We start from the raw sequence: 576,716 nt of genomic DNA on the forward strand, positions 1-576,716 counted from the left end.
AGAGCACCATGAGCTTTAGTGCAACTACCATCAAACCATCTATATAGCTTATTTGGTCTTTCTTTCTTTTTAAACTTCAGGGCATTTGAGATCTGGGTACAAATGGAGACATAAGCTCCAATAATTTCCCTGGTAGGGGCAGAACTATCTAGACATATGGCCAGATTTGCGTCAGCCTTATTGAAAAAATCCTCCATAAAGGCTTCTAGGACCACCCTAGCCCAATTAAGCCTCCTACCTTGATCTTTTGGAGTTAGTTGGTTAATCTCAGTAGTTACTCTGTTCCTAATATCAGTAACCTCCCCCAGATCCAACTCCAAAGGTACTGGGTTATGATCACTATAAACAGACGGAACTACTTTATAAAGAGTGGCCCTAGCTAACACATCAGACGATAAAAAAATATAATCAATGACAGTATCAGATTCTTTATCCTTAAATGTGGGGACCCTCTCCTCCCCCAAAACGGAAGCTACCTCAAAAAGGTTCATATTAGCTAGAAGGTCCTCCAGGGCCACTCCCTGCCTATTATGTTCAAAATGCGGGACCACAGAGCCTGGTGGCCCTTGATGGCTATGTAAAGAACAATCCCAACTACAGGGATGAATATTAAAATCGCCCAAAACAATAATATAGAATAAAGTGTCATGTGCTAATTTATAATCAGACAAAATACCAGCCAGGGAGCCTAAATGATAATTAGTCGAATCCTTTTCACTGGCATTATAAAAATTAATTGATAAAATATTAGGGAGATCTGAAACAGCCCACTCAAGAATTAATATGTTATTAGAGCCAGACTCCAACATTTTCAGGGGACCACTCCGTTTTTAACGAGATAAGCAGGATTAAGCCTCCTTTTGGTCTACCCCCTAACCCAGGAATTGCTGGGACAACAAAGCTTGAATACCCATCCAGGCAAAAGGTTTTCGATGTATCCCATGTTTCCTGGAGGGCAATAACATCATATTGTTTTACAAAATCAACCCAGATGTCATCATTTCTTTTTTGTCTAGTTCCAGCCACGTTCCAACTAAGTATTTTACATGTAGGTACGTGGCTTCACACCCTGGGATGTTCCAATAGATGTAGGGTTGGGTCATGTAGTCATTCATTATCCTCCATATTAGATAGTGGGGAAAAGTGATTTACAAGAGCTATGTCCGTATCCCATTGGATTAATGGAATACCGGATAGAGGAGGAAAAGTTGGTTCTAATCTCTCCTCTCTCTGGGGGGACCCTCTTACTGGATTACTTTGAGGGGCATCATAAGGCTGATTCAGCCCAAAAGATATATTCTTCTGGGAAGACAATGAGGGTTGTGTGGCATGAGTCTTTATATGTGCGGCTACCGGTGGATAAAAATAGCCCAGTGGTAGTGGCCTGATACCAGAATAACCAATGTCTGAGGCATCCCAAAACAATCTGTCCGCAACATTACGCCTGTTGAAATTGACCACCAGACAGTCCCCCATGATACTCTTATTACGCCTCCCAACCCATCCAACCCGTCTAGCCATGATGATATGAGATGAGATATCTAAGCCACCACTATTAAGCTGGGTCCACCAGATTTTAGACTTCCCAAGAAGATCTTGGGTAGACTCTACCATATCACTATTTAGGGGGGAACCCAGGTTATAACAGCCACCAGAGGAGCAGCATCTGGTGGAAGATCTAGGGTAAAGCCACTAGGGGTAATAGGCATGTTACTGCTAAGGGGTGTCCTATGAGGTTTCACGCCACCAACATCCGTAATTCTTGCCCCTTGGATAATATTTAGGTGCAGGCTTCCCTTTATTTGCTGAGGAGTATTGCTAGTAGCCTCTGATCTCTCCAGTTTAGGTGCACTAATAAGGCACACTTGGGGTAAAGTAATTTTAGTGGAGGCCTGATGCCTCTTCTCAGCCCTGGTGTGATTATGATCTTCCTGTGGTTGTTTGGCCAGACGATGCCGATCCCTGTACTCTTTTATAAATTCATCAATATATTCACATTTCTTTAATAAGCCAGCAACACAAGTGTTAAGAGTGTCCACAATATCCTTGGCTATGCCTGCAAGAACAGGCTCCAGCCGTGAATCAAACATTTCTTCCGCTAGTAGCGCCAATTGTTCAGGAAAACTTGGGTCCGTGCTTTGTGGAACTACTCCCGGTTTTGTCCCTTTGATGGTCTTCTTTGGCCGCCTTTGTTTCCCCTTATTACACGGTACAACTTGGCCTGAGGGATTCCCCTCTTTGTCACTAGTCAAACCCTCACTTGCAGCTATGCCCCTATTGGTCACATGTGCTGACAAGGGATTCTTAATCACAACTACTGGATCCAAAGAGATAATAGATACCCGCACCGGCGCAGGCATACTAGATGAGTCATGACGTACTGTGATGGGGATGTCCAGGCCCAGTTCCTTCTCAGCATTGGCGATTTCAACACTTAAGACCCCCACCGCTGACGTTAAATATGAAATGATGGACTCAGAATTCCTTGGGACCTTAGCGTTCTTACCCTCCCTTTCCCCATTACTATCCTGCTTTCGCTTACCTATCGATGGAACCTAGAGGGGTGACCCGGCCTGTCCTCCTTCGGCCTCCGACGGCCACAGATGGCCCGCCCTATGCCCGGGCTTAGCCCGGCACACGTCCGCGCGCGTCTCGCGGGACGGAAGTGATGATGTCCTTTTACCCTGGTGTAGGTGGAAAGGGAGGGCTCACGCACTAACGTGCTGCCCCCAATGCCTCCTGGAGCCTGTGGTTCGTCTGCTTACTCGCCCTGCACCCGGCACTGCGTCTCCCACGGAGCGAGAGGCGCAAAGTCTTCTTAAGCTGGTTGCGGGTGGTGTGGGCGGTAAAGGAGGGCTACGGCGCTCACGCGCTGCCCCCAATGCCTCCTGGAGCCTGTGGTTCATCTGCTTACTCGCCCCTGCACCCGGCGCTGAATCTCCCGCGGAGCGGGAGGCGCGAGGTCTTCTTAAGCCGGTGCGGGCAGAGTGGGCTGAAAGGGAGGGCTCCGGCGCTCACGCGCTGCTCCCAATGCCTCCTGGAGCCTGTGGTTCGTCTGCTTACTCGCCCCTGCACCCGGCGCTGCGTCTCCTGTGAATACGTGAAGTCCTGGTTGTGGAGTGGAGGAACACAGTCCAGTCAACAGCAGCAACAAACCCACAACCCAAATGAGCAGTGAGGCCCCCCGAATCAGGTGTTCGGTATTGTGTGTTCCATCGAGGCCCACTGGAAAGGGTTGAATGTCAGGTTCAGAACACCCGGGTGCTTTCCAGAGTGGAGCTGAAGGAGAAAAGGAAACAGCGAAAATTGGTGAGTGGAAGGCTTTGTGCGCGCGCAGGAAGAGACAAATGCAGGCGCCGCCCTTAGCCAGTATCCACATGAGGTATAATGCACACTGGTGTACTGCGCATGTGAGCATAAAAGCATACGCGATTTTGAAGTCAGGCAGAGGAAAAAAGAAGGCGAGAGGAGAAAAAGCGGCATAATGTGCATGCACGCGTAAAAGTAAACGTCATTTTGAAGTATGGCAAAGTGAATAGGAAGACAGAGTCGCGCATAAGAAGGAAGCGCCATTCTAAAAAGAAAGAAAACGAGTAAAAGGTTGAGAAGGAAAGAAAGACAGGAAAACTGTATAAAAAAAGTGAAAAACAAAGTAAATAAATAGAAATAAAAGAGAAACTTAAGGAAGATAATCGTAAAAAAAAAAAGAAGAAAAAAAAACATTGGAAAATAGTTCTCTGAGGGACATATTTCGAATAAAACATAGCAGAAAATATAGGAATAAAAAAACAAAACATACATAGATAAAATAGTCATGCCTACAAAAAGCCCAAGAAATGAAACTACAGCTCATTTTAATAACCCAAGGGAAGTCACAAAAAATAATGCCTCTTGGCACACCTTCTCTCCAATTTCTCAACAATCTATCGACAACACTCTTCAAGCAATCAACCCCTCCAATCATTTCTCGGACCGCTTGCCTCCTGCCCTGTTCAAGATCTTAAAAACATCTATACTACCTTTATGGTCAAAAATTGTAAACGCCTCCCTGAGTCAAGGTGTCATCCCGGACTGTCTTAAAATAGGTCAGGTCACTCCTATATTAAAGAAAGCTGACGCCCCCCATCTGATCCTAACAACTACCGTCCTATAACCAACATCCCCACCTTGGCTAAATTATTGGAGAAATGTGTTCAAATTCAATTATGCAATCACATAGAGAACTTCAACCTCTTAGATTGTCACCAATCTGGATTCCGAAGAGGGCACAGCACAGAATCTGCACTCACTCACATTCTGGATGATATACTAACTATGCTTGACCATAACGAATCATGCCTTTTGATTCTTCTTGACCTGTCCTCCGCCTTCGATACGGTCAAGCACGACAACATCTTGTCTCTACTGACAAGAAGGCTGGGCCTCTCAGGCACTGTGCTACAATGGTTCTCTTCCTTCCTGAACAATAGATCTCAAAGATTCAAGATGAAAAACTCACTCTCGCAACCTTCCATCGTCACTCTTGGTGTGCCTTAGGGATCGTCCCTCTCACCCATTCTTTCAATCTCCTAATGGAGCCTCTGGCGAATGCATTGAAATCAGCAAACAATCTATATCACCTGTACGCGGATGACACCCAGTTATACCTGAAAATCACTTCACCTGATGACATCATTGCTCTTAACACTACGCTTCTGAACACGCAAAGCTGGCTCACTAACAACCACCTGATGCTGAACACCAAAACAACTGAATTCATTCTCATCTCACCTCCAAATCACGCTCCTAAGATAGACCTCTGGTTAAAACATCTAACCTTCTTTGACTGTGTCCCCCTCATCATAGACTCAGCAAAATCCCTAGGTGTCTCCATTGACAAACATTTGAATATGCAGTCGCACATTTCTATTGCCACCAAAGGAGCTAATCACAAGATGAGTATATTAAGGAAACTCAAACCTTCCTCCCTCAGGCTGATCTAAAAATTGCAGTTCAAGCTCTAGTCCTACCAAGACTAGACTACGGACGCTCCACCCTCACTGGTCTCCCTAAATACAGACTTGCTCCGCTGAGAGCAGCCCTGAATGCTGCGGCTAGACTGGTTTCAGGAACTAAAAGAAACAGTCACATTTCACCAACCTTGAAAGCACTGAATTGGTTGCCTTATGAGGCAAGAAATCACCTTAAAGTGGCTTGGATGACGCATAAAGCAATTCACAACAGTACACCTAGTTACCTGGCGCTAAAGTTGGAAAAATCTGGAGGCTGTAGATAACTACGAAGTGCGAGCACTTTCCTTCTGAAACCCCAATCCTTCCAGAAGAAGAGAACAGGCTGTAGAGCTTTCTCAGGGATTGCACCAAAGATTTGGAACTCTCTACCACCACTTGTGCGTGGAATCACCTCCTTTACTATTTTCAGAAAGGAAGTAAAAAGACTACTAATGAACAAATTCATGTCCTAAGTTTAAGTTTAAGTACAGGATGTATTTGAGCTTAAGATTTTCATTGCAACCCTTGTTGCCTTATAATTGTATGCAGTTCAATACTAGTTGGATGTTGATACGCTTGATCATCCATGTGTGTGTTTGTGTGTATGTACATGTGTATACGTATATATATGTATGTGTATGTATATATATACGTGTATATGTGTACGTATATATGTGTATGTATATATATATATATATATATTTTTTTTTTTTCTTCTTTCTTTTTTTTTCTTTTTATATTTGTATTTTCTATTATTCGCTCAAAATCTTAATGTATGTCTGGTAGCACAATTTCCTAATGTTCACCAACATTCCAATGTACAACGCACTGCAGAATCCTATTTTGATCCTCTATGTTTGCTATGTATTTATTATTATTTTTTTCTTCTCTCTCTATTTCTTTACAAACTGGGAAATTTGTTTTTGTTGACTGTAGTCTACGTCATCCTTTAATATTCTTCTACTGTAAAGCGCTCTGATAGCCTCGTGGGTCACGTTTGCGCTATATAAAACTCTATAAATAAATAAATAAATACAGTAAATATGAGTTCAGAAATATTTAATGAAGAAGATAATGCGGGAAGTATTTCAAGCACAATTTATAGAGGGCCATTACCATTCAATTTAAGTGAACAGGAAAATGTTGCACAGAGATGGAAAAAGAGGACTAGGAGATTTGCACATTTTTCAAAGGCAACATGCAAAAAGTATACAGATGAGCAGGTGAAGAATGTATTACTCAATCTTGTCGGAGACGATGTTGAAGCCTTAATAGTTACATTTCCGGAGCATGAAAGAAATACATATGAGGGGCTCATGAAATGTTTAAATGCAAAATGTAATCCTCAAAGAAATTTGGATTTCGAGAGATATAATTTTAATATGGCATGTCAACAAGAAATGAGACAATGTACGATTTTGTAACTAGATAAAAAAAATTCATAGCATTTTGTGAATTTGATACATTCAGTAACGAAGAAGCAATAGGACTAAGAGTGATGCAAGGATGTTATTCAATAAAATTCCGATTTCAGTTCCCACATTAGAGAACATGTCCGGCAATGGGACAACAGTGTAAAGAATGTGGTAGATGTAATCACTTTGCAAGTGTATGTAGGTTTAAAAAAGAGAAAAAGAGTTAGGGATAAAAGGATAAAACTGGGAGCAAACCAATCTAAATACAAAAAGAAATGGAAACATGAGATATGCTTATATATATATATTCTTTATTAGAGCCAGATATAGACCTTCATGTAACAGCTCCTAGTCTCTGCACTAACTGACTCAGTATCCCTTAAAACCCTTAACCTTCTCTTCTAGAATCCATGCTCATTCTAGATGACATCACAGTGTCATCACATCATTGCATTTGTCTACCACATCTTCCAGCAAGTCTACCAAAAGATCACAAGGAAATAAAAGAAAAGGATAAGGAGGCATAAGAGATGATGAAATACTATGCCGAAAATAGAAGACAGTGTCAAAGTCAGCACTATCAAATTGGTGATCTTGTGCTAGTCCGGCAACAGCAATCAAAGAAGTCACAAAGTAGATTTCATCCTGCGCCGTTAGAAGTAACAAGAGTTCAAAGAACGGCAGTAACTGCGGTAAGTGATGACAAAATAATAACAAGAAATAAAACATTTTTCAGAAAAATTGAACCAAACGTTGAACATGAAAATATAGAATTAAATGGTCAACAAAGTGAATGGTTACACAGAAGATCTGAAAGAATTTCAAAGAGACCGAAGAGACTAATTGAACACTTCATTTTTTTGCTGGGGGAGGGGTGAGAATGTAATGATGTGATGAAACTGTGATGTCATCTAGAATGAACATGGATTCTAGAAGAGAAGGTTAAGGGTTTTCAAGGGATACTGAGCCAGTTAGTGCAGGGACTGAGAGCTGTTACATGAAGGTCTATATCTGGCTCTAATAAAGAATATATATATATAAGCATATCTCGGTGAGATTATTCTTTACAGACACGCGATGCGTGACGCAGCCACATGGGGCACCCAATAAGTAGTCCAAATTAACTATGCAGATGATGAGCCGTGCACAAGTCCTGCTCCTTTGCCTGTAGCTCGTCTGTGTGGTCTCCTTCGGCAGGGGGGTATCTCCAGCGCTCAGGCAGGCCCCGCAGGCAGGCATCGCATTCTGGGTTCCCCTGTGTGCTGACTCTTTGACAAGGGCACCTCTAGTGAACCTCACTTAGCGTCTGCAATCCCCTCATCTAAGGCAGATCCTCAGAAACAAGTTGCAGACTTCTGAGGTGAAGCCCCCTGCACCCCAGGAAGCAGGCAGTCAGAGACTCCAACCCCCAGATCACAGTCTCCAGGGTTTATGACCTGCACTCATCAGTGAGAAGTCCTGGAACAGGAAGTGCTAGGGCCTGCCACTTCTTAGACAGTCTTTCCAGATGCAGCCAGTTTATTCTTGACTTCAGCTGTCCTGGAAGTAGTTATAGGCAGTTCCACAATTTGGTCTATTAGTTTCTGGACAAGACAGACACAATCTTTGTTTCACAGGTATGAGCAGGATTAGGAAGAGGAGGTGGGGGCGAGGGCAGGACAGGGAGGCCCTCTTCCAGCGAAACCCAAAACACTGACACAAAAGATGGAGCAGCCTTCACATGTATACCCTTCCACTTCCTGGTGAAAGCGCCTCTGGGGCAAGAAAAGGCAGACCTTTGCTTAAGATATCAGGCCTTCATCACAAAGAGACCACAGCCTCCAAACCTAACACCTCCCAAGAGAGCTTGCCAGGACCAAAAGGTCACTACTCAGATGCCAGTGGCCACTCTATTCCCACACCTCGGAGTTCTGTGCTTTACAAAAGCATCAGGGGTGCCGCAATTCATGATACTAGTCTGGCATGTTCTCCAACCTCTATTTTGCGCCAATGCCCACACACAGGTTTCAAGATGTACTCCGCCGTGTCAATAGAACAACATGGCACACAAACTCCTTGCACACTTCAGCTACACACGGAAGCATAAACACTTGCACACTTACCTACAACGGTGAAACCTAAGAGACAGCTTAAAGGGAAGTAACTTCCCACCAGACCCACTGGACCACCAGGGAGCAGCTACCCCAAATTTGAGCGAGACGCTACAGAGAGACATTGAGAGAAAAAGCTGCTTAAATAACTGGTCAGTCAGAACTGCAGCCAGAAGGTGGCAGTGTGGCAGTCAAGGGAACTACTACCAGCTGCACTGGAGGAGCTGTGCAGCAGAGCAGGAGGCAGCCGGCACTGGAAGGAGGCTGCAAGCCTGCAGCCTTACAGGTGAAAGGGAAGTAATGGCAGAAATAGGGGTGTGTCATGTGCCAGGAACCCTCAGATGCAGGGTTAATGGGTATTCACTAAGTCCACTTTCAAATGTTTCTCTTTAATGTAACAAAATTGCGTTTTTAAAAGAGTCACATTTTAGTTGCAAAAAAACAGAGCACAAAGGAGAAACCGCTTTTAACAAAATACAGCCCTTTCTCTCTTCAAGCAGATATTGATTTACATTTGTCTGCTTGCAAATTGAAGGCAGTCTCAAACATGAATTTGAGTCCAGGGTAAGGCGAATTGAAGGGCGGGGGAGTAATCTATATAGTAGGTCCCTTGTCAGAATATTTTGGGCATCTACTTTTCTGGAACCTACCTGCTTGCTCGCAATCAGTCCCCGGAACTGCAACCTCGTTCTTGCCGCTCTAGCTGCCACGCCCTTACCCGCTGTCAGGAAGCGGGTGCTGGGAACCACAAATCCCAGCATCCTCCACCGGCGCCTGTCAACAGCGTCATCAGCAAGCGCCAGGAGGCGCTTAAAAACACTCCAGGGCTCCCGCAGCGTGGGTCCCTTGCCAGGATCTTTTGGGCATCTACTTTTCTGGTACCAACCTGCTTGCTCGCAATCAGCCTCCGGGACAGCAAAGTCGTCCTTGCTGTTTTAGCTGCCACGCCCTTCCCGCTGTCAGGACGCGGGTGCTGGGAACTACAAATCACAGCATCCTCCACCGGCGCCTGTCAACAGCGTCATCACTAAGCGCCAGGAGGCGCTTAAAAACACTCCAGGGCTCCCGCAGCGCAGGCCCCTTGCCAGAATCTTTTGGGCATCTACTTTTCTGGAACCTACCTGCTTGCTTGCAATCAGTCCTCAGGATTGCAACGTCGTCCTTGCCGCTTTAGCTGCCACGACCATCCCACTGTCAGGACGCGGGTGCTGGGGACCACAAATCCCAGAATTCTCCACCGGCGTCTGTCAACAGCGTCATCACCAAGCATCAGGAGGCGCTTGAAAACACTTCAGGGCTCCCGCAGCGCGGATCGATTGCCAGATTCTTTTGGGCATCTACTTTTCTGGAACCTACCTGCTTGCTCGCAATCAGTCTCCGGGACTGCAACGTCGTCCTTGCCGCTTTAATTACCACGCCCTTCCCGCTGTCAGGATGCGGGTGCTGGGGACCACAAATCCCAGCATCCTCCGCCGGCGCCTGTCAACAGCGTCATCACCAAGCACCAGGAGGCACTTAAAAAACACTCCAGGGCTCCTGCAGTGCGGGTCCCTTGCCAGAATCTTTTGGGCATCTACTTTTCTGGAACCTACCTGCTTGCTCGCAATCAGTCCCCGGGACTGCAACGTCGTCCTTGCCGCTCTAGCTGCCACGCCCTTCCTGCTGTCAAGATGCGGGTGCTGGGGACCACAAATCCCAGCATCCTCCACCGGCGCCTGTCAACAGCGTCATCACCAAGCGCCAGGAGGCGCTTAAAAACACTCCAGGGCTCCCGCAGGGCTGGTCCCTTGCCAGAATCTTTTGGGCATCTACTTTTCTGGAACCTACCTGCTTGTTCGCCATTAGTCCCAGAAACCGCAATATCGTCCTTGCCGCTCTAGGTGTCACGCCCTTCCCACAGGGCTCCCGTAGCACGGGACGCACGTGGACGAAGCCCGGGCTAAGGTTGGGCCCGTCCGCCCCCGTCAGAGACTGGCTGAAACTGGACTGAGCTACCCCCCTAACGTTTGAACATTGACATCTGTGGGGTAAGCCCAATTTTTGTGTTAAACCCAGTTTAGAGGGCGTGGGTCAGGTAGCAGTTAAATAGACTTTTTTCTTGCTTATACTTCTTCCTGGTCCTTAATTACTGTGTTTCTTTGTTCTTGCAAGTTGAGAGGTATGGATAAAATTATGAGTAATCGCAAGGGCCCTGCTGCCACATTAGACGCCTTTATCATAAGAGCAGAATCATTATTGAACCACGAAATCCAACTAGTAGAAAGGCGGCTATCTCTTGGCCCTATTAATTCCTCTACAAATAGGTTACGGCTCTCCCCTAAACCTAGAGACAATCCCGCTGAGTCCTACAATAATGGTCTAAAATGACTCGCAGCTATCAAATACTCCCACAATTTCCCCGCAAAAATCGTTAGAGACAAAGAGAAGCTCATCTAGTCCTGGTATAACATCCAGGCTACGGAAGCAAAGTTTGCTTGTGGGGAAAAAGGGGCAAGAGCAGCGGGTACGCAAGAAAGATAATGCTGCTGTGAGGAACTCAAAGGTGAAGAAAGGTGGGGGGCCAACTAAAGCGACAAAATTAGACTGTTATGTAGAAGCACGAATGTTATCAAAAAATTCAGTTGGCACACAGACAGAACCAGATCATGCTCCATATACCTTGCAGACAGAGGAAATAGTGGGAAGGTTAGAGTACGCAATAAAAATGTCCCTAGAATGTGAGCTCAAGGTAACGTTAAGTCAATTGGAGGATTGCATGAGTGCGAATTTTAGCTTGTTAGATAATAAAATGGAGCAGCTGAATACTATATTAGGACACTCGAGGTTGAGTGACGGCCATACTTGCATAAATACAAAGGAGGGAGGTCCCCAAGCACAGACACAATTGCAAATACAATCACAAATGTAGGGTTGGGTCACCAATGGTAGGGATGGAACACGCAGGAGGGGTAAAGTGCCCAGAGATGTACCTCTACTTTACCGCAATGAGGGGCATATTGAGGGCAGGCTACGGGCTATAGCTGGAACAGAAATGAGCCTGACAAATAGACCGCAAGTTCAAATAGCCCCTGATAGACCAGGTAGTCACTCTGGTAAGACTGTAAAATGCAGCCCCAAAGGTACAGATTTAATACCCAATGAGGATGTTATACAGTTACCCTCAGCATCATGTCTATATGTATTGGTGTTAGCTGGAGTGCCTACCTTACGAAGAGTTTTGTAACCCAAAGGAGTTAGGTCCTTTTTGGACAAGGCTGGACCATTTATAATTGCAAAAAACACACAAATGCCTAGACCACCCTTTTTTTTAAAAAAAACAAAAACAATTACTGAAGGTCAAGAATACTCTTTATTGAATTCTGACCTGGTAGTTATATTTTATACCTTTGACTTCTTTTTTTACTTTCAAAGTGTTTTTACATATATATTCATTAGTAAAGATAGGACAAACTGTACATATATTTACAATACTATACAAACCAATTCATAAACAAAACATGTCACAATATATCTACACAAACTCAAAAAAACATAATCACAACAAAAAACACATTAAATTGATGTGTACTTGATCTCAATAAATGAGAGCCAAAATCAAAAGGAGGAAAAGAAAGGCAGGAAGGAAGGAGAGCGTAAGGAGTGGAGTCAAATTAATGATACTCTTTCATGGTGTTAAAGCTAACAAATAGTTCTTGTAAGTGAATTATTCCTTCAAATGTGCCTCCAAGTATGCCTGTGCCTCCAAATATGCCAAGACGCGTTTCGATTACAGGAAACCAGTTCCTGGAATCTCATCAGGGCCTTTTTTCTTTTGTCTGTATGATGTAGACAACAAAACAATAAAGTTTTGTGTTTAAAAATCTCATTGTTCATCTCCATTCCAGTTACACAAATAGCCAATGCAATATCTCTGACTTAAGACTACCTACCAGGTTTTGGCGGTGGACTGTGAAAGATTGTCTTGTAGAACTCGGAAATTTTTCTTTCTTTGAACCCCAACGTTTTAGAAGTGTAAGGAGCGGGGGGGCTGTTAAGAAAATGCGCAGTGTAAATTATTCAAACCTAGAGCCTGTCTAGTCTCGTGTAAAAGCCGAAATGTGGCCTACCTTTGTATTCGTTGTTGGCAGATTCCCTTCTGATTCTTCGCGTTAAATGTGGAGTTTACTCAACACATGTAAACTTTCAAACACTCCATGTCGTAAAACTAAAGAGCTGCAAAACATTTGAAAACGTTTCAATGCTGCTGTCCTGTCTCTCAAACAATTCTAGCTTGTTAGAGGGCTCCATGGGAGCAATCTGGCCCTTACCTGATCATCTAGAGTGATTTAAACGGCGTTTTTCTGCCACACAAGATCGAGTACTGTAAGAAACAAAAGGGGAACATTGTAACCCCTTTGGGTAGCGCGCTAGTCAAGCTGTTTCTGCCAAAATTCTAGCAAGGCGCTTACCTGTTTCTCGAGTAACTCTGGATGTAACACACGTCCCGGTCGATCTCAACAAAGATGGCAGCTCGTTTTGTGGGTGTGCTTTATGTCATGATCAGACCCGAGGATTGTGGTACTTGTAGTGAAATCTATCTTTTTCAATGAAAATCACCGATAATAGTGTGGAAAATGGATTAAAGGTGTGTGTGGTTGGAGAAATGTGGCAGGTTAGTCGTGTAGTTATTCATAAAGCCCAAGGACATGTTGTGTTTGCGCCTGCCGTGTAGGCCTACCACTTAAATTGCAGTGTGTAAAATGGAGGGAGTCCTGTGTGTGGTGGCTATTGCCTTAATCCTCGCAGCCCCATGGTCACCGTTATTCATTAAGGAAGAGGCCTCAAACCCACAAATTAAGATAAGCTGAAGGTCAGTGGTCACTAACTACCAACTCGGTCCAAATGAAGACGAAATTTCATAGTCTTGCAACTTCAGATAGGTTATTCAACCCTGTCTGAGTGCTATTGAATTTAAGAATAAGGTACGCTTCCCTTTGTAAAAGGACTCTTTCCACATCGAGACAGTGATTGGTTTGCTTGGCCCTAAACAGAATAGACCATTTGAAGTCATGTTCATCGTGGCCTTTCTTGACAAAGTGCTCTACCATGGGTGCGGTCATGACTTTCTTCTTGATGCGTGAGCGATGTTGGCTGATTCGCATATTTATCTGTTGGCTTGTTTTGCCAATGTAAATCATCATGCAAGGGCACTGTGTCACATAGATTACATGTTTCCCTTCCATGGTATTGGGACATGCCTCACAATTACCACATTTATGATGGCCCTCGATAGGTTCCATGTTCCACTGAGTTAGCAAGCCATTTTTGGGTTTTGTCACTGTGATATCAGCCCTGATTAGTTGTTGCCCTATGCTCTGATTTTTCTTGTAAGCAAATATTGGTTTCGGAAAGGGACAATCTAGACCTTCCAACAAGTGCCAATTCTTCAATACAGCCTGTCTCATTTTGTGTGTATCTGGACAAAAAGTTGTTACACACACTAATTTGTCAAGTGCTGCTCGCTTTTTTACTTGGAGGAGGCATTCACGGGGCGTAAAGCGTGCTCTTTTAAAAGAATGTTTAAGCAATTTTTTGGGGTAACCGCGCTGTTGCATGTCCATACAAAAACTTTGGGCATGGACATCAAACTGGAACAAATCTGAGCAATTCCTCCTTATTCGCAACAGTTGGCCATAAGGCAAATTTGCCTTGAGATTTCTAGGGTGTGCACTTCTATGGTGCAAGATGGTGTTCCTATCTGTTGACTTTTTATATAAAGATGTCTGTAATTGTTCCTGGAAACATGTCAGTTCCACATCCAGAAATGTAATTTTAGTAGTGCTGAAATCTATGGAAAATTGCATGTCTCTATGGCGAGCATTTAACCACTCATGGAATGCCACTAGATCTGCCTGGCTCCCCTGCCACAGGAGCCAGACATCATCTATTTAGCGGTACCACTGTACGATGTTTTGTTTGTACGGATTGTTAGTTTCTACAAATTTGTCTTCATACTGTGCCATGAAGAGGACTGCCATCTCAGGGGCATAAGGAAAACCCATGGCAGTCCCCTTCACTTGCATGAAAAACTCACCATTGAAGGTGAAATAATTCGTTCTCAGTGCGATTTCAGCAAGCTTCAAAATAAAACAAGTGGGCACCCTGTGGGGTCTTTCTCTTTAGTCCAAATAGAGTTCCATTACCTCCAACGCTTCTTCCTGCGGGATTTGCGTATAGAGGGATGTAACATCCATCGTTGCCATAATCTGTAGCTCGGGTTCAAAGTGAGTACCTTCCACTTTCAACAGGAAGTCAGTAGTGTCTCTAAGGTATGATTTTACCTCACTAAGAAATGGCCTTAGAAAAAAATCAACATATTTCGCAATAGGTTCGAGACAAGAGTCACATCCCGAAACTATCGGGCGGCCTGGGGGATCTTTAAGATTTTTATGTATCTTCGGCAGAAGATATAGGACGGGAGTCCTAGGGAATTTTTTAACAAGGAAATCATATTCCTTGTTTCCCAAAAATCCTTTCTCTTTGCCAAGTTCTAATATTTGGACAATCTGTCCTTTAATTTGTTTAACCGGATCTTCAGATAGTTTGCGGTACCAAGTAGTATTAGACACTTGTTTTAAACCTTCTGAAAGATACTTCTCGCGAGGACAGATGACTACGGCCCCGCCCTTGTCTGCCTGCTTTATGACAATCGATGGATCCTCTTTCAAAGATTTTATACAAGCTCATTGTTTTTGGCTCATGTTCTGATAGGTGTAACTTTTACCTCTCTCTAGTTTGTTAATGGATGATAACAATACCTGCTCAAAAGCCAATACTTGTTTGGGAATATTGTTGAAGGGAACAAAGGTAGATTTATTTCTGAGGCCTGTTGTTTCTGTATTCTCAATTGCTGGTACATGAGCAAAAAATGCTTTCAATCTCACTTTTCTACAAAATTAGATAGCTTCGAGTTTAGGCTTTGTGAAGTCCGTTTTTTTACTGCGCACAAATTTAAGACCCAGATTCAAAACTGACTCTTCTTTGGCAGATAAAACTCTTGTTGACAAATTAACAACAGTACTTGGACCACCTACGATTTGTAGAACCGGTTCCTCGTCCTCATTTCCCATGGTACCTTGTACCGCGGCTTGGGTTGTTGGCCTTGGTCTAAAAAAGTAACCCCTTTCTTTTTATTATTTCTATTGTCCGATCCAGATGAATCTGATGAGGACGTATCAGAGAAGGTTGTAAATCTATTTCTAGACCGACCTTGGTAGTTCGTGAGTGCCCTGCGTGAATCAGGCTGAGTATAATAATCGTCTTTCAAGAAAGGGTAGACCTGTTCAATTTTAAAAGCTTTGATGTCTTTTTCATATTTTGCACACTTGTCGTTGATTGTGCTGTCTCTAAAGACCTGGATGTCTTTTTCAATCTTCTCAAGGAGCGACTTGGCATCAGTGACCACCTGGCTATTCTGTATAGCTTGTGTGAGTTCAACTATCTCTTCTTCTTTTTTCCGACACAGTCTTTGAGCAGTTTCAATCGTATGGACCATAAGGTCACGACTGCATTTGGTGTTGATATAACTAAAGCCTTTTCTGTAGTCACTATTTTCAGTGAAAATCACAGGAACATTCTTCACCTGAAGACCCCAAGGGATTGTGCCTCCCTTTAGATGCTTCAGGAGAAAATGTCCATGTAGCTCAGTTCTGAAGTGTTTTTTGTGTAGTCTGATCAATTTTTCAGATTTGTTCTGCTGTTTGGCATTGGTACTCAGGGCAACTGTTGCGAAAGGAGATGAAGCAATCAAATTTTGAATACGACTTTCGCTGAAGGACAGTGTGTCCTTTTCTGCCATATTTCGGAGAGACAATTGTCCCTCGAGCTCACATCACATATAGATATGTAAAAAATTGAATCAATCTGATGCCCGGTAATCTCTCGCGAGTGAAAACTCGCCCTGAACTTTGTAACCCAAAGGAGTTAGGTCCTTTTTGGACGTGGACAAGGCTGGACCATTTATAATTGCAAAAAACACACAAATGCCTAGACCACTCTTTTTTTTAAAAGGAACAAAACAATTACTGAAGGTCAAGAATACTCTTTATTGAATTCTGACCTGGTAGTTATATTTTATACCTTTGACTTCTTTTTTTACTTTCAAAGTTTTTTTACATATATATTCATTAGCAAAGATAGGACAAACTGTACATATATTTACAATACTATACAAACCAATTTATAAACAAAACATGTCCCAATATATCTACACAAACTCTACGAATAGAGCAGAAGGAAACTTGGGCTAACCTACGGAATAAAGTAGTGGACTGATTATCAAAATTTAAGCGTTTCCACCCACTAAACAGTGAAGATATTCCTATGATTCGTAGAGTTGGGTGGCTGGGGGAATCGCCAAAGAACATAAGAGGAGATTGCGTGGTGATTAACTTTAGACGCCCCAACTGGCTAGGAATATGTTAAATGTCCAAGAAGAGACCTCGCTCAAAAACACTTGTATTTGTACTCTCCATTAGGTTATTTTTATAGACCACTGATGGGGAGCAGTACTAACAATGTGGGCACTCCTCTACTTTCAAATAGATTTGAACGACTGTCGTCTTTAGATGATCAAGACTGACTACATAAAGCCAATACCTATGCAGTACCCTGGTTGAATTCCTCTGGGGTACCTGGACAGTGCATAGATGTACAGAGTGCTCCAATGGTTAAGACAAATGAGCCATTAAGGCAGAGGGAAACGGAGGATGAATTGATGCTACAGGTTTCAAATTTAAAGCCATACCTGGACTATCCTATGGCGAATAAGAATTTAATACAATCAAATGAAAATATAGGAGTTAGGCAACATTCAACCATAGAACTAAGCAATAATTTGGAAGTGCAGCTCATGTCATGGAACATAGCAGGGCTAAATAGAAATCTAACTGATATGATATGGAATCAATACATAGAACAGAGTGATATTATTCTCCTGCAGGAGTCTTGGTTACTGAAAACCCCCCATAGAATAGGCTTTAAGACGTGCAGTGTGGACGCTAGCCCATCACTAATGGGCAGACCATCAGGGGGACTGGTAATATGGATAAGAATCACACTCGAAATTGATATTGTTCCATTGTATATACCATCATGTGATCTGTTGGGTCTAAAAACGGTTACCAGGGATGGGGAAGACTTATATTTATTTAACATCTATAATAGGCCAAGCCGTACCAACAAAGAATCACTAGTAATAGAGCAGTTGGACTCCTTTTTAGATGGCTTAGGGCCTAAATCGAGGATGATCATAGTTGGCGACTTTAATTGTAATTTCGAACTTGTAATAGGTTTTAACAAGCTCTTTGATGAACAAGATACGACAAATAATATCCCGGCTCTAGAAAGTAATAGGGAGGTAAAGTGTACGGTGGCAGTGACCCAAATATTGAAGTTTACGATGGGTTATGATCTGAGAGCGTGAAATGGGCGCTCACCTTCGGATAGGCCAAATGCACATACATTCTGTAGAGGCAGCTCGCGGAGCAATATTGATTATATATTGGTTTCTGTAGAGTTCCGGTCATATGTTGTAAACTTTAAAATTGACCCCAGATCTGAGAGTGATCATCGACCCCTAAAGCTTAGGATAACCTCACAACATTTTGTATCTATCCCAGTGGGTGAAAGAGAAAATAGTATCACTGAGGATGTGCTTATAATAAGCAACAATAGGCGAGCTGTTAAGTGGCCGAACATTTTAGGTAATATTCGATCTATGACTACAATTTATAGTACCTTTGCTGAGATAATTACACCCTTCCTAGAGTTACCAGTTGAGGAAATCCCAGTGTTGGATTTACATAATAATTTGATAAAAGTCCTAGCTCTGATATTAAGTAACATACCAAAAGAAAGGAACGGAGATGGTAATGGGCGCAACGAGATGGGAACTCCCTGGTACAACTAAGACTGTTGGGCAGCTAAGACAGAATTCATCCAAGCAATTAAAAGTAATAACATTTTAATAGTAAGGGAAAAGAGATACAATTGTAAAAGATCACTCGCAAAAGCGAAAAAAGAATGGGACGAAGATAATTGGGCAGATTTAATAAATTCAGCCACGTCCAAAGATCAAGCTGGCTTTTGGAGAATATTAGCGACAGGGAATAAAATGGTTAGGTCTAATAAAGACCTATTCCTAGATGAGAAAACATGGGTTGAATATTTTTCGAGGCTGTACTCGGATTCAAAGTGGGATCAGTTTGTCCTAACTAATGACCTAGAGCTAGCCGCAAAGGCTGCCAATATGCAGTTTAGCCTGGATGAAACAAATAAGGCAATCGAGGCCATCAAACGTGGGAAAGCCCCGGTGCCTGATACCAGGAGATCTATTGAAACACGACTCTGAGGTTTGGGGACCATACATACATTTTCTATGTAATTCAATAGTTACAGGCACACCAATACCTGAAATGTGGAAAGGGGCAGTGATTGTGACGATTTTTAAAAAGGGAAACCGGTATGATCCTGCAAATTATCACACTATCAATTTAATCGATATTTTACAAAACGTTTTTGCCAGGCATATTTTAAATAGATTAACTGTGTGGATAGAGGAGACTTAAGTTATGTCAAAATATCAGGCAGGGTTCAAAATAAAAACCAGCACGGTTGATCAAGTCTTTAGGTTTATATGTATACGCTGGAAATATATTAATGTAAAGAAAGGCAGTTTATATATCACCTTCGTAGATTTGAAAGCAACGTTCGATCTGGTACCCAGGCACTTATTGTGGAATACGTTAAAATCTTTAGGGGTGCCGGCTGAACTACTTGTAAAATGAATTAGGCTCCATGAAGGGAATTTTGCCAAAGTAAGATGGGGACCAAGGGGAGAACTAACTAAGGCAATACCAGTGAGTAAAGGAGTACACCTGGGGTGCGTACTGGCACCCACACTCTTCTCACTCTGCGTAAACGATATCCCAAAATACCTGGGAACTTGCAAAAATGACTCCCCCAAGATGGAGGGAGGAGCAATTCCAGCATTATTGCTTGCTGATGATACCATCTTAATCTCGCAAACCCCAAAGGGACTGCAATGTATTGTGGATTCTTTTTATGTATATTGTACCATGAAAGGCTTCAAAATCAATTCCGTTCAAAAGCAACAGGGTGTTTTTCTTGTAGAATTTACGTCCTTGTACAGAATGTGATTATATGTGAATTTTTGTAATTCATTGATAAGGTGTTATTGGCTATGAGGAGACAATGCATGTATGATATATTCAGTGTGAACTATAAAACACAGGGAAGGTAAATTAAAAATACCTTCACCAAATTTAGTGTATTATTCATTCCTTCATACCGATTGTCGAAATCAACTCCAGCAAAACAAAATACATGTCTATAAACCCTCATAAATCTTTTAAAAAGAATCTAGTATTAAAAGATCAAAAACTAGAATACTTGCAAAGTTTTAATTATCTAGGGATAACATTGGATACCAAATTATCTTGGAAGCTGCAAATGGAAAAGAATAAAATAATCCTGCTCCAAAACTCATCGCCGATTTAAAAAAAAAAAATACATTGGGCTAGCACATTAAAAGAGGTTTCCCCTGCACTGGAGGTTTTTAAATACAAAGCTCAATCAGCCTCCCTCTATGGAGCGGAAATATGGGGGCTTTATTGCAAAAACACTTTTGAATTGGGAGAAAATAACTTCATTCGGAAATTATTAAGCATCCTACAAGAACACCTCTAATTCCAGTGGTCATGGACCTTAATTTTAAACGGACTGACCACCATGCAATATTAAGACTCCTTTTATTCTGGGTGAGGATTTGGTCAACATCAGAGCTCCTTCATTACAGAGAGGGCCTAGAAGAGATCATGAAGTTCGATCAATGTAAGGAGATCCCCTGGTTCAAACATGTAGCAGTATGGCTGACGAAGCTGGGTGTTTCCCATTACGGCTAGGAAAAAATGGATAAGACCACTCTGCAAAAATCTGAATATTAGGCATTGCAATGTGGCAGAACGTATATTGAAGACAGACACCTCACAAATAGTCGTCTTCAGTGTAAGCAGATTCCTATTTAATGTATATCTTGTAAGGAACAAAGTGGGACTGAATCTTTAGCCACTAGGGGGCTATTGATCTAAAATCGCTAAAAATCCTGCACTTGTACTTTGGAAAAATGGTTGCCTCATTGATGAATTGTGTTCTCCTTTGTTATCAATAATACTGTTCTGCTATTTAGGGAGAGGAGTTGGCCTAACGGCTAGGGCGCTCGACCTCTGACCTGGGGATCTGGGTTCGAGTCTCGGTAACGACGCCAAAACCTCCTGTGATTCTGGGCAAATCACTTAATCTCCCCGTGCCTAAAATGAATGTGTGTCCGTCCTCATGTAACGTAACTGGTGCTATGTAAAGCGCTCTGATACCTGATTCGGTTCAGGTCTAGTTCGCGCTCTACAACTCTGCAAAAAAAACCTATCAAATACTCAGTATATCAATTGTATGTTGGAATAAGTCATGATTTTATATGTCTTTATTTTGTTACTTTTGTAAAAAAAAGACTGTTTTTTTAACTTGAATTTTTAAATATTTATTGATGTTGATCAATCAATCAATCATGCCATTTGTATAGCGCACTACTCACCCGGGAGGGTCTCAAGGCGCTTGGGGGGAGGGGTATGCTACTGCTCGAACAGCCAGGTCTTGAGTTGTTTCCTGAAGGCGCGATGGTCCTGGGTCAGCCGAAGGTGGATGGGGAGGGAGTTGCAAGTCTTGGCAGCCAGGTAAGAGAAGGATCTTCCTCCGGCGGTGGCTCTTCGGATGCGTGGTACGGCTGCGAGGGCGAGGCTGGTGGACCGTAGCTGGCGGGTGGGCGTGTGGAAGGTCAGGCGGTCGTTGAGGTACTTGGGGCCCAGGTCGTGGAGAGACTTGTGTGCGTGGGTGAGGAGCCGGAACGTGATCCTCTTGTCAACGGGGAGCCAGTTCAGGTTCCTCAGGTGGCTGGAAATGTGGCTGCGTCGGGGGACATCCAGGATGAGTCGGGTGGAGGCGTTCTGGATGCGCTGGAGTCTTTTCTGTAGCTTGGCTGTGGTTCCGGCATAGAGGGCGTTTCCGTAGTTCAGTCGGCTGGTGACGAGTGCCTGGGTGACAGTCTTCCTGGTCTCGGTTGGGATCCAGCGGAAGATCTTGCGAAGCATACGCAGGGTGTTGAAGCACGATGAGGAGACGGCGTTGACTTGTCTGGTCATCGAGAGGGAGGGGTCCAGGATGAAGCCCAGGTTGCGTGCGTGGTCGGTTGGCTTGGGTGCGGTGCCCAGGGCTGGGGGCCACCAGGAGTCGTCCCAGGCGGAGGGCGAAGATCCCAGGATGAGGACTTCCGTCTTGTCCGAGTTCAGTTTCAGGCGGCTGTCCTTCATCCACTCGGCGACGTCTTTCATCCCTTCGTGTAGGCAGGTTCTGGCGGTGTCGGGGTCTCTGGTGAGGGAGAGGATCAGCTGGGTGTCGTCGGCGTAAGAGATGATGTTGAGGTTGTGCTGGCGTGCGATGGCTGCGAGAGGCTTCATGTAGATGTTGAAGAGGGTGGGGCTGAGTGAAGATCCTTGCGGGACGCCGCAGATGACTTCGGTGGCCTCGGAGCGAAACGGGGGGAGGCGGACTCTTTGTGTTCTTCCGGCGAGGAACGAGATGATCCACTCCAGTGCCTTCTCTTGGATATCGATGTTGCTGAGGCGCTGGACTAGGGTGCGGTGGCAGACCGTGTCGGACGCAGCGGAGAGTTCCAGGAGGATGAGGGCCACTGTTTCCCCCTTGTCGAGCAGGGTCCGGATGTCATCGGTGGCTGCGATGAGGGCGGTCTCGGTGCTGTGGTTGGCTCTGAAGCGGTACAAAAGGGGGTGGTGATGGACGCTTTGTTCGCCCTAAGTGTGGCAGGGTATGCTCAGACGTGAGTCCCTTGTTCACTTGGCCACTGGATCCAAGATAGCCTGGCTGATGAGGATTATGAATCCGAAACCGGTCCCAGGATGCTTGTTTCCGGTCCAGGGAAGACATGGCTTGGCAGTTCGGGCTGGACTGTTCCCATGAGGCAACAGGGTCAGACTGATTTGCATATAGGCATGTCTGAACTGGGGTGGCTGAGTGAACTAAAGAATGGTGATGGATTAAACCCAGATCAGTTGACTGGGGGTGAGTGTTTGATTTGTTCAAACGCTCCGTCCATCATCACCTTTTGTATCGCCGTGGTTGGCTCTGAAGTCGGACTGCGAGGGGTCGAGGGATCCGTTCGTCTCGAGGAAGGCGGTCAGCTGTCTGTTGACGATCTTCTCGATGACTTTAGCAGGAAAAGGGAGGAGCGAGATGGGGCGGAAGTTTTTGAGATCGGTGGGGTCCGCTTAAGGTTTCTTCAGGAGGCCGCTGATCTCGGCATGCTTCCAGCTCTCCGGGAAGGTGGCGGTGTTGAAGGAGGCGTTGATGATGTTCCGGAGTTGGGGTGCGATGGTGGAGTCGGCCTTGTTGAAGACGTGGTGTGGGCAGGGGTCGGTCGGTGATCCGGAGTGGATGGTGTTCATCGTGCGGGCTGTGTCTTCGGTGGTCACCGTGGTCCAGGTGCGAAGGGTGGCGGTGGGGGGCATTGGTTCGACGGTAGGGTGCGTGAGTGGGGCGCCGAAGCTGTTGTGGATGTCGGCGATCTTGCGGTGGAAGAACGAGGCGAGGGAGTCGCAGAGGTCTTGTGACGGAGTGATGTCGTTGGTGCCAGTGCTGGGGTTGGAGAACTCATTGACGATAGTGAAGAGCTCTTTGCTGTCGTGGGCATTGTTGTCCAGTCGTTCCTTCAGGGATTTCTTCTTGGTGGTGCGGATGAGCTGGTGGTGCTTGCGGGTAGCATGTTTGAGGGCGGTCATGTTGTCGGTGGTCCGGTCGAGGAGCCAGGCTTTCTCGAGGGTGCGGCAGGTCTTCTTGGAGTCCTTGAGGTCGTCGGTGAACCAGGATGCCTTCTTGCTTCTGGGTCTGCTGGGAGGGTTCTTTACTGGCGCGAGGTCGTCGGCGCAGGCGGTCAGCCACCGTGTGAAGTTGCGGGCTGCTTTGTTGGGGTCCGTTGTGTTGGCGGGTGGGCTCTGGCTGAGGGAGGTGGTGAGCTGGTCTGCGGTGATCTTGCTCCAATTCCTGTGAGGTACCGGTTGCGGGTGGTGGTGGGTCGTGGATCTTTTGAAGCTGAAGTGGACGCAGCTGTGGTCGGTCCAGTGGAGTCCGGTGGCGTGGCTGAAGGTGATGTACTTGCTGGAAGAGAAGACGGGATCAAGCGTGTGGCCGGCGTAGTGGGTGGGGGTGTTGACCAGTTGCTTGAGTCTGAGGTTGGCGAGGTTTTACAGCAGGGCGGTGGTGTTGCGGTCCTTGTTGTTCTCCAGGTGGAAGTTGAGGTCCCCGAGGAGGATGTAGTCAGTGGAGGGGAGGGCGTGCGGGCTGATGAAGTCTGTGATGTCTTCGCTAAATTGTGTGCGTGGTCCCGGGGGTCTGTAGACGAGGGTGCCTCTGAGGGTCGTCTTAGGGTCGGTGTGAATCTGGAAGTGAAGATGTTCGGCTGCGGCAAAGGAGTCGTTGGCGTCGGTCGTGATGCGGATGGTGTTCCTGTGGACGATGGCGATGCCACCTCCGGTCTGGTTGATGCGGTCCCTCCTGATGATCTTGTACCCGTCCGGGATGGCGATGGCGATGACGGGTGCAGAGGAGGCGTTCATCCAGGTTTCCGTGAGGAAGGCGACGTCCGGTGATGTAGCGTCGAGGAGGTTCCAGAGTTCCACGGCGTGTCTGTGGATGGAGCGGGTGTTGATCAGGATGCACTTGAGGTGGTTGCTGCTGGTGTTTGTCTTGGCGGGTGCGGGGCAGGTTCGGAGGCAGGTGAACTTGCAGGTGCAGCAGGTGAAGGGTCCGTGGGTGCGTCTCGGGGTGGCTTGGCAGCAGGCGTGGGTCCGGCCGGCATTGAGTGCGTTGAGAGTGGCGGCGTCGTAGGTCAGTCGGGTCGTCTTGCCTCGGCGGGGAGGACCAGTGGTCCTGGCGCTGGGCACGGGCCAGGCGCGGACCGGAGCATACGGGCTTACCTTTGGCGCACCTTCGGCGCTCAATCGGCGCTCCCGCTGCACGCGTCCGCTGCGCGGTCGCTCTGGGGGCGTCATAAGTAAGGAGCCGGGAGGGAGGAGCAGCTGGGTGGCGGGGCGGCGAATGGAATCACAGGGGGGCGGGGCCGCAGGGAGGCAGTGGCGGGAAATTCCAAGAAGCAGCGGGCAGCGGGAAATTCCCAGGAGCACCGGGAAATTCCCAAGAGCAGCGGGAAATTCCCAGGAGCAGCGGGCAGCGAGCGAAGGAATCTGCAGGCAGGAGGCGGCAAGGCAGGCAGGAGCGGCAGCAGTGAGTGGGGCGACCAAGCCCTGTGGAGGGCTGAGCGGTCACACTCTGTGGTCCCCTACGGTCCCCTTAAGTAAGGAGCCGGGAGGGAGGAGCAGCTGGGTGGCGGGAGCGGGGCGACGAATGGAATCACAGGGGGGCGTGGCCGCAGGGAGGCAGCGGCGGGAAATTCCAAGAAGCAGCGGGCAGCAGGAAATTCCCAGGAGCAGCGGGAAATTCCCAGGAGCAGCGGGAAATTCCCAGGAGCAGCGGGAAATTCCCAGGAGTAGCGGGCAGCGGGCAGCGAGCGAAGGAATCTGCAGGCAGGAGGCGGCAAGGCAGGCAGGAGCGGCAGCAGTGAGTGGGGCGACCAAGCCCTGTGGAGGGCTGAGCGGTCACCTGGTGTATTTGAATTGGATCATGTAATTACTATGGATTAATTTGCCCACTAGGTTGCTCTGAAACTATTGGATTTATTATGAATGTATTTTTATTGCCAATTTTACTTGTATCTTTTATGGTTGGAATTAACTGAAATAAAGATTTGAAATGAAATATAGTAGGTTTGCCAACCTTCTTCCCTAAAAGAACCAACTACATTTTACTAATTTCCTTTTGACAATTCATATAGGTTTTTTTAAATTACCTTTGTTTGAAGCACTCGTTCAGCATAGTACCTATGAAAGCTAGAATGCAATGAGGGAAAAGCCTAATAGCAATTTGATCTTTTTTGGAACCCTCTGAAACTAGATTCAGACTGAGACTCAAAACCCATCTCTTTCCACACTAATAAAGTTCCTCTTGCTCCTCCGACTTTCGGCCACTCGCTTTTGGACTTCTTTCTCGCTGGGAGCAGCAGCAATTTTAGTGCGGGGACACACTGTCTTGAGTGTAACCAGGCGCTCTAAAAATGGCTTTATTATTATTATTTTATTATTGGAATCGCCCATTTATTGTCAAATTTTGTTGTACATACTTCATACAAACACTAGGAAAACCAATTAGTCATGCATTAGTGGCCAACCTTTTGACTTTGTCAATACTTGCTCTATGTTATCATGATTTTTTGTTGAACTTTAATGTTGTGGAAGCTGTTGGGCACTCATTAGTCTAAACAAATGGTCTAAACAGCGAAAATATGTTTTTTGGTCTAAAAAAACACACATTGCTGTAGTGGTCTCTTTGGCACTTTGTGTGTAAATGTGCTCCTTGTGAAAGGTCGGAATGCCATCACTCACAGTGAAGCTATCTGATGGCTGAAGAGGGCTGAATCATTGCCCCATGCTGTATGATGAAGACGCAGAAGAAAAATCTGAATGACACAATAACGGACCGATGGGTAAAAAGGGCAGCCTGAAAGCCAGTATATCATATGTATTTCAAATACTTTTATTTGATTTTACGGATAAAATCATAAAAAAGCACGAGACAATAAATACAATACATTGCATCTTGAATCAATATAACTATTTAAAAGACAGTTTAGATAATGAATTCTCTTACTACTGTTATTAGTTCCATAGATATAAACATTCTATAAAATGCTTATAATAAAATTTCAATTGAGTGCAAATCAAACCATGGATTCAACAGCTAAGAGTACATTTCCTGCTTCTAACTGAAAGTTTAAAAATAGCCACACACTATGACAAACAAGCGGGCTGCCTAGCAGCTGCAAATATAAGTCTGCTTCTGTACATTCCTGGAAGACAAGAGGTTTTAGAATATGTTTAAGGCAGCTTAGGAAGATAAGTCTGTACAATTTAAAGAAGTACATAAAATGCACAGAGGATTGCTCAGGCAACACATTGCAAGGGCAGGTTAGTAGTTGGCTCCCCCAAGGCTTCAAGTCATCAGGTTAAACACAAAAGGCGGCAAACTGTGCCGGCTCTAAATCTATAAAGAAGTGACCTTTCCAACCGCAAGAGTTACAAATGCAAATACGAAGCCATCTCCCCTGAAGCTAAAAGTATATAATAGTCTCGTATGTGGCACATATTAAAGACACCCTTCATTCTTTGTGAGCAACAGAACTCTACATTATGGGACTTGACTAGCTGCTTATTATATTTTTTTAAGCTAGTTGGGGGAGTAAACATTTTGTGGAACCCAATAACCAGTAGCAGCTAGCTCGGAATGGGGGTGGTGGGGCAGGGTTTTGGGGGGAATAAAAAAACTTACCATCCCCGCCGCACGCCTCTCCCACCACTGTATGCTCTCCTCCTCTGTTGGAAGCACCAGAAGCACTCAGGCTCTCCCAGCCAATGAAAACGCTGCAGGAGCAGCTCAGGCAGTGCTTTGGGAGGTCGGGTATTTTCTCCACCTGGCTGTGCAACACACATGGAGAACATGCCAAGTGCGCATGACTGTTTTGCCAGCCAAACCTCCATGTGCACTTAGAGGCGTGAAAACCACTCCTCCCCTGCTCTGGCATCAGGGAGTCAGCCCCGCCCGACTCCCGAAAGAAAAAGAAAATGTTAATAGGGTCTTGTTATTATCATTGACTTTTTCTTTTTTTCACTGCTGCGATAGCAGTGAGGCAACGCTCCTCCGCCCCACTGCCAAAATCAGTGAAAATCTTATTAACATATTTCAGCCAGGGTATAGATACACCCTTGTCTTGACTGAGGCAATACAAAACGACCTCCCTATTGAAGCTTTTTCCCAGCTGGACCATATCTTAACCCACAACAGAAGCGGCGCCAATTTAACTACATCACAAACATATTGTTGGTTAAGCTCTGATAGCAGAATAAAGTTGGAGCTAGTTGATAGGAGATTGAGGAGTCTGCTACATATCCGGTTTTCCTCCTCCTCTGATGACCTGGGGTAATGGACATTCACTAAGACCACTTTCAAACGTCTATTTCAATGCAGCATTTGTGTTTTTAAAACAGTCACGTTTTACTTGCAATAAAACACACACCGCAAAGGAGCAAACGCTTCTTACAAATTACAGCCTTTTCTATTTTCAAGCAGATATTTATTTACGTTTGTCTGCTTGCAATTCGAAGACAATTTATAATATGAAATTGAGTCCAGGGCAAGGCGAATAGGTTTACTAATCTTCTATTCCCAAATAATCAACTGCATTTTACTAGTTTCCTTTTAACAGTTCATAAATATTTTTTTAAATGCACCTTTATTTGAAGCACAAATGCAGCATAGTACCTATAAATGCTTGAATGCAATGAGGGAAAAGGCTAAATATGTATTTTTCTTTTTCGTAATCATACATTTTTTGTCAAATTGACAATTGTATATCAAACTAGCACTAGCAAAGACAATAGGTCAGGCATTTACGACCAACCTTTTGGCTTTGTCAATACTTGTTCTATTTTATCATGTTTTTTGCAGAACTTTAATGTTGTGGAAGCTGTTGGCCAGTCATTAGTCTGAATAAACATGCTTATAAATAAATATGCTTTTTGGTCTCAAAAAGCACACATTGCTGTAATGGTCTCTTTGGCACTTAAGGGGACTACTTTGTATGTAAATGTGCTCCTTGTGAACGGGCAGAATACCATCACTCTCAGTGAAGCTAGCTGATGGCTGAAGAGGGCTGAATTCATGCCCCATGCTGTATGATGAAGACGGCAGAAGAAAAATATGAATGACACAATTACAGACCAATGGGTAAATAGGGAAACCTGAAAGCCAGGACATCATATGTATGATTTTAGTCAAATCAAAAGAAGTCTGCTAATGCCAGACCTAAAACTGAGCACGAGCTTTGGATCACGGGAAAATTAAGTTGTAATTAGAGCCCAACAGTAATTATTTTTTAACCTACACACTGAGTGTCTTTGAATGTGTTGAGCTTGGAACAGCCACATTCTTCTCAGTGTGAATTGTGCTGCACTATGGTGTGCACTGTTGTGTCATATCATACTGTGTGTTATAGTGGCAGACTCTCAGCTCTTTTACTGATCTTTTCCTGAATTTCAGTCATCAGGATTCGGTAGCAGACACATTATCCCCTCATCTCCCATAACATTATTTAGTCCTCAGCTGCTTGTTATGAATCCACTCCTGGCTTAAACACTCTCAGTAACTGAGTAACTAACTACATTTATTTTGTGCACACTATCAAAAGGCATTGACTGCTTTTTCTAGATTTGATTAGTTGGTGTTAGTATGATTCGCAAAAGCAGGCATGACCTGTGCCATGCAGAAGACTCACACATGTTCAGACCTTACTCCAATTTAGATAAGTCACAGAAAATGGCAACTTCCATCATCGTAACTTCCGGAGAAAAGCCTTAAGTTTAAGTTTAAAATATTTATCGAGCGCAACGTACACCTGGGCGGTTTCTTGGCGCTAAAGTAGCAGGCAGCCAACTGGGCAAGAGCAGTCGCTAAGACGTCGACTGGAAAGGCAGGCAGGGCTTACGAAAGAAGAGCCTGAGAAAATAAAAAGGTCTTCAGAGCTTTGCGGAAACTGGAATACTGGGTGAGGGACCTAAGATGGAAGGGGAGAGAATTCCAGAAAATTGGGGCGAGAGTGGAAAATTTTGAGCCACCCTGTTTTTTTTTCCGGTAGCGGGGTACTGCTAAAAGAAGTTGTGCCGAGGAGCGGAGGTCTCTGCCCGGGACATAGGCCTTGATGTCAGAGGATATGAAAAGGGGGGCCAGGCCAGTCCTGGCCTGGAACGCCATGCAGCCTAATTTGAACAAGGCGCGTTCCCGCACAGGGAGCCAGTGGAGGGTTTTCAGGAGGGGGGAGGTATGATGGAATTTGGGAAGGACGAAGGCCAGGCGGGCAGCCTGGTTCTGCACTAGTTGCAGTTTACGCAGGCTGTACTGAGGGATGCCATTGAACAAGATGTTCCCGTAGTCCAGGCGGGACAGGACCAGTGCAGACATAATTAGTTTGAGTGCAGAGAAGGAAAAGAAGCGAGAGATGGAGCGGATAGTACGGAGAGTAAGAAAGCAGGAAGAAACCACCGAACCAATCTGGGAGTGCAAAGTGAGTTTATCATTTAGCTTGATGCCAAGAGTCTTAACAGAGGAAGCAGGGGTGGGAGGAGAACCAAAGGAGTGGGGCCAAAAGAAAGAATTCCAGGGACTGGAGCAACCACCCGTCACCACAAGTTCCGTTTTATCGGGATTGAGTTTCAGGTGGTTGAAATTCATCCAGTCCCTGATGAAAGATAGGATAGATTGGAAATTAGAGATAGAATCAGGGGTAGAAGACAGATTGAAGATGAGCTGGAGGTCATCGGCATAGTTATAAACCGTGACCTCCAGCTGCTGTAGGGCAAAGATAAGAGGAGCGATATAAAGATTAAACAGTAAAGGAGAGAGAGAAGAGCCCTGAGGAACACCGCACTGGACCTGGCAGGGGGTAGCTGAAAACTCCCCGAGGTGGACCGCCTGGGTCCGGTCCCTCAGAAAGGATGAAAGCCAGATAAGGGCTGAGCCTCCTATGCCCGCCGCCTTGACACGGGAAAGCAAGATGGAATGATCCACCGTGTCAAAAGCGGCGGACAAGTCAAGGAGGACCAGCGCCTGAGATCTGCCCATGTCCATACCCTCTCTGAGGGTGTCTAATACTGACACCACCACTGACTCTGTCGAGTGCTTGGGCCGAAACCCAGCCTGACACGGAGCCAGCCTCCCATTCTCCTCGGCAAAGGAGCTGAGCACAGATGTAACATGTCGCTCAAGCACCTTCGCCAAAAAGGGGAGAAGGGAGATGGGGCGATAGTTGGCCATCACCGAGGGGTCGGCTCCTGGCTTTTTCAAAATAGGGACGATGGAAGCGGCTTTTAGCGATGGAGTGACAACCCCTCGAGCCAGTGAGTCGTTAAGAAAGCCCAGAGGAGGCAGGGAACAGACAGTATAAACCTGCCGTAAGATGTGTGCCGGGCATATGTCAGAAGGGGAACCGGATTTAATTTTGGGAAGGAGGGACAGAAGAAGTTCTTCAGAAAGAGGAGGAAAGGAATTGATCAAGGCTTGGGCGGGGGGAGGCGGGGGGTCAACAAAAAAAGAAGAAGGGGGGGGATGTTGGATTTGATTGTCGAAATTTTTTTGACAAAGTAAAGATTCAGTGAATCACAGAGTTTCTGGGAAGGAGGGGGTTTAAGTGAGGTCCTATCGGAGAAGGCCAGATTGTGGGTAATGGCAAAGATCTCCTTTGGTTGGTTCTCGGCCGCCAAAATTTTGGGCGAGAAATAGGCTTTCTTGGCCGCAGTGATGTTTTGCTTATAGGTCCCTAGAAGATGGACGTAACGGGTCCTGGAGTCGGGGGAGTAGTCCCGTCTCCATTTGCGTTCTGCCCTTCGAACCGTGAGCTTCAGTTCTTTCAGCTCGTTGTTAAACCACCGATTGGCGTCTTTAGGGCGTCTAATCGAGGTGCGCCGGAGAGGAGCCAAGCAGTCACTTCCTTCCATGAGCCATGAATCAATGGCTTTGGCTTGGGCTGCGGAATCCAGTCCCGATAGAGGGGGAGAGGAGGCCAGGAGTGAGGTTGAGAGATCAGACAGATTGACCTTACCCCAATTACGGGCCCATGAATTTTTAGTGAGGATAGGGGTCTTGGTCAGACAGCGACTAAGGGAAAACGAAATTAAAAAGTGATCAGACCATGTGCAAGGGACAACAGACAGTGCAGACAGGGAGCAGTTAAGGGACCAAACCTGGTCTAGAATATGGCCGTGAATGTGCGTAGGGGTGTGAACAAAGGAGGTGAAATTAAGAGAAAGGAGGGTTTCTGAGAATTCCTTTGATGAAGCGCATTCCTTGGGGTCTGAGGGCCAGTAGTTAAAGTTCCCGAGGACTAGAGCCGAGGCATAGTTGACCGCCAGGGTGCCAAATAGATCTTGAAAGGCCGGAAGGAAAGATGGGGTTGGTTGGGGAGGGCGGTAGACAAGCACAATGGCTAAGTGGGGGGAAAGAGAAGTAGAACGGGCCACCAAGTAGTCAATTCCTCCCAGGGAGGGTGAGGGGAGGACTTGGAACTGGAGATCAGAACGGGCAATGAGAGCAACGCCTCCACCCGCTTTCTCGCCAGGACGGTCGGCACGGATAGCGTAGTAAGTCGAGGGGAGGGCAGCCAATAAGGATGGAAGGGAGGCTTCCGAAAACCAAGTTTCCGTCAGCAGCAGGAGATCGGGTTTGTCAGTGTCTAATAAGATGAAAAGTTCCTGGTGGTGCTTGATGGCGGACCTAGTATTAAGTAAAATGATAGATAAGGGGGAAGAATAAGAATCAAAGATGGTAGATGAGACGGGAGCCGACGGAGACACGAGAGTAGAAGGGCAACCGAATGGGCAGGCATGACAGGGAGAATTACAGCCCAAAAGGGTAGTCCGGTGAATAGTACGAGGATCGAGGGGCCAATGGCCTTGAAGTAGTGTCAAGTCAGCGGAAGAATATTGGATAAGGGGACCAGGGGTGATGGCCCCTAGCCCCGGTCTGCCGCGGACGGGCGCAGACGGGCTTAACTCTGGCGCAACTCCGGCGCGTCTACGTCGCGCCCGCTGCGCTCGTCCGCTGCGCTGACGCATGAAGGACGTCTATGTAGGCTGTGACGCGGTGGGGGAGGAGTCAGGAAGGCGGGAGGGGGAGAGTGAATTAAAAAACAAGATTACCGTCCGCCGCTCGTACTCAGCGGGACGGTGATGGCAACAGGCTGCTAGCAATCAGCAGAGCAGGGTGAGTAGGTTTTAAAAAGAGAAAGTCGATTTCCAGCGCTCAGCACGCAAGCCCTCTGCCCTCTGCCACAGGGCTTCAGACTACGCGCGAGGGGAAGTGGGCGGAGCCTATGTAGGCTGTGACGCGGTGGGGGAGGAGTCAGGAAGGCGGGAGGGGGAGAGTGAATTAAAAAACAAGATTACGGTCCGCCGCTCGTACTCAGCGGGACGGTGATGGCAACAGGCTGCTAGCAATCAGCAGAGCAGGGTGAGTAGGTTTTAAAAAGAGAAAGTCGATTTCCAGCGCTCAGCGCGCAAGCCCTCTGCCCTCTGCCACAGGGCTTCAGACTACGCGTGAGGGGAAATGGGCGGAGCCTATGTAGGCTGTGACGCGGTGGGGGAGGAGTCAGGAAGGCGGGAGGGGGAGAGTGAATAAAAAAACAAGATTACCGTCCGCCGCTCGTACTCAGCGGGACGGTGATGGCAACAGGCTGCTAGCAATCAGCAGAGCAGGGTGAGTAGGTTTTAAAAAGAGAAAGTCGATTTCCAGCGCTCAGCGCGCAAGCCCTCTGCCCTCTGCCACAGGGCTTCAGACTACGCGCGAGGGGAAGTGGGCGGAGCCTATGTAGGCTGTGACGCGGTGGGGGAGGAGTCAGGAAGGCGGGAGGGGGAGAGTTAATTAAAAAACAAGATTACCGTCCGCCGCTCGTACTCAGCGGGACGGTGATGGCAACAGGCTGCTAGCAATCAGCAGAGCAGGGTGAGTAGGTTTTAAAAAGAGAAAGTCGATTTCCAGCGCTCAGCGCGCAAGCCCTCTGCCCTCTGCCACAGGGCTTCAGACTACGCGCGAGGGGAAATGGGCGGAGCCTATGTAGGCTGTGACTCGGTGGGGGAGGAGTCAGGAAGGCGGGAGGGGGAGAGTGAATTAAAAAACAAGATTACCGTCCGCCGCTCGTACTCAGCGGGACGGTGATGGCAACAGGCTGCTAGCAATCAGCAGAGCAGGGTGAGTAGGTTTTAAAAAGAGAAAGTCGATTTCCAGCGCTCAGCGCGCAAGCCCTCTGCCCTCTGCCACAGGGCTTCAGACTACGCGCGAGGGGAAGTGGGCGGAGCCTATGTAGGCTGTGACGCGGTGGGGGAGGAGTCAGGAAGGCGGGAGGGGGAGAGTGAATTAAAAAACAAGATTACCGTCCGCCGCTCGTACTCAGCGGGACGGTGATGGCAACAGGCTGCTAGCAATCAGCAGAGCAGGGTGAGTAGGTTTTAAAAAGAGAAAGTCGATTTCCAGCGCTCAGCGCGCAAGCCCTCTGCCCTCTGCCACAGGGCTTCAGACTACGCGCGAGGGGAAGTGGGCGGAGCCTATGTAGGCTGTGATGCGGTGGGGGAGGAGTCAGGAAGGCGGGAGGGGGAGAGTGAATTAAAAAACAAGATTACCGTCCGCCGCTCGTACTCAGCGGGACGGTGATGGCAACAGGCTGCTAGCAATCAGCAGAGCAGGGTGAGTAGGTTTTAAAAAGAGAAAGTCGATTTCCAGCGCTCAGCGCGCAAGCCCTCTGCCACAGGGCTTCAGACTACGCGCGAGGGGAAATGGGCGGAGCCTATGTAGGCTGTGACGCGGTGGGGGAGGAGTCAGGAAGGCGGGAGGGGGAGAGTGAATTAAAAAACTGAATGAGGTTCACTGATAACCACCTTATCTTCAAAAGACTACTAAAGAGTTGGCTCTTCCCCACGTACTTACCATACGCAAAAAGAAATATACTGTATATACAGCATATCCCTCTGTATATAAGCATTTATTTGTACTATAGATATGTCCCTACATATGATTATTGCTTTGTATAAATGTGTATAATAACTATGTTTTTAGAAATATAGATATTCGTTAGTTCTGCTTAACAAATGTAAATATTACTAATAGTTGCGTTATTTTATGTTTTTAATGTGTATATAAGTGACTGCATAAATAGGTAAATCTCTTATCATAACAATTTATCTAGAATTGCTTCACTATTGCATTACAAACGTAAACAAATAAATAATAATAATTTAAAGTACAACAACACTTGAAAGCTGGAGTTTATTTAATGCATCTTTAATCTACATACACTACCTTACTTTAGGCATCTATATACCTTCCATGTACTTATAGATCTACATATTTTTTACTTTTCTTCTAATTCAGCATATCCAATGCACTACCTTATTTCTCACCCTATACCTCTATCAATATATCTTCTACCTCCATCTCTCATTCATCCCATAGCGCGCTACTCGCCGAAAAACTGCTTTGACGCCTCATCATGGGTAGGAAGCACTCTCTAAATGCAATTACAATAAAATACAATGTGCACAGGAGAGCTGTCAACGTAACTTCTGGCTATCAGAGAAAAGGCCTTAATTGAATGATGTGCACAGGAGAGCAATCAACGTAACTTCCGGCTATCGGAGTAAAAAACCTTAATTGAATGATGTGCACAGGTAGATGATGATGCTCACCTGGTAACCTATAAGGGTTTGACAATTACTTCACTTTATGTCAATGGCCTTTGATTTTCTTTATCTTTGAATTGCAAAGAACATTTCCCTAACAAATCTCTCCTTCATATATATTATATACTCGCAGTATTAGGGGATCAGCACGTGAATCCAGTGCTGTGGATATTACCTATGAATGATTACACACTTGGTATAGCGTATGGCTACCCGAAGGCATCCCAGCGCTTTAAGACCCAAACAAGACACCACAACTCAGCAAAACAGGAGAGTCTTCAGTCGTTTCCTAAAGACGAGATGGTTGGGTTCGAGCCGAATGTTCTCAGGAAGTAGATTCCAGCATTTAGCTGCGTGGAGAGAGAACAGACGGCCCCTCATTTGTGATCTCTTAACCCTCGGGACAGTCAGGAGATTAAGAGGATTAGACCTAAGGACTCTGGAATATTGATGATGGCAAAACAGAGGGCGCAGGATAGCCGGGCCATTATTAGTTGTTGACTTGTGAGTCATACACATAGCCTTAAATCGGATCCTCTCCTGCACCGGCAGCCAATGTAGGGAGCGCACTGCGGCCTTCGCAGAGCAGTGTCTCGGTACCTCAAGTAGCAGACGAACTGCGCAGTTCTGATCCGACTGAAGTATTTTGATAGTGCCCACGGGGGCTCCGAGATAGACCACATTGGCATAGTCCAGTCGGGAGAGAATAAGGGACTGGACCAGAAGCCGTCTGGCCTCAAATGGAAGAAGGGTCAGAACCTTCCTTAGCAGCCTGAGCAGGCCAAAGCAGGTCGAGGCAACCTTTCGGGCCTGCACCTGAAAGCCCAAAGAGGGATCAAGCCAGACTCCCAAACTCTTGATTTGGACCTTAGGAACAGGGGGAGGACCCAGACACTTCGGCCACCAAGGATCAAGATTAATGGGGGCCTTATATCCCAGGAGCATAATCTCTGTTTTTGACCCGTTAAGTTTTAAAAAAGAGGAGTCCATCCATTCAAGGACTCTTGTAAGACAGGGGGACAGATTGTTTGTTCCGAAGACCACATCTTCCGACCTGGCAAGGGAAACAACCAGCTGCGTATCATCGGCGTAGGTGACCAACTTGAATCCCCAGGGAAGAACCACCTCAGCCAAAGGCCTCGTGTAGATGTTGAAAATTGTTGGGCTCAATGATGATCCCTGGGGAACGCCGTAATGCAGTGGAAGTTCTTTAGATGCTGATTCCTCTTCAAAAACTGAAAAGGTTCTGTCTACAAGAAAGGATTGCAGCCATTTTAGGGCCACCCCTGAGATACCAGCTTCCTGCAGGCGCCGGCTCAACAGTGTGTGATTCACTGCATCGAAGGCTGCGCTGAGGTCCAACAAGACCACCGCAGCGCAGCCTCCTGCATCCACAATCTCTCTTGTTTCTTCCACCACCGCGACCAGAGCGGTCTCTGTACCCTGCTTAGTTCTAAACCCCATTTGGGTGGGGTGAAGGGCTCCCTCATTCTCTTTTTTTTTTTTTAAGTTCAAGGAAGATTTTATTTGATATAAAAAGAAAAACAAGGTGTCAATACAAAATACAGTAAAAGTATAAAATACTGAAAACTGTGGCCAACAGTGCAAGCAATAAAGTTATAAATAGTAACAAGAGAAAAATCCGGGCAATAGAGTTAAAAGAAGAAAAGGAAGGAAAAACGTTCATTATAAAAACATGGAAATACCTAGGAGGAGTATAAAAATAGTACAATAAAGAAAAAAAAATGGAATGTAATGAGCATTTAAGGGGGTTTAAGGACTTCTTGCTGCGAAGGCAATGGGCAAAACAGACGAAACAGGCTCCCTCATTCTCAATGAAGGCGGATAGAGCCAGGTTGACATGCTTCTCTGCAATTTTCTAAGCCCCGGGAGCAAGGAAATGGGGCGATAATTGGCCCAGTCCTCTGGGTCAAGGCTAGTTTTTTTAAAAAGGGCCTTAACTCTGGCCTGCTTCCATAAAGGTGGAGCCACACCTGCGGCCAGAGAGGTGTTGATGACGTCCCTGATGACTGGGGCAACGATCTCCGAGACCTGTTTGAGTACAGATGGTGGAGCGATATCTGAGGGAGATCCAAATTTAAGATTATCGAGGATTTTTCCTACCGTGGGAAGATCGATCAGCCGGAGAGCATCAAGAGTTGTGGGCGGTACAGGCACAGTAAGAGGGGAGGCGGTGTCGGAGTACTATCATTAATACAGAAGGCAGAATAAATATTGGACACCTTAGAGGCAAAGAAGTTGGCTAGCTCCACGCAGCGTTTCTGAGGGTCCGAAGCTTCATTCGGGGGACAAGGGGAAGTGACCAAGGATTTAAAAATGTTATAAATTTCCCTAGGGGAATTAGCAGCCTCTGATATCTTCACCTGATAGTAGGATGATTGTGCCGATTTTAATTGATTCTTGTATGCCCTAAGAGCCGACCTGTATTCCTTTTTGTGCTCAGGGGAGAAATTCTTCCTCCATTTTCTCTCAGCCCTCTTACAGCTACGCTTGAAATTTTTCAATTCAGCTGACTACCAGGGCATTTTATTAGTACCGGGGTGATGAAGTACTTCTGTTTTAGGGAGGATAAGGTCTAAGGAAGTCTCTAGCCACTTAATAAAGGGCGCATTCGCTCTAACCGGGTTATCACTGAGTGGGGGGAGACTTCTTCAGGGAAGCTGCCAATTCTTCCACGGGAAATTTCAACCATGTCCTACCCATCTTCTTAGAGATTTTAACCAGATGGGTGGGGTCAGCTGGGCCCACGTGAATGCGAGCAGCGCATGATCTGACCATGGAACGAAAAGTGACTCAACCCAGCGCATGTCATTGAGATTAGTGAAAAAATGGTCAATCAAGTGACCCGCTGAATGAGTGGGTCCGTCTACAATTTGTTTTAAGTTGTAGAATCCCCAATCCCTCCAAAAGATCTTGTGCCACAGGAGCCTCTGGCTAGTCCAGGTGTATGTTGAGATCACCTAAAATGGAGAAATTAGAAGTACTACTTATGATATGAGTAATTTTATCGTGAAGACCACTACAAAACTATTGTGGGCTCCCGGTGGTCTGTACAGCAAAATCCCCGAAAGGGTACATGCAGGGGAGAAGGAAATAGCGTTCTCCAAACTCTCACACTCAGAGAGCGGGTTGTCAGAGGTTCGGCACTTGAAGGAATTTTTATGAATAATTGCAATCCCTCCTCCCCGTCCGGTTTGACGGTCATACCTGCTTATCACATAGCAGGAAGGCAAGGTGCAAACTATATCAGGGCCCGAAGCCTCAGATAGCCATGTTTCCGTGAGGAAAAGGAAATCCGGGTCACGCTCCTCCAGCAGCAAACGAATTTCATGAGCATGTTTAGGCAGAGAGCGACAGTTCATAAGCAATAAGGAGTAGGTTTTTGATTTTACAGTAGTTGGCGAACCTGGAATCTGGGGACCAATGTTAGGTTTACAGTGAGAACAAGGAATCATCACAATCCTAGGTAATATGAGGTGGGGGCAAGGCACAGCATGAACCCCCCTCAAGTTCCGAAGCTGCTCCCCACTGTAGATCAAATTACCTGCTACACTGAGCCCCATTCTCCCGGCCCCTGGTCCCGTCCTGTCACGGACGGGCACAGACGGGCTTTCCTTAGGCGCTCCTTTGGTGCGGGAAAGTCGCGCCCACTGATTGCGTCCACTGCGCGGAGGAGTGGCCAACTTAATTTATGCGCTTCAGCGCGAGGGCCTACCTTCTTCCCCACACCTAGAGTGCTAACCTGCCTCCACCCCAAGATGGCCGCTGAGATTTTCCGGCCGTCTCCGAACCCAAGACCCACTCAGCACCTAATTGGCTGAGAAGGGGCAATCCAGTACCAGTAAGCGGCGCAGATAGAATTAAATGCGTGCTTTAAAAACTCCAGGGGAATCTTACAGTTTTATTAAAATCAAAACGTGCAAAAAATAAAATTTAAAGGAAAGGAACTAACTCCCGGCTTCCGCCTCAGGAGTGAATGCGATGCACCTATCCATATAAGATGAAGAGAGTGCAATTAAGTTCAACTGGAAATGCACGTATTATTCCTGACAGCAGAAAACAAAATGTGGCTTGATCTGTGAGAGCTGGTGGACTCGAGAAAGGAGAGGATGTGGCATAAGAACCAGAGCTGCCGACTTTGGAACTGGGGAACACGCTTTGAGCCTCGGCGTCGGCTTAACATCTAGTGGCTTTGAACAAATCACTCAATCTCATTGTGCATATAAAAACATTGAGGCGGATATACTCAACAAATGGGGAAAACTATCGCTGACCTCAGTTAGCGTGCGTTTTCTTATCACCATGTACCGCAATATACTATTGGCTTGTTACCGGCGTATTCGTAACACGCCACTAACAGGCGATAGTTTCCCCTATCGGGTGAAATGTCCGGCGATAAGATTAGCGGCACGGCGATAAAAATTGTCACGCTGACGTGAAAAAAGTGGCAATGGGCCAATTAGCAACCAGCAACGGCACGATAATTAGCGGCAGCGTACCTTTTTTTACGTTAGGCAGGGGAAACTACTATAAAATGCCCACTAAGCAGCCCAAGCACAATTTTTTTTTAAATAAAGAAACAATTGAGAAGAACTATGGGGGAAGTTGGACCCAGTACAGAAGCCAATCACAATTCCCCAAACACCCCGCAGGACCAGTCAGAGACCCAGGGGAAGGGTAAGGAGAAGAGGAAGAGGAAGACCCGGTTCAGTCCGCAGGAAAACCAGGTCTTGATTGCGGAGGTGACAGAAAACCAACAACAACTTTTTGTCAACTCCACAGTGTCATTGGGCACAAAAAATGCAATATGGCAGTCCATCACATCCAAGGTGAATGCTGTCGGAGACCAAGCAGAAACTTGCAGCCAATCTGAAAGCAGCAATGCAGACTGGAGGTGGGAGTCCAGGAGGAGCTGGATGCGTTGGAGGAACAGGTGTCCCAAGTCATCAGCGAGGATACGGTGGTTGGAGTTCGGGGACAGGATACTGCTCAACTTGACCAGACACAACACCAACAGGGTGATTAACAACCAGGGACTGGGAGGACGAGGGAGATGGGCCTAATGGCACCCATGCATATTTAAATATATCGCATTGCATACCCACAATGACTGTGGATCATGTCCCAGATACCCTTGGCCCTGGTGGCATAGACACAAATCACTCTACTCAACCAATACATTGCAAGACACATATTGGTGGGCTCACAGACCTGGAAATGTGCACAGAAATGTAATCCAAACGGATAACAAAATAAGGGCTACATGAAAGAGCAAAAGGCCACATAGATTGGAGATCCAGCCGAGTGTCTAAATGGCCCCTTTGCCTCAACACCACACATATGCATGTTCCCATATGTCTGAGTTGTGTGCAAGATTGTGCATGTGCATCAAGGGTGATACTACTGCACATACACAACCTTGCACACAACCCAGACATATGGGCACAATGGTGCATGTGTGCTGACATTGCTGGCCGCATGCCCACTCATGCGCATGATTAGTCATATACACACTGCATCCTCATTTTTGCGTCCGAGAGATGCGGGCTAGTGCAGACCAGTCGTATATGCATGGTGTTGAGGCAAGGGGACCATGTAGACATCCTGCTGCATCTCCAGTTAATGTTCCCACTTGCTCATACTGGAGATGCAATCCTGTGTACACCAAGTGAGAAAGCATCTAGTGATTCTGTATACCATAAAACATGCATTGTCACAACAAAGTGATCATGTAGCCTACTGCCTTAAAGGTGCATATCCCACAACGAACACAATTAGCAGACTCAAGTCAAAATGTGACGTAATACAATGTGCAGGGGGATATGCCTACAACACCACAGTGCATAGACATTGCATTTCAGTAACGTGTCACCCAAATATGTACCACATTACTTGCCCGTGTGCCATATTCACAGAACTACAATGTCCCTGTATAGATGTATGACAACATACGTATGACAACAAGCAAGGATGGCAGAGTAGCACCAAATAATGACAAGTAGCTAAATGGCACCATCACCCCTTAGGTCAAATAGCACTCCTCCACTATCAAGTGTATACATCTGCCATACAGAAACCTGCATTCCACATCAGTCCTGGGGTGATTTGCCCATAATTACACCATTATGTGCATGTGAACATACATGAGTTTGGTAAGTCAACAGTGTCAGTGAAAAAATGTGCAGTCATGGTCCTTATCATTCACACAAAGCCTGGCATCCAATATTCTGAACCATTACAACATGTATCATCCATGTGACCATCTGCGTGGCAATAACACAAACACACATCACCCTGCCATTGGCATCTGTTGGGAAGGGGGTGCAGACAGGGCCTGAGCACTTCTAATATGCCTTAGTCAATCCAGGCCCACTCATACACTACACGTGGGGTCAACGTTGAGTGTAATGGGTGTTGACACTGTCCGTACAGCCAGCATCAACAATGGAAACTCAACCTGCACCATACTCACAACTGGTAGGCCTACAGGAGGGCAGTAAGCAATGCATGCAAGAAAAAACGTGACTGACGACATGCACACAAGAGAAAACACAATTGCCTAAGCTAGCTGGATGCACATGTGTACCACATTGTGCAGCACACATAGAAACAGTAAGTAGTCCTTCATTGCAAAGGTGCTTAAAGGGGACCCTCCACACACATGACTATTCTCGCACCAAACCCATGTACTTGTGCAGCGCCCAGTAAAGCTGGCTGTCTGTGATCCACATTGACAAAGCAAGTGATAGTGCATGATGAATAGCATGCCTGCCACCCCAACAGAAGTGCCTGAGTGAGTATTTTATCCTTAAAGGAGCAGGTCATACTCTGACACTTCCTTGTGTACATACAACCCCTGATGTAAACAAGACATCAGCTGACAAACAAGGCACAAGTGTCCCAACTCTGACCAAGACCCATATTTACCCCAGCTTGCAACATCTCACCATTGTGAAGGGACTTGAGTGAAAGGCCCACTGCCTGAAAGGGATATGGGGCAGCAATCCCAAAGCTGATGGGGTGACTCTTACTACAATGCAGTGTGCACACACATCAATCTGAGCTACTCAACATTGACTACAATGTGGGACAAACTGCATCACTTTCACAACTTAGAGGACACAACTGGTGCCACTTGTGTGTGGAAATTAGCCATTCGCATGTGTCATAGCTGTAAACTGTGAGATGACAATGTACAACTACAACATTACATCTGTGATGTTGCACTAAGAAGCACTATCCTGCAAAAAATATTAATCTCCACCCAAACTGTCACGATGGACATTGTCATGCAGTCTGCTTGTAAACTCATCCAATGCATGTTCATACATGAAACACACAGTTAAAATGCATTCCCCCTTTACATTGCAGAGGGAGAAAAATCACCTCCTGAACAGCAGCCTGTCCCACTCTTCACTGATGAAGAAGAGGAATTTACCACCATCAACACTGATACCCTCCAACAGCTGCTAGACTCACTCAGTACCCCATCTCTAGGAGCAGGGCAATCCAGCAGTGTTGTGCAAACTCCACCCCCTACGCAAACCACACAGCAGCAAGCACCTACCACCACAGCTGTGTCGCAGGACCTTGAGGACCCACTACTGGCTTTGCAAAGCTGTACGGTAGAGGTCTAGATCCAGTGCGGGTGGGGTTTGATAGCCTGGTGGGCAAACTTGATGCCATACGTGGGTTTTTGAGTCCCATGGACCACCTACTGAACATCACAGACACCCACAGTCCGCTCCATGCCCTCTGACATTCCATGGCTGACATTGCTGGAGTCATGACTCAGAGACCAGAACAACAGTCAAGTCAAAGTGGCTCCAGCAATGGCAGCCTGGAGTTGGGTCTCATGCGTCGAATAATAGAGAACATGGAGCAAATGCAAATGGAACAAATGGCTGCCACGGCTGCACTTCAACGCAATATAGCTGGAATCTTCCATGCCCTGCACCTGATCATTACTGCGTTGCTGCAGCAAGGTTTGGCACAGATGAATGCTGCTGCAGCTTCTACATCCACAGCTCCGCTCCCTGATGTGTCAATGCCTCACAGTGCTGCATCCAATCTACCACCAAGCCCATGTGAGGCACATGACACATCAGAGGACAAAGATGTGGATGAATCTGTAGTTTTTCAAAGAAGAAATCAGCCGCATTCATCTATGGCAATTGGCCTGTTTCTCCTTGGATCTGGGCTCAGCCTCATGGCCTGTAACATCATCTTCCTCTGTCCCCGATACACTCTCTGACACTCACCTTGGACCTCAACATGGACTGCCATATCATATCTAGTTCCCAATGACACTGCAATCAGCCTGCAGACTGAACTCTGCCTCTTCTTCAGGACATTTCTCCCCAAAGGGACTCTGACTGGCCCTCCACTGGGCATCAGTGGAATGTGGGGATTGTTTGGGCAAGTTCTTGTCCAGTCTTCATCAATGACTTATAAATACAAATTTGAACTCACACAGATGTGTGTTGTCCATGATCAATCAAGCATAGGGGTCTCTAAAAATGTAGGCACCATGAATCCACCAAAATGTTCACCAAGGGAAATAAGGGAAATGTACATTTTTAACTGTGACCCAGATAGGCAGTAAGATGACCGGGTATGTGTGAACTATCTGTGGCCTCATTGCTCCAATACAACAATCTAGCAACATCCCAATCCCATGTCCATTAAGGAAATATATGGTGCAGTGAGCTAAAAAACGGTGACGGATCAAGCCCTGATCTTTTGACTGGGTATGAGTGTTCTGCTTAATTCAGATGCTCTGTCCATCACCACCCCCTTTTCTGAATCATTAAGGAAATAGGCATGTTTGCAAAAATGCACAAGTCTGTTGCAGGCCACAAGTAGTGTCCCCATTAACAATTGCTAAAAACTATCTCTTGCCAGATCTACTCGCACTCTATGGGGTGGACAAAGCCTGTCGTGATGGTGCGCATTGCATGTCACATCCCAAGATGGTGCACACCATATTCACATTGAGGAAGATTCGTAAGGGCATATGTCTACCAGCCACAAATTGAACCACACTGTCTGCCTCAGTGAAGTTGAGTTGGCAATAGAGATGCACCCTGAAGTGCAAAGCGTGGGTCAGCCCTTTCCTGTGGACAAACAATGCTTACAAAATTAGGAACCCTCTCATGCTGTGACCACTGTGACCGGATAGGGCAATGTGACTAGAGATGTGTGGTGCACAGCAATTAGCATATAATCAGAAGCAGTGTCACCATTTCAAGGGTAAAAAGAACAATTGATGGACAGAATGCAGAACAATGTTGTACATTCACCCCAGTACAGAGATCTGGGCCTAAATCCATTGTTTTTTTGCTCACAATGCCATTCCAGTTTCGACCCAGGCATATGCAAATCAGTCTTGACCCTGCGCCCAATGGGAACAGTCCAGCCCGAACTGCGAGGCCAGGTCCTCCCTGGACTGAAAGCAAGCATCCTAGGACCGGTTTCGGGCTTTCAGCCCACATCAGTTAGGATAGCTTGACTCCAGTGGCATGGAGAGCACGGAACCCACGTCTGGGCATACCCGTCCCGCTCGGGGTGACAAATGATGTGGGTCCTGGGCTCACTGTGCCACTGGAATCAAGCTATCCTGGCTTAAGAGGGATGAACCCCTCCCCCCCCCAAAAAATCAAAAAACATTTTGTCCGTTTATTGTCTGTCTTTTACCATTTCAAGGGCGGCATCACTATGAGACAATGTCAAAACTACAGCTGGGAGAAGTGGCCATGACACTGGCACTGCAGGGAGTAATGCAACATTCCTCCTCTTATGTGCAGCAGAACAGTGTGCCCGCCCATATGAGACAAAATCAAAATTTTCCAACTTTACTGATTCACAAAAGGCATTTAGGAGAAGTGAAGTCAATATACCTTACTGGACTACTGCTAAACGCCATTTGTGAATACCGTAAATCGTAAAGTCATGACTTACTCTCAGAAGACTTTTGTGAATCAGGCCCACTGTTCTACCATATGCCGCTCACAATGGCCCCACAAAAATACTACTTTCTGCATGGCCCGGAGGTTGAGCCTCCATGCACAGTAACATATATTTAGAATGAAGATGCCACACGGATTATGTGATATGCAGGGGTTTAACGTAATCTGTGGCACCCGGCGCATACATCCAGCTCCATGATGGATAACTGTAGCAACTACAGAATCCTCTCAAGGCCATGTCCCTACATTGTTTTGTAAATGGGCAACAATGTGCTGGGCAACTCCGTGAGTCACACTTCAGATGTTGAACTTTAAAAACTACTGTCCCTAGACTATATTGTAAACTCTAACTGCCACCCTGTTATCCATGCAATTTTACTGTGCACACATCTAAGGTATCCTGACACAATCCATCTTGCTAAGTAACATGTCATGACCACACTTACACATTCAACGGATTGTCTAGTGATGGTATGAGTTGCTACAAGGTAAAAAGCCATACTCCACCACATCACCCCTGACATAAGTGCAAGCAGAAATGTAAACTAGTAACCATTTATTATAAAAGTACAAAAATGAACTAACCTAAACTAACACTACTCATTATTTCTACTAATCTAAGATAAACTAACTAGAAAAAAAGTGATTAAATACCTCAACTATCTACCATAACTAATCCTAAACACACAACAACATATCTAAGACATCAACCCCCCTCCCACCTTTAAGGCACATCATGAGACAGGACTAAGACATTTAAGCTATACATACACTAATTACACAGTTAACCTACACAAAGATATATGTTTTGTATTATTTAAAAAATATTTATACAACAAAGACATCAACCCCCCATCCAAAAGAAACAGAAACTTATTCCCCAAATATTATATAATAATAAATATCTAAAACTACCTTAAAATCTAACACTAACCATACCTACACTACAACTACACTACCTAACACTTAAAATACTTACCTAACACTAACTAAAATATAGAAAAAACAGTGAAGAAGGGAGAAGAGGGGGAAGGGGCTCTACGTGGCCAGTCTTTATGGGACCCCAAGGTGTTTTCTCATGTCCTCCATGTGCCTGGACTGCTCAGCCATTTGCCTCCTTATCTCTGCCAGCATAAAATTGTTGTCCAGCAATGTCCTCCTGTCCCACACAGTGAATGGCATCACCTGCTCTGCTGTAAGTATGGGCGAAATTTGCGGTACGCAAATTTGTGCGAAAGCGAATTTGTGTTCCGCATAATCCGTGAATTTGTGTGAATTATTTTTTTTGGCATGTTCGCGGGGCGCTTTGCGTGTTCGCGGGCCTCTTGCAGCGCACCGACCGCGAAGTTACCCATGCGGTCGTACATGGGCGCGGCCATCTTGTTTGCGTTGCATATTTCCGTTTCCGGGCGCTAGTTGCATTCTCGCGTTGTGCGTGGGGCACGATTACGTGGTCGCGTCTGTTTTTGCGTGCTCGCAGGGGAAATATCACGCGAACTTACCCACGCGGTCCTCAATGGGCGTGGCCATCTTGTTTTTCATTCATTGCTATGGTTCTGGGCATGCTTTTTCAATCATCCCCTAATCTTTGCAATCCTTTGTTTCTTTGAACTTTTTTTTGATCTTTTTCACTCATTATCTATCCCTCTCTTTTTCTACATCTATATTTTATTGCAAAGCAGAGGAAATCCAAATACTAGAAGTTGTGATTGTCCAGAAATTCTCCCTTGACTAACAGTACAGTAGTTTACTTTGCAAGCACAGCATATATTGTGTATGTATTGTATAGTTGACATTATATCAAGTCAAGTTCCTTCCTCCGGCAATTATGGGTACCACACTCACTCCATATGTTAATAATTTTCTTTCAGCTGTGTCAATCATGGGTGGACTATCGCTGTTGTTCACTCAATCTATCACAACAAAGCACCTAAAGTCATCCATCATATAAGCAAAGATCATGTGATCGGCTGGATACATGATCAGAAATGAATAATCTCCATTTTCCTTTTGTAGTACTGAAGGCCCGGGGAGGGGCGGGGGGCAGTGCGAATTATAAATTACATTGAACAGTAGCCCTTGATGTAACCGAGTATGGCCAGTGCCACCCCTATAGAAAATTAAGAGCTTTCCTATCCCCACCTGCATGTACTGCTTAAAGTAATGCGAGTCTGCGTAATCATCATGGCTTGTGTCTGTTTTTCTTGGGTGCAAGCTGACTGAGCTGGCATTATGCCGACTACCACAAGTTCACGTACAAGTAATTTCTTTCGCAAACCTAGAGAAAAAAAGAAGAAGACTGGTGTACTCCCTGACTCTCTGACTATGTAGTGAGTCCATAGTGCTGCTAGTAGAATTCCTGAAACACCCACTAATGTTACAGGCCTACAAAGACGGCGGAAAGATACATGCCAAAATGTTATACTGTGCTTGCAAGTTGCTAGTGTTACTTGAGACAACTTTCTGTTGAATTATTTGTGTTATTGTTAAAGAGTGTTGGTTACAGTATTTTTCTTGTATATAGATGCTCCACAAAAGCTCACCCGAAAGGAGATGGCCGTCCGGGCCAGGGCCCGCAAGCTGGAGGCGATTTGTGCCGAATATCGCCGGCTGTGGGCTCGGGAACAGGAGGAGGAGGCGGCAACAACTGCATCCTCCTCCAGTGCCCCCGGGTCCACCAGCCAGCAGCCTCCAGCACGGCGCCGTGGTCCGACAGCCTCCCGCCACTGCCGCTCAGCTGCAAGAACACCAGCAGCTGCCCCCCTCAGAACCTGGAAGGTACGCCTGCGCCGGCTATACCGGAGAGTGACTACCTGGAACGCACGGTGGAGAAGCAGCAGCACCAGCTCCGGGACCTCCGCAGAGAGCTGTGGGACCACCTGTCCACAGGACACCGCCGGAAGTGACTGTGTCTCTTGCCCCTTTTTTAAAGACTGTTGGGGGGGTGGGAATTGGGAGTTGGGGATTCTATTTCTGAGGGGTTTTTTGCGGGACATTTGAAATGGACAATTGTTGAGGTTAGGTAGGGGGGTGGTTTGGGTCTATAGACAACTTTATTTTTGTTAGGGTAAATATATATTTATTTATTTTACATACTTCAACATAGTGTACGCGTTCATATTATTTTGTGGGGTGGTGGGCGGGGGTTACTGCACGTTTGGTTTCCTCAAACTTACCAGCATGAATTATCTAAAACATCCAAAAATGTACAAAAGTGCCACTAACAGAGTTAGTGAATTCAATTGGCCTACTAGTACTTTACTAGTACTACTGTCAGTCTCTCCTCTCCTCCGAGTCCTAGCCCATTATTCTACCTCCCCAAAATGCTTATCTTACCTGTGATTCGTGTTTGAGAATAGAGCTAGGCACAGCGCTGGCTGCATGCCACTTGGCGATTACGGTTGCCGATGAAATCCATCCAGGACAGAAATTGCATTGTTGTGGCGGTAGTAGGAGTGGTACCGGTGGTAGTAGTAGTGGTACCACACTAGCAGTAGCAGCATATGAAAAACAAAGGGAAAAAATGAGACATTGAGTGGCCTGAGAGGAGTATTAGAAGGAACAGTTTATTTGTAGCCTGAGCCATGCTGAAGATAAGTATGGGAAAAAATTTTGCATGGATGATTATTGCTACAACAAGAACAGTGACACAGCAGCGTAACAAGTCTTGACATGTAGGAGAATGATGTTGACGATGGAGCCAATCGATGGTGGGCATGAAAATCAGAATTGATTTTAAAATAGTTACTCATTGGTGTTTTTTAAGCAGAATTACAATATCCTAGGATTCATCTAGCTGCCTTAAGATTGTTTTGAGGAGGTTGCTTGAACCTTATCCTACCCAGCAAGTGTGTGGAATTATTGCTGTCATTTAGTCACACCTCAATGAAAACCACACAGCCTGGAGGAAGAGGGTTAGGATTTGGGAATGGGGTTTTTTGGGAAAGTTTTGTGGAGAGAGGAAAAAAAAACACAGCAGGGACAAACAACAAATGAAGAAAAACAAATCTGTGGATACGAAGATATCCATAAATCTTTTAAGGGACATAAAGGAAGTGCATGCATGAAGTTGTTTCCTAAATGGATGGTTCGGTTACTGAAAAGTAGCACTAACTACAACTTACTAAGTAGGACTAAACTATTAGACAGTACAGGGCTGCTGTAATTACGCAATTTCACTCAGAGAGAGAATGACTTAGTAGTACATCACATTAGTTTTAAAAATAGCAAAGAAAGTTATGAAATAGCTGTAGGGATGAATTTGAAGCAGAGAGTCGCACTCATAGAAGTAAACAACAATACGTTATTTAGGATACTGTAACTGTATGTTGTTGTTGTCCTGTTCAATTTGGGAAGCGGCATGCATCCAGCCATTCCTCTTATTCGCGGTAGTCCTCCATTCCATCTAGCGCTCCATCGATCAATCTTGGTGACCAGACACACTGTCCACTGCCTGCCTGGCGGATGCTGAAATGCGGATTGATGTTGTTCCCAAGGCACAAGGTAAAAGCCGGCCTGCAATTGTTGATGGAAAAACAGGAAAGGATATTAAAACAGCACTGAGAAAAAATATAATGTACGGTGTGTAGTGCAAAAATAACACTTTCAGAGGCGACAGTATTACATACAGGCATCATTTCTAAAGTGCGTACTCTGAGTCTCCTTTTCAAGGATAGTAATTGCACACAGCAGGCCAGGGCCATGCAGACGGTCAAGGCAGGCACCACTGAGTGAACCACCCTGATGATGTAGCATACCTCTTTGACACAGACAGACAAAGCATATCTAATTTTATGCAGCAAGCCACATAGCCACAATTTTACATGAACTGCTGTCTGGTCTCTGGCATACACTACACTGGCTCGACCACTCCCATACCACGACTAGACAGACATGTGGGTCTGCTGTGGTTGTTGTTGACTTGTTTACCTGCTGTTTGCAACTCAGGAAACTGCCATATTTGTTCCGTAAACTGACAATGATGATGATCCATCCATCCCAGTGAGTGACTGTGTAAAGAATAAAGATAATAGGTTACTTTAATCATCAAGACTCATCATCATCATGGTATGTTATTGGCAAACTCAATGTTGTCTACACACTGAGTCCAAGGACATTTTCCATACTGAAAAATGCAACGTAGTGGCTGGCCCCTGCAGTAGAAGTACAATTTGTATTAAACAAGGTAACAGAGTACACTTGAGCTACATTTAGTTGTAAAAGATTAAATAATAATAACAGAACACATAGATAGGATTCACTTCACGCACAACAAACAAACAACAATTGCTTTCATCAGAACCAGACAGCCAGTGTTGTCTACCACTGCATGCCATCTCATCATTCATTACCTGTTCCACTTGTCATCATCTTATTTAAGTGAAGGGCCACAGGGCAGCCTCTCGTGTCAATTTCAGAAGGTGCAGTCAGCATAGTGAGTCATTCCAGTCCCACTTCTTTTGAGGGGTCTCGTGTACGGACTGAAGCAACAGTTTCTAGATTCTGTGTAATCTGGCCATCTGCCTTGAGGGAAATGGATAGGGGGAGTCTGGAGGAGGAGGATAGAGGAGCATGACTGAGTTGTGAACTTCAGGAATGCAGACAGCGGCACCTTCAATATGGAAAATAAGACAAAGACAGTGCTGCTGATGGATTTGTTGTGATTAAAGTTTTGTTGTGCTAAAAGTTGCAAATCAAAGAAAGACACAGTCAAAAAGGACGGAAGAAAACAAAAAGTAAGGTTTTCAAGCCTCGTTGTCAGGGAAGTAGAGCTCGTCCTCAAACTCTGTGAATTGAACATGGAGTAGGTCAGCTAACAGAGAAGAGCTTCCGTCACCTAAGTCGGTGTCCTCTTCATCCTGCGTGGATTCACGTATTTTGTAATCTGGTGGTATGAAGTGCTGATTCATCTTGATCATTGTTAACCTCTCCACATTTTTGGGTGAGAGGCGGGGCCTTTTTGAAGTGACAACGGCACCAGCAGCACTGAAAACTCGTTCCAAAGACACACTTGCGAGTGGGCAAGACAAATAATTTATAGCCAGCCTGCTGAGCAGTGGCCAGTGAGGCCTTTTCCCATACCAATACACCAATGGGTCACGATCAATGTAGACCTCTGTTGGGTCATCCAGATAGGCCTGCACCATCCACTCAAGGGCCTCCCTGGGTGGTGCTCCACTTTGCGTACCATGTGTTTCCTTTGCATCAACACTGGAGCGAGCAAACCCTTGCAGAGTTATCCAATCCGCTTCCGACAATATTATGGCTGGGCCTGGTGCAGGTGATGATGACGAGGATACTGTTGCTGCTGTCGGTAACGGCTGTGAGGGAAAGTGACTGCTTTCGGCCACAGAAGTGGACCTTGACGCCGGATGGCCTGCTGCTTCAGTAGTACTTGTGGTGTTTCCTTCAATTTCCTGCCGCTCTTTTTCGAACCGAGTGGCTGACACAGCTAGCCAATGTTTGTACTTTGAAACATCTTCTTCATCAAAAGGAATGAATACTTTGCTGGTCAGTGCCTTTTTGTACCGTGGATACAGAATAGTGGTACAAATATAATGTTGTTCTGAATGTATTTTTTTAAGCCTTTCATTGACAAGTAGGCGGCTTAATAAGCTCTCCGCCAACCGATATGCGTCTTGTTTGTGAACATCAGCTTGGAACGTTGAAGACACCGCCTTCAGTTGTTGCTCTAGCATGAACCACAATGGGATAACTTTGCCCAAACTACAATCCTCCCTGCTGACTTCACGGGTGAAGACCTCAAAAGGACGAAGCATGTCTGTCAGGCTTTGAACTAGGTCCCATTCCTCCAGCTCTAGCCTCATGTCTTTCATAGGAGCAGACCGTATGTTAATGCTATTGACAAACTCATTGATTACCTTGTACTGCTCAAACAGACGTTCAAGCATGTAGAAGGTTGAGTTCCAATGTGTTGCCACCTCCTGGATGATTCCTTTGACTGACACTCCACGGCTACATTGAATGAGCCTCATCTCCTTCCGGGTCTTAAAAGAATGGCTGAAATGTGTGCAGATTCTTTGGCAGGTGGTCAGTAACTTGCTGACTGTGTTTTCTCTTTTCAAGAAGTCTTGCACAACAATGTTAATGCAGTGCCCCAAACATGGCACTCTGAAGTAGCCACCATCATGCATGCCTTAACTATATTACTGCAATTATCCATGGAAACTTAACCAACTATGCGACTACTTGGCACCAGCCATTTAGAGACCTTACTCTTAAACTCATTCAAAATGTTTAATGCAGTATGAGATTTCTCCATGGCAAACATGGCTACTGTTGCATGTTTCCGACTCGCTTGAAAAATTATGGCAGGGTCAACACCTGTAGAAATCTTTTCTCTAACCCCTGCAAAAGAGACCCAGTGTGCAGTGATGCACATGTAATCCACAGCTTGGCACTGGTCCACATGTCTGTTGTCAGGTGGATAGTGTGAACAGCACTCTTCTGCAAAGCTGACCCAATCACTTCCAGCACTTCTTCATGTAGTGCTGGAACCGCATCTCTGGTAAAATAGGACCGGCTAGGAACCTTCCAATGGCGCCTCCGACCAAAACATGCTTTTAATGGTGTTCTGGACCGTTTTACACGATGATGATGATCCAGACTGCTTCAACCCAGTTAGGCTCATTGATGTACTTTTTTGCATTGGTGTCTCTCCCAGACTCTTACTGTGCCTCATAGATGTTGCTGGGGTAGAGGGTGTGGGCGCTATCACTGCAGTGCTGCTGCCAGGGGTACTGTGTGTACCAGAAAAAATGTCTGTCGCTTCTTCACCTCCCCCCTGCACGATCAGCCCCTCGTCATCATCAGATGCAATTTCAATAGGTACATTTGGATTTCTTGTACTTTTGGCTTCCCGGATCATACTGAGGTGCGCCTCCCAAGGGATAGTGTGGTGTTTTTGGAGATGACCTCTCTGGCCTCCAGTACCATAGTTGGTACCAAGCTTACCCCGACTAACTACAGCTTTACAAATCGAACAAATGACTAGGTTTTCCGCCTTTTTGCTAACACTAAAAAAGTCCCAAACTGGGGATTAGAGATGTCTGCTGGTGGTGGAGGTGCTACTTTCAATGCCAGATGAAGTGGAGGATGGGCGCGGCTGAATTTGACTCTGTTGTGCACTTACAGCACCACTACTTGAGGTAATGGAGGTTGAGCTGGATGGAGGTCCCTGCCGGCCCTTCTGACAAGAAAATATGAAAGCTGTAGGTCATGTTGGTGTAGTAATTAACTGCATTGGTGGTGGTCCAGTGCCACGTCGCCCACATCATGCTAACCAGCAATTCGGGATAGGGTAAAATGTCTGTATGCTGCATGCCCGCTGGGCCTGGAGTGCGACTGTGATGACTGGGTCATCGTCAGACTGTTCATCAGCAGCAGAATACACCACTTCTTGTTCGTCATCATCATCCATAAGTGGAAGCCTTGTGGGAACCTTCCTTTAAAGCTTAGCTACCTTTGACGGCTCATGGCGTGCCTCACTCTCAGACTGCATTGGTGGGTTCCAATCAACATCAAGCTCATCAGAAGGAAGGGGGCTTGAAGAAGAACTTGTAGTAGCCCTCCTTGACCTTTTTCTTGCTGGGGATCTGGAAGACAATGGATCATCATCAGGAGGAGTGGCTTCCTCGGATGATACCTCCGCTTCAATCTCGATTTCCTGATGTGCCCCTACTTCTGGAGGAACAAGCATTGTGGGCAGTTGTGCCGCTTAATGCGCCTCTAGTTGCGCCTCTCCATGCGCCTCTCCTTGCGCCTCACCTTGCGCCTCTCCTTACGCCTCTCCTTGCGCCCCTCCTTGCGCCTCTCCTTACGCCTCTCCTTGTGCCTCTCCTTGCACCTCTCCTTGCACCTCTCCTTGTGCCTCTCCTTGCGCCTCCACTTGCGCCTCCACTTGCGCCTCTCCTTGCACATGTACTTGCGCTTGTACTAGTTGCACATGTGGTTGTCGTTGCGGCTGTGGTTGTTGAACACTCGTCAGATGAGTTACACCCTGCATTGATTGGATGCTTCTTTCTTGCGATGAGCCAACATCACTGGTCGATCACATGGCCAGGCCCCAACAACCCACCAAAAAGTCAAAAAACACACAAAAATCACCCCAATCCAATGCCATCCATGCCCTCAATGATGTTTAAATTCAAGACACCCCACAGAAAGACTTGGGCCCTGCACCACTGAGTACCCCTGGGCATAATGGATGAAAGCAAGGCAAACTGGATGCAGGCCTGAGCACACTGCCTGGCTTCAAAATGGCCCCTTGACCCCCACACATTGCCAGGCCCTGCCTGTACCAGGCCTCAAAATGGCCCCCACCCACATGGCCAGGCCCCAACAACCCACCAAAGAGGCGAAAAACACACAAAATCACGCCAATCCAATTCCATCCATGCCCTCAATGATGTTTAAATTCAAGACACCCCACAGAAAGACTTGGCTCATGCACCACTGAGTACCCCTGGGCATAATGGATGAAAGCAAAGCAAACTGGGTGCAGGCCTGAGCACACTGCCTGGCTTCAAAATGGCCCCTTGACCCCCACCACATGGCCAGGCCCTGCCTGTACCAGGCCTCAAAATGGCCCCCAGCCACATGGCCAGACCCCAACAACCCACCAAAAATTCGAAAAACACACAAAAATCACCCCAGTCCAATGCCATCCATGCCCTCAATGATGTTGAAATTCAAGACACCCCACAGAAAGACTTTGGCCATGCACCACTGAGTACCCCTGGGAATAATGGATGAAAGTAAGGCAAATTGGGTGCAGGCCTGAGCACACTGTCTGGCTTCAAAATGGCCCCTTGAGTTGACCCCCACCACATGGCCAGGCCCTGCCTGTACCAGGCCTCAAAATTGCCCCTACCCACATGGCCAGGCACCAACAACACCCCAAAAAGTCAAAAAACACACAAAAATCACCCCAATCCAATGCCATCCATGCCCTCAATGATGTTTAAATTCATGACACCCCACAGAAAGACTTGGTCCGTGCACCACTTAGTACCCCTGGGCCTACTGGCTAGTGTGGCTTTACAGGAACCCCAAAAGTAAAAAAAAATCCACATATAACAGTGAGCTTAAATTCCATGACATAAATGAGATTTAAGTTCAACCAAACTCACAGAAACAGTTGTATCATGCACCCATGACTAACCCTGGGCCTACTGGATACTGTGGCTACCCACAATATATATATTTTTTAAGTTGTGAAAAAGTTTTAAAATTGTAGTTGCAGCAACTGCAATGCCCCAAAGAAACAACACCAACTTACCTGTAAAATCTCAAATCCAAAAGTGATCCAAACTCCAAAGTCCCAAAAGTCCTCAAATACAAATATCCAGCAGCAGCAGCAAAAAGTAATCCTTCCAGCTCCAGATCCAAATGAAAAGTGACCAGGACATAGACAAAGCACTGGGAGGAGCCTGCTGGACAGGAACAGGAATTTGGAGACTCTGGGGCACTTCTTTCCTCCCACCCCACCCCAAAAATGGACTCTTTGCACAAAAAAGTGCAGCCAAATGTCAATCTGAGGAGTTATTCTGATCAAAATCATCATTTTCAGAAGGTTTTTGCTGCCTGCGGTGGATTTCTTGTGCAGAATTGCAATTTTTGAAAGTTCGGGAAATCGAGCTGTTCAAATCTCCCGCCGGAAGTCAGCTGCGCACCGCATCTACGTGTTCGCAATTGTTTACTCCCGCGATGCGTGATCACTGGCCCTTATGAAGTATTCGCGTTGTCAAACTCTCGCTGTGCAGGATGGCGGGCCGCGATGACGTACAAGCGGTCGAAAAACTCTCGCGCGATCACACAGCAAGATCCAAAATAGCGCAGCACACTCAAACCGGGAGAAAAACAACTCAGAGAACTCAGAATCACGGTAAGTCAACGCAGCGCGCACAATATTGTATTTTTCAAGCGCGACCAAGGAAAAAAATCCGCCAGCTTGCGAATTGCGGATTTTTGGGCAAATTTGCGCGATTAGCGGACTACGAAATTGCCAAAAATCCGTAAATTTCGTGAGCAGAACCGATTTTACGCCCATAGTTACTCTGCTGTTGCAGGTGGCATTGTCCCTTGTGTGTGGGATGTTGTAGTTGGATGGGACACTGCCTGTCCACGCTGGGACCCACCACTGACGCCAGAGTGGCCTAGGATGGCCTGTGTGCCTCTCTGTCTGCCACGTGTAGCAAGGAGTAGTTTCTTACCTGTAACTCCAGTTCTGAAGTAGCGGTATCTCTGTGATAGACATAATCTGTGAGTATTCCCACCCATGTGTGGGGACCCCGGAACAATCAAAATAGTCTCTTAAGTTGTCTTCTTCTGCAGTCCTGCATAGACACTTAACAGAAAATGAAAGAAATAATGCAGCCTGACATTAACAAGGCTTCATTGGCCAGCACTTCATCCTGAAGTGAAAAAGGATAGCCAAATAATATATAAAAATTTACACATTTTATCGAGTTTCGCACATAGAGAAACTCCCTTTCACAAAAATCCTTTGTCATGATAGAGAGGAAGGGTTGGACAGACAAGCCCCATAGGCTGCCATTATGTGTCTGGAAAAGGGATACCATGCCTTTAAGGAACCCTCCAGAGACCCTCGGTATCCCATGATGCACAGCCAATGGCAAGTTACTTTCAGTTCTTTTCGAAGGTCTCTTAAAGCCAGGCCTGTAGCATCCAGGAAAATGTTTCTTCCACCGGGGAGGAAGGTGGGTCGCTTATGACTATCACAGAGATACCCCTACTACAGAACTGGAGTTACAGGTAAGAAACTACTCCTTTTGTAGTAGGGGATCTCTGTGTATAGTCATAATCTGTGAATAGAATGGCAAGCCCATCCCTAACAACCAATCCCTCCAGTGGAAGGAACTTAGAAGAAAAATCCTTACTGAGCAAATAAATTCCTCAGCGAAGCCTGACCAACTTGTGCATCTATCCTGGCGTCAGAATCGAGGCAGTAATGTTTAGCAAAGGTGTGGACAGATTTCCACGTAACGCCCTACAGATGTCTGCAATGGGAACGTTACGTAGCAAAGCCGCTGTAGCCACTTTGCCCCTAGTTGAATGAGACTTAGGCTTACTCCCTAGAGTCTTGTTAGCCTTCTGGTAACATAGTTATATACAGGACACAATCCACCTAGATATGGACTGTTTAGATGTGGCAAGACTAGTCCTGACAGGACCATAATTAACAAACAACTGATCTGACCTACGAATGTCTTTGGTCTTATCTAAGTAGAATTTCAACACCCATCTCACAGCAAGTGAATGAAGGGACCTCTCCGCTGGAGAGGAAGGATGTTGAAAAAACGTAGGTAAAGTGATCGTCTGGTTGACATGGAAATCCAATATCACTTTAGGGAGAAACTTAGGGTGAGTCCTCATGACAACCTGGGAAGAATGAAATACAGTACAGGGCTCCTGACAACACGGAGCCTAAATCTCACTCACCCTGCGAGCCGATGTTAAAGCAACAAGGAAAGCCGCCTTCCAGGATAAATGCTGTAAAGAAGCCTTAAGAATTGGCTCAAAAGGCTCCTTCATCAACCTTGACAGCACCACGAAGACGAAGGACGCCTAACGGAGGAAAATACCTTCTTCAAACCCTCCAAAAAATCTTTAATTACAGGTATTTGGAAAAAGGATGTCTGTGAAGGGCATTTTCTATACGCAGTTAATGCTGTGAGGTGAACCCTAATAGAATGGAAATTAAGGCCAGATTTAGCTAAATGCAGTAGGTATGGAAGGATGACATTTTCCTTGTAGGAGGTAGGGTCAGCATTCTTGGACATGCACCAAATGCAGAACCTCTTCCACTTGTAGGCGTAGGAGGTCCTGATGGACGGTCTCTTAGCCTCCTTGAGTATTCCCATGCCGTTGTCAGGCAGGTTTAAGTGTCCATACTGCACTATCTCAGGGGCCATGCTGCCAAACTCAACGATGAGTGGTTGGGGTGCACCATCTGTCCCCGAACTTCGTGAGAAGGTACGGCCAACATGGAAGCCACAGATGGGGCTGCACAGACCGGTGTAGCAGGTCGGTGAACCACCACTGCCGAGGCCACTCCGCAGCAATGAGGATCATCCGGGCCCGGGATTGGGACAACTTGATCAGCACTGCTGGAATCAGGGAAATGGGCGGAAAAGCGTACAGAAAGCTGTTTGACCAGCTGATCCACAGTGCATTACCCAGAGTCCCCGGTTGGTAAAACCAGAGGGCAAAGTCACTGCATTTGCTGTTGTCAGCGGTGGCGAACAGATCTATGTCTGGAGTGCCTCATCTTGTGAAGATGTTTTCTAATACCTCGTCGTTTAAGACCCACTTGTGGTTTTCCTGTAAGAGCCTGATGAGTGTGTTTGCCTGAGCATTCTGCACACCTGGTAGATGGGTGGCCGTTATCATCAGTTCCCTGGCTAGCAGCCAGTGCCAGATCGCTTGCGCTTCCTGAGACAGTGTGCGCGATCTCGAGCCCCCCTGCTTGTTGAGGTAATACATAGTTGTCGTATTGTCCGTCTGTACTAGTAGGGAGCTGGTCCGGAAGGACGGATGAAAGGCTTTCAGCGCCAATTGAACAGCTCTGAGTTCCAGAAAATTGATGTGATACGTGGATTCTGCCTGGGACCACGTTCCTTGGATATGGAGATGGTCCGAATGCGCTCCCCAGCCCTGGAGAGAAGCATCCGTCACAATGTTCTATATGGGAATGTCCTTTTGGAATGGAACCCCCTTGAGGAGATTCTCTGCTGAACACCACCACTTCAGGGACTGCTGAGCATGTTGAGACAGTCGGATCATGTCCTCCCATCTCCCTTGTTTCTGGTCCCATTGATCCTACAGACATTCCTGCAGCATTCTCATGTGGAGGCGTGCAAGTGGTGTGAGAAAGTTGCAAGAAGCTATCGACCCCAGGAGAGAAGACACCGTCCTCACTGTCATTGATGGAACGGACATGAGAGTCTGAGCCTTCCGAAGGATCGATAAGCTTCGCTCCTCCGAAGAACACACGCTTGCTTTGAGAGTATCAATGGAGGCTCCCAAGTACTTCAGACACTGAACAGGAGTCGGGACAGACTTGGACATGTTGATGTGCAGACCCAGTTGGTTCAACAGAACAGCTGTCCTGTTGAAATGCAATTGTGTTTCCTGAAAGATGGATGCTATGATCAACCAGTCGTCCAGGTACGGGTAGACAAATACCTTGTTCTTTCCCAGGTGCGCTACCACCACTGCCATGCATTTCGAAAACGTCCTGGGTGCAGACTTCAGACCAAATGAAAGTACGGTGTACTGATAGTGATTGGTCCCGACTAAGAAGCGCAGGAACTTCCGATGTTTCTGTGCAATGGGCACGTGGAAGTACGCGTCCTGCAGATCTATTGCGCAAAGCCAGTCTCCTCGATGCAGCTGAGGATAAATCTTGTGCAAGGACCGCATGCAAACATTTTCTCTGCAAATCCATTTGTTTGCTTGTTGCAAATCCAGAATGGGCCTGAACTTGTTTTTGTCCTTTTTGCGCACAAGAAAGAACCTTGAGTAGAGACCCTTTGAGACAGAGGGACGTCTTCTGTCGCCTTTTTTCTTAACAGGCTATCGGCCTCCGCTTGGAGTGCGCATGGAGTTCGCGCAGCAGGTGTTGTGAGCGAACCAGTGAAATAGCTGGAGGGGGGCTCAGAAAACGTAGACTGTATCCATTGCAAACAATATTCAGCACCCACTTGTCCTGAGTAATTTTAATCCACTCTATCAGGTAATTCTGAATGCTTCCCCCCACTGGAGTGGGTAACAGAAGAGGGGGAAGTAATCCCTCAGGGCTTAGACCCAGCCAGGCCCTTATTCCCCGATGTGGACTGCTGGTTACCTCTGCCCCTCTGACGCTTCTGGAAGAGCTGCCTCTGATATTGCTGTTGCTGCTTTTGCTGTTGCCCAGCTTGGCGACCCTGCCCGCGCTGGAACCGCTAGGAGGAGTAGCGCCGTTTGTAGGGACGGAAAGTCTTCCGCTGTTCCTTTGGTTCTCCAAGCCTTGACTGTCTCAACTTCCGCCTTCATGCAGGCCATTTCCTTGTCCGCATGGGTCCCGAAGTGTGTGGAAGCCAAAAAGGGCAAGTTGGCAATCCACTGTTGTGCCTCAGGTTTCAGGGAGGTAAGTCGCAACCAGGAATGGCGTCTCAAATTCACCCAGTGACAGCACCCATGAGCCGCCAGGAGAGAGGTGTCCGCAGCCACACTGATGATTTGATTGGAAACCATCATGCCTTCATTTAAGATCTCTTGGAAATCTTCCCGTCTGTCCCTTGGGAGGAGTTCAATGAACTGCTGGAGAGACTCTCATAACGAACGGCTAGAAGCGCAGTTGAACTTGCTGTTTTCATGGAAGTGGCTGCTGTACTGCAGGCCTTCTGTCCCGCCGAATCCATCTTGCGGCTCTCCTTGTCCGGAGGGACCATGGATGATGGGGCCGTAGAATGTTGCTTCTTGGCCGCTACCACAATGACCGAATCAGGGGTAGGATCCGTTCTCAGGAATGCAGGGTCCGAATCTGGGGCCTGTATTTCTTAGTCCGACAATGTAGGTGAGTACCTCCTGCCACTAGAAGAGTCTGTGTCCCTTGTGTACCTGGACCGCGACCTCTCTCTGCGGCGACGATGTTGTGATCTAGTAGAAGATATGCACCCACTGTGAGAGAGGTGTCTCGCCCCGGGATCGGGACCTTGGTCTTCTGGGCCCAGCCGGAACCACCAGCACAGGCGGTTGGGGAAGAGGCGGCGGCTGAGCCGGAACCAGAGGCCTTGGCGGAGATGGAGGTGGAGGCAGAGGAGGTGGAGGCAGAGGAGGAGGCAGAGGAGGTGGTGGAGGAGGTGGAGAAGGAGGAGGAGGCGTAGATGTTCTAGGCCGTGAAGGTGAATAGGTCCTGGAGTATTCTGAATCCGGAGACCAAATTACTCTCCTCTTCTTACGAGCAGCCTTGAGGAGGGTGCTTTGGAGTTCAAATCCCCTGATGAAGAGCGCTGGCGCCGCCGCGGCCAACGACTCTCCGATGAAGAGACACTAATCACAGAGGATGAACGTCCACTTGACGCTGTCCTGGACGTCGAATTTCTGCTCAATGTCGACTTTCGCCGCGACGCGACTCCTTCCTTGACATCAACCTTTTCCTTGACCTCAACTTTCTCCTCGACATCGACCTTCTCCTCTACGACGCGGACCTTCGTGTCACCTCGGTGATGAGCGCCGATACTCAGTTTAACGACAATGGTGTGTTTACGTTGTCTGTGAAGTCCTCATTGTCGACCTCGTCCGAGGTCTCAACGTCCTTCCCCTCGATGCCGAACGTTGACGTCGCTTCGACCCAGAGCCCTGGGTCGACAGGGAGCAAATCGTCGTCATACCTCTCAACGCCGATGTCGTAACAATCGACGTCGACCAGGACCGTTGCCGTTTCTGGGCCTTCTCTTGACTGGGGAGCCCCCCCAGAGGCCGATGCACGGACAGAGGATGAAGAAAGAGTCCCTCCATGCCCAGAGGTCCCACCTGCATCCTGATGTCTTCTCTGCTCCAGGCTTTGAAGACGGATCTTCTCCCTGTCACGCAGGCTCCTCCTTGAGAAAGAATGGTAAATATTACAGGAGTCAGGCACATGTGTAGATGGAAGACAGAGTATGCATACTCTGTGAGGGTCTGACTTGGCCTTCTTCCTACCACACTCAGGGCACTTGTCAAATAAAGCTGGCATTTTGAAAGACAGCAAATGGAAGAAAAAGGCCCCATACGTCGAGTGAAACACTAAATATGACAAAAAAGTACCAAAAATGGAAGTTATACCAATAAAGGTAGAGCTCAATGCTCCACAGTCCTGCTAGCAGGAGCCAGAAAAAAGAACTGAAAGTAACTTGCCTTTAACCCTCCCGAGGGTCTCTGGAGGGTTCCTTAAAGGTACAGTATCCCTTTTCCAGACACATAATGGCAGTCTATGGAGCTTGTCTGTCCAACCCTTCCTCTCTATCATGACAAAGGATTTTTGTGAAGGGGAGTTTCTCTATGTGTGAAACTCTGTAAAATGTGTAAATTGATATATATTATTTGGCTATCCTTTTTCACTTCAGGATGAAGTGCTGGCCAATGTAGCCTTGTTAATGTCAGGCTGCATTATTTGTCATTCATTTTCTCTTAAGTGTCTACGCAGAACTGCAGAAGAAGACAACTTAAGAGACTATTTTGATTGCTCCGGGGTCCCTGCACATGGGCGGGACTATTCACAGATTATGACTATACACAGAGATCCCCTACTACAGAACCTCGGGTACTGACTTCCAACTCCCTCTTGCCCGGTCTTCATGGTTCCTCCGTGCCATGTTGCGGTACCCTTTCTGTAACTACTCAATGTGGAGATAACAGTCCTTCCTCACCTGGAAGGCATGGGACTCCTCCCAGTCCTTCATAGTATGTCAATGTTCTTCATTCAAATCTGGAACACAAGATCACTTAAATATGGGAGCCTATACTCTAGCGTAACTATGTGTAGTCAGAGAGTGACATGGACAGTGAAATCCAGAATCCTGGATCAGTGACTACATGCTGGCGAGACTGATAGGACAGTGCATGGCATGGGACATGTACAGTCACAACCAAATTAGACTGTCAGTGTCAAATGATGGTGCTATGACATACCCTGACTTTGGGTGACATGTATGAGGAATCGGAGGAGGGAGGCATTAGCCCTCTGTGTGTAGCGCCACCCTCATCCGCACCTGTATCAGTACTGCATCATATGTACAGGGGTCATGTGCAGCCCTCCGTGTCCCCCAGCGAATGTGTGCAGTTCATCAAGTCAGCGCAAACACAGGCACTCTTGCACAAGAGTGCAAGGGTGTCTGTGTGCAGGTGTGCTTGTTAATGTTTATGAAGGTTATCCTACCTGCACAGGAGCAATCCTGGGACAGCCCTACTGACACTTTCATCTGTGCTGCATCATGCAGCACACATGGAAACATGTCAGGTGGCTAAACACTGACTTGTACATGAGGCGCTGGCCCTCTCTCTACCACTACTTCACAACGGGTGACACATTTCTGCTGAGTGGGGGAAATATTGTTTCCTCTAATTTGTCAATCATGCATGTCTTGGATCTGCCAATATCACTCTGTAGTACATTCAACTATGCAGGCCTTTACAACGTAAACTGTTCAAATGCATTCCCCATTGTAACCGCACCCTGGAGTCAAATTCGTTATTGTGTTCTTCTGGGTGATGCTTCCTCACAAATTGCATTGTACAGCCCTGCATTGTAAAATAAATGGCACAGCAATAAATGCAGACTTAAAGCTTGCTGGGTAAATGAATGCGGAGCAATGTCATCAATTCGGACAGAGGGGCTTATACACCTGAGCCAGAGTCGACCAGGTAATCACCCCCAAGGAGACAGCTTGACAACACCATTGTAGTGGCCAAACATGCCAATGAAATTCATAGGACCATCTTTGCTAGGTGTTTGGGGAACGTGCCATTAATATGCTTGGCTTAAAGCTATGCACTGCTACTTATGTGAAGCTGGTATGCAGCATACCTACAAATTAACAGTGCCAACTGGCGTCCGAGCCGGCACGGCCGGGCCGGAAAACCACTGCCTCCTTGTGTATGATCGGACCCACTTGCACAGTCACATCAGTCAAGGATGGACATGCATTCCATGTCTGCTGATACTCATCACCAACACCACTTACATTTCTCCTCTCCTATCAGTGCGCTCTGTAATCCACATGCATGTGCTGTAGTGACAGAACAAATAGACCTAATTTCCATGTATACCACTGACTGGGGATGTGCAAAGTTACAACTTATATACAAATGCATATTTTCACCTTCAATTACAGATTTGTACACACTTCTGACTTCCACAATACTTCATCACACTGTAGGCAAGGTACATGTGATACACACCCATACTGCATGCTACAACGTTGATTATTTGACCCAGACATTAATGACACTGCACTATGTCAATATATGATGTCCGAACTCACCAGTGGCGTGTGGGTCCTGCAAGGTGTCAATGTCCCCCTGTGTGATGAGAGGTCATCCTGCTGTGAGACATAAAAGAGAAATATGTGTTGGTATCAGACATAAAATCACACGTGTCATATTCATCATACAAATCATCACCATAACTGAAAATGCTCTGTAACTGTATTGTTGTGTTTCATGTTGGCTACATGAATGGGTCGACTTTGCCAGCTATTCACACCAGTGAATGCTGAGTCAGGCAAAACAAGACAATAATGCTGCCAAACTTACACATACTAGTTGTGTGACACATTCACAAGGCCCCATTTCTACATGCAACCTAATGTTAGTCTCCTGGAAGCGCCTCCTCCAGCAAAGGAGCAGAACGCTAATATTGATGCCCTTTGTGGACACCTATCAGCATAGACTGGGGAGAGCCATTGATTTGGTGGCACCCCTTTGTAGGGTGAAGAAGGTGGAGAGAGGAGCCAGGGCTCCCTGGTATAATGACTCCTTACGGGAGATGAAACGTGGGGTGAGGAGGAAAGAACGAGCATGGCGGAAAGAGTATGACGCCACTGCCAAGAAAGAATATATTTCATCCTTAGCGATTTACAAACTAGCCATCCAAACTAGGAAGGCCGCTTTCTTTGAGGAAAGAATAGTTGCAGCTAGAAATCCTCAGAAGGAAATCTTTCGGGTCCTGGCTGAGCTCAGGATAAACAAAGAGCAAAGCACTGAGTTCGCGCAGGAGGATTGCCAGAGGTTCCAGGACTTCTTTGTGAACAAGATCTCCGATATTCTGGGAGAAATTGCTGCAACTACACCCCTCGACTGTCCCCGCCCACCGGACCACACTGCCCCGTCGGATATTATACCGTTAGCTGAGTTTACCCCAATTGCAAAACAGGAACTACTCATGATTACGGACCGAGTCAAATCCGGCTCTCAGGCTGATTTATGCCCTCCGGATGTGTTCAAATTGGCACTGCCAGGCATTGAGAAAGAAGTTTTGCATCTGTTGAACTCCTCCCTTCACGCAGGACAGGTCCCTCTAGCTTTCAAAGAGGCTCGCCTGATTCCTCTATTCAAAAAAACCTGGATCGGACAGGAAGTGTTTGAAGAACTTCCGACCCATTTCCCAGCTGCCTTTTCTGGCCAAAGTGATCGAGCAGCATGTGCTGGCATTGCTCTCAGGACATCTAGAGAGCAACAACCTGCTGGAGCCCAATCAGGCAGGGTTCCGTGCCAACCATAGCACGGAATTGGTCATGCTATCAATCCTGGATGAACTGAGGGGTCGAGCTGATATAAAACCACCGAGCGCCCTGGTACTACTGGATCTCTCCGCGGCTTTTGATACCGTGTGTCATGAACAACTATTGTCGCGGTTGAGGTCTTTTGGTATCAGGGGTACAGCACATGCATGGCTTACATCATTCCTGCAGGGCAGGACACAAAGAGTACAGTTGGGGGATCTTCTTTCCACTTCTGCTCCCATCACTTGTGGGGTCCCACAGGGTTCTGCCCTGTCACCCCTACTCTTTAATATTTACTTGCAGCCTCTAATTGCACTTCTGAATAGGATGGACTGCCTAGTATACAATTACGCCGATGACACCCAGATAATCATCCGGCTGGATGATGGCCCGGGAGCGTCTACCAGGTTGCAGGACATACTTAAAACCACGGTTAATTGGATGTCCGAGAATTCTTTAAAAATCAACCCGGACAAGACGGAAGTGTTGCCTATTTCCATCTCGGGCAACCCCTGGAGCGAGAAATTCTGGCCTGTGGAGCTGGGTGTGCCACCGGAACCGGCGTCTGCAGTCAAAAGTTTAGGCCTGTACGTGGATGACAAACTCTCCATGAAAAAACAAGTCACCACGGTAGTGGGCACCTGCATAGGCCTGATGCGACAATTGAGGAAGATCGCTGCACTACTCTCATTTTCCACCTTGAGACACGTGGTCTCAGCCACAATCCTGGCTAGGCTGGACTATGGAAATTCCCTGTATATTGGCTTACCCCAGCGGCTGCTGGATATGCTACAGGGGGTTATTAATGATGCAGCAAGGCTGATTTACAAGCAACCTAGGACTGCCCACTCTTCCCCTCTGATGCAGGAGCTACATTAACTCCCGATTCGGCAGAGGATCGTATTTAAAGGATTGTGTATCGTTCATAAGACGCTGTACGGTAATGCACCAAGATACTTGAAATCTCGCCTGTCCCCATATACTCCGAGCAGGACTTTGCGCTCGTCGGACGCTACCCTCTTGTCCCAATCCCGTTTTAAACTGGCCACGGTGGGGGGACGTGCTTTTTCCAACACACTCCCAGCTTTATGGAACAAACTGGCCCCAGAACTACGGAAGGAATGCAATTTGTTATCCTTCAGGAAAAAGTTAAAAACCGCACTGTTCAAGCAAGCATGGAGTAGCCTCTAGGCGCTGTGTTAAGATCAAGTAAATACTGAACCTCACTACGCAATCTGGACAAACAGCGCTTAGAGACCCCGGTGGTTATAACGCGCTATACAAATTAAATAAATAAATAAAATAAATAAATAAATAAAAATGTTATACATGCTTTGTGTACGATTGCTATGATGCAAATAGCACAAGGCTGTTTCACAGATGTTGGTGGTGTATGACACTCTGGAGATGTCCTATTTCCTTTGAGCAATTGTTCATATCTCACACATTGTCACACGGAGCCCATGTACAAGGGCAGCTTAGCTAACTTACCACAATTTATTAGGACAGCATTTTGACACACTCCTATGGGCAGCACACAGGTCCCAGTAACAATGCCTTGGATTGTTCATGAACAGTCACCCTTCCTGTACACAAACAATCTTTATCATGCATGCAGTATTCCACAAGGATGCCAGCCTTGGCACTACAGTGCAAAGTATTGCACCAGCTCAGTGGGTAACACAAACATGCATCCAATGCTTGTCAATATGATGCAGCATTGTGTTTCTGATATGCCAACGTTAGGCATGAACGCATTATGTCTCACACCTCAGTCTGCCACATTTTAGCACTTGGACACCAGTGTGTCCCAAACGGCATTTTGGGGGTTTTGTCACAGTGTTTATAATTAGATTGTGAGTTTGAACTTACCACACTCTATGCCAGAGATGACTCCCAAGTGGTGCAACAGGTCACCCTCATGGCCCAGTAAATCCTGCCAGCGGTGCTTCCATTGGCGCACAGTCCGGTGCACTCCAAAGACTTGCTGCATCTGCTGTGCCCACACATGCTCCCACCTCACCTTCTGCATACTGACCGCAGATCCGGAGAGGATACGGCCTCCCCTCTCCACCATCAAGTGCAGGTAAAACTTCACAAGCCATATGAAGTCCCCCGATGCCCCACCGGACATCCTCCTCTCCCTGCCCACACCCACCCTCTCCCTGCACACACCTAAACCCACTGCCTAAAATAAAGAAACCTAACATAACAGCCCCAACAACTACTAAGAAAATTAACTACCCCAAAACAATCACCTGACAAGATTGAGGACAGGAGACAATAAAACAGGTAACAACAAGTACACCACACTTCACAGAGACACTATCGACAGGACACAACAACACTTTCAAAATCTCCAATCTGTACCACACAACACCAAACACCTCCAGCACTCTCTACAATCCCGCTGTCTTATTCGGCGATGCCTCGATGGTGGTCCTGGGGGAGGTGATAGTGGCTGTTGTTGTTGTGGCCTTCTTGGTGCCTCGAGCTGCATGAGTAGTACCTCCTTGGCTTCAGTAGGCCTTCAGATGAGGCTCTGGGATAGTTTCCCTTATGTACTAGTCTTTATCACCATTTTTAAGACCTTCTTTTTTCTGGTGTTAAGTCCCAGCCACTAACGGGCCTTAGTGGCAGTTTTTTGATTGCATCGCAGGTCCGAGCAAGTGTTGTGAATATAGCAAAATAGGGTTAGCATGCGTTTTTGCACGGGAACGCCTACATTGCATGTCATTAGCGATAGTAATTGTTAACATCGTTGGCGATGCTGGATACGGCGGCTATCACCAAAAAGCTGTCGCTAACAGCTGTTAGCGACAGCTTGGTAATACTGCGATAAATATATTGCCATAATAGTGGCAGAAAAGTGCTGCTAAAGCACCGATAACTCCTTGTGAATATGCCCCTGAATCTGTCCATGTGTAGTTTAACTGGTGCTCATGCAAAGCGGCCCAATACCTTCGGGTCGAGTTCGCGCTATATAAAAGGTCAGAAAAAAGTGAAAATTACGCCCTTCTCACTTTCCAGAGACTCAAAAGTGGCAGCAGACACTTTAAGATTTAGGAAAGACTGCGCAAGACATGCGAATGCTTACTACCTTTAACCTTTTTTTTTACGGTTTGATTATGAAAGTTAGTTTGAAATATGTTGCAGACGCTGAAAAGGAAAGATCCACAAGGATGAATAGCAACAAAGTGGTCAAAATCAGGAATCACGGGCATTGTGTTACATTTCACGTGACAAATGAGTAAAATATTTTTTAACACAACAGATTCGGCGTGAGGTTAATATGCACTTTTCCACATCACTCAGATGTCTTAAGAATGTGCTGAACGTTGTGACGAACGCTTTTACTTTCGTTTGTGCATACTAAATTAGCGAAATCCTAATTATCGAGAGCAAAGCTAAAATTGTCAATAATTAGGATAATCCCTTTTGAACCTATGGGAAGCGACTGACCTGATGGCTAAGCAAAGGATCTGGGTTTCCCTTGGGAATGTTGTTGCGAAACGTAACATAGCCAGAACTTGGAAGGGCAATAAGATTCCCAAACTCCACGATTGGGAAACGGATATGGACTGGTGTATGCAGACGGAGTGGGTGGTTTATGAAGGGAGGGGTTGCCCACAAAAGTAGACCAAGATCTGGGGTAGCTAGAATAAATTGAGGGGAATGCTGTGTGAGCCGTTCCTCGATCCCCCAATGCAAGAAAACATGACTCTGTAATCGCACTGGTCAGGGTGTTACAATTGATGTTCCTTGTTGTGATAGAGATGTCTGACTACAATGATAATTCAATGCTGTGATAGTACCTATGCACTATTTTACTTTATTTTATGCTGTTACATGTTTGTTTCTTTTTGTCAACAAAAAGATTTATAAAAAAATAATAATAAGGATAATCAAGGCGAAAATTATAGTCTACTTTTTCAGCCGAAAAAGAACAAGGTGGCTTTAGCACATATTTACCCTAAGCACACAAGCTGGGCAGAGCCTTACCAGTGGTCCAAGTGTGCAAACACACGATGAACAGGAAGGATGTAAAACACTAATTTCTGATTATGTCAACTTTCGACATTATTGTAAAAATCAGATTTTCAGGATAATTGCGTAGGATGAAATAGCAAGAAATTAATTTAATTTGAAACCATTAAACGGTCAGCGATGGCGAGGAAAGTCTGTCCCGAACTCTCTCCTCCTAGACCTATGTTGAACACCCTTGCTCTACTTACCTTCGGGTAACTGGGATAGCTTGTTGAGATTTGCATTGTAAATTGTGCGGAAGAGTGTCTATTTCATCAGGACTCAATCACAAGGGCTTTATTTTTCTATAGAATATGTGAGGTCACCTTCTTTTGGCCCACATTTCCGTAGGCATAATCTGGACGCAAAATGGCGATGAGCAATTTCCAGGGCACTTATTCTCGGGGGCATTATTCCATTTCACAACAGTATAAGACTATTCTAGGTCTGGGGAGCGCAGCGTGTTTCATGGCTGTTTTCTGCTGCCATTCATTCCTCGTTGTGCTTTTTCAATCATCTCACGGCGTTGATGTTAGCCTGTTTTTAAAGGGCATGTGTCCAGGGGCACTCAATATTGTCTCAGCTGGACGACATTTTGTCGGTTGCACGAGGCTCTGAGTCAGCTGTAAACTGGCCTGCCCTGTTTGTCAACATCACGAAGACTGCAATGCAGAATTTACTGTAAACGTCATAACTCTATCCTGTCACAGGTACAGCACGTGTATCTATATATTTGGCAAAACGTTGTTCATAATGCACACCTAAATGCTATTTTGGAAAAATGTTTTGGGTAGCTGGACACAGGTTGAAGGAGTTTGCCTCCTGCAGTACATTCTACATTTTTGTGGCACCAGAACTTCCTAACAAGCATTTGCAATGCAATAGGTCTCGCATTTACGGTGGTTTAAGCTATTGGCATTGTACATGACAATGCCTTTTATTTATGTTTTAAAAACAAAAACAAAATACAAGTTATTGTTATTTGCAATGTCAATAGCTCAAACTCGCGCTCTGGACCATACCAAAAAAAGAGATCTGATTGACAGCAGCTCACCAGCACACAGGCCATGCCTGAGGCCCTTAAAACAGATCAACAAGTAATTGGTGACTGGCACATGAGGAGGTAGGTGTGGAGGGGGGGTTCTCTATCTCACACTTCAGGGCAGGGGCGGCTGGTGACATTTGAAAGTGGTGTGGCGTAAAAGTTCGGGATGAGTGCCCTATGGCGAGGGAGCGTAGCGAACGAGACTGACAGTTGTAAGAGGCACATGGAGCTTCCGCCTCAGGTAGCTCCTTCTCTGCCCCTCAAAGCTCCTGGTGATGGAAGACTATGCTAAAGATAGTGGAGATGGATAACTAACAGTAAGGTAAAGGTAAATCATGCTAACAGCAGCTGTAACAGAAAAGGCACAGTATGGTGGTAGAAGTCCATGCAAAAATGTAGTGTCATGTGATAAGGCACAGTATAGTGATGAAGACCATGCTTAAGGCAGCTGTGAGGGCTACAGCACAGTATAGGCTCCCTCCCTCTCCTGTCCCTTCTCTGTCTGCAGCCCGCGGGTGCCGCAGGTCAACCATCGCCCGCTGTGCCTCTGAATGTACTAATGCTTGCCAACCATAGATTACAGTCAGGGATGCAGCAATTCCAGAAAAAAACATAAATGGCCACATCTTCATGGTAAAGAATGGAAACAAAGTCAATAGGTCTGGCTTCTGTATACTTGAATGAGCTTTACCTAGATTCAGTAACAGGGAGCACAGCAGCAGACAAAGCTCTGCCAACAGCAAGGAACAGTGCAAGCAGACGCCATTGTGCAAGCTTCTCTCACTCTCTCTCACACAAACACATTCACCCATAAACATACAACAGGTATAGCATATTCTTCCCTGACACATAGATCAGGGTTACACACACTACAAGTGACCTAAATTCCTAACAGCGGAAGTGCCTGCAATAGCAGTAAGGGCACACCATAGGCCTCTGCCAATATAACATCTTGTCTTGTGGTACTCTAAGTAATATCATGATTGGGGCACTATACAGCCAACCAATACACCTGGCATCTTAAAATGCAAAACCCTTAGGGCCCTATTTATGAAAGCCTTGCGCCACCGGTGCGTCACTTTTTCCCATGTTAAAAGCGACGCACCGGCGGCGCAAGGCCTTCATAAATAAGGCCCTTAGTTTTACTATGTTTTTTTTTGTTTTAAATAAGAAAGACCTGTTGAATTTCCACAACAACTATTCAGCTAAGGCTCGCACAATTTTGTTTCAGCTACAGATTAGCCAACAAAAATACAAACATATCTAGTAGTTCGACTCTCTAACTGAAGTAAAAAAAAGATATCTTGAGACAGATAAACTCACACTACCTGTGCTTAAAAACTGCTGTGTCCATTCAGCGCGCACAGATCAGCACTTTGAGGCCTTCATATGGAAATGTGTGAGAAAGCCAGGTCTCGGAGCGCTGGAAGATGAAACATTCTGTCCAAGCGAATTTCCAACCAGAATTGCTCTAGTATTTCCTTCACAAGTCTGAAAAGTTGACCGGCGGCTTCCAAACGCAGGACAGGCCATTTATTTTCATTTCGGAAAGGCAGAGTTAGAAAATAAAAGTATAAACCCGAGACCATAAAACTGGTGCTAATACAGTCCTTCTGCTCGGTTTGAAAGAATCCAGTCAGAGTCAAGGGGCATTCGGATTTAGCACTCGCAGTTCTCAGAGGAATGTACTTGAGGCCCTTCTTTTGTCTTAAAGATATATTGGCAGAAATATGGTTTAGCAGCAGCAGTCACGGGCGCCATGGCTCACGCTACAATACTCGCGGGGGAGGGGGGTAAGGGGGGTGTCGGGGATCGCGCGGGGAGATTAAAAAAACACCATCATAAACAAAAATAAACTTACCGGATCCGCACTGCCTCTGCTACTCCTCCTGGTCCTGGTCCGAGGTCCTACTCCCGCATTGGCGCCTTGGAAAATATATCACCTGCTCTAGTCTCTGCCAATCCAGACGCTGCCCCAGCAGCAGCGGCAGGATTGGGTTGAGCAGTAATGCGCATGTTGTGTTTAGGGTTTAACATTTTTTGCGACGAGCCCGAGCATGCGCACTAGGCTGCTCATTAGAAGAGTGGCATGAAACAACCCTCGCTCTTCTAATGAGCAGCCTAGTGTGCGCATGCTTAGGGCTGGTGCAAAATGTTTAAGCCCTAAGCAGACCATGCGCACTCCTGCTGTACGCTCTCCGACCACCTGTTATGTGTTGTTATGGTGGATGTCACGTCAATCAAACACTTGCAGCTGAACTGCTGTAGAGCTGCTCCGCCCCGTTTCTCAGACGACTGCCTCCATCGGCCTGGGACTGGATACAGGGATTGCAGCCGCGGGCCGTGGAGGGAGTTACGGTGGGGCAGGGAGGCGGGGAGGGGGCGGGGCAGGGTGGAGAGGGCTAAAAACCGGCACCTGGATAATTACAGGTAAGTAAACAATTTGATTAATAAAACGAATTTCGTAGCGCGCACTGCATCGCAAAATGCGATGCAGTGCCCCCTTCGAAATTCGTTTTATTAATCAAATTGTTTACTTACCTGTAATTATCCAGGTGCCGGTTTTTAGCCCTCTCCACCCTGCCCCGCCCCCTCCCCGCCTCCCTGCCCCACCGTAACTCCCTCCACGGCCCGCGGCTGAGGGATTGTATTGTGGTGAGTCAGAGTTAGACGTGTGACGGGAACGCTCGGTGGGGCAACGCCCATTCGCCCTAATGGACGCACCGCACCTGCTTCAGGGGACTCTTATTTAATACCAGGCCCACAAATACTAGTGAGTTACGGGGGTCTAAGAGCCCCTCCTCACTTGTACATCAAGCCCCATCATTTTGCCTTAAGCCGCTGACCCAGGTCCAGCTCAGGAGCTGAGAGGGGGCCGGACAGTCCGGGTTCTCCCTGTGTGACGAAGTGCTCTCCAGGCGTTTCTGCCCAGATCACCAGGGTGTGAGATCACCGGAGTGCACTCCAGAGGCCTCTGCCCAGGTCACCGAGGAGTGAGATCACTGGAGTACACTCCAGAGTCCTCTGCCCAGGTCACTGGGTGTGAGATCACCAAAGTGCACTCCAGAGGCTTCTGCCCAGGTCACCGGGTGTGAGATCACCGAAGTGCACTCCCTAGGCTTCTGCCCAGGTCACTGGGTGTGAGATCACTGGAGTGCACTCCAGAGGTCTCTGCCCAGACCACTGAGTGTGAGATCACCGATATGCACTCACGACTCCGACAGTCTGCTGTCCCACTCTCGGCATTGGGAGGAGACCGGTTTAACGATAGCTCGGATCGAGTATTGCACACTTCAAAGCAATGGAGTAACAAGGGGTGGGGGCGTCTCAAACACCGCACCCCACGCGCGTGCCAATACTGTGCTCCCTGGTCACAGGCGAGGGCTGGAAGTAGCCCTTCCCTCCAGTACTCCTCAGTCATGGGCCCTGGGATACCGGGTGCAGGGCAGGCACCGCTCAGGTGAACCCACACCAAACCATGCGACCAGGGGCGTAGGAGACTCTAAAATTCTGGGGGGACAGGGACAACCTTGTGGACTTTCCATTGACCCTATACAAATCACCGCCCGTTAAACAAATACAGTCGCATAGTTTTGAAGTGAAATATTGAGAAAGGCAGGCAGTAGTCACAGTTTGCATGTATGCTTTATTGTTATTTACATTCACATAGTAATGAGATCAAATGTTAAAAAAACATGTATATGAATCTTGCATCTTCATGCACCAAGCAAAAAAGGTCGCTGACTTCAGGTGAGGGCGTCATGTTTGTAAGTGCATTATGGTTTGAAAAGTACCTGCTGCTGCATTCTGGTCTCCAGCAATTTTCAGGCAACAATAAAAATGTGAAGATAACTTCTGTGATTAACGATCTTTATTGAAAGAGATCAGAGGTCTGACTTCTGGAAGTTTTGACTCATGGTAAGGTAGCCACAATGTGTTAATATGCCTGCTGCAAAGAACGTGTACCACGCAGATCACAAAATGCATATAATGTAAATAGGTCAGTGAGTTACTGCTTTTGTCTGAGATTCTTTTGCTATTTGCAGTTTATAAGTTATAATCCTAACATTGAACAGTGAGCTATTAACCGTCATCAAAGAGCTGCCTGAAAACTGCAAGGTATAGATTAGAACGTTATGATTTTTACCCAGTCTTTCATTATCCTAAGTTTGGAAAATGGGTTCATTAGGATGGAAATCAATTCTGATTATTAAAGAGAACCCCCAACCATGGTGTTATGTTTTAAATTCTGGGTTTGTGCTTCTCTAGTGTTGCAAAGCCATCTGTGCCCTGGGCACTCCCCAACTTTTTGCTCACCGGTACTGGTGGTACCTGACTTTGACTGATCCTGGCCTCTGACTAACCAGGCTCAGGGCCAGTGCTAAGTTGAAAGAGACACTTACAAATACAGTAACAACACCTACATACACTAGGGTGCACTATGGGTTAGGTTACCACCATGATTGACATGACCTCTCCTATACGGTCCTAGTACATAATAGGGCATGGGATTGAAACTACCTTTAAGTCCCTAGTATATATTAGGGCATAGTGGTTTAGAGGCCAGCAGCCCTTCCTGCACTTGCATGTGTCCACTGCTGTAGCCTGAGGTCAGTTTCAAAGCTGGCCCGTGTTGGAGGACTGCTTTTAAAATGCAAATTGTGCCCAATCTTGACTTTTGGGTTTGGGGCACTTACAAATTGATAAACTACAATGTTGGAGCATTTTAGGTATCCCCAGGGGTTCCCCAAAGTGTCCCAGGGGTTAGAGGTCAGGTATCTACAAGGGGGACCCTTATAAAATGAGTGTTATATGCCCTGGGATTAGTGAAATTGCACATTTCATCGCCTACATTGTAGTATAGTGCTTCCCAAAAATGGCTTTTGTGCTAGGAGCACTGTGAAGTGAGGATCTGCAATATTTTGATATAATCGGAACCCCTAAAGTCTTTCCTATGTATTCTAGGGGTGGGGGTCATGTAGGTATAAGGAGGATCCTTATATAGGCTCTGGTATTGGAGAAATTGGCCAGTTAATTTTTCCATTGCAGATCCCCAGCCCATAGGTTAACATTGCAAGAGGTTATTAATTAATAACTGGAGAAAGGACGCCATACAACTAGGATTAAAGGACTCAGAAGAATGTTAATGATAAATGCAACCATGTGGTATTGTTGAATTTATTCTAAAATGTACAGAGAAGAAGTTATAAGACTTTCTTGTCTGCAAGCCACAATTCAGCCCTCTAGTGCCCTGCCTTGATTTGTCAGAGGAAAGTGGATTGGACTGGGTGATAAATGACCCTTGGAGTGAGGAGGCCTGTCTGGGAGTAGAGGTTGCTGGACATAGGAATGCCAGAGCCAGGGGAAGGGGTAGTAAACAATGCTCTTCAAGAGAAGGAGACAAGCTGGTAAAATCAATTTCATTTATACCTCTCCCACAGCCGGATGGGGGCGATTAAGGAGGCATTCCCAGATGTAAGGGGGGTGGACCTAGGTAGATGACGCCAACCTGTAGGCTGGTTTAGTTAGTTCTGCTCCCTCTGCCAGAAAATCAGCCATGATGAATTTTGAAGAAATGGTGCTCTCTTTGGATAAATAATGCCACACTTTAGAGGATGTGGTCATACCCTGGAGCACAGGTTTCCAAACTTTTCATGGTGGTGACACACTTTTTAGACATTCCTGATTTAGTGACACGGTAATGCGCGTGAGCGTAGCGGGCATGCCCGAACTATCTAAGGGGCTCATTGTTCAGTGGGAAATGCCTGTGGTTTTAGTTCAGCTCTTTGTATACAGCAGGGTGCAGGGGTGAGAGTATTGCCTCGAGCAGCTTACAGCAGTGACTGCTAAAGAGCAGTGAACATGTTGCATTAGCCGTGCATTAGGGATTGTTTAATGACGTCTTAATTAACCAAAATGGTTGGGTGTGTGCAAATGAGAGAGGGACATGGAATAAGGTAGAAGAGGGCTGGTAAAAATGCCCCTTGGCCTGCGACCTCTTATTTAAGTATCCATGATCATGGACCCCTCGTCAACCCCCGGTAATACCACTCCCGCAGCACTGAAAGTAGGCCTTTTTAAAACCGCCCGGTTCGCCCCCTCCACCCACCCCCTTCCCTTAACAGCAGCAGCAGCTTGACCTGCAGCAGCTTGACCTCCCGCATAGTCGATCATCTTGGACAACTCGGCCGTGGTTTATCCTCGGCGTTCACCGTGCAGCCCATCCTGCGCCTCGGCCCCCATAGCTTCCTCCTGGACAGGGGACCAGAGCTCGGGACCAGCAGCAAAGATACCGGCAGAGGGGAGATCCGGCTAGACCTTTATAAAGTATGCAGCGCAGATGACATGACGCACAAAAATTTACGTACGTCTTATCAAGCATGTATGTCTGTCTTAAAGATTTAAGACAGACGTACATGCTTGATTAGAGACTACCAACGGCGACACACCCACGCATGTCAGGCGACACAGTACTGTGTCGCAACACAAACTTTGGAAAGCTCTGCCCTGGAGCATTGCCCTGCACCTTATTGGACAGGAGTGTCCTCCTTCTTGACCCAGAGAACTTGGAATGAGTATCTGAAAGGGACAAAGCCTCTCAGATGATGCTGCTTCAAACTTGGGAGAAGAAGGGTCCCTGCTGAGGAGTTTGATTTGAACCAACCAGGCCCTGGACTGAAGATTTTGCCTGTTGCACAATCTGGAATTACAGTCCTATGGACTACCTTACTTCAAAAGGACTAAAGAGTGAACTCCCTGCAAGCTGAAGGTTAACAGAGCACACCTGGACCACCAAGAATCCCCAGCCTGGAGATCTACCAGTGAATTTGAAAGGGTTTTGTCCAAGTGGATTGTGGTAACTGAAGTCCATTTCAAGGACCATCTTGGAGACTCCAGACCATTGGAGCAAGTTTTGGACACTTTGAGACCCTTTGGAAAACTCCAGGAAGAAGTTCCCGAGGTTTGGAGAAGTTTGGAGCAACTTTGGTAAAAAGCTCCATAAGGCGACCGACTCACTCTGGCCAGCCAAGCCAACAACCATCAACCCATGAGTTGGCCTGCTGTCCAGGTTCCTCCAGCTGAAAAGCTCCAGGGGTCCGACTTCCAGAGTTTGATCTGGTGTAGGCGGAAACCCAAGCTGGCGAACCCTCACCAAATCCGGCCTAGTGTAAAGCATTGAGGGACCCTGCAAGAAAAAGCTCTGCAAACATTTCTAATTCCGAACTTAGAAAAGGTGACCGGGGCCAACCATGAGAGCCAAGCCACCCACCATATACTGTGTGCCAGCTGCATCCCTAGCTTGTACCGCTGGAAAGCTCCGGAGGTTGGACTTCCATAAGTTTGACCGGGAGTTCGTTACCGGCGAACTCTCACCGAATCAGGGCTGGGTGAGAGCTTCAACGGACCCCGTGAAGAAAAGCTCCAGAAAAGTTTCTAAGTCAGATGATAAAAACTTTGACCAAGACCTACCGCAAGGAGTAGCCCCGCTTCATCGTGGTCGGCCTGAAACTTTGAATTTGAGCAGGTCCAGCGTGACCAGATGTACCAAAAGGGGATATACGTTTCTATGTGCTATATGGTGCTAAATATTTTTAAAGTTATATTCCCGGTTCCCAACATTGGATTGTTTTCATTTTAAAGAAAAAAATATTTTGTATTTTTATAAATTGGTGTTGGATTTTATTGTGTGTTGTATCTTAATTATTTACTGAATTGGTGTTTTTAAATGCTTTACATACCTGCTCACAGCCAAGCTAGCAAGGGTTGAGCATGAGAATAATTTTCGAAGACTGGTACGGAGCTATATATTGGGGTAGTGTCCTTATTGCCGGGGACAGATATACATTTGCCCCTACTATTAACCCACTTTCGAACATCCAGACCAAGCACTCTTAAACAATACTGTCTACAAGTATAGATGACATGTAACTCATACACCCTGTAGTTGTATTTAACATTTCCTATACACAGATTTACACACCTATGATTGGCTGCCTCTGTGTAGTGTGAATGATGTGAAGTGTTGACACCCTGCACTGGTATGAGTGGCTCTATATAACTAATTAAATGCATCTGAGAGAGTGGTTATGGAGACTCGGGCAGCACTATTAAAGGGTGGTAGTGAGGGAATCCGTGGCAGAGCTGGGTTGTTGAATACCAAGGCTGTCTATCTGATTTCATCTCCTGCCTCCTTTATCCACCAACATACTCTCCTTCCACATTATCTCACTCTTCAAGGTTCTTTCTTATCTTTGCTTTCTCCTTTTTCTCTGTTTTCCATATTTCCCTTCCTCCTTCTGCCAACAACTCTTGATGCCTTTCTCTTGTTCAGTTTTACAGTCTGATGGTTTAAATAATGTACCGGTCTCTAACAAAGAATACAGTTACGCCTCACCTGCAGACACCAACTTAAATTAAGCATCATTAGCTTGCAGCCCACAAAGGAAATGCGAGAGTGGCTATTCTGGCCCTTTCTGCATTGTATATCCTTCCTGAAGAGCATATACACCCTTTTCTCTTCTTTCTGCAGGACATAAGGATCCCAGCCTTCTCCCTTCCCTATGGAAGGGAGAAGTGTGCGTGGCAATCGGTCTCTCCGACTGCCAGGGAACTGCCCGCCATTGTAATATGGCGGGCAGTATTGTAGTCATCAATGACGGTGGGACTGTCAATGACGTGGTGATGTGGAAGTCCCACCACCATTATAATCACCCCCTAACTTTAATGTGCATGCACATCCAACATTACCAACCCCTGGTAAGTTGCACTGCTAGTGCTGAAAAAGGCCAATGGAGGTACCAATGGACGAGGTGGACTGGCCTCAAGGGTCTTGTGATCTCAGTGACAGACTCACTTTCGCTCTAGTGTGTGCTTCTTTGTATGCCTGCTCGCAAGACTGGAGGTGAGCTGCATGGATTGTGGTGGACAGGCCTTCAAGGTTAACCCACACTTGCCACCGTTAGGGTCCACCTACTGGTGCTAAGACACCAGGGCTTCTAAGGTCTAACGGGCCTTTTAAGGTGTAGCATCAAAATGAGCTCTGTCAGGAGTGTGGTCTGGTGGACTGGACATGAAGGCTGAAAATGGTGCTCCAGTTCCAAATTTGGCAGCTCTGGCCAGAGTGCAACATCCTCTCCCCCACTGAGCACCATACTGCCCCACTGGGAGAAACTTGCATTGCCTTCAGCTACAATCCAATTCAAATTATGCATTGGACAAGAGTAAAATGCTGCCTGAAAAAAAGTAACAGCACCCTGTAAAAAGCAAACACTGAATGCAAGGATGAGCAAAGCATGTGAAATGTAAGCAGGAACAACAATGGTTACCTTAACGGTTTTAAACTCATTATTCAGAAATCAGTAAGTGATTTTGCCTGAAAATTTCAGGACATGACTACAGGACCAGGGGGACCATTTCAATGTCCATTGCTTATATCCTTACAAAATGTAAGCAGTTTGGTTTAAAAAAGACCAAGGGGCATATAAGCAAAGAGTAGCGAATTAAATTCAGCGAAAACGTCAGAATTATTTTCTAAACCCTATAGTACACAATCCTCCTTTTGTCATGCGACGCGTTTCGGCGGATCATATGGTCAGACCACCTTCATCAGGTTTATACATAGTTTCTTCCCCGTTTTCGCTGAATTTAATTTTCTGTCTACACTTCCTTTTTTATTAATAGGAATTTATGTTTCCTTCTTTTAATGCTCTTCCCCGTTATTTTAATTATTGTTGAAATATTATGTTTTAATATTGCACTGTGTAATAAATTGTTCAGGACTTTTCATAATTTCGTTTGTGTTTTGCCTCAGAAGTACAGTATTGTGTTTAATTTATCTATTTTCGTACTTACTGTTTGTTGAACGTTGTGTCACTACAAAAAGGTGTTCCAAAGGGATTTCTTGCTTGACTATTTGGCACCCCATCCCTTTGGTTGTGGGGTCCCTCTCTCTTTTATTAGAGCTGGAATTAAAGCCAGTCCTCATGTGATCAAGTGGAAAAAGAAACCTCTTCAGAACAGATAGGATAAAAAACAACAAAGTAGTCCCTAAATTAAAAGATATAGCCCTGTAGCGTAACTTAACTGTAGTTGGTCAGTGGTGCTTCCTCCAAAAACGGAAGTGACATTTCGGAGCACCAGCCAACAATAAGCGAGATAAGAAGAGCAATGCCAGAGTTAACCAATGGCAAGCGGCAGGACAAATTACCCTCAATATAGTATTTACTAAAGGTCTTGCGACAGGGCATGCACTGTCTAGGCTCGACCTAAAAATGAAAAAGGGCCTACAATGAACGCATGTCTCTGGCCAGCACCCCCACTGAAAACTGTGCAAACACCACTGAGAAAGGGCTCTGCCTTCCTGAATCAGTAGTGCACTGCCCAGCTGAAGAGCAGTGAGGGCACAGCAACCCCCACACCTCCCTACCAAAATCAGCAGTCTGCTGCCGAACAGTGAGCGGACAGCAACCCTTACACCCACCTTCCAGAATTAGCAGGTGTTGCTGGGAGGAGAGCAGTGAGGGCACAACAACCCTCACACCTGCCTGCCAGAATCAGCAGTCTGCTGCAGAGCAGTGAGGGGACATCAACCCTCACACCTGCCTTCCAGAATCAGCAGGTGTTGCCGGGAGGAGAGCATAGAGAGCACAACAACCCTCACACCTGCCTGCCAGAATTAACAGTCTGCTGCTAGACTGGAAAGCAGTGAGGGTACAGCAAGTCAGCAACCCTCATACCCTCCTGCCAGAGTCAGCTGTCTACTGCTGGGCTGGAGAGAAGTGAGTGAACAGCAGCCCTCACACCTGCCTGCCAGAATCAGCAGTCTGCTGCTGTGCTGGAGAGCAGTGAGGGGGCAGCAGGTAGAGGGTATGCACTCATCAGATGTAATGTGTGATCATGTGCAGCAGGACTCTTGTGGTTCTCGACAGACTCCTTACAAAGTTAAGTAATCAGTTAGGAGGTATTTGGGTGTGTCTCTGTGTGGTCAAAAAAGTCTATCACGTATTGAGTTCAGTTAATGGAGGAATATAGATGTGTGCAACTGAGCTCTGTGTGTGGTGTGACTATTTGGGTGATTCAGAGCTGGGGTAGATGTGACAACTGTTGACAAGGATGGGATACTTGCCCCAAAGAAATGAGACTGCTCTCCATGAGAATGTGCCAATTTCCAGCAATGTACTTGTGCGTGCCAGATGCGATCTCCTTTTGACGTATGTGGATTCAAAGCACTGCTCCATCTCTTACAAGTCTCTCAAAGAAGATGCAGGCCCTGCAGAGAAGCGCAATTAGAAATCCTGCCAGAAGCCTTCTGATAAGAATGAAAGAAGAGATACTGCACCACAGTGTAACACAGCGCCATTGTACCTATAAAACAGAAATGCTAAAGGCAGCAACAGCCAGGTATGAAGAAGCGCTGAAGACAGCGACAACCAGGTGCGAGAAAGTACAAATGTACATACCAGCATGAGCGAGGGAAGTGCCACATGACCTCGAATTGAATGTGATGACCAAGCCTAGTTGAGCTGCCAATGTGTGCAATAGGACAAGTAGCAGCCAAAACACCGAAAGACCTTTGGAATTCTGAAATTTTTCAATGACGGCCAAAAGAGGCTCAAGGTATGGTGCCGCGGTGTTCCAGAAACTGCCACTGCCATTCAATACCACCAAAAAGCAGAACATTGGCGGCCGATTCACTGCTGGGGTCGAAACATTCGATGTTGAATGAATGAGAGGTTCTTCTAGAGCACAGCTACTCAAACAGTGCCCCAGTGCTTTAAGTAACTAGTGACAGAAGAGAAACAAGGAACAGCAGGAGTCCAACCATCACTAAAGTTTGAATAAAATGTTTTCAGTACTTTCTTGAATTTTGTTTCCTCTGTAATGGATCTCAGATGCAGAGGCATCTGATGCTACATACTGGCCACCTTGACTGTAAAAGTGGAGCCTCTTCTATGCTGTTTTTGAAAACGGGGGACTGAGAGTAAACCAGCACTACTGGAGCGCATGGACTTCCCTGGTCTATATTCCTTGATCCTCTATTTAGGTACATAGGCCCTTTTCTGTGAAGAGTTTGATGTGTCAGTGTCAGTGTCAGAGCCTTGTACATGATATGTTGCCGGACCGGCAGCCAGTACAGTTTCTCCCTTAATTTAGATACCATGGCATACTTAGGAATTTAGGAAGTAGGCAGATAACCATGTTGTGAATTACTTGTAAATGCTGGACCAGATATTGAGGAGGACCTAAGTACAGAAGATCGGCTTAGTCCAGCCTAGATAAATTCAATGACCTGAGCACAGTGACTTGTACATCATGCGGGAGAAAGTTAAGAAACTTCCTCAGCATGCGACAAAGTCAAAAGTATGATTTCGCAACTGCTGACACCTGAGCGCTGAAAGATAGTTAGGAGTCAAACCGTATGCCCAGATTTCTGGCCACCGCCGTTGGATGGGGTGGAGGGGGGAATGCTGTTAGGCCATGCTCCTGAACATACGTGGAGGGGGTTCCACACAAACAATAAAATCTCCATTCTTTCTGGGTTGCACTGAAATTTACTGGCTCTAAACTATTCAAGTAGGGTCTTCATGCAACATGTAACTGAATCTTTTGAACTTGCAGAATCACCATCATACTTGAGCAGTAGCTGTGTATCATCCACCTATGATACGACAGTCAAAGGATTCAACCAAATATGCCAAGGAAGACATAAAAATGTTGAAAAGAGTAGGACTCTGGAAAGAGCCCTGCGGAGCCCCCCACCTCAACATTTTTGCCCTAGGGGCATAAGGTTTCATCCAAACTACCTTCTCTTATCTCTCAAGGAAAGAACCTAGCCAGCCTAAGGCTGAGCCCGTCACCCCCAGATGTTCTAATATGTGCAGCAAGCTGGTATGGTCCACCGTATCAAATGCAGCTGACAGGTCCAACAGCACCAGAGCAACATTAATTCCAGAATCCAAACTGATTTTTATGGATTCTGAGACCTCCAATAACGTTGTCTCAGTGCTGTGGTGGGCTCTAAAGCCCGAATGGGTCGAGTGTAACAAATTGTTCTCAGTCTGAAAGGTGGTAAGCTGTTGGTTCATCAACTTTTCCAAGATTGTTGGGGCTGCTGGGGCAAAGAGATTGATCTAAAGTTTGCCAATGTTTTCAGGGTCAGCATTAGCCTTTTTGATCAAAGGAATAACATTTGCTCTCTTGCAATCATTTGACATAACCCCCTGAGTGGAGGGAGATAGCAAATAGTAGCTGAAAGGTAGGTGCAATAATAGTCAAGGTGGTCTTCAGGATATGAGGTGGCATAGGGTCACTTGGGGACCCCAACCTACAATTCGCAAATTGAACCGTCAATTCCTCCGAAGTCCGACAGTTTGGATTCTGTTGTCAGACCTGCTAAGTCTCCAAACTCTGACCCCAAGGTAAGATGATTCACACCTTCTAGGTTGGAATGAATTTTGAGAATCCTATCCTCAAATAAAATCACTGAGTCATAAGTATAGCGTCTGAGGGATAAAAAATAGATTTCCCATACATAAGGAGCATCAGACCTATATTATGTTAGCATGATGCATCTATACGTACCTTTTTTTGCTAAAACTATATGTATATATTCTATATGTGCTTGTAAAGGGGAAAAAGTTTATTCGCTCCTTGCGTATCTATTGCTAACAGAGTAGGCCGAGAACCATACAGACGCCATTTTCAAACCTATACTCGAACACGGGCTGTAATCACGTGTTAGTCTCCGGCAGTTGTCAAGCTCCAGTTCATCTGAGTTACTGGGAGCAGCTGAACGTAGGCTGTCTACTCAACTGTCCTGAGACTCAAGGTCGCATCTGGCTTTGGGTGTGATAAGCGCATTCCTTGAACTGAAAGGTATATAACCTCATGTTTGAATACGAGCCAACAGTCTTCTCCGCGCACCTGATGGGTGAGGGTGGGAGAGGCTCCTCTATAGAGTATTTGTGATTAATAAATGATTGAACTTTCTTCACTGCCAACTGACTGATTATTGGGTAATGGGATTGAGGCTATTGGTAAGTATAGCCCTTTATGTTATTTTTATGATACTTCAGTTGGCGACTCTGGTGGGACTCCGTGATAGGGTTGGCCTCCCCATAACCAGGTAGAAAGGACAAAGAAGGGGAGCTCTGGTCGAGCGGGTGGATGGACCGAAGACATTTATTTTTTACTTACTCCGCTCTCGCGATCAGAGTGCTCCAGCTGCTAGTGACCCTTTGCCGGAGTCCTACAGGCGTAACCCAGGAACTGACTGTGTTGATCTTCAGGAGTTGGCAGTGGAGAATACGCAATTGTACCTGCGTGCACCAGGTGAGTGGATTGTTTTTGATGTCTTTTGGAACGCGCTGTTGAGCAGTGCTTTTGAAGCAGTTAACTGTGTTGGATTTGGTGGTCGGTGTACCACAGGGAATCTTGGGGGTCTGACGGGGCAGCATTGTGGCTGCACGGAAAGATGCTCCACGGACTTGTTTTGTGAACAATAGTGACGCATATCGGACGCCCTGGTGTGGCTCTTGTGGTGTGCACCCGGCCTGACTGGTCTTAGAAAGGCTTGTGGTTGTACCCGGGTAGCCTTGGGGACATATCTGAAGCGATGGTAAGGAAGCGGGCTTAGTCAGAATAGTCCCAAGGGTGAACCAGTAAGACTGCAGGATGGTCTGTAGGACAGTCTGTGATTATACCTGTCCGACAGTCTCTTGGAACTCTTGGACTGCTTGATTTTGGTATCTGTTGATCTGGAATCTGAATTGATTGATTCTCCATGAACCGGAGTCGACGGGCTCTGTTCTTTGTTTGGAAAGACAGAAAAGAGACATGTCATTTTGAATATCTTTGTATGTACATATATTATTGTTTTGTGTATGTTTGAATAAGAGTGAGATTGAATATGTTGAGAATGTTTGAACATGGCCACGTTTGGTAGTATGTTTTCTATGATTGAATGAGAAATACGTGACAACAATCACTATGCCGTGTGCTAGCAAATTGAGTTGTTTTGGATGTTGTTGCCGCCCTAATGATACGCGCTTGGCTGAGAGTCAACCTGCCCCGCCTGAGGGCAGCCCGAGTTATGATATGTATGTAAAGCATGGTATTACACCTCTCCCGTTTAATACACAATTACATAAATATATTTAGGTTAATGTAGAGTTGCAATGGCCTTTAACCTGGTCTTTTGATGAGAAAAAGATATATTTTCTGCAGGATCGATTGTTTTCTAAACGTAGTTGACAGTCGATGTTTGATTCCCTAAACCTATGGCAGAAGGAAGCAAAGCGTAGACGTATACGGGAGGAGAAAGTATGCAGAATGAAGGGGGTCAGACGATTACGCAAAAAAACCATTGCTTATGATAAAGCGCAAACCAAACAGGGGATTGATTGTGCAGATAGGCAATTTAGATTGCAAGTGGATAAGACCTATGTGGCTAGGACTGAAGTGGAGGATGAGAAGGAGGATGTATTGGATACTAGTCCACCTACACCTTATGCCCCACAACATATATATTCTGTTGTTCCCCCGACTCCAGTACAGGTCCCTTCAGCCTCTGCCCCTGTTGTTTCCTCTTCCCCTGTCTCTCCAGCAACGTCCTCTGTTTTATCTCCCTCTGTGTCTGAGATGGCTACCTTATGGTCTGTTACATTGCCATCTTTGGTTATGTCCACAGCTGTTTTGTCTCCCCTTACCCTTGCGTGGGCTTCTCATTCCGCGAGCATGACCCCATCCTTAGCTGTTTCAACTCCAGCTCGTGCTCCGGGGGATTTCGACACACGAAAGTTGTTTACTCGTTCGACTGTAGGATTAAAAGAGAAACAGATGATTGAAAATCAGTCATCCCAGTGGATGCGACAGCCTATTTATACTATAACTGATATATGGAGCACGCTTTGAGACTTTGAGCCTGTTATGCAGCAACATGCCCTGAAACGTATGGCCACATGTCTTCTTACTTTATGGGAACAGTGTTTTGCAGGAGGGATGGCCCCCCCAAGTGATGTATGATATTCGGGACAGGGATCATAAGTCTGAACTTAGACCAGAGGAAGTGTATAAAAATGTTGAAGTTTTATTAAGTTATCGAGGACGGATGCACCAAAAATGTTCCTCATGGGACTCTCAGTACCCTATGCGAGAAGTCCATCCTATCTTTCATCCTGAAATACCGGCATTGAAAAATTATCAGGATGAGGAGACTAGACCTCGTGTAGAGGCACGAGTGCAGGAACAATGGGTTTATACCCCCTGGAAGAGGAGTGAAGTCTTCTAGCTAAAATCACAACTACCTGACCCCCGTAAGAATCCCACGGCTTATTATAAAGAACTCACTGAAGCGACTCCCTCAGCCGTTATGACCCTAGCTGACATGGAGCTATTTTTTGCGTTGTTAGTCCCTGTTGATCTATGGCGTCAGGTGCATGATTAGGACCATGTTCAGGAGTTGGGCGGGACATGGGAACAGATAAAAGATTGGGATAAGGAACGTAAGCCTGGTGATAAACCAAAACCCCAACTATTGACGTTACCTGGACGCATTATTACTTACATGCATTCCTTAATTCCGCCTTGAAAGGTGGGTTGGGATAAATTGACAGCATGTAAGCAGAAGAAAGACAAAAGTGTTTCCGATTTCTTCACTAGATTTGAAGGCGTGTTCGTTGATTTTAGTGGACAGGATTTATCATTGGAAGGCGGTATACGATTATTTGTTAATCGTTTTGTGACCAATTTGTTACCGGACGTTTCTGTGCGGCTACAAGCCACTGAAAGTACCTGGACCACGTCTACGCCCTCGGTAATCTTGAATATGGCCCAATATTATGAACATACAGAAAATGAGAGTAAGGATAAGACGGGAAAGAAAACGAAAGATCTTAAAACACGGTGTTGTTACAACAAGTTGTTTGAGGACGATGCAGAGAGAGAGGTGGTAGAGGGTTTGTCCCGAGGGGGGCGGGAACCGAATGAGGGCCTGCTGTTGTTTTGGGAATAAATCAGTGCGCCTATTGTAAGGAGGAAGGGCATTGGCGATTTCAGTGTCCATTGTTGCTGGCTCAGAATGGGGCTATGAGAGGAGGAGGAAGAGGTCGAGGTGGTGTGGATCGTAGTGCTATGCGACGAGAGGAGGCGATGCACACCGGATCAGAAAATAATTATTTCGATAATCCAAGAGGTAGGCAGTATTATAATGAGGACTGTGCGATGGATGCAACCAAAGGGTATGCCTATACATAGGACAGCCAAGGACAGAGTGGGGGCCAGGTGTCAGTACCCATTGATCAGCAAGGTCCTTATGTAAAGACGCATTTGATGGGACCAACTGAAAAGTTTTTAGTTGATAACGGGTGCGATGAATAGTTCTATTTCTCTTTCTCTGGTCCCAGAGGCTGCTCTGTCCGGGCAAAATAATGTTTCGGTGGGATTCTCGGGAATTCCGGTGGTGAGCCCCATTTCCAAACACATTCCGTTTACAATTGCTCCAGTAACGGTAGATTCCCCATTTCTTTTGACTTCCCATTGTGGGGAAAATCTATTGGGCTTGGATTTGTTGAAGAAATTACATGCAAAAATTCATTGTTCACCTGATGGTGTTTATTTGACTATCAATCCCCTTGGCAAGCATACTTTGCAGTGTTTCACCAAAAATGAACTCATCCTTCCCGAGTTTGCTGCTATCCCAGCGATGCTGTGGGCCACTGGAGACACAGATGTAGGATTATTAAGGATTCCACCCGTTTCTATTACTTTGAGGCAAAATGCTTGGCTTCCACATATACCTCAGTACAAAATTTCTCCGGCGGGTGAGAAAGCTTTGCTCTCCATCATACAAGATTTGATCAAAAAGGGTGTGGTGGAAGAGACAGCTGCTAATAAATGCAACAGCCCCATTTTACTGATCTTAAAAAAGTCCCATGTTAGAAATGATCCTGACTATGTTGATACTTATCGTTTTGTGATTGATCTGCGTGAAATTAATAAATAGTGGTGCCCCAGTACCCTGTGGTTTCTGATATTACTACTATTCTCACTATGATTCCTCCCACTGCAAAATATTTCTCGGTGATTGATTTAAATAATGCTTTCTTTAGCATTCAAATACATCCTGATAGCCGCCATATTTTCGGCTTCTCATTATCTGGTCACAGCTTCCGGTTTTGTCGCGCTCCCCAGGGGTACACGGAGAGTCCTAGTATTTATAGTCACGCTTTGAAGACATTGTTGGATGATTTGGTCCTACCCCTGGTAATGTGCTTTTGCAATATGTTGATGATCTGTTAGTGGCCTCTGATACTGAGGAGGGTTGTAAGGATGCCCCTGTAAAATTATTGTCTCATTTAGCGGCTAACAGCAATAAAGTATCTCTTTCTAAATTCCAATATTGTCGACAGGAGGTGGCCTACCTAGGTCATCTGCTGTCGAAAGAGGGGAGGAGACTAACCCCTGAGCGTGTGACTACCATTTTTAATATGTCTGTACCTCGTACTCAGCGTGATGTTCGTGCATTTCTCGGCATAACTTCTTACTGTCGCCAATGGATCCCTAATTTTTCCCTTCTCACTAAACCTCTCCTGTATTTAACCACTAAAGATGTGTATGAACCTTTACCCTGGACTGATGCTTGCCAAAATGCTTTTGACTCTTTGAAAGCTGCGCTTTGCTCTACACCCGTTCTTGGTACCCCTGACTACCGAAAACCTTTTGTGCTTTATGTACACGAGGTGGACAGTTGCTCTCTTTCTGTGTTAACACAAGGATTTGGTGATAAGCAGAGACCTTGTGCCTATTTCTCGGCGGTGTTGGATAACGTCGCCAGAGCAGTTCCTAGCTGTTTAAGGGCTACTGCTGCGGTCGCAGTGGCTATTCAAGAGTCGGAAGGGTTCGTTTTGAACACTGATCTCACAGTGATGGTACCACACGCTGTGGATACATTATTGAACAAAACGAAGACCCAGAACCTTATGAGTGTGCGTCTTACAGGTTATGAATTGACTTTGTTTGCTCCCCACATTACGATTAAACGATGTGCCACTCTGAGCCCTGCCACGTTACTACCATTCCCTTCGAACGAAAGGAACAAGGATGTTCATGATTGTATATTTCGGATGGAGGAAGAGACAAAGAGACGAGTAGACCTGACAGACAATCCTCTATCTGACCCTCAAGGGGAGTTGTATGTCGATGGCTCTTGTTTCAAATTACCAGATGGCACGACAACTGCTGCATATGCGATAACTACTCTTCACACTGTAGTTGGAGCTTCTCGAGTACCCTATCAATCAGCATAGGCAGCTAAGTTAGTGGCATTGCTTCGGGCCTGTGAGCTAAGTGAAGGATTGAGAGTAAATATTTACACCGATAGCCAGTAGTCCTTCGGTGTGGCTCATAGTTTTGGCCGCCTTTGGGCCGAAAGAGATTTTCTCACTTCCCACGGTCAGCGAATACAGGCATGGCCCCTTGATTTTGCAATTTCTGACAGCATTGACGCTACCAGAGATGGTGGCTGTAGTTAAATGCAGTGCACACAAGGCAGTCGTTGATGCAGTGGGTGAAGGTAATACCTTTGCTGATCAAGTAGATAAGGAAACTGCAAATTCCAAATTGACCTCAATGTTTGTGACTAGCTCTGCTAGGTGGATGGCTGAAACAGAGATGTTTAATAACACCATGGAGAGTGTCCGAGAAATACAGAAAGAAGCTACCCCTATTGAGCTGGATCACTACAAAGAGAAAGTGGGGAAATTAGACGGAGAGGATTGTTGGATCGATTAGACAGAAAAACAGCGATGGTTGTTGCCTAATGCATTATTGAATGCGGTGGTGACAATGGCACATGGTTCAGCTCATATTGGGGCAAAGGGTATTTGTGCATTATTAGATCCTGTATAGTACAATCCCAATATTCCAAGGACCACTGCTCATTTGGTGGAACATTGCATGGTTTGCTTACGACATAATCCTGGGGGCAGGGAGCCTATTCTGAGTGGAAACTTTGCACCACCATCTTTGCCTTTTGAGGTGCTCCAAATGGATTATATCCAGCTGGAGCACGTAAATAATTTGAAGTATATCCTGGTGGTGGTGTGCGCTTCCAGTAAATGGGTGGAAGTGATTGCCCTAGATTCTGTTGCCCCTACAGTCAAACGAGAGGCTCGCAGTATCCCTGTTTCACTGGATTCATCATCCTCTGTTTTGTTTTCTGATCAAGAAGTGCCTGGCCATGCTCGATACAACCTGCGGCCCATAAAAACAACGCGCTACCCCAGGTGAATATGGTAGGAGGTTGGGAGAGACTTGAGTGATAGGGTACAGAACTGTTCCACGAAAGTCTGTTAGGTGCGCTTCTGGGGTTCTGAGCGAGACACTGGACTGAACACACTGAAAGCCTTGAACCTTTGCTTGCTCTGTTCAGAAAGAAAGACTGAATTTCTTGTTTAAAGAGGCCCGGGTTGTGTTATCTTCAAGGGTTGTGTGAGAACATAACTCCAACGTGAGCAGCTTGCTTTGATATTATTTGTGATGAACGATAGGAGCCTGCTTGTGAGGCTCTAAACGGACACAGGAAAGAAGCACCCTCTGGCAGGTTGGACTGCATCGCCCAAGTTTATTTTTTGACTTTTAGTTAGTATGTATTCCTTTGCTCATTTTGTTCCTGAAGAGGAATGTCCTTTTGTACCATGTTATTTCCATGCACATAAGCCTGTCTTTTCTAGTTGGACCCAACGAGTTAAAATTGCAATTATAGTTATTACAGCAATATTACTAATCACATTGATGGGAGTATTCATCTATTTAGAATTTCGCCACCCTATGCACACTATTTTAGGAACAACTGTCCCACCTCCGGAACATGTGTTTCATACTTTAGCCCCACATAAGGAAAGGCATCGTCAGACTTATGTGAAAAATGTATTTGTTGAAATGCTTCATCAAACGCACAGTGCCACCAATACTACAAATTGTTGGGTTTGTGGTCTTTTACCATCTATTAAGCACAAGCACGACGTATTCATATCCCTACCCTTGTCTCATCTGGGGAGTTGTGAGGCTTGGTTTAAATTACTTTCAATGATGTGTATGCATTATACAGTGGACACTCAAAGGTTTTTGGAAAAGGATTATGAAATGATTTTAGCATATATTGAGGTTCATCAGGGATTCGACCCCGAGGGGAATAATGGTGAGGGAACCTTAGATCCGAATGCCTGTATGGATATGTATACAACACATGAAAATACCACTTGGTTGAAAAATTAGATTTTGGATTTTGTTGAGTTTAATTTCACTCAGTATTTTCGACATTTTCAAGACCGTAATGTTACTGAAGATAGGGTTATTCCAGTGCCTATACTAAATAGTACCTCTGCGTTCTGTGTACAGGGAGTGGAGTGGTGTGGCTCACTGGTTAGAGGCGGCAGACCCGGGAGCAGAAGTCGGCCCGGGACCAGGGTTCAATTCCTGAAGCGGCAGGGTCCTGGACCAGGGTCAGCGGACTTGACAATTCTCGCCTCGGTGCCTACTCTAACCTGGGGTCCCACTCGGCAACTCTGGGCATTAGCTTGCCTAATCTCCACAACGGCCCCATCAACGCCGGGGATGCCTGGCTCCACCTTGGGGATTCCCAGTAGGGACCATCCCACAGGGAAAGCCAGGACGGGTTCCCCAGCGGTATACAGCGCCGGGACGCCCCTTTGCTGGGGCAGCTGTGCGCTTTACAAGTATACGACATTTAACATTTATATCAGTAGGAGACAGCCGATGTAATTACACTTATCAGTTGCATACTTTTAGCAGCCCTCCATTGTTAACCCCTCCTAATGTATATTTTGTTTGTGGAGAAAATGTCTATACTTGGCTTCCACGAGGTTGGGCTGGACGTTGCTACCTGTCGTTCCTGTACCCACCAGTCTATATTGCCCCTTCTAATTATCACAAGGATCACTGCTTACATAAACGAAGTGTGCTTATAAGGAGGAATAAAAGAGAGATAGATACTACTGATATAGATCAGACAGATACCCCACTGCAGCATTTTACCGACATTGTAAAAGGAGTGTTTCCCATTTGGGGGCCTATAATGACCAGCAAAGAAGTACGGCGTTTTTCCACCAGAGTAATTGACTAATATAACCGTAGAGCTACAAGCGACCAGGCTCGTTTTGCTTCAAAATCGTATGTTTTTAGACATTATCCTGGCAGATCGAGGAGGAGCATGCCGTGTGATCGGCAGTTTCTGCTGTGTTTATATTCCTGACTCCGTCCCCTCCGTTCATTTGGCTATCCAGAAGCTACATCGTTTTGTTCCGATATACATGTAGAGACTGGTACATGGTCCCTCTCTGGTTGGTTCTGGGGTATGTTGTCTTCTTAGGGATGTAAAATTCTGATAGTGCTGGTATGTATAGCCAGTATCATATTCACGTGCTGCCTTTGTGTACAATGTGGACCTGCATGTTGCTCTTATTGCGCAACTAAACTCACCTCCTCCTTGGCCAGTCCATCCCCAGTAGCATTAAAGGCTCAGTTAGTTCAGCAGGAGCTCAAAGATTTAATGATGATTGATGAAGGAATATTTGAAGATTGAGCTGTTTTAGTTAGCTACATCATGCTAAAAGGGCCGTTCTGAGGGATAAAAATAGATTTACCATACATAAGGAGCATCAGACCTATATTATGTTAGCATGTTGCATCTATACATACCTTTTTTTGCTAAAACTATATGTATATATTCTATAGGTGCTCGCAAAGGGGAAAAAGTTTATTCGCTCCTTGCCTATCTATTGCTAACAGAGTAGGCCGAGAACCATACAGACGCCATTTTAGAACCTATGCTCGAACATGGGCTGTGATCACGTGTTAGTCTCCGGCAGTTGTCAAGCCCCAGTTCATTTGAGTTACTGGGAGCAGCAGAACGTAGGCTGTCTACTCGACTGTCCTGAGACTCAAGGTCGCATCTGGCTTTGTGTGCGATAAGTGCATTCCTGGAGGCGCCGTGCCTACACTCCCGGGCACCAAGATGAAGGGAGTCACCCCTCCTGACCTTCCCAGTAATAAATAGTTAAGCTTTGAACTAATCATGTGAGCCATATATGGTCCTTTCCTGGAGCTCGAGGGCCAACTGGTGTTTTTCCTTTTACAGTGATTATATGTGTTGGACTGAAAAGTATATAACCTCATGTTTGAATACGAGCCAACAGTCTTCTCCGCGCACCTGATGGGTGAGGGTTGGAGAGGCTCCTCTATAGAGTATTTTTGATTAATAAATGATTGAACTTTTTTCACTGCCAATTGACTGATTATTGGGTAATGGGATTGAGGCTATTGGTAGGTATAGCCTTTTATGTTATTTTGTATGGTACTTTATGTCTGACAAGACTCTAGAATGGGGGATATAGTTTTAGGGTCTGTAAAGCTAGCAAACAGTTATAAATGCCTTTCCAATAATTGTTATCCTCTTTAATACATTGAGAGTAAAAGGCACAATGAGCCCCTTTAAGGTTCTGTTGATAAACTGTAAGGGCCAATTTGTAGTGACCTTGATCTGTCCCCAGATAGTGACGACACCAAGGTCTTTCAAATTTTTTGCATGCAGCTCTTTCCTGGACTCATTCCTGAGAAAACCATTGTGCTGAGTGGGCTGTAATTGCTTTCCTAGCAGCATTAATAGGGGCCACAGAATCGGACACCTTCATGATTCAAGACCTAATAGCGATATCACCCTCAATGACAGAACCTGGCATGTCTGGTTTAGATTCAATCAGGGTCCTCCTAAGGTCTTCAGTAGACACCTTGCTCCAACAGCTATTCCCATTCTTCAGAAGGGTGGTCTGGTTTCCTTCAGACAGTCAAAATGCCAGGAGAATGGGACTAAGAAGTGACATGAATTCTCCTAATGTATCAATGCAAAGAATGCAATTTCGTCACTGGCATGTCCAGTTCTATGTGTCGGACTTGTAGCTGCTCAAATACAATTGAAGGAGCCCAGAGTTTCCATAAAGCAGTTGGACAGCAGGTCATCTGCACTATCCAAATGAATATTAAAATCACCAAGAATGTTGAAGTTAGCATACGCAATACATTAAGTGGGTAATGCTTGATCTAGGGATGCTATAAACTCACTTGCATATTCTGGGGGCTAGTCTACCAGCACCCTTTAGAGTGAGTGCTGCCCTCCAGAAGAGGTGCTGAAACCAAGGGCTTCCACTTCCATCTAGGGTGACCAACCGTCCGTAAATTTCACGGACAGTCCGTAATTTCGGCCGTCTGTCCGTTGTCCGTGAAGGATTCTTTAACGGATGCCATTTGTCCATCATTTTAACAGGGCACCGGTGTCCTCACACTAAAGCCGGCACAGCTATCACCCACCTCCCTTCTTCACTCCAATGCTGCACCAAACCTCCTCAGATACTCAGCAGCATTGGAGAGAAACAGCGGGATGGCAACCCTCACACCTCCAGCCCTTGATGACCTGTTAAGAGGTGCTCGAAGGTGACTGAGAGGGAGGGGCTGCAACTTCACTAGCAGGGGCATCTATTCGGATGCAAACAGCCCTGAATGCATCATGTCTCTGCTATTTAGAGGGGGGCTGACACATTCCATTTCTACCCAGGGCCCCAAACATCCTAAACTCGGCCAGATTACACCCCTGATTACACCGAGGCACCATGTGCTTCTCTTCACCGAGCTTAATTACTGTCACTAAATTGTAAGCAAACCTCGGTTCTTCAAACATGCAGTCTATAATGTAATACAATAAAGAAATGGCACAATCGCACCCACACTGATTAACAAAGTATGGAGGACAATCAGTTCAATCAGTTCTCTTAGAGTATCTCCTGTAAGTACTGTACATCACAGTGGGGGATGGCATTTTGGACAGAGAGCCTGTCTTCTCCTTGTCTTGTGCAGGAGGGGGCGAGGAGCCCAAGATGATACTAGAATACTGCATGCCCACCCCTGTGCCCACCCTGGTTGATCCTGTTCCCTCTCCTGTGATGACTCCTGCCCTCCCCTCAGTGATGGCTCCTGTCCCCCCCATGTGGTGGCTCCAGTCCACCCCCGCCTGTGATGGCTCTTGTCCCCCCCCTGTGGTGGATCCTGTCTCCGCCCTGGGTGGCTTCTGTCCCAGTCCTGGAACGGCCCCTGCAGCGAGGGTGAAGTTTTTGATGGGCCTCTTCTCAAAAGGGCTCAGCTCAAAATTAATATGGAAAGGTGGGCGAGTAAGTAAGTGAAGGGATGGGTGAATGGCTGGATGAATTAGTGAAAGGGTGAATGGATGAATGAAAGATTGCATGCATGGATAATGAGAGAGGATGGATGGATTGATGAGTGAGGGGAAGGATGGAGCGAAAATGTAAATAGCTGGATGTATGGGTGGAAGGATAGCAGGATGATGGATGAGGGGAAGGATGATGGATGAGGAGAAGGATGGATGGATGGATGGAGGGGAAGGATGGATGGATGGATGAGGGGATGGATGGAGGGGAAGGATGGATGGGTGGGTGAAAGGATGGATGGATGGATGATGAGGGGAAGGACGGATGATGAGGGGAAGGATGGATGAATGGATGATGAGGGGAAGGATGGATGGATGGATGATGAGGGGATCGGGTGAAAGGATGGATGATGAGGGGAAGGGTGGATGGATGGATGATGAGGGAAAGGGTGGATGGATGGATGATGAGGGGGTGGGTGAAAGGATGGATAGATGGATGATGAGGGAATGGATGGATGATGAGGGGGTGGGTGAAAGGATGGATGGATGATGAGGGGAAGGATGGATGGATGATGAGTGGGTGGGTAGAAGGATGGATGGACGGATGGATGATGAGGGAAAAGGATGGATGGATGATGAGGGAAAAGGATGGATGGATGATGAGGGGAAGGATGGAGGGATGATGAGGGGAAGGACGGATGGATGGATGGATGGATGATGGGTGGGTGAAAGGATGGATGGAGAGTGGGTGGGTAAAAGGATGGATGATGAGTGGGTGGGTGAAAGGATGGATGGATGATGAGTGGGTGGGTGAAAGGATGGATGGATGGATGAGTGGGTGGGTGGGTGAAAGGATGGATCAGTGGATTGGATGGTGGGTGGGTGAAAGGATGGATGAGAGGGTGGGTGGATGGTGGGTGGGTGGATGGTTGGGTGGATGATGGGTGGGTAGGTGGATGAGTGAAATGATGGATGGATTGATGGATTGATAAGTGCAAGGGTGAATGAATGGATGTATGAGTGAAAGGGTGGATGTAAGGATGGATGAGTGAGTGAAAGGGAGGGTAGATGGACAAAATGATTAATAGATGTGTGAAGGAGTGAAATGATGGATGAGTGATAGGGTCAATGGCTGGATTTATGAGTAGATGGATGGATGGGTGGGTGGATGGATGGATGGAAGGAAGAATGGCTAAGTGAAAGGGTCGATGGAGAGAGAAAGGGAGGATGGATGGATGACTAAAAGAGTGGATGGGTGGAAGGATTAGTAAGTGAAAGAATGGCTGGATTGGTGAAAGGGTAAATGGCTGAATGGATGAGTGAATGGATGGATGGGATGAAGAGTGGATGGATAAGTGTACAGATGGATAGGGTGAAAGGGTGGATGGATGGATGGATAATGGAGGATGAGTGAAAGGATGGATGAGGGGATGGATGAAGGGATGGATGAGTGAAATGATAGATGGAAGGATGCATGATGGATAGGTTTGCAAATGGTTGAATATGTTTGGAAATGGCTGGGCTTACTTATATACTATTGCGCGACCTCTGATGTGTCTGTAAAACGTGCCTATTGTCCTGAAGTTTTGTCCTGAATTTTGACCTCCTGTCCTGAATTTGTGTCCTGAATTTTGACCCTTTGTCCTGAATTTTGACATTCACCGTCCTGAATTTTCACCAATGCCAGTTGGTCACCCTACTTCCATCATCTCATCTAATTTAAATGTGTTGCAGTTGTAGACCTTACATATAATAGCAACTCCTCCCCCTCTTTTCCCCACCCTGTCTATGCGAGCACATAGAGTTCTCAGGGGTGGCGAATTGCAAATCTGGACAGGAGTCCTCATTCATCCAGGTTTTGTCATGAAAAGTGCATCCAGACTATCCTCCTCTCAACAAGTTAAATATGTCCAAAGCATGTTTATTCAGGGATTGGATGTTAATTAGGGTAGCCTTGAATACATTCTGCTTTTTACATGGGCCTGACATACTATTGGGCTTCTGCTTTAGAGGATATAGACTTTGTTTACATTTTATGCAAAAAATAGGGCCCACACAGTCTAACATTAAAGGACAACACAAATGTGGTGCCCCTCCCTCATACCTTTCAATACAGAAGCAGTATAAGTCAAGGCAAGTCAATTTACTTTATTTGATCCACTTAAAATATAGTTCATAAAAGTACAACACAGGTTAAAACAACAATTTAAGAAGATCACATTACCAATTACTAAAATAGGATAATACAAATTATTAAACCTATTGGAGCATCTAAGGGTCTCCTATAACCCAAACTCTTCTGTCCCATACTGACCCACATAAAAAACCTTGCAGTAGGCAAGTTTAAATAATACAGTTATAAGTGCTTCATAATAAGCCTTCTGTTGCAAACCCAGCTTAGTGGTTGGCTGTGCCCTCCGCCGAGACATGGATGGGCGCAGACAAGTTTGCCTAGGCGTGCCAGTGGTGCCATTAATATATAGGAGGGAAGACTCCTCCTGACAATTATTTCAAAGTACTAGAGTGCTCCTAGCTCACAATGGTGCTGCTCCTTCTCGTGACCCTCACCCTAGAAGCCCAGCCCTGTATGAGAAGTGCTCCCAGCCCTCTACCCGTCGGATTTCCCGCTGCGTCCTTTCTAGCAATATGGTACTGTTAGCAGGATGGGACTCTTATTAAACAGGTCAGTGCACACTTTAAAAGTAGTGGACAATTAAAAAAAATACTTTTGTGACAAATATAAAAGCACATTTGTGAAAGCTAGCATCAGTGCAAATAGGCAGTATTCAATTCATTTCAGTTATTTCATTTTAGTTAGCATCGTAATCTTGGTGCAAAAAGTCAGGAATACGACAGTCAATTTCAATACATTCAATGCCCAAACAGAATTAGCGAGTCAGAAACAGACCAAACCAACCTCATTTCCCTCTCCAATACCTATGATTTCATAGGTGCTCTAGAAGAAGCAGATGACAAAAAGATCATCAAATACTTAAAGAACCTTGTAGGTGAAAGAGTGAAAGACGTGATAAAGAAAATACCACAAGCTGAGGAATTATTGTACCGTCAAATAAAAGAAACATTGAAAGCCAAGTTCAATCCAATGTCAAACATCGACTATGAAAGGTACATCTTCAACCAGGCAAGACAACAAGCTGGTGAAGCGATGGATACATTTGTTCAAAGACTTGATGCCCTTATCAAGCACTGCAAGTTCAGTGAATCCTTGCATGCGCAGTTTTCGCAAGGATCACCCATGGACGGTGAGGAAGAGGAGGAGGGTAGCCCGGGGACGCTGCAGTAGAGGTAAATGTTTTTTGTTTTCATTTTCATTAATGTCTAATTAATTGTTAATAGGGGGGTGATGGTGGGTGGCGGAGCAGAGCGGAGTCCCACCTCCACGTAGTCCTGCTACGCCAGCTATGCCCAGGGTTAGATATGTGCCAGGCTAACAAAGCAAATGAGAGAGGCAGAAATCCAGGACCACACATATCGGACATGATTACACATCTCAATGGTGCAAAAGCCTTCTCCCATCTTGATTTCAACAAAGGATACCATCAGCTGGAGCGGCAAGAGAACTGTAGGTCAAGTTGGTTTCTTCAAATACAAAAGACTCAGTTTTGGTGTTGCATCAACTGCAGAAATCTTTTAGGATGTCATTTGCCAAGTAATTCTACCTTTTGCACATGCTTTTAACTACAGTGATGATATACTAGTGTTTGAGGCCACATGAAAGGAGCATGACAAAGCTCTTACACAAGTATGCTGTCTCATCTTAAATGCAAAAAAGTGTGTTTCACAAGACCAAACTCTAAATCTTTGGGCATATTTTCTCTGAAGGGTTAATGACTCCTGAACCCAAAAAGGTACAAGCATCGTCTCTGGTCCAGGCCAGCACTCTGCCCGGCAGCTCCGCCTTTACACCACTCCACTTCGACTCTGAGCCCTTCACGAGCAGGGTTCGCTCCGGCACCCAGATCTAGCGCCTCAGGTTTCTCCTCATTTGCCTGCCGTTCGTTCTATTTCCTCATTGTTGCTTTTGTCCGATTGTGCCTGTGTATTACTCTGTGTTCTCCCCTTACTGTTTGTGCCTTTCGTATTAGTCTTGTAGTCTTGTACTCCCCTTACTGATTGTTCCTCGTATTATTCTGTTGGTTCCCCGCTGTATTTTGGTCCCTTCTTCCCCCGCTGCTGCCCCTGCAACCCCGCCCCCCGACACAGCCCCGCTCCTGCCTCCATACCCTGGTCCCGCCCCCCTTCCCTACTTAATGGCGACTGCTATGCGGTCGCGTAACAGATACGCTGCTGGCCGCCTAAGGCAAGCCCATCTTCACCCGTCAGCATCCCGACCCGGCCAGCACCAGGAACCCTGGTCCTCCCAGGCCCCACCGCTACGATCCCGCCACCCTCCAAGCACTCGATACCGGAAGACACGCCAACTGCAAAAAATCCTCATCGAATGCCAACCACGGACAGTTCTCGTGCAGACACGGCCGCAGATCCTTCACCATCGACAAAGCCCCCACTACCACTTATGGCGCGCCAGATGCACACACTGCCAAAACCCTGACTTGCATCCTCCTCAATGTGCGCTCTCTGCACTGACATGCCATAGAGATCTGGGACCTGATCGACACCCTCTCGCCAGCCCTCGCATTCTTCACTGAAACCTGGACAAACGCTACCTCCAGTCCTGACATCGCCACTGCCATCCCCGACGGCTACAAGATCCAGAGGAAGGACCGCCCCCTCTGCCCAGGAGGAGGACTCACCATTGCACACAAGACCCCCCTCTGACTCTCCACATCTAGCACGAGTGACCCCCACTCCAACATAAAACACCTCCACTTCCAGATCCAGCCCATCCTCAGGACCATGCTTCGCGACACCCTTATCTACAGACCGCCGGGACCTCGCAATCAGTACGCAACTACCATCGCCGAGCTGACCGCACCCCACGCCATCACCTCCAGAGAATACATTTTACTCGGGGACCTCAACTTCCACCTCAACAACTGCAACGTCCCTGACTCCATCATGCTCCTTGACAACCTCGACAACCTCGAACTGAAGCAGCTGGTAAACACTCCCACTCACAGAGCTGGACACACCCTCGACCCCATCTTCGCAGGAGGGACTAACATCTGGTTCAGCCACACCACCCTTCCAATCTGGACTGACCACCACTGTGTCCATTTCACCTTCAGAGAGCAAGATTTCCCTGCACCGTGATATTTATATAAAAACACAACATACGACAATATTATATAACAACGTAAATCAATGTATAAATTGAAAATTTATTAAAAATACATCCTAAACATAAAATCATTAAAATTATGTGCAATTCTTGGTCCCCACAATACAACAGCATAGGTGAAATCACATTAAACACAATAATACAATTATGACCAGCATAATTTATACAAGACAGAACAGGTTGTATGACTTAAATTTGTCATTACTCTTTGTACATCTCATATATTCTTTTGCCACATACTGTCATCCACTTTCAAATACTTAATGATTGACAGAAGTGTGCAAGTGTGCTTAATGGGATGGTACAGATGAATGCGTCGACGCGTTTCGATGGCTTGAAAGTTTTACACCATCTTTTTCAAGACAAATTCGTTTTGTCTGTCTCTGTCAGGGTTATTTGACAGAGACACATGGGGGACAGTAATAGAACAGTCCGAGGGGACTCACCAATCACGATAGCATCTGAAGCAAAAAGCACAGCAAGCTAATAAAGGGAAAAGACCAATAACCCTGACAGAGACAGACAAAATGAATTTGTCTTGGAAAAGGTGGTGTAAAACTTTCAAGCCATCGAAACGCGTCGACGCATTCATCTGTACCATCCTATAAAGCACACTTCTGTCAATCATTAAGTATTTGAAAGTGGATGACACTATGCGACAAAAGAATATATGAGATGTACAAAGAGTAATGACAAATTTAAGTCATAAAACCTGTTCTGTCTTGTGTATATTATGCTGGTCATAATTGTATTATTGTGTTTAATGTGATTTTACCTATGCTCTTGTATTGTGGGGACATATTGCACATTATTTTAATGATTTTATGTTTAAGATGTATTTTTAATAAATTTTCAATTTATACATAGATTTACGTTGTTATATTATATTGTCGTATGTTGTGTTTTTATATAAATATCACGGTCCAGGGAAATTTTGCTCTCCATTGGTTTAATTACCCTATTTCCCTTGACGCTTACAAGGGGTACCTCTCTCATTCTGAGTCCATTTCACCTTCAACACCACCGCCGCACCCAAGCCCGCCCGAGCCCGCCACGAAGGAACTGGAGCGAGGTCTCAGAGGAACTCCTCAACACCACCCTCCTCCAAGACCCCCCCAGCGCCACGACCGACACCAACTCCAAGGAATTTCACTGCTGGATATCCTGCTGCGCCGACAAGCTCGCACCCCTCCGCCACCCCACCAAACAATGCCCTCTGAAGTCCGCCAGGTTCACCACAGAACTACAAGAAGCCAGGCGCTCCTGCAGATGCCTGGAGAAACCAGAAAACCTCAGAAGCACGGATCAACTACAGGAGCACCCTGAAGGAATACCACCTGCACATTAGAGTCACGAAACGGACCTTCATAGGAGACAAAGTCCAGACCAACGCAACCAACGTCAAGGAACTGTTCACCGTCGTTCGCCAAACCCCCCAGCAAGACCACGGAAATCATACCTTCCCAGGAACTCTGCGACAAGCTCAGCTCCTACTTCCATAATGAGATCAAGGCCTCTATGACAACTTCAGCAAACAGACACCGGATGCCACCGCCCTCGACACCGCTGCCGACAAGCCAACCATCATGACCTGGAATCCTGCCACTGTCGAACACATCTCCTCTACCATGAGGAAAATCCAATCCGGAGCCCCAACGGACCCCTGCCCAACGCACATATTCCACAGGGCCACCGCCGCCATCGCACCCGAACTAGGACTGACCATCAATGCCTCCTTCAGGTCCGGCATCTTTCCAGATGACTGGAAGCGGGCGGAGGTCAAACCCCTCCCCAAGAAACCTACAGCCGACCTGAAGAACTATCGGCCCAACTCTCTCCTCCCTTTTGCAGCCAAAGTCACCGAGAGACTCGTAAACGCCCAGCTGACCACCTTCATCGAAGAGAACTTCATGCTAGCTACATCCCAGTCTGGATTCCGTAGCAACCACAGCACCAAGACTGCCCTCCTCGCCACCACCGATGACATCCGCATGCTACTCGACCAGGGTCACACTGCGGCCCTCATCCTTCTAAACCTCTCTGCAGTCTTCGACACCGTTTCCCACCGTTTGCTCACAGCCAGTCTTCACGACCCAGGGATAGAAGGGGCCGCCCTCGACTGGATCCAATCCTTTCTCTCCAGCAAAACCCAGAGGATCAGATTCCCTCCCTCCCTTCCTCTCCGAACCCACCGATATCAACTGCGGTGTACCTCAAGGATCATCGCTCAGCCCCACACTCTTCAACATCTAAGTAACCCCCTTTGCCGGCATTGTCAGACAGCATGGGCTCAGCATAGTATCCTATGCCAACGACACAGAGCTCATTCTCTCACTCACAAAGAATCCCGAAGACACCAGACTCTGCTTCCATGAAGGAATAAAGAGTGTCGCAGCCTGGATGAAAGACAGCTGTTTGAAGCTCAACTCAGAGAACTGCACCTCTGCCTGTGACAGCACCTGGTGGCCCTCCACCCTCAGGAACCCACCTACCCCTACGGACCACGCTCGAAACCTCGGCATCATCCTCGACTCCTCCCTCTCCATGAACCACTAGATCAACGCCGTCACTTCCATCAGCTTCAACTGCATGCGCATCCTCCGCAAGACCTACAAATGGATCCCCCCCGACTGCAGAAGGACCGTCACCCACACACTCATAACATTCAGACTGGACTACGGCAACGCCCTATCAACAGAACCCTTCTACACAAGCTCCAAACCATCCAGAATGCCGCAGCTGGACTCGTACTCAGGACACCGCACCACGAATACATAACCCAACACCTACAAGACCTCCACTGGCTCCTCGTTGAGAAGCGGGTCACCTTCAAACTCCTCACCCATGCCTACAAACACCTCAATGACATCGGACCCAAAAACCTCAACGAGAGTGTCTCCTTCCACGTACCCAAGACGAACCTCCATTCCGCCAACCTTGCCCTGGCAGAGGTCCCCAGCATCCGCAGAAACAGAGCAGGTGGGAGAGCTTTCTCCTACATCACAGCCAAGACTTGGACCGAGCTCCCAGTGAACATCAGATGCTCCCCGACCGTGCACACATTCAAGAAGCACCTCAATATCTGGCTCTTCAACTGATCCGGAGCTGCTCCCCTTTATCCCCCCCCCCCCCCCGATTGCCTTGAGACCCAAACAGGTGAGTAGCGCGCTTTACAAACCCCTGATTGATTGATTGATCCACTTGTCCCCCTCAGGATGTAGCCATGCTTAGATCCTTCTTAGTCATGGCCAGCTATGGCTCTAGATATATTTGTGACTTTGTCAGGGCGAGTGCCTCTTTAACAGAGAGCTGACAAAGAAGAATATCCCTTTCAAGTGGTCCTCTGAAGGTGACAAGAGAAAATCAAACACGCAATTGAAAATGCAACTGTAAAGGCCTATTTTCATCCAAAGATACATACTGAGTTTATAGTAGATGCAAGCCCAGTAGAGTTTGGCAAGATTCTTGCTCAACATAATGGTCAGCCATTTGCTCAGAGGCACATTGTAGCATATACTAGCAGAAGTTTTTCTCAGACTGAATGTGCCTATTCTCAACCAGAAAAAGAGTACATCAGCTGTTGTGTGGGTTTGTGAATATTGTCATATGTTTCTATACGGAAAACATTTCACCCATGTCAATGACCACCAGGCGTTGGTCATCAATTTCGGAAATGCAAAAGCTAATATGCCCTCTTGTATCGAGAGGTGGGGGGCGAGATTGCTAAATTATGACTACACCATGTGCGAAGGATCAAAACCCAGCAGATTACTTTCCGTGAGTGCAGTTACACCATCACAGTGCAATGTCTAAAGCAGCTGAAGCATATGTCAATTTCATAGTAAGGTCTAGCAATCTTGCAGCTGTATCAATTGAGCAAATAATTGCTGCTACTAACATAGACAGAAACCTACTTACACTCAAGGATATCATTGCAATGCAATCAGGCAGGAAACATATTTGACCTCTTACAGATGACATTAAATATAAAAAATGTAGAACTGTGCAGAAAGAACTTTCCATCACACAAGAGGTTGGAGTAGTGTGGCTCACTGGTTAGAGGCAGCAGGCCTGAGAGCAGAAGTCAGCCTGGGACCAGGGTTCAATTCCCGACGCGGCAGGGTCATGGACCTTGGTCAGCGGACTCGATAATTCTCGCTTCGGTGCTTACTCTAATCAGGGGTTCCACTCGGCAACTCTGGGCATTAGCTTGCCTAATCTCCACAACGGCCCCACCAATTCCGGGGATGCTTGGCTCCACCTTGGGGACTCCCAGCAAGGGACCATCCCACAGGGAAAGCCAGGACGGGTTCCCCAGAGTTATACAGCGCCGGGACGCCCCGTTGCTGGGGCAGCTGTGCGCTTTACAAGTATACTACATTTACATTTACATTTACATTTACATTAAATTGAGAGGTTAGAGAATTGTCATACCTGAGAGTTTGAGGCAAAAATCATTAAACTGGCGCTCGAAGGACCTCGTGGCATTGTAGGCACCAAGAGAGCCCTCAGGGCCCGAGTGTGGTTTGCTCACCTTGGTGAACTAGTCAAAAAGGAACTGAAAGCATGCCACCTATGTAAAACAACACAGCATCCGCTAAATATGTCTGATCTTTCTAAACAAGTGTGGGAGAAAATTGCAGTTGCTTTCTTTGGACCCTTAAACAATGGCCATCATCTCATGATAGTTATTGATGAGCACTTCCATTTCCCTTAGTGGAAGATGACTCATTGACCACCCATGACAAAGTCATTGAGAGGGTGGATGATATTTTTGCAGTATAGGGTGTTCCCTCCATTCTCAAGTCTGATAACGGTCCACCCTTTATCTGTAGAGAGTTTAAAGACTTACATAGTCACTTGAACATCCAGAATCAGAAAAGCACACCTCTCTGGCCACAGGCCAATGACGTTGTTGAATGATTTATGGGCAGCCTGAAAAAAGTGGTTCAGCACACTACACTTGAAGGAATCAATCTCAAGTCAGCCTTATGTCCAGCCCTTCTTGCCTTTCGGTCAACTCCCTATTCTACAACAGGTGAAAGCCCTGCCACCTTGCTGTTTGGGAGAGCCATTGGAACAAAGTTACCACAGTGAACCACGGGCAGAGCAATGGACACTGATGAGATTTGTGTCACGGACACTTCTCATAATAGAAAGATGAAGGTCCATGCAGATAAGCACAGATACACTTGGGACGCGGTTTTCGAAGAAGGAGAACAGGTCCTAGTCAAACAAAAACAGAAAACGCAATACTGACGCTCCTTTTGATGAAGATCTATTGAGAGTTGTGACAAGCAAAGGGCATATGGTGACTGTTCAAGGTCCTGGAAAGTCCATTACGAGAGACTCCTCACATTTCAAGCATCTGCCTCAATGTTTGTCCAGACTTTACGAGTGAGACAAATCCCCCTGAGTGCCTAAGTCAAGCATCTGGACTACATCTAGGATGCCAGATGACAGTGCAACTCCTTCACCTCGTACGACTCGATTTGGAGGATTGGTGCCAGCACCTCAATGACTCATTGAGGAACTCTTATGTATATATGTTGTCCGTATGTTTCATTTAACAAAGGTGGACATGTGGTGTTGTGTGCTCATTTGCAGCAGGACTCTTGTGCAGTGGTGGTGCACCCATTAGGACATTGGGGCGTTGCCCCACTTATATTTTGGCCCCCTGGCACACATGTGAATACCTAGCTTAAATTAAGTGTTTCCATAATCTGCCTCCGGCAGTCAGCCTTCACCGCGGGCCGGTTACATCATCAAGGCTGAGCCTGGAAGGCGTGTACTCCTAAGCAAGTACACTGGTCAGCAGGCTTGAGGGAGGTGGGGCTTGCTTGACATGACAGTGAGTGAAAGACACTAGGCATTAGCCAGCGCACCTGGGACCAGTCAAGTGCACCTGTAACGGCTGCCATTCCCGGTCAGCCCAACATGTGCACTAGAAGCTTCCCAGTCGTCTCCCCACCTGTGCTTCATTGAGCCGGGGGTGACTCAAAGCCGCAGCCTCCAGCCTCAATATGATCATTGAGGCTCTCAGCCCTAGCCAATCCATGTGCTGCTGTAACAGTAGAAGTAGCGTCTGGATTGGCTGGTGCAAACTGTGTCTGCCTGTGACATTATTGAGGCAACGCGGGGTGAAAGGAGGCTGCCTCTCTCCCCTTCATACGACATGATTTACGAACAGAGACAGTCATTGTTGGGTGCCTGTTTTAAGTTACTATGGACCTCCTTGGAATCCTTTGATCAATGCTCACGACTACAGGGTCTCAGGTAAGTCATCCGCTTTGCTTGAAAAATACAACTTCCCCCATTATGCATGGTTATTCGCCAGCTCTCGTCATGTCCCGTGAATCTTGGAGGGTCACAGGTATTTGGCTGGCATGCCCATGTATCCATAGAGGGTGCAGGTGTAGAACACTCCATGCCCCGCCCCGGTGATAGGGATTGCGCGAGGCAGGGCTATACGAGAGGTCTGTTGCATGTGTACTGCGAGGGAGAGAGTGGGAAAGGGAGGACATTTTCCTCTCTACTTGATAAATGCCCTCTTTGTTTTATTAAGATCCAAAATATCTTAAAACAGCGTCACAACGTAGGGTAACAAGGCAGTGAGGCTAGACTACCCTCATTACAGTGGCCCGGTCAATTATTACATCTTGGAAGTAATGACTAGTAGCACCTCGTAACAAGGGCTTAAGCGAAGTGTCCAGAATCACAGGCTATTGAACAGAAGCTGGTATTCGAACTTAGGAGCAAATTAGCAAGAACCTTGTTAAAATTATCGCTGTTTTAGCGGCAGGAAACTGCAGCTAAAACAGCGATCATTTTAACAAGGTTCTTGCTAATATGCCCCTTACTTCGCCAGTTTCCAAGTGTAGCCGCTATAGCCACTAAGCAATGTATCTTCCTGAAAGAGTTATCTGCAGAAGAAAGATGCACCGGTATAGATGTGGGAATTATATTCTAGAGTGGTCACCCCTCATCCCATTGTATCGTAATTATGTGGCTCTGTGTTTTTTTCCATTCTGGCATTTACTCTCACAAATCACTATTTAAAGCCGGTTTGTTTATCCAATTGGATTAGCAGAGGTACTAGTATTTAAAATCCAAAGAACACATTTGTTGCTAAATGAAATCACAATGCTGGTAAAACGTGGGACCATATTATCAATGTTAGAATTGGGGGTCTCTGGTTGGCACAGGTATGCACTTGTGACAAACAGGGACCCTCTCCTCTAGTCAAGGTAAGGGACTCACTCCTCAGAATAACCCCGCTCACCCTTTAGGTTGCGTGGCGCGAGCAGACAAGGCTAATCTTCAGGGTGCTAAGTCAGTTAAGCATTTATGGCCACATACAGTAAACAATAATGACTCACCACAAATGGACACCAGGCTATGGATTATGAAAATAAGTAGACTTTATGTACATATAAATCTCTAGATAGGCTTAATACAAGACCATAATAACGTTTTTAGAAAATGAGACCACAATACTGGGGAGCAAAGAGAGTTCTTGGATGTTCTTTCAAAATGCTGGATTGATGGTCCTGTGTGCTTCGCACGAGTGTGACGACCCCTTTCTTGATGAGTTCGTACCTCTTTAATGATGGGATGCCAACGTTGCGGACCCTGTGGTCCGAGTCACACTGTTCCTGAAAGGCGGGAATCCCTGGTGCACAGAAGCTGCCCCAAGTGAAGGCGGGCCTGGGACGAGGTTTGCGGTGCTCTCGAGTAGTCCGGCTCGGTCAGAGGGCCTCGAAGTACGAGGCAACGGAGCGGGACTGTGAAGCAGGGCAGACGATCCGGAGTGCAGGCTTCAGGGGGCGAGGAGTCTTTGCGATGCGTACTGCTGTAGTACGCGCTGGGGGGAGATCGCACCAGGAGCGATCTGATGTGCGTTTCAGGTACGCACCGTACCGGGCTGGGCCACGCCACATGCGGGTCCGGTGCAAAGTACAGGGATAGAGGCAGCACCTAGTGGCGGGTACGGGTGGTACCGGCGGCTCGTTCTTGGTGCAGTGCGCACGCCTCTGAGGTACGAACCGTACCTTCCGTGGAAGTTGAAGCAGACAATGCGGGTGATCTCATACAAGGCCGGAGCGGGGCGGGAGGCGGCCAGTGCGCTTTCAGCGTGCGGGCGTTTCGAGTGTACCAAAAGGCTCGGGGCTATTTCCAGTGGCTGGAGCGACCAAGGTATGCGGCTCAGAGAAGGAGGGGGAGCAGGGTGTGGGCGGCCCAGCGGAGCGGGGCACAGCTCAGGGGAGAGCGATGCGGCTCGAGGCAGGAGGGCGGCCAGGCACGGGCTGCAAGAGGGGGGCGAACGAGGCACACTTCAGGCAGGGCTCCAGCGGCACAAGGAGATCAGGCAAGTCCCAGCAACTTGGCAGGGAAGGCAGATAGAGTCCACTGGGACTCTGTTCAGGGGGCAAGCTCGATATCAAGCCCTTGGAGATAGTTTCAGGCACAAAAGTTACAAAGTCCATTCTGGTCTTTTCCTCTCCTTTCTCAGCAAGGCACCCACTGCAGGCCAGTCTCCTGGGTCAGAGACAGTCTTTCCTCCTTCAGCTTCTTCTTGGTCCTTCTAGTCGGGCAGAGGTTCTTCGTGGTCAAAACAGGATCTGATTTGTTAGGAGCAGAGCTCCTCTTTTTATACACAGTTTCTTTTGTCTTTTCAGGCCAGGGGGGCCTTTGCATAGTCCAATTCAGCTCTGGAGCACTTTGTTTTGCAGACTCTGGCTTCTTCTTTCAGAGAGCAGAGTAGGGACATCTGACGCTCTCCAGGGGGTGGAGCCAGCATTGTGGTGGCAGAGCACAGCCCTATTCAGAGTCAAGGGACACTCCTCCCACCTATCCTGGGGGTAATCCCTCTATTCACCACTTGGCAGCCCAGACTGTCCCCTGGAATCCCCCAGCCCTGTCACTCACAGAAACCAGCCAGCACATACACATCCTAGCAGAGGCGGGCTGAAATGGTTAGGCAAGCAAATACAAACTTTCTAAAAGTAGTATTTGCAAACACAGGATATTAAAATAAACTTTACTAAAAGATATATTTTATTATCCTGAGTTCAGGCATACTAAACTCGACTTTCCACCATGTTCCCTGAGCCTACTGGGATTATAGAGTGTAATAATTCCAGCAGCCCATTCTGGCCTATGAGAACAGGTAGCCTTACAATAGTGAAAAACGAAAATGGCTGTAATTCACTATTAGGACATGCCACACACATCAGGGCTTGTCCTACCTTATGCTTACAATGCACCCTGCCCTTGGGCCTACCATAGGGGTGACTCACATGAAGTAAAGGGAAGGTTTAGGGGCTGGCAAGTGGGTGCACTTGCCCAGCCAGCATGACAGTACAAGACTGCACGCAGGTTCTGCAATGGCAGACCTTAGACACACTTTACTAGTCCACTTCTGTGGGTGGCACAACCAGTGCTGCAGGCCCACCAGCAGCATTTGTATTTACAAGCCCTGGCACTCCTGGTGCACTTTACTGGGGACTGATAGTAAAATAAGCCAATCATGGAAACCAATTACATATATACTTTTCACAGGGAGAGCATATGCACTTTAGCACTGGTCAGCAGTGGTAAAGTGCCCAGGGTCATTAAACCAACAAAAACAGGTCAGAGAGAATATTGGAGGAAGGCAAAAAGTTCAGGGATGACCCTGCAGAAAGGGCCAAGTCCAACAATCAAGAACAGGCGATAAAATGATCGCCACTTTATCCGCAGGAAACTGCCACTAAAGCGGCAATAATGGGTTTGATAATATGTCCTTGTGAATTCCCATAGCAGCCCATGTTCTGGTGTTAACCTGGGCTGCTATGGGAATTTACAAGGGCATATTATCAAGCCCATTATCACCACTTTAGCTGCAGTTTCCTGCTGATAAATCGGCAATAATTTTATCGCCTGTTCTTGATAATATGGCCCGTGGTGTCTTGATCACAGGGAGTGAGAAGAGTTAACACTAATAGCACTCAGGGGCATATCGCTTTTTTGGCTTTAAAAGCCAGAAAAGCAGAGATAAAACCATCGCCCTATCAGCAAGAGGGTGCTAACATGCATATTCGCATGTTTTTATTTTTTTTTGCAGAGTTTTATATAGCGCGAACTAGACCCGAACCGAATCAGGTATCAGAGCGCTTTACATAGCACCAGTTACGTTACATGAGGACGGACACACATTCATTTTAGGCACGGGGAGATTAAGTGATTTGCCCAGAATCACAGGAGGTTTTGGCGTCGTTACCGAGACTCGAACCCAGATCCCCAGGTCCGAGGTCGAGCGCCCTAGCCGTTAGTCAGTTGACCCAGTGTATCTGCTTGATTATGATCTAATGTGTCTATTGTAATATAAAGGCTATTTTTATATATAACCTTGTGTGGAGTTCCTTCTTGTAGTGTACTTAGTGTGTTGCTGCTGTGTGTGTGTGTTGTTCAAACGCTTTACACATTGCCTCGGGGATAAGCCGGACTGCTCGTGCCAAGCTACCAAGGGGGTGAGCAGGGGTTATCTTGGTGTGTAACTCCCTTGCCCTGACTAGAGTGGTGGTTTCTGCCTGGCTTTGGCGCAAGCCTTAGCCAACCAGAAATACCATTTGTAACAATAGGTATGCTTCTTTCAGGAGCTTGTTTCTTGATTTTTCAGGAAGCCAAGCGGCGTCATTACAGAAAATCTGAACTTTTGAATTCAGCTCACTGAGGAGCAGCAGAAAATTGGCATTTTGCAGCTTTATATCCAAGCCAGTTGAGTAGTGACCACGTATCATTATTATTATTAGGAAGGCGTGTCTGTCTGACCAGTGTTAAAATAACTGCTGCATTTAGCCCATGTCAATTTAACTAACATAACCCTCAACTACAACCAACTACTACTATTTTATATTCTTATTAGCAGTCCTGGAATTGACTTATAGGAAGTCAATCTAAACGGGTTATCGAATACCACAGATACATTAGAGCCTTGTTTTAGGCACTGGCATGCACACAGCATAACCATGGCAAGGCGATGGTCGTGAAAACTTATGAGTGGACCTAAAGGCGGCTGTGGTTTGCAAAGACAAAGCATACTGTCTGTACTCTGAAAAGTCACAGTTTATGAAAAGAAATGTTTGAAATATTTTTCTTCCTGTGCAGTGGTTATAACCTGCAGGATGCTTACTTAGGGGGTGTCTGTGAGCATCTTAAAAAATTAAATAATATTAAGATTAATAAAGTGTATACAAATAAAGAAGCAATATTGAAAATGTGAAAACCTTTGCTATATTTGTTTCTGAATTAAACAAAATATTTAAATATTTGAGCATTTTTTTGGTACATGCTTTTTCTGTATTTTTGAGTATTGTTTTGAGAATCAGTTATAGAAATGTCATTCATAACTCAGTGGGGGTCCGAGATTCCAGTAATCAGTCAAAGGGGGTCCACAGAACTCAAAAGGTTAAGAACTGCTGTTCTAGTGCACTCCCCATCAATCCAAATTTCATTAAACCCCAACAAAAGATTTAAATGCTTCAGAACTTTCAGTATTGAGAACACTAAAAAAAATCCTGAAAACGTGTTCGATGGCAATGTATGAAACAAGAAGACAGCTTACTAGCCTGATCTCAAAGTTACCCAGGGTTTTGAGAGTACCACCCCAGTCTGTCACTTTACTATTCAGTAGGTGAATCTCTCTTACAAAAAAAAAACACTATTCAGTGCAACAAAACCAGCATTGGCCAGAACAATAAGGCTGGCTTTCATGTGGTAAAACAACAAATGGTGTTGTTAATAATGGAGGTGATCAACCCACTGCATCAGTTAACTGTGGAGGTTTCTTTCTGATCCATTCACAATCCGTAGAGTAACTTGCCAGGGTTGCCCCATGTCGCCTCTTTTGTTCTTATTGGCTATTTAACCTTTGGCAACTGCAATAGACCAATCACCCACGATTGTTGGTATTCCTCTTCCACTGGGAGAATCAAAACTTTATCTTTATGCAGATGACATTCTACTCACCATTACTGATTTATCAAGATCATTACCATCACTACTTCAAATCATAGAGAATTTTAGCACCCTTTTGCACTACGCCTACCTTTGCATCTCTAATGAGATGCAAAGTGGGCGTTCCTGACATACACTACATGTCAGGACATCAATAGCGCGGCTTCGCGCTATCAGCAAGGATGCCCTACCATTTTAGCAGACGTTAGTTTTTGGAGAAACCTGCTGTTTTCTCCAAAAACTAACGTCTGCAAAATTCTTGATTTAGCCACCCTAACAAAGGGGGTGGATTCTGCTGATACGACCACAGGGTCTTATCAGCAAGGTTATCGCCCTTTTGCAGGGAACATCTCTGGAAAACCAGCGATGTTTCCTGCAAAACGGCGATTTCCCTCACTATCTCTGGAATTTTTATCGCCCTGGAGCAACGCATTGTTGATAACGCGCTAGCAGGGTGATAAATTCCAGAGATAGATGGCGATGAAGAACAAAGCGCTAAGCGCGCTTTGTTATTCATCGCCGTTCCTTGCTGATATGCTTCTAAGTGAGGAAGCAACATATTTGTAGGCCACAACTTTAATCCTTGGGGCGACAAACGTCATATTTTCATCCTTCCTAGTGTGATTATATAGATGCCAACACTCCTGACTTTTTGAAGCAAAAAGGGATGTTAGTTCCACTATTCCCCACTTAAAATGTGTCCCCTACTGTTTCAGGGTAATGAGGATAGTAAAAGCTGACTGTTTTCCTCCAAATGAGTCTCCTAGACAATCAAGCGTTGGAATGCATGAAAATAATATGTGATTGTTTTAAACCACTTGCTGCCACATTCTTTGTGCTGTTAATGTCAGGTGCTGCTATTGGAAATAATTGGTAATCATTTTTTATTTTCATTTTAGCTGCATTTACATGGCACTTAAACCACCATTGACAGCTAAAGATAGACTTTTTATATCATGTTCACTGCAACCTGGAAATTCAGGACTGTAAGACAGGGCAACATCTTGCTTGCATCTCATTGTTAAGTCATGTTGCCTGTCACCTAGTTTGGTGTTTCAATCCTTGTGCAACTATAGCTGTCTGTCCAGCAGCAGCACAGTGGTTACTTGAGCACACGAGGTCAAGTGAAGCTTCTTCAATAAATGTGGCCCACGTTGTTTCATTAAAGAAATGATGCTGGAAAATGCACCATTTCACACTAAAGTTTAAAAACATTCTAAGCATGAGAAGCCCTTTTAAACCCTGGGTTAAAAAGCCCAGCTCGATCGCTGCACTTGCTCACCAAATTTCATTAATTGGTCCTACGCCTCACCACTTTCAAACTCCACCATCTGCCACTGCTCTTGTGGTCCTCGATGGACTACTGGCAAAGTTACCTAATCAGTGGGGAAGTATTTGGGTGTGTCTGGGTGTGGTCAATAAAGTTTGTGACTACTGAGTTCAGTTAAGGTTGCATTGCGAGGAATATAGAGGTGTGCTACAGAGCTCTGTGTGTGGTGTGATCATTGTGTGTGGTCCAGGGCTCGGATGGACACACCAACGGTGAGTCTTTTTAAGTGTCTTGTGCTGCCACAACTCTGTATCACTGTAGGATTGTGGAGGTTTCAGGAGAAGAACAGAGTAGAGCCTGCTATTGCATGGTATAGTATAGTTTTGCCTATATCTGTGTTTTTTTGTGGGGACAGTTTAACACTTGCCGTCCAGACGTATTCACAAACATTGCGCAGTTTTACTTTCTTTTTTTTAAAAAGTTTTCTTTGTGCGTGTCATTTTTGTGGTATGCTCGGCAGCACACACACTGCCCTTCTCATTAGGATGGGGAAAACAGAACAGGGTGGTTGGACAGGATTATTCGCACAACAATTCCCCAGACACACAGTCTGTACCATGTGACCCCTGGATTAGTATTCCAAACAAATTTATTTTTCTTTTTTATACATTTGTCAACGAATTTTTGAAAAACAGACACAAACAGAACCACTGTCAGATCAAAAGGTTCATATATACAGTATCTACAAATGTACACATTTACAAATTTGCAATAATGAATTAAACAAAAGTGGTTTGACACACCAAAGAAAACAATAACATATACAATAGTCCAAATGAATTGCAATTATATACAGTGCAAAAATTAGTCCATAAACAGAAGACGGGCACCAGTCCTAGGAATTGAAGAACCAGGTGACAGGCGGGATTGAGATTGAAAACAAGCCTGCCTGTCTACAAAAGCCTGTGGTATAATGTTTTTCAGGGTTACGAAGCTAGGGTACAAAGTGGAAGTATGATTTACATCCTAGCGGCACCCTTAGTTGTAGCCACAGGGCCTGTCACCTGGTTCTTCAATTCCTAGGACTGGTGCCCGTCTTCTGTTTATGGACTAATTTTTGCACTGTATATAATTGCAATTCATTTGGACTATTGTATATGTTATTGTTTTCTTTGGTGTGTCAAACCACTTTTGTTTAATTCATTATTGCAAATTTGTAAATGTGTACATTTGTAGATACTGTATATATGAACCTTTTGATCTGACAGTGGTTCTGTTTGTGTCTGTTTTTCAAAAATTCGTTGACAAATGTATAAAAAAGAAAAATAAATTCGTTTGGAATACTAATCCAGGGGTCACATGGTACAGATTGACTGTGTGTCTGGGGAATTGTTGTGCGAATAATCCTGTCCAACCACCCTGTTCTGTTTTCCCTATTGTTGAGATCCGGGTTGGGCAGTTGTAGGATCCGATACCTTTACTGTTTCACAACTTCTCATTAGGATGGCAGGCACCTTACGTGCCCGTACACCTTTCAGAGGTGTTGATTTCTTCTCCAAGCGGGACATCTCTTGGGGGAGAAGCGAGTCCTCAAGAGAGAGTGGGTGTTCCCTCCTTGCTGATGTATTGCAAGAGTCGACCTGTGGTAGGCCTTCGACGATAACGACTTAAGTAAAAATGTAGCAATGACTGATCAATGTGAAGCCATGTCTGGTGTATGTTGTAGGTATGGACCTGATGTACAGCGTGCAAACCTTAACAAGGCATTGTTCTTTAATATCCTTTTTAAGTGATATATTTAGTCTGGTAGGTCTCATTCTTGTGATATTTGAACAGAGCTGGCCAGCTGCGGGAAACATGATTATTCAGTGTAAGGTTTCCTACTATGTCTGTTCTTCAAACATTAAGATGATTGACAGGATAGGTGTAAGAAGGCATTTTCTTGACCCTCCTGATGTTTAACATTCATAAGCAGCTAGGTTTAGACAACTGGCGAGTGTGTTGCAATGTTTCTGCAATGTTTCTAGTGACTGTAGTGTGTGAACTCGCCATTTTATATTGTTGCTGCTACAGCACAGTCCTGTTGTTATCTGACAACCTTGGAGGAACGTGCCTTGCATCAGTGATGGCTGCAAGGGGTGTTAGCTTTGGCTGTGTAGAAGGTTAGATATCATGCAAGGACATCGCTTGAGTTGTGTTGTTTTGTGTAACAGCTGTTACTGGCGGATGTCATGAGAGTGATCTAGTGGTGTTTGCAGGGCTGTGGATATTGCAATAGGGCAGTGCTTAATTTGTAAAAGTAGAAGCGCCAGGGCTCTCATCAGGAGGCCACTGCAGTTTGCACTACACATTGCCCCTGCTTTGCTGCCAATAATAGTAACAACACAACTGCTAACCATCACACTCTTTCAAGCGTGACAATTCAGACTATTTCAGGCCCCCAAACCTATAAGAATGGCTTGGGTGGAAGGAAATAGTATTTGTTAATGTAGATTGAATTATAATTTAACTGTTGACAATTAAGTGCAGGTACAGAGTACCGGAAACCACCGATTCAAATTTAGCACTGCAATATTGAAGTTGCTGTTGCATTGTTTTGTTTGATAGGCACGGAGGAACAGTTCTCATGCCTGTGGTCACTTCGAGTGATAGGCCCATGGCTGGTTGCTGGGTTCGGGTGCTGTGACTGTGAAAGTGTGTGTGTTTGTGTTTAGAGAGAGGGGATGCACCCCATGCTGGTTATTGTATTCTTATCACTCGTTTGCCTTTGTTGGTCTGGAAGTGCATGGTTGAAGAGAGCTGATACATGTGGTAAAGCTCTATAGTTTGGAAGGTGGGAGTTTGTTGTGTTTGAAATAATTTAGAGAGTGAGTTTATGGTGTTAGGGGAGTGGATTGATGGAGAGTGCACATTGGTGGTGAGTGCTTGGGGTGTTCTCATGTCTGTGTGAAGGAAGGTGTGTGCAGTTTATGGTGAGTGCACACAGGTACTCTCCCGCTGAAGGGTCAATGTTTCGAAGGTATGCTGCGATAGTGCACTGAGGTTGGTAGGGTTCCTCTTCAGGCAGCTGAAAGAGTCAGATCGATATGGGTGGTGCATAGACAGCCTTCTAGATCCTCGTGCGGTGCTCACTGGAACCTAATAGAATGACACTTTAAGTTATCTGTAGTTAATAAAGAAGAGCATTTTGTCCCAGTAACCTGTAAACATTTGTACTTCATAAGGCCTCTGCCGTGATTTGTTTCCCAGAGTAACTCTGTCCAGGGTACGCTGAATCTGGGGACCACGGTTCGATCCCCGGCTCCGGCGGCAGGTCAGCCCAGCACCATGTGACTCTGGGCAATAGCTCGCTTAATCTTCCCGACGGCCCCCCAGCGCCTAGAGACCCTTACGGGTGATTGTGCGCTTTACAAATGTGGACTTTACTTTACTCCGGGTACAGATCCAGATGACTCCATGTCAGAAGCACATCTCTCCATTCTACCTTTAAGTCAATCAATCAATCAATCAATCAGGGAATTGTGAAGCACGCTACTCACCCACGAGGGTCTGAAGGCGCTGGGGGGAGGGTAGGAGACTCCAAGTCAGCCGAAGAGCCAGGCCTTGAGGCTCTTACTGCAGGTGTGCAGCATGGGGGAGCATCTGATGTTGACCAGGAGCTCGTTCCAGGCCTTTGCCGTGACGTAGGAGAAGGCTCTTCCACCTGCTCTGGTTCTGCGGACGCGCAGGGTTTCTGCTAGGGTGAGGTCGGCAAAGCAGAGGTTTCTCTTGGGTATGTGGAAGGAGACACTTTTGTTGAGGTATTTGGGTCCGGTGTTGTGGAAGGGTTTGTATGCATGGGTGAGTAGCTTGAAGGTTACTCTCTTCTTGACGGGGAGGCAGTGGAGGTCTCGTAGGGGTGTTGGGTAATGTGTTTGTGTCGTGGGACGCTGAGGACGAGTCTGGCTGTGGTGGTCTGGAAGGTCTGGAGTTTGCGCAGCAGGTTTTTGTTTATTTCAGCGTTGAGGGCGTTTCCGTAGTCCAGTCTGCCTGTTATGAGTGTGTGGGTGATGGTCTTTCTGGATTTGGGTGGTGGGATCCATTTGAAGGTTTGCGGAGGATGCAGAGGATGTTGGAGCAGGTGGAGGTGGCGGCGTTGGTCTGGCAGGTCATGGTTAGGGAAGAGTCGAGTATGATGCCGAGTTTCCGGGCGTGGTCCATTGGGGTGGGGGGTTTCCGAGGTCAGTGGGCCACCAGATGTTGTCCCAAGCTGTGGGGGTGGGTCCGAAGATGAGGACTTCATTCTTCTCCAAGTTCAACTTCAGACAGCTGCTGCTCATCCAGGATGCGACGTCTTTCATCCCTTCTTGGAAGCTGAGTTTGGTGGTGTTGGGTTCCTTCGTGAGGGAGAAGATGAGCTGGGTGTTGTCGGCATAGGATACTATGCTAAGGCCTTGCTGTCTGACGATGGTGGCAAAGGGGGCTATGTAGATGGTGAACAGTGTGGGGCTGAGCGATGATCCGTGGGGAACTCTGCAGTTGATCTCAGTGGGCTCGGAGAGGAAGGATGGGAATCTGATCCTTTGGGTTCTGCCGGCGAGGAAGGAGTGTGTCGGTGTCGAAGGCTGCGGAGAGGTCTAGTAGGTTGAGGGCTGCGGTGTGACCTTGGTCGAGGCGCACATGGATGTCATTTGTGGTGGCGAGGAGGTAGGTTTCAGTGCTGTGGTTGCTGCAGAATCCGGATTGGGTGGGGTCGAGGATGGCGTTATCTTCGATGACGTTAGTCAGCTGGGTGTTGATGATCTTCTCAGTGACTTTGGCCACAAAGGGGAGAAGGGAAATGGGTCAGTTGTTTTTCACGTCCGTCGGGTCTGCTGAGGGTTTCTTGAGGAGGGGCTTGACTTTTGCGCATTTCCAGCCATCGGGGAAAGTGCAGTATCAGAGGGTAGCGTTGATGGTACGCCTTAGCTTGGGTGTAATGACTATGGTGGCTCTGTGGAAGATGTGCAGCAGTCAGGGGTCCTTGCGGGCTCCTGCGTGCATGCTCTTCCTGGTCGTGGCGGTATCTTCGGCGGAGACCGGGGTCTAGCCGGTGATGGTAGGCTAGCTGTTGCCGCTGATGAAAGGAGTGGTTTCAGGAGACTGTTCGCTGAAGTTGTGTTAGAGGGCCTTGATCTTCAGATGGAAGTAGGAGCCTAGCTTGTTGCAGAGGTCCTGGGAGGGAGTGAAGTCCATGGCTTCGCTGGGGGGGTTTGGTGAAATGCTGGATGATGCTGAATAGTTCCTTATAGTTACTGGGGTTGGCGGTGATTTTGTTGCGGATGAAGGTCCTTTTGGTGGATCAGATGAGTTGGTGGCATTCTGTCATGGCGTTCTTGTAGGTAGTCTGGTCTTCAGTGGTATTGCTGTTCCTCCATAATTTTTCGAGATGTCTGCAGTTGTGTATGGATTGCTAGAGGTCGGTGGTGAACCGGGTGGCCTTCGTGGGGTGCTGTCTGTCGGGGTTCCGGAGGGGGGTGAGCTTGTCTGTGCAGTTGGTGATCCACCAGTGTAGTTCTTTGGCTGCAGGGTTGGCGCTGGTTGCGGCGGGAAGGAGATCGTGGTTGAGGCTGGAGTTGAGATATTCCTCTGTGATCTTGCTCCTCCGGTGGGTGAGGAGCGGCTTTGAGTGTGGTGGCCTTGTTGAAGGACAAGTGTACACAGTGTTGGTCTGTTCAGAGGGGCTTTGTGGAGTGGCTGAAGGAGATGTAGTTCCCTCCTGCGAAGATGGGTTGAGGGTGTGTCCCGCCTTGTGTGTGGGGGTGGTGATGAGCTGCTTCAGTCTGATGTTGCTGAGGTTGTGGAGGAGGGTGGTGGGGTTGGGGTCGCTGGAGTTGTTGAGGTAGAAGTTCAGGTCATCGATGAATATGTAGTCCATGGAGGCGATGGCGTGGAGTGCGATGAGGTAGGTGATGGTGGTGGTGAGCAAGGTTCGAGTGCTCGGGTCTGTAGGTGAGGGTGCCATGCAGCATAGTTCTGGGGCTGGTCTTGATCTGGAAGTGGAGGAAGGGGAGTAGCTCTTGCTGGAGGTGGTGAGTCGGAGGAAGCTCCTGTGTGCGATGTCAAGTCCCCCTCCCAGGCAGTAGGTGCGGTCCTTCCTCTGGATCTTGTATCCATCGGGGATGTTGGTTGCGATGTCGGGGGCACAGGAAGCGGTGGTCCAGGTTTCTGTGAAGAAGGCATCGTCTGGTGAGAGGGTGTTGAGAAGGTCCAAGAACTCAACTGTGTGTTTGTGCAGGGAGTGTATGTTGAGGAGTATGCACCTTAGGGTTTCTGTGGTGCTGGCATCCGGTGGGGTGGCGGTGGCTGTGGGGGTCCTAAGGATGGTGAAGGAGTGTATGCAGTGTCGGCAGGAGAATTGCCTGTGGGTAGTGTTCGTTGTTGACAGCTGACAGTTGTTGTTGCTTCCGGGGTCGAGTGCGAGGAGGGCAGCTGAGCCGTAGATGTGGGTGGCCGGATAACCAGGGTCCCTGGCGCTGGTCACGGTCGGACCCCAGACAGGCACAGATGGGCTGCACCAGCGGCGTGGCCGCACAGTGGCCACCATTAAATAGCGGAAGGGGGAGGGAAGAGCAGCTGGGATACGGGAGCAGAAAACTGGCAGGGGGGAGGGGCTACGGAGGCAGCAGCGGCAAGAAAACAACAGGCACTGTGGACACAAACAGGACAGAGGAAGAAAATAAATAAGGGAGCAAAATAAAATTAAAAAACACACATAATAGAACACAAGGGTTCAAAAGACAGACACAAAATACAGAAAAAGACAGAGAACGGGCACTACATGAAGACAGACACCAACGACCAGCAGAAGAGCAAGGCTCTCCTACTGGACCACCAGGGATGAGGCGCAGGCAGGAGCCTGTGTGTGGAGGAGGGCCTCGAACCTCTACCTAGCAGAGAGTTGGAAGGAGCAGCAGCGGGAAACACCTAGCGGAGCTGCAAGGGCCAAGAGCAAGGCCTCTGACCAGCAGGTCAGAGGTCTTGCTCAGACGTCCGAGCAGCGGGCACCATTAAATAGGGGAAGGAGGAGGGAAGTGCAGCTGGGAGGTGGGAGCGGGAAACTGGCAGGGGGAGGGCCCGCGGGGGCAGCAGTGACAAAAAACGGGCACAGAGGGCATAACCAGGACAGAGGCAGAAAATAAATAAGGGGGCAAAATAAAATTAAAAAGCACAGAGAATAGAACACAAGGTTACAAAAGACAGACACAAAATACAGACAAAGGCAAAAAACGGGCACAACACGAAGACAGACAACAGCAGACCAGCAGAAGAGAAGAGCAAGGCTCTCCCACTGGACCACCAGGGATGAGGCACAGGCAGGAACCTGCGGGTGGAGGAGGGCCTCAAACCCCTACCTAGCAGAGAGGTGAAAGGGGCAGAGGTGGGGCACAACCAGCGGAGCTGTGAGGGCGGAGAGCTAGGTCTCAACTGCTTCATCTATGGACTACACGTGTGTCATCCTGTCCCTGCAAAGTGGCACATGTGAGTTGAAGTCGACAAAGCTCACCCTTCCGGGGGCCTTCAGCAGCAAACAAACCTCTCCAGCTATGGCAGTGTCTCTCACTCCATCTCCTGATCAGGTGTATCATGTTCGGACAACCTTCTGGGTGATGCAGGCAGGCATGGTCTCTCTACTAGTCTTCTTGTTGAGTTGTAGTGAACCCGAGGCTTTGTCTCCACTGTGATTTAGTTTAGTTTAATTTTTGTATATGTAAAGCCCAGTGTACACACTACCTAGGCCATCTTTCATGTGTATTTGTAAAGTGCATGTTCACCCGCATTGGGTCTCTTGGTGCTAAAATAACAGTCGTTTATTGTTACTCACCTTAATGATACTCGTCATATGCTGGGTAGACCCACTGGGATTCAAACCTGTGATCTGGGAACGGGCCAGTGGCAATCAAGTTTATGGTTGACGAACTCACCCCTGCGCCCATATATAGCAACAGACTGAAATTTCGTGGGTGGATCTAACTTCAAATTCAGATCTTAATATCCTCGGAACTCCAGATTTGGACTGAATATAAAACTAAACTGGTTCCTTGGGCACAGAAAATAGGCAGGTAGAACATTCACAAATTAAAGATGGTACCAGACAGGTAAAAGATAGTGAAGAATCACCTCATTCATGGCCATAGAATGCACCATGCAGCTTCACACTTCTCTGTCACTCAGATGCATCTCAGCAGATCAACTTCAAGGTCCTCTTGGTTCTTGGTCAGCTCACTTCTATGAGGTATGTTCGCCTTGGGGTTATCTCAGATGGACTATGATTCCTGATATTATGGGTCAGGGCTTGTTCCTCTCCACACTTCCTGACATGTCACAGCAGAGAGGTTTTCTCCAGAGTCCCAGGTCTGGTCTTGAGCAAACCAATAAACAGCAGTCTTGGTAAAGGTAGGCATCTCTCTCAGCTGGTGCACACAACCTCTGTCCAGATGAAGAATAACTACGAATAGGGCAGATCAAGAGTGTATACTTCCTTGGAGAAATGGTGGGGAGCCAGGACCAATCTAAAGGCAAACTACATTGAATTTTAATCACTTACCTGATCAGGGTTCAGTGCTTTTTCTGGTTTTTTTTGAGGCACAATGGAAAGGCAGAGAGGGCAACTACTGTCAACCATGCACGTTTTTGTGCATGGAAAGTGTTCAATAACAGTCTCATTCAGGTTCTTCAGGCTGACATGTATCGCCCAGCACAAGACAGGGAGATTGGTGGAGAGCTAAGGTACTGTGGCAGGCAGAAATAGTCTGCCAGAGGCCAGGTGTATAGTTCTACAGCCCCAATATACTTCCGGAGTTCCAGGGAAAGGGCCCAGTAATCATTTGTATGTGGAATGTTACTGTTGGAAATTAGCCCTTTCTGCGCAGTTTTTTCAAGGATTAGCGATACTGCAAGAAAGAATAGGAGGGCAGCCCAGGGACGCCGGATGCCTGGTAAGTGGTTTAAATTTACTAGTAGGTAATGTAGATTTAATTGTTAATATAGGGGAGGTGGAGGCACGGGCTTGCCAACTCCGCTCCGATGCGGAGTGTGCAGAGATTTGCCTTCTCGGCATTCTCCGCGGAACACGGAGGAGGCAAATCTCCGCACACTCCGCGGGTGGAGAGGAGGTCTCCACCCGGTGTTAGTGTGAACTAGTTCAAGAGCCAAATAATAGGGTGACCTGAATGGGAAGAAATTGCCCATCTGAACCCAGTGGAATATGCAGGGAAGGATGGCACGATCCGCGTTAATATTAAAGTGTCAAGTCCTGCTTGAACGTCACATCTTGCTTAACAGGTCTTTTTCATATGGCACTTGGTACTTACTTGAAAGAGGCTTCCCCTGTCACAGGCAAATGTTAGCTGCCACTTATTGTACTGCTAAATAGTCATGTCCTAATCACAGGTGGACTCTCTTTGACATCACAGTGTCACAGCCTGTTTGACAAGTCTGTTAGGTTTACATATAACATTTGGGACGCACTTCAAAGGAGAGAAACAGAATGCCACACTTTGGCCCAGATTTACCAAGGACTTGCATTGTTCTTGTGTAAAGCAAGTTGTCACAAGGCAACGCAAGTCTTTATCTCGGATTTGTTAAGCCATGCAAATCCAATTTGTGTGGCTTTGCGTGCTTAAGTAAATACAAAGTAATGCAATGCAGCACATAGCGGTCTTGTGGTACTTTAAGTAAGGAAGGCTTTCCATGGGTGGAGCATTGGCATTCCCATGCTTCCACCCATGAGTTTCAGGAGAATACCAGATTTACTAAAGCCAGTAAACCTGGGATTGTGCCAATTTGGTGCTCCACCCATGTGTAATGAGGAGAAATATCTTTATTTCTCCTTGTTACTACCTTTTTCTGTGTATGATGCATGGTGCATTACAAAAGGGAAATGGTTTTAAGGACTGCTTTTGTGTAGGAAGGACACTTTCCTGCACAAAACAATCCTGCTCATAATGAGGGCAGTCTTGCTGCAAGGGTGCCTGCATTGGTGCTAGGCAACTTCAAGTGTGCCAAAGCAAAAAAGGTCTAGAAGTGCACCATATCTTAGTAGATACGTTGCATGTCTGCTCTCTCTGTCTTCTGCAACTCAGCGCAGCAACTTGGCTTGCCGCCCTTTATTGTATATGCCCCTTGTGTGTATCCACTGTCTGGTTGCTGAAAGTTGATATTGATTCTACCAGACTTCTGCTGCTGAGTTTGTTGGAGGTATTCAACCTGCCTAACACAAAAGCTTAGAGTTGAATATGGAGGACATCAGGATTACCATAGTACAATCTCCATGCAGCCTTAGACCAAATTTTCAAATTTTTGTGTGGGTGAACATTTCAACCATCTTGAAATCCTAAAGTGGGTAAGGTTACTAGGAACCTTCATCCCATCGGATAGGGAATCCCCAGGGCATATTCCCACCCACTAACACATGCTAGTTATAAATGGACTTGTGGAAGAACAGAAGAGGACTGGACCTTCTGTCTGTGAGCTAACAAGAGCCATGAAGACTAGACCTGCCCTTCAAACCGGTGCCCAAGACAAAGAATGTTGACTACAAGGATCATAAAGTTGACCTGTTAATGCTACAGGGACACAGCCCATTAAAAGAGACCTTTTTTCTGCAACTGACCAGCTGACTAGTGGCAAGTGGACTTGGACTCAACCCTTATGTGGCCTCTGCTAGACACCCTGTGAGTATCTAAGTGCCTCCCTTAAGATCCTGGGGGTGTTAGAAGCGTACACCCATGGTGGATTGAGGTTTAAAGGACTAAAGTCAGAAGGTACAATCTTGACCAGGACAAACCTGGTTAGTGTATCCAAACCGCACTCCAATACAGTTTGCATCAAATTGGGTCTAGATCCTGTTCTACTGTGACTATTGACAATCATTTGCACTTTGTGCTTCTTGGTGCTAGGTCTATTTTTAATTTTTGTTAAAATTCAGATCTCTAGTTCTCCTGTTTTAGTACTGCATAAATACTTTACACATTACGTCTGAGTTAAGCCTGTCTGCCCTGTGCCATAGCCACCAGAGGGTTGAGTTCAGGTTTATTTAGTGACTTTCATGGTGAACCTTGGCTAGAATTATGGCTAATACCTGAAATGGGTATCTACCCTCTTTAACTAATTACCCAATTTCTTACAGTTACCTCTCCTAAAAGAAAAAAAACAACGTGAAGGGAAAGCACCATTTTGTTCAGGCACTTATTGTCCCACTTGAACTTCTCCATTCACTACTCATACAGTCTCCCGGTCCTTCGCACCAAGTCAAACATGACATACACAACACACAGTTTTAGTCCATTTTAAAGTCTAGCTCTCAAGAGTGACACTGATTGAAAAGAAACAGTATAACACAATCAGAAATTAATATGTTTGTTTGTAAATCAGGCCCCATACATTAGCAAATGCATAATACACATTCTGATAAAGGTTTTATTTACTCCTATTTTGATCAGCAAAAGTTCCTTAATTAAAACACTGATGGTGGGAAACAGCACATTATCAGCGACCAACAGTTTAAATTCAAATTGTAATGTTAATTTTTTACATGAAGTGAGATTTAAAGAACGGCAATAAAATCAATGTGCCCGCACCTGATAATTTTGGCCTTGTTAATTTAAATGGATCAGCAGCCTTATTCGAATTTATGCAGGAACCTTCATTGGTATGCGGAAAAATCTAGGGGCTTCATTTATGAAAAGTGACGCATCGCTGCGTGAAAACAGCGATGCGTCACTTTTCAGTGCGTCCTCCTTGCGACACCAATGATGCGTCATATTAACAGTATGACGCATCATGACGCAAGGAGTTACAGATACGTCAGTATTTCTGACGTATCTGTATGGCGCAAAAGTGACGCATTGCTGGAGTGTGTCACAAAAGTGACGCAACTCCAACAATGTATCCTTTCACATGGGGCAAGCCCCATGTGAAAGGGCCTGCGTTAGTCTTACGCCTGCAGTGAGGCAGGCGTAAGAAATTGATGCATTTGTGTCCTAGAAGTGGCGCAGTGAAATCTTATAGATTTCACTGCCTCTCTTCCATGACCCTTTCTTGCGTTAGAAATGCCCCCCCTGCATAAATTATACCTGGCGTAGGTATAATGTAGCGCAGGGGTTTACAAAGTGACGCATCTACTTAGATGCGTCACTTTGTAAATATTGTGCAACAAGGCACATTTTTTACGCTGCTGGTGCGTCACAAAAAGTGACGCACCGGCGGCGTAAAAGTGACGCATGGCCTCATAAATGAGGCCCCAAATATCTGTGTTTTAGCCATAATTTGACAAAATACAACTTGGAAGAAGTACGATAGTACCATCTTGGAAATTACAACTTTGTTTCAAATGAATTCCTTACTAGTCGGTCTGTTCTCTTTATGCTTCTCTGTTGTCCCACAGGTGCTGTCCTGTTGGGTGATGGACGCAGGTTTATGTACTGGGAGATGTTCTGTGCTCGAGGACGGAGGGTTTTTCTGTCAGTGGCCTTGGAAAGTATTTGATCAATAGTTTAACTTCCTCGCTCTTGCCGAGCCCTCCAGCAACACATAGGAGTCTAATAGGGGTACATGGTTCAAGCAAAGGGTAAACCCACTTATGGTATTGTGTGTAAAGGGTCGTAGACACTTCTGCTACCCAGTGGCAGCAGGCAAGGATCCAAGGAGTGTAAAAAAAACCCTACCTTATCGCTGCATCTTTTCTCCCCTGTCTCTCCCTTTGGGTCGGAAACAGGGAGTTCCCAGGCTCCCCTAACCCAATCACAACACTGCACTGCACCACCACCACCACCTCACCCTCAAAAAGCTGTGTTTTGCCGCCACCACCACTCCCTGACGGGGCACATGCACTTCTCTGGAATGCACAGCAGGTCTTTGCAACCTTTGTGCAACTTACTGCATGGTACTAGGTAAGCTTGCTGCCCATTGGAATAAAAAGGCCTATAGAGTGCAGAACCCCAGGATCTAAGGTGATAAGGAGTCTTTCTGGTGACTGTGACATCCGCCCACATGAATTCTGTAATCATGGCTGATGAATTAGTTTAACAAGGAAGTAGAAGACAGTGAATCATATACAGTGAGGTTGGACACATACAGAAAAGCATATGAAAAAACATGATGTCTGGTTACAGCAGAATTTTCTGCATGGGATGCAGCGCATTACAAGGGTACTAGGTGACCTATTATTAATGTGTGGAGTGCTGCCTGATTTTCAAGGGGAAAAAAATTGGTAAAGACAACAGCAAAAATAAAGCATTGCAGAGCTGGCATTAGAGTGTACAACTATGTTGACAGATTTTGACAATGACAAATGAGCAGACAAATGCCTTTGTAAACTGGCTAGACAGACTAAATCAACTATAACTCAGCTCTATACCATGCACAGTGTTCTCATAAATGATGTAATTCGAGATGGCATGAGTGTTGTTATGAATGCTATGATTTAACATGCTATAAGTGATTATGTAACATGAATGTGTATAAGCAAAACATGGAAAATGCCCGAGTTATAGTTAATTTAGTTTGTCTAGCGAGTGTACAGCACAAAGGTGAATAAGTTACAGGTCGTTTCAGATAGGGCACAAGTTTTAACTCTAAGTTCTAACTATAACTTTAGAATTTCTATGGCTTGTGTAGTTTAAAGTAGGTTTTGTATAGAAAGAATAAATAATGTTTTCCTAACTATAACTAAGCTTTAACCTTTGTTTTTTGTATTGACTTTCAATGGATTTTTATTCGGAAAAAGCAGATTCTAATCATACAGCGTTCTTTATTTTGGTATTACTTCTTTGATACATAATTGTTTTTTTTACATTTGATTATTGCTGCAGGACTTTCCCAATACTTTTGCCTGGAATGCTGTAAAGTGAAGTGGCATGTCCGTAGAGTGGTGTAGGGAGGAGAAGAGTAGAGTGGAGAGGAGAAGAGTAGAGTGGAGTGGAGTAGTGTAGAGTGTAGTGGAGTACAGTTGCTTGGAGTGGCATAGAACAGAGTGACATACAGATAGTACAGTAGAGTAGAGTGGCATAGAGTGAAGTGGGGTAACGTGATGTGTGGTATGTGTGGTAGAGAGTGGCATACAGTAGAGTGATGTACTGTAGAGAGGAGTACAGTGAAGTAGGTTAGTGTGAGGTAGGGTACAGTGAAGTGGGGGGTGAGTAGAGTGGCGTAGAGAAGAGTGGCTTTGAGTAGAATGGTGTAGAGTGAAGTGGAGCAGAGTGAAGTAGACTAGACTGAAGTGGAGTAGAGTAGAGTGGCATAGAGTAGCATGCATTGAGTGAAGTGCGGTACAGCAGAGTGGCATAGAGTAGAGTGCATTGAGTGAAGTGGGGTACAGTAGAGTGGCATACAGTTGAATGGCATAGAGTGAAGTGGGGTACAGTGAAGTAAGGTAGAGTAGAGTAGCTTACAGTAGAGTCGCATATACTACAGTGGCATAGAGTTCAGTTGCGTAGAGTGGTGCAGAGTAAACTACTGTGGCGTAGAGAGCAGTAGCGCAAAGTAGAATGGCGCAGACTAGTGTAAAGTGGGGTAGAGTGAAGTGGAGTAGAGTAGATTGGTGTAGAGTGATGTGTGATAGTGTAGACTGCAGTGGCATAGAGTGCAGTGGTATAGAGCAGAGTAGAGTAGCATGGGGGTGGGTGAATTTCAGGTTCTGTGTATCCTCTGGGTTGGAGTAATAATAGTATCGATTCACCTCTAAATAGCCCCAAGTCTGAATGCTATTACAGCACAGACTATTAAAGTGCTTAAGTGGGGGAAGGAAAGGTAGAGATCAGCAGGGAGGGAGATCTGTAAAAGACAAACCAGATTTACAGGGATGTTAAAAAATAATTTCTTCTCTCATTCTCTCTGTCTCTCCCACTAATATCACCCCTTCTCTACTCATTAGCAATACCTGTAAACAAAAATGATCATAAGTCAAGTTCCGTATTCGTAGGCTCTCTTCTCAATGTTTTGCAAGTCTGACTAGAAGTAGTGAGGCGGTATACACAGCTGGGAGGAGGAAAGAAGATCATAGGTTACAAAGCTTTGCCAACTGCGTACCGCTATTATCCCATCGCTTCATCTACATACCCCTTTATCTGTAATGCGTTGACAGGGGAAATGCGAAATACCCATCCAGGGTTCTTACACGGTCCCCCTGTTGTTAGCATAAACAGATTGTAAGAAAGAAAAAAGGATCAACATGCTATTCCCATCATAGAATCCTTAATACAAAAGTGTTCCACAGATTCTAAATAAGTCTCACAACAAGTGGGAGTCGAAGGACGAAAAGATGGATCACACTTTAGATAATCAGTAGTAATGCAAATACTCTTAGACACAGTAACTTTAGGCCAGCTCTCAGCTGCTGGAGTGGACCCCACTTATTTGGTTCGTTTTTCAAAGGAAAATAAAAAAATGCCAGATAAAGCTTGGATCCCGTCGATATACCTTTCCCTCCGCATGAGCTTCACTGAAACTTGTCAAACAGAGGAGAAAACCCTTTGATTCACACAAGGGAAAACCAACCAGCACTTGTGCTCCACTCAGCCGAGGCTCGCCAACAGAGGAGAACACGCAGTTCTCACGATCAAAAATACTCAGAAACCGAAAAACGAAACCTCTAGCAAGTTACCAAAGGCCACACCAACCTTCACCACCGCTCTGCAAATGCACCACATGGAGCAGTGGTGATTGGGGGATGATGTCCCCTTGGATGATGAGGGTCCTTGGGGTCCAGGAGCCCCTCCTGTTACCTCCAGTAAGTCCCAGACAGTGGGATTTCTGAGAGGACTTGACAGCTACTCCCCTTTTATCCACCACTCTGCAAACGCGCCTCTGGAGGTACTGCTAGTTGGGGAATGAATTGGTTGGGGATAACAGGAGGGGTTGTTTCCCCCCCAAGGATGTCCTTGGAGGCCAACTACCCCTCCTGTTCCTCCAGTAAGTCCCACACTAAAAGGTCTTTGGAGGCCATGCCGCCTTTCTTGAGGGACCCTGGGGGCCAAGAAGCCCTTCTGGTACCTCCTGTAAGTCCTACACAGTGGGGTCCTGAAAGCTGGTCAGAAGCCCAGCCCCCTTTCTCCACCACTCTGCAAATGCGACTATTACTTTAAAAAAAACCATATAAATTCACTGAAAAAACAAAGATTACAGGGATGTTGTGGTTAGAAATTAGCATTTAAAAAAAACTAGAAATTGACTGAAAAAACAGAGGTTACAGGGACATTATAGTTAGACTCAGATTTCACTTGTACAAAACCAGTGAAATTCAAAAGTGATAACATTAGCTGAGCTTACTATAACTCATGCTCCTGCAATGCAATGCTTATGACCTCACATATTACATCACTCATGACATGGTCAGTGACATCATTGATGACATCATCCAGAGAATGACTGATGCACCCACTCGCACTGCAGTGAACCCATCATGTATCCACTCCCCCCGCACAACCATTAACAAACCCATTCACAGACCCATACCAGTACTTACGCACCCAATCACTGATTCATGGATCTACATACACATACACTCACCCACACAGCCACTCATACACCCACTCAGTCACTAATACAGCCACTGACAAGTTAATTTATCTACCCATACAGCCATTCACACACTGAGTCAGTCATCCATACAACTACTCACACACCTAGTCAATTACCCATACAGTCAATCACACAGCCACTTACTCACCCATACAGAAACACACCCACTCACTCACTCACTCATACAGATACTAACACATACTCACTTGCCTATACAGTCACTGACGCAAGCACACACTCACCCATATATCCACTCTCATTCACTCACTCACCCATACAGTCACTCTTATCTTACCTCACAGTCACTCATATACCCCATCACTCACATACCCAGTTTCTCACCCATATACCACTGACACATCCACTTACTCACTCAGCCATACACACACGCACTCACTAACCCATTTAGCCACTGACACATCCACTTACTGACTCACACAGCCATATACACTTGCACTCACTAACCCATACAGCCACTGACTCACCCAGTCACTTATCCATGCAGGCAGTCACACACCCTCTCACCCACCCACACACAAAGACACTCAGACAACCATACAGGTAATCAGACAACCAATCACTCACCAATACAGATACGCACGTACCCACTCACACACCCATGCGGCCACTTAGACACCAACTGACAGATTGATACAGAAATTCAATCAGCCAATCACTTATCCAAACATTTACTGAGACACCTAATCACTCCCTTATACAGTCAGTCCAACACCCACTGAATCATCCATACAGGCTGTCATACATTCAAATATTCATCAATATACCTTGTTATATATATTTAACACTCATAACTTTTAAAAACACTCACGGGTATCAGATTATGTCATCAGTGACGTCATTTGAGATGTCATCAGTGATGACTTTAGTGATGTCACTATGTCATGAGTGATGTAATATGATAGGTCATAAGCAGTGCATTGCAGGGGGATGCGAGTTATAGTTAGCTTGGCTAACTATAACTGCTCAATTTCACTGTTTTTATACAAGTGAAATCTGAGCCTAACTATAACGTCACAGTAATCTTTGTTTTTTTTCAGTCTCTCTCTATATAGACATTATGTAGGTCAGGGGTGATTTATTTACACAGCCACAGAACTTTCCATGAGTGTGCCAATAAGCACCAAAACCATGACTGACACATGTAAGACCTTCACACTACTGATTACTATATAGAACGAATATATATGTAATATTTGAATGTGTTTCATCAGCCCTGTGGCTAGATGGGCAGGTCGTTTTGTATGGCTTCATTCATGTGTCTTGCATGTGGAAGTCCATAACCCCGTACCCATCCCCTGGTCGGATCACCATCTTGTACCCTTTCTGATCTATATTCAGGGAGCGCGGCCGGTGGAGCTGTCTGTTTACAAACACCCTAGGCGGAGATGGGCGGCATTCTCTCAAACCAAATTTAATCAGGCGCTCACCGGGAAGGGCAACCCAGGGGGAGTGGGAGTGGAGGAAATCAACACCAACCTAGCCCAGCGGATCACAGAGGCTCTGGACCTGGTGGCCCCACTCGGCACAGCAAGGGTGGGGGGCCGCGTTCAGAGAACGGCGCCATGGTACAATGAGGAGGTGCGAGCGGCCAAAGTAGCATGCAAACGTGCAGAGAGACAATGGAGGACAGCCCTCACTGCTCATGCCAAAGCAGGGTATATAGCTAACAGGCGTATTTACCACAGATTGATCAGGAAGGCCAAGACTGTGTACTTTGGCATTAGGATTGAAGAAGCCGAAAACTCCACAAAAGAATTATTTTCAATCTACAAATCACTTTCGGCAGGGAAGCCTGCAGTGGTGCCCGAAGAGCTCTGTTCGGCGGAGGGTTGTGACCGCATAGCAGAGTTCTTCGCAAATAAGGTGGCGATGATATACACCGCCTTCCCCCAGCAGGCTGGTAACAGTCCTAAGCTTACTGAAACCACTAAGGTAAGGGGGGAACAGCGGTTAACCATTTTTTCTACCCCGCCAACTGAGGAATTCATCCGCATTTGCGGGTCTATAAAATCTGGTTCCCCGAGGGACCCTACCACGCCTAGTCGGCTGATGGGAAGTTTGCAGGCACTAGAACCTTACATTCGCCACCTACTAGATACCTCTTTTGAGACTCAGACTGTTCCCATTGCTTGGAAACAAGCAATTGTACTCCCTTTGCAGAAAAAAGCTAATGTCAGCTTTGAAAAATTAGAAAATCTCCGCCCCATCTCTCTCTTGCCTTATATGGCGAAGGTTGCGGAAAAAATAGCGAACCTTCAACTGATGAAGTTTGTGGATGAGGCCTCCCTGCTCCACGACTCTCAGTTTGGCTTCCGTCCCCGACACTCGACGGAGTCAGCACTTCTTATGGCGGTAGAGGCCTTGCGACAGGGTGTGGATGAAGGCCAAACTATGGCCTTGATCCTACTGGACCTAAGCGCAGCATTCGACACTGTAGCACATTCCATCTTGCTACAGTGTCTGAATGAAGGAGGGGTATCAGGAGCAGCGCTTGGCTGGATTCGATCCTTCTTATCAGACAGGTGTTTTCGGGTTCGTCTGGGTGACTGTTACTCGAGGGAGATTGGGCTGGGCCAGGGCGTGCCTCAGGGCTCGTCCCTGAGCCCGACCTTATTCAATCTCTATGTTTCCCCTCTAGCGACAATTGTAGGAAGACACGGTCTGCGCTTGGTGTCCTATGCCGACGACACGCAGCTGGTCATCTCCCTCTCGCGTATGCCCGGTCTTGCGGCGCACATCTTCAGGGATTGCATGCAAGAACTGGCAACCTGGATGTCCGCCAACTGTTTGAAGCTTAACGGTAGCAAGACCGAGGTACTCGTAGTGGGGGGAGGGCCGTCTGCTTGGTCGTCGGCATGGTTGCCTCCCTGCCTGGGAGAAATTCCAGTCCCTTGTCAGGAGGCAAGGAATCTTGGAATGTGGCTGGATGCGGACCTGGCCTTTGGCCCCCAGATTGGCCGGGTGGCGGGGGTATGCTTCGGCGTTCTGAGAACTTTAAGGAAGGTATTAGATCTCCTCCCTATTGCGGCTCGCCGAACGCTGGTGCAAGCCCTGGTCACATCGCGCCTAGACTACGGGAATTTGCTGTATCTGGGGGCCACGGGAAAGGTCATAAGCCGCCTCCAGGTGCTGCAAAATGCAGCTGCTCGCTTAGTTTTGAGGCTCCCTAAGAGATCTCCCTCTAAAGCAGCGCTCCAGGCACTGCACTGGCTCCCTGTTGGGAGAAGGGTGGAGTTTAAAGCCCTCTCCACATGTCACCGCATTCTGAGCGGTAAAGCTCCTGCCCCGCTACAGAGTCTGGTGACCTGGTATGAGCCCACGCGTAATCTTCGCTCCTCCCGTACCGGGCTACTGAAGGTTCCGAGAGTAAGGAAGGCTCGTATGGGAGGGAGGTCCTTCAGATACCTGGCTCCCAAGTGTTGGAATGCCTTGCCTCTGGAATCGCGCCTGGAACCGTCTGAGACCATTTTCAGAAAAAAACTTAAAACTTATCTATACAGCAGGTAGGCGTTTCTGAGGGTGGCTTGGACTGCAGCTTCCACTTATCATAGTGCGGGGACACTCCGGTGTGCGTAACCAGGCGCTCTACAAATGTCCAAATAATAATACCACAAACATGGAAGACGCAAAGCCTGTTTCAGGGGGCACCCATTCACCCACTCATACCAATAGCCTTTCTGGTTTCTGATTTCTGAAGACGTATACATTCAGGCACTTTGTGGGATATCGCGCCTCCATACAAGACGAGGGATCATGATATATTCACGCCCCTCTAAAAGTGGCACTATTATCAGAGAGCTTCACCCCTTCTCTCTACGGACACCCTCCAGATCACACTTCACAAACGATCCTTCATTCCACTGGACATAGACTCAGTCCAGAATATCTCTCACCCACAGATCTTCACCTCACTGGATACAGGCATCACCCAGAAAACACCTCACCCAGAGATTCTTCTTTCTGGATACAGATTCCTGATCTAGATCACACCTCACACCCAGAACCTCAGCACACTGGTCTGGATAAATACCCGCCAGAGTACACCTTACACACAACGATCACTGCACACATGCAGTATTCAGAGTACACATCACATCCAGAGCTTCAGCTCACTGTATTCAGGCCTTGTCCAGAGCCTAATGACCTCCCATAGAGCTTTGTGCCATAGAAGACAGACATACCTCCTCCAGAGCAGACCAGATATTTTCCCTCACCCTACACCTCACACTCGAGAAATACCCCTTTGGATACAGACCCCTACAGAGCACTCCCACAACCAGAGACATTGAACACACTGGAGGCGCAGAAAGACTGCCTCCAGAGGGGATTTCCCACGAAGAAAGTTTCACCTCACAGGAGATACATGGCTGCCAGGTACCCCAAGGTCACATGTGATACCTTCAGACAAGCCTGGCATTTTAGCCTTTGCCACTGGATTTTTTTTCCCCATCTTTCAATTTGAAAAACACACCCATATCCCCCAAAATGGAACATGCCGAAGGCTAAAGAGGTAGAATTGGCTGCAGGAACACACAATACACGGAACATTTGGTTTCTATGGAGACAAACCCCCTCCGGAGAACACCTCACCTCAATAGCTTCAGCCTCTGGACACAGGCCTCCTTCTGAATATAGCCCCCTCCCAATAGACAAGCCTTTTGTCAAAGTACAGCTCGCACCCAGTGCTCACTTGATACAGATCCCTTTCAGAGTACACCTCGCCTATAGATCTTCACCACACTGAATACAGACATTCTTAGAGCACACTTCACTCCAAAGCTGCAACCTACTGTATACAGACCTCCTCCAGGGCACGCCTCCATCCCGGAGAGCGTCACTTACCATCAAGGGAGACAGGCAGACCGCTATCAGCATACTCCTCACACCCAGAGCTCACTGGAGACAGACCCCCTCAGAGAGCACCTCACCTCCGAAGCTCGCTACACACAGACACACTTTAGAGTAAATCAAACCTCCAAAGGAAACTGACCCCTTCAGAGCACACCTCACCTCCGAAGCTCACTACACACAGACACTCTTTAATGTGCATCTTACCTCCACATGAAAGGGACCCCTTCAGAGCACACCTCACCTCCGAAGCTCACTACACACAGACACACTATAAAGTAAATCATACATCCAAAGGAAACAGACCCCTTCAGAGCACACCTCACCTCTGAACCTCACTACACACAGACACACACACTTTAGAGTAAGTCATACCTCCAAAGGCAACAGACCCCTTCAGAGCACACCTCACCTGCGAAGATCACTGGACACAGACCACCTCCAGTGCACACCACACATTTAGAGAATTCCCCCCACTGAATACACCCCCTCGCCCTCGCCCTGCAGCTCAAGTTCAGAGAGCTTCACTTCACATGGTATCCAGCTGCTCCAGTCCCCTCGCCTACAACAGGGATCCAAGTCCCTCCTGCTTCTTGAACTCTTAAAATATCTCTCTGATGTTTTCTTGACAGTTGTTAAGACGCTGCCCACCCACATGTCAGACTATCTGTTTTTAATCCGCGTATCTCTCACAGTTTAATTACTGGTTTTCTACTTTCCCATTGTTGTTTTGACGTACATATATTTAGCCGTCTTCACAGAGCGGGTACTGCTATAAACAAATCTATTTTGGAATACTAACTCCCGCCTCTTTCTGGTTGCTTTCTCTGCGGTGACATTAAGGCGCAGCAGCGTTGGAGCCTGGAAGAGTGAGAGGGGTCTGAGAGCAGCAACACGGGAGGGAAACGTTCAGAGTGGGATTCAAGAAGGGAGCGCAGTGAACAGGATATCCGTCGGGTGGTGAGAGGGAGAGAGCGCTCTCTCCAGGTTGACCTGAATCTCCAGAGCTTCATGGTTATGGGTGCCCCCTCGGAGGTGGATGTGGCATTGGAAGAAGTACTTATTTTCCTCAGTGGCATGAATGGCATGGCAAGGCTGTGCGTGCCCACTTTTGGGAGATTGCGTTTTACAACCAAGTTTCAAAATGGTGTTCCGAAGCCCCACCTTTCCCTTCTGAAGTATTTTGAGTCACATCTTGCTTAACTCTCTTGCGTCGGTGTTCCATATAGGCCAACCCGCACATGGGCTGGTCTTCACTCCTGTTGGGGTCAGTTGACCTGTTCTGAAATACACATCTCCAAAACAGGGATGAGGCGCCCGCAGGATTAAACACCCTCCCAACCCCAAATGTAAATGCAATGGAAAAAAAAAAACGGGAGGCAGTGATCATCAAATGCTCAAACTGTTGCACCCTTTCCACAGATTTGCATTGACTATAAACTGAGCTTTATCCCCAGTTTCATCTGACCCCCCCCCATCTCCATTTGATGATTGGTGTAAACGGAGCTCCTCCCCACGCACATGCACCTGCATTGTTAAACAGTTCAGCATTGACAATAAAGTGAGCTTGATCACCCGGATCCTCTTGCACACCCTCTACAGTTTAGGATTCGTCTAAACTGAGATTGAATCTCCGGATGCACCTGTGCGCTTCACTCAGACACCACTAGCTGACCTTGAGCTCCCAAACAATGTGTATCCCTCTGTTCTGACTTGCTTTGACCATTGGCTCATCTTGACCCCTAGATGCATCTGCACCTGTTGTTATGGTCTAGCATCAACCATGTGTATCCGGGGCATATCTTGAGCCCCGGATACCCATGTATCCCTTGGTATGGAGTAGGGATGGGCGGAATATTCTGTTACACCCGCAGAATTGGTGGAATTTTGGGGACTTTGTGCTACTCTTGTAACACAGAGCTCCAGCTAAATTTCACCACTCGCCACGTGCCAGAATGTTTTCTCACATGTGGCTCCAGAAAGGTAAGTTAGCGAGCATGATTCGGCGTCCTCCAGCACGATTTCAGGTCACTAAGAGGACATCCAGTGAGACTTTTCTAATGCGGGTGGTCTAGTCCGTGCGCGATCAGAAGTCTGCCACTTGAGCACGACCACTGACCCACTGTCAGTGAAATTGCTCTCCCAACCTCGCAGCTTCAACATTGAGTGAGGCCTCCCCCGAGCCCCTGCACTCTCGAGTGTTGGTGTTCGAGGCCCTCCTCCACCCGCAGGGTTACCTGCGCCTCATCCCTGGTGGTCCAGTGGACCTCTGTCTCCTTTCTCCTGCTCCGCTTTCCACTCCGTTTCCACTCGTTTTTACCCTCTTTTAACCTCTTTTCTGCACTTTTCTGCTTTGCTGCACTTTTCTGCTTTTTTCCACTTTTATTTCCATTTATTTCCTTTTTTTTTATTCCTGGTTTCCCCTTGCCACTCATTTTCCAGACGCTGCTGCCCCCGCGGCCCCTCCCCTCCAGCACGACCAGCGCAACCGGACCAATCCAGCTCCCCTCCCAGCTGTCCAGCCCTCCCCGACCTCTACTTAATGTCTGGCACTGTGCGGCCGCGCCGCTAGCGCGCCAAAGGCAAGCCCGTCTGCAACCCAACCGCGACCCGTGCCAGGGACCCTGGACCTCCGCACCGCTAACACTATGACCCAGCGGCACTCCACACACTCAACCCAAGCCGCAACAACAACTGCAAGCTGGCATCACCGGCCGACACCCATGGACCCTTCAGCTGTCACCGCTGCCGGCACACCTACAGCACTGCCAAGAACACGGACCCGGAATCGAACCAGCGCCGCGGGCACAGGCGCAACTGAAAAACTACATTTTCCAACAGCCAGTGCTCTGTTGTGACGAAATCGCCATAGTATAGAAATAAATGTGCGCAATGGTCGTGCGCGTCAATTCTAAAAACTACATTACCCGTCAATCCACTCTTCCCCATGACGCCATTACCAGGTGCCGAGTGCCGTCCACTGGTGAAGCAAACAGAACCCAGCGAATTAAACAATGATTATAACTATACCAGGTAAGATCCCCTTTGCTTTGGCCAAACAACACTTTTCCTGAAAACAAGCTTTTCTTTTAATTCCCTCCGTGGTGAAAACGAAGTCCTAATGAGGTCATGTCTCCCCCCCCCCCTCCAGCCTGAATCAAATGCAGCGTTTCAAGTACTCCAGCATTTACTGCAGCGGTCGTGGACCGGAGGTGAGACAAGATATCAACCACCCTTAATGTAACGCTTTAGATTCTCTAAACGCAAAGGTCACTCAAGAGGCTCATTATTTCGATGATACATTTATTTGCAGACCAAATTTTTGTGGAGCTTCTGGCGTTACTTTATTGAAACATCACACGGGGACACTGGTGATATCTTTTTAGGTAAGAGGAAGCCTAGAGAGTAGGCTATATGAGAATTGTACATATATACTAAACATCCTTTGAATACGACTTCTTTTGATTATTTTCTGGTTATGTCTATCCCTCCCTCTCTGTTTTCTTTGTTTCTTTAGATTCTCTGGAAAACTTTTCCTTAGAAACTAAAGCCTGTTTGACATCTGCACCACTGATAGGTTGTGGCTTGAGAACAGCTTTTTGCTCAGCAACTCTTCTAGCAGGATTGAGGCAGACATATATATATATATATATATATATTTTGTTTTTTCACAGATTGGTGTGGTCCTGAGGAGAATCCCTCTAGTGGTGGGATTCGAAACGCGTAGACCATCGGTTCTGCCAAAACATTCTATGTCACATTAAATTTGAATGTTATACTGGTGTTTAAGTTAATTTAGTTGAACTGATTAATACTGGTTTCAGTTGATGATAAAAAATTAATCAACTAATAGGTTTGGCAGACCAGATGCCCCACTTGGGTTTATTGATTTTCCCTTGCGTTGCATGTATTGTTTGGATTGTATGATTGAGGTATGTTGTGCAAAAGCATATATGTGACTGAATGAATGAAGGTATGCTTGAATTGTTTCTTTGTTCCCTTGTCCATTATTTATTCATAATTTTTCCTTATTGTTGACTATGTATTAAATTGTTATGTGACATAAATAGTGCATTTTTGAAATAAATGAGCTACTAATGAGCTTCCAAATGTGTATGGTGTATGCATTTAGGTTAAATAATTGTGAATGACAATCAGTACTGGCATTTCTTCTGTTTTCTAGTTGATTGGGCTCAGCCTTACTGATCAGAGCCGTATCCGTTTTTAGTCTTAGTAAGAACACAGACCCAGCACAACCCGCCCACAAGATCTCAACCATACCGAAGACCCTGCAATACATCCTCCTCAATGTCCGCTCCCTCCACAAACATGCCACCGAAATCTGGGACCTGCTTGACAGCACTACCCCAGACGTACCACTCTTTACCAAAACCTGGATCAACATCACCATCGCCATTCCCCAAGGATACAAGATCTCGAGGAAGGACCGCCACACCCGCCAGGTAGGAGAAAACGCCATTGTCCACAAATTCACCCTCTGTCTGAGCACACTCCCCGACGAGCCCACAGACATGATGGAACACCTTCACTTCAAGATTCTGGCCAGCCCTACCACCAACCTCCGAGAAACCCTCGTCTACCGACCCCCTGGACCCTGCGGACCGTTCGCCAACTCCATCACAGACATCATCTCCCGCATGCCATCGCATCCACCAACTACACCCTGCTGGGAGACCTCAACTTCCACCTCGACAACTAACTGGACACCAACACCACATCCCTCCTGGACAACCTCCACAACACTGGACTCCGCCAGATTGTGACCGAAACTACGCAATCGGCATGCCCCCCTCAACCCCCTCTTCACAACAGGAAACTCCATCACCTTCTGCCACACCACCAAACTCCCATGGACTGACCATCAATGAGTCCACTTCACCTTCAGAACACCCACCATCCACAGACAACAGCACCTGCACCCACAAAGAAACTGGACCAGAATCACCGACGACCAGCTCACCTCCTCCCTCAGCAACTCAACCCAACCATCGCAGACAACGACGACCCCAACACCGTAGCCAAACCCTGCACAGATGGATCTTCAACAGCGCCAACACCATAGCCCCTCAGGAAAAACAACAAAACCCACGCCAAGAAAGCCAGATGGTTTACCACATAACTGCGAGAGTCCAGACACACTTGCCGCCACAACGAAAAGGCCTGGAGGAACACCAAATCCACGGAAGCACACAACAACTTCAGAGCTGCCACCAACGACCACCACCAACTCATCAGAAAAATGAGAAAAAAAGCGATTGAAGACAGAATCTCCACACACGCACACAACAGCAGAGAACTGTTCAACATCATCAAGTAGCTCACCCAACCCACCAACGAGTCTACTGACATCCCTCCCTCGCAAGACCTCTTCAACAAACTCAGCACCTTTTTCCACCACAAAATCAAGAGCATCTACGACAACTTTGACTAAGACAACCAACAAACTGAACCCTCACCAACCACCTCTGACACCCTGAAACCAGCGATTGACAACTGGACAGCCCTCACCACCGAAAACACACTAGAGACAATGAAGTCAATCCACTCCAGGGCTCCCACGGACCCCTGCCCCCACCACATCTTCAACAGAGCTGCCGACACCATCGCACCCATGCTCTGCCACACCATCAACCTCTGCCTGGTGACCGCCTCATCCCCCAAAAAGTGGAAACAGGCAGAGGTCAAACCCCTCCTAAAGAAACCCTTGGTGGACCCCTCTGACCTAAAAAACTACAGAACCATCTCCCTGCTCCCATTCCCAGAGAAAGTCATTGAGAAAGCCATCACCAGCCAACTCGCCACATTCATAGAAGATCACAACATACTCGACCCCTCCCAATCCGGCTTCAGAAAAAACCACAGTACAGAAACCGCCCTCCTCGCCGCAACAGATGACATCCGCACCCTACTGGACAAAGATGAAACAGTAGCCCCCATCCTCCTCGACCTCTCAGCGGCGTTCGACACGGTCTCTCACCGCACTCTAATGCGCAGACTCCACGACGCAAGGATCCAGATCAAGGCCCTCGACTGGATCCCCTCCTTCCTCTCCAGCAGAACGCAGCGGGTCAGACTCCCCCTTTCCTCTCGGACCCTACACCAACCAACTGCAAAGTCCCCCAGGAGTCCTCCCTCAGCCCTACGCTCTTCAACGTCTACATGGCTCCACTCACCCCCATTGTCAGAAGCCACAGACTCAACATTGTGTCATACGCAGACGACACCCAACTCATCCTCTCCCTATCCAACGAACCCAACACCACCAGACACAACTTTCAAGAAGGCATGGAAGCCGTCGCCAAATGGATGAAAAACAGCTGCCTACAACTAAACACCAACAAAACAGAAGTACTCATGGGCCCAAACCCCGACGCCTGGAACGACACCTGGTGCCCCTGCGCCCTCTGAAGCCCGCCAACCCCCATGGACCATGTACGCAACCTGGGAATCATCCTGGACATCGAACTCAAAATGGACCGCAAGATCAACTCAGTCTTGTCCTCCTGCTACCTCACCCTCCACCTCCTACGTAAGACCTTCAAATGGATCCCCCTCGAACAAGAAAGACCGCCACTCACGCCCTGGTCACCAGCAGACTCAACTATGGCAATGCACTCTACGCCGGAATAAACAAAAACCTTACCCGTAAGCTACAGAATATCCAGAAAGCCGCTGCAAGACTGGTCCTCAGCCTGCCAAGACACTGCCACATCTCCCAGCACCTTCGCACACTCCACTGGCTCCCCATCGAGGCTAGAGTCACCTTCTAGATGCTCACCCATGCACACAAGGCCCTCCATGACACCAGACCAGCATACCTGATCAGCCAACTGAAATTCCACGCACCCCAAACGACCCTACGATCAGCCCAGCTCTCCTACACTGTGGTGACCCTCAACAGAAAGACCAGAACGGGAGGCTGTTCCTTCTCCTTCCTCGCGGCTAGAGCCTGGAACGCCCTTCCGCTCCACCTCAGACAGACAACATCGCTCCCCATCTTCGCAAGAAACCTCATAACCTGGCTCTTTGACAGCCCCTCTCCTTGACGGACTGGAGCCTGCACCCCCCCCTCCCCCTGTCCCCCCCCAACTTCCAGCGCCTTGAGACCGTTACGGGTGAGTAGTCGCGCTAAACAAGCACCTGATTGATTGACTTTAGTAGAAAATCTTCTTGAGCAGGAGAAAATCATCATGAGTAGTTGCGCCCTCAGGTGCACCACAAGGTGCCTTTTGTGCTGATTTTCAGTGAGAATGCATTATGGGCACTAACTCACAGCACGAGCAATACGATGTGCCTAATTCCACCCGTTGGCGGAACTCTGCAGAATCTCGCTGAGTTTTGTATGTAACTCCATAAAATTCCAAGTAGTCAAATTCCGCAAGTTCCATCCATCCCTAGTATGGAGTAGCATTGGCCATTACCTGATCTTGAGAAACACATGCATGTGTATCCCTTGGTGTGAACTAACATTGACCATTTTCTGATCCAACCAGTCAACCCTTGGTGTCCCAGTAATCCTGAGGGTGGACTCGCATTGACTATTATCTGTCCCCAGATGCACCTTTATCCCTTGGTATGGCATGTTATAGACCATAAGCTTAGCTTGAGCTCCAGTTGAACATGTACCCCTTAGTAGAGAGTAGCCCCGGCTATTAACTGACCTTAACCCCCGGGTACCTGTGTATCTCTTAGTATGCACTAGCATTAATCATTATCTGACCTTGAGCCCCCAGATACACCTGTATTCCTTGGTATGGACTAGCAATGACCATTAGCTGTTCTTTAGCTCCCAGAAGCAAGTGTATCTCTTAGAAAGGACTAGTTTTGACCTTTAGCTCCTCTTGCTCCCCAGATGCATCTAGATCTCTGGTTAAGGGCCAGCATGTAATACTGTATGATAGTGATCCCTCAGATGTGCATGTTCCCATGGTATCGACTAGCATTGATCACTATCTGATCGTGAGCCCCCTGATGCATATCTACCCCTTGATAATGGACTAGAATGTACCTCTATGTGATTGTGAGTCCCCAGATGCACGTGCCCCTAGGTATGGACTCAAATTTACCATTGTCTGATCTTGAGCCCCCAGAAGCACATGTACCCTTTGGCATGGACTAGCATTACTCACTATGTGATTGTGAGCCCCATATGCACATGTACCCCTTAGTATGGACTAGAATTTACCACGGTCTGATTGTGAGCCTCCAGATACACATGTGACCCATTGCATGGACTAGCATTGAGCGCTATTTGATTATGAGCCCCCATATGCACCTCTATCCCTTGGTATGGACTAGAATTGAGCACTATGTGATTGTGAGCCCCCACATGCATATGTACCCCTTGGTATGGACTAGAATTTACCACTGTCTGAGCATGAGCCCCCAGATGTACATGTATCCCTTGGTATGAAATAGCATTGAGCGAAATTTGATCTTGAGCCCCCAGATGCACATGTACCCCTTGGTATCGACTACAATTTACCACTGTCTGATCGTGAGCCCCGATATGCACATGCGCCCCTTGGTATGGACTAGAATTTACCACGGTCTGATCATGAGCCCCCAGATGCACATGTACCCCTCGGTATGGACTAGAATTGTCCACGGTCTGATCACGAGCCCCCAGATGCACATGTACCCCTTGATATGGACTAGAATTTACCACTGTCCGATCATGAGCCCCAAATACACATATATCCCATGGTATGGACTAGTATTGAGCACTGTTTGATTGTGAGCTCCCAGATGCACATGTATCCCTTGGTATGGACTAGCATTGAGAACTATGTGATCATGAGCCCCACATGCATATGTACCCCTTGGTATGGACTAGAATTTACCACAGTCTGATCATGAGACCCCAGCTGCACATGTACCCCTTGGTATGAATTAGAATTTACCACTGCCTGATCGTGTGCCCCCAGATACACATATACCCCATGGTATGGACTAGCATTGAGCACTGTTTGATTGTGAGCCCCCAGATGCACATGTAACCCTTGGTATGGACTAAAGTTTACCACTGTCTGATCGTGAGCCCCCAAATGCACATGTGCCCTTTGGTATGGACTAGAATTTATCACGGTCTGAAAGTGAGCCCCCAGATGCACATGTACCCCTTAGTATGGACTAGAATTTACCACGGTCTGATTGTGAGCCCCCAGATACACATGTGACCCATTGCATGGACTAGCATTGAGCGCTATTTGATTATGAGCCCCCAGGTGCACATCTATCCCTTGGTATGGACTAGCATTGAGCACTATGTGATTGTGAGGCCCATATGCACATGTACCCCTTAGTATGGACTAGAATTTACCACTGTCTGATCATGAGCCCCCAGATGCACAAGTACCCCTCGGTATGGACTAGAATTTTCCACAGTCTGATCATGAGCCCTCAGATGCACATATACCCCTTGGTATGGACTAAAATTTTCCACTGTCTGATCATGAGCCCCCAGATGCACAAGTACCCCTCGGTATGGACTAGAATTTTCCACGGTCTGATCATGAGTCCCCAGATGCACATGTACCCCTTGATATGGACTAGAATTTACCACAGTCCGATCATGAGCTCCCAAATATTCATATATCCCATGGTATGGACTAGTAGTCAAGTCAAGTCAAGTCAGAGAATTTATATAGCGCACTACATACCCAGAGGGTCCCAAGGCGCTTAGAGAGGGGAGGAAGATTACTTGTCAAATATCCACGTTTTAAGCTGCTTTCTGAATGCTAGGTGGTTCTGGGTAAGGCGAAGGTAAGCGGGGAGTGAGTTCCATGTTTTAGCAGCCAGGTATGAGAAGGATCTGCCGCCCATGGTGGTCTTGTTGATGCGAGGTACAGTGGCGAGGGCTTGGCTGGAAGAACGTAGTTGGCGGGAGGGGGTGTAGAAGGACAGTCGTGAGTTGAGGCATTCTGGTCCGATGTCGTAGAGTGATTTGTGTGCGTGGGTTAGCAGTCGGAAAGTGATCCTCTTATTGACGGGTAGCCAGTGGAGGTCTTTAAGGTGACCGGAGATGTGTTCGTTGCGTGGGATGTCTAATATGATCCTGGCTGAGGCGTTTTGGATTCGTTGGAGTTTCTTCTGGAGTTTAGCGGTAATGCCTGCGTAGAGGGTGTTTCCGTAGTCCAGTCGGCACGTGACCAGAGCATGGGTGACTGTTTTCCTTGTTTCGGTGGGGATCCAGCGAAATGTTTTTCTCAGCATGCGAAGAATGTTGAAGCAGGAAGAGGATACGGCGCTGACTTGTCTATTCATTGAGAGTGAAGAGTCCAGTATGATGCCTAAGTTCCGTGCGTGGTCTGTCGGGATGGGTGCCTTTCCGAGGGCTTCCGGCCACCAGGAGTCGTCCCATGCAGAGGGGGATGTACCTAAGATGAGGACTTCTGTTTTGTCTGAGTTCAGTTTCAGACGGCTTTGTTTCATCCATTCGGCAACTTCTTTCATTCCTTCGTGTAGGTTAGTTTTGGCGGTGCTGGGGTCATTGGTGAGAGAAAGGATTAGTTGAGTGTCATCCGCGTAGGAGATGATGTTGAGGTTGTGTTGGCGGGCGATGGTCGCGAGGGGGCTCATGTATACGTTGAAGAGGGTGGGGCTGAGTGAGGATCCTTGTGGTACGCCACAGATGACTTCAGTGGCCTCGGACTTGAATGGTGGGAGGCGGACTTTCTGAGTTCTTCCGGTGAGGAACGAGGTGATCCATTCAAGTGCTTTTCCTTGGATTCCGATGTTATTGAGGCGTTGTAAAAGGGTGCTGTGGCAGACTGTGTCAAATGCTGCAGAGAGGTCGAGGAGGATGAGGGCGACTGTGTCTCCATTGTCCAGTAGAGTTCGAATGTCGTCTGTTGCTGCGATGAGGGCGGTCTCAGTGCTGTGTTTTGCTCGGAAGCCAGATTGTGAGGAGTCGAGGGATTTGTTGGCTTCGAGGAAGGCGGCGAGTTGGTTGTTGACAGCTTTCTCGATGACTTTGGCCGGGAATGGAAGGAGCGAGATGGGGCGGTAATTTTTGAGTTCGGTGGGGTCCGCTGTGGGTTTCTTCAGAAGGGCGGTGAGTTCAGCGTGTTTCCAGTCTTCCGGGAAGGTGGCGGAGTTGAGGGAGCTGTTGATGACGTCTCGGAGGTGCGGTGCTATGACGGAGTCTGCTTTGTTGAAGATGTGGTGAGGACAAGGGTCTGTGGGGGATCCTGAGTGGATGGAATTCATCAGGCGGATTGTGTCCTCAGTGGAGATTGGGTTCCAGTCGTTAAGGGTGTTCACGGGGGGAGAATGTTCAGCACAAGGTAGGGTGGGTTGGTTTCCGGGTTGGTTGTCGAAGCTGTTGTGGATGTCTGCAATCTTGTTGTGGAAAAATGAGGCTAGGGAGTCGCAGAGGGCTTGAGAGGGGGTGATGTCGTTGGAGTTGGCCGAGGGATTGGAAAATTCCTTGACGATGTTGAAAAGTTCCTTGCTGTTGTGGGCGTTGTTGTCTAGTCGATCCTTGAATGCTGTTTTCTTGGCCTTTCGGATTAGTTGGTGGTGAGTGCGGGTGGCGTTTTTGAAGGCGTCCTTGGTGCTAGTAGTTGGGTCTATTTTCCAGGCCTTTTCGAGGGAGCGGCAGAGTTTCTTGGACTTCTTAAGATCATCGTTAAACCATGAGGCCTTTTTGCTGGCAGGTTTGTTTTGACGTTTCTTCAGTGGTGCCAAGGTGTCGGCGGTGTTGGATAACCATAGGGTGAGGTTGGCGGCGGCTTCGTTGGCGTTAGAAGAGTGGGCTGGGGTGTTTAGAAGGAGCGATGCGGAGATCTGGTCTGTGGTGATTTTGTTCCAGTTTCTTTGCAGAGTTGGTTGGAGGTGGTTGGTGGGTTTTGGTTTGTTGTAGGTGAAGTGAACGCAGCTGTGGTCAGTACAGAGGAGCTCCGTAGTGTGGCTGAAGGAGACATGATTGCTGGAGGTAAAGATGGGGTCGAGTGTGTGACCTGCGATGTGGGTGGGCGATGTTACCAGTTGTTTAAGTCCGAGGTTGGCGAGATTGTCCAGGAGGGTGGTGGTGTTGTGGTCGTTGAACTTTTCAAGGTGAAAATTGAGGTCTCCCAGAAGGATGTAGTCTTTGGAGGGGAGCGCGTGAGGAGTGATGAAGTCCGTGATGTCTTCACTGAATTTTGCGCGGGGTCCTGGTGGTCTGTAGAGGAGGGTGCCTCTGAGTGTGGTCTTGGGGTCGATGAGGATCTGGAAGTGAAGGTGTTCAGAGTTGGTGAGATTGGCGTCAGAGCTGGTTGAGATGCGGATTGACTTCTTATGGACGATGGCGATTCCTCCTCCTGTGTGGTCGGTGCGGTCCTTACGAATGATCTTATAATCTTCAGGGATGGCAATGGTGATGTCTGGGGCGGAGGAGGCGTTCATCCAAGTTTCTGTTAGGAAGGCGACGTCCGGAGAGATGGTGTCTAGTAGATTCCATAGGTCAATGGCGTGTCTGTGGACTGATCGGGTGTTGAGAAGGATGCACTGTAGGTGGTTGGGGTCAGGGGTCTGTGTTGTGGTCGTAGCGGAGATGTTGTCGGTACCGATGAATTTGCAGGAGTAGCAGGAGAAAGGTCCATGGGTGTGTCCAGGAGCGGCTTGGACGCAGGTGGGGGCGCGGCCGGGGTTAAGGGCTCGGAGGGTGGGGGCATCGTAGGTAATGCGGGAGGGCTGGGCAGCGCGAGGGACAGGGGGTCTGGCACTGGGCGCGGTCCAGGCGCGGACGGGCGTAGACGGGCTTACCTTTGGCGCAACTTCGGCGTGTACGTAGCGCGTGGACGCTGCGCGTGGGGACATTGGCCATAAATGGAAGTAGGAGGGGGCGGAGCGTGGGAGGGGCAGCACCTGGGAGGCGGTAGCGGGGAGGAGGGGCGGGCCAGGAAAGTGCAAGCAGCAAAATGGAGGGTGAAAGTGTAGCTGAGGCAGGGGCAGCAGATGGACCAGCAGGTCGGAAAACAACACAGCGTCACCACAGAGTCAGTGATGTAAGTTAATGGGCCACCAAATGCAGCGTAAGCACACAGGCACAGCGCTGTTTAAAATCGGGCGCTTAAGGGCTAAGATTGCAGTAAAGCACACAGGCACAGTTACACAGCGCAAAGCACAAAGCACACAGTGAACACAGCGTCTGCACAAGTACAGCGCTAGTTACCCAATTCGAGCTGCGGCGCTCACAGTGCGTGAGATCAGCGAGGGAGGGAGGGAGCGACCGTTCGGGAGCAAGTCCAGGCGGTCACAGAGGGTCAGGGGACGAGGCGATCCCTGTGTTCGTGGGTGGGAGGGGCAGCACCTGGGAGGCGGTAGCGGGGAGGAGGGGCGGGCCAGGAAAGTGCAAGCAGCAAAATGGAGGGTGAAAGTGTAGCTGAGGCAGGGGCAGCAAATGGACCAGCAGGTCGGAAAACAACACAGCGTCACCACAGAGTCAGTGATGTAAGTTAATGGGCCACCAAATGCAGCGTAAGCACACAGGCACAGCGCTGTTTAAAATCGGGCGCTTAAGGGCTAAGATTGCAGTAAAGCACACAGGCACAGTTACACAGCGCAAAGCACAAAGCACACAGTGAACACAGCGTCTGCACAAGTACAGCGCTAGTTACCCAATTCGAGCTGCGGCGCTCACAGTGCGTGAGATCAGCGAGGGAGGGAGGGAGGGAGGGAGCGACCGTTCGGGAGCAAGTCCAGTATTGAGCGCTATTTGATTATGAGCCCCCAAACGCACATCTATCCCTTGGTATGGACTAGCATTGAGCACTATGTGATTGTGAGGCCCATATGCACATGTACCCCTTAGTATGGACTAGAATTTACCACAGTCTGATTGTGAGCCCCCAGATACACATGTGACCCATTGCATGGACTAGCATTGAGCGCTATTTGATTATGAGTCCCCAGATGCACATCTATCCCTTGGTATGGACTAGCATTGAGCACTATGTGATTGTGAGTCCCCACATGCATATGAACCCCTTGGTATGGACTAGAATTTACCACTGTCTGAGTATGAGCCCCCAGATGTACATGTATCCCTTGGTATGGACTAGCATTGAGCGCAATTTGATCGTGAGCCCTCAGATGCACATGTACCTCTTGGTATGGTATGAAATTTACCACTGTCTGATCATGAGCCCCCAGATGCACAAGTACCCCTCGGTATGGACTAGAATTTTCCACAGTCTGATCATGAGCCCCCAGATGCACATGTACCCCTTGATATGGACTAGAATTTACCACAGTCCGATCATGAGCTCCCAAATATTCATATATCCCATGGTATGGACTAGCATTGAGCGTTATTTGATTATGAGCCCCCAGATGCACATCTATCCCTTGGTATGGACTAGCATTGAGCACTATGTGATTGTGAGGCCCATATGCACATGTACCCCTTAGTATGGACTAGAATTTACCACGATCTGATCATGTGCCCCCAGATACACATATGCCCCATGGTATGGACTAGCATTGAGCACTGTTTGATTGTGAGCCCCCAGACGCACATGTAACCCTTGGTATGGACTAAAGTTTACCACTGTCTGATCATGAGCCCCCATATGCATATGCGCCCCTTGGTATACGCTGATCTTAACCCCAGAAACATCTGAAGCCCCATCAGCAGGGTAGCATTGACATCACCTGTGATTTGGCTTACCCTGCAGCTGCTGACAGAGAAGGCAGGCCCTGGGATGAAGGGACAACTAAGAGAAACTCTTTAGACACTGCAGAAACAGCGAGGAACATCTAGTACACAGTGGGATTGGAAAATTATTTAACTTAAGACCACTAGGGATCCTCAAGTCGAGTTCTCCCATCCCTAGGAGGGATATTGGCTCAGCCAATATATCTAGAGTGTACAATACTGAGCTGACGCTCGGTTAATTCACAATACAAGGAAGAAACACACAAGAGAGAGCCAAGATGTTCCAAACATAACCAAAAAAACAAAGATCTGCAGATCTGGGGGGCTGGGACAAAAACAATGATATTTTTACATGAAATAATGTTTTCCTGGAGGAAAGGGAGGCTCCATTACAATTATGGGGCTAGGCATCGGGCACAGGTAATGGACAGGAATGAGATGATCTTCCGCAGAGTGACGTTCAGTGGATGAGTCTTGACATGTCTTCGCTTTCGACTTGCTCATCTCAGGGTACCACGAGAAGGCAGCACAAAGGAAAGTATGGGCAGAGCAGGCGTGGATTGGCCTATGGGGAGATCTGAAGACCATTTGATTGGCTGGTGTCAAAGGGGGAATGGCAGGGCGTTGCTTGCGTTGGTGTTATCTCTGGTACTCCAGTCTCTGAAAGACACCTTTGCAGCGCGGACTTTAAATGTCCTCGTGGGCCAGCTTCCCCCACCATCCCACAGCCCCACCGCCCTACTCTATCCCTGCAGAAGAGGAAGGCAGTTTGTGTAGATCGCGAAAATAACACAAGACATCATAAAGTCTTTTTAATAATTGCTGCTAAAGAAAGGAAGATGGTGTGGAGGTGCGAAGCTTTATGTAGAAAGAGGTGTGAAGGCATGAGCACCCCCGGGGTGTGCGCAAGCAGCGAGAACCAAATGAGAATAGAATCGCAACACAACAGGGGCAAGGCGAGGGGCGAGTAAAAATAGAACAGATGTGAGCAAGTTATAATTAATGCCGACAAAGAAGTGCAAAACATCTCTCAGATGTCCTGGGGAGCAGGAACGCACAAAGGAACACGAGGGAGGGTGCTGGAGCTTGGGGAGAGAATCATACAAGGGAGGAGGCGAAAGAGGCTGGTGGGAGTGGGAATTAACTCTCCCACATTATTCAAGAGACAGGGCGAGTAGAGATGGGGTGCACCTGACGTGTCCAGGGCATGTGTAAGAGGAAGAAACGTGAGGGGTTTCTAAACGGGCTGGGAGTATAAGATTATGTACATGTGTGTGCAATAAAGGGTCTGTGCAGCATATCCATATAAATAATGCAGCGGCATAGGGGGTTGGGAGGATGGAAGTCGTCAGCAGATTGTAATACTCGTCCATCACTGGGAGTCTATTTTGTCCGTTGACCCTGAAGATTCTTTATATTTTTCCTTTTTGCCTCAGTTTGTAGGGACCCTGGTTCAAGGAATCCCCCACCCCCTGCTCGATTACTCCTAAGGGACATTACTGGTGTACTCTAGTATTAAGGAGATCTTTCTAAGGTGTCTCTTCATAAAGCCGTAATGTGTGAACATCTCCTTGACTATATATATTGGCTGATGAAAGAAATAATATAGTTTGGGGGAGAGTAGTTGCACCCAGATGTAATTACGTCTAGTCAGCTGTTAAAACATGGGCCCTTTAACTATCACTTGGTCTCGCTGCATGCTCCCTCATTCATGAAAAATATTGTATACAACAAGGGGCTTTGAGCCCACCCATTGTTTAACATTCATGGCTTCAGGTTCACTCTTATTTGCTACCTCCTAATTGGCCTGCGTGTGCTGGCTTTACTTCCTCTTCTTTTGGCTGGAGCATAGACCAAGTACTGACTGCCTCAGCTTGATTGCTGTCCTGCCGCTGATAGCACAATGATTGAGGCACTACTTTTATTGTTGTTCTTCCCTGTCATCCTTGTTGAAACTCTTGCCTTTTGTAGCTATGTTCTACTATGCCACGTACACTTCAAAAAAGCCCTTTTCTGCTTTGAATTGAATGTATATTGTGACAACAGATGTTATCTGCTTTATTTTTACAACAGATACTGTCTGCTTCCAAATGTATTTTCAGTAAGAAATGGGCGCAATTGCTTTTTATTTGTGATAGGAGCGTTTGTTCTGCACTAAATTGATTCCAAGGACTTGCCTGACTGCCGTGAGGGGAACGGCCAATAATTCCACATCTCTGCCATCACCGCCTGCCGTGAGGGGAACGGCTCGTCGCTCTCGCGCCCCACCAGTACCATCGCCACCGCTGGGACTCCATTTTCCAGGTGCCCCGGCGGCTGTGGCCCGAGAGTGACGTCACCAGAGCGCCCGGAGGTGCGATAAAGGACAGGAACGCCTCTCGCCCCGCGAGTCGCGCGCGGGAGCGCCCGGACTAAGCCCGGACAAAGGGCGGACAGTCTTAGACAGTCCGAGACAGGACGCGACTGGACTGGGCCAAATCCCCTGCCCGAAAATATCCTGAGTTGCACTACTATGCACCTTGTCACATTTTTGAAAACTGTTGCATCATTGTGGAGTATTTTAGCTTTATGCTCACTTTGGGACTGCTATCTATCCTTGAGCACTATATTACTAAGTTGCAAGCAGTCTTACATATTAGAATAGGCCGTTATGTCTAAGCAAAAGACTCCCACTGTACCTAATAACACCATGGACAATTATCTAGTACAGGTTGTCGCAAAAATCAATAGTGAGAGAAGGTCTTCATTGGGCCTGAGCCTCTCACCTATTACCACCTTGCCTGGACCCGGATACTAGTAATGATGCTTCTGTGTTTGACCAGACCAATAATGACATTCTCATACAGAATGTATTGGCAACTGTTGTGTCCGAAAAGATAGATGAGGATGACCCAGATACAGCAGAGGAAAAATCCCCGCCCCCAGTGTCTCTGCTTGTACCTAGGGCCACCAGAGGGTGCAATAAGGGTCAACCTAAACGTGGTGGGCTACGCTCGAGCAGAAAAAGACCAGTCTCACCGCCAAAAAAATGTGATATGGACGAAGGAAGGGGGGAGAATGGGGAGTGTACATTCTTGGGAGATGACCAGCTTAAGAAATTAGTGAGTATGTTTGATACAAAGATGAAGGGCATCATTAAACCATTGGTAGCAAAAATTGATCAGTTAACAGAAGAAGTTCACAGACTAGGGGGGCTTCTAAAGAAGACCATCGAGGAGGTGGGGGATATACCAAATCAAGTGGCATGTAGAGCTGAGCCAAAAAGAGCACCCATGGGGCCCACGGTGGGGGGTGGAGAGACAACAGTACCTAACCCTCTCCCTATTCATCATCAAGAGGTAGGGGACCATGCACTATCTGAAGATGGTCTCTCAGCAAGGCTAGCGGGACAAACTGCATCGTGTCCAGAGAAAGGTCCAGTAGAGCTCATCGTAGAGGCCTCTCCCCTTGTTTTGGTCTTGGCCAATGTACCACCTTTAAAACCTGGCCAGAGGGAATATACACCCTCTCTGCTAAGTAAAGCATCACATTGGCTATCAAACAACATGGTAATATCCCCGTGGGGTAAGCAGCAGCTAGCGGGGGAATTAGTCATGGCAAGAAGAGTTGATTGGATAGGGAACAGCCCAAAAAAATTTGGGGGTGACTGTGTAGTGTTGAATTTTTCAGGGCCTGATGTACTCCCTAACATCCTGCCAAATTTGTTCCCCCCTCAACGTAGAACTGCAGACATAGTCCCACTTACTCTTGAATTCTTTTATTCTAGAAGAGGAAATGTTCTGAATCCAAGTATATTGAGGACTAAGTGGAATTTGGTGACAAAGGGAAGGGGTAGGGGTGGCCAAAATAGTGACTGGGGCCTGAGCCTTGAAAATAGGTTTTCAGCACTATCCAATCTTAATGAATGCGATTGACTTGGTTGGGGTGAAATTACCGAACGTAATGATCCAATAGTGCGTGACAGCTTCTGTACTACCGCTGATAAGGGCAGTGTGTCTATTGCGCCCCTAGCAAGAAGGAGGGGACTACCTAATTTAAATGAAATAGGGTCACATAGGGAAGTCCCTGTACAGTTGACTGTGTGTAACTTGGAGAGTAATACTGGTTATGGGCGTATAGTCTCTCGTTTTGAATCATTAGACTACCCCCCTGTTAATCTAGACCCCGAAGATGCTTTGGTGTCTCCAAGACAAGACAGGCTGACACCTCCTGGGCATGCATGTCTAATTACAGATAAGACAAGGCTGATTTTCCTTTCTTGGAATCTCGCCGGAATAGCTAACAAACTGACTTCCCCAGAATGGTGTGACTTCATTGACCAACATGATATTATTTTGTTTCAGGAAACATGGTCACTGAGTCCAGTCTATCGGCTAGGGTTTCTCAACTTCTACATCCCAGCTATAAAAAATTCTAAAGGGCGCCCATCTGGAGGTTTGACAATTTGGATACGGCAATCAATAGATTGTAAAATCCAGCAAAGGACCCTTCCATCAAGCGACATATTACCAGTTAACATTATGTGGGCTAACGGCCAAGGGTTGGCTATTTTCAACATTTATGCCAGGGGGGTTGGGGTGGGAATGCATCTGAAGTAATATCTGTACTTGACCAAGAGCTTGAATTGTTGCCAACCCAGCTATCTATTATAGTAGGGGGTGACATTAACACCACTTTTGAACCTCTAGGACAAGAGGACCAGATTTTGGCCTCAGAGGAGGATAGTAAATGGGGAGTTCCCCAGCTCAAATTGGCAGTGGTAAAGAGATGGTCTGCTGTGGCTATCCAAACTAAGAGTCTATGCCTAGCAAGGGGTCTTAGAGCAGCAAACGGGCGTACTCCATCAGATCGTCAAGGGAGTAATACATTTGATAATGGAAGGTCAACTAGCCGAATAGACTACTTCCTGGTGGATATCAGGGATTGGCATAGGCTGCAAGATATGATTGTAAAAACTAGAATTGAAAGTGATCACAATCCTCTTTGCATGGATTTCCAAATTAATTTAGGGTCTAGAGAATCAAGTCTGAGGGGTGACAAGGTGACCTTAGATATAGTTTCCTCAAACAATCAGCGCCATGTAAAATGGGGTAGATTGGTAGAAGATCCAGAGAAGATTGAGGATCTTAAGAGAGTAGTGGCCGAGGAAGTAAACAATCTGAAATTGCACAGTAATAAACCAAATTTCTCTGAAATTATGGCGGAGGCTCACATTAATTTTTTTACTAGGCTTCAAGGGTTCTTCCTGAAAACAATAAAACAAAATAAGGTTACGAGAAAGTTACCTAAGCTAGGGTGGTATGACCAATCCTGTAGAACATCCCGTCAGAACCTTAGTACGGAACTCAGGTCTAGGAATATTATAGGAGTGAGGGAGGCCAGGGATATATATAGAAAAGCCCCAAAAAAAGCTAAGAAACAGTGGGACGAGGATCATTGGCTTGACCTGAAATCTGCTTGTGCCGCTAAAGATCAAAAGCAATTCTGGGCAATTGTTAAGTGGGACAGAGGAGGGACAGCAGAACCCCCACAAAATAATGTTGCTAGAAACCTGTGGATAGATTTCTTTAAGCCTCAGTATGCCTGTAACTTAGCTGCAGATTGCTATACCCTACCCCCCACGGTCTTCTACAGCTGCCAAGTACTTACCATAAAAGATGTCAGTATTGCATTGGACTGTGTGACAGGGGGAAGAGCGCCAGGTATGGATGGCATTCCTGCCGATGTGTTTTTAAGTGATCGGGAATCATGGTGTCAGTATTTTACATGGCTAGCCAATTCCGTGGCCCAGGGTGCACTCATCCCGAATTTCTGGAAGGGTGCAGAAATAATTCCAGTTTTTAAAAAGGGTGACAAATCGCTACCTAGTAACTATAGACCCATCAGTCTTATAGATTCAGCTCAAAAACTGATGGGCCGACTAGTGCAGAATAAGCTCCAATCGTGGATAGCTGAAAAAATATTTTGTCTCCATATCAAGCTGGTTTTCGCCCCCTGACAAGCTCAATTGACCAGGGTTTTTACTTTATAGCCCTCTATTGGAGGAATGTGACTTTGATCAATGGCCCTCTTTATGCCGTATTTGTTGATTTAAAATCAGCTTTTGGTTTAGTTCCACGGCCAAAACTCTGCTTGCTGAAGCTGGTATAAGTCCTGAATTGCTAACACTGCTTGTCCGCTTGCATGAAATAACAATGCTAGAATCAGGTGGGGGGCTCAGGGTGTAGTGACTGATCCCTTCCCTGTAGAACGTGGGGTCAGACAGGGGTGCGTCTTGGCCCCCACATTGTTTTCCATATACATTAATGGTATTGTGGACTACCTAAGAAGGTCACCCACCGATGCACCAGTACTAGCGGGGGCTCGTGTGCCAGTCCTCATGTTTGCGGACGACACGCTGATAGTATCACAAACTCCTAGTGGGCTTCAGAAGGCAGTTAATGCATTTGGTGAGTTTTGTGAGAACCGGGGTTTAGAGTTGAGCACTTCTAAGACCAAGTTTATGTCTATGAACCAACGGAAGACATTCAAAGGCTCAATTACTTTTAATGGTACCCCATTAGAGCAGGTAGAGGCCTTTACATATCTAGGAATATCCCTTCAGGGTAATATGCGATGGAAAAATCATAACGGTATGGCAATTCTAAAATTCTATCAGTTAGCGGGTGTAGTAGCGCTCAAACATAGAGCCTCACTGACTAAACCAATCACCCCTGCTTTAGAAATTTATAACATGAAGGTGATAAGTGCCTCACTGTATGGATCGGAACTATGGGGATTCTCTAATCTGAAGGACCTGTCATTGGCAGAAAATGGGTTCTTGCGGCGCCTAGTGGGGGCACCACAAAGCACTCCCACTGTTCCTCTGTTGCTTGATCTTGGCAGGAAAAGTATTGAGGACTTAGCTCGCCTACGCCCTCTGCTATATTGGAGACGGATAATGACAACGCCGGAACTAGCTCACTATGCTGCCGCCCTAGCGGATAATATTAATGCTGACCGCTTTCATACCATCTTGTGGCTTAAAGAATTACGGAGTCTATTATCTAAGCTGGATCTAGACCATCTATGGGCTAATACCAATGCATCATGTTTTCCATCGAAGATCATCTTGAAGAAAATGTATTGGGCCATGGTTCGGTCATCTGCTTTTTGTACTGGATCCAACTCCAAACTAACCCGACGGTTTCTTGATATCAAAACAGTACCATCTTGTGAACTCTATTGGGACATTATCGAAAAACCGCTCGATAGAAAACTGTATTTTCAATTCAGATTTGGAACTCTTCCCCTAAACGCATTTACACAAAACTGGTCTGAGAACCGGGATGAGAAATGCCATTATTGCAAAGATCTAGCTGAGAATGTTTCTCACTTATTGTTTGTTTGCCCTCTCTATGGCTGCCCACGTCGTAAATGGATAAAACCAATGTGTCATAATTTAGTAGCACGCAGGCATATAGAGGCGCTTAGAATACTGGAAACAGATTGCACTCCCTACTTTGCGATTGCTATTGCAAAATTCCTAGGATGGGCTTGGTCTATTCGCACCTGCACTTTACAACGATCTCATGCAGCTTAATGAATTATTGTCACCATGGTTTTTATATACGATCAATTTTATAAAAAATCTTGATGGAATATTTTATATTGAGAATTGGAAGTGACAGCAAAAAGTGTTTAATGTGTGTTTTAAATATGAATTTTAGGTTTAGTATTTATTGTGTAGCGTTAGGATGTAAATTGCTTTTATGACTTGCTGTCGAATAAAGCTTTGAAATTTGATTTGATAGGATTTTTTGGTGAAATGCTGTATTATTTTTCTTTTTCACTCATGGGGAGATTAACTGATCTATTCAGAATCACAGGGGTGTTGTGCCAAGACCTAACACACATTGACAAAGCCAATACGTCTTGCTTTTGAGAATATTGCCATTGTCTTGTGTCCATGCTGCACAGTATGAGAAATGCTGACTTTGGCAATGATAGGTGTATAGCAGTGTGATTGCTGTGCACCATGATAAAAATTATAATAATAAAGTTTAGGACTATGATACATCCAGTGCTTTTTAAAATCAGTTTTAGGATCACTGCAAAGCATCCGCGCTGTCTAAGACAACAGCACTCCTCAGCTTTGCCAATGCTTGATATTTAAATGTGTGCATTGCTGTATTGTGCTCTCAGTAATGAAGGCATGCAATGGAAGGAATGCCTTAGGGACAAGGTAAACCTGTTGTTAGGGTTACCTTGAGATGATCACCAGGATCCCTTGGTATGAAAGCTGAATGTGAGCCACGGGGTTGCTCTTGGTCACAGCGAAACCGCAGGGCAGCCCAGACTGCCCAACTACATCTTCCTGCTTGTTTCTTCTCTGACCCAAGCCCTCCCCGAAGAGGAGGGTAATACCCCAATGCATCCAGAATATCAAGCATGAAAATATTGTGGTACCAAAATATCAAAGCCAGAATATTGATTACCTATATATTGTGGAGGTAAGCGTCTAAAGATAAGCATAGAATTACTATTCTTAACTCCACATCTTTGTACCTTATAATATTAAAGTACATATTTGTGGCTTTGATTATATTAAATCAATTCTTGCCTACATAATCTTTCTTCACAATATTTTTGTGGTCAATATGCTGACTACCATATTTTGTTAGTACGATATTTCGACTTCAATATTCTAGTAGTGTACGTGTCATAGAAACCGTCTCCCACATCCTGGAAGCAGTGCATCGAATGGAGGGTACCAAAAAGACCCCACAAGAGTGTACCTGCCTGGTGTCATATAGGCACTGAACCTTATGCTTCCTCTCCAGAGCCAGATAAGTGTACTCTGCCGGTCAAACTCTCTGAGAATGGAGTGTTCTGACTTGGCTGGTTTGGTGTGTAAATCAGAAAGATTCATCGGAACTCATTGACAGTGGCTGCTTCCCAACTACCAAAGACTCTCAATATAAGCTGAAGCGCCGCTACAGTACTTTGAAGAGCTACAATGACCCCGAGCTTTGGGACCCTGCGATATTCCTTCCTGAATACGGAACTGAGTGTTACCTTTTTCCATGAGGCTTGGACTCAGCCTCCTACCCCGATGAAGCTTTCCGTTTGTGCTATGCTGCTTATATTGCATATTGCCTGCACTGAAGCCTAGAGCTAGCCTAAGGACATGCTTTAGCCAAGCACAAAGACAAACTTTTCTCCTTACAAAATACCTGATGAGGGTTGCCAAAGATCAACATACAAGTGCGGGGCGGCTGAGTGGTGACGCTGACAGGTAAACATGTGCACTCAGTGGCTGCATTGTCCTGCTGTATTATTTATTTCCAAGTACAAACTAGCCTCGGTTCAGCATAGCATTGAGCACCAGCCTGCCACAACCCTCAGTGGTCTAGGTTCCAGAAGAAGTCTCTGAGCCACACTTGGGGGTTTCACCACCCTGCCTGTCTGTGCAGAGGTCCAGCATCCTTGCTGGTTTGCTAGCTAGCGGGATCCTGTGCCCTAAGGAGATCCTTTGCGATCTGCGTGTCTGCCCTTTTGCCATGGTGGGTCCAGAATCTAAATCATTCCCTGAGAATCATACCCTTGTCTGAACCCTGTCCGTAGCCAGATCTGACCTTCCTGGGTGTATAGCCATTGACCCAATGGCACTAGCAAATTTGGTTCTGAGAATTCCAACTTTTAACATACTGTGACCCTAACACTAGGCCAGAATCCAAAACCAGGTCTCTTAGGGGACATCTCTAAAAAGTACCCTGATATTATTGTGATAGGGTCAGGATGAAGCTGCCGATGAGCTGTCCTCATATAGTGTGTTCCTGATCATAATTTTATAAGGGATCAAGAATGGATGGTAATTCTAAGCAACACAGTCGGAGGCATGTTTTTGCTGCCGGATCAGTTGCTATGTTAATATTCATCTTTCTTACACATAAGCGAATCGTGATCTTGTAATGAAGAACATTATGTTATGAATAGATCACTGTTGTGATCATGACTGTAGCGTCCTCCGTCATCCCGGGTTCATGCAAATGATCACACCACACTCGGAGCTTGATTTTACACGTCTTTATTCCTCAGCATGTAACCGCAAACTGAACGTTCTACATCTGGAATTCCATCACCCACACACGAACATCACTGTTCTGCGGAGTCCGTCAGGAACCAGAAGGGTCCCGTCATCTCTAACTCCCATGACACTACATCTCCCCCTTTGCTAAATAAAAGTACCATTAATACATATATAAATCACAACTTTTCAATAAGTCATTTTGGTGCTCAAATCAATTGCCCGGATCTGGTCATTTGAGGCTGTGGAGATACCGGAGAGGTATCCATGACTGCCCTTGGTGACAGAGACATTAGTAAAGTCATTGGGCTCTCTGGATTCTCAGGTGGACAAGTCTCACTCCTGACATCTGGAGCTGGCGAAGATCGAAGCAGGTGCTTGAAATGTGAATAATCTCAATTAAAAGACTTTCCAGAAGTGAGCAGTCACCATGTGTCTTTTACTAGTCACAGCCCTTAGTTGGTCAGCATCAAAAGGAGGATCAAACTTGCGTTTCTGTTTCTGCCTGACAATAACTTGGTCTCCACTGTTGAACATATTGCCCTGAGCACAGCTGTATCTGTCCGCATCGGTCTTTATTTTGTGTCTGTCAGATGAATCACAGGCTCGAAGTTTATCAATGTCAACTGATCTCTCAGTGGTCCATTGTGACAATTTGATTCATATGACTCTCCTAAAGAGTAAGGTGGCAGGGCTTTCACCTGTGGTCGAATGGGGAGTTGACCTGTGTGCACGAAGTGTAGATTGAAGAATTGATTTGAGTTCAAGCTTTTCCTGCACTGTCTTCTTGTGGATGCTCATAAATCTCTCAACCACACCATTCGCCTGTGGCCAGAGAGGTGTGCTTTCCTGATATTTGACATTTAAATGAGTGAGAAAATCTTTAAATTCTCGACTATTGAAAGGCGGGCCATTGTCAGATATTAAAATCAAAGGAAGCCTCCATGTTGCAAAAATATTTTCTAGTCTCTGAACAACTCTGCCATAAATAGTTGACGACAGATCTTCCACAAGGTGAAAACGGGAATATTCATCAGCAATTGCTAGTAGACGATGACCCTTGTCACGGGGGCCAAAGAGATCAATTTCAATCTTCTCCCATGCATGCTTCGGGAGATCAGACATGTTTAACGGATGTGAGGTTGTTTTGGATGACAAACAGTTGCACAAGTGACATGCCTTTAACTCTGTTTCACCTTTTTCATCAGACAAGTCTACTGGGCAAGGACGGCACCCAACCCCACGGGGCTTGGTTCAATAACAAACTTTGGGGCATATGTAAAAGCCCCTATCGCCACCACAACGTCACTTTTACCGACATTGTTGTGGCGATAGGGGCTGTGCCTTATGTACAAGGCAGTGTTAGGCCCTTAATGTGGCTTAACACTCCTTGTACATAAGGCCCCCTTTCACAATATTGTCAACGTGAAAGGTGTGGGCAGTGGGTGTTGTGGTGGGCATTCAACCGCAACACCTATTCATTTTGACGCTGCCCTCTATGTACAAGTGTGGCGTACATAGGAGGCAGGGCCAAAATTAAGACCAGGTAAATCCTGGTCTTAAGTTGGCGAAATGAGGAGAAATCCATTATTTATCCTATTTTTTTGTGTTTTCCATATGTGCTGCCTTGTGCAGCACACATGGAAAAAGCAAAATACCATGGTTTGTTTATGTATGTACAGGAAGTTGTCCCTTCCTGTACATAAACAAACCCTAAAAAATGCAATTTTGTCACTTTCATGCGTGCTGCATGAAGCAGCACACATGAAAGTGACAGAATGGCATTTTAAGATTGTTTATGTGTAGGAAGGGACACCTTCCTACACATAGACAATCCTCCTCTGCACACAGACACCCTTACACTATGGGGCAAGGGTGACTGCATTGGTGCTAAGTTGCTAAACTTAGTGCCATTGCGGGGGAAACGCAAGGCTGTACCACCTTCTTTTAATTATGGTGCAGCGTTGCGTTTCAGAAGTGGCCGAGCATGGCGTTAAGCCAAGGAGTCTAACACTGTGCTCCGCCACATCCTTGTACATATCCCCATCTGTCTGCAATTTTGGATCAAAGTGTTTCATTTAAGTTGCATTCTCAATTCCATGCTTGCCTTTCTTGAACCTTTGTTCACCATCATTTGACCATTGAAATGAGACATTTTGTTGAATTAAATCTCTTGATGGGGCACTTACAGTGGCAAAATCATGTGTATACCTTGAACAGTAACTGGTCATACCAAGTAAGGATCAGAGCATATTTACACCTCGTGGGGAAGAAAAGATATGAACAGATATGACCAAATAACTTGAGTTTGGTTTGATGAACCTCACACTTTGCAGCATTTAAAGTGAGACCTGCATCTGCAAGTATGCTATACACTTGTGTAAGAGCTTTTATCATATTCCTTTTGTGTGGCCCCAAAAACTATTATGTTATCATTGTAATTGTAAGCATTTGTAAAAGGATATATTATACGGCAAATTACATCCTGAAAAAGTTCAAATCAAGCAGGGAAAAGATTTTTGCTCTATTCAGCTGCGTAATCATATCACCAATATGCAGACCTGAATGTCATTCTCTGTCAATCACCTTGTTCACTAGGCACATATCAACACAGATGAGTACAGCTCCTCCACTATCCTTTTTCAAAACTACCCCTATCGGTAATATCCATGGCGTCGGACCACTGGACCACACAATGATGTTGTGCTTTAATAGTGTCTCAAGTTCTTGCTCACCACCCTTTTGGAAATTAAATGCAATTCGATGATGTCTTTGCCTAACAGGATGATTGTCCTCAATTATGTGAAGTTGCATTTTCATGGTCTTAAGTCTTTCTAGTCCATGAAATAAGGATACAAACTGATTCACAATCTCATCATAGGCACTGACATTGTAGTTTAAAGACATCAGCCCCATGTCAGCATCAGTACTGAAACTGAGTAAACATGAGCTTGGTGAAGTGCCTGGCAAGACATTCATTGGTGCTTGTACTTTTGTCTTTTTATGCTTCACAGTTGCTATGAATGAACCTTTGGTTTTCGATGGCGTTAAATGGGGCACCGGAGAGAGAGTTCATTGTACTTTTCCGATGCGCCACTGTCTATAATAAAAAATATTGGGCATCCATTCACTTCCAGTGTGATCTTGGCCTGGGACAGTGTCCAAAGTAATTTTGCACTTTCACACTTGCAGACCTAGCTTCAACCTATTTTCTTCTTTGTAAGTAGCTAATCCAGCAGTCAACATTGAGAATGCATTCCTATCTTCCTCACTGTCGCTAGACAAGGATGGTGACAAGTATTTAGACCAAGAATTTGACGACATTGGGCATTGTTCAGTTTCTACTTGCCTCAACTTGCTGTTGGCCTTGTGGGCATACAGTGTTGTGCGGAACTTTCTGAAATCATTTTTATTTTCTCAATGTAACGCACTTGATCTTGCCTCAATTTTGTTTTCTCAATGTGACGCACTTGATCTTGCCTCCATTTGTTTTCTCATAGCGATGCACTTGATCTTAGCCTCGCTTTGCAGAATCTTACAAAATTGTTCTCTTTACCGCAGCCTTTTTATACCTGTGCAATGGCAGGACTTCTACCTTCATGTGGAAAGGATAATCCACATTGAAAACACAACTTCTTTTTCTTTTGTGACATTACTTTAGGGCCTCTGCCGTATGTTTTGACTAACTTTTTTAACTCATTTTGAGCAGTTCTGGTCTCTATGATAGCCGCCAGTATGGAGCTCTTTCTACCACTCTGGCAGCCAAGAGTACTCTCTCCAACCTGAGTGTCTCTTTCAGCATTCATTGTTTTAATGCAGAAATCTTGTGGGTAAACAACTGGAAAGTAATATTCAGATCCTAAAGCTCAAATAATGGGTCAGAGGAACCACCCATATCGCTGGGCATACACTTGATCTCCTATTTTCCAATATAGAGTCCATTAATATCTCAGGAATGTAGTCCCTAATCTGAACTGATCAATTTCTAATTGCCTTTTCCTTTAACCTGCTGGGTGATTACACCAGCCCGACAGGGGGAAAAAGTTTGTGGAATCTTATAACTTGAGATTTGTTTGATTCCCACTTTTCTTTAAGAGATCAAATTGCTCTAAGTGCAGTCCCCGAACAGGTAGCAATTTTAAGCTTAGAAAGAACCAGTAGTTTGGTTCAATGTGCCCCTATAAAAGAGAGCAAACCAAATAGGATATTACCATCTGAAAAATGGTTACTCCCCACTACTTAGACTGTTAAAAAGAAATTGCAAGCCACTGGAACATAAATGGAGAAAAATGAAAGAGAATGGTGACAGGCTAATATATAAAGATTAGCTAAAGAAGTATCATAAAGCCCTTAAACATACTAAGAAATCATATTTTGTAAACAGAATTGAAGCAAATAGTAAGTCAACTAAAGAGCTATTTAAAATACTGAAGTAACTTTGCAAGCCGGCTGGCATGTCCCAAGCATTGACTCCTTCGGACGATAACTGTGAGAAAGCTAGTAACTTTTCTTTGATAAAGTTTCCCAAATTTACTCTGCATTTAAAGGTCAACCAACATTGGAGGATATTAATTGGGAAGCTTTGGAACCCCACTCCGAAGAACCCTCTCACTTAGGAAACTTTGTCCCTTTTACAGAAGAGCAAGTAGTGAAGGCAATGACAGAGGTCAAATCGGGATCTTTGCTAGATCCGTGCCCACACTTTATCTTCTCTCGGCTAATACTGGTTATATGCCCCTATGTAACACAAATTTTGAATCATATTTTAGATTCTGCTGTGTTCCCGGATTCATGGAAAGAAGCTATTGTATTCCCACTGGCAAAAAAAGCAAGTATGGATGTCTCTCACCTTGCAAATTATCGACCAATCTCTCAACTTTCTTACCTGTCAAAGGTTTTGGAGAGGTTGATCAACAAGCAATTAGTTGACTATTTGGAGACAAATGATCTCTTAGATCCTTCACAGACAAGCTTCAGGGCAATTAATAGTACGGAGGCTACTTTACTAGCGGTGCTGGATAATATCAGATAACTGGTGTCCCAGGGTAAGCTGCCAACCTGATCCTTTTGGACTTGTCGGCAGCTTTTGATACCATGTCCCATATTCTCTTCATGAACATCTTACATGAAAAAGGACTACACTCTAAAACTCTTCAATGGTTTAGTTAATTTTTACATAATAGAACTCAAAGAGTACAAATGGGTTCCTTTTCTTCCAACCCAAAAACAATCAAGTGTGGTGTCCCGCAGGGAGCCCCATTGAGTCCAACTCTTTTTAATGCTTATGTCTCTCCATTGGCCATGATTGTGAAGAAATGGGGTTTTAATATTTATTCCTATGCGTTTGACACGCAGTTGCTGATAGCTACAGAAGAAAGATATAAGGACACTAGAAGTAATTTGATCAACTGTCTCTCAGAACCTGCAAATTGGATGACAGATCATTGTTTGAAGCTAAATGCTGAGAATTCTGAGATACTGCTTTTTTGGGGAGCACACCTAGTCTGGAACCTAACCTGGTGGCTCCAGTCAGTAGGTATTGCTAAGGAGCCCAAACTGGTTGTAAAAAGTCTTGGAATCCTGGTAGATAATGCACTAACCATGCAAGATCAAGTCAGAGTATTGTGTGGTAAATGCTTTGCTTTGCTAAAACTACTAAGGAGACTTTAGATATGGATTCCATTGAACTGAAGAAAAGCCATTACCCAGGCCTTATTGACTAGCAAACTGGACTATGGGATGCACTATATGTTGGTATGGCTGACTACCTAGTCTCTCGACTACAGGTAACTCAGAATGTTGCAACAAAGTCGGTTTGTAACAAAAAAAGTACAGCTCGGCATCAGAGTGTTTGGAGGAGCTTCATTGGCTGCCTATGCACCAATGGGCCAAGGTCAAATTATTGTGCTATGCACATAGAGCTTTATACAAGCTTGGCCTCAGAACTGAACAGGACAAAGGTGAATTTTATGTTCCCTCGCAATAATTGAGGTCTTGCAATTGCGCTCTGGCTAAAGCTAGAAGCATAAAGAAGGTCAGAGTGGGGAGTCGCTCCTCCTCTTGGCTACCATACATTGGAATGAACTTCCTTTAGACCTCCGCCTCACTGACGACCATATGAGGTTTAGGAAGAAGCTAAAAAGGCAGCTGTTTAGGACTTAACTGCTGATGCCTTTTGAAATTAACTATATTTAAAAATAGGTTTGAGCTACTCTTAGTGCTGTGATATCCCCTGGGATGAATGCTGTGCTCTACAAGTACAATAAATAAATAAATAAGGAATCTAAGAGGCAAACATCTATTACCCTCAGAGGCATGACCTCTTCATAATTGCACTCATTGAACTTTCAATGATTTCTGAGTGACCCAAGTTCATCCACAAACGTTTCCATCGTTTCACCAGCTCTCTGCCTTTACTGAAAATGTACCTTTCATTGTCATCATGCGGTACTGGATTGAACTTGGTGTTTAATGCCTCTTTAATTTGAAGTTACGTCACTATATCACATTGTTGTATTTTCTTTATCACGTCTTTACCTCCTTCACCCTCTAACTTCTTTAGACATTTAATGATCTTTTTGTCATTTGCTTCTTCCAGCGCGTCAATGAAATCATTGAAGGTTTCAGTCCATCTGCAAGACAATATTTTGCTTTCGGGTAGTAATAAAGGGAAGTGGAGGTTTAAGGAATGCAGCAGCATCATAACCTGTGGAATTTCCTGCTACTAGGAGTGGAGCTTGTGCCAGCTGTGTCTGTACCAGCACCTTCGACACGCACTAGCTGCTTGATGACATTTGGTTCATCACACCCGCTCTTCGGTTGTATGGTGCTATCTTCTTTGGAGTTGAGTTTTTCACCCTTCTCACCTCTTTACATTATATCGGGTTTCTACTGACTTCATTGTTTCTACTATCTTTGCATTAGCCTACATCTGCTTAAAGTGTTCTTGTGCACCTGGCTGTCCCGGCCATTGCACTCTCTGTACCTGGTTTTCACTGCCTTTAGCATTGTCGTACTTTATAAATCGGTACAAAAGGGGGTGGTGATGGACGAAGCATCTGAACCAATCAAACACTCACACCCAGTCAACAGATCGGGGTTTAATCCATCACATTCTTTAGCCCACTCTGCCACCCCAGTTCAGACATGGCCATATGCAAATCAGTCTGACCCTGTGCCTCATGAGAACAGTCCAGCCCGAACTGCCAAGCCATGCCTTTCCTGGACCGGAAACAATCTTCCTAGGACCGGTTTCTGGCATTTCAGCCATCTTCAGCCGTGAGTCCCTTGCTCACTTTGCCACTGGATTCAAGCAAGCCTGGCTGAAGACGGCTGAAATGCCAGAAACCGGTCCTAGGAAGCTTGTTTCTGGTCCAGGGAAGGCATGGTGGAAGGGTCCTATTGGAGGCACAGGAGTTGGCAGAGAGATCCTTGTCTCTGGTTTTGCGGGAGCGGGATGAAGGAGGTTTTGCCTAAGAAGGTGACCGGAATTGGTGGACCCGGGTGCCCTGACTGGGTATATTGGCGGTCCGCAAGCCGGGAGACGGTGGCTCCTGGTGTGGAGAGATATCCCGTAGGGAGTGCTGCATGAAGGGAGGCGAGGGGCAGTGTAGTATCGGAGATAGGTACGCCAGACCTCGAGAAACATGGCTGCTGCAAGAGCACGCAAGGAGAAATCCCTGAAGCAGTCTGGGCGGGCAGAGGAGCGGGGCGATAAAGAGGGTGGCCCCATGGAAGGAGACGATGCCCCGGCTACTAAGGCCTTTATGGTGGAGCTCTTCTCAGCAATTAAGGAGGATATACAAGAGTTGCAGGCCCAGCTGGCATCAGACTTAAAAGAGGTGCGCCGCGAGGTGGGCGAAATTGGAGAGGGCCGCGACCTTAGAAGAGCCCGACCTGATGAGAGATGAGGAGATACATCACTTACAGCAAGAGGTCCTGCGTCGCAGCGAGCAGAACCTTGATCTTCAGGCCCACGCTGAGGATCTAGAAAATCACATTCGGAGGAACCATGGTCGCATCAAGGCGGTCCCTTGGAAGGCAGAGGGGGACGACCTGCGGTCGTCTGTTAATGAGCTCTTCCAGCAACTCCTCGGCGAAGAGGAGATCACGAACATTCAGATGGACAGGGTCTACAGGGTGACCTCCCGCGGGGCAATAAGGCGCCACCACCGGACATCCTAGTGCGTGTCCATGATGTTCAGGTGAAGGAACGGATCCTGCGGAAAGCTCACGATGCCCAACCTATCCATTTTCGTGGGTGTCAACCAACTCTGTATCAGGACCTGGCTTCTACTCTCATCAAATGGAGGGTGTTCAGGCCTGTGACCATGCACCTACGAGAGCAAAATGTTCCATATGCCTGGAGCCACCCCTTTCGCTTCATTTTTAAACACCAAGGCAAACTGCTCAGATCGCTTGAAGAGGCAATGAGGGTTTTGGGTCTGGACTGCTCCATGCCGGTAGATGAGGTGGCAACGACCAAGTGGCAGAGGGTGCGTCGTACCTCGGGTTGGCAGCAGGTGGCGAGGGCCCCCATGGCCGCTAAACCTGATCAAGCCATGCAACTCGGTGAAAAAGAGGCAGTCTTCTCCACCCTGGCGCAGGCCATAGACAGTTTTGCCCCCCGTGAAGATGTAATTGGCAGGCACAGGAGTGGGCACATGGAGAGGCATCAGAGGGAAGGAACGTCAAGACTGGTTGAAGGTCTTGTTGATACGTCATGGAAATAATGGCGCAGTGCCAATCCTCCCATGAGAGGGAGGTGGATGGCTGTCACAAACTTCCAAATGTTATTCAATGTGACGGACTTTGGTCATCTTTTGTTCGCCAATGTTTTGTCTATTTGAGTGTTCTGATTTTTATTTTTTGGGGGGCAGAAAGGAGGGGGGCTGTGGGTGGGAACCTCCGCATCAGTTCAGGTACCAGGGGAGGGGGTCAGCTTATGCAGCAGAGTAGTGAGGTTGCCTCTGGGTTGGGACGGAACCCTGCTCTAGTTTTCATGGCGCCTTATCAGGTGGGAGATGGTCAGGGATCTTAAGGTGGTGAGCTTCAATGTCTGTGGGTTAAATAACCTCGTCAAATGCGCAGCGGTGCTCTCCCTTCTTGAGAATGCTGAGGGTGATATCTGTCTGCTCCAGGAGATGCACCTGCTTTCTAAAGATGTGCTGCGCATGCGTGACAGGCGACTTCCACAAAAGGAATGGTCTGCGGGACAGTCTAAGAAAAATGGGGTGGTTATTCTGATAGGAGCTCGATGTCCATGCAAGATCATCTCCACAGTGACAGAGATTAAGGGACAGCTTTTGGCCATTAAGGTGCTATGGGCGGACTCACCTTACCATTGGATCAATCTATGCCCCGAATGAGAAGCAGGAAATCTTCATTTTGTCAGCCCTGGCATCGGTGCTTACCTCTCCGGATGCTACAGTTCTGGTGGGTGGCGACCTGAACCTGGTGATGGACGCGGAATGGGATAGGTCGGGGCAGCAGACGCACCAGACAGGAGCGCTGACGGCGATGGGAAGGGAGTGGCTTGCGGAGAGCGGGCTGTGTGACGTGTGGGGTGCTCATCATCCCAATGCCCAAGACTTTACATACTACTCGGCAGCTCATAAAACGTATGCGCGACTTGATCTCTTTTTAGCTTCCACATCACTCAAGTCCAGCCTCCTTTCCTCTGACATTGCCCCTGCTCCATGTCTGATCACGCACTTGTTTCTGTCCTATTGCCTGCGCAGTGTGCGCAAGCCTTTCCCCCTAGCTGGAGGCTTAGGGAGAGTCTGCTGCATTCCGAGGATGTGGTGAAGCGCATGCGTGACACAATCGTGCACTACCTGCGGGTAAACGATATGGGTGAGATGTCTCTGTCGTCGGTCTGGGAGGCATTGAAACCTGTTGCTAGAGGGGAGTTTATTGCAATCGCAGCAGCCTATAACACTGTTTGTAAAGATAAGCGTGCTGCATTAGAAAAAGTAGTTGGTGAGCTGGAAGCAATTCATAAGCATACTGGTGGATTTGGATAGAGCGGAGTATGCTCTCCTTAGGTTGAAACACAAATGTTACCTTAGTAGTGATCGATGTGGGAAAATGCTGGCTCAAAGACTTCGGGTTAAGACGCAGACCGTGATGATACAGTCGGTCCGTGATGGCACCGGGATAGTACAGACTGCGGATTAGCAGATTGTGGAAGCCTTTCGCTCTTTTTATCACCTTCTCTACTCCAACGGAGATTCGCTTTTGGTAGACCCACAGGGGTACCTCGATATGTGCGATATCTCACCTCTCCCCGCTACGGCTAGAGAGGATCTTGATGGGCCGATACGCATTGAGGAGGTGATCTCCTCGATCTTCAAATTGTCCAGGCCGGACAGATTTATGGCTTCCTTTTATAAGGCATTCTGTGTGGAGCTGGCTCCCTTTTTAACCCTTTCACAACCACTAAGGAGCTAAGAGGGAATACGGAAAGGGTCGCCCTCCACTCACAATCTATACTTCAAATAAAGACCCAGTCCAATAGCGTGCATATGTAGCAGTGACAACCAGGGGGGGGGGGTTTTAAAAAATCCTACTCCCCACTACACTCTTATACACATTATAAGGAGGTAATGCACTGTGCTCCGCTCACAATAAAACACCTGTTCTCTCTGGCAACACCACAGAACACCCACTCAAAGTGAGCCAACCCAGAATTGGTCACACAAGTCCACCACAAACATTACACATACCTCTTCATAGAGGAAAAAATGTGTGAGAAGCAAATGACCCCTCACGGAAACACCACCATCGGGGTAACTGGTATGCAATTTCCAGACAGGGTCCTGTCTCATCATCGGTGGTCACTTGCTTCTCAAAGAAAAGTGAGAGGAAAGAAAAGACGTGTCCAAAATAAACAACATTTAAAGTGACAAATAGTGAAGTGCAGAAAAATCTGCTAGTGACAAACAAACACAAGTATAACTGAGTGCTTAAAAACACACACAGCACACGAGTCCCTTAACCAATTTTATTCATAGGGCGGTGATCGTGTGCTGTTGAATACTAAAAAGGCTGGTAGCTAATCATGCCTACCATTACCTACTGCCAGTGCCGACATGTTTCACTGCTGTGTTTCATTAAGCAGTTTCATCAGGGCTGCACTCAAATGCTGCCACTTCACTTTTTTGGACACTAGTTCTGTAAAATGCAGGAGACAGCCAAGCTACTCATACCGGCCGCTCCGGTATCAACAAGGTCACCAGGTACTTCTAAAATGAGGATATCCCTTGATGCTTGGAAGACTTAATGATCGTCACGGGCTTGGAAGACTCCTTTCCTCAGCCATTTTAACCCGTCTGTTTAATTATTTTCTTGATTCGGGTGTGCTGACGCCGTCTATGGCGTAAGCAGCCATTTCAGTTATTCTAAAGCCTGGGAAAGATGTGCATGCTTGCAGGTCGTAAAGACCTCTTTTGCTTCTTAATGTGGATGTGAAACTCTTTGCACGGATTCTGGCGGTGCGCCTCGACCCTTTGATGGCGGCATCATTGATCCTAATCAGTCGGGCTTTATTCCGCCAGGCAGGGAGGAGATAACACCAAGCGTCTGTTACATCTTATAGATTGCTCGCAGAGGTCGCGGAGGCCGGCCTTACTCCTGTCTATCAATGCTGAAAAAGCGTTCGACCGGGTGTGATGGGACTATTTATTTGCGGTACTCCGTAGGTTGGGGATAGAAGAGAAGTTCATTCAGTGGATCAGGTGCATATACCACTCCCCTAGGGCGTTTGTTCGAGTCAATGGGTGTAGATCTGACTTCTTCTCTATTGAACGTGGGACAAGGCAAGGTTGCCCTCTGTCCCCCCTTTTATTTGCACTCTATATGGAGCCTTTCGCTTAGCGGATACTGGCAAATTAGGAGGTCAGGGGGCTACGGTTTTGGCGGACATCCACAATATTAGTGTGTCTGGGGATAATGTGATTCTCTCGTTCACGCAACCCAGGATGGCCATCCCAGCATTATTAGAAGAAATGGCCGAGTTTGGGGTCGTCTCGGGTTTTAAAGTTAATGTGTAGAAATTGCAGGCCCTGAATCTGACTGTCTCCACAGAGGAAGTGGATGCTCTACAGGAGGATTTCACTTTCCAATGAACGCACACTGATGTCATCTACCTGAGAATTCACCTGACTCCGACTATTGAGAAAACGGTCTAGCTTAATTATGCCTTGCTGCTGGATCACACAACCAAGGCGATGGATACCTGGGCGCGCCTGCACTTGGCATGGTTTGGAAGGGTACCGGCAGTAAAGATGACAATACTCCCTCGCATCTCGTATCTCTTCCAGCTGTTACCGATGACTCTACAACCGGGCATGCTCAAGAAGTTACAAGACTTAATCAATAGGTTTGTGTGGGAAGAGAAGAAGCCGCGGCGCTCGTTTCCCCAAATGATATGCCCAAAGGCGCAGGGGGGTTTGGGCCTCCCGAGCATAGGCGGTTACTACCAGGCAGAGTATCTCCGCTACATTGTGAAGTGGAACAGGCCTACATCCAGCAAACACTGGAACTTTATGGACCAGTCCGTTGCTGGTGTGAATATCTGGAGGGGGCTTTGGCTTCTCTCTAAGCACAGATCATGGGGGCTTTATTCCTCACCTGTCACGTCGCCTACTCTTCGTGTCTGGAACCGAGTGACGCAGAAAAAGGGGTGGGCGTTGTTCCCGTCGCCAATGACGCCCATCGTGGATAACCCTGACTTTCCCCGGGGGCAGTAGTCAGTGGTGTTTTCTAGATGGAGGGAAGAAGGGTGCAAGCGGGTCGAATCCCTCTTTGATTTGGAGGGGCGGATACCATTTGCGCACCTGGGACAGGACTATGACCTTCCGGCTAAGGATGCTTTTACATATTGGCAGGTCTCACATTGGGTAACGTCTCCTGATAATTATCCATGCATGTCCTGGCCCTAAATGGCCTTTTAGAAGTGTCGAGTACGCAAAATGGATGATAAAAGACTGATCTCGGAATTGTACTCCATGCTTATGGCGACCCTATCAGGTCAGCATACCAAGGCGTTGGTGCGTTGGGAAACAGAGGTGGGCAGGCCCCTATCACCCAAAGAATGGGAACATGTCATCTACAGAGCACGTCATACTGCACACAGCACAGCAGGGGAGGAATCTGCTTTTAATGTCATCACATATTGGTTCTATACTCCTGCTAGACTTCATAGTTGGGACAGGAACAGAACGGAGCTTTGCTGGAGGGGATGTGGATCCACTGGAACATTGGCCAATCTATTGTGGCATTGTCCGAAACTGGAGCACTATAGGTCCAACATCCTTGATGACATAGACGCTGCGTTCCAGATAGAGCTTCCCCATGCCCCAGAATACACTCTGCTGGGGCTTTCCCATCCAAAGGTGTTCCCGCTGTGCTCTGTTAGGGCTACGCAAATTGCGCTGGCGGTGTTGGAGGCCTGTCAAGTCCTTCTGGCCCTATGGGTTACGCCCACTGTACCAGATACTCTTGCATGGATACATCGCCTATAGCATCTGCTAGCGATGGAGCGTCTTTCCCTTAGTGTGGAGGGGAAAGGCAAAGACTTCCAGAAGTTGTGGGTACCCTTCTTCCATTTACTGACAAAGGATATGTGGGAAGTGACATGCCCGAAGTACTTACAGATTCTCGGAATCCTTCCGTTAGAACCCCGGGGAGCTACTCAGAACTCTGGAGGTTGAGTGGGTCTCTGCATGCATGTACGCATACTAAGCCTCGTATTCAGGGTCGAAATCGCAAAATGGAACTGATGCTGAGGAGGGTGGGGAGGAAAGGGGACGGGGTTGGAGGGTTTGTTTTCCTGGGCTTTTCTTTGTTTTCTCTTAACAGAAAAGTTTTAAAGTGGAAATCACGGCTTGATATTGTTGCGACTGCAGCTCTGGTGCCCGCTTTCCGGTTGTGCATATGATGACTTTGACTATCGCTCTGCCGGCCTTGGGATGTAGGCAGGAAACTGTGTTTTCTGCTTTTGTATTCCACAAAATAAAAATGATTGATTCTAAAATCATATAATGTTATTTCATATGGAAATAATTGTTTTTTATTTTCTTTGTGTACCACAGTACTTTAGGAAAAGTTCAAAGTTTATTATAAGAAGTGTCGTGGTGTAGAGTGGAGTAGAGCGTTGCACAGTGGAGTGGCATAAAGAGAAGTAGAGCGGAGTAGAGTGGAGTGTTGTTGAGTGGAGTGGCATACACTAAAGTGGAGGAGATTGTCATAGAATGGAGTGTTGTAGAGTGGAGTAGGGTGGAGTGGTATGGAGTGTTGTAGAGTGGGATGGCATAGAGTGGTTTATATGGGAGTAGAGTGCCATAGAGTAGGGTGGTGTAAAGTGGCATAGAGGGGGTTGCATAGAGTGTCGTAGAGTGACATAGAGTGGAGTAGTGTTGTAGAACAGCACAGAGTGTTGTGTTGTGTAGTGGAGTAGCACAGAGTAGAGTAGAGTGTCATAGAGTGGAGTGTTATAGAGTGGAGTGTGTAGAGTGTCAACCACACAACACTTACACTCCACTGTACCACACATATTACCTTTGCAGTAAAACAAGACTAAGACAAACATTTTTAACTCTTTTTTATCCCCTCTTACACACCACATGCACTCTACTCACAAACACATCACCACCCCATTTATCTTACTACTTCCACCCCTAAACAATACTATACAAACAAATGCATCTCATAAAACAAATACACCAGCACCTCCTTTCACTACTCCTCAAAAAAAACATATCATGCACACCAGCACAACAAAATATCTTAAGCGCAACACTTCATAATACTTACCAACACAAATTACAAACATACACCCACTTTTCAAACTACACAAAGAAACAAACTCCCACTATCGCCAAAGCACATTCTCTAAACTGTCTAATAATAAATGCTTGATCGCTCTCTAAAAACAAACATCACATCTATGACCTTCTCACTGATGCAAAACCAGACATCCTACTCATAACTGAATCATGGTTGGGAGATGATATGGCTCCAGTCCCGCATGAAACCATTCCTCTAGGCTTTCAAAATATCACCAATTCTCAATGAATTTTGTAAACCCGATTGCCTAGAAGGGGTTTATCCCATTAATCGAGATTTCACAGGCAAATTGGCAAATCATTACATGGCCAAAGCAGACACGTTGGACTCATGCGTAAAACAATGACAAAGCACCAGCACTGACCCTTTTACAAAACTACAAATCAAGAATAGTCTAACCCAGCCTATTCAGTCCATCGAACACATTTCACAAGATGATTTTATGGACCTGGTCAAAGCAAGCAGGCCTGCCAGAAGCCCTTCTGACCCATGTCCACCACAAATCTTAAAGACAATTCTTCTAACAACGTCTGCTGCCAAGCCAGCAAGAAGAATCCTTAACTACCGGAATATTTCCAGAAGAACTCAAAAAGTCATACATACGCCCATTACTGTAGAAAATAAACTTGGACCCGCTGAACCCTGACAACTACAAACCGATTACAAAAGGACCTTTCCTGGGCAATAGAAAGAGCAGCGTGTGCCTAGTTGTCACAATTTATTGAGGATAATGCCATAATTTCAGACTTCCAAACAGGATTCCAATCAGGAAGAGGCACAGAAACTGCCCTCATTGCCGGTGGGATGACCTGAAGAACATAATTGACCACAGCGGGGTTGCTGCTCTACTTCTCTTGGACCTCTGGGCTGCCTTTGACACGGATGACCATGACACTCTGATACAAAGACTCTACGAAGCCGGCATAGAGGGGACTGCGCTAGACTGGATTGCATCCTACCTTAGCAACAGAACTAATGTCATCCATACCCCACCTTTCCTGTCCAAACTTTACTTCACAGAAGCAGGGGTCCCTGAAGGCTCTATCATCTCACCCATGCTTTTCAACATCTACATGAAGTAATTAGTTTTTTTCTAATTTAGCATATCCATTGCACTACCCTATTTCTCACCCAATTACGCTCTCAATATATCCTCTACCTCAACTGTACGACTCATCTTAAACCTCTTTCTACTACTCTTTCCAATGCCCTATTTTCATATTTCACTATTTTAATTTACAACGAAACCTTTATGGGTTACGAAGTAGCGTTCTACTTGCTGAAAAAGCCGAACAACACCCCATCAGGGGTAGCAAGAGCTGTATAAATGCAAACCTTTTCCCCCTCTTCTATCCCTCCACTATTATTCACAATCCAAATAACTGACTAAGATATCCACCACTCAAATTACTTTCATATTTCACTATACTAATTCACCACTAATCCTTTATGGATTCCGGAGTAGCGTGCTACTTGCTGAAAAAGTGCATTGACGCCTTGTCAGGGGAAGTAAGCACTATATAAATACATTTACAATTACAATACAATATAGGGTTGTAGCATAGATTGTCATGCCATAGAGTGGAGTGGGGTACAGTAAAGTGGCATACAGTGGAGTGGCCTAGAGTGGAGTGGCATGTCATAGAGTGGAGGGGTTTGGCATAGAGTCGAGTGGCATATCATAGAATAGAATGGAGTGGCGTGTCATAGAGTGTCATAGAGTGTTTTAGAGTGGAGAGAGAAGTGGCGTAGGGTAGAGTGCAATGTTGTGGAGTGGAGTGCCATGTTGTAGAGTGGAGTGCCATGTCCTAGAGTGGATGTGGTGTGTCACAAACTGGAGTGGCAAGGAGTGTCATAGAGTGGAGTGGAGTGGCATGTTGTACAGTGGAGTGAGTTGGAGTGTTGTGGAGTGGAGTGGCGTGCCATCCAGGAAAGTGGTGTGTCATAGAGTGGAGTGGCATGTTGTAGAGTGGCATTGTGTGTCGTAGAGTGTGGTACAGTGGAGTAGAGTGGCATGGAGTGGAGGGGCATAGAGTCGAGTATTGTAGAGTGGAGTGACATAGGGCCATGTATCAAGCCATTTTCCAGTTTGCAAACGGGCAGATTCTCAGATTCGGCCCGTTTGCGAATTGGAAAAAGTCTTTTGGGATGTATCATCCCAGAAGGCCATAGCAAAATAGAGAATTGCAAAATTTACGATTCTCGATTTTGTGAATGCAATTAAGGAATTGCAAATTTTGATTCCTTAAATGCAATTCTAGAAGCACCAGAAAGTTGCTATTTGGCCTTAAGGAATTACAAATTACCACCAACTTCAAGTTGGTGGTAATTTGCCATTTTTGTTTTTAAAAAAAGCCCTTTTTTGATTTTTCAAAAGTGCCATATGTTGCACATGCATCCCCTTAGGGAATGTATGTGCGCAAACTGTGCACACATGCATATTTCAGGGGTACAACAGGGTGTCCTATTGGCACCCTTGCAACCCTGAAATTGTATTCTCAATTTGCGATTCCTAATTGGTTATCGCAATTTTAGAATGTCTTCCCATACATTCCTATAGGCCTCCTAGCCCATAGGAATGAATGGGAAGGTATTCCTTAGTTGCGAATCTCAGTTTTTGATACTCAAATAAGGAATATGTAGGATTTGCGAATTTTTTTGCAAATCCTACATACATTGTATTTTGCGATTCTCTAATTGTGATTCGCAAAAAATCGCATTTTGAGAATAGCAAAACTCTTTTTTGATACATATGGCCCATAGAGTGAAGTGGTGTATGGTTCAGTACAGTGAAGTGGCATGTTATAGAGTAGTGTGTCGTGGCATAGAGTGTTGCCGCATAAAGTGTTGTGGCGTACAGTGAAGTGGCGTAGAGTGGACTGGATTAGAGTATAGTTGTATAATGCATAGAGTGAAATAACGTGGAGTGCCGTGTTGTAGAGTGGAGTGGCATGTCATAGAGTGAAGGAGAATGGTGTGTCGTAGAGTGTCGTACAGTAAAGTAGAGTGGTGTAGAGTGTCAGGGCATAGATTGGATTAGAGTGTTGTAGAGAGAAGTGATGAGTTGTAGAGTGGAGGGGTGTTTCATAGAGTGGCGGGTCATACATTGTCTTAGAGTACGGTGGCAAGGCATAGAGTGGGGTGGCATGTCATAGAGTGGAGTGGCATTCCGTAGAGTGGAGTGGTGTGTCATAGAGTAGAGTGTCATGTCATAGAGTGTCATACAGTGAAGCAGAGTTGCATAGAGTGGAGGAGCTTAGAGTAGAGTTGAGTGTTGTAGAGTGGAGTCTCATAGAGTGGAGTGACGTGCCATACAGTACAGTGGAGTGTCAAGTCATAGAGTGGTTTGTTGTAGAGTGTCATGTTGTACAGTGTTGTGGCTTACAGTGTTCTGGCATTGACTGGTGTGGCCTACAGTGAAGTGGCATAGAGTGGTGTGGCACACAGTGGAATGCCTTAGAGTGGAGTGGCATAGAGTAGTATGGCATAGAATAGAGTGGCATGACATTGCATGGCATCATAGAGTAGAGTGGCGTGGAGTGCAGTGGCATATCGTAGAGTACAGTGGAGTGGTATGTCATAGAGTGGCATATACTAGAGTGTCTTTGAGTGGCATAGAGTGGAGTGCAGTGTTGTAGAGTGGAGTGGAATGTCGGAAAGTGGAGTGAGTGGTGTGGAGTATCATAGAGAGGAGTGGCATGTGGTAGAGTGGAGTGATGTGTCATAGAGTGGAGTGGCATGTTGTGGAGCGGTATGTTGTAGAGTGGAGTGTACATCCTTGGGGGCCATCTACCCCTCCTGTTTCCTCCAGTAAGTCTCACATTCCAGGATTGCTGAGAGGTTGTCGAAGGCCCTGTCCCCTTTCTCCACCACTCTCGAAACGCACCTCCTGGCCACTACTAGTTGAGGGATGAAGTCCCCTTGCCTTTTGAGGGTCATTGGCGGACAACTACGCCTCCTGTTACCTCCAGTAAGTCCCACACAGCGGGATTGCTGGGAAGTTTTAGGTGGCCAAAACCCCTTTCTCCACCACTCTGCAAACACGCCTCCTGGCACACTGCTGGTTGGGGGAAAAGGTGAACTTTAGTCCTGAGGCCCTCAGGAGTAAAGTTGAGTTCATGGAAGGATGGATAGATAGACACCCATACAGAAAAGCTGACAAATAGACAGATAGGAAGGCAGATAGATTTTTTAATTTCTTTTTATTAAACATAGTATAGAACAGCACCTCAAAAAAATTTGTTTACAAGCAGTCATGAACAGTTAGAGCATCAATACAGCTGAGTACCACAATTTTCCCTCTCCTAATCATATATCCCAGTGCCAGTGAAACCAACTAGTCTCTCTAGGTAGGCCCCGCCTGGAGTCACACCCCCCAACATTGAGGATGGGGGATGCATATGTTTCACCTGTAAGTGTTCCATTTCCCCCATAATGCGCCCAATTTTTAGGACACCTTTACCGTCGTATATTACTTTTTCAGGGGAAACATCCTTTACAATGAAACTTTTACAACGCAGTGCTTTTACAACGCAGGTTTTAAAACAAAAACCATTACAACGCATTGCGCTGGGGGGCGCTCTAGGATAGGAAATAGATTTAATTTACTATCCAACACCTTCCCTAGTGTCCACGGAGACTGGAGTTGGAATAGTAAATTAAACTATTCACTATCCAGCACCCCAAAGCGCTATGCGTTGTAAAGGTTTGCGTTGTAAAAACCGCGTTGTAACAGCATGCGTGGTAAAAGCATGCGTTGTAACGTCATACATCCCTTTCTCAGCCATCAAGCACCATTCCATATCTTTCTTCCATTCTGCTAATGTTGACACTACTGATGCTCCCCATCTTTGAGCCACGTTTCGTTTTGTGATCATTGCTCCCATGGTGACACAAATTTGATATTTGAGGGTGAGGTCTGTTTTGTCCCATATATTCAGGAGGCACAACTTCGGTGCTGCCTCGCATGGCTAATTTTTGGGCTCAGACCAAGTACCTAACGACCTCGTCTGTAAGTAACACATGAATTATCGTCATTGCTGTTGATCTGTGGTCCTTACATCTTCAAGGTATATTTATTTATTGATTTACATTTATTTGTAAAGGGCATTGGGGCTACAGAGAAATAAAGAGCAGGAGGAGCTAACATTGGAAATTCCTGAATCATATCAAGGTAATAAGAAGACGAATGTTCAAGTGAATATGGTTCCGGAGTTTAGCACCCTGGAGGCAGAAGGCTCATTCTATTTTGCATAGTTTGCATGTGGGTGGGTGACAAAGGTGGCTTCAGTTGCTGAGGAAATGTTACACGAGGGAACATACTTGGTAAATGTTTTCCTTTAAAAGGACGGTTGTTTTCATGTTACATTTTTATACATCATACATGCAGTTCTGAAAAACATTTTCTTCTCGGCTGGGGAAGCTGCTCAGATACTCAGTCAAACATTTTCAGATTGCAAATGGACCTGACTAGTAAATTTTGTAGCTTTGGACGAATCGATATCTGTTTTCAGGGGAGGGGCGACATAGGAAGAATTGTGATAGTCTTTGGTGTGTGTACAAAGGCATAAGCTACTATAATTCTGTGGCTCATAGAAAGGAAACGTAAAAATCCTTCTGAGTGTTCAACTATGAAATGAGCACAAGGTAGTAATTGAAGCATTTTGTTTTTCTAAATGTAAGGCATAATCCAGTATTCGGCCAACATTGCAGACTGCGAAAACTGGAGCTGGACTTTCACCCACTAATGTCGACCCTGAGGAGGCATGCCAATAATTGAGTTTATTACACCTTGGATATAGTTCTGTCTGGGAAGGTTTGCGCTTGAGAACGTTTTTTGTCATCCAAGCAAAGGTGGCAATGAATATTGCCATATGACCCTTTTTGGTGTTAAAGGTATCATCGTTAATATAAATGACAAGCTGTGTATCATCAGCATACAAGTAGGCTGTAGCCTCGAAATGCCTTAGTAGTGTAGCCAATAGGAAGACATAGAGGTTGAAGAGAAGGGGCCAAAGAGCAAAGCTGAGGGAGATGTCCCCCAAGTACAAGGATGGCCTCTGAATGAAATGGACCAAGCTGGACTTGTGTTGTTTCCATTAAAAAAGATTGTGACCACTGGAGAGTAGTTTCTTTGATGGTAAGGTCTGCTAGCTATTGATGCACGATGAAAAGATATATAGGGGCATATTTACATCTTCTGGCGCATCTCTGCAAATAAGCAGGGATGCGCCAGAACAGATGCGTCACGTAATCCCCCCCTTGCGCCACCACAGATGCGTTGCATTTACAATGCCCCTCCTTGCACCATGGTGCAAGGAGGGGCAGATGTGTGATGCAAGAGCGACGCAACTCCTGCAATGCACAGAGGCTGCCCATACTCAACATGGTGCCTCACTCCTTACGCCTGCTGCAGGCGTAAGGATTTGACGCAGCATCATCATAAAACTGACTCAGTGAAATCTTGTAGATTTCACTGCGTCAGTTTTACGGGGCTTTCCTGCGAGGGAACGCCCACCCTGCGACAGAACGCCCACATGAAACCTGATGCAGGTTTCATGTGGCGCAGGGCTTTACAAAGTGACGCATCTGCCTAGATGCGTCACGTTGTAAATAAGTCGCAACGTGGCGCATGGTTTACGCCGCTGCTGCGTCACAAAAGTGATGCAACAGTGGCGTAAAAGTGTCGCAAGGGGCGTGTAAATCTGCCCCATATAGTGTTGAATGCTGCAGACAGGTCCAAGAGAATTATTACTCCTGAATGCTCCTTGTCTGCAATCATTCCAATGTTGTCTAAAGCAGAAGTGCTAACTGGTTTAGATCCTAAACCAGGACTGCCTGGGAATCAGCCAAGCCATTATTTCTAAGAAGGATTGCCACTGTGGCATAACAACCCTCTCAAGAATGTTTGCTAAATACAGGAGGAGGGAGATAGGGCAGTAGTTTGTGAGCATCTTTTGGTAGAGGGTAGTTTTGTTTTCAGGATAGCTTCTCTAGGCTGAGATGAGAGGGAGGAGTTCATGATTTGAGTTGCTGCAGGTGTGATGATGCTTCTCATATCTTTTAGAAATTTGACTGGGCAAGGATCAAGGGGTGAACCAGTCTGTTTACTGCATGTCACTAGCTGAAGATTATCCTCCTCGGAAATAGAATGGAAGGTTCAGAGACTGTTGTGAAATTTTTAAGCAATCCGGCTCATTAATTGTAGATCTGAGAGGTTTTATTCTTCCTCTATCTTTCTCATCTCGTCATGGGAGAAGTCGCCTGCTATTGATTCGGGGTAGTATTGTGGTTTGTGGCACCAGTGCTGACAATTATTCAATTGTTTTAAAGAGGGCTAGAAACAAATGTTTAGTGTTAAAAGCTTTTTAGACTAAAATAGACTTAGATTTACTGGTCCAGTGAATATATTTACGCATCTGTTTAAAACAGTCCAGGTTGTCTCTGGAACAGTGGCCTAGAAATAATAAAGATGTAGTAAGGGCAAGAAAGAAAGTAAGGGGATGAAGTCGAGAGAAGAATAAAAGCAAGAGTTTCAGGGACAGAGGCATGTTCAAAAAGACAGAGAAAGAGCAAAGGATAGAAAAATGATAAATGACTAAAAGAGATAAACTCAGATAAGTGGCGAGACAAAGTGGGACAGAGAGTGCAGCAATAGAATGTGTGGGTGTGATCACATAAAAGATTACAAATATTAATTTCTTTATTATTTCAATAATGAGGTGCAACCTGTTTGCCCCATTTGTTTCGACAACAGAGTATGTTATATTCATGCCATAATCGTCATGAGATCATGGATACGTAAACTCGCACGCCCCAACTGTTTATGTGTGTCACCAGAACACCAAGATACATTATTAGCCAATAATGCATGCTCTGAGCTTTCTTTGTTCCATCGTTCAATTGAAAATCATTTGTTCTTGGATTTCCATCATATTTACTTTCTAGTGCAAACTGAAGAACTTAAGTCTTCAATTTCAGGGGTCTCACTAATACAAAGAACTTGGCACAGAAGCTGAAATATGAAAAGACATCTTTATTAAACTTAATTAAGTGAAACTACGTCACACAGGAGCCTTAGCAAGTGAATGAGGCAGTCTAAAGAGTACAGAACACAGAGGCCTTTATATGCTTAGGGTTACAAACTCAGCACAGTAGTAAGGGGCAGTCCTAGCTTTTGCAATCATGCAAAATACATAATATGGACATACAAGATCTGCAAAATATTAGCCAATAGGAAAACATTCAAAACAAGGCATCATGTAACCAGAACGTCCCCCTTTAGTGTGTTTCTGCCCAACCCATAAGTCAATCAATTACAGCACCTATAGGTCAATCAGTAATGGCAGGACATGTCTGTATGCAGTTAGGCCAGCTGGTGACTGAGATTGGTTTTCAAAACAAGGACAGAGGGGGTTTTCAACACGTTGCAGTCCAAAGGGCAGAGACACTTCATGAATAGAGCAGCCTGTGTAAAGGCAACGCAAAATGACGACAAATGTAAGATGGAGTCAAAATTAAAGAACCTCAGACCCTCCTTTTGCCATTACACAGGCAAATCCTAATTCATTGCTAGGTGAGCATTCTGCTCATTTTATAAAAGCAGGAATATGTAAGCTATCAGCAGGAATACAAAGAGAACAAAGCATTTAACATTTAGATAACAGAAGAAAGTAATGACCACTATTACAAACAGGATTATCATTTTTTTTCACAACCCTAGGCAAAAGCAAATCCTAAAATTATTTAGCAAACTTTTTCAGCGCTCCTAGTTATTTCAGCGACTATTGACAATGCCAGTAAAACAATAAGAATCAGTCTCCAAACACCCATTCTATGCAATTGCACGGGAAATACCCAGAGTCCGTCCAAGCCTCTCTGGCAGGCTTCTATTGTCCATCAAATCTGCTTCTGTTGTTTTCTTCCACATGGGCCTCTTCATTCAGGCCTTTCATGAAAATGGTGCTTCTCAGTATCCGTTGGAGTGCCCTCCTGGCAAACACTCCTAGCTCACTTGAAAGTCTCAATGTCTCAATGCAGTGCACCAATATATTTCCTGTGCAGCAGGCACTACAGATATTGTGCTCTTCGTTAGTCATGGGCACAGATCATCTCATGCAGACCCAAGTACTATTAATCGGGAAAGAGCAACAGACTTTCACACTCAGCAACACTTTCAGGCTCCAACACTCTCTATTCAGTGTCAGAGGATGCTCGGGCTGCTCTTTCATTTAATCATTGGTACCACAATGTAGTGCCTTTTGCCAATCTTGGACTGCCCTTCCGTTGGAGCAAAGAAAAGGGGGTGTGTGGCCAAAACTCAGGCCAAGGGGCTCGAGGGACTGCACACTGTCAGAGGTTACCAGCACATGACAGGTGGAAAACTGAAGCCTCAAAACAACAGGGATCCTTCTCTTTTGCTCTTTTGCACTGAAACTCTGGTTCTGTGACGTCCAATGCCGTCTGATAGAGCAAGTACGATGCTTTGGAGATACCATTGATAGTGCGCTGGCGATCGCTGTCCAGCCTTGCTACTTTTCTGGGTGCTGGGACTTTTCATCTATAGCTGTCACTGATGGGATTGTGGGTGAGTTCCGCAGGTTATTATGACTTAATCCCGCAGAACCTAGTGACATAGGGAATGTGACACAGTTGTTAGTTTCCTTCAATTTAGTTCAAAAACTGTTTATTGTTTTTAACAAGGGGATTGCAAGCAGGTGGCCTGCAATCTGCGAGGGAGTGGCCATATGCCATGGGACAATTCTGGTCTAGAACACACTGTCATTCTTAAAGGCAATACTTCTAATCTCTTCAATTGGGTATCCTTCATTATCCTCTGCCATCTAAGGGTAGATAGTTACATGGGAATTCTATCTGAATGGATGTCCTCACACATAGTGGCATCGTCTAATGGGGTAAACACATTTTTTTTCTCTAAATGATTACATATAGGTGTTCCTAAATTCCTTATCTCGGCCACCTCAAAAGAGAAATCACATAATACAAATTATCAGGGACAAGTAGATACCTCCCTCTAATAATTGTGCATCAGGTAGACTATACAATACAAAAGCTAATGATCAAAATGTGGAAACAAAAAACAAGAACTAGAGAGTCCTAGTATTTCCATGATTAGAACATATCTGATCCACCAAAAATTAAAGCAGCAGAAAAAAGGAACTAAAAACAAAATTAGAATAGGCATTGAATTTATCATATTCAAAAAAACATAAGGTATCTCCTATTGAGGTGGAAAACTTGTCTTACTATAGTATTGAGTCAGTTAATCAGTCTATCACTACCCTGACAGTCAGACTGGAAAACATCGAAGTAGGCCTAAAGAAAATTCTTGAAAACCAGTCTGGTCATACAAAAGGAATAAATGAGCTGACTGGTGAAAAGAATACGGAAAAGGGAAATGTGAGTAGGACACAGCTAAAATCCCCAATAACTAGGCACAATGCAACATCAGTCAGGGGAGAAGCGGCAAAAGAAAAATCTATAGGAAGAACAAAAAAAATTACTCGGGTGATAGTCAAGTTTGTGACATAATACCAAGAGTATGGGTGATGCACAAAAGTCAAAATAGTACACAAATTTTAACTCTACCACTGGCCCCTACACCATATTCGGTAATCTCAGCTAATGTTCCAGTTCCTTTTTCAGGGAAAAAATGAAAAGTTTAGGTCACCTTTAGCAAGAGCCACAAATCTATAATTTCTTCCTTAGGTCCAATCAAGGAAACATAAATCTAGGGCTGCCTGTTACTTAAGGGAAGAGGACAGTATTGTGACTAATTGCAGGTGACAACACTTTGATCCTGTATATCTCTTTTATTTTACTTCAATACTATATAGCCAAATTTGACATACACTGGCGAAGTGTTGTCTGTCTTGTTCACAGCATGAAAAATCATATCTGTGAAATTTAGTATCAGCGCAAATTCACCCAACAGTTGTGCAGCGATATACATCGTCATGTAGAACCCTTCACAACACAGGTGAACTTGTAATAGTATCTAAAGCAGCAACATAAAACAAAAACATGCATAAAATAAAAAAAATAAAAACACACACATGCCAAGCCATCAGATATACGCACTGTATATAAAGCACAAAAAGCATAGACAAAGTACAATAGCATATGTAAATAAGCGGTGACACACAACACCATTACATGCACTTTATGCACTGTGAACCTGCAGCCCAAACCCCAATATTCGGCCTGCTTAATTTGTCAGGCTTAAAATCGAAAGTACACCAAAATTACTTTCTTTTACTTTCCTCACTTTTGACAGCAGATCACCAGTCAGTGGAGATCAGTTGTCAAATACAACTTACTGTATCGCTGCTGACACACAGGATCAGCAGGAACAATTCATAAAATGATAAAATGCAAAATCATGAAAAAATGCACGAACATTTCTTTTCAAAGAAATCATAATAAAAAACATATTTTTTTCAACATACTGCTGACACTGCAAATAACACACAAAATATCAACTGTAACCAACCATCTTTTGTAAACATGTTAAATCACCTTAATTTTGACTGTCCAAAAATAAAACTCTTTCACAGACACTGCGTGTCCCGTGCGCCAACACCCTTTGAGGCCCTGCTTTTCCAAGCAATGGTTTCTCCATCTGTTTACAGTTACTCCTAACTCCCACCTCACTGACCTTAAGGTCAAAATCTGCCTTGCGGGCTCCTCAGCCCTCTCCCTCTTCCTCACTCTGAGGCTGACAAAGACAAAAAGCCTTTCCAACTCTTTCTAGCCTGCAATAACCAACCCTATTTAAAAACAGATGATATATATATTACTCCTGTTAGGGGCTACAATTTATTTCTATACTTAGATTATTAAAACAGTTACTGTGAATAATTCGCAGAACATAATAACACACATACCAGTTTTTAGAACAAATGCTTGTTTGCAATGGTACTCATTTAATCAACCTTAAATGGATGAAGGTCTCAGTAGGTCCAGCTAAAGTTAAAACCTTCCACCCTGATATTAAACTCAAACCTCTGCACCGGGCACATTGGCTCACAGAGCCCTTTAAAAGCAAACCCAAATGGGAACAACCTGCAAATTTGTATTATACCTAAATGTATGCATTTACTGAAGCCTAAAGCACTTTAAAGCTATTGTAAATGGTAAGAATGCCCAAATGTTACCCAAATTCGACTTTGATATTTGGGGCACTTAAAAATAAATATCCTATAATTGTGATACATATTAATCATCCTCAGAATGTTCTTTACAAATTGCAGAGATTGGACATTAGACATATCTCATGCAAATCCTGAGAAAAATGAGTTTTTCACGCCTGCGCCAAGTGAAATTCTATATGCTAATGTCCTCATTATGCAGTATAACATAACTTAAATTAAATTATAATGCTAGGAGGTCACAGTATAAGTATTAAGCTTCATGAATAATGAAAAACGAATTTTGAAGCACTTATTTTTAATATTTATTTTGCTTACTTAATAAATATTTTTAATAAACCCAATCATTTTTGATAATTCCACATATTAAGGTTCTGTAAATCCTCGAATCTGACTTCATTTTCTTTTTTTTTGCTCTGTGCCACGTAGGCCTGTAAAGGTAGCCTGGTGAACAAGGTGGCCTGGCCTCCCTAGTTCATGTACACATTAACTAGGTTTACTCTGAAATGAACTGTAAGAGACTGACCTCTTCACCTGAAACTGACCTCGCAAAGCCAATTTCCCTGATTGATCTCTATCTGGGATTGCCAATCAATGTTCAGGACATCGTTAACTTTTTAGTTTCCTTGCACATGCCTTATCTTGTTCAGCCTCTGTTACTGTTTCTTTTTTTTTTACATGTTACTTCATTACATAGATTAATTATTATTTAGCAACAGAACCAAGAATATGCTTACAGAAATGCTTAAAGAGAGGAAAACCCTTAATTGAAATGTCTTCCTATAATACAAAATAATGAACCTTATGTTTGTAACCTTTTTAAAACAACATTCTGAAATGCAAATCTTCACCCGTGTTTAACTGAGGGCGAAGTCCTGGCTTAAGTAAATATTCCTGTTTATTCTGTGACTTCTTGTGTTGCTTGCTTAGCGGCAGCAACAGCTATTTCTTAGTGTTGAAAACGTGAGCACAGTGGCTGTCTATTTAAAACTAAAACTAAGACATTTCAAGTTTCAAAATGCGTGTGCAATACAGCAAAATCCAATGTATTCAGATGATGTGTTTGCCTGTTAATATCTAATACAATGTATCTAAGGAAAATGCTGTAAGTTTATTTATTTTTTGCAAAACACCCAATTTCGTTTTTGGGGGCTTTTTTATTCCTAGTGAATGTGAATTTTAATTTCATCTTTTACACATTGTACATGTGCATAATTGCTTACTTCTATAAATTAAATAGCAACATATAGCTATTTTAGCATATCACATGGTTCATTTCTAGATTTTTATTTCATTTCTAACTAATATTAATTAACTAACATTTTGCATGACAGACTGAAGACAACAAGAAAGACCACAAACACATATTGAGCTGATTTCAGACATACACAGAAAGGTGTCAAACACTCAGGACACACAATACAGCGCGCTTTAGCCATTTATTTCGTGAATAGCGCCATCGCTATTCACTTACAGAAATTGCACTAATGGGAAAACCACATAGACATTTAAACACATATTTAACCCACATATCAATACTCAGGACAGAAACAAAGGACAGCCCACAGACTGTACTTAAGCCAAACCATTTGTAAATACTAGTTGTAAGTCATATTTACAAGAAGCGCTTCTCAATTGTGTCCCAAAAGACTGCAAAAACAGCCCAACAGACGGATGTATGTCCAAGAAGCGAAAATACACTCAATTCACTAGCTTTGGCTAGCAGAACACCAAAAATTGCTCTGCATATCTTCATTCATAAAATTGCACAGAACAAAGGATCCTTGTATGTATTATGTCCATATTTTAATTCCCTGGGGATACAGAATCACCAAGGAATAAATATATTTGTAAACCTAAACCTATTTAGGTATTCCTTCTAGGAGAGCCGGCTAATTAATTTCACATCACACTATGGTACCGCCAAGAAAAAGCAACACATTCTTCGATGTGAGCTTTGAAAAAAGGCATGCCAAAAATACTGCAGAATATGCAAGTATTATAATCAAAGTAGTGCTTAATGTACTTTTCGTACGTGCACAGTTCAACAAAACCAGATAGAGAAAAATCTCCTCATTACCTGTCTACACAAATTGCAATTTGCATATCAAATCCATATCCAAAGTTGGCCAACACAAATTCCAAAACTCCTAAGCTACAGTAAGCGTTACTAAACTACCTTACTTTTACCAATCAAAAGGTTGTCCAATTTCTAACTGGCAAGTTCTGAATGACCTAACGGTCCTTTTTTTTTTTTTTTTTAGAATACTCACGCCAAAAAGGTGCTCAGTCAGGAGTGACATCATGTGGAGGATCAAAATCAGGAAGATCAGAAATATACTGGGCTGCAGAGACAAAGAATCCCAAGAATCTCCGTGCACAGAGTACTTTCATAGTAGAATCCTGTCATGTCCTCCTCAGTAGATTTCAGTCTCCTGACAAGATCACTCCTTCGGAAAGTCACTTCTCTGATGAAGCCCACGTTGGCCGCGCCATTTGAAGAACTCAAGTCTTCAATCTCAGGGGTCTCACTAATACAAAGAACTTGGCACAGAAGCTGAAATATGAAAAGACATCTTTATTAAACTTAATTAAGTGACACTACGTCACACAGGAGCCTTAGCAACTGAATGAGGCAGTCTAAAGAGTACAGAACACAGAGGCCTTTATATGCTTAGGGTTACAAACTCAGCACAAAAGTAAGAGGCAGTCCTAGCTTTTGCAAGCATGCAAAATACCTAATATGGACATACAAGATCTGCAAAATATTAGCCAATAGGAAAACATTCAAAACAAGGCATCATGTAACCAGACCGTCCCCCTTAAGTGTGTTTCTGCCCAACCCATAAGTCAATCAATTACAGCACCTATAGGTCAATCAGTAATGGCAGGACATGTCTGTATGCAGTTAGGCCAGCTGGTGTCTGAGATTGGTTTTCAAAACAAGGACAGAGGGGGTTTTCAACACGTTGCAGTCCAAAGGGCAGAGACACTTCATGAATAGAGCAGCCTGTGTAAAGGCAACGCAAAATGACGACAAATGTAAGATGGAGTCAAAATTAAAGAACCTCACAACAAGTACTTTGCACTGGAAAGGTCACCTTTACAGTGAAATAGCTCTTATAGGTACTTTGAGCCACTTTATGTCAAAGGGGCATTACTCGAGTGTTACTTGGGCAAGTGTCTGCAAGTGCTCATAATTTTTGATGCAAAGTCTTTTCTACAAAGATAGCCAGAAGGGTGTTTGCCTGAGAAACTAGCAGCTCCTTGAAAAATGTGCTAGAAAGAAGAAATGTTTTCACGTTGTCATGTTTTCACCACCAATCTATTCAAGTCTTTTCATGTGTTCTCCACTTTACAGCATAATGGCGGCTGGTGACATTTGAAAGTGGTGTGGCATGAACAATAGGCATGTCCAGGGCCGGACTGGCTACCGGGCAGTTGTGTGTGCTGCCGAGCAGGGGGATGATTTCTCCGTGGTATGGGCGTATTTCGTTGATGGGACCTGCGTGCGCTTTGAAAAAAAAAAAGCAAAACGAATCTCGTTTTGCACACACAGGTCCCTAACAACGAAAGCATCCCCCTGCTCGGCAGCACACACAACTGCCCGGTAGCCAGTCCGGCCCTGGGCATGACTTTTGTATACCGAATGATGTCGAGAATTTCAATGGACAAACCTGGGGTCCAGGGTGAGTTCCTTCCCCGAGAAAGAAATGAAAAAAAGATTGGCAAATGGTGCATTTTAATGCTAATGAATGGAGCGATAAAGCAAGGCTTATAAAACTGTGGTAACATATAGCCTTGAAATATTAAACACATTAACAACTGCCCCATATCTTCCTGCATTAATATGTTCAACAGTTACTGCAATGTGTAAATTGTACAACAGGACATCTTTAGCCCTTTAAAGTGTATGCATGCCCAGTGTCTTGAACTGCAAGCAGCATTAACTCTGGAAAAATATGCTCTATCCAGACTTTGAGAAGCACCAACAGCTGCTGGCTGCATTCATATAGAAATAGGCACAGACATGTCTTTAAGTGAGATGAAAAAAGTGGAGGCTCTCTACAAAGGAACATGACAAATACCTTTCTGTGATTCCCATAGTGTGCCACCTGACTGGTATTTTGGGTTCTCCCTGAGGTGTAATTGTATCCAGATAAATGACACAACAACTGACATACATCTAAAGCCTGTCAGTATGATTGGCTTTGTCAACTGATGTTCGTTGTTTAAGATAAATGAGTAACAGCAATGATTTGTTATACATAATTAACATTGGTAATGTTTCAATTCTGAAAATGTGTGTCTGTGAATTAAATAGCATTGAGGCCTGTGGAAGGAGTTTTGGCCTTCAGTTAGGTGTGATTAATGTTAGATATGTATCCTCTTTTTCTCTGCATATCTTGTCCATATACACATCTTCAACCCCCCCTCTTTCATCTTCAGCAGCCTCATTTCACTCTTCCCCGAATGCACTTCTTCGCATCTCTGTCATTTCACTGCCCCTAAACATGCACTGCACTCCCTCAAATTGAAGCACTTTAATTTCTCTAACTTTTGCCTTGCAAATATTTTGACATCTGTGTACCCCTTTCACACACATATCCACAGAATTAATTTCAGTTGCAAATTGAATACATAAACATTGTTCTGTGTGATCTGTAGAGAGGCCAAACCATTGACAGGATCTTTGGTTGGTTTCAGCCTTAGCGCCTACGCTCTCAATCAAAGCCCATCATAAACACCTGGCATGTCTCAAGCCTCAAATTACATACAAACTTGTCAACAACTACATAGGTGTATTTTATTCCAATTTTATTATTCACATATATATATATATATTTTTTTAGACACTGTGAAAAAAGGACTAAACTCAGTCATACCCTGGGACCAGGCCATTATTTAATATTTGAATCTGAGAAAATGCTAGTCTTTAGGCAATATTACTTGAAGGAGATAGGAGAATATATCTGTAGAAAACGTATATGAGCATATGATGTATGTCCACTAAACGTATGCTATTTTTATGAATATCTATGTGAATGAATATTATATGATCATTGAATGAACAGATACATGCCTTTCAAGACACGTCATAACCATCATGTACAATGGGATATGCTGTAGATATTATGATGGGGGCACATGTGCACCACCTTTTTTGCTGTGAATGTTATCATTGTACCTACAATATGGTGTTTGTATTGTAGATACTTTGACAGGTTATTTGGTTATCTGGCATGGGAATTAGAACTGTAGAAACGTGGATGTGTTTCCTTGCTTCGTTCTCAGCCTGTATCTTATAAGAGTATCCTCTATTTTGCTGCTATGTTATACATCTGTCACTCAGATAAAGGTGATTAGATATTAATATTCGTATCTATATGAACTATTTCTCTTACTGTTCAAACCCCCCTCATAATCAGTGAAAATCAATACAAAGTGACACTCATGGTTAGTGAATAGTTTTATCTTTATTCCTTATGTGCACATAAATATCTGGGCCTTAATACCTGAACGCTATATTCCCATCCTTTTCAATGGACGCTAGTTTTTATATCTCCAATGTTTAAGTCCGCTCTCTATATCCATGAGTATACTACTCTGGCCTTAGTCAATTCTTCATTACGTAGCCTTACCACGGGATGAAGGCCGTTTTAGCGTGAGTCCGTTTTCTATCGCGACGACTTAATTCACAGGATGAAGGCCGTCTTAGCGTGAGTCCGTTTTCTATCGCGACGACTTAATCCATCAGGAAGTCCACGTAATCAGTATGCCCCATTAAAAAGGATGACGGGACCCATCTTCCGGTTTACTTTCACCGACATGTTATGTCGGGTATGCGGAGCACCAGACGACAAGAGGGCTTTATCCAGCTTTACATCTTTTAACCTTAGGTAAGTCGGGGATCTCAGTTAACAATGCTTTAAGCTTATTAGAGTCTCTCACCCAGTGGCATTCTTGGCCATATAGATACTTTTGCTAGCTGTACGGGATATAACATGCATTAAAGATAGTCAGTTAGGCTGTTACTATACATGATATAAACATAAAATTGGATATCTATAAGTGATATCTGAGGACAGACCGGGAATAATTCATGTTTCATCTATGACTATACTGAGTCAGATGGAAGGTCTTAGCCACCGTTGGGCAGTCCGTCTTGTATCTTTCTCTGAGTTATCTGCCTCTATACAGGGCAGCTGATAGTTGATATTGCGTGTATGCCCCTAATACCATCGGTTTGAATACTTTCAGATTTCTCGTCAAAGTACATGTGAACAATTCTATGGCCCTCGGTCATGATAAAGCGACCCCATCATAAGGTAATTATTCTATTCTAGAATAAATATATTTCCATTCCTGTTGTAGACAGTAGCAGTACAATACTATGGTGTATGTTTGTTACATCATAGATCGGCGGTCCGCATCCTATACCATCTTTATGAACATTCTCATATATCAAGCATCCCTCAACATTATAGAAGTGATTCTTTATCTATCCTCACCTACATTTGAAGGTACAGGAGAATCTTGTAATGTAGAGTATTAATTCGCGTGAGATATCTAGATGCCCTTAAATTATCGTATGACCGAAAAATACATGGTTTTATTGTTTTCTCCTTATTAGGACTTTCATCGCCTTTACAATTCATGTATCATGTTGTGACTATCATCTATTTTTGGTAAGTATATCCATGGCATGATAATATTCACTCTCACTCTCTAGAGTTTAAGAATTCATCCCGATATGTATGGCGCCAGTATCATTATGTTCTGTCTACATTTATCTATTAGTTTCTAGTCATGATCATTTTTTGCCTTTGCTTACTATGCTGACGTATCAATTAGATACCATATAGTCAAGTTTGTCCTTATCTAGTGGAGTTAATTTCTGATAAGTCTACCCCCCTCTTATTAAATACTGGAATACAAGGCTCTGACGATCTACATGTTTTTAATTCAGCACTTCTTCACATCTAAAGCTATTCACTCATGTAAGTACCATGGGGTCCTCAAATTTTTACTGTCTCTAAAAATCCGATACATTAAATAGGAAATTAGGTGGTGTCCATGTGCACTCAACCATGTAGGACTGTATTATTCAGGTTGCTGCAACTTACGTGTATTGTTTATTTACATATACTGAGTACTACCAAAATGATTATCTTGATTATATCTAAAGAGGTTCATTCTGGCGGGTGCTTATACCTAACTGAATAAATGCAATGTAATGTTGTCTATAGATACATATATGAAAGCTTCTGTATTTCTCCACCCTCCTCCTTTTTCCCTCTCTGTAGCAATTCTGCAGATAGGACATAGTAACAGAAAGATGTCTTGATAAAGTTGAAAATCTTTGAACCAATGTACATTTCATTTTTTGAATGATGCTGCTACGAATATGTTTATCCGATATGGCCTAGGTATTATTACACTCTTTGGACATGTATATGATGTAGCATTATGTTTTTAATTGTATATAAGGAATGCACAATTGTTAGAATCGTTAAGAAATGGAATCAATAGATATACATATGCCCACTACAGCTATGCCCAGTTCCTTGTCTGTTTGATTGTCACCATGTTTTTAAATTGTAGTGCCAAAGACGGGTCACCTAATGAAGTCTCCCAAGCCGAAACGCGCGTAGTGTGTCACCCACCGCTTTGCCTGTGTGTTACCTACCACGTTGCCTCCATCACTCCTTGGCGTATGCTCATTTATGTGTTTGTTATGCACTTTTTTAGACTTGTTTGTGAAAATTCATTGAAATATCCATGTATTATGAAATATATTGGAATGTATCCACGAAATGTATATTTATTTTCCTAAAAATTAAGTTATAAAAACATATAAAAAAATAAATATATATATTTGTTCGCCACTGGTTGGAGGTTCAAGATCGTGTGTTTGGATATATATATATATATGGCGGCAGCGCTGCCTTCTACGAATTAAACACTGTTCACCAGCACTTCTTGGGTCGGCTCTTTGTTGCAGTTATTCGAACTTCGTTGTTTGGTGTGACAAGATTCGCCATATATATATATATATATATATATATATATATATATATATAGCGCAATTTAGGGTCAGTGTAAATATATTAACTATTAGTGTATGTATATTTTTCTCATGTACTCTGATTTTAATATCGTGATTTGTACAAATTGATTATTGTTATTTATTGATTACTTTAATTGTTTGGATGATATTATTAGCACCTTGTATTTTGCACATTGCTCTTTGCATATTACCCTTAAATACTAAGGGGATTACCCCGAGATACGAGGCATCAATGCTCAAATCTGTTGTCTATTTCTATCGTTAGATGCAACCACATGTGATTATATTCAACCAATGACGTTACAAACTGAGTGGCACTAGCACTTTAAATTTTGCCTCTTCCCTGCATGCGTCATGTGACCAAGGCCTCTGTGAAGGCCGAAACGTTATGCTGAGGTGCGCCTTCATCACGATTGAATAAATCACTGCTCACCTGCACTTGGGTCTCCTCTCTTTTTCTGCGCCGTCGGTATCCGTGATTTGGGCTCCAGGCGAGAGAAAGTTGAGATTGTTTCATATATATATATATATATATATGACAAACGAAGAAGCACCAGACTTGGAGAGCCCTACGCCAAGTGTTAATGTTCATTTCATGCCAGGCAGTCCCGCTGTCACTCACTTCAAGTTCAGAGATTAATTAGCCAGCATTTCCTAACGCGTTTCAAGCGTCCATGCGCCCTTGTTCACAGGTGTTGGCCGATGGGTGTGAGCAGCAATACGCCTTCAAACATCCCTAAATAGTCCCGCCCAGCTGGGCGTGTCAGCATAGTGCATGCTGGGATATGAAGTCTATTGACAAGGTATGTACCTGTGGCCGCCGTCACTCCATCAAATTCAATACCACAGTGGGTTTCTGTACCTGTTACGAGTGGCTGCAGGGCTGTGATTATCCCTTCGGCAGGAAAACACAAGGCTCCATCTGCGTCTGTAATCACCACGCTGGACCCGCTAGTCAGCGGTGGGGCACCTCCGCGACCCCGGCAGGCCGCAATTATATGACAAACGAAGAAGCACCAGACTTGGAGAGCCCTACGCCAAGTGTTAATGTTCATTTCATGCCAGGCAGTCCCGCTGTCACTCACTTCAAGTTCAGAGATTAATTAGCCAGCATTTCCTAACGCGTTTCAAGCGTCCATGCGCCCTTGTTCACAGGTGTTGGCCGATGGGTGTGAGCAGCAATACGCCTTCAAACATCCCTAAATAGTCCCGCCCAGCTGGGCGTGTCAGCATAGTGCATGCTGGGATATGAAGTCTATTGACAAGGTATGTACCTGTGGCCGCCGTCACTCCATCAAATTCAATACCACAGTGGGTTTCTGTACCTGTTACGAGTGGCTGCAGGGCTGTGATTATCCCTTCGGCAGGAAAACACAAGGCTCCATCTGCGTCTGTAATCACCACGCTGGACCCGCTAGTCAGCGGTGGGGCACCTCCGCGACCCCGGCAGGCCGCAATTATATGACAAACGAAGAAGCACCAGACTTGGAGAGCCCTACGCCAAGTGTTAATGTTCATTTCATGCCAGGCAGTCCCGCTGTCACTCGTAACAGGTACAGAAACCCACTGTGGTATTGAATTTGATGGAGTGACGGCGGCCACAGGTACATACCTTGTCAATAGACTTCATATCCCAGCATGCACTATGCTGACACGCCCAGCTGGGCGGGACTATTTAGGGATGTTTGAAGGCGTATTGCTGCTCACACCCATCGGCCAACACCTGTGAACAAGGGCGCATGGACGCTTGAAACGCGTTAGGAAATGCTGGCTAATTAATCTCTGAACTTGAAGTGAGTGACAGCGGGACTGCCTGGCATGAAATGAACATTAACACTTGGCGTAGGGCTCTCCAAGTCTGGTGCTTCTTCGTTTGTCATATAATTGCGGCCTGCCGGGGTCGCGGAGGTGCCCCACCGCTGACTAGCGGGTCCAGCGTGGTGATTACAGACGCAGATGGAGCCTTGTGTTTTCCTGCCGAAGGGATAGTCACAGCCCTGCAGCCACTCGTAACAGGTACAGAAACCCACTGTGGTATTGAATTTGATGGAGTGACGGCGGCCACAGGTACATACCTTGTCAATAGACTTCATATCCCAGCATGCACTATGCTGACACGCCCAGCTGGGCGGGACTATTTAGGGATGTTTGAAGGCGTATTGCTGCTCACACCCATCGGCCAACACCTGTGAACAAGGGCGCATGGACGCTTGAAAGGCGTTAGGAAATGCTGTCTAATTAATCTCTGAACTTGAAGTGAGTGACAGCGGGACTGCCTGGCATGAAATGAACATTAACACTTGGCGTAGGGCTCTCCAAGTCTGGTGCTTCTTCGTTTGTCATATAATTGCGGCCTGCCGGGGTCGCGGAGGTGCCCCACCGCTGACTAGCGGGTCCAGCGTGGTGATTACAGACGCAGATGGAGCCTTGTGTTTTCCTGCCGAAGGGATAATCACAGCCCTGCAGCCACTCGTAACAGGTACAGAAACCCACTGTGGTATTGAATTTGATGGAGTGACGGCGGCCACAGGTACATACCTTGTCAATAGACTTCATATCCCAGCATGCACTATGCTGACACGCCCAGCTGGGCGGGACTATTTAGGGATGTTTGAAGGCGTATTGCTGCTCACACCCATCGGCCAACACCTGTGAACAAGGGCGCATGGACGCTTGAAACGCGTTAGGAAATGCTGGCTAATTAATCTCTGAACTTGAAGTGAGTGACAGCGGGACTGCCTGGCATGAAATGAACATTAACACTTGGCGTAGGGCTCTCCAAGTCTGGTGCTTCTTCGTTTGTCATATAATTGCGGCCTGCCGGGGTCGCGGAGGTGCCCCACCGCTGACTAGCGGGTCCAGCGTGGTGATTACAGACGCAGATGGAGCCTTGTGTTTTCCTGCCGAAGGGATAATCACAGCCCTGCAGCCACTCGTAACAGGTACAGAAACCCACTGTGGTATTGAATTTGATGGAGTGACGGCGGCCACAGGTACATACCTTGTCAATAGACTTCATATCCCAGCATGCACTATGCTGACACGCCCAGCTGGGCGGGACTATTTAGGGATGTTTGAAGGCGTATTGCTGCTCACACCCATCGGCCAACACCTGTGAACAAGGGCGCATGGACGCTTGAAACGCGTTAGGAAATGCTGGCTAATTAATCTCTGAACTTGAAGTGAGTGACAGCGGGACTGCCTGGCATGAAATGAACATTAACACTTGGCGTAGGGCTCTCCAAGTCTGGTGCTTCTTCGTTTGTCATATAATTGCGGCCTGCCGGGGTCGCGGAGGTGCCCCACCGCTGACTAGCGGGTCCAGCGTGGTGATTACAGACGCAGATGGAGCCTTGTGTTTTCCTGCCGAAGGGATAATCACAGCCCTGCAGCCACTCGTAACAGGTACAGAAACCCACTGTGGTATTGAATTTGATGGAGTGACGGCGGCCACAGGTACATACCTTGTCAATAGACTTCATATCCCAGCATGCACTATGCTGACACACCCAGCTGGGCGGGACTATTTAGGGATGTTTGAAGGCGTATTGCTGCTCACACCCATCGGCCAACACCTGTGAACAAGGGCGCATGGACGCTTGAAACGCGTTAGGAAATGCTGGCTAATTAATCTCTGAACTTGAAGTGAGTGACAGCGGGACTGCCTGGCATGAAATGAACATTAACACTTGGCGTAGGGCTCTCCAAGTCTGGTGCTTCTTCGTTTGTCATATAATTGCGGCCTGCCGGGGTCGCGGAGGTGCCCCACCGCTGACTAGCGGGTCCAGCGTGGTGATTACAGACGCAGATGGAGCCTTGTGTTTTCCTGCCGAAGGGATAATCACAGCCCTGCAGCCACTCGTAACAGGTACAGAAACCCACTGTGGTATTGAATTTGATGGAGTGACGGCGGCCACAGGTACATACCTTGTCAATAGACTTCATATCCCAGCATGCACTATGCTGACACGCCCAGCTGGGCGGGACTATTTAGGGATGTTTGAAGGCGTATTGCTGCTCACACCCATCGGCCAACACCTGTGAACAAGGGCGCATGGACGCTTGAAACGCGTTAGGAAATGCTGGCTAATTAATCTCTGAACTTGAAGTGAGTGACAGCGGGACTGCCTGGCATGAAATGAACATTAACACTTGGCGTAGGGCTCTCCAAGTCTGGTGCTTCTTCATTTGTCATATAATTGCGGCCTGCCGGGGTCGCGGAGGTGCCCCACCGCTGACTAGCGGGTCCAGCGTGGTGATTACAGACGCAGATGGAGCCTTGTGTTTTCCTGCCGAAGGGATAATCACAGCCCTGCAGCCACTCGTAACAGGTACAGAAACCCACTGTGGTATTGAATTTGATGGAGTGACGGCGGCCACAGGTACATACCTTGTCAATAGACTTCATATCCCAGCATGCACTATGCTGACACGCCCAGCTGGGCGGGACTATTTAGGGATGTTTGAAGGCGTATTGCTGCTCACACCCATCGGCCAACACCTGTGAACAAGGGCGCATGGACGCTTGAAACGCGTTAGGAAATGCTGGCTAATTAATCTCTGAACTTGAAGTGAGTGACAGCGGGACTGCCTGGCATGAAATGAACATTAACACTTGGCGTAGGGCTCTCCAAGTCTGGTGCTTCTTCGTTTGTCATATAATTGCGGCCTGCCGGGGTCGCGGAGGTGCCCCACCGCTGACTAGCGGGTCCAGCGTGGTGATTACAGACGCAGATGGAGCCTTGTGTTTTCCTGCCGAAGGGATAATCACAGCCCTGCAGCCACTCGTAACAGGTACAGAAACCCACTGTGGTATTGAATTTGATGGAGTGACGGCGGCCACAGGTACATACCTTGTCAATAGACTTCATATCCCAGCATGCACTATGCTGACACGCCCAGCTGGGCGGGACTATTTAGGGATGTTTGAAGGCGTATTGCTGCTCACACCCATCGGCCAACACCTGTGAACAAGGGCGCATGGACGCTTGAAACGCGTTAGGAAATGCTGGCTAATTAATCTCTGAACTTGAAGTGAGTGACAGCGGGACTGCCTGGCATGAAATGAACATTAACACTTGGCGTAGGGCTCTCCAAGTCTGGTGCTTCTTCGTTTGTCATATAATTGCGGCCTGCCGGGGTCGCGGAGGTGCCCCACCGCTGACTAGCGGGTCCAGCGTGGTGATTACAGACGCAGATGGAGCCTTGTGTTTTCCTGCCGAAGGGATAATCACAGCCCTGCAGCCACTCGTAACAGGTACAGAAACCCACTGTGGTATTGAATTTGATGGAGTGACGGCGGCCACAGGTACATACCTTGTCAATAGACTTCATATCCCAGCATGCACTATGCTGACACGCCCAGCTGGGCGGGACTATTTAGGGATGTTTGAAGGCGTATTGCTGCTCACACCCATCGGCCAACACCTGTGAACAAGGGCGCATGGACGCTTGAAACGCGTTAGGAAATGCTGGCTAATTAATCTCTGAACTTGAAGTGAGTGACAGCGGGACTGCCTGGCATGAAATGAACATTAACACTTGGCGTAGGGCTCTCCAAGTCTGGTGCTTCTTCGTTTGTCATATATATATATATATATATATATATATATATATATATATATATATATATATATATATATATATATGTGTGTGTGTGTGTGAATAATAAAATTGGAATAAAATACACCTATGTAGTTGTTGACAAGTTTGTATGTAGTGGGCACATGACATAGATGCATGTATCTAATTAGGTTTTTTCACTAGCTATAGACCTTTTCAAAATAGACTTTTTTCCCTATGTATAGCCAGTGTATCTTTATATAGGGGTCCCCTACTTCCTAAACAAGCCTCAAATTATGCACAGAAAAAAATAGATATAAACAACATTATAAAATACCTAGCTCTTGGGAAATGCAAGACTGAGTAAAGCATGTGAAATTAGAGAGGCACTAAATAGCTGAAATGCACTCCCTTAACATTTTTAACTTAGGGACATGAAGACAGGGCCAGTTTTAATGTCATACATCAGAGAATTGTCCACTGTAAGCACATATTAATCACCTTGCTTGACTCGGATATTTGGATCAACGTCATATAGATCAACTTTGCAAGGGTACAAAAGCCCTCCTCGTTATTTGGATTCATTTCATGGGGGAACAGATTTGAATTTAAAAGAATTTATAAAGCGCACGTATACCATGCGGTTTCTTGGCACAGCCACTCCACTTCTAACAGAACTAGCAATCTGCAGTGTTGGCCTGGGGTGTTACATGGGGGAGGTTAGCTTGATCCTGCTTCAAAGGGAGGCAGGCAGCCTGAAACAGACAGCTCATACTTAAATACATTGATTTATTTAGAAATACGATTTTATCTCTAAATATATTTAATATGTTTAATGTAAATATGTAGGAATTTCAGAGGAGTGCAGCCCCTGAGCCCTGATGGAGGAACCACCCCTGCTACAGTACACATACAATATGTGTAATGTTTCACAATTTAGTCATAGGATGTTGTAATGTAAGAGCATGCTTCCAGTCCAAATCCTATGCTAGATAGCATGCACACATCTCCTAACCATGGTTCAAAGATAGTGCATGATACGCAGCAGGCACACGATTGTGCTTCATCACAGGGGATGACAGCAGCACCAGCAATTTATAATGAATATGGCTCTGCACTGCTTCCTTATTCCCCTTGTGCTACTGTAGTATTGCATTAAAAGTAATACATCTGCTCCTCAATATTTAGCCTCCTTGACATTTTTGGGTAACTCTGGCTGAGAAGTTTACGTCCAACTCTGGCAAATGGTATAAAGTATAGGACTAGAAAAAGTATATCACAATTGATGAATTGAGATATTATTTTAAAACTGGTAACTCTTTAAAAACACATTATAACAAAAATAGAGGGAAAGTGTATAAGACTGAAAATCTAAAGTCTCTATTGAACGAAACCACTATAGGGCGTGGGGTCTAGTTTGAAGATGCCTCAGTTTTCTGGGCTCTCTAGAGGTACCTGCTGCCTCTGGCCATGAGTTCTGGGAGACCACATAAGTGACAACAAAGAGACCTTCCTGGCCACAGTGTAATAGTTCTGAATCTTGGTCCCCGGCAGTACATACTCACTAATGTTTTTCTTTACTTTGCATCAGAGGTATCAGAGGAGCATCACATGGGCATGGGCTTGGTTCTAGGGGCAGAGAATAAAAACAGGGGGGCAGATTTAAAAGCCCCTTGCACCACTTTTGCGTCATTTTTCCAATGTTAAAAGTGACACAAAAGTGGCGCAAGGGGCTTGTAAATAAGCAAATATAACAACAAATTTCAAGCAGGAGGGTCCCAGGGAAGTTTAAAGACCTGCACAGGATTCAATTCCCAACTATTATCAGACAAAAACACGTGCAAAATCCTTGGGTCGATTAAGTGCAGAATGTTGATAGATGCAAGATACTTAAGCCATAGACTAACCCACACAGCCTTAACTGTGGGGAATTCCCTTTTTAGGACGAAATCCCTCACTCACCAAAGGTGACATGCTTCATCATATGGGATTCTCCTCTCAAAGGAAAACCCTAGTTCCTTTGAGGGCTACAACCCCCTCTCTGCGAGGGAGGAGCTCAGGGATGTTTTGGATATCTAATTTTAGGATATTCTAAATCCACATGTAGTGAGCAGAATATTGTGAGCGAGGGCGCAGCGCAAATAAAATACAAAAATGTGAAGGAAGTGGGATTAAAACTAGCTAGGGGGCGTCAAATGTAGGTTTTATTCGGAAGCACCCTCTGCCAGGATTAAAAACAGTGCACCAGCAACAAGGATTTAAGTTGCAGTGGTATGGTGAAGGATAATGGTCGACATGTTTCAGCCTAGAGCGCCCCTAAATCTGGCAAGGCTTTCTTCAGGACCTATACAGATGCAGCTGCAATGGGGCTCAAGTGAGAGTACAAACAAAGGATACAAGAACCAAAATGTGTTCAAAACTCCTACTGCTCCGGTAGGTGGAGTTACCTATTGGAGACAGAAGCACTTTTTCAAATTCAAACAAACTACATAAATGGAATATAACTCTTGGCTTAAATCTACTGTAAGTGAAATTATGAAGAAAACAGCATTCTTACCCGCTACTGCTGGGTAAAGAACTACACCTCAACCTGGTGACAAGGTTAGTCTATGGCTTAAGTATCTTGCATCTATCAACATTCTGCACTTAATAGACCCTAGGATTTTGCACGTGTTTTTGGCTTGTAAATACCCCAGGATTTGGGACACATGGGGCCCGATTCACAGAACTAACTTAAGACAAATTCCTAAACTTACTACTTTTGGTATTCACAGAAGTTAGGATTTTGTCTTAAGACAGACTTAAGACAGACTTAAGACAGACTTAAGACAGAATACTAACTTAAGTCTGTCTTAAGTCTGTCTTAAGTCTGTTTTAAGACAAAATCCTAACTTCTGTGAATACCAAAAGTAGTAAGTTTAGGATTTTGTCTTAAGTTAGTTCTGTGAATCGGGCCCATGGACGCCAGAATACTTCACTCAGTCGCCCCCTAAGAAAGACGTGCGTTATTTAATAAATGTACCTCACTACATGCTAAGAAGTAAAAGGATTCTGTAACCGAGTGATTGATTGCATGGAATTTTACATGAGTGGGTAGACCCGAAACCAGGTGCAGTACAAAGTCTGCACAACCACCATCTAGACAGCCACTCATTAGTCAAGGGAGGATTCTCACTTCTAATCTCGGCACTGTCCAGAATCCTTCAAAGTTATTCTTCTAGAGCTGACATTTTGGTGGAGCCTTGAGTAAGAGGCCACCAGGTGAAAATGAACAGAAAGAACGTGCTGGGAAAATAAGTAAATAAAGTAGGATGGAACAACTGCGTTAAACAGCTCTGGACACTCATACTCACTCCATTAAGTATGAGTCTGGTCTCACTGGAGCTTTTGCAACACCAGTTGCTGAGCAGCGGTTAAACACCGGAGAGGGGGAGATATAACTCATACAAGAGGCATCGCATGCTGATACAGTTTATCTAGAAGAACATCTGTTTGCTTTTCTGCCAAGGTTTTCTCAAGAACCCCTTTTAACTACCTCACTAGATGCTATCGCATCCACGGAATCTAAATTAATATAACTAAATATCGTCATGCACTTGGTTTCACTCCACACTTATGACTGAAAAAGAAATCGAGTCATCTGAAGTTAAAATGACAAAAGACTGTACAGGGAGGGGCACATTTACTATTATTTAACTTGATGCACTTGATACAATGCAGCATGTTTCCTTGCTGTGCTACATTGCCTGAAAGGGAGAGAACCGAAATACTCCATATTTACAAAGATATGGAGCATTTCTGCTCTCTCATGCTGGCGCACGTTGTGCTGTCTAGCGCCAATGCAGACACTCCTGCACCATAGTGCAAGGTTGCCTGCATTACGAGCAGAATTGTTTTTGTGCAGAAAGGTTTACCTACCATCACATAAACAATCCAAAGAAGAAATAATGAGAAGAAGAAAAAATCTTCCAGGGAGGTGTCCAGAGTTGATGCTATCCCAGGTCTACAAAAATATGTAAATCTGGAACTGAGCCCCTTCACTCCACACCTTTCGACTCCACACCACTTTACTCTATGCCAATGCACCGTACCCCACAATACGCTATTATGCACTACTGCACTCTACGCAACTTCACTCTACACCACCCCACTCTGCAGCACTCCACTCTATACCAAGCTAAACTGCATCCCGGCACTCTATGCCACTGCACTCTACGCAACTGCACTTTTCAGCTGCAGGAGATCAATATCACTGCTAAAGCCCTCGCCTGGTTAACATTTCAAGTCATCGTTCCGCCTTTCCACTCTCTCACACATTCCCTATGCTGTGGCTTACCCCTGGGTTCAGCATTGTGCCCTACCTCGTTCAATGTGTACATCCGGCCGCTGGCTCTGCCGGCCAGAGCCCGTAACATTTCCCTGGTGTCATATGTGGGTGACATGCAGTTGGTGGTTTCTTTCACAAATGACCCTAGTCAAGATGCCAATAAATTTCAGGAGGGCTTGACCGCAATCTCTGCTTGGAAGAAGGACAATTGTCTTCAAATGAACTCTACCAAATCTGAGATCCTCCTTCTTGCCAGATACTCCCATCTCTGGGGCAGTAATTTGGGCCCCCAGAGCTTGGCGCTCCCCCTCTGCCAAAACTGTTGTAAAGGAATCTAGGTGTCTGGGTTGATAGCGCCCTTTCATTCGAAGATCATGCCAAATCTGTTACAGGAACTTGTTTCGGCTTGCTCCGGGTTCAAAAACCCATACTAGGCTTCTTTGATCCCCACACTCACCAGCTGATTGTTCAAGTATAGTCTGAGCCAGGCTGGACTACAGTTATGCGCAGCTCCTTGTTTCCAACAAGTTTGTGACCAAAAAGTTACAGGGCACCCAGAACACAGCAGCCAGCACACTGTTTGACCTCCCAGGTACTGCCCGGTCTCTGGCCTTCTACGCCAACTTCACTGGTTGCCTAGGGAGCAGAGAACCCAATTTAAAGAGCTTTACTTCACTCACAAGAATCTCTCTGGCTCGGGCCCAGTGATTATGAGCAATCTATACCGTCCCTATATCCCGATGAGTGCTCTACGCTCGGTTGATCTCCACCTGGCGAGAGTTCTGCGATTTTGCAGATCCAGAGACGGAGGTGGTTCAGTTAAAGTGCTCGCACCGGTCCTCTTTAATTCCTTGCCTCTTTCCAACAGAAGCATCCGAACCACCAGTCCTTGTAAAGGGTGGTGAAAATCTGGCTCTTTCACTGACCGTGGGTTTCCTCTCTCACCCTCCTTTCTTTGATGCCAGCACTGGGACGTTCCACTGACGGGACAGCCATGTGATTTACAAAATGTATAACATAACATTGTACTCTACGCCACTGTATTCTACTCTGAAGTACTGTGCACTACACCACAGCTCTCTATGCCACTCTACTCTGCACAACTGCACTCCACACCAATGCACTCTACACCAATGTAATGCACACCACTGCTATTTATGAAAGTCTACTCTGCCACCCTACACACACTCTCTGCCACTGAACTTTGTCACTCTACTCTATGCCACTCTACTCTGTGCCACTTTAATCTATACCATTGCACTTTACTGTGCACCACTCAATTCAATGCCATACTGCTACAATCTTCACCAATGCACTCTACACCACTACACTGCATCACTCCACGACATTTTGACCTATTCTGCACCACTGCACTCCATGCTGCTGCCCTCTACACCACTCTACTCTATGCAACTGCACTGTATGCCACTCTACTCTACACCTGTGCACTCTGTGCCACTTTACTCTACACCACTGCACTCTACCCTGCACCACTCCACTCTACCCTGAACCACTCAACTTTACGCTACTTCACTCTTCTCTGAAATAATCTAATCTATGCCACCAACTCTATGCCACTGCCCTCTTCGCCACGTCACTGCACTCTATGCAAATGCACTCTGCACCAATTTGCTCAAAACCAGTACATTCTACACTATTGCACTCTATGCCAAACTACTCTGCACCACTGTTCTTTATGCCACATCACAATAGGCTACTCTACTCCACTCTACGACACAACACTCTATGATACTCCACTTTATGATAATCTATTCCTTTAAACTGTACTCCACTCTACTCCAGTCTATGCCACTCCACTCTACAACACTCTACTCCACTCTACAACACTCTACTCCATTCTACAACACTACTCCACTCTACACAACTCCATCTATGCCACTTCTTGCCACTTTACTCCACTCTATTTTATGACACTCTGCTCCACTCCATGCCACTCCACTCCCCTCCACTGTATGCTACTCCACACTATCCTACTCCACTCTGACACTCTGTACCACTCCACTCTCCTACACTACTCAATTCAGTGCCCCACCACTCTATGACAATCTACTCTACTCTATGCCACTCTCCTCTACAACACTCTACTCCAATCAACGCAACTCCTTCCAGGCCACTCCACTCTGCTTTACACCTTCCACTGCAAAAGAAAAAATGATGTATGGAATGCTGAACAATGCAAACATTCACCGCCAGTCACAAAGATCTGGGTTTAATCCATCATTAATTTGCTCACCACGCCACCTCAGTCTGGCCCCCGCCATATGCAAATCAGTCTCGACCCTGTTCCTCAAGGGAACAGTCCAGCCCGAACTGCAAAGCCTGGTCCTCCCTGGAGCAGAAACAAGCATCCTGGGACCGGTTTCAAGGCATCACCCCTCATCAGCCAAGCTAGCTTGAATCCAGTGGCGAACTGAGCACGGGACCAGTGTCTGGGCATACCCTTTCCACTTAGGGCGAAAAATGCAAAAGAAACAAACGATGTGCAGAATGCTGAACAATGCAAACATTCCCCCCCCAGTCCCAAAGATCTGGGTTTAGTCCACCGTTCTTTTGCTCATCACACCACCCCAGCTTGGACCCCGCCTTATGAAAATCAGTCTTGCCCCTAGCGAAAAAGCCAGATTTTCACCACTCTTTACAAGGACAGGTGGTTTGGGACGCTTCTGATGGAAAGAGGGAAGAAATCCCAGATGACCGGTGCAATCACTTTAATCCCTTCGCTGCTAGGCCTTCCCCCTCCCTGTACTAAGCCTTTTTTGGGCTATTTGGGGTATCTCGCCCTTAGGCTCCTGTAACTTTTTGACCACATAATGTATCCACGCCAAATTTGCGTCCTTGTTTTCCAACATCATGGGGATTCTAAAGGTGCCCAAGGTTTGTGGATTCCCCTGGAGGGGACTCAGACATTAGCCAAAATACAGCTACATTTTGTCTTTTTTTGGGAAAAATGCAAAAAAAGGGCTACAGATGAAAGCGTCTGGTTTTTCCCTGTAAATGGTATCAAAAAAGAGGTTGTGGTGCTGAAATCACCATCTTCCCAGCTTTCAGGGACAAGCAGACCTTTGTCAGAAAACCAACCTCCTTTCAGTTAATGGTAGAAATGGGTATGACAGCAATAATGGATCCAGGAAATCTATACATTTTGGGAAAGTAGACAAAATTCTAAATTCAGCAAGGGGTCATTTGTGTAGATTCTTCAAGGTTTCTTTATAGAAACTAACAGTTAAATATAGTAAAAATTGAAAATTAGTTGAAAAACACAGCCTTTTGTGTCAACGTTTTCACATGTAACTTCTTCTCATTATGACACCTCTTTGTAAGCAATATACCATTAACCCCTTCGCTGCTAGGCCTTTTCCCCTCCTGTGCTAAGCCTTTTTTTGGCGTTTTGGACTAGTACGCGCTTAGGCCCCTGTAACTTTTTGACCACATAAGATATCCACGCCAAATTTGCGTCCTTTTCTTCCAACATCATGTGTATTCTAAAGGTGCCCAGGGTTTGTGGATTCCCTTGGAGGGGTCCCAGAAATTAACCAAAATATAGTGACATTTTTGTTTTTTTCAAAAAAATGGGAAAAACGGGCTGCAAATGAAAGCCTTTGGGTTTTTCCCTGAAAATGTTATCAAAAAAGGGTTTGTGGGGCTGAAATCTCAATTTTCTCAGATTTTAGGGATTTACAGTCTTTTGTCAGAGAACCGACATTTGTCACACAGTTTTGGCGTTTTTCTGGGACATAGCCTATTTTTGCTATTTTTAGAGCTTTCCACCTCCTTCCAGTTAATGCTAGAAATGAGTTTGAAAGCAATAATGGATCCTGTACATTTTCGAAAAGTAGACAGAATTATGAATTCAGAAAGGGGTCATTTGTCTAAATCCAGAAGGTTTCTTTATAGAAACTAACAGTTAAATATTGGAATAATTATACATTTGTTGAAAAAAAAAGCCTTTTGTCTCAACGTTTTCACCTATAACTTTTTTTAATTTTGACAACTCTTGGAAAGCAATATACCGTTACATCCGTTAGACCTTCCTGGTTGTGGGGATATATAGGACTTGTAGTTTCACCAAGAACCCGATGAACCCAGATCCAAAAACTGAGCAGCAACTTGCAATGGTATTTTTTCATTTACTGGGTATAGAGCACTTTGTCTTGGAAAATGTATACATGGAAAAATCTGTATGAAAGACACCTATGTATTTCTGAATTGGGTACAAATGATAGAGTTCAGAAACAGTATATAATTGCACATTTTCATAATTGGGAATACTCATACTAGCATGAGAATTATTGGTCATTTTTCAAGTGACCCAAAAATGTATGGAAAAGTGGGTTTTTAACCTAAATGTAAGGTTTGCAGAGAATTCTGGGTAGGAAAACATTGGGGGACCCACGCATGCCATACCTCCCTGGACTCCCCCGGGTGTCTAGTTTTCAGAACTGTTTGGGTTTGGTAGTTTCCAAAGATGCCTGCCAAGCCCTGGGCCAAAAGCTCAGGTGACCCCCTCAAAAAATAAGATAGTTTTGCTAAAGGTAATTTTTAGGTCTCCACAGTACGAATTGGGCCTTTTCCTGTTGCAGCCACTATGCCTACCCACGCAAGTGAGGTACCATTTTTATCGGGAGACCTGGGGAAACGCTGGGTGGGAGGTTATTTGTGTGAGCCCAGTGATGCCACGCTTTCCCACACAAAAAAAGTATGAACAATTTTTTTCTTCAGCTAAAATTGAGGTTTGCAAGGGATTCTGGGTAAAGGAACGTTGGAGGATCCACGCAAGCCATACCTCCTTGTGAGCCCTCGGGTGTCTACTTTTCAGAAATGTGTGGGTTTGGTAGGTTTCCATAGATGGCCGTCTAGCACGGGGCCAAAAACCCAGGTAACCCCTCTTGCAAAAGCTGGTGGATTTGACAATGGTAACAATGTCAAAACCACCAGTTTTTACCAGAGGGGTTACCAGGGTTTTTGGCCCCGTGCTAGACCGCCATCTAGGGAAACCTACCAAACCCACACATTTCTGAAAAGTAGACACCCGGGGGCTTCCAAGGAAGTATGGCTTCCGTGGATCCTCCAACGTTCCTTTACCCAGAATCCCTTGCAAATCTCGAATATAGCTGAAAAAAAACAGATTTTTCACACATTTTTGTGTGGGAAAGCGTCGCATCACTGGGCTCACACAAATTTCCTCCCACCCACCGTTCCCCCAGGTCTCCCGATAAAAATGGTACCTCACTTGCGTGGGTAGGCATAGTGGCTGCAACAGGAAAAGGTCCAAAACGTACGGTGGAGATTTTACAATACCCTATAGCAAAAGTACCTTGATTTTTGGGGTGGGCACCTGATTTTTTGGCCCTGGGCTCGGCAGCCATCTTTGGAAACTACCAAACCCAAACAGTTCTGAAAACTAGACACCCGGGGGAGTCCAGGGAGGTATGGCATGCGTGGGTCCCCCAATGTTTTCCTACCCAGAATTCATTGGAAACCTAAAAATTAGGTAAAAAAAACAATTTTCCAAACTTTTTTGCGTGGGATCTCCGTGCCGGCAAAAATGTCCTACCACCCAGCGTTCCCCTTGTTCTCCCGAGTAAAATGATACCTCATTTGTGTGAGTGCCCCAAAGCAGAACAGGCTAAAAATGAATTTTTAAAAAATCTAGTATTTAGGGTTCACAAATTAAGCACCCCAGCATAGTCACAGGGCTTTGGCCCACCCACACAAGCGAGGTATCATTTTACTCAGGAGATCAAGGGGAACGCAGGGTGGTAGGACATTTGTGCCGGCAGGGAGATCCCACCCAAAAAAGTATGGAAACGTGGTTTTTTAACCTAAATTTAAGGTTTGCAGAGAATTCTGGGTAGGAAAACATTGGGGGACCCACGCATGCCATACCTCCCTGGACTCCCCCGGGTGTCTAGATTTCAGAACTGTTTGGGTTTGGTAGTTTCCAAAGATGCCTGCCAAGCCCTGGGCCAAAAGCTCAGGTGACCCCCTCAAAAAAAAAGGTAGTTTTGCTAAAGATAATTTTTAGGTCTCCACAGTACGAATTGGGCCTTTTCCTGTTGCAGCGACTATGCCTACCCACGCAAGTGAGGTACCATTTTTATCGGGAGACCTGGGGGAACGCTGGGTGGGAGGTAATTTGTGTGAGCCCAGTGATGCCACGCTTTCCCACACAAAAAAGTGTGAAAAAAATTATTTCTTCAGCTAAACTTGAGGTTTGCAAGGGATTCTGGGTAAAGGAACGTTGGAGGATCCACGCAAGCCATACCTCCTTGTAAGCCCTCGGGTGTCTACTTTTCAGAAATGTGTGGGTTTGGTAGGTTTCCATAGATGGCCGTCTAGCACGGGCCAAAAACCCAGGTAACCCCTCTTGCAAAAGCTGGTGGATTTGACAATGGTAACAATGTCAAAACCACCAGTTTTTACCAGAGGGGTTACCAGGGTTTTTGGCCCCGTGCTAGACGGCCATCTAGGGAAACCTACCAAACCCACACATTTCTGAAAAGTAGACACCCGGGGGCTTCCAAGGAAGTATGGCTTCCGTGGATCCTCCAACGTTCCTTTACCCAGAATCCCTTGCAAATCTCGAATATAGCTGAAAAAAAACAGATTTTTCACACATTTTTGTGTGGGAAAGCGTGGCATCACTGGGCTCACACAAATTTCCTCCCACCCAACGTTCCCCCAGGTCTCCCGATAAAAATGGTACCTCACTTGCGTGGGTAGGCATAGTGGCTGCAACAGGAAAAGGTCCAAAACGTACGGTGGAGATTTTACAATACCCTATAGCAAAAGTACCTTGATTTTTGGGGTGGGCACCTGATTTTTTGGCCCTGGGCTCGGCAGCCATCTTTGGAAACTACCAAACCCAAACAGTTCTGAAAACTAGACACCCGGGGGAGTCCAGGGAGGTATGGCATGCGTGGGTCCCCCAATGTTTTCCTACCCAGAATTCATTGGAAACCTAAAAATTAGGTAAAAAAACACTTTTCCAAACTTTTTTGCGTGGGATCTCCGTGCCGGCAAAAATGTCCTACCACCCAGCGTTCCCCTTGTTCTCCCGAGTAAAATGATACCTCATTTGTGTGAGTGCCCCAAAGCAGAACAGGCTAAAAATGAATTTTTAAAAAATCTAGTATTTAGGGTTCACAAATTAAGCACCCCAGCATAGTCACAGGGCTTTGGCCCACCCACACAAGCGAGGTATCATTTTACTCAGGAGATCAAGGGGAACGCTGGGTAGTAGGACATTTGTGCCGGCAGGGAGATCCCACCCAAAAAAGTATGGAAAAGTGGATTTTTAACCTAAATTTAAGGTTTGCAGAGAATTCTGGGTAGGAAAACATTGGGGGACCCACGCATGCCATACCTCCCTGGACTCCCCCGGGTGTCTAGATTTCAGAACTGTTTGGGTTTGGTAGTTTCCAAAGATGCCTGCCAAGCCCTGGGCCAAAAGCTCAGGTCACCCCCTCAAAAAATAAGATAGTTTTGCTAAAGATAATTTTTAGGTCTCCACAGTACGAATTGGGCCTTTTCCTGTTGCAGCCACTATGCCTACCCACGCAAGTGAGGTACCATTTTTATCGGGAGACCTGGGGGAACGCTGGGTGGGAGGTAATTTGTGTGAGCCCAGTGATGCCACGCTTTCCCACACAAAAAAGTGTGAAAAAATTATTTCTTCAGCTAAAATTGAGGTTTGGCAAGGGATTCTGGGTAAAGGAACGTTGAAGGATCCACGCAAGCCATACCTCCTTGGAAGCCCCCGGGTGTCTACTTTTCAGAAATGTGTGGGTTTGGTAGGTTTCCAAAGATGGCCGTCTAGCACGGGGCCAAAAACCCAGGTAACCCCTCTTGCAAAAGCTGGTGGATTTGACAATGGTAACAATGTCAAAACCACCAGTTTTTACCAGAGGGGTTACCAGGGTTTTTGGCCCCGTGCTAGACGGCCATCTAGGGAAACCTACCAAACCCACACATTTCTGAAAAGTAGACACCCGGGGGCTTCCAAGGAAGTATGGCTTCCGTGGATCCTCCAACGTTCCTTTACCCAGAATCCCTTGCAAATCTCGAATATAGCTGAAAAAAAACAGATTTTTCACACATTTTTGTGTGGGAAAGCGTGGCATCACTGGGCTCACACAAATTTCCTCCCACCCAACGTTCCCCCAGGTCTCCCGATAAAAATGGTACCTCACTTGCGTGGGTAGGCATAGTGGCTGCAACAGGAAAAGGTCCAAAACGTACGGTGGAGATTTTACAATACCCTATAGCAAAAGTACCTTGATTTTTGGGGTGGGCACCTGCTTTTTTGGCCCTGAGCTCGGCAGCCATCTTTGGAAACTACCAAACCCAAACAGTTCTGAAAACTAGACACCCGGGGGAGTCCAGGGAGGTATGGCATGCGTGGGTCCCCCAATGTTTTCCTACCCAGAATTCATTGGAAACCTAAAAATTAGGTAAAAAAAACACTTTTCCAAACTTTTTTGCGTGGGATCTCCGTGCCGGCAAAAATGTCCTACCACCCAGCGTTCCCCTTGTTCTCCCGAGTAAAATGATACCTCATTTGTGTGAGTGCCCCAAAGCAGAACAGGCTAAAAATGAATTTTTAAAAAATCTAGTATTTAGGGTTCACAAATTAAGCACCCCAGCATAGTCACAGGGCTTTGGCCCACCCACACAAGCGAAGTATCATTTTACTCAGGAGATCAAGGGGAACGCTGGGTAGTAGGACATTTGTGCCGGCAGGGAGATCCCACCCAAAAAAGTATGGAAAAGTGGATTTTTAACCTAAATTTAAGGTTTGCAGAGAATTCTGGGTAGGAAAACATTGGGGGACCCACGCATGCCATACCTCCCTGGACTCCCCCGGGTGTCTAGATTTCAGAACTGTTTGGGTTTGGTAGTTTCCAAAGATGCCTGCCAAGCCCTGGGCCAAAAGCTCAGGTCACCCCCTCAAAAAATAAGATAGTTTTGCTAAAGATAATTTTTAGGTCTCCACAGTACGAATTGGGCCTTTTCCTGTTGCAGCCACTATGCCTACCCACGCAAGTGAGGTACCATTTTTATCGGGAGACCTGGGGGAACGCTGGGTGGGAGGTAATTTGTGTGAGCCCAGTGATGCCACGCTTTCCCACACAAAAAAGTGTGAAAAAATTATTTCTTCAGCTAAAATTGAGGTTTGGCAAGGGATTCTGGGTAAAGGAACGTTGAAGGATCCACGCAAGCCATACCTCCTTGGAAGCCCCCGGGTGTCTACTTTTCAGAAATGTGTGGGTTTGGTAGGTTTCCAAAGATGGCCGTCTAGCACGGGGCCAAAAACCCAGGTAACCCCTCTTGCAAAAGCTGGTGGATTTGACAATGGTAACAATGTCAAAACCACCAGTTTTTACCAGAGGGGTTACCAGGGTTTTTGGCCCCGTGCTAGACGGCCATCTAGGGAAACCTACCAAACCCACACATTTCTGAAAAGTAGACACCCGGGGGCTTCCAAGGAAGTATGGCTTCCGTGGATCCTCCAACGTTCCTTTACCCAGAATCCCTTGCAAATCTCGAATATAGCTGAAAAAAAACAGATTTTTCACACATTTTTGTGTGGGAAAGCGTGGCATCACTGGGCTCACACAAATTTCCTCCCACCCAACGTTCCCCCAGGTCTCCCGATAAAAATGGTACCTCACTTGCGTGGGTAGGCATAGTGGCTGCAACAGGAAAAGGTCCAAAACGTACGGTGGAGATTTTACAATACCCTATAGCAAAAGTACCTTGATTTTTGGGGTGGGCACCTGATTTTTTGGCCCTGGGCTCGGCAGCCATCTTTGGAAACTACCAAACCCAAACAGTTCTGAAAACTAGACACCCGGGGGAGTCCAGGGAGGTATGGCATGCGTGGGTCCCCCAATGTTTTCCTACCCAGAATTCATTGGAAACCTAAAAATTAGGTAAAAAAAACACTTTTCCAAACTTTTTTGCGTGGGATCTCCGTGCCGGCAAAAATGTCCTACCACCCAGCGTTCCCCTTGTTCTCCCGAGTAAAATGATACCTCATTTGTGTGAGTGCCCCAAAGCAGAACAGGCTAAAAATGAATTTTTAAAAAATCTAGTATTTAGGGTTCACAAATTAAGCACCCCAGCATAGTCACAGGGCTTTGGCCCACCCACACAAGCGAAGTATCATTTTACTCAGGAGATCAAGGGGAACGCTGGGTAGTAGGACATTTGTGCCGGCAGGGAGATCCCACCCAAAAAAGTATGGAAAAGTGGATTTTTAACCTAAATTTAAGGTTTGCAGAGAATTCTGGGTAGGAAAACATTGGGGGACCCACGCATGCCATACCTCCCTGGACTCCCCCGGGTGTCTAGATTTCAGAACTGTTTGGGTTTGGTAGTTTCCAAAGATGCCTGCCAAGCCCTGGGCCAAAAGCTCAGGTCACCCCCTCAAAAAATAAGATAGTTTTGCTAAAGATAATTTTTAGGTCTCCACAGTACGAATTGGGCCTTTTCCTGTTGCAGCCACTATGCCTACCCACGCAAGTGAGGTACCATTTTTATCGGGAGACCTGGGGGAACGCTGGGTGGGAGGTAATTTGTGTGAGCCCAGTGATGCCACGCTTTCCCACACAAAAAAGTGTGAAAAAATTATTTCTTCAGCTAAAATTGAGGTTTGGCAAGGGATTCTGGGTAAAGGAACGTTGAAGGATCCACGCAAGCCATACCTCCTTGGAAGCCCCCGGGTGTCTACTTTTCAGAAATGTGTGGGTTTGGTAGGTTTCCAAAGATGGCCGTCTAGCACGGGGCCAAAAACCCAGGTAACCCCTCTTGCAAAAGCTGGTGGATTAGACAATGGTAACAATGTCAAAACCACCAGTTTTTACCAGAGGGGTTACCAGGGTTTTTGGCCCCGTGCTAGAAGGCCATCTAGGGAAACCTACCAAACCCACACATTTCTGAAAAGTAGACACCCGGGGGCTTCCAAGGAAGTATGGCTTCCGTGGATCCTCCAACGTTCCTTTACCCAGAATCCCTTGCAAATCTCGAATATAGCTGAAAAAAAAACAGATTTTTCACACATTTTTGTGTGGGAAAGCGTGGCATCACTGGGCTCACACAAATTTCCTCCCACCCAGCGTTCCCCCAGGTCTCCCGATAAAAATGGTACCTCACTTGCGTGGGTAGGCATAGTGGCTGCAACAGGAAAAGGTCCAAATCGTACGGTGGAGATTTTACAATACCCTATAGCAAAAGTACCTTGATTTTTGGGGGGGGCACCTGATTGTTTGGCCCTGGGCTCGGCAGCCATCTTTGGGAACTACCAAACCCAAACAGTTCTGAAAACTAGACAACCGGGGGAGTCCAGGGAGGTATGGAATGCGTGGGTCCCCCAATGTTTTCCTACCCAGAATTCATTGGAAACCTAAAAATTAGGTAAAAAAAACACTTTTCCAAACTTTTTTGCGTGGGATCTCCGTGCCGGCAAAAATGTCCTACCACCCAGCATTCCCCTTGTTCTCCCGAGTAAAATGATACCTCATTTGTGTGAGTGCCCCAAAGCAGAACAGGCTAAAAATGAAGTTTAAAAAAATCTAGTATTTAGGTTTCACAAATTAAGCACCCCAGCTTAGTCACAAGGCTTTGGCCCACCCACACAAGCGAGGTATCATTTTACTCAGGAGATCAAGGGGAACGCTGGGTGGTAGGACATTTGTGCCGGCAGGGAGATCCCACCCAAAAAAGTATGGAAAAGTGGTTTTTTAACCTAAATTTAAGGTTTGCAGAGAATTCTGGGTAGGAAAACATTGGGGGACCCACGCATGCCATACCTCCCTGGACTCCCCCGGGTGTCTATTTTTCAGAACTGTTTGGGTTTGGTAGTTTCCAAAGATGCCTGCCAAGCCCTGGGCCAAAAGCTCAGGTGATCCCCTCAAAAAATAAGATAGTTTTGCTAAAGGTAATTTTTAGGTCTCCACAGTACGAATTGGGCCTTTTCCTGTTGCAGCCACTATGCCTACCCACGCAAGTGAGGTACCATTTTTATTGGGAGACCTGGGGGAACGCTGGGTGGGAGGTAATTTGTGTGAGCCCAGTGATGCCACGCTTTCCCACACAAAAAAGTGTGAAAACATTATTTCTTCAGCTAAAATTGAGGTTTGGCAAGGGATTCTGGGTAAAGGAACGTTGGAGGATCCACGCAAGCCATACCTCCTTGGAAGCCCCCGGGTATCTACTTTTCAGAATTGTGTGGGTTTGGTAGGTTTCCATAGATGGCCGTCTAGCACGGGGCCAAAAACCCAGGTAACCCCTCTTGCAAAAGCTGGTGGATTTGACAATGGTAACAATGTCAAAACCACCAGTTTTTACCAGAGGGGTTACCAGGGTTTTTGGCCCCGTGCTAGACGGCCATCTAGGGAAACCTACCAAACCCACACATTTCTGAAAAGTAGACACCCGGGGGCTTCCAAGGAATCCGTGGATCCTCCAACGTTCCTTTACCCAGAATCACTTGCAAATCTCGAATATAGCTGAAAAAAAAACAGATTTTTCACACATTTTTGTGTGGGAGAGCGTGGCATCACTGGGCTCACACAAATTTCCTCCCACCCAGCGTTCCCCCAGGTCTCCCGATAAAAATGGTACCTCACTTGCGTGGGTAGGCATAGTGGCTGCATCAGGAAAAGGTCCAAATCGTACGGTGGAGATTTTACAATACCCTATAGCAAAAGTACCTTGATTTTTTTGGGGGGCACCTGATTGTTTGGCCCTGGGCTCGGCAGCCATCTTTGGGAACTACCAAACCCAAACAGTTCTGAAAACTAGACACCCGGGGGAGTCCAGGGAGGTATGGCATGCGTGGGTCCCCCAATTTTTTCCTACCCAGAATTCATTGGAAACCTAAAAATTAGGTAAAAAAAACACTTTTCCAAACTTTTTTGCGTGGGATCTCCGTGCCGGCAAAAATTTCCTACCACCCAGCGTTCCCCTTGTTCTCCCGAGTAAAATGATACCTCATTTGTGTGAGTGCCCCAAAGCAGAACAGGCTAAAAATGAATTTTTAAAAAATCTAGTATTTAGGTTTCACAAATTAAGCACCCCAGCATAGTCACAGGGCTTTGGCCCACCCACACAAGCGAGGTATCATTTTACTCAGGAGATCAAGGGGAACGCTGGGTGATAGGACATTTGTGCCGGCAGGGAGATCCCACCCAAAAAAGTATGGAAAAGTGGGTTTTTAACCTAAATTTAAGGTTTGCAGAGAATTCTGGGTAGGAAAACATTGGGGGACCCACGCATGCCATACCTCCCTGGACTCCCCCGGGTGTCTAGTTTTCAGAACTGTTTGGGTTTGGTAGTTTCCAAAGATGCCTGCCAAGCCCTGGGCCAAAAGCTCAGGTGACCCCCTCAAAAAATAAGATAGTTTTGCTAAAGGTAATTTTTAGGTCTCCACAGTACGAATTGGGCCTTTTCCTGTTGCAGCCACTATGCCTACCCACGCAAGTGAGGTACCATTTTTATCGGGAGACCTGGGGGAACGCTGGCTGGGAGGTAATTTGTTTGAGCCCAGTGATGCCACGCTTTCCCACACAAAAAAGTGTGAAACAATTATTTCTTCAGCTAAAATTGAGGTTTGCAAGGGATTCTGGGCAAAGGAACGTTGGAGGATCCACGCAAGCCATACCTCCTTGGAAGCCCCCGGGTGTCTACTTTTCAGAAATGTGTGGGTTTGGTAGGTTTCCATAGATGGCCGTCTAGCACGGGGCCAAAAACCCAGGTAACCCCTCTTGCAAAAGCTGGTGGATTTGACAATGGTAACAATGTCAAAACCACCAGTTTTTACCAGAGGGGTTACCAGGGTTTTTGGCCCCGTGCTAGACGGCCATCTAGGGAAACCTACCAAACCCACACATTTCTGAAAAGTAGACACCCGGGGGCTTCCAAGGAAGTATGGCTTCCGTGGATCCTCCAACGTTCCTTTACCCAGAATCCCTTGCAAATCTCGAATATAGCTGAAAAAAACAGATTTTTCACACATTTTTGTGTGGGAAAGCGTGGCATCACTGGGCTCACACAACTTTCCTCCCACCCAGCGTTCCCCCAGGTCTCCAGATAAAAATGGTACCTCACTTGCGTGGGTAGGCATAGTGGCTGCAACAGGAAAAGGTCCAAATCGTACCGTGGAGATTTTACAATACCCTATAGCAAAAGTACCTTGATTTTTGGGGGGGGGCACCTGATTGTTTGGCCCTGGGCTCGGCAGCCATCTTTGGGAACTACCAAACCCAAACGGTTCTGAAAACTAGACACCCAGGGGAGTCCAGGGAGGTATGGCATGCGTGGGTCCCCCAATGTTTTCCTACCCAGAATTCATTGGAAACCTAAAAATTAGGTAAAAAAAACACTTTTCCAAACTTTTTTGCGTGGGATCTCCGTGCCGGCAAAAATGTCCTACCAACCAGCATTCCCCTTGTTCTCCAGAGTAAAATGATACCTCACTTGTGTGGGTGCCCCAAAGCAGAACAGGCTAAAAATGAATTTTTAAAAAATCTAGTATTTAGGTTTCACAAATTAGGCACCCCAGCATAGTCACAGGGTTTTGGCCCACCCACACAAGCGAGGTATTATTTTACTCGGCAGATCAAGGGGAACGCTGGGTGGTAGGACATTTGTGCCGGCAGGGAGATCCCACCCAAAAATGTATGGAAAAGTGGTTTTTTAACCTAAATTTAAGGTTTGCAGGGAATTCTGGGTAGGAAAACATTGGGGGACCCACGCATGCCATACCTCCCTGGACTCCCCTGGGTGTCTAGTTTTCAGAACTGTTTGGGTTTGGTAGTTTCCAAAAATTCCCGCCAAGCCCTGGGCCAAAAACTCATGGGAACCCCCTTGCAAAACCAAAATTGTTTTGAATGAATTAAGTTTCAATTTGAGAGCGTGCAATTCTTGGGACAATATTGCATGGCAATTGTGACAGACATTTTCAACTTTGCAGGAGATTGTGGATTAAAAAAACCCCAATAGAATACACCAGAAAGACATGACCATATACTCCCATGGTTTATCAATAATATCTAAATTGGGAGGAGCTTCGCGCGCAACCAGAATGGTTGCGTGAGCACGGGGCTCCTGGACCTTCGCCGCCTCCGCCGTTTATCCTGCATCTTATCCTGTCCACGACGACGAGTCGTTACTGGCACAACCTGGCTGACCTACTAGCTGTTTTTGGATTTCGATTTGGAGCTTGGGAGCCGAAGGTACGGGCTCCTGAACTTTTCTGGCCTGCTCCTTGGTGCTGACCCGGGCTCGATTTCTCTGCCAGCCGGGCAGTAATCGAACAACAACGGCTTGCCCGAGTCTTCTTGCCCTGCAATTCACTTTCGGTTTCGGTTTTGGCTTTGAGACCTCCCCGACTTTGGTTTGCCTTGACCCGCACTGGTCGCATCCTGCTCTCCGGCTTCAACTCTAGTTCCGCGCTGGCCTACTGTGGTTTATCGTGTGGTGTGAAGTGCCCACTCTATCCTGAGGACCTGTTTTGGTCGCATCGAGTGTAGCCATTTTCACCAGGTCCAAGGCTCCCCTCCGGGGCGCTGAACTCAAGATGGCCACCAAGCCCGAGGGTGAGAAGCTCAAGACCAAGCCGGCTCTCCGTGGGAGCTCCGTACAGTCAAACGTTATGGACAGATACACTCTTTCCAAGAGCTCTCCGGGGGGACCGACTAAACCCCCGAGCAACGTTGGAGAAGATTCCCTGACGGGTGAGGACATGACGCTGAACGATGTCATGGGCGCCATTGCTGGCATGAAGGCCTCGCTGGGTCAACAGTACGAAGCCCTGGCTCACAAACTGGACACAGTTGCTATTGATGTCACTCTGATCAGGGCAGATCTTGCTAAGACTAATGAAAAGGTCAAATCTCTCGATTTAAAGACCTCCAGTCTTACCACCGATGTCTCTGATCTACAGGCAGAGGTCAGTAACCTGAGATCCTCGCACGATTTTTTCTCCCGACGCGTGGAAAATTTTGAAAGCCGTGCAAGACGGAACAACATTCGTGTGATCGGTGTCCCGGAAAAGGCGGATGCTTCTTCGGTCGACCTGCTTGTGGAGGACCTTGTTGTGAACCACCTTGCCCCCAAGGGTCTCAGTAAGTTCTTCGCTGTGGAACAGGCTCATAGGATACCGGGAGGAATGCCCAAGCAGTGGGCCACCCGCGACCCATTATTGCTAGGATTTTCAATTTTCGGGACAGAGACGCGATCCTGCAAGCGTCGCGCCAGAGTGGTCCCACAGCCTTTGAGAACACTGCAGTGAGTTTTCACCCGGACTTCACCCAGCAGGTACAGAAACAGCGACCGGGGTTCCATGGGGTGAAGAAGAGGTTAGGAGACAGGGACATGAAGTATGCTATGCTCTTCCCGGCCCGGCTACGTGTGGTGAACGAAGATCAGACTTTCTTCTTTAACCATCCTGAGGCTGCAGGAGACTGGCTTGACACACTGCCCATGCGGCAAGAACGCTCTGAGTATTCAGGAGGAGCCGAGGCCCGATGGAGGAGGAAAAGGGGGTGAGATCGGCTCCCGGATCAACATATTGACTTTTGGCAGCAGTTTGATGCTATGCAAATTTGTTTGCTAATGTACTGTCCTTCGGGGGCATGGGCGGGGGTTGGGTGGGTCTTTCCTCCTATAGGGTTCTTTTTGTAGATTAGTTGTGTGTTAGGGCGACAGGCACACTGCAAGTTGGGGTGGCTTTTTAGTCTCACTCAGGGGTGCAGGGTGGGGGGTGTGATGTTTGGGATCTGTTGGGGGTAGACGGGGCGAAGTTACTGTTCTTTTGTTTCTCTCAAGGCAATGTGCTGATGATCTACTGTAGCTCTGTGTTGCATCTGTTGTGGGATGGGGGTGGGATTGGTTTCTGGGATGGGGGTAGGGGATTGAGGCTATTGTGTTGGAACGTCAATGGGTTGGGAGATAGGATAAAACGAGGGGTGGTATTACAACTGTTACGTCGTTTATCCCCTGATGTGGTGTTGCTACAGGAGACGCACTTAATAGGCAACACATGCCATGCTATGAACAGGCGTGGTTATCGTCTCTTAGCGCACTCCGGATTCACCTCTGGCTCCCGGGGGGTTTGTATTCTAGTCAGGAACTCCCTCCCTCTTCAGGTTGATGATATTATCCTCGACGATAGAGGGCGGTACGGCGCCATTGTCGGGCGCTGGGAGGGGAGGGTTATCACCCTCCTCTCTGTCTATGTTCCACCTGGGTTGCAGACTACTACCTTCGCTGATTTGGGGGAAGTGATCCTGGGAGTTCGGAGGGTCAGTTGGTGGTGGGTGGAGATTTTAATTCAGTGATTTCCGGGATGTGTGATCGCTACCCTCTCAGGGAAATTGCGAAGTCTCAATCTTGGTTGGTTGGCTTCTTGGACTTTCTGGGACTTGTCGATTGTTGGAGACTGCTCCACCCGGGGCAGTTGCAATACACGTGCCATTCCGGTGCCCACGGTACTCTCTCAAGACTAGACTATGTACTGGTGCCCTCTTTGCAAGCCTCCTCTATTAGGGAGATTAAACATCTGGCCAGGGGCATATCGGATCACTCCCCCTTATGGTTGGTCATGGACACGAAGCTGGGAACGGAGGGTCGGGTGGCTCCGATTAACCCCTGGTACCTCCGGGACCCTAGGGTGCGAGCGGAACTGATTAAAGCGCTAGATCATTACTTTGCAGGGAATGTGGGCTCTGTGTCCTACTCTGTCTCACTGTGGGAAGCGTACAAGACTGTCATTCGGGGCCAGGCCCTTTCCTTAGTTAGCAATGCTAAGAAACGTAAACAGGAGGCGGTTGTTCGAATTGAAAATGAAATAACTGCTTTGGAAGGGGAGTTCGATTCGGGGGTTACCCAAGATAAGCTGCACTTCCTTAGTCTTAAGCAACTTGATTATAGAGCACTGGTTACTGATGCTGCGAAAGTAATGAGTAGAGAGCAGCAGGGACGTCTGTATGATGTGGGTGATAAAGCCGGGAAATTGCTTGCGTGGTTGGATAAGAAGGAGTGTGCTAGTCGTGTGGTTCTGGTGCTTGAGAGTGCGAATGGAGCGAGCATAACTGCCCCTGTTGAGATTGTGGAGTGTTTTGCGGAGTATTTCCGGGATGTCTATTCCCCAGTGTCGGATAGACCTGAGCAGGATTCTCGGCTACTTTTGCGGGATATCGCGTTGCCTTGTTTGTCGGACCCTGAAAGGGAACTCCTCGATGCCACGCCTACTGTCGAGGAGGTGGCGAATGCCATCCGTGCTGTTCGATCGGTGAAGGCCACGGGCCCGAATGGACTCCCCATTGAGCTATACAAGCTTCGCCCCGATGTGATAGCCCCTTATCTTAGGTCGATGTTTTTGGAGTCGTTGGAAACGGGTTCCCTCCCTCCTGATCAACGACTGGCTTCTATTGTTGTAATACACAAGGAGGGGAGGCCGCGCGACCGTTGCGCCTCATATAGACCCATATCTCTCTTAAATGCCGAGCCTAAGATCCTGGCCAAATTGCTTGCTACTCGCTTAATAACCGCCATCGGCGACTTGGTTCACCCCGACCAATCCGGTTTTATACCACATCGCAACACGGCACTGAACCTCCGGCGCCTGTACGGCGCCCTTGGTAGGGCAGCGACGTTACGTGAGCCAGCCATTTTGGCTTCTTTGGACGCCACAATGGCGTTTGATACGCTGGAATGGCCATATCTTTGGGCGGCCCTCGCGAAGTTCGGTTTCGGTCCGATATTTATTAGCTGGGTGAAGTTGCTTTACACTGATCCTCTAGCTCAAGTAGTGGTAAATGGTCGAGTTTCTGCTCCATTTACCCTTGGCAGAGGGACGCGCCAGGGTTGCCCCCTGTCCCCGCTTCTTTTTGCTCTCGCCTTGGAACCCTTGGCAGCCTGGCTGAGGTGGGAGCCGTCCTTGAGGGGCATTCGATGGACTTCGGATTTTGAAGACCGTGTGTCATTGTACGCGGACGATATCCTGTTGTATCTCATGTCCCCTCGGAAGTCGTTGGTGGTCTTGTTTGACGTCCTGAACTCTTTCCGTAAAAATTCTGGTCTTGGTATTAACTGGTCCAAATCTTGTATCTCTGTTCTCTCGGGCGATGCTCCCCTCTTGCCTCGTGGGTGTCCTATACAGGTGGTGCGGGAGGGATTTAAGTATTTGGGGATCTTTGTCACATTGGACCCCGCACTCCGTTATGAGCGTAATTTGTTGCTCCCGCTTCAGCGCCTCAGGTCTGACGTAGCCGCCTGGCGTAGGCTCCCCCTCTCCCCTTTAGGACGGGCGGCATTGTTTAAGATGATGTTGCTGCCCCAGTTCTTATATGCATTGCAGAACACTTTCGACACTGTGCCTGCTAGCTAGTTTCGGGAGGTCGAGAGTCTACAGAGGCAATTGCTATGGGGGGGTCGTCCCCGTATTGCTCTCGCGAAGATGACGCTCCTGTGGTATGATGGTGGAATCGCGCTCCCAGACATTCATCGTTATTATTGGGCCTCTCAGATGGGGGCGATTAACCACTGTACTTATGGTCCCGCGCCAAATCCGGCGTTTGAGATGGATAAGTGGTTGTTGCCAGGCGGGGACTACAACAGGGTTCTGTACGCACGATCCGCGGGGAGGGCACTCAAGGGCCCCACAAGGATAGCAGTACAGGTATGGTATCGTGCCACGGCTGCCCTGGGTTGGACGGATAAATTGACTCGAGCGACCCCGTTGTTGCGGCTGAGAGACTGGGGTCTCTATGGAAAACGAAGGGATTCGATAAGTGGGACGTAATCGGTATCTGCAGGGTAGCTGATGTGTGGACCAAAGGTAGGGTCAAGACGTTCGAGGAACTGAAGGTAGAGTATGATTTGAATGCTAGGGAATTTTTTCGTTACGCGCAAATCCGTCACGTGTTACTATCTGTTTTTCCTGTGGGTGCGGATATTCCGGAGGCATCCCTGCTCGAGGACCTATACTGGACGGGTATGTCCCAGACAGCACGATTTCGTTAATATATAAAAATTTGATAAACAACAGGGTTGACCTCCTATGTCGCCTCCGAGAGGCTTGGACTAGTGATGGCTTGGAGCTGGATGATGAGGATTGGCAGGCGGCGGTGTCTTCTCCTAAGGAGGTGGCAATTCCGGCACGCCTTCGGTTTGTTCAACTCAAAATTCTTCACAGAGTCTATGTTACAGGGCCGCGTATTGTGCACATGGGATTTTCCCTGGATGGGCTGTGTAGGCGTGGTTGTGGCTTCTTGGGTACCCTTTTCCACATAATCTGGGAATGTCCTACGGTGGCGCGCTATTGGACTAGTGTGCATGAAGTTATGAGTGAGGTCACGGGTGTGAAGTCGATGCCTGAGGCTAGGCGGTGCTTGTTGAACGTGTGGGAGCCGAATGATTACAATGTGGCGCAGCTTCAATGGGTAACCCTGGGCAATATGATTGCCAAGAGAGACATAGCCCAATTATGGGGTGCCCAGAGGCCGCCCACGGTTCTGGCATGGGAACAAAACATGGATTGGTGCATGTTCAGAGAGAAGACGGTGTACGTTGCCTGTGGCAGACCTCGAAAATGGGGGAAGGTCTGGAATCAATGGAATTTGTATCGTGGTGAGATATGTACTCCCCCCCCAAGCGGACTTAGACACTGAACTGCTACCCTCCCAACCTGATGTTCCCTCCGCAACCCTTTAAGCATTTCTCCTGTTTCAGTTTCCTCTCCCTTGCCTCTCCCGTGATTATGTCGATTGAATTGCATCTGTATGTCCCTATCCTCGCATTGATGTGACACATTTATGTACGTACGCCTTGCAATGTTTTTCTTACATGTTCATTTGTTTTTTACTTCAATAAAAAAATATTTAAAAAAATCTAAATTTAGTAAGTTATTTATAGCTATAATGTGCACCTTAACAGAGTTACTCAAAAGTCAAACATTCAAGCATGGCTATCTATTCCTCAAAGACACACACATACAGTTTGGATTTGGCACGAGGGCGAGTGATGGTTCAGTACATAAAATTTTATTAACAAGATATTTCAGAAAAATGAAATGCTCTGTCAATAAATAAATGCATAAAAACCGAACCAGTGACTCGCAACTCGTGAGCTGTAAAGCCACGACAAGGCACCAACCGTTTTACAGGCCATTCACGCACCTTTCATACCTGATACACACCAGACCATTGACACCATCCGGAAGGAAAAGCAACACATTACAACATTCACAAAAAGGGACAATGTACACCCTACTTCTGAAAGAGGAAAAAAAACCAAATATTACTGGACAGCCATCTAAACCGCAAGCACACACACATACTGGTTGGATTTGGCACGAGTGTGAGTGATGACTCAGTACATACAATTTTATTCGCAAGTAATTTCACAAAAATGAAATGCACTGCGTATAATTGAAAGTATGATAAACTGAACCACTGACTCACAGCTCGTGAGCTGTAAAGCCACGTCAAGGCACCAACCTCTTTACAGGCCATTCATACACCTTTCATACGTGTGACACATACAAAACATTCACACCGCCAGCCGCGGACCCATCACATTACAACACTCACACCAGCAGACAGCGCCATTCAAGGGCCCATCACTTTCACACGCCCACATATCTGCCACAGCAACTACACAAAATGATGGACTGCGTAGAGTGTCACTCAACTAGCAGTGTGTGTAGTGACCAACAGAAAGTAACTACTCACACACCGCCAGCCGAGCGCCAGTCCACCCACACCACCATCCAAGCACCAGACCATGCACACCACCAGCCAAACACCACTCAGCGCACACCGACAGCCAAGTACCACTCAACACACACCACCAGCCAAGCATCACTCCACGCACACCACCAGCCAAGCGCCACTCCACAAACACAACACCAGCCAAGCACCACTCCGTGCACAGACAGCCAAGTACCACTCCACACACCGCCAGCCAAGCGCCACTCCACGCACACCACCATCCAAGCACCAGACCATGCACACCGCCAGCCAAACACCACTCAGCGCACACCGACAGCCAAGTATCACTCCACACACACCACCAGCCAAGCATCACTCCACGCACACCGCAAGCCAAGTGCCACTCCACACACACCGCCAGCCAAACACCACTCCGTGCACAGACAGCCAAGTACCACTCCACGCACACCACCAGCCAAGCGCCACTCCACACACACCACCAGCCAAGCGCCACTCCACAAACACAACACCAGCCAAGCACCACTCCGTGCACAGACAGCCAAGTACCACTCCAGGCACACCATCCAGCAAAGCGCCACTCCACACACACCGCCAGCCTAGCACCACTCCGTGCACAGACAGCCAAGTACCACTCCACGCACACCACCAGCCAAGCGCCACTCCACACACACCACCATCCAAGCACCAGACCATGCACACCGCCAGCCAAACACCACTCAGCGCACACCGACAGCCAAGTACCACTCCACGCACACCGCAAGCCAAGCGCCACTCCACACACACCGCCAGCCAAGCACCACTCCGTGCACAGACAGCCAAGTACCACTCCACGCACACCACCAGCCAAGCACCACTCCACACACACCACCAGCCAAGCGCAGTTCAACACACACCACCAGCCAAGTGCAACTCCACACACACCGCCAGCCAAGCACCACTCCACGCACACCACCAGCCAAAGACAAATCCAAACACAACACCAGGCAAGCACAAGAGCACGCACACCGCCAACCAAACACCAGACCACGCACACCGCCAACCAAGCACCAGTCCACAGACACCGCCAGACAAGCACCAGTCCACAGACACCGGCAGCCAAGCGCCAAACCATGCACACCGTCAGACAATGGACACTACACGCAAACCAACATCATACTTTAGTTTTTGTTTTTAAATAAAAGAAAAACAAAAACAAATTGCAAATTGATACAAATCTACTAACTCAACAACTAAATCTAAAAAGACTACACAAATGCAAACTTTGAAACTGAACAATAAGTTTTAAAGAATAAAGACCAACCAGTTCACTTTACCACTCATTGATACTCCCAAAAATTCTTTTGCGTGTGGTACAATCTAAAACAAGCAGGTACACACAGCCCGGGGTTTGAAGGGCAGTCGGGGCAGTACATACGAACCTCCTTCCGCAAACCTCTTCGCCAACAGACTCTACATCTCCGACTGGGAAAGTCTTTTGAGGTTGTAGGAGGAATTGTATCAGGAAAGTGGCGATCTTTCAATCTGGCAACATCCTCCACCACTCCAACTCTAGGAACACTTGCCTGTTCCACTAAAACAAGGCTGCCTACTACAGATTCCTGAAACTTCACAAAAGTCATCTTTGACTGGGGACAAGATTTCTGGAACACAACAAAAGGATTAAAGATTGCCAAGTGGAAAAGATGGATAGCCAACTTCTTGTACCAAATGTAAGCCTTACGAAGAGCAGCATACGGTTCCAACCTCTGATCTACTCTGTCAACACCACCCATGTACTTATTGTAGTGCATTATGCACACAGGTTTGCGCACTTCTGCAACCTGACCCCAAACAGGCACCGGTTCAGTGCTTTCATCATGTATTGTAGTCAACATGTAGACATCTCTCCTGTCTGAAAACTTCACAGCTAGAAGCTCCTCACAATGCAATGCACTGCACTGTCCCCGAGCAAGCTTTCGACAAACAAATTCTTTTGGGAAACCTTTAAGGTTTGAGCGGATTGTGCCACAAGCAACAGTGTCCACTTTGGCCAATTCCCTGAACAACCGCACACCAGTGTAGAAGTTATGGACATACAAATGATGGCCTTTGTTAAAAAATTCACGACCAAGTTCCCACACAATTTTCTCAGTCACTCCAAAAGTCGACGGACAACCAGGGGGGTTAATCCTGGATTCCTTACCAGTGTACACCCTGAAATTAGAGACATATCCAGTCTCCCTGTCACACAGCATATACAGTTTGATTCCATAGCGTGCCCTCTTACTAGGAATGTATTGCCGAAATACCAAGCTGCCCTTGAACAACAGCAAAGACTCATCCACTGCAATTTCTTTCCCAGGATAAAAGATCTCAGGAAATCGATCAACAAAATGATCAATGACAGGCCGAATCTTGAAAAGACGGTCACATTCAGGGTGATCTCGTGGCAAAGCAAGACTATTGTCAACAAAATGCATCATCCGAAGCAGAAGCAAATACCTATCACGACTCATGACTGCCGAAAATATAGCTGTTGCCATCAAGGGACTAGTAGACCAATATGAAGCCATGGATGGTTTCCTAAGCAAGCCCATCAAAAAAGATAAACCCAAAAACTTTTTCATCTCCTCCAAATTTGTGGGAGTCCACCGGGTAGCTCTAGCGTGGGGCTTAAGGCTGGCACTGTTCACCCTCAAAAAAAATTCAGCATACAAATTAGTCTGCTCTACAATCTCTGCCAAAAACACATCATCCATAAACAACTTGAAAAAATCAATAGGCAAAAGGTTTTCAGTGTTCACCCTATACCCTGGAACACCAGTAAATTCAGGCAATGTCGGCTGTACCATTCCTGGTGCAACCCAGATGTCAGAACTTTCAACATCAAGTCTTCCAGCCGCAGGCTGCCGCACAGCTGCCTCTTGTCTCACTACACCAACTGGAAATCTAGCAGCCCCAGGCTGCAGCCCAGATGTCTCTTGCCGCACTATTGGCACAGCAATGTCCTCTGCAACCACAGGCACAGCAATGTCCTCCGCAACCACAGGCACATCATCCACACCAAAAGTAGCTTCATCAGCACTCAGAGTGTCTTCATCATCAGATGAAGCCATGTGTAGAGAAAACTCACTACCTGAATCTTCACCTCCCACCTCTGGCTCAGAATCAGAGTCAGTCTCTGGACCATGGTCAGAGGAAGAATCAAAAAGCATTCCAACAACTTGCTGAGCAGTAATCCGGTGGCTAGCCATTATCCTTACAAATAAAGGAGTCTGCACAAACAACTCAACAACCCCAACACTGCGCAAAGTAAGATAACAAATGTAAGCCTTTTTCACAAAAAACTATATTTAGAAAAAATATACAATTGACTTACAAGACACAACTACACTGACCAGCACCTACTCTGCCAAGACACAGCAAATAGGCAACGATATCCCACTAGAAAGAAGAAAAAAAAAACTTACATCTACAGAAGGACACATCAAAAACAAATGCAAAACATGTTTTACAATCACAACAAACAGAAACCAAACATACTTGTATTACTACACACTTTGCAAAATAAACAATTACATTACAATTGAACAAAAAAGAGGTCTCTTACCAAACACATGCAACTACAGAAACAGCAGAACAACAGAACCACCAGTAACAGAACCGCACACTGCAACCAGCTAAAGAGAAAAAAAAACAATACACATTAGAAGAAACAAAAACAACACACATTACAACAGGCTATGTCACAAGGTATGTCACAAATGGGGTGTCTGTCCCAAAGGGGGGAAGATTATAAATAATTAAAAACGTGGGCCCCCTGGAAGCAACCCTACGGAGGGCAGAGAGGCCAAATAAAGACACGGCAGAACATACTTTAGAAAACAAATGGGTCCAAGGAAGCAACCCTTGGCCAAGGGGTCGCTCCCTATAAAAAAAGTGGGCTTTTCTATCCCTCCTGGGTCCAGAAACTGTAAAAAGAACAGCTGATCTGCCCCCAGGGGGGGGTAGAACAGTCTACAATATTTATAATGCCCCCTGGAAGCGACCCTTGCCCAAGGGGTCGCTTCCTTTATAAATATAATAAAATCCCTGGTGTCTATTGGGCTTTTCTACCCCCCTTGGGTCCAGATGCGGTCCAAAAAACGACTGATCTGCCCCCGGGGGGGCAGACAAGTCTAAAAAAAAAATAAGGGCCTTCCCCAAGGGGTCGCTTTCTTTTCAATTGTAAACAAATCCCTGGTGACTAGTGGGCTTTTCTGCCCCCCTCTGGGTGCAGATTGGCCAAAGAAACGGCCGATCTGCCCCAGGGGGGGCAGAAAAGTCTGAAAAATATTTTATCCCTCTAAGGAAGCGACCCTTGCCCAAGGGGTCGCTTCCTTTATAAATATAATTCAATCCCTGGTGTCTAGTGGGCTTTTCTGCCCCCCCCCTGGGTCCAGATGCGGCCCAAAAAACGGCCGATCTGCCCCCAGGGGGGGGCAGAAAAGTCTAAAAAAAATTAGGGCCACTAGGAAGCGACCCTTTCCCAAGGGTCGCTTCCTTTTTCAAATATAAGCAAATCCCTGGTGACTAGTGGGCTTTTCTGCCCTCCCTGGGTGCAGATCGGCCAAAAAAACGGCCGAGCTGCCCCAGGGGGGGCAGAAAAGTCTGAGATATATTATGGCGATAAAAGGAAGCGACCCTTGCCCAAGGGGTCGCTTCCTGCACAAATAAATATGGGCAAAAACAATCCCTGGTGTCTAGTGGGGCATTCCTGGTGCACGATCGCGACGCTGTGCGCGATCGTGCACCAGGAATGCAGTGAATTGGGACATCAGGGGAGAGGAAACACAGTTTCCTCCCCCCCGATGCCTCAAGGCACCGAAAAACGCCCCCCCCACCCCACCGGAGCAGCACAACACCCACCTCTCTGCTGGACGCGCTGGAAACAAATGGCTTCCAGCGCGTCCAGCGCTTCCTGATGACGCTGTGCACGCTGACGTCACCAGGAAGCGTGGGGGGGCCAGGGGGTGGCAGCGGAAAGTCTTCCGCTGCCACCCGAGGTACAAACAGCGAAATCGATGCCCCAGGGGGGGAGCGCCAGCGCTCCCCCCCCAGGGCTGTACTGATGACGGAGGGGTTCCGTCATCAGCACAGACCAACCGATGCTGATGACGGAACCGCTCCGTCATCAGCATTGAAGGGGTTAAATCTGCTGGACGTTCTTGGTTGTGGGGATGTATAGGACTTGTAGGTTCACCAGGAACCCGCCGAACTCAGAGCCAAAAACTGAGCAGCGACTTGCAATGATTTTTTATTATGTACTGGGTATATAGCAATTATTCTGGAAAAATTGGTATATAGAAACAGTAGATATGTGCACATTTCCAAAATGGGGAATACTCATACAAGCATGAGAATTATCGATCATTTTTCAAAATTACTTATTTTTTACACATTGTCTTTCATTTGGAAGGCTGAAATGCATTGAAAGTCAATAGGTAATAACAGTTGCTTTACAGATCGGAATTACCCTAAGTATCCTGATAAAAATGGTACCTCACTTGTGTGGGTAGGCTTTGTGCCCATGACAGGAAATGGCTCAAAACACAATGTAAACACACCACATTTTCACAATAAAAATTACCCTTTTTTTGCAAAGTGCCTAGCTGTAGTTTTTTAACCCTAGCTCTGCCGGCACCTAGGGAAGCCTAGCAAACCTTTACATTTTTGAAAACTAGACACCCTTGGGAATCCAGGATGGGGTGACTTGACTGGCTCATACCAGGTTCTGTTACCCAGAATCCCTTGCAAACCTAAAAAATTGTCCATAAAAACACATTTTCCTGACATTTCTGTGGTGGAAAGCTCTGGAAACTGCGTAGATCCACAAATTTCCACCCACCCTGCGTTTCACAAAATCTTCAGAGAAAAATGGTATCTCACTTGTGTGGGTAGGCCTAGTGCCCGCGACATAAAAAGGCGCAAATCGCACGTGGACACACCACAATTTCACAGTGAAAAATGACCCTTTTTTGGCAAAGTACCTAACTGTAGTTTTTGAACCCTAGCTCTGCCAGCACCTAGGGAAACCTAGCAAACCTATACATTTTTCAAAACTACACACCCCGGGGAATCTAGGATGGGGTGACTTGACTGCCTCTCACCAGGTTATGTTACCCAGAATCCCTTGCAAACCTAAAACAATGTCTAAAAAAACACATTTTCCTCACATTCCCAGAATAATGGTACCTCACTTGCATGGGTGAGTCAAGGACCCGTGACTGGCAAGGGCCCAAAACCTATTGATGCGACATCAAAATTACCTATCACAAACCACCCTGGTTTTGCAAGGGGGGTCCCATGAGTTTTTGGCCCTGGGCTCGGCGACCATCTAGGGAAACCTACCAAATCCACACATTTCTGGAAACTAGGAACCCGGGGGAGTCCAGCGAGGTATTGCCTGCCTGAGTCCCCTAATGTTTTCCTACCCACAATCCCCTCCAAACCTCAAATTTAGCTTAAAAAAATCACTTTTTTCAGAAATTTCTGTGTGGGAAAGATCTTTAATCTACGTGGATCCACACATTTCCTCCCACCCAGCGTTCCCCAAGGTCTCCCATTAAAAATGATACCTCACTCGCGTAGGTGGCTCAAGTACCCACAACACGCAAGGGCCCAAAACCTATTGAGGCGACATCAAAATTACCTATCACAAAACAACCTGGTTTTGCAAGGGGGTCCCATGAGTTTTTGGCCCCGGGCTTGGCGGCCATCTAGGGAAACCTACTAAACCCACACATTTCAGAAAACTAGACACCAGGGGGAGTCCAGCGAGCTATGGCTTGCATGGGTCCCCTAACGTTTTCCTACCCAGAATCCCCTGCAGACTTCAAATTTAGCAGAAAAAAATCACTTTTTTCTCAAATTTCTGTGTGGGAAAGTTCTGGAATCTACGTGGATCCACAAATTTCCTCCCACCCAGCGTTTCCCTAGGTCTCCATATCCAAATGATACCTCACTTGCGTGGGTGGGTCAAGTACTTGCGACAGACAAGGGCCCAAAACCTATTGAGGCAACATCAAAATGACCTATCACAAAACAACCTGGTTTTGCAAAGGGGTGTCCCATGAATTTTTGGCCCCGGGCTCGGCGGCCATCTAGGGAAACCTACCAAACCCACACATTTCTCCCCTTTCCAACAATACCTCTCCCGTCTTTCTATGTGGTCAGGGGGCTGAAATAGCCTCCTGAGCACGTAGAAAGGGAAACTGAAATGAGTCAGGCTCATTTCAGTTTCCGTTTCACTGAAATGACGTCAGCCCGACGTGTGCGCCGATCGTCATTTCAGGGAAACCATGGGGGGGGCTCGGGAGCTGGAGAAGCTCTTTTGGTGTAAAGGGAATCCCTCTGGTTCCCGCACCAGCTGGATTTCCAGGGCAATGTGTCATGACGGCCTGGAGCTGTCATGAGCACACGCCCACTGTGCATCATGTCAGCTCCAGGCCGTCATGAGCACGGAAAGAGTTAACTGAACCACCTCCGGCTCTGGATCTGCAAAATCCCTAAACTCTCGCCAGGTGGAGATCAACCGAGCATAGAGCACTCATCAGGATATTGGGAAGCATAGAACGCTCAGAATCACTGGGTCCGAGCCAGAGAGAGTCTTGTGAGTGAAGCAAAGTGCTTTAAATTGGGTTCTCTGCTCTCTAGGCAACCAGTGAAGTTGGCATAGAAGGCCAGAGACCGGGCAGTACCCGGAGCGGGCAAACAGTGTGCAGGCTGCTGCGTTCTGAGTGCCCTGTCACTTTTTGGTCACAAACTTGTTGGAACCAAAGAGCTGCGCATAACAGTAGTCCAGCCTGACTAACACAATAGCTTGACCAATCAGCTGGCGAGTGTGGCGATCAAAGAAGCCTAGTATGGGTTTTAGGACCTGGAGCAAGCCGAAACAAGTTTTTGTAATAGATTTGGCATGATCGTCAAAGGTAAGGGCGCGATTGACCCAGATGCCTACATTTCTTTACAACAGTTTTTGGCAGTGGGGAAGCGCCAAGCTCCGGGGGCCACACACAGTGAGCACGGGACCCATGTCTGGGCATACCCTTCCCACTTAGGGCAACAAATGCAACAGAAACAAATGATGTACAGAATGCTGAACAATGCAAACATTCACCCCCACTCACAAAGATCTGGTTTTAGTCCATTGTTCTTTTGCTCACCACACCACCCCAGTTTGGACCTCGCCATTTGCAAATCAGTCTTGACCCTATTCCTCATGAGAACGGTCCAGCCCGAACTGCCGAGCAAGGTCCTCCGGGAGCAGAAACAAGCATCCTGAGAACGGTTTTGAGACATCACACCATATCAGCCAGACTAGCTTGAAACCAGTGGTGCAGTGAGCGTGGGACCGACATCTGGGCATATCCTTCCCACTTAGGGGGACAAATGCAAAAGAACAAAATGATGGACGGAACGCCAAACAATGCAAACATTCACCCCTAGTCACAAAATCTGGGTTTTTATCCATCGTGCTTTTGCTCACCACGCCACCCCAGTTTGGACCCCGCCATATGCAAATCAGTCTTGTTCAGCATTCTGTCCATTAATTATTCTTTTTGCATTTGTCACCCTGAGTGGGGCGGGTATGCCCAGACGTGGGTCCCGTGCTCTTCATCCCACTGGAGTCAGGCTAGCCTGGCTGATGAGTGGTGAAACTCCGAAGTCTGTCCTAGGGTTTTTGTTTCCAGACCAAGGAGGAGCTGGTTTGGCAGTTCGGGCTGGACTGTACCCATGGGGTAAAGGGTCAAGACTGATTTGCATGTGGCTCAGTCTAAACTGGAATGGCATGGGGAGCAAAAAAATATGTATTTAGGCCCAGATCTCTGTACTGGCATGAATGTTTGACATTGTTCAGCATTCTGATCAGCAATTGTTCATTTTGCATTTGCCACCCCAAGTGAAATGGGTATGCCCATGTGTCCCATGCTCTTCATTCCACTAGAGTCAAGCTAGCCTGGTTGATGAGGGCTAAAACCAGTCCTAGGATGTTTGTTTCCAGTCCAGGGATGACCTGGCTTGGCAGTTCGGGCCAGATTGTTCCATGGGGAATAGGGTCAAGATTGATTTGCACAGCGCTGGGTCTAAACTGGAATGGCATGGGGAGTAAAAAAGCAACGGAATTTGACCCAGATATCTGTACTGGGGTGAATGTATGACTTTATTCACCATTCTGTCCATTAATTGGTCTTTTTGTTTTCTACACAATTCTACAACACTTTATGCCACTCCACTTTATAACACTCTATGCCACTCACCTCTACTCCACTTTACGCCCTTCTACTTTATGACACTCTGCTACCTCCATGACATTCCCAATACTCCATGCCACTCCATGATACTCCACTTCACATCACTCAATTGTACCAGTGGTGGCTGGTGACATTTGAAAATGGTGAGGAGTAAAAAGTTGGCATTGAGTGCCACTTGGCAAGTGAGTGAGCCCGACTGTCATGCAATGGAGTTTTTTTTTGAGGGGGTGGGGGAGAACTGTTTTTTTTTGAGGGGGAGATTCGTCAGCTGGGATTTTTTTTTAAATGGTGCATTTTCAAGCAAATTTGAGAAACCAAGAAAAAAGGTTTATAAAGCAATTATGAAAATGAAACTTAAAATATAGAAACTGATATACTCCATATATTATTGAATTAAAATTGTTCAACGGTTAGTGTACTTTAAAATTTTAAATTGTACAATGCGACAAGCAAGGTTTGTAATTATCTTACCTGGACACGGGGTTGTCTCTGCACTGCATTTGGTTGGTAATTAAAGCTGAAAATCTTCTTACCATAAGGATTTGTTAATAACAAGCAAACACGTGGGTATTGCAAAATTGAAATGTACATTATGTTTTGAACAAAATGTTAACATGTTGTAACGACATATGTATTAAACTGAGTAGTAGGAGCCTTCCTTCTCTTTATAACAACCTGTAGTTATGTTGACACCAATAAAGAGATTCATTTCATGTGATAATGGATTTCCTTTCTCTATGTTTACACAGAGCAGACTACAGCCCGAGGCCATATGTCCTGCCATCTGTTACCAGGCCGTGTGTTTATGTGCTGATAAATGGTTTGTATTTATTGCTTACATTTGGAAAGGAGTGCCTGCTTTTGGTAAATTTATTCAAATTTAATCAATTTGTCAAGACTTAAACACAGACCTTTAAACTGCTTTGGTGAAGGAATTAGCCCAGGCGCCTTTCCTTTGATGCTACATCACACAGACAATCTACATACATTGCCACAATATCAACAACAACATTGCTGTTTTTTTAACACGTGCGCAGGCGGCGCTCCATGAGCTGTTCTTCGTGTTGCCTTTATTGCTTGCCTTGCCTGCTGTGCTGATGGCTTTTCATTCAGGAGCAGGCCTGAGCTGAGGGTCACATAATTCAACGTCAGTACACACAGGTAGCACACCACATGCTAGTTGTTTAACACTATTTCACTGCATTTATACACACCGATCTGAATCCCGATACTTAGGGGCCGATTCACAGAACTAACTTAAGACAAAATCATAAACTTACTACTTTTGGTATTCACAGACACAGACAAATGTAGGACAGACTTAAGACAGACTTAAGACAAACTTAAGACAGACTTAAGACAGACTTAAGACAAAATCCTAACTTTACTACAATTAAATGCCTTCTGTGCCACGCTGGTGTACAACATGGGTAAAGCAATAGCTCTTGCCTAGGCAAGCCCTATTGGCTATGCCAATGCTTGTGTCTTCCCTATGTTAATTTTATTTATCTTTTCTTTTTTTCTTCCTTCCTTCTTTAATCTCTTTTCTTGCTTTTGAACTTTACCCTTTCTTCATTTTTTCTCTCTTTATTTTTTTATTGCCTATTTGCTTTCTCTATTTCGTCTTTGTGCTCTTCGTCCTTTCTTTCTAGCTTACTTTCTTTCTTTCTTTTGCTATTCTTTCTTTAGTATTTCTATCTGCCTTTCTTTTGCTGTTTCTTCATTCCCTTTTTTCTTCATTTCTTTCTTTATTTCTTTCTCATTCCCGTTTCCTTCTTACTCGCTGTCTTTCATTCTCTCTCACTTATTTTCTTTTCAATCTTTCTCTTTTTTCTTTGCATTCCCTTTCTCCCTCACTTACTATCTTCCGACCCTTCCCATCTCTGTTATCACTGTGCCTTTCATCCTCACTTGCTATCTTTCTTAATTTTTTTTTCATTAGTTTTCATGCCATTTTTCATTCTCCCTAACCTCCTATCTATTTCACTCTTTCATCTCCACTCTCTTCCTTTCATCCTCACTTGCTACCCTTTTAATTTGTTTTCAGTACTTTTGTCTCTTCACTTTCTCCTTCTTTCTCCCTTATTCCTTTCTTTCTTTCTTCCCCACTCTCTTACTTATTTCCTTGCCCTCTTTCACCTTCACTGTGTAGCTTACCTTCTTTTTTTCTTGTTCTTTGTCCTCCCCTTTGTTCTTCCTCAGTTTCCTCCATCCTGCCTCTTCTCTATTCCCTCACATGCCACGGTGGCCTGCTAGACCCAGCTCTGGTCCTCTGGCGGTTGCTTGTCCATGTCTTGCCTAAGCGAGATTAATGAAGACGCTCTCCAAGTGCTGTCCTTACATTTAGAGAGTGACAGCTCCATTCATTGTCTCTGCATACTTAATTTCAGTTTAATTATAACTAAATTGGACTCCTGGAAAGAGGCTAGTAATGGCATCGACCAATGTTTCTGTTTCTGCTGAATACCTGTCTGTACCCTGCCTCGGCTATTTATCTCCTGTCTGTCGTGCACGCTGTACCACGTCACCAGACCAACACCACTCCACAACCCCCTCACACCTACCATATATCCAGTCATGGCCCGTGCAGGTAAGAGAGGTGGGCCCGGGTGGGGGGAGGGGGAGTGATTTCGACAGAGGGTGACGATGGTAAATTAAATAATTAATTTTCCCTTGTCATTGTCCGTTGAAATCCCCCCACCCGGCCACATTGCTGTTACCTGCACGGGCCGTAGCTGCCTACATCTAACCTGGATAACCCCTGCACTTCAACAAGCCTGTGCAACTATCTCTTCTCTTTCAGTCTATTCATCTATTCTACATCCACGCCACACCTACACCACACCTACTTCTCTCTGCCTTCAGTACTTACACCCCATCTCATTTAAGGGTCACGGGTGGGGCCTGCTGGCACTCAGCTTTGGAGACTGGCACTTATTTTTTCTCATCAGAATTTGAGCCAGAACAAAAACACACAAGGACGAAAGAAGAAGGAAGAAAAAGCAGAACAAAAATGTGGTAAAGGGAGACAGCAAGGAGGAAAAAGAGCCTGCAAAAGTGAGAAAAATGGGTAGAGAGTGTGTGATGGGGAATCAGGACTACGCAACCGGAACACCAATATTCAATAGAGGCAGCCATGAGCTTCTGAGGAAAACTTTGGGCCCAATGACATATTCTATTACAAATTAAGCACTGCTCCTACTTGGTACAGGGTCAGGCATTGCCCAGTTAGAGCCTCAGAAAAAATAAAGGGGCATATTTATAACAGAATGGAGAAGTGTGGTGTTAAGCAAACATTACTAATTCCACCCTCCCCCAGGGCTGGACTGGCCGTAGCTGGCACCGGGCGTTTCCCCGGTTTTTTTCACCTGGGAGGCCGCTTTTGTTATAGGGGGCCTGCAATATCGGCCCCCTGTAACAAAATCGGGCAAAACCGCCCCTTGCAAACAGCGAGGTCGCACCCCCCCTCTCCCTAGGGGACAGCCGAGCAGTTTGCCAGGGTCGGTTCACAGAAAGTAGGCTGGCCAAGTTGGCAAGACACTGGCAATGGATTGGGTTTTTAGAGGTTTATGAAATGGTACATTCACTATCTCATCTCTTGAAGCTCTGTGGTACACTATAGCCATTTCACAAACTTCATTGCTGATGTATAAGGATCATCCGTAGAGACTCCTTCAACTCCACAAGTGTAAGAACCTGTGACATAGAAGTTTGCACATAGATGGACCTCTGCGGAGGTGATTAAATCACTGGGCTGACTTGGAATAAATCTCAAACACATGCCATCAAGCTGGCACATTTCTCTGGAACAGGCATCGTAAGTCCTTGGTCTACCCTATTAGGATCAGGACTTGTGGCCTGCAGGTTACACATAGGTTTCTTCAGCAGCTTTTTATTACTGAGGCATCTAGTGAGCTTATGTGCATTTTCACATGAAGAGGGGGCACTACATCACGTTACCAAGATAACCTGTATCACTAAATCCTCTTGTGGGTTGGAAGTGTAGCCACCTGTAGGGCCCTATTGCACTGTGAAGCACAGGAAACATTGCACTACTGCTGGGATTGCCTTGTGTGTGCCCTGATGCAGTAACCATGCACTGCTGGTGCTTCTGCAGTTCTGAGTATAACAATAACAAGTTATTTGGAGGGCACTTCCCTCTGCACTTTTGTCACTTCTGAGTGTTCTAAATAACATATTTTACTATTACCCATTTTATGATGCTCATTTTATCAACCTCAAAAGGACGAGGGTCCATTCTGACTTGCCAATGTTTGAACCAGTGATCTTCAAATGAACTCAGATGACAGCAGGGAGCATTCAGCCCACTCGACCATTGTAAGGGCTCGAGATGCGTGCACCGCTTTTAGAATGTTCACCCTCTACTTTTTTTGTGTGTACAAGAAAAGATTTGGCTTCTGTCTATGAATGTTGTAGTGTTTGCAGGCAGTGAAGGTTGCCTCAAACAAAGAGTAGTGGGGCTGCAGAGCAGCACGAGGATTGGCCTGAGCTGGCTGGAAAGACTCTCTGCTTAGACTAGGGAGTCTGTGGGGTTTCTCCAGCCCAGCTGTACAATGCAGTCGTCCTGGAGAAACCTAACTGTGCATGTGGGTGGTCAGCCTGAGACAGCCGGCCAACACACACATGCGCATTTAGGGAGTGCACACAGCACTCCTCCTCTTCTCTCCCAAGCCTTGGCCCACCCCTCCCTACAGCCCTGGCTCAGAGCCGGCAAATGAAAAATAAAACAATACTAGAACATTGTTTTATTTTTCATTTGCTGGCTCTGAGCCAGGCAGTGGGGCGAAGTTCCTCCGCCATTGCAAAGGAGCCTCCGCTGTTTGCATGAGGGGAATGGTACTGCTGTTTTACTATCAATATCATGTGCCTGAGAAGATATTAAATGCAAATCATTAGCCTACCAAACAACCGTATTAATGTGCATCCTCATTCTTGTTTTTCTGCATTTACAATGAGGAGAAACTAAACAATAGGTGCGAGAAAAAGAAACTAAAGGGCATATCTACTCGGGTATTGCGCCACCAGAAAGTCACTTTTACTGATGACCCTGTGGCCCAATGCCCTGCACCCTATTTACAAAGCAGCAGTAAGCCACTATGCACGATTTAAAGCCGCTTTGTGAATATGGTACCCTTTCATGCGGGTATCTGCCTAAAAGGGGTGTGCAATTGGTGTTGCTGCGGATGTTCCAATTCAACACCCATTGCTTTTTGATGCTGCCCCAGATTTACAAGCATCTGCAAGCATTAGAATGGTGCAACAATGAGAAATACTTTTATTTCTCCTTGTTTTTGCTTCTTCCATATGCGCTGTATTCCGCAGCACACATAGAAAGAGGACAATGCCATTAATGATTGTTTATGTGCAGTAAGGTGTCCCTTCTACCACATAAACAATCATTAAATAATAATAAGTTGCTACTTCTATGTGTGCTGCATTCTGCAGCACATATGGAAGTTAACAAATTGCCATTATTGATTGTTTATGTGCAGTAAGGGACACCTTAAACAATCATTCCCTGCAACGCAGGCACCCTTGCACTATGGCGTAAGGGTGTCTGTGTTGGCGATAGGCATTTCATTTTATCACCAGTGCTAGGGAAAACAGAGGGGTGCTGTTGTGTTGCTTACTTCTGTACTGCTCCTTTAACCACACACATTCTTTCCTATGTCATACTGAATGTAGAACCTTGCATATGTCATCTTGATGTGCATCCTTTGTAAGAGAGTTATCCATTGATGCTGATCTATGCTGGACTAATTGTACTATGCTCTTCGATTAAACAAGCTTCTACCTTAACCATCCTTGAATTCATCATCATTTCACTGGCGACGGGATTCGAAGAGCAGAACCCACGTGGATACCTAATATAATTCAAAAAATTAACTTGGCTTACCTCATCTTACTCAGAAGGACGTTAAACAACTCTTGGACTTGGTAAATATACAAAAAATTATTATTATCTACCTTTGGATCAACCTTAAGGTGCTTGAGCATCGTGCATTTTTTAATAAATATGAGCTGTTATGGGCGGAAGCAAAAACAAGAAGATTGACATTAACCTTCCATCGTAAATTAAACTATGCACTTTACTGAAGTAAAATATGCGTTTTACTGAAATGAGTGATCGAAATTAAAGAATTGAGCTCTTTACCGTTTTTTTGTAAAGAGGTTTGCTCGCTTTAAGCGTTTTGCCGTTATTTTCGCTTTACAAACCGCTTCTCAGCTCGCTCCAAAGCTCGCACCATTTCCAAAAATAAACAATTCGTTTGGTCGGTGACGAAGTCGACGCAGTGCTGTTCCACTCCTACAAAGTTCCACTTTGAATTCTGGGAATTGCGTGTGACGTAATACGTCACATCGTCACAGCGGCCATCTTGGAAAAACCCGAAGTCACGGACACATTCGTTTTAAGATCGAGTGAAATCTTTAGCGCTTGTAGAAATAAAAAGACAAATTGAATTATTTTAACAGCGGATTACCATTAACGGTGATTCGCACACCTTGTCTTACCTTATCAGCGCGTTACCATCGACGGTAACTCGCACACCTTTGGATTTGGAGAGAAGATTAAACAATTCAACAGCGAGTTACCATTAACGGTGATTCGCACACCTTCTCCTGTCTTATCAGCGCGTTGCCATCGACGGTGAAAAAAAAAAAAAAAAGAGAAGAAGAGGATTAAAACATTCAACAGCGAGTTACTATTAACGGTGATTCGCACACCTGGTTATTTTCTTATTTTTATTAATTGATTTACAGTACATACTATTATCTTATCTACAAAAACTTCATTTTAATTGTATTCCAGCACATTAAGTGATAAGATTCTTAACATTTAATCCAGCATTTTTCTCATTTAAAGTTTTTGTTAAAGAAGTAGTAGGTTTTATTCAGGATGACTCAGCCTAACTACAATATTAGCCCTCCTCAGGCATTTTGGGTTTCTGGTAATGAACCACCACTCAAGTGGTTGGAATGGAAGCCTTATTTTTGTAATTACATTGATGCATTAGATGAGGATGGAAAAATGTCTCATGCTCAGAAAAAGAGACTTCTTCTCCATTCTTTAGGTCCTGTTGGACTAAAAGTTTATGAAACTATGACTAAACCCTCCTTTCCTGGTGATTTAAATGTTTATATGTTAGCGCTTTTACATTTAGACACTTATTTTGCTCCTAAGGTGTGTATTGGCGTAACGAGGTATACATTTTTCTCAAGGAAACAGTCTAAAGAAGAAAATATTGATCATTTTTTAGCTGATTTGAAGAAGTTGTCCTTGGATTGTAAATTTGGTGTTCTACAAGAAGAATTAATTAGAGACCAAATCGTTATGCACTCTTATAATACCTCCATACAGGATAGGTTATGGATAAATGGAGACTCTCCTCTTGATGATATTCTTGCCATTGCACGCAAGGCAGAAATGTCTGGCAGATGCGCTAATGTGATAAAGAATGATAATAGTGCAATGTCTAATGATGCAGTTTGCAAAATTAATGCTATGGACAAAAAAAAGTATAACTATAGTTCTAGGCAGTCTTTTAGTTCTAACAACAAATTTTCTTCCGCTAAACATCCTCAGTCCTCCTCAAATGTCAAACTTAAATGTTACAGATGCAACAGTTTAGACCATTTGGCTGACTTCAAAGGTTGTCCTGGGTTGAAAACCAAATGTTCTAGTTGTGGTTTGAAAGGTCATTTAACGAAAGCATGTAATAGGAAAAAGAGAAGTAAAGTTAATTTTGTGAATGACATTGATGAGGAAGAGAATTTTGAAAATGAAGTTGAAGATAATCTAGTGATGAATGTTCATGATAAGTTAGTTCTAAGAATAAGAGACGAGGACATGGTTAACAAACCTATTTGTACAATGAGTATAGGTGGTGTGATTGTAAAAATTTATGCCGATTCGGGCTCACCTTATACCATTGTTAATGAAGATATGTGGAAATCCTCATTTATTCAACAGGTGGGGGAGAAATTATTGCCATCAGATATCCACCCTGAAGGTTATTTAGGAGACCCTATTTCCATCTTGGGTTTTCGTTGGTTTGTTTTCAGGTTCAAAGACAGGGAATGTAGAGGGAAATTGTACATTTCAAAGAAAGGACCACCTGTTTTAGGGTGGTTCGACCAAAAACAACTCCACATTATCTTGGATCCTAATAGCAAAGAACAAGTCTTAGTAGTTGATGACTGTTCTATAGTTACAGATAGCATTTTAAAGAAATTTCCAAAGGTTTTTAACAAAACCTTGGGGAATTTAGTTGGTTTTGAACATAAAATCATACTAAAGGATGATGCTTGTCCAAAAGTGCACAAGTGTAGGAATGTGCCTATCTTAGTGAGAGATGAAGTCAGTAAAGAACTAGACAAACTTGTGTCTACTGACATCATAGAACCTATTGAGGCGAGTGAATGGGTTTCGCCAATTGTCGTCGCAAAACGGAGCAACGGCAAAATCAGGTTGTGTGTAGACCTAAGGTATTTAAACAACAACATTGTGATTGACAAATTCCCACTTCCCAAAATCAATGAGATGGTCTCAAGTGTTGGTAATGCCCAGTGGTTCTCTACCATAGACCTGTCATCTGCATACCACCAGATTTCTCTGTGCCCTGATTCAATGAAGTTTACGTCTTTTGTGACGCCTTTTGGGTGCTTTCGTTATAAACGCATGCCGTTTGGCTTAGCCTCAGCGGCTGCTGTTTTTCAACGGCTTATGTACCAATTATTCAAGGGAGAAAAAGGTGTCAGATATTTTCAAGACGATATTCTGGTCTTTGGAGATGATGAGAATGAGCATCTATCGAGGCTACATAAAGTTTTGAATATTCTTGAAAGCAAGGGTCTTACAGTTGAACATTCCAAATGTAAATTTGCTCAGAAAAGTGTAACTTATTTAGGACATATCATTGACGCTGAAGGGGTTAAACCCAAACCCTCTTTGGTTTCAGCAATCTCCGAGGCTCCTATTCCTGCAAGTAAAGATGACATCAAGTCATTCTTAGGAATGGCTGAGTTTTGCTCCAAATATGTTCCTAATTTTGCGAGTGTCTCATACAATATTCGGCAACTTTTAAAAAAAGGTGTGAAGTTCGAATGGTCAAAGTCTTGTGATGAAGATTTCTTGAATATTAAGAATGCTATTGCCCAGACCACTGCCTTGCACAGTTTTGATCCATCTTTTGAGAATGTAATTACCACAGATGCAAGTAACAAGGGTTTGGGAGCAGTTTTGGTGCAGATTGATGAGAAAGGAAAGGAAAATATAATAGCCTATGCCTCTAGATCCCTTTCTCCTTGTGAAGAGAAGTACCCTATAATAGAAAGGGAAGCCTTAGCTTGTGCCTGGGCACTTGATCATTTCAAGTCTTTCGTATGGGGCAAAATGTGTTTGTTACGAAGTGACCACAAACCATTAGTAAAGATTTTGACTACCGAAGGAGTTATCAACGCTTCTGCTCGCCTAGCTAGGATTTCTATGAGGTTACAGAATTTCATATACAAAATTATTTATGTACCAGGTAAAAGCAACGTTCTTGCTGATTTTCTGTCAAGAATGCCCGTAATGTTAGAAGAAGTTGATAATAATGATTGGAATGAATTACAAATAGCATATATACATGATGAAGGACTTTCAGCCTTTAACAAGGAAGAGTGGAACAAGGATTATCTCGCTGATGAATGCTTACAGAAAGTTATCTCTTTCACCATTGAGGGTTGGCCAGATAAAAAAGATGTTCTTGATGATAATTTAAAGCCTTTTTGGGAGATTAGGTCCGAACTCTCTGTTTCTCATGACACCTTATTAAGAGGTGAAAGAATTATTCCTCCTGGTGGGTTGCGGGAAGGAATCATTGAACTTTGCCATGAAGGTCACCCTGGAATTGTTAGATCTAAATCCTTAGTAAAGAATTTATTCTGGTGGCCGGGTTGTGATTCTCATATAGAAAAAGTTGTTAGAGACTGTACCATTTGTGCTTCTGCTGACAAAACTTTGCGTACCTGCCGTCCTCCTATGTTAGAATGTTCTCCTCCAGAATCTACTTGGGAATCGGTTTCCGTAGACATTATGGGTCCTGTTCAGGATCAGGATGGTTCTCAGAAATATTTAATTGTGATCATTGATTTATTTTCTAAATGGCCTGTGGTCAAAATTGTAGAAAGAGCAGATACTGATTCCGTTTTAAGTTTTCTGGATGAAATTTTTGTCACTGAAGGCATTCCTTCTTGCATTCTCACCGATAATGGTGTTCAATTTTTATCAGTTAAGGCAAAAAGGTATTTTAGCAAACTTGGTATTAGACATAGAACTACTTCCCTTTACAATCCTGGTGGCAATGGTGTTGTGGAGCGTTTTAACAGGGTTTTGAAAAACACTATTCAACTCTCTATTAGTAACAATTTGGATTGGCAAACTCAGATTGGAAAAGTTGTTTGGAACTATCGCATTACTGTGAATGATTCTACAGGATATTCTCCTTTTGTTTTGATGAAGGGTAGGAAACCACGTTCTAAAACCATTCCCACTTGGTTATTTTCAGGTGAAATTGATCCCTACTCAAAAGATGTAATTAAAGCACGGTTAGTTCAAGTCCACGATAAAAGTAAAAGATATCATGATTTGAGGCATGGATCAAAGGAGGTGACAATAAATGTTGGTGACTGGGTTAGAATTAAAAAACCCTTTAAGGTACAGAAGGGTGAGTCTACCTTTTCTGAACCCTTCCAAGTTTTGGAAGTTTTAAAAAATTTCTGTTAAACTTAGTAATGGGAAAGTTTGGAACTTAAGTAGAGTTGCCAGATGCAATCCTAGTTCTTCTTTTAAGGCTGATGTGCCCAATCGAGTGTGGAAACCTGAAGATTTGGAGGTTGAAGACTCTAATGGTGATTTGAATTCTTCCCATGATTCTGGAGTTGTTAGTTGCCCAAGTTCGTGTGAAGTTTCAGATCATAGTTTAGTTGTCACAGGAAGCAATAACTCAAATTCTCCTAGCGATAATTCTGAAGAGTCAGTTGTCACTCCTAGGGAGGATTGTTTAGTTTCTGGTGAGGATCCTTCTCTCCGCCATTCTTCAAGGAAGAAGGTGGTTCCTTCGTGGCTTAAAGATTATATCACTAACAACAGTTAAAAGATTATATCACTAGTAACAGTTTAAGTCTTATCACAATTTTTATTAGTGTTTGCTGAAGTTGTTTTTATTCATTATATGTTTCTTTCTTTTCTTTTCTTTTTTCTTTTTATTATATAGATAAGGGGATGTGTTGTGTTGCTTACTTCTGTACTGCTCCTTTAACCACACACATTCTTTCCTATGTCATACTGAATGTAGAACCTTGCATATGTCATCTTGATGTGCATCCTTTGTAAGAGAGTTATCCATTGATGCTGATCTATGCTGGACTAATTGTACTATGCTCTTCGATTAAACAAGCTTCTACCTTAACCATCCTTGAATTCATCATCATTTCAGGTGCACCCTATTGTTGTAAATATGGCTCATCCCTGTGTTTTGGAAATGGGGGTGCGCACCACTGTGAAATTTGTCATAGCGCTCCGCCATTTCCTTTTAAATATGCCACAAAGTGCCTGTCTGCGGATGGAGAGTTAAGTGCTCTCCTAGGGCTTTAAGAATGCCGGGTCTCACCGGTGCTGGGCACCGGTAGTTTTTTAAAGGAGGCGTCAAAACAGGTCACTATTGGGCTCTGGTTTGTGGCCTGGCACAGGCGGTCCGTTTTTTCCAGACTGCAGTGACAGCAGGCACACATCAATGTGCGCTGCTCACAATGATCACTTCACACAATTGGAGAAATTACCGCATGATGTCATGCCAGGTGAGCATTGTAGGGAAAGGCAAATCCTTTCTAGATTTCCCTTCTCCTTTTGAAACTCAGGACCAGCAACATTGTCGTGGTGTCACCAGGGCTTTACTGGAAGCTTTTTCAATATTATATACAAGCCATAGTTGCTGCATATTTTTCTTATGCAACTAACAACCACTCAGAAAGCCAATAGTCCTGAATAATTGTTGTAGGTATGATGTTACTTATTGTATCATATATCTGAATGCTATGACAGAAACAGCAAAATACAAGTCGGGCAGCACTGCCAGCAAACTATGCTGAGCACAGATTTTTAGCTTACGGGTTTTTAAACCACACGCGTAATTACATTGGGCACACCCCTTTGAGAGACCCCCCCAGTTTTTTCATCCCACTTAAAGCCCTGTTCTCTACAGACATCCCCTGCCACCATGGAGGTCTGATGGTCACTTCAGCCTCTCCTTCTCTGCCTCGCTGCTACTGGTGGTGATCTTCTAGGATGACACTTTTGTGTGCACAACTCAGTCCCTGGCTGAATCACTCAGAGTAGTGACTAGCCTGTGAGCACACATACCTGCACTCCTCCCTTACTTCACCTGATTCTCTTCATTTAGCTCTTTCACACCATGACCATAAGAAAGGTGATGGTGCCAAGGGAAGGGTATTTTAGGAAAGAGGGAGGAAGGGGAAGATGAGGCAATTGGGATTTTATGAGCACGGCAGCAGCAGCTAATGTACAAAACTAAAATTAAAAGGAGTTTTCACTGGAGCCAGAACACATGGAAACTGTGGCATGATCTGTGCGCCCCACTGACTTTGGGTGCCCCCGGCAGGGCCACTTCTTCCAGGCTAAAGACCAGCCTGAACCAGGCAAAGCCTGCAGCTGCACTAAACCACTGTTTCATCTATCAGTTTCCTCTCACCAACTCCACACTTGAAAGCACACTTAGCTTCCAGCCCTAGAATGCCACCACTGCACCTCTTTCCCATTTCACCTGCACCTTACTGCTGTGATCCCGACCCCTCTAGTGCACTACTCTATTTCTATTTCCGCCAGCCAAGCCGATAAGATGGCTTTGTAAGATGTAGTCTTACCTCTGAGGTGTGGAGGACTGTAAGTTAGGAGTTCAAACAATGGCTAGACAGGCTCAATCCTTCCTCTTTCCCTGGCTGGTGAAGTGGGTAATAATAGCACCAGGGAATAACAGTATTAAGAAATGGCAAGAAGTGCAGTGTGAGAAAAAATAGGTACTATTCCAGCTCATTCCCCTACCAAACCTTCCCCATTCCTAAGTATCCACCATTCGAAAACTTTACCCTTACCTTTGTCATCTACATCTTTCCAAACCTAGGGCCCGATTCACCAAAGTAATCTGAGACAAAATCCTAAGTTTACGACTTTTACTGATTCGCTATTAAGAAATCGGTATTTCCTATGTAGGTAAAAGTTTGGTAAAAAAATACTGAATCCTTAATATTCCTTATTACCGAATCGGTAATTGAGATTCGGTAATAAGGAATACCTACCCATCCATTTCTATGGGCTTGGAAGCCAATAGGAATGAATGTGAAGACATTCACTATTAGCGATTCGGTATTACCGAATCACTTATAGCGGGGGCACTTTCAAGGGTGCCAGGGTGTCAAACGGACACCCTGTTGCACCCCTGAAATGTGCATGTGTGCACATGTGGCGCACATACATGCCCTAGGGGCATGAATGTGTGCCACATGGAACTTAACAAAAAACAAAAAAACGATTTTTTAAAGGAAATCAGTAATTACCACCTACTTGAAGTGGGTGGTAATTACCGATTTCTTAAGGCTCAAAAGCACTCTTTAATGAATCGGTATTACCGACTCCTTATTTACAGATTCCTTATTTACGGATTCCTTACCTACATTAGGAATGGCTAAATACCGGTCGGTAACGCTGAAATTTACAGAATTTCGGCATTACCGACCGGTATTTAGCCACCTACATCTGGCCCTGAACCTCTTCTACACCTACGTTCACAAAAGATTGCACCTTTCACATTCACCCGAACTTTTCGTTATCAATCACCCAATACAATACTATCTCACACCATTGAGGAAAAATGCCCATGACACACCAGGAGAATAACCAATCTGGAGATCTCTTAGTGAAAGTGCATTCGTGATGGGCTCAGCCTGCGTAGAACACCCTAACCTGAAACTAGACCAAGATTCAATGACAGATCTAATGTAGCAAGCAGGATCCCTACTTAACAATAGGGCCAGACATAAAACTCTGCTCCTCTAGCAGAGTTTGCAGAATATAGGCGCTCATTGAGGAGAGGGGAGTTACTGAATTCCGGATTTTAGGTGTAAGCTGAGGTTTTTTTCAATTTGCATGCTCAAGATTTGTTTTGGTGCTCACCCGCGAGTGCCACGATACTCTTGGGTCGCTAGCGAGTACGTGTGAGACTTGGCACTCGCTCGCACTGCTAGCGAACTCCACCGAGATTGCGCACTTACTGGCATGGCTTCCGGCATTGACGGCACCAATGTTGTGCCAACTGCGGTCAGGAATACATACATCTCGGGTAGCTTTTATGATCGAGAAGCAATTAAAGAAGCTTTTCAAGTGGATTTTCTTCTTCAGCAGACCGGAGTTGAATTTTTGTGCGAGGAGCATTTTTTAAAAGAAGTGCCCAGAGACACCAAATTCCTGTTTATGTCCAACAGGCTCCTCCAAGTGCTTTGTCCATCTCCTGGTCACTTTTCATTTGGATTTGGAGCTGAAAGGATCACTCTCTTTTTCTTCTGCATATGTATAATTGGATTTAATGACTTTGTTTCTGAGATTTTACAAGTAAGTTCAAAAACTCCTGTATAAGGGTGTTGTTTGTTTGATAGAGGACATGCACCAGTATTTATTTGTACTTGTATTTGTTTTAAAACATGTATTGTGGTGTGGGTGGTCTGAAGTTTCAGTAGGGGCCTAGTTATATTTTGGGATTTAATTATTCTTCTGTTGTAAAGGAACGATGCTGCACAGCTCAGGACATTTTCTACATATTTGTTAAATTTGCAATATTTATTCATTTTACTTTGTTTCCTGGTCTGACAATGGGCCGTTGAGTAGGCCCAAGCCAGTGCTTGTCATGGGTGCATGAAACAACTGTTTCTGTGGTATATGATGTTTTAAAACATAATTTAGGGCTGCAATAGCATTGGTTTAAATACGAAATATGATTTTGTTTCCATATTTTGCATTTTTGTGCACAGAAATTGGATATGTGGGGTAATATTTGATGCCTTGGGGGATGTGTGTTATTATAAAATATTTATGGCTAAGTTAATTTTAATTTTTGGCTTCACTGAAGTAATGGTAGTGTTTTCTTCAGTGTTGCCATGCTTCCTTTGTCCAGTGTGTGTGTGTGTGTTTGCCATAGGCCACCCACCATTAAATTGCCTTTGTTCTCCATGTCATGTGGCCAGGGGCCCTTTTGTAGAGTCTGTGTCCAAAAGCCTGAATGTGTTCTATTTGTTTCCCATGCCTACGTGCTTGCTGTTGTTGCATGGCCATGTGGCTGCCAGCCATTTTTTGCAACCAGTCATTGCTCATTTGCCATAGGCTTGCATGTGTTCTATGTGCCCCCTGCCTCCTTGCTCAGTGTTGTTGTTTAACCATGTGGCACTGGGTGGCAGCCATTTTGTGCATCCAGCCAGGTGCTTTTGCCATAGGCTTGCATGACTCTTTGTTCCCTAGGCCGCCTTGCTCAGTGTTGTTGTTTGACCATGTGGCACTGGCTGGCAGCTATTTCAGGAATCCAGTCAGTGTGCTTTAGCAATAGGCTTACATGCGTTCTTTGTTCCCCATGCTTGCTGTTGTTGTATGACCATGTGGCACTGGCTGGCAGTAATTTTGTGCATTCAGCCAATGTGTTTTTGCTATAAGCTTATATGCATTCTTTGTTCCCTATGCCTCTTTGCTTGCTATTGTTGTTTGACCATGTGGCACTAGCTAACAGCCATTTTGGACATCCAACGAGTATCTTTTGCCATAGGCTTGCATGCGTTCTTTGTTCCCCACGCCTCATTGCTTGCTGATTTATGATTTATGTGGTGGTAGACAGTGAGGGAGGGTGTTCACTTGGAATTTGGTAACTCACTTGAGATGATTTGCAATGTTTGGGGCCTGAATGACTTAGCCAGATTTACTTGCAGGGTCCACTCCTTTTTTCTGGTTCTTCTGAAACCAGAACAGTCACTTTAGCTAACAAACAAAAACCTACACCAAATACTGCAATACTGTTTCTATATTTATTCTTTAACAGCAGTGCCCTACACATCTATCTTGCTCAGAATGTGACTGCGACAGAATTACTCGCAGTCTGGAGAAAGATGGATCATCTCATCACACCTCATCAACCTCTGGAAGCAAGAAGTTATGGACAGGGAAACTGTGGGTCTGAGGCCTAGTACTCAGCTATGTGAACTAGAAAGAGTTACGTCCTCTTGTTTTTTTTTACTCTGCCTCTAATTAATCATGGCACACTCCTCAGAAAGCTTACCTTCCTTCTGTCCTTCTCCTTAACTCTGAAATAAAGATGTATTTTACAATCTGCAGGTCTTCTCATCACCTGCATGAACAAAAGGTGAAAGCTGAGCTCAACACTCCTTGTTACCTACAGGACTAGCCCAGACAGGCACCGAAGAGTGATGGACATTCCCGCGAAGAATACAGACGCACCACCTAATTTTACAATACAATATAATTTTTCTTTTTACAATCATATTTGCAGAACTGGGTGGGTGGGTTCACGCCTCCATAATTTTATTTTTTTCAAGCTAGAAGACAGAACATTTAGACATCTGATAACTTGGGTCTCCAGGGCAGAAGAACTGTTTGCAAAGCATTTAACTTTACTGTGTCATTCGCATTCCTTTGTTTCCTTCCACAACAGATTGTCCAGATGAGTGCTGTCCTTCTGTAGTGGTCTGGTCTCAATTATTTGTAACCCGTTGATATCATTTACAACCCACTAACTCGGTGTTTTTATTGCCCTTTAGTTGCCAGCAATGGATAATCCTTCCAATTATTCCTACAGTTGGAACTCACTTGAGTGGGAGTGGGACCTCGCTTGTGAAGTTGTGATGCCATCCCTGTTATTACTTCATCTATATTTAGTTAAGACAACTATTGAGTGAAGTGAACTAGTTAAGTTAGTAACTAGTAGTTAGTTACTAACTGCTACTGCAAGTAATTGTTTATCTAAGTTGCTATAGACAATATTAGGGTTATGGATTGGCAGCATCTGTCCTAATGGTCAAATTGTTACAGAGGTACAACTATTTATAACTAAGCTTTATACACTCCTACAAGTAGATAAACAATCTGCATGAAAACTAAAGATAGCAGTGCAAATTAAAGTAAAGGCTCTGCTCCATCCTGACGAACCAACTCTCCATAGCGTCCAGCCTCTGCAGGATGCACCTCAGATTTAACCCTGGGCGGGCAACTTCGCTACGCCCACGAAGTGGGCGTAGTGTTGCATACTTCGCCCATTGCAAAGTAGGCGAAGCAGTCATCGCGCCGCCGTCTTAGATACTAATGCGCATGCGCGGCCGCCCGTGCATTTCTCGCGAGAAATGCGCATGCGCAGGCGGTCGCGCATGCGCATTAGTATCCAAGACGCGCGAGCCGGCGGCGCGATAACGAGAGGGAGCCCCGGGGACGCGCCGGACAAGGTAAGTGGTTTTATAATTCTTTTATAATATCATTTAAGCATTTAGGGAGGGCGGGAGGGAGGCGGGTGGCGCGTAGTGGGGCTACGCGAAGTGCGTGGGTGGGCGTAGTTTTTTGCCCACTTCGCGTAGCTTTGCGAAGCCCCACTATGCCCAGGGTTACTCAGATTGGGAGGGGTGGTAGAAGTTGTTGTCAGGGCCCCTGTCAATGCCGCCAGCAATGGGATGGCGGAAGGCTGGAGGCTGAGGGTGACTGGTTGCACTGGGGCCCAGCTGAGAGGGAGCTGTTTCCGAATCTACGTCTTTCAGGGCCACCAGCAGCAGGTACTCTTGCTGGATATGGTCCAGCCTCTGCTGCAGCAGATGAGCTGCTATCTCCTGTCTGTTCAGTGCTACTTGAAGACCAGCAGGATTAGCTATATTGAGAAAAAGAAAAAGAAAAAATGCACATTGTAAATAATGCTCTGTGCAAATGATTGTTTGAAATTAGTGGGTGGCTCATTAGCAGTAAAGTACTGGTCCCCTAGGGCCATTGGAATTTGATGTGATTATGATTAGGAGAGTCACAAGGCCAATGTTATGTTTTATCCACACATACATTGTATAAAGCACTGACTGTGTGTCAGAAAAGTATTAAGGCTGAATAACACCAGATTAAACAACAGTGATTTGATTTTTGTTTTAATCTAAATGCTTTTCAACGAACTAAACGGACACCATAGTGGAAAAAGAAATGACCTCTCAATAACCCCTGGGTGCTCATGACGAGGTCAGCTCGTCATGAGCCACGGCACTCCAGTGCTCATGACCGCGCCCGTTCCATGGAACGCTCGCATGCTGGGCTGATTCCCCTGCGGCGCTGAGCGTTCCATGGGAACGGGTGTGGCCATGACGAGCTCAGCTAGTCATGAGCACCGGAGCGCCGTGGCTCATGACGAGCTGACCTCGTCATGAGCACTGGGGCGCTGTACTCACCACCCCGCCCCCCAGCACAGCGGAGGAATATGTGCCCCGCATGGAAGGGGTTAATCAGTAAGGCATTATGTACTATGGAGTGCAAGTTGTGTGTTGGGCTAAATTCATGGAGGCATGCTCATTGATAGCCAACGTGTTGAGCATTTTGCTACTGTCTGCAGCAGGGCAGCTTTAGTTTACAGTTGTATTTTTTAAATTCCAATTCCCCTGCTCTTTTCCAAATGCCTTTCTTTTTCTACCCTGACTCCAAATAGGTAGATGAATAATAAATAAGATTCTCTGACTCACACCTCACAGATAACATGCGGATATCATCCTGTCTGCCGTAAGTATATATTGGATGAAGTGATGCACTGGCCTGCAGGGAAAGGAATGGGCTATCTAGATTGTACATGGCATGTTGTCAAAGCATATCCCATTCACCAAACAACTTGAAATCAAATCATGCATTTGGTCCCACTTTACTCACTGTACTTGCCCTACCACCACATATTATTTTCAAAAGATTAATTCACCAGGCAGTATAGAAAGGAAACTTGACTTACTCTACTGCAGGGTAGGGTAGAGTGATTTGGCGGGTAGGGTAGAGCTTTTGATATGGAAAAGAGGGGTCACTGTCTCTACACTGATAATCGATTTGTATTCTGACTATTAAGCTTTAGCATATTCAGTCACTGTAGTTGACGGACGTTGAAAGGAAAAAATATGAACAGGCATAAAATAAGTCTTTTATGGGAAACAATGAAATACATTTTGGAATCACTTTGCATGGCTATAAACTATGACAGATGCCAAGAATGAACTTTTCAATTTTTTGGTAGACTGGGATGGAAGAACTTAGGAAAGAATAAAGGAGTGAAGTACTAAGAGGTTACTGAGTGGGTGAAGGGAAACACACCTTGTCTGTTCGGTTTACAAATTGGAATGCATTGAAAAGTTTACTTTGTAAGTGCTGCATTAACTGAAACAGACGCACATTGCACAACCAACACAGTCACAAACTGAACCATACTACACTTCGGTCATTGGTGGCAAAATGCCATGAGCAGGGAGGGGAGTGATGAATGATAATCTGTGGGATACATCTGCCTCGCTTAACAAATGAAGTGAGTCAAGGGAGTAGAACAAAATTAAAAATACCCCCCAGTTTGAACCATAGCTTTAATAACCATAAAACAAAGTAAGTGAAGTAGGTGAGCAGCATGCCCCTCTCCATGAGAAAAGCTCCTTGCTTATTCATCCAAGCAATCCAAATATTCATTCATCCTAATTCACCCATAGCCGGATGTATGACGTTATAACGCATACTATTACTCCGCAGACCATTACAACGCGACTTTTACTCCGCATACCGTTACAACGCATAGCGCCTTGGGGCGCTGGATAGTGGTAAGTATAATTTACTATTCTAACTCCAGTACCCGTAGACCCTAGGGAAGGTGTTGGATAGTAAATTATACTTATTCCCTATCCTAGAGCGCCCCCCAGCGCAATGCGTTGTAATGGTATGCGGAGTAATGGTCGCGTTGTAATGGTAGTGCGGAGTAAAAGATCCGTTGTAACGGGTGTATACCCCCATAGCCACCATGATTTAAGATTTACTTTCTCTCATTCAATTTTCCCCAAAATTCCCAATCCATTTTCCATCCATTCAATCTCCACCGTTTTTTCCAACCATACTTTTACCCATCCATCCCTTTACCCACCCCCTCGCTCTTTCAGCCACCCACCCACCCATTCACTCATACACCGTTTTACCCATCCTTTCTTTTAACCTTCCGTTCTTTCCGTTTCCCTCCTCATTATGTGAGCTTTTGCTGAGTTGCAGATAGAAAAGGCCATAACTCAACCACAGCTGCAGCTGGTAAAGCAGGGGGATTCACTATTGTGAGTCAACAACTCTCTGGTAACTTGTAAGTACAATAGTAATTGTCAATAAGCGAACAATTATGTGACTTACCAGTGCCCATCCCTACCTCCACTTCTCCCCCGCCAACAGACTATCTTCTTGCAGCAGCACTTGAGCCAGAGTCACTGGTGGTCTCTGTGGCTAGAATAAAAGATCATACATTTTAAAGATGCTAGATACGCTTTCCCTTAATTTTTTCAATCGAAAAATACAACCACAAAACATAAATCTCTTCAGTTTGGTTAGTACTGCTGTATCTTTTAACAAAAATTTCACTATGGGCATTTTGTTGGCCGACAGTGTTAGACAAGCCACGTAGTGAAGCCAACCAAAAATGTTTCTTAATAAAGGGGCAGAGCTGTAACCTATTATGATCATGATGACTCAGAGTCAATGAAGCATAATGCTGGGTGGAATAATGGTCAATAAAAGGCATAAGGGTATATTATCAAGGGCTTTATCTCTGCTTTTTTGGCTTTAAAAGCAAAAGAAGCAGGGATCAAAATATCGCCCTATCAACAACAGGGTGCTAACATGCAAAATCGCATGTTAGCACCCTTTTCCACTACACTTCCCTTTGTATCTCTAATGAGATGCAAAGTGGGCGCTCCAAAGCAAAATAATAGGAGAAATGTCACTCAGCGACATTTCTCCTATATCAAGTTTCACGCTAACCCTGTTAGAGACAAAAAAAAGCAGCGCTACCCGCGGTTAACACTGCTTTTTTACGTCTGCTAATTTTCAGACATAGCCATGTAATCCAAAAGGAGGTGGACTACATGGTTGCATTGTGATTATCGCTGGATTTCCAGCGATAATCACACTGTTTTCCAGCTCAGGCATTGGATTCCTATCGCTTGGGAGATAAGCGTTGCTGATAGCATGCTATCAAGCAATCAATCAGTCATTGGATTTGTAAAGCACACTACCTACCCGTGAGGGTCTCAAGGCGCTGAGGGGAGGGGATGCTGCTACTGCTCAAAGATCCAGGTCTTGAGGAGCTTCCTGAAGGTGAGCAGGTCCTGGGTCCGCCGCAGATGGGTGGGAAGGGTGTTCCAGGTCTTGGCGGCAAGGAAGGAGAAGGATCTGCTGCCGGAGGTTGTTAGTTGGATGCACGGAATGGCGGCGAGGGTGAGGCTGGCGGAGCGGAGTTGGAGTGCTGGGGTTTGGAAGTTGAGTCTGTTGTTCAGGTAGGCTGGTCTGGTGTTGTGGAGTGCTTTGTGTGCGTGGTGAGGAGCTTGAAGGTGATCCTCTTGTTGACGGGGAGCCAGTGCAGGTTTCTTAGGTGGGAGGTGATGCAGCTGCGTCGAGGGATGTTGAGGATCAGGCGAGCGGATGCGTTCTGGATGCGTTGTAGCCATTGTAGGTGTTTGGTCGGGATTCCTGCATAGAGTGCGTTGCCGTAGTCCAGCCTGCTGCTGATGAGGGCTTGGATCACCGTTCTTCTGGTTTTGGTCGGGATCCACTTGTAGATCCTGCGAAGCATGCGGAGGGTGTTGTAGCAGGAGGAGGAGACGGCGTTGACCTGCTTCGACATGGAGAGGGAGGAGTCGAGGATGAATCCTAGGTTGCGTGCGTGGTCTGTGGGTGTCGGCACTGTTCCCAGTGCGGTCGACCACCAGGAGTTGTCCCAGGCAGAGGGGGTGGGGCCGAGGATGAGGACTTCAGTCTTGTCCTATTTCAGTTTCAGGCGGCTGCTCCTCATCCACTTGGCGACGGCCTTCATTACCTCGTGGAGATTGGTTTTGGCAGTGTGCAGGGCCTTGGTGAGGGAGAGGATGAGCTGGGTATCGTCGGCAAAGGAGATGATGTTCAGGTTGTGCTGGCTGGCCACTTGTGGGAGGTGGGCCATGTAGACGTTGAACAGGGTTGGGCTGAGGGATGAGCCCTGGGGTACACCGCAGATGATGTCAGTGGCTTCGGATCGGAAAGGTGGGAGGCGGACTCTCTGGGTTCTGCCGGAGAGGAAGGACGTGGTCCAGTCTAGGGCCTTCTTCTGGATTCCGGCTTCTTGGAGGCGTGATCTTAGTGTGCGGTGGCAGACCATCTCGAAGGCGGCTGACAGGTCTTGGAGGATGAGGGCTGAAGTTTCGCCGTTGTCTAGTTGGCACCAGATGTCGTCTGTGGCAGCGATGAGGGCTGTCTCAGTGCTGTGGTTTCGTCTGAATCCGGACTGGGATGGGTCTAGGATGTTGTTGTCCTCGAGGTGACGGGTTAGCTGTATGTTGGCGATTTTCTCGATGACCTTCGCCAGGAAAGGGAGCAGGGAGATGGGCCGGAAGTTCTTGAGGTCCTTGGGGTCTGCCTTGGGCTTCTTGAGGAGGGCGTTGATTTCGGCGTACTTCCAGCTTTCCGGGAATGTCGCTGTGTCGAAGGAGATGTTGATGACCGTCCGTAGTTGGGGTGCAATGGTTGCGTCTGCTTTGTTGAAAACATGGTGTGGGCAGTGGTCAGACGGAGATCCTGAGTGGATGGAGTTCATAACCTTGCGTGTCTCAACGTCGTTGCCGTGGGACCAGGAGGTCAGCTGATTGGTGCAGGTGGCGTTCGGGGTGGGGTCTGTCGTGGTCGGAGCGTACAGGGTGTTGAAGCTGTCGTGGATGTCGGCGATCTTGCGATGGAAGAAGGTGGCCAGTGAGTCGCACAGATCTTGCGAGGGCAGGATGTCATTGGTGTTGGCGCTGGGGTTGGAGAGTGCCTTCACTATGTTGAAAAGCTCTTTGTTGTTGTGTGCGTTGTTGTCCGGGGGTCTTTGAAGGAAGATCTCTTGGCTGTTCTGATGAGGTGGTGATGTCTGCGGATGGTGTCCTTGTGGTCTGCGTGGCTGTCTGGTGTGCGGTCGTGGAGCCACTTCTCTGCAATGGAATCCAGCGTTAGCCTGCGGTAATTATCCTCACGCTAAAAGCGCTGAGCGATAATTATCTCAGGACCTTGCTAATATGCCCCTTATGGTGTTGGTTGGCAAATACAATGAGACCTCATACTTTCCAGCCATAATGCACTGTCATGGAAGCTGCTGGTATACTGTAAAATTGATTTAGACAACAACATTGGGGGTGGTTCAAGACCATGGCCACTCATTTGTTAACTGTTTGAGCATGAGCAAGAAAAAGAAAGCCTTATCAACAAACATACAATGAATAAGATTTATAATACTAGCTTACTTGGGACTGCTAACTTCACGGTAGACAGTAGAGTGCCAAAAATGTGTTCTTAGTCATACAGTACCACAAAATATAGAGGGTAGAGGGAAAGATTACCAACAAAGCAGACGATAAGTGAACTAGAGTTCGGTAAAAAATAAGCTACCAAATTAAAATAAAAAACATAAAATAAGGAAACAAAAAATGCAGGGATAGCAGGACTAAAATGAAAATTGGATTGAGGAGTTGGAAAAAAAAGAGACTATCCTGTCCTCGAGCAAGTTCATTTTTTGCCATTAACACCAACCTCCGGGCAGCAACTCCTGTCCTGGAAGTCAGCACCAACATTCCAATGCCCCAATATACTACCCTAAGCCCACAACAATCTTAAAACCCAACATTAGGGAAATTATAATAATAAATATTAGGATTTACAGGGGTTAGCAGAGCCCTTGGCAGAGGTACTGGTGGTCAGGGCCTACTGATCAGCTAATCCCGAACCCGCATCGCAACATCCCTCTTCTTGTCCTTGGACGCTCATGTAAGAAATGAAGAAGATAAAAAAAAAATAGATTAGTGATTCAGTTAACCTCCACAAAATTTGCCTATAGTACTAGTTTTGAGTCTATCAACTTCTGTTAAGTTGCCCATACTAATCCTAACGTCCTTATTCCAAATTTCCTTAACAAAAGCTACATTTAGAACTAATGCATTGCAATGAATGGTCTTTGATTCTATTCTCATTTCTTGACCCCCCCTTGATAGACAAACTAAATCTCCCATTTTTGTATTGCATAGATGCATTCTACACATCACTGTGAAATAGCTTGGAACTGTACGAGCTACATAAAGAAAGACACAGAGAACGCTATCTCACTTGATATTACTGATTCACTAAGATGACAAGAGGACAGAAGAGTCTGCAATGGTTTCTTAATTAATCAGCCAAGGGGGTGCTAGAGTGCCAGCTGCAAGATGGCCGCCACATTCTGAGGCTCTGCAGGCTGGACTGACGTAGCGGCATTAATCCAGCAGCCCGGGCAAACATCGTAGGCCCTACATGCTGGGTAATGCCTCCCGACACCTGTGGCAGTAAGTAACTGAGCCCTGGACTGCCCAGATTGCACGTTTTGAGCAGCAGAGGAGAGAGAGCAAAGCCACGAGTGCTGTCCGAGGAAGCAACATGACAGCCCCGTGATAATCAAAATGAACATGGCTGATCTATAGGCCCTGCACTCCGGCGAGTGGGCTGCTGCTTCCTCGGCCCACAGCTGCATGGCCAGATATGAAGGGAGGTGAGCAGTGTGGTTTGACGCCATCAACATCACTTGCAGATGTCCTGTCGAGAATAGCCCGAGGCCAGCTCTGACCTGGACCCGCGCTGAACCGGGAGGTGAAAGAGCCCGAGGAGACCTGGCACACCCTGTAGCGTTAGGAACCACTTAAGGAGGGGTCGGGCTGACTGTGCTGCTTCTCCCCGAGGACCCTGGTGGTGAGTTGGACGGATGAGACTGCGGAGAGAGACCGGCTGGAAGATCCCCCAGCTCATTGCGTCACTGAGCAGAGAAGCGGCCCCAAGAGGGTGTGGAAACTGGCTGGGGGCCTGACTAGGGTGGCTAGAGGCTAGACTCGGGGGGGGATGTGGCGGGGCCTGAGAGGAATGTGACACTTCTCCACTCGGCCCTGCTGAACCCCCTGGGCCGGAGGGCCTGACCTGCTGGCAGCTGATACGGAGGGAAAAAGTGAGGCCCCATATTCCCGGGAGGCAAGGTAGGAGCAGCAGCGGGGGAGAGACATAGCAGTGGGTGCATGCCTACCCCTTTGCAGGGAACACCGGCACCAGGCTGTGGGAATGGAGTGGGAGCCCCGAGACAGGAGTGGCCTTCGCTCGCACTTAAGGTGCACTTTGCACAGGGGAGACAGCTAGCTCGTTACTGTACGGCACTGTGATTCGGCCCTGCCGGGCATTGCTGTTCTGCGACAGGTCCCGTTCGCTGGGTGTTTGTGCCAGTGCAGAGGCAGAATTCTGGCCCCCCAAACAGAACCCAACAAGAGGAGAGGCCTGGTGGGTTTGGGCGCTCCCCCCCTGTTGTGCTAATTGCTGAGCGAGGTGCCTTGATAACTTACGGCCCTTGTGGGGGGGGGGGTTGTGCCATTAGTGGGCTGCTAATACTGTGAGCTCCGTGAGATGTTGCCACTTGGTATGGGAAACCTCATTGCCTCACTTCCCACCTTTTGGGAGGCAAGCCCACGTTAGACATTGTACCAGGCCAGCAGAACACAATGCCATTGCCTTGAGGAGGATGTTGCTCGTGAGCGGCAAAGCTCCTAGGTGACCTGTGCCCCACATGACAGAGACACTGCAACGGATACAGTTACCCTAGTGAAGCACACTCCCTGAGGTGCTGGAGCGATCGAGCTTCATAGGCAAAGCAGATACGAAACAAGAATGAAGACCTACAAGCTAGGTCAAGATGTAATAATCTGGGAATTCTGGGAATCCCAGAGAGCACATCAATGACCCAGGTCGAGGATTATGTTAAAGAGATGCTTTGGTCCCTATTTTGAGACTCCCTGTCAGCGGTCTACATAGTCGAGTGAGCCCACAGATCCCTTGGTCTGAGACCCCCTCCGGGAGCCCCGGCCAGACCAATGATTGCACAACTATTAAATTACAGTGACTGTGATGTTGTATTACGCAAGGCCAGGGACCAGCAGGAAATGAGATACCAGGGCATTGATGTGTCCTTCTTCCACGATTTTACTTTATCTGTTCAGGCTGCCAGGAGAGAGTTTGTGCCGCTTAAAGAGGCTGCTGCAGCAACAGGACATCAAGTGCTCTCTGCTTTACCCTGCAAAGCTCCAAATCTTCCACTCCGGCAAAACCACATTCTTTATGGATCCCAAACTCGCATCTAAATGTGACATGATCTCAAGCATTTCAAACCGCCCACACGTGCAGAGAGAAGCCCAGCGGAAGATGACCGTCTTAATTAAAATGACGGGGCGATGAAAGATGCTTGCTGTACTGCGTTATTCATGGCTCAGTAGGGATAGGCTTCCCGCTGCATTTCTCCAGAATGACTTTCCCCCTTGCAATACCTATTTAGTAACTTAACATGTTTCCCGGAATGCTTGAGAGGATTTACTCTCAGGCGCACCTCATCCAGCCACCCAGAATCCAACCGCAGGGATGTGCCGAGCCCCTAGTGCTCCTAATTGTCCACTTGCGGCCTGTTCGGAGTAGGGGTATCACTTCTCAGCCATGTTGGGTGGTGCTAGTGGAAGGGGGGTGGGATTTCCGGCTATTTTGCAGACTAGAACGGCTGCAATGTTCTCCTTTCCCTTCTATGTCCCCCCACCCCTTCCCCTCTCTGGCCTCCCTTCAACAGGAGCTCGGCTCCGTCATGAATCCGGCGCACAAGGAATCATGTGATTGCATGGGTGGGCGTGACTGCTAATAGTGTGGCCACAGTGAAAGCAGTAAGTGAAATGTATGTGGCCTGAACGACTGTAGAAAGGTTTGACTGGTAGCGGTGTATCTTAGCCGCAATGGTGCAGACATCTGCTTTTGCAGGAGTTGCATCTGACGGGAGCAAGCTGCGTGCATCTGCAAGCGAGTTGGATGGGAGAGAAATTTATAGCCAGCTACTCAAATTATGCGAGAGGCACAGCTATCATTCTTAGGAAGGGCTCCCATGGCGCACGCCCACCACGCTCAGCGACCCCCAAGGGAGATATGTAATGGTTACAGGGGTGCTTGGGGGACAACCGGTCAGGCTGATATCAGTCTGAGGTCCTAACGTGGACGATCCACACTTCTTCCGTGAGGTTTGGCGGTTAGTGGAGACACTGGGTCCCAGCACCATTTTGTGGGAAGGAGGCTTCAATGTTATATTAGATCCAGCCAAGGACAGATTGGGAGATTCCCGCCGGCCCCACCGGCAGGCAGTGGAGCAGCTGCAGGTCCTTGTGGAGGACCAAGAGCTGGTAGACATTTGGCGCCGTCGACACCCACCCAGCAGGGAGGGCACTTGTGTATCCACAGCGGGCCCCACTTGGTCCAGAATTGTTTACTGGCTTACGTCACAGGAGGTAGACACATGGGTGCATACCACCACCCACCTTGCTCGCACCCTCTCCAATCACACTCCGGTGCTACTGGAGTTCTCGCTGACTGGCAACCCAAACAGGGCCTTCAGCTGGAGACTTCCCTCCGGCGCACTTCGAGATCCGGTCTTTCGGGAAGCGACCCGATCTGCCATAGTAGAGTATTTCGAGATAAACGTTGGTACAGTAGATTCCCCTCCATACTGTGGGAGGCATTCAAATATGTTATAAGAGGCAAATGCATTGTCAAGCAGGCAGGTGTCTTGCGCTCGATTAAAGGGGACCTCAAGCGCCTTTAGGGGGAAATACGGGTGATCGCGTCGGAGTACTTCATCTCTAACCAGTTAACAACCCTTGGACGCATCAAAGAAAAGGTGGTGGAGTATGAGGAGGCAGCTCACAGAGAGACACGCTATCTGGGTAAAGAAACACGTATTTGCCAATACAGTGAAGGAGACCGAGCTGGAAAAACACTGTTGGGCCTTTTTAAAAAGCTGTGGGCAAGTAAATACATTAGGGATTTACATACTGCTGATGATGGAATAGTTGCTGGACAGGAGGCTGTGCAAGCAGAAATGCTCGCCTTTTATTCTTCACTTTATGCCGCATGCCAATCAGAAGCACACCTAGATCTGAGGTTCCGTGAATTCTGAACCCGTTTCATAAAGGTCATGGTTTTGTTACGAATTTGATATTAGCGAACCGTAACTAGTTAGTGCAGCAAGTATGAGTGTTTTCGTCATGTTAGACCGATGGATTCACTACGTATTTAGGGATTTCGTTCTGAACCCTTGGGTTCCATTTTGTGTATGGCAGCCATTTTGTGGCCGATGACTGTGGCTGAACTAGTCTTTTTAAGGACACGTACACCTTAGCTCCAGTTCGTGCTGACTTCTGTTTGACCTGAGTGAACTGACCCTGTTGCCTGAAGCTGACCTTGTTAAACCAGTTCCTGCCCTTTAGCTGATCAAGATTAAGGATCAGAGCAGAGGACATCGTAAAAGTTTCACTGCACACAAATATGCCTTATCCTACTCTCATCTGTTTCTGCTCCTTTCTTTATGGTCTATTTATGATTGGGTTGTGGCCTTTTTCATTATGGGTTCGTTCGACCTGTCTAAAGAAGAATGTTGGGTTTGACTGATGATTGATCATGGGCTGGGCAACTGAAAAATGGGTTTGTCGTCATGCAAAACTTTTGTTGTAGAAACATGTGATTGGTTAAACTGTAAACAAGGAATGTTTGCCTGTAGCATAATGTTTGGCATAAAAAGGGATGACTTGCTTTGTAAAATTGAGCAGTCTCCTGAGAACTCATACCATGATGATTTCTAGGACTTCTGTTACTGGCTGCAGCCAATAAATTTGATCTTTGACGCCACCAAGAAGTTTCCGTGTCTCTGTATTCTAAGACAGGTGGAACCCGAAGACTTTGGGTGTGCCCCTGGCGCCGCTGGGTATTAAAAAGCCCGGTTCTTCAGTTGGCGCCCAGCGTGGGGCGACTTCAGCGGTACCGGTCCAAGCCTGAAGATCGTGAGGAGCTTCGTGAGGAAATTCTGGAGGACGGCCACCACTTCATCGACCCCGGCATGTCGAACGTGGACTGAAGGTCTTTGCTGCGAGGCTTCCTGCTTTCCTGACGGCTACGAAGGACTGCTGCCCTGACTGTCGCCCTATCTTGGACCCATTTGTGATGCTTTGTACGGCGAGACGATAGACGGGTCTTCTGGTGGCGTGACTGATACCTCAGTTAAGTATAAGTGGGTCGCTGCCAGTCCTTAGTTTTTGGTCCTTTGGTTCTTAGTTTGTTTGGTCTTTAGTTTTGATTTGAAAATTGCAATTTCCAAAGCCGAGGGTCTCATATGTTTACGAGTGTATCGGTAGAGATAATCCCTTGAAGTTTGAAGCTCGATTAGTGAGCGAAGATGCCTAATCGTAGCAAATTTGGTACTTGGTTTGGTTGTGGTTGTAACAGGGCTCCTCCCTGAGCCCCACACTTTTTAACGTTTACATGCAACCTCTAGCAGGGATAGTCCAACCCTTTGGTGTGCGTATTGTCACCTACGCGGACACACCCAACTGGTGGTCTCTCTTGACCACACGGAAGGATCGTCCAACACCATAGGTCCCTGTCTTGAGGCTGTTGCTAAGTGGATGCAACTCTCCTGTCTCAAACTTAACGGAGGGAAGACGGAGATTATGCTTCTGAACAACTCCCCGCCTACCCCTTTAGCCTCCATTTGGCCCACCTGCCTCGGTGTCCCCCCTCCCTCTAAACCTCAGATAAAGAGCCTGGGCATCTGGCTCGATAAAGCGCTCGACTTCTCGGTTCAAGCCACCAAAACAGCTGCTACCTGTGTAGGGCTTATGAAGATGCTCCGCAAAGTGCTCCCTCTGCTTCCTCTCCAGGCGAGGAGGGTCATGGTTCAGGCCTTGATCCTCTGTCGCCTGGATTATGGAAATGCTTTATATCTAGGAGCCCCGGCAGCAGTGACCAACAGGCTTCAGGTTACACAAAACTGTGCCGCTCGACTACTGTACAACATTCCTCGTTGGCAGTCAGTCAAGTATGCCTTAAAAGATCTGCACTGACTTCCAGTTGCTGCAAGAGTACAGTTTAAGGCCATGTGCATTGTGCACAAATCTTTCCATCGAACTGGCCCTGCCATCCTGTTCCCCTTAGTTGTGCCTTATGTCCCCTCCAGAGCCCTTCGCTCCGGATCATTGCATCTAGCGACCACAACAAAAATTAACAAAGCACGGTGGGGTGGTCGCTCTTTCTCCCATACGGCTGCAAGGCTCTGGAACTCCCTTCCCCTCGCCCTGAGAGGGAACCCAAATAGGATGGCCTTCAGGAAAGCGCTGAAAACACACTTGTACGCAAAAACATGTTAATTTCTTCTGGTAGCCCACCTTAGCAATCAGTGTAAGCGCTGCGAGGCCTCCGGGTAGTCTGGCGCTATATAAATGTAATTTTTCATTTCATTTAATTTCATTCCCAATTGGAGGATTCGTGTCCGATACCTCCGGTTGGAACTCCGACTTATGAGCTCTATTCTAAACACGGCGTGGGCCCCATTACGTTCAATGAAGAATGGGTCCACTACACTAGAAAAGATGGTGTCTTACAATGGCCCCAACATGGTAGCTTTAATACAGAGATTTTAGACAATTTAGAAACTAAGGGCTAGATGTAGGTAAATCTTATTTACCGATTCATAAATACCGAATTTTACCGATTCGGTATTTATGAATCGGTAAATAAGATGTAGGTAAAAATTCTATAATTTTTACCGAATCGGTAGGATTCGTTATTTACCGATTCGGTAATTACCGAATCGGTATTTGCCATTGATTCCTATGGGCCTTGAAGCCCATAGGAATCAATAGCAAATACCGATTCGGTAATTACCGAATCGGTAAATATACCGAATTGCCAAGGGGCCAGGGTGTCACTTTGACACCCTGTTACAACCCTGTTTCTGGCTTGTGTGCCAAGTGACACACATACATGCCCTTAGATGTGCATGTACACAGGAATTCGTTATTTACCACCCAATGGTATTAGGTGGTAAATAACGAATTCTAAAGGCCCTGTAGCACTGTTTAAAGTGCTACCTACATAAGAAATTACAGATTCGGTAATTTTACCGATCGGTAATTTTACCGAATCTGTAAAATTACCGATTCGGTAAATTTACAGAATCTGTATGTTTTTGCTACCCCTACATACCAATGTCCAAATACCGGTCGGAAACGGCCGAAAATCTGTATTTTCGGCCGTTTCCGACCGGTATTTGGACACCTACATCTGACCCTAAATTATTTAGGAAGAAAGCCCGGCCGGCAATGTTTGACTCCTTTCGCCTTTGGCGTAAAGAAGCCAGACAACGAGAAATTAAACAAGCTAAAAGAGATAAAAGAGAAAAGGGGTTGTCGATAATGCAAGCTGCCAAGCAGTTTAAAGAGGATGAAGAAGATAAAGCAATTGAGGTGTCAGATAGGCAAAATAATATGGCTATTGATAAATGTTATCCGGCCTTGCCGTCTACTCCTCCGAAAGCGATTGAAGATCTTGAGAAAGATCCTTTGATGTCTCATTTACTGAGATTACCACCTCCTTATGTGCAGGGTGCTAGTGCGCCTCCATTACCACCGGTTGTTCAACCCTTTGTTGTTCAACCTCCTGCTGTTGTTCAGCCACCTGGTACTCCACAGATGGTTTTACCTTCTCCTGCGCAACCCGCTCTAGGGTTGCCAGCTTTGCTATCAGCTTTGCCTCAAACTCCTTTGCCTTCCGTTTCTGCATCTGAGACTCCTACTGCTCTTATTCCTACACCTTCTTTGCCTCAAAATACTTATTCTCCTGTTCTTATGTCTGCTTCTTCTCCTTCTGTTCGAAAACGAATGACAGAGACTTTTTCTAGTTTATTGTCTCCATTGTTTGGGTCATTGAATATGACCCCTGTTTCAGAACATAAGCAGAGTCGTAGTCAGCTTCCTGGTTCCGAGGAACGGGCTGTGTTGGATTTGTTAGCTCGTAAATGGATTATGAATGCCTCAAGGTATAGTTTGCCAGCGGTTATGGATGTTTTCTTTCAGTGGGAACCGCCCAAGCAGAGGTATGTTTTTAATGTAATGTGTATGTTTCTGCGTCAGGAATGGGAAGATCATGATTTGGGTTTGATCCCGCAGGAACTACTTGATGTTCAGTCGGATTTTGCTAAAGGGATGATAGTGGAATCTCATATTACAGATGCCGTTGAGACGATACTGGCTTTTAGATCTAGCCTTCCGCCTCAGACATTGTACGAACCTGATTCCTCGGTTAGAAGAAAAGCGTGACAGTATCCCATGAGAGAAGTTCGTCCTGTATGGAAGGAAGCAGTTCAGGCTAATGTAAATCAGGGTATTGTTGCCGCACCGGCTCATTTTCAGTGAGTGTGGGTACATGTCCCTTGGAAGAGAGCAGAGGTCTTGGCTCTTAAGCAGACCTTACCTGATGATCCCCATAAGAATCCTGCTGGCTATTACAAAGAATTGTCCCAGACAGTTGACGCATGCATCATGAATTTTGCAGACATAGATATGCTGTTGGGTAATGTAGTACCTCAACCTCTATAGGCAAAGATTCGTCATGAGAATCATGCGCAAGAGTTAGGAGATACCTGGGTGAATATTATTGCTGCGGATGGTAGACAACAGGGAGGTGCTAAACCTGAACCTTTGGTTACGGAATTGCCAGGCAGAATTATAAATCTTATGAAAACAATGATGCCAGCATTACGAGTAAATTGGGACAAGTTAGCAGCATGTAAGCAGAAGAAAGATGAGAGTGTGTCTGACATCTTCACTAGGTTTGAAGAGACGTTTATCGATCACAGTGGTCAGGATATGAGTACGGAAGGTGGTCAAAGGTTGTTCGTGGATAAATTTGTCTTTAATTTGCTTCCCGAACTTTCTAATAAGTTGAAGGACTCTGAGAGTTCATGTGCCGTTTCTTCGTCGGCCCAGATATTGGCTACTGATCAATATTACGAGAATAGGGATAAAGATGAGAAGGATAAAGTAGAGAAGAAAACGAAGGATTTAAAGACGAAAGTTCTTTTGCAGCAAGCTTATCCGCCTCGTCAGAATCAGCCTCAGTTTCAGCAACCTCCACAATTTCAGAGATTGTTACAGAAGCCTGAGCCTTATGTTCAGCGATTCTTTCCTGGCCCTAATCAGTGTGCTTACTGTAGAGAGGAAGGTATTTCAAGAATAGTTGTCCAACTTTGTTACAGCATGCGAATGGTGCACCAGGTCAGAGAGGACGTGGTGGTTTTCAGCAAGCATATAGTAAAACAATAAGAGAGTAAGGGATAAATTCACAAAGGTGAACGGAGAGTACTCCTAGTCCCCTGGGTTCAAATATCACAAAAACATAAGAGGAGTACCATCAGAAACTGCTTAAAGAAAACAGTCTGAGTGGGATGACTACAAAAAGAGTTTTCAGCAAGCGCCTAGAGGAAGAGGTCGTGGTGTGATCCCCAGAATGAGCGTTCCTCTTCCCTACAGAATTCTGCGAATTATTTTGATAGACAGAGTGTTCCGAGTGGTCAGTCTCCTCAGTACTATATTGAGGACTACTATGTTGAAGGTGAGAGTGTTGGTTATAATGATTGCTAGGACAGCCATGGACAAAGAGAGGGAGTAGTGTCGGTTCCAGTAGATCAGAGTGGGCCTTATGTTGCAGTAGCCACATCGAGTGTGGTAGAGCCTTTTCTTTTGGATACTGGTGCGACAAAGAGTTCTATCATGCACTCTAAACTCCCTGGTGCACCTTTGTCTGGCTTAACTAATGTTTCAGTAGGATTCTCTGGCGCCCCAGTTCGTAACCCAGTTTCTAGTCCCTTGTCTCTTTCTATAGGGCCTTGTGAGTTGGAAGCACCTCTCATTTTAACGACAGGTTGTGGTGAGAATTTGTTGGGTTTGAATTTGTTGAAAAGGTTACATGCAACATTACGTTGTTCTCCTGCGGGAGATCAGCTTACATTGGGTAAGAAAGTGATCTCTCCGATGTATTTGTCTAAAGATCGGCTTCCACCGGAATTGCGCTCTCTCCCTGATACTCTTTGGGCTACTGGTCCTAATGATGTGGGTCTTTTGGAGATTCCACCTTATGTTGTAACGCTTAAAGCGAATGTTAAAATGCCGCGTATTCCCCAATACCGGATTTCTAGCGATGGTGAAAGAGCGCTTTTAGCGATCATCTATGATTTGTTTGAGAAAGGTGTGATTGAAGAAACGAGAGGTAATGTGTGTAACAGTCCTGTTTGCCTGTCGTGAAACACACTGCCTCTTCTCAGCCACCTGTTTACAGGTTTGTGATCGATCTTAGAGAGGTTAACAAGATTGTTGTGCCACAGTTTCCAGTTGTTCCGGATATTACTGCTTTGTTGACTTTGATTCCTGCTTCAGCTGCCTGGTTTTTGGTTATAGATCTGAAGAATGCTTTCTTCAGCATTCCAATTGCCGTGGAAAGTAGAGATATTTTTGGCTTCTCTTTAGGAGGCCAAAGCTTCCGGTTTAAGAGAGCTCCCCAAGGCTATTGCGAAAATCCTTCTATTTATAGCCAGGCTTTGAAGACTCAGCTTGATACTCTTGCGTTGCCTGCTGGTACTGCTCTTATTCAGTATGTTGACGATTTATTAGTGGCTGCTGATGATGAGAAAACTTGTAAAGAAGCTACTATTTCTTTGTTGCGACATCTGTCGGACTTGCATCATAAAGTGTCACCTTCTAAGTTGCAGTATTGTCGCCAAGAAGTGACCTACTTAGGTCCTCTCTTGTCAAAGGAGGGAAGAAGGTTGACCCCAGAACGAATTCAAGCGATTGCTCGAATGACTGTACCAAGCACACAGAGAGAAGTGCGTGCTTTCTTGGGTATCACGTCGTATTGTAGACAGTGGATTCTGAACTTTTCCTTATTGGCAAAACCTCTATTGGCATTGACTTGTAAGGATATTCCTAACCCTCTTCCTTGGTCCGACGATTGTCAGAAACGTTTTTCTGAATTGCGTGATGCGTTGTGTTCTGCTCCTGTGTTGGGTACTCCTGACTACAGTAAGCCTTTTACACTGTACGTCCACGAGAGAGAGGGTTGTGCATTGTCAGTTTTGACTCAACAATTTGGTGATAAGCAGCGTCAATGTGCGTATTTCTCGTCAACTTTAGATCCGGTAGCTAGAGCGTTGCCGAGTTGCTTGAGAGCTACAGCGGCAGCAGCTGTTTCTATCCGACAGTCTGCTGGACTGGTGATGGATAATACGTTGATTGTGATGGTTCCACTTGCAGTGGATACTTTATTAAATCGGACAAAAACGCAACACCTTAATAGTGCAAGGTTGTCGGGTTATGAGTTGACACTTTTGGCTAGTCATGTGCATATTAAGCAATACAATGTATTGAATCCAGCAACATTGTTGCCGACGTCTGTGGATACAGATGGTAGGAACAGCACGATTGTTTTCTGAGGACGGAAGAGGAGACGTAGGGTAGGATCGATTTAAAAGATTCTCCTCTTCCGGTTCCTGATGGTACGTTATGGGTTGATGGTTCATGCTACAAGCTTCCGAATGGTGACACGACTGCAGTATATGCCGTGATGACATTAAGTACAGTTGTTGAAACTGCACGAGTGAGCTATAATTCAGCACAAGCAGCGGAATTCAGTGCATTAACGAGAGCGTGTGTTTTGTCTGAAGGAAAGAGAGTGAATGTGTATACCGACAGTCAGTAGTTTTGGACGTTTGTGGAAAGAAAGGGGATTCCTCACATCCCATGGGACTAAGATTCAGCATGGACAGTTGGTAAATGAGCTTCTCGAGTCACTTACTTTGCCGAAGCAAGTTGCGATTGTGAAGTGTAGTGCTCATCGGAAGGTTACGGATGATGTTGACCGTGGTAATGCATTTGCGGATGAAGTTGCGATAGACACAGCAAGAAATCTGATGAGTCGAATGTATGTGGCAGGCCCTGCGAGATGGATTGGTGATGTTGGAATGTGCGAAGATACGATTGAGAGTGTGAAATCGATACAGGCTGAAGCTACTGAAAGTGAGAAGAATGTTTGGAGAGAAACTACGGGTAGATTGGATTCGACTGGTTGTTGGGTTGAATTGTCAGAACACCAAAGATTGATGTTGCCAGATGGGTACGTGCTTGCAGTGGTTACTATGGCACATGGTTTGTCTCACATCAGTGTGAAAGGGATTTGTAAGTTGTTGGCTCCAGTATGGCAGAATGCTGGAATTCCCAAATGTGCGGAGAATGTGGTCAAGAATTGCATGGTGTGTTTAATGTATAATCCTGGCAAGGGAACCCCAACTCCAGCTGGTCACTTTGCTCCTCCGACGTATCCGTTCGAGGTTTTGCAATTGGATTTCATCCACATGGAAAGGTGCAATAATTTAAAGTATGTCCTTGTAGTTGTTTGCGCCTTTTCTAGATGGGTAGAAGCATACCCCCTAAAAGATAATACTCCCTCGTCCACTGCTAAAGTCCTGGTCAAAGAATATTTCCCTAGGTTTGGGTTGCCAAGGATGGTATGGAGTGATAACGTAAGTGAATTCGTGGGGAAGGTGATGAAGAGAGTGTGTGAAGGGTTGGGAATTCACCAGAAATTCCACGCTGCGAATCATCCCCAATCAGCTGGTTTAGTTGAGTGCTATAATGGCACGTTAAAGTTAAAGCTGGCTAAGATTCAAGCGAGCACTGGTCTTCAATGGCCTGATGCTTTACCGTTGGCACTTTTGTCGACTAGAACTACAGTACATTCCCAGATAGGCCTTAGTCCGTATGAGATTGTCTTTGGCCGTCCGGCAAACGTTTGGGGAGTGCCAGGCCAACGAAGTTTAGTGACATCAAATACCCTATGCTAGTGGACTACTTGTATGACTTGACGACTAAATTGCGTGTCTTACATCAACAGGTTCATGATAAATTGCCGCCAGCTTCTGCGGACCCAGGTCACATCCTCAATCCCGGTGACTGGGTCCTGGTGAAAAATTTTCAGCGGACTAAGAATGATCAGCCCCGCTGGAATGGACCGTACCAAGTCCTGCTATCTACGAGGACTTCAGTAAAGGTTTTCGGGAAGAAAAACTGGATCCACGGCGTACATTGTAAGAGAGCACCGTTGCCTCTGCCGTACGACCAGTGGGTCTGTGAAAGTATTGCAGATTCCAAGACTGAAAGGGTGCCGAAGTTTGCACCGTTTAGCGATGCTGAGTTGGTATGGAGAGGTTCCGAGAAAGAAGATGACGATGTTATGCAAGAAGCTGTGCCTTTGTCTCTAAGATTGGACACTACTGAACCTGAACTATTATTCCAAAGTCAAACAAAGCCTGGAAAAGACCGTTATAATCTACGACCTAGGGACAATGAACTAATAAAGTGAATAATTCCTTTTTGATTTTTTTGGAACTGAACTCTCTCAGCCAAGAAACTTTTTTGGTATATTTTTGTGAACCACCATCCGGGTTCAGCTGTAGGGTCTCGGTGTAAAGACTAGGGAGTGCAGCCGAAGACGCAAGGTCGACGGTTCTGGTTGGTCTAAGGGAGTTCCCTGGGCTGACAGAAGCATTCTTTAGCAGAAGAAAACCAACCGCCGTGAACAGCATCGGTTAGAGGATGGAGTTTTTTGAGATAGAGAGAACTGTTGAGAAAATGAACTTTAAGAAGAAACTGTGTAGAATTATGCCTAGCAAATGTTTTCTGATCACATTTATTTTGATGTTTTTTAGCATGACGTTAGCTTTGGTGGGTTGGATTGTATTTTCTCTTCAACTGATTTCTGCACCCATTTCCCAACCTACGACTTTACCGGCGACTACTCCTTTGCATTCCTTTCATGTCTTACCTGAACACGAACAGATTAGAAGGTCAGAATTTGTAAACAGCTCACTCATACAGTTACTGCATCAACATCAGTTGGTGGTGAACATCACTAATTGCTGGGTGTGTGGTCTTATGCCGCATACTACGGATAGAGGTGTTCCCTATTTGATTTTACCGTTTAGTCAGAATGGTTCTTTGTGGGCTTTTCAGTCTATGTTCCTTTATGCCCTTGAGGTTTATCCTCCGCGTTCTGTAAGAGAAAACACGAGTAATCAAGCTTTGGTGAAAGGAGTTCTGAATATGAGTAGAGAGATCGACACTTATAGAACTATTCCCAGAGATGAGCTAATGGCATATGTCGGTTGGAATGCAACTGGATACAGTATTAGTCTGAGTGAAAAGCAGAAACGAAAGAAGTCATCTCGGATTTGGATCGTACCCCACAGAGGTCATTTTTGTCTGCAAGGTAATGGCAGGAATCCGAAAGCTCAGTTGGGGAAGAGCGTTTGTACTCAGACGTACGTTTTTACGTCTCAATCTTCCCTGCCGTTTTTGGCAGCTAAGGGCAAGTATTTTGTTTGTTACGACAGAGCATATACATGGTTGCCCCCTGATTTTTTTGGCACATGTTATGTTGGTTACTTGTTGCCTCCTACGTATACTGCAGCAGCAGATTACCACAGAACTAGAGTAGTTAGAGGTGTCTTCAGTAAGGAAGATACTTCAGGACAAGAATTGGGAGATTTTCTTAAGGGTTTCCTGCCGTTTTGGGGACCTATGGTTAATAGTAGGAATATACGGCAATTGACGAGAGTGGTTGAGTCCACCATAGTTGAGACTGCCGGTGCCCTTAGTAATTTGACTGCTGAGCTCCAATCGGATCGTCTTATGACGTTGCAGAATCGAGTTGCGTTAGACGTCATACTTGCAGACAGAGGAGGGGTATGTAAATTGATTCAATCGAGTTGCTGCATTTTTATTCCAGACAATGCTCCTACAGTGTACCAGGCCATTTCCAAGCTACATAAGATCTCCAAGTCTGTACACATGGACGAAGGAGATTGGTCGTTGATGGGATGGTTTTGGGGATTGTTATCCACTTGGGGATGGAAGATTCTGATGATCATTGGGATGGCTTTAGCGATTCTTTTCCTGTTCTGTCTTTGTGTGCAGTGCGCTCCTGCTATATGTGGCCTCTACGTGTGCAAGGAGACCTGTCCCGAGAGAGGTACTAAGTAATAGGATTATGCTCCAGAAACATCTTGATGATCTGATGAATATAGACCTGGACTCAGATTGAAGTGAGTTTAGGTTATTGCCTATGTAAGGGCAAAAGGAGGGGCTGAGGTTCCGTGAATTCTGAACCGGTTTCATAAAGGTCATGGTTTTGTTACGAATTTGATATTAGCGAACTGTAACTAGTTAGTGCGGCAAGTATGAGTGTTTTCGTCATGTTAGACCGATGGATTCACTACGTATTTAGGGATTTCGTTCTGAACCCTTGGGTTCCAATTTTGTGTATGGCAGCCATTTTGTGGTTGCCCTCACATAGGCCGATGACTTTGGCTGAACTAGTCCTTTTAAGGACACGTACACCTTACCTCCAGTTCGTGCTGACTTCTGTTTGACCTGAGTGAACTGACCCTGTTGCCTGAAGCTGACCTTGTTAAACCAGTTCCTGCCCTTTAGCTGATCAAGATTAAGGATCAGAGCACAGGACATCGTAAAAGTTTTACTGCACACAAATATGCCTTATCCTACTCTGACTGTTTCTGCTCCTTTCTTTATGGTCTATTTATGATTGGGTTGTGGCCTTTTTTATTATGGGTTCGTTCGACCTGTCTAAAGAAGAATGTTGGGTTTGACCGATGATTGATCATGGGCTGGGCAACTGAAAAATGGGTTTGTCGTCATGCAATACTTTTGTTGTAGAAACATGTGATTGGTTAAACTGTAAACAAGGAATGTTTGCCTGAAGCATAATGTTTGGCATAAAAAGGGATGACTTGCTTTGTTAAATTGAGCAGTCTCCTGAGAACTCATACCGTGATGATTTCTAGGACTTCTGTTACTGGCTGCAGCCAATAAATTTGATCTTTGACGCCACCAAGAAGTTTCCGTGTCTCTGTATTCTAAGACAGGTGGAACCCGAAGACTTTGGGCGTGCCCCTGGCGCCGCTGGGTATTAAAAAGCCCGGCTCTTCAGATCTGATTTCCTTACTTGACTCAATTGAGCTGATATGGCTAAGTGATGGCTAGCGCAGATACCTAGAAGAGCTGTTTTCAGAGGAGGAGGTGATAGGTGTGATCCGGACCATGCCTTTGACAAAGCCCCCGGGCTAGACGGACTCACATCTGTATTTAACAAGGAATTTTCACTACTCCTTGTGCCCCACCTCCTCAACATGTACGAGGAATCACTGGAGCGGGGTACTCTCCCCCCATTCATGCAAGAGGCACTAATTATAACTATTGTCAAAGCCAGAAAAGGACCCACAGCTATGTGACTCTTTTAGATTACAATCAATGATCAACTTTGATCATAAAATTCTTGCACAATTGTTAGCCACCCGATTGCTCCCTCTGCTGCCCAAGGTGCTGAGGCATGACCAGCGTAGCTTCGTCCCTGGCAAGGGCACATCCCATAATCTACACAACTTTTTTGCGACCATGCAAGAAATAGACCCTCCCTCCCGGCACCTGGTAATTTTCTGGATGTTACCAAGGCCTTCAACACCTTGGAATGGCTGTGCCTCTTCACACTCCTCTCCCGCCTTGGCTCCTTTTTTTTTAATCGCTTTGCTATATTCTGCCCCTAAGGCAAGATTGCGGATCTATGGCACAGTCTCTCCCCCAATTTCAGTGGCCCGCTGCATGAGACAGGGGTGTCCGCTCTCCCCCCTACTTTTTGCCATTGCCATGGATCCACTGGCAGCCAGAATAAGGCACCACCATGCACAAAGCTGGCTCGCTTTCACTCCTTGGGTGATCCTAGTGTCCATGTACGCTGATGACGTGACCCTGTACATCAAACACCCAACGGTGAACCTGGACCCCCTAATTCGTGAAATTATCCGGTTCAGAGGCCTATCGGGCGTCACCATGAATTGGTGAAAGTCAACAATGTTCCCACTTGCTGCTGCCACCGATAAATTCCAGTCAGACTCCCGGTGAAATACTTGGGAATCTGGCTTGGCTGGGACTATGAGTCGTTGGATGATGCTTCCATTGTCTCTTGCGGGTCGACTTGCCATTGCAAAAATGGTGGTGCTCCCAACTTTTTGTACATCTTTGTCAACCTCCCGCTCCCTCTCTCCGCTGAATTCAAGTGCAGATTACATTCAAACCTGATATCTCTTGTATGGGCAAGAAAGCAGCCTCGAGTTACGTGGGAGACCCTAATACTTCAGTTCGAACAGGGAGGCACAACATGGAATTATATTACAATTGTGCACACGCATAGACGTAGGTCACTCCTGGAGGCACTATTTGCCCCCTTGATACCACTCCCTAGACACCCGACGTTATCCTTCACTGCAGGGACGGGGGGTGTCAGAGATTGCGGAAGGTTCGCCTCCACAAAACGGGGTGGACGTTTCCAGATGGCGCGTTTATCTCCATAGACAGTGCCCTCGGATACTAGAAAACAGGACTGCTTGACGGATTGACATATTCCAGCTTAGAGCAGCATTATGCACACTCTTCAATTCCTTCCCAATAGCACCACCAACATTCCAGGTACTGGAAGAGTTCCTGGTGAAACCCTCACCACACACCTCATCACTCGACTATATTCTGCTTATGCAGCGCATGTCACCGGTGTGTGTCCTCGGCACAACGTGAATGGGAGAAGATCCTGGGAGCCCCCTTTGAGGAGGGCACAAAGTGATACTGCTGTGCGCAGGCAAGTGACATGTCACCTAACTATAGATTGAGGCTAATCCATTTTAAGTTTATTCACAGATTGTATATGACCCCTGAGTGGTTGCATAGAGCTGGCTTAAGTGAGGATGCGCGCTGCATGCGATGCCGGACACCAGGGGCGTCCTTTCTGCACTTGACCTGGGCCTGACCAGATGTTGCGAGATACTGGGGGCGCATTTTTGATGTGATGGAGGCGATGATAGGATGCAGGTTTGAACACTCCCCTTTGACTGCTTTACTCTGATACGTGCGCAGGGTGCCTGTGGAGAATAGGAAACTGGCGGCTTTGCTCTTATTGTTGGCAAAGCAGCGGCTTGCGATTTGCTGGGGCCTAAGGCGAAGCCCACATGGAATTGAGTGGCTCAAGAACGCAGCATTCTGCCACAGCTGTCTGAATTTTGGGAACTAATGCCCGCACATGTGCGCCCTCAGAATACATGGGAACTGCTGCAGAGTTACCTTCGATCTCACCCCTTTGATCAAGTTGAGGCCCCCGTTACGGATGAGTAGGTACTGTATGGAGATTGTGTGAACCATCTGTGAGGGCGCTCGACTTGCTGGCACGACACGTAAAAATCTTTTCCTGGTGGCCCGAGAGAACCCCCCCTTCCCTCCCCTCTCCTCCCTTACCTTCTTTCCCCCTATTGATCTGCACCCGCAGACTCGTTCGAGGTGGCCATATGCTAAATTTATCTCGGGACATTGAATGTCAAACTGGACTCTCAACAACATTATAATGTAAGCTATAGGTGAATATAGCCTGATACTTTAATCCTAACTATGTCCCGATGGTTCTGGATGCTAGCATTGTTCATTGTTGTTGTTTGTTCTTAACGAAAATCTAATAAACAACATTTTGTTTTTTAATCAATTAACTAGCCAAAGAGAGCGCCGATAACGGGTACGAATAGGTAGCGCTAAGCACCTTCCTAGCTGAAACTGGATCACATAATAATAAAATTCTTCAAGTAAACTTAACTTAACTTACCTATGAGTGTGAGCAACATGCTATTGAGGATTATTTTTTATATTTTAACATAAACACAACAAATAATTAATAATAATCACTGAGGCCCGGGATCTTGACATCAAGCAGGTCAAGTAAGTCCCGCTCCTTGTCAAGAATATCTGCCCAATGGTGTGTCAGCTCCTAGAGGTTGCACTGTACCTGGCTGGTGTGCCACAAGCACTGGTGCACCCTCCCTCATTCCCACAGGGGGTATGAACTGCCGAGCCTGCAGCCTGTTGTCAGCATGTAGGGGAGGTGACTGCATAAAAGAACTAGTGATGCCACCTCCTCCTCAGTGAAGATAGTTTGGGCTGCACATCTAGGTAGCGGCGGCACACACAAGGTAGCCGGCTGCAGCTGGCTGGTCGGGGGACCTGACGCCACCTCTTCCCTGTTCGACCTGCTCTGCCAAGACGCTGGGTGAGGTAAAGAAAATTGAAATAGGAAAAGGAAGGAAAGAAAGAAGATATAAGGAAGTTAAGGAAAAAAGAATCAAACAAACAAAAAGGCACAAAAAAACATAAAAACTAAAAAGATTTAAATACATAGACACCAAAAACACACCCTAATACAACAAATAAAAATGAGGGTAGATTAATTAGGAGGGCGGAGGATTACAAATATTAAAGTGGGATTAAAAAACAGGCCCAGCACCATACAAACAGAACAGAAAACATGGTGCCATTCATGCATGATTTTGAAAGCAGGGACATACTCCACATTGTGTTTCATGGGAAAACATAATGGGCGAATTTTGCGGATCTGCGGTCCACGAATTTGTGCGAACTCACAAAAAAGTCAGCGAATTTGCGGATTTTCCCACGAAATTGCTGATTTTTTTACAATTTCCATCTACTCAACTGGAGTACTTTCTACTGGCTAATCAGTAAGTGCTACCTCGTTGGGTAAATGTATAGTGCTTTTCCTACACTGCAGCTGCGTAAAGGGCCGGAAGATTTCTCTCCACTGACCATGTGTGCCTGTAACATTGCCACCACGCCAAAAGGCGCCGAGGTCCCTTGAGTGAGCTGTCCATCATAGTTGGGAAAGGGCGGGAAGACGTTTGATACCGCTAGTGTGTGCTGCGGGGCTTCTATGCGTGTCAACATGCCTCTTGTGTATAAAGGGTCAGTGAGCGAGCAGGGCAGCAGGTGAGGAGAAAGCAGCCTCCTGGTCACAGGAACTGGGATTGCGCTCGAGAAACTCATGCATTCAAAGACCTCCCTCGAGTATTACAGCTATTTTTCGACTGCAGATATGCGGTTAAAACACATTTGCCCAGCCTCGACCATGCTCACTAATGTTTTGGGCTGATTAATACGTTACTGAATTTGAGCTTCAACTCGGGCACCTGCTTTATTTATATCTGTAAGTGCTTCCTGTTGAGGTTTAATTTTTGTGACAGGAGCCTCGTGCCAGAATGAATCCTGCCCTGCATAGTTATCCACAAAGATGCCACCGTTTTGTGCAATACCTCTACTCAACTGGAGTACTACTGGCTAATCCAGTAAGTACTACCTAGTTGGGTAAATGATAGTGCTTTTCCTACACTGCAGCTGCGTAGGGCTAGAAGATTTGTCTCCACTGACCATGTGTGCCTGTAACTTTGCCACAGCGCCAAAAGGCGCTGAGGTCCCTTGAGTGAGCTGTCCATCATAGTTGGGAAAGGGCGAGAAGACGTTTGATACCGCTAGTGTGTGGTGCGGGGCTTCTATGCGTGTTCACATGCCTCTTGTGTATAACGGGTCAGAGAGCGAGCAGGGCAGCAGGTGAAGAGAAAGCAGCCTCCTGGTCACAGGGACGGGGATTGCGCTCGAGTAAACTGGAAAATGTAAATTTGTTAATCAAGAGGGCACAGGCAGACGCTGAGCTGAAAACACAGGCATTCCAATGCAACCCCATCCTGAACAATTTCACGGAGCTACCTAGAATCCTTTCTACAATTATAGCGAAACAAAAACAGGAATATGATCGGTTAAAACATAGCAGGAAGTCATCCCATGGGCCTTAAGGAAACAAACCATATGAAGAAACACATATCAAGGAAAGCCCAAACCAAGAATCACTTTTATCAATGGAAAGCCCAAATCCACTCGACAACATGGAAGCAGGGCCATTTGTACCAGTCCTATCAAGAAAGAACAAAATAAACTTCAAAAAAATGGGCAATTAGGAAGTTATGAGACAGTTTAAAAAACGGTGCTTCAAGGGAGCAATAACCACAATGCAAACCAGCTAGAGAAGGCACAGCAAAATACAAGCCGTCATCGACCGTACACCCCTGATGGTGACCTCAGTCGCAGCAGTTTCAGATGAAAAATTTGACAGGCAAGCCCGCAATAACCATGAAAATGCACAAGTTGATACACCAGCATGAAAGAGCTTTCCGGCATATGATCAGGCATCACCGACAACTGGAGATGGAGGGCCACCTCCAACATCGAGAGCACCGGAAGACGACAACTGGCCTGAAAATCCCAAAACCACCATTGCAGTGTCAAAACCCTGGTGCCCATTTACAAGATTGCCAGGCGAACCTACAGTTCCAACTACCTTGGCAGCGTAAGTAGTAATGACACCGAGGTACCACAGTTAAATAGCCCGGAGCGGATCAAAACCAACAACTTAATGGGGAGGAATGGAGGAATTTTATAGGAGCTCCGATCACGTCCATTTTGCACGCATCAAGCATCCAGCAGAAATCAAACCACCAGCTAGCAGCAACAAAGGACATGATAGCACAAAGTCTCATCTTCCACCCAAGACACAACTCGCAGGGCCCTTGGGATGTCCACAACAGGGGCAACATAGTAAAGATATGCAACTTAGTCCAGGGTTTAGAACATATATAGAGCAAGGATCTGCAAAATGTGGCTTTCTTAGCACCCAAAAACAGCAAACCAAATAAAAGCACTTAGGTACGTTTCTTCAGCCAAGAAATCTTGCAGTCACTAGTGACTAAGTCAAACACGCTTGAAGACTAGGGGATAGAGCTGATGAAAATTGAGATTGAAAAATATCTGGCTTTTCTACACCTGTTAAGGAGAAAGGAAAAGGTTAGAAGGGGCTCTCCAACTGACAATTGGCCTCATAATAAGGGTTCAGTGCCACACAATTCTAAGGCGCAACAATGGACTCCTCCAGGGCCTCACGTGAGTTGACGATTACTAACAACAATCCTAACATTTCGGGAAGAACAGGGGCTGAACTTCAAACACCAAAAATTCTAAAAACTCAAAGCTCCATTGACCTTATGTTTTTAACCACTAAGTTAATATTGTGGAATAGAGCAGGAGCCAGCACACTTGCTCAGAGCTGTCCTTGTGCAATTTCGATATCATCTGCCTCTAAGAAATCTGGGGTGAAGCCGACAATCCACTGCCAGGATATGTGGAATTTGCAAATCTAGCAAAAAAAGGCAAAAAACAAAGGACACCTGAAAGGTGACTTTTCAACCTAAATAACAATTAGCAATCTCTTTAACACAAGCCAATTAGATCCAAAGACCTACCACATGCTGGTAACAATTACTGCAGACTGGAACTCAGGATCACAAGCAACCTCACTCATAAAAGTTAATATTTCATAAATCCTAACACTGCACAGACACAAAAGCTAATTAAACCTACAGGAAACAAACTATTAGAATTATGAGATATCCGTGAGGAAATACCATGGGTCATTACAGAGGACTTTGCCATGGTAACGAAAAATGTAAAAGGAAAATCTATCCCTATTTACCTGGTCTGTAGACCTCACCAAAGCATTCAATTTAGTTAGCAGAAGTCGCCTTTGGAGAAAACTAGTTGAATGGAACTTCACTCCAAATCTGCTAGAAGGAATACAGCTTCTATTCTCAAACAACTGGGAGAGGGTCATACTCGGGTGTAATAAGGGTCTAACATCCAGAATTCCGATAGACAGAGGTATAAAACAAGAGTGTCTGCTGGCCCAACTTTATTCAATTTATATGTGGCAGATTAGAGTTCCCAACTAGATTCCACCCACCCCAAACTTCCAAAGTTGGGTCAACAACTAATTCCAGCATTATTATATGCAGACAACATTTTTTTGGGGGGCGGGGAATTTTATATAGCACAAACTTAACTCAAAGTTATCAGAGCACTTTAATTGAGCACCATATGTGTGACAGACGGGCACTTTCATTTTGTTAGTCATGGGGAGATTAAATGCTTTGCTCAGAATCACAGGATCTTGAGCGTCCCTTCTGAGGATGGAACCCAGTTCCCCAGCTTTGAGGTCAGCTGCTCTAGCCGTTAGGTCACATCCTCTCACACTGACTTTTTTGGGTATAGGCTTGCAAAATGTGTTAACCTCTTTACATTAATACTGCTTGATCAATGAGTTGCCTCATGTGTGGGGTTGATGCACAGCTTATTAATTCTCAAACTTCATTGCTCTTGTAGTTGATTTGGTCAATTTTAAGGTGCGCTGATGGGTGACGCTTTCCGTCTGTAGCGTCCTATATCAATACAAAGTGTGTTTCCAATGGATCATTGGTTACATCCCCTTCAGGCACTCATGTGATGGTTCACATCCAATAAGGACTCCAAGTGTGGCTCAATGGTTAGAGCGGCAGACCCTGATGCAGAGGTCTAGCCCGGGACCAGGGTTCAATTCCCCGCCTCGGCAGGTCTTGGGCTCAAAAATTCCACGGACCAGATAATTCTCGCCTCGGTGCCTATTCCAATCATGGAGTCCCACTCTGCAACTCTGGGCAATAGCTTGCTTAATCTCCACAACGGCCCCCACAACGCTAAGGATGCCTGGCCTCCACCTTGGGGGTGCCCAGGAGTGGACACCTCACAGGAAAAGCCAGGATGGGTTCCACAGCGGTATTCGTACAAGCGCCTTGAGACCCTTGCGGGTGAGTAGTGCGCTATACAAGTATCAATTTACATTTACATTTACATTCATTTATTCTCTGGTGTTATCCATTTTTCATTGTTCATTGTTTGCGCTTTTTACAATTCTTTCATTGTTAATTTCTTCTTATGTTTATGTCGAAATGGACATAATCTTTTTATGCTTATAAGTCTCTCATGAGCTCCAATGCATTTCGGACATTGCTAGCCCTTCCTCAGGGAGCGTGCAGCTGTTGAAAACACAAATATAACTACATTCACAAAGAATTCACATGTAGGAGTTCGCATATACATAATTACAACATAATTCCATCTGTTCAGGAACCCAAAAACATGCGGGAGTTTCTCAAAACGTGCTTGTGCTTGTGCATTTAAATGGTGAAAATGTGTGGTAATGTGCCCGTGAATGCTGCCGCGATGCGCCGTAATGTAAATAACAACCGTCATGTCAAACTCACATTTGCGTCGTGGCGTGCTCAAACCTTCAAATGCTATATAAAATAAAACAAGATCATGAGCCAATCGTTCTACCCTGAAGTTGCTCAAAAGTTAAAATATCGAGTCTTAGTACCAACCGTTTTTTCGATGAAAATGTCCTATCGTTTATCTAAAGACCGGTACCGCCCGTCTTCTTGTTCGTGAGCAAATGCTGTCAGTGCGTATAACATTACTTCTGTGTCACGTGAACGTCAGGTGGAAAAGTGAAAGCATACTGCCTGCGCGACCAAAACTAAGTGGAAAACAGACTCAAAGCGTCAACAATCACCAAATATCGGCGAAAGTATAAACCATACGTTCAGAAGTCTAGGAAGTTTAAAAAAAATGAATATAAATATAAAGATATAAAATAAAAATGAAGTAATAATAATGACGAGGTTATGCAAAAAAATATATGTAATCATGACAAGATTATGTGAAAACCATAATATGTATGTGTGTCAATGCGTGTTGTCTTGAGTGTGAGTTGCAAACAACTGATACAATCATACACCAGTTATAAACCAAGGCAATGGGTGTGTTTACACCCTACTTGAAATGCATTCAAGCAATTATAAATGAAATTTACAGGTAACAAGAAAGTTCAATACGTTCATTGAGTCCATTGGGTTTAAGAGACCCCAACATTTGTATCCAGTGGTTTTCCCTCTGCAGTAAAAACTGATTGTTGTCTCTTCCTTCTCTTTTTTCTATATTTTCAAGTACCAGAAACTTTAACTGCGAGATGTTGTGATGTGCTTCCATGAAATGACATGAAACTGTGGATTTGCTGTTTTTTGTGCGAATGTTGGATTTGTGCTCCACGATGCGTGTTTTTATTTTTCTTTCTGTTTTGCCGATATATACCTTGCCACACAGGCATTTCAACAGATAGATGACATTAGGGGTGTTACAGGTGGCTGTGAACCTCAGCTTGATGTTGTGTCCCTTCATGGGGTGTGTTATCACATTACCACTGATAATGTTGTTGCAATTGCTGCAATTGAAACACGGCTGTGTTCCTTTACGTTGTGTCGGGCCCGATGTGCTTTGTTTAAGTATTTCACCTAAATTCTTGCCCCTCGTGTGAGCAAAGAGTGGTGTTGATGCGAAAATTTTATTGAAGTCGGGTTGCAGGTTCAGCATTGGCCAATGCTTGAGGATAACATTTTTAAATCTCGTGCTGGAGGTGGAAAATTTGGATACTGCAACAATCGTCAAATTGTCTGCTTTAACAGTTGGAGTAAGCAAATCCCTTCTTGATTTGGTTTATATTCTTTCTTCCGATTTCTTAATTAGAGACTCTGGATATCCTCTATTTTTGAAACGTTCACCCATTTCTCTTATTCTTTCTATGGCTTTCTGTGGATCTGAGGTAATTCTTTTTACCCTTGCCATCTGAGAAAATGGAAGGTGTTCTTTTAGTGATGCTTAATGAAAACTTGAATGATGTAGCATGTTGTTTCTGTCTGTCGGTTTTCGGTATATATATGTTTCAAAACCATTTGGTGTTCATTTTACTTCTACGTCTAAAAATGTTACTCTTTCTTTTGAGATTTCCCATGTCAGTTGAATGTGTTCATCCTGTGTGTTTAAGCTGGATAATGCACTTTCCAATTGTCGTTCTGTGCCTTTCCATACAATGAAGAGGTCATCTATGAATCGTACTAATATTTTGATGTTGTCCTGCCTTACTTTGTTGGAAAATATGTGTTGATCCTCGTATTGTCCCATAAAGATATTGGCATATGCCGGAGCGGCACAATTGCCCATTGAAGTGCCCACCAGCTGTTGGTACCACTTGTCACCATATTGAAAATAGCTTCTATACAGAGTGAATAGGGTGAGCTCCATAAGGAAGGTTTGTAGAGTTAATTCCAAGTTTGAATTGACCAATGCTTGTTCAATCGCCTCTATTCCTGAGGCGTGGGGGATGGATGTATATAAAGCTTTTACGTCAGCTGTACATAAAACTAATTCCTCATCCTCTTCCATGTTGATGTTTTGAAGTTTGGTTAACCCCTTCAATGCTCATGACGGAACGGTTCCGTCATGAGCATCGGTCGAGCTGTGCTTATGACGGAACCGTTCCGTCATGACCACGCCCGTTTTAATTAGGGCTCTGCACCGGGGGGGGAATCGGCGCCGCACGGATGCGGTTAAAAAGTCTGATGTGTCCTTGATATATGTATTCATTGCTTTAACCACAGGTTGCAAGTGTTTATCAAGAAAATGGCCTATAGGCTCATGTAAACTGCCACACGTTGATACAATCGGTCTCATTGGTGGATCCATTACATTTTTATGTATTTTTGGAATCATATGCAAGGACGGCTTTTTGGATTCCGCTTAATCAAAATATTCTTGGTTCTGTCATTGATTGTGCCATTTTCTACTGCCCTTTCTATGATGAGTTTTAATTCCTTTGTGTATTCATTGGTGGGGTTGCCCTCCAATTCCATATAGGTGTTCTTGTCAGAAAGGTATTTTGTTACTTTGTTTTCGTACATGCTAGTGTTCATAATGACGAGTGCTCCGCCTTTGTCTGCTTTGACACATGTGATTTTGTCATTATTGGCCAATCTTTTTAATATACCCATGTCCTTTTGTGTTATATTTCTTTTACTTTTTGTGTTGTGTTTTATCTTGTTAAGATCCTGTTTCACCATTTTTTCAAATAAGTCTAGGGTCTTGTGACTAATTGGTGCTTGAAATGTGTGGTCTTAATCCCTTCAATTGGTCTTGTTGTTCCTCTGTTTTGTCAGGTAGAATGTTATCAAAGAAATGTCTAAGCCTCATCTTCCTCATTAATTTAAAGAAGCTCACTTCAAGTTCCAATGGATTAGTATCTGTGGTTGGAACAAATGACGGTCCCTTCTGTAGTAGATTTTTCTCCTCCATGCCTTGGTTTATAACTGGTGCATGATTGTATCAGTTGTTTGCAACTCACACTCAAGACAACACGCATTGACACACATACATATTATGGTTTTCACATAATCTTGTCACGATTATATATTTTTTTTGCATAACCTCCTCATTATTATTACTTCATTTTTATTTTATATCTTTATATTTATATTCATTTTTTTTAAACTTCCTAGACTTCCGAAAGTATGGTTTATACTTTCGCCGATATTTGGTGATTGTTGACGCTTTGAGTCTGTTTTCCACTTAGGTTTGGTCGCGCAGGAAGTATGCTTTCACTTTTCCACCTGACGTTCACGTGACACGGAAGTAATGTTATACACACTGACAGCATTTGCTCACGAACAAGAAGACGGGAGGTACCGGTCTTTAGATAAACGATAGCACATTTTCATTGAATAAACGGTTGGTACTAAGACTCAATATTTTAACTTTTGAGCAGCTTCAGGGTAGAACGATTGGCTCATGATCTTGTTTTATTTTATATAGCATTAGAAGGTTTGAGCACGCCACGACGCAAATGTGAGTTTGACATGACGGTTGTTATTTACATTACTGCGCATCGCGGCAGCATTCACGGGCACATTACCACACGTTTTTCACCATTTAAATGCACAAGCACGAGCACGTTTTGAGAAACTCCCGCATGTTTTTGGGTTCCTGAACAGATGGAATTATGTTGTAATTATGTATATGCGAACTCCTACATGTGAATTCTTTGTGAATGTAGTTATATTTGTGTTTTCAACAGCTTCACGCTCCCTGAGGAAGGGCTAGCAATGCCCGAATTGCATTGGAGCTCATGAGAGACTTATATGCATAAAAAGATTATGTCCATTTCGACATAAACATAAGAAGAAAATTAACAATGAAAGAATTGTAAGAAGCGCAAACAATGAACAATAAAAAACTGATAAAACCAGAGAATAAATGAATGGAGTCCTTATTGGATGGGAACCATCACATGAGTGCCTAAAGGTAATGTAACCAATGATCCATTGGAAACACACTTTGTATTGATATAGGACGCTACAGATGGAAAGCGTCACCCATCAGCGCTCCTTAAAATTGACCAAATCAACTACAAGAGCAATAAAGTTTGAGAATTACTAAGCTGTGCATCAACCCAACACATGAGGCATTTATCCAATTGATCCGCCACAAGGAGCTGATAGCACGCCACTTAAGTAAGTCAACATGTCATATGAGGATATAGCAAGAAGCACAGATGCAAAAGCGGACACCTTTGCCTTCAAGGAGGACGAAGCAGCTAAAATCTATGCACTGATTCAGGAAGAATTCACACAATCACCCACCCAAAAAACCAAGGAACAACAAATTAAACAGCTGATTTACCTATCAAAAAGGGAAGTTAATCAAAAACTGCATGCCAGCACGTTAATACGGTACCACCGATCACAAAGAATCCCTCGCGGTCTCTGCATAGTTTTAAAACCGTCACTATGCAAAAACTCAAAAAAATGTCAAGATAAATGGTACGCCATTTTGAACAAGTGTTCTCTGGACCTTATCTTATTGATTATTGAGGAGCTTTCCTCCATTCTGGAAGAACTAACTAAAGAAATTGCTGAGGTAACAACCGAATTAACCAATATGATGACATCTGAGGATTGGTCTAAGACCTTGGAAGAAATCAATGATCAGATCGCAAAACACTTCAGAGAAATAAATGACAGAAAAATTAGAAAATTTAAAAGGGACACCTTGGACTACAAACTTGGAGAGGTGTACACCTGGGCGGAGGTATACGCTCAAAGGAGGAGAAACCGTCCTTACACACAGTATACAGACACATCATCATCTGGAAGTGACAGCTCCAATAGACCCCAAGGAGGAAGAGCTCAGCAAGCAGGCACATCACAATCAACATCTAGGACCGAAGAGAGACAAACAACCGCAGCAACATCGAGTACTTTTTTAGAGGAAGGCCTTCCCCCAATCGAAGACCCAGGAGGGGAAAAATCAAAAGAAAAAGAACATCCCAACACCAGGAGTACAACAGTACCCAAGACGGACAGAGAGAAGAAAAAGACACAGATCAAGGACAACTAGTGATCAACATATCAAATCAGAGCATAACCATGGAGGAGAAAAATCTACGACAGAAGGGAACGTCATTTGTTCCATCCAAAGATACTAATGCATTGGAACTAGAAGTGAGCTTCTTTAAATTAATGAGGAAGATGAGGCTTAGATATTACTTTGATAACATTCTACCTGACAAAACAGAGGAACAACAAGACCAATTGAAGGGATTAAGACCACACAGCACATTTCAAGCACCAATTAGTCACAAGACCCTAGACTTATTTGAAAAAATGGTGAAACAGGATCTTAACAAGATAAAACACAACACAAAAAGTAAAAGAAATATAACACAAAAGGACATGGGTATATTAAAAAGATTGGCCAATAATGATAAAATCACATGTGTCAAAGCAGACAAAGGCGGAGCACTCGTCATTATGAACGCTAGCATGTACGAAAACAAAGTAACAGAACACCTTTCTGACAAGAACACCTATATGGAATTGGAGGGCAACCCCACCAATGAATACACAAAGGAATTAAAACTCATCATAGAAAGGGCAGTAGAAAATGGCACAATCAATGACAGAACCATTAATTTTTTGATTAAGCGGAATCCAAAAGGCCCGTCCTTGCATATGATTCCAAAAATACATAAAACTCTAATGGATCCACCAATGAGACCGATTGTATCAACGTGTGGCAGTTTACATGAGCCAATAGGCCAATTTCTTGATAAACACTTGCAACCTGTGGTTAAAGCAATGCATACATATATCGAGGACACATCAGACTTTTTAACCAAACTTCAAAACATCAACATGTAAGAGGATGAGGAATTGGTTTTATGTATAGCTGACGTAAAAGCTTTATATACATCCATCCCCCACGCCTCAGGAATAGAGGCGATTGAACAAGCATTGGTCAATTCAAACTTGGAATTACCTCTACAAACCTTCCTTATGGAGCTCACCCTATTCACTCTGTATAGAAGCTATTTTCAATATGGTGACAAGTGGTACCAACAGCTGGTGGGCACTTCAATGGGCAATTGTGCTGCGCCGGCATATGCCAATATCTTTATGGGACAATACGAGGATCAACACATATTTTCCAACAAAGTATGGCAGGACAACATCAAAATATTAGTACGATTCATAGATGACATCTTCATTGTATAGAAAGGCACAGAACGACAATTGGAAAGTGCATTATCCAGCTTAAACACACAGGATGAACACATCCAACTGACATGGGAAATCTCAAAAGAAAGAGTAACATTTTTAGACGTAGAAGTAAAATTAACACCAAATGGTTTTGAAACAGATATATACCGAAAACCGACAGACAGAAACAACATGCTACATCATTCAAGTTTTCACCAAGCATCACTAAAAGAACACCTTCCATTTTCTCAGATGGCAAGGGTAAAAAGAATTACCTCAGATCCAGAGAAAGCCATAGTAAGAATAAGAGAAATGGGTGAACGTTTCAAAAATAGAGGATATCCAGAGTCTCTAATTAAGAAAGCGGAAGAAAGAATATAAACCAAATCAAGAAGGGATTTGCTTACTCCAACTGTTAAAGCAGACAATTTGAGGATTGTTGCAGTATCCAAATTTTCCACCTCCAGCACGAGATTTAAAAATGCTATCCTCAAGCATTGGCCAATGCTGAACCTGGAACCCGACTTCAATAACATTTTCGCATCAACACCATTATTTGCTCACACGAGGGGCAAGAATTTAGGTGAAATACTTAAACAAAGCACATCGGGCCCACACAACATAAAGGAACACGGCCGTGTTTCAATTGCAGCAATTGCAATAACATTATCAGTGGTAATGTGATAACACACCCCATGAAGGGACACAACATCAAGCTGAGGGTCACAGCCACCTGTGACACCCCTAATGTCATCTATCTGTTGAAATGCCCGTGTGGCAAGGTATATATCGGCAAAACAGAAAGAAAAAGAAAAACACGCATCGTGGAGCACAAATCAAACATTCGCACAAAAAACAGCAAATCCACAGTTTCATGTCATTTCATGGAAGCACATCACAACATCTCGCAGTTAAAGTTTCTGGTACTTGAAACTATAGAAAAAAGAGAAGGAAGAGACAACAATCAGTTTTTACTGCAGAGGGAAAACCACTGGATACAGATGTTGGGGTCTCTTAAACCCAATGGACTCAATAAACGTATTGAACTTTCTTGTTACCTGTAAATTTCATTTATAATTGCTTGAATGCATTTCAAGTAGGGTGTAAACACACCCATTGCCTTGGTTTATAACTGGTGTATGATTGTATCAGTTGTTTGCAACTCACACTCAAGACAACACGCATTGACACACATACATATTATAGTTTTCACATAATCTTGTCACGATTATATATATTTTTTGCATAACCTCCTCATTATTATTACTTCATTTTTATTTTATATATTTATATTTATATTCATTTTTTTTTAAACTTCCTAGACTTCCGAACGTATGGTTTATACTTTCGCCGATATTTGGTTATTGTTGATGCTTTGAGTCTGTTTTCCATTTAGTTTTGGTCGCGCAGGCAGTATGCTTTCACTTTTCCACCTGACGTTCACATGACAAGGAAGTAATGTTATACGCACTGACAGCATTTGCTCACGGACAAGAAGACGGGTGGTACCGGTCTTTAGATAAACGATAGCACATTTTCATCGAAAAAACGGTTGGTACTAAGACTCGATATTTTAACTTTTGAGCAGCTTCAGGGTAGAACGATTGGCTCATGATCTTGCTTTATTTTATATAGCATTTGAAGGTTTGAGCACGCCACGACGCAAATGTGAGTTTGACATGACGGTTGTTATTTACATTACGGCGCATCGCGGCAGCATTCACGGGCACATTACCACACGTTTTTCACCATTTAAATGCACGAGCACGTTTTGAGAAACTCCCGCATGTTTTTGGGTTCCTGAACAGATGGAATTATGTTGTAATTATGTATATGCGAACTCCTACATGTGAATTCTTTGTGAATGTAGTTATATTTGTGTTTTCAACAGCTTCCCGCTCCCTGAAGAAGGGCTAGCAATGCCCGAAATGCATTGGAGCTCATGAGAGACTTATATGCATAAAAAGATTATGTCCATTTCGACATAAACATAAGAAGAAAATTAACAATGAAAGAATTGTAAAAAGCGCAAACAATGAACAATAAAAATGGATAAAACCAGTGAATACATTAATGGAGTCCTTATTGGATGGGAACCATCACATGAGTGCCTGAAGGGGATGTAACCAATGATCCATTGGAAACACACTTTGTATTGATCAATGAGTTGACCATAAACTGCAAGAAAATTAAGGTAGTCATCTTTGGCAAAAGGATAACTAACCAAAAGACATGGGGGCAGATTTACAAGCCCCTTGTGACACTTTTACAGTGCCGTGGCTTCACGTTTGTGACGCAGCGGCCGCGTAAACCATGCGCCACGCTGCGCCTTATTTATAACGTGATGCATCTAGGGAGATGCGTCACATTGTAAAGCCCTGCGCAAAATGAAACCTGCGTCAGGTTTCATGTGGGCGTTCCGGCGCAGGGTGGGCGTTACGTCCCCGGAACGCCACGTAAAAGTGACACAGTTAAAACTACAAGATTTTACTGAGTCAATTTTACTGCCATGTTGCATCAAAACGCTGAGCCTGCTTGAATCAGGCGTAAGGCTTGACGCACCATGTTGGACATAGGCAGGGTTGTAACAGTGCTGGAGTAGCGTCGCGCAATGCAACTCCAGCACTGCGCCAATCTTACGCCGGCAGATGCAACATGCATCTGTTTATCCTTGCACCCTGATGCGCCGTATTGTAAGTTCGGCGCATCTGTGGTGGCGCAAGGGTAAACTTGCGTGACGCATCTTTCCTGGCGCATCCCAGCTGATTTGCAGGGATGCACCAGGAAACGTAAATCTACCCCCAGGTATTATGGGGAAAGCCCAATGGGCAGAAGTGGAAGTTATAAGTAACTAGGTGTATGGCTGCAAGACTGCTGGTCACATTGACTACAGCTAAGTACACTGAAAACGAGGGTGGCATCACAAATTGCAGTACTCCAGTTCCTGACAACTAAATTGCAAAGTCTAACTTTCCAGCTAGCATTGAACAAACAAGTCAAGCAGCTCTCTCAGGAGTAGACAACGCCAAATTCAGGTAGCACAGTCATGTATGGATAACCAACAACACATACTCAGCACATACAAGGCACGGATACCACAAACGTACATGAATAAACCTTAACAAAGTATATAAACACTATTAACATAAAAGTGTTCCAAGCCAGATTCAGGTTCTTATTATCACTCGATACTCTGCCAAAATGGCACCAGCCAGAGGAGAACAAAGAGCACATTCTCGGGAAGACTTCATACATATGTTATGCATCTGCTCAATTTTAGTGCATCGGCATAAAATCTATCTTCAAAAGATCTTTATTTCAAATGGCATTTGATCCTGTCACCGAACAATCGTGTTCCTCATGAAAGGTCTGACACCACACACCATGGCGTGTTTCGTAAAATTCTCTTTAAATGTGGAGTCGCTCAATAAACAGGCCACAATTAAATCTCCAGGAAACACGACGGAGTCCGCACATCAGCTACCCCCGTCATTGGTCACCCGCCTCCATCAATTACTTGAGCCAAAATTTGACAAATGCCAAACGCACTGCACTTTATCATTTCTTTGTGCAATTAATGAATGTCGAAGATATGCACTTTAGCTTTTGTGCCATTCTGCAGGGAGGATTTCAGAACAGATGTTGAGAATTTGCATCGGCAAGGAGTCTCACACCCCTTTGTTCCACACCGCCTTAGGCGGAAGCACGTTGGATTTGGACTAGGATAATTACTGTCGAAATGTATGTTTAGCCTTTTACATTTTCCGCAATTTAAGCAGGGCGCATGGCATTACGCTTCTTTTTTCAGCTTATCATGATGGTTTTAGATTATTTAATTTTCTGTTTCCTTATTTCTCAATATATATAACATATCGGGTATGTTTCTTTTTACCCTGCTGCAATGGTTTTTATTAATCGTGCAAATAAAGTATTCATTCATTCACTATCTAACACTTCTCCCACATGCAGCACCAGCCCAAAAACCTCGTGTTCAAAAGATCCTGACGACTCGTCAGCAGTACACCTCTCTCTCAACGCCTATCTGCAGACCTCTACATTCCCTAAAGCATGGGCCAGCCCTACATCTCACCACTGCCAGCACCCCTTCACCATTACTCATCTGCACCCCCTCCGCCTACATACACCCCAGCACTAGACACACTTCTTCCAGGGTGACCTGTCCAGCTTCTTTAAGATAGCAAAGAAGATAGGGGTGTAAGTGCTTCAATCAATATGCCCCCCCGTTTCTGGGAGCAAATCATTCCATTGTTTCGGCCCATAGAGCTGTAAAAACTGCCCCACCCTTCCAGCCTCTCAGGGAAGTGCCCAATGCCCACTACGGCCAGTCCGGCCCTGCCACTCACGCTAGATGCAAAAGCTTTTGTGAAAATTCACCTCGTCTAACAAACTCTCCTGTAGGTGACCAAGAAAGGACAACCATTTATAGATCACTGGCCATATAGATAGGTTTCGCCTGTAAATACAGAAAAGAGTATGACGTCCTTATCTTTTTGGTATTCCAAGCATGTTTAATAGAAGTTTTTACGACAATAGTTCACATGCGTAGTAACATCACAATACAATTTTGAGAGCTTCTTGAAATACTAGCCAATAATTCACATTTTGTATAATGCTGTGCTCCAGTTTTTGAGAGCTTAGATGAGTATACCAGCCAACACGCGTTTTGATCCTGATCACTGAGCCCCCTCTCTACCATTCCTCTCACATTGGCATCTCCCCCACGGTCTTGAACTGGCTTACATCATTTGTGCACAAAGACTCCTCCAGTTTACCCTCACTCCAGATGTCTCTTTGTTTTCTAAAGATTTGTAATCTTTCTATGGAATCCCGGAAGTCCAACTTACTAATAAAGATATCTCAAGACTCCAACATTCTGACATCATGCAACCACACTTGACAGTGGCACCTGTCAATGACATCCAGCTACCTAGGTCTTGTCTCAAAACAAAACAAACACAGATGACAGCCAGGGCCTGACTGGGAATCCAAAGCAGTCCTGGCAATTTTGGCGGACCAGCACCCGAGGGGCGGGGGTGTGTGTAAGGGTGAAGCACTGCTGCTTTTGTTACTCGGGGCCGATATTGTAGCTACACTGAAAAACCGGTCCCCAGTAACAAAACTGGCTCCCACTGCGGCAAAACCAGCCCCCCTCTTCCAGCCTCCCAGGGAAACGCCCTATGCCCACTATGGCCAGTCCGGCCCTGATGATAGCTGTCTAAGGGAATGTAAGGCGTACCAAAGGCAAGAGTTTCCTACACAATGACAGAACATCTGGCCTCAGAGACAGACTGGCTTGACTCAGTGACATGGCCCTGGATAGGATGCTAAATTAGCCTGTGAGGTATCTCTCCCCTTCTCACTAACTACTCAAAATGACTTGGTTTCTATACCAGTTCCAATCTTCCCTTCACAGAAGACATAACCAAAAAATCTGAAACTGATTCATATCCACTAAGATTTCTCTGAAAGATGAATGGATACCTTTCCAACGCTTGCTCCATTTCCAACTTTTGTCACCCTCTCAAATCAATGGCAGGAACTGTCTATTCAATGGACAGACTGGATCTACCATTACCTCACAAGAGGTCATCAAGTGAAATACAACCATGCCACCTTCACCCTCATGAAACTTGACTGATTCCGATTTCCACGTACTGTCAAATTGAGGACATTGTAACATCTCCAAGGTAATCCACACCAAGAAGTCAGACTATTTTGCAGAAAAAAATCTACTTTCAAGAGCCACTCTGCAAAGACTCAAAATCTAAAAATCTACCAAAGACGGGGCATAGAAGCAAATCTTTTCTATCTATGAACCCGGCCAGGCATTAGACAAGCACCGGCCGCCAGGCGAGAAGGAGAGTCAAGCCTCCCCTGCTGCTCGTGAGTACCGTGCACGCAATCCAGTGCTACAGCGCACACACTCACCACAAATCACCCGGCACCCAACTCCTGCAGACTCCCTCCACCACCAGGTGCAAGCACTGCTCTGAAAGGGCCCCGAACCAGAGGGCTCTCTGGGTTCCTCATTGGACTCTTGACTTTGGTGACTTTTGTGCATCCAGCCATTTTTGGAGATGGTCTACTTCCCGCCACGGATTCTCATGGACTTCTTTAATTTTGCTTTTGCCCTGTCTGCCATTTTGCTGCTGCTCTCGGTCGCTTTTCTTTGGACCCCGACTCACCATCTTGTCCATTCCCTCGTCATTTACCCTTTTCCCTCGTTTCCCGTTTGACGATCCTCAAATGTTTCTTCCCTTTTCTGTTTTGCCTTTTCTCCATACCCTGGTATCCCTCCCACCCTCCCTTGGTGCTGTGACTGCATCCCCCCTCGGACCCCACTTAATGGAACTCTGCTTTTCTGTTTTTTTAGGGGGGTTTTCCCTGAGAAAATCTACTATGTGTATACATATGTATATAGAGATAACTCTAATCACTAGTATATGCAGTAGACCTTTGTACTCTCTACCACTCCTATGTGACTCTTAGAGTATATCCATTTGTATCCCTTCCTTATGTATATATAGAGATAACTCTAATCACTAGTATATACAGTAGACCTTTGTACTCTCTACCATTCCAATGTGACTCTTAGAGTATATCCATTTGTATCCCTTCCTTATGTATATAGAGATAACTCTAATCACTAGTATATGCAGTAGACCTTTGTACTATCTACCATTCCTATGTGACTCTTAGAGTATATCCATTCGTATCTCTTCCTTGAGTGACTTTACTACTTGTACATTTGCAATTTTCCTTTCTGTTTGTATCTCCTCCTTGTGTGACTTTACATCTTGTACATTTGCAATTTTTTTCTGTTTGTATCTTTTATGTAACGCATGTAATTCTAAGTCCTTATGTTTTGCAACTGGTTCTTATGTAAAGCGCTCTGACACCTTCGGGTAAAGTTCGTGCTATAGAAAATCGCATTCAATAAATAAAATAAATAAATAAAATTAGAGACTGCCAGCTTCTCACCAACGAGTCAGGAAGGTTCTCAGTCAACACTTCGTAAAATAAATCTCCCCTTAAACAGCCTTTCCTCTGTGGCAACTCCCTCATGAGCCAGGAACAAACAACTGTGTATCCGAATGTACTTTTCCCGAGGCATGAAGCTGATATCTGCACACCATCGCGTGAGCCCCACTTGCACCCCCACCACGCTATAGTCCTGATTATAGGTGCATCAGAGGGAAGGTGCAATTTCTGGCACATAAAAAATGCTTGCTCTCCGAGATCGAAATTTAACATGTGCAATAAATTGCACCTTTTCTGAGTTTTTGGGGAATAACCTGAATTGTGGTGTTTATTGCTCCGAAAATCCAAATGTCACAGTAAATACCAACCTATTTTCTCCTTTTAAATTCCAGCAGGCTGGAATTACCTAAATGTAATTTTACTCTACCCAGTAATTATCGGGTGCAGTAAACTCTGCACTAATCGGAATTCCTACCCATGTGCAAATCAGGATTTGAGCTGTTGGAAAATTCCTCTCCACTAATAACCAGGGCATTAAATGATGAAATCTATGCCTTCTGGCTCTTCCCCAGAAGAGTACATGTTTGAGCAATCGCACAAAGACATTATCTCCAAATTATTCGAAATATCTGGTTTGCAGTACCTTTAACTGTGTAAAGTACCTTAAATTAATTACTTTGAGCGATTCTCTTGCTTCTCTGGGAGTTGGTTGTATATATCCCTTCGCTATGTTCTGTATTGCCGTTCAGTGCTAATTCAGAACCGATTAAAATATAAATAAATATTACCTGGGTTGTCAAGAACCCCAACGTCTAACTTATAAGCAGGGCCGCACTGGGATCCACAACCGGCCCTGGCAAAGTGCTCGCCCCCCCCATACTCGGGGGGATTGGAGGTGCCGCCGAGCTCTTAGCCGGTGCCGGTTTTTGGCCAATTTTGGTAGAGGGCCAATTTTGCAGCTGTTGAACCAAGGAAAGCCCACCCCAAGGAGGAGTGGGGACTTGGCGGCGCTTGAATCAACCAAGTCTATTTATTTATTTTATTTTGAAAGTTTTATATAGCGCGAACAAGATCTACTCTTACCCTCCTTATATAATAAAGTGGACCCGGAAACCTTTGTCTGCAGAGAAAACCACCTTTATTACAATAGCCCGGGCTATGGAACAGAGTCCCCAGCTAGTCAGAGACAAAACCCAGGTGGTTGCTGCTTTACTCCACAGCAAACAAGCCTTATATACATTTTTATTCCACTCTTTTGGCATTCAGTCCATTGTTCAATCAGGGCGATGTTTGTAGTTGATGACCTGATCAAGGCCGTGTTTGTAGTTGATGACCTGATCAAGACTCTGCATTCAGACCATTGTTCAATCAGCTTGATCAAGGCGCGGTCAGTCGGACCATTGTTCAATCAGCTTGATCAAGGCTCGGTCAGTCAGACCATTGTCCAGATGACCTGATCACTGCGTCAAGGATGTTAACCAAGCAGGTAGCAGAAGATGAAAAACAAGCTTGTTTACACAGGGCATAGGTGTCTCATGGCTTTCTGTTGATGAATTCGTTAACTGTAAAGAAGGGGGGGCTTGGGTATGTGATAGTTTTTTTTAGGGTCAGCAGAAATGGAGGCTGTAGGCAGGGTTTTGTCACGAGATGGCAAGAAATGGAGGAATGTAAGGAAATTAATAGGACCTGGTAAATACTTATTTTCTTCACAGCTACGCTTCAAAAATGGCCCTGTAACAAAAAACAAAAATGTCTCCAAGGGGCCCAAAACCAGCCCCCACCTGTGCGGCGCACAAGGGGATTGCCTGGTGCCCACTATGGCCAGTCCGGCCCTGCTTATAAGGCTTGAAGAAGCACTCCTTTTGCTTCAACTGAATCACAAGTGCAAACTCACAAGAGCCCTAATATTGTTGTGGCTATACTTCCGTAATACAGTAATATAGGATTTAACCCAGATCTGTGACCGGGGGTGAATGCTTAACAATGTTCAGCATTCCATCCATCAGCTTCCGGTGTTGCTATAAGTCTCCCTTAGTGGGCAGGGTATGCCCAGACGTGGGTCCTGGGCTCACTGTGCCACTGAATTCAAGCTAACCTGGCTAATGAGGGTTGATGCCCTGAAACTGGTCTCAGGAATCTTATTTCCAGTCCAGGAAGGACCTGGCCTGGCAGCTCGGGCTGGACTGATCCCATGAGAAACACGGTCAAGACTGATTTGCATATGAGTGGCTCCAAACTGGGGTGGCATGGTGAGCAAAAGAACAATAGATTTAACCAGATCTGTGACTAGGGATGAATGCTTGACAATGTTCAGCATTCAGTCCATCAATGTTTTGTGTTGCTATACCATAATGTAGTCTACATTTACACTCCAATAAAGGAGATTTGGAAACTCCAGTGAATAAAGATACAAACAAAGAGATTCTTCAAAATCCTAAGGAAATAGAAGTACTGCACTGGCTACCATTAGAACAAAGTATTTAATTCAAAGTGAAGAGTTCTGTGTTCAAATACTTTGAAGGAAATCGGCCTGATGATTTTACTATGTGTTCTTTCATGCGCTGCAAAGTGGACTTGGTCACATCAACGCACGTGTGCATTTCAAATCAACTAAACAAGCAGATGTCATAGTAATCTGTTTGGGAGTTAATTAAGGACCTTTGACCAAACAATATTTGTGAGGTTTTTACTTAGAGACTAGACAATATTAGATTATGGTACTGCAAAGGTTAGGGTGGAAACAGCAGGGTCCGCTCCTGCTTGAGGCGACGGTAAGGCACTGAATAGGCCAGGATGAAGAGGTCTGAGGCGGATCCTGCACAAGGCTGCCTAAGGCACCCTACAGGGCTAAATGAACCTGGTCCAGCTCTTAAATGATTAACATAAAGACTACAAAGAGACTGGCTCTTCCTGCATGAGGCTGCTGGAAAATATGGTATACACATGAGGTCTGGCTCGAATCCTGCATGACAGCCCTGTAATGCATTGTACATGAGTGGATTAACAGACTATATTGGACCGAGCATTAGGATCCTGTTGCCTTAATATCCTTGATTTATTGGGACTACACTTGCAGTGCTTAATTGGCCTCTCAGGCACCTTGGCACCCAGGCACTGCCAGATGAGCCAGATTATAAAGATCAGTGTGTATGTTTTTTGTTTGGTACTGCGGGCCATGACGGGCTTAAAAAATGGCTGGCACACTGGCCCTTTCAAGCGAGCCTATTTGGTAGTGACAGAGTGCCCGGCATGCAATCCAACACTGAACACAAGTAGATGCCCTGAGCCCCAGAACCTAATTACAGACTTCTTAGAGAAAAGGAGATCAGGCGGGCTCTCTCTGCCGGCACTGGGTTCAACTCGAGTGGAAAGGAGTGTTTGGAGCCAGACAAACCTGTCAAGAGAATCCCTCATTCATAGCTGGTATGCGTAGACCGCCACCCCATACTTCTGAAATCAATGCACAGACCAAACAGTTGGTATGTTACTATATGATTATTTAATATGCACTATCTGTCTATAAATCACAGCATTAGGATGAATGTAAATGTTACAAAGAGCTCAGAAAGAAATAAGCATATTAGGACAAAGATCAAATATGACCCAATCACATTTCATCACACGTTCCATCCCTACTAGATTTACCTAAATTGGTTGAACCCGTCTTCTAATAGCATAGTTGAATACATTTTAGCTATGTTTTAATGTGTTAATAGTCTAATTCATGCAATGACTGACTCCCCACATACCTGATGGCACCTTCAACCCAAAGTTGTAACTCCGTGGTGCAGCACCTCTTCCAGCAACAAGTCCACGTGTCTATACGCATCTCTATACCAGAACCCCATTAATAGGTCCGAGGCTTATTATTATTAAAATGGCATAATCTTGCCCATTCTCTAGCATTACACTTATCATCCAAAATCCACAAAATTATACTATGTCATGTAATTTCATGTCCATATGGGTAAAAATCGTATTACAGGAGCACGGGTACAACTTGAGCGAACATAGGGGCATATTATCAAGGGGGTTTATCTCCGCTTTTTTAGCTTTAAAAGCCAAGAAAGCGGAGATAAAATTATCTCCCTATTACCTAGGTGTCGCTAACACCAGTTAGCGACAGCTAGTAGGAGATAGCGACCATCTTGGGCCCAACTTTCCATGTCAGTGATATTTATCACTAATGACATGCAAAGTGGGCGTGCCAAGATGTTAGCGACTGGAAACAGTCGCTAACATCGCTATCTCCTATTACCAACTTTTGGAGATATTCGCGCTAAGCGCGAATATCTCCAAAAGCTAACACCTGCCCCTGAGCAGTTCTTAGCCATGTTATCCAATAGGAGGTGGATAACATGGCTAAGAGCATTAGCTCGGTAATGCATGAATATCGCTGACTTTTCAGCGATATTCATGCATTGCGGCCGTTTTTTATCGCATTTGCAATAGACCTTGGTAATACCAAGGTTTATCTGCGATAAAAATCACCGCAGCTCTGCGGTAAATTTTTGTCTCTAACCAAGCAATAGCGATAATTATCGCTATTGCTTGGTAATATGCCCCAAAATGTGAGTGGCTTATTTGTGGCACTTATGTTTTTGCGCTATTTTTAGCGTGAAAGGCGTTCTTGCTTCTGCACATTCAAGATGGACACAAGAAGGCATTTCATGCTAAAATGTAGAGATAAATGTTTGATTTGCATTTATAATAACTCAAAAAGGAATAGTGCAAATTTCTCACACCTCTACTTATATATTTTTTGTCAGCATGGTATTCAATGTAGCAAGGGGTACCGGCTAATGCTCGGCTCCTGTATCAGCTAATGCCCGGCTCCTGTATCATTATCTGGGATATTCGAACTATCTATTTTGTTCAAAAGTGTCTGCAGAAGCTTACTGCTATTTTTCTTCCTTCTTCCTACACAACAGAACACACAAGGTCATCTCCCTCATAGCTATCTCTTCATCTTCCGCATTCACAAACAGTGCATGCATCAGAGAAAGGACATTTTAATTCTTATCTCGATAACATGAATTAGAAAAACGTGGCATTCCTAGCAGAAGTCTATTAATGCAAAAAACATAAACCCGAGTTGGCCTGGTCTTTGCTCCTAAGCCAATCACTGGCACCTCGCATGCACAGCATTCAAATGCAAAAGGCAATGTTCAGTCAGCACACATTCCATGCAACCAGGACTACATTGCATGCAACGCTAGCAACGCAGAAAAAGCCCTAGCACCAAGAGACTCTGTTCATGAGGGAAAGTATGGTACACAAGAGCTTAAATCATATATATATGTGGATCCGTGGATGTGTGGAGCTGTAATTTTGTAACGGGCACACCCCCGTTGTGTGTGCACCCGCTCACGAGTGCTACTGGCTGGTGTTTTGGAGCATTGGATATATATATATATATATATATATATATATATATATATATATATATATATATATATATATATATATATTACTGTGACACGCTACATAGGGCCAGATGAAGAGGACTAGGTTTGAGCCTGTGCAAGATTGGTCTCATACAGGTAATATAGGCCTGATGAGCTGTCTTGAATCTGATATATCAGGCGTTTTGAGTCCAGGTCTGCATGTGAATGATAGTAAGTCGCGATATAGGGCTGACTTTTGGGGGCAGATTTATGTTGGGAATGCGCCACGTTTGCGTCACGCAACTGCGGCGTAAACATGGCGCATCCCTACGACCCATTTACAACGTGACGCATCTAGGCAGATGCGTCACGTTGTAAAGCCCTGCGCCACTTGTGGGCGTTACGGCGCAGGGTGGGCGTTCCGGGGCAGGTGCGCCTCGCAAAAGTGGCTGAGTGAAATCTATAAGATTTCACTCAGTCACTTTCAGGCCAATGCTGCGTCAAAACCCCGCGCCTGCTTGAAGCAGGCGTAGGTCTTGACGCAGCATTGTAAAGATGGGGCACCCCCGAGCCTTGCTGGAGCTGCATCGCGCTTGCGACGCAACTCCAGCAATGCGTCACCTTTACGGCACAGATGCGTCACGCATCTGTGGCGTTTTTGCCCCATGGTGCGCCGTATTGTAAATGCGGCGCACTATGGGTGGCGGAGCAGCGGCGCAAAATAACTGCACGCATCCCTGGGGATGCGCCAGTTATCATAAATCTGCCCCATGGTTCCTGAGTCCGATCGTAAACACGGCTGACTGTGTATATGTTAAAGGGCCAGAAGAAGACTGCTGGTGAGCTTACACAAGACTGACAGAAGTTTCTGTATTTGGCTGGACGAAGAGTGCTGGGTCTGACCTTAAACAAAGCTGATGTAAATACTTTATAGGGCTGAATACCAAGGCCTATGTTCGATCACAGCAAGGAATAACAAGAGAATGTTGGGGCTGAAGAGGAGACCTGGGTTCGATCCTTTTATTTATTTTTATTTATAACATTTTATATAGAGTGAACATGACCCTTGCGTATATCAGACTTTAATGAGATGTGGAATATAAATAACAACATTATTATCAAGGGGGTAACAAGATATGATGGAAGCCTCTAAAAGAGACCACCACACGGCCCAATGCAGTCAAAAAAACAGAACCCCCCCAAAAGTCCAAGGGATATGCATGAATGCGAGAATAAGTGGATACATAGGGGCTTATTTACCAGCTCCTTGCACCACCGGTGTGTCACTTTTAGTATTGGAAAAAACGATGTACATGCGGTGCAAGGAGCTTGTAAATCAGCCCCAAAGTGTTTATGAGTGGAGATCGTGGATTCTATGCAGGGTTGGATTGAGATTGAAAATCGGCCCGGGCACGCAAAAAAAAAAGAAATTCGGCCTATATTTGCACAATCAGTCCTCAGTCAAATCACTGCTTTGGCGTAATCTTATAAAACAACTTTGGGAGGGGAGGGGGTTAAAAATTGCACGCATTAGTTTAGAATGGTAAAACAAGTGAGGCCACTTCTACTCAGGCCCCCTGCCCCCAATCAGTATGTGCACACATTAATGGGCCTGCCAGTTAGACAAACCGAGTGATACCTCCGCCCGTTGCTAAATGGAGGTAATGAGCGCCCATCTGCCCCTAGAAAGGCCACTCAGACACCCACTTGGCCGCTGGCTGTGTTTGAACAATAGAGACAGCGCCCAAATGGTCCCCCAGACTGCTAAAAAAAAAAAAGCAGCCCACAGCAGAACTCGGACATCGGCCCCTCGGGCATTGCCCGAATGCCCGCGTTACCAATCCGATGCTGATTCTATGACAGAAATATGTTTATCAGTATCACTTTAACTTCTTTCTTGAATGAAACGGTTTGAGGGGGTTTCTTATGATTTCAGGGGGATAGGGCATTCTTGATTCTTGGTGCATTACCTGAAAATGCTCTGTTATATGCTTTCTTTTTATAGAACTTTGAGAAGGTCTATATCACTGCTAGGGGCAGGGTTAGAGGACAGTGGTATAGCAGTGAAGTGTCATGATAAGGGGCCGAGGTAGGTGTAAAGTCCATTCCATTGTAGTCATGTGAGGTGAAATAATCAGGGCATGAGTCGGGGGTACACGTGACTGGATGGCGTCCACCCACTATTTTCACAGGGTGAACAACGTCCACCCTCCCAAGAATTTGGGCCCAACTGAATAATGTGCTGAACTTGTCCCGATCTAATTTCCATACACCGGCACACTTTCAGAAGCGCCTGCAGGTTGTCTACTTTCCATCTGCACAATGTGCAGGCAGGGCAGGGAACGAGGCTTTCAAATTTAAGTCTCCTGCTGGACCCATAACAAAGGTCACATTTGAGGGGCCAACAGGCCTCCTTTTGTTCCAGTCTCTTGGCTGGGAGCAATCAGGAGCCTCACACCTGATTCAAATGAAGGGGAGGGGAAACAGGCTAACACCTTATTAGCACTTCACTCATACTTAAGAGATGCAGTTTTTCACTTTGTTCAGTCCCTGTTTCGGAAATATGCATGCACTATAAGAATGTCAGATGTGTTAGTCTTTCCCAGTATTTACACAAAGCAAATTGCATTTTTATAGAGCTTACTTCCTCTGAGGAGACTCTGAAATATTTTAAGTACCACTATTTTTTCTTATATAGCTCTGCTCATCCTAATGCAGGGTGTCAGAGCGCTTTAAATCAACACGTGCATATTACATGTACAATCAATTATATACGTTTGTAAATTAATGTACAGGATGTGTTAAATAAATCTGGGGGTTTGCAAGGTGTAGAAGTCACATATCATCTTCCATAGCTCACTGTTTTGTTATCCTCGCAATGCGCTTAAACGTACACATGATAGACCTGCTAAACATATATGTGAGGGCTTCAGATCTGATGTCACTTCTTGGGATGCCACTTCCTGTAAAGTAGTGTCTTGCGATGCCACCTTCTATGATGTCAATTCCTGTGATGCCATGTGTGATGTTATGCGCCATGAAGTCGTGCACCATGATGTCACGCGCCGTGATGTTATGGGCCGTGATGTCACTTGCATACTGCCTAACTAGGTTAGTCCCCCACTTCTTTTTCTAGGACTTGTTGCACTGGAAATAATATACCTAGGCCCCTGGCGTAGAACAGCCTGTCCTTTAGGCGCGTGCTCCTGGCCTCCTCCCTACCTCATTCTGAATTCTGCGCTCCCAGTAACAGGGGGACATCAGAATTCAGCGCACGTTCACCGAGAACTCCTCAATGACTAAAAGACATCATTTAAGTGTTGGGCAAAATTGCCAGGAGTTTAACAGTTTTTCACTGCAGTGCCCATTTCAATTTTTCATTAGAATTTCTTGCCGTTTTTTCCCGACGTTAAGAAAAGGCCTGTTTCCCCACTTCCCGCGCCGTCTAATCGCCACCCGTCTCATGGGGGGGATTAATGGCGGGCCTTATAAGGCTCAGGGAGTTTTCTTAGAAATATCACCTCCGGAGCGTGAAGGGAGCCGGCTCAATTACTGCAGCACTCTGAGCCGGAGGAGAAGAGGATGGGTGCAGGGGCACGCGGCCGACGGAAGCCTGACACGCTGTGAACCGACTGGGCGCACCCCATCGATCAAGCATTTGTATCCGACCGGGTTCAGACCGTCCGTAAGTGGCTCAGGGCCCCGGGGTAACTGGGACGCTAAATCTGAGGAAAAATACAATGCAAACAAATTAAAATTAAAATGAAAAAAATGGGGGATGTTTTCAGGTGGGGTGATTTGACTGGGTTCCCAGGTGGTGGCAGCAAGTGTAGGGGCTGAGGAGGGGCATAGGGGGAGCATTTCACCTAGAGGGGCCAATAGAAAGCAGGAGCCCGATCAATAGGCTGAAACAAGGCCGGAAAAAATGCGCAATCTGGCAATTGAAATGCCTTTCAGAGCTTACCTATCTTTGGAGATAAAAAGTGTCCCTTTATGACTCAGTCTTGGAAACATCCCCTCACGCGGTTTCCCGCATGGAGTTTGTCACTCTGGGATTTTACAAGTCCACAGATATATTCATCATCTCACTCTCGCTTTCTTTCACCCTGTCCCTCTGAGTGATTCTCTCTCTTTTGCTCTCTCGCCTTTCCACTCTTTTGTCCTCTCTCTCTCTCTCTCTCTCTCTCTCTCTCTCTCTCTCTCTCTCTCGCTCTCTCTCTCTCTTTCTCTCTCTCACTTGCTTCCCTTCTCCCAGTCCCTGCCTAGTGTAATTTGCTTCAAAAAGAGTCTTATTTGGGTACCATTACAAACTGATGCGCTTTTTTAGACGCTTTCAAAGAAGACGCTTTCACTTTCAGTGTCATAGAATAGAATCACTGTACATTGAAGACTATTGTGTGCATTGTCTGTCCCATGGGGTGATAGCCCATAAAAGGCTGGCTCGTGCATGTTTTCTCTCATCATGTGGTGCCCTTTGAAAGGCTGTTGGGTACCTTGCTTCGTTTGTTGACTTACAGGCATCAAAAGGCTGTCTCGTGCCTCGTCTCTCATTGAAAAAATGACTTTAAAAAGCTGCCTCGTGCCTTGTCGCTCCCCATTGATCATGGTATTTAGTAATTTAGTAATTTGTATTTGTATTTATATAGCGCCTACTACCCCTGACGAGATGATGAAGTGCTTTACTGCAAGTAGCACGCTGGGTCGGTACCTCATGTTAGTGGTTAATGTTGGTTATTGCAATTAATCATGTGCTCTCAAGAAAAATTGCATGCATTTACCCCATTTACTTTGTGATGTATTAATACCAGGTAGGTTTGTTCATTAGCGGGGCTATGTGGTTTCAGGTGAATAGTTGGTGATATTGATAGGCAGGTGGTTAGTAGGTTAATCTGTGACTTGTCTATCTGATGAAGTAAATCATTTAAAATGCCTCGTGTCCATCACGTATCTACTAGGATCGCCATCATTTGTGGGTGTCTCCTCTCTTTTTTATGTCATGAGTCAATCTCCTTGGAAGGTTGGCTCGTGGTTTGTCTGTTTCAAGCAGTCACATCAAAGTATCGTTGTTCTCAAGTGATCTCTGACGATGGACGATTTGCCTAAAACAGCAGCCATTCGGACTTGTTGGAACATCGCTGACAACAGCAAAACACTGTCTGATTAGACCTTCGATGAAGCCACTCGGGACCCATGTATTCATCTGCCCTCTGAAAAGAAACAAGCTTTACTCATGTGTATCCTGGACACCCAGTCAATTTCACTAAATGAAATCAATTCTTAATTAAGGAAAGGAGGCCATTCTCACCGCAATACAGAATCACCCAATGAAAGAAGACCTTGTTCACTGAAAACCAGGTTCGCCCAGTGGAAGGAAACCCTAAAACTTGAATTCCAGCCTCACACTAAAGGCGGTCTCTCACACATAAATACAGTCTCATTCAACTTACGAAGGCCATAGTCACTGAAATACAGGCTCATTAGAAGGGAATAATTACTTGCTGAAATCCAGGACAGCCAAATATTTTGACTAAATCATTTAAGTATTGCCTCAATTAATGGAAGGACACAGTTGTGGAATTGTGTGCAGTCTCACCCAATGTAAATAGGGCTCACTTACTGAAACAAAGGATTACTTAACAGGTGTAAGACTCACTCACTGAAAATCAGCGTAACCTGTGGTGAGAGGTCTCCCACTCTGAAACAAGGTATCACTCAACACAAAATAGGCCTCACATAGTGAAATTTAATGTCATCCAATGGAGTAAGACCTTGATCACTAAAATCCAGGTTCACCCAGTTGAAGGAGGCCTTATTCCTAAAAATATAATCACATCAAATGCAAGGAGGCAAAACATACTGAAAGCTAACATTTCTTCAAGTAGCAGGAGGCCTCACTCATTGCAAAACAGCTTCAACCAACGGTGGGAAACCGCATTCCCTCAAATCCAGTAATGTGCAGTATGGCTTGCTCATTCTAACCCAATGGAAGAAGGCCTCAATCACAGAAATCCAGGTATCACTCGCTTAAATGTAAGCTCATACGAGGAGACCTTACCTAGAGAAATACAGGCTCTCTCAATAGAATAGGACCTTGTCTACTGAAATCAAGTCTCCCCAGAAATGAAATGGCCTGCTCCGTCACAAACCCAAGGCTTACTTCACAGACTAAGGCATCACTCATTTATATCATGGCGTACAGTACAAGCCTAATTTGCTCAGGAGTAGAAGACATCACTGTCTTGAGCCATTGAGTGAAGTGAAAGAAAACTTGCCTTGATAAAAGGTGAAGTTCAAGGCACGTATTCTTCTACTGGAATTGTGGGAAGTGACGCTGACATGGGATGTAACATAGCCAACCTGCTGGCACTGTCTTGGAACGGATGCATAAATGGTTCTACAAAGACATGGCCAAGGCAAGTCCTAGCGTGACAGAAAAGGCTAAGGGTTGCAAATGGGAGTTCCTCATTTTTCCTGTGGACGTATTCCTCGTCTGATCTGTGTAAGGCACAGGGTTTTTTTAAGATGGAATCTACTTTTTAGACATACACTACTAATCAGTTCTCTTGATACTTGCAGCCTGATTCATGAAGCTAAATTGCACTCGCAAAGGGCAAGATTCTCAGAATCTTGCCTTTTGCGAGTGCAATTTTTGCATTTGGGATTCATCATCCCAAATGCAAAATTCGCTTTTAAAGAATTCGCACATTTGCGAAGAATTGCATTTAAGGAATCTCTATTTGAGATTCCTTAAATGCAATTCATGAATCATTTTAAAATTGCGAAATCGTTATTTTGGGCCGCTATTTACTGCGAGGTCAGACCTCGTGGTAAATAGCAAAAACTTAGAAAAATGCATTTAAATGCATTTTTCTAAGTTGCATGTTACACACACACATGTCCTTTGGACATGTGTGTGCGCAACACCAATGTAGATTACATTTCAGGGGTGCTACAGGGTGTCCTTTGACACCCCTGCACCCTTGAAATCGCATCCTTATTTGCGAGTAGCTAATTGCTAATCGCAAATAAGGAATGACTCCCCATGCATTCCTATGGGCCTCTAGGCCCATAGGAATGCATGGGGAGTCATTCCTTATTTGCGATTAGCAATTTGCTACTCGCAAATAAGGAACATGTAGGAATCGCAATATTTTTTGCAATTCCTACATGAATCCCGTTTTGCAAGTCCTTAATAGCGATTCCTTATGAATCGCTATTAGGGGCTCGCAAAACGGGAGATTGATGAATCAGGCTGTAAGTGCACTAACTGTAAGGTAACATTTATGAATGTAGAAAGCTTCATATTAAAGAAGAAAGGGAGCATGGGAAATCATACTAGATTTTTAGAAATCACTCACTCACCAACCTAGTTGGTGACATGCTTCATCATCGGGCCCCACCGGGAGAAGCCGAGTGCCTCCCTGGTGTGCTGCGACGCCAGAATTACTGCGGAGCTGGATTTTTGGTGGTGATAGGTGAAGGTGTAGTAGAGTGGTTTAACAATGTCTAGATTGTGTCCAAAATTACTTTATTAAGTGGCCAATCAGACACATTAAAAACAGGGTGTAGGAAAAAAGGCTGAATTAATTGTTCAGCTATTTCCATTCAGTGGGGTCAACATGTTTCTGCCATCATGATGTAAATTACCTGGCAATTCATCAGGACCTACGAACTAAACCTGGTGGTATGGGCGCGCTAAGGCCCACCCTGATCTGAGGGCGTGAGAGTGAAAAATACGTGTTAAGAAGTGCAATCAATAAAACATGGATGGTTGCCCTGCACTTTAGTGAAACCAGATTGCACGTTAGGTGTGAGAATTCTTCCAACCATGGGTCTCAGGAGGGGGTGGTGACGAGAATGGCACACCGCCCATGTCGTCAGGCACCCGCTTGGTACCTGTGTCTGACCCTCTGCAACCAGACCCCAAAGGTCTGGTTTCTCTGAATTTATTCAGCCTTTTTACCTATACCTTGCTTTTAATGTGTCTGATTTGCCACTTAATAAAGTTATTTTGGACACAATCTAGACATTTTTAAACCACTCTACTACACCTTCACCTATCACCACCAAAAAACCAGCTCCGCAGTAATTCTGGCGTCGTAGCACCCCGGGGAGGCACTCAGCCTCTCCCGGTGGGACCCGATGATGAAGCATGTCACCAACTAGGTTGGTGAGTGAGGGCTTTCTAAAAATCAAGTAAGATTTCCCATGCTCCCTTTCTTCTTTGTATGAAGTAGTGACACTCTTTTGTTGTTTACACTACCTTACCTGGGGCACCTAGAGTGTTTCCACTACACTTTCCCTCACTCTCTTGTTAATAACCAGAAAGCTTCATAGCAGCAGAGCCACCTTAGAGGAGAATTGCATACTCCTAAAGAGCACATACTAACCACTGTAAGAATATACATGACATCATCATTGAAGCAAAAGTTGACATTTGGCTGATTACTGGATCATGACCAAGTTGAATTATTATTGAATCGTGTAATTTTCTCTTTTTTCAACATGTCGAAATTTGTGCTGGTGCACAGTTGTTCTCACTGTATAATGTCTAATAATGGCTGAATGTGCTACAAATACCTAAAGATGAGTCCATCCAAATAAAAAATTATGGTGGTGGTTGCGTGGAATCTTGACCGTTGGCCAAATCCACTGGGAGGTTTGTCCTTCTCCTGTGTCACAGGCTGAAGCCCTCGGATGCTTCTGGAGTCAACCTTGACTCTCGAACTGCAGAGCAGTTTTCAGGATCTTGCAGGGAAGCTTATCTGTATGAGCTTTCCACATAAAATCCATGTCACAATGGTCTCAGTCAAGTCAAGTCAAAGTTATGTTTATTTAGATCGTAATCTTTAAACAAGTGCAGAGAAATGATTGATAATGGTCTCAATGTTATCTGAGTGTCATAAAGGGTTATGTCATGTACCTCTGGTAGTAAGTAGGTTACTCCAGGGGTTGCAGTTCACTCACAGGATGTGGCTATGAGCCCGCCACTCACTGAGCTTCCAGTTTCTCCACCGTCTCGGTTTGTGGTGTCTGCACATTAACTCACTCTCCAATCTTGGCCAGTCCAGTAAAGCACACCCCCCTCTCGCCCTGGCTGGTGCCATATGTTCAGGGGACGGTTTTTATGGGCTTCCAGGTGAGTCTCCTTGTATGACTTCTGGATTCCCAGGGTTTGACCCATGCCAAGATATTTTCGTCTAAGAGCCTTGTGCCTGCCCTGCTTCGAATTACTCCATCCTCCTAGATTGGGGTATCCGTACAGCAGCCCGCATTCCACTTACGGCTGGGCTGGCACAGTACACTCACCTCACAGTCTGGCCATCCCTAAATGCTCAGCAGCTCTTTTTCCAGAGGGTTTACCGGTCCCTCTTGGCATGACCTTTGGGTTGCCTGTGTTTCACTGACAGGACATTTTCGGCACTTGTTGAAGGGTTCTTCTATGGCCACAGGCAGGCCTGCTCATAAGATTGCCACATACAAATTGACACAGTAGCAGGTTCGGACTGACCAATGGGGCAATCAGGCAGTGCCCGAGGGGCTGATCTGACAGGTCAGTGTGTGTGACTATTTTTAGGAGGTTGGTGAAACGTTTTTCTGTTAATTTCACTGATATTATAACTAACATTGCCTGTAGCAAGCACAAATGCATGTAGTCTCCCATACCTTTGGAAAACACCTATACAATGTGTCATTACAAATTTAAAATTACCTGATTTGCAAATATTGGCCACTTATTCTAACTTTCTGATTCACCTATGAGGGCCACTTTCATTTTGGTGCCCGGTCGTATATTCTGTACCAGCCCCATCCTGTACAGTAGTGATATATAGAGTTTGATGGTTTTTAAAGGTCCATCGGCTTCATCAGAGCAGTTATGTTAATATTGGATGGAAAAGTCCACCTACATTTTGTGGTATGCATCTTAATATGACAATATGTCCTGCTTTAATAGGATAGTACCACCAGGGTTCAAAATATGTGGTGCTGGATAAATATGGGATCCATAGTATTGTTAATGTTACCTGTGTAAACCCAAAGGGAATACCTTTATGGAGAAGGTACAAAGTGAAAGATTAAAAAAATGTAGAAAGGAGAGTGAGAAATTGTTAGGATGGAAATGACCCTCTCATGGTGATAGACTGTCACCCCTGCCCTGAGTACCCCAGCTGCAATGGTATTTGTATCCCTGGCGCTGATTTTTGCTGTTGTAGGTGAACACAGTTCATGCTTGTGCGCTGTGACATAGACTTGTCTCACAGACTGCGGTCCTGTTGGACCGGGAGGGGCGCCCAAAGTGCTACACTCATAGAGGTGAAAGGCTACTGCCTTTACTAGGAGTTAAGCAGCGTGAGCTCGGTGGTGGCAGCATACCATATATTAAACAGTAGAAGTGAACAGGCCGTTTTACCTGGCTCACTCATTTCCACTGCTGTATACTTACCTCACCATTGACCTAAATCAGGTAGTATGTAGCACTGTGCAGCGCTTGTGTGGTTGCATGCATGTTCTGCATGTATGTGTGCCTATAAATGGTGTATTGCATGGCAGACTGTGAGCCCCTCTCACCACATTATAAATATATATGTTCATGACTTACAAATGGTATCTGACCACCCAATGAACTGTATCTGCTGCGCCCTGACGAAGGAACTGTTGGCAAAAGTTCCACTCTGAAATGCGCATCAGCACTGTTTTCTGTTTCGAAATGATGTGTGAATTGTATGTTTTGTAATTTTTTATGCATTATAGTTGTGTGTAGTTTTGTCTGCTTCATTTGAGTTACATATAGGTATGATTGGTGTGTCTGTGGTCTGTGGGATTACATTGTTTTTGGTATCCTTTGCATCACTTTGGGGCTGTTCTACTTGAATTTTGTACAGTAAAGATTTTTACACAAATGAATTTATATATACATTTATTAAAAAAGAGCTTTTTTGATCAAATAAAATATGAAAAAATAATGACTGGTGGGACAATGATGTTGTTTCTAATTTAGGAGGTACCACCAATGTATTAATGCATAGGGAGAGGTTTGTTGTTATTGTTCTACAACCGGTGCAGCTTCATATCCATTATCCACCCTGGGGACCATAGAAGTCAAAGGAAGCAGCAAGCCTCTCCTTAACTCCAAAAGGCTAGTATCTGCATGTCCAAGAAGACAGGCTTCAACAGGTAGACTACACCAGCAGTGAATACTAGGATCTTCCAGAGTTCCTACTGTCATATTGGAACCTATGCAGCATTTATGCATTGGATGGTCACCCACAGGGTTTCTGAAAACTCACATTCAGCAGATACAACATGCTGTGGAGCATAGACTGCAGCCCCTGGAACATCAGGATTGTGTAACTAAAACAACTGATGCATTAGTCGCTATGTGTTGACACACTTGCCAGGGGCATAGCAAAGGTAATATGTGCTTTAAAGAAAGCAAACATAATGGCCCCTCTCCGAAATCGGCTGGTTTGATAATAAGAAAACCAACTATAATTGTGGAGCAGTGGGCCCCCTAGTCAAGAAGGTCACTGCACCTGGTGCACTGTTAACACCCACGCCCATGACACCTGCCTTTGTTATACTCTGTCATGCAGATATGTAGAGTGCACTATCACACAGGAAGGTATCCTGGTGCTGAGCAGGTTTGAGTTTACCCAAACATATGGCCTCCTGGGTCAACTCAAAAAGCCTGGTCTTCAGCTTCTTGTGGAATTCAAGAAGTGAGGAGGATGCTTTTATGTGTAGCAGTGAGTCGTGCCACGCTTTAGGAGCATTATACCTCTTCCTGGTGCAAGAAGCTTATCTGCTACCTCGCTGTCTGTAGCTTTGTCTTCAACATCAGCCACTTATCTCGGTTCCTAAATAGAAAACGCAAGCCCAAACTCTCCACATCACACCGAAAAAGGAAAATGCCTTTAAGGATTTTTTTGTGTTGGAAGGTGTTGCTTTCTGCAAAAAAACAATCCTGCCTGTAACAAAAGCACCCTTGCACCATGGTGCAAGGGTGCCTGCATTGGTGATAGGCAGCAGAAATGCGCCATATCTTTGTAAATATGGTGCAATTCTGATGTCTTCCTTACAAGCAGCGCAGCAAGCTGCCTTGCTAGCCTGAGTTTCGTGAAATGTTGGTAAATCAGGCCACTAGTTTCATCCTATGGAAAGAAGCCACACACAGTAAAATTCAAGCCTGCCTAATCTGTTTTAAAATCCAATTAATGCAAAGGCGTCTTGTTCACTGCAGCATACACTCGCTCAATGAAAAGATGCCTAAAACCTTAAATGTGATGTTCAATCATTGAAAAGAGTTTCTTCACTTGTGTTTTGATTCACTCAATAAAAATAATTCCTACACACTGAAAGCCAGCCCGTGAAAGTAATTAAAAAGGATCTCAAAATAGTCACATGTGGGCCCACTCTGATTTGTGATAGAGGAGGTAAGTGCTTGTTTTCTACCACGGGGTATGTGAGGTTGGTTGTGGTAAGACAGTGAGACCTGGTAAATGTTGATTTAGAATTTGCTCAATTTTATGTAGACTTAAAATAACAATAAGAAAAAAGAGTTTGCTCTTCCTTCCAAATCCCTTAATGCCCCAGGTGCATTAGTTTTAGAAAAGATATATATATATATATATATTTTTTTATTTCAAGGAATTTTATTAAAAGGTTATATTATATACAGTACAGTACCGATACATTGAGGGCAATACAGGTACGTTTCTGACGCCGTTGGGGTTATATTGGGTGCGACTGCAAACATGTCAGGTCGGATGAGCAGCTGATCTGTGGGCGGTAGCTTGGCGTGTCCTGTTTCGGGTTGACAATGTATTACCCTCGAGAGGAGAATAGTGAAGCCAGAAGAAGAAAGACGGAGAGAGGAAGGAGAGAGAGAGGAGAAGAGAGGAGGGGGGACTGAGCATGTGGGGCGTCGTTATCCGCCGAGCCTCCAGAGCCTGCGGTCACTACTGGCGGGCTGTCTAGGGGGGTTTGTGAGACCCCAGGTGCTTGTCAAGGGATGCCCACATCTCGCCTCTTGCTGTATGGTTGGGTGAGCACTTTGCTGTGATGTTATCCGCACCCCTGAGGAAGGTGACCCAGTCAGCCCAGCTTTTGAAGGACGCCTTCCCTGTGTCCTTCCAGTTCGATAGGATTGTTTCGATCAATCAGGTCACCATCCTCTTTGGACTCGAGTTCAGGGGCCATGAATGCGGTGGCTAACCCTACGAAATCTGGCTGTATGTTGTGTCCCACTATCTTGTAGATGAGGTCCCTCACTTTGCTCCAGAATGACTTGACCTTGGGGCAATAAAAGATTAGATGCGCAAGATCACCTTTTTCTTTTGTGGCAGTTCCAGCATACGTCACTCTCCCGGATTCCGACCGCCGCTAGGCGGGCCGGGGTCCAGTATGCTTTGTGGAGTAGCCAGTATTTTGCTTGTGCTAGTGGTGGGGAGACTTTATTCTTGGATGCTGAGGCCCACAGGTGTTTTTTTTCTTTCTCGCTGAAGCTTCTATTATGTAGTGTTTCCCAGAACCCTACAGTTTTGGCATTTAGTTTCTATGTTTCTATGCTCAGAAGTTTGTATAGGTGGGAAGTCTGGTGGCCAACCTTGTTCAAGTTCCCCATGTATTGCATAATGGAAGGGACCCCTTTGCCTAGGTTTGCTCTAGTGAGGGCCGCCTTGATTTTGAGGAATCCGTAGAATTCAATGTCTGGTAGGTTGTGTAATTGTTTTAAGGTGTCGAATGTTAGTGGTGTGTCACTCTTTTCTAGGTGTATAGGGGTACAGATCCCCCTCTCATACCAGGCCATGTTGTCTAATGTCTTCTCTCTGTATTTTATCTTAAAGTTGAACCAAATGGATTCCCATCTTGTGTTTTTGATGCTTTGTTCCATCTTTTTGTCGACCTTGAGGAGGGCGGTCCTAGTATTTTTGAGAATTACGTTGCTGGCCTCTGGGTATTTGTTTGCCGTGAGCATGGCTATGGGGTCTAGCCCATCTAAGAAAGCCCTCTCTAGTGACAGCCATACTGGCGTGTAATCCTAGTCCGGTGTGAGTCAGTAACCCCCCTGTTTGGCCAGGCATGCTGTTTGGAATGTTTTAAAGTTTGTGATGTTTAGCCCCCCTAAGTTTTTGTGCAGCCGTAGTTTCTGTAGGCTTATCCTGGGTCTCTTATCTCTCCAGATGAATTTGTTAGTCATGTTATCTAGCTGTTTGTGGAAGTCTTCTGTCACTAATAGTGGTAGCATTCCGAGCATGTAGTTAACCATGGGCGTTACCATCATTTTGATTGTTTCCACCCTACCCCACCAGCTGATGAACTTCGGTGACCAGGAGTTCAGTTTCTCCTTCAGTTTCTTTAGTATAACTCCTTCATTATGGTCTAGCGTAGACTTGAGGTCCCTACCAAAGTAGAGGCCGAGGTATTTCAGGAATTTCGTTTGCCATGTCAGCCCGGAGTTACCTAGGACTGCGCTGGATGTGTGGACATTCACGGGTTTGCATTCCGACTTGTCCCAGTTTAGCTTGTATCCTGAGAGTAGCGCATATTCCTCGATGGTGCTCATTAGTGCCGCTATCGAAGTGCCCGGGTTCTTGGTTATTATTAGTATATCATCCGCGTACGCTGCTAGTTTCACCGTGTTGTCTTTTATTTGGATACCTTTTATCTCCGGATTGTTCCTGATCGTGGCGAGCAGTGGCTCTAGTGCAAGTAGAAATAGGGCTGGGGACAGTGGGCAGCCTTGTCTTGTTCCTCTCCCTAGGGTTAGCGGTTCGGATGTGCCACCGTTCACCACCACACGTGCTCTTGGTTCTTTGTAGAGTGCCATTACCATCCTTCTATAGTGCTCCCCCAGCCCGAACTTCTGCATGCATAGGTCCAGGAAGGGCCAAGAGACCCTGTCGAAGGCCTTTTCTGCGTCAAGTGCGATCCTGACTGCCGGGTCATTGCTGTTGGAGGTGTGGTTGATTAGGTGGCATAGTAGTCTCGTATTGTCCTGGGACATCCTGTTTCTAAGGAAACCCACTTGTGATTTATGTATTAGGTTAGGGAGCTGCGTGTTGAGCCTTGGCACCAGGACTTTGGCGTAGATCTTGCAGTCAACGTTAATTAGGGAGATTGGGCGGTAGTTTTGGGGATACTAGGGGTCTTTACCTTCCTTTGATATGACTATTATGTTGGCCTCAGTCTTTGAGTTTGTCATACGTCCCTTTCGGACACAGTGCGTGAAAACATCGACCATGGTGGGTTTTAGTAGATGGAGGAAGTGTTTGTAAAACCCTGCCGTGTAGCCATCCGGCCCTGGCGCTTTGTTATCCTTGAGTGTTGCTATCACTTTCTCAATTTCTGCTCCTGTTATGTCATGTTTGAGTGTCTCTCTCTGGTCCTCTGACATCTTGGGCAGTGCAAGTGTATCCAGTAGGCTTGCCCCCCCATCTGCCTTAAGGCCTTTGTCTTCACTGTATAGCCTCTCGTAGAAGTCCTTGAAGACCTTCAGGATTTCTTTGTTTGCCGTCTGTGACCTGTTCTCACTATCGGTTACTGCGGCGATTGCGTGCTGTCTCTGTTTCCCTTTTAGGTATGACGCTAGCGCTTTCCCCGCTTTGCTAGCTGTGCATAGATTAATTGCTTTGTATTTCCATTTGACCCCACTACATCCATTCTGGCTAGCATGGACACCTTGGATGTCCTACAGACAGCACTTGAACAAGCAGACTGGCCCCACAGAACTCCAAAAAGCTTTATTCTACAATGTGCAGATCTGGCCTTAAAAGACAACTTTTTCGAATATGAAGGTACCCTATACTTACAACAGTATGGTACATCTATGGGCAGCACTTTCGTGCCAAACGTGGCGGGATTGTATGTGTCAAATTTTGAGTCCCAGCACATCCTCAACATGACATCCCCATTCCATGAAGAACAGTTTTTTTTACAAAAGGTACATTGACGATGTTCTGTTTATCTGGCAAATAGAGGGTATCCTAAGAGAATCATCCAGAAGGCACAGAAGCGAGCGAGAAATCAAAACGAGATGCTTTACTGGAACCGACAGCCAAACAAGACACTGCCATCCCACTAACCTGTGTAACAACGTACAATTCCATCTCGACAAAAGTTGCCAAAATCATCCAGACCAACTGGAGGATACTGACATCAGGAAAGCTACAGTGGGAAAAACCCTTATTTTCTTACAAGAGATCACAAAATCTATGTGACAGTCTGGTAGCTACGCGCCCCAGACAAACATCACCAGAGACAACACAGTTCTAAATTCATGGGGTCTGCCAAACATCACTGGCCACTTTGCCTGTGGAAATTGCAGCGTGTGTCATTTGACAAAGACAACGAAGAGCTTGAGTCTTGAACCGGGAAAGACCTGGCATATCCGGAAACACACAAACTGCAATTCAACCAATGATGTTTACATGATCACATGTGCATGTGGTTTAAGATACATTGGCATGACCACCAGGAAGGTGAAGACTAGGATCTTCAAACATAGGAGTAACATCCGATGCAAGCGCAATACTACAAAACTAACTGATCATTTCCTTACAACAGGTCACACTCCTAACGATATGACATGGGTCGTCATAGAGCAGTTAGAGAGCAATAGATATAACTTATCTAATGCTCTCTTTGAAAAAGAACAACGTTGGGTGTATAGACTCCAGACCCACGTTACCGGCCTCAATGACAATGTCCCGTGGAGCTCCTTACAAAGACCCTAACTTGGCTCCTTTGGCATTCACCAGCCAATACCACATAACTGCCCCTGTGTATGTTTTAACTGTATTCCATATACACAAGACATCCCCACATGACAATCCACTAAATTTTTGCATTTTTTGTTGAGATAACCATCTTAGTAACATCCCCATGATTCACCCAAATCTAGTGTTCTTGCCATTTGTTACATGAACCCTTTCGACATTTGTCTTACTAACTTATATATGGACATTTAATTCTAAAAGCAATTTTTTAATCCTGCATAAACATGTAGACTCCCAGTCAACCATATTATTACTTGCAATACCGTCTTCTACACGCTCATTTGGGCGTGACTGCCTATATGGCCACAGTTATGTAAAGTTTTTCAACAATCAATATACATCTAGTAGTCCCATCTTAGTGTTTAACTAGCACTCGTGTTCGCCCTATGCGTGTCGCCGAGTGTCCTCAATTAAGCTTCACCGCGCTCTAGGCATGCGCAGTTCATCCTACTCGCTTTGAGTCACCACGTCTTGGATTTAGCGGTCTAGTCGAAATAGACACGTGTTACACGCATACGCGATGACGCGTCAATGCCTCGCAGCGATTTCATTATTAACAATCTCCTGTGACTCACCGGTGTCCAGATCCCGAGCCATGAACCAGGTTATTTTGCCTTGCTAGAGGCGACAAACGTGAGTAATCCTTCGTATTTCACGGGCGGTCAAAACTCCGGCAACCTAACCCGCTCGAGTTGCTGTACCGCATAAACGAAAAAGTACTCTAGCCATTCCATCTCTGATTTATCTATTTACAGGGTCCCCTAGCATTTTCAGGTGACAGGATCCATGTAATGAGACACTCGTAACCAAACAGTGAGCGTCTCCCTTCTTTGTTGAGTGTTGTCTGTCCCGTTTGTCTTTGCACATGAGTTATGGATTCTCGTACATATTTCACGCACTATTTTGCAGATAGTACTTTTAACATTTTAACGAATTGTCATTACCTCACAAGATGTGCCATAGCTATAGTTTTAGGCACTATAAGAGCAAATAATGTTTACCATCGCTTTATAAAACTACACCATGGCACATTGTAGCCACGCAAGGTTATTTTCAGCTTTGCCATGCATGACCCACCCGCCTTAGACATGCATGATGTATGATTGAAGCAGGTATCACCATCTGGACTCTGTTCGCTTATCACATGCACTATATAAGCGTTTCTGTTTATAATGATATGATATGCTTGGCATTATATTGTTTCCTTTTCAGATGCTTTACGTGCAGGATCTGTGAGTATGCTGATCCACCACATACACAGCGTGCGTTAGGGTGCGTGCTGATATAACTACACATCACAGTGGCCAGCCAAAGATTTTTTGGCCACACGCACCTATGGTCCTGAAGAAAGCCTCAGAGTTATCGTAGAAGGCTGAAACTAGTAGACCACCACTCACTTTTTAGAGAGATATAGAGGTACATTGTTACTGTCGTGTATTTCTATAGGTTCTGAATCGATCCCCCTATTCCTGACCCTATTCTGGTTAAACTACCTAGCTAGTTAACTAACAGTCAGCCCATGAGGCAAGAAATTCCCCATGATGCAGATACCGTTATCTGACGCAGTCACACTACGGCACAGGAACGTGTTATCTGATTAGGTCATAACGCTTGAGATCTAATTAGACAAGCGATATTCCTCCAGCCCCTGATAAGGCATACGACGTTCTCATAACAAATCAAACCTATGACAACCTGGATAATCCGTGCGGCCATTGTTTTGATTTCACAGAGAACTTTAGTAAAGAATGTGCTAACGAGCAAGTCGTATGACATCTTTATTGACGTACCTATGTCCATCCTTACGTCAATCCCGGCACCTTTAAGGTATAAATATTGCCGATCTTGCCCTATGCAAAACACACGCGTGGTGACAAGACGGAGCAGCCATACTTGCCGAAGCCGAGAGCAGAAGCAGACCACGCAGGCAGCAGCCCCGCCTTCCTGACGCGCTGAGAGACGCGCTGCTATCTCAAGCCGAGAGACCCAGCACCGGCGCTTCCGGGTAGCCCTCGCAGGCAGCCTGGAATATCGAGAGCAGAGAAAGAGATACCATTCCTCATTCATCCTAAATTCCAGGTACAGAACTGAATAACCCCTCCTAGAGAATTCTTTAGTTATTCACTTGGCAAAAACAAACTTAACTTAAACTGTAACTTTCTATTCCCGCCCACGCATTAGACTTAGGTCAGGTACACGGGGTAGGCGTATTTAGAAACACCAGTTGAGTACGTTTAGTCAAATGTATATGTGTATGTAAATATATTTTAATCATTTTAAACATCCTATGGCTCAGAAACCATATCAATGTTTTTACAGTATTATTTTATACTATTGCTTCTAATGTATGCACTTTACTTAACCATAAGTATCGCAATAATATCGATCCATTTCTCTTGTACGAGAAAAGAGACTGATCAATAAATAACATCTTTTATTGAACACGCCCGTCTCTTCCTTTTCTCTACATTCTGATGAGACTAAGAATGCACGTACTGACTGAGTAAAATAATTGCCTTGTGCTCACACGACTCTCGAGATTGACTCTTGATTAGGGGAGAGCAAAGTTGTCATGTTCTATGGTTGTCAGAAACTAAATCCCTTCTTGTCTAATCAGGGGAGTTAATCCTTCCTTGAACATTCGAGAAAGTTTCTAGCGAACTCTGAGCTTAGCTGGCAAACCCAAAAATTAAGTCTAGTATCGACAGTAGTAGACCTAGTTAACGTCTGGCCTAGGCCTTTACTGCTGTAGGTACTATTCCAATGCGCAGAGCCTATTGGGAAAATAGGAACTACACTACATGGCGCCCAACGCGTTTGGAAAGGGCGATAAAACTAACGTAAGACATTTAGAGTAACTCAGTCGTGCTTTCTCACTCAGACCCCTTTTCCCAAATACTCCAAAGACGTCTGGAGTGGGTGAAAGGTTATAAAATCCTCCAAAACCTCGCAGGAGGGAACTCCTATGTATGGTTCTTGGTATAGTCAACGTTGAAGGATAAAACAGTTCCAAAATATTGTGCACCTAATCTCTGTTTCCATAAAGAAACCTGATCTGCAAATAAACATAATACCATCCTGTCTGTAAAATGGGAGACAGTGATGGAGAAAGAGAAGCAGTTAGATTAGCGGCTGAAATAGCAGCAGCTGATAATGCTGCACTAGATGCGGACGCGGATATAATACTCATTCCGGTCGCCAAAAGGAGATCTATAACCTTAAAACTTATAGAAAATGGACTGACACCTAGAGGTGGCACAGTCATATTCGTAATCGAGGCACACGAATGTCGGCAGACAGAGGTATACTATACATGGATACATTTTCCAGCAGCAAATGCTGTAACAAAGTACTTCCACTATTACAAAGTAGAGGAACCTCCTAATGAGTACACTCCTTTCGAGGAGGTGGAAGTACCACTCAAATTCCAAGAGCATTTGCTCTTATTTGATGGCGCCCTAAAACATAATAATCACATTACAAGGCTCGGTCCTTTAGGAAGACCAGGAGCAACGTGGCCGGTCCTAGCCGGATACACACCACATCCAGACATCGACGAGATGCCTGCACCAGAGCTATTAATACAGCTAAAACAACTACTAAAAATTCACAGACAATTAGTTCAGTATGTAATGCGGACTTCTACAATTCAGCCAGCGATTAAACTACCACAGCTGACCTCTCACCAGGGGAACACAAATAAAATTACACCACAGAACATCCAATCCTGCCTAGGTAAGGTTCCAGCTAAACGGGAACAGATACCATTCTGGTTGGCACAGAAAATCACCCAAATAGAGGCGGTGTTTCCTGACACCACCCCGCTAGAAAAACACAGGATTCTGACTATATGTCTCCCAATGGGAATCGCACCACACATTGAGGACTGTGACACTTGGGGTACAGTCTTTGCTTCCATCTACACAAAAACGCACGGTGTCCCATCCATTTCGGTGATACCAGATGTGCTAAAACAAATTCAGGATGAATACGGTCCAGAACCTGCTTTAACTCTCGGTATGAAATTACTGAAAGACTTCAAGCAGGTCTCGGCTATATTACTAGCCAACATAAAAGGTGAAGCAGCAAACGTGGCGATCCGCCAGAGGTTAAAAGAGACAGATATAGCAGACCAACCAGCGGAAATTGCCAGAATCATAGAAAAATCCTATGAAGAACTAGGCAGAGATAGTCTAGGTGGAATACCAGTAAAACCGCAACTGACTACAAGTCCAGAAAAAATATTTTTTAATAATAATAATTCACCAAAAAAGAACTGGGATGGAAACAAACAATCCAATCCCAAAGAAAAGAAATTCCAGTCCAGAGGAAGGTCTCCTAGGCGAAGAGAGAAATCTCCAAACCCGAGACAAAGGTCACCTCAGAGTGAACCCTCTGGGAATAGATATAACCTTAGAAATAGGGATAATATTAAAAAACCTGATAGATATCAAGACATTGATACACGTCCCTCTCAATCTTTTCAGAATTCCTCGCAGAAATCGGAAAGAAGAGGACGATCAGAAGAGCAAGCCAAGTCCAAAGACAAGGAACCTGCTCAACTGAAAAAGAAATCACAATTTCCAAAAAAGAAGGTAGCCAGTATCAAGGTAGTTAACAATGCCGAGAATACTGAGGACACAATTGAAAAACGGAGAGTGGGCTCAGACAATGCTAGACAGCGCAGCAGAGGTGAGCATAGCTCGAAAGTCCTTATGAATCATCTGGAGACAGTGGACACGAATGAATACCTTCAAGTGGAAACTGCAGATACCAGAGTTAGCAAGCCCCACAAAATATACGAGATAACATTACGTATAGAGGGAGATAAGACTAGGAAAATAAGGGGACTATTTTGGGATAACCTATCCAAAGGCTATGACATCCTTCTAGCTGAAAAAGACTGGCCACCGGAGTTTGTCAGGGAGTGCCCTCATGGCGAAGAAGTAATTATGCCTGCCTTCTCGAACCAAATCCCGATTCATAAAAAATACACACTTGCTAGAAAGTGGGCAGTGGCCTTAGCACCTGCTTTATATAAAAATCATGTAGGATGGGATGAGGATTCTCCTCCTCACAAAGTCCAGTTAAAATCACAACCAACTGCACAAAGGCAGTACCCAATTAAGCAAGAAGCTAAAAAACAAGTAAATGAAATACTAGATCAGCTAGAATACCAGGGGGTGATTGAAACTTGCACCTCACAAATGAACAATCCTTTGTTTCCGGTCTCCAAACCAGACAATTCGTACCGTCTAGTTTTGGATTACCGACACCTTAACACATGTTGCAAAACTTTTGCAGTACAAAACTCACACAGTGCTGCACTAATGAATAACATAGTGCGCAAAAAATACAAAACAACCTTGGACATCTCCAACGGATTCTTTTGTCAAAACATAGCACCAGAGAGCAGATATTTAACTGCATTCTCAGTAAATGGCACTCAAAAACAATTCTGTCGGTTAGCCCAGGGGTACAAGAATAGCCCGGGGGTATTCTCAGCGAGAGTAACAGAATTACTACAACAATATGATGATGAAGCATTATCTTATGTCGATGACATTTACTTAACAGATGATGACTTGGAAACTCACTTGAAAAGAGTGAACACCATAATACTTGGTTTCGCTGCAGAGGGTTACAAATTCAACTTCAAAAAGTCCAGAATTGCCCATCTGACGGTCCTATTCTTAGGATATGAGTTATCAAGTGAAGGCAAAAGCCTGGCAGACAATTTCCTAGAGAAATGTGCCGTAATCCAAGCTCCTAAAACACTAAAAAACCTACAGTCAATTCTAGGCTTCCTAAATTTCGGAAGAACTTACATTGCTAATTACGCAGAAAGGGTCAAGCCCCTTTACGATCTAATTAAACCAGACTTTAAAAGATCCAGTTGGACTCAAACACACACAGAAATTTTGAGATCCTTACAAACAGACATGCTAATTAAAACAAAATTAGAAACCCGTGATAATACACGCAACCTTGTGATCCGAGTCATCCCAGGGAAATGCGGATACACATACCTGACCTCTAATGAGGGAGAAAAGGTACCAATTGCATTCAAATCACACTTGTACACTAAGGCTGAAATGAAATTTAGCCCAACGGAAAAAATTCTTACAGCAACACAGACAGCTATAGCAAAAGAACGAGCCCTGGCACAAGGTAAACGAATAATAATCGTGACACCAATACCAGCCTTAGAGGCGGTAACAAAGGCAAGCATTCCAAATGCTAAAGCACTCCATCCGAGATGGATACAATGGGCTAATTCTCTTGCTGCAACAGACGTGGTGTACAAATTTGATCCTTACTTAAAAACACAAGAATTTCTACAATATGAATTTGAATGTCCTCTGCCAACCGAAATTCTGCCTCTAGTGCAATACGGCTGTATAATATATACAGACGGATCAGCACAGCCCGCAGTAGGGGGTAAACAAGCTTACAGTGCTGCGTGCGCGATTGTTAAAGGTCGTTGGCACGAAGGGAAATTTAAACCAACCCTCACTAAAACACAATCTCTAGGAGATTGCACAGCTCAGCGAGCTGAACTACTAGCATCCAAGATGGCGCTTGAAAATACCGATCGAGAATTCCCCACACTTATAGTGTGCGATTCGTATTATTGCGTTCAGTCTTATAATGAATACTTGCAGATCTGGCTTCAGAACGGTTTCAAGGATGCGAAAGGTGGCACAATCAAGCATAAAATGCTCTGGGAACAAGTAGCTCTTTTACAAAAAGAACTACCAAAGACTCACGTGATACATACACTGAGTCATCAACGTGATGGCGTTCACGTTGCAGGGGATTCATTGGCTGATGAGGCCGCGAAAGCAGCTGTGCAAACGGCTTCCGTAGCAGCCGTCACCCGGTCAAAAACAAAAATAGACAGCGAAATATTACAAGCTGTCAGCGCTTCAGAAAAGGATTCGATAGAACCACTCCCTAAAGGCTTTCCAGTAAAATACTCATACATAACTGATGAAAACAATGTTCCTTTTGCTCGTATCCCTGGAGTGGGGGATAGGGCAATTCCAAACATGGAACACAGATTAGGACTAATAATAGCGGCACACGAAGGGCTTGCTTCTATCCATGCTGGCGTCTCAGCCACAGTATCATTATTAAAACAGAGATACTGGTGGCCACAAATGAGAAGACAAACAAGGAACTATGTTCTAGCATGTGAAATATGTCAAAAAATGAAAGTATCAACTGTGAGACGTCCAGCACAGACGCCCCTTCTAATCTCGGATAAACCATTAGCATGTGTTTATCTAGACCACTGCGGTCCCTTACAAAGGGATGGTAACTATAAATATATCTTGGTCGCAGTGGACTCATGCACGAGATTCATATGGATGTGGCCCCAGCGAACGGCTGACGCCAGAACTGTTATAAAAGATTTGCGGGTCTTTATCGGCACATACGCAATTGGCATTCTGCATTCGGACAATGGTCCTGCTTTTAGCTCTCGGGCTTATAAGGAGGCCATGGTCAGCATGGGCGTGCAATTGCGGTACTCTTGTCCATTTCACCCTGAGGGGAACGGAATTGTTGAAAGAAAAAACCGTGACATAAAGCAATCTATAACGGCAAAGGTATTAGGTTCGGGAGCTGGGTGGGTCAAACATCTAATAAGTGTCCAACGTAGTCTAAATAACTTGCCAAGAAATTCTCTGAAGGGATTCAGTCCGTACGAATTATTATTCGGAACTAGGATGTTGATCTCTGACCTTGATAGTCAGACTTCAGTGGTAATAGAAAAAACCTTTGATGTCAAAGACCGTTTGGCTATTTTGCAGGACTTAAACAAAACAAGAAAAGACCTGAGCAACATACAGTTGAAACAACAGCCAACGACCACTGAAGATTCACCACCTGTCCCAGCAAGACCTGTCTGGATTCCAAAAGTCGGGGATCTAGTCAGGGAGAAAATCGCGGTAAAGAAGGAATTTGGGCCTTCTTACAGAAAAGCAGTTCCTGTCTTGTCTGTCAACGGGACAAGATCAGTTGTACTACCGCCACTTGCTGGAAAAAAGGAGAACCGAGTTGTATCCATCGACCTGGTAAAACCACAACATGTGGCCGATAACAAACAGTAGGCCAAGTGGACTCCCAATAAGTAGCAGAACACCAAGGTTTGCTACCAGTACAGAGGTCCTAACAAAGAGGCTCATCACATTCGAAACGCCTACAGGAGAACAACAAGGACTATGCAACAATGCAATAGAACTAAGACCTCTGAAAACCCAAATAAAGACATTTAGCAGAGAGACACCAATCTATATTGAAGTACCAAGTGAAAATGCAAAAAACAAAAATCCTGAACCAATTGGAACAATTGATAGAACTGCATCTGGTTACTTCATCAACTTCGATGATTCCTCTGAAGGCTTCAGCGAACAAAAGACACAGCCATCATCAAAATCCTTTAAAGACAAAGCAAAGGAACTTTTGAAACAACTAAAAGAAACATATCTGATTTCTCCATGGATTGAATTTTGGGTGGGTTTTGGTGCATTTATCCTCATACTTTGGCTCATCATGGTATTTACTTTGGGACGCTTCATTGAGGGAAAATATGCTAAAATGGACACAGCAAGTCAGAACATCAACTTGGTCCTCAAACCACAGACATCTTCACACATCGAGAAAAGAGAACTTTCTTCAGAACTTTCTTCAGCCAACTTCACAGCAATTCCGATACCTGGTGGGGTAGCCTGGGACAAGACTGACTATGAAATTTATGGTCCGGTCGAGATCCTGAAATATCCACACCAAATCAAGATCTCCTTGAGTGATTTTGCAAAACCAAACTCATTTGCTGATGATTGGGACTTTGAAAGTATTAACAATATGATGTCTGACTTAGTAATGTCTGCTAAATTTACAAAACATGATTATTTGCAGGGTTCTACAAATTATGACAGCATGTACTGCTATAACCATTATGGTAACCATTTCTTGCATAAATCTGCACAACCTAGAAATGTTTTAAATTATAATCAATGGGAACATTGTGCTACACCTCCAAAAGGGAGCTCTAGAACCGTATATGACAAATATTCATATTTTTCAGGTTTTAACATAACTAATGCTGAAACATTTTATTACAAATTGTCAAACAAGACAGGGATGAAAACCATGATAACCAACACAAAATTGATATATTCAGATTCTTTCTTTGAAAAAATGAATACTTTTGGATTTGATTATTGGGACAAAAATGTTGATTTGAAAAGTGTTTGGGGTACAAAAGAATGGCAAGTACAGGGTTTAGAAGCTTTGTTTAGAGCCTGCATGATCCCAGAACAAATGATATTTTTAAATGACACTGTTCAACAAACCACCTGTCTTGGCTTAGCCAAAATCAAAGATTTAAATAACCTGTCTATTCCGAAGCCAACAATGTTTAGCAATAGCTCTGAAACAGATGAAGAAATAGACATAAACCATATACTTAACCAAAACAGAACACATCCTGATTGGAAACAATGGTTGATCTGGCCCACAGATACAAATAACTGTCAAGATAGATTCCTGAATAAAACACAGGGTTTCAAAATGACCAGGCCAGACCCTAGATATCCTCAAAGACATCACCCAGGGATAATAACAACCTACAGTGTGGGCAAATTATGCCTTCAATGGCTACAAACTTCCACACTGCCTGAAATTAAGCAACACCTAACTTTACTTACTGATGGTGCTGACTTGCGTGATTTCATAATGGGACCACGCAAACAGCGTCAAAAGCGTTTCATAGCAGCCTCTGTATATGCAGCATACAATGAGGCCTGGAAGGTTACTCAAATTGAAACAGCAGAGAGAATACGGGAAATTGACCGTATTAATTTGGAAAAATCACTTTCTGTAGTGGACAATGGGTTAATGACTCTGTCCTCCAGAATTTTTTCATTGGACAGCATTGTGTCTTCAGCAATCGATATATTATCGCAAGACTTACTGTTATTACAACATGGTCAGTCACAATTGCGTTCTATTGTACAGCTTGGTTGGACGTTACAAAATCTGCGTTCAGGCTATGTGCCTTGGCGTTTAATCAACACAACATCACTATTCCAAATCTTTAACCTTACTGATAGACAAATCGGTATGGCGCAGAAGGGTGCTGATTATACAATCTTGAGCATTGAAAAACTAGAAAGATTACCAATGACAATGTCAGAACGACCTGTCAGTGAATGGATAATACACGGAATCATAAATATTCCAATCTCAACCTTCAGGTTTCAATACTGCCAAAAATATATACAGGCTGGCATGTACGAGAAATTGGGAAAAGGGTACCTTAAAACAACTTGGAACCTGCCCTATTCACATGCATGTGTCAGTAACAAAGGACAGAAAGTGTTTCTTAGTGGCAACAATTGTGCTATGTCACTGAGCGGCACGCTTCTGTGTAACGGTATTAGTTTGCACGGAGCCTGTGAAGGGAATTCATACAACCTTTCATGTCACCAGCAAGGCGCACCTGCAACTGAAATAGAACCATTCTTTCAAAGACTCTATAATGGGAGTTACATTCTTATTGTAGACCGCAGATGCTGTAGTCTTATGCCCGGGACTCCTTATCTCGTCACTACGACGGCGAAGGTCAAGTGCTGTGGACGTTCTTTGTTCCCCAGCTCCTTTCCAGACAGGGAGGCAAGGGCATGGCCCGGTCTGAAAATTACTTCTATTCGAATAGACACTTTAAGCAGAATGAAAACAGTGCTTCTTCAGACGCCTACAAGGCTCACGTCATCTAAAGAAACGTATGATCTACAAGTCGCAAGGACGACTGCAGAGATACATACATTATTATCAACCAATTCCCCCGTACATTTCGCGGAAATCCTGAGCGAAATCTTAAATATTTCTGATACCACTGGGGTCTCAAAGGTATTTAAGACAGTATTTTCGATGGCATTAACACCATTCAAAGCGATACTGGGTATTTTTCCAGATTTCGTCCATTCGATTTTTGGCGGACTTCCCCTGATCCTGGGACTAATTGCAGGAATCCTATTCTTAGTCCTTATTTTTCGTTATGGCAACCCATGTCACAGATCAAACTCTCGCGACAATGGAAGAGACGATCCTAGCCATTGGATACCGGGACCGGATATCAAAAATCCTGGGACTCTCCCGGCTTAGAGACCTAAACATGACTTGGTTTCTATCATTTCGACCAATGTGGCAAAGGTGTGTTTTACCTGTACTAAGGTGTCTGCTATGCGGAGAAGAATGCGTGTTAGACACCTGTCTGACGCTACAATCGGATGCGCCGGTGGATGCAGATACACTGTTGGTTCCTACCAAGGTTCACGCACTGTGCTGCCCTCAAAGGCTGCCAATTCTGATGACGGCATTCCTGGAATCTTCACCACTGCGATTGAAGAGTAGTGAAGTTCAAGATGAAAGCAGCATCGAACAGGTACGACCTTCTGTCAGCAATGCAAATCAGAATGTCAATGGAGACAATCATGCGCACGAATGCATGGTTACCCCTATTTCCGACTTAGTGGAACTTTCCCATGAAGCTGTTGACAGTTTTTTCGAAAGCCTGAATGATATGATGTTCTCTCCGGAACAGAAATAGAGACTTTTGAGTAAACTCGCACACGGCGTTCCCTGAATTCGGCCTTCAACTTTAAAAATAAAGTCACATGAACAATTACAATCCAGTTCACGGACAGCAATTTTCAGCAACCCCCTAAAATATTTTCCCATATTTTTTCCGGGACACTGATCTTCTGCTTAAAGTAAGAAACTATTCCTAGAGAACTAAGATTTCTATTTTTAGATACTTTTTAGGCTTTAGCTGCCCGCTGGTATGTTCACAATATATTTTATGTGATGAAATGGTTTCGACTTTTTTTCTGTATAGCCATATTAAGAGCCATTTCATGTGTATTTCTCATATACCAACAAGCAATAATGCATAACAATGCGTGTTTACTTTTGCATTTGATTCATAGCTTAAGTGCATACGATATATATGACTGCAATTTTTCAGTATATTTGAAAATTTCAAAATGCATTTATGTATTTTGGGGTGGTAAGGTATACACTATACTCTATAGTATGTTGTACTATGTTATACTATGCATAGATTAGTAGATATGACCATAGTTAGCGTGGAGTGGGTGTCGTGTATTTCTATAGGTTCTGAATCGATCCCCCTATTCCTGACCCTATTCTGGTTAAACTACCTAGCTAGTTAACTAACAGTCAGCCCATGAGGCAAGAAATTCCCCATGATGCAGATACCGTTATCTGACGCAGTCACACTACGGCACAGGAACGTGTTATCTGATTAGGTCATAACGCTTGAGATCTAATTAGACAAGCGATATTCCTCCAGCCCCTGATAAGGCATACGACGTTCTCATAACAAATCAAACCTATGACAACCTGGATAATCCGTGCGGCCATTGTTTTGATTTCACAGAGAACTTTAGTAAAGAATGTGCTAACGAGCAAGTCGTATGACATCTTTATTGACGTACCTATGTCCATCCTTACGTCAATCCCGGCACCTTTAAGGTATAAATATTGCCGATCTTGCCCTATGCAAAACACACGCGTGGTGACAAGACGGAGCAGCCATACTTGCCGAAGCCGAGAGCAGAAGCAGACCCCGCAGGCAGCAGCCCCGCCTTCCTGACGCGCTGAGAGACGCGCTGCTATCTCAAGCCGAGAGACCCAGCACCGGCGCTTCCGGGTAGCCCTCGCAGGCAGCCTGGAATATCGAGAGCAGAGAAAGAGATACCATTCCTCATTCATCCTAAATTCCAGGTACAGAACTGAATAACCCCTCCTAGAGAATTCTTTAGTTATTCACTTGGCAAAAACAAACTTAACTTAAACTGTAACTTTCTATTCCCGCCCACGCATTAGACTTAGGTCAGGTACACGGGGTAGGCGTATTTAGAAACACCAGTTGAGTACGTTTAGTCAAATGTATATGTGTATGTAAATATATTTTAATCATTTTAAACATCCTATGGCTCAGAAACCATATCAATGTTTTTACAGTATTATTTTATACTATTGCTTCTAATGTATGCACTTTACTTAACCATAAGTATCGCAATAATATCGATCCATTTCTCTTGTACGAGAAAAGAGACTGATCAATAAATAACATCTTTTATTGAACACGCCCGTCTCTTCCTTTTCTCTACATTCTGATGAGACTAAGAATGCACGTACTGACTGAGTAAAATAATTGCCTTGTGCTCACACGACTCTCGAGATTGACTCTTGATTAGGGGAGAGCAAAGTTGTCATGTTCTATGGTTGTCAGAAACTAAATCCCTTCTTGTCTAATCAGGGGAGTTAATCCTTCCTTGAACATTCGAGAAAGTTTCTAGCGAACTCTGAGCTTAGCTGGCAAACCCAAAAATTAAGTCTAGTATCGACAGTAGTAGACCTAGTTAACGTCTGGCCTAGGCCTTTACTGCTGTAGGTACTATTCCAATGCGCAGAGCCTATTGGGAAAATAGGAACTACACTACATTACCTCCACTATATCTTATTGTTGTTTTTACCCGTACCATAGGACCCTTCTATTAAAACTTTTCAAAAAGGGTATTTCCTATAGGTATTTTTTACACATATTTCACTACACATAACACTGTCACTTTTCACAAGAAATCCCGCTCCGCTGTAGACAGGCGTTGCAGCATAGCTGGATCGCACTCGGTGATCCAGCTGGGCCCCGATGATGAAGCATGCCACCTACCAGGTAGGTGGGTGAGGGGTTTCTTAACAACAACACCCTGTTGTTAGCATCCAACGACCAGGTGACAGGGGACCATCTCTGACCTGTACCTGCTCAAGGTCTTGTCCTTGTTGTTCTATTATATATATCCGGGGAAAAGGACAAGTACTATGGTCTAATCCTCGCTCTCTTGTTGTTACTTTGTTTGTTGTATTTATTTAACCATGTACCCACTCTCTCGCTCAGTATTTTGTTAAGTTCGTATTTCTTCTTTGTCAGGTCAGTGAGGGTATTCCCGTCCGCTAGGTTGGCACAGTGGCCCCTTTCTAGGTCCCTGATCTTGTTCTCTAGCTCTGTTATCTTTTTATTCCTTTCTCTGCTCATCCTCGCCTTGATGCTTAGGCATTTCCCTCTTATCGTGGCCTTCATGGCATCCCAAAGGATGCCCTTGTCTACGTCGTCGCTATCATTGAAAGCGAGGTATTCTTTGATGGCTTCCTCAATTTCAGCTATGTTGGTGGGGTGTTTCAGGATGTCGCTGTTTAGTCTCCATCTGCGGCTAGGGAGCTCGTTGTGTCTCCCACTAAGTGATAGACTGATGTGTGCGTGGTCTGATATTGTTATCGGAGCAATCTCGGTTTGGTCTATGCAATGGGTGTGCGAGGCAGACATGAGGATGTAATCGATCCTGCTGTATGAGTTGTGTGGATGTGAGTAGAATGTGTATACCCTTGCGTCTGGGTGTTGTAGTCTCCAGGGGTCTCTAAGCTTGAGCTTGGTGCAGAGGTTCCTCAAGGTGTTCTGCTCCTGGGACCCATGGCTCGCCCTGATTGGGTGTCTGTCTATGGCCTGGTCTAGCACCTGATTCAGGTCCCCGGACACCAGCAGTAAGTCGTCCTGAGGAAGATTGCCTAGCCTGGATTCCACCCCTTCCCAAAACACTTTGTCCTCTGAGTTGGGCCCATATATATTGGCTATGTGTATCGTCTCATCGCCTCTCTTGAGACTAGTTATCAGTATTCTCCCTTCCTCGTCAGCGTAATTCTTGTGTAGAGTGAGCTTGACTTTCCTATTAGTGTGATGACCCCTCTTTTTTTGTGTACGGCTGGTGAGCAGAAGGAGTCTCCTATCCAGTTTGCCCTCAGACGCTGCGCGTCCTCTTCTGACAGTTTTGTCTCTTGGAGTACACACACATCGCTCTTAAGTTTAGCTAGGTAATCCAATATCTTTCTCCTTTTGACCGGGTGGTTGAGCCCTTTGACGTTGAAGGATACCACCTTATATCTGAGAGTAGCTGACTGTGTGTTGGGTGTGTCATCTCATTTTATAAACTTTGCCCGACAGTGTGGTGTACTCAGTAGATTGCCAATGTCCTGCGTGGACCCATGGCACCTCTCATGCTGTTTCCCCACTTGCCATCTGGCCTGGAAGCTCTGGCTGGAGTGAAGCTTGTTTAACCCTGTCCCCAGGGTAGTAGAAACATGTGGAGTGGGACGTAGAAAGAAGAAATACACAGAGATAGAGAAACACAATCGACTGTACTTGGAGAGCCCCCCTCCAGCCCCCCTTGCCCCCATGCTTTGTGCAGTAGGCGTGCAACAGCAAGGACCGCTCCCTCCCCTCCCTCCCGAGTATTGTCCTGAGCTTAGTCCCATAATGTCTTACCGGTGGTCTACGACCCACCTTCACGGGACATATATGAACTTGAGGGGGTACTTAAAGTATATGAGAGCTTCCTTTTTTGGATCTTTGGTTTGTTCCTGGGGCCAATGGCTCGCCTGGAGAGTCCCTGAGGTCGTTCTGTTTCTGGCCTTGCATCTCCCTATCTGTGCTGGTCCTGAGAGGTACAGGCCATTGAGGTAGATCGGTTGGTTGTGCAATGTAGCGTTCTCGTGGGTGGAAGTTGGACTATTTTGCTTCCGTTATAGAGTTTACACAGTGGCGCTGGCTTCCGCGTTGTCTGGCGGAGCTCTTCTTTTCCCCGTGCCCGGGCTTTGGGCCTCCATGTCCTCTGGGGTTGGGCCTTGTAGGTACCTTCTTAGCTCATTAAGGTCATCAAAGACCGCTGTCCCCCATTTGTCGGTGATCCTCATTCTTGCTGGGCCCGCAAAGCTGAAGGCGATGTTGTCTCTCCGGAGTCTATCTCTTAGGGCCAGGAATCCCTTTCTGGTTTCTACCGTTTGCCTTGAGAAGTCCTGCGTGATTATTATCTTGTTGCCGTTCCATCTCAGGTTCTGGTTTTTCCTAGCCACTGCGAAGATTGCTTCTGTTTGGTTTGCTCTTAGGGGTTTGCATATGATCGGGCGCGGCCCGCGACCCTGTTGTGGTTTGATCGCAGGCACTCTGTACGCCTTGTCCACCTCAAAATGTCTATCGAACTTGATCCCCGTTAGTTCTGGCAATAGTTCCTCTATTAGGGCTGTGCAAGACCCGGGGTTGTCTTCTTCACCTTCTGGGACACCCAGCAGTCTTATGTTTCCCCTTCTATTACGGTCGTCCTTTTCTGCCAGCATCTTCTGGAGGCTGGTGGAGGTCTTGGCAACATAGCCCGGGTCTTTGTTTGCTTGGGCGTTGGCGTCTTCTAAGTCGCTCATCCTTTTCTCTGTTGCATCCAACCTGGTGTTCGTCTTGCTTTGGTCCGCTCTTATGGCTGCCAGTTTTAATTGCATGTTGTCTATAGTCTTTTTGGTTGCCTTGGCCAGCTCGTTCCCTTCATTTATCTTTTTTAGAATCGTTTCTAGTGTTGTTTCGTTCTTGGGGGTCATTTTTTAGCTTTGACGGGGAGTCCAGCGGGTCTTTTTTGACTTTCTTGACGTCATTTGTGAGTTTTCCGCCGTGGCCTGCCATCGTTTCGAACCCTCTTCTGGCCAGGTAGGTATGGAGTCTACCGTCCTTTTGGTGCCTAGTTGTGTCCCCTCTGGTGCCCAGGGGACCCTTATTTGCGCTTGGGCTTACCCACCGGAATCTGCTAGGCTCGCGAATAGCCCTTGTCCTGGTCTTTGCACCCGCCAGCTCCCTCTCCTAAGGATGTGCCCCTCGTGCTTGTGTTGGCCAGAGTCCCTTTGCTGCTCAGCCTGAGGATTAGGTTTAGCTGCCGTTCGCCCTACAGTCTTCTTTTTGTGACCCATAGTTGGGCTTGGGAGTTGCGGGCCCCTCGCTGTTGATGGCGCCGGGTGATGTGGGTCCAGAATCGATCTTGTTGCGCCGATGTGCCTGCTGATCTGCTCCACTTATTCTGTGCTAATATGTCTCCGCTGTTTGTAGGCGGCTCCCCGGTCAAGATGGCTGCCCCCTGTGAATCACCTTCGGTTTTGATTTGTTTTGTTTTGTTTTGGTTGCTTGGTAGCCCCCGTATGATCTAAGGCTCCCACCTCCTACCTCCCCCGCTCCTGCTATGCCCTGGCAGGCTGCGGCGGGTGGCGCTGGGTGACTGGGAACACCGGGCGCTTCTCTCCGTTTCGTTTCGGGGGACGTCCCCTGTGTTGTGCCTACCGTCTCGTGTCTTACTTCCCGGCTGCTCACCCCCGTTTATACTGACCAGCTGTGGGAGGGCAGACTGCGGCAGATGGAGCGGGAGTGTTGTGGCGCTCCGGTGCTCTTCTCTGAGTTCCGGGGCACGCCGCTGTCGCAGGGCGTTCCCCTGTCAAGATGGCTGCCCCCGGTTTTGTGCCTTCTGTTTCCTTCTTCCTGTTTGGCTGCTTTTTGCTGCCTGCCCACGTTGCCCTTGGTCTCTTTCCCTCCTGCTGCCAGAGGCCGGCTGCGGCGGGTGGGTGGTGTAGCTGGGCTCCGGTGCACTTCTCTTCGTTTTGGGGACTCACCGCTTTAACCGGGCTTCCCCTGGCCAAGATGGCTGCTCCCTGGATCAGTTTTGTTTCTCTTCGTTGTGGAAGACGCTCAGCAGAGCCTATCTGTGTTCCTTCCTGTTTCCCCCTACTCCCGCTTGCACCATGGGGAGCGTGTGGAGCATGGGGTGCGGTTGGCCTTCAGTTCCTCTTTATTCAGCTCATTTGTTTAGCGGCTTAGCTGCCTTGAACCCTCGTCTTTGCTCTGTGTTGCTTTGTGCGAGTGGCTGCGCCAAGATGGCTGCCCCCTGTGCTTGTGCCTTCGGTTTCGTTTTGGTTGGGTGTCTTTATCTCGACCGTTCGTCGCCTCCTCTCTGTGTAACTTTAGCGCTATGGACCAGGCTTGAGCGGGTGGCGGAATACTTGGGGCAGCTCCGGTTCGCACACTCCCCTTACCTCTGAACACCGCTTGCCTTGCGTTCTCTCGCTCCGCTAGTGTTGGTAATAGCGCGTCGCCATCTTGTTGTTGCCGTCTTGCTTCTTCCCTCTCTCGCCTTAAGCGCTACTTCTCGTATTCCTCTACTCAAGTGTTAGTTTCCGTGATGTCCTCCTGTGCCTTGTTAGTTCGGACACCGCATCTTTCGTTTGTTGTCAGGACTAAGCCTGTCTCGCCGTTGTTCTCGTCGTTATTTGCCTCGGTATGGCGGAGGTAATGGACTCAGGCACCTGTCCACATTGCCGTCCAAGCCACGCCCCCGCTAGAAAATATATTTCTATTAACCTGTATCAGACATGACTTCAGTGAGAATAGGATGGGGTCTTGTGAAAGATGAATGGTGAAAGTGAATTTAGCACCTGCTATGGGCTTCCGCTAAGTGGGTAGATTATGGGTGAACAAGACCACCTTCCAGAGTGTAAAAAGAAGAGTCTGCTAGAAAGCGTATCCCACTTTAGGTCTTTAAAGTTTAATAAGAATGTGGTCATACCGCTTAGGGGCTCACCCCGCTTTGCTTTTATTGTATTGCCTAGAATTCTGCAATAGGATTGTGCCAATGTAAAAATATCCCAAAAATTGGTTCAGGTCATATGAACACAAGATAGATCCTAAGGGCCTCATTTATGAGAAATTACGCCTCGCTGCATAAAAGCAGTGATGCGTCACTTCTCACTATGCACTCCTTGCGACATACCTGATGCGTAATATTTAATGTATGGCGCATCATGTCGCAAGGAGTTACAGATACGTCAGTATTTCTGATGTATCTGTAAGCGCAAAAATGTTGCATTGCTGGGGTGTGTCACAAAAGTCACGCAACTCCAGCAATGCGTCCTTTAACATGGGTCAAGCCCCATGTGAAAGGGCCATCATCAGTCTTACGCCTGCTGTGAGGCAGACACAAGATTTTGACGCAAAGGCGTCCTAGAAGTGACCTGTGAAATCTCATAGATTTCACTGCGTCACTTCTACGAGGCTTTTTACAGGGGAACTCCCCCTCTGCTTAGATGAGTCACTTTGTAAATAGTGCGCAACAGGATGCATGTTTTACGCCGCCGATGCGTCACAAAAAGGCACGCAGCGGAAGCGCAAAACTGATGCAAGGCCTCATAAATGAGGTCCTACATTTTTATAGATACTGCAATGATACGGCAATGATACCAACTACTCCTCTTGGCTGTGGAGGTCCAAAAATAGATTGGTGGGTAATGAGAATTGACCAGAGAGGCTCGTCTGATGGCAGACATACAGAATACTATGTGATGATGGGGTGCAGACAGATGAAATATGCTGCCTTTGGGCTCTGAACACACCAGTGGTGTAAACATCTTAAAAAGCTTGCCCCTGCCCCTGTACCTGTAGCCATACAACTCACTGCAACTGGATGGAAAGTTCAAAAGAGGACCAAGGTGGTGGAGGTTGGGAAGGGATTGGATGGTTATATGATAGAACGAGGAGATCAGCCACAAAAAGGCTACTGGTATTTTAGCACGCATAAGTCTTCTAGAAGTGCGTAAGAGGTGTCAGGCAAGGATTCATGTTCAAGGGCTCACCAAACTTAGTGGTGGATTTTATCTATTTCTTCATTGTCAGACGGCCAGTGGTGGGAATATCAGTTCTACTGAGCCAAAATCAATCACTTTAATGCAACTGATGAAATCCAAATAAAAACACCCAATGATATACATGTGAAATGTAATTGAATTAGCTATAATTTAGACTCATTTAATTTAACCAAGTCAAATGCATGTCTTTTTATGTTGAAACAGTGGGATAAACAGGAGGCACCCGATGGCAAAGGTGGATCCTAGTTGACTTATGGTTTGTAACAGCCTTTTCAAGGTTGGACAACAGCTTCTGGGAGATAGGATGGGGGACTTGACGTTCAAAGGGCTGTAGAATGGAAAATGTGCCTGACGTCCACTGGTCTAGCTGTGTGTGGTTCTGGCAGGTGCTGGGGAGTATTGGGTCACTTGTGAGTAGGTTTAGATAGATGTGGGTTGGAACTGGCAAAAGCACCTTCTCCTAAATCTGCAGATGTTCCAGAGGTCAGCACTCTTGTTTCCATGAGGGGCAGGGGTAGTCCTGTTTTGAATACGGTGGACTGCGCCTAGAGTGCCACAGTAGTAAAAAAGATGGGTTGGAACGCTACCCAGAGCGATTGCCAGTGTTACAGACTATTTGCAAGAATTCCTCCTATCAACTTTTGTGTGCTTGATGCAGCGCTCATACTCCCTAAGCAGCTTATGCCAGATTTGGGTGGAGACACTTCGTGACTTACCACTTTCTTGTTACCCACTTCCATCTAGGGCTCTGAGCTTCAAAAATGTGGATCCAGGATTGAAATCTGCTGAGGGTCACCTATTGGTCATTCTAAAGATCAATATTTCTGGCTAAAATGAGAAATCATTTTGAGTTTGAGGGATGTCGACAAGCAAAGCTATCTAATTTCAGGTGTCTGATTCCAGCACAATCGGGTATTTGCCCATTATGCTAGGAAAGGTGAAATCGAGTTTGTTATCAAGAAGATGAATCCTATATAATTGGTTTGGGAGGAAGAAAGACAAATGGTATAAAATGGTTTGCAGAAACTGTAATACTTTATGTGGTGTTGGGTATGTGGCTGTAGTAGGTACACATAAGGGTTTTTCTGGGTTTGAATGTATTGCTTGCTTTGCATACAGAGTAGCAATGGTGGTGTTGTCAAATTGTAATTATGGGTTCTGGGATGTGTTTAAATGTCACACTGCTTCACAGTCACTCCTAAAAGGGCTTCATCAAGCATCAGCCTTGCTTTTTACAGTAAGAAAAGTATTTGCCACATCTTTTAAAAGCCACATTCCTTTAGAGCAGTATTTAAAATTTCTTTCCACAGGTTTAGGTCCACGGATTGCATGCGGTCGCCAAGTCACCACTTGCTATATTTCTTAAATTCCTGCATGAAAAAAATACCTTGCATAATTATTATGTACCTCCTTTATTCATTTCAATGCACCTCTGCTTCCTTTCTATTTGCGTCTCCTTTATATTAACTACTCCAAATCTCAAACATGCCTTGCCTTAAAGCTTTTTATTTTTTTTATTTGCTTTTCAATATCCACCCTCTTACTATCACACGGAAGTCACTAATAAACCACAAGCAAACTGTAATGCATGTGCCTGCTTTCTTTAGCATGCAAGATTAACCACAATAACCAACAGACTAACCACTAACTCTGGGTTCCCGGGTAGCATGCTACTCGCCTTAAAGCGCTTCAAAAACCTCAGGGGTACTAAGCTCTATATAAATGCAAGCTCAGTTCTGTACGCCTCCCAGGTTGTCAAAGCATTCCACTGCGGTGCATTCTAAGGTCTATTTGTAACAATAGAGAGGGAAAGGCCTGGTGAGTCAATTGGGAACTATGAACTAAGGGGCATATTACCAAGGGCCTTATCGCCGCTTTAGCTGGAATTTTTCCTGCTAAAGCGGCAAACATTTTATCGCCCTATTACCTAGCTATCGCTAACACCAGTTAGCGACAGCTAGTAGGAGATAGCGATTATCTTGGGGCCCACTTTGCATGTCAGCGATATTTATCGCTAATGACATGCAAAGTGGGCGTGCCAAGATGTTAGCGACTGTAAACAGTCGCTAACATCGCTAACTCCTATTACCTACAAAGGCGTACTTTTGGAAATATTTGCGCTAAGCGCGAATATCTCCAAAAAGCTAACGCCTGCCCAGAGCCGTTCTTAGCCATGTTATCCAATGGTAGGTGGATAACATGGCTAAGAGCATTAGCTCGGTAATGCATAAATACCGCTGACTTTTCAGCGATATTCATGCATTACGGCCGATTTTTATCGCTTTTGAGATAAACCTCGATAATAGCAAGGTTTATCTGCGATAAAAATCGGCGGAGCTCGGCGATAATAATATTGCCGCTAACCGTGTTAAGCGATAAATATCGCTTAATCTTGGTAATATGCCCCTAAGAACATGAATCATTATGTACTCACGTTTGTAATGTGTTTACCATCTCAAAGTATGGCTAGGTAAAGTAAACAAATGTATTGAGCTGTGGGGGCATTAGAGAGAGACCACTCTTGACCAAAAAGGATTTCTAGCACATTGTTATTTAACCTAAAGACAGTGATAAACCCACACTTTTTCATCTCTTTTGGTTTACCAAAATTGAGGGCCCAGGGACATTTCTTCCAGACTGGCGAATGGTGACCATGGAAAGGGCCTCGGTCATATCGTCCTGGTGAAGACCCCTTCCAAAACCAGACATTAGGGCCCAACCCGGCCCAAACTGCTGATGCTTTCTGTTTTAGACAGATTATACGATTGAATTCTTTGAAGAATGTATTCCCATAGTCTACATAATTGTGGGCACTGTGATTTTTTATTTGCTATCTATGGGGCTTTTTTTGCATAACCATTGTTTACTGCACATTTTAACCCCCGCTGCCTGCCCGCTCCAGTCGCAGCGCCTTTTCTACACTTTGCACTTTTGATTTATATTTTTTTGTCATCGTTCTTCTCTACCTCGATTTTTTGTTATATGAAAATGATGATTAATAAATTGCCTTTTCCTAGACTGTTACATTGCACAAACCCCATCCCTCTTCTCTCTTTTCACTTCATTTTGATGGCAAACAAATTGCTAACATGAGTAAATGATTTCTTTGGGATCAGTGTTTTTGGACTTCTGTTTGTGACAAGAATGCAAAACTATCTGTTTCCCGATGATTTATGAGTCCAGTGTAGGCCTGCGATACCTCTTCTACCAGATAAACCTTTTTTCGCTGCGGAGACATGCCTGGCGCTGGCAGCCAGCACATTCCAGGGGCCCTTGAAAATTCTATCCTTGGTCAAAAACGTCGGGAGTGTGGTCCCTTAGTACAGGGTACAGTGAACAAAAGAATCCGACCTCTGCTGGTGCCTCTGTTTGTAACTGCTGCTAACTTCAGGCTGAGAAAATGCCACGTGTTATTTGTGTTGCCATCAAGGGCTTTGGCACTGCTTGTTTTGCATGTGCTGCGTCTCCACACCTTAATAACCTTGTGGAGAATTATTTTTTCTACAGTCATTTATTTACTTCCTTGGCTTTTTCGGTAAGTTTTATATAGCGCGAATTAGACCCGAAGGTATCAGAGCGCTTTACATGAGCACCAGTTGAGGTATTACAGACAGAAACATTCACTTTTCGTTAGGCACGGGGAGATTAAGTGATTTGCCCAGAATAAAACGATGTCCAGAGTCCCTGCTGAGATTCGAACCCGGGGGCATATTACCAACAACTAGCGATAATTATCACTATGTTGGCTTAGCGGCAATATTATTATCGCCGACCTCCGCCGATTATTATCGCAGATAAACCTTGCTATTATCAAGGTTTATCTCAAAAGCGATAAAAATCGGCCGAAATGCATGAATATAGCTGAAAAGTCAGCGATATTCATGCATTACAGAGCTAATGCTCTTAGCCATGTTATCCACCTACCAATGGATAACATGGCTAAGAACTGCTCTGGGCAGGCGTTAGCTTTTGGAGATATTTGCGCTTAGCGCAAATATTTCCAAAAGTAGGTAATAGGAGATAGCGATGTTAGCGACTGTTTCCAGTCGCTAACATCTTGGCACGCCCACTTTGCATGTCATTAGCGATAAATATCGCTGACATGCAAAGCGGGACCCAAGATGATCGCTATCTCCTACTAGCTGTCGCTAACTGGTGTTAGCGACAGCTAGATAATAGGGCGATAAAATTATCGCCGCTAAAGCAGCGATATGGCCCTTGGTAATATGCCCCCCGGTTCCACAGCATCGAGGTCGACCATCCTAGCTGATAGGCCACATCTCCTAAGAGTCTAATGCCAATATGTATTCCGTATGAGCTCGGCACCTGCCTCTTATGAAAAGAGAACCTAAAATGTACCTAGGCAGATCACTGTGAATGTATAACCTTCACAAAACAAGAAAAAAAGCTTAGTACAATAAGGAGGGCGTGGAGTACTTTTAATTATGGCTGCTGGACTGAATATGTACTTTTAGGATCTCTGCAAACATACTTTTAGGTTTGGCAGGAGACAGAACTAGCAGTCATGTTTTCCAAAACAGCAATAAATAAAAATCAATTTTCATAAATGTATATGCATTCGCCCTCTTCCACCGCTGGTCTGTTCGAGCATCACTCAAATCTTGATTAAACAATCCATACCATGTACCAAGAGACGTATGTCAGCCCAATCCAATGCTGTGGCTCTCTTCACATGACAGAATTGTGCTTGTGCACACGCGCGTATGTCTAACAAGTAGCCCATTACAGTGGAAAGGCTGATGTGCTAATTTCATTTCATGGTATTTTAATTTACTTTTTTGCGATGGGTCATTATTTACTGATTTTTTTCCCCTCAAATATAATTCGGCCATATTGTCACTTTTAACTACTTCTTCGCTTTGAATATCTATTGCATTTTTCTGAAACCAAATCACAGGCTTGCGAAAGTCCAGCCTACTGCTTTAGTGGTTTCTCGTTTATCTTTTGATAACAGGTTTAATTGGGCTTCATCATGATAACTGCTTGTAAAGACATGGCTATGATCCACTTGGTCCTATGGCAAGGACAAACACATTTCAATCGGCGCTGAATATCCTAATGCAAAAACAACAGTTGATGGACGGAATGTTGCACAATGGCAAAACATTCACCCCAGTCACAGATCTGGTTTTAATCCATCGTTATTTTGCTCACCATACCACCCCAGTTCAGACATGGTCATGTTCAAATCAGTCTGACCCTGTGCCTCATGGGAACAGTCCAGCCCGAACTGCCAAGCCATGTCTTTCCTGGACTGGAATCAAGCATCCTAGGACCAGTTTCTGGCTATCAGCCGTCATCAGCCTTGATAGCTTGATTCCAGTGGCATGGAGAGCACGGGACCCACGTCTGAGCATACCCGTCACACTCGGGGTGACAAATGCATAAACAACAATTGATGGACGGAATGTTGCACAATGGCAAAACATTCACCCCGAGTCACAGATCTGGGTTTAATCCATCGTTATTTTGCTCACCATACCACCACAGTTCAGACATGGCCATGTGCAAATCAGTCTGACCCTGTGCCTCATGGGAACAGTCCAACCCCAACTGCCAAGCCATGTCTTTCCTGGACTGGAATCAAGCATCCTAGGACCGGTTTCTGGCTATCAGCAGTCATCAGCCAGGATAGCTTGATTCCAGTGACATGGAGAGCAAGGGACTCACGTCTGAGCATACCCATCCCACTCGGGGTGACAAATGCAAAAACAATTGATGGACGGAATGTTGCACAATGGCAAAACATTCACCCCCAGTCAAGAGAAAAACAATGGATTTAGGCCCAGATCTCTGTACTGTGGTGAAGGTATGACATTGTTCTTCATTCTGTCCATCAACTGTTCTTTTTCCATTTGTCACCCCGAGTGGGACGGGTATGCTCAGATGTGAGTCCCGTGCTCTCCACGCCACTGGAGTCAAGCTATCCTGGCTGATGACGGCTGATAGCCAGAAACCAGTCCTAGGATGCTTGATTCCGGTCCAGGGAAGACTTGGCTTGGCAGTTCGGGCAAGACTGTTCCCATGAGGCACGGGTCAAGGCTGATTTGCATATGGCCATGTTTGAACTGGGGTGGTGTGGTGAGCAAAAAAATGATGGATTTAGGCCCAGATCTCTGTACTGGGGTGAATGTATGACATTGTTCTGCATTCTGTCCATCAACTGTTGTTTTTGAATATCCTAATGGCTTTGGATTTGAGAGTCGAGTCAAACAAAATATGAGAATTTCTAGAAAGTCCACGTTATTTCAGTTTCCACTTAAATTACAAATTAATATTCCCATAGGGAAAGGAGAGATTGAGTTTTAGGGAAAGAAGGTGATCCACAATATGAAACTTCAGACACATTTTATTAAAAAAAGTCCCTACATATGACTTGCTTCCGAAGGGATCTTATAATGCAGCAGAAAATCTTATAGACTTAGGGCCTTGCTAACACAATTCTGAGACGGTCGCTGCAGACTTTGACAAACCTGGCTGTAGAATGTGCCTCGGGTCTGTGGCAGCCACCTCAGAGCAGGGTCAGATTGGGACAGAAAATGGGCCCAGGCATCAACATAAAAGTGGCCCTCATTAGTGAATTAAATAGCTAAACAAGCATTTGCTAAGTCAATAGGTCTCATCACAGGCTGAAAGTATAAATATACAGTGGTATGACAGAGACAACTCTGGCCACGTCTTAGCGCATTACGCAACTGTACAACGCGGCTAAAAAAACATTGAAAAGCCAAATAGTGAAGTTATTTACTTTGTCATTATTTTCTTTCCCATGTTGGACAGCTGCTTGGTTGATGTGCAGCATGGTTAAAAGTTTAGAACGTGCTATAAATAGTCCAGTGTTGCCCTCATAATAGCAATTTTTTTGACTGGTAGACATGCCAAAGAAGGTCTGGAGAGGCCGCTGCGCTGCCCCGAGTAGGGGCCTTGAAGCCGAGCCTCTGGATTCTGTCCCGAGAAATGCTCTGGGGAGGCATGCTAATGATGTGAGCACGAAGGCAGACTGTCACAGTTATTGGAAGCAAGAGGTGAGTGAGTGAACAACAGAGCCCTCCCCATCTTTTACATGCCATCTATGCCGTTGCGGGAGTGTCGAACAGGAGCCCTGAAGCCAAATGGAGATGGACTGGGTCTGAGGAGGAAGAAGGATGTGGTGCTACAGCCAGAGCTGCTGACTTCATAATTACGGAACTAGGTTTGAGTTTTGGCTTTGGCTCAACATCCTGTGATCCAGGGCAAATCAGTTAATCTCCTATGCCATAAAAAATAATAATTGTGGGGGCGTGGCCAAACAAGATGACCAAGTGGACGTGATCCACTAGGGCTCTGCACTACAGGCAATAAAAGTAAGGGAAAACATAGCATCTTGACGACGTAGAGGAGACACAATCGGCGATAATGGTACAGTAACCCCCAAGCAATATGGATCTGGCACCAGCACGCGTCGGATACCGATAACTCTGATGAGGCAGTCAGCTTAGCCAGAATGGAGAGAAGGTCCCAGCCACCTTGGTCTCACCCGGCGGAAGGAGAATCACGGCTGTGTAGAATGGAGAAGCCGCATGGATCAAGCAGGGGAGACCCTCCTGGGAAGTGGCCATCCGGAGAGGCCGGGGCTGACAACTGTGATATTCGTACGGGCGCGAAGAAAGGAACCGCTGCCTGGTCAGGATGGAAGGAGAGAGTGCCAGGTGTGGAAACTTCTGAAGGCGGGGGGGTGCGGAAGGTTCGGCGGGTGGCCGGTGGAGTACCAGGTTAAGGAACTACCTGGCAGTGACCTGAGACAGTGAAAACAAATGACTGGCTGTAAGATGGTGACGAGACGCGCAGTTAAATTTAATGTACACTCAACTTAAACTCAGCTAAACTTGCCCCATAAGCACTGCCTTTGCCGGCCGCACTCAACACCGCTCTGGGGCAGGGACCAGTCTGTACCTCCACAGATTGACACTGCAGCTAAACTCGCTCCATAAGCACTGCCTCTGCCGGCCGCACGCAACCCCGATCTCAGGCACGGACCTGTCTGTACCTCCGCAGCATGACACTGCAGGGAGACGCGGGTCGGCCCCCGACTCACGCTGCATAAGCAGATATCGAAGACCAGAAGAACAGGGCATTGCTGAGTGAAGTGGCTGCAGATAGCAGTAACAAGAAGTGAGACCACCAGAAACAGAGGCCAGAGTATTGGCAAGTCATGCAAACAACTTGTCAGAGGCCTCAAAACATGACAGCGAATTTCTGACACTAAGATGGTGACAAACCAGGCCAGGCAAAGCACCTCTGTTTTATGAAGGTGGCCAGCCCTAGGTACAGGCAAGGGCTGACCACTGGCGCAGACTGTAGCCCGCCACAAGTCCCGAGACGTGAATACGCAAACAGAAACAGATAATCCAATGCGACCCTTAAATAGTTTAGAGGCCCATAGGGGACACGCTTAACAAGCACCATAAAGTCTCCCCAGCTCAAAAGAAGAAGTCAAGTACATTTTACAAGGAGCAAGCTGAAAAGCAGCACACATATCCCTCTGCAAGCTCTGAGACTTAAACAACAGTACAGCCTCAGAGCAGACGCCCCTATGCCACTGAAGAAAACCCAGCAGGGTAGAGTGTCCAGTTACTTCACCTCTGCAGTAGCACAGAGCGGCTCTCCAGCCCATGGCACAGTCGCCACAATGGCGCTGACTACAGAAGACTTTCTGGCATCCCTACAAGACTGTAAGAGAGAATTACAAGAAGAACTGAAGGCAGACCTGACTGTCTCCCTGGAATCGCTTAAAATTGAAATCAACACATGTCTGGTAACAACCTAGAGAGATGTAGACTCGTTTGGCATCAGGATATTAGATTTGTAGACTAAAGTGCAAGAGCTGGAACAACAGGCGAACAAAATGGAGGGCACAGCGCAACTACTGGAAACGCAGCCCCATGCTACAGTATTGAAATGTGAATACCTGGAAAACAGGTCCCAGAGGGAAAATATTCAAATCCGCAAACTCGCGGAGGGGACGGAGGGCCTGGACCTAGAGGCATTTGTAGAGGGCTTATTCTCAGAACTGCTCAACACTTCAAATCAGAAGGTGAAGATTGAACGAGTGCATAGGGTGGGATCCCCACAGGAAGGAACAGAGAGGCGACCAAGGGATGTACTGGTCAAGCGCCACTCATTCAAGGTAAAGGAAGCAATACTCCAGGTGGCACAAAAAACAGGGGAAGTATCCTTCCAGGGGGCGGAGTGCATGCTGTTCCAAGACATTGCACCTGCTACGCTGACACAGCACCTACAATTCAAGCCAGTCACAGACAAGCTTCGTCAAGACCAGATCAGATACCGTTGGACCTACCCATTTGGCCTAGCACTCGAGCTCAACAATAGATCACATCACGTCATGACGGTACACAAAGCAGCGAAAATACTGGGATTGTCCCCGAACCCGGAGCGAGCAGCCGAGGACGGAACTAGGGAATCCTCCGGCTCCTCAAAACCGGCAAAAGACAAACAAAAATGGTGAACCCAGAAGGGTACAAAACTACAGAGGAAACGCTGAGGTCTACAAAAACATTAGCCATTTTCAGTTTTACAGGGGCTTGGAGACCCCTCTAGGTACATGAGGGATTCGTAATTTCCTCCCTATGACGCAGTGAGCAGGTTGAACTGTAACAACAGTGGACTCAACAACCTGGGCTCCATCTACGAACAGATATGCTCAAAAAGTAGACAAAGCCTCAGATCTGTCTCTCCACCAAATAATGGTCCCATGACTCATAAGCTACTATTGCTTTGCCTTAGCAGGGTTTGACCACGAAAACCCAAATAGAAGTTGCACCAGAATAGAGATTCTTCACTTTGCATAATGATGTTATCTTGTTCATTATTGTAAAGGGTTTTGATATGGAGGTCTTTAGTGCTACATGGCACTTTATCAATAAGGCTGGAAGTGAAGGACACGAGAGGGAAACAAGAGATGATTTTTCCCATTGATGGGATGCTTGGGGTGTTGTAGAAGGCAGAGGGAGATCTGAGGTTCAATAGTCACTGGCAAAACAGGGCTGAAAAATGGTGATCACCACACCAATGTGGAACATGAAAGGCCTGAACTCACCAGTGAAACGCCATAGCCTATGGAAGAATGTAACAGATAGGAGACATGATGTAGTGGCTCTCCAGAAGACCCACTTGAAGCCGTCAGAAAATCATAGATCACGACATTGAGCTTATCCCCTGATGTACAAGTCGTCCACAGCTTCGAAACACAATGGGGTGGCATTGTTTTTCCACACATCGCTGCAATTTCATCTTTTGGGCTCTAAAAAGCATACAGAGGGCAGGATCATTATGGTGAAGGGCCATCTCAGGGGTCGTCTGGGCACCTTTGCCACGCTTTACATCCCCAACACAGGTGACCCTTGACCCCACCAGGTAGGTCGCTTCCCCTCTGCACAGCACCGCCTGTGTCTCCCTGCCCTAGCTGTTGCTGCTGAGGAAGTTCGAGGCCCTCCACCACCCGCAGGCTACCACCAGCGCCTCATCCCTGGTGGCCAGTGGTAGGCCGTAGGTAGGTTAGTTCATCCTCCGCTTTATTGCTTTTATTGTTTTTCCTGTATTTTCATTGTTGTGTCTGTGACTGCTGTTGTCTGTCTTCCTCCGCTGCCTGTACGTGGTCCGTGCCCCTTTTTCTTCCCTCTGTTCCCCTCGCTGTCCCCGTGCTCTCTCTGCCCGGTCTTTCCTTCTGTACCCCTCGCTGCCCCTGTGTCTCTGCCCGGTGTTCCCTTCTGTTCCCTTTGCTGCCCCCGTGCCTCTCTGCCCGTCAGTTCTAAGCTGCCCCTGTATTTCTGGGTTCTGTATTTTGCCTCTGTGCCACTCGTTTTTCTGGTATTTCTGTGCCCTTTTGCCTTCTGTGCCACTCGTTTTTCCCTCGTTTTTGTGTCCCTTTGTTCTGTATTTTGCCTCTGTGCCACTCGTTTTTCCAGTATTTTTGTGCCCTTTTGCCTTCTGTTCCACTCGTTTTTGTGCCGTTCTGCCCTCTGTTCCATTTGTTTTTTGTGCCCCTTTTGCCTTCTGTTCCACTTGTTTTTTTGTGCCCTACTGCCTTCTGTCATTTTTATTTAACAAGGGAACCCAATAAGTACCTTTGGACCATGGGTAATCAATTTTACAAAGACAACAAGGGTCCTCAGGGAATAATAATAAACAGAAAGAATAATTTTTACAGACCACAATCGGTACTATAACCAAATTTCCAAACCCAGCCGGGTGAGGAATTTTTTAATTTAAAGATAAAAAGGAAGTGTGGTTGACCTGAAGGTGGTCAGTTATGAACAATTCAGATGGGGCACAGTCCTGTACCTATCCATCAGAGAAAGGAATGTAGCAAAGGTACTACAAAAGTAAAAGGAAGGGTTTACAGGCAAGAGGTTTGGAGCCAAAATGTCGCTTGTAAATTAATGAACAATGCAAATACAAGTTTCGACATGCAGCATTTACAGAATGGCATACAATTGAATTTTCTGTAATACTGTTTAAACCGTCAACGTTTCGATCCCCAGGCTCCTAATGAACCGGGATCATCATCAGGACTGTTAAAACATTTGCCTGTTTCTAGGAATGCCTGCCGGGCAATTAGAGATAACCTGGTCAGGCACTAGGGTTATCAGAATACCGAAGGTTTTGTCGGTACCTGGTTGGGAGGCTGGGAGATAAGCCTCAGAGTAGAGCGAGCTTTTGAATATCAAGCGAGGCGGTAACTTGCGTCCTAATTAGGGCGAGTTTTGTTTCAGCCACCGGTGGGCTGTTATTGCCTCGTGAGTTGGGTCGGGATGACGGCGAGACTCGGTGGTCTCTCTCCGTGTTCTGGCAGCATCAGTGTACTGCCTTCTGTGCCACTTGTTTTTCACTTGTTTTTGTGCCCCTTTTGCCTTCTGTTCCACTCGTTTTTTGAGCCCTTCTGCCGTCTGTGCCACTCGTTTTTTCCCTCATTTCTGTGCCCTTTTTGCCTTCTGTCCTACTCGTTTTTGTGCCCTTTTGCCTTCTGTGCCACTAGTTTTTCCCTCAAGTTTGTGCCCCTTGTCCCTTCTGTTACCTTCGTTGTCCCTCACTGCCCTCGCTGCTGCGTCCCCTGCGGCCCACCCCCCTGATGGCCTACTGCCCATTCACTGCCCCCGCCTCCCAGCTGCTCCTCCCTCCTAAGTCCCCATATATGCAGGCCGCTGTGCAGCCGCGCCGCTGGCGTGCCAAAGGCACACCTAAGGCAAGCCCCTCTGCGCACGTCTGTGCCTGGACCACGCCCAGTGCCAGAACCCCTGGCCCCCGCACCCACCACCACGACCGCCGCCACTATGATGCCAGCACGGTGCACACTCTCAACTCCGGACAGAGCAACACCTGCTTCAAGGCCCCCCAAGAACGCACACACAGCCCCTTCACCTGCCCGAACTGCAGCTACACCAGCCTCAGAGCCGACAAACCACCCACCAAGAATGACCCCAACCACCTCCGATGCATAGTACTGAACACCCGCTCTGCACGCAAGCATGCCGTCGAGCTCTGGGACCTGGTCGATACAACATTCCCTGACGTCGCCTTCCTGACGGAGACCTGCTTTAACGACTCCTCCGCACCCGCCATCGCCATAGCCATCCCAGATGGCTACAAAATCACCTGCAGAGACCGCATCCACGAAGTCGGAGGAGGAATTGCCATCGTCCACAAGAACAGCATCCGGGTCTCGACTAGCACCGACGATGCGCTCAGCACCGCCGAACACATACATTTCCAGATCCACACAGACCCTAACTCCACCCTCAGAGGCACCCTCGTTTTCCGACCCCTGGGACCCCACCCCAGTTCAGCGACTCCATCGCCGAATTGATCAGCACGCACGCCCTGACCTCCACCAACTACATCCTCCTCGGAGACCTGAACTTTCACCATGAGAACAACAACGACAACAACTGATCGATAACCTCACCAACCTCGGACTGAAGCAACTCGTCACAACGCCCACCCACTCCGTCGGCCACACGCTCGACCCCGTCTTCTCAAGTCCGCTCGTCTCCGTCAGCCACACCACCAAACTCCTCTGGACCCACCACCGCTGCATCCCCTTTGCCTTCCAGAAACCCACCACACACCACCGCACCCAACAGATCCCCCGCCACTGCTGGAGTAAAATGACCGAAGACCAACTACATGCAAACCTCACTCTCAGACCCCCCACCGAACCCTACAACACCGACGACGCTGCCCACAGCCTCAGACGCCGGATCGAGGACTGCTCCAACACCCTTGCCCCGCTGAAGAAACCCCTCCACAGAGACACCAGCAAGAGGGCCAGCTGGTTCACCCTAGAACTCCTAGCCTCCAAGCAAGCTTGCCGGAAACTAGAGAAGAAAGGCCACAGTGAACAAACTCCAGACAGCCACGCAGCACACAAGGACGCCATCCGCAACCACCACCACCTCATCAGGGTAGCCAAGATGACCTCCTTCAAAGACAACGCACACAATAGCAAGGAGCTCTTCAACATCGTGAAGGAACTCTCCAACCCCGTCGCAAGCCCTGTGCGACTCCCTCGCCACCTTCTTCCACCGCAAGATAACAGACATCCACAACAGCTTCAATACCCAGACAGCCCCAACAGACAGCAAAAAAAATCACACAATTGACCATTACCCCCTGCTAGCCTGAGCCAGCGTGAGCATCGATGACACCATCAGGACCATGGGCACAATCCACTTCGGCTCTCTGTCAGGCCCATTCCCACACTGCGTCTTCAACAGAGCAAGCAGCTCCATCGCACCCCACATGCGCAACGTCATAAATCTCTTCCTCAAGACCGCGACCTTCCCTGAGATCTGGAAACACGCCGAGATCAACGCCCTACTCAAAAAACCTTAGGCAGACCCACGAGACCTCAAGAACATCCGGCCCATCTCTCTGCTCCTCTTCCTGGCCAAAGTCATTGAGAAAACCGTCAACAGACAGTTAACCCGATACCTCGAAGAAAACAGAATCCTGGGCCCTTCCCAGTCAGGGTTCCGCAGCAACCCCAGCACTGAGACTGCCCTCATCGCCACCACCAATGACACCAGAACCCTGCTGGACAACGGCGAGACTGCAGCACTCATCCTCCTAGACCTCTCTGCCGCCTTTGACACCGTCTGCCACCGCACATTACGCGCACACCTCCACGCTGCAGGGATCCGAGACAAGGGTCTGAATTGGATCACCTCCTTCCTCTCCGGCAGAACCCAGAGCGTCCGCCTCCCCGCATTCTGTTCCAAAGCCTCCGAGATCGTCTGTGGCGTACCCCAGGGATCCTCCCTCAGCCTATGCTGTTCAACATTTACATGGCCCCGCTCGCACACGTAGCCTGACAGCATGACTTTAACATAATCTCCTACGCTGACGACACTCAGCTGATCCTCTCCCTCACCAAGGATCCCATCACCGCCAAAGCCAACCTCCACGAAGGAATGAAGGACGCCGCCGACTGGATGAAGACTAGCCGTCTGAAGCTGAACTCCGACAAGACGGAGGTCCTCATCCTCGGCTCCAACCCCTCAGCCTTAGACGACTCCTGGTGGCCGACGGCATTGGGCCACCCCCAACAACCACCGACCATGCACGCAACCTGGGAATCATCCTTGACTCAATGCTCTCAATGACCAAGCAAGTCAACGCCGTCTCCTCCTCCTGCTTCAACACCCTCCGCATGCTCCGCAAAATCTACAGATGGATCCCGACAGATAAAAGAAAGACAGTCACCCAGGCCCTCGTCAGCAGCAGACTCGACTACGGAAATGCCCTCTAAGCGGGAGCCCTGACCAAGCTCATCAAATGACAACAACGCATCCAAAACGCCTCAGCGCGACTGATCTTCGACGCACCATGCCACGGCCACATCACCCCCACCTGAGAAACCTGCACTGGCTCCCCGTCAACAAGAGGATATCCTTCAAGCTCCTCACCCACACACACAAGGCAGACTACAAGAACGGCCCAGCCTACCTCAACAGACGGCTCTCCTTCTACATCCCCAACCGCCAGCTAGGCTCCGTCGACCTCTCACTCGCCACTGTCCCGCGCATCCAAAGAACAACCACCTCTCCGCCAAGACATGGAACTCCCTCCCACTGAGCCTACAACAGACCCAAGACCTGTTGACCTTCAGGATGATACTCAAGACCTGGCTGTTCGAACAGTAGCGCCTCCCCCCCAGCGCCTTGAAACCCTTGCGGGTATGTAGTGTACTTTACAAATGATTGATTGATTGATTGATTGATTGAACACTAACCAAACTCCCGTTTTGCAGACATTTATAAACTTGCTGGGGAGATTTGCAGAGAGCAACATTGTGACCCTGGGAGACTTTAATTTGACTTGGGAGCCTGTTGTGGACAGCACACCTCCATCCCAACAGCATATGGGCACTTTCTCTCGAGCACTTCAAAAGAAGTTTGGGGCAAAGGCCCTAGTGGACACCTGGCGAACACGGTAGTGAGACAAAATATCGAAATTAAAATATCGATATACAATAATATCGATGTTTTAATTTCGATGGTATAGAATATCGATGTCCAAAATATCGACAGACAGAATATTGTTTTTTTAAGGTATGTATGTTACAAATATCGAAATTTACTAATATCGAAAATTTTATTATGTTGTTTATATGTTTGTTAAATATGTTTTTAATGTATGTATCAAAAGTAGTATATTTGTTTACATTTTGCGTTTTAGTATCAGAGCGGGTTGTGGGCTTATAGGGGAATAGGGTGGGAAGTAATTTAATAATAATTAATTAATGAATATATTTTTGTAATCTTTTTAAATTATTAATTAATTGGTAATTAATTGGTATTAATTAGTTAATTACATTAATTAGAGTTAATGTTTTAATATATATAATTTTTTTATTGTTAATTAATTAATTGGTAATTAAATAATATTAATTAGTAAATTAACTTAATTAGAGTTAATATGCTAATATATATTTTTTTGTTATTGTTAATTAATAATTAATTGGTAATTAAATAATATTAATTATTTAATTAAATTAATTAGAGTTAATGTGCTAATATATTTAATGTTTTTGTTATTGTTAATTATTAATTAATTGGTAATTAAATAATATTAAATATTTAATTAAATTGAATAGAGTTAATGTGCTAATATATTTAATGTTTTTGTTATTGTTAATTAATAATTGATTGGTAATTAATAATTATTTAGTGATTAAATGATGTGATTTATTTATGTGTAGTGGGTTGTGTGTTTATAGGGGTATAGGGTGTGATATAATTAAATGTAAATAATTAAAGAGATTGTATTTATTTGTTGGTATTTATTGTTAATTAATTAGTAATTAATATGTGTTAATTAGTTCATTTATAACTACATCAATTTAGTAATATTAGTTGTTATTAACTGAATAATAGAAATTTATATTAATTGTGTTTTTTTGTATGTTTAGTTTGTTGTGTGTTAAAGGGGGGTAGTGTGGGAAGTAATTTTTACCCCCATGTTATCCAATGCTTTCCCTAATGTTGCACCCTCTGGAGTGGGAATAGTAATTTAAACCCTACGCTATCCAACGCTTTCCCTACTGTTGCACTCTCTGGAGTGGGAATAGTAAATTTTAACCCTACGCTATCCAACGCTTTCCCTACTGTTGCACCCTCTGGAGTGGGAATAGTAATTTTTACCCCTACGCTATCCAACGCTTTCCCTACTGTTGCACTCTCTGGAGTGGGAATAGTAATTTTTACCCCTATGCTATCCAATGCTTTCCCTACTGTTGCACCCTCTGGAGTAGGAATAGTTATTTAAACCCCTACGCTATCCAACACTTTCCCTACTGTTGCACCCTCTGGAGTGGGAATAGTAATTTTTACCCCTACGCTATCCAACGCTTTCCCTACTGTTGCACCCTCTGGAGTGGGAATAGTCATTTTTACCCCTACGCTATCCAACGCTTTCCCTACTGTTGCACTCTCTGGAGTGGGAATAGTAATTTTTACCCCTATGCTATCCAACGCTTTCCCTACTGTTGCACCCTTTGGAGTGGGAATAGTAATTTTTACCCCTATGCTATCCAACTCTTTCCCTACTGTTGCACCCTCTGAAGTGGGAATAGTAATTTTTACCCCTACGCTATCCACTGCTTTCCCTACTGTTGCACCCTCTGGAGTGGGAATAGTAATTTTTACCCCTACGCTATCCAACGCTTTCCCTACTGTTGCACCCTCTGGAGTAGGAATAGTTATTTAAACCCCTATGCTATCCAACGCTTTCCCTACTGTTGCACCCTCTGGAGTGGGAATAGTAATTTTTACCCCTACGCTATCCAACGCTTTCCCTACTGTTGCACCCTATGGAGTGGGAATAGTAGTTTTTACCCCTACGCTATCCAACGCTTTCCCTACTGTTGCACCCTCTGGAGTGGGAATAGTCATTTAAACCCCTACGCTATCCAACGCTTTCCCTACTGTTGCACCCTCTGGCGTGGGAATAGTAATTTTTACCCCTACGCTATCCAACAATTTTCCTACTGTTGCAATATTTGGAGTACATATATATATATATTAATTTATCCACAAAGAACTAAGCATGGGCGTAAAATCCGTTACGCTCGCGGATTTTTCGTATTTTCGGTAAATCCGCAATCCGCGAACTCTCGCGGATGTGGCGAAAATACGCAAATCCGTGCGAAGTGGATTTTTTGCTTGTGTTCGCACTGCTCGCGGGCCGCGGCACGGGCAGCAACAATCTCGCACTCGCGAAAGTACAAAAATTACAATTGGGGAGGGGTGAAGGAAGTGGCCCAGTCTCCAACTTCCTGTTCCTGTCCAGCAAGCTCCTCCCATAGGGGTGGTGTGAAGGAAGTGCCCCAGTCTCCAACTTCCTGTTCCTGTCCAGCAAGCTCCTCCCATTGCTTAGTCCATTTCCTGGCCACTTTGATTTCGATCTTGACTGGGAAGGATTACTTTTTGTGGATGCTGCTGGATATTTGGATTTGAGGCCTTTTGGATTACTTTTGGATTCGAAATTTTATTTCACAAGGAAGTAAGTTGATGTTGTTTGTTTGTGGTGATTTTTGTGTGTGTTGCTTGTTTTTCGACTTTTTGGGGGGGGAAATCTGCAAGTTCGCGAGCTGAGGATTTTTTTGCTTGTGTTCGCACTGCTCGCGTCCCGCGCAGCAACAATCTCGCACTCGCGAAATTGTAAAAATTACAATTCTGCACATGAATTGAAAACCACCAGGCTTAGTTATGGGTGCATGGCTGCATGCATGTATAACTGTTTTGTTGAATTTTATTTTTAACATGATTCTGGCCAGGGCATGGATGGCATTGGATTGTGGTGATTTTTGTGTGTTTTACGACTTTTTGGGATGGTGTTGGGGGCTTGTTATGTGGGTGGGGCCATTTTATTGCCTGGTCCCGTGTGGGTGGGGGTCTATGGGCCATTTTTAAGCCAGTTTGTGTGCTTTGTGCCATAGGCCTGCACCCAGTGTGCTCTGATTTCATCCATTATGGCCAGGGGGCCCAGAATCGGTCTGTTCGCGGATTTTGCTGGTGTTTCGGCACATTCCGTGAAGCAACAATCTCGCACTCGCAAAATTGTAAAAATTGCAATTTTGCACCAGAAAACCACCAGCAGGCAGCATAAGCCTTCTGAAACTTGATGGATGGCATTGGATTGTGGTGATTTGATTTGTGTTGTGTTTTTTGACTTTTTGGAGTAGGGGTTGGGGGCTGGCTATGTTGGTGGTGGCCATTTTGAGGCATGGTCCTGGCCATGTGGATGGGGGTCAAGCGGCCATTTTGAAGGCAGGCAGTGAGCTTTGTGCCATAGGCCTGCACCCATTTTGCCTTGCTTTCACCCATTGTGCCCAGGGGGAGTCAGTGGTACATGAAACTATAACCCTCTCTGTGTGTGCTCTCTTGGATCAATGTTAAATTCCTGTTTCCCAAAAATTTAGCAATTCTTAATTTTGAAATTTCCATATTGTGTGGTGTGCACGAGTGTATTCATAAATGCCTACTTGCAAACTAATTATTGAAGTGCTACATATGCAACATATATTTACTGATGTTCCTCTGTCTTCGTTTGCTTGTAGGTGCATAAAGTCAATAAATCCGCATCATCGTTGAGCATCAGTGCCAGGAAGAAGTCCTGCTGCGGCCTGTTGTTCCGACATCTGAAGAAGATGGCTCCAAAAAGAGGTGCCCGTAGGTCCTCTAGCAAGAAAGATGTCTCTACTAAGGAGAAGAAGAAGCAAGTGGCACCACTTACCAAGGAGACTGGTGGCACCACCACTAAATTTTTGTGGGGAAAACAAAGGCCCACCATGAGTGCTGCACAGGTAGCCGGTTTAATGGTTAAATCACCAACGACCAGTGATGTTGGCTCATCGCAAGAAAGTAGCAGCACACCATCAACACAGGTTGTAACTCATCTCACAAGTACTATTCAACAACCAAAGCCGCAACAACAACTGTATGGGCTACTAGTACAAGCACAAGTACATGCGCAAGGAGCTGTCCGAGAAGGAGCTGTCCAAGAAGGAGCTGTCCGAGAAGGAGCTGTCCGAGAAGGAGCTGTCCGAGAAGGAGCTGGCCGAGAAGGAGAAGGCCGAGAAGGAGAAGGCCGAGAAGGAGAAGGCCGAGAAGGAGAAGGCCGAGAAGGAGAGGTCCATGGAGAGTTGCAAGTAGCGATCAATGAAGAGGCCCATGTAGCGGCGCATGGAGCGGTGCAAGTGCCCACAATGGTTGTTCTTCCAGAAGTAGGGGCACAGGAGGAAATTGACTTTGGAGCCGGGGTATCATGTCAGGAAGACGAAGGCACTCCTCCTGATGATTCATTTTCTCCCAGCTCCCCACCAAAGAAAAGATCAAGGAGTGTGTGTAGAAGTTCCTCTTCAAGCCCCGCTCCATCAGATGATGATCTGGATCTAGATTGGCAACCATCTGCGACGTCTGAGAGGGAGGCACTCCATGAGCCGCGAAAGGTATCAAATGTTAAAAGGAAGGGCCCCGGAAAGCTCATACTTATGGATCCGAACGTCGGACTTGATGAAGTGGTTCATTCTGATGTTGATGAACAGGATGACAGCAATGACCTAGTCATCACACACGTCATTCCAGCCACACCGGCCATGCAGCAGACAGACATTTATACCCTATCCCGACGTCAGGCTGAGCGTGACCCTGGCGACGTGCCACTGGTAGCACCACCAATGCAGTCAAGTAGTACAACAAGTTCAACAAAACCTACAGCTCCCATATTTTCTCCCCAGAGGGGCACTCCATCCAGCTCGACTCCCTCAAGTAGGGTTGCTGAAATAATTGCACAACCCAGTAGATGTCTGCAAGGCTCATCCACCACTGCTTCATCTGGCATTGGCAGTATCATCTCGTGCGCCAAAACCAGAGTTTTCAAGTCCCCAGTTTGGAACTTTTTTAGTGTCCATGCAAAGTATGATAACGTAGCCGTTTGTTGCATTTGTAAGACAAGCGTTAGCCGTGGTAAGACTGGTACCAACTATGGAACCGGAGGCCAGATAGGTCATCTTGAAAGAAGGCACGCTGTCGAATGGTTTGCGCACCTAGCAAAACATCAAGGGAAAGCAATCCCAAAGGGCAAGTGGCCAAAATATACCCATACTAGGTGTTTCATCTGAAGATGACGGGGAGGTAGAAGAAGCGTCAGACATGTGTCCGGTTGCACCCAGTACCCCTGGCAGCACCACACCCTCCGGAACACATAGGAGGCACACTGAGAGTCTGGGAGACACACCAATGCGGAAAATGTCAACACTGATCAGAAGTGGGTCGAAGAAGGCATCAGCATCATCCCGTAAATTTGTCCAGCACACCATTTCAGCCATGTTCTCCTCAGATGTGCAATTTCAACGCAACCACCCAATTGTACGCCTGTATAACACTAAGCTGGCTAAAATGCTAGCGGTGGACCTCCCTTTTTCGTTTGTCGAAGGTGTGGGTTTCCTTGAACTCGTGGCAACACTGGCCCCTAAATGGAAGGTTCCTAGCCGGTTCTATTTTGCCAGGGTTGCTGTTCCAGCACTATATAAAGAGGTGCTTGAGTTGGTTGGGGCAGCTTTGCAGAAGAGTGCAGTTCACACTATACACCTGACAACAGATATGTGGACCAGTTGCCAAGCCCTTTATTACATGTGCATCACTGCACACTGGGTCTCCTTTTCAGGGGTTGCACAACAGATAAATGCAGGTGGTGACTTGGTCGAGATTTTTAAGGGTGCTCGTAAACATGCAACATTAGCCATGTTTGGCATGGAGAAAAGTCATACTGCAGCCAACATTTTGGATGACTTTAACAAAAAGGTCTCGCAATGGCTGCCCCCAAGAAAATGCAAGGTTGGTTATGTTTCTACTGATAATGGCAGCAATGTAGTTAGGGCCATGGAGGACGGTTTCTATTTCAGAGTGCCGTGTTTGGCGCACTGTATGAACATTGTCGTGCAAAAGTTCTTGAAAAAAGAACTTGCAGTCGACAAAATACTGACCATCTGCAGAAGAATATGCACACATTTTAGCCATTCGTTTAAGGCCCGGAAGGAGCTGAGGCGCAAGCAAAATGAACGTAGTATGCCAGTGAAAGCACTTATCCAGGAGGTGGCAACACGTTGGAACTCAACCTTCTACATGCTTGAGCGTCTGCATGAGCTGTTTCCAGTAGTCAATGAGTATTTCTACAACCTGGGTGGTGATACGACAGAAATGATGCTAGCGGTGGAGCAATGGCAGCTAGTTAAAAGCCTGACAGACATGCTTCGTCCTTTTGAGGTCTTCACGCGTGACGTCAGCAGGGAGAACTGTTCTTTGAGCAAAGCCATCCCATTGTTGCTGAAGCTCGAGCACCAAGTCAAGGTGGTGTCTTCACAATTAAAAGATGCTGGAAAGAATGTAGCATATGAGTTGGTGCAGAGATTATTACAACGCCTAGTTAGCAATAAACGGCTTGTAAATATCAAGAAACAACAGCACTACATTTGTGCTACTATTCTGGATCCACGTTACAAAAAGCCATTGTTTGGCAAAGTAATAATTCCTTTTGAAACATCAGATGTTACAGAGTACAAAGGTTGGCTAGCTCAGTCAGCCATTCGTTTTGAAAGAGAGCGGAAGGAAACTGTACGAGAAGACAGTACTACTAGTGAATCAGCAGACCATCAGGCGTCCCAAAAAAGCACTTCTGCATCTGTGCCTCTGGCAGAAGTGAGTGACTTTTCCACTAAGCCGTTAACCACACCAGCAACCGTATCATCTGCACCAGGCCCAGGCGATATGTCTGAAGCGGATTGGCTAAGTGAGCTAGGGTTTCCTTGTCCCAGAAAGGACACAGAAGTGCAAAGTACAGGAATGCGGGAGGACATTCTTTCAATGGTGCAGGCCTATCTGGATGACTCCACAGCGGTCAATATTACTGAGGACCCATTGGCGTATTGGCATGGGAAAAGAAAAATATGGCGAGAGCTCACCAACCTGGCTATCAATTACTTGTCTTGCCCACTCGCAAGCGTGTCTTCAGAACGTGTTTTTAGTTCTGCTGGTGGCATTGTGACTTGCAAAAGGTCCCGCCTCTTGCCCACAAATGTGGAGCGGCTCACCGTGATAAAGATGAACCAGCACTTCATACCACCAGATTACAAAGTACGAGAATGCACGCAGGAAGAAGAGGACACCGACCTACCTGAGGAAAGTTCTCCTCAGTTACCAGAAGTAGAACCGACTGATGAATTAGCAGAGTATGAGGACGAGTTCTGCTTCCCTGACAGCGAGTTCTGAAAATGAGTCAATGACTCATTAACTGTAAATTTAGTCCTCCTTATTCACTTTTATTCCTGTGTGTCTGTCTTTCTTTGTTTAGCAAGTGCTTCATCACATTCACAACAAAACTGTAATCACCCCATCACAAGCAACAACAAGCCCATCAGCAGAACTGTCTTGATTTTGATGCCGCAGCATTCCTCATGTTCACAACAGTTAGTTGACAAGAACTCAGTCCTGGTCGTCTATCCTCCTCCTCCACTCATCCTATCCATTTCCCGTAATGCTGATGCCTGGATTCTGCACAATGAAGAAACTTACGTTGAGTCCCCTAAAGAGGGACTGGAAGTAGTGAGTCCTCATTTAAATACATTTTGCTAAGTGTGACTTTTTTTCCCCGATTTGCATTTTTGGCTGTTTGGGGGTGTCAACTGTCAAACTTGTTTGCGCTTGGGTTTACGGGTCTTGGCTGGGCCATTGCTGGCAAGGTCTATTAAGGGATGAAATTGGCCAGTTGTGGCCCTGCTGCAGAACGCTTTAGGACTCTGTGAATTCCAGGTGGAGCCAGCCCTCAAACACAAGTTACAGGTAAGATAAGCGTTTGGATGGGAGGTAGTATGATGGAGTGTTCGGAGAGGCGAGAGAGTGACAGTGGTTCTAGTAGTAAAGTCCTAGGGCTCTTGAATTAACAAACTCTGTGACAGGCATTTACTTTGGAAAACATTTGGCCTATTGCACGTGAAGGTTTAGGCGTTATTATTGCTCGCTTGCCTGTCTTAGGGGTGCTGTCTGTGGGGCTTCTAGGTTTTTGTGGTGTGTGAGCACCGCTGCCACATTTCTAATGTTGATTGCTTTTGTTTTGCAGAAAATCCACGCCGGGAAACTCCAGTTGTGGCCCTGCTGCAGAACGCTTTAGGACTCTGTGAATTCCAGGTGGAGCCAGCCCTCAAACACAAGTTACAGGTAAGATAAGCGTTTGGATGGGAGGTAGTATAATGGAGTGTTCGGAGAGGCGAGAGAGTGACAGTGGTACTAGTAGTAAAGTCCTAGGGCTCTTGAATTAACAAACTCTGTGACAGGCATTTACTTTGGAAAACATTTGGCCTATTGCACGTGAACGTTTAGGCGTTATTATTGCTCGCTTGCCTGTCTTAGGGGTGCGGTCTGTGGGGCTTCTAGGTTTTTGTGGTGTGTGAGCACCGCTGCCACATTTCTAATGTTGATTGCTTTTGTTTTGCAGAAAATCCACGCCGGGAAACTCCAGTTGTGGCCCTGCTGCAGAACGCTTTAGGACTCTGTGAATTCCAGGTGGAGCCAGCCCTCAAACACAAGTTACAGGTAAAATAAGCGTTTGGATGGGAGGTAGTATAATGGAGTGTTCGGAGAGGCGAGAGAGTGACAGTGGTACTAGTAGTAAAGTCCTAGGGCTCTTGAATTAACAAACTCTGTGACAGGCATTTACTTTGGAAAACATTTGGCCTATTGCACGTGAACCAACACGATGACAGTGTTCAGTTAAATGAGCTTACTGCAAAACCACCACCCACCAAGCTCAAAAGTAGTAAAAAAACAGGTATGCTCAGATAAAGTTTGAAAAAGTATATTTATATCCCTAACAAAATAATCTCCCGCAAGACCCTCCCTAACCCCAACAAATAAATAGTCCTTCAAAAGTCCCCAAAAAACCCAACTCCCAATTCCCACCCCCCAAAAGTCTCTAAAAAAGGGGCAAGGGACACTCTAGGGATGCAAGCTGTTAAGTTTGGCCTCCAGGGCATCATGCCTTAGGGCCAGGGCATCATACTTCTCCTGGAGGGTGGCGTGATCTAGGCGGAGGCCCTCCACCACATTCTGATACTCGTTCCATTTCTGGACCTCCGCCTCTAGGTCGGACACTCTGCGGAGTGCACGGCGCAAGCGAGCCTTAACAGTACTGTGAGGTGCAGCTTTTGCTGCTCGGCGGTGGCGTCTTCCAGCACGGCTCCGGTTCGCTGGAGCACTGCGCTTACCGGCAGAACATGGGGTCACGGAGGAGGATGTAGATGTTAGATTTGATGCACTGGAGTGCGTGTCGTCCCCCTCCAGTTCCACCAGCCGCCGATATTCGGCAACAGTTGCTTCCAGCCTCCGTTGCCGTGCCAGTACAGCCAGCATACTCCTCGTCGGTTTGGAGGTTTTAGTATTGCCAACTATATGAAGAAAGAAAGACATAATATGTAACCAATGCTCTTTAAGAATATGATTAACACAAAATAATTCAGCAGGAAGTTGTGTCAAAGTACAACTAGCAACTAGCCAGCGCAGTACAAAAATATTCAGGCCAGTATCATGGGCGTCCGCAGGGAGGGGCAAGGGGGGGCGCTTGAATCACCATTTCCCTTCCCACAACTCACTTGTATCCTTGGTTTGATGCTCTTTCATATGAAAGAGATCTGGCAGAAGCCTAGGCGATATGTCTGTTTCCCTCTCTCTCTCTCTCTCTGTCTCCCTCTTTATGTCTCCCTGTGTCTCCCTCTACCTCGCTGTCTCTCTCTCTCTCTGTCTCCCTCCCTCACCCTCCCTCTGGCTCCCTCCCTCTCTCTCTCTCCTTCTGTCTTCCTCTCTCTCTGTCTCTGCCTCTATCTGTCTGTTGGTCCCAGCCTGCTGTAATTACCATATTGTAATTTGTCACTGGGCCACCACTGGATACACATCATATCCTATCTAAGAGTCAGATAGTACCATGATCCAGCTTACCTGTACTCGCCACCGCCACTGTCTCCTTCCTCACAGTCTGTACTTCTTGGTCTGACTCCTCTAGCGCCGCCTCCTCCCCAGAGTGATCCTCGGACTCAGAGTCAATGATCACCACCACATCCGAGCTGGCCCCGCCACCAGATGTTCCACCTACAAAGTAGATTTAAGAATGTTAGATTACGCCACTCACTAGTATTTGGTCTATGAATGAAAAAATGTGAAAACAACAGAAAAATTAATTGACTGTCTACTCTAGTCTAAAGTAAAAATGTCCCTCCTTCCAGGGAAGGCTGTTGTCTTGCTTCATTTTTTTGTCACAATTGTTGAATGCTTGCTTAATTTTAACACACACCATTTTTCTCTGAACAGACAGAAATTGGACTTCTAAGGACAAGAGCAACAGCAACTTCAAACCAGGTGAAAGCTCGGCTTGACCACAAGAAATGTGTTCCATTACTCATCAACTCAGCACCAAGCACTTTTCCATTTCCAACTAACTTTATTTTAATATATGTGTTTACTTAAACTTTTAATAAAGCTTTTAAACTTGAATAGACTCTGTGGTTTTTGGTCCTCCAGACTAGAGTGACTGAGCGAAAAGTTTTGCAATTTTTGCAAGGAGGAGTCCGTGCCGCTGACACTACCAGGTTTATACAGTGTGCCAAACACGCCACTCTGAAATATTATTACTCTGGTCTTTGGTGTCCATAGTTCGGTTTGTGGAGAATTGTCCCTGCAACAGTAGGATTATTGATTTTGCTCCTATCTAAACAATATTTTGAAAAAATTAAATTAGGAACGCTTGGACAACAATAGGTCCTCTATATTTAAATGAAAACTTACTGGGGCCAGCAAAGGGGCACTCGCCGCCCTGGCCTGCATCCTCCTCCTTTGGAGCCACTGCATCCGATTTTTCGGTCCGCTTGCCCCTGGGCGGACCTGACGTACAACATGAAAGAATTAACAGAAAACATTGATGATTGCTGCTTGCCGATGTCCTTGTCAACCAAATCAAACATTTAGAAAGAACAAGAACCAACTATTTCATCCAAAATGAGGGCTACAAAGGAAGGACTGCACCTGAGTCTCTACTCTAGGGGCAGATTTACAAGCCCCTTGCAGCTCTTTTGCTCCATTCTTGCGTCAATTTTGTGACGCAGCGCCACAACAAGAGAGGCGCCATGGTGTGGCGTATATTAACAACGTGACGCATATGGGAGATGCATCCCATTCTAAAGCCCTGCGCCATTAGGGAGCGTTCCAGCGCAAGGGAGGGCGTTCCTGCGCAGGAACGCATGCTAAAAGTGGCTATGGGGAATATATAAAATTTCAATCAGTCATTTAGGACAATGATGCGTCACTGAAACCCTGCGCCTGCATGAAGCAGACTTACGGCTTGACGCAGCATTGCTGGAGCTGCGCCATCGTTGCAACGCAACTCCATCAATGAGCCGCCTTTACGGCACCGATGCGTAACGCTTCGGTGACGTTTTGGGACCATGGTGTGCAGCATTGTAAATACGGCGCACCATGGGTGGTGCTGGCGTGCCGCACACTTTGCAGGGATGCGCAGGTAATTGCTAATCTGACACTTAGGGACATACTTACGAGTTCTGAGCTGGACACCTCCAGATGTGCACCAGAACAAATGCGTAACGCAAAACTAACCTTGCGTCACGGCAGATGCGCCGCTATTACAATGCGGCAAACCCTGGCGCAAGGGTAGGCAGATGCGTGACGCATCTCGTGACGAAAGAGGGGCGCATCTCTAGAGTCGCGTCGCGGGCGCGATGCAACTATAGCAATGCTCAGGGCTGCCCAATACTCAACATACCGCATCAGTCCTTACGCCTGCTTCAAGCAAGCAGGCATAAAGAATTGACATAGCAGCGTCGCGGAAGTGCCTGCGTTAAATCTTGTAGATTTCACGCAGGCACTTTTGCGAGGCGCACAGCTGCCTGACCGCCCCCCCCCCTTGCGTGGGAACGCACCCATTGTGGCGCAGGCCCAGGCCTTCACGTGGCGCATCTCCTTAGATGGATCACGTTGTACATGACTCGCAGGGATGCGCCACGTTTACGTCGCTGTGCGTCAGGTAAGGCAGCGTAAACGTGGAACAAGGGGCTTGTAAATCTGCCCCTTTGTGTCTAGCATTATGCAGTTCTGTAAAATACACTCATAAATTACTCAGCCCAATTAAATGAACACAAAATAGAAAACAAATAAGCAGTGGCACCGCCACAGAGAAGGAGAACAGTGCACCTGAAATGCACAGAAGATTTTGAAATATTAATTTACCTCTCTTATCAATGTAATCAGCAGCATTATTGCTCTTTGTAAAAAAATTAAAGCAAACATTTGCAATATAACCCAGTCACACAGAGCAGGAGAAAAAACAGAGTAGTGAGTGATGAAAAAATTGCTACTACTACTCACCAAGCCCGGGGACCTCCACTCCCAGCACGTCTAGCAGGTCACGCTCTCGGTCAAGGATATCGGTCCAGCGGTGGGTGACTTGATTGTAGGTGCGCTGGACCCCCGTGATCTTAAAAAGGGCCCGGCACACCTGCCCCCACCGCTTCCGTCGCTCCTGGCTGTTGGTGTAACCAGCAGCGATCCTGCCGCCTGCCGCGATGGTCCTGGGGAGACGGCGCTGCACATAAAAAACAAGTGCGCCCACCTCCTCAGGGCTGAAGATCTCCCGGGGCACCACCATTTCCGCCCTCAAGCGACCACACTGGAGCCGGGCACGGGCTGCGGTGCCCGTCTTGGGCAGCTTGACAGCTGTCTTGACCATGTTCTGGGCAGGTGTTAGCAGTAAAGAAGAGACAAAATGAAAAAGAATAAGAGTAGGGAAGAAGGAAATAAAAGTTTAAAAAAGTAGTTGAAAAGTAAACAAAAGTAGCCTAAAACACAAAAATATAGATCTAGAAAAATAGAGGCATAGAAAATAAGTTAAATAGATCAAAAAAATATTAAAACAAGCAAAGGATGGCAGAGATATACAGAGGATAGAAACACCATACCCAGACACAAAGGAATGAATGAAAAACAAGATGGCGGCCCGATCACGTGCGCGTAAGTAAGTTCGCAAACGATTTCTCTCGCGAACTCGTGCGAACTTGCATTCGCAAGGCGCTCATTGCACGAGATTACACATAGCGGGCGGAAACGGAAATACGTCACGCAAACAAAATGGCGGCGCCCATACTCAACCTTGGGGTAACTCGCACGAGTTCGCGGCTTCCACGGTCGAGTTCGCACGACGCCGCGCCTCGCGAATAGGGCGAAATTACCGAAAAACGAGTTTTGCAAAAGCAAAACCAACGAGCAGGTGCAAAAGTTCGAGCTCATCATTTGTAACCATTTACCTGTAGTGCTTCCTGAAGGGGCCCTCCAGAATCCGGTTGCCTACTTGCAACTATTGTGTGACCCTGCTCTGACAGTCACAGAATAGTTACAAGTATGCCATTGCATCCTGTTATTGCAACAAAAAGGAAAGGGAGCAGACAAGCAGGTGCCAGCCTTCATTAATGTCAGTTGGGGCAGGGCAGGTGGTGTTGTTTGCAAAACTTAGTGCAGGTGTGCTTGGCTTTGCCACAATAATGTACACTCACTAGTCAATCAGAGGGTGCTGTGATGATACCGAGGGTGGCATGGGTGTGCCAGCCAGAGGGTGGCATGGGTAAACCAGAGTGCCAGTGTTGACAGAGGATGGCAGTGCTTTGCTTTGCCCCAATAATGTACACTGGTGAACCAGAGGGTGCTGTGATGACACAGAGGGTGACATGGGTGAGCCAGAGGGTGGCATGGGTGACCAAAGAGAGTGCCAGTGGTGACAGAGGGTGGCAGTGATGAAGAAAGCCTTGCAAACAGGCTGGGCACGTAGAAACAACAAGTTCGCAAAACTGGCGACCCGACAAGTAAGTTCGCAATTTGCGAAATTGTACAAAACCCTTGCGAACTTGCAGAAACCCGTGCGAACACACCCCCCCAAAAAAATACGCAAATCTGCGAGAATTCGCGGATTTTGCGTATTTTCGCAATCCGCAAATACGCAAATCCGCAAATACGCGGATTGCGAATCCGCAAAATCCGCCCATGCTTACAAAGAACTCCTTGGAAACGCATTGGAAACGCAGGAGACAGACCACAGGACCAGATATTAGATTTCTCCGTTTATTTGCTCAGTTCAGTGAAAGAGTGCATTACGCGTTTCGGGCTCCCTAATTTATATGTAGAGTTTTTAATTTATTTTAAAAGTATATGTATTAGTTATCATTTTTTTAATATGTTTTAATGTTTTTATTTAATATTTGTAAAATTATATGTATTTTTAAAATATTTTTACATTATTATTAATACATTTAAAAAACGATATTTTTAATTTCGATATTTTTGTACTACGATATTAAATTTTTTATATTTTTGTACTTACCTTTATGAAGATATAACTCCGATATTTTTGACTTCGATATTTTTGTGTCGATAATTTTTTGTATGTAGATATTCTGTCTGTCGATATTATGTCATACATTCGGCGAACACTACACCCAAACGGCAAAAATTACACTTTCTTCTCCCATTCGCACTGTAGCTACTCACGCATTGACTACATCTTTGTGAGCAACACCCTAGTCTAGGCACGTCAAGCCACAACCATATACCCCATCAAACTGTCAGATTATTCCCCCTTGGAAACAATCATAGATTGGGAAGCCCCTCCGTCCAGATACCGTCGTTGGTTCTTCCATAGATCTCTAACTAGAGATCATCTCCTGCTAGATGACTTGCGAAAGATGATTAGGGAATACTTTCAGCTCAATAAACCAGATGACACTTCCCCTGCAAACACTTGGGACACCTTAAAGGGGGTGCTGAGAGGACAATGTATAGCCCTGAACTCAGCCCTGAATAAACAGAGAGCGGCAGAATGGCAGACACTAGAGACGGAACTTAAAGTGGCAGTAGCAGCCCACAAAGGAAATCAAACCTTAGCACAACAACGGAAAGTAACGGCGCTTTGGGGAAAGCTCAATGCTATTTATACTAATAGAGTGGAAATAACTCTTTTACGTCTTCTACGAACGGGATACGACCAGGGTAATAAAGTAGGCTCCCATTTGTCGAGGCAATTGAGGGTCAAAAGGGGGAAGGAATATATTGGAGAAATTAGAAACGAAGAGGGCGAGAGCACCAAAGCTGACGCTGAAAAGGCGCACAAATTTGGACACTTCTATGAAACCATACACAAGGCAGAGAAGAAGAGGGAGCAGACCCACCTAGACTATTTGGAGGAGGTCACTCCCCCCCAGGTAACCAAAGCACAGAATGATTGGCTAGTTAGCCCGATCACGGAGGAGGAAGTTCAAACAGCAATCAGAACACTGAAACATCATAAGGCCCCGGAACCAGATGGTAAACATTTAGCCCTGAGCTCACCCAATACTTAGGTACTCTCTTTACCACATGGCAAATGGAGGGGAAATCATCACAACTATGAGTGAAACAATCATCTCAGTAATACCGAAACAAGGCAAAGACCCCAAAGCCTGTGGTTCGAATAGACCGATAGCCCTCATGAATCTCAATGCGAAATTGTACTCTAAAATTCTGGCCACTAGATTGTATAATTTGAAGTTGAAGTTGAAAGTTCTTAATAAAGCGCACTGTGACCAAGCGGCTTCCTGGCGCTGGAGTTTTAAACAGAGAAACACAGAAATCTGCCAGGAATAGAATCAGCAGGAGTACGCTTGGGAGAACAAGAAAGTCTTGAGCGCCTTGCGAAACTGTGAGTAGACTGGAATGGATCTGATGGACAAGGGAAGACTATTCCAGAAGCGGGGAGCTAGTACAGAGAATCTGGTGCCTCCAGTTTTGGCCCTACGGAAGCGAGGGACATTGAGAAGAGCCTGATTAGAGGAACGGAGGGTACGGCTGGGGGTGTAGGGATTAATAAGAGAATTGATGAAAGCCGGGCAGTGCGGGCAGAGGCCATGAATGCCAGACATCCCATCTTCAAAAGGGATCTCTGGCGGATGGGGAGCCACTGAAGGGATTTTAAAATGGGAGTGATGTGGTGAAGCTTGGGAAGGTGGTGAATGAGGCGGGCGGCCTGATTCTGAATAGCCTGGAGGCGGCGAAGTTCGTAGGCAGGAATGCCCACGTAGAGGCTATTCCCGTAGTCAAGACGGGAGAGAATCATGGCCAAAATGATAAGTTTGAGGGCATCAGGAGAAAAAAAACGGGAGACTTTCCGAATGATCCGGAGGGATAGGAAGCAGGAGGAAACAACTGAACTAATCTGGGCATGCATGGAGAGGTCCCGACAGACTTTAATACCCAAGGTCCTTACTGAGGCTGCCGGTGCTGGTGGGGGGCCGAAGATGGAAGGCCAAAAGGCGGCGGACCAAGGGGTGGTGGTGACGCCTGTCAGGACCAACTCCATCTTGTCCGGATTAAGTTTAAGGTGGTTATGATTCATCCACTCAGAAATGAAAACCGGGGTAGAATGGAATTTCAGGAGGGAGTCAGAAGAAGAGGAAAGATCAAATACAAGTTGGAGGTCATCCGCATAATTATACACGGAGACCCCCATATCAAGAAGAGAAAGAATAAGGGGTGAATATAAAGATTAAAAAGGAGAGGGGACAGGGAAGATCCTTGGTGGACCCCGCAAGGAACCAGGTGGGTAGCGGCAGAAAAACCGGAAAGATGGACCGCCTGAGTCTGCCCTTTGAGAAAGGAGGCGAGACAAGAGAGGGCAGTGCCCCGAACGCCCGCCGCGCTGCCACGGCCGAGAAGGATGGAATGATCGACCGTGTCAAACGCGGCGGACAAATCAAGGAGCACCAAGGCTAGAGGTAGATTGGAATCAGCCTTGCTCTTTAGCTCGTCTAGGACGGACAGGACCACTGACTCAGTCGAGTGGACCGGGCGGAATCCCACCTGGTGGGAGACCAAAATATGGTTATCCTCAATGAAAGTGGAGAGGCTAGTTGTAATGTGGCTCTCCAAGATCTTCCCTAGATATGGAAGGAGAGAAATGGGTCTAAAGTTAGACGGAAGAGAAGGATCTAGCCCAGGCTTTTTTAGAATGGGAAAAACTATGGCCGATTTAAAGGATTTGGGAACTAGACCTTGAGAGATAGAGGCATTGAGCAGGGAGAGGGGGGGGGTCACGGCACTTGATGAAAAGCTCTCTGAGGATGCGGGCCGGAGCACAATCAGCTGGGGAACCAGACTTCACTTTCTGGAGAAAAGCAAGAAAGGAGTCCATAGAGATGGGGGGGAAATGGTCAAGGAGAGCGGAGGGGGGAGAAAGAACAGGGGAAGGGGGAGGCGAAGATACTAGAGGAATATTAGATTTGATCTTCGCAATCTTCTCTATAAAAAAAATCATTAAGGGACGAGCAAAGAGCTTGGGAGGGAACAAGATTGGGGTTGACCCTATCAAAAGCAACTAAGTTGCAGACTATGGTGAGAGCAGCGCGAGTAAGACGCTGGCAGTGTGATTGTGAAACCTGTAATTTTTAACTAACTGTTTTGTGTGATTTTACGCTTTCAGAAGTGTGTCACTAATTTTTAAACTTACCGCTGGTGGGAAGCGTGATTTCTTTAGGGGGATACAGATATTGTTGGGTTGATTGTGCTAACCCCTTGCAGTGTCCCGGTCCGTCCCCGTTCCGCCACGGCTTTTGTGTGCCGTTTGAGCGGAGGGACGCGACTCCTCCCCCAGCTAGCACTCAGAGTTAAAAGCCACACCTGATCCCGCCGCGCTTGGTGAGAGCAGCGCGAGTAAGACGCTGGCAGTGTGATTGTGAAACCTGTAATTTTTAACTAACTGTTTTGTGTGATTTTACGCTTTCAGAAGTGTGTCACTAATTTTTAAACTTACCGCTGGTGGGAAGCGTGATTTCTTTAGGGGGATACAGATATTGTTGGGTTGATTGTGCTAACCCCTTGCAGTGTCCCGGTCCGTCCCCGTTCCGCCACGGCTTTTGTGTGCCGATTGAGCGGAGGGACGCGACTCCTCCCCCAGCTAGTATCACTTCCGGGCCAGTCCCTACTTGAGGCGATGTGCTTCCGGCCGCGCAGCGGACGAGCGCAGCGGGCGCGACGACGGCGCGCCGAAGTCGCGCCTAAGTCCAGCCCGTCTGCGCCCGTCCGCGGCCGATCGCGGGCTAGGGCGAGAATCCCTGGTCGTAAGATCTATTGGGCTAGGGATCAACTTATTGGCCTCCGTCCTCGCACGGCATCTCTGTGCATGCATGGCATGTCGAGTGACGAGAGGGAATGTCCTCATTGTGGTTTCCGTTACACCACCTTGTTGCGGGATACTGAGGAGCAAGTACTTTCCTGTGGTCTCCTTAACGTAAGGTCACTACGTAAACATAGACTTGATGTCTTTGAGCTGATCACAGATAAAAAGTTCGACCTACTGTTTCTTACGGAAACATGGTTAGACCAGTTTTCTGACTCGGACATTATCGAGGCCACGCCGGAGAACTACTCGTGGGTGAGGCAGGATAGGCCAGAAGGGGTGGGAGGGGGGATTGCGGTTATTTTCAGGAAAACACTGGGCTGTTGCTTAGAGCGTATGTTGATTGCGGAGAGTGAGGCGGGAGTTTTCACGATTCAAATCAACGGGGGCACGTCGATCAAAGGATGTCTGGTATATCGACCACCAGGGGCGTGTACAAAGTTCAGGGAGAGCCTGCTAGAAAATCTTATGGAGGTTACCCTACGTAGGGATAAATTCCTCCTATTGGGAGACCTGAACTTGCATCTAAACTGCCCAGAGGCTACAGGGGTCAAGGATTTCTGTTGGGATATGCTAGCTCTTCAATTGGAATTGAAGCCCTCAGGCCCCACGCACCGACAGGGACACCTCTTGGACCCGGTTTATGCGAACTGGGGAGGTGTGGAGGTGTCGGGAATAGAGCCTATCCCCTGGACAGACCACTCTCTGGTAGCTTTTTCCATACATAGCTTAAAAACCACCAAATCCAGTCAGGCACCCCCTAATTATCTTAGGAGGAAGTGGGCTACATTCTCGGTGGAGGATTTTAATCAAGCCTTAAGTAAGGAGGGCCAGCCTGGGGGAGAAGACATAGAAATGGCGGTCTCTAACCTTAATCAGCGCATTACTGAAGCGCTTGACCAGACAGCCCCACTCTGCCGCACCTCCGCATGTGCCCGGAAAGAACGCTCAGCCCCATGGTTTAGTGGCGAGCTGAGGCAAACAAAGGCGGAATGTAGGCGAGCTGAAAGAGTTTGGAGGGTGTCTTATAACAATCAGGCTAGGGAATTGTTCCTGGAAAAGAGGCGCCTTCATCATAGGCTGATTAAAAAGTCTAAAGCAGCCTACTATGCAGGACAAATCTTGGGGGCGGAAAACTCGGCCAAAGAACTCTTCGGTATCTACAAGTCCTTGACTACTGTAAACTCATCTACAGATCCGGAGAGTTGCTCAACGGAGTCGTGTGACCGTATTGCCGAATATTTCTCTACTAAAGTCGAGAAGATTTACTCGACTTTCCCGAATCCGCCGACAGGGGTTGACTTTGAGGCAGCATTGGTGGACATAGAGATGGCAGGGCACCTTACAAACTTTCGCACCCCCTCCTCTGAGGATCTAGTAGTGGTGTGTCGCTCTGTTAAATCAGGGTCCCCATGGGACCCGGTGTCACCCAAACGTTTGGCGGGCAGTCTGGAAGTACTGGAGCCTTATATGAGGCATGTCCTGGACACCTCCTTTGGATCGGGAAAGTTGCCTGAGGGGTGGAAACAGGCGGTGGTGCTCCCGCTCCGGAAGAAACCCCACATAGGTTTCGAGGTATTAGAAAATCTGAGGCCCATCTCACTCCTGCCTTTTCTGTCCAAAGTGGCGGAAAAGGTGGTTAATACCCAAATTATGAAGCATGTGGAAGAGACGGGATTGCTCCACGCGACGCAGTTTGGCTTTAGGCCACGCAACTCTACTGAGTCCGCCCTCCTTATGGCTACGGAACATCTGAGAGAGGGTGTGGATGCCGGCCAAACTATGGCTCTGATCCTGTTGGACCTCAGCGCGGCGTTCGACACTGTAGCACACAACATCTTGCTACAGTGTCTGAACAGAGGCGGTATTTCTGGCACCGCGCTGAGATGGATCCAGGACTTCCTCAAGGGGAGAAGCTTCCGAGTAAGGCAAGGAGACTGCTATTCCAAGGGGGTCCCCCTGGGCCAAGGCGTGCCTCAGGGCTCGTCATTGAGCCCGACCCTCTTTAATATGTATGTCGCGCCTGTTGCTTCGATTGTGGAGAGCCATGGGCTCCAATTGGTTTCGTACGCCGACGATACGCAGCTGGTGATCTCCCTATCGCACGCGCCCTGTCTTGCTGCCGATGGCTTCCGGTCGTGCATGAAAGAGCTTGCCGAGTGGATGGCTATCAACTGCTTGAAGCTTAATGGCGGCAAGACAGAGGTGCTGGTGGTGGGGAGAGCCCAGTCCGCTTGGTCGTCGGCATGGTGGCCACCCTGTCTAGGACCAACTCCAACCCCATGCCAAGAAGCACGAAACTTGGGGGTTTGGTTTGATGTGGGCCTTACTTTCGGCCCCCAGATCAACCGGGTGGTTGGAGTGTGTTTCGGGATTTTGAAGAAACTGAGAAAGGTCCTGGACTTACTCCCGATTGGTGCCCGTCAAACCCTGGTTCATGCTCTGGTGACAGCTAGGTCGGACTACGGGAACCTGCTGTACCTGGGGGCTCCAGAGAAAAGCATGGCACGCCTGCAAGTGCTGCAGAATGCGGCAGCCCGTCTGATTCTCAGGCTGCCCAGAAGGGCGCCTTCTAAGGCGGCCCTCCAGAAGTTACACTGGCTCCCTGTGAGGAGAAGAGTGGAATACAAAGCCCTCTGCACCTGTCACCGAATTTTGAATGGCAGGGCACCCGACCCGCTGAATAAACTGATTGAAGTGTATCAACCTGCACGTGCACTCAGATCCGCAGGGGGCGGTCTTCAGAGGATCCCCAGAGTTAAGAGAGCCCGCATGGGTGGTAGGTCCTTTAGATGCCTAGCGGCAAATAATTGGAATAAGCTACCAGCGGACCTGCGCCTGGAACCGGAGGAAACGAGGTTCCGAGCGAAACTAAAAACATTCCTTTATACCAAATAATTGTCTGCTCAGTTTTTGTGTTCCCTGCCCGCTGCCTCTCCCACTTTTTAGCACGTGGACACGCCGGTGTGCGTAACGCAGCGCTTTACAAATGTCCCTAATAATAATAATGGAGAAGATCTCTTTAGACTTGTTGGCTGATTGATTGCTCCGGTACTTGATCCACCCAGATCAATTGGGGTTTATTAAAGGGCTCCAAACACATGACAATATACAATGAGTCACCAATCTCGTAAAGAAAAGAACTAAGAAATCAGTCCCGGCGAGCCTCGTAACACTCGACGCTGAAAAAGCTTTTGACCGAGTGGACTGGACATTCTTATCTCAAACACTAAGGCAATTTGGCTTCTGTGATCAATTTATTACAATGATCAAGGCTAACTAACTGGCTAACTATGTGGCGCAACGAGCCAGAGTGCTGATCAATGGGGTGAGCTTGAGTGTCTTCAAGTTGGGATGGGAGACCAAATAAGGAAGCCCTCTGACACGCCTTTTGTTCGCACTGAGCATCAAACCACTGGCAGCTAAAATACACTTCACGGTGGAGATAAGAGGGGTCCACTTTGGCCCCATAGAACATAAGATCTCCCTATTTACAGATTACATCTTGATGTCCTTGACCTCTCCGAGGACCTCACTGTTAGCTCGGCCCGGGAAATTAAGTGCCTATTGTTTAAAGTGCTGTGTCTTGCAAAATCAGCTGGTGGCCTCACGCTACCAGACTTTCACCTATATTATAAGGCCGCCCAATTTCGGGTAATCCTGGAATTGTCTGCTAGGGAGTCAGATAAACACTAGCAGCACATGGATAGGGAGGTAACAGGGAAATACATCTGGGATTTGATCTGGAAACCAAAGAGTGACCGTCCGGAGAATGTATATCGGAGCACTCCTCCACAGACCACAATTATGGTATGGGATGATGTAAATAGACAGCCGGGATGGATGGCGTTCCCCTCCTCTTTTACACCCATACACTTCCACCCGTATTCCCCCAGCTCTTCGAATGGGACCATTCGAGGCATGGTGGGTGGCAGACTGCTTGACGGTGGCGGACATTAAAACCTTTGATTACTGCAAACGAGAATTCCATCTCTTCAAGGTAGAGCTCTTCCGATACACACATCTTTAACACTGGGTACTTCAGCCGACAATGAGAGAAGAAGCCATGAGAGAAATGACCCCATTAGAACAATTCGGAAAAGGAGGGGGAGGGGACAAAGGACCATATATCATTTCTGTACCCTCACTTATTGTATTCACTGAATACACTCAGGCCACAACATATATAACACATTGGGAAGAGACCTTAAATAATCCAATTCTGGACCATACCTAGACTAGTCTGTAGCGAGTTACTACACAATGCCACCACTCCATGACATTGAGGGAAGCACATTACAAACTTTTGTACTACTGGTACTTACCCCCCAAACTTTCCTAACACCTTCGAGTTAAGTGGGAGAGGCTGCAGAATATTAGGTGACTTTAAACACATTTGGTGGGACTGCCCGACCATCTGCCCCTTTTGGGCAGAACTCTTCGCTCAAATCAAAATCATACTGGGATACCCGATTCCTGAAGAACCAGGATTTAGGTTTTTAGGGTTGGGGCACAACACTCTTAGGGACATATTAACAAAGGCTTTATCTCCGCTTTTTTGACTTGAAAAGCCAAAAAAAGTGGAGATAAAACTGTCGCCCTATTCACAAGAGGTGCTACCCCAATGGACTACCTTGTAAAATATCACTGATGTTCACATTGCGATATTCACAAGCCAGCCAACAGGATTTTGGCGAAAACAGCAGTTTTTGCCAAAATCTAACATCTGCTAAAATCCTGAGTTAGCTATCCCTAACATAGGGGTTGGGTTATGCTGATTTGACCACAGGGTCGTATCAGCAAGGTTATCGGTGTTTTGCAGGGAATATCACTGGAAAACCAGTGATGTTCCCTTCAAAACGGCGATTTCCCCACTATCGCAGGAATTTTTATCGCCCTGGAGATACCCGTTGCTAATAACACGATATCTCTGCGATAAAAACCTGCGATAGCCGAAGTTAAAAAAATGAGCGCTAAGCGCGCTTTGCGATACTAATCACAAAGCGTCGCTAATCTGCCCCTCAGTTATCAAACGACTGGAGATAAATCAGTGATGTGACTATGCCTGGGGGCAGCGAAAATGGCAGTTGTGGCTGCCTGGAAGAGTAAGGTAGCACCTTCCCTCACACAATGGCACCCTAGATTGTGGCGTGCAGTCATGATGGAACGTACGACCAATATTGTCACAGACTCCTACAAGAATTGAGAATATACATGCTGCTCATTGGTACGCTATCTTTCAGAGGGCTTACCCCTGTGCACTTGCCACACTTGCACAATAGCTCTTTATCTTTTTCAATTTTAAATTGAGGTCATATCGTGAATAAACACTGAGGCTGGGACCACACCCTTTCCCTAGACCCACCCTCTCATAAGTAGAGAAAGGAGAAAGTACAGCCATCTCCTTAATACTCATCTTTGATGGCAACCATGTACTGGGATTATGATTTGGGATTCTTGTTTCTCTTGTTTGTAGGGGTGTTTTTTAGGGGCCAGGGGGAGGGAATGAGGGTATTTCTGAATGGTTTGAATAAGTGATATGCATTAAGAATGTCAATGTAAAAAGACAGCCCACATGTTATGTAAACTGTGTTCCTCTATTAGCTCTGTACACTGCTGAGAGGCTGCTTCATTGACTTCTATGTAAGGAATGCAGTTTGGAAATAAATAAAAACATTTTTGACATAAAATAAAAAGTGAACTTGTGTAATGTACCTGGTGCTCATGTAAAGCGCTCTAATTCCTTCAGCTCGGGTTGTGGATGCGCTATATAAAAATAGCAAAAAAGTAGAAGAAATTGTACCCAATACCAGGGGACCAACACCAATTAAGATAAATCAATCTGTACTTGGTTTATGCTCCACACAAAGAAGTTAAGTGATGCAGGAAGTGACACCTCACACAGGTTCCTGATTTAAAAGGTAACAAAGAAGAGTGTTAATGATGCCAACAAATGGGAAGTAAGGGGAAGGCTAAAAGCCCCTTTTTGGAGTTTTTGAAAAAACATAATATATTGTCACACAGCGCATGTGCACTGCCTGCAGACAAGACCTAAAAAGTGGCCCATGTTTGCTAATTTGGGACGTTATGTACTTGGAAAGACACACTGAATATGGGCCAGCTTTCTCAAGGGAAGCCTTAAGTGAGATTTACTATGCCACACAGAGCCACCTTGTGCGGCTGTGCATTATATAGTCATGTCTTGCGTTAATCAGCCCTGGGTAGGCATTCCATGGGTGGAGCGTGGGTGTTCCCACGCACCCTCACATGTTTTTTTGTTCATTCCTTCGTATGCATCAAAATGGTTCACCTTCCCAGGAGAGGCATAACAAGGAGAAATATGTGTATTTGTCTCATTATTTTCCTCTTTCTACATGTTCTGCATTCTGCAGCACACATGGAAAGCGGAAAAAGCCTCAGAGTATTGTTTTTGTTCAGGAAGATATGCCTTATTACTAGATCTCCATGTGAATGCCCCTGTCCAGCACCTTAGAAGCCCTAAGCAAGTAAGTATCTTGAGGGCCCGTATTCAGTTCCCCTTGCAACACAGAGAATCAAAACAAACACTGCTCGCCTTCTGTGAAGAAACACCCTCTCTTAACCACAGCAGAAAAGGGTACTTAACCACTCCTGAGGAAGCATTTAAAAACAAAAACGAAATAACACCATCAAACACCAGAATTTTGGTTGTAATTCATTGATCTCGAATTATGCAAAACGCATAGACACGTGCCTGCAACATCAACATGATGTGCCTTGCAGCCCAGGACCCAACATGGCCTCCTATGCAAAGAGGCATAGCTGCCAAATGTTCAGGTTGCTTATTTGTGACATTTTCCATGGTTTCAGTGCACTTATGAATGACATTGAACTGCCAAATGTGTGACACTTAGAATGACACTTGCTCAGAAGTAAAAGCAACAATGAAGTGCATGGAAAGAGATAAGTATCAGAAATTACACCCTTTTGTGCAACGATAAACTCTAAAAATATCTTGAAACAGCTCCAACACCCCTGAAATAGAAGTTTAACAGTTGCTTTAGAAGCATATCTTGTGCTTTCCGCACACTTGCCTAGCTTAGAGTAGGTTAAGTGTGTGTGGGACTGGCATGGTGGGAGATAGACGTATCACAGCCAGACAGGTTGGGAACTTCCTGGGTGTTCAATTACCTGTGAATGTGCCCGGGGAAAAGAGGCATGAAGGACTTCAGAAGCATGTGGATGGATGAATGGATGTGTGAATGAAAGGGTAGATGGACGGGTGAGTGAAAGGATGGATGAGTAGGTAGATGGATGAATGGGTGAAAGGATGGATGTAAGGATGGATGAGTGAAAGGATGGATAGATGGATGGATGGGTGAATGGATGGATGGATGGATGGATAGATAGATTGATGGGAGGATGGATGGATGAGTGAAAGGGAGGGTGGAAGGATGAAAGGATGGATGAATGAGCAAAATGTGGATGAATGATGAGAGAAAGGACGGATGGAAGACTGAGTGAAAGTGATGGTGGATGGATGATGAGAGTGGACAGATGGATAAGTGAGTGAAATGATGGAGGTCTGAGTGAACGGGAGGGTAGATGGTTTATTAGAGAAAGGACGGATTGATGGCTGAGTGAAAGGGATGGTGGGTGAATGATGTTAGAAAGGACAGATGGATGGATGAGTGAGTGAAAGGATTTCTGGCTGAGTGAGCTCATCGAGCGCTCTAACTTCCTCGAACCTAACCAGGCTGGGTTCAGACCAGCCCATTCCACCGAGGCTGTGATCCTGGCAGTCATGGACATGCTTAGGGCTAATGCCGATAAAGGGACTTCACAGGCGCTTGTCTTGTTGGACCTGTCGGCTGCGTTCGACACGGTGGACCATAACATCCTTATCCACCGTGCCGAGCAAGCCGGCATCCGGGGCCTGGCTTCTGCCTGGCTCAAATCCTTCCTGTTGGGCAGAATGCAGGCGGTCCGGCTTGGCCCCTTCACAGCCGCACAGGTCCCATCTATCTGCAGAGTGCCTCAGGGATCTTCCCTGTCCCCTTTGCTTTTTAATCTCTATCTTCAACCGCTTATCTTTTCCTTGAAGAGGTGGAATATCACCGTATTCAACTATGCAGACGATCTGCAAATCATCTTTCCGCTTAACACCCCCAATGCAGCCCTCGATTGTCAAGCAGTGATGCTACACATCCAACACTGGATGAACTCCCACCAGTTTAAATTGAACCCGGGGAAGACCGAGTTAATCCTTCCAGGAAACAGTCTTACTCACTGGGGCCCACAGTTCTGGCCAACTGAGCTCGGCTCCCCGCCCGCCCCGGCTAAGTCAGCAAAGAGCCTTGGGGTTATAATTGACTCGGATCTTTCTCTTAAGCCTCAGATTGGTGCGGTTGTGTCCTCATGCATGTTCCAGCTCAGAAAGATCAGGAAAGTTTCCCATCTCTTGACACCAGAGGCCCTGATACAAGTCCTGATTGCCCAGGAGCTCTCCCGCCTGGATTTTTCAAACTCCCTGTACTACGGCCTACCTAAATTCCTCCTTAGTAGGCTCCAGATTGTACTGAACCAAGCGGCAAGGCTGGCCTATAAAACCCCGAAGTGGCAATCTGCGAGACCTCTACTTCACAGACTCCACTGGCTGCCGGTGGAGCAGAGGACTGCTTTCAAGATCGGCTGCTTGACCTTCAAAGCTGTGTTCGGGACCTCCCCTGCCTTTCTCAAATCACTGGTCATCCCCTACCGTCCGGTACGTAATCTTCGTTCCTCCCATCGCCTCTTGCTAGCTGTCCCTGCTACCAAATTTTTAAAAAACGTCGGTCGGAGATTTGCCTACCTAGCCCCCGTCCTCTGGAACCAGTTACCTCTCCCTCTTAAATCTGCCAATTCTCTTCTGGCTTTTAGAAAACTTTTGAAAACTCACCTCTTCACACAGACTGGCTAGACCCTCGTCTCTCCATCTCACCGGCACTCAGCCAGCGCCAGGAAACCTTTCGGTGTCAGTGCGCGTTATAAGTCTCCCCTAAGATAAGATAAGAAAGGGAGAGGGTGGATCGATGAATGGGATGAGTGAGAGTGAGGATGGGCAAATGGCAGGAGTGAAAGGGTGGGTGGTGAGAGAGAGGATGGATGAGTGAAACAATGAATGGTTGGGTGAAAGGAAGGGTGGATGGATGAAAGATGAATGGGTGGATGGAAGGATTGAAGGATAGATCAGTGAGAGAATGGATTAGTGAAAGGGAGGCTGGATGGGTGCAAAGTTGAATGGGTGGATGGGTGAATGAATGGCTGGATGAGTGCAAGTGTGGATGGATGAATGAGTGGATGGATAATTAAAATGGCAAATGGATGGATGGATGAGTGAAAGGATGAGTGAAAGCGTGGACAGACAGCTGAATGAAAGCATAGGTGACTGGCTGAAAGGGTGTATGGTTGGATGGTTGGATGGATGGATGGAGGGATAGGTTTGGAGATGGCTGGATAGGTTTTGATATGCATGGGCAGACGGGTGGAATGGTAAAAGACTGAATGATCGATAAAAGAATGAATGGTCAGACAGCAGTTGTCATAGGCATTTAAAAAGTATGAGGACTGTGATTCTGTGCACAAACAGGGGTGGGGAGAGTGAGCTAGGGCCGGGTGAGTGAGTGATGGGGTGTGATCAAAGGCATGGCTACAAAAATCAAAATATTCTGTAACTCTTGCAGTCTTTCACTTTCAGGTAAGCACATATAAACTAAGGCACAGCTTACATGGAAAATAAAATCAAGTTAAGTTATTCAGTGAGAAATGTAATATTGTACATTATGAAACTTCCATTAATTAGTGCACTGCAGAGGTTGGTATCTGTAACCACAAAGCCACAGAATTGAATCCTGGTTGGTGCAGTGGAGAATAGCAACTTGCGTATGCTTAGTGCTGCAAAGTCCCATTCTGTGACAACAAATACTGGGACTATATAAGCCATTATTTTAAACTTGCATAACACACAGTATGAGGCAGGTTACTAAAAATGTGCAAAAAGGTTTAAGATAAAATGGGTTCCAAAAATAGATTTTAGTAACAACCAGTGCAGTTTTGCTATAGCTGTCCTTTAAATGCATATACTTCACAGCTCAGCTGGTAACTCCCTTGCATGCCACTCAAAAAGAATAAATATGTGTCATCAGGAAACTTCAAGTGATTTCATCTGTTGAAGCCAATGCCGGCTTCCAAGCACTCTTTACATTCTCAGATTGACAAGTTGCACACATACACATTTCGTTGAGGCAAGCAGGCACCCTGGCAAAAAGGCTTGTTTAGCTGTCTGTCCCCCCAGTGTCCGCCCATGGTTTCACAGCCCAGGAGACTCCCTGCCTTACACTTCACCTGAAGCATTTCAACTCTCTGAATTAACTGTAACAGGACGGTTGTCTTTTCACAAACAATAGAGGAACTGTGTTATTTAAATTTAAAAAGTATGGCCACGGCATGCCCCTTTGATCCCACCCACTTCAACCACTGAAGGTGAAATTGTGAATTGTGAATATTAACTGGTGGAAGGATGAATGGATAGATGGTAGGATGGAAGTGACAAGAGAGCTCTTCTGGTAAAGGAGGTGATGGCTTGCTTCATTTGCTTGGTGCCATAAGAGCTTTAGTTTTAAGTGGGGGGTAATTTAACTTTCTGGCTAATCCCTTATGTCACACTTCTCCTATGCACAACCTTCCAAAAATGTTGCACCTTCCAACTTTTCTCCCTAAAGCACTAACAACCACCCATGCATTCCTCTACTAAACACCCTGTCTGTAACAAAAGCAAATCACATCTCCTTGCATATAGGAAGACTTCCACATGAGTGCAGTGGCATACCAATGGTACTATGGGCCCCATTTTAAGTAACATAAATGGGCTCTCTGTTAGCTGGGAAGTAACGAAAAGCAATAATCAGGGGTCAGCAGACCACTTAGGCCTCTGGACTCAGGGCTTTAAGTGGGCAGAGTCCTTCTGGGTCTCCTGCTTGTTAGCAAATTAAAACAGACATTGAAACAGGTCCATTCAGGCCTAAGTATTCATACCCATAACTATTCATGTGAAAACAAAGAACGATTTCTGAACAATGAGTATAAGAAACGTTAAAGTAATCCATGTCGTTACTGCTTATATTTCACATGCTTTACTTATTCTTGCATTCACTATGAGTGTTTGTTTTTTCCAGGATGTTGTGTTATGGATTTATTTCCTGCAGCATATTTTGCCTGCCTAGCGCATAATTTGAATTGGTCCCATCCAGGTGTTTATCACAGGACAAAACTGAGTTGTGGCTGAAGGCAGTGCATGTTTCTTTCAGTGCCTGTAAGTGGGACAAAAAGGTGTTCACAATACGTGGTTATCAAATCAGAGCGCACAGAGCAATGGTCACGTATGCCAGTTGCAATTGTGTTTCTATGGAAATCTGTGGATAGGTTGGCACTCTATGGGAATTTTAGTGTATATGTTTAAGACACACCCTTAATTATGATAGCTATGAAAAGAGGTATTTAAAAAACGCACTGTCACTCAATGACTGAGCATCCTAGTGCTAGCTCAGCAAACACACATAGTAAACCATCACCTTGCACATAAGACTGTAGTATGAAAAACAGAGGAGAGAAAGGAGAACCTTGAAATCAGTAGGTCTAATGCCTACAGGAATCATCAGATAGAGAAAAAAGCCATGGTTTGAGAAGTTTCCTGAAATCCATTTCACTGTTGGTAAATCTGAGGGGGACAGGAAGCTGATTCCAGATTTTGGTCCTCATTACAGAGAGAGATGTAACTCACTTTGGTTTTGCAAAGCCAGTTTGACAGGAGAGGGATGAGATGGGACATTGTCAGGGCACTCAAACTGAGGAGAAAATAAGTAAGTTATCCTGACCAAATAAAAGAATCCCCATCTTGTCAGTAATACATTTCAGGAAATGAAGGAGCATATTTGCAAGCCCCAATCGACTCATGAAATGTCACTTTTTATGACGTTCCTGTGGCGATAAACCCTTTGCCTTATTTACAAGGCGGCATTAAGCCACTTAGTGTTAAGTGGCTTAATGCCGCCTTGTAAATAAGGAGGGATTAAGCCACTAAACGTGGCTTAATGCTGCCTTGTAAATGAGGCCTCCTTTCAAACTACACTTAGCATGAAAGGAGCGAGCAATGGGTGTTGCGGTGGGTGATGCAACACCCATTGATTATGACGCTGCCCCCTATTTACAAGTGTGGCGTAAACTGGAGGCTGTGCAAAATTAAGACCAGGAAAAACCTGGTCTTAACATGGCAAAAAGAGGAGAAATGCTTAATTTCTCCTCGTTTTTGCTGTTTCTATGTGTGCATCATTGTGCAGCACATCGAGAAACAACAAATCGCCATGAATGATTTTTCATGTGCTGGATGGTGTCCCTTACTGCATATAAACAATCATTTAAAAAATGACGATTTGCAACTTCTATGTGTGCTGCACAATGCAGCACACATAGATGTTACAAATCGCCATCCTGGATTGTTTATATGCAGGAAGGGACACCTAACTGCACAGGAACAATCATTCCCCCAACGCAGAGCAAGGGGGCCTGCGCTGTCGCTAGGCAGCTAGATTTAGTGCCAGCGCTAGGGGAAACGCAGCGGTGCGCCGCATTCTTGTGAATACAGCGCATCTCAGCTTTTTAAGAATGGCGTGGCGTTAGCAATGTTTGCTTAACGCCACGCTTCCCATTCCTTTTGGGAATATGCCCCAAAGTTCCATCCAGCAAACAATTCGTAAAAAACTGTTTTTAAAATTGGGCTTGGAGCCATAGGACTCGTCCGTTTCAATCACCTCTGCTTTTTTGATCACACTTAAAGCACTGCCTAGGCCCCATTACCACTGCTCCCGCTGCCGTATTGGTAGCTACATTGCTGCATGTGCTGCATAACATGCTCGTGCACGCAAAAGGGTGGCACAATGGTCCTGCCCCTGCCTATTGGGCAATCGGCAGTGTCCCTCTCCATATTATTCCGGCATTCCCCTCTAATCCCATAATGGGCTAATCCGTTATGGCCATAATATCAGCATAAGGAGCTAGTGGCAGGTTCTGTTATTGTCTGCCTCTCCGTGAGGAGGAACAGCGCCATCTTGGCCTGGGATTAATCCTTCAGCACAGGCTGCTGACGTGATCCGAGAGGAGTCTGTGTCCTTCAGCGCCTGAGCCTCCTGTGTACTCGGGAGCTGATGAACAGATAGCAGGCCTCAGAGCCTGTGGCAGGGAGATTCATACAGAAACAGCCTGGATTTCAAGCTCCATTACCCCCGGCTCAGGCAGGCCCTCTTTCATATGTGGCGGTCCACTGTCTAGCTGTCATATTACTGGCTGATGGAGTGCTGCCGCTCGACTTCCGCGGCCTGCACAGGGCCTGGTGCCTCTGGCTCGCGCCAGAGTCGAGGGCGACTGACCCCCATAATCGCTCCCGCATTCGGTTCTTAATAATCAGTGCCAGGGGTGCCGCTAGACATGGGCTGATTAATTAGACCGATTAGTCCTAATTGTTCCACCTGCAGTGATGCCACTGGATGGTTGACTCCTGGGCATCGGGAACCGTGATGCGTCACGACGCTTCCAGCCACTGTAGAGGTGGAGAAAGGACGAGAGTAATGGTTGGCCTCCTTTTGCTCTGAACCATTATATACGCCCAGCCGTGTATAATGTAATGGGCACAGACATACTCATTTAATGCCTCGACATAGGGCTATGGGCAAGAGTCATTTGAATTCAGTAATGATCCTCAGCACAATGCTGTGGGAACATCCCATTCACCTGTAATGCCACTCTGTGCCTTGCCTTGCCGCAGTTTAAGGAGTAGGCATCCTTGTGCAGATCTACCTCAAAGACTTTTAGGGGTATTTGCAATTATGCAGCACTGCCGCAATGCCCGAAAGCTTGGACCACACCTAAATCTAATGGAATAATTGTCTAATGCCTAAAACGGTGCTTTGGGCGTCCATCCTTCTCACTTACTACTTTTGTAACCCCTCAACGTAGAATTTAGGGTACATGTCCCTCTCATGTACCCTCCCAGAGTCTCATCATGATGCTAGGGGCATACGCCCTTCTCTTCCAATACTCATCTAGTCCTTCAAAGTGATGCTGGATCCATGCGTCCTCCTCATGCAGCACTCACCTAAGTCTTAACGTTATGATCCAGTACTGAGATGGGCATCCTCCTTGTACATTACTGGTCCAAGTTCTCAACACTTTGCAGAAGATGCACATCTTTCTCGTCCACCATCGACTCGATACCTGATAACGGAGCAAAAAGCACTCGAACGTCTACTTTTGGCTCGAGACCTGAACTTAGTGCTAAAAGCACGCCCTCACCTTCTAATAATCCCATACCTGAGCATGGTGCTAAAAGCACATCCTCTTCTACCATAGATTCAGTACCACAACACAGTGCTAAAGGCTCCTGCCTTCATACACCATTGAGGCGATACTCAAACATGGCGCTTTACGTAAACGCACTCATGCACCAGGGGCCCAATACAGGCATCTTTATGTTATGTTGATATTTTATCTTATGTTATTTTGTGTCACGTAACGTTGTGCTGCGTTATGTTATATTAAGTTATGTTATATGTTATTGGAACTTATAAAAGACAAAACTCACCAGAAGGGGTATCTTGCTTCTGTAGAATCCAGTGCAATTCACAAAAAACACATGGTAGCAAACCTTAAAATAGGGTATTAGTAGTAAGATGTCTAGTGAGGGTACTGAATAGCCAAGCTTTTAAGGCTTTCCTGAAAGTGAGCAAGTTTGCCTCTTGATGCAGAGGTAGAAGCAGAGAGTTCTACTGAGTTACTGGGGCCAGAGAGAAAGCACGGCCGCCCAAGGTGGCCGCCCAAGGTTTTCCATTTAAACGATGGAATCAATAACTGAGAGCGACTTGTGGATCGCAGTGCTTAAATAGGAGTGTAACCACAGGAACAGATTTCCAAGAAGAAAAGATTTGTAGACATGGGTCATTTTATGAAATAGACATAAGGGCTTGCATTTAAAGCGCTCCTTGGCTGCTAGCCAGTGTCTCCTATCAAGGACTAGAGTCCTAACGCCAGTCGGGCTGAGTAGTTCTGAAGAAGCTGTAATTTATGAGCCAGGTAGTTGGGTAGTTCCAGATAGACTGCATTACAATAATTCAAGCTGGCTGCAATGAAAGCATTCAGCATTTGATCCTTATGGGGAAAGGGAACACATAAAGAAAGCGTTTCAGTGAACATAGCAGGAAAAAACAGGCTCTCACTAAAGCCTTAATTTGATCAACCATAGTAAATGCACAGTCATTTTTGATGCCCAGGTTTTTCACACAGAGGAAACAGATGAAAAGGATGGGGCCAAAACGGGAGGTCCCAAAAGGAGCGGGCCCAGACAGCAGAGAATCTACCTCTTGTTTCCATTTAACTTAAGGTGTCTGACACTCACCCAACACTCTTTCTTAAAATGACTGTCATGCAGTGTGGAGGCCGTGCTGTGAATATCTCATTTAATTTTCACCAAGACACCAAGGTTTTGGAATTATCCTCAAAGAGAAAGGGATCAAAACTAAAGGGACGCGTTAAGTAAACCAAGGGGATCATCTACAGATCTAAAAGTGATGGGGAAAAGATTCCTTCCCTGTTTTCCCCCTGGTCTTTTGGGACCTTGTCGCAGCGCGGGGACGCACAGGTTTGTGCAACCAGGCGCTTTATAAGTTTACACAGAAGGGTCGAGGCAAACTACTGCACCTGTTACTAGAGTGGCCTACTAGTCTTGTGATGGTGCTCAGAAAACCAGGGAGTACAGCCCTATTTACTCCCAATTGGGCAAAAGCCCAAACCACAAATACAAAACTTTTAGGAATCAGCACCCTTCAAAAATAACATAACATAACATTCCTTTCACATTGAATCAGTCCAAGAGCAAAGTGATGTAAAAAGCTGGGCCAGAATCCAATGTTGGTCCGATTAAATTCTTTATTGGTTGATTCAGACATAACAATCCAAGTACATAAGTGAAATACTCTTAGCCAACGCGTTTCGTCTCTCATTTGAGACTTCTTCAGGGCTCAAAAAAGTTCAACGTTTAATCGATTGTAATGTGTTACACTTATTGTGATATGGTACAGCAAGAAACATCAATTCAAATTCCTTTCATTTCTGGCAAGAAGCTTGTTTGAATGTATTACGGCATGGTGGCCAGCATTCAAGCAGTGGTTGAATGCGGACGCTGATTTTTCCGCAGGCCACCATGCATTACAATTGATTAAACGTTGAAACGTTGAACTTTTTTGAGCCCTGAAGAAGTCTCAAATGAGAGATGACATGGGTTGGCTAAGAGTATTTCACTTATGTACTTGGATTTTTTATGTCTGGATCAACCAATAAAGAATTTAATCGGACCAACATTGGATTCTGGACCTCCTTTTTACATCACTTTGCTCTTGGACTGATTCAATGTGAAAGGAATGTTATGTTATTTTTGATGGGTGCTGATTCATAAAAGTTTTGGCTTTATAAGTTTAAATTGATTGATTGAAGATTGAGTTCCACAGGATACTGTTCTGACGGATAACTCAAACGAAGCGCGCCTCACTTGGTAACCATTGCCCAACTAAAAGTTGGAAACCCTGGATAGAGCTGAATCATAAATACCCAGCTCTGCCAGTCTCAGTAGACTAGAGTGGTCCTCCATGTCAAAAGGTCTAATGAAATCCAAGCGGCAGATCATCCAAAGCTGAAACTCCCGGTCAATAACGTAGTTGCGCCAAACAATGAAGCTTACTGGCTGCTACAAAATTAGACGGTTGAAGATTAATGGTGCATTCTGGTAGTTTGGCCAGATAAGAGAACTGGGAAAGTGGACAAAAATTGGGTAGATTTTCCTGTCCAGTACAGGTCTTTTTAGTGCCGGGTAACAGGAGAATTGTAAAGTTAAAGGTTAAAGAGGTGTTAGGATAACCATAGGCAGAGTGTGGACTAGGACCAATTCTTTTCTTATGGCAGCATGTCAACAGGTTAGCCTGTAGGTTTGCTATTTTATTGCATTTATATTTGCTACTGCACACTAATATAAGAAAGTCCTCCGCATTAAGGAGAAATATCCGGGATAGCAAACATTTGCGAGACAGACAGAAAATGGTGAAAGAGGTGCACTGGGAAATGAACTTTGGTCTGATAAAGTCGAAAGAATTCTAGCAGTTTTATTTCTAAAGAAATTGCAATTAGGTTGCACTTAGCCTCTGAAGGTGAAGGAGCCATCCTTTTGGGTGTGTTCCTCAGATTTCTGATAGCAGCAACGGTAGCTGATGTCATCTTAGGTGCAGAATAATGAAGGCAGCCTTAGCTTTCATAATCACCCCTTTGTAATTGGAATTCAGGCTTATCCACAAGACTTTAAGAGTCAGATTATAGTTAGGGTACCAATGGTTCTACAAGAAATGCAAAGGAGCATGTAGATTCTGCATGAAGTTGGAGAACCAGGTGTTCAAGGGACAGACCTGATTTGACCCAATACCCCGGTCCTGATTTGTCTGGGGCCAGATTTGACCGGGTAGCTGAACACATTGCGGAAAGCAAGCACCCTCATCTACCACATGCCAGGTTCCTGAGCTGGTTGCTAAAAGCTTGTGCCCTTATCCACCTCTGACTGAATAAATGAAGCAGTGCTAAAAGCACACACCCTCATCCACCATTGGCCTGATACCTGAGCACGTTACTAAAAGCACATGCTCTCATCTACCATCGACCTAATAAATGTACATGGAGCTAAAAGTGCACATCCTCACCCATTACTGATCCAGTAAAGGAACATGGTGATAAAAGCATCCACCCTCATCCACCACAGACCTGATGATAAACGGGTTGCTCCCATCCAGATTCCTTCTCCCCCAGATCTGACCTGCTACCTGAACACCACGCTAAAAGTGCAGCCCCTGAACATGGTACTAAAGATGCTCACCCACATCCACTATTGACCCAGTAGAGGAACATGGTGCTAAAAGCACGTGCCGTCATTTATCAGTGACCCGATACCTGAGCATGTTGCTGAAAGCACATTCCCTCGTCTATCATTGACCCAATAAACGAACATAGTGCTAAAAATGCACACCCTTACCCATTACTGACCTAATAAATGAACATGGTGATATAAAGCATGATCCCTTAGCAACCATTGACCCAATGATGAACATGCTGCTAATATCATGTATCCTTCTCAACCAGAATCTGACCCAACACCTGAACACGGTGATGAACCTTGTGTCTTTGTCATCAATTTTGATGTAGTACTTCGACACAGTGTTGAAAGCCGGTACCCTTTTAGTTTGGAATGGCCCAGTGTATCAACAAGAGGATGGGGATCCATGTAGTCTGGTGCTGACCAAAGTCCTCAGAAAGTCAAATTTATGTATCCATTACTGACACAATACATCAACATGGTGCCGAATATGCAAGTCCCTTCTCTTACATTGCTGACCAAGAGCTTAATCTCAGTGCTATGGATGTGAGTCTTTCTTATCCTGTGCTGAGCCATTAACTGACCTCTGTGCTGCGATCGCAGGCCCTTCTTGTTGAGCACTGATCCAGTACCTGAAGATGGAGCTGGCGGTGCACATCCTTCTAGTGCAGTGTTGACCCAGTATCTTAAGATGGAATTGGAGGTGCACACCCTTTTTACTGAGTGCTGACAGTACCTCAAGATTGTGTTGGAGGCTCATGTCATTCTTATACAGTGCTGAGCCAGAACCTCATGGGGGTGCACGTCCCTCATATCCATTGCTGACCCAGTACCTCAAGTTGGGGTTGGCAGTGCACGTCCCTCTTATCCATTGCTGACCCTGTACCTTAGGTTGGGGCTGGCGATGCATCCCCCTCTTATACGTTGTGGAGCCAGTACCTCAAGCTGGAGCTGTGATTGCATGCCCCTCTTATCCAATGCTGACCCAGTACTTCAAGCGGGAGCTGGCGATGCACATCCTCCTAGTATAGTGTTGACCCTGCATCTCAAGATGGAATTGGAGGTGCACACCCTTCTTACTGAGTGCTGCCCAGTACCTCAAGATTGTGTTGGATGCTCATTCCCCTCTTATCCATTGCTCACCCAGTACCTCAGGTTGGAGCTGGGGCGTACACCCCTCTTACCCATTGTGGATCCAGTACCTCAAGTTGAGGCTGGCAGTGCACACCCCTTTTATCCATTGCTGACCCAGGACGTCAAGTTGGAGCTGGCGGTGCATGCCCCTCCTATCCATGGCTGACCCAGTACTTCATATTGGAGCTGGAAGTTCCCAGATCCTCGTATTTATTGCTGGACCCAGTACTTCAAGTTGGAGCTGAGGTGCATGATTCTCTTATCCTTTGCTGACCAAGTACTTCAAGATGGAGCTGGGGGTGCATGCACCTCTTATCTTTTGCTGACCCAGTAGCTCAAGTTGGAGCTGGTGGTGCACGTCCCTCTTACCCATTGCTGACCCAGTACCTCAAGTGGGAGCTGGGGTTGCCCACCCTTCTTATCCATTGCTGACCCAGTACCTCAAGTTGGAGCTGGCGGTGCACGTCCCTCTTACCCATTGCTGACCCAGTACCTCAAGTGGGAGCTGGGTGTGCACACCCTTCTTATCCATTGCTGACCCAGTACCTCAAGTTGGAGCTGGGGCAGTGCCGGCTCTAGGGCGGCGCCACTGGTGCCACCGCACCGGGTGCTGACTCTTCGAGGGGGCGCCTGTTTGGAAGTATTTTATGGTTTTAAAAGCACCTGCTGCTGCATTGCTGGTGCTGCAATTTTCATACAAAAATAAAAATGTCAAGATAACTCCGGTGATTAATGTCATTCTAGGAGAAACAAGGAGTTTTATAAAGTGGAAGTTTTAGCTCATTTTATGAAGAACAGATGGTTCATGTGCCTGCTGCAAAGAATGTGTACCATGCAGATCACCAAGTGTATATAGTTTAAATATGTCAGTGCTTTTGTCAGAGAGATCCTTTGGTTACTAGTAATGTAGATGTTAAAATCCTTAAATGGAACAGTGAGCAAATAATTGTCATCAAAGAGTAGCATGCAAACTGCAAGATACAGATTAGAGCATTATGATGTTTTCCTCTATCTTTCATTATTCTAATGTTTCAAAAATGCTACATTTCGGTAAAAAAAAATCATTATTAAGTGCAACCCCCAAGCATGGGGTTGAAGGAAATCACCCGAAAAACGGGTCATTCGGGTTACTCGGGACTACCTCTATGCTTTCTCAATAATGAAGAGTCAGTGAGACAGAGGAGAATGCAAACCACTCATTTATTAGTAATTGCATTGCAACGGAGCCTGACCTGTCTCTTGGGAGGACAGCCGAGGGACTGCCTTTCCCCAACTCTGGGGTAACATTTATACAATACTTGCACATTCAAGGGCCCGCCTACGCTGGAAAATTCCAGTTCAGGCCAGGATGAACAAAGGAGGCACACAAGGATGAGTCATGTTTTTGTTCACCTGCCGCAAAGGTGAGGCTTTTGACGGCGACAGGATTAAGGGCTGTTTGAGCGCAGTCTTTGCGTGGTTTCAGAGACACAGTCTGAGTTGCTTTTCTTCGGCTGTGCTCCTGACCCGGGCTGGAAGTCCTGGTGGCCCCAGGATATGTTTCCCCCGGAGAAATCATCTTCCCAAGTGAAAAATCTGGGAGTGATGTTGGACGATGCTCTCTCTTTTAGCCCCCATATCATGGGGTTATCCGGGAAATGTTTTGGCATCCTCAAGATGCTGAGGAAGTTTCTTCCTCTGCTGTCCCTACAATACCGGAAGACAGTAGTCCAGGCGTTAGTGGGATCTAGGTTAGATTACGCTAATGCGCTCTTTGCAGGTCTGCCCAAGTATCTTTTGGCCAGACTGCAAATTGTCCAAAACTCGGCGGCCAGAGCTATTTTCGGCCTGCCAAGGAGAGCCAGCGCTCAACTGCTTCTGAATAGGCTGCATTGGCTGCCTATTTCTAAGAGAATCAGATTTAAAATTCTTACGCTGGCCTTCAAAGCCCTTCACTCCATCGGTCCCAATTATATTAGGAAGCGGATTGCTTTCTATGTGCCGCGGAGGGTGTTACGATCTGCCGATTTGGCTAAATTGGAGGTGCCCCCGGCTAAGCGCGTTCGGATGGGAGAACGATCCTTTCAATTTGCGGCAGCCCGATGCTGGAACGAGCTCCCTCTCCCTCTACGCAAAGCTACGAACCTCCTGGCTTTCAGGAAAGAGCTGAAGACTCTGCTCTTTTCTGTGTAATTTTGTGACAACAGTGCTGCTACCCTTTGTGTTTGTAGATCTCAGGCCTCTTTGCCAAAGCGCCGGGACGCCCCTTTGGGCAGCCGTGCGCTCTAAAAGTACGGCCTTAACATAACATAACATGTTACAGAGCCGGGTACAGGCTATCTCGACCCCAAGGCCGCTCGGCTGGGGCCTACCATTCTAAGATGTGGGAACGAACATATCCAACAGCAAAGGCATGCAAAATAGATAATACATTGACTAGGGCAGCAAGATCTCAGCATTGAGGAACAAGAGGTGAGAATGGGGGGCAGGAGCAGCTTCTCCGCTGAGCTCGGGGTGCACGCCCCTCTTATCCATTGCTGACCCAGTACCCAGAGTGGGAGCTAGGATTGCATGCCCCTCTTATCCATTGCTGTCCCAGTACCTCAAGTTGGAGCTCGGTGTTCACGCCCCTTATCCATTTCTGACCCAGTACCTGAAGTTGGAGCTGGGGGTGCATGCCCCCCTTATCCATTGCTGAGTCAGTACCTGAAGACGGAGCTGGCAATGGACTTTCCTCGTATCCATTGCTGACCCAGTACCCAAAGCTGGAGCTTGGGGTGCATGTCACTCTTATCGATTGTTAAGCCAGTATCTCAAGCTTGAGCTGTGTGTGAGTGCCCCTCTTACCCATTGCTGACCCAGTACCTCAAGTTGGAACTGGCAGTGCATGCCCCTTTTATACATTGTTGAGCTGGTACCTCAATCTGGAGCTGGGGGTGACCGCCCTACCTCTCCATTGCTGACCCAGTACCTCAAGTTGGAGCTGGGGGGGTACATGCCCATCTTATCCATTGCTGATCCAGTACCTGAAGACGGAGCTGGCAGTGCACATCCTTCTAGTACAGTGTTGACCCTGTATCTCAAAATGGAATTGAAGACGAACATCCTTCTTACTGAGTGCTGACCAGTACCTCAAGATCGTGCTGGAGGCTCATGGCCCTCTTATCCATTGCTGACCTAGTAACTCAAGTTGGAGCGGGGGTGCATGCCCCTCTTATCCATTGCTGACCCAGTACCTCAAGTGGGAGCTGGGATTGCATGCCCCTCGTATCCATTGCTGACCCAGTACCCCAAGCTGGATCAGGGGGTGCATGTCACTCTTATCCATTATTAAGTCAGTGCCTCAAGCTGGAGCTGTGGGTGAGTGCCCCTATTATCCATTGTTGACCCAGTACCTCAAATGGTTAGAAATGGCAGTGCATGCGCCTCTTATACATTGTGGAGCTGGTACCTCAAGCTGGAGCTGGGGGTGCACGCCCCTCCTCTCCATTGCTGACCCAGTACCTCAAGTCGGAGCGGGGGGTGCATGTACCTCTCATCCATTGCTTACCCAGTACCTCAGGTCGGAGCTGGGGGTGCACGCCCCTCTTATCCATTGCTGACCAGTACGTCAAGTTGGAGCTGGTTGTGCATGACCCTCCTATCCATTGCTGACCCAGTACCTCAAATTGGAGCTGGAGGTGCACGCCCCTCTTATCCATTGCTGACCCAGTAATTCAAGTTAGGGCTGGCGGTGCACACCACTCTTATCCACTGCTGACCCAGTACCTCAAGTTGGGGCTGTTGGTGCACGCCCCTCTTACCCATTGCTGACCCAGTACCGCAAGTTGGGGCTGGTGGTGCACGCTCCTCTTATCCATTGCTGCCCGGTATGTCAAGTTGGAGCTGGCGGGGCATGCCCCTCCTATCCATTGCTGACCCAGGACCGCAAGTTGGGGCTGGTGGTGCACGCCCCTCTTATCCATTGCTGACCCAGTACGTCAAGTTGGAGCTGGGGTTGCATGCCCCTCTTATCCACTGCTGACCCAGTGCCTCAAGTGGGACCTGGGGGTGCATGCCCCTCTTATCCATTGCTCTCCCAGTACATGAAGTTAGAGCTCGGGGGGCATGCCCCACTTATACACTGCTGATCCAGCACATCAAGTGGGAGCTGGGGTGCATGATCCACTTTTCCATTGCTGACCCAGAACCTCAAGCTGGAGCTGGGTACGCATGCCCCTCTTATCCATTGCTGATCCAGTACCTCAAGTTGGAGCTCGGGGTGCACGCCCCCCTTATCCATTGCTGACATTGTACCTAAAGTTGGAACTCAGGGTGCATGCCCCTCTTATACATTGCTGATCCAGTACCTCAAGTTGGAGCTCAGGGTGCACGCCCCTTTTATCCATTGCTGACCCAGTACCTCAAGTTGGAGCTCGGGTGCACGCCTTTTTTATCCATTGCTGATCCAGTACCCCAAGTGCGAGCTGGAATTGCATGCCCCTCTTATCCATTGCTGTCCCAGTACCTGAAGTTGGAGCTCGGTGTTTACGCCCCTCACAACCATTGCTGTCCCAGTACCTGAAGTTAGAGCTGGGGGTGCACACCCCTCTTATCCATTGCTGATCCAGTACCTGAAGACAGAGCTGGCGATGCACAGCCCTCGTATCCATTGCTGACTCAGTACCCCAAGCTGGAGCTGGGGGTGCATGTCACTCTTTTCCATTGTTAAGCCAGTACCCCAAGCTGGAGCTGTGGGTGAGTGCCCCTCTTACCCATTGCTGACCGAGTACCTCAAGTGGAAACTGGCAGTGCATGCCCCTCATATACATTGTTGAGCTGGTACATCAAGCTGGATCTGGGGGGGCACACCCTCCTCTCCATTGCTTACCCAGTACCTCAAGTTGGAGCTGGGGGTGCAAGCCCATCTCATCCATTGCTGATCCAGTACCTGAAGAAGGAGCTGGTGGTGCACATCCCTCTAGTGCAGTGTTGAACCAGTATCTCAAGATGGAATTGAAGAAGAACACCCTTCTAACTGAGTGCTGACCAGTACTTCAACATTGTGTTGAAGGCTCATGCCCCTCTTATCCATTGCTGACCTAGTAACTCAGGTTGGAGCGGGGGGTGCATGCCCCTCATATCCATTGCTGACCCAGTACCTCAGGTTGGAGCTGGGGGTGCACGCCCCTCTTATCTTTCGCTGACCCAACTACCTCAAATGGGAGCTGGGGGTGCACACCCCTCTTATCCATTGCTGACCCAGTACCTCAGTTTGGAGCTGGGATTTCAGGTCCCTCTTATCCATTGCTGACCCAGTACCTGAAGTTTCGAGCTCAGGATGCATGCCCATCTTATACATTGCTCATCCAGTACCTCCAGTTGGAGCTCGGGGTGCAGGCCCCTCTTATCCATTGCTGACCCAATACCTCAGGTTGGAGCTCGGGTGCACACCCCCTCTTATCCATTGCTGACCCAGTACCCAAAGTGTGAGCTGGGATTTCATGCACCTCTTATCCATTGCTGTCCCAGTACCTCAAGTTGGAGCTTGGTGTTCACGCCCCTCTTATCCATTGCTGACCCAGTACCTAAAGTTGGTGCGGCGGGTACACGCCCCTCTTATCCATTGCAGATCCAGTACCTGAAGACGGAGATGGCAATGCACATCCCTTGTATCCATTGCTGACCCAGTACCCCAAACTGGAGCTGTGGGTGAGTGCCCCTCTTATCCATTGCTGACCCAGTACCTCAAGTTGGAACTGGCAATGCATACCCCTCTTATACATTGTTGAGCCGGTACCTCAAGCTGGAGCTGGGGGTGCACCCCCTCCTCTCCATTGCTGGCCCAGTACCTCAAGTTGGAGCTGGGGGGGTGCATGCCCATCTTATCCATTGCTGATCCAGTGCCTGAAGACACAGCTGGTGGTGCACATCATTCTAGTGCAGTGTTGACCCTGTATCTCAAGATGGCATTGAAGAAGAACACCCTTCTTACTGAGTGCTGACCAGTACCTCAAGATCGTGTTGGAGGCTCATGCCCCTCTTAACAATTGCTGACCTAGTAACTCAAGTCGGACTTGGGGTGCACCCCGCTCCTATCCATTGCTGACCTAGTAACTCAAGTCGGAGCGGGGGTGCACACCTCTCTTATCCATTGCTGACCCAGTACCTCAGGTTGGAGCTGGGAGTGCATGCCCCTCCTATCCATTGCTGACCCAGTACCTCAAGTTTGAGCTGGAGGTGCACGCCCCTCGTATCCATTGCTAACCCAGTACCTCAAGTTGGAGCTGGGGGAGCACTCACCTCATTTCCTTTGCTGGCCCAGAAGCTCAAGTTGGAGCTGGCAGTGCACACCCCTCTTATCCATTGATGCCCCAGTACCCCAAGTGGGAGCTGGGGTTGCACACCCCTCGTATCCATTGCTAACCCAGTACTTCAAGCTGAAGCTGGGAGTGCACACCACTCTTATCCACTGCTGACCCAGTACCTCAAGATGGGGCTGGTGGTGAACGCCCCTCTTATCCATTGCTGACCGCGTACCTCAAGTTGGGGCTGGTGGTGCACACCCCTTTGTTCCAATGTTGACCCAGTACCTCAAGTGGGAGCTGGGGTGCATCATCCTCTTATCCATTGCTGATCCAGTACCTCAAGTTGGAGCTGGGGGAGCACTCACCTCTTTTCCTTTGCTGACCCAGAAGCTCAAGTTTGAGCTGGCAGTGCACACCCCTCTTATCTATTGATGGCCCAGTACCTCAAGTGGGAGCTGGGGTTGCACACCCCTCTTATCCATTGCTGGCCCAGTACCTCAAGTTGGAGCTTGGGGCGCAAACCCCTCTTATCCATTGCTGGATAAGAGCAAAGGACCCTGTATCTCAAGATGGGATTGAAGAAGAGCACCCTTCTTCCTGAGTGCTGACCAGTACCTCAAGATCGTGTTGGAGGCTCATGCCCCTCTTAACCATTGCTGACCTAGTAACTCAAGTCGGAGCGGGGGTGCACACTGCTCTTATACATTGCTGACCTAGTAACTCAAGTCGGAGCGGGGGTGCACACCGCTCTTATCCATTGCTGACCCAGTACCTCAGGTTGGAGCTAGGGGTGCATGCCCCTCCTATCCATTGCTGGCCCAGTACCTCAAGTTGGAGCTGGAGGTGCACGCCCCTCGTATCCATTGCTAACCCAGTACCTCAAGATGGGGCTGGTGGTGCACGTCCCTCTTATCCATTGCTGACCCCGTACCTCAAGTTGGGGATGGTGGTGCACATCCCTCTTATCCATTGCTGACCCAATACCTCAAGTGGGATCTGGGGTGCATGATCCTCTTATCCTTTGCTGATCCAGTACCTCAAGTTGGAGCCGGGGGAGCACTCACCTCTTTTCCTTTGCTGACCCAGAAGCTCAAGTTGGAGCTGTCAGTGCACACCCCTCTTATCCATTGATGCCCCAGTACCCCAAGTGGGAGCTGGGGTTGCACACCCCTCGTATCCATTGCTAACCCAGTACTTCAAGCTGAAGCTGGGAGTGCACACCACTCTTATCCACTGCTGACCCAGTACCTCAAGATGGGGCTGGTGGTGAACGCCCCTCTTATCCATTGATGGCCCAGTACCTGAAGTGGGAGCTGGGGTTGCACACCACTCTTATCCATTGCTGACCCAGTACCTCAAGTTGGAGCTCGGGGTGCACACCCCTCTTATCCATTGCTGACCCAGTACCTCAAGTTGGAGCTCGGGGTGCACACCCCTCTTATCCATTGCTGACCCAGTACCTGAAGATAGAGCTGGGGATGCATACCCATCTTATCCATTGCTGATCCAGTACCTGAAGACGGACCTGGCGGTGCACAACCCTGGTATCCATTGCTGACCCACTACCTCAATCTGGAGCTTGGGGTGCTTGTCAGTCTTATCCATTGTTGAGGCAGTACCTCAAGCTGGAGCGTGGGGTGCATGTCCCTCTTATACATTGCTGATCCAGTACCTCAAGTGGGAGCTGGGCTGCATGATCCTCTTATCCTTTGATGACCCAGTACCTCAAGTTGGAGCTTGGTGTTCACACCCCTCTTATCAATTGCTGATCCAGTACCTGATGACGGAGCTGGCGATGCACATCCCTCGTATCCATTGCTGACCCAGTACCTGAAGTTGGAGCTGGAGGTGCACGCCCCTCTCATCCATTGCTTATCCAGTACCTGATGACGGAGCTGGCGATGCACATCCCTTATATCCATTGCTGACCCAGTACCCCAAGCTGGAGCACGGGGTGCATGTAACTCTTATCCATTGTTAAGCCAGTACCTCAAGCTGGAGCTGTGGGTGAGTGCCCCTCTCATCCATTGCTGACCAAGTACCTCAAGTTGGAACTGGCAGTGCATGCCCCTCATATACATTGTTGATCTGGTACCTCAAGCTGGAGCTGGGGGTGCACACCCCTCCTCTCCATTGCTGACCCAGTACCTCAAGTTGGAGCTGGGGTGCATGCCCATCTTATCCATTGCTGATCCAGTGCCTGAAGAAGGAGCTGGTGGTGCACATCATTCTAGTACAGTGTTGACCCTGTATCTCAAGATGGGATTGAAGAAGAACACCCTTCTTACTGAGTGCTGACCATAACCTCAAGATCGTGTTGGAGGCTCATGCCCCTCTAATCCATTACTGACCTAGTAACTCCAGTTGGAGCGGGGGGTGCATGCCCCTCCTATCCATTGCTGACCCAGTACCTCAAGTTGGAGCTGGAGGTGCACGCCCCTCCTATCCATTGCTGACCCAGTACCTCAAGTTGGAGCTGGAGGTGCACGCCCCTCGTATCCATTGCTAACCCCGTACTTCAAGCTGAAGCTGGGAGTGCACACCACTCTTATCCACTGCTGACCCAGTACCTCAAGTCGGGGCTGGTGGAGCACGCCCCTTTTATCCATTGCTGACACCGTACCTCAAGTTGGGGCTGGTGGTGCATGCCCCTCTTATCCATTGCTCACCAGAACGTCAAGTTGGAGCTGTCGGTGCATGCCCCATCTATACATTACTGACCCAGTACCTCAAGTTGGGGCTGGTGGTGCACGACCCTCTTGTCCATTGCTGACCCAGTATGTCAAGTTGGAGCAGGGGTTGCATGCCCCTCTTATCCATTGCTGACCCAGTACCTCAAGTGGGAGCTGGGGTGCATGCCCCTCTTACCCATTGCTGACTCAGTACCTGAAGTTGGAGCTCAGGTGCATGATCCTCTTTTCCTTTGCTGACCCAGTACCTCAAGTTGGAGCTGGCGTTGCACGTCCCTCTTATCCATTGCTGACCCTGTACCTCAAGTGGGAACTGGGGGTGCACACCCCACTTATACATTGCTGACCCAGTACCTCAAGTGGGAGCTCAGGGTGCACGCCCCTTTTATCCATTGCTGACCCAGTACCTAGAGCTGGGGGTGCACCCCCCTCTTATCCATTGCTGACCTAGTACCTGAAGACGGACCTGGCAGTGCACTTCCTTTGTATCCATTGCTGATCCAGTACCTCAGTCTGGAGCTGGGGGTGCATGTCAGTCATATCGATTGTTGAGTCAGTACCTCAAGCAGGAGCTTGGGGTGCATGCCCCTCTTATCCATTGCTGACCCAGTACCTCAAATTGGAGCTGGTGGTGCACACCCCTCTTATCCATTGCTGACCCAGTAACTTAGGTTGGAGCTGGGGGTGCATGACCCTCTTATCCATTGCTGAACCAGTACCTTAAGGTGGAGCTGGGAGTGCACATCCATCTGATCCATTGCTGACCCAGTAAGTCAAGTTGGTACTGGCGGTGCACCCCCTTCTCATCCATTTGTGACCCAGTACCTCAGCACTTGGTGCTGGGAGTGCCTGCCCCTCTTATCAATTGCTGACCCAGTACCTGAAGTTGGAGCGCGGGTGCATGCCCATCTTATCCATTGGTGATCCAGTACCTGAAGACGGAGAAGGCGGTGCACATCCCTCGTATCCATTGCTGACCCATTACCTCAATCTGGAACTGGGGGTTCATGTCAGTCTTATCCATTGTGGAGCCAGTTCCTCAACTCGAGCTGGGGGTGCATGCCCCTCTTATCCATTGCTGACCTAGTAAGTCAAGTTGGGGCTGGCGGTGCACACCCCTTTTATCCACTGCTGATCCATTACCTCAAATTGGAGCTAGTGGTGCATGTCCCTCTTATCCATTGCTGACCCAGTACCTCAAGTTGGAGCTGGAGGTGAACGTCCCTCTTATCCATTGATGACCCAGTACCTGAAGATGCGGTTGGAGGTGCACGCACCTCTTATCCATTGCTGACTCAGTACCTGAAGATTGGGTCGGAGTTAATTGGAGCTGGTGGTGCATGCCCCTTCTATCCATTGCTGTCCCAGTACCTGCAGTTGGAACTAGGGGTGCTTGTCCCTCTTTTCCATTACTGACCCAGTACCTCAGGTTGGAGCTGGAAGTGCATGTCCCTCTTATTCATTGCGGACGTTGGAGCTGGAGGTGCATGCCCCTCCTATCCATTGCTGACCCAGTACCTCATGTTGGAGCTGGAAGTGCATGCCCCTCTTATTCATTGCTGACCCAGTGTCTGAAGTTGGAGCTGGGGTTCCACGTCTCTCTTTTCCATTGCTCTCCCAGTACCTCAAGTTGGAGCTGGGTGTGCACGCCCCTCGTATCCATTGCTAACCCAGTACCTCAAGATGGGGCTGGTGGTGCACGCCCCTCTTATTCATTGCTGACCCAGTACCTCAAGTTGGAGCTGGGTGTGCATGCCCCTCCTATCCATTGCTGACCCAGTACCCGAAGTTGGAGCTGGGGTGGATGTCCGTCTTTTCCATTGGTGACCCAGTACGTCAGGTTTGAGCTGCAAATGCATGCCCCTCTTATTCATTGCTGACGTTGGAGCTGGAGGTGCATTCCTCTACTATCCATTGCTGACCCAGTACCACAGGTTGGAGCTGGGGGTGCATGCCCCTCTTTTCCACTGCTGACCCAGTTCCTGAAGCTGGAGCTGGGGGTGCACGTCCCTCTTATCCAGCGCTACACCAGTGATATTTGGGCAGAGCGCTGAAGGCCGGCGTCCTTCCATTTAACGCTGCCCGCACAGCCTCTCCCGGGCGATGGGGCCCAGGCCTTCGCCCAGTACTGTCTGGCGGGCTCCACAAGGGGCTCGGGGCCCATGCCTGCTTCCCTCTCCGACGGTGCTCTCGTGCGTGCCAATCCGTGGGTCACCGGCACAGGAGACATTATTTCATAGTTTATACCGTGCTCCTGCTCACCCCTGAACATTAAACACCAAGAGAGCCGTGAACTCCAAAGAAACTGCAGAATTGATTAACACGTAATTCATCCTCAGGGCTATGACGCGAAAATCGCTGTAGAAAAACCTTGGTGTTCAGGTTAATCCGCAGACTTATGGATTCATAAAACCTCCTCTTTTATTGCTGCATTTTTTATGATTAGCGATGAGTTTTCTTGCTTTTTAATGAGAGGCATTAGGGGTTTCTGAAGCGAGGTATTACACGAGGCGCATCTGTTTCGCTTGACTGTATCTCTCCATCTATCTCTATCATTTTTTCTCTCTTTCTTTCTGCTCACCCTTCCTATTTTATCTCCGTCTTTCTCCTTCTAGTCTGACCCACTCTCTGTTTCTTCTAAAACACCAGCCTCTCTCACTCTTTCCCTCTTTTTTTGTCCTAGCTGTACCTCTCTCCCTCTCTTTCTCTCCCTTACTGTCTCATCCCATTTCTCTTATCCTGTCTGTTTCGCCCAGTTCTTTTTTTGTTTCTTTCTGTCCATCCGCCTGTCTGTCCCCTTCTCTCACCCAGACCTTTAGCCTCTTTTCCCTGCCTTTCCTTTGTCCTCCTTCCTTTCCCACCGTCTCTTTCTCTCACAGTATGTGTCTCTCTCTCCGCCTGTGTTTCTTTCTTCCGTCTCTCTGCCCCTCCAGCGCCCCCACCCCTTTCTTCCTCCCGGTCAGCCTCCGCCACCCCCCCTCTTTATCTCTACTGGCTCTCTGTTCTCATTCTTCCATCCTTGTGCCCCTGTCTCCCACACTCCTTCACTCTACTCCATCTTTCTTTCTGCCTTTCCTGTTCTCCCCCCACTCCCCCCCCTTTCTCTTTCCCTCTCGCCCTCCTGCCTGTCTCCCTCTCTACCTTCCTCTAACTGACTCTCTCACCCTTTTTGGTGAGCTTCCTCCCTTTCTCTGTCTTTTCTGTTTTTTTCTCTCACTCGCTCACCATCCTTCCAAGTCCATGCGTCTCCCTGTCCTTCCTCCCTTTCTCCTGCTTTTCTCACCCCATCGTTTCTCCCCCCCCCTCCCCCTCCTCCCGTGCTGCTGTTTTATTCGCTGGCTCGTCTTTACAAGGTGCCCTTAATTTCATTCTCTTATAATGCTCCTCCCTTTCTCTTATCAATTTTAATCTCTATTCAGCAGATTCAATAGCACTGTACTTTAGCAGCGTGACAAGTTAAACACCCTCTTCTGAGGCAAATGCATACATTACACCAACGACACCCCTTACAATAGCTGAACCGTTTTACAGCTCTTTGAAATTTCGCCTGAATGAGGCAGCAGCAGCATGTTTACACGACCTGTCTGTTTTGCCCTTTAATTTATTTCATTCGTTTTTATTTTCATGTTTACATTCTAGATTTAGTCATTTCAATACACGCCATATTGTATGTGAAGTTGTGGGTGTTATTGTGTCATCTGCTTCAACAAGTTCAGCAAAGCCAATAGGTTTCTCGTTTTGTTAAGGGAAATGTTTGATCATACTTTTGGGCGGTTGCATGTCTTGCCTAAGCTGTCATGCCACAGGCGCTAGAAGTATGGATGGAGGATGGGGTGCTGCAATAACCATGCTAGAGTTCAGAAGGTGAATGAGCAATAAAGAAGCCTTTAATTAGTATTTTTATTTTGTCACATTTATTGTGTTTGCCAAACCAGAGATCAAATGTCAGGCTATGTGTTCTAAAAAATTACTGCTTATTTTATGACATGTAGATTGGTGCGTACTTTTTTTAGGTCGAGCCTGAGCCAGCGCGCATGCGCTGCTCTGTGAGGCTTCTACTAATCAGTCTAAACTTTTCTGTGTGGGTCTAACTCCCCCCACGCATTTGGTTGACTGTTGCTTGTGTCATTTTCTTTTTGTAGCCTGCAAATGGCTAAAGGTGGGCGCATGTCCCACCTTTTTTTTAGCAAATGTTCACTCCCACATCGTTTTGCTCGCAGGAGCGGGCAGCGGCGCGCTGCATTCCTCGCCGTGGGTCAGGTTTCTAATTAAACACAGCGCGGTCGCTTTTGCTTTACCGGCTGTGCTTGTTATTTCAGCTGTCTTCGTTGTGCAGGTCCCAGCCCCCTCAACCATGTTTTGTGTTCCCCTCTCTTGTTCTCTACGGCGCAACTTTCAATTGAAATGTAAGGAGCAATGCACTTTAACACTTGCCATGACCTTGAACTTTTATTTATAAACGTCAGTGTAACGCAGCTGGCCACATGCATAGGCTGTAGGTGCTAGAATCCTTTTCACCACAATATGTAATGCAGAGCCAGCCCTGGGGACGTCTGTGTGTAACTGGAGAAGAGAAGAGTACTGCGGGACCCAGACTGTGTTTATAGGGTTGCGGTGTCCGCTGGTGGCAATCTCCATTGCCACCTGTGCCCCCTTACTCTTCCCCTCCATCTTCACCTGCCTCCCCCTCGTGGGTGTACTTGAAGCACACACTGGTGGATACCAGGGCCTGCCCCACTACCGTGGAGGCACAAACCCTGAGTTGGGACTGCATGGATGTCCTGGTGCAGTGATCACAGGGGGGCCCCACCTTAGCCCCCAGGGGATGGATGGGCACCGTGGGGCACACAAAGGGAGTCTCTTCCACCCCCTCTGCATTCATTGGACACAGGGAGGGGCCTGGTGCAGCTCTCCAAGGGAATGTCAGTGTCGGGAAGCCTGAGCTGGGCAGCTGAGCGCTTTAAAAAATGGATTAGCATTTCTGCTAGAGACTGTGTTAATTCCTTCATTTCTGAGTCGACGATGACTGGCTCGGTTTGTTTGCTCTTTTTGTCAGATTTTCGAACACGAGGAGGCAGCCAGTTTAATTAATCTGAGTGAGGCTGCTACCGGTATGTGTGCCAGGCCCACTATGCAACGCACTTTAGAGGCAGCCCATGCAACCTGCACTTTCTCTTTTTTTTCTTTTTAAAAAAAATATTTTTATTGGTATTTTACAGAAGGGATTCCTGCACCCTGGCTCTTGGGGCACAGCTGCCCATTGCCCTCCATGGAACGGTGTCAGTACACAGCAACACTTTCTTTTATTATAACAGCGCCTTGATGTCGAGCACCAAGCTGTACTTGGAATGTGCGGGATTCTCCAGGCATCTCCCCATCTATATGTTATCGGCTGCCGACAATGTGCGCCCTTCATCCTTTCGGCTCATTTATCTGCCACAACATCCCAATTTTCATGTATTTTGTTAATGTAGGAACCCATCCAGTGGGGAGGCACAGAAGGAAATGGAAAGTGACACTGGAAGAGAGGCAGTGGTAAAATAACTTCATAGAAAGCAGACCCTAGCATTTCCCAGTGTTGACGGAGCCTCCATCTCACTACCGGCTTTTTTTCTCATCAGTGGGTCAGAATATTCTTTTACGAGTTAGCAGATGTCTGGGAATGGCTTTCGACCGGTCTTGCTGTCACTTAGGGGGTCGGACAGGTATACATTAGGAGGTAGTTCCGTATTTTGAGAGTATTATAGGAGAAACGTGCTCGATGGTACATGCTTTTTATGTCTCGGCCTGCATAGGCTGCACTTGCGCAGTCTCGCTGGTGAGAAATTTTGTTTACAGTATGGGGGCTTGAACCCGCACCTCTTCTCCATTGGCTGGCTTCCTAAACGGAGGCCAGCCATTGGACGAGAGGGGCGTCTGTCCGTTCAAGCCCCGTTTTTTTGGGATTGAGGGGTGTGTTTTTTCGTTTCTTTCTGTTTTCTTTCTCTCCCCTTCCCATTGGTTGGAATTTAACTTTCCAGCCAATGGGAAGAGGAAAGAAAGAAAACACACCCCTCAATCTAAAAAATGACACTGGTTTCTCCGAGGCCTCGGAGAAACGTGGTGGTGTGCATGGCGTTGTCACACAATACACTATAACTTGGCCGCTTAAGTATGACTGAGACAAGGTCACCTTTGTGTATTAAGTGTTCGAATCTGAGTTCAGCCCGGGCCAGGTGGGTTTTGTCTCTGTCTGTAATTGTGAATGGTATTGTTTAGTTGCATTTATTCAGTATGATTAACTGCCAGCCTGCGTCACATTTGGCATCAGGGTGTGCTTTGCATCTGTAATCGGACCACCATATTTTCATTGTCCTGCTTGGTGACGACCCAATAGGCTATTTGCTTAGGAGCTCTCATTGATACCTTCGCTTTTTACTCAGCTTTGTTGGGTAGTCTTGCCTCTTGTCATAGAACTGCTGTTTTTGCACTCGTCTACCATAACAAGATGGCCGTTTAGTCTGAGTAGTCTAGACAACGTGGTTTGTTATGCCCGGTTCATGTGACGATATTCTTCCGGACTGTCGGGTCTCCAAGGTCTGAAATTAACTCAGGCTTTTTTTTGGACTATTACATCTTACATCTGTATATGTTGGCCCATAAATTGGTGATTTCAATAAGAGCATTAATAAACATTCCATCTCAGAATCTATATTTTGATGGGTAGTCTTAATGGGCTCCATTGTAATAGCCAACCATTACTTTCTTACCCTTATAAGATGGCCGCCACGTTAGAGTTGCCGTGATGACGTGGTTTGTAATAGTCAGTTCACGTGACATCGTCGTCCTGGCTTGTTGGACTTACGCGGTTTCATTTAAAATCAACCGCGGTCATTTCTGAACTTTTACTGCCGGTTCGCTGACTCGTCCCACAGCGCCCGCCTGGACTGCAATATCTGCACCCTGGTAAGTGGCTTGATAAAGTGCCCTGCTACATTGTTTGTTGTGCGGGTCCGTTTCATTGGTTGTAAGGAATATTGTAACAACGCACAGTGTGATCTATTTGTGGCCGCCAACGTGGAGCTATCTGATCGTCATGCAGTGGGAGGTTGACCCTAATACGTGTGCTTTTATATGGCGCTATTATGTCGATATTAGACTGTGGGACTGCATGTCATTATTGACACCCATGCTAAATTTGTTGTTCGCATGCATCTACAAAAATTCACCGATTATTATGTTTCCCATACGTGCCTCTTAAAAATAAGACCGTATTCTATCGTAGACAGATAGCTTGCATCTGGTTAACACATGAACGTATTGTGGCTAGCAATACAGATGATTAGATGGTGTGTTTTGAACGACTCTGTATGTGACGCTGACCGCATATGATTTCGTCCAGGCTGTTACTCACAGAATAATAGTAGCATGCAGTCTTATCTATATCTCTTTTGTCTAATCTTGGCAATTTACTCTCCTAGGCTAGTATTTACATGCCATCTTGATGTGTTCCCTGTGTGGGGGCTCTGTGTATGTGGGGAGGGGGGCTCTGTGTGTGTGTGATTGTTTTTTCTGGCCTCTGTTCCCTGTGTGTGGGGCTCTGTGTGTGTGGGGAGGCTCTGTGTGTGTGGGGGGCTCTGTGTGGGTGTGGGGGGGGGCTCTTTGTGTGTGTGGGGGGCTCTCTGTGTGTGTGGGGCTCTCTCTGTGTGTGTGTGTGTGTGGGGCTCTCTGTGTGTGTGGGGGTGGCTCTGTGTGTGTGTGTGTGTGTGTGGCTCCGTGTGTGTGTGTGTGTGTCTCTGTGTGTGTGTGTGGCTGTGTGTGTGTGGGGGGGCTCTGTGTGTGTGTGTGTGTGTGTGTGTGTGTGTGTGGCTCTCTGTGTGTGTGTGTGGGGGGCCCTGTGTGTGTGTGTGTGGAGGGGCTCTGTGTGTGTGTGTGTCTCTCTGTGTGTGTGGCTCTGTGTGTGTGTGTGTGTGGCTCTCTCTGTGTGTGTGGGGGGGCTCTGTGTGTGTGGGGGGGCTCTGTGTGTGTGTGGGTGGCTCTCTGTATGTGTGTGGGGCTCTGGGGGTAGCTTTTTTGTAGGTGGCTCTATGTGTGGGTGGCTCTGTGTATGTGTGTGTGTGTGTGTGGGTGGCTCTATGTGAATGACTCTGTGTGGGTGGCTCTGTATGTGTGTGTGGGTGGCTTTGTGTGTGTGGCTCTGTTTGTGGGTACAAATGCAATAGGTCTCCCATTTGCAAGAGATTAAGCTATTGGCATTGTAAGTGACAATGCCATTTATTTATATGTTTTAAAAACAAAAACATAAATACAAATAATGTCATGAGCAATGCCAATAGCTCTAACTTTAGCAATGCCGAGACCATTGCATTGTAAATGCTTGTTATAATTAGATCGCACTGTTTGAGAAAGGATGTCTTTGGACGTAGGAAGGGGCGTGGTTGAAGGACCGTGGAGGATTTACCCCCGGACCTCCCCAGAAAGATATTGGCGTGTGGTGAATAAGAATAACAAAAATCCCGCACTTTCCTAACCACAGTCTAGAGTGATGTCACTGTGCTGAGTTACCCCAGCCACATGTTTAGACTTGGAGTTAGCCAACTTCTTTTGAATTTACTAAATTACATGTATATAATATACTTCTAGGGACTTTCAGTTTCATTCATACTACTACACACATTGATTGTAACAAGCATAAACACATGCTGATTTGGAATGCTGACCAGAGTTTTCTGTTGATAATTTAGTTTTTTTGTTATTTTGCATTCCACATTATGCAATAGTTTCAGGACCCCAGTAAAATCACGTTTTGTTCTTTGGGCACTCCCTTTCCCCTTGTAAAAAAGTTTTTCTGGTGTTCTCTTTTGACCATTTGTGGTTGCTCTTGAAAGCAGTCACCTTCGATGGGTTTTCACCATCTGGGCAATTATTTAACATCATTATTACAAGATTAACAACCAACTACAGCAGTGGTTCCCAAACTTTTTTGACCCTCGGCTCCCTTGACCTATTGGCCATAAGCCGCGACTCCTCATTATGTTACTTTTTTTAGAGGGTGAGGGGAGGTAAGGCTTGCCTCTGGAGAACTTCCATTTTTCTCCCTGAAAATAATTGCCACGAAGCTCATGAAGGTATTATAATCATAGATGCAAATAAATAGATATTAGCAGTTGTTTAATAAAATACTTTTATTGGTTTAGTCACAGTACATTCAAAACAAAGTTAACCTTACTGGCCAGGACAGGCAATAATTTACATTGGTAGGTTTGTTTAATAGGAACTCAAAGTTAATGAACTGTGTACCTGAAAACTGACTGTTACAATGCAGCCATCTAAGTTTGCTTATGGCCTTGAAAGGGCATGCACCTGCCTGGAAGAGGGCTGTTGGCTTTGTCAGACATGGAGAAGGCACATTCACACAAAACATGATAAATGCTCTTTTACATTTCCTTTTAACAGTTCAGTGCATGCTCCTTGTGCGAGTTTTATGAAGGGTAAGTCCAGATGGCCCTTGAGTAATTAATTGCACCTGAAAAGACATTATCTCTCACATCTTTGATAGCAGAGCTGTGCCGTTCTGAAGAAAAGGTCAATGGCGATAGTGGTTCCCAAAGTGTGTTCACGGCGCCCCTGGCCCGTTTTGATGGTGCACCAGGGTGCCACGGCGCACAGATTGGGAACCACTGAACTACAGTAATAAGCAACTGATAGATAACCAGTTAAACTTTCCAAAGGGCCACAAATGAACACATGACCACACATTTTTAGTAACTCTAGCCGCGCTCAACATCTCATGGCATGTCTCTCCTTCATACTATTGACCAGACACTCATCTCCCTCTTACAGCCCCTTACCTTGTTTTAGTTTGAAACCCTACTATTGTAACTTTATACCTATTTTGTTCTTAAGGCAAGGGTAACTACAGTTGTCCATAGAGATGTATTCCTAAATCAGACTGCATGATGTAGTAATTGTATAGATCTTCCATCCTTGGCGGCACAGCACCCAGTACAAAGTGCTGCATGCCTAAACACTTATAAGGTCCCAAAGGCGAGACCTTTTGGCTGTGCCAATGCTTGTTTCTCTTACTAGAAAGTTACAGGATTTTGTCAAGTGAACTGTGACAATCTTGCTGAAGTACAGGGTGTGTGAAAAAAAGGATTCAGGGTGTCAGCTTTTTTCTGTCAAACAGCGACATTCAAATTCCTGCAAATGAACTATACAAATATTTCAAAATATCAGCAGGCAGGAAAATACAAATAAAATACTTTTTTTTGTAATTCGGAAGTTGGATGGAAACAGAGATTGTAAGTAATAGAATCAAAACAACTCAAGACACTTTACTAGGTGATATGCACATGTTAAATATTTGTGGAAACCCGATTTCCACACATTAGTGCTTATGAGCTGTATAGTTTTATCAGTCTAAAATTGCATGCAAGTGCTAACTTTGTGGCCTATTCTATGGAAAATGTTCTGTCTGTAAATGATAGTGCACTACCACACCATGCTGTATTAGTATTTTTGGGACGGTATGCTCCAAAATGTTTATACTGGCTACACAACACAATCTTAGTTGCTCCATGAACGTGATCCATTTGCTATACTTGTTACTTGTGTGGAGTAAGGGTGGGCGTAGTTCGCGAAGTAGCGCTACGCGAAGCTACGCGAAGTGCACTTCGCACTACGCGAACTTCACGTAGCACTACGCGAGCTGCGTAGTAGCATGTTCGCACTGTGCAAGATGCGTTTTCAATGATTGCACAGTGTGGACAAGCATCTGGCACTGTGCAAGCATTGAAAACGGCATCTTGCACAGTGCGAGCTGTAGTTTTCTGCTGCTCGAGTAGATTATTACTCGAGCGGAAGCTTTCTCAACGCGAACAGGTAGTTTCTCATTGAGAGCGGTTGCGAGCATGCGCAACCACTCACAATGAGAAACCTGACCTCCTCGCGTTGAGAATCTCGCCAGGATGTCATTTTGCTTGCTCGCGGTCGCGAACATGATGTTCAGGACCGCGAACAAGCAAAAAATGACCGCTGCACTACGCTACGCTGCACTACGCATGTTCGCACTGTGCTACGTGCAGGTCGCGTTGTGCGAAGTTGCGAAAACTTTGCAAACTCCGCGAGCGTAGCGTAGTGCTTCGCCCAGGGTTAGCGTGGAGGTAACATTTTTCACAAGTCATATGATTTCAATGATCTAACACTGATGGCAGCATCCCCACTCTGACAATTGTTCTAGCCCCACTGTATCATAGAAATAAAATCCACTAACAAAGCATCACCTTGGACAACAGCAATATCAAAGCTGCAAGTAGGAACCCTTTGCTGAACAGACAGCATTAGCAGAGTTAACCTCGCAAAGAAAACCTTTTTAAAAGATTTCAGAAGGTACCATTTGTGCTCTAAGTGATTCCCTATTACTTACCGGTAATCTTCATTACTCCTGGTCCCGTTGTCCTTGTCCCATTCATGCAACAGTGAGATATTACAAACTCATGGCAGAAAAAAAAGAAACAAAGGAATACTGGCCCAACCCCCCTTCCTCAGGAAGTACAAAGGAGTACCAATCCCAGCATTTCTCCTTAAATACCAGGCCCAGATGAAGGCCGGCAAGACCGGAAGGAGGGATGGAAGTAAAGAATGGGACAAGGACAACGGGACCAGGAGTAAGGAAGAACACCGGTAAGTAATAGGACATTACCTCCCCGGTCCCTCATTTCCTCGTCCCATTCAAGAAACAATGAGAATACCCAAGCAAACACCAGCATTCATCAACAACAAACTGGCAGGACAAAAAAAGGACTGCAAACCAAGTGATTTATTGAAGAAACAGGAAAGAAGTAAGGAGCACACTGCTTGCAGAACCCCCCAAACCAAAATTCGCATCAACCAACAAATTCTGGAGCCTATAGTGTTGCACAAAAGTGTTAGAGGAAGGCCAAGTAGCCGCCCTACAGAGTTCAGCCAAGGAAACCCCCCGAACTTCCGTCCAGGAAGCAGTCACCCCCCCCCGGGTAGAACGCCCCCTGAACCCCACCCAGAGGAGCAGCATCAGAAAGGGAATAGGCCAGCATAATGACCTGCTACAGCCAACAACCAATAGAAGAGGTAGAAGCCTTCCACTCACAGGAGGCTACCCCAAAGGAGACGAACAGAATCAGATCTCCGAAAGGAACTTGTACAGTTAAGGTAGAGATGCACATCTCAGAACACATCAAGCAAAGGCCAAGGGAGCTCACCATCCAACACTGGAGCTGCTTCCAGAGCAGGCAACACCAACTCCTGGGCACAATGGAATTGAGAAGCAATTTTAGGAATGAAAGCCAAATCCAACTGAAGGACCACCTCAGCAGCAGAGAAGGACAAAAACAGCTCCCAGGCCAACAGAGCCCTCAACTCACCAAGGCACAGTAATGGCCACCAAAAAGACCACCTTCAAAGTCAGAAATTTGACATCCACCTTTGACAAAGGCTCAAATGGAGGAACCACCAGGGTCCGCAAAACCAGAGGTAAATCCCATAAAGGAAATGAAGGCCCCACCACAGGACAGGGCAAAGAGAAACTCTGAAGCAATCAGGAGACCAGATCATCTACATCCGATAAATTCCGACATGGGGAACGAATGGCTTTAATTGCAGCCCACTGTGCCATTAAAGTGGAAACCGCCAACCGCTTCTCAAACCCTTGCCAAAGGAATTGAAGCACATCAGGCAGAGAACACAATAGAGGGGACAACCCCAGCACCCTACACCACCGCTAGAATTTCCCCCAGTGACGGCTATATAATTTCAAGGTAGAAGGCCTGCAAGACTGCTGCAGAGCCATGGCTAAATGTTCAGGGAAACCCTGACTCTGCCAACCCTGCCTCTCAACTTCCACACCGACAGCTGAAGCTGAGGAAGAGACAACAACGGAGCCAACCTCAGAGGGGATGGAAAGCAAGGGAGAAACCACAGACCCGGAACCACCAACAACTTCAGAGTTTGGAACCACGACTGGCGGGGCCAGAAGGGAACCATCACCACTGCCCCCTGGGAGTCCAGACAAAGGTGAGCCAAAAACCGGGGGATGAGAGCCAGAGGAGGAAAAGCATACAGGAGGCGTGGAGGCCCAGGAAGGGACAGAGCATCCACCCCCCAGGCACCTTCCTGCCGAATCCGAGAGAAGAACCGGGGCAGCTGGGCATTGTGCGTAAAGGCAAAGAGGTCGAGAAAAGGACGCCAAACCTCCTGCACACAAGCTGTAAGGCAACAGGAGTCAGAGACAACTCCTGGGAGGCGGGGAAAAAAACATCTGAGAGCATCCGCCACACTATTGTCTACCCCCTGAAAGTGAACAACCGATAGAGACAGAAGGTGCCCCTCCACCCAGCAGAACAAAGGAACCACCACAGCATTCAGGGATTTGGACCTCGAACCCCCCTGATGATTCAGGTATGCCACAGAAACCATGCTGTCTGAATGGACCAGGACATTGCGACCGGACAACAGCCCCCGAAAACCCATCACTGCATGGGACACCACAGTCAACTTCCTTCAGTTCGAGGAATAACACCTCTCCTGAAGGTACCACTGACCCTGAAGAGCCTGGGAATCCAGAGCCCCCCGCACACAAATGCACTGGCATCTGTTGTCTGAACCGCCAGAGGGAAAGACTGCAACAGCAGTCCCTGACACAGATGGTCCGACAAAGTCCACCAGCGCAGAGCAGGAAGAAGGGAAGGGGCCCCCGATACTGGAAGAACCAGATTGCGGGACAAAGGGTTCCTATGAGTCAACAGATACAACCACAGAGGTGGGAGATGAAAACGAACTCAGGCCACCATGACCACCGTAGCCATCATGAGCCCCAACAGTCGCAACCACAGACGGATCTGAAAGGAGCCCACCTCCAATAATCTCTGAGCTAGAGAACACAATGTCACCACTCGAGAAACCGGAAGGAACACCCTGTTGAGGTCAGTCCGGAAGTGCGCCACAATGAAAATCAGGGCCTGCAAGGGTTCCAACTGCCACTTGGGTAAGTTCTGAAGAAACCAATGAGCTCCACCACCAGCTGATCCAGAGAGGACGCCTGAACCAACCAATCATACAGATAAGGGTACAGAAGGATCGCTTGAAGATGAAGATAAGCCACCAGAGGTGCCACCACCTTGGCAAACACACAAGGGCCGACCGGATGCCAAAGGGCAGAATCCAAAACTGATAATGACTGCCCGAAGGCAAAACCTGAAAAACCGACGAAACTAAGGGTGAATCAGGGCATGACAATAAGCATCCTGGAGATCGAAGGTGCACAACAAAGGATCTGGTAGCATCATGGGATTTACCCTCTGTAGAGTCTCCATGCGGAAGGGTAGAGTGACCACAAATTTATTGAGAGCCTTCAAATCGAGGACCAGACGGAACCCCTCGTCACCTTGGAGACCAAGAAAATCAGAGCGGAAGGCCCCTCTCCACCTCCAGAGGAGGAACCTCCTGAATATCCCCCTTCAGCAGAAGGGACTGCACCCCCGGAGTCAACTCCAACCTCTTGTCCGAACAGGATGGCCAAGGAATCGGACAAATCCGTGACTCTGGAGGAGTCTCTACAAACTTGATCTTGTACCCCTGATGAACAATGTCTAGAACCCACACGTCGAAACACGACCGCAGCCAGGCCTTGAAGAAAGAACTGTAGCCGTCCTCCTACCAATAATTCTGGTGCCCCGGCCATATACTCAGTAGTGAGGTTTAGGGGGCGGGGATTTAGCTTTACGATCTCGACCTCTCCCAGAGGAAAACCTCCCATGACCCCAAGAAAAAGTTGTCCGAGAAGGAGGATGAAAGAAAGATTTAGACTTAGAGGAAGGAGGCGCAGCGGAGGGCTGCTTAAAGGAAGAAGAGTGCTTTTTCTCCTTAAACAGTTCATGCAGTTTGCCTTCCAACTCCTCCCCAAACATCATAGTCCTCTTGAACGGCAGACGTAAGGCACAAGCCTTCTGAGCCGAATCAGTCTTCCAGTCCTTCAAGACAAGGTTGTGACGAGCAGCCACCCCGCCCCTCCAGAAAGGTCAGAAGCCCACACCACATCAAAGGAAATTTCCATCAGGAACTCAACCTGGCACTCAATGTGTTCCAACAACCCAAAGCAATCTGAAGAGTCATCCATGGACTGATATAAGGATTTGACATCAGATATCAAGGACTGTGAGACATAGGTACCATAAATACTGGCCCTCAAGGCCAGATGAGATCCAGAGTAAACTTTCCATAGGGAGGCACCCACCTTTTTATCCACAGGATCCTTTAACACTGCATCCTCCGCCCCGCCTAGGAATGAATGAATGAAAGAAAATTTGTAATGCGCAGCTAAAACCCGAAGGCATCGAGGCGCCTATCAAAATAAATCACAAAAAAGGCAAAACAGAACTACAGGTATGCTTTAGCAAATAGCCGTGTCTTCAGGGCTTTTCTAAAGGACTGCATAGTAGGAAGGGCCTTAGTTTCCACAGGAAGAGCGTTCCGACCCACCAGGCTGGCAACGAAGGAATCAATGGGGATAGAATCCGGCAACTCCTTTGACATGTCCTGGAGAGGATAACGTTTTACCATGAACCTAGGCATTAAAATATCATCTGGATCCATCCACTTCCTATTTAGAACCTCACAAATGAAAGGGTGGACTGGAACACCAACAGCCGCCGAGCACTGAAACTACACCAGCAAAGACCCCCGAGGCGCTGGGAGCCTCCTCATCTGAAAATCCCATGTTAGACTTAACATGACGTAGCAATTCCGGCAACATGTCTTTGTCCACATATTTGCCCATGCGTTCCACACCTCCCAATCAATCATCCTCCAAATCAGAAGACTGAGAGGACTAAGGAGGAAGGGGACATTTAGGACGAGACCCACCCTACATCTCCAATAGGATCTCCTTAATAAGTCTTTTCAAACGCTCATCGCCACCCTCCCTTCGGCGCTTGGACTGAGCTGGAAAATGGGATGAAGAAGAACTGAGCTCCACATGTTTGCGCTTCCTCAAATGCTCTCCATAATGACCAGCCAGACCCGCAGGCATGAGAACCCAGCTGCCGAACCACCAGCAGCACTAAAGGGAAGAACAATCAAAATGCCCCCGTAGAATAGCAATGTGAAGTCACCCAACCTCCACGCGATAAGATACCAGAAAGCACCAGGAAAGTTCAGTAAAAGAAGCAGAATGCACATGAAACCCGCTATGCGGTACTCACTTATAGCGTGCCCAAAATGCCATGTAGCCGCCATGAGCCCCAGGGCCGACCGGCACAGCCTAAGCCTGACTTCCGGGGCCTTCCCAATCCGGAAGTCAGGCACCGAAGACCCGGAAGCGAATCTGGCATTTTCATCGCACACTGCGCCTCCCCGCAAGCCCAGCAGACCGGGAGGCGCAGACCAGAATTCCCCCGCAATCACCACAGGCCCAGCGGAGGGAATCCACCCGATGTCCCCCAAGCCCAGCAGGGAGGAAGGCGGGATCAGCAAATTCCACCACCTGGCTGCAGAACAGGGAGGTCAAAAGGAGCTCACTAGCTCCTGCCTCCTCGTATCAATATGTAGAAGACAGAAAAAAGAACAGAAGGCATGCTGGGATTGGTACTCCTTTGTACTCCCTGAGGGAGGGGGGGCTGGGCCAGCATTACTTCTTTTCTTTTTTTCTGTCGTGAATCTCACTGTTTCATGAATGGGATGAGGACATGAGGGACCGGGGAGGTCGAATATTGCGACCAAACCGCAGACGCCATGGCCAAGGAAATATGTATCAACAAGGACCATGGTGGCCACCCACCCCATGGGGTTACCCACAATTTCCACCACCAATGCCTCATTATGCCATGCAACCGCAATATTATGACAGCCAGGCTTTTTTAGGGCAGGGCCGTGGCTGGAACAGAGGGAGACGGAGAGGCCCCAATCAAGTTCAATGGGCAGACGAACCAGATCCACCGGTCACTCGCAGCAAGCGTGGCCAATGATTGAGACACATGATGACAGTGAAGATTTGGTTGTCAACTTAAGCACCCGAATTCTGTCTCCCGTATAGAAACAGGTCCTTAATAAAGGGCTTGGATTCGTTCCTACCAACAATGGGGATGCTTTTCAACTTCGCGGTGAAGTAGAAAAGTTTTTTCGGAGTGTGAGACTACACTTCTTTTTCAAGGACAACAATAAAGATCTGACACAATCAATCATGGATACAAATACAGGGCTTAGGACCAAATCAACCTTTATGCCTTTGTCACACCAGGTGCCATCTAGGGTAGATACCTTTGAAAATGCTGTATTACATGAGATAAAAACGTTGGATCTCTCCAAACACGGCAATTTCCAAAATCTATCCAAGAACGAGAGACAAGCCCTTGCCACTTTATCCAATGACAGAAACATCACGATCAAACCGGCCGATAAAGGGGGTGCGATTGTGATCCAGGATACCACCTCCTATCGGTCCGAATGCCTCAGGCAGCTGGGGAACAATCAGTTCTATACACCTCTCAGTATTGATCCAACAATAAGACTTTTGACCGAGATCAAACACCTGGTTGAGGAAGCTACGGCGGAGGGGTGGATAACAACGAGTGAAGCGAAATTTCTTATCACAACTCACCCGATCACTCCGTACTTTTACACGCTGCCTAAAATTCATAAGACCATTAGGCCCCCTCCCGGACGCCCAATAATTTCAGGCATTGGTTCATTGCTAGAACCATTGTCTTCCTTTGTAGATGTTTTTCTGGCACCCCTTGTTAAAACTATGCCAACATACCTCCAGGACACCAAAGATGTCCTTCGGTTGTTACCTGAGACAGTTTTCGATACTGATTTAGATATTCTTGTCAGTTTCGATGTAGAGTCATTATACACGTGTATACCACAAGCCGAAACTCTATAAACTGTACAACAACTTCTTGAAAATACCAATCACGTAAGCATAACACCTATCCATTTCATTATGGATCTAGCTAGAATTGCTATGACTGAGAACTTCTTCAGTTACGAAGACTCTTTATATCTCCAAACGTCGGGGACGTCCATGGGCAGTAAATTTGCGCCGAGCTTGGCGAATCTTTACGTCCATCATTTTGAAACCAATCATGTCCTCAACCACAACAATCCATACTTCCTCCAGATGGTGTTGTGGAAGAGGTACATAGACGACATCCTAGTAATATGGCGTGGAGATAGCCAGTCTGTACTATCCTTCCAGACATGGGTAAATAACCAGAATCCTTTTCTCAGATTCACAGTAGACTACAGCAAAACAGAGCTCGCTTTTCTTGATCTGTTGATCTTCCCCGAGGAGGGACATCTTTCGAGTAGCCTGTACCGCAAACCTATGTCGCGCAATTCCCTGTTGAGATTTGACAGTCATCATCCTCGATCCCTCCGAGAAAATCTCCCATTCGGGCAGTTTCTGAGGGTTCGAAGGAATTGTTCAGCCACAACAGTTTTCCGCACTCAGTCCAAAGATCTATCAGAGAAACTAAAACAACGCCTGTATCCCAGCAGGCTCATTAAAAATTCATTCAAAAGAGCCTCTAACAACCATCGAGAGGCACTTCTTGCACCTCCAATTGAAAAACCTCCACTAAACAGACTGGTTTGTGTAACCACATTCAGCACTGCCTCTTCCACAATACAAAAGATCATCAAGCACAAGTGGCGCATCTTAAACAGCACAGGGGATAACATCCCTTTGCCGCTGTTCTCATTCAAGAGAAGCACCAACTTAAAAGACAAATTGGTCCATACCAGACCTATGAACACCATATGCGAGACCACTACCAGACTATGGAATCTGCCACCGGTACAGGGTCACTATCCTTGTGGCAGTTGTTCGGTGTGTCCCCAGACGAAGAAAACATTGTCAGTAGACATCAGGACAACACGTCCTTGGGTGTTGAGACACCACACAAATTGTAACAGCGAGAGGGTCATATACCAGATCACTTGCCCTTGCTCCCTGCGCTATATAGGGATGACGACAAGAAAAATAAAACTAAGGATACAAGAACATAAAAGCACGATTCGATGCAACAGGCAGGCCACTCGTCTGACTTCCCATTTCCTAAACATGAGACACTCAGCTGATGAGTTGGAATGGGTGGTATTGAAACAACCGTATATACCTCCACATGTAAATGACATTTCACATTTCTTGCTCAGGAAAGAGCAGAAATGGGTTTTCAAACTTAAATGTGATACATTGGGGTTGAACGATGATATTCCTTGGCTACAGCTTTAAACTAATCCTTTGTGCACATTATTGACGCAAAGGATTGATATGCATCGGTTTTGAGACTGAATGAATATTTTTCACTCTGGAGACACACTCACCTTCGCTTCTCACTCTCTCCACTAGATGGATTGATAATCTAAACCACGCGTAGACATGTGTCAATCTCTATGTTTCAAAGAATACACAAGGGTCCAATGGCCTTGACTTAAGATCATACCAGGGTCCAATGATATAGTTCTGACACGTCAGTGCACTCACGAACAGCGACTGTCTTCGGCTTGCGATTCTGCAAGCTTCGGCGATGCCTGGCATAAGAAGTGAATGATCTTCACTACACGTTTCTCAAATAAAATCCACATGTTTTCAAAAATTCCCCCCCCTTTTTTTGCTTGTTTCACATGGTGGTCATCTCTATTAAGAATTGTGTGTCTGAGTCAGCGCATCAAGTATGCGCCATTGTCGAACAACACACACGACATATCCGAAAAACATATTGCCCTGGCAGATCTCCGCTCTATTCTAATTTAGATCAAGAAGCACACAGCACTTAAACACTAACAATACCGTTTATCGGTATTCTTGGGATATATTTTTTCGAACCTATGTCCCTACAATGTAGAAAACGTTTCCTCTACATACTGCTGTGGTTTGCTGTGTTACCGCTAGTCTATATCAACTGATGTCAAGACCAATACAGTTACTAACAGAGACCAGCTCTTAAGTTACCGGTTCTTGGTTTTAGTCTAACCAGTGCAGCCCTCTCAAACCACAGATTCTGCGTGTCGATAATGAGATAATCACCTTCTCCAGACATTGCGGTTATTTTATCTGGTTTGTTCATTGGTAGTTCTTATCCACCAATGATAACAGACCGAAACAATAACAAGTACAGACCGGGACTATTTATTTCCGGTTCCGGGGTTTTCATCCAATCAGGTTAGTCCTTTCACACCACTGAAGGAAAGCTCTCCACGCGCTTTTTCGCTTTCTTTCTGACTATAGGCTTGTCTTTAGTAGCAACAGCCTATCAGAACTCATCTAAACTGGAAGCAAGCTGCCATTGAGGTCCGCCATACCCCTTTATGACCAGTGTACACACGCAGCCTCACTACCTTCCCCTCGGCTCAGTCATACGACCGAGGCAACGACGGACAGGTAAGTGAGTGCTGCGTGTTTTCTTTGTGTTTGCTTTATGCCACACCACAACGTGCTAGTTCGACTTGCTGTCGCTATATGTGCTCGCATGGAGAAACACTAACTCTCTCCATAATTTTTACTAGTCTTCCTGACTTAGTTAACTTTTGAAATGGATTTTTCGGAGAAACTGTGCCCACTAAGGAAGTTTTTTCTGAAATAGTCCTTCTTATGTAGTAGTCCTTCTGAATATTTATTCATGACAGCACATGCTTACTGTAAACACCAAATTACAACTCAAGGTGTGACACTGAGGAGTCTCCTCTCAAACACCTCCGCCGTCCTGAAATTCTGCCTCATTTTGTTCCGCATATTTGTTTTTCAAAAGGTACATATTCTATGCTTAGAAATGCAAGTTTATCTATTTCCTCTATTCAGAGCGTGGCCTCTTTTTTCCTGAGCGAGTGCCAGGAGAGGTGAGGCCTTTCCTCCCTACAATGATGGGTGAGTAGATAACATATTAATGTAACAAGAAATATATACAATGTTTATAAAACGGTCTGTATTTACTAAGATCTACTACATTTTGAGTGACTGTTTTGTATTGTGTATATATATTTTTCTTTTTGATTTCACAGGAGAGTTCTTGGATTAAAGAGACCATACCATTGGTAGGTCCACTCTTTTCACGTTTTTTGACAAAAATTGCAGTAGTGTACTTCATAGGTCCTGACGAAAGCCCGAAGGGGCTGAAACATGTTGACCATTTCTTATCTTTGATGAATAGTAATAATATTTTTCAAAAACACTATATTCACTCTGCTTTTAGACATACCGTTTTGATGGTCACTCCTATTAAAATTGTTTTCTAGTCATCATAACAGGTATTTTTAATTCCTTCACGAATGTTGTTTTCTTTTGAGCACTGCAATTCATCCTATCAGCCCTTCTAACACCCATCTTCTGGTTGATGGTTTTTTCTTGTGCGTTTGATGATCCGTGTTTCACAACCCTCATTGAATTAATCGAGGAGTTGCCTTAACGGGCATTATTCGTATCCACAAAACCCAGATGATGAGGTTCCACCAACCGGTGTGCTGATGGGTTTCTTTACTCTTAAGTGAAGATCATTTTGATTTCTCTCCTGTGTTTTTCAGATAACTGTTTCAGATAACCATTTGGTATCCACAAATCTAATGATTTATAATGAGTACTAACTATAATAATAGTTCACTAGACCCATTGTATCTTCCGTGTTTTTTGATAATTTAGTTGGGGGACAAGATACAAACAGGTCTATAAACCTTCACTCCCCTAGGACCCCTTTCTCCACATTCCTTTCTTTATTCCCTTCTCATAGCCACAACAACCAGGTGATATTAACATCTGGCAGCAACATCCCCATTATTATCTTTGGTTATTTACATGCATATATTGAATGCCAGGGTCCTTCTCCCAATAGGTGGTAAACGTTATTATTACCTGGTTGTTGTGGCTATGAGAAGGGATACAGTTGTCCCAGATTCAAGTGATCGAATAATTGGGTGTACGAGTGCGTGGACGAGAAAGCATGCTGCACCCGAGTGCATCCGGTAAGGAGGATGGGGTGGGGAATTTGCAGTAGGAACCTTCTTAAAGGTCTTTTTAAAGGTCCCAGATGGCTTAACTTGCCTTTTCCAATGCGGGCAGGACAGCAGAAAGGGTCAGGTCATCGAGTCCCGTCGTGTTGTCTTCCCGTATCTATGTAAAAGCTTTGAAGGTGTCTATACCGATGATTATCATCCAAGGGAATTAGTAACATCGGAACAGGATTATGCGCATATCCCTGTAATACTTGTATTTTCCCTGCAGGCTAAGAAGAAGTAGCAAGGGGTACAGATCACTACAGTGATTACAAAAAGGGGTCACCGGTATGCCCAAGCAGGGCACCTAAGCGGTAACTATACAGTGGCTACTCGTGTGGACTACAGAATATTAATGGGATCTATTGCCCGTGGGTGCTGTACTGATTATGTGTTGGTTGTGTCTCTTTTTTTAAAATATGTTCCCCAGGTATTCATCTATACATGAAATTAATGCAGAGTGGTGAGAACTGACCCTTGCCCAGAAGAAATTGACTGAAAACAATCCATGGCAATGAAACATGTTGGCCCTCTACGCAGATAGAAGGCAACAGAGTGTCTTTTAATGTGAACAAACCCATGGCACAGAATTAAATAGGATAGCTAGTGTAGGTTTAGCTTCTATTTATTATGAATAACGTGGTCCCAAAGTTGTAGGTTCTACTTTATTTTGGGTCAGGAATCATAAGCAATAGGGAGACACGTCCTAGCGCTTATATTACCAGTATATATATATTTTTTTAATTGACTGGTTTACTGTCTGTTCACTATACCTGCACACTTTGTTTTAATTTTGTTTATAATTATTTTTGTTTTGGTATGGTAGTGCTAATGATGAGAAACTGAGCCCACTGGTGAGAACCTGCCAGTGGACTCTCATGGTGTTACTTCCGTGAGGCACTCCATACCTGAGCACTTATTTTTTCACATTCCTTCATATTAATTTACTCTAGTAGTATTTGTGTTGCACTGCACGTTAGTTAGGGTGCGTCCATGTGGGGGACATATTTAGTAACAGAACAGGGATTCATGGTGGGACAAAGGATATAAGTAACTGCCCGTGTAGTACACAAAGTGGTGGTGGCTACAGACATACATGAAGTCCAAGTGAATCTGTTCTTGCAGTAGGGTCAGGTCATATTGTGTTTTGTACTATTGAGTGGGGGTTTGACGTGATCCGCATAGAACCCCTCAAGCTCCATGTTGAATAGAGCATTTTTTAAGGAAGCCTGTTCATATGAGTTTGTTTTCAACAAATGCTAAAGTATTCAAACTGCATGCACATCGTAAACAAAAAATCCATGTTATCATGTTAGCAAAGTAAATACATAAAAGAACACATGCTGGGCCAAAGATTATGGTAAGGAATGCTGAAGGCTGACTATCAGAGGGTACCCATTTCATGACCAGAATATTGAGGGACTAAACATCGAAAAGGTAAGTGCAAAGAGGGAGGTATGTATTTACTTTTCTTAAATTCACATATATGTTCTTAAAGATGTATACATATATAACCAAGACATGTTCGCTATTTTGCAAAGAAAACCTATGCAAGCGTACCTTTTGATAGTTTGTCCCTCGATATTCTGGTCATGATATTGTGACACTTTCAGCTAGATTCATCATAGTCCCGTTTTGCGAGTCCTTAATAGCGATTATTAAGGAATCTCTATTAAGGACTTGCAAAACAGGATTCATGAAGGAATAGCAAAAAATATTGCGATTCCTACATCATCCTTATTTGCGATTAGCAAATTGCTAATCGCAAATAAGGAATAACTTCCCATTCATTCCTACGGGCCTATATGCCTATAGGAATGAATGGGGAGTTATTCCTTATTTGCGATTAGCAATTTGCTAATCGCAAATAAGGATGCGATTTCAAGGGTGCCAGGGGTGTCCAAAGGCCACCCTGTAGCACCCCTGAAAAGCAAATGTACACAGGTGTTGCGCACACACATGTCCAAAGGACATGTGTGTGTGTAACATGCAACTGAGAAAAATGCACTAAAGTGCATTTTTCTATTTTTTCGCTATTTACCACAAGGACAGACTTCGCGGTAAATAGCGGCCAAAAATTGCGAATTCGCAATTTAAAAATGGCTAATGAATTGCATTTAAGGAATCTCAAATAGAGATTCCTTAAATGCAATTCCTCGCAAATTTGCGAATTTGCTATTAGCGATTTTTGCATTTGGGATGATGAATCCCAAATGCAAAAATTGCGCTTACAAAGGGCCAGATTCTCAGAATCTGGCCCTTTGCGAGCCATTTTCGGCTTGATGAATCTAGCTGTTTGTTCTTTCTTCAATATTCCTGACCCACGCTTAGGTTGCAAGTTCAAGTTTCATGTGGCAGGTGTGACAAAAGGATTACTTAATTTCTGCATAACCAAAACCTAAAGGGAACATTCATAAAAAATGTAAGCAATCCTCGAAATGCTATGGACTTGATGGAATTCCATCCAAGCAATGGCAAACTATGACAATTTTTAAAGCCAATGACTGATGGGGCATAGCCAAGACCACCCTTCTCTACTCTGTGTACTACTTTTTATTGAACTCTAATGAAGAATTTATAACATGAGACGCCCCGACAGCTGAAGCTATCTATAGACAGGACAAACTAGGCTAATCATAGCTTGTACCTTATAGTGATGGTGATCGTCGCCTTGGCCATAGGTTGTATATGGCCCTAGGTGGTACTGTAGTCTGGGAAAAGAGGGTGAGTCAGCACACTCTTGAGCAGTCTGTAATAACGAGCGCATTTACACAGTACATGTTTCGATTTGTAGTGTCTTGAAGAGCTGATACTCTTCTTGCAATTGTAAACAGGTGAGTGGACCTGCTTGTATTCAAATGTGTGTCTTTTACATCACACCCGGTTCTTTGCAATGTGTACATTGCTCCACTGAGCAATTATTCATGCTATGTTCATTTGTGGCCCAGATGTGCATAGTGATGGGCTTCTCTTTATTGTACACCATAGCTGATGGCAGTTAAAGGTCAAAGGAGGACATTTCCGAGCAGGATTCTTCTACTGAATTAGTTTGGTGGCCAGTGGAAATGAGCCGACTCCTCCATCCCTTGAATGGATGACTTCTTTGGAAATGGTTTCTGACATTTCTCAAATTCCCACTTGTTTTTCTAAAATATTTCTTCCTGAATGAAGGTAAGATGGCACTTATTGTGACAGGAACAAGGTAGCATATGAGCTATACCAGAAAACTACACACTTGAGCCACCAAAACTATGTTGAGGAGTGACCACACGCTAGAAACTACCAGTGCCAGCAAGACCTCATCTGGTTGCGCTGCAACGAGAGCAAATCATCATCTTGTATGACAGTGGGTGGATATGGCCATTATAAGATAACTGAAGTTGTTTCCACTCTGCAGCAGCATTATCATTCATAATGTCGAATGATAATTAGAGTGACAGACAGGCCCACAATAACAGGAACATGGTAGCAGCCTTGAGTCTCAAAAAGTGGAAAATGAGAGGATCCGGGGCAGCACCTTGTTGTACTTTGATCTCCTTTTCTTGCTGCTCAGCCTGTATGAATGTGTACTGGAATGTTAGAATGTTGATGTGAGAGCAGAATGTTGGTGTGCCTGGTTGTGAGAGAAAAGACAGTTGAGACTGAGGGCTGAGCAGCAAAGAACCTGCTCCTGGTGGGGCCTTGAATTAGACTTAAATATACCATCTTCCATCTCAGCTTGAATAAACTTCTACATGAAACTTACCTCAAGACTACATCTGGAGATCCTACCATTCATCTTTGTAACACACCTCCGTGAGAGAAGAATGCCCCCCACTGTCAAAAAACACACCCCAGGAAAGACCCAGAAATGAGAAGTAAAATGGCAATAAAGTTAATTTAATACCATTGTCGACCGGGGATTGGAGATAAATGGGCTGAAAACTAAATACATGATTCTTAGTCCTCCATGCCCCTTCATGCCCCTCAAGACGGCGTTAAAGATTGTCAACAGGTAGGGGGTCCAAATGTCCGGCTCCTGTTTGAAGATGTCGCCCGGGAGCCCGTCCAGGCCCGGCGCCTTTCCAGAGGCCAACCTTAGAATGGCCACCCGTACCTCAGCCTCTGTGAATAGATCTCCCTCCAGCTGAGTTCCAGTGGTTGAGAACACCTCAGTTGGGTCCCTATCACCGTCTGTGTACAAGGCCTGGAAGTGGTTTTGCCAGACCTTGGCTGAAATGTTGGGCTCAATGGAGGGAGAAAGGTCCTCCGACCCGGCATTCACTAGACGCCAGAACGTCCGAGAGTCCCTAGCGGCTAGTGTGGTGGTCAGATTCTCCCATTTATCATAGTCCCATTCGGCCTTAGCATGGGTAATCAACTGACTGTAGTCCTTTCTCCTTTCCTGTATGAGTGTTCTGCTTTTACCCTCCTTGATGCTTATCAGTAGGTCGGTTTTAGCTTTACGACATGCAGCATTATACCAGGTGGGTCGTTGTGGCCTTCCTCCCCCTGTCCTTCCCATGGAAAAAAGAACTTCTGCCAAGGATTTAATAAGGTCCTCGTGTGCCAACCAGAGTTTTGTGTGCGCATCGCCAGTGTTAGGGTGTTCCGTTAATGCGCACACCCTTTCAAATATCGGAATGACACGGGCAATCAGCCCCACGACCTTCTCCGGATTCGCTGCTAACTTTTCCCACCTCACTCTCCGTCTGTTGTTTGCCAAGGACAACCCCATGTCCTCCTCTTTCTACACGCTCCAATCCCACCATAGGCACACTGAGACTAGAGAGGGTTAACACATTCGGATACCTAGGGGTGACCATCAATCAAAATTTGACGTGGGACACACATCGGGCAAAGGCTAACATCAAATTAGCCCAGTTAACGAGTGGTATCTCAAGGATGGTAAATAGATCAACCCACAAACCCCTCGGCCCAGTGCTCCAAATCTACAAAATGCAGGCCCGGGGGGCAGTCATACATGGGGGGGAGTTGTGGGGGCACATACCTGCCCAAAATTTGACAATCACTGAGAACAAATTCATTCGGCAGATGGTGGCTTTACCGCCAAGCACCCCACTCCTGCCGCTCAGATTAGATCTGGGCTTAAGAACCATTGAGGAAGAACTGGGATTAAAACCTCTAACTTTCTGGCGTCGAATCTGGAGTACCCCAGAACTCATGAGCTACAGGAAGGAGTTGCAAGAGATTTTATCTCTATCAAATCCAACGAACATTCCCTGGCTGAAATATATAAAAAAGATATGTGAGAGTCTGGGAAGGCCGGAATTGTGGCTGGACCCAGCTAACGCTTGTAACAGGGTTTCCCGTAAATCCTTATCAAAGGTCTACTATGAATTCAAAATAATATCATCATTATCGAACTCACGCATGGGGTCTCTAACACATTCATTTATTAAATGTAAAGACTCCTATCAATGGGAACTCGTCCCTGACAAAATTAGCCCTGTTTTGACAAGAAAACTATTTGTACAGTGGAGGTATGGCACACTCCCCTTAGAGTATTTAGCAGTACCTGGTCCCTTCCCTCCACCCCTGAGGTTTGTCCAGCATGCTCGTACAAACAGGAAAATTATTTGCATGTTATTTTCTTCTGTAAGGCTTATCAGAAACCAAGAAAGTATTGGCTTGTTCCCCTACTTAAAAATCTGGGGTTCAGGCACTACTTGCCTGCCTACAGAATACTAAAAACGGACATATCGCCTCCAATTGTGTTTGCGGTAGCCACATTTTTAACTGTGATGTGGCACATTCGTACTCGTTGTATGCATTGATATAGACTTGGCACAGTTTTAAAATTTTAAACTGAAATACAGTGCACACAATTTCTGTAATTTTAAAAATCTAACTTGTGATCCATGATAGGTAAACTTTTGTTATTGTCTGATCCGTTTACCAGGATGGAACCTGTAAAGTCTTTTTAATTATCATCGACAGATTTGTAATAATCAATTGTACTGTTAAATTATTTGGATGTTATCTTTTATGATCTATTTGAACGAAATAAAAGAAAGATGAATACCATTTTATTTTTTATCCACCCGTCCTGAACCGAGTATCAGGATGGGGTTGGGCCACTTCTGCACTGCTGCACTGCTGCTGAGTGGCAGCAGTGAGCTGTGCAGGTCAGTTTAAAGTGAGCATGTCTTTTTGGCTGGCTGTCTTGTGATAGTCAGCCAGACATGCAGATTTTAAACTTCTCTAACCCAGCTGTCAGGTTAGAGTAAGCAATCGCCTCCAGTGCCCATGGGAGCGCAGAGAGGCCGCTTCCTCCAATCTTGGCCCTGCTCTCCTGCTGGTGAGTGTAGCATCAGGATTGGTTACGATAATTTGCTGGAGACAGAGTAGAACACGGACAGAGAGAGGAGGACGTCAGATGTCGTGAAGCAAGCAAGGTATGTCACGTCTGGGCATACCCGTCCCACTCGGGTGACAAATGCAAAAATAACAATTGATGGACAGAATGTTGAACAATGTCCAACATTCAACCCAGTACAAACATCTGGGCCTAAATCCGTCATTTTACCCCCCATGCCATTCTGGTTTAAAACCAGCCACATGCAAATCAGTCTTGAACCTGTTCCCCATGGGGACAGTCCAGCCCAAACTACCAGGCCAGGACCTCCTTGAACTGGAAACAAGCATCATGGGACTGGTTTTGGGGTGTCACCCCTCATCAGCTAGGCTAGCTTGACTCCGGGGGCATGGAGAGCATGGGACTCACGTCTAGGCATACCTATCCCACTCAGGGTGGAGGACCAAGGAGCAGGGTCAAATCTGAATTGCATGTGGCTGGGTCTAAATTGGGATGGCATCATGGGCAAAAGAATGATAGATTAACCCCTCCCATGCGCCCGCGATTTTGCAGAAATGCGGCAATTCCGCAAAACGGGCGGGGCCGCGTTGTCCATTGGCCGATGGCAGGACAAGCGAGGTAGTGTTGCCGTCGGCCAATGGTGGACGGCAGCATGGAAGGGGTTAAACCCAGATCTGTGACTGGGGGTGAGTGCCTGAAAAGTTTCAGCACTCCAGCCATTATCTTGTAAATGCAATGTGCGCCCTAAGTGGCCATGGGTACGCCCAGACATGTGTCCCTTGTTCGCTGTGCTATTGTATTCAAGCTACCCTAGCTGTTGAGGGGTAAAACCCTGAAAACTGACCCAGGATGCTTGATTCTGGTCCAGGGAGGACCTGGCTTGCCAGTTCGGTCTGGACTGTTCCTGTGAGAAGCAGGGTAAAGACGGATTTTTATTTGGCTACGTCTAAACTGGGGTGGCATAGTAAGCTAAAGAATGAAGGATAAACCCAGATCTGTGACTGGCAGTGAGTGGCTGAAAAGTGTCAGCATTCCGTCCATCATTTAGTTGTGTTAAAAATATCATGCAGACCAGGAGCAGCTAGTGGTGTTTGAAAGTGGTGGGGCAAATCAAAAGCAGCAGATCTGGGGGCTCAAGGAATTCTAATGGAAATAACTTATTATTAGCCCTTTAGATATGTCAAATAAGTGTAACTGCCATTTTCAAATGTCACTCACTAGCAACTCCTGATAATACTTTTTTCATCGTTATGTCTATCCGTCTTGTGGGCACTCTAAAACTTTTCATTTGCTGCACCCACTGCACTCACAGCTGACGTGGCGAAACTCTTCCACCTTAAAGGAGGAACCACCGCTTGGTACATCATAGATACAGAAGACAAGGGCGCAAGGCGATAGGAACTCTGATCTCTACCTTCAAGAAGGTGTATGTGGGGAGGGTGCTCTGGGAAACTTTGAAATTATGAAAGCACTGAAAAGGTGGGTGGCGGGCTCTCTGATCTTGCCTGCAGCAGTTCCTCCTTTAGGGCAGACGAGCGCCGCAAGCCTGCTGCAAGTGTAGCAGCTGCAGCAAATGTAAAACTGATAAATTGGTCCGTGGACATGACCATTTTAGTTAAGTGCACTCTGTGTATCGTCTTGGGGACAGGGCATTTTCTGCTGCTGATTAGCAGCAGGAATGACTTGCATAAAGTATGCATATCAGGTTGGCCGATTGTCTCGTGACGGCCAGCCTCAAATGAGCCCTTCAGCCAGCACCAATCAATCAATTAATCAATCAATACATTTGTACAGCGCGCTACTCACCCGTGAGGGTCTCAAGGTGCTGGGGGGGGGAGGGGGGGGGCTACTGCTCGAAGAGCCAGGCCTTGAGGTGTTTCCTGAATGTGAGATGGTCCTGGGTTAGTCGTAGGTGGGTGGGAAGGGAGCTCCATGTCTTGGCCACCAGGTGGGAGAATGATCTTCCTCCGGCGGTGGTTCGGCGGATCCGTGGGACGGTGGCGAGAGCTAGGCTGGTGGAGCGGAGTTTGCTTGTTGGAATGTAGAACGTGAGGCGGTTGTTGAGGTATTCGATACCTATGTCGTGGAGCGCTTTGTGTGCGTGGGTGAGGAGCCTGAACGTGATCCTTTTGTTAATGGGGAGCCAGTGCAGGTCTCTCATGTGGGCTGATATGTGGCTGTGGCGGGGGATGTCGAGGATGAGTCGCGCGGATGCGTTCTGTATGCGTTGGAGTCAACATCAACATCAAAGAAACTTTATTTCGATTGGATTATACAATCATAAAAAGTGCATAGTAAAAACAGTTACATCAAAATTGTAAAATAGTTATCACATGAGCAGTATTAGCTTTAATAAACGACACAACAATAAGTTTGGTCTTTATAAAAGAATGTCGCCTATGCGATGTGACACGGGTTATCAATTAGGTGAAAATTGCATATAAAAGTTACAAAACAAGGTCAGTTAGTTGTAAACGGGTTTTCAGACAAGCTTTTAAAAAACAGGCTATACATTTAGCAGCAAATTGTGTGTCTAAAAACTGTAATGCCAAAAGAGCAGGTCTACATCTTCTCAGTCCCATTTGGCGGAGAAGAGGGACTAGCCAACGTTTGCGCGGGGTCTCATAAAAGCTACAAAATAAGATTACATGCAGGGTGGACTGAGGTTCGTTACCATCACAGGGGCATCTAATTAATTCACGTGACCAGTCTGAAACCCCGGGGAATGAAACAAGACGATAAAAGGAATCAAAACGGAATCTGGTTAAAACATATCTATCATAGTTAGTCAAATAGAAGGACAGGTACGGCTGCATGCCGGGTGTGGTTTGGATCGTCATTAAATGACTGTTTGAGTGTTTACCAATTTCTGAACACATGCGAAGATCTCTTAGGTGGTTAACACACAAATTCTTCAGAGCCTTCCTGGATATGTCCACAAGCGAGGGAGGGTCTATAAAAAAAGTTAAACAGTTCAAATCATTCAGGAAATTAAACACATAAAGAAGCCATGGAATCTTTTTCCAGTAAGTCAGGGATAAGCAATCGGTTATCAGTGACCGAGTAAGGTGGCATTGCTCTTTAGTCCATATTCGGTGCCAGAGGAGAATCGGTTGGTATCTAATGGTGTCAGTTAGATAATCCAAACCGAGCTCAGTATGACTACCGTAATTTGGGGCGCTTCGAGGGAGGGCTAATACATATTTCAAGAAGCCATTTTCAGTTGTTTGGAGCTCTCCGACAGGGGCATAACCCCATACGCCCGCTCCATAAGTTGCCACACTAAGACATTTAGCTTGATAGATTTTGAGCAACTCATCAGGAGCGGGCTTTCCCAGCTTCCTGGAGAAAGAGGTCAGCGCCGCAGTTGTGCGCTGGAATTGCATTTTTTTACTGGTGATGGCAGGTTTCCAAGTTGTTTGGTCATCTATAAGAATGCCAAGGTAAGGATATGCCCTAGCATTTTCCAGTCTGACCTTTTCTATAAAAAGAGGTTTCTGTTTTTTCACTTTCTTGCCTATGTGCATCACAAAAGTCTTGGACTTGTTAACTTTTAAATCCAGGGAAAACATGAATTGTCAGTACTTGTCCAGTTGGAGTTGAAGCTGATTTGGGGTTCTCGCCAATATAACGGAGTCATCGGCGTATAAAAGGGCTGGAATGGGCCGGGCGTTTATACAGGGGAGATCCTGGCTGTCTTCCAGCATCGCTTGCTCCAGCCCATTTGTATAAATGTTGAATAAAAACGGGGCGAGGACGCACCCCTGTCTGACGCCTTTTGCTACGCTGAATGTGTCCGATAGTTCCCCATTGGTGCCATACCTCACACATGCTTTGGCATCAGTGTAAAGTTCTCGGAGGAATTTAAGAAGTGGAGGATCTACCCCCAAGTTACTCAGGATCTCCCACAGCTTGGAGTGTATTACGCAGTCGAATGCGGAACTTAGGTCAACGTACACTAAGTAGAGGTTTCCGCCTTTTGCCCTAGCATATTTGCCCATTAGGAGTGTCAAATTAAGAGCCTGTTCTACGGTGCCCAATCCCTCCTGGAACCCATACTGGAGGTCAGTTAAGATCTTCTTCTCTGTGGCCCAATTCTGGAGACGCGTCACAATTAGTCTCCCGGCAACTTTTCCCAGTGAGTCCAGGAGGGAAATGGGTCTATAGCAGGCTGGGTTATCGCGTTCGCCCTTTTTGAAAATGGGTAAAAGCACTGATGAAGACCAAGATTCAATTAGGCCGGCCTGAGAAACTGCAGACATGACTTGCGTAACAATTGGGGACCATAAGTCTAGGTTACTCACAAAAATGTCAAGAGGAACTCCGTCGGGGCCAGGAGCTTTCCCGGTCTTCGAGGAAGTCAGTGCACCTGTGACCTCCACAAGATCGAAATGGAGGTCGATCGGATAAATGTTATCAGTAGTAAAAACTTCCTCTACGGTCCGGGAAACCGGGCCTACAGCGGAGGGGACACCGAAAATCTGTGAGAAATGCGCCACCCATTTTTCAGCAGGAACCGCCACCTCTAAGTGACGGACAGCTGAAGGGTCTACTAAAAAGGGGGACTTAACTGTTCGCCAGAAGAGCGAGCTATCCTTACTCCTTGTGCTCTCGTGTAGTTTGGCCCAAAGAGTGTTTTTTATTTCCCGTTTCTGGGTTTGTTGGGCCAGTTTGTACTTCTTTCTTAGTGTGGCTATTAGGGCCACGTCCCTATCTTGGCTATTGAGAGCGGTTTTTAGCGCTGAAAGGGCTTTGCGGCAGTGGGCATCAAACCACCCCCGTGAATCCTTGTCATGGGCCTTATGTTGGCGAGTGAGCTCCTGCTGTATAGCTTTCAGTATATTAGCGAAGCTAGAGAGGATCATACAAGGAGATGAGGTCTCCGCTAGACAGATGTTTATTAGGGGAAGAGTTTGTTGGATAATCTTCTTGGTAACATCATGGGGGTTTATCTTGGACCATTTTACTGTGAAACCATTTGTTTTGTCCATAGCCAGAGATTGCTGGTTTAGCAAACTAGTCTTGCTATGGGCTAGTGAGGCTGAATTAAGTATTAGGGTAATACTATTAGAATAGTGATCGCTTGAAATGTCTGTACCAGTTGTGAAAAGTTTCAAGCGATTCTTTAAACTTTGTGAACACAAGATGTAATCAATAATGGTAGAAAGGCCTCTGCCGTGGAAGGTCGGCTTAAACTCAACGGGAGGATACACTGATTCATTAGCGAACTCAAGTTCTAAAGAAAAAAGACATTCATTCAAAGTAATACCAATACTTGAGTGGGCAAAGTGAGTCATAGGGGAGTCGTGTTCATCTTGGAGCCCGCAGATACCTTTTCTATAGTTACTACACAAGTAGACATTAAAATCTCCACCCCACACACCGTAACATAGTAACTGCGGGTACTTTGCCTTCTGTTCATGAATGAATAGGGTAATTTCAGTCAGTGACTTTGCACAATCAGCAGGGGAAGTGTTATTATACATATTAATAATATAGTAGATGGAACTTTTTTCAAAGGCTAACTTTAGAATTTGAGCGTTGGAGTCTTTTCTGAAGTTTGACTGTGGTTGCTGCGGATAGGGCGTTCCCGTAGTCCAGTCGGCTGGTGACGAGGGCCTGGGTGACCGTCTTTCTAGTTCCGGTAGGGATCCACCGGAAGATCTTACGGAGCATGCGCAGGGTGTTGAAGCATGAAGATGAGATGGCGTTGGCTTGCTTGGTCATCGTGAGAGAGGAGTCCAGGATGAATCCCAGGTTGCGTGCGTGGTCAGTGAGTGTCGGTGCGGTGCCCAGTTCTGTGGGCCACCAGGAGTCGTCCCAGGCGGATGGGGATGGTCCGAGGATGAGGACCTCCGTCTTGTCTGAGTTCAGTTTCAGACGGCTGAGTTTAATCCATTCAGCGACGTTTTTCATTCCCTCGTGGAGGTTGAGTTTGGCGGTGGCTGGGTCTTTGGTGAGAGAGAGTATCAGTTGGGTGTCGTCAGCGTAGGAGATGATGTTGAGGTTGTGTTTGCGTGCGATGGTGGCGAGGGGACTCATGTAGATATTGAAGAGGGTTGGGCTGAGCGATGAGCCTTGGGGTACGCCACAGATGATCTCGGTGGCCGCGGAGCACAAGGGGGGGAGGCGGACTCTCTGGGTTCTGTCGGAGAGGAACAAGGTGATCCAGTCCAGGGCTTTACCTTGGACCTTGGCGTTGTGGAGGCGGGTTATTAGGGTGCGATTGCAGACTGTATCAAAGGCGGCTGAGAGGTCTAGGAGGATGAAGACGGTAGTTTCCCCGTTGTCGAGTAGGGTCCTGATGTCGTCTGTGGCTGCGATGAGGGCGGTCTCGGTGCTGTGGTTGGCTCGAAATCCGGACTGGGATGGGTCGAGGGATCCATTGGCCTCACGGAATTCGGTCAGCTGTTTATTGACGATCTTCTCGATCACTTTCGCCGGGAAGGGAAGAAGAGAGATGGGGCGGAAGTTTTTTAGGTCTTTAGGGTCCGCTGTGAGTTTCTTCAGTAGGGTGTTGATCTCTGCATGCTTCCAGCTCTCTGGGAAGGTGGCAGACGTGAGGGAGTTGTTTATGATGTTCCGTAGGTGGAGAGCGATGATGGTGTCGGCTTTGTTGAAGATGTGGTGAGGACATGGGTCGGAAGGAGAGCCGCAGTGGATGGTGTTCATAGCGTGGGCGGTGTCTTCGGTGCTGATGGGAGTCCAAGCACTGAGGGTTGGTTTGGTGGCCGGGGGCGGAGTCTGGGCACCGAAGCTGTTGTGGATATCGGCGATCTTGCGGTGAAAGAACGTGGCGAGGGAGTTGCAGAGGTCTTGCGACGGTGTGATGTTGTTGCTGTTGGCGTTGGGATTGGAGAGCTCTTTTACGATGCTGATGAGTTCCTTGCTGTTGTGTGTGTTGTTGTCCAGCCATTCTTTGAACAATGTCTTTTTGGTGGTGCGGATCAGTTGGTGGTGTTTGCGGGTGGCGTTCTTGAGGCCTGTCATGTTTTCTGTCGTCTGTTCGCTGCGCCAGGTTTTCTCGAGGGTTCGGCAGGATTTCTTCGATTCTTTGAGGTTGTTGGTGAACCATGTTTTTTTTCCTGTTGCCGGGCTTGCCTGGAGGGTTCTTCAGTGGTGCAAGGGCGTCGGTGCAGTTGACGATCCACTGTGTGAGGTTGTGAGCTGCGTCGTTGGTGTTGGTGGTGGTGATAGGTGGGTTCTGGCTCAGTGATGTGGTTAGCTGGTCTGCGGTGACTTTGCTCATGCATCTACGGGGGATCTGTTGTGGGTGGTGGTGGAATGTGGTCTTCTTAAAGGTGAAGTGGATGCAGCTGTGGTCGGTCCAGTGTAGTCCGGTGGAGTGGCTGAAGGCAGTGTGGCTGCTGGCAGAGAAGATGGGGTCGAGCGTGTGGCAGGCGTAGTGGGTTGGGGTGTTCACCAGTTGCTTGAGTCCGAGGTTGGCGAGGTTGGCGAGTAGGGTGGTGGTGTTGTTGTCATTGTTGTTCTCCAGGTGGAAGTTCAGGTCCCCTAGGAGGATGTAGTCTGATGAGGCGAGGGCATGTGGGATGATGAAGTCGGCGATGGCTTCACTGAATTGTGTACGTGGGCCCGGGGGTCTCTAGACGAGGGTTCCTCTGAGGGTGGTCTTAGGGTTGGTGTGGATCTGGAAGTGTAGGTGTTCGGCGGTGGTGAGGGCATTTTCGGAGTTGGTCGTGACGTCGATAGTGTTCCTGTGGATGATGGCGATTCCTCCTCCGGTTTGGTTGGCGCGGTCCTTTCGGGTGATCTTGTAACTGTGCGGATGGCTATGGCGATGTCGGGGGCTGAGGAGGCGTTCATCCAGGTTTCTGTGAGGAAGGCGACGTCTGGTGCTGTTGTATCGAGGAGGTCCCAGAGTTCGACGGCGTGCTTGTGGACGGAGCGGGTGTTGAGCAGGATGCACTTGAGGTGGTTGTTGTTGTTGCCTGGTCTGGGTGGTGGGATGTAGGTTCAGACGCAGGTGAATTTGCAGATTTGGCAGGAGAAGGGTCCGTGGGTGCGCTTTGGAGTGGCTTGGTAACAGACGGCTGGTTGGCCCGTGTTGAGTGCGTGGAGAGTGGTGGTGTCGTATCTCATTCGGGTTTCTTGGTTTCGGCGGGGGCCAGGGGTTCTGGTGCTGGGCACGGTCCAGGCGCGGACGGGCGCAGACGGGCTTGCCTTTGGCGGGCCTTCTGCGCGCCAGCAGCGCGCCGCTGCGCGACCTTCATAAGAAGAGCTATGGAAGGGAGGAGCAGCTGGGAGGCGGGAGCGGGGCGGCAAATGGGGCACCAGGGCTTCGGGGCTGCAGGGAGGCAGCAGCAAAAAGCGCGTGGGAGGGGAGCGGGTGGGGGGCAGGGGGGGAGGGCACGGGCATAAGGGGGGACAAAGCAGAAAATAAGGAGAACAGTAGGAGGGACAAAAAAGAAAGGCAGTAACAATGGCGCAAAAAAGGAAAAAAACAGTCCGAGGCAGAAGAAGAGGACTGCAGCGATCACAGGCGAAGACACAGCAGGCAACGGGACATCGGCACAGAGGGACCGTGTGACGGCTGAGGGGGTGACCTACCTGGTGACAGGGTCGAAGTTCTCTCCCTTCACCACCGCGCGGCCTCCATAAGAAGAGCTATGGGAGGGAGGAGCAGCTGGGAGGCGGGAGCGGGGTGGCGAATGGGGCACCAGGGGGGGCAGGGCAGCAGGGAGGCAGCGGCGGGAAGCGCGAGGGAGTGGAGCGGGTGGGGGGAGGGGGGGAGGGCACGGGCACTAGGGGCGACGAAGCAGAAATTAAGGAGAACAGTAATAGTGACAAAAAGGAAAGGCAGTAACAATGGCGCAAAAAAGGAAAAAACAGTCCGAGGCAGAAGAAGAGGACTGCAGTGATCACAGGCAAGGACACAGCGGGCAGCGGGACAGCGGCACAGGGGGACCGTGTGGCGGCTGAGGGGGCGACCTACCTGGTGACAGGGTCAAAGGTCGCTCCAAAACTAGCTGTGTAACATCAGGGCGGACTGCAGGCACAGGCTCCTAGTCTGAAAAGCAGCTCTGTGTTACCCTGCTCCAGCCAATCATGGACCTACTTTCATGCTGAAAATGGCATGAGAGCAGCTCCAGGATTGGTTAGGTTCGTTGGTACTTCACTTCACTGTCTACCCTGTGAGGGGAAGAGCACAGGAGGGTGCTGCAGTTCTAAGAGGCATCCCTCGAAGGCCAAAGCACTTTATTCCGTGGCCCATTCCAGTGCGGGTTCATAGTTCTGTGCCTTGGCACTGCGTGGAGAGATATCAAGGCAGGTTTATGTGACTGGGACTCAGGTATAAAAGCTGGAGAGGAGCAGAGAGGTATACCCTTCTAACCGGGAGAGGACCTACAGTAGTCCCTGAGCTGAATACGAAGCTGAGGCTCTTAACAGTAGTGAACGGGTGAGTACCGACAACTCATTCACTGTAACCGCGGGGCAGAGTTTACATGCTGTATTAATGTGCTAAGTAACATGATCTGTATAGTGCACTGTTCAAGCTTAAGGCATCTGGGTGTTGACCAGGTATATAACACTACAATTTCACAGTAATCAATTTCCTTATAGACAAACACGCAGCCAGATAGTGTAAAGAAGGAATGAAAATGCTGCGCAGTTTGGGGTTGAGAGGACTAAATGGAGGGAGCGAGGGAGGGAGAAAGGGGAAAGAAAGACTGTCTGGTCTGCTGCACCCTTGTCCTGTTGTCTGACTCATTCACCTTAATCCTAGGGCGAACATTTATTTTCCTCTGCAGTGTGTGACTCTAGGAAGATTCTCTGTGCATCTAAAGCGCCCTTTGTTTTCGAGTTCAGCCTCTGTCACCATGCTGTGAACTTGTACAGTGCTCCATTTAAATTTAAGCACTTCAAGGTGCCTCAACAGATAACAAACGCTACAACTTCAGAGAACTAGATTGCCCTATATACAAACAGACACACAGATAAAGGAAGAAAACTGCTGCCAAGGTCGAGGTTGAGAGAATTAAATGGATGGAGGAAAAGAGGGAGGAAGGCATGCAGCTGCTGCTCCAGAGCCTTCCGGTCTAATCCATTCACTGTAACCCCCGACTCTGCCAAGCGCGGAGAATCGGGAAGCGCGCACTTAGGATCCGGCCCCCCCGGACCCCGCCTCTGGTCTCAGGTGGTTGGGCGGTCGGATGGCCCAATCGGCAGCCGGCCACCTCCACTTCCGGGTCAGGGGGTGACGCGTATCCGGAGTGGTAGGGGGCGGAGACCTTTGGCCTATTTAGGGTCAATTCCCTGTGACCTGGGTCTCTGTTCCTGTTACCACTCCAGGATACCTGACCTTACACGCCGGCACCGAATCCCTCCCCGTGATCCAGGCCGGCCTTCTGGAACTCTTCCGCATCTCCCGTTGGATTGTCGAGGGAGAGCGGGGCTGAGATCCGAGAGGTCCTCGACGCGGCGGGCTTCGGGAATTTGAGTGCCGCATCTCCCGTTGGATTGTCGAGGGAGAGTGGGCGAATCCAGAGGCGTGGGTGTTGGTTCCGGAAAGCGAGGCAGGGGAATCGGGCTCGACGTGCGTCGTCCACGTGGCCAGGTAAGGAGTCGGGTGCCTGGGGGGCTTCGTGGGCAGCCGTAAATCGCAGTGGGTGCTGGGGCGTGTAGTATTGTCGCTGCCTTACAAGGGATTTGCGGCTGTGTGCGGGGCTCCCTGGTGCGGGCTCCTGCCGGGCAACGTGGGCGGTGCTTGGGGAGGGACCGGGAGCGGGGAAAATCTTGGCCGGAGATAAGTGGGCAAGGGACTGAGGCGGCGCTGAGCGGGAAAAACATTGCTAGGAGACAGCGACGCGAGACGCATAGCGGGCCTCACAAAGGAATTAGCGGGTGAAGAGGCAGACGCGCGCGGACATCAGGGCAAGTGAGAAACGGTGATACCGAGTTAGCGCGAGAGGGCAAGGCATAGTTAGCATGGCGCCCAAGAAAGGAGGACAGAAAAGGAAGGAATCAGACCCAGAATTGGCGCAAATTATGAAGTTACTGCTGGCCAAATTGAGCCAGGATGCTCCAGAGAGCGGCGAGGATAGTGATTCATCACAGGGAGAGCAGCCTGAGATAGTTGAGCGCCCTCGCAGGGAGGGGGTGCCACCGAGGGCTGCTTTTCCTCCACTGAAAAAGAAAACGAAAGCGCAGCCAAGGAAGAAGGGGGGGCCAAACAGAAGAAGAGTAGGCCTAGCCCAGACGTGGGAGAAGAGGACGAGGGATCAGTAGGTCCCGTCACCCCACATCCAATCGAGGTAGAGGTTATAGTGGCCCCCCCACCCATTCCGGCACCGGTAAAGGCAGTGACACAGGGCGCAGATCCCCCTTCTGGGGCTGGGGTTCTTGCGGGGCACCCGCGCCATCAGACCCAGTGGGACCAGTACTGACGGAGATTAGGGAATCGCTGAAGGCATTAGCCCCTGGGGGCGGGGTGACCAAGACTGGAGATTCACCGGCCCCGCTCCCACCGCAACCGGTGGCCGCAGTGGCGGTCGCGTAGGACCCGATGGAGGGCTTGCTGGCATCAGTGGCCACATTAGTAGGGCAACTATCTTCTCCAAGTAAGGAGGTTGGAAGAGTGAGTGCAGTGGCGGCAGCGCCTTGGGCCCCTGTGCAGTCGGCAGAGCAAGGGGCGTTGCAGGATATACAGAGACAACTCGCTCTGCTAGTAGAATCGCGCAAGGCAACCCCCAGCGTGGTGCTTGGAGCGCAGCCCCCCGCTGCGGCACTAGCTGCGGTACCTATCGGAGGTAAGCCAGGCGAAACAGCAGCCAAGAGCGGAGAGCTAGGGGGTGTGCATGGTGGAATGCAAGGGAATGTGTTGTCTCAGTCAGGGATGCTAGCGACACACGTGACTATGGAGGTGCGAGAAAAAAATCAGGAAAGGCGCTTATGTTGATATATTCTCCCTTATCAGGCCCAAGAGAAGGGACGTGGATTACAAATAAAGGGATGGGAAAGAAGTATCCTTCAGGGATAGGAGACCGAGGGTTGAGGAGACAATAACGAACTGGCTGTTTGGTTTTCATGTTTATACCACAGTATTGTTAGAGAAAAGGCCTGAGTTGGCTATTCCTTTGGTGTTCTACACTAACAAGATCATGAAGGCACACTCCACACAAGGGGGCACAGTTTGGTTAAATTATGATAGAGAGTTTCATTGGGCGAAGGAAGAGAACCCAAGCATTGGTTGGGATCAGGTAAAGGTGAACGCTTGGTTGGAGAGTGTGAGCAGTAGGGAGCATCCCGCTAGGGTGACGCCGCCGTTCAGAAGGTGAGGGACCTTGGTCGGGGTGCGTTGTTAGCTAAGACAGACATAGAGTCAGCATTTCGCCTCTTGCCCGTTCACCCTGACGATTACCATTTACTGGGCTTCCAAGTGCATCATCAATTTTACTATGACAAATATATGCCAATGGGGTGCGCAGTATCTTGCAAGTACTTTGAGACTTTTAGTTCCATGTTGCAGTGGGTGTTTTCACACAGGTCTGGGTGTACGGATGTGATACATTACTTGGATGACTTCATGGTGATGGGCCCGGCGGCATCAGGTGTGTGCGCCCAGGCGCTTGGGGATCTGGTGGCAATGTTTCATGAATTTGGAGTGCCGCTGGCACCTAACAAGACGGTGGGCCCTGACACATGTATGTCCTTTCTGGGCATTGAAATTGATACGATAGCAGGGGAATGTAGGTTGCCGATTGACAAAGTGCAGGCATTTTCCCAAGCCATTGAGGCGACTCTGGCAGGTCCTAAGGTGACCTTACACCAGTTGCAGGTGTTGGTAGGTCAGCTGAATTTTGCTCTGCGAATCATTCCCATGGGGTGCCCCTTCTCGAGGTCCATAGCTAGGTCAATGGGTGGCCTTACCCAGAAGCACCACCGGGTGCACCTGAGGGCAGAAGTAAAGGACGACCTCAAGGTGTGGCGCAGTTTCCTTAGGGACTTCAACGGGCGGGTGGTATGGCCTGCCCCCCCTGTGTCCAGCGCTGAGCTTGGCCTGTTTACTGACTCAGCGGGCAGCATTGGCTTTGGCGCAATCTTGGGTACAGCCTGGTGTGGGGCTGAGTGGCCAGCTACTCTAGAGTGGATGCAATCTAGCCAAGAGTTCTCTCTGCTCAAGAGGTGTCTTCTGATGGTTAATTCAGCCATTGAGCTTCCATAACGCGCAATTCATGCTTAAATGATTCTTTCTATGCACTGCAGCAGCTAACGAACAGACACACATTAATAGAGTGTACACAAGATGGAGAGACACAAAGGAAAAAGAACGATTATCAGGAGTGCCTAGTGACTGATATTTGAAAGTGGTATTTACACTAATTTGACGGGGCTACAGGGTTATTTTTAAGTTATTCCCGGTCCCTGAGCACCGAAACCTGCTGCTCTTAATTCGCCCACCACTTTCAATTGTCACTAGCCGCTCCTGGATCTCGCACGCTTCTATCTTCCAGCAATACAAAAAACCCTGAAGGTCAATATCCATTAATTAGGTAAAAAGTCCTCAGGTCGTTTAGGATTATCTTAAACTACACTTCGACTTTATGTATGCATGAGCAACAAACCAGACGAAGAAGTTATTACCCTTTCAGTGGACCTTTCAGTATAAATTGTGCATGTCGGTTTGGCCAGCTACCTTGCTACGGCCAAGCCGACATGCGCAATTCATACTCTCCAATCCGGCTGTTTTAGACAGCTGAGTTAGAGAGCCGAGCACAGGCCTTCAGTACTCTTCAGAGCATTGAGGCAGCCTTCTCCAGCCAATCCAGACGCACTCATGCAACTTGAGAGCAGTGTCTTGATTGGATAAGGACCTGTGGCAGCTCTAGGTCGTCATACTTGGAGTAGTTTGGAGCCGGGGATTGGAGAACACTGAGGACGTGCTGGAGACAAAAAATAATTTCACATTTAAATGTTTGTTTGTATGTATGTGTTTTTAATTGTATTTATGTTAATCCACCATTTTTGTGGGTCACCAACCGCCACTGCTGATCCGTCCCTCTCAGTGCGGTGCTGTGTCTGTCACTCTCTGCTCGTTTTCTTTATTATTACCGAACACATGCATCTATCTCGGGAGGGTGGCCTGGTGAGTTGATCTCACCAGAATTTGCACCCTTGATCAGGTACACCTGATGTTATCTGTCTTGGCACGTGAGAACAAATACGAGGGTTAGAGGGTCTAAGGGAGTTTTAAGACCAGCCCAGGTTGACGTCCCCTAGCACACTAATGAAATACAAAAAAAACGGGGGTCTAGAGTCTCAACAAAACTATGCTCTCTATGGACTGTACTCTTCAATTCCGTTTATAAAGTACTAGAATAGATAACTGTCCATTTTGAAGGTTTACATTCCAACGCACAAGACCACTAGTAACGGTAGGTGAGACCCAAAATCCAGATGGATTACCATCAAAATTCTTGTTAGTGATCTAATTATATCATCTGGCCATCCACAGTACAAGACTGGAGAGTCTCTAGATCATATGAGACTTATTCCAGTGCCGTCTGGTAGGACTGGGGTCAAACCCACAATCACATGTTGACCATGCGTGGGATCACTAATTAGAAAAAAGGAACCAGAAAGTGCAGTGCAATAAAGTGATAATGTTAAAAAGGAATAGAGGAATTACAATAAGAAAACTTTAATAACTGTAAGCCTCTTTCAGTTAAAAACCAGAACAGTGCAAAATGACAGTATAAACAAATGACTGTTTAGGGCCAACATGTTTCTGCCTACACGGGGAATCACTCCCTAGGCTTTCATCAGGGCCTTTGTTCTTGAATATTTTTGCTACTGCAAGTGAAGAATGTGCTCTAAATTACACAAAACGAAAACAGTGACACTATAAAGGATATATATTCTTTTAGTCCTCCATGTCAGCTGGTGTAACAATCACCTACAACAGAAAAATGTACAGTGGTATAGTGGTATTGGAAATGTAACGCTGTATAACAATAAAGAAGGACTGCAGAAGTTCCTTACTCACCCTTCTTGGCAGGGGAAACACCTCACCTCACCTGGACCATGCTCAGAGTAAGGGAGGCCACGCTCTAAGGATAAGAAAGAGAAGGGGAACCCAGAAATCAGACCCAGAAAACGACTGTGCTTATCTGTCCTGAAAAAGTCCCCTCCAAAGTAACTTACCTAAGAGGTTAAAGTCTCTAGAACCTCTGACCCTCCCAGCTCAACCTATAGCCTTTAGGCAATAATAATACGTTTTTTTGTCAGCATGAAAAGTGTGCACAGACTCACCTCTCCGTCGTTGCCCCGAACTGATTCTGAGGTTGGGGGAGGCGACGCTATAGAGGAGTGTCTGGTTATTTGTAAAGTAAAGGTTGCCTAATTGTCCTATAGGCACTCGTTTTGTTCATTATGCGTATGGGTTGGCTGGCTCGATGGAATTCTAGACAGCCAGTCTTCACGCGAGGTTTTGTCAAACTAACCCAAAGTTAACAATGATAATAATAACAACTTGTCCGTTTTTCACTGGGCGTTATATCAATCTTTCGTGAAAAAAGCGATCGTAAAAACAAACAAACAAACCGGCAGTGTAGTCTCGCTCCGTCTGTGTGTTTACATCGCGTGTCATTGCGAGAGCTTGGTGTACTCGCGAGATCTGCTTAGAACTACACAATACTGAGAATTGTAGTTCTTGCTGTGACGTGAAGACATAATCGGCAATAAGACAGTGAAATCGGAAAATACATAACGTCTAGTATTTTCGAGTATTTGTCTCGCCAATTATCGAGAGGTCTATGTTAGAATACACCAAACTAAAAACTGCAAATTTCGACATCTCCAAATCAGATTCAGATGTAATCAAATCAGATGCCCATCAATTGGTAATACTGCATAGGTAATTTAAAGACCACATCTGTGATCAGGCTTGTACACCTTACTACCTCGTTGTAAGAAGAGTGTTTCAAAACTCACTAAACACTTCATCGAGCATAATCATAATGAAACTGACTTCACCTGGACGGTTTTGGAGAAGCCTTTCATACCCTCATACATTGGGGATAGATCAAGATATCTATTTGTGAAAGAACAAAAATGGATTTTCAAATTATCCTCAGACTCCCGGGGTTTAAATGATGACATTTCATGGACTACGCTCTGATCCAATACTTGAGAGATCCTAGAGCATTGTCATATTTACCTGAAGTTTCTCAGAGAACTGCTGAGATATTGGTATGACATCCAGAAACTAACATAGTCTTATGTACATCTTTTGGGATCCACTGACAGTTTTATCTATTTTAAGAAACTATGAATAGATACGACCTGTAGGTAGTAAGGTGTACAAGCCTGATCACAGATGTGGTCTTTAAATTACCTATGCAGTATTACCAATTGATGGGCATCTGATTTGATTACATCTGAATCTGATTTGGAGATGTCGAAATTTGCAGTTTTTAGTTTGGTGTATTCTAACATAGACCTCTCGATAATTGGCGAGACAAATACTCGAAAATACTAGACGTTATGTATTTTCCGATTTCACTGTCTTATTGCCGATTATGTCTTCACGTCACAGAAAGAACTACAATTCTCAGTATTGTGTAGTTCTAAGCAGATCTCGCGAGTACACCAAGCTCTCGCGATGACACGCGATGTAAACACACAGACGGAGCGAGACTACACTGCCGGTTTGTTTGTTTGTTTTTACGATCGCTTTTTTCACGAAAGATTGATATAACGCCCAGTGAAAAACGGACAAGTTGTTATTATTATCATTGTTAACTTTGGGTTAGTTTGACAAAACCTCGCGTGAAGACTGGCTGTCTAGAATTCCATCGAGCCAGCCAACCCATACGCATAATGAACAAAACGAGTGCCTATAGGACAATTAGGCAACCTTTACTTTACAAATAACCAGACACTCCTCTATAGCGTCGCCTCCCCCAACCTCAGAATCAGTTCGGGGCAACGACGGAGAGGTGAGTCTGTGCACACTTTTCATGCTGACAAAAAACTTATTGTTATTGCCTAAAGGCTATAGGTTGAGCTGGGAGGGTCAGAGGTTCTAGAGACTTTAACCTCTTAGTTAAGTTACTTTGGAGGGGACTTTTTCAGGACAGATAAGCACAGTCGTTTTCTGGGTCTGATTTCTGGGTTCCCCTTCTCTTTCTTATCCTTAGAGCGTGGCCTCCCTTACTCTGAGCATGGTCCAGGTGAGGTGAGGTGTTTCCCCTGCCGAGAAGGGTGAGTAAGGAACTTCTGCAGTCCTTCTTTATTGTTATACAGCGTTACATTTCCAATACCACTATACCACTGTACATTTTTCTGTTGTAGGTGATTGTTACACCAGCTGACATGGAGGACTAAAAGAATATATATCCTTTATAGTGTCACTGTTTTCGTTTTGTGTAATTTAGAGCACATTCTTCACTTGCAGTAGCAAAAATATTCAAGAACAAAGGCCCTGATGAAAGCCTAGGGAGTGATTCCCCGTGTAGGCAGAAACATGTTGGCCCCTAAACAGTCATTTGTTTATACTGTCATTTTGCACTGTTCTGGTTTTTAACTGAAAGAGGCTTACAGTTATTAAAGTTTTCTTATTGTAATTCCTCTATTCCTTTTTAACATTATCACTTTATTGCACTGCACTTTCTGGTTCCTTTTTTCTAATTAGTGATCCCACGCATGGTCAACATGTGATTGTGGGTTTGACCCCAGTCCTACCAGACGGCACTGGAATAAGTCTCATATGATCTAGAGACTCTCCAGTCTTGTACTGTGGATGGCCAGATAATATAATTAGATCACTAACAAGAATTTTGATGGTAATCCATCTGGATTTTGGGTCTCACCTACCGTTACTAGTGGTCTTGTGCGTTGGAATGTAAACCTTCAAAATGGACAGTTATCTATTCTAGTACTTTATAGACGGAATTGAAGAGTACAGTCCATAGAGAGCATAGTTTTGTTGCGACTCTAGACCCCCGTTTTTTTTGTATTTCATCTGTCTTGGCACACCTGATGTTATCTGTCTTGGCGGTGGGATCAATGTAACTGATTTTAGAGGGGGTCGCAGAGTGGCAGGTGGAACACACTTGACAGAAACCACTCCTTGGGTGTGGTCTGTGTATGGTGAGAGGTTACAATGTTTATGAGTTTTGAAGATGAGCCGTAGAGTAGAACGAGTTATAGATGTTTCTATGTACTGGGGAAATCAGCAGACACATTCTCTAATTGCCACTGCATTCAACAACCCGCGAGTCTTGGAACCATACGTTGCTCCCCATGCACACTGCAACAGGTACGATTTCAACAATATTTCCATACTTGCTCAGACAGGGAACAGGTAACTTGAAAAGTGGAGCTCAGCTTTTTCCCGGAGAGGTGTCTGGTCTAGCAGTATAAAGGTTCACTCACAGGACAGGGTGTCCAAACACGCTTCAACAAGACGTGGTAAACTAGTACCCCGCATGGATTCGCATGACAGCCTCATTCCACTTCTCTCCTTCTGATCTGTCATCCTTTCACAGTCCACGCCCCCATCCACCCCTCAGCAGCAGGCACCCTTTCCCTGCCAGCTTTCTGCTGGATGCCTCTCCCATGCTCCAGCGTCTAGCTCCACCTCACTGCCTCTCCTCTCTTGGCCCCCATTAGAAATCTCTTTTTAAGGAAATGGTTCAGGGGTGGCTCCTTCATTTGAGGTGTGCATATGTAATGCAGTCACCCAGCACCCACTTGCCCACCCCCCACTCTCTAGGGCTGCCAGTCGCCACTGTACATCACATTAATTCAACAATGTATTATAAAAGTATGTAAACATCAAAGTGCATGTCAAACTTTCTGAATGCCCCGGAAACATGCAGGGAGGCAGTATGTTATAAAGGGAGCAACAGATAAATGAATAATATTAAACCCTCAGAGAGTGAATGCTGCTCTCCAGTCATACTCAGTCCAATGCCAGGTGAGTCTAGATGACTCTGCATTGAATTCGGCCAGGTTGCCCATATACCATTTCTGGCACATACTGAATGATCAGTGAGATGCACCAACACAAATACCACTCCAACCGCTGTACATTCCTATGTTGTGACTGTCAGCCAGGGCTTTAAGTGGGCCGGGTCCAGCTGATGCTCAGCACCAGCAGTTCCAAAAAGCAGGTGCTGAGACTGGTCCGTATTAGGGTGACCACCGTCCGTAAATTTCACAGACAGTCCGTAATTTCTGCCGTTGTCCGTGAAGGATTCTTTAACGGACGCCATTTGTCTGTAATTTTAACCGGGCACCGGTAGCACTACCCTAAAGCCGGCACAGCTTCGACCCACCTCCCTTCTTGACTCCGATGCTGTTGAAGTCGGGTGTAACAGACTCCGATGCAGTACCATAGTTCAGATACCTAGCAGCATTGGAGAGGCACAGTGGGATGGCAACCCTCACACGTTCAGCCCTTGATGAGCTTTTAAGAGGTGCTTGAAGGTGACTGAGAGGGAGGAGCTGCAGCTTCAGGAGCAGGGGCATCTATTCAGATGCAAACAGCCCTAAATGTGTCATGTCTCTGCAATTTAGAGGGGCCTCACACATTCCCTTTTTGCCCAGGGCCACAAACACCCTAGAACCAGCCCTGATTACACAGAGGCAGCATGTGGTTCTCTTCACAGAGCTTAATTACTGTCACTAAATTGTAATCAACCCTCGGTTCTTCAAACATGCAGTCTATAATGTAATAAAATAAAAAAATGGCACAATCACACCCAAAAAAATAAAGAAATGGCACAATCACACCCACACTGATTAACAAAGTATGGAGGACAATCAGTTAAATCAGTTCTCTTGAACTATCTCCTTTAAGTACTGTACATCACAGTGGGGGATGGCAAAACTAATATTTTGGAAAGAGAGCCTGTCTTCTCGTTGTCTTGTCCAGGAGGGGGGAGGAGCCCTACCCCACCCTGGAAGAGACCTAGATGATACTAGAATATTGCATACCCACCCCTGTGCCCACCCTGGTGGATCCTGTTTCCCCTTTTGTGATGGCTCCTGCCCCCCTCCCCCAGTGATGGCTCCTGTGCCCCCATGTGGTGGCTCCTGCCCCCCCGCCTGTGATGGCTCCTGTCCCCCCTTGTGGTGGATCCTGTCTCTACCATGGGTGGCTTCTGTCCCAGTCCTGGAATGGCTCCTGCAGCGAGGATGAAGTTCTTGATGGGCCTCTTCTCAAAAAGGCTCAGCTCAAAATTAATAAGAAAAGGTGAACAAGTGAGTAAGTGAAGGGATGGGTGGATGGCTGGATGAATTAGTGGAAGGATGAATGGATGAATGAAAGATTGAATAGATGGATAATGAGAGAGGATGGATGGATTGATGATGAGTGAGTGGAAGGATGGAAGAGAGAAAAGGTAAATAGCTGGATGCATGGGTGGATGGGTAGTTGGATGGGTCAAAGGGTGGATGGATGAGTGAAAGGATGGATGAGTGAAAAGGTGGATGATGAGTGAGTGAGTGGGTGGATGGATGGATGAGTGAAATGATGGATGGATTGATGAATTGATAAGTGCAAGGGTGAATGGATTGTCGGATGAGCGAAAGGGTGGATGTAAGGATGGATTATTGAGTGAAAGGGAGGGTAGGTGGACAAAAGGACAAATAGATGAGTGAAGGAGTGAAAGGATAAATGGATGAGAGAAAGGATGGATGAGTGATAGCGTCAATGGATGAATTCATGAGTGGATGAGTAGATGGATGGGTGGGTGGATGAATGGAAGGAAGGATTGCTAAGTGAAAGTGTTGATGGAGAGAGAAAGGGAGGATGGATGGATGACTTAAAGGGTGGATGAGTGGAAGGATGAGTGACTGAGTGGATGGATGAGTAAGTGAAAGGATGGCTGGATGGGTGAAAGGGTAAATGGCTGGATGGATGAGTGAATGGATGGATGGTTAGAAGAGTGGATGCATGAGTGTACAGATGGTTAGGTTGAAAGGGTGGATGGATGGACGGATGATGAGTGAAAGGATGAATGAAGGAATGGAGGAGTGAAATGATAGATGGATAGGTTTGCAAATGGTTGAATATGTTTGGATATGGCTGGGCTTACCTATATACTATTGCACAATCTCTGATGTGTCTGTAAAACTTATGCAATTGTCCTGAAGTTTTGTCCTGAATTTTGACCTCCTGTCCTGAATTTGTGTCCTGAATTTTGACCCTTTGTCCTGAATTTTTATACTCACAGTCCTGAATTTGCACCAATGCCAGTTTTTCACCCTAGTCCGTATCTGGCTCTTCATTTTTCCCTCATCCTCAGGGTTCCTAATATAAAAAGGAGACGGTGCCCGTCTGAAGATTTTGGTATTACCATGAAATTAGTTGACAGGCAGTGCTCCAAAATACGTGTTGATATAGTGAGGAGAGGTTTATTTCAGTTAAAACAACCGGGAACTCATTTGTGTAAATAGTGAAATGACTGGGGAACAGCCGCAGCCTGTGCAGGTAAGAGCGGTAGGGCCCGTGGGCGGCAGGGGCCGGGTGGGGGTGTTTCGACAGACGTTGACAAGGGTAAATACATTATTTATTTAATTTTCCCTCATCATCGTCTGTCTGTCGAAATCCCAACCCCATCGGGCCCACCGCTCTTACATGGAGAATAAATATAAACGTAGAGAGCGTTTGCATAATTGTACACATTTCAATCGCATAAAAAATGACGATTTTACAAAGATGCAACATGGTTTCTTCAACTAGAAAGAAAATGCCCTACAAAAATGATTTCTCGTGGTGATCCTGAATTTCCAGATTATTCGTGGTTAGAGAAGGGAGCACAGATCCATGCGCCTGCGTGGTACAGTTTAATTAAATAACGACTAATAACAGACTGAGAAATATATGTGAATATTTGTGACCATAAATACTGAAGAATAACATTGACACAGAAGAAAATGCATTGAAATGATCATTTCCCTTTTACATTGTGTTCCTGATGCTTTTAAAAAAAGAAGCATATAGGTAAATGATATTACATCACATCTTTTCATGGCGTATCTCCTGGCAGGTTTTCGTGTACAATCTCCTGATGCACTATGGCCTTGTATTCATTTATTTAGGACATTTAAAGATGCAGAGCTTTTATTATGGGCATTTAAAAGACACAGGGCCAGATGTACGACCATTTTATTTTGCACCTTGCAATTTGCGACTCATTGCGAGGCGCAAAATAAAATGTACAACAGTGTGTTTAACAGTGTTTGCAATTCCAAATGGAGTTGCAAATTGCAAGGCTCATTAATATTAATGAGCCTCTCGCAATTCGCCAACCCATTGGGGATGACAGGCCCTCCAAGGGATGGTGGCCTGCTGCTGTCTGGGACTGCTTTGAAATAAAGCAGTTTTTTTTAAATGCATACTGTTTTCCTTAAAGGAAAAACGGGATACATTTAAAAACGAAAAATGAAACTTTTCAGGCTCATTTTTTTAAGGGCACTGTCAGCTCTTAAAAAATATTTACCACATACTCACAAAGGGGAAGGGGTCCCCTGGGGACGCCTTCCCCTTTGAGAGTGGTTTACCACCTACTTGAAGTACGTGGTAAACTGTGAGTGTTTTGCAGCCGCAAATGCAGTCGCAAAATATTAGTACATAGCATGTTGACTCGCTTTTAGGAAGGGACGCCACTTCCAAATAGCGAGAGTCGCAAATGCTATTTTGCGAGTCATTGACTCGCAAAATAGCATTTGTACATGCTATTACCTTTTTTTGCGGCCGCAAACGGAAGGATCTCCCGTTTGCGGCCGCAAAAAAGAGGCGTACATCTGGCCCGCAGAGCTTGTTGCCAGGGGCCCACTTTAGAGAGTGAGTATTTCAGTGTTACTTGTTGTAATATATATCTGGGTACAAGGACAGAAGCAGCAAAACACCAGTCGGGCCGCCCACTATGCTAAACACAGATTTTTAGCTTACATGTCTTTAGCAACACCTAAAATTGCATCGGCCACGCCCCTTTGAGATACCCCCCCTGCTGCTGTTACCAATTATAAACGCTTGTGACCTATAATTCGTGATTCCAGCTCCCTAGAGGGGTAAAGTGAAATGGGTAACATGAGCCAAATTTAGGGGGAGGGCTACTAAAAATGTCGGGGGGGGAGGGCTAATTCTTCCAGCATAGGCAGAGTGGAGATGAAGGGGTGAAAAAATAACCAAGCCTCGTTAACACGTAAATGGTCTTTTAAAGACCAGTTAACTACTCGAGTGTGGCTGCGATAAGCTTAAACTGTGTGGGTGTGCCCGGGAAGCTGTCTCAGCCCGGGCTAAAACACATGATGTGCGGCGGGGCGGGAGGGTGGGGGGGGCGTGGAGGGGGGAGGTAGGGGTGCTGAAGCCCTTGGAGCCCAATGGGCGTTGTGCGCCTGGTAACTTGTAATGAATAAGCACTGCAGAAGTTTTCTGTTGATTCATAACCATTTTGATTGACATGAAATCTTTCGTCTTGCTCCCTGGGGCTCACTGCAGAATACTTGGCTTCCTGACATACGGCCGGGCTTAGCTCCGCTGCAACCACCGCGACCGACCGGCCGGGCTTGGCTCCGCCGGTCCCACCAAGACCACAATCCCCAGGATCCTTCGGGGCACAACGCCCACGCCACGATTGAGCGCGCCAGGAGGCGCTCAAAGCAGAGACAGGGGCTGAGTCCTGTGAAATCTTTCGTCTTGCTGCCTGGGGCTCACTGCAGAATACTTGGCTTCCTGACATACGGCCGGGCTTAGCTCCGCTGCAACCACCGTGACCGACCGGCCGGGCTTGGCTCCGCCGGTCCCACCAAGACCACAATCCCCAGGATCTTTCGGGGCACAACGCCCACGCCACGATTGAGCGTGCCAGGAGGCGCTTAAAGCAGAGACAGGTCCCTCGTCCCGCGAGGACGCCCGCGGGACGCGCCGGACGAAGCCCGGACAAAGGGCGGACAGTCTTAGACAGTCCGAGACAGGACGTGACTGGACTGGGCCAAGGACCCTGCCCGAAACTAGCGTGAGTCGTACTATCTTAAATTCTGCTAGTCTCCGATAATTGTTGCAGCTTTGTGGACAAATTGATTACACGTTTAGCTCAGAACCCTATTATATCCTTGGGGATTAACATACTTGCATAGGTTGTTATGTCCAAACTAACGAATACCATTGTACCTAATAATACCATGGATAATTACCTTGTACAGGTTGATGCAAAAATTAATAATGAGAGAAGATCTTCATTGGGCCTGAGCCAGTCCCCTATTCTCCCTTTGTCTGAACCTATTAGAGGTGATTTACTCGATCTGGATACTAGCATCGAGGGTCCTGTGGCTGACCAGACTAATAATTATATTTTTGTACAGAATATATCGGCAACTACCGTGACTGAGATAGTAGCTGAGGATGAACCAGACTCAGAAGAGGAACAATCCCCACCCCCAGTACCCGTGCCCGCACCTAGAATCACCAGAGGGAGTAATAAGGGCCAACCCAAACGAGGTGGGCTACGTTCAAGTAGAAAACGACCAGCCTCCCCACCTAAAAAATGTGATATAGCCGAAGGAAGGGGGGAGAACGGGGGGTGTAATTCCTTGGATGATGCCCAGCTTAAGAAATTAGTAAACATGTTCGACTCGAAGTTGAAGGGTATTATTAAACCACTAATTGCAAAAATTGATCAACTTACAGAAGAGGTTCATAGACTAGGGGGGCTTCTAAAGAAAACTATAGAGGAGGTGGGTGACATTCCGAACCAAGTGGTATGTAGAGTTGAGCCAAAAATTGCACCTGTGGGACCGGTGGTGGGGGGTGGTGAGAAAACAGTACCTAACCCTCCCCCTGGTCATTATCAAGAGGCAGGGGGCCATGTACTATCGGAGGAAGGTTCCTCTGCAAGGCTAGCGGGACAAATTACATCGTGCCCAGAGAAAGGCCCAGTAGAGCTGATTGTAGAGTCCTCCCCCCTTGTTTTGGTTTTGGCTAATGTACCACCCCTGAAGCCTGGTCAGATGGAAACTACACCGTCCCTAGTAAGTAAAGCACTACATTGGTTATCCAATAACATGGCTATATCCCCATGGGGTAAGCAGCAGCTAACAGGGGAAATAGTCACGGCAAGAAGAGTTGATTGGATAGGGAACAGTTCCCAAAAATTTGGGGGTGACTGTGTAGTGCTGCATTTTTCAGGGCCCGAGGTACTTCCCAATATCCTGCCAAACTTATTTCCCCCTCAACGTAGAACTGCAGATATAATCCCACTAACTCTCGATTTCTTTTACCCTAGAAAGGGAAATATTCTGAATTCAAGCATACTGAGGACTAAGTGGAATTTGGTGTCAAAGGGAAAGGCTAGGGGTGGAAAAACCTTTGACTGGGGATTGAGTCTTGAAAATAGGTTCGCAGCACTATCCAATCTCAATGAATGCGATTGACTTAGTTGTGGTGAAAGCACTGAATTCTATGATTTAATAGGGTTAGATGGCCTTTGTACTACTGCTGATAAGGCCAATGTGGTTACTGTGCCCCTAGTAAGAAGGAGGGAACTATCTAACTTAAAAGAAAAAGGGCCCAACAGGGAAGTCCCCGTACTGCCGATTGTGAGCAACTTGGAGAGAAATACTGGTTTTGGGCTCGTAGCCTCTTCTTTTGAAATATTAGACCATTCCCCCATTAATCTAGACCCTGAAGCTGATTTGGTATCGGTAGGTTTAGACAGGCTGTCATCTCTAGGGCAGGCATGTCTACCTACAGATAAGTCGAGGCTGTCTTTCCTTTCTTGGAATCTCGCCGGGATAGCTAATAAATTGATTTCCCCAGAATGGTGCGACTTTATTGACCAACATGATATTATCTTGTTTCAGGAAACATGGTCGCTGAGCCCAGTTTATCGGGTTGGGTTTCTTAACTTTCATATTCCAACTATTAAAAGTCCCAAAGGGCGCCCATCCGGAGGCCTGATTATATGGGTGCGCCAATCGTTACACTGTAAAATCCAACAAAGGACTCTTATGTCGCATGATATATTACCAGTGAACATTATATGGGCCAATGGCCAAGGGATGGCTATTTTTAACATCTATGCCAGGGGGGTCGGGGGGGGGGGGGGAACACATCTGAAGTAATATCTGCCCTTGATCATGAGCTTGAGATGTTGCCAACCAAGCTATCTATAATAGTAGGGGGTGACATAAACACCACCTTTGAACCCCTAGGACAAGAGGACCAGTTTTTGGCCGTAGATGAGGATAGCAAATGGGGAGTTCCCCAGCTTGAACTGGCTATGGTCAAGAGATGGTCTGCTGTGGCCATCCAAACAAAGAGTTTATGTATCAGTATCAAAATCTTTATTCGATTGTAAATTTACAATCATAAAAGTTCATTTTAAAACATCAAGAAACACAGTTAAAAACAATTACACACAGTTCATTTACATAGGCAAAAAGACACAGTGAACAGTACAATATCAGACAATGAGAGCATGGGCAATATATAATTAAAAATATAAATATCTGTAGGCTTAAAAAGCACCAGCACAAAATTTTTCAGCATGGTTAGCCATCCATGCTTTTCCTAAAGCAGATGGCTTTTTTTAAAAAATTACAAATAAACAAGGTACAGTCAATGTTCAGTAGTTGTAAGTAATAAAGTGCGGGTTTAGTTTGTGTAAAACTCATTTTTTTAAGACACGGTTTAAGGTATAATTTCCGTGGAATGGAGTAATAAGGGCAAATAAAAAGGAAGTGTGCCAGATCTTGAGGAGACTTTCCGTCGCAGCCACAAGCTGGCAACACTTCGCCCCGCTGGGCGCCACTTGGGAATGCCAAAAGGAGGTGATAGAGGTCAAAGCGGAACCTTGTTAACAGGAACCGATCATAGCTAGACATAGGCCATGTCAGGTAAGGTTCTATTTGCAAACATGTTTTTATCATAATATGTTTCCTAATGCTGACCTTCTGTATCTCAACCTCTTCTCTGTCAGTACATCTTAACAAAACTATGGCATTCTTGACCAGGTTCACATCAGATTTTCTAATTGTGTTTGGGGCATAGAACAGGTCATGGCGGCCAATTGCCGTTAAACTGTCCTTTATATACTTGATCCATGGTACCTTAAATCTCCCGTCTAACTGTAAGGCTTCTTTTAGTATGGCATGTGTTAATGAGATTTCGTTGTTTACCCAACATTTCAGCCAACATAAAATTGGGCTTACTGCTAATCTGTCACCTAGATAAGGGACCCCCAGCTCCTCATGTACAGAATAATTCCCAATGCCCCTAGGTAGTCTTAGGAGTTTTTTTAGGAAATTATTTTCTGTGACCTCTAGATCTTTTGCCTTACGATAGCCCCAAAGCTCGCTCCCATAACAGGCAACAGCAACGCTTTTTGCCTGGTAAAGCTTAAGTGATGCGGCCAACGGGCAATTACCAATTTTTTTTGCAAAGCCAAGGATGGCCGCATTGACCCTTGCAGTTTCTCCCTTCTTTTTGGAGACTGCTGGGCCCCATGATAAATTGTGGTCTATCAGAACCCCGAGGTAAGAGAAGGAGTTGGTTGATGGAATTTTTGCCCCATTTATACTAAAATTACCAGGTTTCAGAATGCCCTTACCTGTCTTCATAACGAAGGACTTAGAGTTGTTTATACTTAAGCCACGTGACTCCATAAATTTATGGAAGGAATTTAATAATTTCTGAAGCCCAATTGCTGTTCTGGAGATAAGAACAGCATCATCGGCATAGAGTAGTACAGGTACCCCTCTACGCTCGACTAAAGGGTAGTCTGCTTCTACAAGTAAAAGAGATTCCTCCAATTCATTAATGTACAGGTTAAATAAAAAAGGGGCCAGGATACAACCTTGTCGGACGCCCCGTTTTATTTTAAATTCATCCGTTACGTTAAGATCTTGAGAGTAACGGACATTCGCCCTTGTATCTGTATGCAGATCGGCGAGAAAATTAACGAGGTTCCTCTCTACGCCCATTCTCAGCAGAGTAGCCCATAATAGGCTTCTATCTACGCAATCAAAGGCGGACGACAGGTCCATAAAGGCCATGTAGACGGTACCTTGTCTCGCCAATGTATACTTGCTTAGAATAAGGTATAGGTTCAGACACTGCGTGATAGTCGAGTGATCTGGTCTAAACCCATATTGTATAGGTGAGAGGATTTTGTTTTCTTTGGCCCAAAAAGATAACCTGTTGAGGATTACACCCCCTACCACTTTAACTACTGAGTTCAATAAAGAAATTGGCCTGTAACATAACGGGCTACTGTGATCGCCCTTCTTAAAAATAGGAACTATAGTAGAGAGACCCCAAGTTCTTGGGCAACCAGTTTTCACCGCTGCATTAATTACGGCCGTGAGAACCGGGGCCCAAAACGGGATACTAGACTTAAACAGGTCCGGCGGCAATCCATCCGGACCCGGGGCCTTGTTGGAAGTAAGACCCTGTATACCCTTGACAGTCTCTTGTACTGTGAAACACAAAGGAATCACAGCTGGAGTTAAAAAGTCGGAGACTTCCCATTGCTCATTGCTCTTGAAAATTGTACTGTAATGGGACACCCATTCCCCCTCTGGGATGTTTGTTCCAATAGCTGTGTCATTAGGATTTTCAAACAAAGGTTTGTTAATCATTTGCCAAAACTTGCTACTATTCCCCAGCACAGATGGATCTAGGAGGGATTCAATTACATTTGCCTTGATTTCCTGTTTTCTGGTGGCTATTGCTTTCCTATAAGCCATACGAAGATTTTTTATCAATTCAAGATCTCTTGGTTTTGTTTTTAATGCGAGTTTCAGATCCCTGCTTGCCTTTGAGCAATTATGATCAAACCATTTAGAGTTATTCACACTATATCCCTTTCTTGGCGTTGTGAGCATGGAGCTAATTTTAGTGACCAACCCCTCGAATCTACACACAATGCTCGAGGGGCTTGAGTCAGATGAAAGACAAACAGACAGCTCCGCTTCACATGCGCTGGTTATATTAGTGTACAGGGTGTCTTGATTTACCATTGACCATTTAATGCGACGCCTGCCATTTACACACCTTAACGTGCCAGGGTCGACACGTGGCTGACATTTAGCAAAAAAAGGGCCGCCCAAGTCTATAACAAGGGGATTATGATCACTATATATGCTAACGAGAATGGAAAAATACAAGACCCATTGAACAACATCCGAAGAAATTAATATGTGATCAATAAAGGAACCCTGGCCATGCCCTTTAAAGGTTGGGGTGTCGAAGATTTTAGTATCCGGAGCCAACGACATTACTACAGTCAAGTTGTGCTCGTTCATTAGATCATTTAAATACTCCCCCCCCCTGCCATGGGAGAAGTGAAAACCTCCCTCATTGTAACACCCTAAAGACCCCATTGGCGTGCTGGCTGGGTTACCACATGGTTGAACGTTAAAATCACCTGCTATCAGCAAGTGCCGTGAAACATTGTAAACATTTTTGCTCAAAATATCATTTAAACAGGCAATATTGCAGGTTTCATTCTTACTATTGGCATTATAAAAATTAACCAGTGTTACCACAATCTTCCCAATTTTTAGATCAATCTTCTGTAAATTCAGATTTACATTATGATAATTGCTTGTATTACAATTCAAATCTTGGCTAATGAAGATGGCCAAGCCACCTTTGGCTCTACCCCTAGTCGAGGCAACTGCCGGGGTAATAAAGCTTAAGAAGCCCTCCATATGCACTTTAGTTTCCTCTATCCAGGTCTCTTGGAGACACACAATACTGAATTTTCTTATAAATGATAACCATACTGGGTCACGTAACTTATTTGCCAATCCCGCAATGTTCCAGGAAATTAATTTTGTACTGTTATTAAGGGCTGGACTAATAACAACCTCTCTGGTTGATTGTGGGATAATTAAAGTAGGCGACATTACACCTCCCGCCACCGGACCCACAGTACGCTGTGCTTGTATCTCCCAGTGCTCAGATATGTCACTAATGGTTTGCCTTATAGCTAATGGGGGTGTGAGAGGCACCTCATTTTCCCCTGAGAGTGCTATGGGTAGTACTTTATTGGGACTACTGTTTTTAACAGTCATGCTGTGTAAATTTTTTCCATGACAGCAACCCCCTTGCTTCTCAGGTAACCTTAAGTTACATGAAGCACTTGCCCCACCCCCCATTACTTTTGGGTTCTTTAACCATCAGTCGCAGTCCTCTAGGCTGCTAAAAGCCATAAACCTATTGGAAAGCTCTAGGGGCGTAAATGGTAACAGGTTTGACGTGTTCCCATTGAGACCAGTTTTGTGGTTAAAAGGTATGGTGTTCCACCCGTATGTGGCTGATGGTAAAGCCGGTTGGTACATGTATACGGGATTTAGAGCCTCAATATTAGGGAACTGAGAAGAGAAAAAAGTATTGTTGTTATGGTGTTGTGGAGGGAAAACAACAGATCTGGGATAAAAGTATGTCAGGGGACGTGGTACTATGCAGTTCTTTTCATTTCCATAAGGCCAGTTCAGAATGTGTTGTACAGCTCTCCTGTCTCTAAAGTTTATTACCACAACATCTCCACCAATGTCCTTCACTCTACCCCCCAACCAGGACAGGCGCCGGACATGAACTATCTCACCGTTAATCGTAATGGGTTTGGGTCTATAGAGAGAGAGCCAATGCATTATTTTGTTGTATAACTGTGAGTATCCCTCTCTTTTCCCAGTGGGCAGTTCTGGGACCCCGGTGAGTATAACCACAAACGGTAATGCTTCTGGGGGGAGTTCTGTCGGTGGTGCCCTAGACGGGCCCCCTCTTCCCCAGTTATTCTCCTTCCCTTCTAGTCTGGGTGATCTCCCCAAGGAAGTATTGGGTTCCCTAGGTGGAATAATTACAGAGCTAGTTGGTAAGGAGATGGTAGGTTTACCCTGTATGTCAGTTGAAGTTGTTGTTGAACGGGTTTTACAACTATTAACGCCAGGTGCTTTCGATGCCACGTTTATAAGATTAGGAGTGGCTGAAGTTGCTACAGCAACCTGACTGAAACTTGAACTGGGTTTAGACTGTGTAGAACCCACAGCATTATTTGAGAGGGGTTTGGTTGATGTAGTGACTTGTTGGAGCTGTACTTTGGACTGACCTTGTGAACGAACAAAATTACCTAACACAGACAAATCTCCCTCAATTTTACCTAAACGTGCCTCCATCCCCCTAAATCTGTCTGACAGAGCAAGCATATAACTACGGATGATCAGCTCAATGTTGTCCAGAAGCGACTTTGGAGTAGCAGATTGCAACTCCTCCTCCGTCTGGATAGAGATGGTATCAGGATCTGTAGGAGCTTGAGGTAGAGGTAGCGGTGAAGTGGGGCTGACTGTTATAGTTTGGTTTGCATCAAGAGGACCCGTTGAAGGTAGTAAAACAATGTTCTTCTTTTTACCAAACTCAGTATGACTTATTTTGGGCTTGTTGGTAAATAAAGTTTTTCTTCTTCTTTTAGGTGGAGGTGGCCCATACGTTTTAACAGTCACTGGCCTCGGGCTTTTACCACGTACAACTTTGCCAGGCCTTATTGTGGGGGATATTAAGATCTTAGAGATGTTAATATGATCTGTGGACACTGTAGGGGTGATTTCTTGAGAAGGGGAAGGAGACAATTCCGGAGCTAGACATTCTTGAAGGAGCAAGGGTACGCTACAAGCCAGTAGGGTGTTATCTACTGGGAAGCTAATCAGGTCGTCGTCTAAGGAAACAGACATTATAGACTCAGAGAATGTTCTGTTTTTTAATCGATCGATGGAACGACGGCGATCTGCCCTCCTCTCCGCTAACAAAAGCTCCTTATCAGTAGCTGGTTTAATGAAATAATCATCCAGTGTTCGGATGTTAGTATTTTTGTCCAACCCCACTATAACGGGACTTATAGCCGCAGCAGCCATTCAGTAATTAAAAGTGTTCACGAGGTGGGCACACAACAAAGTCAGTTACTTACATGAACCTTGTGCCAGGGTCTGTGGCCCAGCCCAGCCTCCTCTGGCCGATGAGGGCCGTAGAGGGCCCGCCCTTTGCCCGGGCTTAGCCCCGGGCGCTTCCCGCGCGCGACTCGCGAGGCGAGTGGGGGCGTCTCCCTTTGAGCGCAATTGCTGTCGCTCTGTCCGCGTCACGGGCGCGGCGCTCCTGGTGCTGCCCCTGGTGCTGCTGGGGAATGAAGTGCGCTCCGCTCTGCTGCCGTTGCCCTCACGGCTTCGTTGTGGTCTGTGGCGGTTCTGGGACTCCTCTGCCCCTCCCGGTAAGCCTCTGCACTGTGGCGCTGTAACCACGAGGCTCCCGGCGGCGTCTCCCTTTGAGCGCAATTGCTGTCGCTCTGTCCGCGTCACGGGCGCGGCGCTCCTGGTGCTGCCCCTGGTGCTGCTGGGGAATGAAGTGCGCTCCGCTCTGCTGCCGTTGCCCTCACGGCTTCGTTGTGGTCTGTGGCGGTTCTGGGACTCCTCTGCCCCTCCCGGTAAGCCTCTGCACTGTGGCGCTGTAAAGAGTTTATGCTTAGCAAGGGGTCTTAGAGCAGCAAATGGCCGCACCCTATCTGATCGTCAAGGGAATAATACATTTGATAATGGACGGACAACCAGCCGAATAGATTATTTTCTTGTGGATGTTAGGGATTGGCATAGGCTGCAAGATATGATTGTAAAAAGTAGAATTGAAAGTGACCACAACCCACTTTGCATGGATTTTCTAATTAATCTAGGGGTGAGAGAAACAAGCCTTGGGAATGGCAAGGTGACCCTAGATATAGTTTCTTCAAACAATCAGCGCCATGTAAAATGGGGTAGATTGATAGAAGACCCTAAGCAGATTGAGGATCTTAAGAGAGTGGTGGCTGAGGAAGTAAATATTTTGAAACTACATAGCGATAAACTAAATTTCCCTGAAATTATGGCTGAGTCTTACCCAATTTTTTTTACTAAACTCCAGGGGTTCTTTTTGAAAACAGTAGTGCAAAGCAAGGTTAAGAAAAAGCTTCCCAAACTAGGATGGTATGATCAGTCTTGTAGAATAGCCCGCCAGAATCTAGGAACTGAGCTTAGGTCTAGGAATATTATAGGAGTAAGGATGGCCAGGGATATATATAGGTTAGCCCAAAAAAAAGCTAAGAAACAGTGGGACGAAGACCATTGGCGTGACTTGAAATCTGCTTGCGCCGCCAATGATCAGAAGCAATTTTGGGCAATCGTTAAGTGGGACAGAGGAGGGTTACCAGATGCACCTCAAAATAATGTTGCCAAAAATCAGTGGAAAGATTTTTTCAAGCCTCAGTATGCCTGTAACTTAGCTGCAGATTGCTATCCCCTACCCCCCACGGTCCCCTACAGCTGCCAAGTATTCACAACAAAAGATGTCAGCATTGCATTAGACTGTGTGACAGGGGGAAGAGCGGCAGGCATGGATGGCATCCCTGCTGATGTGTTTTTAACCGATCGGGAATCATGGTGCCAGTACTTTTCATGGCTAGCCAATTCGGTGGCACAGGGTGCTCCTATACCCACTTCTTGGAAGGGTGCAGAAATAATACCAGTATATAAAAAGGGTGACAAATTGCTGCCCAGTAACTATAGACCCATCAGTCTTATAGACTCAGCACAAAAACTGATGGGTCGATTAGTGCAGAACAAGCTTCAATCCTGGATAGTCGAAAAAGATATTTTGTCTCCTTATCAAGCAGGTTTCCGTTCCCTGACTAGTTCAATTGACCAGGTTTTTCTTTTTTTTATCCCTCTACTGGAGGAACGTGACCTTGATTAATGGCCCGTTATATGCTGTATTTGTTGACCTAAAATCAGCTTTTGATTTAGTACCCCGGCCAAAATTATGGAGTGTACTTGCTGAAGCTGGTATAAGTCCAGAATTACTAACGCTGCTTGTCCGCTTACATGAAAACAACTTTGCTAGAATTAGGTGGGGGTCACAGGGTGAAGTGACTGATCCCTTCCCTGTGGAACGTAGGGTTAGACAGGGGTGTGTCCTGGCCCCTACACTGTTTTCCATATACATTAATGGTATTGTGGACCATTTAAGAAGGTTCTCCACCGATGCAACAGTCCTAGCAGGGGCTCGTGTGCCAGTGCTCATGTTTGCGGACGATACGCTAATAGTATCACGTACTCCTAGTGGGCTTCAGAAGGCAGTTAATGCTTTTGGTGAGTTTTGTCAGATTCGCAGGCTAGAGTTGAATACTTCTAAGACCAAGTTTATGTGTATGAATCAACGGAAGGCATTTAAAGGCTCAATTACTTTCAATGGTACTGTCTTAGAGCAGGTAGAGGCTTTTACATATTTAGGAATATCCCTTCAGGGTAATATGAGATGGAATAGTCATATTGATATGGCAATCTTAAAATTCCACCAACTAGCAGGTGTGGTAGCGCTTAAACATAGAGCATCACTGACTAAGCCAATCACCCCTGCTTTAGAAATTTACAACATGAAGGTGATAAGTGCCACACTGTATGGATCGGAGTTATGGGGATTCTCTAATCTGAAGGACTTGTCATTGGCAGAGAAGAGGTTCTTGCGGCGCCTAGTTGGGGCACCACAAAGTACTCCTACTGTTCCATTGCTGCTCGATCTTGGCAGGAAAAGTATAGAGGACCTAGCTCGTCTACACCCTCTGTTATATTGGAGGCGGATAATGACTACCCCGGAACTAGCTCACTACGCTGCCGCGCTAACAGACATTATTAATGCTGACCGCTTCCATACCATCTTGTGGCTTAAAGAAATTAGGGGCCTATTATCCAAGCTGGGTCTCGACCATTTATGGGCTAACACCAATGCATCATGTTTTCCATCAAAGTTTATTTTGAAGAAAATGTATTGGGTCATGGTTCAACAATCTGATTCTTGTATTGGATCTAATTCCAAATTAACCCGACGTTTTCTTGACATCAAAACAGTACCATCATGTGAACCCTAATGGGATACCATTGAAAAGCCGTTTGATAGGAAACTGTATTTCCAATTTAGAATTAGAACTCTTCCTCTAAACGTATTTACACAAAACTGGTCGAGAAATGTCATTATTGCAAAGATTTAACAGAGAATGTTTCTCATTTACTGTTTGTTTGCCCTCTTTATGATTGCCCACGCCGCAAATGGATAAAACCAGTGTGTCTTAATCTAGGAACACGCAGACATGGGCTTGGGCTATTCGCACCCGTAGTTTACAATCACTCGATGCAGCCAAATGAATTATTGTAACCATGGTTTTTTATACATGTCCAGTTTTTATAATAATTCTAGATGAATTATTTTAGATCATGTATTTTAAGTGACAGCACAAAGTGTTTAATGTTTGTTTTAAACTGTAGGTTTAGTATTTATTGTGTAGAGGTAGGATGTAACTGCTTTTATGACTTGCTGTCGAATAAAGCTTTTGAATTTGTATTTGATTGACCTGAATACACAAAATCACTGCAGAAGTTTTCTGTTGATTCATAACCATTTTGATTGACTTGAATACACAAAATATGAATCTATATTAACATTATTAAAGTTAGTCATTGCTCACAGTCAGCAATATTATTTGAAGGCCTGATGCTGTTTCTTATCTCGTGCACCATTTTTCTCATTACCTCATTCATGGAAGGGCAGCTTCTCATGTTGTGGCCCGCTGCTCAGTGAGGGAGGTGGCAAAGACAATTCAAAGTGAAGCAGTGGAGAACATTCCTGGGGTTTAGCTACTCGGAGAGGTCTTCTTGCTTTCGAGGTGACATTTTGCTGGTCTGATGAGTGCTACGCCTATGCAATGAGAAATAGAATATTGATTATACAAAGTTTGCGCTCATCATCGCCCCTAATGAGTGGGATGAGGGGATTGTACGAATCATCAGAATTTAAAATGTTAGCTGTTAAATATTATGCACTTTCTATTTATTTACATTTTTAATACTCATCTGCTAATGTTTTAATCACTTTTATTATTATAGCCTTCAATTTTTTATGGCCTTGAATATTGTTTAATAAAGACTTGTACAATATATAATTGTGGTTGCCTTTGACTTATCAGAACAATGTAGGCTGTACCACAAATCCAAATCTACCCTGCAGAAATTCTGGTAGGTCTGAGGTAGTCCCACATTCGGCCATCTGTGTGAGCTATGCCAACAGGAGGGTTGGTGAGACCCCTGCCTGTATTCCCTACTCCAAAAATCCATGGATAGACTACAGGGCATTAGGAGGGATGGAAATATAACCAGGAGGCCAAAACATCATTTGGCCCACGTCAACTACTTTTAACCGCACAATATAGGCAAGTCCCTTTTCACCCTTTATATTGACGTGAAACATCTCCCAAAGATCGCTTCCAACTCCATGTTTTACCATTTGAATTTTTGTATTACAGAGGATTGGTGCTACAACAACAGCACAGATACCAGTGGAATTATGGTCTTGGGGCGACTATTGGAACAACGTGTAGTGTGGAGCAACTACATCTTTCTGCTACAGTGAACCAATGAGGCTGCAACAATAGAACGACAGGAGCTACACCTCTACAGCAGGGACTTACCATTTTGTGCAATGGAGAGGCATGCGGTCTGCAATTTTAGAAATGTAGTTGCACCAGCTATATGACTCACATAGGGGAAAATGAGCTGTACAGGGTCTGGTCACTGTAGGCGTGAAACCAGCGCGGTAGCTCCACACTATGGTCCAGTCACATGGGTTAGTCTTCAATCAGTGAGAGACACCCCTCCAGTAGAGCCTAAGGAAATAATAGGGGAAAATAAAAAAAACACAAAAATGGTACAAAAGAAGCACCATAAGTCTGAGAAGGGAAGGTGTTAGTGTCTCTACTCTTTCCTGTGTACTGTCCTTCAGGCAATCGATTGACAGGAGGGGTGATCCTGGGAACATGAAGCAGATGTTTGGTAAGTATAGACTAAAGGAATGAGTAGAAGGTGTGGAGAAGGTAACCAGGTTTTCATTCTCTCCTGCTTTTTACTTTACAGGAGGAAGAGGACATCAGAACATTGGACTAGCAATGTAAACCACTCCAAAGGATATGAGTCACTAATAAATGGGAGGGTCCCCTGGACAGCTAGGCCGTACCACAGACTACACCTAGACGTCATGGAAGGCATTACCAATAGACCAGAGTCTGGAGTAGAGTCTGGAGTAGCTTGTGAGACTGTGCCAACCAATAACATCTGGCTTAGCACAACTGTCCCTGTCTAACAATGGGCCAGAGGCAACCATATGGCATGTGTGACATTGAGACAGCACAAAAGCTGCCTCCTCTGAGGGATTTCTCTGCTGCTAAGTGGAGGTGTACTGGCCACCAGAGAAACCAGGAGGAAGTCTGACTCTAAGGTATGGATGACTGGAGAAGAGAGAGGACCTTTACCAGCTTCTTTAATATGTACATAGCATGTATTTAGTTCCTCAGGGGCCAATTTGAATCTGCCCCTGCATTGAAGAGCACCGGTACCTGTTTCCCCTTAGTGGTAATGGCTATGCTGGAAAGCCAATCTATGAGTTTTTCTCCTATCAACATTCACTCTTTGTTACGTTGGCCATATGCTCTCCATCGCATCCCTCCCCACCAAGAGTGAACTGACTCTTCTTCTATGGTGGGCCGGACTAATTCTATCATAGTAGAGAGTAAAAACCAGGAGTCAGTGGTCAGAGAACAGCACTTGTTGGGGACATAGTATTTCATTTCATGAATGGATGTACTGAACATCCATTCATGAAAACCTCAACTTTAAGCAATCACTTTCAAAGCCAATAGGTCTGGCCTATGCAAGAGCTATTGTCTTTGCCAATAAGTTTTATCCATGGTGTACACCAGCGTGGCTGCCGTTCAGCATGGCTTAAAGTCAGTGGGGTAAAGGAGAGAAGAATGGAGTGTCGTAAAGTGGAGTAGAGTGTAGTGTCATGGACTAGCATAGAGAGTCATGGATTGGCGCAGAATGGCATAGAGTGGTGTAGAGTACAGTTGAGTGACACTGAATGTCATGAAATGGAAAAAGTGGAGAGGAGTAGAGTTTTGTGGCGTGTTGTGGAGGGAGTAGAGTGTCATTGAGAGGAAGGGCGTAGAGTGGAGTATAGTTGAGTGGGGTAGAGTGGAGTAAAGTGTCATGGCACAGTATGTTGTGTAGTGGTGTAGGACACAGTGGAGTGGCATAGAAGGTGTTGCGTAGAGTGGACTAGAGTGTTGTATGGTATAGAGACGTAGAGCGGATATGATTGTTGCAGAGTGGAGTGGCATAGAGTAAAGTAGTGTAAAGGCATAGAGTGAATTAGAGTGTTATAGAGGCGAGTGGAATAGAATCGAGTAGAGTATCATAGAGTGTCAGAGTGGAGTGGCATAGAGTAGAGTGTAGCAGTGCAGAGTGGATCAGTGGAGTATCGTAGAATAAAGGGGAGTACCATGGCATGGAGTGGCACAGAAGAGTTGCATAGAGCATCATAGAATGGAGTAGAGTCATAGAGTGGCACAGAGTGGAGTAGAGTGTTGTAGAGTTGAGTGGAGTAGAGTATTGTAGAGTTGAGTGGCATAGAGTGGAGTAAAGTGTCACAGAGTGGAGTAGATCTTAATGGAGTAGAGGGTCATAGAGTGGAATATCATGGAGTGGAGTGTCATAGAGAGTACTAGAGTGAAATGCGTAAAGTACAGTGGTACAGAGTTGATTGGTGTAGAGTGCATTGGTTTTGAATAAAGAGGTGTAAAATCCATTGGCGTAGAGTGCAGTGGTGAAGAGTAGATTTCAGTGGCGTAGAGTTGAGTATAGTGGTGTAGAGTTGAGTAGAGTGGTGTAGAGTGGAGTGGTGCAGGGTAGAGGGCAGAGCAGAGTGGCATAGAGTGCAGTGGCATAGAGTAGAGTGCAGTGGTGCATACTAGATTGGATTGTATAGAGTGGAGTGATGCAGATTAGTGTAGCATAGAGTGTGGTGGTATAGAGTGCAGTGGCATAGTGTGCTGTGGAGTTTAGTTCAGTGGTGGAGAGTGCAGTCTTGCAGAGTATAGTATCATAGAGTGCAGTGTCATTGAGTACAGTGGCATAGAGAGCAGTGGCATAGAGTGCATTAGTGTAGAGTACATTGGCGTAGAGTTGAGTGGTGTAGAGTACAGTAGTGAAGAGTGCAGTGGTGCATAGTAGTGTGGGGTAGAATGCACTGGCATAGAGCAGAGCGCTGCAGAGTAGAGAGGCATAGTTTGCAGCGGCGTGAGGTGCAGAGTCACAGAATGCAGTGGTGCACAGTAGATTAGAGCAGTGTAGAGTGGATTGCTATAGAGTGTAGTGACATAGAGTGTATTGGTGTAGAGCAGAGTGGCATAGAGTGGTATAGAGCAGAGTAAAGTACAGATGCATAGAGTGCAGTGGCACAGAGTAGAGTGGTGCAATGCTCAGTGGCAGAGAGTGCAGTATTGCAGAGTAGAATGTGGTAGAGTGCAGTTGTGTTTAGTAGAGTGGCGTAGAGTGCATTGGTGTAGAGTGCAGTGGTGTAGAATTGTACAGAGTAAAGGGAGGTAGAGTGCAGTAAAGTAGAGTAGCATAGAGTGCAGTGGCATAGGGTAGAGTGTTGCGGAGTGGAGTATAGTAACATACAGTGCAGTGGTGCAGAGTAGATTTGACATACAGTGCAGTTGTGTAGAGTGTATTGATTTTGTGTAAACTGGTTTAGAGTGCATTGGCATGGAGTCCAGTGGCATAGAGTGGAGAGGAGTAGAGTACAGTGGGGTAGAGTAGTGCAGGGTAGATTGTAGTGGCATAGAGTGGTGTTGAGTTGAGTGGAATGGTGCAGAGTGGAATAGCGTGGCGTAGGGTGCAGTGGCATAGAGTAGATTGTTTCAGAGTAGAGTGATGTGGCATAGAGTGCAGTGGCTTAGAGTAGAGGGTCATAGAGTACACTGGTGCAGAGTAGATTTGAGTGGATTGGCGTACAGTGCAATGGCGAAGAGTAAAGTGGTGCATAGTTGAGTAATGTGGGGTAGAATGTATTGGCATAGAGTAGAGTGGTGTAGAGAATTGAGGCATTGAGTGAAGTGGCGTAGAATGGAGTGATGTGGAGTACAGTGCAGTGACAACAGTGTGGAGTGGCATGGAGTGGTGCAGAGTGGAATGGAGTGGAGTAAAGTGGAGTATGCATGGAATGGTAGCGCACTGCCATTACAGACAACTCATCTTCAATTGAAATGACCATTACATTTGCACAATTCATAAAAGGGGGTGGTGATGGACAGAGTATCTGAATTAAGCAGAACACTCCTACCCAGTCAAAAGATCAGGGCTTGATCCATCACCGTTTTTTAGCTCACTGCACCATCCCAGTTCAGAACCTGGCTACATGCAAATTAGTCTGGCCCTGGCCCAGTGCATCATGGGAACAGGGCAGACCAAACTACCGAGCCAATTCTTTACTGGAACCATCAGGATTCAAGCAAGCCGGGCCGAAGACGGCTGTAATGCCAGAAACCGGTCCCCGGAAGCTTGTTTCCTTCCCAGTGTAAGAATTGGCTTTTGTAGTTTGGTTTGCCCTGTTCCCATCATGCACTGGGACAGGAACAGACTAATTTGCATACAGCCAGGTTCTGAAACTGGGATGGTGCAATGAGCTAAAAAACGGTGTTGGATCTAACCCTGATCTTTTGACTGGGTGAGAGTATTCTGCTTAATTCAGAGACTCTGTCCCTCACCACCCCTTGTTGTAAATATTTTTGTCCACCCTAAGCGTGGAAGGGTATACTCAGACATGAGTCCCTTGCTCATTGCACCATCAGGATTCAAGCAAGCCGGGCCGAAGACGGCTGTAATGCCAGAAACCGGTCCCCGGAAGCTTGTTTCCTTCCCAGTGTAAGAATTGGCTTTTGTAGTTTGGTTTGCCCTGTTCCCATCATGCACTGGGACAGGAACAGACTAATTTGCATACAGCCAGGTTCTGAAACTGGGATGGTGCAATGAGCTAAAAAACGGTGTTGGATCTAACCCTGATCTTTTGACTGGGTGAGAGTATTCTGCTTAATTCAGAGACTCTGTCCCTCACCACCCCTTGTTGTAAATATTTTTGTCCACCCTAAGCGTGGAAGGGTATACTCAGACATGAGTCCCTTGCTCATTGCACCATCAGGATTCAAGCAAGCCGGGCCGAAGACGGCTGTAATGCCAGAAACCGGTCCCCGGAAGCTTGTTTCTTTCCCAGTGTAAGAATTGGCTTTTGTAGTTTGGTTTGCCCTGTTCCCATCATGCACTGGGACAGGAACAGACTAATTTGCATACAGCCAGGTTCTGAAACTGGGATGGTGCAATGAGCTAAAAAACGGTGTTGGATCTAACCCTGATCTTTTGACTGGGTGAGAGTATTCTGCTTAATTCAGAGACTCTGTCCCTCACCACCCCTTGTTGTAAATATTTTTGTCCACCCTAAGCGTGGAAGGGTATACTCAGACATGAGTCCCTTGCTCATTGCACCATCAGGATTCAAGCAAGCCGGGCCGAAGACGGCTGTAATGCCAGAAACCGGTCCCCGGAAGCTTGTTTCCTTCCCAGTGTAAGAATTGGCTTTTGTAGTTTGGTTTGCCCTGTTCCCATCATGCACTGGGACAGGAACAGACTAATTTGCATACAGCCAGGTTCTGAAACTGGGATGGTGCAATGAGCTAAAAAACGGTGTTGGATCTAACCCTGATCTTTTGACTGGGTGAGAGTATTCTGCTTAATTCAGAGACTCTGTCCCTCACCACCCCTTGTTGTAAATATTTTTGTCCACCCTAAGCGTGGAAGGGTATACTCAGACATGAGTCCCTTGCTCATTGCACCATCAGGATTCAAGCAAGCCGGGCCGAAGACGGCTGTAATGCCAGAAACCGGTCCCCGGAAGCTTGTTTCCTTCCCAGTGTAAGAATTGGCTTTTGTAGTTTGGTTTGCCCTGTTCCCATCATGCACTGGGACAGGAACAGACTAATTTGCATACAGCCAGGTTCTGAAACTGGGATGGTGCAATGAGCTAAAAAACGGTGTTGGATCTAACCCTGATCTTTTGACTGGGTGAGAGTATTCTGCTTAATTCAGAGACTCTGTCCCTCACCACCCCTTGTTGTAAATATTTTTGTCCACCCTAAGCGTGGAAGGGTATACTCAGACATGAGTCCCTTGCTCATTGCACCATCAGGATTCAAGCAAGCCGGGCCGAAGACGGCTGTAATGCCAGAAACCGGTCCCCGGAAGCTTGTTTCCTTCCCAGTGTAAGAATTGGCTTTTGTAGTTTGGTTTGCCCTGTTCCCATCATGCACTGGGACAGGAACAGACTAATTTGCATACAGCCAGGTTCTGAAACTGGGATGGTGCAATGAGCTAAAAAACGGTGTTGGATCTAACCCTGATCTTTTGACTGGGTGAGAGTATTCTGCTTAATTCAGAGACTCTGTCCCTCACCACCCCTTGTTGTAAATATTTTTGTCCACCCTAAGCGTGGAAGGGTATACTCAGACATGAGTCCCTTGCTCATTGCACCATCAGGATTCAAGCAAGCCGGGCCGAAGACGGCTGTAATGCCAGAAACCGGTCCCCGGAAGCTTGTTTCCTTCCCAGTGTAAGAATTGGCTTTTGTAGTTTGGTTTGCCCTGTTCCCATCATGCACTGGGACAGGAACAGACTAATTTGCATACAGCCAGGTTCTGAAACTGGGATGGTGCAATGAGCTAAAAAACGGTGTTGGATCTAACCCTGATCTTTTGACTGGGTGAGAGTATTCTGCTTAATTCAGAGACTCTGTCCCTCACCACCCCTTGTTGTAAATATTTTTGTCCACCCTAAGCGTGGAAGGGTATACTCAGACATGAGTCCCTTGCTCATTGCACCATCAGGATTCAAGCAAGCCGGGCCGAAGACGGCTGTAATGCCAGAAACCGGTCCCCGGAAGCTTGTTTCCTTCCCAGTGTAAGAATTGGCTTTTGTAGTTTGGTTTGCCCTGTTCCCATCATGCACTGGGACAGGAACAGACTAATTTGCATACAGCCAGGTTCTGAAACTGGGATGGTGCAATGAGCTAAAAAACGGTGTTGGATCTAACCCTGATCTTTTGACTGGGTGAGAGTATTCTGCTTAATTCAGAGACTCTGTCCCTCACCACCCCTTGTTGTAAATATTTTTGTCCACCCTAAGCGTGGAAGGGTATACTCAGACATGAGTCCCTTGCTCATTGCACCATCAGGATTCAAGCAAGCCGGGCCGAAGACGGCTGTAATGCCAGAAACCGGTCCCCGGAAGCTTGTTTCCTTCCCAGTGTAAGAATTGGCTTTTGTAGTTTGGTTTGCCCTGTTCCCATCATGCACTGGGACAGGAACAGACTAATTTGCATACAGCCAGGTTCTGAAACTGGGATGGTGCAATGAGCTAAAAAACGGTGTTGGATCTAACCCTGATCTTTTGACTGGGTGAGAGTATTCTGCTTAATTCAGAGACTCTGTCCCTCACCACCCCTTGTTGTAAATATTTTTGTCCACCCTAAGCGTGGAAGGGTATACTCAGACATGAGTCCCTTGCTCATTGCACCATCAGGATTCAAGCAAGCCGGGCCGAAGACGGCTGTAATGCCAGAAACCGGTCCCCGGAAGCTTGTTTCCTTCCCAGTGTAAGAATTGGCTTTTGTAGTTTGGTTTGCCCTGTTCCCATCATGCACTGGGACAGGAACAGACTAATTTGCATACAGCCAGGTTCTGAAACTGGGATGGTGCAATGAGCTAAAAAACGGTGTTGGATCTAACCCTGATCTTTTGACTGGGTGAGAGTATTCTGCTTAATTCAGAGACTCTGTCCCTCACCACCCCTTGTTGTAAACATTACATTTGCACAGACATACAGTTTTACTGGTAAAAATATTCAGTGCACACATTATAATGCGTGAAAATGTCATCACCTAGTGTATTGATTTGATCATATTAGATTATTTATTTCCACCACACTTCAGAATTACCCAGAAAATGTGCTTCATTGGTGAATGCCTTATTCTGAAATGTCTGCACAGTTAATTTACAGCCATTTAAATTTCGTTTTGTGCTAGAAAAAAAATAACACATGCAACACACCTCAAGTAGCCAGTATGGTTGTCTCATAAAACCTCTCACCTTGACATCAGAAAAAGAAAATTAAACACCAAGCTCCCTGGAAGACAGAGCCTGACATTCGACCTCTGCCTTTGAATGCACAGCAAATGTGACACGATAAGAACAATATTTAAAGTTCTGTTTACAGAAATTCAGTACTGGTTGAAGAATACAGTAAATAGGATTTGGGCAAGAGAAGGGACAAAATCAAGCTGGACAGCTTAAAACAAAGATAGCCAGCAAATAGAAATCAAGCAAACATCAGTTACATACCACAGGGCCAATGTTAGCAATGGGTGGAATGCATTTCCAGGGACTCTTTCTGAATATCCCCAAGATGTCATTAGCAAACCAGAAAACTGCACTTTCTGATAGGCTTCAACTTAAAAATATCACCCTAATAACATTGATGAATATTTTCGAAATGGCATACATTCAGGTTACCAAATACGGTAGCCCTTGGAGAAGCAAAATGTCAGAAATTGTGAAGCATAAATTAATTTAGTTTACTGCAACTGACTTATCAGTTTGTGAAAAATGGACATAAAAATGAAATAAAACATTTGCAAAATACAACACACGCGTACAATTTATTGCTATTGCCCTAAACCTTTCAGTACATTAATTTTTCACTGTCATGGGTGTAATTGAATGAAAGAGACTAACATGAAAAAACTGTTCCATTAATCCACAGGGTGGGTGCTACAACGGCTCATCTATGCAAAACACAAATGTATATTAGTGCGTAGATAATTCCATGCTCTGAAAATAAGGTTTGCAGGGCCATAGTTACCATTGGTGTAGCAGGTGTACTGGCACTGGGGTCCAAAGGTGTGAATGACTCTAGTTGATGCCTGGGAGAAATATTAATTACACCAGAGTAGCTGGAGTAATCTTGATAATTCTGCATTACTCCTGTGATGTGAAATTACCAAAATGACGCGATTACACCCGCTTGCTTAATTAAGTGTCATTTGGGGCAACAATCCTAACACAACAGCACAGGAACAACTGAGTAGGGAACTCTGTTTTTGCCCTGTTGCTGTCTGTTACAGTTGAAGCCCGTAAGTGCAGACCAACCCTTCTTACCTTCCGCGGACCTGCCCGCCAGCCTCCCGCTGCCCTGCCGCTTCCTGTTCACCTTGAGCGGGGCAGCCGAGTGGAGACCGGCGAGGGGCGGACCACAAGAACCACAAGCCCTTGCAGTGTGCCGCGCCATCTGCAAGCGCCAGGAGGCGCTTAAAAGTAGCAACACCTCCATTGAGCGGGGGAACTCTGTTTTTGCCCTGTTGCTGTCTGTTACAGTTGAAGCCCGTAAGTGCAGACCAACCCTTCGTACCTTCCGCGGACCTGCCCGCCAGCCTCCCGCTGCCCTGCCGCTTCCTGTTCACCTTGAGCGGGGCAGCCGAGTGGAGACCGGCGAGGGGCGGACCACAAGAACCACAAGCCCTTGCAGTGTGCCGTGCCATCTGCAAGCGCCAGGAGGCGCTTAAAAGTAGCAACACCTCCATTGAGCGGGGGAACTCTGTTTTTGCCCTGTTGCTGTCTGTTACAGTTGAAGCCCGTAAGTGCAGACCAACCCTTCGTACCTTCCGCGGACCTGCCCGCCAGCCTCCCGCTGCCCTGCCGCTTCCTGTTCACCTTGAGCGGGGCAGCCGAGTGGAGACCGGCGAGGGGCGGACCACAAGAACCACAAGCCCTTGCAGTGTGCCGCGCCATCTGCAAGCGCCAGGAGGCGCTTAAAAGTAGCAACATCTCCATCTCGCGGGACGCGAGCGGGACGCCGAGCGAAGCCCGGGCAAAGGGCGGGCCCTCTGAGGCCCTCCGAGGACGAGGAGGTCGGGTCGGGGGCTCTCCCCTAACATCACCATCCCTACATTTAGTAGGTTAATTGACTTTGCACCCTGGCTGTGAATATCCGGACTATTTAAAATCACCAGAGGGCCACTAGTATCCTAGCATTTTACTATCCTGCCCCGTGATTACTGGAACTAGGCGAACCCTTCCTACACTCAGATTATCTACACACACACTATAATGTCCACCAGGGGAAGTAGAAGCAAGACGGCCGCGGGTGGAGCATCTGTGATCGGCCCTATTGACAGCTTCATAACAAGGACAAATGAGGCAATCGACCTCAGTATTTCACTCCTCGAGCGTAGAGTCTCACATGACCTAGAACTCGCTAAGCGTAGGGTCTCCCAGGATCAATTAAATGCCAAACGCTCCTCTCTTGGGAGCATCTTACTGGCAAAAACCCCAGAAAAACATAATATACAAGCAGGTTGCTCTCGAGAGATTCGACCCGATCTCCACACTATCCCTAATGAGATCAATCTATCAGCAACAGATCCTCTAATTGACTGTGACACTGACGTAAGCAACGATCTAGAAAAGACACCAGAATTAAACATAGATCACACTCCTGAAATCGTAGAAGAACTTAATGTGTCGCAGTCAAGAGCTAGGCAAGAGGGCGCCATTTGAAAACAGACGCAGCAAATAACGAAACCTATCCCCCCTGCTGCTAAAAAACGTAATGTAACAAAAGCACAACTCAGAAAAGGCAGAACTAAACATCCTACTGCTAACGGAATAACCATACATACAGGGACATTAATTGAGGACACCCAGGGGAACCTTCAGGCACATGCGGCTAATTCGAATGCACCCACAGTAAATGGTCAGTTAATTGAAAGAGTCGGCGATCTTCTGGGCATTTTTATGTCACCAATCGAATCTAGACTGGCCCGTATTGAAAAACAACTAGAGGAACTTATTGCCTTTAATAAAAAAGCTTCTAGCGATATCATAATAAGTAACACCGCCCCAAAAACAACTAATAGTAAATCTATAATCTGCAAATTGAAAGCTATTCCGCTTGCAGACACTGCGACAAAACTAAAATCAATCGCCTCTGCAAGCAGAGAAAGTCCCTCAAATGACCCTGTTGTAGAAAGTAGATCCACACCGAGCATAATCATTAACACTCAGGCTACAAATACAAATGCAGGGAAGAAGATACCAGCGTCCCATGGCGTGGCAAAGATACCTAGCCATCCAAGCGACATTCTTCCAACTTTCCAAAAACCTCGGTCCTTATACGATCCGCCGTATAACTCAAGACAGATCCCTCCACGAATTAATTTGCCACCTGAATGTGGTGCCTATGTGCTGGTCCTGGTTAACGTTCCGATACTTAGATACGATCAGGAGGAAACTTCTTCCTCCCTGAAAAATAAGATCCTGCACTGGCTGGTAGCAAATTGTAACTTCCCGATGGAATGCGCAGGAGAAATAAATCATGCCCAGAGAGTAGGATGGATAGGCCCCTTGAAGAAAAAATCCGAGGGGGACTGTATAACTATAAATTTCAAGAATCCACAACGGGCCGAAAAAACTCTGGCAAGGGCCCCTTCACCCTCCGTTTGGGAATTTAATACCACCCTTCTCCCGTTGGGCTATTTTTACAGGCACCTGATTACAATGCATCCTAACATGGGATCTAACCTAGCTACTCCTTTTTTCAACCAACATCAGATGATTGAAAGCAACTCCCCCTTTTTACAGCAGTATCCTAAATTTACCTATCCAAATGTTTCGGCACAAAGATATCAAGCTCAAAGCTACTCACACTCTACGACTCATCCCTATCTGTCCACAATGCCATACAAAGAATACAGGGATGCTCGTTGGCGCCAAGTCGCTGCTGCACCAGGCAACTCCTACAGCATCCCAACCCAAAATAGGTTTAGTGCACTGTCTACTCTGGACTTTAATGATTGACAAAAGAATGATCAGTCTGAAGGGACTACTATGTACAGGTCGACCTCAGAGGGGCTGGCGACAGATAACATCTTAGATAGAGAGAAAAAGGATATAGCAACCGTCTCTGACAAACACACTTTCATTGCCTCCACACGGGTTGGATTGGTCAATATGGCTAACCCATCACAAGCAAAAACTAGTACTGCACCAGCGGACAATCTATTGATTAAACCCATCCCCTCTAGCCATAATCCATTTACCTCCCTAATACACCTAACATTCTGGAATATAGCCGGCCGGCTGGCTAAATTGATGAACCCCAATTTCCTGAACCAAGTTAACTTGAGCAGCATTATCTGCCTACAGGAAACTTGGGCCAGCGACCCAATACATATAATAGGATATAAGACCTTCTTTTCTGCAGCTAAAAAATCCCCATCTGGAAGAAGTAGTGGTGGTCTAGTCATCTACATTGCAAATACTTTATGCAATGAGGAAATTATTCCTCTGAAATTAAAAGAGAACTATCAAATAATCATTTTAAAGAGAACCAAACAGAGGATATATGTTATAGTAAATTTCTATAACAACCTGAACATAGACAACCTGATTAACCTTCTCACAGAGATTTCCCTAGTTCTCCAAGACTTAAAGGAGCTATATATTAATAAATCATGCACAATAGTCTGGGGAGGCGATTTTAATTTCCATTTGTGCCGAAATAACAACACTGACAAGTGTGGAATCAAGGAGGATGATGGCAACAGAATAACACACTTCACACATTCGATTGAGGGCGAAAAAATGAATGAGGTCATAACAGAATTAGAACTGGGCTTCGCAAATGAACTGAGGTCCTCCCGAGTACCCTTTACACCAACATTTAACGGCAGGGGGTTAATGAGTCTGATAGACTATGTTCTGATCTCAGTACCTAAAGGCCCAAATATCGAACTGTTTGAAGTAGCCAAAAACCCGCTGAGCGATCACTTCCCAATCATCATCGCCTTGCGTGATTTAAAATATCAAAAAGAACCCGACATAATGACAATATTAGACCAACAAAATCTTGAGCTAGGATCTTTGAACGGCTATACTCTAAAATGGGGAAATATTGACAAAACAGCCACAACCACAAAAATAGTCACCGAAAGCCAAGCAGACATTCTAACCTGTCTAGACTGTGAAACAAAATCTAGTGACGTCATAACTAGCTTTAATGCTATTTCTCAAAACATAAAGAAAGCACTCACCAGATCCCATAAACAAAAAAAATCAGTTGAAGAAAGGCTGGTTTAGCCCAGCCTGTACTAAAGCATATGCAAAATTAAAGAAAGCGTTAAGGAGGGACAAAAGAGACAGAGGGGAGGTTGTCAGCTTGAGAAAAGAATATGCTCTAGCACTAAAATCCAGAAAACAAGAGATAAAAGTGGACTTATGGGAGCGTCTTAGAAAAAGTTCGGAACTCAAAGATAGCGCAGAGTTTTGGCAAATAGTCAGGTCCCCATATCTTACAGACAAAGAGGATCTACCATCCATTGACATTGCAATCACCAATAATGAATGGGTAAACCATTTCTCTAAAGTTTTTAGTAAAGGGAAACCATATGGCATGGATTATATAGTTTCATTGAATCAAGTCACCTATCCACTAACTTTGCATTTTTCACACGACGAGGTAAAAAAAGCACAGTCCTCGAAAACAGGTAAAGCCCCAGGCCCAGACGGGGTTCCTGTTGACATTTTTAAACATGAGGAAGATCTCTGGTCCCTGCTCCTGACAAATGTCCTAAATGCCACCATAGAAGAGGGCATATTAAAATCGTGGAAAACATCGATACTTGTCCCAATCTTTAAAAAAGGGGACCGTAACTGCCCTACCTGTTACAGGCCCATCTCGCTCCTGGACTCCCTCGGGAAGATGGCCGGTCGGATTCTTCTCGAGAGACTGCAGGAGTGGTCAGCTACGCAAAACATCATATCAGAAATACAGTACGGATTCCGAGAGGGGCTAGGTACTGTAGATCAAGCATTAAACCTGTCTTTACTGGCAGGAAAGTACGTGGAGGCTAAGGGGACTGCGCTCCATATGCTATATGTAGATTTATCCGCAGCATTCGATTGTGTTATACACTCGAGGCTGTGGAAAATCATTTTAACAATGGGAATTGACCCCCCTATTGTGGACTTCCTTCGGGAATTATATACCGGAACAACAGGTAGAGTGAGATTTGGGACCAAGGGTCAAGTCACAGAAAGTTTTAGAGTGGAAAAGGGGGTCAGACAGGGATGCGTGCTGGCCCCCTTTTTATTCACCCTTTACACAAATGGGCTTGAGGCCGCCATGTTGGAAGGAAGCAAAGATCTCCCCTCAATTGGTCGTCGGCAGATACCTGCTTTGTTATATGCCGACGACGCGGTCATCTTAGCTAGAACTTCTGTTGAACTACAGCGAGCACTGGACAGATACTGTGCCTTCATGTCGAATCTAAACTTGACCCTGAATGTAAAAAAAACTTTTACTATGCACGCGGGGAAAAAAAGTGCAAAGATCAGAAGACTATTTGTGAAAGGTGAACCACTGGAAAGAACATCAACATACCAATACTTGGGTATCGTAATTGACGAAAACTTTAAGTGGAAGGCAGCAATTAATGCCAGGAAACTATCCTTTCTAAGAGCAACGACGGCATTAAGATCTTTTGCACAAAAACTGGGCCAGAAACCACTGGTAGAAATGCTAAAAATATACAATGCCAAATGTGTCAGTACCGCCACTTACGGGGCAGGGATATGGGGCCTCGTAAATGTGGACGAACTACAAAAAATAGAAAACTCTTTTTTAAGATATTTACTTGGAGTGCCAAAGAATTCTTCTACATATGCCTGCCATTTAGAGTTGGGCATAGATTATTTAGAAGATACCATAAAAGCCCAGCCAGTAATGTTGTGGCGTCGAATTTGGGTAACTGAACAATGTCATCTAACAAGATCTATTGTACAAGACATTCAGACCCTTGATCATCACAGAAGGATAAAATGGCTAGCCTACGTTAAAGCCCTACTAACAGACTTGAGATATGAACATTTTTTCACAGAGGCATTATCCATAAATGAGATCTCAAAGGCGGATCTAAAGAAAGCATGCCTTGCACATCTGCGCCAGGTACGTCTGCTAAAAGAGATACAGAAACCTTCTGTGCAACAGGGTCTATTAGTACAAACTGCGTTCTCCGTAGAACCTTATTTGACGTATAGAGTAACGCAATTCGAAAAACTGTTGCTGACACATTTTAGGTTTAATATGTTCCACTTAATGGTTTCCTTCCCCATACAGAACGATTGGTCAACAAAACTATTACCATGCCCTTGTGATTCTCTGTCAAAACAGTCAACTATACATACAATATTATTTTGTAAATTTTTTATAGCACCACGGAGACACTGGCTATTGCCCATATTAAAAAACTGGGGTCCACGCCAATGTCGCCCAGCATATTTGGCTCTTCAATATCTCGAAAACGAACTAATAGCAAAAGCGATTGCACGCTTTCTTAAATTTTGCATACGCCATCGCTCAAATCTTTGATAATGATGAGTCTTCATACTGGCCCAAAAGAGATTCGATGAATTTAGTACAAAAATTATGCGTCATGGTGACCCTAGGAGCTGTGCCTTTTATACGAACTGTTTTTTTTTTTGTCTTTTTAAATAAGAACAGTAATAATGAATTTCTGTTTCTGTCTTTTTAACTGTTTTTATAAATTGAGCAAATGTGTAAAATGTATTTTATGAACTTTTATGGTATTTCTATCACTATGAAAAACCGAATAAAGTTGGGTTGATTTGATTGGATTGAGTAGGAAAGTCTGAGCTACTGCTGGCTGCTGCTGTTTGTGTTCTGTTACATTTAGCGCTATTTTCCTACCCCAAAATGCATTCTCGGGCCAATTTTTTATGCAAGTGTGCATTTTGCTCTATGAAAATAGTGCTAAATGTTGGAATGCACTCCATGTGTAACTGCACAAAGTTTTTGGGCAATTTCACATAATTACTCTAGAGGGAATTACGAAAGATCCGCACACCCCTACTGTAGAAGATCAAATAAGCAGCCATGCATGTCCTGGCTAGTCACAATAGCTATTGTTTAAATTAAATCCTTTTCATAAGTTCTTCTAAAGGGTAGTGGCTGTCTGAATGAATCCTTTCAGGCCTCTCACTCTTCCTCTATCTGGTGCGACCCAGGGAACCTAAAGCGGCTTAATAACACACCACAACACTGAGAGTTACTTCATTTCTGCTGGGGATACAATGTGGAAGCAGATCATCACTTTAGGGACAAAGCTGAACTAATATTAATACTAATAATTTGATATAGTGCTTAATATTAAACTTTTTGCTGATTTTACGTTGTCTTAATAACAGGTGTTAGTATTACTCAATGCAAGAGTAGTACATTTATCAACTCCAAAAACACGATTTGGCCTTATCAGAATTTGTGACCGGCAGATACCACCTGATTCAGGTTAGAAACGGAGTCTTCGTGTCATCCTGAAGCGCACTGCAGACCATGGGCCGAGCCCACCTTCACTCAAATCTGGCCTTTGGCATTTCTCTAACTTTTCCATGTATCGCCCTCTAGATGGGTTTCATTGTCAAGTGTGATATCTCAGTCAACTTCCTTTCTCATGTTCTATCACATCCTCTGTCCTCAGATGCACCTAAGAGTAAATCAGGGAATTGAGCCCACCCTACACAATAAACACAGCCCTCACACCACTGGTCTTACCTATTGGGGACCATTTTTAACATCTAGGATGTAACATTATGGAAATTAGTGTGACAACACTGAATAGGGCTTGAAAACTCACCAAGGTAGAAGAACACAAGGGTTCAAAATTTTGCAACAGTTAAAGGCTCCTTAATCAGAATTAAACAGGGACAGAGATTTTATGTCAAAAACCCAGCATGAACATTCATTGCTCCCAGTCATGACCAATTTCAAACAATGTACAAGAAAACAAGAGAGAAGCGGACATCATTCACTTTCTTGCCAGTCTGACCGAGTCGCTCCAACCAAACTGGCCAGAATGCACGAGATCCACCCAATGAGCCTGTTGGTGCACCCCAGAACTTAGCAGTTCAAAAAGAAGAGGCAAACAACGGGAAATTAAGTGGCAAGTCAGTTGAAACAACATGGATGGTGCCACCTTCACATTGGCCATCAACAACTACTCCTACCAGCTCACCAGATTGAGACCAGCACCAACCAAACCAAGGAACTCTTCACCATTGTCAGAGAGTTCACCTGCCCATTAGCCACCAAAAAGTTGAACCCCTCCTCACAGGAACTCTGCGACGCCCTCTCTGACCACTTTCACAACAAGATAGCACCCATCTACAGAGGCTTCGATCCCCAACGCACTGACCTCCTTAGCATACCATCAACCACTGTTGCCAACCACCTGCTCACAACATGGGAACAACTCAGTACACCAAACACAAATACTCTAATAAACTCCATCTACTCAGGAACATCTACCGACCATACCCCACCGACTTTATAACCTCAGAAGAGACAAGATCAGCCACCAGCTCACCACCATCCGCATTACCGCCATCCCACGGCCACCTTTACCGATGCCTGGAAACACGCAGAGGTCAGACCCCTCCTCAGGAAACCCTTTGCAGACCCCTGTGAGCTCTGGAACTACATCCCATCTCACTGCTTCCATTTTCCACCAAAGTTTTGGAGAAGGCCATCAACCTCCAACTCACTGAAAATCTGGAGAGAAACACCCTGCTGGATCCTTCCCAATTAGGATTCAGAGCCACTCACAGCACTAAGACAGCCCTGATCGCTGCAACAGATGAGATTCGCACCCTACTCGACAGACGAGAATCAGCCGCCCTGATCCTGCTCGACCTCTCCGCAGCCTTTGACACACTCATCAACTGACTGCGCCAGATCGGAATAACAAACAACGTGCTCAAACGGATGGCATCCTTTCCCACAGAGCACACCTAGAGAATCATTCTCCCTTCCTTCACCCCTCAACCCAAACGCACCATCTGCGGCGTCCCTCAAGGCTCATCCCTCAGTCCAACCCTCTTCAACATCCTCATGTCACCACTTGCAGATATCATCAGAACTCACAACATTAACATAATTTCCTATGCCTCGCCCTCTTACGCTCAGCAGACCCTACCACGACCAAGACCAACTTCCACAAATGCATGAAGAATGTCACAGCCTGGATGAAGAACAACTGCCAGAAGCTCAACATAGACAAAACTGAAGTACTGATTTTTGTCAGACACACCTCCTTCTGGATGACTCTTGGTGGTCATCGGAACTCAGACCCACCCCCACTCCAAAAGACTATTGCTGCAACCTCAGCATCATCCTGGATAGTGAACTCTCCATGAAACATCATGTCAAAACTGTCTCCTCAGCCTGCTTTCACAATCTCTGCATGCTCCGCAAAGTCTTCCAGTGGCTCCCCATAAGCACCAGGCAAACTGCGACGCAGGCCCTCATTACCAGCCGGCTGGATTACGGCAATGCACTCTATGCAGGCACCACCACCAAACGGATGTACGGCATTACGACGCGTACTTTTACAACGCGTGCCGTTACAACGCGGTTTTTTCAACGCAAGTCGTACCACGACTTGCGTTGAAGGGGGTGCGGACTTAGGAATTTTTTAATTTACTATTCCAACACCAGCCTACGTACAGTAGGGAAGGTGTTGGATAGTAAATTAAAAAAATCCTTGTCCTGCAGCGCCCTCCAGCGCAAGTCGTGGTAACGACTTGCGTTGAAAAGACCGCGTTGTAATGGCACGGCGGTGTAACAGCCGCGTCGTAAAGGCTGTTCCCCCCACCAAACTCATGAGACTATCCAGAACGGATTGATGCTCCACCTGCCAAAGAGGACCCACATCACCCAGCACCTGAAAGACCCCCCCTTGCTCCCCATCCAGAAAAGATGCCAATCCAAGATCCTGGACAACACCTACAAAGCCCTCCATGTCCAAGGACCTGCCTACATGAACCACCGCCTGAATTTCCACCTACCTCCCAGGAACCTCCACTCCGCTCACCTCACCCTCTCACAGATACCCCGCATCTGCCACTCCCACCAGGAGGACGCTCCTTCACCAACCCTTCCCCTACATCTATGTACTTCACCCTCATTGACTCATTTCAGGAAGAAACTCAAGGCCAGGTCCTTTGATTAGCCCAGCAGCACAGCACCTGGATACCCTCTCGAGTGATAAGCAGCGCTATATAACTAATGATTGATGTATTGATCTGGCTTAGACATCAACAGGAAAATAATATTAGTGTAAGCTGTGAATTGATATTTTGATCTTTGATGGTAAATCTCAAATGTCAAGCGATCTAATTTGATCTAGAAAATGTTTTAGAGACAGAACAAAAAGTAGGTGGGATATTGGACAGCTCTCTGGCACCTCTATTTACAGGAAAAGATGGAAAGTGAACTCAATGAACAACAGAGGATTTATATTGTATGAGATCAGAGGATAAATATTTTTTACCTTACAAGCATCACAAAATCTCTTTACCTACACCCTTACTTTCTTTCCTCCATTTTGATGTTCCACCACTCTTTCTGTCCTCTCTCTGTAAATCATATTAGCACACCAATTTTTGCTTGCCTTTTTTCCGTCCATGTAGTTTTCTCTTTTCATCTCGTACATATTTGCTTTCACCGCCCCTCACCCTCAGGTTTCTCCTACCAATTTCCGTCTCTCTCTTACTCTTTCTTTTCTCTCCTGTTTATTCAGGGACTCTTTTTCTGAAAATTATTTTTGCCATTTAGTTTCCTAATTTCTGTTTCTGTCAGGCCTGTTTACCTCAATGCCTGTTTCTATCACAGCTGCTATGTTCACTACTGTTTCTCCATCTGTTTTTTCATTGTGTGTTTTTACTGTCACTTTATTTCATTCCCTCATTTGTTTCTACTCTCTACATCCCTTGCTCCTTTACTTCTTTTGCTCCTCTCTTTCTCCCACTCCCCTATTTTTGCCACTCTTGCTTCCCTCATTATGTTTCTCCCACCCCAGCCTTATTGCACTATGTACTTTATTTCTCTCATCCACTGCTCCTCCAGCATCTCTGTTTCACTTGTGTATGATTCTCATTATCCTGCCTTTCCTTACTCCAATGTTTCTCCCACTAAAGTTCATTTTGCTCCTCTTCTCTGGGGCTGATTACAAGTTGAACACTACTGGCGAATTGATAAATCCACATGCACAAATCACATTACAGTGTGGTAACATAGTCACAGCACCTTGCAATTAGGAGTTAATCCTGACTAAGGGGCAGATTTACAAGGAACTGACACATCTGCATAGATGCGTCAGTTTCCTTGCGTCAGCGCTGAATGTCCTTGTGCCACTATGGATGCGCTGTATTTACAATACAGTGCTCCATCGCGCAAGGATTAAGAGATGCGTCAGAATTTCTGACGCATCTGTTTGCGCAAAAGTGACGCTTTGCTGGAGTTGCTAATGAAAGTGACGCAACTCCAGCAATGCGGCACAATAGATGGGTGAGTACATACAAAAAGCCCTGCGTCATTCCTTACGCCTGGTCTGAGCAGGCGTAGGGATTTTGATGCTGTGAAGGCGTAGAGCGACGCAGTGAAATCTTGTAGATTTACTGCATCAGTTCTACATGGCTTTTTGCTTGGGAATGCCCACCCTGCATACATTAAACCTGACACAGGTATTATGTGACGCAGGGCTTTACAACGTGACGCATCTTCCTAGATGCATCACGTTGTAAATGGACCGCAAAATTTACGTGGTGCAATAGTCACGCAAGGGGCTTGTAAATCTGCCCCTAAATGTGGAATTTCTGTGCCGCATTGGATTTACCAGTCGTAAAACCACACAGAAGTCCCAGTTCTGTGTAAATTTACACATACATTTACTGCCTGTAATAAGTTGGAGGTAAATGTATGCTGTGGCCTCTGTGTGTGGTGATAGTGGAGGGACGGGGTGTGGGTAGTAGGGGAAAGGAAGCGAAAAGAAAACAGGGAAAGAGGCTTGGTTTCTGCTGCAGCCAAATCCTCTTGTGATTTTTTTGGGGTGGAATTACCACACGTAAATCGGATCTGGTGTTCCAACACCAGGGAAGATCATATGCAGGAACAGTGACCCACTCAGAATCAGACAGAGCAGAATTCCATACAGGAATTCCACTCTCTGCCCTTATAATCAAGGCCTTTGTCTTTTGTCCACGCATCGGTTTCTACCATGCATATGTCAGCTTTCACCTTGAGCCTGTTTTTCTCACTCATTTCTCTCACTGCTGTTTCTCAACCTACTGTATTTTTCCCACTACTGAGGTCCACATTATGATGTCCGACGGAAGGCCATTCAACAGCTTGTCAGAGGCTTTTGACCCGACATCAGAGGTTTTTGAGGGAAACCTGCGGGGGAATTCCGCTCCGCTTGCAAGGGGCTTACGGAGCCCATTGATTGGCGGTCATAAATGTAATCCTCAAATGGCAGCAGAGCCAGTCTCGACTCAACCGTCTGTATTACAATTTCACTTTCCACCTGCAATTTCATGGCAGTCCGCCTGCCATGAAAAGGCAGGCGTAAAGTGTCATTGGGGGCCCCTGGCAGGGCCCCCTTTCCCCCCCCAGACCTCCACTATGTGGTTGGGGGCACCTGGGGTTCCTTCCCAAACATCCATGCACCATGTGGCAGGCACCGCATGGTGTCGGGCGCAAGGTGCATGGATGTTTGAAAAAAGAAATGTTTCCATTGCAGCTTGTGCTGTGGCACTTTTCCGGCCATCGTGCAAGCTGCAATGGAAAAATTGATGTTTCCAACTGCCCATAAGGCGGTCGCATCCTAATTCGGCAGGTGGAACCCGACTAATAGTCGGGCGGATTCCATCCCGCTGCAGTGTTGGTCGGATGCTCGTCCGACCAACATTATAATGGGCCCCTTTATTTCTAGCATTCCATTATTTCTATTGCTTTTCTTTTTTGACTGCTTAGTTTTCTGTGTGTCCATCCCTTCTGAGATTCTTGCTTCTGTTTCTCTATCACCTCCCAACGCTCTTCTTTTCTCATACTATTTACTCTCCCACTCCTCTGTTTCTCCAACTCTTGATTTTCCATCGTGTATCATTCTCCTACTCCTGTTATGCTCTCACACAATTGTTTCTACCACTCATCTGTTTCTCTAATTCCAGTTCCTTCTGTTTCTTCATCTGTTTCACCCACTTCTCTATCTCTCCCGCATCTGGGTTCCCCCACTACATTGCTTTTTCTACAGTTTTCTTCTGCTGTTTCTCTGATTGTCCTTCCCCATTGTTTCTCCCACTTCTGTGTGGAGTGTTACTGCACGGTCTTCAGCTCTTCCCTAGAATACAGCGGGGTTGAAGTGGTCCTGATAGATACAGGGATGTTGTTCATACCCTCACTGCATAGATGTAGAACGCTTTGATGCCTTGTTTCTTTGTTACACTTCTTTCGCTCCAGTCTGATGGCTCTGAATGTGGTGAGAGCCACCAGACGTGGTAAGCATGCAATTAAACTCACACGCTAAAGGTTTTAGAGGGATCCCTATTGCAGAAAGAATAATTAAAACTGTCTAAGAGGGTACCCTTGTAAATTTATGTTGGGCCCCCTTGGCAGAATTTAAAAAATGAGTTGGGTATATCAGAGAAACAACACCCCCATTACCCTAACTGTTGGCATAGCCCTTTTTAGGTCTCGGCCTGCGTAGGCTGCGCTTGCGCAGTCTCACTGGTGAGATTTTATGTTTTCCAGAGTGGGGGCTTGAACCCGCCCCTCTTCTCCATTGGCTGGCTTCCTAAACCGAGGCAAGCCATTGGAGAAGAGGGGCGTCTGTCCATTTAAGCCCCGTCTTTTTCGGATTGAGGGGCGTGTTTTTTCATGTTCTTTCTCTCCTCTTCCCATTGGCTGGAATTTTATATTCCAGCCAATGGGAAGAGGAGAGAAAGAAAAACACGCCCCCCAGTCGGAAAATGACGGGGCGTTTCTCCGAGGCATTACTGCTTCACCTCGGAGAAACATGGTGGCGTGGAGCGCTCCTCTCTTGTTTTCTCTTCTTCTTCCCTCTTCTACTTTCTCCTCTCCCTCTCCTTTCCAGCTCTCCTGTACCTCCTTTCCCTGTCCTTCTCACCCCACCCCCTCCCTCTTCCTCCTCCTTTCCTGGCCACTCCTTTTTCCTTTCATGCATCTCCCTTCTCTTCACTTATGTTCCTCCTTCCCCCGCCCCCTCTTCCTCTCTGAGCTCTAGGCGCCCCCTCCCTCGCCCCCTCTCTGCCCTCCCCGCCCCTCCTCCTCCTGGGTGTGGTGCTGTACTTTTCAGGGTGGGGTCAGCTCGGCGCGGCTGTGAGTCAGGCGGGTGGGGCTGGGCTCACTTCCCTCGCAGACCTCACTTCCCTCTCTCCTCCCCCTGCTCTTGGCCCTCCCTCCCTGCCTCTCTCGGGCTCTCCCCCGGTCAGTGCCTCCTGCCTCCAGATGCTGCTCCCCAGGACCCTTAGGTGAGCCTGGCCTCCGATCCCCTGCCAGCATCTCAATGGGGGGGCTTCACTTCCGGCCACCGTGGGAGAGTGCCTGGGTGGGATTGGAACTCGGGGTGGGTGTGTCGTGGGGGCTGCCGGCCTCCGTCACTGCTCTTCCGTGTCTGGTGATTTTGAGGTGGTGGTAGTAATAGGTGGGGGAGGGGTCGTGTGTTGTAGTGTCTGTTCTTTTCCCAGTGGGATTGGAGTGCGTGAAGTTGCCATTTTTGTTTGCCGTTCCCCGACTTGTGTGTGTGTGTAACTCTCCAGGCCCTGGTGGAAACTCTGGTGGGGTCTGTGCAGTTGCAAATATGTCTTTTGGGCGTGTTTGTGCGGCGAGCGTTGGAAGGGTGTCCTTTCCCAGCGTGTGATTACTTGTGTACACAAGTCAGGGATGTTTCACAAGTTAAGAGAGTTGTGTACAGTATCTGTGGCTTGTTGCTCTTCGGCGGTGGGGAGTGTGTGGCCGGGTTGTGTTTGCAGAGTACTCTGTGCATGTTGGTTGGAATGTTTGAAGGCTGTGGTGTGTGCGTGTGGCTGTAATGCTAGGGGGCTGTGGTGGGTGCGTGTGGCTGTAATGCTTGGAGGCTGTGGTGAGTGCATGTGGATGCTTGGAGGCTGTGGTGTGTGCGTGTGGATGCTTGGAGGCTGTGGTGTGTGCGTGTAGCTGTAATGCTTGCACAAACTAATGGTGTTTGCACAATTGCGCATGTTCGTGCTCCTCCATCGGCACCGAGTGAAACCCCCCTCTAGCTTGTGTTGGGTGTGATTGTTAAAGTGGATGTTCTGGAGAGAATGCGGCCCCTGGTGCCGGCTGATGGGCATTGAGACGTGTGCGTGTGGGTGGGCCTCGGCTGTCCTTGTTTGCCCCTCAGTCTGAGGTGTGTGCTTGGAAGTGTTTGCATGAGAGCAGGACGTTGTGTCCCCAGCCTGGTACGAGTCACGGGGCGTTGCGTATCACACACTTTTTGTGTGTAAATACATCATGGTGTTCACTGTTCGTGGGGAGACGTGCGTGTGTGCAGTCTGCTGGTGTTTTGTGCGCGGGTGTTAATTGATTGTGGTTTGCACACCAGGCCTTGTTCTGCACCATGTGCTGGCCGGGGCACTATACAGCATTTCAATATCTGGGTAAACCGTGCCCCATTTACAGAAAAGCATGCAGCATGTTGTCTCCCCCGAGCCCCCAGGATTCGGGACCCCCTCATGCCCCCCAGGGGAGAGTGCTGAGGAGCCGCAGCCGGCGTGCGAGCAGGCTCCTGAAGCCGGAGTCATAGCCCGTGATGAAGACCGCGTGGCCCCGGGGGTCAATGGGGTGCTCCGTCCCACGCCGGCCGTCCAGCGCCAGCCAAGCCAGGGCGGGCACTGCCAGCACCAACGTGGCACACAGCGGGCCCAGGCACCAGCAGAGGAGGAGCAACAGCAGCGGGAAGCCGGCTGGTATTTTTCGCTTTTCTTGCCTCTGTTCCCTGCTTGTGCACGATTTTCTTGCCTCTGTTCTCTGCTTGTGCTCGATTTTCTTGCCTCTGTTCCCTGCTTGTGCTTGATTTTCTTGCCTCTGTTCCCTGCTAGTGATCGGTTTTTCTTGCCTCTGTTCCCTGCTTGTGATCGTTTTTTCATGCCTCTGTTCCCTGCTTGTGATTGTTTTTTCTTGCCTCTGTTCCCTGCTTGTGCTCGATTTTCTTGCCTCTGTTCCCTGCTTGTGATAGATTTTCTTGCCTCTGTTCCCTTGGGCGTTACTGGGCAGAGATGGGCGTGTGGCTGACCTAGACTGAGGGAAGCAACGGGTGAGCTCTGGGAGTTAGTGGGGGCCTCTAATAACCCATTTGTAAATAAGGAGACTCCCCGGGGTGAGCGTGTGTGTGTTTGTGTGGCTGTGTGTGTGTGGCTGTGTGTGTGTGGCTGTGTGTGTGTGGCTCTGTGTGTGTGTGTGGCTCGGTGAGTGTGTGGCTCTGTGTGTGTGTGTGTGTGGCTTTGTGTGTGTGTGTGTGGCTGTGTGTGTGTGTTGGGCTCTGTGTGTGTGTGTGTGTGTGTTGGGCTCTGTGTGTGTGTGTGTGTGTGTGTTGGGCTCTGTGTGTGTGTGTTGGGCTCTGTGTGTGTGTTGGGCTCTGTGTGTGTGTTGGGCTCTGTGTGTGTTGGGCTCTGTGTGTGTGTTGGGCTCTGTGTGTGTGTGATGGGCTCTGTATGTGTTGGGCTTTGTGTGTGTGTCGGGCTCTGTCTGTGTGTGGCTCTGTCTGTGTGTGTGTGGCTCTGTCTGTGTATGTGTGTGGCTCTGTCTGTGTGTGTGTGTGGCTCTGTCTGTGCGTGTGGCTCTGTCTGTGTGTGTGTGTGGCTCTGTGTGTGTGTATGTGGCTATGTCTGTGTGTGGCTCTTTCTGTGTGTGTGGCTCTGTGTGTGTGTATGTGGCTATGTCTGTGTGTGGCTTTGTGTGTGTGTGTGGCTCTGTGTGTGTGTGGCTCTGTCTGTGTGTGTGTGGCTCTGTCTGTGTGTGTGTTGCTCTGTCTGTGCGTGTGTGGCTCTGTCTGTGTGTGTGTGGATCTGTCTGTGTGTGTGTGGCTCTGTCTGTGTGTGTGTGTGTGTGTGGCTCTGTCTCTCTGTGTGTGTGTGGCTCTGTCTGTGTGTGTGTGTGGCTCTGTCTGTGTGTGTGTGTGTGTGTGTGTGGATATGTCTGTGTGTGTGGCTATGTCTGTGTGTGTGTGGCTCTGTCTGTGTGTGTGTGGCTCTGTCTGTGTGTGTGTGGCTCTGTTTGTGTGTGTGTGGCTCTGTCTGTGTGTGTGTGGCTCTATCTGTGTGTGTGTGGGTGTGTGGCTCTGTTTGAGTGTGTGTGGCTCTGTCTGTGTGTGTGTGTGGCTCTGTGTTTGTGTATGGCTCCGTATGTGTGTGTGTGGCTCTGTGTGTGTGTGTGGCTCTGTGTGTGTGTGTGTGTGTTGCTCTGTGTGTGTGTGGCTCTGTGTGTGTGTGCGGCTCTGTAGGTGTGTGTGCGGCTCTGTGTGTGTGTGTGTGTGGCTCTGTGTGTCTGTGTGGCTCTGTGTGTGGCTATTTGTGTGTGGCTCTGTTTGTGTGTGTGGCTCTGTGTGTGTGTGTGGCTCTGTGTGTGTGGCTCTCTGTGTGTGGCTCTGTGTGTGTGGGTGGGTGGGTGCGTGTGGCTTTGTGTGTGTGTGGGTGCGTGTGGCTCTGTGTGTGGCTGTGTGTGTGTGTGTGTGTGTGCAAATGCAATAGGTCTCGCATTTACGAGAGATTAAGCTATTGGCATTGTAAATGACAATGCCATTTATTTATATTTTAAAAACAAAAATAATGTCATGAGCAATGCCAACAGTAGCGGTCTGCAGTAGGAGTTTCTGCAGGGTGGTGACGTGGGCAGGGGGAGGGGCAGGGTGGGGGGTAGTCATGTATGGATTATGGAGTTTTACAGGTAAGTAAACATTTAAATTAATAAAACGAATTTCGTTGCGCGCACTGCATCAAATTTGGTGATGCAGTGCGCGCAACAAAATTCGTTTTATTCATTTAAATGTTTACTTACCTGTAAAACTCCGTAATCCATACATTACTACCCCCCACCGTGCTCCTCCCCCTGCCCACGTCACCGCCCTGCAGAAACTCCTACTGCCGACCGCTACTGAATGCCAATAGCTCTAACTTTAAAAAAAAAGAGACCATTGCATTGTAAATGCTTGCTGTGGTGTAAGTGTAACTGTATCTAAGAAAGAGCGAGGGAAGGCTCAATCTCTAGTCCCTTTCTTTTGGTGAACATGCAGCCAGACAGGAAGGGATGCTAGTTGTGCTAGTTTATTAGATGATGTAGCTACTTTTGAAGAAGGTGTAAACCCGCAAAGAGGACAACTGGAGTCTCATTAGAGATGCGGTGATGTGGTCATATTTCATCAGGGCCTGGATGACGCATGTTGTGGCATGAAGGATACCTTTAAGGCGAGGTCAACAGGAAGTCTCAGAGGTTGTGGAGTAGGGCACGGCCACCAATCCGAGGCAAGAGTACAAGGGCTTGAAGACATGGTTTCACTTTCTTTATAAGAGAGTGCTTGCACCAGGCTGTCTTTAAGGGTGAGGTCAGTGTCCATGTGACTCGGCATTGGATGAAAGCTGGGGTTTGAATCAATCCACATTTAAGTAGTTGAGACAGATTTTGACTGGTTGTTGCTTATTGTTGTCGCACACTATAGTTTCTGCCAGTTACCCGTTCTTATAACTTTAATTTTTCATGCGTTCCTTTGTTACTTCAGCTAGTTCACTCACTCATGTTATTCATGCTGCGCTTTCTGCAACCATGTTTCTCTGCTTATTTTGTTTCTACCATTCCTCTATTTCTACCGCTCTTCTTTTTCTCTCTCCTCTCAGTTGCCTTTCTTTCGTTTCTCTCTTTTTCTCTCTTCTGTTTCATTCAGTCGTTTAATCTCCTCTTCCTCTTTATGTTGCGCTTCTCTTCCTCCCCCTACCAATTATAGGCCAAACCTCCGTCATGCTCCTTTGTTTATCCCGCTCTTCTTCTCTGAACTCACTTCCCTATCCCTCTTTTTCTCTCACTGCTGTTTCTCTCAATCCTCTATTTTGCTCACACTTCTCTTTTTATTTCGTATCCCTTCACATGACACATGTCTTCCTCCACTCGATCGCCCCTATCGTCTCTCCCCTGAGTGTGTAATCATATTGGAGCAGAAGAGACACGTATTCCTGGCTCACGCTGCAGGGCATGTGTGCGCAGAATCCTGTCATTGAAATTATTTCACTCAGTGCACACCTGGGACACTCGTTCGCCACCACAGGCTCTGGAAAATTGTTTAGTAAACCGCGCGGCAGACACATCTCACCGGATTACTCAAACAAAGCTGCTTAGGGCGACGGAGGCCGCATTTGAATTTCGTGTGGTCCGCCATGTCTGAAGGCCTTTGCCCAAACCCCGCCCGCCTAGCGGGAGCAGAGACCTGTTCCAGATAGATCACTGATGCGCAGTACGGCTCGGCCTCCATCTTTGTTCCATAAATTCTGTCAGTCTAGCTAGAAAACGGCTAATTTTACTCTGCCAGCCAAAGGTAGGGTGCCCAAACCTTTTGGACTAGTCCAGGAAATCCAGGTTTTTCAAGTACTGTCCCTGCACTCCAACAATTTGAAAAAAAAAGAAAATCAATGCAATTCCTAAATTTGAGAGGGAGTCAGGGCCAGGTACATAGGTTTGGCTTTGCGATTACCAAATAGCGAATTTTTGTGATTGCTATTTTGGAAGCGCAAATACCCATGTACTAATGTATTTTTGACAACATTTGCAATTCCCAGATAGTCGAAAATAGACTTACCTCATTAATTTTCAATGAGTTAAGTCCAGTGGTGGCTCCTCCTCTAAGGCAGAGGAGCGTTGTCCCACTGCCTTCCAGCAGGAAAAGAAAGGAAAAAATGATAATAACGTAATGTCATTATAATTTTATTTTGTTCTCCAGCTGCGGCAGCTTGAGTGAGGTGCCAGAGTGGGGCTGAAGAGCAGGGAAAGAGGGTACAATCTTCATAAGTGCGCAATGACTGTTTGGTCGGCCCTGTCGGGCTGCCCAAAACAGTCATGCTCACTTTCCCTGTTCTCGATGCAAGCTGCATTACAGCCTGCATGGAGAACATGCCCACCCCCACCAGCCCCTGGCTGAGCGCTGTGTCACATGCATTGCAGCGTTGTGATTGGTAAGGGAAGCCTGTGTGCCAGGTGCTTCTTGTTCCTGGAAGACGAGAGCAGGAGAAGAGACGCGGGACCCGGCGGAAATGTAAGTGATTTTGTTTTTCAATTGTGACCCGCGCACCCCATAGCCCCCTCCCCACGCCTGCCACCCATGAGCTGTGCTGGCCACCAGTAGGTCTCGGTTTGTGACCCATTGGGAGTCCCTTAACTCACAGGGTTTGTGGCCTGCTGGGGTCAGCAGACCAACATGTCTGGGATTGCTTTTCAATAACACAATATATATATATATATTTTAAATGCAGCCTGTTTTCCTTAAAGGAAAACGCAATGTCTTTCAAAAATAAAAATGAATAGTTTTGTTTTCATTTTTCAAGAGTAGGCAGTGGTTTGTGGGACCACTGTCTGCTCATAAAAAATGTTTTCTCCAACATTCACAATTTGCGAATGGGTTACCATGCATACCATTAAAATGCAAATGTTTTGCGATCGCATTTTGGTCACAAAACATTCACACATACCACTGCGAGTCAGTATAAGGAAGGGTTGGTGTAAACACGCCCCTCCCTAATACAGAATTGCATACCCTATTTGACATTCGGTATAGGTTATTAAATTGCAAATAAGACTTGGTACATGTAAAAAAGCATTTATTTGTTTGCAAATTACCCGATTCTGCGAATAGGGCCGTTTACAACCAAAAATTAGCTTGTACATCTGGCCCTAGATGAGCTCAAGCTTTAATTACAGTGCTGTGCAAGCCAACCCTCCCCTCCTCATGGCAGGGACAGAAGTTTACTTGTTTAAAGAGTTGCCTGCTTTGCTGCTTCGCTTCACAAATCCATCCATCCAGCCACCCTGAACATTTTCAGTGAAGTTCTGCAGTGACAGTGGGCCAGATGTATACTGCAAATTTTAGGTTGTAAACGGCCACTTGCGAATGAAAAAAAGCTTTCTTACATTTAACAAGCCCTATTTGTGATTCAGCAACCTATTATCGAATCACAAATAGGGTTTGCATTTCAGTATTAGGAAAGGGCATGTAGGCCTCCCTATGTTTCATCTCTGCCAGAGTTTACATGGAGAAGGAACCACCATGAAAACCCTGACGGAGATGAAACTCCTAATATGCTTGGTGGGACCACGGTGGTCCCACCAAAGAGATGGGTGCCTCTGCTCCGCTGCAACACCACCAGGGAACGGCACTGTTCCTTGGCGGCTGTGGCGGGTCTGAACGCCCAAGTCATAATCGGGCGGTCCAGAGACCGCCACCGCCGTGCCCCAAGACTCATAATCGGCGCCTTAGTGTGTGGAGGGTGGGGGGCTACTGTAACACCTCACTGCAGCAGCTTGTGTTTCACAGCACCAACACGGAAAGGAGAAAGACTGCTAAAGGAAGCTGAGGCGCTCCCAGAGTCAGCAGTTTTCTCCTTTTTGTACAGGCCCAGCACAGCTTGCTTTGAGGTTCTTGAGGTCAGACTCTGCCTCCAGGAAGCTCCTAGTGCCATAACAGAGCAGAACGAGAACACCTTTCTCCTGCCTACACTGCTACCTTTGATCCTATAAGCTTCCATATCATGCCGGGACGTTTGAAAAAAATCACTGCATTTTTACAAAAGTCAGAATTTTGCAATTTTGGGGAAATCACAAAATTCTAGCGGGTCTGATTTTTATGTCCATAGCTGTCCTAGTTTTTGATTCGGAAAATCTCGTCAGTCTAACCAAAGGGCTGGACCTATTTCTTCTGTATGTGGCAGCACAGTGATGGCGTCTAGTCATCTACGTTAAATCAGTAACATGCTGATTGTCGATGGAAAACTCAGTGGCTCAAAGAGCAGAAAGATATATGAAACAATGGGGCATATTAGCAAGAACCTCGTTGAAATTATCGCCGTTTTAGCGGCAGGAAACTGCAGCTAAAATGGCGATAATGGGCTTGCTAATATGCATTATAGAATTCCAATAGAAGCCCAGGTTAGATGTGCAGGACATCTAACTTGGGCTTCTATTGGAATTCTATAACGCATATTAGCAAGCCCATTATCGCCGTTTTAGCCACAGTTTAATTTTAACGAGGTTCTTGCTAATATGCCACAGTCTGCATTAAAAACATCTAACAAGGCCCTCAAACCTGAAGCCTGCCTGGGGGTAGGTGTAAATTGGCCCCTGCTGCCTAGGGCAAGATTTTGAAACATGAGAAAGTTAATAGCTCAGCTGCCACAGCGCTCATGCTGCAACTCACTGATCAGGTCCTACACGTCCAAAACCAGTCTGTGCCGCGCTCAGAGGGGACATTAGTTAGCAGTAAGAGCTGGTCTGTCCTATTGGAGGGAAAGAAAGCTGATTTGCATATGGTCATCCGATTTGACAATATTGGTAGTGGCACAGTGAGCAGAAATATGATGCACAGGAATGCAGCAGCAGCCTAGACTTACTACTGGTGGTTACGGTAAAAAAGCAGTCATTCTACCCATCATTCTTTTGTTCTTCACGGACCACCTGCTGTGACTCCCCCTCATCAATTTGACCCACCCTCAAAAACTCCGGCTTGAATACTGATGGCAAAGACACATTCTTTATATTTCTGTGTTTATTTCAAGCTTTGTGTTGCGCTGGGTCCTTGGGGCATCAAAGTGCTAAGTGCAAACACCGAGGAGAGATAAATCGATGCATCTGACCTGGAAAATGTGAACATCTAATAAATGGAGGCGATAAGGATCTGGGTTCAGGGGGAGAGAAGTGGGGGCAGTGGGTTGAGAATCAGCATTGGCGACATAGGGCATTCAACAAGACATCATGAGGGATCACATCCATGAGGCCCTGGCTGGTTGTATTACTGTACACCACAGAGCTGATCACAGCTCAGTGCATAACCCAAGCCACGCCTTCTTTATAGTGAGTGCAAAACCTGGATGCCTCAGAAAAAAACATTAACAGTCCATGAGGCCAGTTTAGACTAATGTGATGGAATAAGGACCCGTGCCTTCAGAAGCATGGTATTGAGAGTGTATGGTCAATGTATGTATGTATGTTTGCAGAGCGCACACATAGCTGACAGGCATATGAGCGTTGCACAGAGTCAAAGGCCAAGGTTCAGTCAGCACGAGATTGGAGGGGTAGTAGAGGCCTTCAGCTACTTCCTACATTGGAGCAGGGTTGGGGTGGTCCTAACATATACAGGGATCCTGCAGGGGCGTAACAGACACCCCTTCCCCCCACCCCCTCCCCAGTGCGGGGCAGTCATCTAGACATAAAGGGGGCCACCTCAGCTTGTCAGCTCGAGGCAGAGGCGAAACTAGAGCCAAATTTCGGGGGGGGGGGTGGGGCGGGGGCGCTACTAAAAATTTCGGGTGGGAGCTGATTCTTGCAGCAATATGCAGAGTGGAGATGCAGGGGCTCTACGAAGGGGTGAAAACAAAATAAAGCCTCGTTAGCAAGTAAATGGTCTTTGAAAGACCTGTGAAGTACTCGGGTTCTGCTGTGTGTGTGCTCGAGAAGCTGTTTCAGCACGAGCCGACACACACGACGGGGGTGGGGGGGGCTGAAGCCCTTTGAACCAGGCGTTGCGTGCCTGGCTTGAGGGTATGGGTATTGCGATGGGCCCCCTCACCATCCCTCGCAGGAGGGGAATAAGGTTTCCTTACACCACTGGGATAGGGTTTACATCTTTGGTACATAGATGGAGGCTTGTTGACTTGTTTTTGTTCTGTTGCACTTCATCTCCAGTCTGATGGTGTAGTGACTCTGGGTGTGTCAAGAGCCTGCAGAAGTGGTGAGCATGCAGCCGTACACACACTAGTTGTGCTAGTTTAGTAGATGATGTAGCTGCCTTTGAAGATGGTGTGAACCCGCAAGGAGAACATGTGGAGTTTCATTAGAGCAGCAGTGATGTGGTAATATTTCATCATGGCCTGGATGAGGCATGTTGTGGCATGAAGGATACCTTTAAGGAGGAGAGGAGCAGGGTGGGGGGGGGGCTCAGCAGGAAGTCTCTGAGGTTGTGGAGCAGAGCACTGCCACCAATCAGGGGCAAGACTACAAGAGCTTGAATTGCAGTTTTGAAGTCACCTTCTTGGAGACATGGCTTCACTTTCTTTAGTAGAGAAATCATGCACCAGGCTGTCTTGATTTTCTTGGAGGGAATAGATTCTTTTAGGGTGTGGTCAGTGTCCAGCGTGAGTCCATGTGACTTGGCATTTGGAGAAAGTTGGGTTTTGAATAAATCCATATTCCTATTGTTGAGTCAGATTTTGACAAGTTGTAGCACACTGTTCTTGGTGAATAGTAAGAGCTCTGTTTTGATGGGGCGGAGCTTCAAGCAGGCACTGAATATCCCATCTGCTGAGGTACAGGAAATCTTTGAGGTGTTGCATGTCTGGAGCGTAGGAGACTTTCAAGTAGAATTTGTTTGTTAATAGCATATTGGTGGATTTTGATTATGTTATCAGTGAGTACAATCTCTAGGGGCTCCATGTAGGGGTTGGAGATCATAGGGGAAAAGATGGAACCCAGTATGACTTAGCAGATCTTCTAGGTTTAGGGAATGCCAAAGTGAACACAATGGGTTGGATGGATAGGTAAGAGGAGTACCATAGGAGGACACTGAAGCTGAATCTCATTCAAGATTTCAGATTGTGGTTGAGGGTGAGATGCTCAATGGTGTCGAAGGCAACTTAGAAGTCCAGCAAAATCAACAGTCAGGGGTCATGTTTATCTGCGGTCAGAAGGGCAGTGCCTGTGATTTGTAAGGTAGCTGTCTCTGTGCTGCAGCATGATATGAAGCCGCATTGTTTGGAGATGTTTTGGCCTTTACTGCTATTTCAATGATCTTACTAATGAAGGTCATCACGGTCTAGTGTGGGCATATTCAGAAATGGAAAATTCTAGCTGGTCCAACATTTTCTGGGAAATCGAATTAGGGAGGTGTTAATAATAGTGAGTAGTTGTGAAAAAGCTCCTCCGGAGAAGGTTTAGATCAAGGCTGAGGATAAGAACTTATATCCATGCAAGACCACTTTCAGGGAGTAGAGGATGTCAGTCAGGTCTGCGAGAGACAGAGGTTTGAATGATGACCAAGATAGGATGCAGGGCAGAATAGTTGATGTCAGAGTAGAAACAGTCTTGTTGTTTTTGATATGCTGTTAGATGTACATTTATTATTGAAGAAAAAGTTTATGTCATTCCGATTGTGGTTTGGGATAGGAGAGTCAGGAGTATGCCTGGGTGAAATGTAAATTATGCCATGTAATACAAGTAATTTTAGGAATTTCAGAATACGCTTGTTGTGCAAAATTCCCAAAACGATCCCATTATGTCACTTTGTTTAAATAGGCACTATTAGCATTAAAACATTACCCCGAACAGTGCAATTCATGGTAATTTGCAGTAAAAAATTAACAGGAGCCCATATGAACAAAAGAACAAGAATGGCTGTTGTTGGAAGTGCTCTTGATTAAATGCATCTTTTAGCCAAACACTGATGCGAGGATGCATTTCACTCTAAATATAACGAAAATGATGATTTGCATTTTGCGTAATTACTTGTAATTTTATCGTAATTACGGAAAAGCAAATTATGCACATTTTGCACACCCCCAGTCAGGAGGGGAAGGTTGCACTGCTTCATTGTCTTGAAAAAAGTTCTGACTGTAGCCAGTTTCATTGATGGGTTTGGAGTAGTAGCTTTGGCTGATTTGATGAGTTGGTTGCATGTTGCACAGAGGGACCTTAATGGCATGAGGTCATCGGAGGTACTGTTATTTTTCCATTTTCTATACTGTCTGCGGAAGGAGGGTTTCTTCTCAGCAAGACCTTTAGAGAACCAGGTGGCTAAAGTGTTTGGCTTGCATTTGTGTGTTTTACTGGAGAATGAGTTTTCACGTGGTTTCCAGAAATGCATTTAAGTCATGATGTTGGACATTGAGGTGGTAGGGCGAGATAACAGTTTGAGCTTTAAATTTTCAATGGGGAAATATTGGAAGGAATTGAAGGTTTGTTGTTCAGTTTTTTAGTTGACCTTGTGTGTTAGTAGAGTGCTAATTTGGGCGATTGGATGGCGAGGTACTCAGTCCCGTCCATTGGTATGGAAAGTTTGAATTGGGTGGTTGGCGATGTCGATAATACTAGGTTGAGGAAGGAACCTTTGGAGCATGTTGTTAGGTGACATGCTATACAATATTGAGTGAGTTAATGGGGTTGAAATACATGGCTCTTGTTTCATGACTGAGTTGTTAGGTAAGTTTAAGTCACTGAGTAGGGAGGTGTGGACTAAGGGCCACGTGTACAAAAGGTTTAAGTGGTCGCAATTTAAGAATCGGGCCGCTTGCGACCACTAAAGAGCCTTTTGCCAAGTACTAACCCTCTTTTGCGAGTCGGTAACCTATTACCGACTCACAAAATAGGGTTTGCGAGCCTGTATTAGGAAGGAGCTTGACAAGAGCATCCTTTCCTAATAGCGAGTCGCAGTGGAATATTAGGATGTTCTGCGACCGGAATGCGGTCACAAAACATTAATAGTTTACCACCTACTTCAAGTAGGTGATAAGCCAGGCGCAAACTGGAAGGGGTCCCGGGTAGACCCCTTCCCTTTTGTGAATGGCAGCATAAACAATTTTTAAGAGCAGGCAGTGGTTCCAGGTACCACTACCTACTCTCAAACAGTGAAACTGAAACGTTTAATTTTTCTTTTTGAAATGCATCCCATTTTTTTGCTTAAGGAAAATGGGCTGCATTTAAAAAAATCCCAAGCAGGCCACCATGACCTGTGTCTTTTTGTGATTCCCAATGTGTTGCAAATTCAATCAATCTATCAGGTAATAATTGTATAGTGCTGCTTATTGCCCTAAAGGGTATCCAGGAGCTACCTACATCATGAATTTTAATGAGGTAGGTCGATTGTGACACCATTAGCAATTGCTAAATATGTCAAAGACACATTTTTAGATCACATTTTATGAGTTCCTACTTGTGAGTAAAAAAAAAATCTCAATTAGAGACTCGCAAAATGATTCAGTAGTACATGTGCCTTAGGTGAATAGCTAAAGTGAGGAGGTCAAATAATTCATCTATGAAGTCCTTCTTTTGTCCGAGAGGAAGGTGCTCCATGAATTGGAGTTTCATTTGCTTGCACATAGGGTTGGATCAGGAGGACCTCTGAATTATGGCATCTCTTCCTACTTTCTTTTTTTTTTATTTCAAAGTATTTTATTGAAAAAATTTTTTTTTGCATATACAATACAATACAGTTTGAAACATTTACTTGGCTGTTTGGTTTTAGGTGGAGAAGAAAGAGAAAGAAGAAAGGGGGGGTGGGGGGGGTTTTATTGTTCCAGATGAGCGTCTATGGCTGCCCACATCCCCTTTCTTGCTGTATGGTCGGCCGGTTGGTGGTTTGCGGTGATGTTGTCTGCCCCCCCGCAGGAAGGTCACCCAGTTAAACCAACGTTTGAAAGTGGCTTTCCCAGTGTCCTTCCAGTTACCCAAGATAGTTTTGGAGGCAGCTGTGAGCAGGACATCCACTAGGTCGCTATTTCCTTTCGAGTCAAGCGATGTGTCCATGAAGGCCATGGTGATGCCTGGTAGGCCGCGTGTGGTTTGGCTGCCTGTGAGTGTGTCTATGAATTCGTGTACCCTGCGCCAAAAGACCTTAACCTTGGGGCATTCGTATATAACGTGTGCTAGATCCCCCCCTAGCCTTTTGGCAGTTCCAGCAGGTGTCACTGTCTCTGGCTCCCACTGTCTCTAGTTTGGCTGGTGTCCAGTGTAGTCTATGCAGTAGCCAGTATTTTGTTTGGGCTAGCTGGGGTGTAACTTTGTTTTTTGACGCCGAATTCCATAGTTTGGCTTTTGCTGGCTCGTTCAGTGGTTTCTGGTACACCCCCTCCCAGAATGCTAGTGTCTTGTTGTTGAGCGTTGTGGTGCGGGAGGTGATAAGTTTATAAATATTCGCTGTTTGGTGTCCCACTTTGTTTAGGTTCTGTGTGTATTGTATTATTGAGGGCCTCTGTTTTGATAAGTTGGCTCTAGTGATTGCTGCTTTGATGCTGAGGAAGGTGTAAAAGTCTCTGTTATGTAGCTTGTGTGCCTTCTGTAGGGCCTCGAATGTGAGTGGGTTGTTGTTTAGCTCTAGTTGGGCCGGTACTGTGATGCCTATGCTACACCACCCCACATTCACTAGTGTGTCTCCTTTGTATGTTATTCTGGGGTTGTGCCACAAGGATTCCCATTTGGAGTTTGTGATGCTGACCTCCAGTTCTTTGTCCACCCTGAGCATGGCTGTCTTGGTGTTCTTGATGATTGCATTTTTCGCTTCTGCGTGTCTGCTTGCCGTTAGTGCCATCAGTGGGTCTGCCCCCCTAGGATGTTCCTTTCCACATCCAACCACACTGGCGTATAGTCCGGTGTGGGGGAGATCCAGTGTATGCCCTGTTTCGCCAGACATGCCATTTGGAATGCTTTGTAGTTAGTTAGGTTTAGCCCTCCTAGGTCTTTCTTCAGTCTGAGTTTTGAGAGGCTGATTCTGGCTCTTTTCCCCTCCCATAGGAATATGTTGAGCGCTTTGTCTAATTTAGTGTGGAAATCCGACGTTAGTGTTAGCGGTAGCATGCTTAGCAGATAGTTTAGCATAGGCGTCACCATCATTTTGATCATTTCGATCCGACCCCACCAGCTAATGTATCTCGGGCTCCACTCCTCCAGTTTGCCCTTTATTTTCTTTAGCATTGCCTCCTCGTTGTGGTCTAGCGTTGTCCTCAGGTCTCTGCCGAAGAGGAGGCCTAGGTACTTCAGGGGTTTTGTCTGCCACGCCAGACCGCCTAGCACCTCCCTTGTCGTGTTGCAGTTCATCGGTTTGCATTCGGATTTGTCACGGTTCAGTTTGTAACCCGAGACGTGGGCATATTCCTCAATGGTGGTCATTAGGGCTTCTATTGATGATTCTGGGTTGTGGGTGGTGATCAGGATGTCGTCCGCGTATGCTGCCAGTTTGAATGCCTGCTTCCCTACGCGAACTCCAGTTATTAGTGGGTTGGTTCTGATCATACGGAGGAGTGGTTCTAATGCTAGTAGGAATAGTACTGGCGAGAGAGGGCATCCCTGCCTTGTCCCTCTTTCTAGGGTGAGCAGCGCCGACGTGGATGTGTTGACTACCACGCGTGCTCGGTAGTTTTGATAGAGCGACATGATCATCCCTCTGTATTTGTCACCTAAACCGAACTTGCGCATGCATTCGTTGAGGAATGGCCATGAGACTCTATCAAAAGCCTTTTCGGCGTCTAGTGCTATCATTACTGCCTTTTCTGTGCTGTTGGCTGTGCGGTTTATGAGGTGACAGAGAAGTCTGGTGTTGTCTTGTGAAAGTCTGTTTTTAAGGTACCCTACCTGTGATCTGTGTATTAGGTGAGGGAGGTATGTGTTTAGCCTTGCCGCCATCACTCTGGCGTAGATCTTGCAGTCCACGTTTATTAGGGAGATAGGCCTGTAGTTCCGAGCGAATTGTGGATCTTTCCCTTCTTTGGGGATGACAATGATGTTCGCCTCTGCCATAGAGTTCGTCTTGCACCCCCTGGCTGCACATGTTTGGAAGACCCTGACCATGGTATCTTTTAGGAGGGGCTGGAACTTCTTGTAGAAAGCCGCCGTGAAGCCGTCCGGCCCCGGCGCCTTGGTCTGTTTCAGGGAGATTATGGCCATCTCCTCCTCGGCCCCGGATATGTCCTGCTCTAATGATATTTTCTGTTCATCTGTTAGGCTGGGCAGGTCTAGTTTGTCTAGAAGGCTGATGCCTCCATCAGCGGCCAGCGAGTTGTCAGCCGCGTATAGTTCCTTGTAGAAACCCCTGAAGGTTTCCAGGATTGCTTTGTTGTCCGTGTGTGTTCTGCCTTTGTTGTCTGTAATTGCTGCGACTGAGTATTGCCTCTGTTTGGCTTTGAGGCACCCTGCTAGTGCTTTGCCCACTTTGTTGGCCGACCAGAGATTGATGGACTTGTATTTGTTGATCCAATTACCGGCCCTCTCGCTTAGTGTCTTATTCAGTTCGTATTTTTTCTTTGTTAGTGCGGTGAGTGTGTTCCTGTCTATTAGGTTTGCACAGTGGTTCCTTTCTAGTTCTTTGATCTGGTCCTCTAGCTCTTGTATTTTTTTGTTTCTGCTGCTGTTCATCCTGCTTGTTGGACCTGGCCCTTTTGGCAGGTTCACCCCGAAACTTTTTGCTTTTTCCTAGCCTGTTTCTAGAACCTGGTGTTGGTGATTTTAGGCCTCTGCGCACTTTTTCACTGTGGTACAGTGTAAAGTGCGTGTGCTCTCTGTGTATGTGTGGTGAGTGACCTGCCCTCCCATAGGAATGAATGGGGAATATGTATGCCCATGGTAGTTCCTGATGTGTGGGGAGTGCAGGGTCGAGTTTGATATGTGCGAACTCGTGAGATTGAATGCTGCGTAATGGTGTATGCAGCATGATTGTGTCTAGTCTAGAAGTGCCACTTTTAGAAGTTGGCATATTCGTGTAGTCTGTGGCTGGCGTGTGATTTGCTGGTGAGCCTGGCCCAGGAGTGCCTGGGCCTGCTTGTGGATTGACTGTCTGGTTTGAGGATGACAGGGGCTGGGGAGCCCCAGGAGGTTGTCTGAGTCAGCCCGTGGATGAAAGGCAGCATCTGCTGCCAAGGAAGTGGGAGGCGATAGCACCTGGGAGTGAATGAGGCTGTGCCTGCCTGCCACAATGCTGGCTCCACCTCCCCGCTGGGCGACTGTCACCCCTGTCCCTGACACTGAAAGGACTTCCCTATAACTAGTTCTAGCTGGTTCTCACACGCCTGCATAAAGACTTCACAGACTTTTCTCTGTATAAGAAGGGGCTGTGTCCCCTTCCAAAATGTTCTTGTTTTTGGACTTGAATCTTGCCAGGGGCGTGCTGCTGCTTGGGCCCAGGGGAATCCCTGGGCCCTGCCCAGCCCCTGGACACCTGATGGACTTTCCTAGATGCCTGGAGGACTTCTTGGGGACCCCTTTGCCTTGCTTGGGCTGATTGGGGGGGACTTTGCTTTGCCCCTTGGAATCTCTTGGACCTTTAGCAGCATGGAGAAGCTGCATTTTCCTGCAGAGAGCGCTTGATTTACCTTCTAGCGCTTGGGAGCACTGTTTTTCCTGTCCTAAGCACCTGGGAGTGCTTTCTGCTGTTATAGCGCTTGGGAGCGCTTTTATGATCCAGGCAGGTGCCCACCCTGCATTTGGTGCTGCCGCGGCTGCCCACGCCGCATTTTTTTCCCGTATTTTAATTATTTTGTAAATTACGGGTGCCACCCCGTTTATTAACTGATTAAGCGGGTGCCACCCCGCGGCTATCCTTTATTTAGAATTCGAGGGTGCCTCCCCTCATTATTGCCCCGTGTCTTCACCGCCGCGGCCCTCGTGCCGCAGAAACCGGAAGTCAGGCAGCTTTTGGCCGGGACGGGGGCGGGGCCTGCAATCCGGCAGGAAGTCCCGCCCGCCCCTGCCACCAGCCGGAGGAGTGAAGCTGCCCGAAAAGGAGAGAGCGGGGAGGAAGATGGCGCCTGCCGCGGTGGGGCTCCCATGACCAAAAGGGAGCCCCGCACCCAGAGAATAGGCGGCTGGAGGTACCGGCGGGGCTCCGTTCCTGAAGAGGAGCCCCGTGCCGGGAGAGAAGCCTCGCCGCCTATGCCGCCAGCCCGAGGAGGAGTGGAGTCCCCAGCGAGAGCGGCCCGGTGAGTAAAAAGGGCCGGGGGGGCTCCAGAGGGGCTGCTGCTGGTGCCGGGAGACAGCACCATAGCGAGAGTGGAGGTAGGGCGGCCCCAGATGGCAGTGGGCCACCCCAACGTTTTAACGGAGCCTGAGGCTCCCATGCCCACATTTGTGTGTCGAGCCTAGAGAGGCTCTGGGGGCCATTATCTCTTGAGTCCTCCGAGTGGGACTCCAACGATTGGGCAGACCATTGTTTTTAGAGCTCTGAGAGGCTCCCTGCCCCATGATGTTTAGAGCCCCGTGAGGCTCTTGGGGGACACCAGTGTTTTTAGAGCCTGAGTGGCTCCAACGTTTGATCATGTGTGATGTCCAGAGCCTGTGTGGCCCCAAAGTGCGCAGTGTTTGGTGTCAGAGCCTGTGTGGCTCCAGCAGTGGGCGCAGTTTGCGCCCAAGGGTCAGTGAGGGCCCTGTCGCAGTTTTTGATGATCTCCAGCTGCCCAGCAATTAGTGGGCAGCTGCACCGTTTAGGCGCAAGATGGAGAGTGAGTCCCTGAGAGGGACAGCAATGGCACAGAGGTGCCCGGCCAGTCACAGCTGCGCAGCACTTAGTGCCAGCTGCAGCGTTTAGGCCCTTGTGAGTGTTCACAGGTGCCCAGCAAGTAGTGGGCACCTGCACCGTTTAGGCCCCTGACATTGAGACACAGGGCGTCCTAGCCCCAACAAGGCCATTAGGCCTAGGGACTGCCACAGGTGGTGGCTTATGTAGGTTTTGTGCAATTGTGTGGTTTTTCCTTGCACCTCTGAATGTTTTAGGCATCATGTGTCTTTGCGCTATTGAGTTGTGTTTTCCGTCCTGGCACCTCTGAATGTTTTTGATGCATCATGTGTCTTGTTATTACACCGCTGAATGTTTTAGGCATCATGTGTTTTCTTTCCCTGCACCTCTGAATGTATTTTTATGCATCATGTGTTCTTTCTTACCTTACACCTCTGAATGTTTTATGCATCATGTGTTTACCTTTTTCCCTACACCGCTGAATGTGTTTTTGATGCACCATGTGTAATGTGTTCTTGCTTCTACCCCTAAATGTATTTTATTCTTAGGTGGTTGTGTTTTGCCTAGTATAGTTTATACTAGAGAGGTTGTGTGTCCATGCGTGATCTAGGCCTATGGTTATTAGTATTGCGTAGTGTGTACCTACCTTTACCAGTAGTTTCTGGTTGTGATTTATAACTGTTATTTTATATCCTTTTATTCTAATATCTGCCAGTATTTCTATTTCTAAAAGTGTTGATTCTGACAGTGGCCCATGTGGCCCTGTCTTGTAAATAATCCCTTGTGAATATTGCCCGTGCCAGTTGGCACAATTTACATGTGTGATTTCTATCTGATGTGTTTTGACAATACAAAAGTTATTTTAATATAACCTTGTGTGGAGTTCCTTTTGTGGTGTGCCTAGGATGTTGTTGCTGTTGTGTGCTGGCGCAAATGCTTTACACATTGCCTCCGACTTTAGCCTCACTGCTCGTGCCAAGCTACCAAGGGGGTGAGCAGGGGTTATCTTGGCGTGTGACTCCCTCGCCCTGACTAGAATGGTGGTTTTTGCCTGGCTTTGGCGTCAGCCTTAGCCTACCATAAATAGCCAGCTCTAACACTGCCCTTGATGCTCAGGAGTTTCCCTCTTACCGTGGCCTTTAGTGCCTCCCATAGGGTAAAGGTGTCAGTATCTGGGTAGTCATTGAAGGATAGGTACTCTCTAATTGCCTCTTCTATTTCCGTTATGTTCGAGGGATTCTCTAGAATGTCACTGTTAAGGCGCCAGTTGCGGGTAGGCCTCACATTGTGTTTCCCGCTTAGGGAGAGGGTGATGTGTGCGTGGTCTGATATTGTTATGGGCCCGATTTCTGTTGCCTGTGTGAGGTGCATGTGTGTGGAGGACATGAGTATGTAGTCGATTCTGCTATATGAGTTGTGTGGGTGTGAGTAGAAGGTATATTCCCTTGTGCTGGGGTGTTGTAGTCTCCATGGGTCTGACAGTGTTAGTTTGGCGCAGAGGTTTTTGAGGTTAGTTTGTTCTAGTGTCGTATGGCTGGATCTGTAGCGTTGTCCATCGCTAAGTTCATGTCTCCCGCTACTATTAGCATCTCTCCCAGTGGGATGTCGCTGAGTTCGCACTCTACCTCCTCCCAAAATTGTTTGTTTGCTGAGGTTGGGCCGTAGAGATTAGCTACGTGTATGGTGTCATCACCTCTCTTCATACTTGTGGTTAGCCTCCTACCTTCTGTGTCTGCACGGCAGTCCTGTAGTTTAAGTTTCGCTTACTTGCTAATGATAGTGATAACTCCCCCCTTTTTGTTTACTGCCGGAGAGCAGACCACCTCGCTTATCCACCGTGCCTTAAGTCGTTTTGCGTCCTCCTCGCTCACTCTAGTCTCTTGGAGGACGAAAATATCTCCTTTGAGTTTGATTAGGTGTTCTAGTGTCTTCCGGCGCTTTATAGGGTGGTTTAGGCCCTTGACGTTCATGGACACAATCTTGATGTCTGAGGTTAGTTGTGGCTGCGCGTGTTTAGGCTGTGTAGTCATGGTGTGGTGTGTGCCTCGCTTATGCCTGCGCTTGTTCCGTGATGTTCCCCTGGCTCTCGGCGTGACCTGCAACCATGTCTACTGGTTTGTGTGTGGACTTGCCTCCCCCCCCCTGGGGTCTTAGTGGGTGCTTGGGAATGGTGATAGAGCAAAAAGAAGAAAGAAAAAGAGTGTCTCCACGGATTTGCTAATGTTTGTGTAGTTTGTTCCCCCCCGTGCCCCCCCTGCCCTCCCTCTCCTCCCTCCTCCCCCCTGCCACAGTACAGTAAACGTGCGACGGCAACATTCCTCCCCGCCCTCCGCTCCCCGAGTCTCTGTTACCCCTTTCCCTTGACTCTTATAGTTCACGTCTGTTAAAGGATATTTCTGCTGTGCCGCAGTCCTGTGCATCCTCTAGTCCCTGAGGTTATAATACTGAGATGGTAGTACAGTTTGTGTTTTAGGTTGTTTGCCATGCCCGCGGTGGCTGAGGTAGATGATGTACATGAGGTAGTTAAAGTGTTAAGGTGTCACCGCGTTCTGGTCTAATTGTTCGAGGTGGATATGTTGTCTGGTCTGCTTCATTGTGTTCTCTTTCCTATGATTGAAGTCGTTCTCTCCTTAGTGACCTCCTGCCTCACCTGCTTCCGAGCTGTTCGAGGACGTCTTACTCTTCGCCGTCCCTGGACATAGGGCTTCCATTTCCTCTTGTTCTGGTTCTTGGAGGTATCTGCGTAGGTCGGACGGTTCGTCAAAAATGCGCGTTCCCCTTCTGTCCGTTATGCGCATTTTGGCTGGCCCTGCAAAACTAAACGTGATGTTTGCTCTCTTAAGCTTCTCTCGTAGGGCTAGGAAGCCCTTTCTTGTTTCTACCGTTCCCTTTGAGAAGTCTTGTGTTAGTATTATCTTTTGGCCATTCCATCTCACCGTTTGGGCTTTCCTGGCGAACGCAAAAATGGCCTCGGTTTGCCCGGACCGCGTTGGTTGGCATATGATTGGTCTCGGCCCTTTTGCATGCTGTTGCTTCATTGCTGGGACTCTGTAGGCCTTGTCAATCTCAAAGGGTCTGTCGAATTTGAGAACTGTCATTTTCGGAATTAAGATTTCCAGCATTGCTGCGCACGACCCTACGGTCTGTTCCTCGACCTCTGGTACTCCCAGGATCCTGATGTTGCCTTTCCTGTTTCTGTCCTCTTGGTCTGCGAACATTCTCTGTAGGTCGTTGGTTATTCTGGTGACCTGGTGAATTTCTCGCTCGTTTTTCATTGTTCTGTCTTCAACGTCACCTATTCTGTTCTCTGCTTCTCCCACTCTATTGACAATTCTGTTTTGGTCCGCCCTTATGGCCGTGAGCTCCAGCTGGACATTGTCCATGGAGATTTTGGTGGCTTTGGCTAGATCGTTGGCTTCTGTGATCTTTTTGAGCAGGGTTTCCATTGCTGCTTCGTTCGAGGCGGAGCTTTTAATTTTGATTGGTGATTCCGATATGTCTTTCCTTATTTTTTTGCTATCGTTGGCTATTTTGTCGTCTCTGCCCGTCATTCTGTCGAAACCTCTCCTTTCTAGGTATATGGATAGCCTGTCTTTCTTCTGTCGATCAGTTTGCTAGCTTGTTTGAAGTGGTTCACTACTTCCCGTGGGTGTGGTGTTTTTTACATTCGGCCCCTCGTTGAAAGAGAACCTGCTGGGCCACCTTATTGTCCTTGTTCGTGTTTTACTGGACGCCAGGACTCTGTTTACGTTGTGCGGCAATTGACTTGTGCCACCTGTGCTGCCTGGTTCCGCTCGGTGTACGGTTGGCTGGTATTTTAGGGATTGGTTCTGGTTTGTTTCGCTATCGTTGTGCTACCGTTCTACTTCTCGTCTTTGCCGTGTCCCTTTGTTCTTCTTGGCCCTAGTGTGCCCCCCTGCCAGAATGTCAGGCTCGTTGTTGTCTGGCTCCTTGTGGTTGCCTGTAGCTCTTCTGTGTGCAGGTTTAGCTTACGGGCCTTGGTGAGCTATGTGCGCGTCCGAGTGCCTGACTGTGTCTCTTGTACTCTGTTGATCACGCACTTCCGTTGGTTTGCAGGGTGGGCGTGGTTTCTGAGTTGTGCATCCTATTGATGGTAGCCTTTACCAAGATGGCCGCCATTCCGTGCTGGTAAACACACCCTCCCCTAGCCCTTCATTCTCTTCCTTCTGTCTGTGCGCTTAGCACCGCTCTCTTTTTCTGGCCTGCACTCGCTGTCCGTTGGTTCCCTCTGTGTCCGCTTCTGCTGCTTCGTCCTCCTAGTTCGCAAAAATTCCCTGTGCTATGTTTGCGGTTTCCCCATCCAAGATGGCTACCGCTTAGTGATGGTATGTACACCACCTTCCGCTTTCCGCCTTGCTTCCTGCTCGCTTCTTTGCCTCTCACGCTGCTCTTACCGGCATGCACAGGTTCTCCCCTGGTTGCCGTGTCTCGGCGGAGGGTGCACCACTGCCGCTGTTCCACCTTGTTCGCCGTCTTCCGTGTCCCCAAGATGGCCGCCCGTGTTCCACAGCTACATCAGTTTCGGTTTCGCTTTCGTGTTGTTGTGCTGGCTGTGCGGCATACCTTGCTTGTGTGTCCAGCTTCCTATTGTTCTGTTATGCGGTTCCGCTGCACCTCTCTGTTTCCTGCGGCTCACTCTCTACCCGCTGTCCGTATGGTGGGTTTTCACCCTCTCGCCGCTTTTCCTCGCTCGCTGCTCTTCTGGCTCACTCCGCCATCTTGGGTCTTTACTTCACCTCGTCTTCGTGGGGCTTGCAGGCTTCTCACTCGCAGACCTTCCGCTTCTGCTCGATTTTATGGGCAGCAGTCTGCTCTCCCGGGGTTCATGCTTCGTTCAAACCCTTAGTTGGCGGGATCGGGGTCTGTTTCGCTGCTTGGCTCGCCGTTTCTTTCCCGGAGTTGCAGAGCTCTGGATTCAGGCGTCTGCCTGCGTTGCCATCCAAGCCACGCCCCCTCTTCCTACTTTCTAATGTGTACAGTCTGCATACTGAATGCAGTCAACTATGGGCAAAACAGCATCCACAATATGCAAGGATGATTGAGCCGAGTTTCAATGATGAAGAGTGTGTCAAGTTTGTAATAGGTAATATCTGACATGCCTGGAACATCATGTAGTGGAGAGAACACGTTAATAAGCATTACTTGGAGGGTATGTACAATAGTTTAAGGGTGTGCGATTGTTAAGAGGATGTGTATATGACTGGATCTGTGTGTGTTTAGGAGATGTAGGACTGGGTGTGAGTGTGGGAATGACACTGAGGTATGCTGGACTTGGTACATACATAGCTCTCAAGTTTTAGAAATTCTTATGAGTGAATACTAATTAGCCTAATTAGTGACATCAGGAAGTGACATCAGATGACTTGGGACCGAATAACATCACAGGCAGTGACATAACAGGAAGTGACCTACAACCCTAGGTCTTCTGGGTACATAAGAATGGATGCAAAATCTATCTAAACTATAGTCTGGGGATGTGTCCTAAAGTGTAATCATATAATGATAGAGAAAGAACAGCAAGGGGAGAAAACAGCTAGACCACAGCCCATTGGTGGTTCAGAGACTGCTGTAACGTGTTGAAAAGCTGCTGTATGGGTTTACTTCACGCTGCTTCTGCCATACTCCTCTTTCCCTCGGGGTGGCTGATGATGCTGTTCAGTTGCTCAGTGTGCTGCAACTAGGCGGCAACGGGATGGGCTTCTGACCCGATCCTGTAGGCCAGCTCCAGGGCCCAACTCAGTGTTACACATCATTCAGGCACTTCAGACCGTCACCCAGGTCTGGCTGTCCTTAGCTCTCTGCATTTAGCTGAGCAACATCCAGTCTCTGAGACCAGTGTCACACTTCTGCCTCAATGGCCCTATCTTTGGCCCAGAAGCCTTTAGTTCTCTACGATACTGCAAACACCCAGTTATGTTGGGATATGACTAACCAAGCAGAGGGAATGTGGGAGCGGTGTTTTGTTAGGATTCACCATGTTTGGAACCCAAATGGAGGTGGGGTGGCCATGGCATGGCCCAGACCTCGTGACAATGATAGTACAGCACTGGTGTTGGAAGGTGTTTCTAGGTCTCCCCTGGCGTTGCAGCACGCATGCGCTGCTCGCTCTGTGAGGGCTTCTTGGAATCAATATGCTGAGTTTCTGCTCCACCCGTAATTTCCATTGGTGTGCATCATTTTGCATCATGGATTATGCTAAACGGTGTGTTGTGATTGTAACAGAGGCTTTTTAGTCCCTCCTGGTTTCCACCCTGTCCTCTTTTGGCCGCGCTCACCAGGACTGGATATTTTACTAGCGGCGTGACACAGTGGGTTTTATAATTACTGTCAGCACTTTTTTTTTTTTACCATTACTTGAATGTGCTGTGAGTTATTATTGTTGTTTTAGTATCCCTTTCGACTTTTCCCTCGATGGCCATAGTCTCATGTGTGTATTTTTGTGGAACTTGTGTTGTCGTTCCTAGCGATGAGTCGATCCAGCCTGTGGCATTATATCATCATAGAGTGGCGTTCCATCTCCGCCCAAAGGTGGAAAAGGAACTCCGAAAATTGAAACAGACTCACATCCTTGGGAAAGTGGAGGGTCTGGCTGCCTGGGTTTCTCCAATAGTACTGGCCCACAAACCCAAGCAACCGCTAGAGGATCATATTTGTGTGGGCATGCGTTTACCCAACCTGGTAATCCGCCGGGAGAGACATTTGACAGCTACAGTCAATAACATTGTGACTGCATTAAGAGGTTCGAAGTGGACCTCAGGGCTTGGTGCCATCTGCTAATGCTGATCCAGGATTCTGGGGCAATCAACACATTATTTATCTATATGGATCTGCACCGGTACAAACACTTCAGCTTCCGAGTGTCCAGTGCTGCAGAGGTGTTCCAAAACCCCATCAGAGGGGTGCTGCCAGGTTTGCTGGGTGTCATCAATGTCAGCGATGACATCCTTGTGCACATTCCCACCTTAGAAAAACACCTCGAATGACTGAGGGCTACATATCAGCGATTGATGAAAAATGACCTCCCTTCCTAGAAGAAAAAATGCTTGTTCCTGCAGAAAAATATCAGCTTCTTCAGTTACCATTTTTCCGAAAATGGTGACCCAGCAAAAGTCCAAGATAGCCAATCCACTCCTGCACCTACTGATGAACTGCAGCTTCCTAGGGATAGTGACTTACAGTGGTCGTTTTATTCAAAATCTTACCACACTCACAACCCCACTTCAAGAACTAACAAAGGCCAAGGCTGTCTGGAAATGGGGCCCTTCCCAAATTTTATTCAAAATCTTACCACACTCACAACCCCACTTCAAGAACTAACAAAGGCCAAGGCTGTCTGGAAATGGGGCCCTTCCCAATAAGAAGCTTTTCAAGAGACCAAATAAGAGCTCTCTTCACATGCCACTCTGGCGTACTTTCACCCTCACCATGAGTCTGCACTTCCAGTCCCACTGGCCTGTGGGCTGTACTTCAAAGAAACAAGGCAATGCTGAATAGGCCCCCATTGCTTATTCCAGTTGCGCTCCAACAGATTCCGTACAGATTTACTACCACATCGAGAAGGGCCTCATTGGGATTCATTGGGTGTGTCACCATTTTCATATCGATCTCTATGGCCACCCTGTTACAATTCATACTGACCACAAATCCCTCATTCCTGGATTCACTGGGTCCTCCTTGAAACCACCCCAGGATTGAAAAGTGGATTCTCCAACTGCAGGAGTACAGCTTCTCTGTAGTTTATAGATCTGGGACTCAAAACCCTGTGGACTATCTCTCCAGGCATGCTACAATAAGTGAGGAGTTGGATACCGAAGAGGTGGAGGAGAATGCAAAGGTAGTGGTCGAAAAGTTCTGACATATGCCCATCTCATCAAAATAGAAGGAGGTCCCCCAGCGGGTAAGGATGTAGGCAGGTAAACGGGGGATGAAAACCAAAACAGTCAGAACCAGAAACCCTGCCTTTAGAATTTAGAAAGGTCCCATAGGGGGATCCTAAAAAGTCAATGGAGCCACACCCACCATTCAGAGCCAAATATCAGAACAGTCCATCATACCATTTTCTTATATAAGTTTATTATTCATTTTGATTATTTCAAAGTTTCATGTATTGATATTACAAAAATGTAAATAAATATGCGTTTATCTCTCACAGTTTAATAAAAACACATATAATTCAATATCACATATACAGTCCCACATAACCCACAATAACTCTCATACTCATACTTCCACATACTCTATAAACACTCATCCAACCATTCTTTCAAATATCAAACTGGCACACTCCCACTAATACATGGTCACCATCACATGAATTGCTAAAGATGTAATATAATTCATTAGGGTGTTGGGAAATAAACAACAATGGGGATAGATGCTGGATTCAACTATCCTGCTGCCCACAGGAACCACGCCGACGCGCGTTTCGGTGTACAGACCCGTCCGGGTCACACCTTCGTCAGGGCGACGAGGAACCACGAGGAGGGGGACTGACTATCTTTCTAGAATTGTAAGAGGACTGTCCTTTCTACAATAGGATTTTGGAGACTCTCTCCCAAGGGAGTCTTCTGCGTGGAAAGTATCGAGACAGTCTCATAGGTTTGGAATGTTCTCCCAATCTTTTTGATAGTTGCCTTCAAATCTCTGTTTTTCCTTGCTCGATGGTTTCAGGCAGGTTTCTCAGGAGGGGCACCACAGAGGAGGGATCCGAGAAGTTAGCCGGGAGCGTCCGTTCACGGTTAGGGAACCATCTAAATTATCCCCACAGGTCGATGATCAGATAGTTCTATAAGCCGGTATGTCCCTTTTCAGATATGTTGGAGGTCCGTCGATGGGGCTGGTTCCACACAATAATATAGTCGATATGATCTGTCCGGACTGGTTAAATGCGTTGTTTTCCAAGGAGGGTAGACGCCAACTCCACGAGGACAGGACTGAATGGTGGGTGTGGCTCCATTGACGTTTTAGGATCCCCCTATGGGACCTTTCTAAATTCTAAAGGCAGGGTTTCTGGTTCTGACTGTTTGGGTTATCTGCCCATTTCATTGCTGGAGATAGTAGAGGCTACACAATTAGACAATTGCCTTTGGATGGCATCAGCCACAACGACATCAGGAAATTGGACAAGACTGATTCAGAACTTATCCCATTTTACTGCTGATAGCGAGACAGACTCTGTTGTCTCACACCATGTCTGCAATGAGCTAGCCATATCTCTGGAAGGCTGTCTACAGAGAGGTCACATGTTGGTGATACCAGGACAACTGTAACAGAAAGTAGTGGATCAAGCCCACACTGACCACCAAGAGGTGGTCAAGATGAAGGCCAGAGTCAGATGGAAAGTATAGCTCCCTGTCCTTGATGGCAGGGTAGAAAGAACAGTGCACTACTGCCCTTAATGCCAAGCTGACAGCCCAGCAGACGCACCTGTGCCCATTATAACAGAAACCTTCACTCCACTTCCCTGGCATCAAGCCAGTGCTGACTTGGGGAGCCTGCCCGATAGCAGGCACATGGTGGTAATAATTACAGATTTCTTGAAGTACCATGAAATTGAAATTCTGGAGTCAATGACTGCCAGTCCGACCATACCTCATCTGGAGAAAATAATGGCTACCCATGGTTTGCTTAGCGAGCTCTGTACATATAATGGACCACCATTTCCAGTCAGGAGTTCAGTGACTATCTGAAGTCTAGAGGCATTTGTCACCAGAGGATTATGCCCAGGTGGCCACAGGCAAATGGAGAGGCTGAACAATGAATGCGTACTCTAGTTCTGTGAATCAAACTAGCAAATGGCCAGAACATGGAGTGTGCTATGTATGCATTCCTGAGAGAATACAGACTTACCCCTCAAACCGTGACTAAAGTGAGTTCCAGAGTTTTATGCATGAACAGAATATTGGGTGACACCATTCCCCACATTAGAAACCCATCAGGGATTGTAGCTGAAGTGGCAGAGGCGTGAGGCAGAGACGTTGAGCTAGCAGAAGACACAGAAGGATAAAATGTCGGTCAAGACGAGATCAAAGCCGAGGCGTCTGCAAATTGGTGATCCAGTACTTGTCAGAAATCAGCATTCAGGAAGCACGTTTTGTTTGCCTTTTGTGGTCCACCCCTGGAAGGTCAGCAAGATAGGGGAATTATGGTCACAGCAAAGAACGGTGATGAGAGCATTACCAGGAACATAGTATTCTTCGAATGTTACAACACATCAGATCCTTGTGTAGATGAAAATCTAGACCCGCTTTTGGGGAAGACTCAGGATGTCATGATGACTCCCTGGAAGAGGCCACAAGGCCCTTTCCCTCTCAATCCAGGATACCACTAGCAGTGTTAAATATGCCTGCGCAGATTCCGGAGTCGCCTACCTCCCGTGGAAACGACACTGGAGTGAGCCCAGATGATGTCTCTGGACAACTGCTAGAACGATCTGAGAACAGTGCAGCGGCATGACGGAAAGGGGCTGCAAGGTACTATCACAGGCCCAATCAAGTTAGCTCTGAAAATTGAAGGAATATTTGCTGAACTAATGGAGGTTTCAATCAGAGAGAGGCAGATGCATCATGTTTGAACAGTTGTTGAGCAGGTCCCAGTACCAGCTCCCCCTCGTGCATGCGATTTTGCTCGTTTCTTTGCCTTTATTTTTTGTCATTCTGCTCATTTTGCTTATTTGTTAACATTACTGTTTCTTTTGTATAGCCATTGCTCTACCTTTGTATTCTCTGTTGCTTTGTTAACTCTTTTGTTGTTTTGCCCCTTTTAGTTCATTACACTGTTTTTCCTGTCTTAATTCCATTGTTTTCTGTTGTTTATTTTCTGTAGCTGTTCCTTTTTGCTTGTTGTTTCTGTGTTTTACCACCACTCCCCCGCTTGTTTTTCCCACTATTTTTGCCTCACTCATTCTCACCCGCTTCCGGCCTCTAGCCAAGCCCCCCCCAGTCCTCCCAGAACCTTTCTCGTAAAGGCAAAGGCACACAAAAGGCAAGCCCGTCTGCGACCGGCCATGCATGGACCGCACCTAGCACCAGGAACCCTGGCTCTCCCGCCGCCAGAAGATATACAGAGTTCTGGATCCAGCACTCAGCAACAAAAACTGCTTCCTTACTTCTCCCCAATCTACCATATGACCTTTCACCTGCCAGCACAGCCTATTCTCCTGCATCACCGGAGCACCAGCACACACGGCGACCACAACCACACCAACCACAACCACCCCAGACCATTTCCGCTGTCTCCTGCTCACTGTACGATCTCTCTGCAAGCAAGCCACTGAGATATGGTACACCACTACCTGCATCCCTCTAAGGCACACTCTTATCTCCTCTTTATAAGGATTTCATTTCCAAGCTTGATTTCATAATTTCTTCATGAGAATTTTTATTAGTTCATTAGTATTATCATGTTAATTCATTCGTTAACTTGCATACTTTTTGTAAACAATTTCAGTAGACATCATTCCTACTCATCCTCCTATGCATTTCGGGTGCATAACACCCTTCTTCAGGGAGAGGCACTAGAATTCAAAAACATATGTAAAGCAAAAATCTATATATCGTATTCAACAAAAGAATATTACAAGCATTTTAAATGTGCTACATGCCACCAACTAAAGTGCATATTGTGCTCAAAAACAACCATTATTCCCGATCACAGTTAGAAAACATTACTCACATGAGTCTTTCAGCAATGTACTCTGCCTAAAAAACAACATCAACGGCATATATGCAAAATAGAGTCCCTTTCTTACACGTATGTATATTTGAATTGCTTTATAGTCATGCGATCCCGCCACTAACCTTCAGAAGTTCATATGAACTGCTACTGAGCGTCCAACTCTTACAATCGACCACTACGATATCCAAACATTCATGGCCCGTTTGCCGCGCTTCCGTACGGAAACTCAAGTCATTTTCAATTGGACCGACAGCGCGGTCTCATGATCTACAACAATGAACGAAAGACTCTTACGAAATACCACTTTAACATTGCTTGTGCTAATTTCTCCTTGATGTTTCGTAAAGCCATTTAAAAAATTTCTCTTCAAATTAGAAAAGGCACAAATTAATATAAAACATTAGAAACAAACGGCTGTGAGAAAAATCGGCATGGGTTGGTATAAGCACTGATGTAATACAAAATTTCTAGAGCATGTTGAATCCAACAAAATAAATTCAATTCAATACAGGCATTACCAGAATCACGTCAGGAACTGTTGCGACCCACTGGGTTGCTTAAAGGTGTTAAACAGTTATAAATAACATGCTAGCTCGATATGATCATTGAGCCCATGGGGCTTACTCGAAGATAGTCTGTGAATCCATGTATTTTCCCGTTCCAACAAGAATCTGTTATTGTCTCTTCCTTCTTGTTTCTCCACGCATTCCAATATGAGAAACTTCAATTGAGAAATATTGTGGTGAGCTTCCAGAAATCACCACAATATTTCTGTATTGAATTTAATTTATTTTGTTGGATTCAACATGCTCTAGAAATTTTGTATTACATCAGTGCTTATACCAACCCATGCCGATTTTTCTCACAGCCGTTTGTTTCTATAGTTTTATATTAATTTGTGCCTTTTCTAATTTGAAGAGAATTTTTTTAAATGCCTTTACGAAACATCAAGCAGAAATTAGCACAAGCAATGTTAAAGTGGTATTTCGTAAGAGTCTTTCGTTCATTGTTGTAGATCATGTGACTGCGCTGTCGGTCCAATTGAAAATGACTTGAGTTTCCGTACGGAAGCGCGGCAAGCGCGCCATGAATGTTTGGATATCGTAGTGGTCGATTGTAAAAGTTGGACGCTCAGTAGCAGTTCATATGAACTTCTGAAGGTTTGTGGCGGGATCGTATGACTATAAAGCAATTCAAATATACATACGTGTAAGAAAGGGACTCTAATTTGCATATATGCCGTTGATGTTGTTTTTTAGGCAGAGTACATTGCTGAAAGACTCATGTGAGTAATGTTTTCTACCCGTGATCGGGGATAATGGTTGTTCGTGAGCACAATATGCTCTTTAGTTGGTGGCATGTAGCACATTTAAAAAGCTTGTAATATTCTTTTGTTGAATACGACATATTGATTTTTGCTTTACATATGTTTTTGAATTCTAGTGCCTCTCCCTGAAGAAGGGTGTTATGCACCCGAAATGCATAGGAGGATGAGTAGGAATAATGTCTACTGAAATTGTTTACAAAAAGTATGCAAGTTAACGAATGAATTAACATGATAATACTAATGAACTAATACAAATTCTCATGAAGAAATGATGAAATCAAGCTTGGAAATGAAATCCTTATAAAGAGGAGATAAGAGTGTGCCTTAGAGGGATGCCGCAAATGTTCCATTTACGGCACTTCATTACAATTGTTCATTTGACGCCACGAGGCGGAAGACGTCACCTCAAGAGCACCCAAAACTGTAGAAACTCAATAAATTTCAAATCAAACTTTCGGACAAGATAAGCAGTGCACCTAAAGCGCAATTTTGCAAGACACCACTACCTGCCTCAGCCCCCCATGTCATCTTCCTCACTGAGACCTGACTTAACCCCACTTCTACACCTGACATCACCTCAGCAACTCACAACGGGCACAAGATAGCACATCCAGACCACATCAACATACACAGAGGTGGAATCACTATCATTCACAAGGAAACCATCCACTGCACCACCACCACTGACAACGCCACCTTGATCATGGAACACCTAAACTTCCACCTCCATACCGATGGCAAAATCACCATCAGAGTCACCCTTTCCTACAAACCCCCATGACCTCGCCCCAACTTCTACAATGCCATCACTGATTTCATCACCCCACTTCTATCGATTCCAAGCACTACATGTTTCTCAGAGACCTCAATTTCCACCTTGATGACACCAACACCGCCAACATTCTCGAAAGCATAAACAAAATTGGCCTCACTCAACTAGTTTCCAACCCCACTCACATTGCAAGACACACACTCAACCCTATCTTCAGTGACAGAGTCAAGTACAGCCATGCCACCGAGCTCACCTGGACAAACCATGCCATCATCCACTTCACCATCACAAGTCCTCCCTGCACCGCCACCAAACCACCCAACAACTCTCACTGGAGCTTGAACAAAGTTTCAGAGACCCAGTGGACCGACGCCCTCTACACCTCCCACCTGCACACCTCAACCAACTTGTAACAGGCCCTTCAAGACCACAAAGCCCAAGAAATCCACCAAACTAGCCAGCTGGTACACCACAGAACTTAGAACTACAAAAACGCAACTTCAAGTGACTTGAAAGGCAGTGGCTTACCAGTAAGGAGAGAACAGTCTGAACCTCTTTCAAAATGCCCCCAATCAATACCACCAAATCGTGAAAAAGACAAAAAGGAGCCATCTTGCTAACCTCATTAAAGCCAGCTCAAACCAAAGTAAATAACCATTCAGCATTGTCAGAGAGTTCTCCAACCCCTTAGCCATCAAAAACAACATCACCCCTTCCCAGGAACTCTGTGACACTCTGGCAGACTTCTTCCACAACAAGATCTCTACCATCTACAAAACCTTCAAACCCCAATCCGCGGGTGCAGACTCCCTCAGCCTCATCACTCCCAAAGACCCTGACCACCTGGAACCAGCTCACTGCACAAATCACCGATGCAATTATAGACTCTGTCCATTAAGCTGCACCCACCAAACCCTATTCCCACCCTCTATTCAACCTAGGAAGCAAGTCGATCGGCAACCAACTCACATCCATTCTCAATGCTCAATCACCATGGCCACTTTCCCTGAAGAATGTAAAAAAGCAGAATTCAAACCTCTTTTCATGAAACCATCTGTTGACCCTGGCGAACTCAAGAACTTCCATCCCATCTCACTGCTCCCCTTACCCACCAAAGTTCTCCAAAAATCCATCAACCACCATCTCACAGAATATCTAGGGAATAATCTTCTGGAGCTCTCCCAATTAGGATTCCACACCAACCACAGCACTGAAATCACCCAGATTGCTGCCACCAATGACATCAGAGCTATCCTGGACCATGGCGAAATGGCGGCCCAGATCATCTTCGACCACTCAGTAGCATTCCCACCACATCTTTATCAAGAGGCTTCACCACATTTGAATTCAAGAAAGAGCCCTTAAATGGATTGCCTCCTTCCTCACCAGAAGAACCCTGAGAATATGCCTTCCTCCCTTCACCTCCAAACAGAGAGCATCTGCGACGTCCCTCAAGGCTCATCCCTCAGCCCCACTCTGTTCAACACCTATATGAACCCCTGACCAATATCATCAGAACCCCTGGACTAAATATTATATCCTAGCTCATCCTCTTGCTATCAGAAGACCCCTCCACCACAAGGGCCATCTTCTGCAGGCACATGATAAGCGTTGTCGACTGGATGAAAAACAACTGACTGAAACGCAACACAGACAAAACAGAAGTTCCCATCTTCAGGAACAACACCTCCCAGTTGAAGATATCCTGGTGGCCTTCCGAACTGGGAGCCTCACCCACTCCGACAAACCACAACTCCAATCTCAGCATCATCCTGGATGCCAAGCTCACTATGAAAAACCAGATCAAGGCAGTCTCCTACCGCCTGGTACCTCACTCTTCACATGCACTGCAAGATATTCAAATGGCTCCCGATCTGCAATAGAGGGTACATCACTCAAGCCCTAGTCACCAGCTGGCTGGGCTATGGCAACACACTCTATGCAGGGATTACTTGGCACCCTTGAAGAGACTACAGACAATACAGAAGACAGTGGTGGGACTCATCTTCCCAAGCGGCCTCACCTCAGCCTTCCCTAGCTGACCCACATCACCCCCACCTCAGGAAGCTCCACTGGCTCCCCATTCAGAAGTGATGCCACTTCAAGGTGCTGATCCACACCTACTAAAGCACTGCATAATCAAGGACCAGCATCAACCACTGTCTGAACTCCCACCAACCCGCCGGACACCTGAGGTCTACCTTCCTTACTCTCACCCCCCACCCCTTGCATCCGTCGAAGTAACTTTGGAGGACGCTCCTTCTCCTACCTTGCGACCAACTCCTGGAACAATCTACCACTTTCCCTTCGGACCTCATTCTCCCGACTGGAATTCAGGAAAGGATTAAAGACCTGGCTGTTGTGTCCGGGAGGCCATCCATAGCAGCGGAAAAATGTTCCTGAATTTGTTATCATTCCATTGAAGAAGTGCTCAAGGTGTAGATCTCTCCTTATTTCCATCGAGTTTTTCTATACCTGATTTCATTTACAATCTCTGCTCTCTAGGCGCATTCCTTTTATAACGCCGAATGGACTGGCCTCTCTGTTCTATCATTGCCAAGTGGTGGATTTAGGCATCCTGCTATTTAGCCCTTTTCTAGTTCCTGGTGTGCCCTATTTGGAGTTCCTCTCTACCCATCGCTCGTTTTAATATTTGGTTTGCCCTTACGCAGGTGTTACCGTATCCATGGTGTATCACCAATGCGCGCGTTGGCGCACTAAGCGCTAGTTAGAGCAAACTATGTGTTAGCGGGAAGGAACGAAAATAAATGTGTGACTTATTTTTATTATCATATTTCATGCAATGTTTTCTTTATGATTATGCATAAACTGTGATGCTGGATAGTATCACACATATATGATACCGCTTGAATAAGTACCCATCAACATATGGAGGCAATGGTGTCCCTATATTTTTGCTTTTAGCATGGTTGTGGTATGAAATAGTGGGGTGTGTATGATGTACGTTGTATGAGAGGTTATTGGGTAGGTGAGGACTGTCTTTCTCCATACACTATTTTGCTACTAATTATTATAATATGTTTTGATACTTTACAAAAAACAAAAAAATATGTTTGATGATAATTACAACTCTGAAAAAAAAATGAGTGATAAATAATATGTAAGCATCATGTATTTCTTTGGCTCTATCATAAATTCAATGGTATGTACGAATATTTAAAAAAATTAAGGGAGTATTTTAGAGGTTGTTTTTTCTTTCCTAATTTCGTTTCCCCTTGTTCCTAGCTCTCTATCTATTTTCAGGGGCCCTTTGTTTTTTGATACAATAGTTCAATTGATCCATACCTATGCAGCAAGACTCTCAGCGCCTGAATACCCTCAGGGGTGATTAGCCGCACTTTACACACCTAGTCTGATTGATTGTACTGTCTGGGACATTCACTCGTTTCAGGCACCTGTGTGTGTTCTATGTCTAATCAAGGTAATCATTTTATTTGTTATTGTTTTGTTTGGTTGGGGTAACGCAAGAATGTTATGTTGGGATACGGACTATCCCAACATAGAGACTGTGGGAGATGTGTTTTGTTGAGACGCCCCATGTTTGGAACCCAAGTGGTGGTAGCAGTGACGTGCCATGGAATGGTGAATTAATAGACCCGGGGCCCCAACCTCATGTTATTGATAGTACCGCACTGGTGTTGAAAGGTGTTTTTTGTTCTAGGCCTCTATACGTAACACACCCCGCTCCCACACAGACTGCTGCAGTTGTCGTAGTTGTTACCCGACCTCACTCAGTACTTGTAACTACTGTCACCCCTTAGTTATGCTCATTGATTCTCAGCTGTTGCGCCCTCCATAGCGTCACAATTGACTCATACTGTGACTTTGTGGGGGATATTCTCAAGAACGGGCGATAACTATCTCCAACCAAGGTTAACGCAATTTTTCATTACGCCGTCTATCGCGGGAAACTAACACTGTGTTAACGGTGTATGCTCAACACGCCGGCAACAGGCAATAGTTTCCCAAACACGCGTCAAATGTCCACGTTAAAATTACCGGGATGCCGATAAAAAGGAAACCCGAATGTGAAAAAAGGGGCGATGGGGCCAACAGCGATAAAAATATAAGCGATAAGCCGATGCCAGACTTGCTATTCCCACGTCAGGTGGGAAAAATCACCATAAAAGCTGCAAAAAAAACACAAAACCCAAACAACTGAGAAGCACCATGGAGGAAGCTGGAGCAACTACAGAGGCAAACCAGAACCCCCACAAATCCACCGGAGGATCAGCCAGGGTCCTCGGGGAAGGAGAAGAGCAAGGAGAAGAAGAAGAGGAACCCGCGATTCAGTCTGCAGGAAAACAAGATCCTGATTATGGAGGTGATAGAACACCACCAACAACTGTTCATCACCTCCTCTGTGTCATTGGCAACTAAAAATGCAATATGGCAGTCCATCTTGGGCAAGGTGAATGCAATCGGAGTGAAATGCCAAGAAGCGCTGGAATGCTGTGAAGCGCAAAACCAAGCTGAAATTCGCTAACAACTGGAAAGCAGCAATGCAGACTGGAGGTGGGAGTCCAGCGCCACAGCTGGAGCTGGATGAGATGGAGGAAATGGTGTCCACAGTCATCAGTGCGGAGACGGTGGCAGGAGTTGGGGGACCGGACACTGCTCAACATGACCTGACCCAACAGCAACAGGGGGAGTAACGACCAGGGACTGGGGGGACGAGGGGAGATGGGCACAATGCCACACATGCACAATTAATTAAGTATAGCACAGTGCACACCCACAATGACTCTGGATCATGTCCCTGATCTCCTTGGCATACTGTAGCACACATAGAAACAGCAAGTAGGCCCCCGTCGACAATGTGCCCAGAGGGGGCCCTCCCCACACATCACTAATCTCACAACAAACCCATGCACATGTGCTGAACCCAGCAAAGATGCAGGCCCATGAGCCACACTGACAATGCAAGTGACACTGCATGATGATTAGCATGGCGGCAGTCCAATTTTCATGACATGGTGCACGCCACGACACTGAGGTGGCTGAGTGTGGACAACATCCGTAAAGGAGCAGGTCACACTCTGACATATCCATGTGCACAAACAACCCCTGACGTCATCCTCCTTATGTCCATGTTGCTCATGTTGTGGGACTTGAGTCACAGGGTGCATCTCTGCATCAGGGTGGTTCTTATTTGACCTCAAATGACACCTGAAATATTATATTGGACCCCAAATGACACCCTGTTGTCTTTTTTTGAACACCAATGACAGCCTTCATGTCATGTTTTTGTACACATCTGATACGCTGATGAGTGGACCTATGTACTACATTTGACACCCTGGAATACCATTTCGAATATGTGACACCCTAAACAGCCTCTCTGTACAGAGGTGACATACCCACCATCTATTTACTATTTGTTAGATTGTTAGCACTTAATGTTGCACTTATGCTTGTCAGAGTGATGTGCTAATGCAGAGGACTGACATACACACAGGGAATGTGTTTTGCAGTGAATTTATTTGCACATGCTGTTCATGTGGTCATTCTGTACTGTTCCATGATTGCTAAACACAGACATAATGTGACGTGGTAATGCAAAGAAATTGTCAATGAATGTGTTCCTTCGGGCTTTTCCTGCTGCAGCTGCAGTGGGGTGTGGTCCACCTGCCTCATCTTCCTTAACATTGTCTGTCACATCTGCCACTTGGATCCATGGGGCATTGGTGCGTACACATATGTTGTGCAACACACAACATGCAATGATCATTTTGCACACTATTTCTGGGCCGTACAGGAGTCCTCCACCTGTGATGTCCAGGCACCTGAAATGTGACTTTAACACGCTAAATGTGCGCTCAACAATGCCCCTGGTGAATTTGTGGGCCACATTGTACTGTCTCTGGGCCGGTGTGTTCGGAGCTCAAAGGGGTGTCCTCATCCACGGGCATAGTGCATATCTTTGATCACCTGTGAGAGGTAAGTGAGATTAGTGTAAATTGGTGGTTCTGCATGCAGTGTTGGCAGACTTCCAAGTTTTGTGGTGTGTGATTTGGGCGACTTTGGGATTCATGTTTGCCATGTATTGCTTCTGACAAATGTGTAGGATCAATGTGTATTACGTAGCCTCACAGCTGCTCCTCTGCGGCGATTAGGCTGCCTGAAGTGCGCACAGTGCTAAGCCTCATCTGTGCTACTCTTATTATTTGTTTTCCGTGTGATTTTAAGACACTGTGTTCATTTGATGTCTTTTTAAAACTTGCCTAAACTTACCTGCTGTTCCTCTTGCTCCTGACCCCGTTCCGCCGTGGCTGTGTGCCGATCGAGTGGAGGGTCTTCTTGTGAGCAACACGCCCCACACTACTTGATGCCTGCCACACTCTTCACGCAGGTTAGCGTGCTAGTTGCTGCCGATTCAAAGGCTATTTTTAGGGGTTGGCTTACGCGTTCCCTGTGACGACTGCCGCGATTAGGCTGCCTGAAGTGCGCACAGCGCTAAGCCTCATCTGTGCTACTCTTATCATTTGTTTTCCGTGTGATTTTAAGACACTGTGTTCATTTGACGTCTTTTTAAAACTTGCCTAAACTTACCTGCTGTTCCTCTTGCTCCTGACCCCGTTCCGCCGCGGCTGTGTGCCGATCGAGCGGAGGGTCTTCTTGCGAGTAACATGCCCCACACTACTTCCTGCCTGCCACACTCTTCACGCAGGTTAGCGTGCTAGTTGTTCTTCTCTCACCTGGACTATTTAATATGGTGATCAAGCGCAGGCGCAGCGGGCCCGCCGATGGTGCGCCAAAGGCGCGCCTAAGGCAAGCCCATCTGCGCCCGTCCACGCACAGCCGGGACCCGGGGCCAGTGATATTGCCCGTTTGCTCACCTATTCCTCCACCGACCTGTTTAACTTTCAAATCGGTGGGTCTTTGAGCCCTAAAGCTGAGAAGGTAGCTATGGCCTGTGGTATTTTACTCCCCCGTGACGCCCCCCTTGGTCCTGACGCTGTGTGTAAGCAATCTACAGCGCTCCCTTAGTTGCCTTTGGAACTTTCATCTTCAAATCCGGACACTCTTGCGGTCACCTACCTGAACACTAGGTCATTGGTCAAGCACCAACTTGAGATCTTTCAGCTCCTGAATACAAACACTATTGATATTCTCCTTTTATCAGAAACCTGGTTGTCTGAAGAGTCCAGTCCTGATATTCTTGCCGCTATTCCCCCTGGTTATTACATAATGCACACAAACCGGCCTCAGGGCAGAGCGGGTGGAGGTGTTGCAGCCATCATTCGCCATCGACACAAGTTCACGATCCTGGAAGAGGTTTCTCTTCCCAGGGTCGACAGCCTCATCCTGAAACTCTCCTCTGCTAGATCCTCCCTTGTCTGTGCACTGTTTTATCGCCCACCTGAACCTATGCCCCTTTTTCCTCAGTTATTCGGGGACTTAATCTCTCAGCTGGTAATTAATCACGCCAGGGTCGTCATTATGGGGGATTTCAACTGTTGGCCCTCGGACACCCGCAAGAGTAATCTCTCAGTAGAATTCTCTGATCTTTTGCTGGGTCTGAACTTCTCCCAGCATATTCATGTTCCTACACACATAAAGGGTCATACTCTTGAGCAAGTCTGGACTTCCAATATCGATATCATCCCTCCTTCCATTTACCCCTGCTCCTGGTCCGATAATTTTTTCATCTCTTTTGCATTGGCTTACATTCCTTTTGTTCCTCTGACCCCCGCAACTAACATCATAGCCCGTAATTGGAAACGGGCTAACTTAGAAGATTTTCACTCGCTATTGGCTGCCTCCGTCCCCTACAACCAGGCCTCTATAACCGTCCAGGCCTCTTGCCTCGACTCCTGGCTCAAAGCAGCCAGCGACAAGGTAGCCCCCCTGAAAAAGATTAAGTTCAAACGTCCCCACGACGCCCAACGTTGGTTTACTGACCAACTAAAAAAGGATAAACTGACACTCCGCCAAGCTGAGCGCCGTTGGCGCCGTACCTACTCACCCAGAGTAAAATCTGAATATGTTGCGCTGCTAAAACTATATAAAAACTCCATTCTTCAGGCAAAAAAGTTATACTTCTCCCAAAAAATCCTAAACTCTGCATCTAAGGTAAAATATATTTTCTCCATTGTGAACGAGCTCACACAACCTGACAGGGTGACTCTTCAAGCTGTCCCCTCACAATCACTGTGTGACTCCCTCAATTCATATTTTATTGACAAAATTATCACCATAAAAAATAACATCCCTAGCCCTTCCTTTCCCTCTGCCCCGACCCCTCCCTCTCAGAACTCATTTTCACTAGCTGTCTTTCCCCCTATCACTAAAAGTGACTTTGTGGCTCTACTAAACAAAGTGAGCTCGGGCTCGCCAAATGACTGCTGCCCTCCGCAGATTCTCAAAGCAGCCTTTCTTGCCTGCCCTGACCCTCCACTTACCCTTAACGAATCCTTAGCTTTAGGCATCGTCCCCGACTCCTTTAAACACGCAGCTGTGGTCCCTATCCTGAAAAAGCCTAACACTGATCCTCTGGTCCTGGCCAATTTTCGCCCCATCTCCCTGTTTCCTTACCTAGGTAAGATCCTAGAGACTCACGTCACCAACTGTCTTAGTTCTTTTATCGAGAACTCTAAGTTCCTTGACCCTCAGCAGGCGGGCTTCAGGCCAGCCCACTCCACCGAATCGGTCATTCTGGCGGTGATGGATGAGCTCATAAAGGGTGCTGATAATAACATCTCCCAGGCACTCGTGCTATTAGATCTATCTGCGGCCTTTGACACGGTCGATCACGACCTGTTGATCAACCGTGTCAACAACGCCGGTGTTCAGGGTCGGGCCCTTGACTGGATCTGATCATTTTTACATCGGCGCACTCAGGCGGTCCATCTGTCTACCTTTGTAGCGCCTCGATCCAGTCTGACCTGCGGAGTCCCCCAAGGTTCTGCCTTATCGCCTCTTTTGTTCAATCTTTATATGCAGCCCCTGATTGCCTCTCTCTGCAATAGCCCAGTTACCATCTTTAATTACGCGGATGACCTCCAGCTGGTTTTTAATCTTGACTCCACCTCTACATCCCGCGTTAATTTACAATCTGCCATGCTCTCCATTAGCAAGTGGATGTATCAGAGCCAGCTGAAGTTAAATCCCGATAAAACGGAACTTGTATTAACCAGGGGACTCGCTAACCCCTGGAATGCCAGTTTCTGGCCATCCTCTCTGGGCACCCCCCCCCCTCCAGCTGACTCTGTGAAGAGTCTTGGCGTTATCATTTGCAAAGACCTCTCAATGAAACCTCAGATTAGCGCTGTCACCTCGGCCTGCTTCTTCCATCTTCGCAGGATCCGTAAAATCTGTAGGTTTCTGTCTACGGAGGCTCTCACGCTGGTCATCATAGCCTTGATTACTTCTCGCATTGACTATGCCAACACCCTTTATGCTGGCATTCCTGCCTACCAGTTACGCCGCTTGCAACTCGTGCAAAATCAGGCAGCCAGGTTAATCTTCTGTCAGCCAAAACATCTACACATCTCCCCGCTACTAAAGAAACTCCACTGGCTGCCGGTTGCCAAGCGGTGTATCATTAAACTCGGCTGCACCATTTTCAAGGCGCTACATGCCCAAGGTCCTGCTTTCGTTGCTTCTAGAATTTGCCGGTACATTCCTTCCCGTGATTTGCGTTCCTCCCATCACAACCTCCTCACCACTCCAGCAGTTAAACGCAAAAAGCATGGTGGTCTCCGATTTGCGTTTTTGGCTCCTAGACTATGGAATTCACTTCCGAGCGAACTCAGATCCTCTCCCAGTTACGCTCTCTTTAGATGTTCACTTAAAACTCATCTCTTCCGGCAGGCTTTTGTGTAATTCCGCACCCTTCTTTTCCCTGTTGTCTCTAGCGCCATGAAACCGCCTGGTGTCCGTGCGCTGAATAAGTACTTTTAGCATAACATAACATCCTCCCTCCCACCCGAGCCTATTTACTTGTCTGCGCTGCGCGGTTGCATCATTTGCACTCCTACGGCACACCATTGTCATGCCTGTCTTCGCATGTTCGCAAGCCAGAAAAAAACACTGTAATGTTGGCCGTTAAAGGTGGGCGGCCACGTGTGTGTAGGCCTATTGTAAGGATAGAATGGTTCTGTCGGAATTCAAAGCAATTTCTTAGTTCAGTTAAATTATACTTAGTACTCTTTGTATATTTCACATACTTCACAGGGCCACCCCCGTCCCAGGCAGGCCGCTGGAAAGCCTGGGTGGAACGTCTGCAGACGTAATCCGAAGTGCACAACATCCCAGTGGAGCTGCGGCCCACGCGTAGGCGTGTGAGGAGTGTGAAGAAATGGCCCACGGTTCTGGGCGTGGTTCAGTTCTGGGCTCTGGGCGTGGTTCAGTCCTGGGCTCTGGGCGTGGTACAGTTCTGGGCTGGCCACAAAAGTAACTATGGCGTATGTCCCTGTTGTAGAGTCAGCGCCACCCGGCCCTCAATCGACAATGTTGCAATGTAGCATGCACCGGTAGGGCGGGATCGCCTGAATGGGTAAATAAAGGAGCGCAAGACCAGTCGGGGTCTTGGCTCATACATGTCAACTGTTGTGTGTGTATCTTCATTGACGCAGCATGAGCCAAAGGCCTAGCCTCAATCGCAGCGCAAGTTCAGCCAAGCCCGAACCCTACATCTGTGTCCGCCCTATCCTTACAATACTTAATTTTAATGGGGTGACCCTCAGAACCTGGGTAATACGTTATATGCAAACAATGGTTCTGTCGGAATTCAAAGCAATTTCTTAGTTCAGTTAAATTATACTTAGTACTCTTTGTATATTTCACATTGTTAATCATGGAAACATTTTCATATGAAGAACACACACCACAAATTATAGTTTTAACAAAGTTGCTATTATTTCGTCACCTTGCAAGTCTTACTTCAAGTATAAAAAATCTGTTGTCCACAAACAACTGAAAATGTAATAGCAGTGAAAAGTGCTGACGTGAGTGAAGGTGATCATCGGTCCAAAGTTTTATATCAATACTCTACAACAGTATAAATATTCCTATTTTTCTGTTGAGACACGGTATGGACCAACTGGTGGAGTAACGTCAACATTTCGACCCTGTAGTAAGATGCAGATTTATTAGCAACCGTTTCGGGTCTTCATCAGGACATAAGGAAGGGACAACCTGAAATTGAATAAGGGGTGTCTGTTTTAGTACTTGGTGTGTGTATAGTATAAGAAGTGAGTGAAAGCCCAGCCGGGCCTGCTCACCTTATATTTAGAAAGATTCGAGGCGTCTTCTCATAGCCTCTATGGGCGGGGTGTCCACTCTCACCTCTATGCGATTCTCAAGCGTGGTATCTGTTGGTTAATATGGATATTCAGTACCATGGCCCCCTTAGCAAATTCTTGGTTCCCACCTCTCCCCACATTCTGCAATTGTGTGGCAGAGGAGCTATGCCTTTGTGGATGGTGTGTCTACATATCTGGCCCCTGCTACCACAGTTACTTGTGTTGTTGTGTCTGGTAGGTGGGCATGTTGGTTGGCATGTTGTATGTGATTTTGTTACATGTGCATTCCCACAGTTGTGAGTTGTATGATTGTGGAGTTGAGGTGTGTGGTGTGTTCCATTGGTATTTACCAACGAGCAGTGCATTTACATAGGTGCCATCCTGAAAGCGCTGGTTGATGATGGACTGTTGGAAGATGTAGGACACATGCACACTGCCTGGTAAGTTGGCAACGACATTGGTGACCGGTCCCTGGTGGTCCACTATTGCCTGCACATTGATGGAATGTGTGTGATTTCTGTTGCGGTAATTGTGTGCAGTGTCGGCAGGGGGCACAAGTAGGACATGTGTGCAGTCACTTGCCCCCAACACGTGCAGGAAGCCAGATATGGCGTTAAAGCCTTGCTTGGTCTCCAGCTGTTCCTGCGCAGTGTGGGGGAAGTGAAGGTGCTGGGGTATCAAGCTGATGATTGCATCTAAGACAGATGTGAGGAACTTTAATAGGGCTGGCTGTGAGACTCCTCCGACTCTGGCAGTTGTTGGTTGGAAGGTACCAGAGGCCAACAAGTGCTGCACAGCCAGCAACTTTGTTTGCGGAGGGATGTTGGTTGTCCGCTGTGTTGGTGTCATCAGCCTGTGGGCAATGTAGGTCAGGATGCCGAGGATGGTTGTCCTTTTGAGCCAGTAGTAGGCAATGACATCCTCTTGCGTTAAGTCTTTTTAGGTTGGTGGTTTTCGGATGGTCCGCTGTCTTGTTCTATGCTGCCTCGGCGGCAGTCCGGAGGTGGGAGTGGTCCTGGGGGTGGTAGCGGTGGGTGCTGTGGCCCTCTTGGGTCTCCAAGCTGCATGATTAGTAGCTCCATGGCATCTGTTGGTCTTCAGATGTGACTCTGGGCTGGGCTCCCTTTATACTGCAGGTTTTCGTCCTACTTAAGACCAGAAAAAAGCAGGTCTTAAGTCCCTGCTGCTAACGTGCCTTATCGCCTGTTTTTGGACTGTATCACCGATCTGGCTGGTCGTTGAGAATATCGCGAAGTGGTGTTATCATGAGTTTTTGGACGGGAACGCCTACTCTGCATATCAATAGCATTAGCTGTCGCTGTCAGCCTTGGCGATGTTTTTAACGGCAGGTAAGCTGGTGATGTCGGCTGTTAGCGCATGTTTGTGAATAGGACAATAAATCTATTGCGACTTTCGTGGCAGAAAAGTGCAGCTAAATCAGCGATGAGTCTTTGAGAATATGACCCAAAGAGTCCCTGCCCTGGAGCCCCTAATTTTGTCATTAACCTTCAGAGGCCTTTAGCTAATTTGAGACATGCTAAGGCTCTCTGAGTGGGCCATGCTAGCCACGCTAGGCACTTCCTGCTTGGCCTGTGTACTTCACTGTGGAGTTCCACGTCTCCATGTGAAAAATGAAACCCAGAACAGTGCATCTAACCCTCTGACAGGCACTGGGAGCTCATAATAAGCAGAACGAGAGTCTGCAAGCAGATTTGATGCTGATGTGCGTGGTAGTTGACTGTCTCAGTGTGGCAACTGATTCCCTGACCAATTTATGTTGTTCTCACGCACAATGCATGAGACTTGAGGTCTGTGCACATGATGAGGTCCTACATTTTAGGTTTTTGCTGAGGTTTTAGAGGAGCAGGGACTCTGATGCAATGACTTCAGGGTCGGATTGGGATTGAAAATCGGCCCGGGCACATAAAAAAAATCGGCCCTCATTTGCATAATGCCTTTCCTCAAATCACTGCTTCAGCGTAATTTCATTAAAAAGAAGGAGGGGGGGCTTACAAAAATGAACGCATTAGTTTACACTAGTGAAACACATCTGAAAACAAGTGAGGCCACTTCTACTGAGGCCCCCTCCCCGCTCAGTATGTGCACACATTAATGTGCCGGCCAGCGAGACAAAGGGAGTGATACCTCTGCCTGTTGCTAAACCGGGGGTGGGGGATCGGCGGTGTTGGTGGCGGGGAGGGTGGTAATGAGCGACCATCTGCCTGCAGAAAGGCCACTCAGCCACTCACTGGGCCGCTGGCTGTATTCTGAAAATAGAGACACCGCCCAAATCGGCCCCAGACTGCTCAAAAAAGCAGCCCACAGCAGGAACTCAGACACCGGCCCCTCGGGCATTGCCCGAATGCCTGCGTTACCAATCCGAGGCTGAATGACTTATCTGACCCTATCGAGTCCAAAGAGGCAACACCAGTCTGTCATTAGCTAAAGTAAGCCCACAGAGGCAATGCCAGTTTGAGTCTGCCATTAGCCAGAGACTCCTGGGCAGTGGTATGCCATGAGATTCAGTTGTCGGGCTGATTTTAACCCGCTTAACACAGAATGAGCATATTGTCCTCCACAGGTGAGTGGAGGGGGGGGGGATAGGGGGAGGATTGCGAAACTCCGGTGCTTGCGCTGGAGGCTTCCCAATATAAAAACCCCGGGGCTCAATACGGCACTGTTTCTGTGTCAGCCCCTGGGCTTGCACACCCCCATCAATGACATCAGCAGACCGGCTGGCACGTTTACGTCATTCACCCTCCAGCCAATGTGGTCACCTGAGGAGGAGGTAAGGTGTGCAGCACAGGTCTGATAGGCTCCCCTCCCCTCCCCTCCCCCGTCCCCCCTCCCCCAACCACCACCACCCTTTGGTTTGGCATAATGGAGCACAAATGAAGAATGGCTATTTCCCCTTCAGTCAAGGGGCCAATCAGGTCACCCAGGAGGCTGTGATAGAGTGACCACTGATCCGTAATTTTTATAAACTGTCCGCAAATCAGGCCTAATGCCCGTTGTCCGTAATTGATGTTTCAAGGTACAGCATTTGTCTGTAATTTTAGCATTTCTTCCAACAGTTGAGATGCCTCAGTTTAGAAGGGTGGGAGTATCCTCTGTTGTGAGGCCTAGAGAGGCGCAAAAAGCTAAACAAGAAGCAAGGCATACTGATAGCTTGCCTGCTGCCTAAAAGAAATGTAAGTGTGCAAATTGGAGTTAATTTGTAAATGGAAAGCCTGCTTGGAAGCCGATACAGGTGTTAATTGGTGCTGTCACTTGAAGTTCCTGATGAGGAAGAAGTATTCTTTTTGAGAGGTATGTAAGGGTGTTGCTGCTTTTAATGGACGGTTATAAAAATTTGTGGACTGGGTACAGTCTGTGTATCGCTATGATCTATACTTTGGAAATACTTTTTTATTATCAACCTATTTTTTGCGCATTTTGTGCAGCCTATCTTACACTGTGCAATGCGAGTTTAATATAATGACTTGCACGTTTACAGTGTTATCAGTCACAGGATTGGACATCGTAGAACTAAAAGTACACTATTCACCACTGCACCAACCAGGATTTAATTCTATGGCTCTTCGGTTGCACACACAGACATCAGCAGTAATCGCATTACCCAAAAGAGGTTTCATAACATAAAATAGTATATTTCCCATGGATCAATTTAACTTGCATTTTTTTCATTCAAGATGTACTTACACAAAGTACTATATGTACTTTAATAGTATACAAATTGCTGTTGATCTGACAAAATTTTACAAAAGCATTGTCCTCTGTTGTTAAACAGGTTTGAGAAAAAGAAATACATCTAATCAATGGCTTACTGTGCTGTAACTAACTAGGAAACCTGGGTTCAGACCCCGGCTTCAATGCATGACTAAATTGTGTGATCTAAGTCAAATCGAATTACTTCATGTGTCTAATTTATTTGATAGTGACATTTGACAGCACTTTCAAGTAATTTCGTTCGAGATGGAGCCTATACAAAATCCTCAGTTTCATATGCTTTAATAGCCTTAATGTTGCACCATCCATAACAATGATATAGGCCATGAGGTAAGAGAAACCAGACAACTGGTTCACTTTGTTCTCTCATGGTGTTGTCAGGATGGAGTATTAATATATTTTTCAAAGTTCATGATTTGAAACTTTCACTTCAAATAAAGTCATTGTAATGTTGTGATCCAATGTACTAAACTGAAATACTTCCATTTATTAAGGAAAGTCTTTCTGCATTTTAAAGTTTTATAATGGTCTTACATAATTAGCATTCCAAGTATTTGAAGATTTGGAATGTCCTTTGGCATCTAGGGATGAGCCTGACCATAGTTCGGCCTTGGCTCGACTGCAGCGCCATCTTAAGACATGGGCAGAGTAAGCAATTGCCCAAGGCCAAAACTACAAAGGGGCCTGATCCTTGCCCGCCATCCACAAGCACCACAAATGGACCGTTGCACCTGCAGAATTTTCCAGGGTAGGTGAGGCTAGTTCAATCACTTAATAGTGCCTCTTCTGTTTCTGGCCTCTTTGCTGAGACTAGTCTCAAGGTACACAATACTTTCCGATACTCATGGAGGGCAAAACAAGACTGATTTTAGGAATTGTCCCACCTTTTTTCCCTTCCGTATTTGTCCAAAAACCCTTTGCTTCAGTGGATCTTCCATCTATCTCAACTTCATCCTGCTGTGTAATTCTATTTGTCTGGTTATCCAGGCTCCCGGTACTGAAATAAATGTAGAGTCCCTGACACACCCTCTAATGCAGCAGTCGGTCCTTCTTTGTGCTGTGAGTCTGCAGACAAATTGTGGGTACCTCAGATGAGGTATGAATCTGTCACCCACTCCATCTGATCTTCATTGTTTCTACACATGCAATTATTGGATACACAGTTTAGTGTCATAGGCTGTTATGATACATTTGTCCCTTTTAGACTTCTATGCTTTTTCAGAGCCCCTCATGAATGTATTCTCTATACTGCTTTGGCTAGGCAAGTGGCACACGCCATTACACCCCTATATACGCCTCCAACGGTGGATTTGTGACTGGATCTTGTTGGATGTCTGTTGTTAGGGAGGAGCTACAAGGCCTCTGCCATGGGGATTAAGGTAATTTGCAACTGATGTGCCAGTGCCCATTCTACTATGGCTCTGCAAACTTGTACAACTCGTCCGCACTTAACCCCCAGGGTAGCACTGGCGAACAGTCACAGGATTCTCAGGGAGGCAGCTCAGCACTCAACAATCTGCCAACAGACGCAATGAAGTTGATGTTCAGCTGAGTGATTATCTTTACAAGAATAAAAGTACTTTAACCACACAATTGTACTAAATACTTCACACTACATTACTTGGGTGCTCCAGGGTGCTCTCTCTTCCAAAGTTTAGCTTGTTTCCTGTTATTGAAACCAAGCATAGAAACTTCTAGTCTGTATAGTTCAACACCTGTTACACAGCCTTGTACACATCCACCGCTACCCTGCCTCTCACAACTCTGACTACCCTTCTGGACAGAAGGGCTTTTTAATATTACAGTGCTTTACTTCGCTCCACCGTTCCGTATAAGCAGCATTTTCATGCATGACAGCAGGAGCTAGCTTACTGTCCCTTTCTATGCAGGAGACAGCTCACGGTTGCCTGTTTCACACTTGTAGAACATATTACTTATATTACCATTTTCTCACAACCTCTTCTTGGTTAGTCCTCTCCAGGATGCTTCTCCCCTCTCAGCTTGTTGTGTGTGTGTGGCACATGCAAGTGAGACTGCACGGCTGAGGGTGTTCCTTTACTGTAACAATAACCTTGGCCTTGTCTAACCCTGTCTCCATCAAAGCACTAAAAACACTACACAGTTGGTAATGGTCGACTGTTCTGGGGGTGGTGGTACACTGTACTGAAGGTGCTGGTGCACTCTGCTATACGTGGTTATGTTCTATGACATTGGTCGGGGCATGCTACATGATGGAAAATGGTGCAATATGCAGCACATGGTGGTACACCATTTTACACATCAATTGTATGAAGATCAAGGTACATCCATCAGATTTTTCAAATTATTGAATGTGCTCCTTTTCTATCACTCATTAATCATTTTTTGGGTTTGACGTCTAGGGTGAAGTCAGCCAAAGTTTTTGTTTAATTTGTCTTCCCTAGCAGAAGGTGAAAACATCACTTACTTTAATGTTTCCCAAACTGTTTGCCAAAGCTTTTAACATGTCTGGAAACACAATCAAATGTTTTCTGTTGCTTTCTCATCAAGAAAGATTGGGTAGATTTGGGAAGAGGTGATACCCTTGGCACTATGCTCAAGGACATCAATTGATAATTGACCAAGGACATAATGCACACCCTGACTGTAACGTACCTAGAGGTAATCACATACAGAGTACAGTGAAGAAATAATGGAATATAAAAAATAGTAAATAAATGCACTGATAAAGTGAGGTATGGCATTCTTCTCAGATGTGTCCATAATACTGAAGTTTTGTCCTGAATTTCTGAACTTTGACCATTTGCACTGAATTTTTACAGTCCGGTCTAGAATCATCTTCCATGCCAGATGGTCACCCTATAACAAAATACAAACGTCCCTGGAGGAATCCTTTATCTATTATTTCATATTTCAAAACATGTCACATATGTGAACACAATTTATCACACTCAGGGAATTTCTCGAAGAACAATGTTGTAAAAATATTTGTTTTAATCCAATTTTAGAAAAATATTCAATTCATCATGTAGGGCAACCAAAGTACTACTGATTTTATCCATATATTTCACAGTAATAACACAACACCTTTTGCTTTTTGTACATAAGGGCGAAAATCCACCATATACCAAACTTAAACAGATCTTTTCACATTGCTTTCATTATGCCTTAAGCAACATGAATACAAACAAAAAGGTGCGATAGCGTCGACGTTTCGGTCTCTCTAACGGTCTAGCAGATCCCCAAGACGATCTTTAGGATGGTATTGTTGCACAATGAATCTTCAAGACAATCTACAAATAAATAAGTTGTACGTCTAAATCATCAAATAGGGCTCAATTTAGAATCAGCGTCGCTTAGTTCTCCACCCGACTTCAAAGACTTTTTTTAAATTTTTTATTTCAAAGCATTTTATTTTATAAAGAAGTGAACAAGAATAAGAAGTACATAATATAATAAAAGTGATACAGTTGATCCAAGATAAACAAACAATCAGAGGCTAAACCTGAAGCGTAAGGATAGGAAATGCATTCCTAGATAAAAGGAGCCTGTTAAATGAACTAATTAGGTAAAGGCTAATATCAAATCAATAAACAAATGTATCACTCTCAGTTGTTATAATCGGGGGCAGGGAAGGATATAGAGCTAAAGAAAGAAGAAAGAAAGAGAGAACAAGAGAAAAGATGGAAGGGGACAGAAGACAGGAAAGAGAAAGAAGAAGAAGAAAAAGAAAAAGAAGGATTCCCAACGGACTAACCAAACACGCAGAACACAAGACGCCACTCAAACAGACACATCAAAAGGAAACTGAGCAACCAGCCCTTTTGATGACAAATCCATATAATCATCCAAAGCTTTCCAGACCCTACTAGAGATAGATGGAGAAAGGTGAGCTTGATCAACCGAGGTGTGAGCACTACGCAAAAAGGAGACCCAAGCCCACCAAGTATGATAGGAAACAGAGGAAAAGGATTTCCATTCCATAAGTATGACTTTCACCGCAACAGTCAAAAGGAGATCCATCAACTGTAATTCCATTGGATCCAAGGGGAGAGGAACAGGGGCAGCCAATGGACCCAATAATATTAATGGAAAAGAGAGTTGGAACTCAATACCAAAGATGAGAGAGAGATGTTTATGAATGAGGTTCCAAAAAGGCTGAAGAAGGGAACATTCAAAAAACATATGCTGAAAATCGCCCATCAACAATCCACAGCTCCAGCATAAATTGTCATCTTTGAGATTAAGCGAATGTAGACGAACAGGCGTCCAATGAAGGAGGTTGACAGAGAAAAATTTAGATTGCATTAATGATGGGGCAATTTTATTTCGAAGAGAAAGTTTACTAATCAATTGCCAAGTGTCTGAAGAAATATGATCCGTAACTCCATGATCAAAATGATGTAACCATTTTTGTTGAGCAACCGTATGTGCGGGCAGTGAAACAGAAGATAAAAAATTATAGATTTTGGAGGCTATGTGACCAGATTTAGTCCAGATATGAAAAAGAGAAATGGTAGAAGAGGTAGGATGAAGATGTACCTTAGCGAGTGCCACTTTAATTTTAAGAAAAGTATAAAAATCTAAGTTAGTTAAAGAATGCTTTTGAGCCAAGGTGGAAAAGGGTAATGGCTCATCATTAGCACCATAAAGATGGTTAACAAGGGAAATCCCTTTAGCCGCCCAAGAGGACATGAGAGTGGGAGTAATATTAAGTTTAATTTTAGAATTCCGCCAAATAGACGACCACCTAGTTTTATGTAATGGGATAGCCACTTTCTTGTCTACACTCCGAACCGCAGCAATTGTATCAAGAATTATAGAACGAGAAAACAGGATATGCAAAGTAGATGTGGTGCAAAAAGAGGCAGTCGGCAAAGGAGATGCTAATTCCTGCTCTATTAACAACCAAGAGGGAACAGGAAGAGGTGGAGGAGAGAACCATAGAGCACCTTGAGAAGCCAAAAAGGCAGTTTGATACTTTCCCCAATCAGGAAAATTGCAACCTCCCATATCACAAGGTCGTCTCAAGAATTTATAAGCAATTCTAGCACGTTTGTCATTCCACAAAAATTTAGAGGTCAGAACGTCAAGTTCACGAAAAAAGGAATCTGATAACTTAACCCGAAGCATGGATGATACAAAATTAATAATAGGTGTTATCATCATTTTAAGAGTCTGGAGGCGACCCTACCAGGAAATGTGTTTCGGGGACCATGTATCCAAAAGCCGACGCACTTTAAGAAGAGTCTGGGATTTGTTATAGGCAGTAGTAGCGTATAAGGTAGAACAGAAATAAATACCTAAGTATTTTAAATGTGTAGACTGCCATTTAAAACCCGCAGAGCCCATATGTGAAGGGAAACAATAGGCATTCAAAGGGAACATTTCCGTCTTATCTTTGTTTAAGGTATAGCCTGAAACCTTTTAGAAGAGGGAGATGGTATTTGAAATAGCAGGGAGGGCCAAGGTGATATCGTCTGAGAAAATAAGAACATCGTCCGCGTAGGCAGCAGTTTTAATACAGTGAGGCCCAAAAGAAAAACCTTTAATGTCTGGGTGTAACTCAATCAATCTGAGAAGAGGATCAATAGATAGTAAAAACAAAAGCGGATATAAAGGACAACCTTGTCTAGTGCCCTGACGAAGATTAAAAAAGGACGACGTAGCACCATTAACTCTGATGTTAGCTCTAGGTTGAGAATATAAGGACATTACCATATTAATGAAGGAGTCACCAAGGTTATGTGCATACAAGACAGCACGAAGAAACGGCCAAGAGACCTTGTCAAAGGCCTTTTCAGCGTCAAGGGCCAAGGCCGCGGCAGGGAGTTGAGATCGTTTAGCTGATCCAAGAATATGACAAAAAGTGCGTATATTATCGCGCGCAAGACGACCCTTCACAAAACCGGTTTGAGAGGGATGGACAAGTTGGGGAAGAAAGGATTCCAATCGTTTGGCCAGGATTTTGGCACAAATCTTAGCTTCCATGTTGAGAAGAGAAATAGGGCGGAAATTTTTGGGATTGTAATTATCTTTCCCTTCTTTTGGAATCACTACAATAGTAGCTTCAGCTGCAGTACCAGAGACAGACCCATCTTTGACAAAAGAATCAAAGACAGATTGCAATTTGGGAACAAGCGCAGGGATAAAAGTTTTATAAAACAGAATAGGGTAACCATCAGGGCCCGGGGCTTTGCCAGAACGAGTAGCTTGAATTGCGGTAACAATTTCCTCAGGGGAAATCGGGGCATTTAAAAAAGTACGAACATCCTCAGAAACCGTCTGCACCGGAACAGATTTTTAAAAATCTTGACAATGCTCAAAAGAGGTTTGATTAGAAGGAGTGTATAAGTTATTATAAAAATCACGAAAAACTTCAAGAATTTCCCCAGTCTGAAATTTTTTAGAGCCCGAGTGGTCCGTAATAGAAGAAATTTGAGAGGACTTAAATGAGAAATCTTGAAATTTTAATGTAGCTGCAAGAATCTTCCCAGCTCGATTCTTCAACAGTAATCTTTTGGATTTCTGCGCTTGTACTCCAATATGGGCTCTTTTGGTAACTATAGTATTATATTTGTATTTTAATTGTTTTATTAATTGTAGACAGGATGCATCTCTAGATTGTCTAAAGGTAGATTCCAAAGTTTTAATTTCAGTTGATAAATCTGTAAGCTCTTTTTTAATATCAGAATTCCGTTTGGACATACTTTTAATAACCTGACCACGGAAAGTGCATTTAAACGAATCCCAGAGGACAACTGGGGAAGAGACTGAACCTTCATTCTCATGGAAAAAAGTTTCTATTGCATTAGAGAATTCATTAACCTGAGCAGTATCATGCAAAACTTCTGTATTTAACCTCCAGGAGCGAGCACGGGATTTAGGAGCAAAGGACAACAAAGTAAAAGTAACCGCCGCGTGATCAGAAATCAAAATAGGATGAATAAGCGGAGAAGAGGAGGACGAAACAAGAGAAGAGTGAACAAGTAGATAGTCAATACGAGAAAAGGAAGAGTGAGGTGAAGAAAAGAAAGAAAAGTCACTACCAGTGGGATTGTGAAGACGCCCTATATCTTGAAGCTGAGTGAGGGAACACATGTTAAGCATTTGTTTATGGTATTTTGGAGGACGAAACTGAAAAGCTGAATTCCTATCCAAAATGGGATCCATCGGTAAATTAAAATCACCGGCAACAATAAGATTCCCAGCATGTGGGGTATCATTTAATTTTTTGGTAATCGATTTCCAAAAGGTCGGATCGTCAATGTTAGGGGCATAGATATTCATCACATAAAGATCGTTATGGCCATCAGACAATTTAGTTAACAGCCAACGACCTTCAGAATCGTGATCAGAAGAAATTATAGATAAACCTGAAGTCTTGGAAATTAATGTAATGACCCCATTTCGTTTGCCAGAGGCATCAGAACAGCAGACATCAGAAACCCATTCTTTTTTCAAAAATAACGCCTCTCTGGTAGAGACCTTGGTCTCTTGAAAAAGGATCAGGTCCGAAGAAAGAGATTTACAATAATCTAAGACTTTTGACCTCTTCACCGGATGATTTAAACCCTTAACATTAAGGGATAAAACATTAAAACCCGGCATGGAAGTACATAGAAAAAAAAGAGAAAAGACACCCTAGATGACAGAGAAACAACCAACTGCACAGAGACAAGCAACCAAATAGCAAACATAAAGAACGAAGAGGGAGAATCCATGTGGGAAATCCGAAAGAAGAAAAAAGACAGAGAGGAAGAAAAGAGAAGGAAGAGAAGAAATAGCAGGGGAGGCCTGAAAAAGACCAAATTCATACTAGGGAGAACGTGGAAAGGCGAGCAAGGGACCCGTACAAGGAGGGATAATAATTGATATCAATAGCCCCAATAGATTACCTAGTTGATGACAATAAAGTAGGAAAAGGGAACAATCAAAATATAAACAAATATCAGCATAATAGTATAAAGAAGAACAATGCAACAAGTAAATCTGTAAAGTCACACTGAGTTAATAATCTAAAATCAAGTGTCATACATATAATATGTAATAATACTAGTCATTTTGATACTGAAAAATACAATGTGGTAAAGTAAAAAAGAATACACAATACCATGAAGATAACTATGTGTATCCTAAAAAGAAACATTCAATTAATGAACAATCCTTAACTGCATAAAACCTACGATATGTAATTGAAATTGAGAATGCACGAACATATGAAAAATATAAGAAAAGAAAGGAAGAGAATAGTAGACTAGAAAGCGAAAAAGAAAGAGAAGAGAAGATACATATCAGAGAAAGGCAACTGTTATTAATAGACAAGCATCAAACAATGAAAACTGACCTGAGATGAATATTGACATAAAATATAAACCACTAGAGCAGAGGACAAGAAAATGAGACTAAAATAGTGACCAACTAAGAAGCAAGCAATAGAGACAGAGTAGTAAAGAGTACAAGGAGGAAAAATGAGATAGGTAAATAGAGTAAACAACAAGACTCAGAAAGAAGGAAAGAATACAGAAAAAAGATATACTAAGGAGAGGGTAAAATAGAGCACAGAGACATAAAATAGAAAAGGAAACAACAACAATAGTAAGAAAGAGAAGCAGTCAAGAAATCTAAAAGGAGAAATTAATTAAAGGGGAAACAAAGAGAAGACAGAGCAGACATGAAGCAGAACGGAAAAACTCCAGTAACGGAATTAGAAATCAATAATGTAATATATGATCAACAGGAAAGAGATGAGGAACAGAGGAATACAGAAAACCACCATAAAGGAGACAAAAGGAGACATTTCAAGTGCCCGAGGCACCAGGATCCTGCGAAGTCGCTCTTTGAATCTCCATCTGTATCTCCATCTGGTTGTCTAGGAAGGTAGCTAAATCAGCCGGCTCATCGAAAATTCTGGAACGACCCTTGTAAGTAATGCGGAATTTCGATGGACCAGAAAAGGAAAAGGGATGTTCATCTCAGAAAGACGTTTCCGAAGATTAAGGAAGCCCTTCCTCCTTATGACTGTATCCCTGGCATAGTCCTGAGAGATGGAAATTCGATGTCCTTCCCAGACGACATTTTTAGCCTTCCGCATATGAGAAAGAATTTGTTCTGTATGTTGATGACGCAGTGGCTTAAAAATTATTGCTCTTGGCTGGGTTGCAGACTTAGAACGAAAAGTTGGAACACGATGTGCTCTTTCTATCTCAAATTCTCTCTGGAATGAGATTTGTAGAGTGTCAGGAAGCCAATGATATAAAAAATCAATCATAGACAACGATGATTTCTCTGCGTCTTCCGGCAAACCAAAAATGCGTAGATTAGATCTACGATTGCGGTCTTCCTGCTCAGTGAGATCTTTTCGCAATGCCGCCATTGAACGCTCCAAGTGGCTGAGGGACCTGGACTGTTTCTGCACATTATCCTCTGTGCAACTGATACGTGATTCCGTGGCCGACACTCGAAGAGAAAGGGCTTTGAAATCATTCTAATAGCGGACACCTCCACTTGTAGTAAATCCGTATTAGTCTTTGTTGACTGCGCAATATCATGCACTTCATTAAGGCACGTTAATATTGTGTCAAGAGTAGAGTTGGTGTCTGAGTGAGCAGACTCAGGCGTAGGAGACAACGGTTTAAGTCTTTTAAGCGAAGTGCCAGCATCTTTTGGGTCTTTATTAGTTGAGGAACGGCCCATAATTGCAGCCATGAAGTAACAGTCCCAAAGAAAAAAATGCACAGCCACTTGAGGAAAAGAAGAGGACAGAAACTGCGTAGTCCACACCAAAAAAAATGAAATGCAGCACACTGAGCGTAAGGAGCGCCAAATAAATGACAGCGGCGGACTTATATGAAGGGCAGGCACAAAATTGTATAGTCGAGCCTCATATACATCAAGAGGTCACAGCAAAGACATCATGAGAGAAAAAAAACAGCGCCAGCAACAGAGACCTGCACTGAGGAAATCAGAGCGTGGGCAACATAATATCCAGCCAAGCAGCACAAAGAGCAGAAAAGAGAAAAAATGTTTTACCAATTGCAGTCTCCGGAGGTAAAATGTCCTGGATATCCACCACATCCGGCAAGAATGTATCCAACGCAGCAGTTCTGAAGAGAAATGCCGGCTCCGTCAGAAGCGGTTAAATGGCGGCCGCCCGTGAGGAAACCGAGCGACCCAGCAGCTGGACAGGGAAGACATGCAGCCGTCGGGAGAATTCACCGAAAATGCCGTCAAACAACTCCCTGCAGATTCCGACACATAGAAATGCCATTTCGTTGAGAAGGGGCAGTCAGGAAGCGGAGGATACTCTCCAACGGGACACACTCGCCTCGGAGCTCAAGCGCGACACGCCATGCTGCAGCGGCGCGCAAGCCATGCCCCCACCCGACTTCAAAGACTTAGGCTGCAATTGCCACTCCCAGTGAATAGAAAACGTCAGCAACCATTTTGAGAATGGTCATTTCTGTTTGGTAACTTGGTGAACCCACCTGGCAGGAAAGTGACATGAAGGACACTAGGGAGTTTTTATTTTTATTTTCGGGGAGTCTAGCATATAGGTCTGACTCCCCAGGGGGTAAAAAAAGTGTGCATTTTGATTCTCAGGGAGAAAGGGGGGGTTAATTGAGCCCCCACTAGGCAGCAATTAGCCTCCACAGGGAATGAAAAATGGTGGCAGACATTTTCAGGTCTTGCATTAGCCAAGACCTTTTGAGGTTGCTGAAATTATATGAATACTATAAGGTGCTTTTAGCCAGCTTTCCCCATCCATTGGTCTGTTGTTGTGTCATTCACATTTGTTTCCATGCTATACAGCATACATCATGGAGCAAGGGGCAATAGGTTAATTCACTTCAGCCATTGGCTAACTTCATTGTTAGTCACCAGCATTTTGCTCTTTTACAAGGAGCACGATCACACACAAAGTTGTTCCCTTCCATGCCTGGGGCTACTATGGCTGGCTGAAAAAGAGTTTCAGCTTTGGTGGAAGCGGAGAGCTTTTGACTCTACTATAATTGTGTATATAATATACTTAAAGGAGTTTTCAGACAGCGTCTTCAACCATTGGTCTTTTACTGTTTTATATGCATATTTCTACCACTAATTACAGCATACGTCATCTGGCAGTGGGTCATCACACATCAGGCAATTTCTAACTTCTCTGTGAGTTGCGGCATTCTGCCCATTCCCAAGGAACACAGCCTCACCCAAAGCAGTTCCCTCAGTGCCAGGACTACCACGACAACATGTGCTTTTTGAGCCTCATATAAGTTTTTTGTATTTAGCCAATGTTTGTGTAGGCTGACAATAGCCCAGCAGCTTCCTCAACAGTAACAATTTTTAACAAGCATTTGCAATGCAATAGGTCTCGCATTTACACGAGTTTGAGCTATTAACATTACAAATAACAATGCCTTTTATTTTTGTTTTTAAAACATAAATAAAAGGCAGTGTCATTTACAATGCCAATAGCTTAAACTTGCATAATTGTGAGACCTATTGCATTGCAAATGCTCGTTGAAATACTATCTGGATAAGCAAGATGACAGCTCACTTAGTTTCATTCATGTCACTCTTAAATTGTATGCTAGGACTCTAATGACCCCCAACAATTGATTAACTTGATTATTGTGACTGACACCAATGAAAGGAACTACTCAATACGCAGTGCCATCTTGTTTGAAAAATAACATTTGTTCATCTTTTATTGAGTTGAAATTGTAAGGGGCCCGGCCTCTGATAACTCTTCAGATCGTCCGGAAGTTGCCTACATTAGCAAAAAAAATGATACTAATACTAAAAAATGCTCCTGTTTGAGCTGTGAAGGAGCCTGTGATGATTGTGGTGTGGAACAGGCCCCTTTAATAAGTGGCACACCACACTGTGTTGCGCCATCCTGGACCAAGGCGTTCAGATGTCAGCAGCTGCTCAACTTAGGGCTGCAGTTTCCTTATGTGAGTTACTTGCCAGGCCCTTAAGTTCATAGCTGCTTTGACCAGAAAGTCTTCAAAGAAAGCCGACCCGTGGGACACACGCTGCAGCTTCCGTGAGCGTGGAGGACTCCTGAACAGGTGCCCAGAGTTCATATTTCTCACATCCATCTGGTGTGGCTCCATCTGCCACACCTCGCAGCTCCAATAGGCCCCCAAGGGCAGGGTTTTAAGTCGGATGAAAAAACTGGGGGGGGCTCAAAGGGGCGAGGCCTATGTAAATAAGGGCATGGCTTAAAGGCACTTAAGCTAAAAATCTGTGCTTAGCATAGTGTGCCACCTGACTTATATTTTGCTGTTTCTGTCATTGCATCCAGGTTTATGATACAACGAGTAACATCATACCTACAACAATTCAGGACTATCGGCTTTATCAATGGTTGTTAGTTGCATAAGATAAATATGCAGTAATAATGGCTTTTATATAATATTGAAAAAGCTTCAACTTAAAGCCTTGGGGACACCACAACGATGTTGCTGCTCCTGATTTTCAAAAAGAGAAGGGAAACCCATAGAGAAAATGACTCTCTTTAAAGGATTTCCTTCCCCTACAACGCTGTCACCAGCCGCGGCCCGTGGAGGGAGTTACGGTGGGGCAGGGAGGCGGGGAAGGGGAGGGGCAGGGTGGACGCTTCTAAAAACCGGCATATGGATAATTGCAGGTAAGTACACAATTTAATTAATAAAACGAAATTCGTAGCGCGCACAGCATGGCAAAATGCGATGCTGTGCGCGCTACGAATTTCGTTTTATTAATTAAATTGTGTACTTACCTGCAATTATCCATATGCCGGTTTTTAGAACCCTCCACCCTGCCCCTCCCCCTCCCCGCCTCCCTGCCCCACCGTAACTCCCTCCACAGGCCGCGGCTGGCTGTCACTGCAGTCCAGAAAAAAATAGACCGTCTGTGCCAGGGTACAAAACAGAGCCTGATAGAGACCCGTTTCGAGGCCTCCTTAAAAAAACTGCCAGTGCTCATTACTGGTGAGACCCGACCCACTTAAAGCCCTGCCCAAGGGCTCATTGGGTTACCTACTCTGTGAGTTATGATTACAGCTGCTCTGCTGACGTCTGCGTTGACCTTCAGGTCACAAGTTCGAAAATAGGTAAAGCAAATCATTCTGTCGGTCGAAAAATTGAGTATCAATAGGTTTAACAATAGTGTCAATTGTTGTAAGCAGTGCTTAGAATCGGCGACATATAGCGCTCGCTCAACTATCCTTATGCACACTAAAAACAAAAAAAAGGTACAGACTTCATGCCTAGTTCCATCTCTCCGGAGTGCTCCTCTTCACACGACTGCACAGCATTGGGAAGCCACATACACACTTTGGGGCCGATTATGATGGCGGATTTCCCGCATCCACCGGGCCGGCGGAAGCCACCGCCGCCCCGGAGGATGCGGGAAATCCGCCGGGGAGCCCTGCAAGACCCACCGCCATATTAGGATGGCTGGTGGGTCTTCCTATCTGTCCGCCGCCTTTCCGCCGCGGGCGGATTGCGCCCGCGGCGGAAAAGCATTAGCATGGCTGGCGGTGTCTATCAGACACCGCCAGCCATATTAGGATGACAGCGGAAAGATGCCTTTACACGGCGGCATTTCCGCCGTGTAAAGGCATACGGATTTGTGTTTGGGGGCCCGTTGCGGGCCCCCAGGGGTGAAGGGGGGTGGGGGTTGCACATGGGGGGTACCTATGGTACCCCCCTGCATTTGCCTGCACAAAGCGGCAGGCACCGCGGGGTGCCTGCCGCTTTGTGCATGCAAATGCACAACTTACTTTTTTAACATTGCGGCGGGTGCTGCTTCAAGCAGCACCCGTCGCAATGATAAAAATACAGGATGTGACCGCCAGGGTGGCGGTCACATCCTAATTAGCACGGAGGGACCGCCGCTGCCCCTGCGGACGGTCCCTCCTCCTCTAGGGTGGCGGACGGACACAAGTCCGTCCGCCATCCTAATGAGCCCCTTTGTCTGTTTGTCATCTTTCTGCTACTTCCTGTTCCTCGCGTATCTTTCTCCATCTCTCCTTTCACCATGCATGCTTCTATCCACATCTCTCATCTGTGGCCTTTTCCAACTTACTGTTTCTCTTCCCTATGTACCTCTTGTTCTCTCCTTCTCTATATTTATACTGGCAGGTTTTTGCACTGCATCTAACTCCCCATCTATCTTTCCCATCCAATCTACTTTGTCCCTGCCGCTAGTCTTCCGCGTCCCTCTTGTGGCATTCCATGCCCATGTCACGTTTATGGTTCTTAGAACCTGTGAGGTCATGGGAGAATGTAGGGGTGGTGTTAGCGGTTGCTGAAGGGAGCGGATGACTTTCTATACTGTTCCCTGCTGGGGATGTTAAGCTGTTCCTCGCTTTGAATAAAGCCTAATTGAAACCTACTTCTTCGTGGACCCAATTACTACATAAATCTTGGCGACGTTTGGGAGCTTCTCTTCTCAAGGATTACTAGGTTTCCGAGTACTTGTGGAACAGCGTTCACTTTTCCTTCGTTTTAAACTTCGACCGGATTTGTTTCCAATCTCGAAGATTACACTGACCTTCAACATCAGTTTGGCTACTTTAGTCGAATTGGTAACGCTTTTTGACATTTCCTGCTATTAATGTATTGTTTATATTGCCGTTGGTGAGCGCGCTGTTTAAACTCACCCCAGTGTTCTACTCTCGCGCCTCTCGTCTGCGTGTCCCCGAGCTCTCCAAGAGCGCGCTGGCGATTGTGAAACATCACAAAGCATTCTGGGACATCGCAAAGCATTGTGGAGATCGCGAAGCACTGTGGGAGTCACCCCTCACCTCACATGACGCTGTGACGACATTTACGTGCCTCCATCTTGTTTTTTTTTTGTCGTTTTTTTCATTTTCAGCGTCTGGAGCCTTTCAACCTCATTTTCCACCGGTAAAACATTTCTCATTCGATATAAGGTATTTAATTTTCAGCGTTTCTACATAAAACTTGAAACACTTGTTAAAACTCCATCTTTTCTATTCAAAATGTCAAATATTGCAGCTCCTCCTCATTTTCGACAAACTGCTGGTGATCCAAACATTGAGTGGGATTTATGGTTACAAAATGTTTATGGCTTATGTTGATGTTCTTGAAAAGGATGGTTGTTCAGCCAAACGCAAACTAGCCCTTTTAAGACATTGTTTAGGCGGCGCTGGCATAAAATTATTTGACAATCTTCCTCCAATTGATGAAGCAGGAGATATTGATATGTTTGAAAAAGCTACCAGACAGATGAAAATTCGTTTTGGTAGGAAAATAAACACAGTTATGGAGAGGTTCAAGTTTTATTCTCGTATACAGAAACAAGACGAATCCATTGAAGACTATGTTTCCACTTTACGTTCATTGGCTTATTCTTCTGCTTTTGAAACAATTTCTTATGAACAGGTTCTCAGAGACCAGATCATGATGCGTACTAAAAGCAAAAAGATCCAAGAAAGACTTTGGTTAGGTACTGAATCTTCTCTTAGCGCAGTAATTAATATTGCCAAGGGAATTGAGCAGTCCGAATTATTTGTATCTGAGAGTCGAGGTACTACATCTACTTCAAAGCCACAGAGAACTGAACCTGAAGTTTCTTTAGTCAAAAGCCAAGTGCCTTCTAATCCTAAAGTTGTTTTCAAGAAAGACTTTGATAAGAAATTCGTAGATAACAAGAACTTTTCTGATAACAAAATGTTTTCAAAAAGAAATATTACATGTTATAGGTGTGGAAGTCCTAACCATCTTGGCAATTACAGAGGATGTCCTGCTTGGGATAGAATTTGCGTAAAATGCAAGAGGAAGGGACATTTTGGTAATGTTTGTCGTTCTCTCCAAAACATTTATTACATTTCTCAAGAAGAAGAGGAGGTTCTCAACAGTTTTAATTGCATACTTTCTGTTGATGAAGTTGAACGCAAACAATTTCCTTCTTGGCCCATTTTAATTGACAACATTTCTATTGATTTAATGATAGATTCATGTTCATGGTATACTATCATTAGCTTGAAATTGTTCAATGATTTATGGAAAGACAGGGAATTGTTAAAATCTGATATTCAACCTGGAGGTTACACTGGAACAAAAATAAGCCTAGAGGGTTTCTTTTGGGCTACTATCCAAGTCAAAGATAGAGTCACCAAGGGAAAGGTATATGTAGCTACTAAGGGTGTAGCTATCCTGGGGTGGCCACATCAACATGATTTAGGAATCAAACTTGATCCCAATTCCAATCCACCTGTCTGTTTCACAGATTTGAATGTACTTTCCGTGAGTGGAACTAATTCTTGTAAGATACCTGAAAATTCCGTTTTTGTAAACAACCTTAAGTTAAATTTTCCTGAAGTGTTTAAAGATACTCTTGGGAAATTTACTAATTTTAAACACAAGATAATCCTCAATGTTAACGCTGTCTCTGTTAGACATAGAGTTAGGAATGTTCCTTTAGACTATAGAAGCAAACTTAGAGAAATTTTGGATGACCTTATTTTAAAAAAAATTATTGAACCTATTGAATCTTCCCCGTGGGTTTGTCCCATTGTGTTGTCACTTAAGAGTTCAGGAGATCTCCGCTTGTGTGTTGATCTCCGCAGCTTGAATCAAGAAATCTGGGTTGACAAACATCCCCTACCCAATATTCACGAATTAATTTCTTCTCTTTCTGGTGCCACTGTGTTTTCCACAATTGATTTGGCCAGTGCATACCACAAGGTGGAATTACACGAAGATTCTAAGAAATTGACTGCATTCGTTACCCCGGAAGGTATGTTCCAATTCTTGAGAATGCCTTTCGGGCTAGCTAGTGCCGCCTCTGTTTTCCAACATTTAATGAAAGAGTTGTTAAAGAATTGTAAAGTGGCAATAGCATTTCAAGATGATATATTAATCTTTGGCAAAGATTTTCAAGAACATGATTGTAATCTGCATTCAGTTTTAAGCAATGTGCAAGAAAAAGGTCTCACTTTGAAGTTTTCAAAATGTAAATTTAGACAATCTCATGTTGAGTACTTAGGCCATGAAATTTCTTGTGATGGCATCAAGCCCAAAATCAACAATGTTAAAAGTATTACCTCAGCTCCTGTTCCCACTTCCAAGGAGCAGTTATTATCATTTCTTGGTCTCACTGAATTTTATGGAAAATTCGTACAGAATTATTCAACAATTGTTCATCCTTTACGATCTTTACTTAAAAAACAGGCAACATTTTTATGGAGCAACGACCAACAAGTTTCTTTTGATACCCTCAAAAGTAAAATTGTTGAAGCTCCTTTCCTAAAACCATTTTCTGTTGCCAAAGAGTGTATTGTGTGCGTAGACGCTAGCAATGTTGGCTTTGGTGCTGTTCTAATGCAAAAAGATAAATTTGGAGAGTACGTTGTTTCTTATGCTTCTAGGACTTTGCGTGGGGGTGAGTTTAATTACTCTACTATAGAGAAAGATTTACTTTCTTGTACTTGGGCGGTCCAGCATTTCCGCCAATTTCTTTGGGGCACAAAGTTTTCTTTGAGGACAGATCATAAACCTCTTGTCAGTATGTTATCAGCAGGTGGGGGCAGGATCACAACTGCTCGCTTAGCGAGACTTGCTGCCAAGTTGCAGGAGTATCGCTGTGAGGTTATTTATGTTCCTGGACGTTTGAATGTTCATGCGGATTTCATGTCACGTTTTCCTGTCAGTGACAGCTCTAATTTTGTGCAGTCCGATGATTGCGATGTCGCTTTTACTTTGTCTGACGTTAACATTATTTCTGGTAATGATCATTCTAATTTGATTTCTGAAACCTTATGGGCACAGGCTATGCAACTAGATGATGTGCTGTTGACGGTGAGAACCTTTTTGAAGATGGTTGGCCTGAAGAGAGAAAATTAAGTGGTGATTTGGCCTCTTTCTTTAAAGTTAGGGACGAATTTATGGAAAACTTTGGCATGGTTTTTAGATCAGATAAAATTGTTCCTCCCAAGGATATCAGAGAGTCTATTTGTAAACTCGCTCACGAAGGACATATGGGGATGTCTACTACAAAAAGAAGGATTAGAGAATTTTACTGGTGGCCCAGTATGGATGCTATGATTGACAGGGCGGTCAAGAACTGTACTCCTTGCTTATTGAGTGATAAAACTGTTAAGCCTGTTGCTGTTGGTGGTTTTACGCCTATTGAGTTTGTTCAGAGTCCTTGGCGTAAGTTAGGTGTTGACATTATTGGTCCTTTTAATTATCAGTCCGGTAAAGATATGTTTGCTGTTGTTTTAGTCGACTACTTTTCTAAGTGGCCTGAATTGAAAATTGTAGAGAAGGTCAATTCTGATGTCATTATCGAATTTTTTAATGAAGTTTTCTGCAGAGAGGGTTTGCCTGAAGAAATTATCTCTGATAATGGTCCTCAATTTGTCAGTGCTGTTTTTACATCTTTTCTTTCCAGCTGTGGAATTACTCACAAGAGAGTTTCAAATTATTTTCCTCAAGCTAACGGTCAAGTTGAGCGTTTTAACAGGGTCATCAAGGAATCTTGTCAGTTAGCTTTACGCAGTGGTTAGAAATGTAGAGAAGCTTTGCAAGCTACTCTTTTTACTAATCGCATGTCCCCGAATTCTGTGACTGGATTATCTCCTTTTGAGATGTTGTGTTGTAGGAAACCTGGCTCCAAGCTCATACCCTGGTGGTTGAAGGCCAAGGATAAGGATTACTTGGAATTGGATCTTAAAGGTGTTAGGGATCGTGTTAGCAAATAGCAAGCGAAAATTTCAAAAAAAATTCCCCAGAAATATAACTCTCATAAGTTACGTGTTGGTGACCTTGTGCGTGTGAAATTTGGTGGTCTTGTTCGCAAAGGTGTTTCTAGATGGTCTAGCCCTGTTGTTGTCACTGAGGTTTTTAGTAAAGCTGTGAGAGTCGAGGGCCGGAAAATTTGGAATTTTCGACGCCTTTCCTTATGCAAAACTAATTTTCCTCAGTCCACACTTCAACAGCCCAATTTGGAGTCTTCTGAACTCCCACTTGTTGTTAATGATGATTCTTGCTTTTCAGGTACTCATGAAGCTTTTGATCATCTTTCTCATCAATATGAACGATCCTGTCATGATGATGCAACCAATGTTAGCACTTATGATAATACTGTTCAGGTGAATGTTTCCAATGACAATCTTTCAAATTCTCCTCTTCATAACAATGTTTCTTCTGGTGTTTCCACTAATTGTTTTCATGATTCTAATGTTTCCCGTAGGAGCTCTCGTGTGAAATTTATTCCTCAGAAATTCAGGGATTTCGTTCGTTTTTAGTGTTTCTTTTTTAATTTTCTTTTTCTTCCTTTTTTTTTTTTTTTTTTTTTTAAGGGGGGAGGTGTGTGGTATTCCATGCCCATGTCACGTTTATGGTTCTTAGAACCTGTGAGGTCATGGGAGAATGTAGGGGTGGTGTTAGCGGTTGCTGAAGGGAGCGGATGACTTTCTATACTGTTCCCTGCTGTGGATGTTAAGCTGTTCCTCGCTTTGAATAAAGTCTAATTGAAACCTACTTCTTCGTGGACCCAATTACTACAACTCTCTCTTCCCGCTCGAGCCCACCTCCCACCCCTTCTGTCGCTCGATCTCTTCCTCCTGTTGCCTCTCTCTCCTCTGGCTCTGTCCTTTCTCGCTCTCACTTTCTGTCGCCCTATACTACCCCCTCTCTCCTCCTGAGGCAGTCTCTGTGTCTGTGGGGGAGCACTGCAGGGCCCAGTGAACGTGCAGAGAGCAGTGGATTATACTTGGTGCTTATTGAATTCGTTGCGCCGATTCGGACCCAATGTAAATTCTGAATCACTCAATCAATCAATCAATCAATCAAACACACTTGTAAAGCGCACTACATACCGCGAGGGTCTTAAGGCGCTGGGGGTGAGGTGGAAGCTGCTACTGCCCGAAGAGCCAGGTCTTGAGGAGCCTCCTGAAGGTGAGCAGGTCTTGGGTCTGCCGTAGCTGGGTGGGGAGGGAGTTCCAGGTCTTAGCGGCGAGGAAGGAGAAGGATCTAATGCCGGAGGATGTTCGTTGGATGCGTGGGACGGCGGCAAGGGCGAGGCTGGCAGAGCGGAGCGGAGCTGGCGGGTGGGGATGTAGAAGTTGAGTCTGTTGTTCAGGTGGGCTGGTCCGGTGTTGTGGAGAGCTTTGTGTGCGTGGGTGAGGAGCTTGAAGGTGATCCTCTTGTTGACAGGGAGCCAGAACAGGTCTCTGAGGTGGGAGGTGATGTGATTGAGGCGGGGGACGTTAAGGATCAGTCGGGCGGAGGCATTTTGGATGCGTCGAAAGCAGAGAGCCAACCCGAGGATTGAACACCCCTCCATGGACACTTCAATCGAGCCGGCATACTTCCAGGAGCTCACCAGCCACTCACGAAGCGGCCCTTGCCTTGAAGTGTATGGATGTGAGTAAACTCCCAGGTTACCGAGGTTCACGGGGGACTAAAGTCCAGTCCGTTTTTATCTTAAAATTCTGGTACTTGTAGTCCAGATTTATTTTATACCGCTTTCAAAAAGACTACAAGTCACAGAATTCTTAATAAAATCAAATCAGACTTGGTCTAATTAGTCAGACATGGATCTAGGGCACGACGTAGCTTTGAGGCTGGCCAGCTTTGGGGGGGAGAGGGGCAGGGGGTGTTTAGGGGGATTCTGTGCAGTTCGTGTCTTTGCATGCCTCCGATGTCGCTGCGTGAGTTCATGTGTCCATGTCTGCCTGTCTTTGTGTGTGTGTGTGTGTTTGGGGATAGGCTACCTTGACAAGAGATATCGGGGCGTCGGGGAGGGGTCGAGGAATCAAAAAAGGCTCAGAGGAGAGGAGTTTGGAGAACATGTAGTTGAGTTCTCCAAGGTGGCACAACAATTTGAGCAGAGACAGCAGTCACTGCGCCCCAGCCAGCGCCAGTGGCGCAGCGTGCACTGGTGTGTAGGAGGTACAGGGACACCGGGCTAAGAGATCCGAGGAGGGCCCACCGAACCCTCGTTATTGCTATATTTGACAATTCAAGCTAGCAGCTTCCAGGGGCCCATTCCTTCCAAGCCTAATGCCAGTGACAGAGATTACGCCACCGGCCAGTGCGTGGAATTTAAAGCGTTGCTCTCAGTGCCTTAATGTGTGGCCACGCAGTGATGTGGAGTGAAGGGGCCCACGCTGTCTCGATTGGGGCTGCGCCGTCCCAAATGCTGACATCCATTAAATTATACATGTAAACATTTTCATACATGCATACACACGCAACTGATCAAAAAGCTCTGCAGAAAGCGCACAGGAGCAGTTATGTGCGCTGTATAAGCAACACACCGCCTACATAATGTGCTTTTGCACACTGCTTACCCGCAGATGCGCCGTGTGGCCTCCAGCAGCAGCCCTGTATAGTGCAGATGTGTTCATGTGTTCGTGCCCCTGGTCTGGTCGGCGGAACTCCCTGGAAGGGAAGGGAAACAACTAAGCCAGACAGTTTAGCACAGAGAGCTTGGACTTGGGCAGGGGAACGGTGTGCGATGGGGTTGAGGAGTGGGTAGTCAGGGTGGCTTGTGCTTGTGTAGTATTTACAGTACACTGTTAATGTCAAACAGCATAGCATAATTTTTCCTTCCTCCGCCTCCCTACTGTAATATCTCATCATTAGATCCATGCCTATTGCTCACTTTTGATGGCTCAAAGCTTTGAAGAGCCCTGCCTCTCCTACAGCCACGCCAATGGCTATCAGCGAAACGGCTTTCGGTGCAGCCTCTATGCCCCAATGCCCATCCACCTGAATGCATTGCTAGTTTATGTTATGGTGCACTAGACCAGATTATGTTATAAAATGCAATGCTAAGATACATTATGGAATGCTGTGCTATACTATGAAGTGCTATGTTATGGAATGTCCTTCTGTGTTATGGAATGCTATGCTAACATTACCAAATTAAGTGCAGCTTTCATCGCTGAGTGGAACTTGCAGCCGAGCCCCGCCCTGTGGCCCGTAGAAGAACAGCAGGACAGATGAGGAATATGTGACATTTTAGTCAGAGGGGCCGGAGCCGCCTGCTGCCCTGGAACACAACAGTAGTTACCCACAGCCCAGTCCAACTAAACACATAACATAAACAGCCGCTTCTGAAGCCTGTGGCCATGTTATCGCTCACAGGAAGCCATGATTCCCTGTGGTGCGGACAGAAAGTGTGAGCTAAATATGTACATAACCAGGGGAAGAACCAGCAGGCACTCCCAAGCAGCTTGTCCTAGCCTTGTAACTCGGTAAGGAGGCGCCTGGGGCCGGATGGAGCTGAGGCTCGGCACTGCCTGTGTAAATGTCACACCCCCGACCTGGCGGCCATTAGTACACATCAGCAGGAGCCGAGGCTCCCACTCGTGAAGGCAAATATTGTTCCTGCTCTCCAATGCTGCGGAGGCTTGAAGGGGAGGGTGGCGCAGGCGGTTTACTATCTCCTCCTCCTGAGCAAATTATCTGCCTACTGTAAATCTCAGTATCTAAAGGGGTAACAAGCGCTCAACTTTTCTCTTTTTCTGCCGTCCCACTTGGATGGCCTCGGCCTGCTTTCCTTCTGGCGTAAAAGGTTTTTATTATCTTTATGGGGCTATGTGTTTGGCCCCATAAAGATAAGAAATGTTTTGCACCAGAAGGAAGTCAGGCCATGCCGTCCAAGTGGGAAGGCCGAAAAAGAAAAAAGTGTACGTCATCAACACCTCTTTCCCAATGGCTGGCCACTGTTTAGCATAAACGGTGACGCCGGCCAATGGGAAAGAGGGACGGGGCTTAAAGCCCGCTAGTGAAAGCTCCTCAAGATCATTAACTCTCGCCAGCGATACTGCGCATGCGCAGGCTATGCAGGCTCGACCTAAAAACTGTTTTTTAGTGGACCATGGGTCGATCCCCCCAGCTTGGATTTAAAACATTTTCAGAATTTTCCCTAGCTCGTGTGAACATCAACCACCCCCACCTCCCAGGAACAGGAAAATCAAAAATTGCCATTGTAATTGCATTATAGTTTTCCTTAATGTGTTGCACGTTGAAGAATTTCTCTTTTAATTATTTTCTCCCACATGTTCTTTTTTGAATAAGTTGGTAGATGTATAATCCTGAGAGCTAAGGCATTTTATTTCTTTCTTTATTGATCCAATTGTATTGATGTCTCTATTACTATTGCACAAATTTCACATTGCATTGTATTCTCACTTTCGGCCCACGTCACACACATATCATTCTTAGTGCATTCACATTTTTATGCGTACCTCTGCATTTTACCTAGCACACAGTATTTGAGGCACATAGAAAATAGAGAAAGTCTCTTTAAGGATGACTGCTGGGGGAGAGCTGGTTCTGATACTGAGATTACATCGGGGTGTGGGGAGTCATGGGTAAGAATTGTGGAAGTGATTTTACAGATAGTTCTGGTTCATCTGATAATGACTTGTCTTCCAGTGATTCTCAAACATATGACCTTACAGCTTAGTCAGCCACAGATCACTGAAACAATATCGATGTCAAAAATATAGAACTGCAAGAATATCGAGTAAAAAATATAGAATGCAAAAATATCGAACTCCTATCTCCAAACAGGTGGGTACAAAAATATCGAATCAAAACTATTGTTGTAAAAAATTTGGGGCCCGATGTAGGAGGCCATTTATCGACCGGTAACGGCCGATTTCGGCCGTTACCGACCGGTAAATGGGTATTTGTGATGTAGGGGCCAATTTTACCGATTCGGTAAATTTACCGAATAGGTAAATTTACCGAATTGGTAAAATACAGAATCAGTATTTTTACCGATTCTGAAACTGCCAGATGTAGGTGGGACTCTTCTGAGTCCCAAAGGCCTTACATATTCGGTATTTTACCACCCAATCCAATTGGGTGGTAAAATACCGAATCCAGGTGTGCATGCACATGTGCGCATGCACACCTATGCCATGTGACGGACAGACGTGCCCTTAGGGCATGTCTGTGTGCCACATGGCACACATGCCTGTATTTGGGGTGCTAGAGGGTGTCAAAGTGACACCCCCTGCACCCTTGAAGGATTTGGTATTTACTGATTCTGTAATTACAGAATCGGTATTTCCCATTGATTCCTATGGGCTTTGAAGCCCATAGGAATCAATGGGAAATACCGATTCTGTAATTACAGAATCAGTAAATATCGATTTTTACAGAATCGGTATTTCAAATACCGATTTTACCGACATCTCCCACATTCTATTTTACCGATTCATAAATACCGAATCAGTAAAATTCGGCATTTATGAGTCGGTAAAATAGAATTACCTACAACTGGCTCATAGTTAGTCAAAATTTCGAATTTTTTAAAATGCTAAAAATTAATGTTATAATAAATATAATTAACTTAAACATACTTAAAATACTTAAAAAACCTTAAAATTAATAAATAATTAATGTAAGTTAAAAAAAACATACAAATTGATTTCTCAATAAATATATATATATATAAACGTAATATTAATAAAAAAATTACAATATTTGTACCATAGCATAGCGCAGAGGGTAAAATTTACTATTACCATTCCAGTGAGTGCAACAGTAGGGAAAGCGTTGGATAGCGTTGGGGTAAAAATTACTATTCCCACTCCAGTGAGTGCAACAGTAGGGAAAGCGCTGGATGGCAGGAGGGTAAAAATTACTATTCCCACTCCAGAGAGTGCAACAGTAGGGAAAGCGTTGGATAGCGTAGGGATAAAAATGACTATTCCCACTCCAGAGAGTGCAGCAGTAGTGAAAGCGTTGGATAGCGTAGGGGTAAAAATTACTATTCCCACTCCAGAGAGTGCAACAGTAGGGAAAGCGTTGGATAGCGGGAGGGTAAGAATTACTATTCCCACTCCAGAGAGTGCAACAGTAGGGAAAGCGTTGGATAGCATAGGGGTAAAAATTACTATTCCCACTCCAGAGAGTGCAACAGTAGGAAAAGCGTTGGATAGCGTAGGGGTAAAAATTACTATTCCCAATCCAGAGAGTGCAACAGTAGGGAAAGCGTTGGATAGCGGAAGGGTAAAAATTACTATTCCCACTCCAGTGAGTGCAACAGTAGGGAAAGCGTTGGATAGCGGGATGGTAAAAATTACTATTCCCACTCCAGAGAGTGCAACAGTAGGGAAAGCGTTGGATAGCATAGGGGTAAAACTGACTAATCCCACTCCAGAGAGATCAACAGTAGGGAAATCGTTGGATAGCGTAGGGGTAAAAATTACTATTCCCACTCCAGAGAGTGCAACAGTAGGGAAAGCGTTGGATAGCGGAAGGGTAAAAATTACTATTCCCACTCCAGAGAGTGCAACAGTAGGGAAAGCGTTGGATAGCGTAGGGGTAAAAATGACTATTACCACTCCAGAGAGTGCAACAGTAGGGAAAGCGTTGGATAGCGTAGGGGTAAAAATTGCTATTCCCACTCCAGAGAGTGCAACAGTAGGGAAAGTGTTGGATAGCGGGAGGGTAAAAATTACTATTCCCACTCCAGTGAGTGCAACAGTAGGGAAAGCATTGGATAGCGTAGGGATACAAATTACTATTCCCACTCCAGAGAGTGCAACAGTAGGGAAAGCGTTGGATAGCGGGAGGGTAAAAATTACTATTCCCACTCCAGTGAGTGCAACAGTAGGGAAAGCGTTGGATAGCGATGGAGTAAAAATGACTATTCACACTCCAAAGAGTGCAACAGTAGGGAAAGCGTTGGATAGCGTAGGGGTAAAAATTACTATTGCCACTCCAGAGAGGGCAACAGTAAGGAAAGCGTTGGATAGAGTAGGGGTAAAAATTACTATTCCCTCTCCAGAGAGTGCAACAGTAGGGAAAACATTGGATAGCGTAGGGGTAAAAATTACTATTCCCACTCCAATGAGTGCAACAGTAGGGAAAGTAAATACTTCATATAATAATAAAAAAAATGAAATATTAATACGAATTACAAAATATTTTCAAATTATTACCAATTTATTATAATATAATAATTAATTAATTAAAAATACAAATGAAAAATATTTATTGGAAACATTACCTATTAATATAAATGAATTACCAATTTACAATTAATTAATTAGCAATTTAAAAATAATTTACAATGAATTAAAAATAAATACCAATAAATAAATTACAGAATCTAATTAATGACAAATAAATTACTTCCCACCCTATTCCCCTATAAACTCACAACCCGCTACAGTAAATAAATTAATAAAATTAACAAAGTTATCAATTAATCAATTGATACAAATTAATTATCAATTATAATTTAATTAATTACCAATTAAAAATTAATTAACAATTAATTCAAGATAAATAACAATAAATAAATTAAAACATTTAATCAATTATAATTAAATTACTTCCCACCCTATTCCCCTATAAACCCACAACCCGCTACAGATTTTTTTAATATAAAATTAACATAATTATCAATTAATCAATTAATAAAAATGTATTACCAATTATAATTTAAGGAATTACCAATTAAAAATCAATTAACAATTAATTCAAGATAAATACCAATTAATAAATTAAAACATTTAAGCAATTATAATTAAATTACTTCCCACCCTATTCCCCTATAAACCCACAACCCACTACAGAATTAAATTACGCAAAAATTAAATACCATAATATTCATTACTTAAAATAAATTATAAAATAAATATACACTTTTCACACATATACTAACATAAAAAACAACTTTAAAAAATTCGATATTATTAAAAAATCGATATATTTAACATCTATATTATATACTTCGATATTTTGGCTTTCTATATTTATGTAAATCGATATTAACTGACTTACCTCAAAATCAATATTTTTGTTGTCTATATTCTGTCCATTCGATATTTTGTCCATTACATTCGATTTTTTTGTTGTCTATATTCTGTCTATTCGATATTTAGCCCATTCTATATTTTTTACTCACTATTAATGCAATTCGATATTTTTAACTCAATATTTTGCCTGTATACCATCAGCCACTCCTGATGGCCCATCACAAGGAAAATATGTGCTGCTGAGTGACAATGGCAGACTAGCCCCATTCAGAGTGCATGCTGGTACCCCGAAGAGTGCAGGGTACCATCATATCATGAAATAGATTTCAGGTTCACATTTCCAATTTACTGGAGATGCTGGGTATAAAGTCAAAACTGCATTTTTTTTGTCTTTAGATTACCTCCATTTTTTGATGGAAAACGTGTTCCTTAGGGAAATTGTGCACCAAATAAATTTGAATGCTGAACACATTCCGAGAGATCATGGTGTCCTCTGGCATCTAGCTCTAGGGAACATCTGTGGACTCCCACATCACTCATGGAATTGAAAAACGTTTGATCCAGACACTACTCATGGGAATGCTATACAAACTAACAGTGCAGTCTCCTGGTCTACTTGTACGGTTTGGCCAACATCCAAATTCCCATCTGTCATGGCCAGAGATTGTTTTTTGATTCTGCACCGTAGGCTGCTTTTGAATGATAGCTCTATAGCATTGCCAAGGGACCATCCAGACCATGACAGGCTGTCCAAAATTCAGCCTGTCATGGAACATTTGTCTGCCAAGTTTCCAGAGATTTATATTCCAGGCAAGTATACAGTGGTCGATGAGTAGTTGATCATGTACAAATGGCTGTTGCATTTCAGGCAGTTGATGCAGACTGTACATGCTGTTTGATAGCTCCACTGGACATGAATACAGCCGGAGAGTGTAAACAGGGAAGGACTCTATTATAAACCAGCAGGTTCCCCTTCCTAATTAGGAATTAGTGAAAAGATGGTACAGAATATTCTTTATGAAGACTGTACGTGCTGTTTGATACCTCCACTGGACATGAATACAGCCTGAGAGTGTAAACGGGGAAGGACTCCATTATAAACTAGTAGGTTCCCCTTCCTAATTAGGAATTAGTGAAAAGATGGTACAGAATATTCTTTATGAAGGTTATATCATTTATGTGGACAATTTGTATGTATGGGCCCAGCTGCACTGTGAGCTGTACACCACTGGCACTGTAGCTTGCAATACAGTTTGAGGTAACTGCAAACATTTCCCTCATGAGGTTGTTTGTAAAAACCTCCAAAATGGCCATGGCTGGGCACTCCATTGCAACAAACTCTCAGAATGTTTCAGATAGGCAGCAAGTATATGTGTTCACTTTAATTCACACTGATTGCATTTCTCAGGTCATGGTCCGGCGTCAGTTGGCAGAAGTGCAGAAGCCCAACTATATACTTGATTACAAGTATGTTGGTGGAGGTGATACAAATGACCAGCTACTTCAACCATATAATGTGATTCATAAAACTCACAAATGGTACAAGAAGCTGGCAATGGGCTGTCCTGCAACAGAGAAAAAGATTAAACCATACCACAGATGCAGAGTTTGTACTCGACAAGGAAAGAGGCAGGTGAATCATTACTACTGTGCCCATCTCAGCCGGGTCTGTGTTGTTCAACTTGCTTCACCATAGACCACAAAAAAGATAGTTATGGGAATCTGACTGAAATGAAGCAGGTAGTGAGTGACTTTAAAGTACCACGCATGCATACACACCTTCCAATGCCCCTTAGTTTACTTAGTATGCAGCCTTTCAAATCGTTCCATCTAATTTGGAAAATCTTTCTAAGACTCCTCACCCAAAGTACCATAAACCCAACACTGTTTTTCTTCCTAAATTTTATTTGAGCCACTGTGTTTTACAGACTGCAGTAAATAGGTATACATTGATCATACTTGTGGCATGCTTGCCACCTTTATCCTCTGGCAAAACATGGTGGATGTTCTGCTCACTGTATTACAAGTACATTACGGTCAAATGAAATATGGGACATCTGTCACATTTTATGGAATACCTTGTCCACCAAACTCTAAGGCCCTTAGTTTTTCTGGAAATGCTTTTTAGTGAACTTAGGAGAGGGAGCCCCAGGATTTTTACCCCGGTTTTCAAATATAGATATGCTCACAATGTTTGATGGATGACTCAAACAGACATCCTGAGACACCAGCAGACTTACTATAGACAGTGGAATGAGGAGGATTTAGTGCAGCGAGCATGATAAAAGTGCTTGAAAGACAAGTCTTTCTGAGCCTAAGTAGGCTGTCATACGGAGGCATTAGTATAAGTTCACCTGGCACCCACACTACTAAGTCAGGACACAGAGTAAGATGGAGACATGAAGAGAAAGTCGAAGTTTAGCGTAAGCTTTTTTTTCATAGGGGTCTTATGTTGGTAGAAAGCAGGGGGTCAAGGTAGTAATGACTCGCAGAGTACTACACCTACCACTACTTTTATCATTCATACTGATGGCCCACTTGCTACCATCATCATCTGTAAAAATTTGACACATGTTCCATCCATTGTATTATAAGAGCATTACAGTCAACGCACTGGGCATAACGGTGGTTGGGACACCCACCATATTTTTAAAGACCACCTTGCCTGCCAAATACTAAGGTCCTTACTCTTTCCGGAAGTGCTTTTTAAGGTACTTAGCAAAGTCTGTCCCAAGATTTTTACTCCCTTACACTGAGGACTGGGCTATAGATCGTAATATGACAATCCCCCATCTTACTACCACACAGAGGAAGGCGTTGAATTTAGGGCAGTGAATGTACAGTATGGGTAGGAAAAATAAGTGTTCCTGTGCCTAAACAGGCTCCTATGGGGGACATTAATAAATGTTCACCTGGTACCTACATAGTTTAAGTCGGGCACTCCGAGTGAAACAGAGGCATGAAGAGATAGTTACAGTTTTTCCTAGACTTGTTTCATAGGAATATAGGGTACTAAGAATGCAGCCGGTCAAGGTAGGTGTGTCACACAGATCACTGCACTTATCACTACTCACATATATCATGGCACAAACACCCACCTCTATAATTACCTATTTACACAGAAGTCCGTCTGTAAACTCTGCATGCTAGTGAGACTTGTTCACTTATATAAATGCCAGATAACACACAGTGCTAGATGGGAAGATCCGATGAAGATGCATGACGAAGTTTGAGGGCGAGGGTCTACCTTCCTTCAACATTTTTATTCCATCGTCAAAAATTAAGTTTCAAACAAGTGTTGGTTTCTTTGATTTATACATGTATTTTACACAAGTATTTTTACATAATTTATCATACTCACACTTCTCTCGACTACAATTATTTTGGCATTTCTCAGTGGGATAGAAACCGTTTGGCACGGCACCCAAATGCAGTGAATAGTCATGTTGCATAGGATGTAGCTGGAGTATTTAGGTCCTGGCACAGCCACTACCAAGGGAAACCTACCACACCAACGCATTTCTGCAAATTATGCACACATGGATCCCGCTATGTTTTCTAACCCAGAATACCCAGCAATTGTCAATCTTTAGCTACAATCCCACATTTTCGTCACATTTCTATAAGGGAAAAGTTACAGAATATGTTGGGACACCACCCAGAATTCACACACTTCTTTCAATAAAAAGGATACCTATTTATCAATCATTAGTTTTGACTATAAAAATTGATGCATGGTAGGTACACAAAGAACAAGCATTAGAAATGCAATAGGTCTTATATACTTCGTATAGACTTCAGGTGAAGTCCTTTTTACTACTTCGCACTCCGCTTGGAATGCAAAATTCAGCAAAAAACTCCAGGGCACTGCTGCTCACCCCTCACATGCAATCTTGTAAATTTTGCGTCTATGAATTATATCTAATTCTTTAGGTAAACCATCTACATATGGCCATCAATATAGAGCCATTCACAGGCATCTGTCATATTGTGCAGGTGCTTATTGTGCAGGTTTTAAAATACTGTGTAGGCTAGGTCCTAGGTGTCTATATCCGAGGTCTGGAGGTACCAGAGAGGGGCTGAGGAAGGGGAGAGTGGGTAGGAATCCCTGCCGCTGTGCTGATCACTGCCCGAGTCGGTGCACTTAGCTGCTGCCAGAATCTCAAATGGCTCTGAGTCTAGTGCAAACCCTGGTAAGTGGCATCAGTCTCGCTTCCCCTAGGCGTGCTTCAGTTCAATCGTGCCTGGGTGACGGGTGGTACATTGAAATTGTTGTAGCCCGCTTCAGAGCGACTTTGCTTTGGTTGACCTTTGCATCTTTTTATGCAATTTTGTTTTGTAAATTGTAGCATGTTTGAAGTGTTGATGATTTGAATTGATAAATGACTCCGCAAGTGTACCACCCCATTAATTGAAAACAAAGGCACTTTCACTTAGGCAAGGTTTGAAATTGCACATTTTCATGCATTCTGCGTATGATTTCTCTAACCTTAATTGTATAGGCTATGGCACAATAGCCCACGAGTGGGAGGGGATTTCTGTAGCCAAACTGGATGGTGGGCAAGCAATACTCTGCCTGGTTGCGTAACTCAGCAGAGTTCCTCGGTAATAACCCTGGGCGTAGTTTGCAAAGTAGCGCTACATGTAGCTACGTGAAGTGCACTTCGCACTACATGAGCTACGCGTAGCACTACGCGAACTGCGTAGTACCCTGTTCGCACTGTGCAAGATGCCACTTTCAATGATTGCACAGTGCGGACAAGCAATCATTGAAAGCGGCATCTTGCACAGTGCGAGCTGTAGTTTTCTGCCGCTCAAGGAGATTTTTACTCGAGTGGCAGCTTTCTCAACGCGGAGCAAACACGACCACTCGCAATGAGAAACCTGACCTCCCCGGGTTGAGAATCTCGCCGGAGGTTTATTTTCCACTCTTGCGATCGGCAACTTGATGTTGCTGATCTCGAATGAGGAAAAAGTCTCGCCAGGATGTCATTTTGCTTGCTCGGGGTCGCCAACTTGACGTAGAGGACCGCGAGCAAGCAAAAAATGACCGCTGCACTACGCTACGCGTGTTCGCTCTGTGCTACGTGCAGTTCGCGTAGTGCAAAGTTGCGTAACCTTCACAAACTACGCGAGCGTAGCGTAGTGCTTTGCCCAAGGTTAGTCAGTAACTCCCTTGAATTCCACAAAGTGAAACAACGCGAGCTGCACCCACTCTTACTTTAAATCAGTCCAACCTTGACTTACAAAAGTGGTCTTCTTCTCCGCACCTTAATATTTTTCAGGTCGACAGGATCTTTGCCACCATTTTAGACTGGAACATAAGTCAATATTAAAGTTCAACACCACTTATGATATTCAGTCAATAATGAGAGTTTAGATGAATTTTAAAATCTTTATTGTCTTAAGTTTTCTGTATTTGGTTTGTAATCCCTTTATTTAGATAAAAAATTAGATAAATCTGTGCATAGAAATATCAAGAAAAATCATGGTTAGCAACAAACAGAAAATATTTCAGCATGCTCCATTATGGAAAATTATCAGAGTCCTTTTCAGAAAAGAGGGAGACTTTGAAGGAGCATTAAGAAGTAGAATTTAGATTTTAGTTGTACTCTCTTTATAAAGTACAGTTCTGGAAAATGTGTCCAAGTCCTCTCTTCCATTTATGAGTTTGTCACAGCAGTAGCTGTATTCTCAAAAGAATTTAGAAAACACAATCAGCAGTAGCTCACAGTATAAAAGACAAAAGTCAGGAAAAGGATAGTCACAGAGCAATTAGTCTGAACCAGTCTGATTAGAATAAAGCTCTCAGCATGTGCTCTAAGGAAAGGGTAGTGGAAGAACTTTGTATTCTCCTAACTATGAACACATATATTAAATACAAATACGTATCATCTTTGCCCAATGGTGAAAGGATCATTCGATGGTCTGTTACATGCTACCCACGTTAACATTCAAAGGCGGCAAAAGATCATCTACAAGCAGTCTACTAAGTTGCAAATGTTCACGTACCTTAGTTTCACATCGACTTCCCACGAGAACCCTGCAGCTTAGTCTATTATCTATTAATAACTCCACTATGTGACAATGAACTAGTCTAAAGCAGAAAAATCATGGTTGTAACTTATACAGAATTATATCATGAGCTTCACATTTTAATATACTGCTATAATTCATTATTCTGAATATTTGACAGCTAAAATCTAACAAAATGTGATAAGTACATCTAGTTCAGTAAGGAAAGAAAACATTTATTAAAATCAGCACAATCTACAAAGATGAATTGTCCAATGAAGTTAACGTGGATTATTTAGTTAATGCTGCACCTTGAAACATCTTCTTAAAACACGTATTTATTTAGGAAAAGTTAAAATAAAGCAATGTATAGAAAAAGAGAATAAATTAGGCCTAGCTTAACTTGACAATGCAAATATGATAGAAATGGATGCTTACTGCAAACAAATCAGGCTAATCATGCTACACGTTAATTTGCACTTTAAGAGAAAGGCACATCTTAATGTTTCTGTATCTTTGAGCATTACTCTTGTTAATGGTTTTACAATCTATCCACATATTTTAATAAAATGTTTCTTGCTTCATCAATTCTCTTCATCTGATAGTTTTTAAAACCATCAAATAAATTGTTTTCCCATGTGAGTTTGATTTCAGAGGGCACCTAGATAATAAGTGGAATCTTGTCTCTTTGTTTTTAACCCTCCATATTTCAGTGATTGCATGTAATCTTTGTTTATTATCCCTGTCAAACCTAAATCTTTCTCAGATAACTTTCTGTGCATGCTCCTTTCTTGTCTTTTGCATAAAATATAACTACAACTCATGAACAAAGCATGAAGAAATATCAGACTCAACCCTAATATTATTATTGACATTAGTATAGCCTTCAAAATTCCTTTCCCTGTTGAAAGCCACTTTCCAATCGTTTGCACTCATTTCCCAAAATTCTCAAAAACACGTGTTTCAATTTGTGTAGTTCAGGTTGTAAACCTGAAATGTTCTTTGCATAATCTTCTATATCCTTACTCTCGTCTGTTATGTTTTTACAGCAATGGGTTAATTTAAGCATTGTGCAGACTCCACTCTTCTCAGCGATTAATATATTTTCTGCAAGTCGGTCGTGAAGTACCATAGACCTTATAGCAGTGGTTCCCAATCTGTGCGCCGCGGCACCCTGGTGTGCGCCATCAAAACTAGCCAGGGACGCCACTAACACAGTTTGGGAACCACTGTAAAGATCTTTGACCTCTTCTTCAGAACTCTACGGCTCTGCTACCAAAGCTGCGAGATAAATGACTTTGAGAGAAACATCAGAACAACCCAATGAATCACTTTTCATTCATCGCCAAAAGGCACACCATGGGCTGCAAAGCGGTATTGCTACAAGGGGAAAACAGTTGGAGCTGCGCACAGAGCAGCAGATGATGTGCCCTAACTCTGCCACTTTCACCTCTGCATCAGAACTGATCAGGCAGGAATATTTGGAAACCCTCTGTTCATCTTTCTGCATTCTTTTTCTCTCTCCACGAACGACTGCCTCAGATGTGCACCTTGCAGCAAAAAAAGTCTTACGATGATTCCCCACCCCCAATCCTTTTAATAACTTCTTGGCTGCAACAATCGTTTTGAAGCAATATTTTCACTATCTAGCTCCAAAAAGGTATGTTGTTTTAATCCTTCACAGTACAGCTTTTGCATTTAGGTATTGATGGAGCGAGGTGCTGAATGAAATTGAGTTCAAACTCGCAAAGTTAAACGTCCATAAAACTGTAACCGGATTAACAAGTATGAAATGAAAAGTATTAATCAACTTAGTTTTAAAATGCATATACACAAGAAACACGAGGGACTAACCTATGTGCTCTATGTTGCAAATGCAAGTGTGTCGAAAATAATAAAACTAACCTTGTCTATTGTCCTTGTCAGTATTAAATGCGTCTGTCTAACTTTGGCATGTGCTTATTATGTGTGCTTATGTTATGTCTTTACGTCTTTTCTGTGGCAAAAGCTTGTGGATAATCCTGCGGCCTTAAAGAAGAAGGTAAATATAAAATGCAGCTTTGTGTGCACAGCTAGGTAACATAAATTAATGGGTTAATAATTAGCAAAGGGGGTGGGTAACAGAATGGGTCTCAATTCTGTAATTAATTAATGTTTTGTGTTTGTTTGAATAATAGTTTCTGAAAGAGGCTTAAGGCCTGTGAAAAGAAGGTGTTTTCAAATCCTGTCCTGAAAGAGCCTTGCACATAAGTGGAAACTTTTACCACGTTGACAAGTTTTGTCAGAGAAAGCAAATTTAATAAATTGTGCTAAACGTGCTCTTGGGGAGAAAGATTCAAGGTCAGGAAGCGGCAAGATAGCCAAGCCAAGGAAGTCATGTTCTGTAACTCGAGTGTAAAGTAACATTTTCGAGGAAGCTGTGTGACTCGAAAGTAAAGGACAATGGACTCTAGGCTTGGAGAACGGTGATGACATAATATGATCTGACATAAGTCAGCCAATGAAAACACTGGATGGCGAAGAAATGTGTACAATTTAGAGAAGATTAGCTAGTCAGAAAGGTATAAAACTTGGCCCCATGGGCAGGAGTGGGCTTCTCGCTTTCCGATTCCTGAAGGGCGTGTCGTGCTATTGGACTCTTTGGCGCACGTAAGGATAGCAGACTTTAATGATTATTCTTTTTAGGTGGAGTGAGTTTTAGACAGGGAAATAGAATTTAGGGAATGGAAACTGTTAATTTCTTTAATTCATGCTAATTGATTTGCCTTTGAAGTGTTGGTCTAATATGTTTTCCCCTTAATAAATGCTGCTTCATTATTGCTAATAAAATAAAGTTAACAAATTGAAAATGCTCTTTCTTTGAATAATAAAGATAATAAAATTAGATTTTGAAATGACAAGCTGGTCTTGTTTATTCATGGTCTAGTTACCATCAGCTGATCCATTTACCTAAGTGACTTAATTAAAATGTTATATGTTTAAAACCATGGTGTGAAAAGATAAACTGCAGTTGTATATAACATTGTAAATAGATTGTGAATAGTTCTGTTTAATTAGGTCACATGATTCAGTCGCCCAAAAATTGTCTCGTTATGGGCCTTTGTGAGTGATTTTTGATTAATGGTGAGTATTGTGGTGATAGGTAGCGTTGGTGAGACAGCTTTTCATTAGGGGCGCTGGATCAATTCCTTGGTAGCAGAGTTACGGTTGCTATGGTAACTGTCATGCTACATGGTAATTACATAGGATCGATGTTTAACATGTGTTGAGTTTGTTCAGTGGTTATATGTAGTCGAAAGGTTTTTTCCAGCAGTGTTAAAATTCCTAGTTGTGCCGGAAAGAGTAGTGTAACAGGTGAAGTTGCACATTCCTTTGTTCTGTTTCAAAATAGTGGTATTGTCATATATCACTAGTGTTGTGGACGTACAGCACAAGTTTAGGGATTTTAGGTGTGTAAGGTAAAATGTATAGTGAGGATTGTCTATGAAATTGTAGCTTTCGAGTATAGGGACTTGGAGCCTGTTCTAAAACACACTGTGAAAAGAGTGGTAGAATCTATCCAAGCTTGAGAGAAGGGTAAGGAAGCGTTGTCTATCTTACTGGTGAATGAGGTTTTCTGGTATGGGTTAAAGTCATACCAAGATTCATGTATACATCGTTAAGGATTTTTCCGTTTGAATGTGCGTAAATGATTTAGTAATATATGATTGAGTGAAACTTTGAATAGTTACTGTATGGGCATTTAGAGAGAACCGAGTTCGTTATTACCTGCTAGAAGGGTAAAGTAGCCTTACTTTATCGACAAATTAAAATATTCTGTGAAAATAGCGTTGTCTATTTTACGCAAAAAGAATACTTGAATGTTTGAGAAAGCTATCACTTTATTTTAGCGAAACAGACAAATGGTTTGTTTTTGTGGAGTTATTAACTGAATTCAATCGAAAAGCTTTGATAAAAATGGCGCTGTGAACATATTTTGTAAAGGAGGTGTCAGTGTCACAGCGGAGCGAGGACAGAGTAGCTGCAGCGGCAGTATACGTCACTAGTGTCGCGCTGTGATTGGCTAGCATACGTCACAGTAATTGCGCACTGATTGGATCTTGTGACTAGACAGGCTTGCAGCTGATTGGCTTATCATGAAAAGCAGTAATTCTATTGGTTGAACAAAACAGTGACGTAGCTTAACCTGATTGGCAGGTTGGTGAGTTTCGCGCAGGGATTGGTTGGTTTTACGGAACAACAAGGAAATAATTACGATTCATTCTAAAGTAAGCGGAATCGTTTAAAACATGGATTATTATTACATAAAAGAGAAAAAGAAGCTTTCATGGTTTCAGAAATTGAAAAATAAATTGAAACCTGACAAGAAAATTGAAACGCGAGGTGGAAGATTACTTCATAAGTACAAAACACCTGCATATTATATGTTAGGTGAATATGGTCATCATACTTGTCTTTGGATGGAGAATTGGATGGAATATACCAAAAATGATGGTGTATTAGCATGGCCGGAAGATGGGTCATTTAACATTAAGGTTATGAAAAATGTAAGAGAAAAAATGATGACTCTTGAACCAAAGCCTAGACCTACACAATTTGAGGCTTTAGCTGAATGGGAGGATGAGATGTTTGAATTGGAACGAGAAAATAGAGGTATAACAATAGGTGCCAGATTGGACATAAATAGGGAAACTCATGAGGATAGAATGCGTCGATGGAGACGTAATGTGTGTGATGGTCTGTATCCAGCAAGAATTAGTGAGGCAACTAGTCAAAGCAATGCCCAAAAGAAATATAATAATGCTGAAGAAAGTGAATTAGAAGATGCAGTTTTAGAAGAGATTTATATTACAAAACCGAAACCGCCACCACCTTATCAACCAGTTTGTTCATGGTCTTCCCCGAGAGTTCCTCCAGGAACTTCCCCAAGTGCTCCTCCTAGAGAAATTATTTATGAGACATCACCCAGATTAAATCCAAATAATGCAAAAACTCCTGAAAGAATTGAAACAAGATCTAATTCTAGTATATCTGGTGAAAACAAAAATTATGCTGAAACCCCAGTTCACAGGAATAAAACCCCAAGAAATGTAATGAGAACAGAAAGATGTGAGGAAATGCCAAACACTTCAGAATATTTCCGATCAAAAGATGAATTAATACAGCAGTTAACTAAAAGCATGGAAGCAGTAACGGTACCAGTAACGATTGGACCTGCTCATCCAGTATTTGATCAAAGGGAAATTAGACATTCAGTTTTAACTGTTCCATTAAATGCGGAAATTCAGAAAGTGGCTGAAAATTTTTATTCAGATTTATCAGAAATTCACCGAGAGAAAACAATGATGCCTGATTTAACTTTCAATCAAAGTTTGTCGAATAAAACTCCATCTGGTGCAGAATCTGATTCTGGCACTCCAGAAAAGAGCATTAATAAAATAGATTTAACGGATACCCCACAAAGCTCAGAATTTAAATTACTTGATGTTGCAAAACTGAAAGCAGATTTGGAGGAATTTATTATTGGCACAATTGGACCTGACAGTTTAAAGCTATATCAGGATGATGAATTATTGTTCATTTGCAAAAGCATACAATGGAAAACGAAAACCAAGTATGATCAATTAGAAGAAATGGCTGCTGAATTAGAAATAGATTTAAGTAGGCAGAAAAATTTGCATAAACATTACAGAGTGGATTTCTCTGAAAAAGACATTGAGAACATGAATACCACAGGGAGAATTATTCATATAAAGGAATTAATTCTGTTTCTAAAAAGATTAGGTGAATTAAGTAAGTGGAGAGTAAAATGGACAAAGAAAAGAGAGGAAGACAGACGAGAAAGAGGAGAAGTAGCAAATGAGTTTCCAATGAGAGAAATAGCAGGAGGTGGATATGTGCATGTTCCTTGGTCACGACAGGACATTTTACTGTTTACAAATGATTTTCCTCGGCTGAGAGAAAAACCTGTGGAATGGTATCGACAGGTGGATAGATTTGTTAAGGTTTCAAAAGTTCTGTGGATTGATCTTGATGGATTCTTTGACATTGTTGTCCCATCGGATCTTCGGACAGAATGTAAAATTTCTATAGATTGGCCTACAAAAGAACCTACCCGAGATAGAGTAACAGGTGCTCCTTCAGCAGATGTTTTGAATCTGTACGATAAAGTAATTGTCTGGTTGAAAAACAAGATTCCCTCGAAAGAAGTTGATTGGGTTAAAATAGATAGAACAAATCAAGAGCCAAAAGAATCAGTACATTCATTCTATGAAAGATTACTATTGGTATTTAAACAATACAGTGGTTATGAAAAATTGAGTGAGAAAGATATGAGCCACTTTATTTACAGATTTGTTTATGGCTTAAGACCTGAAATTGGTGAACTGATAAGATCTGGAATAGTTGGCTGGCAATCACTTTCGGTTGATGACATTTTGAGAAAAGCAAAATATTGCAGTGATGAAATAGATGCAAAACAGAAGAAGCTAAAAGAGAAAGCTATGTGGGCACAGGTAAAAGTGGCTGAACAGCAGATAGCAACCCTAGAAAACAAAAATGTTAATCAGAATCAAGGGAAATTTAAAGGTAATTTTAATAAACCAAAATAGATGGGAAATATTGAAGAGTTAAAGCAAAAACTCCAATGTTTTAATTGCGGCGAAATTGGACACTGGAAGCGCGATTGTAAGAATCCGCCCAGAAATTTTAAAAATGCATCATTAAATCCACAGATGCAGAATGAGATAAATTTGCAGCAACAGCTACAGCGACAGGTAGTGAAACAGCAGAGTCAGATTCCACAACCGCCACTTCCAAATTGTGTGAATGTGCAGAGATACAATACAGAAACAGGATTCTGCAGAGGTGAACAGGTAAACAGATCACCAAGAGTGAATGTGTCAAATGTTTCTCAACAGTATTTGTTGAATGAAAATGGAGGGAGTGATTCTGAGGATTACATATGACGGTGCCTGAGAGAGGAGGAAGAGTGTGTGCTTGGAGCCACTCTTGAGGTAGATCAGTCTGATCCATTTGTAAATGGTAAAGAGAATGATGTAGAAATCACTTTTCTTGTGGATACAGGTGCTACCCGTTCTACTGTTAGATCAGTGGAAATAGAAAACCTGCCTCTCTCACGTGAGAAAATCCAAGTAGTTGGTGTAGCTAATCAACAAATTAAAACAGATTTAACAGAACCAGTTAAAGTTGAAATTGGCAAATTTAAAGACAAGCATAGATTTGTGGTTTGTAACAGCAGTCCTGTAAACCTGTTAGGAAGGGACATACTCTGTAAGATGAATTGTAAAATATATTGCTCACCGGATGGTATAGAGCTCCAAACTCAAGAAGAAGATGGGCTTTACAGATTAACGATGTTAATGGTTGAAGCAGAGGAAAGAAAATTATTTCCTGCATTTGATAAAAATAATCTACCTGAAGAATTAAAAGAGACAGTCAATGCTAAAATTTGGAATTTAACTGGAGATGAAATGGGTTTGATGAAGAATGTAGACCCAGTAAAAAATAACAGTAAAGCAAGGAGTGGATTTTCCAAACATTCCTCAGTAGAAAATGAAAGCAGAAGTTATTTAAGGTGTTATACCTGTAATTGACAAATTCATAAAACACAGTGTTTTAAAAGAAATTGAGAGCAGTCCATGTAATTCACCGATTATGGGAATTAAAAAGCCAAATGGAACTATCAGGATTGTTCAAGACCTGAGAAAGGTTAATCAAATAGTTGTTCCCTGTTGCCCAGTTGTACCAAACCCAGCGGTAATTCTTTATCAGATTAAGCATGATGCAGAATGGTACACCGTTATAGATCTTTGTAATGCATTCTTTACTGTTCCATTGCATACAGGAAGCCAACAAATTTTTGCGTTCAGGTTCCAAGACCGTATCCCAGCATGGTGTCGTATCCCTCAAGGGTATACAGAAATTCCATCTATTTTTAATCAGTTGTTAAGGAAATCCTTGGAAGATCTAGATTTACCTGGAAAATCGACATTAGTGCAGTATATTGATGATCTCCTTGTGGCTGCAAAAACACGAGATAACTGTGTAACAGATACCATTACTCTCTTAAATCAT

Source organism: Lissotriton helveticus, chromosome 3_1 (assembly GCF_964261635.1).
Source record: "Lissotriton helveticus chromosome 3_1, aLisHel1.1, whole genome shotgun sequence".
NCBI lineage: Eukaryota > Metazoa > Chordata > Amphibia > Caudata > Salamandridae > Lissotriton > Lissotriton helveticus.